General features: G+C 34.9%; 1 pseudogene; it reads right to left on the reverse strand.

Annotated features, from left to right (window-relative positions):
- Window positions 1–194628: 194628 nt before the first annotated feature.
- Window positions 194629–201010, reverse strand: LOC100981767 (60 kDa heat shock protein, mitochondrial-like; annotated as a pseudogene).
- Between the last annotated feature and the right edge of the window lie 375706 nt (window positions 201011–576716).

Here is a 576716-nt window from a genome sequence, read left to right on the forward strand (position 1 = left end):
TGTACATCTCTGACATCAGCACTGAGAGGAATAGATATTCAAATTTATCAAGAGCTCTTTCTGCATATCTTGGGCACACATAATGTTTCTATTTTATTATGACAATGTGTTGAACTACACTGAATTTTGAATGTTAAATCAGCTTTGCTTTTCTGGAATGCATGTAAATTGGCTGTGATGCACCTTTTTTATATATCATTGGGTTTGTTTTGCCAAGATTCAATTAAGGTATAAATGTATATGTTCATGAGTGATGTTGACCTGTAATTTTCCTTTCTTGTAATGCCCTTGCCAGATTTTGATTTCAAAGCTATGCCAAATTCCAAAAAATGAATTAGCAAGTGTTACAGCATTTTCTGTTCTCTGAAATAGTTGTGTCATATTGTTGTTCATTTTTCAAGACAATTTGGTAAAATTTACTCATATTTTATTTCTATTTCAGATAAATCTCTTTGGATGCCATTTGCCATATGCATCTTTTGCATTTATGCTCAATTTTCAGGCAGAGGAACTGACTTTATTTTATTTCTAGCTTTCTTTTCAAGGGTATTTCTTCTTTCTTTCTCTTTTTTTTTTTTTGAGACGGAGTCTGTCTCTGTCGCCCAGGCTGGAGTGCAGTGGCAATATCTCCGCTTACTGCAAGCTCCGCCTCCCAGGTTCACGCCATTCTCCTGCCTCAGACTCCCGAGTAGCTGGGACTATAGGCGTCCGCCACCACGCCAGGCAAATTTATTTTATTTTATTTTTTGTATTTTTAGTAGAGACGGGGTATCACCGTATTAGCCAGGATGGTCTCGATCTCCAGACCTCGTGATCCGCCCGCCTCGGCCTCTCAAAGTGCTGGGATTACAGGCGTGAGCCACTGTGCCTGGCCTTCAAGTGTATTTCTATAGCAGTCAGCCTAGGAAGATGGAGATAATGCATGTCTGGAGTAGAAGGTATTTTGCTGTCCAGAGTAATGGAGACAATAACACATTGAAGGCAAAGTTTGAGCAGGTTTGCTAACAGTTCCTTTATAACACTAAGGCTTTTCTAACTCAAGGTGCCTGGGTTGTGACACAAGTTCATTGTGTGTAGACAGCTCCCTCCAGGACCATTCTGTATTGCTCCCCGCAGGACTCGGGGAAAGATGAGCCAATGTGAATGAAGCTCGTGCTTCTTGCTATGCCATGAAGAATAAAGTCCTGTGCCTCCAACTCCAGAATCTTCTTCCAGAATATATAAAACGGTGGTGGGCTAAATGGTGACCTTTCAAATAAGGTAAAATATCACACACTTTACAGAAACTGGGTAAAATGCAGATTTCTCTAGAGGCAGAGAGAAAATATGTTGGCATTTCCTTGATTTTCAGATACGACAAGGAGTTAAACCTTGAATATTTAAAAACAGTAATTGTCAGACAAAAAGCCTTTTAACAACGGCAAAAAAAATGAATCTTCCAAGTAAAAAGAGAGGAATACTATTTTTTAAATATAACTGGATAGTAAATCACAATAGCTGTGTTCTACTTCTCATTTTCTGCCTGTTGCCTGTGTTGGCTTACTGGGATATAGTATTCTTAGTTATAATAACCAAGTTATAACATCATTTTATGATTTACTTAAATAATTCAGTTAAATAACCTATCATAATAATTGTATACTTTATATTAGATTGTAATAAGCACTCATAAATTACATGTATCCCAATGTATAATTAAATGAGGTATTAAAAATTGAACATATTTAAATACTTAGGAGCCAGATCGATAAACAGACCCATCAACACTCTAGAATGCCTTTTGATTTCCTGTCCAGTCGATACTGTTTCTCAAGGGTAACCGTTTTCCTGACTTATATCAGCATAGATTAGTTTTTCCTAATGTGTATTTTTGAATCAAAGAAGGCATGTACTTGTTTATACACATTGTTAATTTTTGATTACTATTATGTTTGAAAGATTCATATCGTCATTGTAGTTGCAGATAACTCATACTCAGTACTATATATTCTCCTTTGTGAATATGCCACATTTGTTTCCATTCTACTTTTGTTGGAATATGAGAAGTTTTCAATTTAAAGCTATTGCAATACTACTGATGTGAACATTATAGTACCTGTTTTTGGTAAACATCTGAACTTAATTTTATGAGGTATAAATCCAGAGTAGAATCAATTGGCCCTCAGGCATACACACACACACACACACACACACACACACACACACGTGCATGCATATATATATATATATACATATATATATATAATTTTAACTTTACCATAGTAAATATTGCCAAAGAACATTTCAAAGAGTCTAGTTGGCTTGGTTTACATTATCATAGGTGTAGAATTTTATTTTAAACAAATTTATACTCTGACACTATGGTAATTCTGGTAGCTCTACCACCTTCCCAACGTTTAGTGCTTTTCATCTTTTTACATTTTAATCATTCTGGAGAGGATGTAGATGTATCGCATTTTGGGAAAAATTTGCATTTCTCTGGCAGCTAATGAAGTCAAACATTTTTTCATGTTTGCTGGCCATCTCCACATTCTCTTATGTGCAGTTTCAAAAGTTTAAAATTTTGCCAGGTTTCCATTGGTTTACCTGGTTTATAAAAGTGATTTATGCATGTTCTCTATACTTAATATGGCTATTATAAAGATTGCCTTCCATTGTGTGGCTTGCATCTCACTACTTGAATATTATTGTCATGGTCTGAAGTGCTTATTTTCAGTATACTCTAATTTATCTGCTTTTTTTAATTAGAAAAAGTGCTTTTCTTCTCCTGTTTTCAAAATATTTGTCTACTTCAAGTTCACAATGATGTTGTCCTCTAAAAGCTTTTTAGTTTTAATTCTAATGTTTACATGTTAAATATATATGGAATGTATTACTATGAATGGTGCAAGGTATGGAACATGATTCATTTTTTATATGGATGCCCAATGATACTTCCAGAAAAATTTATTGAAAGTACTATCCTTTTCTCATTGCACTGTACTGTTGTCTTAGTTGTAAATTAATTAATCATGTATGTGCTTCTCTTTGGGATTCAATTCTATTCCAATGCTCAGTGTATTTAGGCTTACAGCAATTACAACAATGCCACAATGCCTTATATACTGTAATTTTATGATAAGTCTGGATATCAGGTAGTTCCTGATCTCCCACTTTATTCTTGTAATTTGCCTTGATTAGTCATGGCCTTTGACATTTCCATATACTTAGAGTTAGATGGTAAATTTTAGCAAATGCTTGTTGGGATTTGATGAAGAATCATGTTAAGTATATTTATTTGGGGGAAAATAAATAATCTTTTTACAATATCAAGTTTTGTAATTCATGAACTTGGTATATCTCTTCGTTTATTAAAATATTTTACTTCTACCAATAAAGTTGTGTAGTTTCTGAGGTAAATATTTGTATTTTATCAGATATTTTTCTTAATATTTAATTTTTTGAATTATTCATAGTAGCTTTATTTCTGACAGCTGTAAGCTGGACACAAATCATCAGTAGCTGAATAAATAATAAAAATTGTGGTACTTCCATACGATAGAACACTATTTGAATTTAAAAGGAACAAATTAATGATATACACAACAACAGAGATGAATCACAAACAGTTGCTGAGCAAAGGAACCTAGATAGATAAAAATGTGTATTCTATGACTCCATTTATAGAAAGTTCTAGAACAAGCAAAATCAGTTTATGATGATAGATATCAAATTAATGGCTGCCTGGAGTGGGGAGTGCAAGACAGTAGGGGAATTGACTGCAAAGTGGCAAAAGATAACTTTTTGGAGCAAAAAACGATTCTATATATTTATTGGGGTAGTGGTGACATGGTGCATACATTTGTCAAAACTCATCAAACTGGATAATCTAAATGTTTCAATTTGTTTTATGTAAAGTATATCTCAACTATGTTGGTCAAAAATCATAAAATTGGATTCAAGTTTTTAAATGTGGAATCAGTGAGCTTTGGCAACAATGAACCAAGTGGGTGAGATGCTGCATATATACGATGGAGTACTATGAAGTCACAATAAAGAATTAAGTTAGGTCCTTTGCAGCAATATGGATGCACTGGAAGGTCATTATCCTAAGTAAACTAACACAGAATCAGAAAGCTATATACCTCCTGTTCTCTCATGTAAATTGAAATTAAACCTTGGGTACATGGGGACATAAAGATGGAAACAATAGACACTAATCACTATAAAAGCAAAGGGGGGGGGACGAGAAACAGGGGACAAGGTTAGAAAAACTACCTATTTTCTACTGTGCTTATTACCTAGGTGATGGGTACAATCACACCCCAAGCCTCAGCATCATCCAATGTACCCTTGTAACGAACTTGCACACGACTCCCTGAATTTAAAATAAAAATTGAAATTAAAAATAAAATTAATTGCTATGGATGTTCTGGTAATTGGGGAGCACTCTGATTTGACACTTTGCCTCTCCGATTATAGTAAAATACTAAGGTTATGCCATCCAAATCAAATGGTTAATGCAACACGCTTATAATAATTTTTTGTGATTTTGCCAATTTTCTCATCTGTATAACAAATTAGATTTTGCAAGTCAGCAAAGCCCGCTGATGTTGTTCCCTATAGGCTGAGATTATTTCACATCAATGTTTAAAACTACTGAAAACTAATCTACTAAATTAGGAGGCAAAAGGGAAAAGGTGTATTTGGCTGTGCTATCCTAGATGGATTTGCATTTTTAATGTTACTGTAAATAGCATCATATTTTATTTTTTGTTATTGGACTATTTGTTGCTGGTATATAGAAGTAAATTGATTTTTTAAGAGAGCTTATATCCAGCAACATTACTAAACTGACTTATTAAAAGTAATAATCTATTCAGATTATTTTACATTTTTTAGAAACCCAATCACACTGATTAAAAGGGGCTTTAGTTGTGTTTCAGTTCGTAAGGCTTTAATAACCCTTTAAATTTACTTATTTCACTAGTTAGAATGTCCACGCAATGGGAAAAAAGAGACAGAAGATCATTATTTCACTGTGAAACTATATATCTTCCATCTACAATGAAAGATTATCTTGTTTCACTATGGTACCTTCAAATTATGTATGTGTGTTTGCATGTGTGTATATACATATACAACATATATATGTGTGTGTGCGTGTGTGCATGTGTCTTTGTAATACAATTTTTTCTATTTCTTGCAGGAGGAGCACTGGCATGCCGTGACCTACTTTATCTACCCAAATGTTGAAGTATCTCTGATAAGTTTTTAAATTGTAAGATATTGCAAATATCATCTCTGATATGCAGGTAAATATATGTAAAACACAAATCTATATCTAACATAAGTGGCATTCACTGATGGACTAGTTGATCATCTTTATGATCGGATACTATTAAACCTACTTTTCATCTTCAGTTGCAGAAATTTATAGTTCAACTGTTTCTATATGATTACTCTTTTATTAAGGAATATTTTACAGACTAAAAATTCCACAATGGGGATAAGATGAAAATGAGATCCAATAGTTTTGTTATTGTATAATCCATGCTGCTGTAAGAGATAACCTGCAAGATGTATAATAAATAAAATATAAAAATAGTTTCAACTTTCACAGTCAAAATAAAATTGTACTGTTTGACAGGGGTGACTACTTTCCTGGACACAGTTATTCAAGGACCAAGAATGACAGTGGCTCTGTCATCTTAAATTTATAATTATGATTTTTACCATAATTGTCCCGATTTCATTCAGCCAGAAGGAAAGAAGATTACAGAGAAATGCTAAAGAATTTCTTGCACAAAGAAATGCAAAAGAACACAAGCATGAACACATCACTTGTGTTTAAATTTAATTTGGTAGAAATAATTCATATTATTATGTGTAATTGTAAAAAGCCTGAAAAATTGTATCTACTTATGTTCCCAGGAAGAACAGAGAAGCATGTTTTGTTGAGATGTATTATAGAAAGGCATGTATAAAATTATGGAAAAATATAGCTGCGTTTTCCCTAGAAGTTCTGGAAAACATTAAAAGGATAACTGTCTTTTTTTTTTTCCAGGAGATTGAAAGGCAAATAAACTATTCAACTCTATTAACTGAACAAAGGCAGGATGACAAGATTTCAATCACATAAAGCAGAAACTTTCCAGTTCAAATGCATGAAATAAAATGGACTGGCATGCAAAGGAGTTTTCAGTATAGTATTCTCAGTAGTCAAGGATTTGATATTCAGAGTTTTGGCTCTGTGGGCAAAGGTCAGCAGTAATAAGGTTAAAGCATGAATTTGAGTAATTTTTTTCAGCAAGTTTTAGGTTTGGAAATCTAATGACTTTGCTTTGATATTGTGCATAGTCCCCCAAATTTCAAATTAATTGATTGGGCAGATTGTACATATTTTAATATAATGTTGCATCATTAGACCATACACAAACATTTATACCTCAAGTCATTTCTAGAATTTTACCGCCCTGTATTCAAGTAATCGTATCCTCTTTTGGATACAAAAATTTTCTCATTTAGATATCCATGCAAATAAATTTAACGAACATTTATCAATTTGCCATTTTATGGCATATTTCCTATACACTGCCATAAGAGGAAATTAAGTTTATTCAGATATGCTTAATAAACTAAAGATGTGGGGACCTGGAGTTTATTAAGTATTAAAAAATATACTTGCCTAATTATCAAACCATATTTTTTGTTTATACAAGAGCTAAGAGCCTTTTCTAGCAAATTTATAAATCAATATACTTTATAGCAATATTCCATTAAATATATAATTTATAGAGATGTATTTTACCTAAAAAGCAAATTTGGTGTCAATATGTAAATATATCTAAGAATACTCATACACACAGACACACAAATAATTTTAATTTTGTATTTATGTATATGTAACTGGGCAGCTTTACTTCACGACGCATTTTAAAACTTGTTTTTTCCTTTCTCTTGGGTTTCAACATACAATCTTGAAGTAAACTGCAGAAGCCTTTTCCTTTAGGCTTAAAATAGATTCTACATCCCTCCCTTTCTCACCATTTATACTTCCTTCACATTTATCTGACTGTATGCTAGTATCGAATTATTTGCCTTCCTAGAAGTTCCAGGGGCTAATCTTGAGACAGACAGAACAAGCCTAGAGACTCGGCTGCAAAATTCCTGAGATTACTTCAGTGTGGCTAGTCATCAACCTGGACATTGTTGAAATGATGCTAGCCCGAGATCTAAGTCCATATAGGACCCCAAGATAGCCACTAGAACAGGACACATGGTTAATTTGGATGAGAATCTGGCTACTTCCCCATTACTAGTTTTGGTTAATAAAGTCACTTTCTTTCTAATGTATGCCACTCTTGTTCATTAGACTCTGCAAGCGGTGAGGGACTGAACCTGCATTCATTACTATATACAAAAGAATGTTTATAGTAATTCCAAGCACTAGTTTCCCCAAAACAACAGTATAAGCCACGATGCCTGTAAATAGTTATCTTCCACTGTTTACAAGTATTGTTTTTTAATGAGTGACAATGTAGTATATTAATATTCAGGAAATGTTGTAAGGGTTTGTTACTGCCATTTTTTTTTCTGTTTTTAACTTTCTAGTGACCGGCAAGTAAAGTAAGAACCCCAGGCATCTGATTTCTAATCCAATTGCATTTTCGTTTTATAATTTTTTTTTCTGCTTGCATTTATTTTATTTGTTTTTTTTTTAATCATATAGAATGGTCTTCATCATTATTGCAAATAAATATATACAGGTCATAATAGTCAGTGGACATTTACACCCTTAAGTCACACATACACACACATATTCCACTCTATTGATATAATCACAGTGCTAGTGATCTCACTAGTGATTACTCATGAGAAATATTTGCAGATGAATAGATGGAGCTTGATATATAGATATGGAGATATAGATATATAGATGTTCAACATGGATCTTGATATATAGGTATAGTGCATATATAAGGGAGAAATATAGACACACAAACATACAGTTGATCCTTGAACAACATAGGTTTGAACTGCCTGGGTCCATATATACATGAATTTTCTGCTGCCTCTGCTGCTCCTGAGAAAGCAAGACCAACTCCTTCTCTTCCTCCTCCTCCTAAGTCCACTAGCCATGAAGACAATGAGTATAAAAATATCTATGATGATCACCTTCACTTAATGAATAGTATATATATATAAAAAACATATATAGTCTTCTATATAGTCTTTATATAGTCTTCTATAGAGTCTACATATATATATAGTCTTCCTCATGACTTTCTTAGTAACATTAGATTTTTGCTATCTTGCTTTATTGTACAATAATGTATATAATACATATAACACACACAATATATGTGAATTGACGGTTAAAAGTTATTGGCAAGTCTTCTAGTCAACAGTAGGCTATTAGTAGTTAAGTTTTGGGTAAGTCAGAAGTTATAGTGGATTTTCAGCTGCACAGGAGACAATGTACCACCCCCAGTGTTGTTCAAAGGTCAAGAGATACCTATATTTATACCTATCGAAGACAAAAATGCAAAAATGGTAAGTATGCCTTTATATGATTACTTCCCCCCCTCCACATACACATACATACATCAGAAAGTCTGTATATTCGTGAAAAATCATGGATTCATCTTCTTTCAACTGCTGGTTCTACTCCTAGAAGATCTGAGATATTCAGGTAACTAAATTCTGAGCTTTCAATTACTTAATCAATAGTCATAATAGTCACTGGACATTTACACCCTTAGTCACACATACACACACATATTCCACTCTATTAATATAATCACAGTGCTAGTGATATCACTAGTGATTACTGGTGAGAAATGTTTGCAGATGAATAGGTGAGCATTATATATATACATATAATGAATAGGTGAGCATTATATATATGAATATATATGTTGAATATATATATTCAACATGAATATATATATTCATATATGATATATGAATATATATTATATATATGATATATGAATATATATTCATATATGATATATGAATATATATTCATATATGATATATGAATATATATTCATATATGATATATGAATATATATATCATATATATGATATATGAATATATCATATATATGATATATAATATATATTCATATATTATATATCATATATATGATACATGAATATATTTCATATATATGATATATGAAATATATTCATATATGAATATATAAATTCATATATATATGAATTTATATATGAATATTCATATATATCAAGATGAATAGGTGAGCATTATATATATATGGAGATATTATAGATATATAGATATTCAATATGGAGGTTGATATATAGATATAGTGCATATCTATACCTTATCTTTTACATAGCTGTTTTTACTACAAGGAATATGCAGTGTGGTTCTGGTATCAAGTCCATATTCATGCTCCTAAGCAGAAGTCTTCCATTCCTAACATCACTTGAAGGATTTTATTTCAACTTCATTTTCAGTCATAACTATCCTGTAAGTTATGCTCTACTCCTCCATGTGATCTGCTAGAGCAATTGACAATAAAATGGCCATTTGCTTCAATCACTCTCTCTATATTCATTAGGAAAAATGATAGGTCCCTGTAATTCCTCGGTTGATATTTCAGAAGCTTTTTGTTGCTCATCACTTTAAAAAAATTTTCTACTCTAGATATGATCAAACATGTCACAGTGAATTCACTGTCTATCCATTGTGAATGGCCTCACTAGCTCTTTCTAGGTTGTTTCTCACTCAGGTCTCACTCACCATCAGAGTTACCAAGAAGCTGTAAGAGTTTACAAAGGCTGCAAAGTCTTTTGACAATGGAAAAGCAAATTTAACCAAAGTACAACCTGATAAAAAGCCATCTCTGTGTATTCCTCACAAATCACCCCTTGGTTCCAGCAACTAGGGATCTACTGGTTAACCATTTGTACCCATCACATGTAGGGAACAGCAGTTTCATAGTGAGAAGGAATCTCAAATTATGTATTCATTGACTGTAGCTACCTCAATTATAGTAAAGCCTATGGACAACTGGAGATAGATAATTACAAAGGGTTTGTATTTACAAATAGAGTTCCAATACTTAAAGATCACTGTTTAATAGGAACTACTTTGAAAGAAACTGCCACAAGTGGATATATGCTAAATTATCCACAAAACTACCAGATGGCTAAAGATGTTTCCATTTTATTTTACAGAATATCAAGTATAAAACTCCAAATGGCACAGCCAAATTTAGAAGGAAAGAGAATACATATTCAAGCCTTTAAATAAATGCTCAGTCAGTTTTATAGTACCTTGAAATTGATCTTACTCAAACGGATGAACTGAATGTGAAAAAAATTCTAATCAAAATTATAAATAGTTCATATTAATAATATTGAATTCCAAACCAGTTTCTCCACCAAAAACATGTTGAATCTAACTAAATTTTTCAACAGACATGTTTTGAATTCCATGCATTCAGACTACCAAGTACATTTTCTCCAGAATTACTTCTATTCTATTGATCTAGTAAGAAAATAAGCAAGTCAGACATGGATTATAGGAACCTAATTTAAAAGCAAGAGATACAGCATGGTCTTGTCATTCCAAAATAACAACTCAGTTGGGATTTTTAGTTAGAAGGTGACAGGAATATTTCCAAGTGAATCAAATGGTAAATTTCTGACATATCCATTACCTGAACTCTTTCACTTAATACATCAATTTTTTGTGTATTAGAAATGATTGTGACTGATCCATGGAGATTTACTTTTATTAGATGTTTTAGTTGTGGGCTGTTTTATTTCTCTTCATGTAACAGGGCTTTTCTACTAGCAGATCCACTGGCTAAATATCCAGTAGTAGTCAGTCATTTTTGTAATTTGACATGTCCCAGTGGATGTCCAGAAACTCAGGTGGAAACAGTAATAAAATAAAGTTCAAGTTTCAAGACTTTGCCATGTTACAGCTAAGTTTCTGATCAAATGTATCTACTCTTCATCTTACTCCTTATCTCTTCCTCACTGCCACAATGCCCTAATAAGCAGATCTTTGTAACAATAAGCTCATCTTTTGTTTTGGCTCTGTCCATTTATATGAGTCTTTTCTAATGCCATGATCACCAACTTGTCTCTCTTTTGAGTTTGGTGCCCTTGGTTTTACTGATGCTGTTAACTAATCAATACATTAGTTTAACTGCTCTTGGTTTAAACATAAAACCTTTTTTTTTTCTTTTTTTGAGATAGAGTCTCACTCTGCCACCCAGACTGGAGGGCTGGAGTGCAATGGTGTGATCTTGGCTCACTGCAACCTCTGCCTCCCAGGTTCAAGCAATCCCCCTGCCTCAACCTCCCGAGTAGCTGAGACTACAGGCATATGCCAGCATGCCTGGCTAATTTTTGTATGTTTAGTAGAGATGGGATTTAACCATGTTGGCCAGGCTGATCTTGAACTACTGACCTCAAATGGTCTGCCCCACTGGGCTTCCCAAAGTACTGGGATTACAGGCATGAGCCACTGCACCAGGCACAAAAAGTTGTTTTTAATTTCTCCTTCATTTCTAATAAGTAGTATTTTGTCTTAACAAATCTCAACAGTACAGGCAAAACTCACCATGTATGCTTTGATTCTGTTACTTTTCAGTGCTTCACAAAGCAGAAAAATATGTCAAACCATATATTAGAGAATAGGTTTTTTTCTCAGTTTAAAGCCACAGAGCCAGTTTAAAAGGCAGTGTTTTCTCTTAATATGCTTGTGGCAATGTTTTGCTTTTATTTGGAATTTAGGCACCATGAAAAGAAGTCAAGGTATTAGAATCATCTTATTAAAATGACTGCATAGCATTCTTTGCCAAGCATTTATTTAGGATTTTAAAATGTATAAAGAGATCACTCATGGATTTTACTATGTGTATGCAGCTGGAATTTAGTTAAGTTCTTGAGTGTCTAATTTGAGAGAAAATTCTCCCATCAACCTTTAAAATAGGTTTTGTCTGATACTACAAATATATTATCCACTATGACAGAACATATTTTAAGGCAACATCTCCTTAAGGATATTGCTTACTTTCTTTTCCTATTCCAGGCATTGAAATCTTAAAAAAAGATAAATTAGGGTCTGCTTGGCATAGAATTTAGCATCTGGCTTCCAAAAAATATTTAATAATTGCTCAATAAGTGCTTGTAGAATAGAAGAATGGAGGTGATTTTCAATGACAAGAAATAACAACTGCAACAATATCAGTAATTGTTGATGTGTATACACAGACAAAACAGTAATTATATCACACACAAAAAACAGATTAACTATATATCATTTATATATAAAGTTGGTTTAATTTTAATGTCCAAGCCCTCAGTAGAGGGACTTAGCAAAATTAATTGCCCAAGTGATATATATTGATTATGTACCTGTGTTTTTTTCTCCTAGTCATTTTGCACATGAATCAGGTTTTGTTGCAGCCTCTGTGGTTTATTTTTTTAAGCACATATAATTAAAAAAATTTTTTATTATACTTTAAGTTCTGGGATACATGTGCAGAATGTACAGGTTTGTTACATAGGTGTACACATGCCATGGTGGTTTGCTTCACCCATCAACCCGTCATCTACATTAGGTATTTCTCCTAATGCTATCCCTCCCTTAGCCTCTCACCCACCAACAGGCCCTGGTGTGTGATGTTCCCCTCTCTGCGTCCATGTGTTCTCATTGTTCAACTCCCACTTATGAGTGAGAACATGCGTTGTTTGGTTTTCTCTACTTGTGTTCGTTTGCTGAGAATGATGGTTTCCAGCTTTATCCATGTCCCTGCAAAGGACATGAACTAATCCTATTTTATGGCTGCATAGTATTCCATGGTGTATATGTGCCACATTTTCTTTATCTAGTCTATTATTAATGGGCATTTGGGTTGGTTCCAAGTCTTTGCTATTGTGAACAGTGCTGCAATAAACATACGTGTGCATGTGTCTTTATAGTAGAATTATTTATAATTCTTTGGGTATATACCCAGTAATGGGATTGCTGGGTCAAATGATATTTCTGGTTCTAGATCCTTGAGGAATCGCCGCACTGTCTTCTACAATGGCTGTTTTCATCCAGTAGCAATCTCCATCAGCATGGCCACTTCTGTTTGATATTAGGGTTTCGATCTCAGTCCCTGAACATTTTAATCCCTATTTGTTTAAGTAACACATTTTATTAAGGCTTTCTCTAGTACATACCATACTGACATTTAAGACAGTTATGTTGTGTAAAATTCATGGCTCCTTTTTTCTGTGGGACAAAAAGCTACTACTTTTGTTGTGGCTGACCTTCTCTTCCTTCACTCTCTGTTTTTGTTCAGTATTCTCTCTGAGCTTTCTAGTCTTGTAGAATACTTAATTCCTTCTTTTGCAAGAAAAGATACATTTCCTGGATGAGTGTGATCCGACTAAAAACAAGAAAAGACAAGACAAAACAAACAGAAAACAAAACAAAAACACAGAGATAAACTTACCTTCTGCTTAGGTATCAGGCTTCACTTCCCCCAAGTCCCAATGTATGACTCCCACCCCAAAGTTCACAACTTTATTATTTAGCCACGTCAAGCAATCATTTGATAAGCCACAGTACCACTTGAACTTTGCATGTGTGTATATGTATAATGAGTTATATAAATAGTGAAATATCAATACAGGTGGAGTTTTATATAGAACTACTAATAAATAGGAATAACAGCATGCCTATATGAAGGTTGTTTATTTATTCCTGAGTGTATATTTTACCGCAGTATACTGCGTTGCACTGTAACTAGTAAGATTTAAAGTTTGAATAACAAGTGTATTGACATTTGAAGCCTTTTGATACAGTGTTCCCCAGTCTCCTCTCCTCAGCATCTGTATCATCCATAAAAGACTTTTACTGAAAAAAAGGATGGTGGGAATAGGGACTGCATCCAAGCACCTCTGACATACTCCCTGATTGAAACCTCTCTGGTAAGAATGGCTTGACTTCAGTTTTGAACTTGTTGAGCCTTTCTTGAAGAAAGAACTAACCTCGTTTTTCAACACCACGCTTTTCCTCAAGCAATTCTTCAAGCCACAGGCAGAGTCCAACAGACCTCTCATATTTTGAAACAATTTGTTCCAAGCAGACTTTTCCATTTCATCTGATATTACATATCCCTGCTCTCCTTTAGTTACAGGATTTCCCCAAACTTCCAACTATTCAGTAAGCTACTGAGCTCACTGGGCAACGTGAGAGTTCCCATCAAATGTTGGCTTTGTTCTGCAAAAAGGATGGAAAGTGAATCATTGTTTGAAACTATATTATGTGACCTTGTGGAAGTCAAAATTTATCTTTATATTAAATGCTGCTTTTTCTAAGAAGAGTGCTGCTTTGAGTAGCTGATCTTCCACTCACCAGGGTGACTTAGTAGTCGTTGTTAAGTAGTTCTGAACTTCAATTTTCTCATCTGGAAAATGGAATGACTGGTCAACTGCAGTTGGTGTAAGTACATACATAATATATCTGAGACTATTCTTTTGATGAGCCATGAAGAGTAAAGAACACACCTAAAGTCGTATCTGAACACTCCTGCTGTGTTCTTGGCTTATGTAACCAATACTAGGCATAGGGGAAAAGGAGAAATACACAGGAGGCAATGATTCTGCCTGTCTGTTCCCTTCTCCTTGTTTTTTTATGGGTTTTATTTATTTTTTTTCTGTGTAAGATCTTGTTATTTTATTCATATTTCCTGAATATACTATCTTTACTCACTTATTTCTCAAATCTAACTAGAATAAGCTTTTTACACCTGTACAATATGTTACCCTCACAAGACTGTCCCATTAGTTAATTTTGCCTATTCAGCTAAAAATAATTGTTTCCCTAAAGATGTCATTTGTGGTATTATACCACAAATGAAAAGGACAAAGAAAGTTATTTTGGTTACGGAAGGATTAAAAAAAAAACACACACACCTTATTTTATGAGGAAGATAATAGGAAAAAACCCTACTCAGTATAACAATAAATCAGAAAAGATCATAACAGAGAGGAAAAATGCAAAAAAAAGTAAGCAAAAATCGGAGATATTTGCAGTTAAATCTAAAGAAACCATATAACATGCTGGAATCTAAGGGTAAAAAAATGTAAAAATAAGACAAAAACATAATTTTAGCTTAGAATATAATTATTCTAACTAAACACACAAAGCAGTGTCATTTGGAGACCTAGAAGTGAAAGTTTACTTTCATTTAATTTGGCATTTTGATTATAAAATGTCTACCATATATTAGAAATGGAGGCAAAATAGAATTTTTAGAAATTAGTTGATGGGTCAAGAATAAAATAATAAAAAAGAGAAAATGTCATTTACTATAATGACAGCATGTTAAATAGTAAACATACAATAAATATTAAGCATAAAATTAGTTGGGGCAATAAACGATAAACACAAATAAGCTTTGGTTTGATGATATAACAACAAAATTCTAAGAAAATGAAACTAAGATAGGTGCTGTATTAGTCTGTTCTTTCACTGCTGTAATGAAGTCCTGAGACTGGGTAATTTATTTAAAAAGTGGTTTAATTGGCTCAGAATTCTGCAGGCTGTACAGGAAGCATAGCAGCTTCTGTTTCTGGGGAGGTCTCAAGAAGCTTCCAATCATGATGGAAAGCGAAGAGAGAACAGATACTTTTTTTTTTTGAACTTCGATGTTAAGACTTTTATTAAAAGTGTGTTGATTTCATTATAGCAGGCATCACTCATATAGGTGTGTTCATTTGCCAGGCTTCTGTGGATTTCTGAGAGAGTGGAGGAGGAGCATGTATAATCACCACAAGCTCCATGGCTGACCAGCACAGGCATTAGGGTGAGAAGAAAAAGGGCAGTACTAACTTTTATGTTCATTAAGTATTCACTTGGGGAAGCCGAGGCTGGCGGATCACCTGAGGTCAGGAATTCCAAACTAGCCTGGCCAACATGGTGAAACCCTGTGTCTACTAAAAATACAAAAATTAGCTGAGCGTGGTGGCGCATGCCTGTAATCCCAGCTACTTGGATGGCTGAGGCAGGAGAATTGCTTGAACCTGGAAGGCAGAGGTTGCAGTGAGGGGAGATTGCGCCACTGCACTCCAGAACATCTGTGAACCAGTGGTATAGTAAAGATGGCAGTGTAGGCGGGGTGTGTGTTGTGAGAGTAAGACAGACAAAAAGACAGAGATAGAAAGACAGACCAACCCTGGGAAGCAGGAAATTAATTCCACCTGTGTCTCCTACTTTCTGACACCACACTGATTATGTCCTTAACATATTTTTTTCTTTCTTTCTTTTTTTTTTTTTTTTTTTTGAGACGGGAGCAGATACTTCTTACGTAACAGGAGCAGGAACAAGAGAGTGGGGGATTTGCTATACACTTTTAAATGACCGGATCTCATGAGAACTCACTCACTATCACAAGAATAGCACCAAGAAGATGGTGCTAAACTATTCATGATTAATCTGGCCCCATGATCCAGTTACATCTCACCAGGTCCAACTTCCAACATTGGGTATTAGAATTCGACACGAGGTATGGGCGGGAACAGCAAATCCAAACCATATTAGATGCTTTTTAAAGCCAATCAATCTTAAAGAAAAAGACAGTGAAACTGGGCAGCTGATGAAAAGAATGGAAGAGTTTCATTTAAATATTTTAAATGGAATAATCAAGACACATTCTGCTACTTGAAAAAGACAATTAGTGGTTTTGCACTATTAATATTACGAAACACTACGTATTATGTATATAGACATTTATACATATAATTTTTAAATACAAACACATCAAACTAATCACAAAAATTAAAAAGCTTAATATTAGTATATCTTAAACTGCTTTCAGTAATATGAGAGAAATAATAGGGACAAAATGTTTGCCCCAGACACATCTGTATTTCTCTTATTTTGCAATGATCATGCAGATATATGTTACATTCACATTGAAAAAAGTTAATTTAAACAAAAGATACATTTATACTTGTTGGCATATGATTTTTAGCTTATAGTATCTAATAATGCATATCTGTGTGATAGTAATGATATAATTTGAGTTTGGTTATAATTTAAATGGGATTCAGAACACGAGTGGTTTCTCATGCTTATATTTAAGCGTTCCTATTGCTATTTTATAATTTCAGGGCTTGCCTGTAACTTTTGAGTCAAACATGTAGATATATATAAAGATTTGTAAAGCAGGGGAATCCATCTCATTGGCCCCCAGTGATTTGTGGTACATTTGCCAAGGATATGGTTTTTTGTAGTTGTTTTTGCTTTTTTCTAAAAGCTCTCAAAAAGACAAAGAATGACATTACGTCATGGTAAAGGATTCAATTCAACAAGAACACCTAACTATCCTAAATTCATATGCACTCAAAACAGCAGCACGCAGATTCATAAAGCAAGTTCTTAGAGACCTACGAAGAGACTTAGATTCCTACACAATATAGTAAGAGACTTCAACACCCCACTGACAGAATTGGAGCAGAAGCAGAAAACAAACATATTCAGGACCTGAACTCAATTCTTGACCAAATAGACTTAATGTACATCTACACGATTTGCCACTCCGAAACAATATGTTCTACATCCTCATCTGCACATGACATTTACAATAAAATCAACCACACAATTAGCCATAAAACAAACCTCAGCAAATTCAAAACATAAATAAATAAATAAAATCATAGCAAGCACACTCTGGGAGCATATGGCAATAAAAACAGAAATCAATGCTAGGGAGATCCCTCAAAACTGTAGATTTACATGAAAATTAAACAGCCTGCTCCTGAATGACTTTTGGAGTCAAAAGTCAAAGTCCTGAATGACTTTTGGGTACACAATCAAATTAAGGCAGAAATTTTTTTTAAGCTAATGAGAACAAAGATACAACATACCAGAATCCCTGGGACACAGCTAAAGCAGTGTTAAGGGGGAAGTTAACAGTGCTAAATGTTCACATTGAAAAGTTAGAAAGATCTCAAGTTAACAATCTAACGTCATAGCTAGAGGAACTAAAGAAACAGAAAACCCACCCAAGGCTATCAGGAAACATGAAATAACCCAAACCACAGCCGACTGAAAAAAATTGAGATATAAAAATCCATAGAAAACATCAATGAATATATGAGTTAGTTTTTTTGAAAGAATAAATAAGATAGATTGCTGGCTGGCCTAATTAAAAACAGAGAGAAGATCCAAATAAACACAATTTGAAATGACGAAGGGGACGTTACCACCAACTCCACAGCAATACAAAACACCAGTAGAGACAAGCAGAAACACCTCTATGCACATAAGCTAGAAAACCTTGAATAAACAGATAAATTCCTGGAAACATAAACCCCCCAAGATGGAGCCAGAAAGAAACTGAATCCCTCAACAGACCAATAACGAGTTTTGAAATTGAATCAGGAATAAAAAGTCTGCCAAACAAAAAAAGCCCAGGACCAGAATTCACAGACAAATTGTACCAGATGTATAAAGAAGAGCTGGTACCATTCTTACTGAAACTATCCCAAAAAATTGAGGAGGAGGGACCACTCCTTAACCCATTCTATGAGGCCAGCATCATTCTGATAGCAAAACCTGGCAGAGACACATCAAATAAAGGAAACTTCAGGAAAATATTGTTGATGAACATAGGTATAAAAATTGTCAACATAATACTAGCAAACCAAATCCAGCAGCACATGAAATAGCTAATCCACCATAATAAAGTTGACTTTATCCCTGGGATGCAAGGTTGGTTCAAGATATGCAAAGCAATAAATGTGATTCATTACATTAAAAAAATCCACATGATCATTTCAATAGATGCAGAAAAGGCTTTCGATAAAATTCAATACTTCTTTATGTTAAAAACCCTCAACAAACCAGGTAGTAAAGGAACATACTTCAAAATAATAAAAGCCATCTATTACAAATTCACAGCCAACATCATACTGGATAGGCAAAAATTACTCCTTTTGAAAACTGGCACAAGACAAGGATGCCCTCTCTCACCACTCCTATTCAACATAGTACTGGAAGTCCTAGCTAGAGCAATCAAGCGAAATAAATAAGTAAAAGGCATCCAAATAGGAACAGAGGAACTCAAACGATCCCTGTTTGCAGATGACATTATTCTATACCTAGAAAACCCCATAGTCTCTGTCCAAAAGCTCCTGAAGCTAATGAACAACTTTGGCAAAATTTGAGGATACAAAATTAATACAGAACAAAGCTGGAGGCATGAGGTTACCTGACTTCAAATCATAATACGGAGCTATAGTAACTAAAAGAGCATGGTTCTGGAACAAAAACGGATGTATAGACCAATGGAACAAAAGAGAGAGCCCAGAAATAAAGAGGCACACCTACAACCATCTGATCTTCTACAAAACTGACAAAAAAAAAAAAAAAAAAGCAATGGGGAAAAGACTTCCGACTCAATAAATGGTGCTGGGACAACTGGATAGCTATATGCAATTGAAGCTAGGCTCCTTCCTTACACCATATACAAAAATCAACTCAAGATGTAACAAGAACAACAAAAAAAAAAACAAATACCGTATGTTCTCGCTTATAAGTGGGAGCTAAATGATGAGAATCCGTGTACCCATAGAGGGGAACAACACACACTTGGGCCTTTTGAACTTTTGGAGGGTGGAGGGTGGGATGAGGGAGAGGATCAGGAAGAATAATTAATGGGTAGTAGGCTTAATACCTGGGTGACAAAATAATCTGTACAACCCCCCATGACACGAGTTTACCTATGTAACAAATCTGCACTGTACACTTGAACTTAAAATAAAAGTTTATAAAAACATGGATTAAATATTTAAATGTAAAGCCTAAAACTATGAGAACTCTGGAATATTACCTAGGAAATACCATTCTGGACATAAGCCCTGGCTAAAGTTTCATGATGAAGACACTAAAAGCAATTTCAACAAAAATGAAAATTGACAAACGGGACCTAATTAAACTAAAGAGCCTCTGCACAGCCAAAGAAACTGTCAATAGAGTAAACAGACAACATACAGAATGCAAAATAAAATTCACAAACTGTCCATCTGACAAAAGCCTAATATCCGAAATCTATAAGGAACTTAAACAAATTAACAAGCAAAGAGCAAACAACCTCATTAAAAAGTGGGCAGAGGACATGAACAGACACTTTTTTTATTATTATACTTTAAGTTCTGGGATACATGTGCAGAACGTGCAGGTTTGTTACATAGGTATACATGTGCCATGGTGGTTTGCTGCACCAATCAACCCATCATCTACTTTAGGTATTTCTCCTAATGCTATCCCTCTCCTTGCCCCCGACCCGTGACAGGCCCTGGTGTGTGATGTTCCCCTCCCTGTGTCCATGTGTTCTCATTGTAAAACTCCCACTTATGAGTGAGAACATGAGTTTTTTGGTTTTCTGTCCCTGTGTTCGTTTGCTGAGAATGACGGTTTCTAGCTTCATCCATGTCCCTGCAAAAGAAATAAATTCATCCTTTTTATGGCTGCATAGTATTCCATGGTGTATATGTGCCATATTTTCTTTATACAGCCTGTCATTGATGGGCATTGGATTGGTTCCAAGTCTTTGCTATTGTGAATAGTGCTGCAATAAACATACATGTGCATGTTTACTGGGTATATACCCAAAGGATTAGAACAGACACTTTTCAAAAGAAAACATACACACAGCCAACAAGCATATGAAAAATACTCAATATTACTAATTCTTAGAGAAATGCAAATCAAAACTTCAATACCATCTCACATGAGTCAGAATAGCTATTAAAAAGTAAAAAAATAAAATAAAATAATAGATGCCAGCAAGGATGTAGAGAAAAGAGAACGGTTATACACTGCTGGTGGGAATGTAAATTAGTTCAACTGTTGTAAAAGCAGTTTGGAAACTTCTGAAATAACTTAAAACAGAATTACCATTAAACCAAGCAATTTCATTACTGGTTAAATATCCAAAGGAATATAAATCACTCTACTATAAAGGCAAATGCACAAGTGTGTTAATTACAACATTATTCACAATAGCAAAGATATAAAATCCATCTAAATGCCCATCAATGGTAGACTGGATATATACACCACGGAATACTATGCAGCCATGAAAAATGAGATTATATCCTTTGCAGTGACATGGATGGAGCTGGAGGACATTATCCCATGAAAACTAACACAGGACCAGAAAACCAAACACCACACATTCTCACTTATAAGTAGGAGCTAAACTTTGAGTATATATGGATACAAAGCAGGGAACAATAGACACTAGGGCCTACTTAAGGGTGGTGAGTAGAAGACTAAAAAACTACCTATTGGGTATATGGTTATTAAATTCATGACAAAATAATCTGTATACCAATACCCTGTAACATACAATTTACCTATATAACAAACGTGCACATGTACCTCTGAACCTAAAATGAAAATTTTAAAAATGCCATAAAGTCAAAACGTATTCTAAGATAATTTTTTTATGTGGTTAGAGTAACAGAGATGGAGGGTAACAACTTACATGGTTGAAGTAAACAGGTCTGATGGTTTGATTCAATCCTAATCTAGGCATTCCATAATAAACTTTGTTATGGGTTAAATCTGTTTCACCCAAATTCATTTGTTAAAGTCCTCCCTCTCAGTATCTCAGAATGTGACCCTATTTTGAAATACAGTCATTGCAGTTGTAGTTAGTCAAGTTAAAATGTCATTGAAGTGAGCACTAATCAATATAACTGGTATCTTTCCAAAAAAAAGGGAGAATTGGGACACAGAGACAGATACATATAGGGGGAAGATTATGTGAAGCACACAGGGAGAGTGTCATAGGAAGATGATAGGAGATTGAAGTGGTATTTCTATCAGCCAAGAAGCCAATCCAGCTAACACCTGGATCATGGACTCCTAGCCTCTACAATTGTAAGATAATACATTTTTGTTGTTTAAGCCACCTAGTTTTTCATATTTTGTTATGGCAATCACAGAAAACCTATATAAACACAATTTCTATTTACCATGCTTTTTATAAATATGCTACTGTGAGACTGTAGGTTTTCAGAAATACCTGGAAATGATTGTTTTTTGTTGCAAAATAATTGCAGATTCAATGTTTTGTTTTAACTTTCTGCAGTCTTTCTGATTTGCTTCACAAGAGCAAACATTTTTGTGTTTTTATTCACTGATACAATCCCACTGAACAGTGGGTTTGGCATATGGTTGGCAGTCAATAAATATTTTTTGCATGAATGATTGAATCCTCTTTTGAGAATTGAAGGGTCTAACCATTACTTCTCCCTGAGTAGACTGCTATTCAACCATATTGCGAAAGTGGGCCAAGGGAGTTCTTATCAGCAGATCCAAAAGATTTCTTCAGCAAATAATTATGGGTCAGCTCCATAAGGAAATACACTAAATTGAGCCTCTAAATTCGTATATTCAACAGAATACCAGAATCATTTTATGTTGGTGTTACATGAAACATTTGATGATCTTTGGACTCTGACATAAAAATGAATACAGAGAAATAAAAGCCACAAAGGAAGGCAAGCCTGGAAAATCTCTGAAAACACCTTTATATAATCATTTAGATGCCTGAAGACAGATTTTTACACATCTATCTCTCCAGAAGTTATAGAAATGGCTGGGTTTACATCTGGCAAATCATCAAGAAGTACGTGAAAAGCAACTGTTGTTATTTCATTCCAAAAGAAAAGCATGAATGCTCCCGACTTTGGCACAGATATTAAGCAGAAAACGGAAGAGCAATCCACACATTTGGTTTCTAGAGTCACAGTTTTGTAGTAGAAAGGAGGTGATTTGAGCAGCTAGTGAATGCTAATAACTCAACATTTTCACTGTGACTCTGTCTAACGTGGGAACATATCTAATGGAAATAAACCTATTCCATGTTTTACCTGTTATTATCTAATTTTCTGATTTGTTGAGGGACTGTTTCTGATAACCTTGATTGATGATTTGTTTTTCTTTAGAGAAACTTCTACTTAAGGAGTCAAGGCAGAATTGATATAAAGTAATGCCTGTCCAAGAGGACAAAGATTTTTTAAAAAACATAAATGAATGCTGAAAATAATATTATATTGTCATTAACAGGGTTTAGCAGGTCATAATAAAAAATTAGAGTGGTTTAGTGTAGATTATCATGCATAAATCTCATTTGCTCAATTAAAGTACTATAGTCATGATGTCGTTAGCAATAGTTTTTATCTGGTTCTGAGTAAGAGTTCTTAATACTTCCAAAACTGTTCAGAAAAAGTAGTTTACTGACAATTAAAATCATCAAACTATATAGTTTATTTATTAACTTGAAAGGCATTGTGAATTTGTGGAGGAGAGTAGAGCCTGTACACATGTATTTTTCATGTAAAACACTATAAAAAATCCAAACATATCTAAAAAATCATTTTTCAGTAATGCAGACTCTAAACATGCAGAAAGATAAAAAATATATTTAAATGTTTTCAATTTGCATGTAAAAATAAGAACAATAAATATATTATTATTATTATTTCTATTTTGCGACAGAGTTTCACTCTTGTCAGCCAGGCTGGAGTGCCATGGCGCAATCTCAGCTCACTTCAACCTCTGCCTCCCGGGTTCAAGCGATTCTTATGCCTCAGCCTGCCCAGTAGTTGGGATTACAGGCATGGGCCACCACGCCTGGCTAATTTTTGTATTTTTAGGAAAGACGGGGTTTCACCACGTTGGCCAGGCTGGTCTCCAACTCCTGACCTCAGGTGGTCCGCCCACCTCGGCCTCCCAAAGTGCTGGGATTATAGGAGTGAGCCATCGTGCCTGTTCTATATTGGCCTATATTGTCCAGGTGCAGTGGCTTCCGCCTGTAATCCCAGCACTTTGGGAGGCCGAGGCAGGCGGATCACAAGGTCAGGAGATTGAGACCATCCTGGCTAACATGGTGAAACCCCGTCTCTACTAAAAATACAAAAATTAGCAGGGCATGATGGCAGGCACCTGTAGTCCCAGCTACTCAGGAGGCTGAGGCAGGAGAATGGCGTGAACCCGGCAGGTGGAGCTTGTAGTGAGCCAAGATAGCGCCACTGCTCTCCAGTCTCAGCGAGACTCCGTCTCACAAAAAAAAAAAAAAAAAAAAAAAAAAAGATAGTGTTATAGACAAGCATATGATTTGGAATTAGGCAGAGGTGGGTTCAAATATTGGCTGTATTTACAAGTTATTCAGCTTGGTCATATTATTTTACTTCTCTGAGCCACTTTTTTCTCTTATGAGAAATGAGAACAAATACAGTGTTCTCCACTTGTCTGCAGGGCAAATGTTCCAAGGTCTCCAGTAGATGCTTGAAACCACAGATGGTACCCAAACCTCTATATACAGTACTAGGTTTTCTTTTTCTATACATACATGCCTATGATAAAGGTTAATTTATAAATTAGGCACAGTAAGAGATTAACAATAATAATAATAAAACAGAACAATATAACAACATACTATAATAAGAGTTATGTGAATGTGCTCTTTTTCTCAAAATATCTAATTGTACCGCACTCACTTATTTTCAGACTGCAGTTAACCACAAAAATTAGCTGGATGTCTTAGCAGGTGCCTTTAATCGCAGCTACTCGGAAGGCTGAGGCGGGAGAGTCTCTGAACCAGGGAGGCGAAGGTTGCAGTGAGCCGAGATTGCACCACTGCATCCAGCCTGGGCAACAGAGTGGACTCCATCTCAAAAAAAAAAAAAAAAAAATTAGTTGTAAAGTGGACAACTTTAATTTGAATATTTATATGTAGACAAAACCTTGGCTCCCTCTGTTCTGTTCCTGGAATTTCTACTATACTCTCATTAATAAGATAAAGACAGAGAGGAAAGTAACCATTCAATTTACAGCAGCACTTTGTGCGTCCAAAATCCTTACACAGTCACCTCATTCATGGAGGGATGGAATGGCATATTTTATGTACTTTTAAAAAGGTATGTTCCAAAATTAAGTACATTGCCTAAATTTGGGTTTTCTCAGTGTCCAATGACCAATGATCGGTGTAGAATGAGACATTAAAAGGTTCTAAGAATTTCCCTGTAAAATCTGGAGATGATATGGTGATCTAGTCTTAGGCAGAGCTGGCCCATGTTTGCGTTTAGAAGAGAAATTCAGTAGCAGAATCAGTGACCACAGTATGGGAACACAATCACTCCACATTCCTACTGGTGTCACAACAAGTTGCTGAAAAGAATCACCAGACATGAATTTCCTCTCAAGTCCAGATGGAATAATGATATCAAAGGAAATAATATATTAAAGGGTTCGTCATAGCTCTGTTATGCAACAAACATTTAATGAACGCTAATAATAAGTAATGAGTAAGCATTTAGCAATTAACAATTATTAAACTTACAATAAAATATTTTTATTTATATTAATCTACTCTAATCAGAAATTCTCAAGATGTGTAGGATTTTTTTCTGTCCAGAGTTCCAGAAATGTAGCATTATTTTACTTAAAAGCATATTTACTCATACCTGTGTAAATGGGGCATGATTTTTGAAATCTTTCTAAAGTGATGTCTACAGCCATAGCAAACATAAGTATGCTGCTGGTAGCAGGACATAGGTAAAAATTATAAAAGAGTTAATATGTGAATTTATCACGGAAAAATCTTCCAGAGTACAATCATCACATGATCTTCCAATAACAGGAAAATAAATAGGTTTTAAATTATTGCCAGAAAATGCATTAACATGATGAGATGAAGTTTCCCACTGTTAGAGTAGGTAGATAGGCCGACATGAACCAGGCAGGAGATGTCCTTCCACCCCCAGGAACATCAGGTGACTATCAGGTGATGGTCAGGTGGTTGTCAAACTGTCTCTCTAAAATAATAATTGGTTATAGCTGGTGGTAGGTAAAGACAGTCTCCCAATAGAAGAAAAACACCTGAAGCTGGTGATCGGCAACTTTCTGATAAGATTGCAGGAGTGAGGCGAGTGGACTCAAGCATGAGCACTAAGAGGTAAAATGGTGGAGTTTAACTGGTCTATGACATTCCTCTAGGGATACTCGACTGGTAAGGGAAAAACACCACAAATGAGCATGCACACAACTTCCATAACCACACTGTGCATGTGGCCCCTCCCAAGTGCTGGCAGGCCACTGCCCGTGCAGACAGCCCACCCCAGGGGAAGAATAAGGGGAGAAGAAACACAACCCCAGCATCATACCACTGTATAATACCCCCAAGTCAAAAACTACATGGCATATTTTGAACATTCAAGTTGCCTGCTTGGCCTTCTTCCAAGCGTACCTTACTTCCTTTTGTTCCTGTTCTAAAACTTTTTGATAAACGGTCACTCCTGTTTGGAAACTTGCCTCAGTCTCTCATTCTGCCTTATGCCCTTGGACAAATTCCTTCCTTCGAGGAGGCAAGAATTAAGTTGTTGCAGACCCATATAGATTTGCTGCTGCTAATGCCACTATAATATGAAGAAATGTGACATAGAAATGTAGGGGCTGCTTTTGGCCCAATAATTTTCTATCTCTTCAAAGATACATAATATGTTGTTTGCTAAACTATTATATACAAAAGTTGTAAAGAGTGTCTGTCACTAGGTGGACACTAAAAATGACCAGCTACTGTCATTGTTACAATGCATTCAACAAATATATGTTTAAGGAATAAATAAATACATGCATACATAAATAATGGTTGGCTAGGTATTGTTGAAAAAATTTGTTTATTATATTTATGTTTTGGTGTTGTCCACTTGAGTAGAATAAGAATTAATTTATATTTTGTTTGTTATATCAAAGGGCTTTGGTGGAGGCATAATTAAACTGCATCACATTTACAATGTTTAATTTAACTCTACTTCAAGCTTGGTGACTATGGAAGAGGCGGCGGTATGACTATAATATTTGCATTTGCAAATATTCTCAAATATGCTTGAAGTTTTATTGTATCTAAGGTGACTCTTCCATTCCAGGATTTTCCAACATCACTTGCAACTTGAGAGGGCTAGAAGACATTATTTTGATATGCTGGCCAGTGAATCCTAGGATGAAATGTTCTGTGGGGCATGTGAGAAAGCAGAATTTCAGGTAAAAGGGGATAGGCATGATTTCCAGTATCCTTTTCATTTTTCTCTCTTCCCCTTTCTTTTACCTTGAGTGATTACTAGTGTAAATCAAAATGTAACTGAAGTAGATTTCAACTGAGTCAAGATTATTTTTCCAATGTTGAAGATGTGCCTAGGAAAAAGAAACACAGGTTACAGCAGGATCTGTGCACTGTGTTTTTCCAAAGAGGGTTTTGGAAACTTTAGTACTTAATGGGAAAAGAACAAGCTAGAGGAGGAAAGCAAAAGCGAAAACATAAATAAATAAGTATAAATAAAGAGGGCGGAGGGTAGGCACTGAGGCAAGTTTTTATATTCTTCTGAGGCTTTGATTAGCACCCAGTGAATCTACATTTTACATATGAAAAGAAAGGGGTGAGGGGAGTGGATTATTATGCACTAGTCTCATTGGCAGTACATCTACATTTTAGTTAAGATAAACCAAGCATGTAAAATTATAGCTATCTGGGAACAAAAAGAAGGTAGTTTTCTGCATGACACAATTCCCAAGCTTAACTTTGTCTTTGGCACAGTGAGTTTAGGATTTTAAGATTTTATTCTTCATTCACATTAGTCATTAACAAGCATATAGAGAATATGAGGCAAAGATTTTACCAGAATCATAAGGTGAGCTGGTAAGCATTTTCCTCTTTTATGTATACTGAAATAATTTTATAAGATTAAGATTATTTTTATTTGATTATTTTATAAAATTGACTGAGTATTTGAAATTTTTGGTGCCTACTAATGAAACTGATGATTCAATATTGCCAAGAAGATAAGGAAATTTTTATTGAAAAGGTGTGGAAATGTATACATTCCTGGAAATTACTCACTTGTCAATTTTAAGTTTACTATTAGAGGTATTTCTATTTAATATCTATTCAATATTCTGTTCTCTTTTATATTCCCATTATTTAATTTAGCAATATCTTATTTTTAAATTTGTCTTGAGGTTTACAAATGTTACTAATCCTTTCAAAGAACCAAATTTGGTTTATTTTTGAAAGAGGAGAAAAGAAAATTCCCAGTCAGGCAGGCAGTTAGGGTGGGTCCTCAGTGGAATCTTTTCAAACAAAAGAACAGCCTGCAGGCACAGATAAGGGAACTTGCACAGTGCTTGCCTAAGACATGCCCATAGCTGCACAGATAAGAAAGTCTACATAGGTGACTTTTCCAGACATGCCTGCAATGGAAATTCCATCCCCTGACAATGCTCAGTAAGGGGAACAAAGCAACATGGAGTAACTCATGCTAAGGGCCTGCATGCACATTAGGTGGACAGGGTAGAGCTACCAGAAGTTTGTGCCTTATGCAAATGAGATGCTCAACCCTCTATGGTCTCCTGTAAAAGTCTTTACGTTCAACTGCAAAAACAGCAACCCATTTGGGCCCCCTCTCTGCTGTGGAGAGCTTTCTTCTTTTGCTTATAAAACTTTCACTTCGAGCTTACACTTTGTATTCATGCTCCTTACTTCTCTTGGTCGTGGGACAAAGAACTCCAAGTAATACCTCACAATGAGAGACTGCTACATTGTGGTACATTGACCAGACTAATATTTTTCCTTCTCATCTTCTTTCTCCTTTTTTTTTCTTCTCCTCCTTCACGTTTTTCTCCATAATTTTCTATTTAAATAATTTATGCACTAATGTATTAAGTCTTTATCTTTTTTCTATAAGTTAATTTGTTGCCTTTTCTCTAACTTCTGAATATGAACCCTTAATATTTTAACTTAAATTTTATATTTAAAGTTAAAAATTATTTTCATACATTATATTATTTGCATCACACTAGTTTCAAGATGCAGTATTGTATCTTCATTGTCACGTGATTCAAATGTATTAAATATTACATTTATCTACCTGTTTATTATTTAGAATAATTTCTTTTATTTATATTTAGTAATATCTTTCACTGACTAAATACCAGGTATTCATGGAAATGTCATGTTTGTGATAATAGTGCCACATAATTCTGAAATATTCTGTACATTGTCTAAGGTCTTGTAAATTTTTATGGTGGTGTATATTAGACATTTTATGTATATTACACAAAAGTATAGAATTATACAAAAACAAAAGCAAAAATCAAAACATCTGGGTGATAGTCGGGGTGTTGAGTGTGACAAGGTACCATTAATTAACTGTATTCTTCTGGCTATGTTATTACATTTTTGAATCTCATAGTTTTCTTAGCAGAAACTAAGATAATATTCCTCAGGATTTTACAGAAGTTTAAATTAGCTAATTTACATAAAATTACTTTTTCAGCTATAAAATATTATGCAACTTTTAATCTAAGAAAATGACAAGTTTCAGAATGATGAAAAGCTTGAGGTCTTAGTAATTATAGGAATTTCATGATGGACATTTAACTGTTGATATCAGAGTGAAAAGTGGAAAGTTATCACCCTAGTCCTGCCTGTCATATAGTGTGACTCAGAAAGTGCAGACTGAAACATGAGTGAAATGTTATGTAGCAAGGGTCTTCATAAGAGGGAGTTATCAATACTGCGAACAGTCTAAGGTTTTACATTATTTGCAAGACGACGATTAGCTTCCCACAGTTTCATAGAGGCTAGCAAAAAACATGGCACCAGGACCAGAAGAAAAGTTAGTTATTACTCACTGAAAGCAGCATAAACTTCATGTTCATATATCTTTCTCTTGTCCCTGCCTCTAATTCCTTTGGAGGCAATGAGGGGCACCCCAGTTGCTATACATATGGGGGGATTGGGTCACAGCTGGGGAATACTAAATTTAGGAAAACATGAATTATGTAGGGGTAAGAGCAATCTTGCCCAATGTTTCTCTGGAGAAAGGGAATATCTTTATTATCCTAATCAAGAAACAAAATCATGGTTTTTGTCCAAGAAGGACGTACTATGTTTATGTTCCAAGGATATTTACTATACAAACAATTTTTAGATAAACAGTCTGAAAAAAAAGCTGCCAATGGCTTTTCACAAGACATTTGGAGGTGCAAGACACACAACAAGAATTGTCCCTCAGCAAGAGTATTCAGGACACATATGCACATTAATAACAATAATAATTTTTATTATAAATCTTATGTGTGCTTTTCCTGGGAAGTATAAAAAATTAATAATGGCTATGTAAGAAATATTCTGAGAACTAAGTTTTGACATTTATTTCTGTTTACTAATAAGTATGAGAATCTCATATATGAATTAAATTACTGGAGAGTTAAGAAATAATCACAATTTATGAAAAAGTTTGACATTTATTTGTACTTTCTAAATGAAATGAGATTCACCATTACTCGTGTACTACTTTTTTATCTTGAAATAAGATTCCATCATCTATGACATTTCACCTCTCAGAGATGGAATAAAAACAATCTAAGTGAATGTCTTCTACTTGTAAAATCTAATAGTAAGTACCAATTAATATAAAGGACACATTTCTAAAAAAATGTTGATGGCTTAATAAGAGCATTTTGGACCTTCTTAGTACATAGACAATTAATCTATATTAAAATATAAATCACTGACAAAAGCATATCACCAGTCAGTATAATGTGTATTACTAATTGCTCATTTCAAGAAATGTTCCAAGTGTAGGAATTTCTTTGATATTTTCCTCAAGCAAGGCAAGTGAGAGAAATCTACTTAGTCTCTTTTAGATTTCCCTTTTGTAGAATTTCATTTACACCTGTTTTATATAGTAATCTCACTAATTCTCAAGCTAGCTTGCTTCTTTTATTTGCTGTTAGAACCTCATAATTTTTCTTTCAAGACTATTATCTGGTGACTATTTATTCTTACTCTCCCTGATCACTAGTTCAGTTACCACATGAAGGAAGAGATACATTCAAAGTTTCCTGAAGTAAGAAGCTCTGAGATGCTTCCAGGGTGCAGACCAGGGTATGACTCTAAGCTTGACTTTGCATGGTTTTAGGGTCTTAAACTGAAACTAAATTAGGTTTGACAGTAAAGTTCAAACTTGAATAACTGTAGACTTAAATAATTTTGAAAAGTGACTTTTTTGCAATTAACAGTTCTAAAACGCCCCATGGCATTTATGTCACCCAAGATTTTAATCTAGAATTTGAAACATTGATTGCTGAAAGCTTTGAGAAACATATCAATGTTAAAATCTGAATTCAGGTTTACATAATGTCACATCAATTTTGGCATGAATTTATAACAATGTTATTTAGTAGGTATATATATTAAATTAAAAACAAACCGTCCATGTTCAAGAACAACCTACGTTATTTCCGTAGTGATTCATGTAAAATAGACCTAGAATATTAAATGGACAGGAAAGATATCAGCAAACAATGTGTTGGGAAACACACTTCATCTAATTGAAACTTATGTATCATTATTAAATCCATAATGTGCTGATAATCTTTGATAAATCTCCAGTGGTCACCAACCCTGAAAAATAATATTGCCCTCAATTGTTCGCATTCCAGTTCTTCTTGGAATGAAGAAAATATATACAAACAAGTGTTATCTTAAGGTATTTGAAGGAAGGAGTAAGGAAAAAAGACTAGATTTAGTGTAAATTGCCCTCTGGAGAAAAGTTATGTGGAAGCAATTTCCAGCTAAAAATCATGAAAACTACTGTAACTAAACATGAGAGATGAAATGGATCACTTACTTAGAAGTTGCCATCCCCAGTTACTCAAAATATGCTGAATTATTACTTCCCAACATCAAAAATGACTGCTCCTTTCCAGAAACAAATAGTGGAAATTCCTTTTCAACATTGATATTGTGTAATTCTGTGGTTGGTGATATGTAGAGTTTTTATTTCCTTCTTGCTATATATTTTTTTAATTTTCACAGGAAGGATATAAAGGAATATTTTTTCAAAACAAACCTGAAAATAATGGTGATTGGTAAGAAGAGGATATAAACATAAAAATGTGGCTTGGAGAGCGATTATAAAATTAATTCACTTTTTGCACTTGGATTCGTATTCCTGAATGACACTAAGATGGCATTAAAATAGTCAAATTTCAATTGGTTTATTGTAAAAAAGTTATCAAGAGAAAATTACCCTTGTGGAATATAAATGTTTTAATGAGTTTTACATTGTGATGGGTTTAGTATTAATGATCTTTTAAAAAGTCTGAATTTGTAAAGATAAGCAAAAAGAATATCAAGGCATGTTCTTGGAAAGTGATACTTCCATATCTGCAATGGCAGCATAAAATCTTCACTTCCTTACAGAGGTTGACTTCTTGCTAGTCTCTGCAACCACTGCTTTTCTTCATGGATAGCTTCTGGTGCTATTATATAAAGATGTTAGACCATCGTCCATGCGCTCCATGGACACCACTTGCTGTTTACCATGAGGTAGGGAGTGAACACTGAGGAAAATAGCAAGAAGCAAAATTGGCATAGTGTTCCCTCTACAGCACCTGACTGACAGATCCAAGACATCTTGGTTTTAATTGGTGGTTGCATTAGTTATTTATTACCGCATAACAAATTATGCCACAATTTAGCAGCTGAAGGCAACGAATATTTATTATGTCAGTTTCTGAGGGTCAGGAATACAAATATTTAACTAGCTCCCTCTGTTTCAAGATATCTTATTTTAGTTAGGCTTTTTGAAGGATATTGTGTTAGGCCATTCCTGCAGTGCTATACATACCTGAGACTGGGTAATTTATAAATAAAATAGGTTTAATTGGTTCAGCGTTCTGCAGGCTGTATAGAAAGCATGGTGCTGGGTATCTGTGGGGCTTCTGGTGAGGCCTCAGGAAGCTTACAGTCATGGCAGAAGGCAAGGCGGTCCTGGCGTATCACACAATGAGAATGGGAGCAAGAGTGAGAGAGAAAGAGAGAGAGAGAAAGAGGTCTCAGACTTTTAAACAACCATATCGCACATGATCTGACTGAGCAAGAACTCACTTATCACCAAGTGGATGGTGCTAAGCCCTTCATGAGAAGTCTGCCTTTATGATTCAATCACCTCCCACCAGTCTCCACCTCCAACACTGGGGACTGCAAATGTTAAATCTATATCACATATGTAGACACAACTAAAACCTCAGTTGGGAAAGGATTACCTGCTTCTAACCTCACCCTCATGATTGCTGGCCAGGTTCAATGTCTTGTCCACATGTGCATCAGTATGGGACTATTTCATGACATGGCAGCTAGATTCCATGTTGTCCCACCCCACAACCTGACAACTGTCTTTGATCAGGGCAGACAATCCAATAGAGGAAAAGAGAGAAATCATGTTTAAAAAAACCACATATTTTTGTATTACTGAATCTCAGAACTGACATGGCGTCACTGTTCTTCTATTCTATTGGTTAGAAGCAAATAAGTAAGTCCAGCCCCCACTCAACGTTACAGGAAGTAGACAAGGCTGAGAATATCAGGAGGCAGGGATTATTGGCATCTGTCCTAGAGCCTGCTCACCACAGTAGCAGGATATCAAAATAGACATTTATACACAAAGATTTATTTTTAATACTAAGAAAATATACTCCATTAAGGTGACTATTTTTTAAATGTCTATCTCTACAAGTTTTCTATTCTCACACAACTGAAATTTGCTTATGTCCAACTTAAATTATCAGGTCCATTCGCTTTACAGAGAAATAAGGGATTTAAAATGTAATGGGGGAGAACAGCTCTCCACATTCTCAGTTTTGCAGCTGATCTCACTTAATTTGATCCCTCATTCTAAAAACCTAAGTGGTACTTTGCACTTCTTTGTGCGCTACTTCCCATATATGCTATCTTGGCTTGATACATGTTTTAGATTCCAAATTTTTTCTAGCAGATTTGTTACCTGCTGTTAATTGGTCAATGATGATGTTCTTTCACCTGGATACTTGAGTTCCTATATTTTGCTTTAATGACTGACATATTGTATTTATTCTACACACACCTTAACAAGTAGACTATTGCCAGATGTTGAACAATATTGCTAATTTGTAGTAAATCTTATCATAGTTTGCATAGCTTTAACACTTTTAATATTTAGTAACTAAAATAACATTGAGAATTTGAGATTACCATTCTAAAACTGAGTAAATTAAACTTGAGAATGTTACATGATTTGTCTGTATTGCATGGCTATTCAATGTCAGGACCAATACTTAAAACCAGATTTTGTTTATTGCATTTCTTGAGGTCAATATAAGATTATCATAAAGAATGTTATAGAACTCTCCTGTAAGTAAAGGATGGTTTATAAGTTTGTTTTTTCTTAATAAACTAGGAAGAACTGGGAGGTAACATATTTCAGAGATAATTTGGTTGAAATAAGGTGTCCACAATTATATACCCTGTTTTACTATTAGTAAGCCTACATGTTAACTTTCTGTACTGATAAATGTGATCAACATGGTCTTTGGGTATTTTGCTGATGTTTGGAACGGTGAAACCCTATAAGTGTTCGTAGCACTGTGTCTTGTCACTCTGTGCTAGGAATCTGAGCATGATATCCATTAATGATAGTGCTAGTGAGAATAAAAGCTGAGGCAGGAGTCTCAGGATGAACATTAAGGAGATGCACTAACATGGTGAGCAGCATGCAATTTAAATTGCACAAATCAACTTAATAAAGTGGGTATTGGAATATGGTATTTAAACAGTGAATGCATCTTTTCAAATGCACACACACTTTTTAAATGGAGAACTTCTTTGTAGGCAAGAGATGATTCTGATTGATTTTCCTTAGAAAAAAAAAAAAGCTCTGCACCACCATTGTCACGTAATGCTCTCATCCCTGAAGCTTCTCATACGTAAAGTAACATTGCCAACATTTCAAATCGCTAATTTTATTTCTTTGATTGTATTCCATTAAAGGAATTGTGGCTGTGACACATTGCAGAGGGAGATAAAAGACATTCATTTATTACCTAATATTTTTCTTCTTTTTCTTTTTTCTCTATGTTATTATTTTCAATAATAAAATATTAGACCTAGACAGTTTCTTAAATAACAACCAAAAAAACTCAGTTTAACTCAAGTTGTTTCTATAAAAGTATGATAAGAAAATTTGCTTTTGATGATCCACTCTGCCAGTAGCCCTACATATATTTTTCTATTTTATTTTATTTTCACAGTAACTTTGCCAAGTAGATATGATTTTACAAGCTAGAAAAGTAAAAATAAAAGTGCTTGAATAATTTGTTCATAGAAAAGGTAATTATTAGTAGGGCTGCAAGTTCAATATCTTTCCTTAATGCTTCCTTATGGTTTATGGGATAATACCAAAAAGATATACAAATGTTAGTGGTGAAAGGCTTAGGTGGGTATCCATGGTTTCAGTTTTGTGGGAGATACGTTGTTTGCTTTATTTCTAGTGGTATTCATTTTTCAATTATGCATTTATCTACGAGCAGTGCCAGGAGAAATAACAGGAATTCTAACAAATTAAGAAAACCCTGACATTGGAAACATTTTAGTTTAAAATGGAAACTAATGCCATTCACTACCTTAAAAACCACTTATATTGCCTCATAAGGCTGGCTATAGCTAATGAGATAACAAAAATTAGTAGAGAATAAAATAGGCACATTATATTTGAATGACACTTCGAATTCTCACTTTTTAAAAAAAAATTCTACAAGAGATGTTCTATTCTCTCTGGCTTGGCTTCAAATGATTCTTTCTTTTCTTCTATGTACCCACTTCCTCTACTCTTCCTTAGTACCTCTCATCAATATACCAAGCCCCAGTAATATCAAAGTTGAAAGCTTTCATCATCTCCTGGAGCCGGATTCTGCTCTTCTGTGTTCCTTTTCCATCCTATCTACACATGTATTTCCCACCTATCACTTCACCAGTAAAATAGCTGTCTTCTCATTTACCCCCACTTTCCCCACAATTTTTTTCTTATCAGCATGCAGCCTTGCCTACGTTTCTGTTTTATGGAAATGCTTCTATCTTGGTTTTAGGCTAATCGACTTTTGTTTTATATCCTATGTTCTCTATTTCCCTATAAATTACCCTCCTCATCTTAAATACCATCATGATCCTGGCTCTACTCTAGTATCAAAATTGCAACAGAAAAAAAATTTACTGATTACATTCCATCTCATTCAGTCACCCCCGTCTCTCTTCTCTCCGTTAACGCCAAGTTAGAAGGGTGGCATGTACTCACTACATATTCATTCCCCCAGATCACTCCAACCTGACCAACAGTTGCCTCCACCACTGCACTGAGGCAATCCTAACTTAGGCCACCAATAACTTCCTCACTGATAAATCTTAATGCTAACTTTTATTTCTTATGTTCATTAAAGTGTCCACCACATTTGACATGATTCTCTCTACTATTCTCTCCTCTTGTTTTTCTGTGATTTCTTACCACTTGTATTTTTCTTTTTCCTTGTGCTTCGGTATTCTTTCCCAGCATTCCTGTTTTTCTGAATTGTAATCGCCCTTTCTGTCCCTCTAATGCAATACGGTGTACATCCGGATTATGATTTTAGCGTACTTCTTTTCTTCTTGGATACAAGTATCCTCATTATAAAATCTAATCTGGTGATTTTAAATGCATAAATTAATTATGTACTCATAATTTAGGTATATATATATATTTGTATATATATCTGCAGTTTAGAGCTCTCTGTCTTACTTTGACTGCTTCATGAATATCTTATTTGTAAATTTTACCACTGTTGTGACCAGAATAGACATATTTCCCTATGGTGAAGCCAATTTTCCCTTTGTTTTTTAGTAAGCGATATTACCATCCAAGGCGATGTGCTTAAAGAGAACATTGAGTGTCCTTCCTCTGTGGGTCCTCGAAGCCCTACGCTTTCCTCCAGTAATTCCCAACACCTTAATTTCTCCCCTTTGTCCCAAGATCTGCATTTTTCCTCAGTTCATGACATCATTTCACTGTGTCATGTTCAACTAATTCCTAAATGAACTCTCTCATTCACCCCATCCCTTTCATTTGCAATACTTTTCAAATAATTGTACTAAGCTAAACATACTTAATTCATTATACATTATTTTTGACCTTCCAGAATGGCATTGAAAATATATATTAATATAAATGGGGTTTATAATTTAAACTTTTTAGGTCACCATTTCTCCTGTAAAGTTAATGAACTATACTATGCTTTCACTATTTTCCTCATTATTTGATAAGTCTTGATTTTTGTAATGAATCCTTAAACAATACCTAGCATTTGACTAATTTTATAACAACTGGTTGCACTTAAAAGGATACTTTTTATATCCTGTACAAATTGCAAATGTTTAGCCTAAAACTAAAGATGGCATTCTACTACTAAACATGGATGAATCTCATTCTCCTTGAAGGACTGCATGTCTTCTATTATTATTTACATACCTTGTATTATCTGATATTGAATAGGAGATACAGTTATGCCTCAGTATCTACTCAGGATTGGTTCCAGGACTCACATTTATACCAAAATCTGCAGATTCCCAAGTTCCTTATATAAAATGGTGTAGTATTTGCATATAACCTATGCTAATCCTTCTATATACTTTAAATCCTCTCTAGATTACTTATAATATCTAATGGGATCTAAATGTTAAATAGTTATTATACTGTATTTTAAAATTTGCAATACATTGTATTGCATTCAATTGTATTGTTTTATTTTTTCAAACATTTTTTATCTTTGGTTGATTGAATGCCCAGATGGAGAACCCATGGACACAGAGGGCCTACTGCAATTCTCTTCTGCTGCAGTTGATAGTGGTCTAGTATCTAATGGGAATGTAGTTTTGAGCTCAAACATTCTGAGAGAGTCATAGCACCTCTCCTGGAAATCAGTAGCACTGTTCATTGGGTGCTAAGAGAACAATGTTCTTTGTTTATTCTTTGAGTTCTGTGATAAGGTAATGTGCTAAGGGTTAATTGGAATATGGACAAGCATTCAATATAGAAAATTAGTAAGAAAATCTCTCCGATGAGAGTATGTTTGATGCAAAGTTCTTGAATTGTTTTTGAGGGAAATATTACTCTTATAATGTCCATTGTAAAGATGACAAAACTGTCCAAGGATACAAAAAGTTGTTTTGGGTATCACAGGTTCTTCATAGCTCATTTTAACTTTATAATTAATTTGCCAATGAATAAAAAAAGATACAAAAATATCTTCTGGAATTTTTGTATGGAATTGAGTTGAATCTACAGATTAATTAAGGGAGAACTGACACCATAGCCATACCGAGTCCCCTCAATATATCTCTACATTCTATTTAGGTCACTAATTTTTTTCACCAATGTTTTGTAATTTTTAGTACAAAGTAGTCATTTTCCATATTTTGTAGGAATTTACTCAAGTATTTCCAATTTTTCTTTTGCTTTTATACGTTGTTTTTTCATTTAGATTTGATTACATCTTGCTAAAATTTCTATATAAATTTTGTATTTTCATCTGACAACTTTGCCACACTAATTCCTTACATCTAGTCATCTTTAGAGATGCCATTGGATTTCCTACGACAATGGTTATGTTGTGTGGAAATAAAGACAGTTTTGCTACTTCATATACATTGTGAGGGGCTTTTATTATTTTTTTTTTTATTATTATACTGGCTACAATCTCCAGTATGATGTCGATTATAAGTGTAAAGAGAGATGAGAGACACTCATGTCTTATTCTTAAATATTTGAAAAGCCTTCACTTTTTCACTAGTAAGTATAATATTAGCTATGGATTTTTATTCTACACAGATGCCTTTTGTCAGGCTGAGGAGGTTTCTTTCTAGTTTTAGTTCACTAAGAGTTTTTTTTTTTTATCCTGAATGAATGTTAGATTGTGTTAAATGAATCTTCTACAGCTAAATAAGTAACCATGTGAGCTTTTGATAATTTTTTTAAATAGTGAACGACATTGATTAATTTTCAGGTGTTATATCAACCTCACATTCCTGTGATAAACTGTGCTTGATCATGATTCTTTATATATTAATGGATTTGATTAAATTTTCAAGATAATTTTTCACCTTTGGTTTCATGAGGAATAATGATGTAAGTATTGAATATATTTGCCTTTGGAAATAATGCTAAAACAAACAGGTATCCTTGAGTGACAGAATAGAATAGCCCCTGGATGCAATGACTCCTAAGAAATGATGCAACTAGTAAAATCAGGAGGGGGAATAGAAAATAAACATGTGTTGCTTGGGTCTGTTAATAGCTAGAAATCAAAGAACATTACTGCATGTTGAAAAATCAAATATTATAATATCAACATATTAAACACTGTAAGGGAAGTTCTATGATAAATAATTTAATTGGAAGAAACATTTGCTCCTTTCTCCTATCAGGAAATAAATATAAAGAGCTTAATCCTAATAGACAAAGGTACTATATAAGGCATAATTATACAGTTTACTACTGGACAACAAAGCACAAAATGAAAGTTAAAAAATAACATACAAGTATAAAAAGAACTAAGATCAAACATATTGTCATATAAATAAATATAAATGTATTTAATACACTGTCAGTACATTTCTGCTGCTATAACAAAGTACCACAGATTGGATAATTTATAAATAATAACAATTTATTTCTCACAATTTTGGAGGCTGATGAGTGTCAGGTGAAAGCTCATTACTCATAGGTGTCCTCACAGTAGGAGGTGGAAGGGCAAAAGAGCTAGCTAGCAGGGAGTAGTGGCTCACGCCTGTAATCTCAGCACTTTGGGAGGTCGAGGCAGGTGGATCACCTGAGGTCTGGAGTTTGAGACCAGCTGACCAACATGGTGAAAACCCATCTCTACTAAAAATACAAAAAATCGGCTGGGCTTGGTGGCGCATGGCTGTAATCCCAGCTACTTGGGAGGCTGAGGTAGGAGAATCCCTTGAACCCGGGAGGCAGAGGTTGCAGCAGTGAGCCGAGATCACGCCACTGCACTCCAGCCTGGGCAAAAAGAGCACAAAAAAAAAAAAAAAAAAAAAAAAGAGCCAGCTCTGCCCTCATGATCTAATCACCCCCAAAAGGCCTCCCTTCTTAGTGCTATCAAATTGTGGTTTCAGTTCCAACACATGAATTTTGGGGCACATATTCAGACCAGAGCACCTACAAAATTTAGGTTCAGATTTGAATAAGACAAATCTTAAATCTCGTCCTATATAAAAGTGGGCCTAAGACAAACTAACATCAAATTTGAAAATGAAAGTATGAGCAATGATATATTAAATATGAACAACATTATATTGTAAAACTGCAGATTAAAAAAAGGAGGAGTAGCAATTTTCCTATCAAGGTGGATGTAAAACATAAAGCTTAAGATAAAGAAGACTTATAACATTGATATTGTGCAGCATATTCAAACAATGAACCACTAAATTTGCTTCTAAGACAGAATAAGGAAGATCTCTATGCAACGTTTTTGAAATAGCTCCCAGATATAATTTTAAGGGAAAAACACGTTGGGGAACTGTATGCCTAGCAGGCTATCTTTTCTCAATTTCAGTAAATCTACTATCATATTCTTATTCGGAGATGAATATAAAACTATTTTATAAATCTTAAATTTAGATTTATAATTGATTATTTAAATGTATAATTATAATGTTATTTTATTGTATTATATTATTATCATTATTTTTTGAGACGGAGTCTCACTCTGTCACCCAGGCTGGACTGCAGTGGTGCAGTCTTGGCTCACTGCAACTTCTGCCTCCTCCTGGGTTCTAGCGATTTTCCTGCCTCAGCCTCCCATGTAGCTGGGACTACAGGCACGTGGCACTATGCCTGGCTAATTTTTTTTGTATGTTGAGAAGCGATGGGGTTTCGCCATGTTGGTCCGACTGGTCTTGAATTCCTGACATCAGGTGATCTGCCCACCTCAGCCTCCCAAAGTGTAATATTTTAGTTTTTAAGAATATACTTTTTAAAATAAATATTTAGTTCAGATTAAAGCATGACTTGAAATCATTAAGTACATAAAGCGTGACATGTGCACACAAGTACATAAATATGTCACAGTTTAAATTGAGCTTCAGTATATGAGACTGAGAACATTTTTCTTTCAGATAAATACAATGCTGTGATTTGATACTTTAAAAAAGAAGAACTAGAATTTTGCTTTGAATTTCCAGTTATGTTGTTATGAAAGAAATATTCTTTTGTATTTAGTGCTTTGTACTGTCATGATAATAGTTCCCACTCAGTGATTCCAGGCTGAAGGTTTAGTACATAAAGCATATTAAGTACATATTTAGTACATAAAGCCTTTCTTCTACATGATTAACTTCTATTTTTACTTTTCTTATTTTCTTATCTTTTAATTTAGATTCAGGGAGTTCATGTGCAGGTTTGTTACCTGGGTATATTGCATGATGCTGAGATTTGGGGTACAAATGATCTCATCACCTAGCTACTGAGCAGAGTACCCAATAGACATTATCAGCTTTTAGCTCATTACAAAATTATATGTGCTGAATAATTATGTCTTCTTGAATTAAAGAAAATGTTTACTTTCGGCCAGGCACAGTGGCTTATGCCTGTAATCCTAGCTCTTTGGGAGTCTGAGACAGGTGGATCACAAGGTCAGGAGTTCAAGGCCAGCCTGGCCAAGATGGTGAAACCTTGTCTCTACTTACAAAAATTAGCCAGGTATGGTGACAGGCACCTGTAATCCCGGCTACTCAGGAGGCTGAAGCATAGAATTGCTTGAACCCAGGAGACTGAGGTTGCAGTGAGCCAAGATTGCGCCACTGCACTCCAGCCTGGATGACAGAGCGAGACTCCATCTTAAAAAAAAAAAAAAGAAAGAAAGAAAGAAAGAAAATAATGTTTACTTTCAAATATGTTAAAAATAACTCTAAAGCAAAGAAAGATTTGGTATCTTTATATTGTTGGATGTTTGGCATTACATGTATTTCTTCAAGTAATTATTCAATGTACTACATTACTTATGTTACCATTTAATTGTTAAATGTTTATTATTTATGCTACTATAGCCAGAATTAGAAGACATTAATAGGTTTATGTGTATGTTTAGAAAACGGAGGTCATAATGACTACAAAATCCAGAAATAGTCCCATCTTTTAAACATTTAGCCTTCATCTTTTATTTGGTTTCTTTTGCATTCAATGCTTGAATTATGTTGGGGTAAAAATTGATAGGATGGCCTTCCTCTAATTTCACTTTATTCAGAACATCTTAATGTGAATGAATAAAAAAGATTAAGTTATTTATAAAATCCAATTTGCCACACTGTAGTAGATTCCAGGAAATATCAGAGACTTGAGTGTCATTTAAAAGGCTGTGTAATTTGAATCCAGCAACAGTTGAATAAACTTAGAGTAGTAAAATATTATGAATATATATATGTGGGTGGGTGTGTATATGTGTGAGTGTATCAGATGCACTTCTCTTGAGCACGTTATCCATATTTTTCTCACCCTGCTTTCTTCTGAATTCTAGCTTGTCGAATTCAAACTAGATTCAAAAGCCTCCTACTCTTTCTCAAATTTTCCCCTCCATTTCTCCCTCCTCCTTTTCTTCGTCTTGCTCTAAGCACTAGCCAATAGGTTGGAATCAAATAGTGAGCAAGATGTTGATCAACCTTGCTATTATGACTCCATTTTATCAGGATTAAGTATAGGAATTGATCCATATCAATGCACACATGAGTATGTGGATGTTGATCAACCTTGCTATTATGACTCCATTTTATCAGGATTAAGTATAGGAATTGATCCATATCAATGCACACATGAGTATGTGTGTCCCTGTGTGTATGTACATGTGCTCATGCTTGTATGTCTGTGTATGAAGAGACAGAGAGCGAGTGGGGAAAGAGAGAGGAAGAGAACGGGAAAGAAAGAGGGAAATAGAGATTTGAAGATCAGAAATTATTTATTTTGATTTTCTTTTTGTATGATATAACACATGAAGTAAAAAGTAATTTTGCAAAAGCTTTATCTCCCACTAAAAACAAGTTATTTAAATAATGCTAATATTTTATTTTTCTTATAGGAAGTGAATAGGTGCAAAGCACTTATAAAGATATAATATTACTGATTTCAATAAAGAAATGTTTCTCCTTTAATTTTGGAGTACATTAAAAATATGAAGATATGCTCACGTTCAATGCATATTTGGCAATATAAACTGTATATGCTTTAAAGTAGTTCCATGAAATACGATGTAATTGAAATAGAAAAATGTGCATATGAAATATGACATTTTCTATGACTGAGTGAAAAAATGAGTCATTACGTGATTACAAGTTAAAATACTTTCATTAAAGCAGAATTATAGCCTAAATCCAAAATTTAAAAAGTAGTTTGGATTATTTAAGTTGTTATTCTGCTGTAATAAACAAGCTCAAGATATCAGTATCTTAAAAAATATATGCATATACATTTTTTTCTCTGCTTACACATGTCCAATGAGATTAGCTTAGGTTGCTCTGTTCTACCCATTTCTTCCTACAGGACCAAGTCTCAGAGGGCATAACACTCCACGCACCCATGATTTCCTAGGCAGGAAAATGAAACCATGGAAACTCAAAGATGGCTCCTCAAGCTTCCATCTGGAGAACGTAAGTTGGCCCTACATATCCATGAGTTATGTATCACGGATTCAACCAACTGCAGATTGAAAATATTAGGCAAAAAAATCACAATAAAACATAACAATACAACAATTAAAAATAACAAAAATGAAATATACAGCATATTATTTACATCACATTTACATTGTATTAGATATTTTACATCAGAGACTTGAGCAAACATAGACTGGTCTCCATAGCGATCCTGTAACCCATACCCCGTGGAAACCAAGTGACTACTGCAGTGCTTCTGCTAACATCTCATTTGTTAGCGCAAATTTCATGGTCCCACTAAACTTCAAAAGTGAAGGGAAGTGAAATATGACCCTGAAAAATGGAAATCCTGAAATATCATCGAAGAACACAAATTACTATTAGAGTAATAATATCAATTCAAGCCTTGGAGTATCAAAAAGTCAATTCGTGGATGCGGCACATGCCAACAGTAGTTGGTATGAAAAATCAAGCTTAAGATAGCTCAGCAATGTGAGACATGAGCTGACGAACGGTCACGTGTCCTGAATGCACGAGTACCCTATCATAATGAGAAGTCATAGTCTCCTTTTCTCAGGACCACCAGTGCCCTCTCCCAGCTCTATCAGCTGTGGGCCAGGAGTCTTAAGGTTGAATGATCAGTCCATTAGGGTTCTGAGTCCAACTCACCATATCACACTTGGATAGAAATATAAGAGTGGGACATTCTTTATTTAGGCTTAGTCTTGACCTTTTTTTTTGAGACAGAGTCTCTCTTTGTGGCCCAGGCTACAGTGCAGTGGCGCAATCTCAGCTCACTGCAAGCTCTGCCTCCCAGGTTCACGCCATTCTCCTGCCTCAGCCTCCCGAGTAGCTGGGACTACAGGTGTCCGCCACCATGCCTGGCTAATTTTTTGTACTTTTAGTAGAGACAGGGTTTCACCATGTTAGCCAGGATGGTCTCGATCTCCTGACCTCGTGATCTGCCCACCTCAGCCTCCCAAAGTGCTGGGATTACATAGTCTTGACATTTTAAAACCTGTATTTGTGCTGTCGGTATGCTGTAAATTTGTCTATGCAGGAGCCTCTGATGTGATTTTGTATTTGAATGCCAGTTATTAGCCTGGAGGGCAGATTCATGCCAGAATCCCAGCCTGGACTTACAAGCTTCTGAAATCTCACAGCATTTGCTAAATCCCTTTCCTTACGGCATTGTCCCTGAACTCAAACCTTAGCAACAGGCATAGATATTACTTCAAATTGCATCCACCCCTAAAAATTGCTTTATAATTTTCAATATTCAATCATCAACTGTCGATAAAACATCTTATGCCATTAAATATGATCGGTCCAGCTTGTGGAGATAATGTTCATATTGTGTTTCAAGTTAGTATTATTTTAGTAAACTAACATTGTTTTGGCTATCTTCCATGGGAACTCATTCTTTCAGGCCTGTTTTTCCCTCCCAGATCCCGACCTGTCTATTACTCCAGCTTATTACCTGTATTAGTTTCCTGTGGGTGCTGTAAACAAATTCCTGGCTTGAAATAGCAGAAATTTATTCTCTCCCAGTTCTGGAGTATCACTGAGAAGAAATGAAGGTGTTGGAGAGTTTGGGCAGGCTCTCCAGAGCTATAGGATAGAATCCACTTGTTTGTTTTTTCCAACATCTGAAGCTACTTTCTTTGTGCCCCTTGGCCTCTTTCCGTAACTTCAAAGCCAGTATATATTAGTCTTCTTGGGCTGCCATAACAAAATAATAGAGGTTGGGTGGCTTAAATAATGGAAATTTATTGTCTCACAATTCCAAAGTCCAAATATAAAGATCAAGATGTTAGCAGGTGTGATTTCATATGAGGCCTCTGTCCTTGACCTCTACGTAATTAGTTGCCCTCTCATTTTATTCTCACTTGGCTGTTCCTCGGGGCATGCACCTGTCAAACCTCTCTCTCCTTATGCCCTAACCTCTCTTATAAAGATGCTACACATATTAAATTAGGGCTCACTTTAACAAACCCATTATAACCTAATTAATCTTTAAAGCTTCAATCTCCAAATACAGTCACTTGCTGAGGTTCTTGGAGTTAGGACTTCAACAAATAAATTTGACAGAGCAAGGCAGAATCTGGTTCATCATTCTGTGGCATAGCATCTCCTCTCCCTCACTCTGCTTCTTTCCATTTCTGTCACATGGCTTCTTTCTATGCTTCAGTCAAATATCAATTTACCTCCTTTCTAAGAGTGCTTGAGGTTTTAGTTAAGGCACTCCTGTATAATCCAGGAGAATCTCCCTCATCTTCAAATCCTCAATTTAATATAATAGCATTTGCAAAGTTATTTTTTGCCATATAAGGTAACATTAACAGTTTGGAGGGATTGGGCTGTGAATATCTTTTAAAGAGTTATTATTCAGCTTCTCACACACCTATCCTCCACTCTCCCAAACTTGAGGTTGTCTTGAGGACCATGCATAGTTTAAAGATTCATTGCACTTCCAAATCTGAGCATCATAGTTTTAATAAAACATAAAATACATAAAGGTGAAGATATATATGGTATTTCTGAGGATCAATATTGTACTCTTAAACATGTTGCATGAGACACAGATAAACACATTTAGTCCTTTTAAGGAATTCTTAGATAAAAAAGTGAAAACTTGAAATATACTGCAATACAGTAATATTCAACTAAGGGAACAAATGAACTTCACATGTATTTAAAGAGATGAGTTAGGACAAATGGAAAAATTTAAAAAGGAGGAAGATACCTTAACATTAGATATCTTTAAATGCTCTTTAACATTAGAAATGTATGCTTCTTGAAATCATACCTCCTGATAATTATATTATCTTAAAGGAAAACCTGGTGCTTAAACGTCAAAGATAATATAAAAGGTTTCACTGATGTGGGAGAATGGTCTGCCCTAATGATTGATAAGATTCATTCCAATTCTAATAGTCTATAAATATTGTCATCCCATATAATTCCTTTAGTCAGGAGATATATATATATATATATATATATACACACAAAAAAAACACAAACACAAACAACACATACATACACACATATACACACACGTATACACAAACAACATATATTTAGAAGCAGCTTTTATTACATTAAAATAATCCAATCAGTTTTCCCTTTGATCATCCAAAGTATGCATTAACCTAACACAATGAGAAACAGAAGATATTACCTACTTTGTTTTCATTCTTAATTATCTAATAAGTGTTTGTTTACTGTACTTTACTTGAATTATAGAAGGGATATAGAAAGTATCCTGGATAATATCCTAAGGCAATACCTCTGTGCTGCAAAAAGAGTTAAAATATTTGACCACAAAATTATGTTATTTCTCTAGTACAAATATTCAGAGAAGTTTGACTACGGTAACTCCTGGGTAACATTTGAATATAAACTCTCTAATAGGCCCTCCTCCAGCTTCATTTTTATTGAAATGACAATAAGCATGTAGGAAATAAAGTAACATCAGCATTGCAAATCAGACAAAGAATGGTATACTCTTACACATCAGAAATGTGTTAGTGAAGGTCAAAATTAGAAAGAACAGGTTTTACTATTAGTGAAGGTGAAGATCTTTCTGTGAATTAAAAGAAATACCCATGAAGCAGAAACTCACAAACGTCTCCAACTTCTAAGTCTCAACATTTGGATACAAAGGTTTGCCAGAAATGATGGGGAGCAGGATCACAATTTCGGGAAAACCACTGGACAGATACATATGTGCTGAGAGCAGCCTATTGCTGTGTTCAGTCTGAGTTTACCACTGACGTGGAAGATGAACTTGGTCATGTTGGAGGTTTCCAATGAAAGCAGCCATGAAATTTGAAAAAGGGGCCCTCCACAAACATTTGATTTCAACAAGTCTACAAAGAATTCCTCCTTCAGGGCGTTTACTCTCTGAGGATCCTCAGGCTCCAGCTCCAGCTCCCTCTCTCTCTACCTACGGTATGGATCCAACACTCTGATCTGGCCATGTAGCTCTCCAATATTAAAATATAATTTAAAACTTCTCTATAAAATTTTGTTTATATGTTCCTGGATTCTATTTGTATAGGTTTAATACCTTCAACAAGATATTAATTACCTTTCAAGCACTGGGGCAGAATTGATATATGGACTTCTACAATTGTGTTCATTGTATTGAAAAATGTTAAGACTCAAAGGAGTGCTACAATGAAATCCTTCCATCCTCTCTGAAGACATAAACACATTACAAATTTGTTTTCAATTTTTACCTAGCTTTGAAAGTATAATCTGAAACTGCATTGAAATAGCAGAAATGTACAAAAATTATGTGGTGTTTGATCATGTATAGTAAAACTTTTCAATTGTCAATGTCAATTTTTAGTCTTGTCAATGTACACATTCTATTTTTTTAATTTATTATTTTTTATTGGTAGAAATACAAGGTCTACAAATGCAGTTTTGTTACATAAATATACTAAGCAGTGGTGACATCTTGAGATTTTAGTATAACTACCATCCAAATAATGTACATTGTACTGGTTCAGTAATTTATCATCCCTCACCCCACTCCTACCCTCTTACCCTTTTGAGTTTCCAATGTCTATTATTCTACACCCCATGTCCATGCATACATATTATTTAGCTCACACTTATAGCTAGAAACATGAGGTATTTGTCTGTTTCCTAGTTTCACTTAAGAAAATGGCCTACAGTTACATCCATGTTTCTAAAAAATATATTATTTAATTCTTTTTTTATGGGTAAATAGTATCCCATTGTGTGTGTCTGTGTGTATGTGTGTATATACATATATGTGTATATATATCATATTTTCTTTTTAAAATTATTTTTAACTTGTATTTTAATTTCAGGGGTACATATACAGGTTTGTTACATAGGTAAACTTGTGTCTTAGGGGTTTGTTGTACAGATTATTTTGTCACCGAGGTACTAATCCTAGTACCTGTTAGTTATTTTCCCTGGTCCTCTCCCTCCTCCCACCCTTCACCCTGCAAAAGTCCAAAAGGCCTCAGTGTGTGTGTTCTCCTCTATGTGTCCACGTTTTCTCATCATTTAGCTCCTACTTATAAGTGAGAACATGTGGTATTAGGTTCTCTGTTTCTGTGTTAACTTGCTACAGATAATGGCCTCCAGCTATATCCATGTCCCTGCAAAGGACATGATATCATTCTTTTTAGTGGGTGCATAGTATTCCCTGGTGTATATGTACCACATTTTTTAATCCAGTCTATCATTGATGGGCATGTAGGTTGACTCTATGTCTTTGCTATTGCAAATAATGCTGCATTGAACATGCACATGCATGTGTTTTTACATGCAGCCAACAATCATATGAAAAAAGCTCAACATCACTGATCATTAGAGGAATGCAAATCAAAACCACAATGAGATACCCTCTCACACCAGTCAGAATGGCTATTAGTGAAAAGTAAAAAAACAGCCAGGCATGGTGGCTCACGCCTGTAATCCCAGCACTTTGGGAGGTAGAGGTGGGCAGATCATGAGGCCAGGAGTTTGAGACCAGCCTGACCAACGTGGTGAAACTTCGTCTCTACTAAAACTAAAACAAAAATTAAAAAAAAAATTAACCGGGCATGGTGGCGCATGCCTGTAATCCCAGCTACTTAGGAGGCTGGCCGGAGAATCACTTGAACTTGGGAGGCGGAGGTTGCAGTGAGCAGAGATTGCACCACTGCACTCCAGCCTGGGTGACAGAGTGAGACTCAGTGTCAAAAAAAAAAAAAAAAAAAAAAAAAAAGTTAAAAAAACAACAGATGCTGGCAAGGTTTTGGAGAAAAAGGAACGATTATACACTGTTGATGGGAGTGTAAGTTAGTTCAACCATTGTGGAAGACAGTGTAGAGATTCCTCAAAGACCTAAAGAAAGACATACCATTCAACCCAGCAATCCCATTATTGGGTATATACCCAAAGGAATATAAATCGTTCTATTACTAAGACACATTTTCTTTATCTAATCATCCATTAATGGTCACTTAGGTTAATTCCATATCTTTACCATTGCAAATAATGATGCAATAAACATACAAGTACAGGTATCTTTTTGATATAATGATTTCTTTTCTTCTGGGTAGATACCCAGTGGTGGGATTGCTACATTGAAGGGTAATTACATTTCTAGTTATTTGAGAAATCTTCATACTGTTTTTCATAGAGGTTGTACTAATTTACATAGGGAATAAGCGTTCTCTATTCTCTGCATTCTCACCAATACCTGTTTGTTTGTTTTCATTTTAATAATAGCCATTTAGACCAGTGTAAGATGATATCTCATTGTGATTTTAATTTGCATTTCTCTAATAATTAGTGATATTGAGCATCTCTTCATATGCTTTTTGGCCATTTGTATGTCTTTTGAAAAATGTCTATTCTTGTCCTTTGGCCACTTTATAATGGGTTTTTTGTTCTTATTTTTATTTCGTTATTCTGAAGTTGAATGAGTTTCTTATAAATTAATTGTATATTCATTCTTTTGATTATTTTTCTTTCTATGCAGAAGCTTTTTTGTTTAATAATGCTCTATTTGTCTTATTTTGTTGCTTGTGTTTAGATTATATATATATATAAAATATTAAATACTTGCATAGTATTTTTCTTTAAAATGCACCATTTTTTATTTAACCATTTTTTCTATTGATAGATATTACAGAAGTTCCCAGTTTTCTGGTGTTATGAAAGACTCAAAAATCATCGTTATATTATTTTATAAAATAATTATTTTATCTCTAGATACTTATATAAAGTAAGATTTTTAACTAAATAATATACTTTATAAAAATAAAAATAAAGTATTATTTGTTATTTATATATATTCTGTCTATATAAAATATATTTATTTTAATTCCTATTATCAAATTGCTTTAAAATTACTCTACCAGTGTGCATTTTTAACAACAATGTATTACAATGCCATAGTCCTTACATTCCTGAAAGCACTGGGTGTTACATATTTAATTTTTTCTTATGACAAGAAATATATTTCATTGTTATTTTTGTTCAATTTCTTGAACAACCTCTAACACTGATTATTTTCCCTTCAAGCTATGGCAGCTTGCAGATCTCGTTTAGATAGATTCTTCTGTGAATTCACATCATGCCAAAGTTTTTTGTTGTTGTTTTTTGTTTTGTTTTTGTTTTTGTTTTTTTTTAACCGAACTTGGTATTTTTCTTACTAAATAGTGGCAGATGCTTGGGCAATATAAATATCACAAATTTATCTTTGTTAAACATTTGCTAATCTTTTTGTTTTAAAGCTGTGTAATGGTATAATTTTAAATTAAAAATGTAAAATTTGGATAGTCAAATATTATATATTGTGTATTGCTTCTGCATTTCCTGTCTTTTTCTAAGTGTCATTATTCCTAATGTGTGCATTTATCTCACTAGCATTTACTGGCTTTTGATTCTTTTAAAATACTTTACCTTTATATAATTTACATTCTTTTTCCATAATATAAAGTTAAATTCTAAATGTATTTTTCCAAATGCATAGCATATTTTTTCAGCAACAATACTATTTCCATAGAAATGAAATACCTCTCTGTCATAGCTTAAATTCCTATACAAACTAGGATATAATTTTGCATTCTTCATTTAGCTTCCAGAAATTATTTTCTATTGCTATTAAAATCCTATACTGTTATGTTAAAATGGTTTAAAGTTATGGTTTACTATTTGACGACAAAAACTCTTTTTAACTATTCTGCCCTTTCAGTATTTTTCTATATTCTTTACTATTTATAACATTATTTACTACAAGGCAGTAAAATTATGTTACCTAATGAAAAAAAATCATAAATTTTCAGGAATGTATATTTAAAACACATGTGTTCATCCTAACTTCTCAATCATTGAACAAATATTTCTTCTTTTTTATCTATGAATTAAAACAAAGATATGTTTTAAATAGCCACTAAAAATATACTTTACAATCTCTGTCTGCATTTTTAAATACTGAATGAATTTTTCATGAATTCTAGAGTAGGACCAATAGATATTTTAACCATTAGCTAATACATTGTATGGACTCACAAACCATTTATAAGACCATCCTTTACAAAATTTTGCCACACCTATCAATCTGTCATTTGTTGAATCAAAGACGGTGATTTAATTCCATCATTCTCTACTTCGTACTGCTTTGTCCATTGTCAATGATTTTTCAGAAATCATCTGTCCCACCAGTTTATAGTTCCTATTATAATATCCCTAAGATCTTTGAAGGCCCCTCTCTGGAAGAGAATACAATTATTTACCCTTTATTACATTGGGATTGAAATCGGGACACCAAGAGATACAGACCAAGCAAGTGGATTTCACAAATCTACTCTTCTCTTTCAGCAGCTGTTCTTAATAATCTCCAGACATTTTCTGCACTCCTTCAGTGTTTTGTCTAAGGGAGAAAAGGGATTTTTGTTTGTCTTTTATTTTTTGTTTGTTTTTAATTTTTTGAAAGTTCTTGAGACTGAGAGCTATGATCAAGGTGATACTAGAAAAAAAGCTAATAGAAGATTAATTTTCAAATCAGCAACTAAGTCCCTTGAGAGAATATGGGGTGACCATTCCCACAGTTTGAGAAAATTTTTGGCCATGTTATTGTACAGTGGCATCAGTTTGAAATTCATGAAGATAATCATTTACAATTTACAATGTAATTTACAATTACATCACACCTTTGAAAATACATAGATACGTATTTTTGCAACCCACAAGTATGAAAAAGAGCAAAAAAAAAGATGCTCCTTGCAAAACAAAATAATACAAAACTTAAAAAACAAAGAACTTTAGGTAATATCCTTCAGTCTCTCAGAAGGGATATGGAGAGCAGCAGTGTGCTGGGCATACCTTGTTCAAAAACAATCACTGTTGAGGCAAAGTGAAACTGACAATAAAATAGTAGCAACTCATTTAACTACAGGGAGTATATTAAATTTACACCCACATGCCAAGTAAGATTGCTTAGTAAACTCATCCACTCATCACGTATCAGTTACAGTGATATGTTAATATCATAAATTGTCAATAATTACCACAATGGCCTCTTGACATTAGAACTAGAAAGGGACTTCAGTAGAGTCCTGAGAGTTGGTACTTAAGACTTAAATTCTTATTTTTGCAACTCATTGCTCTAACCATTTTAACTGTTAGTGATGCTAGGCAGAAAGGAGACCCCTGAAAGTAGAGGATCAGCAGATCATTGACAGTAGTCATGATTTACCAGTCTCATTTGTTCCTGTGAAAAGGAGAAATCAGTATGTAGTGTCGTTACAGATCTCAGGCCCTATGGATTTCCCATACCAATTACCTTAGGGTTAGAAAGATTATATTTTATCCATGAACAATTAGGACAACTGTGAACAAAGAATGCTAAGTTCAACAAATATATTAACTACAAGGTTTATTCACAGATGTTGTCCCATTCATTGCATATCTGTTCAACCACATCCAGTCACTCTTAAGAGTACACCACACACAGCCACTCACAAAAAATACACAGGAGGCTGCTGGACTCACAAGTTGCAATTCTGTCACTCATGTTGCATTTATTCCTTTATATGTAGAATATAATTTCTTTTATTAATTTAAAAATGGAGATACAAATTAGAATTGAATAGTCTCCCTTTCTGTCGACTCTACATTTACCACATTGTACATTTTATTATGTATTTTGTTATCTGCATAACCATAACCCTATGCTTGCTTTCACTTTTACTCCACAATGTAAAGATACCGCTATTATTTTGATTATCTCCAGGTGGAGTAAACAGACAGAAAATAATATTTCTTGAAGAGGAGTTTTCACATTTCTCCCTATCACTTTTCCTAATATATATGGTAAAATGTCTGGATCCTTATGTCAAATACACTGTTAATTGTTTGCTTTGTCATATGAGACATTTGCAAAGTTTTACCCTGGAAAAGTGCAGTGGGAGAAATCACCCCCAGTCTCTAATTTTAGTTCTGACCCCTTTTTTTTTATTATACTTTAAGTTTTAGTGTACATGTGCACAACGTGCAGGTTAGTTACATATGTATACATGTGCCATGTTGGTGTGCTGCACCCATTAACTCGTCATTTAACATTAGGTATATCTCCTAATGCTATCCCTGCCCGCTCCCCACACCCCACAACAGGCCCCAGTGTGTGATGTTCCCCTTCCTGTGTCCATGTGTTCTCACTGTTCATCCCTGCTCCCTTCCCTCCGCCATGGTTTCTCATTATGTTTCTTCTACACTCAGTGTTCCTGTGACTTTTTCCTCTCCTTCCCCCCATAACAATTGCTCTAGGGAAATTAAATGAAAAAGAAGATAATTCATTTTCAGGACAGACATTTGCAGAAGAGCTGCATGTCAAAGAACCTGGAGCCCAGGGGTGCAGGATAAAAGAACATATTTAAAGTTGAACATGATCTGAAGAGTTAAATTTTAAAAAGTGCTTGCCTCTTCCCAACTAAATGGAATAAAGAATGATTTCCCAAGCTGTGGGAAAATATTCTGAATAGAAATATTTAATTTTCATTTTTCTCTCCCTTAAGTCTTACTTTTTAAAAAGGTCACAATGTCTTTATAATATATAATAGGCCGATTTTCAGTCTTTAAAATTAGTAGCGTTTTTGTTTGTTTTGTTTTTTTTTTTTTGCCAAGTATACAATACTAGCTTAATCAGAATGACCCTACAATATGTTACATTAGGTTATTTGGGAGCCACTAAAGAAGGTGGAGAATAATAACATATATGTCTGATTTAAATTAACCCCAAGCAGGTATATCTTCCAAGTCCGATCTTCCTTGTTTACATTCGGTTCTCTGTGGGTATTTCAAATAAAATATTTCTAAAATAACTTCATCTGGACATCATCTATCCATCTTTTTTCTTCTCTTTACCTTAAAGCTCATTCACAAGTCAGCATTATGTAATTTTATTTTCTTACTCTGTCAAAAGCTATTATGGGTATTTCATAAGTAATCAATTTCTTATTAAGGCAGAACATTAGATTCACTCATTAAGATCAACAAAACCACTTTAAATAATGTGGAACACAGACTAAATAAAACCTGCAGATGTCTAGCAAAGAAGAGAGGTGACAGAGGAAGACAAATTCATGTGCTCTCACCCAGTGCTTTCTCATTTGGATGTTATTATTAGACACCAAATATTCTGAATGCTTTGAAATACAATAGTTGATAATATTCTTCCTACCTCAAATTGAGTACTGAATAGTTCTGTCCAATGCTAACCTTAGATTTCTGTATTTTTTGATGTTTAGTATTACTCCATAAAGTTTATAAGCAGTTCCACTAATAGGCATATCGACGTGGGATCCTTTTATAAGATCTGCCAAGTGAGGTGGCAGAGAAGAGACGATGCGAAGTTGTGTCCTTCACAGCATTTATGTACCTATAAATATTCCGAAATGTCTCCTTGAAAGTTCATTCAGAGGGGGTGATTGTAACTTGTTTACAACAATCTTGCACACACCTTGATAAATAGAACTAGCAGATGAACCAAATGGGGAATCAAATCCTTCTAGAAAGTATTAAATTACAGTAAAGGACTTATTATAGTGCATCTAATCTCTATTTGAAAATTGTCATTTCTCTAAAGCATAGCCATAAACCAAATTAACTTGAAACGATCCTCCAAATGAGAAGCTGTGTGTGTGTGTTTATGCCTAATAATGTCTTCAGCTTTGGATGAAAACGCCCACCTGAGCAAACTCATTTCCACCTCTGCCTCTTCATGTAAGTTAATTATGTAAGTATGGTAAAACCTTACAAACTGTTATGATAAGAATATTTACCTAAGTGAACATCACATCTTTTAAATTTCTACCATCTTCTAATTTCCTGTTGTTCATGTGCAAATGTAAACCCTGCTAATCATGTCTTTCAACTCATGCGATTTTTAAAATTTTATACAACTATTCCTTGATGCATTAGACAAAATTTGCAACTTTGTTTTCCATTTTAAAATCTTTTTTCATTGTTAGGCAATGTAAAATTGATGCATACATATTATAAAATTTACACAATTCAGAATCCTATTGAGAAGAAAATCTAAAACTCCTCTTTTCCTACCAATTGAAGGTATCTCCTCTTATTGTGTTTTTCTTTTGAGTCATGAAATTTTCCTGTGATTTTCTCTGCCAATATCCCCTACTCCTTCTTTCTCTTGCTCTCTCATTTTTCTCTTTTACATATTTTTCTCTTATAATGTGTCTTAGACATTTTTAAATTCATTATTGCAGATTCATTGTGAGTGTTCCCCTCCCCTCCAGACTCTACACTTACACATTGTACTAATCAGGGTTCTCTACAGGGAAATAAATAATAGAATTGATATATAAATGTAGGGGCGTTTATTAAGGAGTATTGACTCACATGATCACAAAGTGAAGTCCCACAGTAGTCCATCTGCAAGATGAGAAGCAAGAAAGCCAGTCGGAGTCCCAAAACCTCAAAAGTAGGGAAGCCAAGAGTGCCGCTGTTAGTTTGTGGCTGAAGGGCTGAGAGCCCCTGGAAAACCACTGGTGTAGGCTGAAGAGTCCAAAAGCTGAAAAACTCAGAGCTCGATGTTTGAGGACAGGAAGCATCCAACACAGGAGAAAGATGAAGCCTGGAAGACTCAGCCAGTCTGGTCCTTCCACTTTCCTCTGCCTGCTTTTATTCCAGCTGCATTGGCAGCTGATTAGATGGTGCCCACTCAGATTGAGGGTAGGTCTGCCTCTCCCAGTCCACTGACACAAACGTTAATCTCCTTTGGCAACACCTTCACAGACACACCCAGAAACAATACATTGCATCCTTCAGTACAATCAAGTTGATACTCAGTATTAACCATTATACACATACAACACACACACACACACACACACACACACACCACATTACTATCTCTTTTATTGGAGAGCTATAGTTACCTTATATTGGAGAACTATAGTTACCTTCATAAGAATTCTTGGAGGAGCCAAGATGGCCGAATAGGAACAGCTCCGGTCTACAGCTCCCAGCGTGAGCGACGCAGAAGACGGGTAATCTCTGCATTTCCATCTGAGGTACCGGGTTCATCTCACTAGGGAGTGCCAGACAGTGGGCGCAGGTCAGTGGGTGCGCGCACCGTGCACGAGCCGAAGCAGGGCGAGGCATTGCCTCACGTGGGAAGCGCAAGGGGTCAGGGAGTTCCCTTTCTGAGTCAAAGAAAGGGCTGACGGACGGCACCTGGAAAATTGGGTCACTCCCACCCGAATACTGCGCTTTCCCGACGGGCTTAAAAAACGGCGCACCACGAGACTATATCCCGCACCTGGCTCGGAGGGTCCTATGCCTACGGAGTCTCGCTGATTGCTAGCACAGCAGTCTGAGATCAAACTGCAAGGCGGCAGCGAGGCTGGGGGAGGGGCGCCCGCCATTGCTCAGGCTTGATTAGGTAAACAAAGCAGCCCGGAAGCTCGAACTGGGTGGAGCCCACCACAGCTGAAGGAGGCCTGCCTGCCTCTGTAGGCTCCACCTCTGGGGGCAGGGCACAGACAAACAAAAAGACAGCAGTAACCTCTGCAGACTTAAATGTCCCTGTCTGACAGCTTTGAAGAGAGCAGTGGTTCTCCCAGCATGCAGCTGGAGATCTGAGAACGGGCAGACTGCCTCCTCAAGTGGGTCCCTGACCCCTGACCCCCAAGCAGCCTAACTGGGAGGCACCCCCCAGCAGGGGCACACTGACACCTCACACGGCAGGGTATTCCAACAGACCTGCAGCTGAGGGTCCTCTCTGTTAGAAGGAAAACTAACAAACAGAAAGGACATCCACACCAAAAACCCATCTGTACCTCACCATCATCAAAGACCAAAAGTAGATAAAACCACAAAGATGGGGAAAAAACAGAACAGAAAAACTGGAAACTCTAAAAAGCAGAGCGCCTCTCCTCCTCCAAACGAACGCAGTTCCTCACCAGCAACGAAACAAAGCTGGATGGAGAATGACTTTGACGAGCTGAGAGAAGGCTTCAGACGATCAAATTACTCTGAGCTACGGGAGGACATTCAAACCAAAGGCAAAGAAGTTGAAAACTTTGAAAAAAATTTAGAAGAATGTATAACTAGAATAACCAATACAGAGAAGTGCTTAAAGGAGCTGATGGAGCTGAAAACCAAGGCTCGAGAACTACGTGAAGAATGTAGAAGCCTCAGGAGCCGATGCGATCAACTGGAAGAAAGGGTATCAGCAATGGAAGATGAAACGAATGAAATGAAGCGAGAAGGGAAGTTTAGAGAAAAAAGAATAAAAAGAAATGAGCAAAGCCTCCAAGAAATATGGGACTATGTGAAAAGACCAAATCTACGTCTGATTGGTGTACCTGAAAGTGATGGGGAGAATGGAACCAAGTTGGAAAACACTCTGCAGGATATTATCCAGGAGAACTTCCCCAATCTAGCAAGGCAGGCCAACGTTCAGATTCAGGAAATACAGAGAACGCCACAAAGATACTGCTCAAGAAGAGCAACTCCAAGACACATAATTGTCAGATTCACCAAAGTTGAAATGAAGGAAAAAATGTTAAGGGCAGCCAGAGAGAAAGGTCGGGTTACCCACAAAGGGAAGCCCATCAGACTAACAGCGGATCTCTCAGCAGAAACCCTACAAGCCAGAAGAGAGTGGGGGCCAATATTCAACATTCTTAAAGAAAAGAATTTTCAACCCCGAATTTCATATCCAGCCAAACTAAGCATCAGAAGTGAAGGAGAAATAAAATACTTTACAGACAAGCAAATGCAGAGAGATTTTGTCACCACCAGGCCTGCCCTAAAAGAGCTCCTGAAGGAAGCACTAAACATGGAAAGGAACAACCAGTACCAGCTGCTGTAAAATCATGCCAAAATGTAAAGACCATCGAGACTAGGAAGAAACTGCATCAACTAACGAGCAAAATAACCAGCTAACATCATAATGACAGGATCAAATTCACACATAACAATATTAACTTTAAATGTCAATGGACTAAATGCTCCAATTAAAAGACACAGACTGGCAAATTGGATAAACAGTCAAGACCCATCAGTGTGCTGTATTCAGGAAACCCATCTCACATGCAGAGACACACATAGGCTCAAAATAAAAGGATGGAGGAAGATCTACCAAGCCAATGGAAAACAAAAAAAGGCAGAGGTTGCAATCCTAGTCTCTGATAAAACAGACTTTAAACCAACAAAGATCAAAAGAGACAAAGAAGGCCATTACTTAATGGTAAAGGGATCAATTCAACAAGAAGAGCTAACTATCCTAAATATATATGCACCCAATACAGGAGCACCAAGATTCATAAAGCAAGTCCTGAGTGACCTACAAAGAGACTTAGACTCCCACACATTAATAATGGGAGACTTTAACACCCCACTGTCAACATTAGACAGATCAGCAAGACAGAAAGTCAACAAGGATACCCAGGAATTGAACTCAGCTCTGCACCAAGCGGACCTAATAGACATCTACAGAACTCTCCACCCCAAATCAACAGAATATACATTTTTTTCAGCACCACACCACACCTATTCCAAAATTGACCACATAGTTGGAAGTAAAGCTCTCCTCAGCAAATGTAAAAGAACAGAAATTATAACAAACTATCTCTCAGACCACAGTGCAATCAAACTAGAACTGAGGATTAAGAATCTCACTCAAAACCGCTCAACTACGTGGAAACTGAACAACCTGCTCCTGAATGACTACTGGGTACATAACGAAATGAAGGCAGAAATAAAGATGTTCTTTGAAACCAACGAGAACAAAGACACAACATACCAGAATCTCTGGGACACATTTAAAGCAGTGTGTAGAGGGAAATTTATAGCACTAAATGCCCACAAGAGAAAGCAGGAAAGATCCAAAATTGACACCCTAACATCACAATTAAAAGAACTAGAAAAGCAAGAGCAAACACATTCAAAAGCTAGCAGAAGGCAAGAAATAACTAAAATCAGAGCAGAACTGAAGGAAATAGAGACACAAAAAACCCTTCAAAAAATTAATGAATCCAGGAGCTGGTTTTTTGAAAGGATCAACAAAATTGATAGACTGCTAGCAAGACTAATAAAGAAGAAAAGAGAGAAGAATCAAATAGACACAATAAAAAATGATAAAGGTGATATCACCACCGATCCCACAGAAATACAAACCACCATCAGAGAATACTACAAACACCTCTACACAAATAAACTAGAAAATCTAGAAGAAATGGATAAATTCCTGGACACATACACTCTCCCAAGACTAAACCAGGAAGAAGTTGAATCTCTGAATAGACCAATAACAGGAGCTGAAATTGTGGCAATAATCATTAGCTTACCAACCAAAAAGAGTCCAGGACCAGATGGATTCACAGCCGAATTCTACCAGAGGTACAAGGAGGAACTGGTACCATTCCTTCTGAAACTATTCCAATCAATAGAAAAAGAGGGAATCCTCCCTAACTCATTTTATGAGGCCAGCATCATTCTGATACCAAAGCCAGGCAGAGACACAACAAAAAAAGAGAATTTTAGACCAATATCCTTGATGAACATTGATGCAAAAATCCTCAATAAAATACTGGCAAACTGAATCCAGCAGCACATCAAAAAGCTTATCCACCACCATCAAGTGGGCTCCATCCCTGGGATGCAAGGCTGGTTCAATATATGCAAATCAATAAATGTAATCCAGCATATAGACAGAACCAAAGACAAAAACCACATGATTATCTCAATAGATGCAGAAAAAGCCTTTGACAAAATTCAACAACCCTTCATGCTAAAAACTCTCAATAAATTAGGTATTGATGGGATGTATTTCAAAATAATAAGAGCTATCTATGACAAACCCACAGCCAATATCATACTGAATGGGCAAAAACTGGAAGCATTCCCTTTGAAACCTGGCACAAGACAGGGATGCCTCTCTCACCACTCCTATTCAACATAGTGTTGGAAGTTCTGGCCAGGGCAATTAGGCAGGAGAAGGAAATAAAGGGTATTCAATTAGGAAAAGAGGAAGTTAAATTGTCCCTGTTTGCAGACGACATGATTGTATATCTAGAAAACCCCATTGTCTCCGCCCAAAATCTCCTTAAGCTGATAAGCAACTTCAGCAAAGTCTCAGGATACAAAATCAATGTACAAAATTCACAAGCATTCTTATACACCAACAACAGACAAACAGAGAGCCAAATCATGAGTGAACTCCCATTCACAATTGCTTCAAAGAGAATAAAATACCTAGGAATCCAACTTACAAGGGATGTGAAGGACCTCTTCAAGGAGAACTACAAACCACTCCTCAAGGAAATAAAAGAGGATACAAACAAATGGAAGAACATTCCATGCTCATGGGTAGGAAGAATCAATATCGTGAAAATGGCCATACTGCCCAAGGTAATTTATAGATTCAATGCCATCCCCATCAAGCTACCAATGACTTTCTTCCCAGAATTGGAAAAAACTACTTTAAAGTTCATATGGAACCAAAAAAGAGCCTGCATCGCCAAGTCAATCCTAAGCCAAAAGAACAAAGCTGGAGGCATCACACTACCTGACTTCAAACTATACTACAAGGCTACAGTAACCAAAACAGCATGGTACTGGTACCAAAACAGAGATATAGATCAATGGAACAGAAGAGAGCCCTCAGAAATAACGCCGCATATCTACAACTATCTGATCTTTGACAGACCTGAGAAAAACAAGCAATGGGGAAAGGATTCCCTATTTAATAAATGGTGCTGGGAAAACTGTCTAGCCATATGTAGAAAGCTGAAACTGGATCCCTTCCTTACACCTTATACAAAAATCAATTCAAGATGGATTAAAGACTTAAACATTAGACCTAAAACCATAAAAACCCTAGAAGAAAACCTAGGCATTACCATTCAGGACATAGGCATGGGCAAGGACTTCATGTCTAAAATACCAAAAGCAATGGCAACAAAAACCAAAATTGACAAATGGGATCTAATTAAACTAAAGAGCTTCTGCACAGCAAAAGAAACTACCATCAGAGTGAACAGGCAACCTACAAAATGGGAGAAAATTTTTGCAACCTACTCATCTGACAAAGGGCTAATATCCAGAATCTACAATGAACTCAAACAAATTTACAAGGAAAAAACAAACAACCCCATCAAAAAGTGGGCGAAGGACATGAACAGACACTTCTCAAAAGAAGACATTTATGCAGCCAAAAAACACATGAAAAAATGCTCATCATCATTGGCCCTCAGAGAAATGCAAATCAAAACCACAATGAGATACCATCTCACACCAGTTAGAATGGCAATCATTAAAAAGTCAGGAAACAACAGGTGCTGGAGAGCATGTGGAGAAATAGGAACACTTTTACACTGTTGGTGGGACTGTAAACTAGTTCAACCATTGTGGAAGTCAGTGTGGCGATTCCTCAGGGATCTAGAACTGGAAATACCATTTGACCCAGGCATCCCATTACTGGGTATATACCCAAAGGACTATAAATCATGCTGCTATAAAGACACATGCACACGTATGTTTATTGTGGCATTATTCACAATAGCAAAGACTTGGAACCAACCCAAATGTCCAACAATGATAGACTGGATTAAGAAAATGTGGCACATATACACCATGGAATACTATGCAGCCATAAAAAATGATGAGTTCATGACCTTTGTAGGGACATGGATGAAATTAGAAATCATCATTGTCAGTAAACTATCGCAAGAACAAAACCAAACACCGCATATTCTCACTCTTAGGTGGGAATTGAACAATGAGATCACATGGACACAGGAAGGGGAATATCACACTCTGGGGACTGTGGTGGGGAGGGGGGAGGGGGGAGGGATAGCATTGGGAGATATACCTAATGCTAGATGACGAGTTAGTGGGTGCAGCACACCAGCATGTCACATGTATACATATGTAACTAACCTGCACAATGTGCACATGTACCCTAAAACTTAAAGTATAATAAAAAAAAATAAAGAAAATAAAGAATAAAAAAGAATTCTTAATATTTCTTCCTTGGGTTATACTTAGATATTTAACTTTTTTTCAGTTGGTGTTTGTAGGAGAATATTTTCCCCCAATATGTCCTCTAACTGTATTTGCTGATATATATAGAAACAAATTCGTCTTATGCAATACTACTTGTTTCCTTTTATGTAATGTTAGTTACATTGGGTAACCCTAACAAATGGAAACTAGACTGATAATAGTAAGTACATTCATTTGTTATCAAATTCAAAGTAATGCTGCCAGTATTTCACCATGATAAGGACTGTTAGTTTGGAGCAATTATGTTTTCACAGATTAAGGAAGAAGCCTATATTATTAGTCTGTTGATTTATTCACTTACTTGTTTATAGCTGTAGATTTGGGGATTAATTTCATATGCTTCAGCATTAATTAAGAATATTTTGAAATTATTTTAGCTTTATGATGAACATAGTCTAAATATCACTATATCCATCATAAGTCCTTTAAAAAGTTCTATAAAATCCAATTATTATTCATATTATTCTATATAGAATTTTCATATATATTCCGAAGTTTTATTTTTATTAATCCTTTTTATCTTTTCAAGTTTATAGTTATACTTTTTTTAAAAAAATTGGGATTAGACTAGTATATAAAAGATTTTGTACTGTTACCCTTTTTTAGTTTCTAAACTATGATTTTGAGGTGTAAGTGAATTGTTCAGTAGAATATAATTTTGAGTTGTTACTTTTATAAGTGTTTAAGCCAATCTGATTGTTGACATAAAGCAAATTAAATATACACATACACACACACACTCTCACAATGTATAGTAGACTTAAAATATATAACTTTTTATTTGTTGTGTTGCTTGATATACTTGTCATTATTTTTATAATTTCATTTTGCATTTACAAAATTTATTTTTTGTCTCTTTTCCTGACCTTTATTAGGCTGACATAATTTCTACTTTCCTACATTTCTTTATTCTTTGTAAAATTAAACATCCTATTTTTCTTCTCAGCAATTGCAATTACAATAACATATGTCTAGATGTGAATGTATCTTTTATCCAATGCAACATTAATCTCTTTATTAAAACCTAGAACAGTGTTCACCACCATTTATGTCTTTGAGTACTCCCTCTTGCATTCTCTATATAAATAAGAATGCCTAGGATGAAAGCCAGAAACTTTTTATAATCTAACTTCAGAAGTGACATCCCATCATTTCTGTGGTGTTATATTCTCCAAAAGTGACTCAAATACATACATTCCACACTGTAGAGGTGGCTGCTGCACAAAGGCATGGATTCCAGGAAACAGGGATCACTGGGGGTCATTTAAGATACTGCCCATCGTAATAATTATTTAATGATATGGTTTTACCTCTGAAACTCATAACCCATCCATATTGTTTCATATGTAATAAAATGTATGATTTTAACCTGTATCTGTTCAAAATGTTTAATGATGTTATTGTGACAAAAAATATAAAGTATTTTATTTCTAGTTTACAAGGTTTTACAGGCAGCAAATAAACATTATAGCATGAATCATTTCTATCTGTGTCTTTATTTGTGTTTAACAGATCCTATCTCTCAAAGGCTGACAGTCACCAAGGTACACTCATATTACTGAAATTATTTGATTTTTAAAATATAATAGCATGTTTTCCAGTGGTGGTATAATAATTCATTTAGATCTTAATTTCAGTTCTGTTGGCCAGCTCCTCAGTCACTCCCCTATTCTTAGCAGGGGAAAAACAACACACACTCACAACACACACACACACACACAACAAAAAACAAAGCACAATGTTAACTCTTAGTTTTCAACGAAAGAACACAGAGTAAACCTTCTGAGAAAAGGGATTTAGTTCAGTTTAACCAGTTCTCAATTTCTAGCACAAAGAATATACAAACAATATACATTTTAAAATTTTTAAATATTGAGTGCAATTTAATATTTGATGAAATAAAAAACTGAAAATGAAATGGCAGATTCTCCTGAGTGTGAGAGAAAATGGTATGACCACAAATGGGTCAATGCATTTTAGACCTTTACAGTGGTCCCTGAGGTTCTGAACAATGATCATATCAGCAGCAACATTGTTGTTCATTATACTGTAAATGTATGTTAGACCTCTAATATCCTTATATAAAATTGGAACGGAAAGTAAACTGCTATAATGACTGAGATTAAAATTCCCACATGATCGTTGAGATATTGGCATAGTACTGATTTCAGGTTGGATTTATTTTTACGATTTCTTTTTCTTAAACCATTACTTTTTAACACTTTGAGTATCCAGTCTAAGCAATACATCTGTTACATACATGGAGGCTTATATAAAATCGCTAATATTTAAAATAGTTGCAGGCAAATTACCCAATTTAAAGTATCATTAAAGTTGATATATTTAAGGACACGTGTCATAACCCTTATAGGCTTTTTTTTTGAGACAGAGTCTCACTTTGTCACGTAGGCTGGAGTGCAGTGGCACAAGCAGGGCTCCCTACATCCTTGGCCTTTCAGGCCCAAACAATCCTCCTGCCTCAGCCTCCTGAGTAGCTGGAACTACAGATGTGCACCACCACACTCGACTACTTTTTGTATTTTTTTGTAGAGACGACGTTTTGTCATACTGCCCTGGCTGGTCTCAAACTCCTGAGCTCAAGCCACCTGCCAGCCTCAGCCTCCCAAAATAGTAGGATTACAGGCATGAGTCACCTCACCCCGTTTCTTACAGGCTTTTAATAAGAGCATCATTGTGAATACATGTCTAAAATACATTGTACTTTTAAATATGTTTGAATCTACCTTTTGCTTATTCTTAATTGTAAATGTAATAAATGCAAAGTCAAGGAGGATATCATAGTAAGATTCTCTTCTTATGTCTGAGTATTTTTGATTAAGAGGATGTTGGAAGACTGTAGGCAATTGCATTAGCTCCCTATTACTGCTGGAACAAATTACCACAAATGTAGTGGCCTAAAACAACACAAATTTGTTATCTTGTAGTTCTGTAGGTTAGAAATATCACTAGGCTAAAATGCAGGTGCTATGGTCTAAACATTTGTGTCCTCTTGAAATTCTTAAGTTGAACACCTGACCCACAATGTAACGATATTAGGAGTTTGTGCCTTTAAGAGGCGAGTAGGTCATGAGGTCAGAGCCTCCATGAATGGGATTAGTGCCTTTATAAAAGAGGCCCTAAAGGGATAGATCCCTATAGCCCCTTTTATTATGCAAGGCACAGCCAGAAGATGGATCCTTCCCAGAAATCAAATCTGCCTTGATCTAGGACTTTCCAGCTCCCAGAACTGAGTGAAATACATTTCAGTTATTCATAAGCCATCTGGTCTATGGTATTCTGTTACAGGTGTTAGAATGGACTGAGACACCAAGTACTGGCAGAGCTTTGTTGCTTTTTAGAGGGTTTACAGGAGAAGCCCTTTCTTCTAGAGTTTAGAGACTGCCTGCATTCCTAGATGGCTCTCTTCCTTCATCTTCAAAGTCAACCAAGGTGGCTAGGTTGCTTCTCACACGGCATCATCGCTCTGACCTATGCTTCTGGCTTCATGTCTTTTCTGAATCTAACACTTCTGCCTCTCTTTGCCACTTATAAGAACTGTTGTGATTATATCAGACCCACCAGGATAATTCATGATAATCTCCTTATTTTAAGGTCAGCAGATTAGCAACCTTCATTTCCTTTTGCCCTGCAACCTAGCATACCCACAGGTTCTGGGGATGGAGACCTGGGCATTTCAGCAGGGCCATTAATCTGCCTACTAGGCTGGTTTTGAGATAACTTTAAGTTAGAAAGCACAAGTCAAATACTTTCGTTTTGTGAAAACATGAATATCTTAATGCCGTATGTATACTATTTGAAAACTACAGATTGTATAAAAATAGCGTGACTGCTTAAAAATGGGAAGTAGTCTTTTAAGGAACGCTCCTTAAGAAAAGATGGTACTGAGAAAATCTTACAAGGATGTAATTAAACTACTATAAAAAATTGAATTTTGAATGTGCATGCACATGTGTGCCCATGAAATGGGGAGGGGAGAGACTGAATAAGGACGAGAGTGAAGGTTGATAAAGAGAATGTATAACATGTATGATATTTGGCAAAAACATTTTTTTCACAAAATCATTTCTGTATAAGATAATATTTGTTCTCTTAAAAATCTCTCTGAGATTTCTTTGGAAAAGATTTGTTTAGACATGGAATCATTTACGCCATTCATTAATGGCCAATTTCCTTTTACTTAAAAGCCACCATTGCAATTTTCTAACGAAAGATAATGACTGCTGAAATTATATAGCTCCCTTCTTTATCCTTGCATTTTTATCTTTCCAGTCTGTGACACCATCACACTATTGAGCTATAACCAATAATTTTCCCTTCCAAGAGTGTTTTTTTTAAGAGTATCAACAGGACCTATTTTGATACTCTCACTTTCCTGTTCAAGTTGATTTGCTATAGTCCCTTTACGTTCAGTTGCCTTACATGTTTTTGTTCGTAGAAGGTACTGTGTTGCACTTCCAACACTTTTACAGAGCCCATGTTTAAAACAACAAACACAGTACCCCTTTGCATTAATAATAACACTCTTTCCTACTGATAACTAGTGGTTGAAACCTCTTTTAAAAATTCATGATGCTGACCTTACTCAGAAGACAGTCCATCCACATGTTTGTTCACAATACTCTGACTTTTGCCCCTTCACCATTTTTCCCTGAATTTCAGAAAAGATGGTGTATTATTCATAGTTTCTTTTGAACTATAACTGCTGGCAATACTTCCCTGAACTTAACCTGACGAGACAATTTTAATTATCTCTTGCCCTTCGGGGAAACCTTCTACTTTTCATGCTAAGGAAGCTGGATATGTTCTAAAATTCTTACATTATTGATAAACTTCCAGAGACACTATTAATCAAAGTTATTTTGGTTCTACCTCCTACCAGCCTATGAACTCATATTTACCATGTCACCTTAAATGCATTAAAATAGAGCATTTTCTACCACAAAACCTAGAGTTAATTCAAATAAGTTCTGATACATTGTGTTGCCTTTTACATTTTGCACAATACTTACCACATTTATGACTCTATCTTTATTAGTATCTTTCCTCTTCCTGAGACTGTGGGCCCACAAAAAACTGGATCTATTTTGCAGAACATCTTTCTCTGGACTTGAACTCAGTGCCTGGAATAAAGAAAAGCTCGAAACATTTTGAATGTTGAAAAAGTGCAAGCTGATCCCTATTTCCTATTGCATGTTTAACAAGGTTATGAATAGATATTATGAGACTAGAGACTGATAACCCTTGTCAGTATTTTTATACATTTTCTAGACTTTATGAACCAATATATATACTTATATATTTATATATATATGTGTGTGTGTGTGTATTTGCGTGTACATACACACATACACACACATATGGTGACTGCAATTATAAGCTCTAGTTCTGTAAATGCAAATTAATTTTATGCCATGGGAAGGTAACAGAGCTTTGGAAATCACATCAGTCTCTGCATCTGTGACACCTGAGTTAGACTCCTGCCCCTGCCCCTTTGGTTACATGTTGTTGAATATTGCACTTAATTTTTTATTGCTTCAATGTCAGTCTCTAATGTATAAGAGAATCGTATTTTAGGAAATGGTAACCAAGATAATATAGCCCATATATTGAGTGTCTGGTTTCAATAAAATATTTATTCCAGTGCTTCTGACCATTTTTTCATATCTACTTCTTGGTTAATATACAATTTTGTTTTTTGACCTACTGTTCCTGTTTATGGATGTTATTATTCTATTATCTCTTTATATATCCTGCAATAAACTGAAGTCTTTATGAATATGTCTTAGACTTCCTTTTTTTTTGAGACAGTCTCCCTCTGTCACCCAGGCTGAGTGCAGTGGCAGATCTCGGCTCAATGCAACCTCTGCTTCCCAGGTTCAAGTGATTCTTGTTCCTCAGTCCCCTGATTAGCTGGGATTACAGGTGCACTACACCAGGCTAATTTTTGTATTTTTAATAGAGATGCGGTTTCACCATGTTGACCAGGCTGGTCTCAAATTCCTGACTTCAAGTGATCTGCCCTCCTTAGCCTCCCAAAGTGCTGAGATTACAAGGCATGAGCCACCATGTCCAGCTTAGATTTCATTTTTAATTAAATAATTTCTCTTATTTGTGTTTTTGTCTATTTTTTTCTTTTATTTTGAAAAATGACATTTGCAAACTTTTTTCTGAGTGGGAGATGTATCTTCTCACTTACTTTTCCATCCGGTGGTTGCCCCCAACAAACCCCTTTTTCAGCCAGATGTTTTTTATTTGTTTGTTTTTGGTTTTGGTTTTGGGGTTTTTTTGTTTGTTTGTTTGTTTGTTTGTTTCTTTTTTTTGAGACAGGTTCTCACGATGTTGACCAGTCTAATCTTGAAATCCTAGGCTCAAGAGGTCCTCCTGCCTCAGCCTTCCAAGTAGCTAGGACTACAGTTGCATGCCACCGATCCCTGTTGAACCATATTTTATATTGGGAGTTCTTGCCTACCAGTCCAAAGTCATATAAAGACCCAGTTACTAGAACACTGTAATGCTTGCTCAGGTTCGCAGGGACAGCCCTCCAGCCACCTCAGGTAAGCATGCAGCTGTGGAGTTACCAGCTGCAGGCATGGTGGTAATCCTCCCTGTCTTGTTTAGCCTCCTCTCAACAGACAAAATTCCATCCAGAACCTGCCTGAATGTGGAATTTCCTGTTCTATCATTGCACTACATCCTCTTACAGGATTTCCTTTCCTGACTATAGTTTAGTTTCTGGACTCAGAGGCCAAAGGGCTATGCAAGCAGCTACTGCTCATCACCAGATTTTAAAATTCTATTTAAACTCTGTGAAGATGCTTAATATTTAAATATAATTTTACTACTTCTGCTGCTGTGTTTGTAGTGATGATGGTGATGCTTGTAGTGGTAGAAGGACACAGCACAACAAAGATGTCAATTAATATCATCTATTAGGATCCTCCTTTTCCAACCAGGCATCTCATAGAAATGTTAATTTTACATGTGCACAAATTTAAAAGCAATGCATTTTTCCCTAAATTATGCACCTCCTGTTGCAAGAGATGCATTGGCACCCAGAATTACCATGCACCCACTTACAGAACCTGGAACCTTGATCTTGCCCTGAACTGCTGTCTTTCCTCCTGCAACATAGCAAAACAGTGACCACGTATAGAAACCCTAATTCTGAAACTTGTTCTATATCAAAATCTTTCTCAATTCTCTATTTCTTATACCTAATTCAGGTATAGGTTGACTGAATTCAGGTATGACTGTTGTCTTGGTGAAAGTGATTTTTACAAGGGTAAATATACAAGCCACCTATAGATATTTAAAAGTAAGTAGACAATGAGGAATCACTGAAATGTCTTAAGCAAGAAATATTATCTAAAGCTTATACTGTTATGATACTATAAAAGACAGACTTGTACTTGTTATTCTTGCCTCTATGTATGACCCCCCCACCTGCCTACCAACTTTGTCGGATCTACATGTTGTTTACATACATTAGCAAAGTAAGTTTGCACTGCGTGTATGAGTCCTGATAGTGTCTCTTACCTGTTTCGAATGGAGTGGTCAATAAATCTTAACTGCTTTTTCCTACTATTTACCATTATACAGATGGTGAATATAATCATTCTTGTAGACGTTAGATAGAATATATTTTATAAATGTTATGAGCTATAAGGAGTTGGAGATGACTGAATTTTTTTAAGTTGTTTTGAGCTGAGTGCATCCTGGTAAGTGGTAGATACGTACCAATTTTTAAGCTATATGCTGAAGATCTGGAAATATCAGTTTGGTTACCATTTTTAATATTTGCCACAATAAGCCTTTATTCAGGTTTAGAATATATGACTTCCGTAGATTTGATACTGATCTATTTTTTCCTTCACAAACGCCACAATCCACAGGAATGCTCTTAAAAATATCTGTATGTGTATTTACAGCTGTATCTGTATATGTATGTCATATATATGTGTTTATGTGTGTCACTTTACTTGTAATTACTTTTGATATGAGCGGAAACAGATAGATGAAGACATTAGAAATGCAGAAACTGAAGTAGAGAAGAAACTTTCTACAGAAAAACGAGAAAACGTGCTGTTGTTTCCTAAAACAGCAACAGGGAATGTTTTCAAGTGTGATGTTTTACAAGACACACTTGCATGTACACACGCAAGAAAGACGGCTTATCTGACTTGGTTTGAAATTAACTAGGTCTAAATTTCCAACGGCTTAAGCAAATGTTCCTTTAGGAAATATGAGTACCAATGATTCCTTACATATTGCTTGTTATACGAACTACAAACATGCTTTGAAATTTGCACGCTGGCTTAAGCAGCTCTCTAAAATTATCAATTATACTCTCAACTATTTCCAAAATAATATAATATCCCTGAGACTATATGCAATAAAGCTGTGTGAAATGAGTAAATATTAGAACACCTACATATATTTTAAAATTTCTACCTGAGAGTATACAGTACAGCGTAAGTATAACAATAAATAATCAAATGCTGGTGATTACTAGTAATATTTCTACTATTAGGACTGTAGTATTCAAGAAGGTAGAGTTGTTTGGTCTCTATCGTTTATTAGTCCTTTACTCTATAATGCCCTGTAACTTATTCTTATTTTTTATACCATACTAAAGTAAAATCAGGGTAAACCAATTGATTCTATAATGTTTTCTCCCAAAATAGATAATAAAATTATTAAATCTGTTGTGAAAGCTATAAGATGAAATTATATAGTGTGTGTGGTATACACACTGACTTTTATATATGTATATTGATTCTGTGCATCTTATATATAGATACAGATATTTACTTAAGTTTTAACAGCTAATGTACATATCTCCCCTCACATACACATATGATTTTTAAATGCTTTTTGTGTGTATGGATTCAAGAGAAGGAGGTTTTAGGTATGTGATACCTTTGTTCTGGGAAACCAACTAAAATAGTCATCATGCTATGCAATTTCAATATAAATACCTTCTTTAAAAATTGAGATAGTTCAAGCATGATGGATTCAGGGTACTGAATTCATTTTGGGTGGTAATTCTTTAAAGTTTCTAAGGTAACATATGGCTACAACTTTTTAGGTTAGATTATTTTTAACCAAAATGCATTTTATTTCCAGCTAACGTGGAAAAATATATAAAGAGAGTAGCTATGATTCTGCATAATGTCTTGTATCTCTGAAGGGGCTCAAATCCCTATAATTAGGGTAAATTATTTTCATTAAGGTCTCTGTACAGAACTGCTTCAAGGGAGGATTACATAATTTGAAGAAACAGAATGGATGGTTATGCCATACCTATGCATGTAACTCCGATCTTCTGTACTGAAAGAATCAGTATCTATGTGAAATAGCATCTTCTTCGTAGCATTATCCAAGTAGTTAATATGCATATGCAAGAGATGTAGTGATGAATGTTTGTTTATTTTTATCTGTCCACCTTAATCCACTCTTATTAGTCCATGACATTGGAGACCAGGTTTGGAAGTTTCAGCTTCTATTCTGCAACTCTTCTGGATGTCCAGAGACCCACTTTGTCTTTGCAAGATGATGAAACGTCCTAAGTCATTGCAAAGGGGAGATTTTGACATAGGGTCAGATTTATAAAGTGACTTTTACTTGAAAGATTGATGGGATTCTTGCAAGCAACAATCAGATGCCTGTGTCAAGAAGAACTGGTTATCTGTGTGGGCAATGTGTAGTATTCATAGAAGTGAAAATCTCCTGCTATTAGGACATATCCCCAGACGGTGTTGTCAAGCTTGCAAATTCTAACTCTTCTCCTTTCAACGTTATCCTCCAGTGTCTACTATCTTACTTCTACCATCCTTTCTCTAGGGTCACCCACTATCTCCCTTTCCCATTCCTTAGGATGTCTCTCATTTAGCCTTAGTGAGGATGGAGAATACAAAGGATTAATCTTGCTCTTAATTTTTATTCTTTCCAGTTCTATGGCTAAGGTCTAATCTATGCCTGGAATTTCCTTTACCTAGAAACAATTTTGTTAATTACTGACTCCTTCCCTTTAAATCCCAACAACTGGAATTTTTAATTATTCTAGAGGCTGTACTCATGACTCTCAATGCTGAAGACAGAATTATCTCTAAGAGATGAGAAAATTAAAAAATCCCAAACATTGATACTTCTATCTTACTAATAGATTATGTGTAATTTCTACATGGCTTTCTAAGTAAGCAGTCATACTCTATTTCAAATAAATTCTGCTTTCAAGAGTTTATTTGAAGGAAAATGTCTTATATAGGTTAAAATTTTAATTGTGAAATAGTTTTAAATGCTCTCTGGTGTATCTATATATAATTAATATTTATTAAGAAACTGTTAATTAATTGATATTTATTAATTAATAAATGTTATTTATTAATTCAAGGGAGGTATGTGTATAATTAATATTTATTAAGAAACTGTTGTATGTTAAGTTTTGTGAGGATAGTAATAAAAAGACAATAAAGAGGTCTCCTCCCATGGGGCTTACATTTTAGTGGAGAAGATTCAAAATTAAGTAAATCAGGATTATAGGTAACTTTAGAGAGAAATAAGTATGATAAAGACAATAAAAGTCGAATAATAAAAGAAACCTAGCCTAACTGCACCTGTCGCCTCCACCAACAAAGTGCCGACCTTCAGAAGCAGCGTTGCTTGGTTAATCCTTCGCTGAACACAAATGCACCGGTGAGTCCACCTAAGCCACCAACTGATTCCAGCTCTAACTGCCAACTCACAAAATCATGGGTGAAATAAATATTATTTAAAGCAAAAGTTTTTGGATGGTTTGTCATTTAGCAAATCTAACTGTTCTATCTCCTGTTATGGGTTTGTGTCCACCCAAAAATTCATGTAACAAAGTCCTAATCCCTAGAATCTCAGAACATGACCTTATTCAAAAATTAAAAATAAAAAAATAGCCTTATAGCAGATGTAATTAGTTAAGTAAGGGGACATCATTCTGGGGTATATTGGTCATAATAGCCCTTAACCCAATATGACTAATGTCCTTAAAAAACATGAAAATTTGGACACACATAGGAGAATGCCATGTGAAGATAAAGGCAGAGATCAAGATGATGCTTCTACAAGCCAAGAAATACCAAGATTTCTATCAAGCCACCAGAAGCTGGGGAGAGTCAGGGAACTAATTCTTCCTCAGCTCTCTGCAGGAAGCAACCTTGCAAACACCTTGTTCATAGGTTTCCAGCCCCCAGAACTGCATGACAATACATTTCCTTTATTTTAGCCACCCAATTTGTGGTACTTTGTTATGGTAACCATAGCAAGCTGATACATACGCTAAACTCATTTTACCTTGAAGCCTTTTTCGTTACTATTTTATTTGTTGGGAGAATAATTTTCTCATTTTCTTTTTTGTTTTTTCTTTTTCTTTCTTTTTTTTTATTTTTTATTTTTTTGACAGAGTCTCACTCTCTCGCCCAGGCTGGAGTGCAGTGGTGCAATCTCGGCTCACTGCAAGCTCCGCCTCCCGGGTTCATGCATTCTCCTGTCTCAGCCTCCAGAGTAGCTGAGACTACAGGTGGGTGCCACCACGCCCGGCTAATTTTTTTGCATTTTTAGTAGAGACGGGGTTTCACCGTGTTAGCCAGGATGGTCTCGATCTCCTGACCTCGTGATCCACCAGCCTTGGCCTCCCAAAGAGCTGGGATTACAGGCGTGAGTCACCACGCCTGGCCTCTCATTTTCTCTTGAATTAAATTCTAGCTCTAGCGTTTTTGCATCATAGATTCCATGACCACATAATCCAAATTATTCTTCCTCCAGTCATACTGGAGGAAGAATAGGCTAGGTTTCTTTTATTATCCATCAGGAGAGCCAAGAGATGCTCACATATTGTTAACAGTTTCCAAGAGCAGTAAAAGAAAATGTTCGATGTACAGATGCTTTCCAAACCCCTGTTTGTTTCATGCTGGCTAATTTCTCATTAGTCCAAGGAAGTCACACCTAGTCGCAATGGTTAGAGAAATAGCTCCCTAGTCTTGAGAAGAGGATCTGTAGCTTTACATTGCAAGAGGCTGGGTGCAAGGACATGGATAATTTGTGGCCATTTTTACAGTTTACCACATTTATCTGAAGACTTTTGTATGAATATTTGAAATTTTAAATTGAATTATTTTTCATTGGCAATTTTAAAAGAAATTTTGTTTCATTATGTACATGAATAAAAGGAAAAGCGTGAAAATGGAACAAAAGCACAGAATTTATTTCCTCCATCTTTGCTTCTATAACCCTTTTTCCCGCCTCCATGTAGATGATTTTCATGATCTGGACATTTCCCTCAATAGAATGAGCCTTATTTATAATACATGGGGTAACAACCATTTTCTGGGCGAAGAGAAAGCCAAAGCTTTAGGATTCTAATTCTCAGTATCATGACAGAATTATAGATGCAATCCATTACAGTGGCTATCAGTCATGATAGCTCACATCTTGAGCAGTTGTTTAGATATTTATCATGATCCCCTTTTAACCTCAGTCCGTTACCACAAAAGAACCTACTTCTAAATTTGTCCCTTTTCTCCAAGGCTATTACTTAAAAGTTGGAGTTTTTAGATTTAATTGGCTCAGTTCTATATTTCAGGAAGATAATTCACGTTCTCTTTCCGTATAATAAAACTTCCATGTTTTTGGTGTAATCCAGTGTCCATTGTGTCTTATTTTGAAAAAACTAGTCTGATTTCCTTCAAGGCAGCATATCTTCCCCGTTGACTAGCACATTAATGCCTTCACATAGATAAGAGGTGAACAGGCCGGGAGCAGTGGCTCATGCCTGTAATCCCAGCACTTTGGGAAAGCGCGGCAGGCCGATCACAAGGTCAAGAGATTGAGACCATACTGGCCAACATGGCGAAAACCCATCCTACTAAAAGTACAAAAATTAGCCGGGCATAGTGGCACGCATCTGTAGTCCAAGTTACTCAGGAGGCCGAGGCAGGACAATCTGTTGAACCCGGAAGGTGGAGCTTGCAGTGGGCCGAGATCACGCCACTGCACTCCAACCTGGTGACAGAGCGAGACTCCAACTCAAAAAAAAAAAAAAAAAGGTGAACAACTTAAATTAGGAATTAGATCAATCTGACCATGGTTCTGAAACTTTTAATCTAGAAATACATAATCCATTGATGAAGCAAATAAAACAAGAATTCATTACTTGTGATGGAGGCTTGCTAATTGAGGTTGCTGAACATGTTTTTATGAATTGCCCTGGAGCTGCCTAATGCTTTGTACTAAGCTTGGCTCTCCAGTCTTTCTCTGACTCTGTAAAATACCTAACATTTTTCCATCTTATTATTTTTCAAGTAATTTTCCATTGCCTGCAACAAAATACTTTAATGCATAGACTCGTATGAAGAAAATCATTAGAATAATCTTAGAGAAAATAAATACACATGGAAATTCTATTTTGTGACATTTGAGTAATATAAATTTATATTTAAATCATTAGATATTTTGTCAAAACAGTCATTTCATACAATGTACACATCATCTGGTTCTGTTTGTGCTTTCGGTCAGATGAAAAACCTACTTATTTGTCTTTTAATTTCAACTAGAATGATTAGAAGCTTCCATAGGCTATACAATATATTTTGGAACTCATTATTTTTATTTCCTGAATTGTCACACAGTCCATATGATATAAGCTTTATACTGAATAATGAAATTGTGTGAAATGTTTGAGCAATTAATGGGAGTGGTTTGAAAATATATAGGCTAGAGGCAGAGTGAATGCCAACAAATCTTATTATAAAGATACAGCAGAGAAATAATCTTGATTAAAAAGAAAAAAAAGACTAGACTATGTCACATATCATAAAATTGTCTCCAAGGCTTCAAATCTACTTTTTGTCATTCAACTAGCAGAGATCAGTTAGCCAATTACATATGTTAATATATAACAAAATTTACCATAATGTCTTCAAATAAATAATAGTGGTTAAAAAATCTCAACCCACAGATAATTTAAGAAAGTAATATAAGAAAAACCTTCCAATACATTTAAGTTTTGTTATATTATTTTTGTCTGCAATTAATTTTTCCTTTTTCCAAAATAACATATGTGTAGCAAATACATGTTTTGTTAATAAAAGGCATATGTAGCCATTACAGGTGGCGCCCTGCTCCCATCACTTTGGTCCTTAGCATTCATTGCACTGACTTTCACATGCTAGCATCTGCATTTCTTTAACTTCAGGCTTCCTTTGGTGTCAGAAATCTGCTTTAGCAATGCACACAGCAGGTCAGAAATGCTAGAAGATAACATTTTGGGGCCATACCTCAACCTAACACTGATGGGAAAGGCCCCTACCATCCTCACTTATTGGTTGGGAAAACTCCAAGGTACATGTATTAAGTCATTCTCACACTGCTATAGAGAAATATGTGAGACTGGGTAATTTATAGAGAAAAGAAGTTTAATTGGCTCATGGTTCTGCAGGATGTACAGGAAGCATAGTGGTTTCCGCTTCTAGGGAGGCCTCAGGAAACTTACAATCATAATGGAAGGCGAAGAGAAAGCAAGCATGTCTAACATGGCCAGAGCAGGAGGGACAGACAGAGAGAGGTGAGGTGCTACATACAGTTAAACAACCAGATCTCAGTGAGAACTCTATCATGAGAACAGCACCAAAGGGGGAAATCCACCCTCATCATCCAATTGCCTCTTATGAAGCCCCATCTCCAAATTAGGGATTACATTTCAACCTGAGATTTGGGTGGGGACACAGATCCAAACCATATTGTATATTAAGTTGCCTATTACCGTTTTGTGTGCAGGATTAAGCACCAGTAACTTCCTTGATGACACATTGCTATGGGCTTCCTCTACCTCACTTTTCATGTCAGCAATCCTCTGCCTTTATTTGAGGTTTCCTGGGATGACCCCCAGAATACGTTCATTTGAATCTTTGTCTGATGATCTGCTTGGGAATACCCAACTAAGACCAAAGAGAAACGAATAATGTATAGGAAAATAAAGATAAAAGGCCTGGAGGCACTCCAAAATAAATGACCAGGTAGAAGAGCATTAGACTACAAAGGGGACAAGCATGATGCATAGACCGGTTATCAGCCTGGGGCAGGATCACTTATTCCCATGAAAAACAAGAAAGCGACAAATGTGATCATTCATTTTATCCAGACCTTTCTGTTCCTACTCCTTTTGGCATAGGAAAGATATAATTCCATGAGAATGGAATTATTCTAAGTAGTAGAATTTGAGTAAATAATGAACAAATAAATACATAATGAGTGAATTAACATAAAAAATACTCCAAAGTATATTTTATAGTTGACAAAGAAGTATATTGGAAATACTGAACCCACATAAAGGAAAACTTATTGTCAATGATATTTTTCCCCAATAAGAATTTTATTTCTTAAAAAATGTTAAGATAAGAAATATTAAAGAGTTTTAATATTGTAGCATACATCATAGATATATAAAGAGTAAAAATATTATTGCTTATAATACCTGACTCTGGAAATCATGTACAGTATATATTTGGGAAGAAGTGAGAGATGTCAGAAGCTACATTTTAAAAGTGTAGCTTGGGAACTTGGAGTAAAATTTCTGGATATTGGATATCTTTTCCATACAACTAAAAAAGAGTACTTTCCTTACAGCCAATATATAAAATATTCCTATTCTCAGACTTAGGATGGTAAATTTTTAGTTGATCTCAGAGCCACTTACCACATCATACGTAGGTTGAAATCATTTAGAATGCATATGAACTTGGTATGAGTGCACAATTCAAGCAGCTCTAAATGACTAAAGTAGCTTTAAATAAGTTCAGTGTAAGAGTACATATTAAAGTTATTATGTCTAAAAAGTATACATTTCAAAGGTTCAATAGTTCAAAGTTCCTCAATATTCATAAACCAATGTCAGGTGACAAATTACCAAATACATTAGTAATATATGTAATCCTAGCCAGTATTTTATACATTACTACAAACACAAGTCCTCACATTTCTCTTAAGGATAAAAAATACGTTATTTAAATATCAAATTATTTTTTGTGTCATTATAAGCTAAAGCATCACCTAACAACACTATTGAAGAAGAGAAAATCGTACAAAGTCACAAATAAAGTCATTTTCTCATTGCGTTTAGAAAACAATTCCTTCTCTTCACTCCAATATTTGTTTCCCATTTCCTTTATTTAGTAATAGAAAGAAAAAAAACATGTTATTTGGGGTATCCCAATATTTAAATGAATATTATAGTATTTTCATTCAACATATCCTGAGCTTTCCAAGAATGTGGATGACAGACTTATTCATGTCTGTACACAAAGTCCCTCAAAGGATTACTGGATACTACAGTAAATCAGTCACTATTTATAGGACTGTAGGTGTCAGATCCCCTGGTACTGAAAAGGAAAGGAAAGGAAATTGTTACATGGCAGCAGAGAGTCATGGTGTGGAAACAAATTGGAACTTAGGATGAGCCTTAATCAGTTGTAAGCAACCTCGGGCACAGGCTGGGAATAAAGCCCTTGGCCCCATTTCCTGCTCAGGCTACCATTTGGCCAATCAAATATATGATTTCCCACACAATGCTCTCTAAATGTCTGGTAAAATAAAGATGGAAGATATGAAGACATTTGCATCTCCCTTTAATTTATAGAATAATGATGATTTCTGGTCACTTTCCAGCCGTACATAGTAATATGTCTTCTCTTTTCCTTTTTGTCTCTTATTATAATTCACCTAGAGTTCGTTGAGAATTTGAAAGAATGCTATATCCAGGATGTTTTCTGAAGTGGCAATTTTATTTTGGATGGCAGAGACTCTTACCTGATAGTCTTAGCAGCTGCATGACTGTCTGCTAAGCATGGCAGAATCAATAAAATTTGTTTCCTTAAACAAGAAGTCACAATTTTCCTAAACTTAAAGTATCTTTGTCTATTTTGTTAGCAAGTATATGAGTGAGAAGGGCATCATTCAAGATCTTAAGGTAATCACTGTGAATTATTTAGTGAAATAATATGAGGTGGATAAAAATGTCTGAGTACTTGGCACTGAATTATTGACTTAACTCCAGCCCTCCATAGCCATAGAGTAGCCAGTTTAAAATTAGCATACAGAAAGATTTTTCTTTGAAAGCTACAGTATAAAATACGTAATGTTGGGAAGACTAGACCAGTTTGTATGTGATTCAATGCACCTTAGCGCCTAGCCAAGGTGGTAAATTTGGGGTAAATTCCAGCATAGGCATAGTTTAGTAAGAGTATGTATTAGGACATGCCAGGAAGAAGTATCCTTTGCAGTTTGTCCAAAGAGGCAATTCCTTTCCTCCCATAATAATACAGAGAGCACTTTTTTCCCAATCTGTAAGAAGGCATAAATAATAGGAACTAGAGGTCTTTCCAGGAATTTGTGAAAAATGTAAGGTAATCTGAAAATAAGGCTAGAGAGAATTCCTACTCTAATGTTAAGGAAACATGTGGATTTATAATGCCTGAAGACTGCAAGGCCAAGAAACTAAGTTCTTAATTGTGAATGGAGCACTTATGCTATCTAATATCTCTAGCAGACAAAGATAAGACATTTTTAAAAAATTACATCAGTTCTTGAAATTAAAGATAGGAGAAACTATAATACAATAAAACGAAAACATTTTCTATCCAAGTCTAAGCTCCTCATCTTAAGGCCAAGCAAAAGGAAATGAGTGCAATGAAGTGAGACTCTGAAGAAAAGTCAAGTTATTACTTCTTCCAAAGCTTCAGGTTATTTATAATCAAAAAGCCACATCTACTTGAAGATAAAAATAAAGTCAGTCAACCATGTATTCAATAAGAGACAACAGAGCTATTCTATTTAAGACAGACTTAATAATGTGGAAAACTATGAGGTCAAAACTTTTCTGATTTGTTTATTATTGTTTTATTATTATTTTGTTCTAATATATTCCTTCTTGGTAATTGGTAGATGAGTTTACTTTATGCTTAGCTCTCCTACAATCAAGAGTTCATGTTTATTGGTGAACTTATTTGATTCTTAACATAATCAAAACCAGATTAAAGGAATATAAGATATAAAATGTCTTAAGACATCATTAAACCCACATTTCTGCTTTCTAATTTTTCCTTTCAGGACAGTAATTTGAAAGAAAAAAATCTTTCCTAAGAATGAAAATGTATTTGGAAATTACTTCTCATTTAGATTATTTTTAGTCATAACTTAACATTGGATATATTTTAATTGAGTTATATTGAGTTACTATTAACTCAGTATATATTAATAATAAAATTGAATTAAGCCATTGTGCTAGTCAAAAAGCAAATTTGTCTACATTTGAGAGATACTTCACAAAACATCTTGGTTTCCTAACTACATGATAACTCTACAAATTGATCAAGGAAAGATAAATGAATTATGTGCACTTGCCTTCCTTCCTCCTTCCTTCCTTCCTGCTTTTTCTTTCTTTCTTTCTTTTTCTTTCTTTTCTTTCTTTCTTTTCTTTCTTTCTTTCTTTCTTTCTTTCTTTCTTTCTTTCTTTCTTTTTCTTTCTTTTCTTTCCTTTCTTTCTTTCTTTCTTTCTTTCTTTCTTTCTTTCTTTCTTTCTTTCTTTCTCTTTCTTTCTTTTTATGGAGTCTTGCTCTTGTTGCCTAGGCTGGAGTGTAGTGGCACGATCTCGGCTCATTGCAAACTCTGCCTCTGGGGTTCAAGAGATTCTTCTGCCTCAGCCTCCCGAGTAGCTGGGATTATAGGCATGTGTCACCGTGCCTGGCTAAAATTTTTTTGTATATTTAATAAGGACAGGGTTTCACCATGTTGGCCAGGCTGGTCTCAAACTCCTGACCTCGTGATCTGCCCACCTTGGTCTCCCAAACTGCTGGGATTACAGGTGTGAGCCACCGTGCCTGGCCTTGATAATGTACATTTTCAACTAGCCATTTTTGCTACTTATTCTTAATATTTGGATACATTTTATTGTTAATAGTGAGTCGTTCCCTGGCCGTCAGAGAAATGCAAATCAAAACCACAATGAAATACCATCTCACACCAGTTAGAATGGCAATCATTAAAAAGTCAGGAAACAACAGGTGCTGGAGAGGATGTGGAGAAATAGGAACACTTTTACACTGTTGGTGGGACTGTAAACTAGCTCAACCATCGTGGAAGTCAGTGTGGCAATTCCTTGGGGATCTAGAACTAGAAATACCATTTGACCTAGCAATCCCGTTACTGGGTATATACCCAAAGGATTATAAATCATGCTGCTATAAAGACACATGCACATGTATGTTTATTGAGGCACTATTCACAATAGCAAAGACTTGGAACCAACCCAAATGTCCAACAATGATAGACTGGATTAAGAAAATGTGGCACATATACACCATGGAATACTATGCAGCCATAAAAAATGATGAGTTCACATCCTTTGCAAGGACATGGATGAAGCTGGAAACCATCATTCTCAGCAAACTATCGCAAGGACAAAAAACCAAACACTGCATGTTCTCACTCATAGGTGGGAATTGAACAATGAGAACACATGGACACAGGAAGGGGAACATCATACACTGGGGACTGTTGTGGGGTAGGGGGCGAGCGGAGGGATAGCATTAGGAGATATACCTAATGTTAAATGACGAGTTAATGGGTGCAGCACACCAACATGGCACATGTATACATATGTAACTAACCTGCACATTGTGCACATGTACCCTAAAACTTAAAGTATAATAATAATTTTAAAAAGTGAGTCGTTCCTAAATTGAAAATTAGAATTGATTACATTCTTACCTTGATAATCAATCTTAATTAATAGCTAGAAGGAAATTAAATATTTCATAAAATGAAAGTGAAAGAACATGGAAGATACTTGGTAACTTTCCTCAAAATATAACTTTTCTAGTTAAATGAAAATGACATAAATCGTATAATGTGTTCCTGTTTTTTATAAGGAACAACACACAACGTCAGCAAAAAACGAGTTGGAATCTAATCACAATGGAGCCACCGATATTTTCTATTTACCTGTGGAGGTGATACAAAGCTTTATACAGGGAAAACTGGCGATGTTAAGTCACCACCACCGACACCAATAACAACATAACTGAAATGAGAATTTTTGTGAAATGATTTTAGGTGTTGGATAAACTTTTAATAAATCGGAAAATAAGGCATTGAGAGTAGAAACACTAATAATAATACAAGGCAGCATGGTATTACAAGCTGGGAGAGGCCATGTACTTTGGATGTGCTTGGCGGAGAGAGATTTATGCTAGCTGCTTTAATTAGGAATAACTTCATGAAGAAATTGAGATATGATTTACATTTTAAAAAATGGTTGGCAAAAAACAAAAACTGAAACAGAAAGAAAGAGTATCTGCCAGTTTTTAGTATTGGGACTGGAGTGATTGAAATATGATACAGAATGATGTGAAGTGCCCCACCATACAGAGTTGGTGCCTTACCTACTCTCCTTAAAAGTCAACAGAGAAAGCTACCTACAGCCAGCTCTAACCAGCACAGAGACCAGAGCTCTTAGCAAATGAAAAAAAGTCATGTTCAATTAATAGACTTCATTAAGACTAATATCAAAAGGAGTTGCTTAAAACTGAATACAGAGAAGATGTAACACCCAAGAAAATATAGTAAAAAAAGTGAAAAAAATTAAGTTAAATATAATTAATATCTGGGAAAAGGCCAAAATAAATCTATATGGAAACATGAAATTAGATATTTGAGCATTTAATATAATTTTTAAAATAAAAAATTGAGCTGGGCCTGGTGCCACAAACCTGTAGTCCCAGCTACTTGGAGGCTTAGGTGGGAAGATCATTTGAGCCTAGAAGATTTAGAATAGCCTAGACAACATAGCAAGACCCTTTGTCTCAAAAAAATAAAAATTCAAAAATAAAAGCTATTATAGATTACACTCATTAAAAAAGTAAAATATGACTAAATAAATGTATCAGCCGACAAAAGGATAGGCAGGAATTTCACAGAAGGGAAAAAGTAACAATTCTTGAAGACAATTTTGTCTTTAGCAAAATTGAAGACACACATAGCACACAGGAGCAAACTGTTAGAATATTCACAGCAATATTATTGATAAGAACTAGGCACTTTAACCAATAACACTGTCCTTTGTCATTTGAGTAGGTAAATAAATTGTAAATATTCATAAAATCCTGAGCATAATGACACCTTAATATGTTAAGTGGAAAACACTAGTTGAATATTCATAAAATCCTGAGCATAATAACACATCATATGTTAAGTGGAAAACACTAGTTAACCAAGGAAATACTCAAACTTACCCATGTAAATTTTTACAACTTTTAAAATTAAATGAAAAGTTTAAGAATACATACATATTTGGTGACTGTAAAGAAAATGAAGCTCTGATTAGTAGAGAATACAAGATAGTACTTATTACTGAGGGTGGGTAAATGCAACCAGATAACGGGAAACATGGAACTTCAAAATTATTAGAAATATTTCTTTACTTATTCTGAATTATGGATGTGACGAGTTTGATAAACAAATTTGGTGCATTAAAATTGAGATAAACTTTTGATTGCATATTTAATGTACATCTAGAATTTTCTAAAGTAAATGAAAAGAATATGATAAATTGAAAAATATATTAGGTATATGAAGATGGATTCTAATAAGATATTCGAGCTAAATGAAAAATGAGTGAATAATTGTGTAGGAAATTTAGAATAAAATAAACCAAATATCTAATGATACGGTAAATTACTCATGTTCCTAAATCTGAAAAATGCAAATTCATGAAAAAATAAAATATATTTTATCACTTATCAAAATGGTAAAAATGAAAAAAAATGCTAAGCTCTTGCAGAGATAAGGAAAAAGGAGGAAGAAATATGATAAATAACTTTGGAAAGCCATCTATCACTATTTAAGTTATAAATACACCAAATGTTAAACTGAGTAATCTCATGCCTGGGAATCAGATTCAAAGAAATAAATCTACCAGGTTATAGTGAAAATGGGATGCTACATACTGTGCTTATCTAGAATGCACGTGCTAGAATCCAACACTTGTTATATATTTGGTCTTGGAAAATTTACTTATCCTCACAGTATCTCTTCTCTTTATCTGTTATGTAATTATAGCACTTTGTGAATAAATTTTAGTATTTCATTTTAACACTGTTGGGAAGAGTATATATATATTTATAAATATATATATAATTATATCACACATATACACGATGTTGTTAATATTGATAATAGAAATGGGGATTTTGATGATCAAAAACATAGATGTTGATGATTAAAAATAGCAGGTATAATAGCATTTATAAATGTTACATATTCAAATATGACGTGTTTATTTACACATATGCATAAATGAGATGTATAAAAGGATAGTTAAAAAGAAAGATAAAAGTAAACATAATACAAACTTAAATAGATAAGCTTGAAAAATTGAAAGATGGGGGATATGATCAAAGCAAAACAATAAATAGAGGCATGGTTTGCTGAACGATTGTACCCCATAAATATGTTTAATTATAATGTACCAATAAAAGGTTTCAATTTATTTTAGATTGCTGTTTTCTTTAGTTTATGTGATAGCTGACGACTACATAGCAATTCTTTTCCTGTGTTTCCTCTTTTGACATCTCTGTCTAACCAACACAGCAAATCATTTAATTTCTACTCACCTCACATTCTTCGGAAAGACTTCTCTTACTTTCCCACCCAGTGCTTTTTAAAATTTCTTTCCATGACATCACTTTTTAAAAGAAAACCTTAAAACAATAACCATGAAATTGGCTAAAACAAAGACAAAATTACGATTAACAAATAGTAATGGTCTGAAACTGTGCTAGAGCTGACTCGTAACGGCTTGTGAGAGACAATATTTAAATTTTCAGAAATTTTGCAAGCCAGTTGACATCATAGTGGTAGCTTGAAATCAACAATAGTGAGTATATTTATTTCCTAAGGCTGGTGTCACAAGTAACACAAATCGAGTGATGTAAACAACAGAAATTGATGATCTCACAGTTCTGGAGGCTGAGATCACAGTGCTAGCAGAGCAACCCTCCATCTGAAGCTTCTAGGAAGGATTAGTTCTCTTCCTCATTCCTAGCTTCCTGTAATTCCTTGTCTTATGGCACCATAATTCCAAACATTACATGGTGTTTCTCTGTGTATGTATCTGTTTCTGTGTCAAAATTTTCTTTTTTTTTAAATAAGGACAGCATTCATATTGAATTATGGCCTACTCAAATGACCTCATTTTAACTTGATGATTGCCCCAAACACACTATCTACAAATAAGCTCACATTCTGAGGTACTGGGGGAATGGGCTCCAACATATCTTTGAAAGGAAATACAATTTGACCCATAATGGTGAGAATATTTACACTGTGGATATTGGCAAATACTACACATAATTGCTTTTTCTTCTCCCAAAGCTGGTTACACAGAGCTAAACATGCTTTTATTAAGCATTGGTTTTCCTCCTGGGGCAAAAAACAATATGAGAAACAGAGAACAGATTGAGTATTAAGAATATAAAGCCACTGGTCTGGCCTTCATGTTATTTAGAAGCGCATTCTGTGAGAGTAACTGAAGAGTCAAATATCTGTAGATTAAATAAGTGTCACACAATTCTTGTATACATAGTCACTTTGTATTCTGATTGTAAAATAATTATATTGGATTTTGATATATTATAAATTGGTCCTGAATTTCAACAATATACTTACCTGGTTTTTGTAAGTTTGTGTTGTTGTTGTTGTTTGTTCTAACCTTCTTGGCTTTTGAGGCACAGCACTAGATAAGTTTATTAAGCTACAGGATATATAATAATGGTGAAATAGAATAGAATATAATAGAAAGAATAGAATCGAATAGAATGAATATAATATAAACCGACAAAACAATGAAGAATGACATTGATAATTACTTATCTTTCTATTACAACTCATTTTTTTATGAATGAAATTTTTCTGTTATTAAATAGTTACAAAATACATTGTTGACATGTAAGAATCAACACAATCTCCTCTTCTGAAAGTATTTTTTACAGGTCAACACTTGAAAATATCTTATTTTCTTCAATTTCCTTCAATTTTTGCAGTAGTAAAAGATTGACACTATGCAGCCTTCTTGTTAACCTGTTAACATTAATCATGACTTTTAAAAAAGGTTGTGTTTTCCACATTTCTTTTAGGGTATACACATAAAATAGTTAACCTGGAGGTATTCTTGATTTATCAGAATATTGCTCATACACTACTTCAAAAATGCCTCCAACTAAGATATGATTGACACAAATTTCATTGTTTGCTGAACTATGTGGAGGAAGACAAGAAATATACCATCTCCTGTGGAGAATAAAATGTAAGTATAAGTACCAAAGTTTCATGTTGGTTGCCAACAAAAACAATTTCCCAGTAATGTATTTTCTTCCTCATTTCATCTCTTCACACTCATATCTTATAGATAATAATCTACTTATTTTTTCTTTCATATAAAAAGGTATTGAAATGAAACTCCTTGAAACAAGATAATATATAAAATGAATTTGTGTATTTATAAATATGATGACTAACTTATTGCTTCAATAAACATGGAATAAACACCTTCTATTTGAACACCCTGAGGTAGTTCTATATACACCAAAATAAATGAGATTATCTTATTCATGAGAAACATACTGTCAATTTAGAAAGGCAAACAACAAATAATTACAATGTAACATAAAACAAAATAAGTACCATCAAGTAAAACATTCTATAATGTATGCTTATTAAATAAAACCAATAATTCAACAGGAAGCAAAGAAATTAAAAACCAGATGATGTCTCTTTATTAACTCAAAAATAAAGATTTATGGCTCTTATTATACCATAGTGTTGATCGTGGTGGCATTTATTCTTCTGAAAAAATATTTTTGTCTTCTTAAAATTATTTCCCTTAGCTACCATGTTAATTCACATGGGCTTCTCGGTATGGGTTTTAAAGAAAGTCAAAACAAAACAAAAGATTGTAATAAAAGAGCTCTTTTTCTTCTATGATTTGTTTTCAAATGCATGAAATAGAGATAGACTCAGAAAAGATGCTTTATAATCAGAATAAGAGGAAATTAGGAAGCTGTATGGAGGGAAGGAGACTTCTGGGAAATAGCTGGCGCTCATTCTTGTTCTCACCTTTACTCTGCACCTCTCAGAGTTACAAGATTTGTGACATTTATCTACTGAAATCACAATTTCTTCCCATACTCCCACTTAATTATCTGCTTTTCACTCAGCCTCTGTCTGTTATTCATGGTTCACACTTCTTTCTAACTATAGCTGGCCACATATCTATAATGGCTACTCTGGCCTTTCTACTTATGAAGACTAGTTCTCTCCATCTCTCACTTCCAGAAAATACCCCCTTTATATTGGAAGGCAAATTCCAGAAAAAAGAAAATCAGATTTATTCTGCCTTCAACCAACCTTCACACTTTCCAGTATTGCAATGTGTTTCTGGCAGAAACAGATTTCATTAAAATGGAATGTGAGCCTAGGAAATAATAGATACTTCCCCAATACAATACTTCAGGGTAATCTTATTTATTTTAGAAATATAAGAAAGTATGTTATTAGCATGTACTTGAACAAATAAAAAAGAAGTTCCAAAGTATAACTGGAAAACTTCAAAAGAGACATATTAGAGAGCATACATTCTTGTAACTACAGAGCCATGAAATCAACACCAGTTGGACATACATTTGGAATTGACCAAAAGATTCTCCAAGGACATATGTTCCTTACACTAGCTTGGTTAGCTTAAAGAATATAAAGAAGGTGAAACAACCCAGAGGAAATAGTTGTGTTGGGAGGTCCCACCTTTGTCAAGCACAGCCTCTGAAGCCCTCCACCCTACTGGTCCTCTTATTTTCCCCAAAGAGAGGAATCTGAAGCAGGTACAGACCACTTCAGCTCAGGGAAGCCACCTCTCCATCTACTAACGTTCTTTATATGCCACGCTCATCAGGGAGCCCCTGTAGGCACAAGAGCCAAGACCATACTACCAGTGCAGCAGCAACTTCTTGATCAGGAGTACTCCAGGGAACAATTCTAAAAACCAGAGAAAAACTCATGGTGGTCATTCCATTTTTCATTCATCTCACTCTACTCTGCACATCAGTTCTAGAAGCATGAAAATTCAGGGACATCCCACGCATCCCTGGGTCTAGGGATAAAACTTTATACCAACTATTAGCACAGGTTTAAAAACCAGTTGTAGCTACTAACTCCAGGATTTCTGTAATGATACATGGATGAACTTTGTGGATTGCTGGCGAACCCACTGAGACTACCCGCTCAGAGGTGTGTGCATATTTTGACTTGTCTGGGGAAAGAAGAAAAACTTTCATTAGTTTTTCAAAGGGATTTATTATGAAAATGAAAAAAAACCCCAGCAGAATTCTGCATTTAATACTGAAGGAATTGACACAAAGATTTATATGAGGCAGTCTCAAAGGAGCCAAAGAGCAAGCTCAAAATCCAAAACACTTATCCACATTGCTTTCTGGGAGAAACACAGGCCCAGATAGAAATTAAGCAAACACTTCTCATTTCACACCTAACTAGTACAGTGGCTCCAAGTCTCTCTGGAATTAACACTGGCATGCAAGATAGTAATGTCATTTAATTGTAATTCAGAAGCAATTGCCTATAGTGTTGATTTTTGAAATTTCTATATATCTCCCTTTTTCCTACAAAGGGAATGTCTAACAGTAAGTTAATTTCTTAGCCACAAAAGGCCCATTAATATTTACTTCTTCTATGCTCGTATTGAAGCGTGATTTAATAGTGATGTTTGTGTCTTCAGAATTCTCTAGCCCCCTGTCAAAAAGACCACATCTATCATGTTGATTTGTCTCTAACAACCAGAGGTTAATGAATAGAGGTACCAAAGGTGATACAACTTCTAGTGTCTTGTGTTGCAACTATTTTCATTGAGGGGAATTTAGCCACACAGATTTTGTTGATTTAAATTGCCTGTAAATACGTAACTCATTATTCTTCAATTGACTGAACTCATTTGGGAAAATTTACAAAGATAAAGCCTGGCAAAATGATTGATTACCCTTTTTCATGGAGAAGACATGTTGATGTTTTTAATGAACAGAAGTTATGCATATTTTATAGAGCACGTTTGTGATTTAAAAAAATCTTTTTGATTTTTTTGAATGGCACTAATATATTTTTAATTAAAAACCTAAATTATTAATAGTTATTGAAATCTTGAAAACTAATATATGCATCTAAAGTTCATAACACCTCTATGTAAATAGACATATTGAAAGTCTAACTTGTAACATTTTACATCATTGCATAAATTTAATTCAAATAGGTTTGAATATGAGTGCTTTAGCAAAGTACAATTCATTGAACATTTTTTCTAAAAGTTTTCCTATTTGATCAAAGTTTAGAGATATACTTTTTCTAAATTTACAAATGACAAATTAGGAAACATTCACATGAATACATTCACATGCATACAGCATGTGAGGAAGTGTCCTTGGGGTGTAATTTTGTCATTTTGTTACTCATTGTATTATTTGCTTATTTCTATTATTCTTAGAAGCTACACCCATTTCCTAAATTATGATGCACAAAATGTATTACAATGGCATGCTTTATCATATTTAATCTAAACAAAAAAGAATATTAACTTTTAATATTTTATGTGCAAATCACTGTGCCATATAATATTCAGCTTAAGAAGGAACTGGAAACACGGGCTCTATCTAAATTTATCAGACTCAGTTTTATAGTGATGCATTTATTTGAGATTTGGGAATCTTTCTGATGATCAAAAGTTTTACATGCATTGTTATTAACTTTTTAAGGTATGATCTCAGTTCATCATGATTGGCTGAGTTATGGTATGACAATAAAACAATTTCTAAATTTAGTAACTTAAAACATTAAAGTTTACACAGTATACATGAGGCATACCGATACCATGTCAGCTGAGGACTCACCTTGCTGAAATTACCGAAGAAACAAGGCTGATGGGGCTGCAAGCAGCCACGGGCTTCCATGATCACAGAGGTGGGAGTAAGAGGACTGATGCACAAAGTGCCTCCGTAAGGCTTCTTCCCATAAGTGGGATATTTTACTATTGTACATATTGCATTGATAGAAACAAAACATGTGATCCACTAGGATGGGATGAGCAAACTTTCCTTATCAAGGAACATCTAGTAGTTTATTTTTTTCACGAAAGTACAGTCTATCCCAGGTAAATTACTAGAGAAAATCATCAAATTCTTTCTACTTAATTAAAATGGTTTCTTTCCCCACTATTAAGAAAAGATTACTGTAATGATTCCCATGCATATTTATCCATAGTGAATAATGCAAAGAGAGCTGCAAAGTGAACTTATGAAATGATCACTGGATTTCATATATAATTTCCTAGTTTGGGTCATAGCTATAATACATATAAACCCGTGATTTTGGAAAACCTGGGTTATATTTTGTAATCTTTGGGTTCTTATATCTAAAATGTGATTACTTGTATTTATCTTATAGAGTTGTTCCGAAGGCCACAAAAAGTGATGCGTACAAAGCCAGAAACTCTAAAGCCATATAAATTAGGCATGGTGGTTTATTTTATTATTCAGATATATATATATATATATACACACACACACGCACACACATTCACATATACATATATGTATATACATATATATGCACATATATACACACATTCACATATACATATATACATATGTATGTGTGTATACATATATATATACGTGTGTGTGCATATATATATACCTCCAGTTTATCTTGAGAAAATTTAGAATATTTAACTGAATCCTATCAGAAAAAGAAAAATGTGTATTTCCAATCCTAGCTGAGATATATAAAAGAAAAAAACATTTGATATGCTATATGGACATGATGTGGTTCATAAATGATTGCTTGGTGTCATATAAGAGCAAAACCAGTCATTATTCTACCAGCTTGTTTCTCTACAGTGACTAAAATCCTAGTGAAAGAAGTATTCCAAATTTCATAATGGAATGATTGGAAGCTGTAAAGAGTCAGAATGGCATTGAGTGATAAAGAACAAAGGAACAACTAAAGCAATGAAGAAAGTACTTCAGGGACTAGATGAAATACGTCTTCATGTCACTTGGTAATCACTTCAGTGAGATGCACCACTTTCATACCGTGGAAATTCTAGGAATGGCAACTAAAAAGAAAATGAGTCCTGTAGAAACAGTTGCAGGTATACAGTATCAGAGAGATTCCCCAGCTTTATTTTCAGAGTAAAAGCAATAAGTAATGTTTTAAAAACTGTTCCAAAGTTATGTGGGTGCAGGAATGCTAATAATGTTAGCACTGTGAGGAATAGCCACTACCATTAAAGATCTTAAACTCTAAATGTGGAAATAAAGTTTAAACACATTCAAATTTAAATGAAATGCAAGACTCACATTGAAGAGTTGTTCCAATACACTGCTAACTTCTACCTGGGTTGTGCATATACACATGTATTCATATATAGAGATATTACCATGAAAGGGAAGATTTTTTCAATTATGTATTACATTAACAAATATTTTTGTATATCTGCTATGTACCAGTAAATGTGTAGATTTTAGGATCACAGTGAGAACGAGAGCAGACTATGTCTTCATTGAGCATTGAAGCTAACGGGTGATAAAGTTAAAATAAGAAATACACAAATGAATAAAACAATTATAAATCTAAGTAAGAACTATGCCTAAAATAAACAGACAAACCAAAAGATACAATGTAATCTGAGAACCCCCCAAAAAATCACCAATAGGGTAATGTATAAGAAAGTGTTTTGTTTTTGTTTCTGTTTTTTTTTTTTTTTTGCAATTACAGATAGTCTGTGTGGATACAATCACAGACACTCATCTCCCACTCATGATTCTGCAAATTGGCAGTGGCTCTATTTGGCTCTGCTCATTATGTTTTACATCCTAGATTTCAGGCTGAAGAAGCAGCTCCCAGCTAGTACACGGTGTTCTGATTGCAGAAGGCAAGAAAAAAAGGCTGAACAAATGCACAGAGGTGCATTGAAAAGTTTAGATATGAAATACACATAACCCCCTAGAAAAAGACAGACACATAGTGAAGGTCAACAAGGGGTATGCCAAAGGTGGTATGTAAAATACTCTTACAGGAGAAGATGAAGACAATTGGAGAAAATTGTACAATATACCACTCCGCTCTATTAGTTCTAAATATCCATTTATCTCCCATATGAAAATACAATCTTCTTCTCTGCAGGAATTAACCCAAAAAATGTCTCATTCAATCATGATATGAGGCTCAAAGACCAGAGATTTTTAATATGCCTCAGTTCCACATGCAGCTCTTCCTGCTCTAGCTGGCTAACAAGTAATAATACAAGTTACATAACTCTCCTCAAACACAACATTCAATAATACAGAATAGCCAAAATTAGCACATTCAGAAAAGAGAAGAAGCACACCTTGTTTACTGGTCCATAACAATTCTGAAATCCCTCTGGGATAATATAGTAAGTTTCTCCTATTCGTGGATAGAGAATGTTTTCCTGTTAAGCCCATTGCACTCCCTGGGAGCACATAACTCTGTTCATTTTTCTCTATGGCTCTTGTTTCTGCCTCTGGGAGACCATCGTTCTTCCATTCATCTCCTTGGTAACATCTGAATTTGAGAGACTATGTTATTTCTGGAAGCTAAGCAAACTTTTTAGGTGAACTTTTTGCAGGTAGAAATGAATGAAAATAAAGTGATATGTTTTTCTGAAATGGTCACGGATATTCTTAATCTGATGGCAGTGTGAAATATACAATAATGCCAAAATGTTAACTTTTTTAAAAATTAATAAATTTTTGGAAATTTATTATTATTTATTATAATTTTTTATTCCATGCAGCCCCATGTGCCAATCGTCATACCTATTTGCACATTATTTTTGTAGTTCTCCTTAAAGAGGTCCTTCACTTCCATTGTTAGTCATATCTATGATTCTTTTTGAGAATCTTGTCGCACACTTTTTCTGTTTTTCTTTCAACTTGGTAAAAAGTATGTTGAGCCTATCAGGTTTCAGTGGAAGTATGGCAATGCTCTAACTTCTCTGTTTCATTTTGTATAACTGAAATATTTACTGGGAACCACCGTAAGGTAATTTTGTATCTTAGAAAAGGGGATACTAGCCAGCCTTTTGAATTTGTTTTTCCTGAGTCTAAGTTTCATTCTAGATCTTAATAGGCATTTGTAAATAGTAGCACTTAATTACTAATAATTTTAATTAGTCTTCATAGGTATGACTAACAGGGAAGTGAAGGACCTCTTCAAGGAGAACTACAAACCACTGCTCAAAGAAATGAGAGATGACACCAACAAATAGAAAAACATTCCATGGCCATAGATAGGAAAAATCAATATTGTGAAAATGGCCATACTGCCCAAAGCTATTTATAGATTCAAAACTATTTTCATTAAACTATCATTGACATTCTTCACAGAATTAGAAAAAAAACCATTTTAAAATTCATATGGAACCAAAGAAGAACCCAATTAGCCATGACAATTCTAAGCAAAAAGAACAAAGCTGGAGGCATTGCACTGCCTGATTTCAAACTATACTACAAGGCTACAGTGACCAAAACAGCATGGTACTGGTACAAAAACAGACACATAGACCAATGGAACAGAATAAGTAACCCAGAAATAAGACCACACATGTACAACAATCTGATCTTCGGCAAACCTGACAAAAACAAGCAAGGGGAAAGAGGGAAATAATTTTCTATTTAATAAACAGTGCTGGGAAAACTGGCTAGCAAATATGCAGACAATTGAAACTGGACCCCATCCTTACACCACATACAAAAATCAACTCAATATGAATTAAAGACTTAACTGTAAAACTCAAAACTATAAAAACCACAGAGGAAAATCTAGGCAATACCATTCAGGACATAGGCCCAGGCAAAGATTTCATGAAGAAAACACACAAGCAATTGCAACAAAAGCAAAAATTGACAAATGAGATTTAATTAAACTAAGAAACTTCTGCACAGCCAAAGAAACTATCATCAGCGTAAACAGACAGCCTACACAATGAGAAAAATTTTTTGCAATCTATCCATCTGACAAAGGTCTAATATCCAGCATCTACAAGGAATTTAAACAAATTTACAAGACCCAAATAAATAGCCTCATTAAAAAGTGGGCAAAGGACATGAAAAGACTCTTCTCAAAAAAAAGACAAACACGTGGCTAACATAAAAAAAGCTCAACATCACTCATTATTAGAGAAATGCAAATCAAAAACCACAATGAGATACCATCTCATACCAGTCAGAATGGCTTGTACTAAAAAGCCAAAAAAGCAACAGTTGCTGGCCAGGTTGTGGAGAAAAAGGAAGATGTTTACACTATTGGGCAGAGTGTAAATTAGTTCAATCATTAAGGAAGACAGTGTGGCAATTCCTCAAAGACCTGGAGACAGAAATACCATTTGACCAAGCAACCCCATTATTGGATATATACCTCAAGGAATACACATTATTCTATTATGAAGATACATGCACACGTATGGTTCATTGCAGCACTATTCACAATAGCAAAGACAAGGAATCAACTGAAATGCCCCATCAATAATAGACTGGATAAACAAAATATGGTCCATATACAGCATGGTGAAACCACCTTTGCAAAATTAAAACTGAGACAGTAAAAGAGATCTAACTTAACCAACTCCATCTTGCTTCTAACCTGCAAGCTGTCTTTGTTCATTCCTGGGTGTAGGCTGAACTACCTTTGGAAGAAACTCAGTTTACAGTTTACAGTTTAAAACAAAGATAATAACAGCTCTTTCCCAAAGCAGACCTCCTTCTTGCCTGGGGACTAGATTGCCTTTGTAGGACCAACATTATCCATGAGATTAGAAATTATGGTTTAGGAGTCATGCAGCTGGAGACTACAAGATTCTGATCCTACCTTAACTGATCCTGAGATCAACGTTTGAGATATTTTGCAAACTCTGCACTTGACAGATCAGTTGGCACCACCCACATGGATAAACTGGCTCATCTGATCTTGTGACCCCCACCCAGGAATTGACCTATTGCAAGAAGACAGCTTCAACTCCCAATGATTTCATCTCTGACCTGACCAATGAGCACACCTGGCTCATGGGCTTCCCCTACCCACTAAGTTGTCTTTAAAAATTCTGTTCCTTGAATGCTTAGGGAGACTCATTTGAGTAACAACAAAACTCTGGTCTCCGGTATAGCTAGCTCTGTGTGAATTACTCCTTCTCTATTGCAATTCACCTGACTTGAGAGATCGGCTCTGCCTAAGCAGAAGGCAAAATGAACCACGGGGCAGTTACAATGGAATACTATGCAGCCATAAAAAGGAAAAAAATCTTGTCTTTCGCAGGGACATGAATGGAGCTGGAAGCTATTATCATCAGCAAACTAACATAGAAACAGAAAACTAAACATCACATGTTCTCACTTATAAGTGGGAGCTGGACAGTGAAAACACATGGACACTTTGCGGGGGAACAGCACACATTAGGGTCTGTCCATGGCAGGGTGGAAGGGGAGAGGGACAGCATGTGGAAGAATAGCCAAAGGATGCTGGGCTGAATTCCTAGGTGATATGATGATCTGTGCAACAAGCCACCATGGTATGTGTTTACTTATGTGTTTGTAACAAACCTGCACATCCTGCACATGTATCCCTGAACTTAAAATAAAAGTTAGAAATCAAAAAATAAAAAAATAAATACAAATATTTACAAATAATGTATGAGAATCAATTATTTTTCTAATCACAAAATATCCAGAATTTCTAGTACTTATGTCTACTTTTCTTTTAATTCTTCCCTGCAATTAGGCCAATTACTATTTGAGCTCATATTTTTATAGCACTTCATCACATAAAGTAAAGAGAGGTTCGTTAGTAGGTTCAAAAATACAGTTAAATAAAAGGAATAAGTTCTAGTGTTTAATAGCTCAGCAGGGTCTCTAGTTAACAACCATTTATAATACTTTAAAATAGCTAAAAGAGAAGATTTGGAATGTCCCCAACACAAAGAAATGATAAATGCTTGAGGTGGTGGATAGTCCTATGACCCTAATTTGACCATCACACATTGTATGTATGCTATAAATTATCACATGTATCCCATAAATATGTAAAAATATTATGCATCAATTAAAAAATGAATCAGTCAACACTCACTACCAGCATTCTACCAGCATTCAACACTCACTACCAGCATTGATATTACAGGCAAATTGTATTCCTGGTAGAAATTTCTGTTTAGTCAGGTTTCAATACAGAAATAACACACACATGTGTTAGCTTACAGAAATGAAAATTTGTTTCTCATTCAGCTGTTGCCGGTGACTCTGCTAGGTTCTGGTTGTGTGTGGCTCCACTATGCTTTCCTAGACTCTAAGAAGTTGACCCAAATCCTCCAAGCTCATTTAAAGCGCCCTCTCAGAAGGGATGGCATGAAGTCTGTTCCAGTTTCATGGCATGCGACAATCAAATGGCAAACACATATGATGAATGTAGAGATATAATCTGCCTATACGAAGGTACAATGGAATAAATGTCATACCAAATCCATGACCTAAAAATTATTCATGTATACTTAAAATTTGTTCAGGATAAGTTATCAAAACTAATTCTATGTAAGTGTATTCATAATTAGTGCAAGGTGTTAAAAATAATAAAGTATTAGCATTTTAAAATAGAAAGTGCAATTAAATTAGAGTGCAAAGAAAGATAAACTTGCATTTTTTGAAATAATAAAAATTCTGTCACTTTGTTTTTCAAATGTTTTGACCTAACAAACAGTAAACTATATTATTAATATTGTGATGTAAACTATACACATGTATATGAATGTATGTATGAATACACATATACATGTAATTCAAACAAAAAAATTCCAAAATAATACTTATTTCTACTATATTTGATGTATTCAATTTTATTTTACTCTCTTTTATGCTATGCTTTATTTTATTATTTAATAATTTTGGATGAGCTCCATCAAATTGCAGTGCTCACCAATGGGTAAAAATCAGCAGTCTAAAACTCTTAGATTTTGATTATAAATTTATAACACACACTGCCACCCCTAATCAATACTCTCATTTATGAGACAAATGTCTTCCTATTCAATTTTATATTTTAGTAAATATGGGCTGAAAAATTACATGTTTTTCTGTGCATTTCAGATGACTCATACTTAAAATCATTATAGTAAAGACCACCTAATAAACAAAATATGTTTTTAGGTCTTTAAATTATATGAAAAATTAAATATATTTCATATATTAGTCCAAGTAAAATCAGAAAAATAAATACATTTTAAAGCAATTCATGTAAATTAGCTTCTTTATGTTTTATAAATTAATAGTGACTTTCAGAAAAAGATTAATTTCTTTTTAATGTCAGCCTGTCAGAATTACAGATGCTGACTTAGGTGCTGCATTGGCACTTACTAGTTAATTTTTAAAATCTGTACCCAAATTTTGAAAAGTCTTTTTAAAATCATATATTCTTATGCATTTATAGTCCTTATAGTTTATATAACCTTTAAAGATATAAATTAAAAATTATTAATTTAGTGAAAACAGATAGCTTAAATATACCATAAGAAGAAAATAATTATATTAATTATCTAAAACAAAAAGTAAATGATATGAAACATTTAAAGAATTAACTTTTCTTTTTAATATTTTGACTTGGCAAATTATAGCATATATTTATCAATCATTATTGTTACATATGAATCCTGGTTATATTAAGCAAGAGCATAGTATTCCAACTCTGCTCCTAAAGAAATAGTTTAAATGGTAATAAAGTCTTTCATTTGCTTAAATAAGAAGTCAATTAGTTCTCTTAGAAAATAAATGAAATTTTATTTTGAAAGCATACTGCAGTTAAAAAATCAAGAAGGGAAAAGAATATAGTTTATTATCTCAGAGGTAGTGTGTATGAAGGGGCATACTACAGATATATCAAATGGTTAGATACAAGGATACAAATTCTCAGATACCAAGGAAGAATTGTATCTGAGAATTTCTCTCTCACTACTGGACACTCCTGAATCCCTATGTTCTGACATCTGAACACAAGTATTATCAGCTTCCGTAATATGAGTGTTTATGCTTAAGTCTCATTGCTAAATTTATCAATTCATGCCTTCTGTATCTTTTCCAGAGTGAAGATGTCAAAAGGTTCAACAACAATTCCAGGTATCCAAATTGCCCTAACATCATAGTATTTTGAAAATTTATTCAATTTAGAAAAAATAAAACTAAATCAAATTTCATGGGAGAATCTATTTTTAGGAATAATAATATTCAAAAATACTCAGTTATATCTAATCAAGATAAACAACTCTCCATATGACAGTACTTTCAAGAAGTTAAATAATACAGAGGTAGCCAGTATATAATTCAGTGCATACAAGAGACGGCATTAATGCTTCTAGAGAACATATGATATGATGAGATGTAATTTTGGCAAATGTTATTGTATTAATTCCAAGTGCTAGAACAAAGTATCATAAACTAGGTGCTTTGAGCAACAAACATTTATTTCTCACAATTCTCATGGCCAAAAGTCTGTGATGAGGACGTCAGTTTGGTCAGGTTCTGTGGAGGGTCAACTTCCAGGCTGCAGGCAGCCAACTTTTTGTATCTTTACATGGTGGACAAAAAAAAGCAAGCTAGCTCTCTGGTTTCTTATATGGACACTAATCTCATTCATGAAGGCTTTAGCCTCATGATCTAATTACCTCCCAAAGACCCCACCTTCAAATATCATCACTTTTGTGAATAGATGTCAACATTAAATGTGGGGAGAAAGACACAAATATTCAATTTATAAAAATTATCTTGGTAAGTAATTTTGAATTTTCTCTTCAAATGCTAGCCCCTGAAAATATTTAGTATATGTGAACAAAGAAAATTTGTAGAGAATTAAGTTCAAATATACCTGACAAATTTTGAATTCAACACATTAAAATTATTATGTTCTTTTTTTAGTATATAGATTCCTTTGATATTAATGCCCATTATTATTCTCGGAGAGTGAAACATGTTGGATTAATGTTGTTCATGTTACACATTAAACACACACACATACATACACAATCATATTTTAGTTGTTAAGAATTTGATGCAAATGAATGCTTCCATCAAGATCCACTGGAAAGATGAGTAAGTACAAATAAAGCTGTTTGAAGGAATTGGCAAATATCAAGGCAAACAACTGGCAAATAATCAAGGCAAGACTTGATAAATATAAAACACAGAAAGCACGCTAATATCCTACAGATGCATTTTCTCTCATGGAATTTGCCAACTTTGGACAGAGTAGAGGATCAAGAACTCAAGCCAAGGTGCAGTGCTGAGAAGCAGAGACAGCAACAAAGAGTTGTGCGCTTTGGACTGAAGAGACGACACCTAGTATTTGACATGGGAGCCCATGGGATGGTCAAGTTCCCAATAAAAAGAGACACAGAAAAGTGAGTATGAGTGTTTGTCTTTTTTTCTTTGTTTTATTATTATTATTATTATTGTTATTATTTAACTGGGCAGAAATCTAGACCAGCAGCTAGGGAAAAAAGCCTCTAAAATCTGAATGTTGTCTTGTGAATTTCACAATCCTGAAGAGACAAAATTGGCATTTATGATTCATAAAGTGGTTAGGCACTAATAAACAATGCAAGATCTTAGTTGGGTTCCATGAACACTAGAAGCAGTGAAATAAAGAGTTAGGCAAATCTTTGTGAATACTATAAACCCAGCCATGAACTGACTCAATCTCTAATTGAAATAAGACATTTGCCACAATTCTCTTTGCTGAACAGACAAGAGAGTGAAGGCTTTCTGACAGAATTAACATCATCAGGCACCTACAACATATCATACACAATGGCAGGATTTAAGTAAAAGTTACCAGACATGACAAGAAATTGGTTATAAAACCCCTCCCTTATAGGAACACGTTATCAAGAGGAAGACAAGTGAGTAAACAAGAAATATCAGTGAATGATTATATATCTTGCACCACAAACAGAACATAAAGTTGACATGTAAAGAAAAACATCTTGGTGGAGATTAATTCTAAGTCTATAAATAGGGCCTCGCCATATCAGGAAACCTGTAAGAGAATCCTAGGTAAAATTCAGGATTCAAAGAAAACATGAAGCTCCGTATGGTCATGAAAGTGAAAGCTGGAGATGGAGGTGGCCTCAGAGGAGAGTTTGGAGAGGTAGGATAGGTGGAGACATCTATGTAAAACATGCTGAGGAGGTTTAATTTTATCTGGCTGTCATGTAGGTGGGCATAGGAAGAAGTTAACAACACTGGAGGAAGAAACGCTCGTACAGTCTTGCAGCAATTTTAAAAGGAGATGGTATGGTCTGAATACTTGTGTCCCCCTGTGCACCCCACCACTCCAAATTCATCTGGTGGAATCCTAACCTAAGGTGTTGGTATTGGGAGGTGAAACTTTTGAGAGGTTATTAGGTCATACAAGCAGAGTCCTCAAGAATGACATTTGGTGGCCTCATAAAAGAGACTCTAGAGAGATCCTCACCTTTCTGCCATGTAAGGTTACAATGAGAGGACAGCATCTGTGAGCCAGGAAGTGGGGCCCTCACCAGCCATCAAATCTGCTGGGACCTTCAGTTGAACTTCTCAGCCTCTAGAACTGTGAGAAATAAGTTTCTGTTGTTTAGATGCTACCCAGTTTATGTTATTTTATTATAGCAGCCTGAATAGACTAAAACAAGAGACTATAGTAGTTTTCATTAAGGTAGAGGTGATGTCACTTGAGATCAACAATGAGTTGAAAAAGGCCAGGCTTGATCAATGATTCAAAGTAGGAGTTGAAATGGGAGATTCCTATATGACCTCTAGGTTTCTTAAAAAGTGTTCCTTTATTACTTACATATATTTCACATATATTATTTCATATGTATAAAATATTGCCTACTGACATCTTTAACCCATTCCCATTTATAAAAAATGCAGCTCATTGCCAGTGCTCATTTAATTTTACATAAACATGCTCTTTGAGGCTGAAGCAAATCTGACTGATTATCAATGTGAAAATAAAATATAAAAACTGTTCTTGGAGTTATTTCTAAACAGAACTTTAATCCTAATGCAATAGAAATGTATAATATTTTACATTAGGATTAGAGACAAGAGTATTCTCTGGGCAAATAGTAAATGGGTTAAGAAAGAATAAATCATAATCAATTCATGCAGACATTTTTTCCCACAACTTAAAAGAAATATTTAGGTGGATACTACATAGCCCTGAGCAAAATATAGCTCCAGAAAAGTACACCACCCTTTCTCCTTGAGTGTGGTTCACTTCTTCCCCTTCACCTTTTGGTGGCTGTCTCATTCCTCTGCCCATAAACAGAATCCTGAACCCAGTTTGAACACGCAAAGATTATCAGTCTTTCGATCTTATAAGGGTGTTAATGGGAAGTAATAGAATGATGGAAGGAGTGGTTGGGAGGAGATAATTTAACTGAATAGCCTTCGACATCAGTACCACAGTTTAAAAAATTAAATACATGAAAGCTTGTTTGGGGTCTAAATAGATAAAAGTAGATCATGAGGGTTGTAAAGTAATCGAAGACAGAAAAATAGATAAATAGGGATAATTGTATGGGGGAGGATGTTAAATATTAAATGGTTATACTTATTGTATCAACTTAAGAAACTTAATAGTAAACTTTCCACATTGAGTGGATTTACATATTATAAAATCACGATTCAAAGCAAATGAAGAATTTTTGTAAAAGTAAGAAAAATCAGCTTTGTAGCTACTATGTCTTCCATGATTCCAACTTCCTGATATTCGCACCTTGGTATTTATACCATGATATAATCCATCATGATTGAGTATGGACAGGAACTGTGACTTGTGTTGAAAAATAATATATCTGCAAGTTGAAATGACATTTGTCATTATGCATTTATGATGATGTAACATAAGATTGTAACACTTGTATAATGATGAACAGATCATCATGGTTGGTGATTGTGAGGAAGCAAGCCACTGTCCTGGAAAACCTCAAATGGCAACAAACTCAGGTTGCCTCTAGTAGCTAAGACTAGCCTCCATCTGACAGCCAGCAAAGAACAAAATCTCCCAGCCCTATGATTAAAAGAAACTGAGTGCTACCAGCAATGATGTGAGTGAGGAAACAGATCCTTCCCCAGTTAAACTTCCAGTTGAGAACACAGCCCAGGCCAACATTTTTATAGACTTCTTTTCCTCCTCAGTTTTTTTTATTTATATAAATTTAAGGGGTACAAATGCCATGTTGTTACATGGATATATTGAGTAGTGATGAAATCTGGGCTGAACAGTGTACATTTTACCCATTAAGTAATTTCTCAACCCTCACCTGCCTCCCACCCTTTCAAGCCTCCAATGTCTATCATTCCACATTCTATGTCTATGCATACACATTATTTAGCTTCCACTTACAGGAGAGAACATGTGGTATTTGACTTTCTGAGTTATGTCACTTAACGTAACGGCCCTCTGGTTCCATCTACATTGCTGTAAAATACATGATTTTATTCTTTTTTATGGCTGAGTAGTATCATCCCATTAAATATATGAGTATATAGATGTATGTATATCTTTATTCAATCATCCATTGATGGATATATTTGCTATTGTGAATAGTGCTGTGATAAACATGTGAGTACAGATATCTTTTTGACATATGATTTTGTTTCCTTTGAGTAAATTCTCAAAAGTAGTATGGCTGGATCGAATGGTAGTTCTATTTTTAGTTCTTTGAGAACTATCCAGTAAAGTTTTAATATACAAAATCAATGTACAAAAATTAGTAGCTTTTTTATGCATTAATAGTGATCAATGTGAGAACCAAATCAAAAAGTAAATCTAATTTACAATAGCTACAAAAATACCTATGGCTATATTTAACCAAGGAGGTAAAAGGTTTCTACAAGTAAAAACTTTAAAACACAGATGAAAGAAATTATAGATGACATAATGAATGGAAAAAACATCTCATGTTCATAGATCAGAAGAATCAATATAATTAAAATTGTCATACTGGCCAAAGCAGTCTAAAAATTCTATGCAATTCCTATCAATGTCGTTTTGCACAGAATTAGAAAAAAAAATCCTCAAATTGATATAGGACCAAAAATAAAGTTCACATAGCTAAAACGATCCCAAGCAAACATTCAAAGCTGGAGGCATCACAGTACCTGACTTCCAAGTATACTACACGGCTACAGTAACCAAAAACAAAAACAAAAACAAAAACAAGCTATTGGTATAAAAACAGGCACAAAGACCAATGGAACAGAACAGAGAACACAGAAATAAGACCACATAACCACAACCATCAGAAATCTCCACACTGATTTGAGATTTCTCAAATAACATTTGTATTGTAGCCTTCCAAGACCCTAACTTGTGAGAGACCAAAGCTTGACCAGACTCAAGGACCAGGAAAAGTGTGAGATAATAAACATAATCTTTAAGATACTAAGTTTGTGGCAATATGGATACATAGTAATAGAAAACAAATGCAAGTTTTCAGAGATTTCACAGATATATTTTTCCAAAACAAGTAATTGAGTTAATATTTTCCTTAAATTATTTAAAGATTTGTGTTCATATTGTATCTTTAAAGTTGAAAATAGAAGTAATTAGCCAGATTGGACTATTAATTCCTGTTCAGTATTGTGTGAATGGTTCTATTGTATTCCTTTTCTCTTGAAGTTTAATTTAATTTTTTTGACATGAAATGAGAAAAAACGTGATTTTTTTCCAAGTTCATTTGGCATTTTATTGAAGATCTTCTTCCTTTTTTGGAAAGAAGTATAAGTTAACCAAAATAATTTTATTTTAGATTCCAAGTTTTCAAGTAAAAAATGAGATAAACATCTATTTTTTCCCAAGAATTCTCTTGATATTAAGCATAGAATTGCAGAATAAATACTCCTAAATTCCACCAAGGTAAAATAAAATATTGGTGTTTGATTCCAATGATAAATATCTTTTTCTTCTCCTCCCAACTTTGGAACTAATGAAGAAATAAGACAAGATGGTCCAAGGAAAACAAAATACCATTTTTCAATGTTGATAAAACTAGTGGAAGAAGATATCTCTAGATCTTCAGACAATGTTTTCTTAAAGCCCATCAAATTATAGGAGCAATGATGCTATTCTGCGTGGAATAGAAAAGAAGGATGGCTCCAAAAATGGACCAGAGGAACTGAAACTCCTAGGTCCCTGTTCTTCTGTTAAATTTCTGTCTTATGTGTAAATCACTTTGTGCTTCATATAGTACGAAAATTATACATAAACTAAATTACCTGCACTATTATCAACTTTAAAAACTTCAAGCAATTGGGATATTACTGAAAATTCAATGCATTCTGAAAAATTTTAGCAAAGCTAAATATTATGCGGCATTAGATTTCCCCTTTAAAATAAAATGTATTTGAAGATTATTATTTGAATAAATTAAAAACTAGAAATAGAAGAAACTGGTAAATGAAAACACTAATATAGACCATATATGAGGCAATGGATTGACATTCCAGGTTTAATTTTGTGTTGATGGTTTTATCTTCACATTAAGTCAATCTAATTTTCTTGGCTGAGGAGATAGCCAAAGACAACTGAGCCACAAAGTTGGTAATTTTATTGTCCTAATCATCGCTTTCAATTTAAATTAAATTGAATGGCTGGAATAGAAATTTGAAATGGAATCTAACCATGGGTACTGCTATTTCTAATCCTATAAAGGGAAAGAATGGGACTTGGTTTCTGTTAATAAAGCCACCAAAAAAAACCCCTTAAACTTCCTTTTAGATGTATTACTGCACAGAGAACATTCAAATGTTAACTTAAAGCTTGTCTATTGCATACCATTAATTAGAACTTAATGTGCAAGTTCATTAAGAAAAGGCAACCTCTATATTGACTTTGTTTTTTTAAATTGCAGTAGCTATAATATAAAATATATTATCCTGCATTTTTAATTACAATATATCTTTATGTAGTTTGAATTAAAAAACGATCAGGAATGCATGTAACTTTCTTAATTGTCAAGACTTGTTATGCAAATCTGTTATCTCACATATTCTTAAAGATAGGTTCATATTTTACATCTCATTAAATTAAAAATAGTCAAAACTATCAACCAAGAGTAATGATTCTTCTTCTCTAGTTTCATCTGGATAATAGACATTTATTGTTTACTTTCTGTTTTAAATTACAGTGTGCTGACTTGAATATTACAATAGGCCTCATTTAATTTGGTTATGTGCTACCAGAGGTAACTATAGGTACATGCTTTAATACCTATTCTGACAGTTCCTCTTACGATGAAACTGTTATTCCTAGATCAGTATATTGTAGGCCAGATTCTGATTTAGAGGTCTTAAAAAGACAAAAAAGACAAATTAAAAACAAAAAAATCACCCTTATTAGAATTCAGCCAAAAACCATCCTGCACTATTCTAACAGCATATAAACAAGCAAGATAAATGCAATATAATTGTATAAAAGTGGGGTGATTATATCAAGAAAGAATGCTCTTCTGTTTTACTGATTGCTATCAAATGTATTAATGGAATTTATACTTTAATTAAAGGGTGATCCTTGTCAGTCACTTTGTTTCCCAGTTTTGGGAACTACAATTCAAGATGAGATTTGGGTGAGGACACAGCCAAGCATACCAGCCTGTTTTAAATTAATATACTTCATTCCATGTTTCATATAGAGATTTTTTTAAATCCATATGTGATAGAATAAAAAATTCTTCCAGTTTATTACAATAAAAACTTAAAATGAGTTCTGAAGAATATATAATGTGTATATGTTTTAATGCCTTATGCATTAAACATTAAGATGTTGCTCTCAATAATCTGTATTTGTTTACTCTTTGCTTGATTGTTCAAGCCTATATGTGAAAATATCTTCATAATCATCAATAAAGAGTATGAACTTTGTAGTTTTATTATAGTCTTGTTTCATTAATCTATTTGAAAAAATAGACCAGAAAAAAATTATGCTCCATGCAACATTGATCATCTGCAGTAGCTGCCCTGCTGTTTTAAGTTTTCTATTTTCATTTGTAGTTTATCTTAACTATGCATACACAAGCTTTATTTTATCATCAATGACCTTCTCTATAAGGGCTTTGTTACCTCTTCTGCATACCTGTATTATGTTCATTTCCTCAAAGTTTCATCCTTTGCTAAATGATTTTTTTTTTTTTTTTGAGATGGAGTCTCACTCTGTCGCCTAGGCTGGAGTGCAGTGGCGAGATTTCGGCTCACTGCAACCTCCGCCTCCTGGGTTCAAGCAATTCTTCTGCCTCAGTCTCCTGAGTAGCTGGGACTACAGGTGCACACCACCATGCCTGGCTAATGTTTGTATTTTTAGTAGAGATGGGATTTCACCATGTTGGCCAGGTTGGTCTTGAACTCCTGACCTCGTGATCTGCCCACCTCGGCCTCCCAAGGTGCTGGGATTACAGGCATGAACCACTGCACCCGGCCTAATAATGATTTGTATTAGGTGTTTTCAAACCCTGAATTAAGATTTAATAAAGAATTATTCTTTATTTGATAATGTATTGCTTTATTCCAATGAAAATAGACAACTTTTATTTCATGCAGTATGGTAGATATTGCATCATATGGAATCTGACATAGTAGCCTATCCCTGAATAAACCTCTTCACTCTGTGCTGGAGGGTTATCTTACATGTATGCCAATTTTCCTAAAAAACATAATCCTATATACTATGGATTAAAAACATTATCCTGTTATGTAATCATAATGCCACGAATATTTTAATCTGGCCAGTGTGACCTGTCTCCTCAAAGTTTTAAAAACCTCTGTCTTACAAACACCATGTCCAACATTTATGCCTATAATAAATTTAACAGTGTTACTTTTACACTTACTGATGAAGATACTGATTGTTCACATGTTTTAGTCTTAGATTCTTAAAGAAATGAAGAAGGAGGAAATTAGCATCATAAAACTATAATCAATTCTGCAAAATATAAAATGCATGAATGTATAAGTACTGTATTAACGGAATAAGAGTTTTCCAGTGCTTCTTGCATATACTTAATGGATTTTATATTATTTGTAACATTCACAGTTACTTTCAGGAGCATGATTCACATTTTTACATTTTTCAGAGCATCATTTCACTGTGTTTTATAGAATATGCTTGTATCCGTGTGTGTTTTCTGTGCCTGTGTATGTATCTATGTGTGTCTGTATGCTTGTTTTTCTGGGTGATGTTTGTGTGTCTTGGTGTATATTTGTATATTAGAATTACATACACTAGATACCAGAAAACGATGTGTATGCTCAATTACTAAAATTAAAACACACACACAAATTTGATGCCCCAAAATAAAAATAATTCTCAAAAATAAGTTCTAAAATTCTGAAAAATAAAAATCTTTGTATTCTGATTCCTTTGTAAAAAATGTTTCCACATTAGCCATTTTTCTCTTTTCCGTTGCTTTTGTGTGTTTCTTGGCAGTTGTTTAATTTTCTCAAAATACGTCGAATGGTAATTTCCTCCGAGATATTTGGAAAGAGAACATCAAATATAGATACTTTGTGAATACCACCATCTTATGCAATTATGCTTTTCTTTCTCCTTCAACTTGAACATTGTGTGGCAAATGAGTCCCTGAACACTAATGGGATTTGCACTATGCTTGATACCCCAGAGCATTGCTTTTAGAATTGACACTACGTAGGAAATGAAGCAAATACTCATTGTGAAGCAAACTATACAATTAAAGGGAAAAGTAGCAGCTGGGAAATGCAAAGATTTTATATGAAAATCATAGCAAACATTGCTTAACTTTATGGAACAAGATTTGCAATGGATTTGTTATCTGCTGTGGAGGATTCAGTGGAAAAACACAATTGCTAAGACTCACAGGGAACTTGCATTTTTTCAGTACTTTTCTCTTATGGGTTGAAACAGCACCTCAATTATGACAAAGAAGTAGAAAAAAATGTATTCATTTGGAAAAATATATGTATTATAACTTGATAATGTACACTCTAAAAACTCAAAGCTGTTTATTAGAATTTAAGCAAAGCATTACATATTATTTTAAAATTTGATATATTCAAACTGTTTATTGTTAAAAAGGTGTTTAATAGGAATATTTACTTAACATCAATTGAATATATGTAATACATATATACACACATATATTCATATATATGGCTATGTATACATTATTGCAAATATAGCATACCTCTATCTCAGAGTTCTCACAAAATATTTCATATGAATGTTTCTGTAAGTACTTATATTTTCTAATACAAATTGCTTTTCTTCTATTTGGAAATATAACATAAAACAAGATTCCATATTGATTGAATAAAGCTCATTTTTTCTTCTTTTTTCTTTTTTTTGGACAAACCTCATGATAGTAATAATACCTTGATTCTAAAACAAACTTCTTCAGATTTGAATATTTCTGAAACTTGAATTTGCAATAAATTTTTTATAAAAAACAAAATTATTGGCACTTCTCTTTTATCCTTTCATTATAAAATAATAGCATAATAAAACCAGTACTGGTAGTTTATTTTCTTAAGAAAAACATGGTAAAATAATAAAAACATTTTTTTCTTTCCTTTTTTTTTTTTTTTTTCTGAGATGGACTCTTGCTCTTTCACCCAGGCTGGAGTGCAGTGGCGCAATCTCAGCTCACTGCAACCTCTGCCTCCGAAATTCAAGAGATTATCCAGCCTCAGCCTCCCAAATAACTGGGATTATAGGCATGCGCTGCCTATAATATTATATTATTATAAATTCACCATGCGCGCCAGGTGAATTTTTTTGTATTTTTAGTAGAGACGGGGTTTCACCATGTTGGTCAGGCTGGTCTCCAACTCCTGACCTCAAATGATCCACAGGCGCCTGCCTCCCAAAGTGCTGGGATTACAGGCAAGAGCCACCTCATCCAGCCAATAACATATTTGAAAACACTTTCATATCCATTATCTTTAATTATCTTAAATTATCTTTAATTATTTCATTTAGCAGATTGTCCCTGAATATTTAATATATAATCTGCACCAAGTATAACGATAAATTTGGCAGAGATCCAGCTTTTATGAAACTCTGAAACCAGTGGCAAAATATTTAAAATAACTGTTTAATATAATACAATGTTATAATCCAATATAATTTGTGGCTCAATCTATACCACACAAAAATGATCAGAAAATGATTTTTGGAGAAGAAAACAGTTTAGTCCTCAGAGATGACTACACATTAGTAGCTTAGGGCTTGACATATTGATATTACAAAGATAAATAATATTGGTCCAATAGTTTACTTGAAATTTGGCAAGAGAGCAGATTTTAAGTGTTCTCACCGCACACACACAAAAAACGGTCACTATGGGTAGTGATGGATGTGTTAACTTGACTGAGGTAATCAGTATACCACATACACTTTTTAAATCATCACATTGTCCACCTTGAATACATACAATTTATTTGATTTTTAATTGAAAAATAAAATTGCATATATTGATGGTGTACAACATGGTGCTTTGTTCTATTTGTACATTGTAGAATGAGTAAATCCAGCTAATTAGCATATATATTGCCGAACATATTTATTTATTTTTGGTAAGACAACTTAAAATCTACTCTCTTAGCAATTTTCAAGTACACAATATATTGTTATTAACTGTAGTCACTGTGATGCCTAAAATAATTATTTTTAAAAGCCTTGGAAATGAGAAAGATTACTCAAACAAAGCAGTTTGGGACAACTGAAGTTAAAGTAAGGGGAAAAGATAATACTAGAAAAGAAAGAAGGAAATAGAGCATCGAGAGTGTTGCATGTTCTGACAAAGTGCTTGGACCTGACTCTTCGGACAACTGGGAACTGCAAAGCTTGTCGCTTCATCCAAATAAAAAATTTTACTGGATCTTGCCCCTCAGATAATTTTTCAGTCCTATCTCATATCCTTTCATGGGAAAAGACAGGCAATGATTTCAGTCTCATAAGGCCTTCCATTTCTGAAATCTATTTTCTTCCTTTTTTTCTCAAAAACTAGCCAATTCTTGTATGTGCTCACCTTGTAATACCCAATAATACTAGACACTATTATTTCCATTTTTTAAAATCACCGCTATCTAGAGGCTTCAGTTTTACCAGTTTTTTTTTTGTATTTTAAAGTTTCTAACATGAATCTCCAGTTTTTCAAACTCCAATTTCATTTTTCTGTCTCTTATCTCCAATCTCCCATATGCTATACTATATGTTTTAGGGTTTGGTATATGAATGAACCCAATTATATGTTGATAAATATTCAACAAATAGCTATCTAAAAAATCAAAAAGCATTTGATTGTTTCTTTGGTATAAATATTCCCACCATGGGTGATTTGGTGCTGCCAGTTTTCTGTCTATGAATGAAGAGCTGGAGTTTCCAGAACCGGCAACACAAAGCCCAATCAAAGACACTACTTTCTGTATGAGTTAAGGTAATGATAACAAAAGTTTCGATTCCTCATCCTGATTATATTAGTAGATTGAAAATGGTCCTACTTTTTTCATGCCCTTTAAAATATAACTTGACTATAACTTTGTTCTTTCTCCCATGAAAAGGGAGTTTATTTCTCAGTTTCTTGAATTTGAACTGTCCCTGTGATTTGCTTAGCCCTCTGGAAGTTACTCTGTGTTGTAGAAGTTACTCTGTGTCAGTTCTGGTTCTGAGTCTAGGTCTCAAGAGTCTTTGCATGCTTCCATCCTCCATTTTACTCCTCTGCCTTCACCTTGAGAGCAAGCCCAGACAGGCCAGATGAGAGATGTTAGAGACAGGAGAAGAGCTGAGTCATCAGCTAAGAATAAGCAGGAGCAGCCAGTTTCCAGCAAGGTCACCACCCAGAAGCCATAGCAAGCCCTGCTGGGTCCAGCCACACTCGACTCACGTGAACAAAACCACACAACCATTCCACAAATGATTGAAAATTACTAATAGTGATTGTTCTAAACCAATAAATTCAAAAGTGGTATTTTATGCAGCAATTGTTCCAGTATAAATTGCCACCAATTCCAACTATGATATTCATAAATCACACTACATTGATCCCAATCTGAAGTTTAAACCTTTTCTCACTTGCTTTGTCTGCACACTCATGCACACACACACACACAAACACACACACATAACTGTTATGTAGCAAACAAAATAACTTGCACTACGTCTCTACTTAGTGGTTGAAAAAGAATACATTTTAGGGAATTTTTGAGGAAAGTCAGAAAACGATCAGACTAACATCTTATGAGGTACCTGCATTCTTATAACTTTCCATAATTTAATTAGCTTGATTTAATTATTTCTTCAGAGAGTTTTTTTTAATATTTCTGACGTGTCACTTTTTTGGTTATTAAAAGTTTATAGAAGCTTTGTTTTTAGGATTCATTTTGGAATAAAGTGTTTTATTATTAATACTTTCACTGACAAGTGCATGAAAAGTTTAATTTCTTTTGATAAATTGTAACTCTGAATTGGATTTTCAGAGTTGTCACAGTAGTAACATAAATTGAGATGTTTAATATTGTTTCTTGGCCAGGCCTGGTGGCTCACGCCTGTAATCCCAGCACTTAGGGAGGCCGAGGCGGGCGGATCACGAGGTCAGGAGATCGAAACCATCCTGGCTAACACGGTGAAACCCCATCTCTATCAAAAAATAGAAAAAATTAGCCGGGCGTGGTGGCAGGCGCCTGTAGTCCCAGCTACTCGGTAGGCTGAGGCAGGATAATGGCTTGAACCCGGGAGGGGGAGATTGCATTGAGCCGAGATCGCACCACTGCACTCCAGCCTGGGCGACAGAGTGAGACTCCGTCTAAAGAATAAATAAATAAATAAATAAAATAAAATAATAATATTGTTTCTTTTAATTTTCTGCTTGTATAGATTCTATAAAATTATATAGCCACAAGTGATACAGCGATATTCACTAATATCAGTTAGCTGTGATTAAGGTTATTGTTCATGTCAATCTAAAAGGAAGAAGCTGAAGCAAAATTAATATAAAGAGTTTATTTGGGCCAAGGTTGAGGACTGCAGCCTGGTTGCCTTGGAGAATGTTCCAAAGAAAAAGGAAGAAGATAGAGTTTTTAAGTAAAAAAAAAAAAAAAAAGAATCAGGAGAGGCGACTACAAAAGCAAAAGTTGTTTTTCAGGAATATCCGCTGGTTTACAAAAATAACATTGGCTAGTGATTGACTATACATTGCTGAACTCTATGGTGTACGGCATTTTATGGCTTCTTGATACTAGTTTGTCTAGAGAGCCTGGATAGCAAGTGCCTTCAAGAAGTAATTATTTAGCTCAAAGGGGAGTGAGACATGACTGCTGTTACATTTTAGATGCCTCTCTGGGCCTGACAATTTAAAGCAGCTCACATTCCTCAGATAAAAAATGGTCTTTTTTCTTTCTCATTAATTTAAACGATATTTATTGAGCACTTACCACATTTAAGACATTACATTCACCTGATGCTAGAGATGAAGTGGTAAGCAGATTTGTTTCCTGTTTTTGCAAAGATTAATGATGACTAAGAACTAAACACACACAATAATCAAATATTCATTCTAAAAAATAGTTTTAAAAATGGGAATATAAAAGCTATAGGGAAAATTTGTGCTCCAATTCGAAACTATGTATTGTTTAAAGCACATTCTTAGTTGTCTGATTCTGTTTCTGTGAAGGCTCTGGGCTTTCATTGCCTTTGAGCTACTTTACGATTCCGTAAATTGGAGATGACTGATAGCAAAGACTATAATTCTGGTCTATAGATATGCAAATAAATTCTGTGCAGTGGAGAAATTATTCTTTTCTCCCCATGCCTCTGCTCCAGCTCCCGACCCTGATGAAAAAGCCAGGTTTGCAGCCAGCCATCTGCAAATTGATTTTAGTAAAGTCGAGCTACAAAAGTCTCTGCTTTTTTGACACGTGCTCCTCTCATGTCTGCATAAGGTTTGTGAATTTAACTTTTTTGAAAGTGCCTTTTAACAAAGCAGATTTCAAAGTAGCTGGACTTACGCGGTTGTTGGTGGTGTTGAGGCAGTTAAGGCAGGATTCCCTGAGAATATGTTATTTTATCCAAAATATAAAGGTTTAGTAGGTGCTAATTAATGTCAGAGTGAAACAGCATTGGACACTTGTAAAAGACAGCAAGACAGGTTTTATTTTGAGTACTGCAGTGATGGAGAGATTCTAGTACAAACTGAGCTCAACTCCCACTGAGACAAAAGTAACTAGGTTTTTAAAGGGAGAACAGAGAGAAAACAGAAAAGATCTATGGGAAAGTAAAAGAGGGAACAAAAAGAACTAGGGAACTATGGGGGAAGCAAATGGGGCAGAGTGAGGAGGAAATAGAAAATTACAGAAGGGGAGTAAGTGGAAAGTTACAGAAAATGGATTGAGACAAAATACATTTTGTGGTTCAGCAGCATTGCTCTTTCCTGAGCAAAGACTCTGTGTGGGGGTTGGGGTTGTCTTTAGTGGCACAAGCTAGTTAGGTGGAAGCCAAGTTAAAGTCACCCTCTTACCACAATGTTGGGGAAGTCATTTGTGCCACATGAGACTTCACAGTTCAGATTAAGCACATTTATGGTGGATGGTTTCCTAGAAAGAAGGAATCAAATCTGTAAGGGCTCTGTGGTTGGGGGACCATATATATTTAAGAAAATAAAGTAAGGTGAGCTTGGCCACAGCAAGGAAAATTATGGCATGATTAGTGAGGATGCAGGAGTCATACCATGGAGGGCTCTGTAGCCCATGTTACAGGTTTTGTTCTAATAATGTAAAATTAAGTTCTAGTGCTTCATCTATGAAGAACTAAAAGTTATTAAACAGGTTAGGTTGAGTTCATATTTCTGTTTTTAAAAAATCAAGCAAATAAAATCTATAAAAGGGAGTGTTTGAAAGGGGTTAGAGTGGGCAAAACAAGATCAAGTAGAACTCTGTTGCAATTATCTAGGGTAATTCACCAGTTGCATGAACAACTGGTGTGACAGTTGTGTTTGTTTGTTCATTTGTTTTTGAAGCTCAGGAAAAATACAAAGAACACATTTTAGAAAGAGAAGATCATGAATTCATTCTTAAACATTTTGAGGTACCATGCATGGCATGTAGATATGGCAATAGGAAATTGCGTAACTTTGTGTATCAGAGTTGAGTCCTGGATTGGGAATATAAATTTGGAATGTATTCATGTAGTTGATAACAGAAGCTAGTGCAGGGTTGTGAATAACTGGGGACTCTTACAAGGACAGTATGGAGGTAAAAGAGATAAACTCTGCTAGTGGAAGAAACTTTAAAAATGTAAAGACTAGTAAAGAAGGGTAAGATTTTAAAACAAAGTTGAAAAGGAACAGACAGGGTAGAAAGAAAATGATGTATGTGTTATCAAAGGAGCCAAATAATGAAATATTTTAAGGAGAACATTTTCAACAGTGTCAAAGAAGAGCACTTACAAATATTCAATAGGCCAATAAGTGCTTCTCAATGTTTGATCCCCAGAGTAGCAGCATCTGAAATGGTGAGAATATGTAATTGTTAGAAATGCAGATCTTAGATCAAAGCCTAGACCTGCTGAACCAGAAATTCTGAAAGTATTTTTGAAGAATCAGTCTTTTATTAAACTCTCCAAACAATTCTGTTGCATAGCAAACTTTGGGAACAATTGTGTAGGTGATGGAGTGTAGGTGATGGGGGATGCAGGTGAGCTTAACATCTACTATTTTCTTGGGGAGATGGAAATTAGAGCCAGACTAATATTGTGCAGAGGATTAATAAGAAGTGGTAAAATAGATGTCAGGAATAAAGAAAATTTAAACAATTTTGGCTTGAAAGGAGATGAGATCATTATGATAGCAACAGGAAGATATATGGTCAAAGGCTGGTTGGTTGCTTAGTTGATTGGTGATGGTTGTTGATGTTTTAATATTAAAGATATTTGAGAATAGTTAAAAGGCAACAAAAAAGAATCTACCCTGAAGAACAAGTTTGAATATAAAATAAAATAAAATAAATGTATTATAAATTCAAAAATTTCTTGAGAAGATTGAAAATAATAAAGTCCAAAGCAAGTATTTTGAAATTTAGCATTAAATTGTTAGTTGCTGTAGTGTAGATTTGGTAAACATTTTCTGTAAAGGACTAGTGTAAATATTTTTGGCTTCTAGGAACACACAGTCTCTGTTAAAACTACTCAACTTTGCCATTTAAGTGGGAAAGCAGACATTAACAACAGGTAAGAGAATGGACATTATTGTGTTCCAGTATAATTCTATTTGCCAAAACAAGCAACCAGCCATATTTGGCCCATATAATACAGTTTGCCAACTCTTCCTTTAAAGAATCAACAACAAAGAAACAGAGGCTGTTGTAGCTACAACTGCAGATAGGCTTTTGTGTTTGTATATTTGTGGAATGAAGATGGAGGGGGTTGGCTTTTTCTGGTTGTTTCTACAATACCTATAACTTAGGAGAGATAATAATGTGTTGAGCTTGTGTATTTAGGAGGAATGATTAGATGACAACAGAGCATTTTTAAAAGGTAATTTCAAAGTATGAGTTGATTTGGGAAAATTAACAGAATTCCTCAGGTGTTGGGGGTCATTTGAATTTTATGACGAACTTTGCTTGCTCTGATGACACTTTCTCCAACAACTCTCACATGGAGAAAAGAGAAAGTTGAGTTTAGCCAGAGTGAGGATATTGCCAGTCCAATTAAAAAAAAAAGTTAAAGGTATAGGGAGTTGGCAGTATTTTAAGTATTGTTGTTGAGCTCATAATCTGTGAAATCTAATCAAGAAATGAAGGATAGAAAATACTGCTGAATTAGCTGAATTAGGCAGTTTATTCTATTATAAACCTACATGCACTTGCATGTTCATTGTAGCACTATTCACAGTAGCAAAGACATTGAATGATAGACTGAATAAAGGAAATGTGGTATATATATACCATGGAATCCTATGCAGCCATAAAAAAGAATGAGATCATGTCCTTTGCAGCAGGGACATGGATGGAACTGGAAGCCATCATCCTCAGCAAACAAGCACAGAAACAGAAAACCAAATACCACATGTTCTCACTTATGAGTGGGAGCTGAACAATGAGAACACATGGACACAGGGAGGGGAGAAACATACATTGAGGCCTGTCGAGGCTAGTAGGAAAAAGACTGAATTCATGAAGTATTTGCCATTAGTGAAGTACAAGTGGTACAAGATTGTGTTGAACTAAGAAAAATATCACAAAAGTTGCAATAGAGAAAAGAAGAGAGAAAATTGAAAAATCACACATTAGACTTAACACAAAAGAATCTGATCCGTATCAATGATTTATCTTTAATTGGGTAACATAAGCCATCATATTAACTTTATTATTCTAATTTAAAATTTGTTTTTGTAGTTTTGTTTGTATTAAGTTGATCACATATGTTAATATCACAGTGTTATGATGTGGCTAAAAAATTGTTACTATTGTCTTGCTTACACATATCTCACTGGTATAATTAAAATAATTTCATCAGAGAAGAAGGTTCAAATTTAAATAATGGTATTACGGTTGATATAAACATTTTAGATAATATAACTAAATAATAGTTCAGATGATAATTATGGGCCATATAGTGAAGATGAACATTTGTATGTGAATTAGAAAATAAACTCTAAAATAATTTAGGCAAGCTTTGGCTACTGTGTTCCACCATTCTTGGATATATTCAAATCCCTCTGGAGTCCAAAAGCCCTAATTAAAGCTATGATTAACTAGTTACATTTTCATAACTGACGTCTAATTATAAGTTCAGACATTTCCCTGCCTAACAAAGAAAAAGCCATTGCTGCTGACAGCTGCACAAGCTATAAACACTGAGAAATAAGTAAGGGAATTTGAAACAGCTCTGTGACATTGTCAGGGTAAAACCCTGCCGTTTCTTTTAATAGAGGTGAGAGAAGATGTATCACTAGGCACATGACAAGACACATCTTTATATGAGGATCAACCAGTCCTCATAGTTTGTAAACTTGTAACTGACAATTTACAAAAAAAAAAGACTACAAACTATTGAAGTTTTAAATAAAAATAGAAATATTGCAATCACACAACATTCACAAAACTTTTCTGGGAAAACAATGTATTCATAGTGTTCTTGATTCCTTTATGTAATATTCTTTTGGGTTGCAAAGACAGCTTCAAGAACAGAATTTAGAGGTATCCCTGTGGCAGTATGATAAATTAAAAATATTTTATAATGTTAAACATCAGCATTTAAATTTCCAAATTTTGATGGAAAGAGCACAACAGACTGAAAATTGATCTCTCCATCTCATACATAAGTTGAAATTCTGATCCCAATCTGATGGTGTTTGAAGGCCTGGTCTTTGGGTGGTAATGAGGTCACAGGGTGACCCTCGTGAATTGCATTAACGCCCTTATAAGAAATGGCTGAAGAGCTAGCTAGCTCTTTTTCCTCCATGTGAAGGTACAGGATAAGTAGACTGTCTGCAACATGGAAGAGGGTCCTCACCAGAACTTAACCACACTCATACCCATAACTTGGACTTCTAACCTTCAGAATGGTAAGAAGTAAGTTTTTGGTTTTTGTAAGCAACACAGTCTATGGTAATTTGTTTATAACAGCCATGCTCACTAAGACAGAAGTTGGTACCAATAAGTTGGGTGGTTCTGGAAAAAATATCTGAAATTGTGGAAGAGCTTTGGAACTGAGTCATGGGTAGAAGCTGGAAGAATTTTGAAGTGCATGCTAGAAAAACCTAAGATTGTCACTGAAGGGAATTAAGTAGATCTGGTAAAGACTTAAAAGGAAAAGATGGGAGCTTTAAGGAAAGCTTTATTCATCTTAAAGCATACATGAATACTTACGTACAGAATGTTGCTAGAAATATGGAAAATAAGTTCTTTTTTTTTTTTTCTTGGCAGAATCTCGCTCTGTTGCCCAGGCTGGAGTGCAATGGCACAATCTCGGCTCACTGCAACCTCCGCCTCCCAAGTTCAAGCAATTATCTGCCTCAGCCTCCCGAATAGCTGGGATTACAGTCGCCTGCCACTACGCCAGGTTAATTTTTTTATTTTTAGTAGAGATGAGGTTTCACCATCTTGGCCAGGCTGGTCTTGAACTCCTGACCTCATGATCCACCCGCCTCAGCCTCCCAAAGTGCTGGGATTACAGGCGTGAGCCACCATGCCCTGGCTCCTTCTTCTTTATTTCTCCATTTTGGAATGGCAATGTCTATCTTATTTCTGTCACAACATTTTTTTTTTAGAAGCGCATAACTTGTTTAATGTGATGGTTAGTTTTAGGTATCAACTTGACCGAATTAAGAAATAGCTAGAGAGCTAGTAAAGCATGATATCTGGGTGTGTCTGTGTGTGGCAGTGTTTGCAGAGGAGACTGGTGAATGAGTCAGTGGAATGGGTGGGGAAGATCTGTCCTTAATATGGGCAGGCATCATCCAATTGGCTGTGGGCTCAGACAGAACAAAAAGTCAAATGAAAGGCAATTTATTTTTCTCTGTCTTGGAATGGGACACCATTCTTCTCCTATCTTTGAACATTAGAATTGCAGGCTCTTTTGCTTTTCAACCCCAGGACTTATACCAGTAACCTCCTGGGGTTCTCAGGCCTTCAGCCTTGACCTGAGAGTTACACCATCACTGCCCTGGTTCTGAGGCTTTTGGCCTTGACTGAGTCATGCTACTGGCATTTTAGGGTCTGCAACTTGCAGACGGCAAGCTGTTATAAGACCTTTTCAGAATCACATGGGCCAATTCCTCTAATAAATTTCTTCTCATATTTTTTCTTCCTTCCTTCATTCCTTCCTTCCTCACTCTCCCTCTTTCTTTTTCTCTTCTTTCCTTCTTTCCTTCCCTTCCTCCCTTCCTCCCTCCCTCCCTTCCTTCCTCCTTCCCTTCCCCCCTCCGTCCCTGCCTTCCTTTCTTCCTTCCTTCCTTTCTCTTTCTTTCGTTCTTTCTTTCTTTTTCTTTCTTTCCTTCCTTCCTTCTTTCTCTTCTTTCTTTTCTCTCTCTCTTTTCTTCTTTCTTTTTCTATCAATTTACCTGTCCATCTATCTATCTTATTAGCTTTATCTCTCTGAAGAGCCCTAAAAAATACATGAGAGTTTACAGTTTCACAGCTAGATAAGAATTTTGTCTGAGGAACATTTGTACCTCAAATCTTAATCATATTGAATTCAGACAAGACTTTGGACTTTTAACTTTACAGTTGATGTTGGAGTGAGTTAATTTTGGGCCTATTGAGATGAAATGAATGCATTTGCATGTGGAAAGCACATGAATTCTGGGAAGCCAGAAGTGGAATGCAATGAACTGAATGTTTGTGTTCTCCCAAAATGCATATGTAGAAAATTTAATCTCAATGTGATGGTATTTGGGAGTAGGGATTTTGGAAGGTAATTAGGTCATGAAGGTAAAACCCTCAGGAATAAGATTTGTGTCCTTAGAAGAGGCCAGTTAGCTTCCTCGCTTTTTAACTTGTGAGGACACAGGAAGAAGATGGTCCTTCAGAACTAGAAAGAAGTTCCTCATCAAAAGCCCAACCATGCTGGAACCCTGATCTCAGACTTCCAGCATCCAAAATTGTAAAAATTAAAAATGTTTGTTGTTTAAGTTATCTGGTCTATAGCAATTTGTCATAGCAACCTGGACTAAGACAAACACATATGGTGAAGTTTAATAAAATAATGAAAGTACATATTGTACTTGACTATTTCATTTTCATATTAAAATCTTTTTACTAAAAAAATGAAATTTTCTTTACAAAAACCAGGGGTCCTAAGATTGATATAATTTTATTTTAATTAGTGCATTTGATAATTTCACCATTTATAAATAAACTCATACTTTGGAGAGTTTTCCATTATGAGGTTTTATTTATACCTTTATTCAACAAATATATGTGGAATTTGTTCAACAGTTAATATCAATCAGATGTTACCTTAGTCTGTTTGATCAAAGTGAATGCAATAGACACAGCCTTATTCAACTTTCAATCCAGAGGGATAGTTAGCCAGTAAAAAAATGTAATAAAAAAGATATCCTTTATTTCACTCATACTAAAATACACATAATTTTAATGTATGTTTTAACATCTCTGAACTTAGTATTCATTACCTGATTAATAGCATATTCCTGTTGCTGTGGTCCAGAATGCAGTCTTTTAGTAAAAGTTATTATCTACCTATATATATATATTGGTTTAGGCTGTTTATATATCATCGAAGCAGTGGAATTAGGTATTATTTTATTTGAAAAATGCACCAAATATTAGGAAAAGTAATTCACAGATATAACAGTGCCTTTCAATAAAATAAAAATATAATGCAATAAAGGAAAGGGAATTTCCCTTCAACTTACAAATGAAAGAAAGAGCTGCCTACTGGGCAAAGGATAAGGGAAATGATTGAACCAGCTGAAATTTATAAGAAGTGGATGTGATAAGGCAGCCCTGCTTGGTATAGACAGAGGTGTCAACAATTAAAGAACACACTCATGAAAAAGTGTGTCTGCTTGTTACTCCTAGTGTAGTATCTGGAAAGCTACATCCATTGGTATTTCAGCACACAGGATATTTCAGAACTATTTGAAGAAGAAGTAAGAGTGCAGAATCTTGATGACTCCTGCTAAGATTCAGAACATGCTGACTTCAAAATTTGCAAAATATGTGCCAAAAGCTGACTTAAAAATTGGGAAACATAGGCAAAGCAATATTTGAATAAATTATTTCTTTCTTTCCTGCATTTGCCAATCCCTTAACAGCGGGAAGGACATTGTTGCATGGAAAACATGAACAGCAATATCTGAATCAAAATACAACTTAGGAAAGTTGAACTTCGAATTCAAGGTTTAGGTTAAGGTTAAGGTTAAACTTCACCATTTATTTTACATATAGTTACATTTTTACATGGATAAGAGTAATAATTGTTGAATAAGATTCAAAGTATCCTTTTCCAAAGTCTAAAAAATTATGGGTGATACAAAAGCAATATATCATTATTTAGCAAAGTTGCTGTTTTCCCAGCACCATATGCAATAACTCTGGGCCACCAATGAGATACCAGCTTAATGAAATATATGGTAATTTAAATATCTGCTTGAAGAAAACTGGGTAAGGGATAATACTCTAAGATGGAGAATGCTTTGCAAAGAATTATCAGGCGAGTTTTTTGATAAAGTGACATTTATTTTAAGAACTGAAGAATAAGAAGAGTTTGCTTTGAAATTATAGATTTGTCATAGAATTTGCCCAAATGTAGTCAATTCTGAGGAAAAAGGGGACACTCTTTAAAATGTTGGGTCTTACCCAGAAAACCAATGAGCATGATCATGTTAAACAAAATAGAAGTGAAGACTGTGGAAGGCAGAGGAAAATCTGCAATAATGGAGAAAAAGTTTGGCATGTAAGTGTAACCCAAGACCATTTTCCTAGACTCTAATAGAAATGGAGAGAGTGCTATTGAGATGAAGTACAAATGACAAATGGGACAAGAGAAAGCATTGACCTTACTAGCCTAATGTAAAGAGCCAATGCTTTATTCTAAGTGCAGTATAAAAATATTTTAGTTGAAATATTCTAGCTACTTTGTGGAGAATGGATTGGAAGGATCAAGAAAGACATCTAGAGATGAGTTTGGAGGCTATTGCAATAAGCCATAGAAGAGATCAACTAAGGTGAAGACAGTGGAGATCAGAAAAAAGTGGATAGATTATAAATAAAATAATAAAATATAAGAAAGACGGATGCTTGAATATAATGGCTGAGGTAGAAAAAGTAACTGAAAAATTGCTCCAATTTTTCATGCATGAATATCTGGATGAATTCCAGCACTATTTGCTGATACATAGTATTTTCAAGGAGAAAAAGATTTGGGGAGAGAAATGACCATTTCTACTTAGTATATGCTTACAATACATGAAAGACATCTACATGAAGATGTCAAGTAGAAATTTAGATATACAAGACTGGTACTCAGAGGAAAAGTTAAGGCTAAAGAGGTAACAGAAGAACGCATCAGCACAATATGTTGGCTAAAGCAACAAACCAACAAACTGTTTATTTTACCTAAGGAGATGGTAGAAAAAGATAAGAAAACAAAGATCTGATGTATGCCAATGAAATAGGGAAATCTGTAAAAAGGTCTGGCAAAGTAAGGTGAACAAAACATATATGTAAAACCACTAAAGATCTTCATTTCAGGGAACCCAAGAAGATTATTGCAAGAGAAAGAAAGAATGGTTGAATTTATCAATTGCTGTTCAATCATTTAATAAGATGAGGTAAGAGGAATTTCCAATCAATTTGACAATAAAATTGATATGGTTTGGTTCTGTGTTCAACTCTCATCTTAAATTGTAAATCCCATGTGTTGAGGGAGGGACCTGATGGGAGGTGATTGGATCATTGGGGCCATTCCCCCATGATGTTTTTCTGATAGTGAGGGAGTTCTCATGAGGTATGGTGGTTTAAAAGTGGCAGTTTCCCCTGCGCTATCTCCCTCTCCTGCTGTCCTGTGAAGAAGGTGCTTGCTTCTCCTTCACCTTTCACCATGATTGTACATTTCCTGAGGCCTCCCAAGACATATGGAACTGTGAGTCAACTAAACATCTTTTCTTCATAACTTACTCAGTCTCAGATAGTATCTTTATAGTAGTGTGAGAATGGACAAGCACATAGAATTGGTACCTTCAGAGTTGGGTACTGCTATAAAGATAACCTGAAAATGTGGAAGCAACTTTGGAACTAGCTAACAGGCAGAGATTGGAACAGTTTGGAGGGCTCAGAAGAAGACAAGAAGAGGTGGGACAGTTTGAAACTTCCTAGAGAGTTGTTGAATCGTTTTGACAAAAATGCTGATAGTGATATGGACAAGGAAGTCCAGGCTGAGGTGGTCTCAGATGAAGATGAGAAACTTACTGAAAACTGGAGAAAGGTCACTCTTGCTATGCTTTAACAAAGAGGCTGGCAGCATTTTCCTCCTGCTCTAGAGACCTGTGGAACTTTGAACTTGAGAGAGATGATTTAGGGTATCTGGCCGAAGTAATATCTAAGCAGCAAAATGTTCAAGATGTGACCAGGCTTTTTCTGAAAACATTCAGTCATATGCATCTACAAAGAGACAGTTTAAAATTTGAATTTATGTATAAAAGGGAAGTAGAACACAAAGGTTTTGAAAATTTGAAGCCTTACTATGTGGTAGAAAAGAAAAATCCATTTACTGGGGAACAACTCAAGCCAGTTGCAAAAATTTGCCTAAATAATAAGAAGCTGAATGTTAATAGCCAAGACAATGTGGAAAATGTCTTTAAGGCATGTCAGAGATCTTCACAGCAGCCCCTCCCATCACAGGCCTGGAGGCCTAAGAAGGAAAAATGGTTTCATGGACCAGGCCCAGGACTCTGTGGCTCTGTGCCACCCCATGACATGGCACCCTGCATCCCAGCCACTCCAGCTCCAGCGGTGGCTACAAGGGGCTAAGATACAGCTCAGATTGTTGCTTCAGAGGGTGCAAGCTCCAAGCATTGGTGACTTCCACGTGGTGCTGAGCCTGCAGGTGTGCAGAAGACAAGAGTTGATGTTTGAGAACCTCCACCTAGATTTCAGAGGATGTACGAGAATGCATGGATGTCCAGCCAGAAGCTGCTCCTGGGGTAGAGCCCCCATGGAGAACCTCTGCTAGGACAGTGCAAAAAGCAAATGTGGGGTTGTAGCCCCCACACAGTCCCCACTGGGGCACTGTGTAGTGGAGATGCAAGAAGAGGGCCATCATCCTTCAGCACCCAGAATGGTAGATCCACCAGCAGCTTGTAACCCTGCACCTGAAAAAGCTGTAGGCACTCAATGCCAGCCATGAAAGAAGCCACAGGGTCTGTACCTTCCAGAGCCACAGGGGTGGAGCTTCCCAGGGCCACTGGAGCTCACCATTTACATCAGCATGCCCTGGACATGAGATATGGAGTCAAAGGAGATTTTGGAGCTTTAAGATTTAATGACTGTCCTGCCATTTGGACTTGCATGGGGCCTGTGGCCCCTTTGCTTTGGCTAATTTCTCCCATTTGGAATGGCAACATTTACTCAATGCCTGTACTTGGAAGTAATTAACTTGACTTTGATTTTACAGGATCATTGGCTGAAGGGACTTGCCTTGGCTCAGATGAGACTTTGGATTTGGACTGTGGAGTTAATGCTGGAATAAGTTAAGTCTTTCGGGGATTGGGAAGGCATGATTTTTTTTGAAATGTGAAAAGCACATGAGATTTGAGAGGGACCAGGAGTGAAAGTGAAATGATATGATTTGGCTCTGTATCCTCACCGAAAGCTCATCTCTAATTGTAATTCTCATGTAATGAGGGAGTAAACTTTGGAGAGGTGATTGAGTCATGGGGGTGGTTTCCACCATGCTGTTCTCATGATAGTAAGAGAGTTCTCATGAGATCTGATGGTTTAAAAGTGTCAGTTTCCCCAAGTTCTCCTTCTCTCCTGTGACCCTTTGAAAAAGTTGCTTGTTTCCCTTTCACCCACCAGCATGATTGTAAGTTTCCTGAGGCCTCCCCAGCCATGTGGAACTGTGAGTCAGTTAAACATATTTTCTTTATAAATTACCCAGTCTCAGATAATATATTTATAGCAGTGTGAGAACTAATACAAAGTTATTGAAAATATGCACATATAGTAGAATCTGAATCAAACTAGCTGGACAGATAAGTAAATGGCAGATTGAGAAGTTAAGATAAGATAGTGTGGGTAGCAATTATCTCAAACAATGTCAAGAAAGGCAACCAGAAGAATGAGGTCCAAGATGGAAATCAATTCTGTGTCAAGAGGGAGAATTATATTTATTATTGCTATTATTTTAATGGGAATGTCCTATCATAAAGATATATTCTTAGATGAGAAGAGAGGACAAGATATAGCAGATAGAGAGAGCTCAATTGAATATGAGACAGCAAGAAGCAAAGCTACTGAGAAAGTAAGAAAACTCTGAGTATAAGAGCAAAGGTTGCTTTTAGGCCATGGAGACACAGTTGTGTGGGGAGAATGGCACCTCACAGACCTCCAACTGCAAAACCCATAATTGAATAAGTTACCCTGCTGCTGAGTCCCAATACCCATCACTGCATTGGGACCAAGGCTATGCCTTTTTATGGGTGCTTCCTAGCCCCTGACTGAGTACAGGAGCAGTGTGAATGCAGGCCCATTCCTGGCAGGTATGGAATTGCTTAGGCTGTGGACTTTGGCATGAGGACTCCTCAGTGGTTATTTTCCAAACCTTCCTTAGACCCAAAGTCCTGGAGATGTCACCTTCCTTTCCTTCCTTTCCTTCAATTAGGGTTAGACCTGCCTTGGTGCTTAACACTTTCCCCATCGTCACACATCCCTCTTCTGATTTCCTCTCACATAACTGGTTTCAGGTTCCTTTGATAAAATCTGTGGGTGAAATTTAATAAAAGTCCTGTCTTGTGCTTCACAGGCTGTGGACTGATGCAAGTAGCACTGAAAGTATTCTGAAAAAAATGAGCAGTAAAATGTGGATTTGAAATGTAGTTACTGGACCTATGTATTCTATTATGGACACAGCATCAAATAGAGGCCCCGGACTTAATAAATACACTTGTCCTGAAGGAGGGCATCTTGTTCTTTCAGGATGTTGCCTTTCAAATGGTATTTCAGCTCTGCCTTTAGAAGGTTGTTCAAACATTCTGTGAGGGCACCTGTCTCTGGATGTATTAGTCAGGGTTCTCTGAAGATGAGAGGTGAAGCTGGCTGGGCTTCAGGGTCAGGTGGGGACTTGGATAACTTTTCTGTATAGCTAAAGGATTGTAAGCACACCAATCAGCGCTCTGTGTCTAGCTAAAGGTTTGTAAATGCACCAATCAGCACTCTGTAAAAATGCACCAATCAGCGCTCTGTGTCTAGCTAAAGATTTGTAAACATACCAATCAGCACTCTGTAAAAATGCAAGAATCAGCGGTCTGTGTCTAGCTAAAGGTTTGTGAACACATCAATCAACACTCTATAAAAACGGAATAATCAGCACTCTATAAAATGGACCAATCAGCAGGATGTGGGCAGGGCCAAATAAGGGAATAAAAGCTGGCCACCTGAGCCAGCAGCGGCAACCCACTGGGGTCTCCTTCCATGCCGTGGAAGCTTTGTTCTTTCACTCTTCATGATAAATCTTGCTGCTGCTCACTCTTTGGGTCTGCACTACCTTTATGAGCTGTAGCACTCACTGCAAAGGTCCTGAAGTCAGCAAGACCATGAACCCACCCATCTCTGGATGTGCCACCTTTAAGAGTTGTAACACTCACTGCGAAGGTATGTGGCTTCACTCCTGAAGTCAGTCAGACCACAAACCCACCAGGAGGGAAAAACAACTCTGGATGCACCACCTTTAAGAGCTGTAACACTCACTGCAAAGGTCTGGGGCTTCACTCCTGAAGTCAAGTGAGACCATGAACTCACCAGAAGGAAGAAACTCTGGACACATCTGAACATCTGGAGGAACAAACTCTGGAAACACCATCCTTAAGAACTGTAACACTCACTGTGAGGGTCCATGACTTCATTCTTGAAGTCAGCAAGACCAAGAACCCACTGTAAGGAACTGATTCAGGACACATTTTGGCAACCATGAAGGGATTATCACCAAGCGGTGAGTACCATAGGACCCCTTTTGCTTGCTATTCTGTCTTATTTCTCCTTAGAACTCAGGGGCTAAATACCGGGCAACTGTTGGCCAGTTAAAAGCCACTAGCATGGCTGCCAGGCTAAAGACACGGGTGTCAGGCTTTCTGGGCAGACTCTCTAACAACCCCCGACTCTTCAGAGTTGGGAGCATTGGTTTGCCTGGAACCAGCTTCCTCTTTTCCTGTACTTCTGGGCTGAGCTGAGGGTCGACAGAGAGGAAAGCCATTCAGATCCGGGGCCCCGACAAGTTGGTTGACCCTGCAGCCATGAGCAGAACCTCAAAGTCATGTCTCCCAAGTGAGACTCGCCCATCTATCCTATCTGTCCTGACCCTTGCCTCCTGGGTCCTAATGCTTGTCAGAAAAACTTCCTCTCACCTCTCTTCTCTGAGGCTAGTCCTGGTTCTAAAAACCACTCTGTCTCTGGTGCTTTTCTAGTTTCTCCTATAAGAATGATTTCCAGTATAAACTCCAGGACTCTATTCCCTTCTTTAGACACCTGAGCTCACCGATCAGAAAGACACAATTTTTGCCCAAAGCCCCATTGTAGGGGGCACTATCTGGAATTTTAGGATCCCTCCTCAGACAAGCAGGCCTAACAAAACCTATTCCTGAACCTAGGATGTAGGGAGCCTCAGAAACTGTATCCTTCCTATTCATATAAGTGAGGACAAAAGGCATCACTCTTCCAAATCTGGAGATCCCTCCACTCCCTCAGGGTATGGCCCTCCACTTCATTTTTGGGGCATAACATCTTTATAGGACACAGGTAAAGTCCCAGTACTAACAGAAGAATGCTTAGGACTCTAACAGGTTTTCAAGGATGCATCAGTAAGGGCCACTAAATCTGATTTTTCTCAGTCCTCTTTGTGGTCTAGGACAGGCAAGGATGCAGGTTTTCGAGAATGCATCAGTAAGGGCCACTAAATTTGACATTCCTTGGTCCTCCTTGTGGTCTAGGAGGAAAACTAGTGTTTCTGCTGTTGCGTCGGTGAGAGCAACTATTCCAATCAGCAGGGTCCAGGGACCATTGCAGGTTCTTGGGCAAGAGGTGTTTCTGCTGCTGTGTCAGTGAGTGCAACTATTCTAATCAGCAGGGTCCAGGGACCATTGTGGGTTCTTGGGTAAGAGGTGTTTTTACTGCTGCATCGGTGAGTGCAACTATTCCAATCAACAGGGTCCACAGACTGTTGCGGGTTCTTGGGCAGGGAGAGAAACAAACAAACCAAAACTGTGGGTGGTTTTGCCTTCAGATGGGAAACACTCAGGCATCAACAGGCTCACCTTTGAAATGCATCCTAAGCCACTGGGACCAATCTGACCCACAAACCCTGAAAAAGAGGTGGCTCATTTTTTTCTGCACTATGGCTGGGCCCCAATATTCGAAAAATGGCCACCTGAGGGAAGTACAAATTACAATACTATCCTGCAGCTTGATCTTTTCTGTTAGAGGGAAGGCAAATGGAGTGAAATACCTTATGTCCAAGCTTTCTTTTCATTGAAGGAGAATACACAACTATGAAAAGCTTGCAATTTACAACCCACAGGAGGACTTCTCAGCTTACCTCCATATCCTAGCCTCCCTATAGCTCCCCTTCCTATTACTAAGCCTCCTCCAATCTCCCCCACTCAGAAGGAAATAAGCAAAGAAATCTCCAAAGGACCACAAAAATCCCCATGCTATCAGTTATGTCCCTTTCAAGCTGTAGGAGGAGGGGAATTTGGCCCAACCCAGGTACGTGTCCCCTTCTCCCTCTCTGATTTAAGGCAGATCAAGGCAGACCTGGGGAAGTTTTCAGATGATCCTGATAGGTACATAGATGTCCTACAGGGCCTAGGGCAAACCTTCTCTCTCACTTGGAGAGATGTCATGCTATTGTTAGATCAAACCCTGGCCTTTAATGAAAAGAATGCAGCTTTAGCTGCAGCCCCAGAGTTTGGAGATACCTGGTATCTTAGTCAAATAAATGATAGAATGACAGCTGAAGAAAGGGCCAAATTCCCTATGGGTCAGCAAGCTGTCTCCAGTATGGATTCCCACTGGGACCTCAACTTGGATCATGGGGACTGGAGTCGTAAACATCTGTTGACCTGTGTTCTGGAAGGACTAAGGAGAATTAGGAAAAAGCCCATGAATTATTCAAAGATGTCCACCATAACTCAGGGAAAGGAAGAAAATCCTTCTGCCTTCCTTGAGTGGCTATGGGAGGCCTTAAGAAAATATACTCCCCTGTCACCCAACTCACTAGAGGGTCAATTGATCCTAAAAGATAAGCTTATTACCCAATCAGCTGCAGATATCAGGAGAAAGCTCCAAAAGTGAGCCCTGGGCCCTGAACAAAATCTGGAGGCATTATTAGACCTGGCAACCTCGGTGTTCTATAATAGGGACCAAGAGGAACAGGCCAAAAAGGAAAAGCGAGATCAGAGAAAGGCTGCAGCCTTAGTCATGGCCCTCAGACAAAGAAACCTTGGTGGTTCAGAAAGGACAGAAAATCACCCGGTAAGGCTTGTTATCAGTGTTGTTTACAGGGACACTTTAAAAAAGATTGTCCAATGAGAAACAAGCCATCCCCCCGCCCATGTCCACTATGCCAAGGCAATCACTGGAAGGTGCACTGCCCCAGAGTGCAATGGTTCTCTGAGCCAGAAGCCCCCAACCGGATGATCCAACAACAGGACTGAGGGTGCCTGGGGCAAGCACCAGCTCATGTCATCATCCTCATTGAGCCCCGGGTACGCTTAACCATTGAGGGCCAGGAAATTGACTTCCTCCTGTGCACTGGTGTGGCCTTCTCAGTGTTAATCTCCTGTCATGGACAACCACCCTCAAAGTCCGTTACCATCTGAGGAATCCTGGGACAGCCTGTAACCAGGTATTTCTCCCACCTCCTCAGTTGTAATTGGGAGACTTTGCTCTTTTCACTTGCCTTTCTTGTTATGCCTGAAAGTCCCACACCCTTATTAGGGAGAGATTTAGTAGCCAATGCTGGAGCTATTATCTACATGAATGTGGGGAATAAGTTACCCATTTGTTGTCCCCTACTTGAGGAGGGAATCAACCCTGAAGTCTGGGCATTGGAAGGACAATTTGGAAGGGCAAAAAATGCCCGACCAGTTAAAAGACGTCACCACTTTTCCTTATCAAAGGCAATATCCCTTAAGGCCTGAGGTTCATAAAGGATTACAGGATATTGTTAAACACTTAAAAGCTCAAGGCTTAATAAGGAAATGCAGCAATCCCTGCAACACCCCAATTCTAGGAGTACAAAAACCGAATGGTCAGTGGAGACTAGTGCAAGATATGAGACTCATCAATGAAGCAGTAATTCCTCTATATCCAGTTGTACCCAACCCCTATACCCTGCTCTCTCAAATACCAGAGGAAGCAGAATGGTTCATGGTTCTGGACCTCAAGGATGCCTTTTTCTGTATTCCCCTGCACTCTGACTCCCAGTTTCTCGTTGCCTTTGAGGATCCCACAGACCACATGTCCCAACTTACGTGGAACGTGTTGCCCCAAGGGTTTAGGGATAGCCCTCATATGTTTGGTCAGGCACTGGCCCAAGATCTAGGCCACTCTCAAGTCCAGGCACTCTGGTCCTTCAATATGTGGATGATTTGCTTTTGGATACCAGTTCGGAAGCCTCATGCCAGCAGGCTATTCTAGATCTCTTGAACTTTCTAGCTAATCAAGGGTACAAGGTGTCTAGGTCAAATGCCCAGCTTTGCCTACAGCACGTCAAATATCTAGGCCTAATCTTAGCCAGAGGAACCAGGGCCCTCAGCAAGGAATGAATACAGCCTATACTGGCTTATCCTTACCCTAAGACATTAAAACAGTTGTGGGGGTTCCTTGGAATCACCGGCTTTTGCTAACTATGGATTCCTGGATACAGCGAGATGGCCAGACCACTATACACTCTAATCATGGAGACCCAGAAGGCAAATACTCATCTAATAGAATGGGAACCAGGGGCTGAAACAGCCTTCAAAACCTTAAAGCAGGCCCTAGTACAAGCTCCAGCTTTAAGCCTTCCCAGACTCAATTAAACCTTTTTACTTTATAAATTACCCAGTCATAAGTATGCTTTTATTAGCAGTGTGAGAATGGACTCATACACAAGATGAATTTGGGGCATATACAAGCCAACTAATATCTGTAACAGTAAGTGTCCAATATTCCAGTATAGCTTGGAGAACTGTCAAATGTGTGGCAAAGGGAGAGGCTAAAGAGAGGGCAGGCATTTTAGAATGTGTCCCAAGCAATCCTGCTACAATCCCACCACTCATCCCTGGACAATTTAGAATGTTTTTAGTAGTTTACTTCGTAGAGGGTAACAATGTTTCTTACCAAGTGACCCTCACTGTTACTGCCAACATGAACAATATTCAAATGTTACACTCAAATGGGCTCATAGAACATTTAACCCAGTTGTATCTACTATCTTGCCTTATAGGGGAAATCATTAAATTATGTATTTCATATTTCTATTATATAAACAGATATACTAAGCTAGTGCTGCCTAGCTAAAATGTTTTTACAATGATCAAGATGACCCTCCCTTAATAGATGCAGAATTGTTCCTTTGGCTATGGTAATAGCCATTTGTCACAAATTGATTGAGACAATTCAGATAAGATCTGATTCAGTGGTTAAGACTGAAATAACCATAAAATTGCAAAGTCAATTCAATTAACTTAACAGTCCTAATGACTAAATCGGATTGCATTAATGTACCTAGGTTGGGGATGACCTAAGTCAAAGCAGTTGGCTATTACTTTTGTTTAGAGATGAAAATTAATCAGTTGTGGAAGATCCTCATATAAACAGTCCTATTCAGCTAGTTGGAATTGAATCTGTTACTCTACAAAATTAAATGTAGTCTTTTCTCTGATTTAGAAAGTTGAGTAGTGGTGTGAGAACAATGCAGATTTTCAGAAATCAAAATATTATATTATTTTTATGGGTATTAGAAATAATTCAGAAAAATTTGGTTATATAAAAAGGTTCTCAAAGTGTCTATTTTCTGGAAATCAGATAGTAATACAGATTTTTTCCTTCTGTTTTCAATCAGCTGCTCTCAGTATTATAATAAAAATCAATCAGTAATGATAATTATTTATACAAATAGAACTCTTCAGACTGTGACCATTAAAATGATTATTGACTTGTCAAACTACAGCCCATGCTACCATTGGTGACACTGAGGGATTGACTAACTAAAACTCAATTAAGTGAAACTTAATTGGAAATATGTATTTTTATTATATTTTACCAATATTTTGAATGGATAATGATAAAGCCTTCTGACCCAACCAGAATTAAACTATAACAGCTGTGATATCTCAATCCCAACCCATGTTGAATGAGCCCAGCACTTAGAACATCTGTTCTGCAATAAAATAAGGCTAATTACTGCAATTTCAGTGACAGTCGAGTAGAACTACCAGGTTCCAACAAAGAGAAAGAAAAAGCAAGTTGGAAGAATTTAGCATTCCCTAAAGTAAAAGCATTTTTTTCTAAGGCAAAAAATAATGTTACAGTAAACTATTTTATAATTTTCAGGTGTTTACACATACTTGAATCTATATGCTCTAAATATACATATATATGTGTATATGAATAGATAAATATATAAACCAACTTAGTTTGTGGATTCCTCAAAGTAGAATCAGAAGGCTAGGTCATAGCTGGGTCACAAGCACCTCTGGGAATCTTATGCACCATTTTCAAAGGAAATAAAATATACATTCAGAAAATAGTTTTAAGGCATTCCTTATTCTGACATTCCCATGCTCATCCATGTAAGATTAAAATACCTGTTTTAGAATGCAAGTTTTATTTGTGTGTGCTTGTGTGTGTGTGCTCATGTTAGGAAACAATAAAAATGATGAGTAAAAAGGAGCATAATATCTATAATTAAAATTAATTATAAACAATGCATGGCCCCTTGATTCTGAACTTCCTATCATTGTTCTGTATACATTATACTGTTTATTTCCTCCAGGCTTTCCTCTAAAGTTCTTCTGTGTGAATATCTGCCATTCTTAATTTTTATTATCACTCATCAGTTTCTACAAAAAGAATGCCCCTCAAACTTTTCTCTCTAAAAACTAACTGTAGTCATTTACATCTTTTATCCCATGCATACATGAGTAAAATTTAGCACTTGCCATTCTCTATTGTAATTAAATTTAATAATTACTTCCCTCCCACCCAGTTGACTGTAATCTTTTCTTAGCAGAAACTGGGTGCTACTGTATTTTGTAAACCTGTCACCTAGTAGAAAACTGTGCACTCAACATATGTTGACTACATAGATAAATTCAATTGAGAGGATCCCTGGTATGGTGAAAAGAGTATAGAAGCTTTGATGTTAGAGCATTCTGGGTTAAAATGTCAACTCTATTGGTTCACAGTTCTGTGGCATTATGTAAGGAAGGTAATATTTCCCTGTCACAAGTATTAACTCAGTTGGAAAACTGGGCTAATGTTGAACATAACTTTATGAGATTGGTTTTCATAATAACAATAAAGTATTTTAATGTAACAAACGTGGAGAAATTAAATAAATATTATTTTTCTCTCTTCCCATTACTAGGGTGACATTAGTTTACTGAAATTAAAAAGGGAAAACTTTAAAGGGAGATCTGACCTTTGAAAAATTAATTGATCGAAGTCAGTAACCAGTATCTATTTGTAGTTGCCTTAATTTGTGGTCATTTAATCACTGCTTTGGACTCTGGTAAGAGTGCAGTTATACTTCTTATTTATAACACAACTACATAAAAATTATAGTTTGTAGTGAAATTATACTTTTCAGTAAAAAAGTGAAATTATTTTAAAGCTTCTAGTTTTAAGAGATTTACTTTAAAATGCCCTTAAATTTATGAGTATTTTTAGAAGTGTAGGCTTGTTGATGTATATATTAATTCAAGAGACTCTTTAAGAAATCAGAATAATTTACAAAAACAGTAGTATAAATATAATGAGAGAAAGTAAAAGTAAACTTTGAAACTGAATTTGGTAAGAAGTGTTCAAGAATATATAATTTTAGTCACAACATTTTTGCAATACTTTTTAAAGCTTGAGGCAATACAGAACTTTGGTCTAGCACATAATATGGCTGTTTATAAATAATTTTCCTCACTGTTGGGTGCCAATAGACTCATGGCCACTCAGCCAAAAAATTTCAAAATTACTACCTTACGTGATCATTTTTGTCATTTAGGTTTTCAGAGAACCTGAAGTAAGTACAAATGCTATTTTGACAAAAATGTGTTTGTCAGAAGCCACCATCTTAAAATTTGAAAATCAGAGTTTCTGAGTTTTTTTATTTTATTTTAATTTCAAAAGTAGATCGTTATTATTCTGGATGATTAAAAATGTTTACCTTATAAAGTTTCTTAAAAATTATTCTGCATAAGTTTCGGAAGAGTAGTTTTCCTTTTCTGTAGTTTTACAGAAAGCAAATTCACTCATAAGGATATATTTTTGTTAAATATAGAGATAATAATATGAACCAGCAATTTCACTCCTAGATATCTACCCAAGAGAAATCAAAACATATATCTACACAGAACTTTTACACAATTGCTCATAGCAGCGTTATTTGTAATTGTCAAGAAATCGAAATAGCCCAGCTATCCACCAATTGATGAATAAAGACATAAAATGTAATGTTTTCACACAATAGGTTACTATTTAGCAATAAAAATGAGTGAAGGATGCATGCATGCTACAACTATGAGGTATGTGAAAAGAGTCACTGAAGACAACATACCATATGATCCTATTTGTATAAAATTACTAGAACTGACAAATCTACAGAAGCAGAATATAAAGGCATGATTTTCAGGAGTTGAAGGAGTGATGTGGGGGAAGGACATGATTATTAATCAGCATAAAATTCATTTTTGGGATGACAAAAATGTTCTGAATTAGAATGAATTAATGATTGAACAACTGAAAATATACAAAAAATCATTGAATCATATACTCAAAACAGGTGAATTTTATATTATAAAAATTATATCTCAATAAATCTTTTAAAATATTTTTAAATGTATATATAATTTTCAAAGATTAAAGCAACTTGTACTGTGTAGTATAATTATTTTATATTTTAATAAAAAATGCAAGGAAAAATAAATATCAGTTTCCAATGATAACAGTAAGTCACCTCCTCAAACACTTTATTCTAAAATATTCAAGGTTTAATATTTTAATGAACCTATCTTTATGAATATTAAAATATAATCATGGTAAATAAAAACTAGTTATTAGTTTGAAATATATAGAAGTTTAAATACTTTAAATATTACCTAAATCTTTCTGTTAACAGACTAAGATTTGCTTTTTTATTTTAATATACAACAAGGCAATTTCTAAGTAGCCTTTTTCATCATTGGAGTAATTTATTAAAATAAAGTAATACATTTTAAGGAATTATAATTGGCTATCACACAGACACTTGCATAGCAAAGGAAGCTGTATTCAACCACATTTTATTAAAGATTTGTATTTACTTTGTCATCATTTTCTAATTCTTTCTTCCATGGCAAGTTAGCCTTGTTCCTATCAAAACATTAAAGTTTATTGTTACATTATCATGGACTACTTATTCTTCCCAGTATTTTCAGTGTCCGTTGAGTTGAAGACGTTTTTGCATCATCTCTGTCAGAGTCTGTGACACACTTCCATGTCCCATGAGGTCACCTTCTCTGGATACAGCTTAGTTCTACTTGTTAATACTCTGAGGAAAGCTCAATTTCAAGGACATCAGCTCAGCTTGTCACTACATTCAGTTTGGATACAGAATGGACTGTGTCTTATCAGTGTTGTAGGTTTCTAATCCCACAAGAACTCTCCTCCCAACAACCAGTGATGTCAAGGACAGTCAAGTCAATGTCTTTCTTTTCTAATTTTAACCCATTCACCCAAGATTTTCTTATCTTTATCCTCAAACAAACAAATACTTTGTCCTTACAAACATTCTTTCCATGGCTGATATTCTATCTAACCACTTCATTCTGTTCATACTTCCTTATCCACTACTCATCTTTTTTATTTAATATGTATTTTATAGGTAATTGTTCTCACAGTAGGATTACAACAGGCTGAAACATTCTAAAATACAGCACATAAGCCTCCCAGGTTATTATGACTAAAGAACTTTGCGAGAAAGTTTGTTAAAAACAGAATCTGTGTGCAAAACTTAATCTAATGAAATTTCCCTGAGATTTCAAAAGAGGGGGCTGTGCAGCGAAAAGTTGGCTCTGATTTATAATTACATTTTAGCCGAACTCTCTATTGATTTTTACATAGGATGAAAAAATAAAAGGAAAAAACAAAAAAAAGTTTAAACTTTTTTCAACAATCTCTGTGAAACTAAAGGCAAAATGCCTTAAAACAGTGGAACACTAAGGCAAGTGAGATATAAATATCTCCCTGACTTTTCAGATTGAGTATGCCTTATCTTTTCAATGACACTGACATATCCCTAGGGATAAAAGTACTGGTAGCTTTAGAGGTTAGTCTATAGAGTAGTCAAAGTTTGGTGGGTAGATACAGGGATAGTAGTCAAGGATGTTGGAGTAGTCAGGGATATTGGGGGTTCAGGGATACCAGGGGGTTCAGGGTTCAGGGATATCAGGGTAGTCAGGGATATTGGGGGTTCAGCTTCAAACCATCACAATAAAGCAAATATTGCAGTGAAGTGAGTCACACAAAGTTTTTTCGTCCTAGTGCATATAAAAGTTACATTTACACTATAGCATAGTCTACTAAGTGTATAATACCATTATGTCTATAAAAGTAAGGTATACACCTTAAATTGAAAAAAATACTTTACTGCAATAAAACACTAGTGATTATATAAGCCTTCAGTGAGTCCTAATCTTTTTGCTGGTGGAAGATCTTGCCTTGGTGTTGATATCTGCTAATGGATCAGAATGATGGTTGCTGATGGTTGGGTTGGCTGTGGCAATTTCTTAAAATACAACAATAAACATTGCTGCATCAACTCACTTTTCTTTCTACAAATGACTTTTCTGTAGCATGTGATGTTGTTTGATAGCATTTTACCCACAACAAAACTTTCAAAATTAGAGTAAATCTTCTCTTACCTTGCCCCTGCTTTACAACTAAGTTTATGTAATATTCTAAATCAGTTATTTTCATTTCAATAATGTTCAAAATATCTTCACCAAGAGTAGATTTTATCTCAAGAAACCACTTCCTTTACTCATCTATAGAAGCAACTTCTCATCTCTTTGTTTCATCACAAGATTGTAGTAATTCAGTAACATGTTCAGGCACCACCTCTAATTCTAAGTTACCTTGCTATTTCCATTACATCTGCAGTTACTTTCTCCACTGAAGTCTTGAACCCTCAAAATTTTCCACGAGGGTTGGAATCATCTTTAAAACTCCTGTTAACATTGACATTTTGATTGCTTCCCATAAATCACTAATTTTCTAAATGGCATCCAGAATGACGAACTATTTCCAGATTTTAAATTTTTATCACCTGGGCCCATTAGAGGAATCACTGTTAATGGCAGCTATAGCCTAACAAAAAAACATTTCTTAAATGAGACTTGAAAGTCAAAATTATTCCTTGATCCATGGGCTTTAGAATATATGTTGTTTTGGCAGGCATAAATACAACATTAATCATCCTGTAAATCTTCATCAGAGCTCTTGGATGACCAGATATATTGTCAATGAGCAGTAATGTGTTAAAGGAAATCATTTTTGAGCAGTAGTTCTCAACAGTGAGTTTAAAAAATATGTAGTAAATCATGCTATAAACACATGTGCTATCATCCAGGCTTTGTTGTTCTATTTATAGTGCACAGGCAAAGTAGATTTAGGATAAGTCTTAAGCATCCTAGGATTTTCAGAATAGCTAATGAGACAGCTTCATCTTAAAGCTGCCAGTTCCATTAGCCCCTAACAAAAGAGTCAGCCTGACCTTTGCAGGTATGAAGCCAAATACTTCTCCCTCTATCTATGAATTTCCTAAATGGCCTCTTCTTCTAATAGAAGACAATTTTTTCTACATTGAAAATCTGTTGATTAATGTGGCCACCTTCATCAATGATCCTCACTAGATCTTCTGAATAACTTGCTGCGGCTTCTGTATAAGCAGTGGTTGCTTCACCTTGCACATTTAGATTATGGAGATGGCTTTCTTTCTTAAACTTCATGATCCAACCTCTGCTAGCTTGAAGCTTTGCTTCAACAACTTCTCAGCCTCGATAGAATTGAAGAGAGTTAGAGCCTTCCCTAGAGCCTTCCCCTAGATTAGGCTTTGGCTTATGGGAATGCTGTGGATGATTTCACCTTCCATCCAAACAACTAAAAATTTTTGCATATCAGCAAAGAGGTTGTTTAGCTTTCTTATCATTTGTGTGTTCACTGAAGTAGCTATTCTAATTTCCCTCAATAGCTTTTCCTTCACATCCCAACTTGGCTAACTGGCGCAATGGTTCTAACTTTGGACTTCTCTTGGCTTTTAACATGCCTTTATCAGTAAGATCAATTATTTATTTATATCTTTTGATTTAAAGTGAGAGATGTATGTCTCTTTTCTTGCTTGAACACTTACTGTCCATTTGTACAGTTATTATTTGGTCTAGTTTTAATATTATTTTGTCTCAGGGAATAAGGAGGCCCAAAGCAAGAGAGATGAGGAAACAGCTGGTACGTGGAATAGTAAAAACACACACAACAGATATCAATAATTTTGCTGTCTTACATCGCCAGAGTTTCGTGGTGTCATAAAAAATTATGATTTTAACATGAAAGATCACTGATAACAATAACAGCTGAACACAGAAGTGTGAAATACCATGATAATTACCAAAATATGACACAGAGATATAAAGTGAGTACATGATGTTGGAAAAATTGCACCAATAGGGTTGCTCAACTCAAGGTTGCCACGACCTTCGATGTAAAAAACTCTCAATTTATAAGGAAGGAGCCAGGCTGAGACTTCAAGATGGCTGGCTAGTGGCATCTGGATGGAACTGGAGGCTATGTTAAGTGAAATAAGCCATGCCAGAAAGACAAATATTGCATGTTCTCATTCATAGGTGGGAGCTAAAAAGTAGCTAAAAAGTAGCTCTCTACTCTTGGAAGTAGAGAGTCGAATGATAGGTTTCAGAGGAAGGGAAAGGTACGTGTGTTGGGGTGGAGATGAAGAGAGATTGGTTAATGGGTACAAACATATAGTTAGATAGAAGGCATAGATTCTAATGTTTGATAGCGGAGAAGAGTGGCTCTAGTTAATAACACTGTATTACGTATTTTAAAATAACTAGAAGAGAGGACTTGAAATGTCCAACACATAAAACTGATATGTACTTGAGGTGATGAATACCCTAAATTCCCTGACTTAATCATTGCACATTCTATGCACATTAAAAAATCATACGTACTTGATAAATATGTACAATTATTATGCATTAATTTAAAAAATAAGTTCTGTGAAGTGCAATAAAGTATAGCAAAATAAAATTAGGTATGCCTGGAAAATGTTTTGAAATAGGAGAATATTCATGCATTTGAGGAAAAATGATACTTTCAGCATTCATAGTATAGTTGCAAAGTAGATTCTTAAGAAGTTCTCAAAATCCCCCAGTGGCAGAGTCACAGACCTGTTCTCTGAGGTGTAACCATTGATCTATTTTAACCTTAAAGGATGACTCTGTTTCCCCACACAAATGCTGCAGTATCCATTACAACCTGCGGTTGAGATACTACCCATTTCTCTCACGCAAATCACAGTGAGTTTTAAAAGTATTCCTTTCGCCCCTTTAAAAACATGAAACTCTGGATTTTTTTCTTTTGTTTATGGCTTCTAGTCATACAACAAGATTCAAATACTCTTCTTTGGCAATATTTTATGACCTCTTGATGACTAGTACTAATTGTCTTAGACTTTGAAAAGTAAATTTCTCTCTACCTAAATAACACCACCATCTTGCCTTTGTTCTCTAGTGATTATCTGGTTAATTTAGCTGTTTAAATCACATTTTTACTGAGGTAGCAAAATCTCAGTTACTTACAACAACACAATTCTTTTTCTTTTGAGATTGACAATGAGTTACAGCTTTTCTGAGCTCTGCTTACCTCAAATAAGCTCTTTTTCTTGGACCCATGCTCAAAGAGTTGCTCATATTTGGGATGTGCTGTTCTCACGGTCAGGTGCAGAAACAAAACGATGCAGAACAAAATCACACAAATGTATTGAATGCCTCTGCACAAGTGTGGGAAAAAATGTCTACTCATACACTATTGAGGAATCAAGTTGTATAGTTAAGCTCAAAGTCAGAAAAATGTAATCATCATGCAGGGAAATGTGGCAAGAGTAGGAAGGGAACAAAGAACAGTGAACAACTAATACAGCTTACCACAGTGGAGAGCATTCATTTTCCTCTACTGCTATTTCACTCATCCTCCTCTCAAAGGTTCCAAAAGCTTCATCCAGTTATTCTGTCAAGTTATAATTCGCGGCATTATGACCTGCATCAGGTTGGGATACAGCTACGCGTCATCTAAGATACGTTATCTGAAAGGATAAGGTATCTGCTTCTTCCGATCTCTCTCTCCCCACCCCATCTCCCCCCACCACACACACACACACACACACACACACCCACACACACAGCACATAGAATGATGAAACAGGAGTAAGACAACTACATACACTCTCAAATTCTCACATTTGGAAAGAAGAAAATAGTAGACAGATACAGGTCACTTGTGAATAGCCGTGTTGAAAATCTGGCAGAAGTTATCTTCTTGATGAATGAAATAGTCTTTGCATAGGTTCTGGTTCATCCTAGAAGGAGCTCCCAAGAGCATTGGTCTCCGTGGCTCCTAACTCAGTCCTGTATAGGACCGAGACTGATTTATTTTTTATCAGTCTCCTTGGGTATATTTAAAGAGAAAGGAAGAATACATTTTTCTAAACATGCTTCCTGTACCTGGTTATTTGAGGGTCTTGAGGGCCATTTAAAAAATCTTGAATAGTTACAATATTTCTTTCTTTTTTTTTTTTGAGTGGGATTCTTACTCTGTCACCAAGGCTGGAGTGCACTGACGTGATCTTGCCTCACTGCAATCTCCACCTCCCGGGTTCAAGTGATCCTCCCACATCAGCCACCCCAGTAGCTGGGACTACAAGTGCATGCCACGACATGCAGCTAATTTTCAGCTACTTTAGGCAATAAAACCCAGTAACAATTTTTTTCTAGTTGAATACAATTAGCTCCAATTGCTTATAGCCACGTGCTTCTCTCTATATGATTAGAGATATCTTTAGCTTCTCAAAAGCCCATGAGATAATATCTTTGCTGTATTTTTCCTAGAGCCATTGTGTTTGATTGAGGAGAATTTCAAAGTGCAACATTAATCCAATCAGATATTTTAATAAAGGATGTAATGATCACATCCTTGATTTTTAAAAAATCTTTTACTGCCTAGAATTGACAAGAAGTGTGTATTCAAATCTGTCCTTCTAGTCCTAGTTGTCTACATCCTTTCAATTTCTTTTTAACCCAGATTACAAAAATTCCTTTATTTCTGAGTTAAACTAATTTTTATAATATTTATCAAAGGCAGCTAATAATAATCAACTAATGCTACCAATATTCTATTTTGAGTAAAATCTCATTATCCAAAGCCACATATTTATTTGACAGCTTCGCTTTTCAATTTTTTATAGGTTTTAGTCATACACAAAGTTTTTGTGATACATAATATGAGTTGACATCTTAAAAAACTGAATAGCCTTTTCTTGCTAATTTGTACCAAGAACCACAGCTTATGTGACATATTTTAGGTGTTTGCTGTGGCAGCTCCCCATTTTCGTATATGTCTCACTATTAGGCAACTCTGACTGTGGAAACAAACAACACCAATACTTTAAGACTGACTGAAACAAGTATGTATTTATCAATCGCGTTAAACGATGGTTGCAGATTAGATGTTGTTTTGCTGAGTTCTGCCAGCACTGCTATTCTTCACAAGCCGTTTCTTTCCAGAATGCATACTGAAGGAGCAACCCTGATAGACGATATGTGGTATGCATGGCAGAGGGCAGAATTTCAAGAGACAGAGGCAGAACACATGAGTGCATTAAAAGATTATGATTTGTCACGTAGCATATTTCATCTATGCACACTCCACTGCACAATAAAATCTCATGGCCAAGGTGAAAGTTCACTAGCAGTATACTCAACATAAAGAGAAGCATGTCATACTGTGGAGACAAGCAATAATTGTGAATTATTATATATGTAATATTTCTCACCACCTGTTCTGGGCTGAATTGTGTCCCCACCAAAGTTCTAACCCATAGTTGTTGGAAAGGGCATTCATCCACAGCCTGTCAATCCTTGTATGGTTGCTTAAGGATGTGACGTGAGCCTGAAACATTTTTAGCATGGAGATATGAGCCCTCAGAGTCTTTGCTGAGCATATCTCCTTATTTGGAAATATTTCTTCCTATATTGGGTTTGATGTGTATTTCTTTGTTCCACTTCTGTGTGCATCATAGGACACCTAGTGAACTCCACCACTATGTTCCTAATGGAGAGGAAAAGGGGTCAGAGTTTTTTTTCCAATATATCGAGACAGCACAAGAGGGGTAGTTCAGACTATCTCTCTACATTGGTTGCAGTACCAGACTGGCTAGCCATGGCGGACTTGTACTTACTATTGAAGCTGATTTTGCTGTCTCCTCTTCTCCGTGTAAGTTGAGTGTTGTTCCATTCAATGCCTGTGTTTAAGTGTCTTGGTAATCTTGACACCTACAAATTATGCAGTGGATTAACAACATAGAACTGCTGTGTTCTTTGGCATCCTTCTTGTAGCAGGACTCATCAAGCCCTCAAGAACAGGACTGCTTTTATAAATGGAACTGAGACAGCTCCCTTGTCCTTTCTGTCATATGAAGTTGCAGGGAGAAGATAATCATCCCTGAACCAGAAAGCAGGCCCACACCAGACACCAAATCTGCTGGTGCCTAGATATTGAACTTCCCAGGCTCTAAAACTGTAAGAAATAAATTTCTGTTGTTATAAGCCACCCAGTCCATGGGATTTTGTTATAGGAGCCAGTAGAATAAACAAGGGTACCTATCTGTGCTTTTTAAAAATACATATTTACTGGTTTTTAAATTAATTTGTCTATATTTTAACTACATAAACACACGTAAGTTTCCCTTCTGAAAAGATAAGGAAGTAAACCAAATTTTAAAAATGTGAATATGTGAGTAAGTGTCTTGAAACAAAGTCCAGGGAAAACGCAGGAGCCATATTCCAAGAAATACTGCATTATCAATGCTCTCATTCTGTAGTACAAAAAATAATGATTTTTCTTTTTATTTTTAATGCAGAAATTAAAGTACCTTTTTACAAGCAATAGAATCTTTGATTTGGTAAAATCATAGCACTCTAAACTTTTTTATATGAAAGAAACATTTATCTATAAATTAAAGGTGTCTTCAAAAGTAAAAGTAGAATTGAACGTATATTAAAGCAAAAATTATATATACATGTATGTATTTGTGTGTATACATGTGTGTGTAAGTTTAAAGTTTCTTGCTGTATTAGGATTCTAAATAAAAACAATTCCTCAACCCTCAAGCTTTTCCATGTAGACCTAAAGAGTGATTTCATTTTTGATTGATTAATTTAAACTGTATGAAATTACTGGTATTTGGGCAATTTTGACCTACAAAAGCAGCAGTTTCATAAGGTCCAGCTAATACTTCCAAATACTCAAATGTCTCATATGTGATAGAGCATTAAATACAAGTCTGTATATTCTGCCTTCATTATTCTGGGTCTTTACCGGGAAAGCCTCATGGGTCTGAACCTTGCTTAATCAATGTGACAGAAGTAATTCTCACTCAGAGAGGCTATTGGGGACAGGATGGCTTTGTGTGACGACAGGGACAAAAGAGTAAGGCATATCTCACTTACCTGCCTTTAGTTCCTAACTAGTTGTTTTGAATGGAGATGAATACATGTGTTTGAGAACCCATACAATTTCAAACATCCTTTGTATACAATTTCCTTTTTTTAAACCTATTTTTATGGATTAGAACCGTAATAATATAATGCAAATTGAGCAGCATTGAAACTCACCTCCCAGAATGTAAGATATCTATGTGAGCTTGATCTAGCCTATAAAAGAAAACAAAGCATCCATTCTGCTGATGGAATCTTGTAAATAAAATATTCATGGCAAAAGAGAGGTAACACAGGAGCTAGACAAACAGATCAGCTCAGTTTATGATCTTTTTTTTTTTTTTTTTTTTGAGACGGAGTCTCGCTCTTTCTCCCAGGCGGACTGCAGTGGCGCTATCTCGGCTCACTTCAAGCTCCGCCTCCCGGGTTCACGCCATTCTCCTGCCTCAGCCTCCTGAGTAGTTGGAACTGCAGGCGCCCGCCACCGTGCCTGGCTAATTTTTTGTATTTTTAGTAGAGACTGGGTTTCACCGTTTTAGCCAAGATGGTCTCAATCTCCTGACCTTGTGATCCGCCCGCCTCGGCCTCCGAAAGTGCTGGGATTACAGGCGTGAGCCACCGCGCCCGGCCAGTTTATGATCTTGACAGAAGACAGTAGTTTTCTGGATTGAACACAGATTACGTCAGAGGGAAGCAATGGTGGCTCCACACAAAAGAGAAGTAGCATGCAGTTACAGAGGGCCAGGCAAAATACCTTGACACTCCACACCGTGGTCTTATCCTGAAAACCTTTCCGCTATCCCTGTGATGTCTTCCTCCTCCAAATTTTATCAATATCTTGCTAAATTCTTGAGACATAGAGACTACACTCCCAGTGTGTCCGGAATTGGTGGGTTCTTGGTCTCACTGACTTCAAGAATGAAGCCGCGGACCCTGGCGGTAAGTGTTACAGCTCTCAAGGTAGCGCATCTGGAGTTTGTTCCTTCTGATGTTCGGATGTGTTTGGAGTTTCTTCCTTCTGGTGGGTTCGTGGTCTCGCTGGCTCAGGAGTGAAGCTGCAGACCTTCGCGGTGAGTGTTACAGCTCTTAACGCAGCGCGTCTGGAGTTGTTCTTTCCTCCCGGTGGGTTCGTGGTCTCGCTAGCTCAGGAGTGAAGCTGCAGACCTTCGCGGTGAGTGTTACAGCTCATAAAAGCAGTGTGGACCCAAAGAGTGAGCAGTAGCAAGATATACTGCAAAGAGCAAAAGAACAAAGACTCCACAGTGTGGAAAGGGACCCGAGCTGGTTGCCACTGCTGGCTCTGGCAGCCTGCTTTTATTCTCTTATCTGGCCCCACCCACGTCCTGCTGACTGGTAGAGCGGAGTGGTCTCATTGACAGGGCGCCCATTGGTGCGTTTATGATCCCTTAGCTAGACACAAAAGTTCTCCACCTCACCACCAGATTAGCTAGATACAGAGTATTGACACAAAGGTTCTCCAAGGCCCCACCAGAGTAGCTAGATACAGAGTGTCGATTGGTGCATTCACAAACCCTGAGCTAGACATACGGTGCTGATTGGTGTGTTTACAAACCTTGAGCTAGATACAGAGTGCCGATTGGTGCGTTTACAATCCCTGAGCTAGACATAAATGTTCTCCACGTCCCCACCAGACTCAGGAGCCCAGCTGGCTTCACCCAGTGGATCCCGCACCGGGGCTGCAGATAGAGCTGCCTGCCAGTCCGGCGCCCTGCGCCCGCACTCCTCAGCCCTTGGGTGGTCGACGGGACTGGGCGCCGTGGAGCAGGGGGCGGCGCTTATCGGGGAGGCTCGGACGGCACGGGAGCCCGTGGAGGGGGTGGGAGGCTCAGGCATGGCGGGCTGCAGGTCCCAAGCCCTGCCCTGCGGGAAGGCAGCCAAGGCCCGGTGAGAAATCGAGCGCAGCGCCGGTGGGCTGGCACTGCTGGGGGATCCAGTACACCCTCCGCAGCCGCTGGCCTGGGTGCTAAGCCCCTCATTGCCCGGGGCCGGCAGGACCGGCCGGCTGCTCCAAGTGCCGGGCCCGCCAAGCCCACGCCCACCCGGAACTCCAGCTGGCCCGCAAGCGCCGCGCGCAGCCCGGGTTCCCGCTCGCGCCTCTCCCTCCACACCTCCCTGCAAGCAGAGGGAGCCGACTCCGGCCTTGGCCAGCCCAGAAAGGGGCTCTCGCAGTGCTGCGGTGGGCTGAAGGCCTCCTCAAATGTCGCCAAAGTGGGAGCCCAGGCAGAGGAGGCGCCGAGAGCGACCGAGGGCTGTGAGGACTCCTAGCGCGCTGTCACCTCTCACCAATATCTAAGGTAAACTGAATCTTTTCCATAATTTGGCATGCAGAAAGAAGATGAGAATGTGGAGATTTCTGTCTGAGCACTGTTTGTCATTTTTCTCTCTCATTTCTGCTGACTGAAAGGAAGTAGCTAACAGAAAAATAGGTTAAATTTTAGTTTGAAGTTTTTATTGCCATAACATAATGTGGCATCAGAGCTTAATCCTGGCAAGTAAGGGGGACAGTGAGTAGTACGGTTGAATATTTTGAGAAAGGAAGAATTGTGAGTTCAAATGAAGAGCAGTTTAATTCTATGCCAGTTGTTAGATGAAGAAATAAATGGCCAACTTTTGAGACGAAGCAAAAAATTGGGCCCATGGTTAAATTTGGGGCAAGGAATGGAATGTGTAGAAGTGTAAAATGGATTAAAGCTATTATTTTAATAATGTTTTAAACCAACAAAATTTTTATGGTTAAGATAGAAACATAATAATAGGCTAGATATTTCTTAAAGGCTTTCTTAGTTTTTATTGAAATGCCAAAGAGAAAGAGGAAGTAAAAAATCACAGAATATGATGAGAATTTCACTCCCTATAGTGAGGAATATAATACTATGGTGAATATAATAGAGAGTAGTTTATTCCTCAGATGGAATGTTCCAGAACTCAACCCACTAAGAATAACTCCTCTAGGTAGTCTCTGAATTAGACAGCACATTAGCTAACATTTCTGACCCCAAAACTGGAGACCAGTCCAAATATTACAAGTGCATAACTCTCCCAAGTCATTCTAAAACTAATGATACTTTATACTTGATATGGTTAGGATGTTTGTCCCCTCCAAATCTCATGTTGAAATGTGATTGCCAGCATTGGAGGTGGGACCTGGTAGGAGGTGATTGGAACATCAAGGTAAATCTCTCATGAATTGCTTAGTGCCATTCATGATGAGTGAGATCGTATTGGCTTAACACACATTTTAATTGCTGTTGAAAAATCTTATGCTACCAACCGCATGCATATATTCTAAACACAGCAACTGAGCTTTATTTTCTTCCATGGTTGAATGCAATAGGACCTGGTTTTCTGCGAAGAAATTTATTTTTATGTCTATAATGCCTTCTCTAAATAACAAGTAGATTATTTCTATTTAATATATTAACATTAATTATACTTAGTCTTATTGATAAATCATTATATAAGGCTCTTAAAAATGAAGTAAGAGAACTCGAGTGCTCTTCAAGAAACTTGAACATTGGCAGAAACATTTAGCAAGAATTTTGGAAATGTAATGCTTTTCCAGATCATTTATCTTCATCCTAATCCATGCAAATTATGCATCAAGTTGATTATAGGTACTAAAGGAAATTACATGTGTCTAACCTATTAAAAGTGCTCTAAATTCCACATAAATTAAGCCTGTTTCCAAGTATTAATTAACTAAATGTATAAAAACTTGATTATAATTTGGCCTCTGGCATTTGAAAAATTATTAATCCCCTTAAATTATCTTCTCTTATTGCTTCCATTTTATTGAAACTCTCTAAATACAGTAAAATTACAAATTTTATTGCCAAAAAAGATACAGTATGTCTCTCCTGATTTGGAAATTATACAGTTTCTTTCCATTCATAGCACTTACCCCCAAGAAAATCGGCTAATGTCAAAAAGCCAAAATTTGAGAAAATAGTAAATAACACTTTAAAAACGGAACTTAATTTCACAAAAGGGAAAGTGCTATTTGTTTCCAATTTTACAATTATGCATTTTGATCATACTTCATGGTTTGAATCAATGCTCAAGACAAGAATATGAGGAGGATTATAAAATGGCAATTTGCAAGAATATCTTCTATATTTTATAAATTTAGAGTCTGAAAAAATAGACCCTAAATTCTCTCCATTACGGCTACTCAGTTTACGAGCAAGGCCATATAATTGTCTCTTGTTTAAATGAGAAAATGTGGGAGAATTTTAGTTTCTTTTCTTTTTTTGGAATGGAAGGAGTTTGTGGGATCTGCACCTGATGGGTATTGCAGATCCATTAAGTTCACGTTTGGCATAGTTTCTATTTTATTTATTTATTTATTTATTTATTTATTTACTTTTTGAGACAAAGTCCAACTCTGTTATCCAGGCTGGAGTGCAGTGGCCTGATCTCAGCTCACTGCAACCTCTGCCTCCTGGTTTCAAACTATCCTCTTGCCTCAGCCTCCCAACTAGCTGGGATTACAAGCATGTGCTACCACACCTGGCTAATTTTTGTATTTTTAGTAGAGATGGGGTTTCATCATGTTGACCAGGCTGGTCTTGAACTCCGGACCTCAAGTGATCCACCCTCCTAGGCCTCCCAGTGTGCTGGGATTATAGGCATGAGGCACAGTGCCTGGCCTATCTCATTTATTTATATTGAAATCATCTGTATAACTTTCACAAATCAGTAATAGATGAAGAATCTTATTCAAATCATACCACTTTAAATTTGTTTCTTTATAAATTGCCCAGTTTCAGCTATTTTTTTTTAATATCAGTGAGAATGGACTAACACAGAAAACTGGTACAAAGGAGTAGTGCATTCATATAACACTACTTGAATTGTGGAAGCAGCTTTGGAACTAGGTAATTGGCAGAGGTTAGAAGAGTGTGAAGGGCTCAGAAGAAGACAGGGAGATGAGAGAAAATTTGAAACACCCTAGAGACTGGTTAAATTGTTGTGACCCAAATACTGATAGTGATATGGACAATAAAGACTAGGCTGATGAAGTCTCAGATGGAGATGAAGAACTTACTGGGAATTGGAGCAAAGGTCACTTTTGTTATGCATTAGCAAAGAACTTAGTTGCATTGTGTCCCTGCTTTAGGGATCTGTGAAACTTTGAACTTGAGATTGATGATTTAGGGGGTGAAAGGTATTTCTAAGCAGCAAAGCATTCTTGAAGCAGCCTGGCTGCTTCTAAAAACATAGCTCATACGGATGAGCAAAAAAATGACCTGAAACAGAAACTTATGTTTAAAAGGGAAGCAGAATGTAAAAGTTTGAAAAATTTGCAGCCTGGCCATGTGGTAGAAAAGAAAAGCCCATTTTCAGGTGGAGGGTTTGAAGCAGGCTGCATTAATTTGCATAATTAAAAGAAAGGCAAATGCTGATACAAAAGACACTGGGAAATAGGCCTTGAAAGCATTTCAGAGACCTTCATGATAACCCCTCCCATCACAGACCCAGAGGTTTGGGAGGTAAGAATAGTTCCATGGGCCAGGCTGAGGATGTGCTGTCCTGAGCAGCTTCAAGACAATGCTCCCCACATCCCAGTCATTCCAGCTCCAGCCATGACTCAAATGAGCCCAGGTACAGCTTGGGCCACTGCTTCAGAGGATGCCAGCTTGTGAGCCTTGTTGGTTTCCACATGGTGTTAAGCATCTGGTTGCACAGAATGCAAAAGTTGAGGATTGGGAGCCTCCACCTATATTTCAGAGGATTTATCAAAAAGCCCTGATGTCCAGGCAGCAGCCTGCTGCAGAGGTGGAACCTTCATGGAGAACCTCTACTAGGGCAGTGCAGAGGGGGAAATGTGGGATTGCAGACCCCATACAGAGTCCCCATGGGGGCACTGCCTAGTGGAGCTGTGAGAAGAGGGCCACTGTTCTCCAAACCCCAAAGAATGGTAGATCCACTGGCAGCTTGCATCCTGTACCTGGAAAAGTCACAGGAGCTCAACAGCAGCCCTCGAGAGCAGCTATAGAGCCTGAACCCTGCAGAACCACAGAGGCAGAGCTGCCCAAGCCCTTGGGAGCCCACCCCTTGCCTCAGTGTTCCCCGGATGTGAGACATGAAGTCAAAGGAGATTATTTTGGAGCTTTAAGGTTTAATGACTTTCCTGCTGGGTTTCAGACTTGCTTGGAGCCTGTAGCCCCTTTCTTTTGATGGATTTCTTCCTTTTGGAATGGAAACATTTACCCAATGCCTATAACCCCTTTATATTTTGGAAGAAACTAACTTATTTTTGATTTTACAGGCTCATAGGCAGAAGGGACTAAACTTGTCTCAGATGAGACTTTGGACTTTGGACTTTTGAGTTAATGTTAGAAATAAGTTAAGGCTTTGAGGGATTATTGGGAAGGTATGATTGGATTTTGCAATGTGAGAAGAACATGAGACTTGGGAGGGGCCAGAGGCAGAATGATATGCTTTGGATCTGTGTCCCCACTCATATCTCATGTTCAATTGTAATTCCCAATATGGAAGGTGGGACCTGGTGGGAGGCGGTTCAGTCATGAGGGCAGAGTTTTCATGAATGGCCTAGCAACATCTCCTTGGTGCTGTTTGCATGATAGTGAGTGAGGGAGTCCTCATGAGATCTGGTTGTTTAAAAGTGTGTAGCACCTCCTCTCTCGCTCTTTCTCCTATTTCAGCCATATGAAATGCCTCATTCCCTCTTTGTCTTCTGACATGTTTGAAAGCTTCCTGAGGCCTCCCCAGAAGCAGAAGTCACTATACTCCCTGTACAGCCTGCAGAACCATAAGCCAATTAAACCTCTTTTCTTCATAAATTACTCAGTCTCAAGTATTTCTTTACAGCAGTGTGAGAACAGACTAATACAGACGTCCAGGTTAAACATTATTTCTGGGTATTTCTGCAAGGGTATTTCCAGGCAATATTAGCATTTAAATGAGTGGATTTGGTGTAGAAGAATGTCTTCCCCAATGTGGCTTAACATAATCCAAACTGCTGAGGGCCTGAATAGAGGAAAGGGTATAGAAAGGAGAAATTCATCCCCTTTTGCTTCCTGACTGACTGGTGAACTGTGACATCAGTCTTCTGCCTTTGAATTAAGATTTATACTATTGACTTTTTGGGTTCTCAGGCCTTTTGTCTTGGACTAGAACTACATAATTGGCATTCCTAGGCCTCTAGATTGCAGAGGGGTAGATGGGTGACTTCTCAGCCTTCATAATCTTTCTCATAATAAACATTTTTATGTATGTGTATGTGTGTGTGTGTGCACGTGTGTGTGTGTGTGTCTCCTATTGATGCTTTTTCTCTGGAGAAGCTTGACAAAATACATCTTAATTTTTAGTTTTTTTATTTTGCATGCCTTTTAATTAAGTACGTGTTTGATATTTAAGAACGAGTGTAAATATTTAGGAAATTATTTGTTTTGGAAAAATTATATGGTGAATTTAATTGAAAGATGCTGATTATTTGATCATGGACAAGCACATTTAGCTTTGGAATTAATTTTATACAGAGTTGCGTGTTCAGTTTCCCTATAGCTGATTAATTATCCAGTTTGTTTCTAAATTATTTTCTTTAGAAATTACTATTATTAATAAATCCTGAAGAAATTTATTAAAATATCTAACTGTAATTATAATTGATTAACATTTTACATCTTTGTTATTTCTGTTCATGCATTCAGCTTCTTCATAGTTTTGTGCATACATGATGAAATGTGTACCTTCTTTGTGAATTATTGTACCTTTTATCTTCTTATAATATGTGTCTTGGCAATATTCTTTATTTGTGTTCTTTCTTTAGCATTTCGTTTTATTGGATTTCTTGTAAACAATGTGTAACTGGGTGTTTTTGAAATTAATTTGGCATAATTTTTAATTTTTAAGGGTATTTATTAATGAGCACTGAATTAAACCATATGTAACATTGTTTTGTCTTTATTCTAGTTTAGATGTATTTACTTTATGCTATTGTTTTCTCCTGTTATTGTTTCCAATTATTGCCAATTTGATCAACATACTATTCTTCTTATTTGATCTTTATATTTACTGGTAATTTCTCTTGTACCTTTTTTTGAATATTATATAATTTTCTTCCCTATGATCATAATGAAATATGTGTTTATATGTTATTGTATATGTATAAAGATATATTATGTCCTCCTCTATCTTTTCTCTTCCTATCATATTCAAAGTCACTATATTAAATGAGCTATTTAAAATGCTTTTTTCAACATTCACTTTCCAAAGAAAATTTTAACTGTTCTTTCTCTTTCTTCTACTTCCATATTTCAAAACTCTAAGGTTTTACTAACTAATATATGCAACATTTAGCTCTAAGTCTTGATTAGCGTTCACATTAAGATATGTGTCTTCTTTTCCTAATGGTTTTATTAGCAATAATTACTTAATTCACTTTTTTTTCTAGCCCTGTGCATTTAAAGTATCTCTATTGTTTTGAATTGAATGTTTGTGACCTTCACCCAAATTCATAACTTGAAGCCCTACCCCCTAGTGTGGTCATATTTGGAGATGGAGCCTCTAGGAAACTAGTTAAGGTTAAGTGAGGTCATAAAAATGGGGCTCTGATTTCATAGATTAGTGTCCTTATAGTCAGAGACATCAGAACTGTCTCCCTGACTTCTCTCTCCCTGACACATGACACAGATAGAAGGCTCACATCTGCAAGCCAGAGAGAGAGAGAGAGCTCTTAGCAGAAACTGGCCCTCTCATATCTTGATTTGGAACTTCTGGCCTCTAGAATTTTGAGAAAACAAATTGATCTTATTTAAGCCACCCAGTTTATGGTATTTTGTTATGACAGCCCAAGGAAAATAACACATCTAATGTTCCTAGTTCTGTTACAAAAACAAAAACCAAAAAACAGAAGGAAAAATTCTCTGCTCTCATGGAGTGATGTTCAGTGTCACAATGTAAGTGCTGATAAAAAGGTGAGGTTTATTCCTTTTTGCAGATGCTTGACTAACTCCTCCTGGTAGAGTGATATTTGAAGAGATCTTAGGAAAGTGGAGAGATCACTGTGCGTGGTGGCTCACACCTGCAATCCCAGAACTTTGGGAGGCCGAGGCGGGCAGATCACCTGAGGTCAGGAGTTTGAGACCAGCCTGGTCAACATGGTGAAACCCCATCTCTATTAAAAACATAAAAAATTAGCCTGTAGTGGTGGTGCGCACCTGTTGTCCCAGCTACTTGGGAGGCTGAGGCAGGAGAATTGCTAGAACCCAGGAGGCAGAAGCTGCAGTGAGTCGAGATTGTGCCACTGCTCTCTAGCCAGGGTGACAGAGACTTCGTCTCAAAAAACAAACAAACAAACAACAACAACAAACAACAACAACAACAAAGGAAAGTGGAGAGATCAGCTATGCATTTCCTGGATAGATAGTGATCCGGGGAGAGAGAACAAGTGCAAAGACTGTGAGACAGGAGAAACATTGGCCTAGGCTGGACACCAGCAGAAAAGGGTAGGTGAAGATGGTGGTAGGTTGAGATCAGAGAGATGGTTCAGGAGCAGAGCAAGGAACCAATTTGAAGACCTTAAAATTTGTACTTTATTCTGAATGAAATGGTAAGAAAATGGATGGTTTTGAGTGGAGCATTGACATTGTTTCATTTCTAATTTCTAAGATCTCTAATTGTTGTATGGAGACTATCAAGACAGAACTCAAAGGAAAGAGATATAGAATTTTTTTCTGTATAGTTTTAATAAACATATTTCCCCAAATCATATACTGGTAAATTAATACTTTAAACTTTGCATTGCATTACTATATAGTGTTTTATCTAACAAAGAATTACTAGCTAGGCACAGAATTATTGGCGTTCTATCTTGTATTTCTCTTATCTCTTAATTTAAGGTGTTCAATTCTTTTCCAATTTCCATCTGTGATGGCTAATTTTATGTCACTTGGTTAAGGTAGCCCAGATACCTGGTAAAACATTATTTCTGAGTGAGTCCATGGGGTCTTTGTGGAAGAAATTAGCGTTTAAATCAGTGAACAATAAAGAAAAGCTGCTCTCACCAGTGTGCGTCAGAGGGAGGCAACATTCAATCTGTTGAGCAGATGGATAGAAGGGTGACATTCTCTCTCTCTTGTTGAGCTGAGACACCTATTTTCTACTACATTTGAAAGTCCCAACTCTACGACTTACAGCAGTGTGTGTAGGGGAGCCAGACATTACTTCAAGTCCCAATTTTTGGTGGGCTCTTCAGCTGGATCTAGAGACCAAATTGACACCAAGCAGATAAATAAGAGAAAATTACACAAATGTTATTGGTTTTACATGTACATGTGGATCTTCACAAGAGAGTAAAATCCAAGTTGCCATAGCAAGATGCTTTTATAACATTATAGACAAAGAGCAATACATTTGATAAGAAATGATGTAACAAAGAAAATCTGTTTAGGGTGGTAAAATTTTCTAGGGGAGCCATTAGGAGACATATTTGGGTGGGCAGAGGTTAAGTAGGTGGAAGATAAAGGTTACTTCATTAACTATGCTTATTCTAGTACATTGCAGCCTTCGATTCCAAGTCTCCGGTGATAAGGGCTATTTTCTTACTGCAGTATGGGAAAGGTACTCTTACCAGAGAAATCTTTATTACTTGCTGCATGCAGGAAGAGACAATTCAACTTACCTTTCTGAAACTACAATTTCTCCAATGTTTTCAGCTTGAAATAATACACTAATCTGACATAATTTGGGCTGGCCACATCTTCACTCTTTCAAGTGCCTCCCCCTACTCTCCTGGTTCTTTGATTCTCAGCTCTTCAGCCTTGGACTGGCTCCCCTGGTTCTCAAGACTTCAAATTAAAGCTGAATTACACCACCAGTTTTCCTGGTTCTCCAGATTCCAGATGGCAGATTATAGGACTTCCTGGCCTTCATGATCACATATGCCAACTCCCATAATAAACCTCCTTATATCTCCTCTTCACATATACTATATATAATCTCCATACACACACATACACACACACACACACACATGCACACACACACACACACACATGCATACACCTCTGGTTCTGTTTCTCTGGAGAAGCCTGACTAATACATCATTGTTACTAGTAAAGTCAATCTGCATACACAGAACTGCCTTTAAGGCAACATTTTCCTCCAATATTAGAGCTTGCCTTTACCCTAATTTCTGAAATACTTTTTATTAGCGTGTAAATTTTTCTGGTTCAGCTCTTCAAAATGCTTGTGTTTTGCTTTCCTTCAGGATTTTTATGGCTTTGATATGTACATTCCTCTTTAATCTAGATCAGGGTTGATAATCTACAGGTCAGAGGTTAAATATGGCCACCTATTTATTTAGGTAAATATAATTTCATTGGAATGCAGCCATGCCTATTTACTTCTGTATTTCTGTGATTATTTACCTAAGAGGTAAATGGTCACAACAGAAACCATATGGGCAGCAAAGACTAAAGTATTTGCGATCTGTCTCTTTACAGAAAAAAGTCTTGCTGATCACTGATCTAATTCACTAATTAAATGTTGTTCCCCTCTTCCTCGTCATTATAAATAATAATTCTTAGAAAATAGATTTCTAATTGCCTTGAAGATACTTATGGTTTTAATTTAATGTTGTTGCTATTTTTTTTTTATCTAGTTTTGTTTCATCAGAAGCAAGTATTTCTTTCTGGGAGACCCATTTATAGTTTCTGTCTCAATAGGCTAGCTGTATTAGTTTGTTCTTGCACTGCTATAAAAAATAACTGAGACTAGGTAATTTATAAAACAAAAAAGAGGTTTAGTTGGCTCGCAGTTCTGCAGGCTGTACAGGAAGCATAGCTTGGGAAACCTCAGGAAACTTACAATCATGGCAGAAGGTAAAGGGTAAGCATCCACATCTAAGATGACTGGAGCAGGAGAGAGAGAGAGAGAAAGGAGGTACTACATCCTTTTAAACAATTATATCTCATAAAAACTCACTGTTGCCACAACACCAAGGGGATGGTGTAAAATCATGAGAAACAACACCAATGATCCAATCACTTCCCACCAGACTCTACCTCCAACACTGGAGATTATAATCCAACATAAGATTTGGGAGGAGACACACCTAAAAACCATATCATTCTGCCCCTGGCCCCTACCAAATCTCATGTGCTTCTCACATTGCAAAATCCAGTCATGCCTTCCCAACAGTCCTCCAAGGTTGTACTCATTCTGTTATTAATCCAAAAGTCCAAAGTCCAAAATCTCAACTGAGACAAAGTTAGTCTCTTCCACCTCTGAGCCTATAAAATAAAATTAAAAAAACAAGTTAGTTACTTCCAAGATACAATGGGGCTATAGGCATTGGGTAAACATTCCCTTTCCAAGTGCAAGAAATTGGCCAAAAGGAAGGGGCTATAGGCCCCATGCAAGTCCAAAACCCAGCAGGGAAGTCACTAAACCTTAAAGCTTAAAAATAATCTCCATTGACTCCATGTCTCACATCCAGGGAACACTGATGCAATGGGTAGGCTCCCAAGGGCTTGGGCAGCTCCACCTCTGTGGTTTTGCAGGGTTCAGCCCCTTCAGCTGCTCTCAAGGGCTGCTGTTAGGTTTCTGTGACTTTTCCAGGTGCAGGATGCAAGCTGCCAGTGGATCTACTATTCTGGGATTTGGAGAACAGTGGCCCTCTACTCATAGCTCCAATAGGCAGTGTCCCTGTGGAGACTTTGTATGGGGTCTCCAACCCACATTTCCCCCTCTGCACTGCCCTAGTAGAGGTTTTCCATGATGGCAGTGTGAGAATTAACTAATATAGCTAGCCTGCTAAGAGATAAGCTATAAGTGGATCTCCAAGAAAGAAATAAAGTCTACACATCCAGACTTTTCTATACATTCTCTGAAATCTAGGTGAGGTCTCCCAAATTCAACTCTTGTACTCTGTGCACCTGCAGGCTTAACACCAATGAAAACCACCAATGCTTACTGTTTGCACCCTCTGAAGCCACATTCTGAGCTGTACTTGGTCCCCTTTTAGCCATGGCTGGAGATAAAGCAACCAGAATGCAGAGTGCCATGTCTTGAGGCTGCACAGAGTAGTGGGTCCCTGAACCTGGGCCAACAATTCTTTCCTGCTAGGCCTCCAGGCCTGTGATGGGAGGAACTGCTGCAGAGGTCTTGAAATGCCTCCCAGGTCTTTTTCACATTTTCTTGTCTGTTAGCAACTGGCCCCTATTTTTTTTTTTTTTTTGAGACAGAATCTCACTTTGTCACCCAGGCTGGAGTGCACTGGCGCGATCTCGGTTTATTGCAAGCTCTGCCTCCCAGGTTCATGCCATTCTCCTGCCTCAGCCTCCTGAGTAGCTGGGACTATAGGTGCCCACCACCACGCCCAGATAATTTCTTGTATTTTTAGTAGAGACGGGGTTTCACCATGTTAGCTAGGATGGTCTCGATCTCCTGACCTTGTAATCCACCTGCCTTGGCCTCCCAAAGTTCTGGGATTACAGGCATGAGCCACCGCACCCAGCCAACTGGCCCCTCTTTACTTAAGCAAATTTCTACAGCCTGCTTGATTTACTCCCCTGAAAATTAGTTTTTCTTTTCTATCACATGGCCAGGCAAATTTTCAAACTTTTAAATTCTGGTTTCCTTTTAAATATGAGTTCCAGTTTCAGGTAATTTCTTTTCTCATGACCATGAGATAGACTTTTACAAGCAGCCAGGCCACATCTTGATTCCTTTGCTGCTTAGAGATTTCTGCTGCCAAATACGCTAAATCATATCTTTCAAGTTCAAAGTTCCACAGATTGCCTATAGCAGGGTGACAATGCCACCGGTTTTTTATTTTTGCTAAAGCATAACAAGAATGACTTTTACTCCAAGTTTTAATAAGTTCTTCATTTCTATCTGTGACCTTTTCAACCTGGATTCACTGTCTGTTTCACTCTCAGTATTTTGGTCACAACCATTCAACAAGTCTTTAGGAAGTTCCAAATTTCCCACACCTTTCTGTCTTCTTCCGAGCCCTCCAAACTGTTTCAACCTGTGCCCATTAATGAGTTCCAAAGGCGCTTTCACATTATCAGGTATCTTTATAGCAATGCCCGACTCTCAGTATCAATTTTCTGTATTAATCTGTTCTCACACTGCTAGAGAGAAATAACTGAGACTGAGTCATTTGTATAGAAAAGAGGTTTAATTGGCTCATGCTTCTGCAGTCTGTACAGGAAGCATGGCCTGGGAGACCTCAGGAAACTTACAATCACTGGAGAAGTTGAAAGGGATGCAGGCATATATTACATATATGGAGTAGGGGGTAGAGAGAGAGCAGGATGGTGCTACACACTTTTAAACAACCAGATGTTGTGATAACTCACTCTTGCCATAACAACACCAAGGGGGGTGATGTTGAAACATGAGCACTGCCCCATGATGTAATCATCTCCCACCAGGATCCACCTTCGACACTGGAGATTACAATTCAACATGAGATTTGGGTTGGGACACAATACCACTAGCCCTCCTATATGTCTTATTTTTTCCTTTGCCTACCCTTGATCCTCATCAACCCTGAGGCTCTAGGTAAGCTGGTCAGGTAACTAAACTAGCAAAGAACTTTCAAGCATAGGAGAATGTTGGAGGCAGCTTCTGCTGATGAGCTAAATAGTGTGTTAGGCTGCTGGCCTTGCCATAAAGGAATACCTGAGACTGGGTAATTTATAAAGAAAAGAGGTTAAATTGGCTCACATTTCTGTAGGCTGTACAGCAAGCATGATGCTGGCATCTGCTTGGCTTCTGGAGAGGCCTCAGGGAGCTTTTACTCATGGCAGAAGGTGAAGTGGGAGTAAGGGTTGGGTATAGACCACATACTTTTAAACAACCAGGTATCATGAGAAGTACTCACTATCTTGAGGACAGCACCAAGCCATGAGCGATCCACCCCATCACCCAAAACACTTTCCCACCAGTCCCTACCTCCAACATGGGGTATTATTAGGTTGGTGCAAAAATAATTGCGGTTTTTGTCATTTTAATGGCAAAAACCTCAATACATTTTCAACATGAGATTTGAGCAGGAAAAATATCCAAATCATATCAGATAGTCAGACAAAAGTGAAGAATTTCTAACTTGCTTTGGGATAGGCAAAGAATTACTAACAGGGTGCAGGATCTTACGAACTCAAGATTTGTTGCAGGAGAGCATGACTTTCTGGATGTCATAAGGATTCGTCATCTAATTCATGAGTATAGTGTTGATTGCAGCCCCTTTCCCCTTTCCTTCTGTAACTTCTGAACGTCCTTTGAAAATCTGAAATGCAGAGGTGGTGGTCATAAAATAGAGCATACTTGCAGGGTTTTGAAGTTTACTCTGTAGTTATAAGTAGTCAAATCACTCCTAAATGTATTGCTGGAAAGTATAAGATTGGTAAAATACATGGCAAATAGTAGCACACATTTTGAATTAAGACAGTTTTGGGGAGGTTTTATAACTGTAAAAAAATGCATTGAAGCAGGAGTGGGATATCATTTTTAAATAATTAGAGTGAGCTGACAAATTGAAATGGGAGAGGTGATTCCAGCAAGATGGCTGCCCCATTGTCATGCCCATCTTCCTAACTTCCATCTCTAAGTCAACTATTGAATACCTGTCTCGGTAGAGCAGCTGCTAGGAGCAGGTGAAACCAAAGAGTTTACCCATATTCTTTGAGTATCTGGGTTTTTGGAAAGAGAGAGTGAGTTCAGGTCTTTATTTTCTTTGTCATGAATGAGAAACTGGGCCAGAAATCCTTGGTAGAATGCTCAGAATTCCACAAAAAGAGCACTCAACCTAAAGAGATCCATGAACCCCAGACAATAATCTGTAGGTGTGGTTGTGTGACAACATGCTCATGATTTCCAGGGACACAAAGCATCTCCAGGAGACTGTTAAACCTACGGTTCAAATTCTGCCCTAACCCTTAGTTTGGAATAGCCTTATGCTATTGCATTTAAAGAGGTTTAATTGCAATTAAACCTCTCTTGTAAAGCCTTATGTTTTATAGAAATATATACTAAGAACATAATATAAGAATAGATGTATGTTAAATATCAGAATCCAAAGACTAAAAGAATATACAACCATAAACTAGAGATCTAGAGGCCACATGGGACAGACAGACCTTTAGCATCACATCTCAATGTCCTGTGATAAGTCCTGTGGTAATGGTTTCCTTAGGTGTTATCAGAGTATTGACTTAGGGACTAGATCAGTCAGTAACTTTGCTGAAAAAAATCCAATGGGTTCTTTCATCTACTTTACTTAATTTCCTTTGCCTGGGATTTAAAACCTTGATAAATTCTCAACTACACAATGCCTATTTTTCTAATAAAATAGAACTTAAAATTGTGACTATCTGTTATTAGAGAATACAAATGTGTTTTTATCTATTTCTCTTTTCACTTCATCTTAATGGGAAATTCTTTGAGGAATCACACTCTAAATATTTATTGTAACCTTAGAAAACATAACAGATCAAAATATCAATTATAATTCACTAAACTACATATAAACCACTCTGAACAAAAGATGTAATTAGCTTATGTTTGGTTGTGTTAGAAAAACTAGGAGCAGAAATAAAAATGAAATTTCGATGCCTGTTCTGGGAAGCCAGAATTTAATTCAATATTTTGTTAGTGATGTCGGATAATTCTTATCATTTTAATGAAATTATTTCTCATGACTTGATTTGTACAAACTAAAAAAAAAATGGGATTATTTTGATATATATATTTTTTTCTGCCTAGAAGAAATGAGTCAGTGACTATATTAGATCAAAAGGAGAAGTTTCAAAAATAGAATTTATAAATAGTAGAAATAATAGGGACATTGTTTCCATAAACTAGAGAATAGCATTGTTGTAAAGTTCTTAGTGGATTTAAAAATAAAGTGAAAACTAAATCTTGTTGGCTTCATAGCCTGGAGTGAAAACACACTGAGACTTAAATATTAACATTTGGTGCCATTTCTTGTTCTATTAATGTTATGATGAGACTAACTTTCACTAATTTGTCTTCTCACACTTCAGTTTCACAATATAACTGCAGACAAATGGACTGAAATAAGCTAAATATTCTGTACATCATCTTCTTCTTTGCAATGATTTATTTCCCTAATAAAAAGCAACCAGTATTCTCTATTTTGAACAAGTATGATATAAGTGATATTAAGTATAAAAAAAAAGAAAAGAAAAGAGGCCAACATATTATATATGGGAAATGACTTTGGTACCATAGGTCTACGAATCTAAGGAGCTAAAGTTCATTTCAATCTACACTTGGGTGAATTGGCTTAAGAACCCTGAAGGTAAAACAAAAACTTAATATTGGTAGAAAATAGAATTGGCTTCACTATTTCATTTTAGTGAGAGTTTGCTAGACATGATAAACTCTACAACATAAAAAATTGTGCTATCTTCGTTATCAAGACTGCAGTTTTGTTTATTGTTTAAAACTGAACAAACAGAATTATGCATTCCTTCAATTTAATAACATTTCTGCTACAATGTCAGTATTAAATGTTGATTAATGTTAGAAAGTTTTGCATTGCATGCATTTTGTATTGTTGTACATAATATAAGCAAAATAGGAGTAAGATGTTTGCCAATTTGTGTCAGTTGACATTCATATTTTAATTAGTATTTTTCTTCTGAATACCATTTAGTATATCATAATCATAATATGTTCGCATAAACAAGCTAAATGCAAGTATATTTATTTCTATTGCTACCATAACAAATTATCTCTAATTTAGCAGCTTAAAATGAAACATACATTATCTCCTAGTTCTGTCATAGTATCATAAAAGTAGAGTACTGACAGAGCTGCATTCTTAAGTATCTAAGGGGAGAATCTTATTTACTTGCTCCTTCACACTGTTGGTAGAATATAGTTTCTCTAAGTTGTAGACTGAAGTTCTCCTTTCCCTGATGGCTGTTCCAGGTGACCATTATTCCCAGCTTCCAGAGGCCACTCCCATTCCTTGGCTTGTGCACCACCCCCTTCTTTTTCATCTTCAAACATGACAATGGTGAGTTGAATGCTTATGCTTCGAATCTCTCCTGCCTCTTTTTCCATACTTCCATTTCTTTTATGAAAACTTCTGCATTCCCGCTTTCCTTTTAGGGTCCCATCAGATTATTAACATTGGGCCCACCCAAGCAATCCAGGGTAATCTTCTAACTCGAACCTCATTTTACCTACAAAATTCATTTTGTCATTTAAAGACAGGTTCCACGGATTTGGATATGTACATCTGGGGAAGGGGCATTACTCCACCTACCACGAGTTACTTGAAAGTGTTAAGACTTCTTTGGAATCTAGTCATCGAAGGAAAAAAAAGTTGTCTTTTAACAAACAATTTGAGAGAGTTGTTTACTTTCTCAGAGGCTCAATTTGTAAGCTGATGTCCTTTGTTCTCTACCCTGTAAACCAAAAATAAAATACTAACGCCCTCCTAACCATCTGAATGGAGCCCTCCTCTCAGCCATTGGTATTCCAAAGTTAAAGTGAAAAAGTGGTTCAGGCTAATATGGGAAGGGGAGGATCAGACCACACTTGGCCCCCCTCCCTTTTGGAATTCAGGAAAAGCCAACTAGCATTGACATCAATACAGATCTCGCTTTGGATAAGAAACACTTACCATCTATTATCTCTGAAGCCTGCTACTTGGATGCTTCATCTGTATGGCAAGACCCCAGTCTCCACAACCCCTTATTATAACCCTCTGCCCCCGCTTTGAGTTGTCCCTCCCTTCCAGATCAAACCAATGTCAATCTTACATGTACTGATTGATGTCCTATGTCTCCCTAAAATGTATAAAAACGAGCTGTACCCTGACAACCTTGGGTGCATGTTGTCAGGACCTCCTGAGGCTATGTTATGGGCATGTCCTTAACCTTAGCAAAATAAACTTTCTAAATTGATTGAGACCGGTCTCAGGTACTTTTGGGTTCACAACCTCATTGAGGCTTTTGGCGTATCTGGTGGACCTAGCAGACCAGCTTTCCCAGAGCAGTTTTTCTCCTTTGGTCCAATTTGATTCAAAGATGAATCATAGACACTGGCTTATGTTCAGGTAGTTTATTCTGGCTTGACCTTACAAAACAATAAGCAGGTACAAGCCGGTGACACTAGCCAAATGCAGTCAGGGGTCAAATAGCTATCTCAGGGAGACAGTCTCAGTCTTGAGATTATTTTCAGATTCTTGAGAGCTTGTCCTTTTTTATTTCTGTACTCAGTCTGGGTCAGTCACCAGGTGTTTCTTTAATAAAGGGAGTTTAAGCTATTCTTGCAAGGGGAAGCTTTATTTTAAGGTTCATGAAAGTTCCATCTGTGCTGACGCAGCCTTGTCTCTAGGGCAACCAGGGCTTTTACATCCTGTTGTCATGGAGACCTGGTAATCCCTGGACTAGGTTACATCATATTGTTAAGTGACACGTGACGTAGACCCTGCCAGATGTCTGAGTGCACCTTTTCGTGATCATTAATCCTATTGCCAAGATATGCTCTTGTAGTGTACAACATCCATAATATGGGTTTTAATATATTAAATACTTGTCAATTCCTAGCTTAGCAAGGCAACACAGAGTAAAAGAAAGATTTTCATCATCTTCCTCCATCCTTTCCTTTACTGATTCCTTAATGTTTGTTGTCTCTAGAAAATAGCCTTTTCTTTCCTCTTTTATATGCTAGCAAATATCTCTGTCTAAATGCGTAAATTCCAAAAGATGGTTGATACTGTTTGGCTCTGTGTCCCCACCCAAATCTCATGGCAAATTGTAATTCCCAGTGTTGGAGGAGGGGCCTAGTGGGAGGTGACTGAGTCAGGGGGATGGACTTCCCCCTTGCTCTTCCCGTGATAGAGTTCTCGTGAGATCTGCTTGTTTAAAAGAATGTAGCACCTCTCCACAGCCCTCTCCAGCCGGCCATGTGAAGATGTACTTGCTTACCCTTTGCCTTCCACCATGACTGTAAGTTTCCTGAGGCCTTCCAAGAAACAGAAGCCTCTACAGCCTGCAGAACCACCCAGTCTCAGGTGTGTCTTTATAGCAGTGTGAGAATGGACTAATACATGGATTGATCCCTACTAGATATCCCATAAGTAGGTAAAATTTATGTATTTCTAACAGAACAAATATGTTTAACCTCCATCTCCCCACATCTACCTATCTTGTGTATTTGTTGCTTAATTAACGGCATTCACTCCAATGACCAAGGCTAACCCCATGGACTATCCTTGACATTTTCTCCTTTGTAACCATCCTCAGTCATTTGCTCAGGTGCCATTCACACTACCAAATAAGCTCTCTCAAATATGCTCATCTTTTATATCAGGCTTTTAATTCTAGTTCTCTAAGCCCTTACTATTGTTCAGTAGCGAAAGTCAGTTCAAAGGATGCTTTTTAATGCTTGAGCTACTTGACCTCTCAGAAGTATTCCACAAGATTGAACACTTTTTCCTTCAAGGGCTCATTCTTTGTCTATATGGATTAAGGGATCTTGTTTCCTTCTTCTATTATTGTTTGCCCTTGTGAGGGTTAAATTTTATTTATCAATTTCAGTAGATTAGTGCCCAGTTGTTTGATCAAACACCAGCCTAGATGTTGCTGTAAATATATATATATATATATATATATTTTTTTTTTTAGGTGCAGTTGACATTAACAATTAGTTGACTTTAAGTAAAGCAGATTATCCTCCGTAATATGTGTGAGCCTCATCCAATTAATTCAAGGCCTTAAGAGCAGAGAGTCATATTCCCCAAAGGAAAGGAAATTCTCTCTCCAGACTGCAATATAGAAATTCTGTCTGAGTTTCTAGCCTTTGAACTGAGGATTGCAACATCCACTCATACCTGAATCTTCAGCATCCTGGCTGCACTGCAGATTTCAAATTTCCCAGCCTCTAAAATCACTAGAACCAATTTCTTAAAGTCTATGTCTCTTTCTGTGTGTATGTATCTGTGTGTGGGTATATATAATATATATATGAACTAATAGATTATATTTCATTAATAAATATAGGAGATTTAATAAGATTTAATCTCATGATAGGATAATAGAAAAATTATCTTCTATTATTTCTATTTTCCTAGTGAATCTTTGGAGATATCTATTCCTTATGCCTGCATATTTAAGGATGGAAGTATTTTGGACTTCAGGGTTTTGTCTGAGGCCCCGTATCCTTGTAATTTTACATATTTTTCTAATAAAATAACCACTGTTTAAAAATTTTATATCTAGGTATCATTCTTCTGAACTCATATTTTATTTAACGTCTCTCAACTTGTCTATCTCACACTCAGCATGTTCCAACCTGAGCTCAACGTCCATCTTGTATCTACACCTCCATGATTAGTTCTGCTCCTCTTCCAATACTCAACCCAGAAAGAGGAAAGTCAAACTTTAATCCTTTTCAATTTTAATCAGTCACTAATTTACCTTCCTGTTGATTTCAATATAAAAATATGTGTACCACATCCCTTTATTTTTAACAAAATCATTGTCTAGCCCAGTCTAATCTTTTAATAGACTACACTACATTCATGTATTTTTTTTCTTTAATTTACCCTCCCTGTAATACTGCTTTATTGACTTTAGGAAAAATTATACATACTTCCCTTCTTATTTCTCCAGTTTCTTTTCTCATTATTTCCCCTCTGACAATACGCTTCTGTGGATGCCGCTTATTTATCTCCTTATGTTCTTTTCTTGTTCTGTAGACAAAAAAAGACACTGGGACATTCTTTTTCACTTCTACCTGATTTATTTCTACCTATACTTAAATCTCACTGTGTCCATCTTTTGTGTATTTAGATAGGTTGAGTTATTGTGTCATGTTCTCAGTGAACTCTTTGTTTCCATTTGTTTTTAGCATTCATCAGACTTAATCTCACTAGTTCACTATCTCTCTGCCTTTCTCAACTGTAGACGTTTAAAGACATAGACTAAATTTTATTGTTCATAATTGTATCCCTGTGGCTAGCATAGATTCTCAAACATGTCTGTTGTTCAATGCACCTTTGTTCAAGAGGGAGCTAATGGGCATATGAATGAACTTCTCTCTATTTGTTGTATGTTGATTGATTCTCCTCAATCCTTTCTTTACTCAGTTTTTTCATTCACTGCCCCAAAATATAAAATACACCATACTGGCCAAGCATGGTGTCTCACTCCTGTATTCCTAGCACTTTGGGAGGCTGAGGCAGGAGGATTACATGAGCCCAGGAGTTTGAGATCAGCCTGAGCAACATAATGAGACCCTATCTGTACAAAAACAAAATAAGAAAAATAAATAAATAAAAGTAAAAATGGACCATCAGTCTTCTGCTTAAAATTATTCCATGGCTTTTCATCAATTTATGAATAAATATACATACCTTGCTATTGTACATTCGAAACTTCTTTGCTTAAATTAGAAATTTAAAAAAAAGGTCTAAATAATGAAGTGCCCTACAGATCCATTTCTCCCTGTAATCTCAATAATGAAAAGGCAGACAATATAATAGAATTAAAATCAGAAGTGGCCTGTTTTCTTACTCAGTTATTCTGAGCTCAAACAACTTTGCAGAGCATTGAAGACCCTGAAAAGTTCCCAGTTCTGAGGAACCAGAAAACAGTGAAAGTTTTTTCTTTGTCTTATTTTCCTTGCCTTGAACTTTCCACCTCTCCTCTACAGAGCCACATCCATTTGCCAAATCAGAGAGAGACAACTACCAATGAAGCATAGCCCCAGACATTTGCACATCATCACATCCTGTCTTCTATTACTGTACTGCTGCCTGAGCACTGCAGAATCAGCTTTAACATCTGGTATCCCCTTTCAGCGGTATCAAATTAATTGCAGTTGCTAAAATTCATCATATTCTGTCACTCGTCTGACACATATTCATTGAATGCGTATTGCACATCCGATAATTGTCTATGCTTGAGACACTTCAGTAAATAAAATAGATTGCTATTATATTATGAAACTTACATTTCAGTGTCATGCATTTGTACCTTACATAGGCTAGTACATTTCAATAAAGCACAGTTTCCTAATTTCTGTACAAATAATTCAACATTGTTTTCAAACATTTTTAAGCATTATCTCTTGTAAGAAATCTTCCACATCTGTTTCCTAAATCCTATGCAGAGTATTATTACATCACATAATATGCAAAATTGTAGTATGGGTACTCTGCCATCATCACCTTTATATCTACAAGCTCTATCCATGGCTCAGATGAGGTTTTGAATGGAAATGATAGACAAAACTGTCACTTTTAAATGCTATGTTTATACCTAATAAAGGCCATGGGAAAAAGAGAGTGGGGCAGATCAGTTTGGGTTATGGACTGCTAAGGGAAATAAAAGTGGGCATCTGGCTTGAAGGATAATAGTAACAGAAGTATCTTTGATAAGACTAAGTACAAGCTGTATTACAGTCATGCTTGTTCTAATCTTATTCTGGTTGCTCATGTGTTTGTACTAATAGAGATGTTGAAGTGAGGTCAGTCTCATTGGATCTACAGGTGTTTGAATAGACTTAGTCGCTAAGTCTTGGTAATCTTGGTAGTCTCTTATGTCAGAATCACAATATTGTAAGTTTAGGTTATCATCTTGGTTTCTGTAGAAATGTCCAGTTATGGAGCCAATAGTAGCATGTACCTTGCAGGAGAGGCAGCTCATATCTTTTCCTTTATCATTCTCTAAGCCTAATATAATTGAACATTTTGGATGCTCAAATTACTGGATCTCACCTTATTTTTTGGCAAACAATAAAGCAGCATGCATTCTTCATGAAACTAATTTGAACAGACCTTATTTAGAAACCATAAAGAAGAATCTTCCTCTTTATCCCTCTGGTTGGATGTCTTTATAGTAAAAGGGTTTTTTTTCTTTTCTTTTTCATTGATGCCTATGTTGTTATTCTTATCATAGACTATTAGACCATCTGGACTGGACTTTGTTGAAATTTTTTCTCAAGCGTTTGAAGGCTGAATTAAAGACTATCTCTCTAGTCATTTCCCTAATGAGCAGGGAGATATATACATAAAATTATCCTTTAGCTGACTCAGTTTTGTACGTTCACATCTTCATTTTATGGTCTCTGAGAAGAGAGGTTAAGGAATAAATCAGTATAATAGAGAGGGCAGAAAGCTTGTGGGTGATTCCAAGAGAATTTCACTTTTATCTTTCCCAGTGGTAGAATTTATTTATTCATAACTGGATACATTTTCTACATTTACTATCAAAATGTAGTTCAGCTGATAAACTTAAGTCAGGAGATCTGTAATCTGAGGATACTATGCAGAGTAAAGAATCAAATCATTTAATTATTCCAGCTCCCTGTGGCTTATCAATATTCATGGATTCAGGTCATCCTTATCATTTCTTGATTTCTGCAAATCAAAAAACTTAATTGTCCAACTATTTCCCCTCCATCTAGTGAAAGTAAATAGATATTCTTAGTTTCTATTATCATATATATTTACATATTGTTTGCCCTGGGGATTATCCATCTCAAATTAAACACATAGCTGAATAAAAAGGTTGACCTATTGTTAGTAAGGTAATATATACATCAAAAAATAGTATAGCTGCTGTTGAAGGAAAAACCTCAGCTGAATTAAATTCTAAAAAATTTAATTGAGCAATGAATGATTTGTAAATCTGGCAACCCTCAGAATTCTGGCAGATTAAGAGACACTCTAAGGATGCCTCATGGTCAGAACAGATTTATAGACTAAAAAAGAGAAGTGACGTAAATAAATCAGAGGTGAGGTACAGAAACAGCTGGGTTGGTTACAGCTTGGCATTTGCCTTACTTGAACACAGTTTGAACACTCAGCAGTGTATGACTAGTTGAAATATGGCTGCTTGGATTAGCCAAGATTCCGGTATTGTTACAGGCACATACTCCTAAGTTAGGGTTTCAATCTTGTTTACCTATTAAGTTGGGTTGCTGTTTGTCCATAAGGACTGAAATATAAAAGTGCAGTGTCCTTCTCAGGTCATATTTAGTTTGCCTTAACACTGCTAAAAACACAAATTGTAGAGTAAGACTGACTGGGTTCAAAACCTGGCCCACCCCATATAGGTCACAGGACTTTGCACACATCACTTAGTCTCCTTTGACTTCATTTCTTCAGCTATAAAATGGTGAGAATAGTGAAACATGTATCACAGAGTGGAGTAAAGACTAAATAACATAATTGATAGGAAATTCGTAACACAGTGCTTGACACAGAACACGCACAATACATTTAGAACTTTATGGTTTATGCAATGAATATTAAAACAGAATTCAAGGGAACTTGGAAAGACAGAAATAAGAAACACTGAATCAGCCTGATACTCTAATATATACTGATATGGTATTGCCTTTAAAATGTCTATCACTTAAAAATTCCTTTAGTAAGAACATAGCCCTCATTGAGATAAAAAGTCTGTATGAGATCCTTTAGAAGAAAATAAAATCTTATTGATGGTGATATAATTTGGTTATAAGTAGTGTGACTATACATTCTTGTCTGTCTAATAGAATCTCAATTTATACCTGTCATGGTGTAATAATTAATAGCATCCTCTTAGATTCTCAAAATGATTTGGTTTGTGTAGCAAATTATATGATCACACTAATTTTAAAAGATGTACGATAAGATAAACATTAGATAAACACTATCTAGGCCTTTAATTTTTTTTTTGCTCCATTATATATTCCACAGGTAGATTGAAACAAAGTATAAGAAATTTATATGTTTATTCACGAATCAACAGTTTAATAGGTCTATGTGTCCAGTTGGGTTTAATTGAAAATAAATTATAATATATCACGTTATTATTGACAATCTAATTTCCATAAGGAGATTCCAAATCAAATATTCAGAGTCAAAATACTTCCAGCACATGAACCCACAAAATACAACAAAAATTCCATTGAATTTAAAAGCTATTGCACCAACAAGGGAAGCATTTTCTTTTCAGTAGTAGAGTCCTAGTATGAAAATTGATATTTCAAAATCACATTTCCCTGATAACCAGGCCAACATATACATTTAATATGAAAAGCTCAATATCAAGGGTAGTTTTTAAAAATTATGAGTTTTACCGCTGTTTACTCTCCATCAAATCCTCATGTTTCAATGTATCTTTATGCATAAACCCGTGTTTCATGTATTAAACCGAAGAGTAAGAGGACTATAATCTATGTTGGGAGACAATTCTCTATGAACCTTTTTCATTTCAGCACATAATGTTAGTAGATATTGATAGCCTTTTCTTGCACTATCTATCCACAAATATTTGTATAACAAATAGCATTGTAAGACAATGATGTTCCAGAACAGGGTGCTGGTGTATTCAAGTTTAATCAAGATAATATCTTCCTTCTGGGCAAAGTTTGGGCAGATTTTTGGGCATCTCATTATGAAAGTTTAGTGTTTCCTAAGCTCAGGGTTCCTCAGGGTGATGTAAATCCATATTTACAGCATCTGTGTAGGCCCACCTGCATTGCTTCCCTGGGATTTGTAGTGCATGGAGAACAAGCATGAATGTGAAGCTCGCATTGCCTGTTCTTACGTAGTAATAAAGTCCTTTGTTTTTGACATAGGACTCGAATCTTCTGCCAGCAATCATGAAACCATTGCAAGATAACAAGTTAGTTCACAAGTTAGTAAGTTTTCTCTATTAAATTGTAATAAGAAATATATTAGTATTATTGATGTAACATTTATTTTTATTTATTTATCTTTTTGAGATGGAGTTTCTCTCTTGTTGCCCAGGCTGGGGTGCAATGGCATGATCTTGGTTCACTGCAACCTCTGCTTCCTGGGTTCCAGTGATTCTCCTGTCACAGCCTCCTGAGTAGCTGGGATTACAGGCAAATGCCAGCAAGCCCGGCTAATTTTTGTATTTTTAGTAGAGATGGGGTTTCGTCATATTGCTCAGGCTGGTCTTGAACTCCTGACCTCAGGTGATCTGGCCGCCTCAGCTTCCAAAATTGCTGGGATTTCAGGCGTGAGCCACTGCGGCCAGCCCACATTTAATTTTTTTTTTTTCTGAGACAGAGTCTTGCTCTGTTGCCCAGGCTGGAGTGCAGTGGCGCATCTCGGTTCACTGCAAGATCCACTTCCCGGGTTCATGCTATTCTCCTGCCTCAGCCTCCCAAGTAGCTGGGACTACAGGTGCCCACCACCATGCCCAGCTAATTTTTTGTATTTTTAGTAGAGACAGGTTTCACTGTGTTGGCCAGAATGGTCCTGATCTCCTGACCTCGTGATCTGCACATTTAATTTTTATACATAGGTTTTACGTATGTCTGCCTAGGAATACACACTACACAAACATATCTCTCTCTCTCTCTGCTCATATGTTTGCAATGTATGCTTTAAAGTAAATTATGTTACTCAAAAATAAATTCTATTTCCCATAGAAAATTATGACTTTACACAAATGTAAATCTGGTCATTTTATCAGAACAAGTCATCCTGATTAAATAACAGCAATTTTTACTGTCTAGCACAAAGATAATTTTTCGGACAAAGACAAAAATAACTTACCATGTGTATTTGTTTGGTTTCATGCTGTAAATAAAGAGAGACCCATGGGTGATTAATAAAGAAAAAAGGTTTAATTGACTCATGGTTTAGCGTGACTGGGGAGGCCTCAGGTAACTTACAATCACGGCGGAAAGGAAAGCAAACATGTCCTTCTCCACATGGCGGCAGCAAAGAGAGGTGCAGAGTGAAGCAGGGAGAAGCCCCTTATAAAACCCTCAGATCTCATGAGAACTCACTCACTATCACCAGAATAGGATGGAGGTAACTACACACATGATTCAGTTACCTCCCACTGGGTCCCTCCAATGACACATGGGGATTATGGGAGCTACAATTCAAGATGAGTTTGGGTGGGGACACAAAGCCAAACCATATCATTCTACCCCTGACCTCTCCCAAATCTCATGTCCTCACATTTCAAAACACAATCATGCTTTCTCAACTGTACCCCAAAGTCTTAACTCATTCCTGCATTAACTCAAAAGTCCAAGTCTGAAGTCTCATCTGAGACAAGACAAGTCCCTTCCACCAAGAGCCTGTAAAATCAAAAGCAAGTTAGTTACTACCTAGGTACAATGGGAGTACAGACATTGGGTAAATACATCCATTCAAAATGGAAGATATTGTCCAAAACAAAAGGGCTAAAGGCCCCATGTAAGTTTGAAATCCAATAGGACAGTCATTACACCTTAAAGTTTCAAAATGATTTCCTTTGACTTCATGTCTCACATCCAGGTCACGTTGATCCAAGAGGTGGGCTCCCATGGCCTTGGGCATCTCTGCCCCTGTGACTTGACTTTGCAGGGTACAACTCTCCTCCTGGCTGCTTTCATGGGCTGGCACTGAGTGTCTGCAGCTTTTCCAGGCACATGACACAAGCTGTTGGTGGATCTACCACTCTGGAGTCTGGATAATAGTGGCCCTCTTCTTATTGTTCCAGTAGGCAGTGCCCCAGTGGAGACTCTTTGTGCGGCTCCAACCCCACATTTCCCTTTCACACTGCCCTAGCACAGGTTCTCCATGAGGGCCCTACCCCTGCAGCAAATTTCTGCCTGGACTTCCAGGCCTTTCCATACACACTCTGAAATCTAGGTGGAGGTTCCCAAACTCAATTCTTGACTTCTGTGCACCCTCAGGCTCAACACCATATAGAAGCTGCCAAGGCTTGGGGCTTGCATTCTCTGAAGCCATGGCCCGAGCTGTACTTTCAACCCTTTTAGCCAAGACTGGAGCAGCAGGGACACAGGGCACCAAGTCCCTAGGCTGCACACAGCAGAGGGGTCCCAGGAAACCATTTTTTCCTCTTAAGTCTTCAGGCCAGTGATGGGAGGGGCTGCCATGAAGGTCTCTGACATGCCCTGGAGACATTTTCTCCATCGTCTTTGTGATTACCATTCAGCTTCTTGTTACTTAGGCAAATTTCTGCAGCCGGCTTTAATTTCTCCCCAGAAAATGTAGTTTTCTTTTCTTTCACATAGTCAGGCTGCAAAGTTTCTAAACTTTTATTTGCTGTTTCCTCTTGAACATTTTGCCACGTAGAAACTTTTTCTGCTAGATACCCTAAATCATCTCTCTCAAAGTCAAAGTTCCACAGATCTCTAGGGCAGAGGCAAAATGCTGACAGTCTCTTTGCATAGCAAGAGTGACCTTTGCTCCAGTTCCTAACAAGTTTCTCATCTCCATCTGAGACCACCTCAGTTGGACCTTATTGTCCATTTCACTATCAGCATTTCGGTCAAAGCCATTCAACATGTTTCTAGGAAGTTGCAAACTTTCCCACATTTTCCTGTCTTCTTTTGAGCCCTCCAAACTGTTCTAGCCTCTGCCTGTTATCTGTTCCAAAAAAGTTGCTTTCACATTTTCATGTATCTTTACAGCAGCACCTCACTACCTGGCACCAATTTACTGTTTTTGTTTCTTCTCATGCTGCTAATAGAGGCATTTCTGAGACTGAGTAATTGATGAAAAAAAGAGATTTAATTGACTCACAGTTCAGCATGGTTGGGGAGGTCTCAGGAAATTTACAGTCATGGTGGAAGAGGAAGCAAACATCCTTCTTAACATGGCAGCAGCAGTAAAAACTACAGAGCAAGGGGACAGGGGAGCCCCTTATAAAACCGTCAGATCTCATGAGAACTTACTCACTATGATGAGTACAGCATGATGGATGTAACTGCCTCCATGATTCAATTACCTTCCACTGGGTCTCTCCCACAACATGTGGGGATTATGGGAACTACAATTCAAGATGAGATTTGGGTGGGGACACAAAGACAAACCATATCATCTTGTTCTTAATGATTTTCTGTAATAAGCATAAATATATATGTTTGTGTGTGAGTATATATATATTCAAATGTTCATTTCATTAATTTATCACCACTACTATAAAGGAATAGAAAAATTATATTTAAATGTTTAAAGAAAAGCAAAAATGTCAATAAAGATATATATTTGCTAAAGGCATTTAGCAAAGATGTTTGAATTTTAATACTTTAATTTTTACCAGGTTATTAGTACGTATTAATTTTCTCTCACATGCTATACTCTGTCACCTGTAGTACAAAACAATATTTTTTTCTTTTAACTTCTATTTTCACTCTGTATCTGTTCCTGAGCTAATATCATGTACTCTTTGAGACTTTAAACTCCCAAATAAGTTACTGTCAATCTTGACAGAAATACCTATTTACTATGTTAATATATACTTATAATTCCAAATATTGTAATTTATTTTTTCCATTAGATTTAATAATAAATAATGAATAAATAGAGAAGTGGTTGAAGTGAGCTATTTTGTAAATGTAAAGTACATGTACTGGGGGGCTAACTTTTACTCTTTGTTTAGAACCAAACCAAAAAAAAAAAAAAAGAGAGAAAAGAAGGCTTGAGACTCTAGAAATACAGAACACCATAAAGTTCACATTACCCAAATATATTTTAAATCTTTTCAACAAAGTTGAATTACATTCATTGTTAAATTGTGTGAAGTTCTTCTGTTTTACTTAGAATTACAATCATAGCTTAATTCTGAGGACTGTTGAATTAAAAAGGAAAAGCATTTGCCATTTCTCCCATAAAAGGTGTGTTGTATTTCCCCTCCCTTTGAGGCTGCCTGGTAATCTAATGGCCTTCAATCAGCAGAACATATCCAAAGTGATGCTCTTTAAATTCCAAGGCTAGGCCTTAAGGAATCTTCTGCTTTCACCTCTCTTGAAATGCTTCTTTTTATGCAACATGAAGAGGTTTGGAAAGCCCATAGAAACTGAGGAATCCAGATATACAAGCCCTTGGAAACTGCTCACTCCCATTAAATTCCCAGTCACCAGCCCTTCCAGCTGGCATCTTCAGCTGAGCTCCCAAGCCAACATCAACAACCAACTGCAAATCATGTGACTGAGGCCATTTTGGACCTTCCAGCCCCGCTTTACCTACTCCAGCCAAAACCATATGAGGCAGTGAGGAAGTATCCCTGGCAAGCCCTGCTTAATTTGCAAAATTATGAAACAAATGAGTGTAAATATTTTAGGTCAGGGGTCAGCACGCATTTCTATAAAGGGTTCTATGTGGACCACATGTGATCACTGTTGTATATTTCTTTATTGTTTTTGTTTTGTTTTGTTTTAATGAGCCTTTAAAAATCTAAAGGCCACTCTTCACACATGGTGGTACATAAACAAACTGCAAGCAAGGTTTGGCACACGAATTGGAGTTTGCCATCCCCTGATTTAAACACTAAATTTCGTGGTGGTTTGTTATGCAACAAATAGGTAGCCAAACCAGACTATATCATATAGTCTCCAGCATACTTAGATTTAAAAGGATGCATTTGTTTGTTAAAATATTTGTCGTAGAGAATTGTGTTCATAACTTGAGAAACTGAACTGAGTTTTCATAGATGGTTCAATATTCTCTTCCACTTGCATGTAATTATTCCCGCTGATTTTTCCTCATTTTGCTCAATAAGAATGTGAAAACAGTGCAAGTTATTTTACAAAATAATGTTTTCACCCTCACGAAGGTATTTTTTCCAAGTAATTGAATAAAATGAGAAAAATAGCTTACTTGTTATTCTAAGAAGCCCACTTTAAGCCATAACATTGTATCTAGTTTTTCCACCAATGTCCAACTGGTAGTTGTCTCTTTCGATTCCAGACTTTTAAATATATTCTTGTAAATATTAGCAAGTGTCTGCCACATTTGCTTGTCCTCTTTTGTACAAGCTGTCTCTGTTATTGACATCACAGCTCTCTCTCTTGGTGACATCACCATCCCTCATTTGCTCAAACCAAAAGAACAAAGGAAATCTTCAATGCTTCCCTTTTTCTCCTCACAGTCAAGCAATTATCTTTCAGCTAAATATTATTCACACCTATTCTTCCTCTTCATTCCAATTGACTTTGAATTTTTTTAATCCCTTCTTATCTGTGAACTGAGCTCATTACATATATTATTCCTGGCCACCAATGTAGATGCAACACAGAAATCCAAGAGAACTTGGCTTAAAATTCTTAATGGTAACTAATGGAAATTCCAGTACTCAATTTGTTAGACATGGCTATGCATAGGCATGGCAACAAATACACACTTATTAGGTTCAGTATCCTTTACATGCAGGAAACTTTTTCTCCCTTCCCTTTCAATCTTCCTGGTTATAACTTCACTGTCTGCTTTTAAGCTATTTACATTTATTCACCAAATCATCTAATATCGTCCAGGAATTCCTCTGATATCAGGCAATGGCAATTTTTTCTGTTTGTTTAATCAACTTTCTCCAGACAAAAACATATCTATTGCTTTTTATTTTCTCCTTAATTGCAAATTCATACCTCCTGAAATATTCTTCCTGTGCTAATTAATTGCCTTTTTAGCATATAGATAGTATCCAACCACAACTTAAAATAAACCCCCATTGCCTGAAGAATGCAATCCTACTCTATAGCTGGAAATGCATGCTTTTTCTTGAACTGCCCCTAATCTAGTTTAACAAATCTATCACACTTCTCCTCTGAATCTTAAACACAAACCTATCTTCAATATTACTCAAGTTAAATATTGTCTTTCAACCTACCCGCTTTTGCACACACCGATTCCTTTTTCTGTGGTACTCCCCGTCACCCTTTTCTCCATTTTGTCCAATTCTAACAATTCAGTCTAAATACTGCCTCCTCTTGCAAAACTCCAGGACACATGAGAATAATTACTTGTTCCGTTAGCTTTGTTTCCACATGACTCTTTGCATTTATTATGTAGAAAAAAATACAAATATAGAAACTCTATTTTCTCATTAGATTTTGATTCCTTCACGGAACATGGTAATGTAGTATTATAGACCCTTGAACTTAATATTTATTTGCAGGTTCTCTCTCTTGGTAAAAGAATCAATAATATTTTTCCTTCAAATATTAACTTACCCTGGTCAAGTTGGTCAGATTGAACATTACACACTTATGTATGTCCTATAAAAGTAAAATCAATAAGTACAAATAAGCTTTTTTATTACAATCAAAATAAGAAAATATGGGATGAGCTTTTCAGATTCTCTCTCCCCAAGAATTTTCTCCATTTTTACAAACAGATGTCAAATGTTCCTTAAATTTGATTTTTTTCCCCATTCAAACTTAATTAGATTTTACCTGATGTCACTAGGTAGCTGTATGATGCCTGTAACTGTTAGGCAATTTTTTAAAATTTATGAAATCATTGTGAATCAATAGTTTCTATAATGTAGCAGGGAGAGTTCTAAGACAACCCCTGACATTTCTTTCTCCTGGTAAAATCTCTCCTCTTGAGTGTAGGTGAAAATCTGACCTCCTTCCAACAATACAATATGGCAAAAGTGATGGGATATTATGCCACAATTAAGTCTTAATTATACAAGACTCTGTGGTGGCAGAATAGAGATAGAGAGAGTCTCCTGCTGGCTTTGAAGAAATATCCTGTAGGCTATGAATAGCTTATGGGGAGGGCCACGTGTCAAGGAACCTCAGTTGACATTTAGGAACTGAGAGCCACAGCCATACAGAGACAAGAAAATAAATTTTGCCAGCAAGCTGTGTGAGTCTGGAAACAGATTATTTTCCAGGTGAGCCTCCAGATGAGGGTGCAGCCCAGCTGAAAACATAATTGCAACCATGTGTGAACCTGAGCAAAGGACCCAGCTAAGCTGTGCCTGGATTCCCGACTCACATAAACTGTGGGAAAATACATGTGTGTTACTTTAGGACACCAAGTCTTGTGGTTATTTGTTCCACAGTTTTAGAAAATTAATTCAGAACAACAATTGAACTCTAATACACATACTCATGGCTGCTAAATTTAGGCTTATGGCTAATGTGGAATAATTTTACACACCATAGTAGAAATTTCTCAGAATACAAAAAAAATCTAGAGACTATTCATGGGTTACTTCAATTATCTTTAATTAAAACTCAAAATATTGTTTAAATATATTCATTTTTGACAACATTAATTTCAGTCTCCTGCTTATGAGCTTATGAGATTTCTCTCGTTTTTATATGTCTTATTTTTCTTGACCCCTCACCTCCTGCAAGCAGATTTATTATGAAGCTAAATGATCCTAGCATTGTGGTCACATTTTATTAAAACATGCAACTTTAAAGTATTTTAAACACAATTGTTTAAGACTGCTGCTTCTAGCTTGCATGCTTTCCCTCTTGTGGGTGATTTTGAAATGGCTACAGTTATTTCTGAGATCCAGCTATGGAAAGATGATTTGGGATACATTTAATTAGAATTTAGTGTAATATGTTCATGTTCAGAGTAACATCTATATATTTTTAAGTTGTTGCCTATATTCCTGATGTTGTGATGTCTTCCAGAAATTCTTCTATGGCCTGGACTTCTGACTCACATAAAGTCGTGACACCAAGGATTTGTATAATATGTGCTTATACAGCTCTGAATCTAATCAGGGAAAAGGCTACCTCCACACTACCTAAATTTGTCAGATTTTACTACCTTGCAGTTTCTTATATATTCTTATTTCAAGTTCAGCTAGCTGCCAATCTGGATTTTTTTTTAAGTGTAATGAGATAATCTGCCCACTTTTAAAGCTGTTCATACTTTGCAATATGGGTATAAAATCGTTTTAAGCATTCTAAAACATGTTTTCAAAATCTCAGAAGTGGCATCTAAACACAAATAAAATGCTAAATTTTATCCAAAAAGTTTATGTGGCTCAAAAATGTCATTCAATTGCAATTTGAAAGACATTTCAGAATGTTTTAATGAAACACATGGGAAATAATAGATGCCTGATTTGGAAACTTATGGAGGGTTTCCTTTTTGTTGGGTAAATATTTGCTTATTGAAGAACTGAGAAAAAAATTTAGATTAAAAAATAAGTGGAAAGTGGGGAAATAGTAATAAATATGTTATTAAATCAAGAGAAACATTTTAATATTAAGAAGCAAATTGTAGCCAACATTTTCAGGTAATATTAAATGTAGTAATGCATTAAGAGGAAGAGGTAAGTTTTAAGAAGAATTCATGTATAAGGTCTTAGCTCTTGCTAATCCATTTAAGGAAAAAATCATAAATACATATCTTGAAAATGGACATTTCTTGTTCATTTGAAATATAATACCAATGAAGTAAACATAAAATAAATAAAGTGCTATTTCCATAAATATATTAAAGACACCATAGTTAATACTTAAGATCAGTCACTGAAGAAAAAATTTTGAAATGACCTGAAATCTTATAGTTCATATATCAAAAATATTTGATAGAATTTTCCTCACATTTGAAAACATTTCTAAAAAGTTATATGAAATTAAAAATTCATTGATTTTCAAAAATACTTTTCTAAACCATTAGTAATAGTAATAAGAATATATCAACTATACTAGAGGAAAGACTGAAAATTTTTTCTCTTTTTAAAAAACACATAAAATATTTTATATTAGAACATGATCAGAATATATAGCCAAATGCCAAAAATTATTTTGGGGTTAATTAATAAAAACATGCTATTTTGTAGCTTGTAAATTTGTGAGTTTATAACACATTGTTATTTATTTTCTTATACTAACATACAGTCACTTTCATATTTTATTTTATAGTTTTTTTATTAAAATGGGCCACTCAATTTGCATAACCTTGAAGCCGACCCAACTTTGGTGTGGGGAGTGAAACAGAGTATTTTTCTTATAATTTCATGACTTTTCTAGTGAGAGGTTAGTAATGTTTTTATTTCCAGATTTTGAGTAGATACAGTTAGCATTTAGAATACCCAGTTTGGGATTTATATATTCATTGAGACAGGTCAATTCTATTCTCTAGCCTCACATTACACAAAAGCCTGGGACAATTTTTGAATAGAGCCTTCTCAACTTGGCAAGTTTTTAATGTTCCAGCTCTTGCAATAATGTAAAAGAAGACAGATGACTCAGGTGAGACATCAGAGACTTAATGATCTACTTGAGCATAATGCTTAGCAGTCACTCTTTGAGATTTTCTTTTCTTTTCTTTCTCTCTTTCCTTCCTTCCTTCCTTCCTTCCTTCCTTCCTTCCTTCCTTCCTTCCTTCCTTCCTTCCTTCCTTCCTCTCTCTCTCTTTCTTTCTTTCCTTCATCTTTCTTCCTTTTGTTTTTCTTTCTAAGAAAAAATAAATTTCCGGTGATGGTTAGGGAAGCTTAAGTAAATTTTGGAGTCAATTTTGAAGTCAATTTTGCAAAAAGTCTGTGGAATCAATAATACCCTTAACTAGTGTTAAGGGTATCACTAGTTAAGAAGATCCTCAACTAGTGTTAAGGGTATCATTGATAGGTTATCTAGAGCTTAGCTTACCTAAAGCTAAGATACAAATCCTTGACCTACTGAATGTGCCTAGATCTATACATAACATTTTGTAGTCTGATCTGTCCTAACCCTTATTTGTCTATCTTCTGCTTTTAGATTTCAGATAATCAATTTTCTTTTATATGTTTTAAGAGAGATATGCTAGGAGAGAATCCTGTGAAACATTCACCATTAGAAGAGTCAGAGGTAGTCTTTGCAAAAGCTGTGGCCTCATGGATTCCTGGGGAAATAGAGGAGGCAAAAGCTACTTGGTGTTTATTGATTTCATAGTGTTGACTTGTGTAAACCAGATTTCCATTCGAAAGGACACAGGGTGGGCCACAGTGATGTATCCATATGCTCAAGATTTTTTTAACTTTGAAAAATGAGATTTTTGTATATATTTTTATAAATAATTCTCCAAGCATTGCAAAAGCTTTAAAACCATGCAATTTGCATCATTGCCCAAACACTCTTTATGATTTTGTAATATAATACAACACCAACTAAGGTTAGCATTTGTCATTGTTCTTTAAAGATTTCAGTTACATATATTTTAACTGTCAATAAAGCTAAGGATTTTCAATCAGAGGAAACCCATTGTTTGGGGCTCAAACAAGAGAATTAGGAAAGTTTAATCTTTCACCTTTTAATTATCCCTAAGAACTAATGTCAGATCTTCAGGTGAAAAAGAGAGGACAGGACAGAATCAAATGCACTCTACTTGTTTGAGGTCATACCAATTTTGTTTGAATTTTATCACTTCTTATTATTAACAATAGTCCTCTACAGAATAAAGACACTTCAGATTTAATATTCATCAACTCATTTCTTATCAAGTCTTTTGAGCACAATTTTTCTTACATTATTCATGTCTGCTTGAAGATTCTTGTGAGAAATTCCTTCTGACTCCTAGTTTTAAAAAGTATAATGCTACAGGGCAGATAGTTTTATTTTCATCTTATAAATATGGTGAATTGCATGAATTATAAAATTTCTGATATGCTTGCCAGAAAGCCTAGAGCTAAGACACAAAACATTCACCTACTGACTGTGCCTAGATGTATACCTAAAATTTTGTAGGCTGATGTGTTCTAACCCTTATCTGCTCCTAGATTTAAGATAAGCCGTTTTCTTTTATATGTTTTAACAAGTCACCTTAAAATCTATTTTAGAATAAACCATGATATTAAAAAAACTATTATTAATAATCAAATCATGAATACAATGAAAGCTGAGTCATAGCATAAGTCTAGCTTTGTGGGTTTCTCTCACTAGTTTCCTGGCATAGCTTTGAAGTTGAGAAAATTTACCTGAATTCCACTGTGCTATTTTTAAAAACCCAAAGCTTCTCTAGTATATTTTAGTTAGAAATGTCATGTTATCCAAGGTTCTGGGATGTGCTTTGCTTAAATAGTCATGTCTACTTCACACATTAGTTTCTATGACCTAGATTTTTTAAAGCCTTGTTTGATTGAATCATTGATTCATTGATTGTTCCAAGTATTAAAGTCTTTTCATTACATACTCAATACTTACCTACCCAGAATTAATCTTGAATTAATTCTGAGGAATACTTTAAGGATTTTGTCTACAGTTGTGGAATGTTTGGATTTAAATTATGATTTCAAAGATCTATATATCCAATGTTGTTAGATTAATGTTTTATATCTTCCTTCTTATCAAAGTTTTGCTTAATTTTCTAACTCATTCACTTTCTGTGAAAATTAAAGCCATCCACTTCAGTTCAACCATTTTTGGTACCCTGTCTGATCTTTGCCAGGGCATTCTTTTGAAACTAGACCGTTTCCCAAGCTCCTACCCAGTAGTTAGATGGTTTAGCCTAAACAGAAGAACCACATCCTAACACATGAATAATTGCAACAGGTACCCTATTTAGAACACCATGTTTGCTTTGTCCAGCAATGATTGATTGTCTTATATCATCAATTGAGTCACAAGATAAGAACTTACCTACAAATAGGTTCATGCTAGTAGCCTATATTTCAATTTCGTTGACTGCCTTCCCATCTTCACGGAGCAGTGCTGGCTGCTAAGTTTACAGCAAGGTCACAGAGTTATGACATCTCTTTATTCTCCTTCCTATTGGGAGAATAAACAAATGTGCTTATTTATTTATTTATTTTGAGATGGAGTCTCCCTCTGTCCCCCAGGCTGGAGTGCAGTGGCGCGATCTCAACCTCACTGCAACCTCTGCCTCCCGGGTTCACGCCATTCTCCTGCCTCAGCCTCCCGAGTAGCTGGGACTAAAGGCGCCCGCCACCATGCCTGGCCAATTTTTTGTATTTTTAGTAGAGATGGGGTTTCACCATGTTAGTCAGGATGGGTTCGATCTCCTAACCTCGTGATCTGCCCATCTCGGCCTCCCAAAGTGCTAGGATTACAGGCGTGAGCCACCGCGCCCAGCCAAAAATGTGCTTTTTATTCTAAGGATGGAAATTTCTGTTTTGAAAGCAAGGATTGTTTTCATGCCAAATGGGCAAGGAACACTTACTAGCTGAGATGAGCCTTATGTTTTATCCTGAAAAATCTGGTTAAGGGCTCATCAGGTGGCCCCAGATCTGGTTACAAGGCTCATCTGATTATCTTTTGGTTTTATTTTCCCATAGCTGAGGACAAATGATGATGACAATTTTTTTTTCTAAAACTCTCTTTCTTTTTCTTTTTCTTGAGTCTTTTTTTAAAGGAGCATTCTCTCTTCAAAAAATCAAAACATAGCAATAATGTTCCAGTCCAACTTTTTCTTAATTTTCCTGTAAAAGAGGCACATTTCTTCAGTGACAGCTCTTCTTGTGCAGAATCTCAGCATATATTACTCAGGAAATTTGGAAATGGTCTCACCACCAAATATTTCCACAATTTAGTCTTTTAAATTATATATCAAACTTTTTGATTTTTCAGAGAGAAAATAGCCTCGCTGGAGGCATACTTGTTACTGTCAAGTCCGATTTGTGTGCTTTTCTACTAATGGCTAAAAATCAGGGTCCCTGTGCTTTACAGACTGAACAATGAGGGCGAGGAATGGAAGTGCTCCTGACTATGAAGCCAGATATGCTACAAGTAATGGCTGACAATATTTCAAGAGCTGAGCAAATAACACAGAGAAGAGACTGATGGATTCAAAACCTGTAACAGACAGATCCTTTACACAGTTTATCTATTGAACGTTCCATGGCATTTTTATACTGTGGATCACTAAAATCATCATATTAGTCTGCTGCTATCGTAGATGTTTTTCATGATGAATGATCAGAAACCATTGTAATAGATGTAAGAATGGAAAAGGATATGCTCTTCAAGGTTTGGGAAGACATTATAGCTCAGTAAGTACTGGGATGGCAACAGACCTGAAAACAACCTTGTGTCATCACTATAATTTGTTCTGGATGTTCCATCATAAGCATTGTCCTTTATAAAGAATGCCCTTTGTGATGGTTATGCTTTGCACAATATCATTTTAGTAACAAAATTAATACTTGTTGCAGTATATTAAATCTCAATGCAATGGGGGCCCAAGAGTGTGCAAGACAATTGTGAGACTGCAGTAAATCTTTTGGAATTGATCCATCTGATTAACCAAAGTAGACTAGGTTATATTGCAAAAAGATATATCAGTGTCTCAATTCAGCAAAGGGGTATTTCTGAGTTTGGCAACATTCTAGGCAGGCACCTTCCATGTATGCGTCCATGGTTCAGCTGCTTCTACCTTGTTCTTCCTCCATCTCAAATATGCATTCTTGGACACCACTAATGAGGAATAGACAGCATAGATAATTCACACTTTTCTGTTAAATACCTTGTGCTGCAAATGGCACAGATCACTTCTGCTTATGAGCCAATGGTGAATACTGGACATATGTTCCACTAACTCCAAGAGTCCAAGAGGGCTGAGAAATGTAGTCTATCCAGGTGCACAGAAAATTGAGTACTAGAAATATCTGCTACACTAATAGATGGGAAACTGAGATAATTTCCTAAATGAAGTCTTATTAGCATTAAGAAATTGATTCTGTTTTAACTATTGGGGTTTTTTTGGCTCTCATGATTTTGCATTTTATTTCATATAATCGTAAAATGTTGAGTCAATCCTGCCAGGGACTATACTACACTCTGATGGGAATTTAGGTAATTTTACATATGCATTGAATTCTTAGTCACTAACTTTAAAGATTATCTTATTTCTATTAAAAAATCATACAATCACATGTGATTGCATTATATACTATCTAGATGTCAAAGTATCTTATGTTTATTTTCTTCAGAACCCATATTTCTATACTGTATTTCCCACCATGTGTTCTATAGGAATGGAGCAGAATTAGGCATATAATGAGGCAGTGACAAACTAGATTTAGAACTTGTGTGAGGCAACTGTCTTTTCACTCTGCAGTACAGTATTCTCACAACACTCCCATCACAAAAGCGTTGTAAAAGCTGCTAACAATCAGCAGCCTTGCAAATTCTCAGTTTTAGGCATTAACTATGAATGCCATGACGATATCTATGCAAAATTGCTTGCCATGTTTCACATTTCCTGACCAGCATCACTGGTCCCTCACACTCTCTGAACATAAAATAGAAAGATAATTAATATGTTTTATCCCATTAAGGAACATGTAATAAGAAACTTCTATTCTTATGTCTAATACCTTTATAGTATCTCATATCAAGAATTTGAGGTGCTATTTAGATTCCATGAGATTTCTTATGGGAAAAAAATCTCGGTTCTAAAATTATTTTGTTTTTATTTCTCCCTTTTTTTCCTGACTATAATATAAATGTTAAATTTATTTAAGTAATCCAAAGCACATATTTGTCCTTTGTAAAACTTTAATTGAAACAATTGTATAAAGGTATAAAGTGCATTTCCATATGTGTATTCATTGTGTAATGATCAAATAAGCATAATGATTTAGGGGTAACGTATCTGGCTAGTGAGCATGCACCCATTCTGGACACAACTTCTCTGGGCAGGACTGCTTATTCTTGGGGGCAGGGTCAACACAGGCTCCAGCGTCAGGTTGCTGGACCGATGATCCCAGAGGCTAGGGTCTGCAGTTTCTAGGATATGGAAGGCATAGCGCCTCCTAGACAGCTTGTTCTTTAGGTATAGGAAGCTGTGGCAGCTCAGTGAGTGCACTATGATGCATGAATGTGGTGTCAATGTAGCATGGACTCAGGAATGGAAAGATGTAGTGGCTACTGGCTCCTGAAACAGGATGCACTTTAGCCGTGACTCCAGTGTCAAGATGACACCATACAGGTGCAGCTTGGGTCATGGAGTAAGGAGCGGGGCACAGTGTGGGCTTCTTCTCTGGCACAGTGCAGAGGTGTGGGTGCAAGGCAGCTCCCAAAACTAAGCTCAGTGCCTGTGGGGACTACAGGGTTCTCCATTAGCAAAGACTGCAGGTGTTTGCAATGTTGGCGGGGCTGCTGGGAGCCTCCTGCCTGCCTACCTTTTCTGTCTTGGGGAAAGTGCCTTCTTTCTCTGAGTTGAACCTGGCTGGGAATAAGATGTGGCAGAGGCAGGCTGTTTCCTTTTCTACTTCAGACCCTCCCTAAAGGTCTCCTTCCTTTATGCATTTTATCGTTCCAACACTGTACTCCATCACTCTCAAACACTCCAATTCAAATGTGTTGGTTTAATTGTTGTTTTGATCCTTTATATGGGGGTAGGAATGTCAGGCTCCTCCATTCAGCCATCTTTCTCCACCCATGTAAATTTTATTTTTCTTGATTTTGTTGGAAGATTTATTTATATTTTTGTTGAAGAGATTTTTTTTCCCAGAGAAAATTCAGGCAGTCATTTTGATTTCTTCCATTTTGTGTGTATTTGGCTGTAAAATTAATATTAAAATGCTCATAAATCACATGCTTTATTTATTTATTTATTTACTTACTTACTTACTTACTTACTTATTTTGAGACACAGTCTCGCTCTGTCACCCAGGCTGGAGTGCAGTGGCAGAATCTCGGCTCACTGCAACCTCTGCCTCTCAGATTCCAGCAATTCTCCTGCCTTAGCCCCCTAAGTAGCTGGGACTACAGGCACATACCAACACACTCAGCTAATTTTTGTATTTTGAGTAGAGATGGGGTCTCACCATGTTGGCCAGGCTGGTCTCAAACTCCTGACATCAAATGATCCCCCAGCTTTGGCCTCCCAAAGTGCTAGGACTACAGTCGTGAGCCACGATGCCCAGCCTGATAAAATTGTTGTATCAAATGTTTGGTTAGGAAAATGTTAATGTAGGAAGAGAAAAAATAAATAAAATAAATTTAGATTTTTAAAGAATTATACGTTTTAAAATGTGTGGGTGGCATCTCTGACATATCAGATATTTGTTTTACTTTTTTTAATCCAGTAGTAAGATATACAATAATTTGACCCATTTTGCAATTCATGGGTTATTTTTCTCAATTATAAAGACAAACTCAGCTTGACACTGAATTTTCACTGGATTCTTACTAGGCTCACCCTTTTCCAAAAGACTTGGAAATATTTGTATTGATTTCAAATTTGCATAAGGTCTTCTTGAGAAACTGATATTGATGCTTTAATTTTAGAAGATTATTTAATTGTTCTTTCTGATATCATAATAATGATTCATTTTTGTAATAATGTTTCTTAAAACTTCATTTGAATTATATTTTGCCTGATAATTTTTTTCTTTATTTCTTCTAAAAAAAGCCAAAAAACGGGATACATGTGCAGAACGTGCAGGGTTGTCACATAGGCATACGTGTGTCGTGGTGGTTTGCTGCACCTATTGACCCATCCTCTAAGTTTCCTCTCCTCACCCACAACCCCCCAATAGGCCCTGGTGTGTGTTGTTCCCCTCCAAGTGTCCATGTGTTCTTAATGTTCAACTCCAACTTATGACTGAGAACTTGCAGTGTTTGATTTTCTGTCCCTGTGTTAGTTTGCTGAGGATGGTGACTTCCAGCTTCATCCATATCCCTGCAAGGACATGATCTCATTCCTTTTCATGGCTGCATAGTATTCCATGATTTAAATGTACCACATGTTTTTATCCAGTCTATCATTGATGGGCATTATGTTGGTTCCATGTCTTTGCTATTGTCAATAGTGCTGCAATAAACATACATATGCATGTGTATTTATAGTAGAATGATTTATATTCCTTTGGGTATATAACCAGTAATGGGATTGTTGGGTCAAATGGTATTTCTGGTTCTAGATCCTTGAGAAATTGCCATACTGACTTCCACAATGGTTGAACTAATTTACATTACCACCAACAGTGTAAAAGCATTCTTATTTCTTCACAGCCTAGCTTTTTAATAATCGTCATTCTGACTGGCATGAGATGTTATCTCATTGTGGTTTTGATTTGCATTTCTCTGATTATCAGTGATGTTGAGCTCTTTTCATATGTTTGTTGGCCATGTAAATGTCTTCTTTTGAGAAGTGTTTGTTCTCATCCTTTGCCCGCTCTTTGATGGGGTTGTTTGTTTTTTCTTGTAAATATGTTTAAGTTCCTGGTAAATTCTGGATATTCGACCTTTGTCAGAAGGGTAGATTGCAAAAATTTCCTCCCATTCTGTAGGTTGCCTGTTCACTCTGATGATAGTTTCTTTTGCTGTGCAGAAGCTCTTTAGTTTAATTAGATTCCATTTGTTAATTCTGGCTTTGGGTGCAATTGATTTTTGCATTTGTCATGGAGTCTTTGCTCATGCCTGTGTCCTGAATGGTATTGCCTAGGTTTTCTTCTAGGGTTTTTATGGTTTTGGGTTTTACATTTGAGTCTTTAATCCGTCTTGAGTTAATTTTTGTATAAGGTGTAAGGAAAGGGACCATTTTCAGTTTTCTGCATATGGCTAGCCAGTTTTCCCAGAATAATTTAATTAATAGAAGGTCCTTACCCCATTGCTTCTTTTTGTCAGATTTGTTGAAGATCCGATGGTTGTAGATTTGTGGTGTTATTTCTGAGGTCTCTGTTCTGCTCCATTGGTCTATATGTCTGTTTTAGTACCAGTACCTTGCTTTTTTGGTTACTGTAGCCTTGTAGTGCAGTTTGAAGTCATGTAGTGTGAAGCCTCCAGCTTTGTTCTTTTTGGCTAGTATTGTCTTGGCTATATGGGGTCTTCTTTTATTCCATATGAAATTTAAAATAGTTTGTTCTAATTCTGTGAAGAATGTCAATGGTAGTTTGATGGGAATAGGATTGAATCTATAAATTACTTTGGGCAGTATAGCCATTTTCATGATACTGATTCTTCCTATCCATGAGGATGGATTTTTTTTCCATTTGTTTGGATCCTTTCTGATTTCCTTGATAAGTGGTTTATAGTTCTCCTTAAAGAGGCCTTTCACATCCCTTGTTAGCTGTATTCCTAGGTATTTTATTATCTTTGCAGTGATGGTGAATGGGCATTAATTCATGATTTGGCTCTCTGCTTGCCTATTGTTGGTGTAAAAGAACGCTTGTGATTTTTGCACATTGATTTTGTATCCTGAGACTTTGCTAAAGTTGCTTATCAGTTCAAGAAGTTTTTGGACTGAGATGATGGGGTTTTCTAAATATAAAATCATGTCATCTTCAAACAGAGACAACTTGACTTTCTTTCTTATTTGACTACCCCTTATTTCTTTTTCTTGCCTGATTGCCCTGGCCAGAACTTCCAATACTATGTTGAATAGGAGTGGTAAGAGAGGGCATGCTTGTCTTGTACCAGTTTTCAAAGAGAATGCTTCTAGTTTTTGCCCATTCAATATGATATTGGCTGTGTGTTTGTCATAAATAGCTCTTATTATTTTGAGATAAGTTCCATCAATACCTAGTTTTTGAGAGTTTTTAACATGAAGGGATGTTGAATTTTATTGAAGGCCTTTTCTGCATCTATTGAGATAATCATGTGGTTTTTGTGCATGTCTTTAGTCCCAGCTACCTGGTAGGCTGAGGTGGGAGAATCACCTGAGCCCAGGTGGTTGAGACTGCAGTGAGCCGAGATCATGTCACAGCACTCTGGCCTGGGCAACACAGTGAGAACCTGTCTAAAAAAAAAAAAAAAGAAAAGAAAAGAAAAGAAATCCATGTAAACTGTTAATCTGGTAGATATCATAGATAAAAACACTTTAAAATGCAATCAACTTAACGTAAGAATAATATACTTCTATTTTTTAATCAGAATTTTGTTTTATTTTTTTCCTAATATATAGATCCTAACAATCAAAATGTTGTAATAATTAGCTTGAGAATGTACAAGGAGATGAATGTCTTTATAAATTCCATGACTAACTTATGGAACATCATTTTTTATAAATTAAGTTGGAGATACTTCGATTCAAGAAAACAGATGTTTCCATCAACTTCAGTAGAAACAGAGTTCGACTTGAGAATAAGAACTCTTTTTAATCTTATGACCAGGAATGTACTGAAAGTCAATTGTGTCATAAAGATCATCAAAGTCTCAGTGGATTGTTTTGTTTTCATTTAAAATCCTGGACTTTATATCTAGTATTAATCAGCAGGAGTGAAGAAAGGTGAAAACAGCTTTCTATTTAGCTTCTATTAATCATTTCAAATCATTTTTTCTCAATTTCCTTAGGGAAACTGTAGGTTTGAAACAATGTGGGGTTACCCCTACTCTCTCTCCTATATACTTTTATTATTATTATCATTATTTTTTCTTTTTGAGATAGAGCCTCACTGCATCACCCAGGCTGGAGTGCAGTGGCACAATCTCAGCTCACTGCAACCTCCACTTCCTGGGTTCAAGTGATCCTCCTGCCTCATACTCCTGAGTAGCTGGGACTACAGGCATGTGACAGTATGCCCCATTTATTTTTGTATTTTTAGGTACAGATGGGGTTTTACCATGTTGGCCAGGCTGGTCTTGAACTCCTGACCTCAAGTGATCCACCTGGCTAGGCCTCCCAAAGTGCTGGGATTACAGGCTTGAGCCACCGCACCTGCAACACTTTTATTGGTAAACCGTTGAAATAATTGACAGCTCACATGCTTTTTAAAAGAAGATAGTAATTAAAAGCAACACACTTCCAGCAGACCATCTGCTGTCCACAAACATCATAGAAAGCCATCCTAAACTTGAAATGACGGTTTAAGTTAAGAGCAGTTTATCTCTCAAGTTTTAGTGAGGGAGAAACAATTTTTTTATATCTACTTAAGAAATAGCACAGATTTTAAAATAATATTGAAAGAAGGCTTAGAGATCTTAATAAACACAGTATGGGTAAGCTTAAATACTATCTTTTATCTTATAAATATATATTTTAAATATTTCAAAATAAATAACAAAGAAAGCTTCCTGTTGTCTGTTGTCCCCAGGTTATCGGCCTGTTTTTATTCTCTTTTCCTTTGGGATTTTCTAAGATGTCTGTTTACCTGAAGGGGCCATTTTAATAAGGAGCTATCAGCACTTTGTTTTTTTAACAAGCTATCTCATAAACAAAACTATTTTGTTTCCATGTGAACCTAAAATTATTAAGATTTAGGCCATGAACCTACTTTTTTCAATTAAAAGATATTTTGCCTTTTTATTAGGCCAATATACTACTGAACTGAATGCCTTTTCAAAATACAACTTAAATTGCTCTTTTATTGGCAGTGTTTAAATGATGCATAGTATTAGATGTTAGAGTTTGTTGTGAAAATTAATTGGATACTTCTAAATACGTGGTTGCTTTATCACTTTCACTCTTGTAAAAATGAGATGTTGATTTTTACTGAATCTTCCTTGATATTAAATCTTTAGCATAAATGATTCAAATTCCTTGTCATCTAATAGAGCTTACTGTTTAATACACAAGACAATTTTTGGTGTCAAAAATAATATGATCTAGTGAACTTGGTATAGTGGTCTCTTCTCTTTAGTAAACTATGACAAATTTACATTTTAGTATAAGTAGACTTTCAATTTCTGTCTCCTTTCAGTATTTTGCTGTAGTAGCAAAATAGTTTCTTAGCAAGGGAAGAAAAAGGATTAACTTGACTAAAACCCAGTTAAAATGCAAATGAAATGAATTTCTGGGCAATAAAGCATGCATTAAGCTGGAACCCTAATGAAGATAATAGTAAAAAGCCCCTAGAATATTTTATGCACCTCTATCTACTTCATCTTTATGCTCATTCAGATGTAAGACTTCCAATCATTTTAGAGGCTTTGCATTTCTGTTTGCCACAAACATGATTAACAGCTTTATTGCTCCATTTTATCCAGAGACATTCTCGGACCTACTTCATTTTGCTCACTGAAAACCAAACCATGAAAGCAGAAAAAAAAAATCATATCTTGTTTCGAAGATTTATGTTCATTTCATAGGAATTGCTAAAAGTCAGTATATAAAGGTGGTATATAAATTGGCTAAGTACCATGAAGTATCAAAAGAATGTTTACATGGAAAACAAAAGAAAATTTAATGTTTATGTAACATTAACATCTGAATTATTAGGATAGAAATAAGAGGGGATGGTTTTGTCAGAGGCATTTGAACCACAGCGACTCCATCTTGAGTAGGGGATGGGTAAAATAAAGCTGAGAACTGCTGGGCTGCATTCCCAGTGAGTTAGGCATTCTGACTCACAGGATGAGATAGGAGATTGGCACAAGACAAGGTCATAAAGAGCTTGCTGATAAAACAGGTTGCAGTAAAGAAGCTGGCCCAAATCTACCAAAACCAAGATGGCAACAAAAGTGACCTCTAGTCATCCTCACTGCGCATTATATGCTACTTACAAGGCATTCACATGTTAAAAGATACTCCCACCAGTGCCCTCACAGTTTACAGATACCATGTCAACTCCAGGAAGTTACCCTATGTGGTCTAAAAAGGGGAGGAACCCTCAGTTCCCAGAATTACTCTCCCCTTTGCCAGAAAACTCATGAGTAATCTACATCTTGTTTAGCATATGATCAAGAAATAACCATAAAAATGGGCAACCAGCAACCCTCGGTACCGCTTTGCCTATGGAGTGGCCACTCTTATTTCTTTACTTTCTTAATAAACTTGTTTTCACTTTATGGAATTGCCTGGAAATCTTTCTTGTGCAAAATTCAAGAACCGTCTCTTGGGATCTGGATCAGGACCCCTTTCCTGTAACAGTTTCTTCCTATAAAAAGAGACATTGATCCCTGTTATCACCCTGTAGGTAGAGCTTAGCCACTTGTGGGCTGAGGAGAAGAGTCTTTTCATATTGCTGATGGATTTTGCTGAGCCAGGTACCCTTTCTGAGGAGACAAACCACAGTTTAAGCAAACACAACTAGGTCATTTCTTTTACCTTGTTAGACCTATTCACATTTTGCTCAAAGGCTTTTTAAAAATTCAGAGGATTTTAATATATTATCCTATAAAATAATTGTATAATCTATTATTATAATAGATCATAAAAGAGTATGGTTATTATGGAGTAAGTACTATTCCAGAATCATAAAATGTTAATAAGCGGTCAAGGTCAAGAAAATATAGGATAGGTTGAGAGTTAAATCTACAGAAGCTGGCACATAGTGAGTTGAAATAGCTGCAAAAGATTCATGAAGTCTATTCCATGCCAAGAACAGTATCCCTGAAACTAATTTAAATAATTAGTTTTACTATTTTCATGTTCATCCTTTAGAAAGCATATGGTATATCCTCAATGATTATAGCAATAAAAAAGGACCATTTGCTAGTCATAGCAATGCTGTGACTACGAGATGTGAGGTCAAATAGAGCACAAGAAAGTAGTCTTGAAACTAAAAGCCATAGAAATATGTCATTTAATGTGCATTATCCACTTTTATGTGCAGTATGCTTTTGATATTGGAAAAAAAGTATTTTGGCCTTGACTATATGTTTTCATCTATCAGAGAGAAAAAAAAAAAGTCATTGAATTAGCTGGGGCAAATGAATTACTGAGAGGGTGGCCCCATCTACTTATTCTATTTGATAGACAATCTGTGAAATCTCTTTCTGAAGCCAGAAGATTAACTTTGGTAACTGCTTCATGAGTCAACGATCCTTTATCAAGTACATGCTCTGTCCTTTAGGAAATACAAAGTGCATTGCTGCCTGATGACTCAGATGGCACTTTAAATAGCTCAGGAAATGGAACTCTTTTATTGTCCTTGTTAAATTATTCTTTCTACAGTTAGAGTTGAAATGTTATTCTACCATAAAATATGTACCTATATACTCATTTATATTCATATAATCATAGAGTGCTTAATCTTAGCTTCTTCGGAACAATTAGTTCTATTCGAGTTGTGCTGGGGGTCATGCTCTTTCCTGCTGTTTCTACCTGCTCTATGTCTACCTTCTTTCTGCGTTCTTCCCCATTATTTCAGAGAAGAGTCCTCACATGAATAAGACTTTATTTTGCTTATCCGAAGCAGCAGAGCTTTGTCTCTGTGAAATGTTTCTACTTTGAATGTGTAATGTAACTTCTATTCTTTATGTTTCTCTACTATTTCATTCCTTAGTGGTGGTGGGAACAAGCTACATTATGAGTGAATTCTTGATATGTAGGTTATTGGCTTGGAGACCGGAGGTGAGAGCGCTTGACTAAACACCAACGCCATTCTTGATTGCCTGACTCTTTTCCCCACTCACATCCTTACATGTCTAATATCACTGCATTTGTTGGAGAACTTCTGCCCTTCATTCACTGTTATATATCCTTCTGGTAAACAATCCAATCAAGGTGCCAGTGTCATCATGCTCATCCTCTATGCTGTTAATCAGCTGGATGAGCATAGGATCAGGCATAATTATTATGACAAAAATTGATGCACAGAATTTGAATCAAATTATATCTCAGGGAGGTTGTAGAAATGTATGCTATTCAATACAGAGGCTTTAGGCGTAAAAGCATAAACAACATTACTTAAAATTAAGATACAGATAATTCTTTCAATTAATAAAAATTGAGTAATACTTACAATTTGGTAAGTTCTGAAAAGGAAAAGAGTGCTGTGCTACTAATAACTTTTTCCTTGCCACAATGTTTTCCACACATTTGAGACTTTTAACGAACACTAGATATAGTTAGGTCAATTGCTTTGAGATTTCACTATATTGGATAACATATGTGTTAATGGGAGTAGTTTAAAAATATTATGATAATAATAACAATCAACTTATAAAACCTTCCTGGTGATTTTTAAAAATTCTTAATCAATTTTATTACTCAATAGCCAGTAAAGTTAAATTTAACACAGAAATCCAATTTCAAATATCTGATATAAATTATAATGCTATGCTAATATATGGGATATAAATTAAAGCCTAAGTGATATATTTAATTCAAGATATTCTTTGCAGCAATAGCATATGATTGCCATGGAATCCCATTACAGTTAACAACAGGAAGCTTTCATGTGCCTATCAGAAGAACATGAGAATTGTTTCTATGAGCCCCTTTCTGCTTGTAGCATTCTCAAACCCTTTCCCCTGCCCACACCATTCACATGCCTACCTCCTACAGCCATCTGTGCCTAACACCTGATTCAGACCCTTCTGCATACACCCATCCAAACAATACTGATGCCTGTGACGGGGGGCCTTTCCATAATACTCACAAGGTCAGTGTCTTACAGTGCCCGGCATCATGGGAATTCCAGACATTTTCACTGATGTATTTTGTCTTCTCTTTTTCACAGCTACCTTCTTTTACCATGAGTTTCAGCCCTCCCCACAGAAAAAGTCTGTGTCAGATTTTCAGGTGCCCTAAGCCTTAAAGCTTCTACCTATTATCTACTTTGATCTGGATCAGAGTGGGAGAATGGAATCTTTTCTTCTCAAAACACACAGCATTGGAGTGGATAACAATCCCTGATGGATGTTCATCTTCCCAACATGCCTGGACTGTGGGCAGGATCATTCAAACAGTGGAGTGACAGGGAGGTGAGGATTGTCCGGGAAGCCACTCATGCTAACCTCACTAATATAAACAAGTTTTCAAGACCCCCACGTTCAGGGACCTGGAAGAGAAGCCACGTATGAAACTGTTCCAAATTAGGCAAAAAGGTGAGCTGTTTCTAAGCCTATACTGAGAGAGAAACTTAAATGGAAGAAAAAATAGTCCAGAGGCTTTAAATGTGTAAATGAGTGAGTTGTATAATAGTGGATGTTGAGACAACCTAACAGAGTTAATACTTTGAGGGAAAGAGGCGAGAAACAGAGCCTAAAATGATTGGAGTCAAATAATTGTCACCATTAGTTCAAATATTTATATTTTAATACGTGGTTAAGATACTCGGGAGGGAATCCAGGTGCTTCTGTACTACCTACTTTGGTTGTTCTTTTCCCTTGACTCTGTTACAACTACTTTTTCTTCTCACTTAACTGTTCTGCATTTTTTCCTACCTTCACTCTCTCTCATGGACTTAGCTAACAGCCTCAAGAATGCTTTCTCTCTATGAAATGTGTCTTCTAATTTTAATTTGTTTGTGTTCTTTGTGTTAATATGTCACTTACATCATTAATGGTGATAATTTACATCGAACATTCTAAATGAGATGTATGTGAGTTATTAACTGGAATCTTTTGACTGTATTGTGGTAAAGTATGGTGAAAACCTGTATTTAGAAAGATTTTATAGTAAGGGACCTTCATTTTTAATGATTAATGAAAGAGAAAAAACAATATACTGATCCTCCACAGGAATTTACATTTAATTGGTAAAAACTTACATCAAATAATATCTTCAAACCCCACTGATGTTTGTGTTTAAAGTACAGTGAAGGATTTAGAATGTCCCCACTCGACTCTCCTATAAATAAGTGTGAGGCAGGTTTTGGTCATGATTGTAATAGAGATAGAGATATAACTCTTTTGTTTGACATATGTAGTATTGCCATGTGCTAAAGTATGAAATGAGATCTGGAGAGATCTTCTGACTAACAAATGGTTTTTGAAATTTTAATGGTAAGATATAAATTATGTTGTAACAGAATTTTTAAGAGAGCAGTAACTTCTAACATTTAATCGTATAATATTTTGCTTCAAAAATAGGATAACAGATTAATTGATTTCATGAGCAAATGAATCCTAGTCAAATGTGCGTGGTTTACACAGAACGATCCAGGGTGGTCCAGGAGATGAGAATTTTCTCCTCTATAAGCATTCTTTTCTGCCATGCTTGCCTGTACATGGACATTTGTAGAAACATTTTTATTTTGACTTACCTATTTGCTTAAAATTTTCTATTGTATTTATTTTTGGAAGTAGAATGTTAATGTTATACAAATAATCTAATAATTTTGGCAAACATACAATCAAAGTAGGGGGATAGTATAGAGTTAAAGCATGGCCGTAAGAATACAATTCAAAAAGTGGTATTTTATCTCCTTATTAATATTCATCATTTAACACTGATTAAATGTAAACACAATTAGTCCCACAATTTGTAATATCTAATTTTGCTTTTTAGTACTATAAATGTGGAGGAGTTTCACTCTTTTGTTTAATGTTATTCATTTACAAAATAAAAATTTAAATTAATAGTCTGGCTGGATTATTGAATTTTTTAACATAACACTATTTGAGAATATAGCCTACTCTTATAAACTTTTTAACATTGTACAAGATTTTTAAATATATAATGTCCTTCTTTTGCTCTCATTTTGCCTGCTATCTTTCTTTGGTGTAACTTGTTCTAATGTGTGTGGAAGCTATACTTTTTAATAAAATCTTCCATGTAGCCATCTTTCTTCATTTTTATTCACAGGTATTTTGAATAAGAAAGTTTTTTAATAATGTATTTATAGAACTGTTTCACTCCATCCATACCACATGGAGAATGCCTTGGGATAAGATTTAAATTTATTTTAATAAAATATTGGTAATATTAATCATTGTCTAATCCAACTCAGTTTTTGTTTCTGCAATGTAAAACTCTGTAACTTAAAAGCCACTTTATGGGACACCTGTTTTATACCATTTCTGATCTCCTTTTTCCCCCTCCCTCTGGTAATCCAAATGTTGCTGTGGTAAGCCACTCTACATGGGCTGTAGTCTACCTAGTCACCACCTGACATGCCTTGCTATATGTCAGGATCCTATGCTGCTTGTTCTAGAATGTATTTGAGAGTTCCAAAATGCATTTTATGTAGGTTCTTTGGGATAGAGCAAGATATTAAAAAGCTCAACATTGTATCATTGGTCCTTACTCCTCCTTGGATTTATACATCTTAGTAAGTAAAAGAAAAGCACATATGTCCTCTACTTCACACTCTACTTTGTAGATAACCTATGTGAAGAGAGTTGGAACCAGAAATGGCCCTAAAAAGTAGATCCTAAGGATCAGAGTTCACACATGAATTACTAAGGAGCTGAGCTGAGCTCCTTAGTAATTCATGTGTGAAGGAGGTAAGTGTGTGGTGGTAAAGTCTGGCATTCAGTGTAATACAAGTATTGTGACTTTTACTTGTGCTTAATGAGGATGGTGTAAATAGGAAAGTAAGCCATTGTGATGCTCATTTGCTGGGCACTTGACCTGTATGGGAGAAAGAAGTAAAGATGACACGCTGACTTTGTTTAACTGATTGGAACATTTTTAAAAATTAAAATGTTAGACTCAGAGCAGCAACATTCAACTAAATGCATACTGAGGAGGATATAAGGTCTCTAAGGTAACTTTTAAGCAGATTATGATCTTCTGTAGCCACAGAAAAGTCTGTGCTGAAAATCAGGCCAAGGTTCAAAATATAAAAGTGACAGACCTATGAAGTCTTCACAGATCTCCTTTGTCAAAGTCAAGGTACTCTGGAAAAAAAAAAATGTGAGACTCAAAGCTGGAATAGGTTATATGAGTGACAAGCCGAAGAAGCTTACATTCCATGTGTCCCTTGGACATTTCAAGGAAGGTTCAAAATGTGCACATTTAAGGTCATGATAATGAAGAATTTTGTCTCTTGTGGGATTAAGGTCTTAATATCCATTAACAGGAAGCAGCTCAGACCAAACTAATTGCTCACCAAGTCTGAGGATATATTAGTCAGAGTTCTCTAGAGGGACAGAACTAATAGAATAGATATATGTATAAAGGAGTTTATTAAGGAGTATTGACTCACACGATCACAAAGAGAAATCCCACAATAGGACGTCAGCAAGCTGAGGAGCAAGGGAGCCCGTAGGAGTTCCAAAGCCTCAAAAGTAGGGAAGCAGACAGTGCAGCCTTTGGTCTGCAGTCAAAGGTCCAAAAGTCCAAAAGCTGAAAAACTTGGAGTCCGATGTTCGAGAGCAGGAAGCATCCAGCATGTGGGAAAGATGTAGGCTGGAAAACTAAGCCAGTCTAGTCTGTCCACATTCTTCTGCCTGCTTTATTCCAGCCTTGCTGCCAGCTGATTAGATTGTGCCCATCCAGATTGAGGGTGGGTCTGCCTTTCCCAGTCAACTGACTCAACTGTTAGTATCCTTTGGCAACACCCTCACAGACATACCCCAGGAACAATACTTTGCATCCTTCAATCCAATCAAGTTGACACTCAATATTAACCATTACAGAGGGTAATCTAGAACTTGTAGCAGAGGAGGAAAAAGATAATGGATATTACTACAATCTGTGATGAGTTACAATAATGGGGAATGTAGCTTGCCTGAAGGCTTTTAGTTATTGCATATGGCTACCACTTTAAAGCAAATGTTTTTTATTGAACTTTTTCTTCCACTTTTGTTAAAAAAAAATCTCGCCATTCTCCTGCCTCAGCCTCCTGAGTAGCTGGGAGTACAGGCATGCACCACCACACCCAGCTAATTTTTGTATTTTTAGTAGAGACGGGGTTTCACCATGTTGGCCAGGATGGTCTCGATCTCCTGATCTCGTGATCCACCCGCCTTGGCCTCCTAAAGTGCTGGTATTACAGGCGTGGGCCACTGCGTCTGGCCCAGTTTTTCCTTTTTGTATTACTAGTTGTGACATCTAACTGGCCGAGTGTCTTGAATACACTTTTCAATTTGAGCCTTGCCATAATTGCCTTTTAAGAGCATAGCATCATCTTCTGTCACAATGACCTCTCCAATTTCTTCTAAGTCATGAGGCTCAACAACTTCCTGATTTAGGGTCAACCCCTCTTGTTCAAACACTTCACCACTAATAGCAGTAGTCTTATCTTTAAGCTTGTTCTTTCAATTGTCACCAAAACCTAGAGCTTTGACAGTTACAGCCTAAAGACCAACTTTTATACTGTTCAAAACATATAACATTTTCAGCAGTTATGACCAAGGGTTTGAGCACTGGCAATTTAAAGACCAGGTATAATGGACTGGACACTGGAAATTTCCTTTTCACTCAATAGAACATACACATACTGAAATTCACATACTATTATTCACAGTAAAATACACCTTTGATGTATTAATAAAGTATGGAGAAATATAGCCTTGATCAAACTTCATGCCTTCCATAATTTCTAGTTCATCATTCAATGTTTTTCCATTATTTACTGTGATGATACCCTTTCTTCCAGCATTATTCACTGTATAAGAAATATGTTGCCAATTTCTTTCTCTCTGTTTGCAGAAATTGTAGCATCTTGAGCAGTTTCTTCAAGAGTTGTCATTGGTTTAGACTGATTCTTAAGTTCAGCAATTACAGAATCAATAGCTAACATAATACGTCTCCTGATTTCCGCTGAATTAGCACTTTTGCTAATTTTTCTCTTTCTTTGACAATAGGGCATGCCAGTACAGTAGCAGTGGTGGTGCAATCCTCAACCTCTTCATTTCTGTTATTGGAAACATCTTGAACAGGTTTAGCTCCAATATTTTCATATTTATCTTCTAAGTTAATTGAGTGTGCCACAATCACTCCATCTTTTGTTACTTTAGGTCTTCCCCAACTCTGTTCAATAATCACTATTCTTCTCTTTGGCTCCATTGTAACAGCTAGAGCATAGGCTTAAAGTCATATAACTTGAAGCATTAAGGCTCGGGCTTCTACACCAAATTTCACATCTTTAGCATAAGCCCAAGTGACAGGAGAAGCTAGTACCCTGTACACAGGTCTCATTTGGTGAGAGACTGTGAATAATCAAACCATTTCTGTAAGGCAGTGGCAGGGAGCGTGCACATTGAGGCAGGTGATTATCAGCAAGTGAGGGCCAAAACCTCTTAAAATTGTGATTATCAAGTTATTATGTACCATAGGAGAAAATCTTTGGAAACAGATGTATAGAGTCAAGATAAATTATTTAAATAAATTATGATAAATATTAAAAAAGAACATGCACTGATTAAAATTAACATTATGAAAGTTATGTACATATCCTTGATATGATCTTAGGGGAACAATCTGTTAAAGTCTGGGTATAGTGTGTGATATTTGTTTGAAAGATATACCAAAATATAAAATATAGATATGTATGATTTTTGTAGAACATTTTCTTATTTTGAATATGCTTTTCATTTTTGTTTGTTGTAATAAATTATTCCATCTAAATAAGATAAACAAATAGCATAAAGAATCTGATTCTATGTGTAATAATTTATCTTTGACAACTAAAATATTTTTTTCAAAGAAAATAATCATTTTTTCAAATACTTCACAGTAGATAAATACTTATGTTTTTCCCTTACCCAGTGGTGGCCAAATACTTTTTTCTCTTATCAAGTAATGTTTGTAACAGATTGCATCAGAGATCTTCAAAAACATTGGTATCTAGTCTTAGCAACATTTCCAGAATTTGCAATGGAAGCCAAGTGGTATATTTTAAGAAGACAACACCTGGTTGGCATATTTGTAGAGTTGTTATCAAATGCAACAATACTAAAATGTGAAAAATAATCTTAAGACGTTGTTACATTTACTTTTCGTATTTATTTGCAAAAAAATCTAAAATTGCATTCAAATGGTGTGAGCAAGCATTCTACTGATTCTTAATTTAATATCCCATCGTCCAGCCTCCTCCCTAATCTTTCTATTAATATATTTATCAGATGTCATTCTGTACTTTAAACATAGATATTTTCTCCAAAGTGCTCCTTCAACCATTAGTATTTTCTGTCTCTTTCGTGACAACATCAATTTTGCAACAAATAAAATGCAGTATTGCCTGAGAAAAAAGGCAAAAATGTGTGTGTGTTTTTAATTGTTGAAGTCACATGTATAAGATATTAAAACTAGGTCCAAGATCTCTTAATTGCTATATATTTCATATGACTATGACTCTGTTAGATGAGGCTTGCTTCAGCACAAACCCAAGTTTCTACTTCCTGGGAAAATATCTATATGCCTTCAACTACCAAGAATAAAGTCCTGTGGTAGAGATAAAATCAATTTCTAGAAATTATGATGAAGACCTAATGCATTAAATTTTGTTTCCTAGCATCTTTCTAGCTCTTTCTCAACCAATAGAAGAGCCACAATTTATAGCTATGTAGACATTTTTGACATATTTTTTCTATTATTTCTGGAAATGCCATGGTCAGTGGCAAGTAAACCCAGATAAACCATTTCCAGAAGTTCAGGCAATAGAAAAATTAACTACTGGCAACTGATTTGAAAAACAATATTATGTGCTTCCAACAGATAAAGACATGAAATATATATTGTATGCAAATACCTTACAAAGGAACAAATCAACTGAAGAATTACCAGATTGGGCATTAATCGATATTTCAATACTGCTTATTGATTAGCAAAACCATAACCACTGTTATCTTTTCTTACAGACTTTTGAGATCAATTGCCTAACCAAGGATGACTGCAAAGACTAGTATCACGAAAAAATGTGTTCTTGGCACAATATTGTCAAGACCAGAAGTGTTTTACCTTTAGTTTTCTAGGTATTGTTTGTATGTTACAATATAAATGTTATAATACCCTGATAAGTGTTTTTCTGGTCTACTTATAAAGAGTTCAGATTTTATTAACCTGAGAAGCAAAAACAAATGGCGACATACATTTCCAAAATTAGGATATGGATGGGTGCACCACTGATATGGTTTGGCTCTGTGTCTGCACCCAAATCCCATTTCGTATTGTAATCCCCACATGTCGAGGGAGGTGCTTGGTGGGAGGATATTGGATCATGGGGATGGTTTCTCCTATGTTGTTATCATGATAATGAGTGAGTTCTCACAAGAGCTGGTGGTTTTAAAAATGTTTGACAGTTTCCTTCTTGTGCTGTCTGTCCTGCCTCCATGTAAGACGTGCCTGCTTACCCCTTACCTTCTGCTATGATTGTAAGTTTCCTGAGGCCTCCCCAGCCATGTAGAGCTGTGTCAATTAAACCTCTTTTGTTTACAAATTAAATTACCAACTTTCAGGTAGTATCTTTACAGCAGTGTGAAAATGGACTAACACAAAAATTATTTTGGAATGTCTAATGATTACAATAATGAGCCACATTTTCCCAGCTATTGTAAATAATAGTAATACTACTGTTACTGATAGTACTAATGACAATATGTAATCATTTCGGTCATCAAAATATATATGCACCTTCTCTCAAAAAATCTCATTTAAATGGCAGGAATCTATCTAGCTGTCTATCTTGAAAGATACAGAAGAAATCTGTAAAATGTAATACACCAGAAATATTTTAGAATTCCCCAGATATAAAAGGAATTGTTGTTAAATTCCTAAGTTCTGCCATTTCATAGAAAACTCCAGAGCTGCAAGCTCAATGTTTGCCTTGACAATTACTGGACATGAAGGAATGTCCTGGAGAGCCAACCTGCATGTAGCATGCATGTTGAGGACTTTTATCTTGGAAGATTTCTTGGTAAGTCCTTGAAGTTCATTTATAAATCTGTTTGCCACACATGAGAAATTCTTCTAATGCAGTTAACCACTCCCTAGAATTCACCTCAATGGTTCTCAGTACTTAACATGATTAAGAAACTTATTAGAAATGTTGTTTACATAAATCCATGTCTGGGCCTAGGCATCTGCATTTTGTCCATAAAAATAGGTGATTTTTATGCAGGCAGCCTAGTGTCCACATAAAAACTTAGACCTAGATTATTTTTTCTATGTGATTTGTCACATCTCAAATTTTTAATGAATTAATTTGTTTTTACTTTTACACAGTGTCTAGTTCTGTTGCCCTGGAGTGCAGTGCAGCTTGAAGTGCAATGGTGCAATCATAGCTCACTGCAGCCTTGAATGCCTGGGTCCAAGCAATCCTCCTGCCTCAGCCTCCTGAGTAACTAGGACAACAGGTGTGCACCACCACACCTGGCTAAATTATTGTATTTTAAATTGTTTGCAGAAACAGTGTCTTGCCATGTTGCCCAGGCTGGTCTCAAACTCCTGGTTTCAAGTGATCCTCCTGCCTTGGTGTCTCAAAATGCTGGGATTACAAGAGTAAGCCACATACCCAGCCAGTTCTCAGCTTTTTATGCTTATATTTTTTTCCTGAAAATCTTTATGTCTATCTTGAATTTCTGGACGACTTTTAGCACCATGATTGGAAAGGTTCGTATTCAGATATTTCTAATTAGGGCTTATCATCTGTATATTGGACTAACTGCATTCACATAGAATGGAGCTTTTCTGAAGTGAAGTTGATAGCAACTCTGCCAGATTGGTTGAACAGAGATCAACCTCACTTTTCATTGAAAAAAAAAATAATTACCAGAAACATAAAATAACCACTTATAACTTAACTTACACTTTTTATTACAGAAATGTATTTAAATATATTACCTTATGCTATTGAAGTTTTATGTCTAAAATTATTGAATTAATACAAATCTTGGTTATCGGTGACAGAATAAAAGCTTCATGAAAGTAGATACTATTATATCTCTAGCGCCTGGAAGTGTGCCTGATTAAAAAGTAAGGAAGAATGAAAACAAAACAATAAAGTAAAAAAAAGGGAAAGGGAGGTAAGAGGAGGGCAGGGGAGGAGGAGAGGAGAGAAGAGAAGACAAAAGGAAAGGAAAAGGTAAAGATAAGGAAAGGGGAAAGGAAAGTAGAAAGGAAAGAGGGAAGAAAAGGAAAAAGGGGAAAAAAGATTACCAGTGCAGCTAAGTGTGTAACTGATTAAACTAAAATATCCCTAGGCATTTTTTTCCCAGCAGGAAAAACACATTTAGTGTAACTCCTGTGTTTCAGTATAGCTTTTTTTTTTTATCCCAATGTCTTTTCCTATACTTAAAGAACCCTAGACAGCTATTTATTTTCCCTAATACTCCATTGTGAAGCGCTTTCCTCATCCTGGAGTGCATTTGAATTAAAGTACCATATGCTATTCTGAAGAGCTTGTTTCTATAAAGTGTTCATTATGATCGTGAGCACCCTTTTTCAATTTTTGTTGCTGCTGTGTGGTACAGTTGGAGCCAAACTAAATAATGTGAGAATGAATGTGTATTCGTGTGTGTTTTTGTGTGTGTGCATGCATGTGTGTGTGTTTTCTTGACCTATAGCTGTATCTTTCCATACGATTCTATTTTACTGATTTCAAAGACGTATTGCTAATACATCAATTTGTTTAATTCAAATGATTGATCAAAGCGAAATGTAATATAAATGTACAAAGCTTTTAAGAATCAGATATGTAACTGTAGAACTTTAAATCCAACTGATGTGTAAAAGAACAACGTAAAAACATATATTTGAAGGGATATTAAATCTTCTGCAGTAATAAATTAGATTTTGGCTGGGTGCAGTGGCTCACGCCTATAATCCCAGCACTTTGGGAGGCCGAAGCAGGCAGATCACAAGGTCAGGAGATCGAGACCATCCTGGCTAACACGGTGAAACCCCATGTCTACTAAAAATACAAAAAATTAGCTGGGCATGGTGGCGGGCGCCTGTAGTCCCAGCTACTTGGGAGGCTGAGGCAGGAGAATGGCGTGAACCTGGGAGGCGGAGGTTGCAGTGAGCCGAGATCGCGCCACTGCACTCCAGCCTGGGCAACAGAGCGAGACTCTATCTCGAAAAAAAAAGAAAAAATTAGATTTTATATGATTTTAAAAATATTTTTTGGTGTGTGTGCATGTATGTAAATCAGCTGTCCCTTTTGATTTCAAAGAAGTAACATTTTATTCACTTTCAGTTGTTACTGCATGATCCCACATCACCTTGAGTTATTTCCTTTTCTCCTGCAAAAATTAGCAGGTTCTTCTTCATAGTAAAAGGAGGTATAGTAGCATTACTGTGTTTAGAAATTATCTATGAATCTTGGAAAACATTTATTTAGGGTAGGAAAATGGCTTTTGGGATTTTATTTTACTGAACATATAAAAATATATTTTTTAATCCACATAATCCAAATGTTCTAAAACTTTGTGATTCAAAGCTCTCTGAACAACTCCTATGAGTGTTTTTCTCTGATAGAGTATAAATACTCTGGTGTAGCAGATATTAAATGTGCAGTGCAGTTGAATAAATCTGTTTTATCTGTAGACTCTGTGAATCTGTAAATATATTTCTAGTCATGAACCAAACTGAAATTGTAGGCTGGAGTGGGTAAGGGAAAATAAAATTACTATGTACACTTCTAGAGAAAAGTAGTCTGTTGTATTTATCTCTATGCCCCCTTCAAAATTCAAGGTGCCCTCCCAACTCTTACTCAGCAGCTAAAGAAGTAGGTACTGCCTTATCTAAAAATTTGAATTATTCCCTCCACGCCAAATAATCCAAGGGACTTTTCCTCTTTAGGAGTAATCGAAGCTGTAAATCCCAAAGACCTATCACTTAAATAAGAAGAGAATTATTATTTTTAAATGAAAGACTATTTTTTTACAGGCAGTCCTGAAAGGTTCCGATTCAACTCCAATAGCATCTTTGTGCAATTTTTATTGTTTCTAACAAAATACATATTTTCTGGTGAAATAAAAGCCATGGTCATATATTCAATAGCTGGGCTGTTCTTCCAATGACGAGTAAAAAGCTAATGGTAAAATTAGCTTTGTAAAAACATTAAATGGAAAGCAAACCTTTTTATAGGCTGCTGTCTTTACAATATAAGACTGTTTAACCAGTTACATATTGGTTTAAAAGATAAAAAAGTAGAGGGGTTTTGCCTGCTCTGTCTCTCTGAAATCTATTAAAATGAAATAAAATTAGAACACAGTTAAAACAACCTAAACATTTTCAGTAATTAATGTAAAATATGGAGAGAGAATATTATTTAATGAATTCCTATCCCAATCTACATGGAATACACTATATCTATTTTCTTATCTTAAATATATATATACATAGATATTTTAATACACTATATATATGCTTGTCTTAAATATATATAGTTTTATATATACTTACATATGAATATATATTTAAGACAAGAAAATATATAGTGTATTAAAATATATATTTTTATATGTGTATATTTTTTAAGACAAGAAATTAGGAAGAATGAGTTTTAAGAATTTTTTTAAGAAATATAATTTTTTAAAGAATTTTTTTAAGAAATAGAAAACATTAAGTCAATACTTTCTGATCTTTTCCAATGTTTGAAAAATTTTTTAAATTTTGTATTTATTTGTAAATTTATTTCAGCACAAAGGATGGAGTGTGTGTGTGTGTTTGTTCCAGTGTGTGTGTTTTGAAATCTCCGTTGAGCTAGTTGTAACATATTACTGGTTCTCTTATTAATTAATAAGTTAACTAAAACTTTTGACATTTGTTCAATTTATATAAAAACTGGAATTTTACTTTAAACAAAACATATCCTTTAACAACTATCTGTTAAGACAGACCACATAAACATCGTAAAATAATCTTAATTTTGATAAAACCACAGCAGGATATGACAAATGAGCTGAGATTATAGAAAATAAATTAAGTTATAATAAAAAGCAGCAGTGATTTAAATCACATCAGAAACAATCATAATTAAATCATTAGCACCAAAAGCCTAGTCACTGAACTAGAAAACTGCTTAAGAAAATAATAAAGCAAAAAGAGAAAAATATTAAATAGAGCAAATAAATGAGATATTTGGAGTGGAAAAAAATATGTAAAATATAGAGATACCTCTGAATTTCAGAACCGAATTAAAGAAATTGGCCAAATGCATTTAAATTACATTAAGAATAGAAGAGTTTTCTTGCTCTCAGGTATAAAAATCACATTTCCTATAAGAGGGGGAAAAATCAGAGCAGCTTCAGCTTTTATACACACACAGACAACATCACTGTCAAAAGACAGTAAAGGAGAAGTTAGGAGAAAGGTATAAAATATGAAGTAATTATTGATTTTTTGAAGAAAGTGACACCAATTTCCAAATACTACCATTGATGAGGATACTGGGCAGGTAGAAGTGGTGTTAGCTTAGTGTTTCAATCTTTTAATCTCCCTGATTTCCCCTTATTCCACCCCAAAACAGAGTAACTAAGGTAATTAAACATACAAACAAAATAACTCATTGACAAATAACTGCATACGTTCACCGACATCATAAGCTGCAAGACCTGCATGGTATCAGAAGCTGTGCAGAAGAAAGAAGACTGAAGTAAATGGGCAAATTGTACACTTGCAGGTGGGAAAACCCCATAAGACCTAATAGGTACTCACTGGAAAGTGGTGGTTACTAATTTAAGATCTGCCACTGATATGATGAGGGATTTTGTACACTCTACTCCATTTGTGAGTGGAAAGAAAATTTGAGGATCTAGTAAAATAGCTCCTCAGCTCTAGGATCCAATGCAAAACAAATTTTCAGGAGATTCTCATTCTAAAGAAAATAGTGTTGAACATGAGCAGGACAGGGACCATGAGGGCAAAGAAAAATCAAAAACAACAAAAGAAATCCTTTAGATGAAAAGGAGGAAAAGAGAAGAGAAATTCACAATACATTAAGCCATATTTTTGAATCTTGATCCAAGAAACAAAAAAAGTTCTTGCATTGCAAAATTGACTATCTATCATTACCTGCACCCCCATGCAATCTACTTCCTTCTACACTTTGGGAAGACTACATTAACGTAAGATAAAAAAGAATAAAAGATTGCATTTACACGCCATAAAGGTTTTATTATTGTTTGTTAGGGGCATTAATTTAAAAAAAAAAAATCCCTTTCAATCCAGAGAAACCTTTCCAAAGGCGGAAGAAAAAGAGAACATGTAGAATTTGGTTTTCTGTTTCTGCATTAATTCTCTTAGGATAATGGCCTCCAGCTGCATGTATGTTGCTGTAAAAGACATGATTTCATTCTTTTTATGGTTGTGTAGTATTCCATGGGAAACATGTACCGTGTTTTCTTTATCCAATCTACTGTTGATGGGCAAATAGGATTTTTTCATGTCTTTGGTATTGTGAATAGTGCCACAATGAACAGATGAATGTATGGCCTTTCTGATAGAATGATTTATTTTTGTTTGTGTATATACACAGTAATGGGATATACACAATAATAGGATTGCTGGGTCAAACAGTACTTCTGTTTTGCATTCCTTGAGACATCTGCATATTGCTTTCCTCAGTGGCTGAGTTAATTTACATTCCCATCAACAGTGTGTAAGTGTTCCCTTTTCTCTGCGGCCTCATCAGCTTCTTTTATTTTTTTGACTTTTTAATAATACTCATTCTGACTGGTGTGAGATGGTATTGATTGTGGTTTTGATTTGCACTTCTGTGATAATTAGTGATGAGCATTTTTTTATGTTTTTGGGCCATTTGTATGTCTTTTTTTGAGAAGACAGTTTTTAATGGACTTACTTGTTTTATGCTTGTTCATTTGCTCAACTTTCTTTTAGATTCTGGATACTAGACCTTTGTTGGATGCACAGTTTGTGAATATTTTTTCCCATTCTATGGATTGTCTGTTTAACCTGTTGATAGTTTCTTTTGCTGTGCAGAAATGCTAGTTTAGTTAGTCCCACTTGTCACTTTTTGTTTTTGTTGCAATTGCCTTTGAGAATTTAGAATATTCTCACTTATAAGTGAGAGCTAAATACCTCTTTGCTTTTTTCTTGATTTTACTGACAGTTGCTCTGGTAGTTTACTATTAATTACATCAGTGTGGGTATTTTTTTCTTTGTAAATATCCTTTGTCAAGATTACTCTAGATCAAGAGTTTCTTTGTACATCTAATTTATTGTTTCAGATGAATAGGTGTTGGATACTTCTAATACCTATCGAGATAGCAATATTGTTTTTCTTATTAGTTTAGTCATCAAATATTTACTGAGTAGACATCATGGATAAAGCACTCTTAGCTAACAGGGTAAAGTGAATAAAGCTGTTAATTACCCTGTGTAATTGGGCAAATAGTGCATCACACTAACTTTTTATGAATTTTGCCATGATATTTATTCAGTCATAACATATATACATATAGATATATGTCCAGTACAACTGGACATAAAGATGGAAACAATAAACACCGATAACTACTGAAACAGGGAGAGAAATCACCTATTCCTTCTATTCAGCCCTTCAATTGATTGGATGAGGTTCACCCATTAGGAAGAACGATCTACTTTATTCAGAAAACCAATTCCTTTTTTTATCCTTTTTAAAGCTTTTCATTTTGACATAACTGTAGATTCGTATGCAGATGTAAAATATAATACACAGAGGCTTCATACACACTTGACCCAGTTTCTCCCCGATGCTAACATTGACTATCTATCATTACCTGCACCCCCATGCAACCTACTTCCTTCTGCAATTTGGGAAGACTTCACATCAAGATACAGGACAGTTTCATTACAAAGTATCCTCCTGCATCCTTTTACAACAGCACCTCACTTCCTCTTCTCATTTCCTATACCTAATACCTGGCAATCTTGAATCTGTTTTCTATTCTATAATTTTGTCATTTCAAAAACAATATTTAAATTGATTATATAGTATGTAATATTTCAAGACTGACCTTTTCACTAAAAATAATTTCCTGAGATCCATCAAAAGTTGTTGCGTTTGTCACTAATTTATTTCTTTTTATTACTGGGTAGTAATCTATGGTATAGATGTACCATAGTTGATTTTACCTATCACCTACTGAAGGTCAAATGTTAATGCTATCCAGAAGCACTCTCACAGACGCACCCAGATGAAATGTTTGGGCAGTCAAGCTGGCAGATAAAATTAGCCATTACAGCAGCCAAAGATCCATCCAGAAGAATTACCAAATGAATTCTGCCTAATCAAGGAATAAATAATTGCTAGCAACTGATCAAGAACATAGAACATTTTTGGAGATTAACAAGCTGATTTTACAAACTAGGTGTATATAAAAGGAAAAACAATCTTGAATAGTGACATCTTTAACAAATTTGAACATATATCTATATGTATATATGTTATGACTGAATAAATATCATGGCAAAATTCATAAAAAGTTAGTGTGATGCACTATTTGCCCAATTACACAGGGTAATTAACAGCTTTATTCACTTTACCCTGTTAGCTAAGAGTGCTTTATCCATGATGTCCACTCAGTAAATATTTGATGACTAAACTAATAAGAAAAACAATATTGCTATCTCAATAGGTATTAGAAGTATCCAACACCTATTCATCTGAAACAATAAATTAGATGTACAAAGAAACTCTTGATCTAGAGTAATCTTGACAAAGGATATTTACAAAAAAAAATACCCACACTGACGTAATTAATAGTAAACTACCAGAGCAACTGCCAGTAAAATCAAGAAAAAAGCAAAGAGGTTTCTCACTGTTATCTTTCCTCTACACTATTAGATAGCATCATTAGCAAAGCAATGGGGTGAGGATAAAAGATAATGGCATATATATATATATATATATATGTATGTATAAGCAAGAGAAAATATCTCATTATTTAGAAAATGAATGATTACATGTAAAATCAAAGAAAATGTGTGGTTCAATATTTAAAAAGTTTAAAGTACCATACGAAATATGTATAATATAAAAAGTTAATATTCAATAACTTTGGTAAATAGAAAGAAGTCCCTGGCATGGTAGCCAGCTTTCAGTATAACCCCTATAGATCCCTGCCTCTTGGAATTCAAGTCGTTTTGCAATCCATTTTAATGAGTGAAGACTTGATAAAGCAAATTCTTTTATTAATATAAAACAAGTGATGTCTGACTCCACGACTAGGCCATGAAAGGCGGAGTGGTATCTTGAGCATTCTGTCTCCTTCACTCTCTCATTCACTCTTACTGGTATAACTTGCTCTGGACCTGAGAGGCCACATGAAAAAGCTGACGAGTTGAGGGACGGAGGGCTCTGGAAGGCAGGCACATTAGCAAGTTTAGAAACTGATCCTGCAGCTCCAATCCAGCCTTCAATTCATTGCAGCCAACATTTTGACTTCAACCTCTACAAGATCTGAAGACTCAAAGACACAGTTAAATTGTTTCTACACAATTTTGCCCATTGTGTCACTCTACTTAAATTGAAATAATAAACTAACTGTAATGTTGATAATTTCATTAATCTGAGTTACTTCGAATCAACTCAAATTATATTCATATCATAAAATTATGTCTTGAAATTTCACTCAATCATAGATAGTACTTTTTTTCTGATTGATTCAAATGGCCCTTTATATATAAAGGACCATTATATATAAAAATGTATATATCTTTCTATATTTTATATATAAAGATATATACATCTTTCTATATTTTATATATAAAGATATATACATCTTTCTATATTTTGTATATAAAGATGTATACATCTTTATATTTTGTATATAAAGATGTATACATCTTTCTATATTTTGTATATAAAGATGTATACATCTTTCTATATTTTGTATATAAAGATGTATACCTCTTTCTATATTTTGTATATAAAGATGTATACCTCTTTCTATATTTTGTATATAAAGATGTATACCTCTTTCTATATTTTGTATATAAAGATGTATACCTCTTTCTATATTTTGTATATAAAGATGTATACCTCTTTCTATATTTTGTATATAAAGATGTACACATCTTTATATATATCTTATATATTTATATATAAGATATATCTCTTATATTTTATATATGATATATCTATATATCATATATAGATATATATCTACGTATCTTATATATAGATATATATAATATATATAATATATATCTATATATCATATATAGATATATATGATATATAGATATATATAATATATATAATATATATCTATATATGATATATATCTATATATGATATATAGATATATATCATATATAGATATATATCATATATAGATATATATCGTATATAGATATATATTATATATTTTATATATAGATATATATCATATGTATTTTATATATAAGATATATATCATATATCTTATATATAAGGTATATATCATATTTTATATATAAGATATACATATCTTTATATATTTTAAATATAAGATATATATCATATATTTTATATATAAAATGTATGTCTTTATATATAAGATATATCATATATTTTTATATATAAGATATATTTTATATATAAGATATATATGATATTTTATATATAAGATATATATAACATATATTTTATATATATAAAATATATATCATATTTTTATATATCATATATTTTATATATATAAAAATATGACATATTTTAAATATATGTCATATATTTTATATATGATATATGTTTATACATATTTTATATTTCATATATTAAAATATATATTCATATATATTTTATATTTCATATATTAAAATATATATTTATATATTTTATATATTAAAAAATATATATATTTTATATATTAAATATATATTTATATATATTTTATATATTAATATATATTTATATATATTTTATATATTAAAATATATATTCATATATATTTTATATATTAAAATATATATTCATATATATTTTATATATTAAAATATATATTCATATATATTTTATATAATAAAATATATATTCATATATATTAAAATATATATTCATATATATTTTATATATAAAATATATATTCATATATATTTTATATATAAAATATATATTCATATATATTGTATATATAAAATATATATTCATATATATTGTATATATTAAAATATATGTTTATATATTGTATATGTAAAATATATGTTTATATATATTTTATATATATTTTATATATATTTATATATTTTATATACGAAAATATATATTTATATATATTTTATATATATTTATATATATTTTATATACTAAAATGTATATTTATATATATTTTATATATTAAAAATATATATAATATAAAATATACATATAAAATATAAAATATAAAATAAAAATACATAAAAATATAAATATATATAAAATAAAATATATATGTAATATATATAAAATAAAAAATATATAATTATTTATGTAAAATATATATAATTATATATAATATATATAATATAAAATATGTATAAATATATATATAAAATATACATATATAGATATAAAATCTTTATATCTTCATATATAAAATATACATATATAGATATACAATCTTTATATCTGTATATGTATATATACATATACAGATATAAAATATACATATATAGATATAAAATCTTTATATCGTTATATATAAAATATACATATATAGATATAAAATCTTTAGATCTTTAGATCTAAAGATATATATATCTTTATATATTTCATATATACTCATCTTCGACTCCTTTAATTCCTATATACATATATATAAGTACTCCTACATATACATACATACATGTATGTTCCTATACATATATATACCTACGTACACTCCATATATATGCATGTGGGAGTTAAAGGAGTGAAAGATGAACACTGAAGAAAGAACATCACTGAAGTATACATTTGTGCTATGCAAATTTTAAGCATAACACTAAACATCATTAATGAGAGCATTTAATTGGAGATACCCTTCTCATTCAATCACAAGACAAGCATTTAGTAGAAGCAGAATAACGAGAAAGCAATAGAACAACCTGACTGTATAAAGAAAAGAGAATGTTTGATAAGGAAGTTTGTGCTCTTGACTTCTGAAAAAAACAAACAAACAAAAATCACAGGAGTCATTTAATCAAGAATAGATGTTAGATCCGGGGTAGGACTATGAGAAAATAGGGTAGGTATGTAGGTTTGCATATAGGGAGGAACTGAAAGAGAGAAACATTTTCTTTGCCTAGGGATTTGTCTGAATGTCCTCTGCTTTTGTGCAAATCATGGATTTTTAAAACTAATTCCAATGCTGTTGCGTCACACTGTCTGGGTGAAACCAAAGATTTCCCAGAGTATTGACAAACACACATTTCTAGCTGAGAATCAGAATGGCAGCCACAGCCATGATTCTTCTGCAGTCCAAAATCAAGAAGCCTGCTAAGAACATGTAGTGGAGAGACACTGGCACTGTTAAGTGTACAGTTGGGTGTTTCCAAGCACATCCAGGATCACACTAGAATGGGGGCAAATTTTAAGTGTGGGGTCTTTTTTTTTTTTTGAGACAGAGTCTCGCTCTGTCGCCAGGCTGGGTTGCAGTGCCGATCTCAGCTCACTACAACCTCTGCCTCCCAGGTTCAAGCGATTCTCCTGCCTCAGCCTGCAAAGTAGCTGGGACCATACCTGCACGCCACCAGGCCCGGCTAACTTTTTGTATTTTTAGTAGAGATGGGGGGTTTCAACATGTTGGCCAAGCTGGTGTCTGACTCCTGACCTCAAGTGATCCGCCCACCTCGGCCTCCCAAAGTGCTCGAATTACAAGCGTCAGCCACCACCCCAGCCAAGTGTGGGATTTCTTGATCTCCAGGTGATACTCTAGTGGGTGAGTGGTAGAGTTTTCCTGGAAACGAATCCCCCCAATTGATTAATTTTCCCCAAGTCCGTTTCTGCCGTATTCCCAACTTCTTTATGAAGTCGTCTGTGATCAGTAGTATATGTTTCTGTCTTCTCTTCAGTATGACAAAAAGAATAAGCGTTAAAATAGAATATCCCCTAATACATTTCAACGCCTTGGATTCTAAGAATTTTTGCACGTCGGACTGAGTTTCCGTAGATAGGCATGTGTGTGCAAATATAATTTGTACAATTAGATTTTTTTTTTAGCAATTTGTGTATTTCTATATAGGTAGATGACATCACTGGAAAGAAAATAATGAATATAGCATGCCAACATTTTTGTTCAGGAAATATAATATCATTGACATCCACACTAGAACTGGTATTCCCTGGTATAACACTTTTACTTTGAAAACTCACTGTGGAAATTAAAGTAGGGGAAATAATTCATAAATATTAAAGAGATATTAAAGATTATAATGATTGGCCAGGCGCAGTGACTCACACCTGTAATCCCAGCACTTTGGGAGGCCCAGGTGGGCGGATCATGAGGTCAGGAGATCAAGACCATCCTGGCTAAACGGTGAAACCCCATCTCTATCAAAAATACAAAAAATTAGCCAGGCGTGGTGGTGGGCGCCTGTAGTCCCAGCTACTCAGGAGGCTGAGGCAGGAGAATGGCATGAGCCCAGGAGGTGGAGCTTGCAGCGAGCTGAGATCACATCACTGCGCTCCAGCCTGGGTGACAGAGCAAGACTCTGTCTCAAAAAAAAAAAAAAAAAGATTATAATGATTATAATATTTAATAGTGAAGCATTCAATGCCTTAACTTTATTGTGAAGAACATATCCAAAAGGTTAAAAAGTGACTTTCTCAATACATGTTGTGAGCATGTGCATGCGTGTGTGTGTATTTCACAAAATATAATACACTGATTATCCTAGTAATGCTACTTTAAAATTCCATTTAATTTTATTTATTCAGCCAGCATTTAATAAAATGTTTTCATTTATGTAATTTGGTAATTACACTCCAAAAAAGCTATATAAAAAAGTAAAAGTCATGTTTAACCCTGTCTTTCCATTGTTAATATTTTGTTTTCCCTTTTGATTGATTCATATGCAGTGCTAGTTACATTTTACAAAAAAAGAGACTACATTGTACTAGTGTGTTATAAAATATCAATCACATATCTAAGCATAAAATTTTAAATAATGTGAATTTCCCACAAATTAAAATTTTGTCCAACATTAAATTTTGGCAGGGCACAGTGGCTCACACCTGTAATCCCAGTGCTATGGGAGGCCAAGGTGGGAGGATCATTTGAGGACAGGAGTTTGAGACCAGCTTGGCAAGATCTCATCTCTACAAAAAAAAAAAAAAAAAAAAAAGCCAGGTGTGGTGAGGGTGCATGCCTGTAGTCCCAGCTACAGAAGAGGCTGGAGGCTGAGACATTAGGATCACTTGAGCCCAGGCGTTTGAGGCTGCAGTGAACTGTGACTGTATTGCTGCACTCCAGCCTGGGCAACAGAGTCAGACCCTGTCTCTGAAATAAAATTTAATTTTTTTCAGACTCAAGAAAATGCACATAGTTTTTATATTGTTGGCACATGATACCACTACTTTAGCAGAAAAAGAGAAATATCTGACAGGTTTATTAGGATAAGCTGAATTGTGAAAGTTTTGAATTAAGGCAACTATTTGGGCTTGCATTTCTCACAAAAATGCCATGGCCTTCAGTGTATTTCTGTCTCTTTGTTTTCACATAGAGTCAGCCCTCTGTTTCTGTGGGTTCCACGTTCATGTGTTCAATCAGCCATGGATAAAAAATATGTGAGAAAAAAAGGATGGTTTTATTTTTTACTGTTGTCACTTTTAAAACAATACAGTAAAACAATTTACATAGCATGTACATTGTATCAGGTATTATAAGTAATCTACAGATGGTTTAAAGTATATGGGAGGATGTGCACAGGCTACTTGCAAATACTATGCCATTTTATATCACAGTCTTGAGCATCTATGGTTTTTTGCATCTGAGAGCGGTTCTGGAACCAATACCCCAGGACATCTAGTATGATGGAATAGACTATTGTATCAGTGGAACCTCAGTCAACTCTCCCTAAAGACCCCTTGGGATTTATCAAATAGTTAATTATTGTTAGCATAGAAGATGTAATTTAAAACTATAAGTATTATCCAAGATACACAAAGAACAATTATACATATTTTAAGGAGGGCAGATATCGTGAAGTATTTGTAAAATTCCTGTGAAAAGTCACTTGAGAATATAAGGTGCCCTGTCCAGTGAACCTGCGTCGAGTAGTGTAACGCAGCTATGACATTGGATAGCCCTGTGGTGCCCTGTTATGCCCCACTGGAAGTAATAAGCGATTCCAAAACATCATTTACAGAAACCACCTGGTTGTGAACAAAGGGCCGGTCTATGGATCGCTAGTAAACCTTTTAAAAGCAGAGTGAGCCATACTTTCTTGTGCTAAATTGCTTAGATATGTGAACAAATACTATCATCAACCTCTGACAAAAAATTGTAATGTCTACATGTCACTTGACATTTTCTTAATAAAGGAAAACTTAAAAAGAGGATAATGTACACACAAACACACACACACACACACACACACACACACAGGAACCTGCACCCCACAAATGTTTCAACTGGACTTCATTTCTGCATTCTGAAATGATGTTCCTTTCATTATGTTCTAAAGAATAAATGGAAACAAAGGTAGTTGATAGACAGATATTCTTAAATAAGTCATTTTTTTTGTTTTGTTTCTGAGATGGGATTTTTGCTCTGTTGCCCAGGCTGGAGTACAGTGGCGTCATCTTGGCTCACTGCAACCTCCGTCTCCTGGGTTCAAAGAATTCTCCTGCTTCAGCCTCCCCAGTAGCTGGGATGCAGGCACTTGCCACCGCACCTGGTTAACATTTGTATTTTTAGTAGAGATGAGATTTCACCATGTTGGCCAGGCTGGTCTCGAACTCTTGACCTCATGTGATCCACCTGCCTTGGCCTGCCAAAGTGCTAGGATTACAGGCATGAGCCATGGTGGCTGGCAATAAGTAACTCTTATGAAATTTTGGCAAAATAATGATCTGTTGCATCATTCTGCTTTGTTAATTCAATCATTTAATACTATGTCATGAGCATTGTATTTGTCCTTAAGTAGTCTGTGACAATCAGATATAATCAGAGTATGTATATCTGGTATAATCAGAGTAATATATGACCTCATATATATTATGGAGTCATTTGTGAGACACTGTTACGGTGATTATGCTTGCAAGTTTCTAGAGTGAGACAACATAGACCGAAATCTGGAATTTGCTACATATTTGATATATTATATATTAAATATATAATCTGAATAGGTCTATTACATAATGAGACAGATTTAATGGACAGATCACCGTATATTTTCTAGCATAAATAATAAATAAAAAGGAACCATAATTTCTAGACAAAAGTGAGTTTTCAGTGTAGATTTCATGACTAACACTACTAGTACCTCTATCACCATGTGCAACAGCGTGTAACTTTTCTCTCCCATTTTGGGTCAAAAAGACTGAAGTATAGAGGGGATATACAATTCGTCAAGGTCACATATCTAGTAAGTAGAACATTTCAGATTTCAATTCAAATTGTGTCATCCCCAAAACACTCACTCATAATCACTGTAACAGTGTCCCACAAATGACTCCATAAAGTTCCACAATGAAGATATATCAAAATTCACTTGAATGAATATTTAAACATATTTCCAAATTAAGCTGTGTAAATGATAGTATGGTAAATATATTGTATATAATCATTTCTCTTTTCTTCTTTTGGTTTTTAGAAAATAAAACTAAGTTAATACATTTTTATATTCCAGCATGTTAAGCTTTATCAGCATTATAATTTTTACATATTTTATTTCATATATGCTTTCTTTTAAAGCAGTTAAGTGCTCACTTCATGTTGAAATTTTTAATTTTTAGTTTTTGGGGGTACATAGTAGGTGTATATATTTATGGCGGTACACAAGCTATTTTGATAAAGGCATACAATGCGTAATAGTCACATCAGAGCCAATGAGGTATCTATTACCTTCTTTCTATGTGTTACAAACAATCCATCTTTTTAAGTTACTTTAAAATCTACAATAAATTATTGTTGACCATAGTCACCCCTTTGTGCTATCAAATACTGGATCTTATTCATTCTATCTGACTATATTTTGGTATCCATCAGCCAATTACACTTACTCCTGCCCCCAGCCCCCAGTACCCTTCCCAGCCTCTGGTAACCATTGTGCTACTCCATGAGTAGCACATTGAACTCCAGTAGTTCAATTGTTTTAATTTTTAGCTTCTGCAAATAAGTGAAAACATGCAAAATTTGTCTTTCTGTGCCTGAATTATTTCACTTAACATGGTGACCTCCAGTTAGATACATGTTGTTGCAAGTGACAGGATGTGATTTTTTTTCATAATTGATTATTACAACATTGTGTATAGGTACCTTTTCTTTTATTCATTTACTTGTTAATGGAAACTTAGGTTACTTCTAATTCTTGGCTATTATGAATAGTGCTGCAATAAACATGGGAGTGTAAATATTACTTCACTATACTGAGTTCCATTCTTTTGTATATACCTAGCTGTGGGATTGCTGGATCATAAGGTAACTCTATTTATTGTCTTTTGAGGAACGGCCAAACTATTCTCCATAGTGGGTGTACCAATTCACATTCCTGACAAGAGTGTATAAGGGTTCTATTTTCTCCACACCTCCGCCAGCATTTGTTATTGCATGTCTTTTGGATAAAAGCCACACTGGGGTGAGATGATATCTCATGGTAGTTTTGATTTGCATTTCTCTGATGATCAATGGTGTTGAGCACTTTTCATGTACCTGTTTGCCACTTGATGTATTCTTTTGAGAAATGTCTGTTTAAACCGTTTACCCATTTTTAGCCAGATTATTAGTTGTTGTTGTTTTCCTTTAAAAGTTGCTTGAGCTCCTTTTATATTCTGGTCATTAATCCCTCGTCAGGCAGATAGCTTGCAAATATTTTCTCCCATTCTGTCTGTCGTCTCTGCATTATGTTGATTGTTTCCTTTGCTGTGCAGAACTTTTTTAACTTGATGTAATCCAATTTACTCATTTTTGCTTTAGTTGTCTGCAAAAATGGGCATTGCTCAATAAATCTTTGTCCAGTTCAATGTCCTGAAGAGTTTCTCAAATGTTTTATTATAGTAGTTTCATAGTTTAAGGTCTTAATTTTAAGTCTTTCATTCATTTTGATTTGATTATTGTATATGGCAAGAGATAGGGGGCTACTTTCACTCATAGACATATGGATATCCAGGTTTTCCAGCACCGTTTATTGAAGAGACTATGCTTCCCCCAATGTATGTTTTTTGTATTCTTGTCAAAACTGAGTTCACTGTAGTTGTATAGATTTTCTTCTGGGTTCTCTATTCTGTTCCATTGGTCTATGCATCGGTTTCTATCCCAATACCATGCTGGTTTGGTTATGATAGCTCTGTAGCATAATTTGAAGTCAAGTAATGTGATTCCTCCAGTTTTGTTCTTTTTGCTCTGCATGGCATTGGCTATCCTAGGTCTTTTGTGATTCCACATAAATTTTAGGATTGTTTCTGCTATTTCTGTGAAGAATATCATTGGTATTTTGATAGAGATTGCATTGAATCTATAGATTGCTTTGGGGAGTATGGTCATTTTAACAATATTGATTCTTTCAATTTCTGAACATGAAATATCTTCATTTTTGTGTTCTCTTTGATATCTTTCACCATTGTTTTACAGTTTTCATTGTAGAGATCTTTTACTTCTTTCAGTAAATTCCTAGGTATTTTATTTTATTTGTAGTTACTATTAATGAGATTACTTTCTTGACTGTTTTTTTCAGATTGTTTGCTGTTTGGCTATAGAAATGTTACTAATTTTTCTATGTTGGTTTTGTATCCTGCAAATTTACTGAATTCATTTATGACTTCAATAGTTTGTTGCTTTAGTCTTTAGGTTCTTTCAAATGTAAGATTATGTCATCTGTAAACAATGATACTTTGACTTATCATCTTTCAATCTGGATGCCCTTTATTTCTTTCTGTTGTCTGATTCCCCTCGATGGGACTTCCAGTATGATGTATAACAACAGTCGTGAAAGTAAGCGTTTGTCAAGTTCCACGTATTAGAGGAAAGGCTTTCAGTTTTCCCTCATTTAGCATAATACTAGCTGTGGGTCTGTTGTGTATTGCTTTTATTGTGTTGAGGTATGCTTTTTCTATACTCACGTTGTTGAGGGTTTTTATCATAAAGGAATGTTGAATTTAGTCAAATGCCTTTCCAGTGTCAATTGAAAAGATCATATGGTTTTCATCCTTCATTCTGTTGATATGATGTATAACACTGATTGATTTGCATATGTTCAATCATCTTTGCATCCCTGGAATAAATACCATTTCATCCTAAAGAATGATCTTTTTAATTTGGTTTGCTAATATTTTGCTGAGGATTTTTGCATCAGTGTTCATCATGGATATTGGCCTGTACTTTTTCTTTTTTCTTTTTCTTTATCTTTGATGTGTCTGTCTATTTTCTGTATCAAGGTAATACTGCACTTGTAGAATGAATTTGGAAGTATTCTCTCCTCTCCTGTTTTTCAGAATAGTTTGAGTATGATTGGTATTAGCTCTTTTTTAAGTGATTGGTAAATTTTAGAAGTAAAGCCATTAGATCTCAGGCTTTTCTTTGCTAGGAGACTTTTTATTATGGCTTTGATCTCACTATTTGTTATTGATCTGCTCAGATTATGTATTTCTTCATGGTTCAATCTTAGTAGGTTTCTTATATATAGGAATTTATCAGTTTCTTCTAGGTTTATTAATTTATTGGCATATAGTTGTTCATAGTAGCCTCTAACTATCCTTTGAACTTCTGCAGTAATGTTTGTAATGCATCCTTTTAAATCTCTGATTTATGTATTTGGGTCTTCTCTTTTTTTCTGTAGTGAGTCTGGCTAAAATTTGTCAATCTTATGTTTTCAAAAAACCAACTTTTTGTTTCTTTGATCTGCATTTTTTAAAATTTAAATTTTATTTATTTCTGCTCTTATATTTATTATTTCTTTTACTCTTCTAATTTGGCGTGTGGTTTACTCTTGTTTTCCTAGCTCTTTATGATGCATAATAAGGTTGTTTGCTTGAGGGTTTTTTTTTTTTGACGTAGGAGCTTATCGCTTTAAATTTTCCTCTTAGTACCGCTTCTGCTGTATCTCCATGGGTTGTCATACATTATGTTTCCATTATCATTTGTTTTAAGAAATTTTTAAATTTCTTTCTTGATTTTTTCATTAACCCACTGGTCATTCAGAAGCATATTGTTAAATTTCCATGTGTTTTCAGAGTTTCAGAAATTCTTCTTCTTATTGATTTCCTCTTATTTGATCTTATTGTGGTCAGAGAAATAGTATATTTAATTTCATTGAAAAAATTTAAGACTTGTTTTGTGGCCTAACATATGGTCTGTCCTTCAGACTAATACATGTGCTGTGCAGGAGAATATATTCTGCAGCCATTGGACGAAATGTTCTATAAATATCTATTAGTTTGGTCTACAACGCAGACTAAGTCTAATGTTCCTTTGTTCATTTTCTGTCTGGATGATCTGTCCAATGCAGACAATGGGGTATTGAAGTCCCCAGCTATTATTGTATTGAGGTCTATCTCTCTCTTTAGCTCCAACAGTATTTGCTTTCTATATCTGAGTGCTCCACTGTTGAGTGCATATGTATCTATAATTCTTATATTCTTGCTGAATTAACCTCTTTATCCTTATATAATGACATTCTTGTCTCTTCTTATAGTTTATGTCTTGTGATCTATTTTGTCTGATATGATTATAGCTATTTCTGCTCTTTTTTGATTCCATTTGCACAGACTAACTTTTTTTCATCGATTTATCTTCAGTGTATGTGTATCTTTATAGGAGCAGTATGTTTCTTGTTAGCAACATATCATTACATTTATTTTTTATCTATTCAGCAGCCACTATAGGTCTTTCTGTGTCTTTTGATTGAAGATTTAGAGCATTCAATGTTATTATTGTCAAGTAAGGACTTAATCCTGCCATTTTGTTATTTGTTTTCTCATTGTTTTGTGGTCTTCTCCTCCTTTGTTTCTTCCTTCTTGTCTTCCTTTTAGTGAAGGTAATTTTCTCTGGTAGCATGTTTTAATTTCTTGCTTTTTATTTTTTGTGTATCTCTTATAGTTTTTTTTATTTGAGGTTATCATGAGGCTTGCACAGAATATCTTATAACTCACTGTTTTAAATTCATGGCAACTGAGCACTGATTGCATAAGCAAACAAACTAACAAGCAAAGAGAAAATTAATAAAAATTACACTTTAACTTCTATGCTCTACTTTTTAACTTTTTGTTGTTTCTATTTATATCTTGTACTTTCTGTATCTTGAAAAGTTGTAGTAGTTATTTTTGATTAGTTCATCTTTTAGTCTTTCTAATCAAGATATGAGTAGTTGACACTAGTAATTACGGTATTATTCTATTCTGTGTTTTTCTATGTATATACTATTACAAGTTAGTTTTACACCTTCACGTGAATTCTTATGCTCATTAACATCTTTTTTCTTTCACATTGAAGAACTCTCTATATCATTTATTGTAGGACAGGTCTGGTATTGATGAAATTCCGCAGCTTTTGTTTGGGAAATTATTTATTTCTCCTTTGTGTTTGATGGGTATTTTGACTGGATACGCTATTGTCACAGGATCCTTAGGGTGTAGTTTTTTCAGCTGGAAAACTCTGTGGCCAGTGGCACTTTTGCCCAAGTTTTGCTCAGGCCCTCTGGGCTTGTTCAGCCTACTCGACCTGGAAGGCTGAGCTTGAATCATGCTACCAGCCCAGATCCCATGCCTGCCAAAGGCAAGGCAGGTATGGAGCGGCAATTGGTGTGTGAGCGAGTGTGGCATCCGGCCACTGCACACAGCCAGGTGTGCCAGCTGTGGCAGGGCAGGCAGCTCCAGCTGGCAGTATAGGCACTGGATCCATGTAAGGCTGCAGCTGGATCAGGCATAATGCAAGCAGCTTCCACTTTGGCTCCAGGGAAGACGGTGGCACTTGAAAGCTTGGAGATACCAGGAATCACAGAGCCCTGGAGAGAGCATCACAGCCCTGGCTCAGAGAGCCCTTAGGCCTGGGAACCATGAAGGGCTGCAGCTCATCTCTCCTTCTTGTCACCTGCAATGTGGTGGGCAGCAGGCAAGTTTCAGCCCTGTTTGTGTTACAGCTCTTTCAGTCCTACTATTTGGTGAGTGCCTAGTTCTTGTCCTGCATTCAGGAAGAATGAGATACTTGGACAACTGGAGATTGAGCAAGGTGGAGAAGAGCTTCACTGAGTGACAGAAGAGCTCTCAGGGGATCTGAAGTGGGTAGCTCCTTCTGCAGGCAGGTTGTCCTGATGAGTTTCCAGCCTTCAGTGGAGAGGAGACCCGTGGTGGATATTTCCTTTCTACAGCTGGTAGTCCTGATGTCTGTGTAACTCTGGCTGAATCTGGGGTTTTTATGGGCTCAGAAGGAAGGAAGAGCATGCTGATTTGTCCATGGACAGCCATGCGAGGGCCCAGGAAAAGCACCGTAAGTTCTCCCTCCAGGCCACAGAGTCTACCTGGAATTGGCAGCCAGGCCCCCAGGCTTCAGGCTGTCCCTGACTTAAAGATAAGGTTTCACCAGGGACCTGCCCCTTTCTGCCCAGAAGCCTGTCTGCCTCCCGCCATCAACAGTGTCCAGGCTGTTTGGGGGTAAGGGGCACCTGCAGACCCACACCCAAGTTGCCCTCAGTGCCCTCGGCCTCCTTCTCACAATCATCAGTTCCCAAAGTTTCAGAGGGGACAAAGGTGGTGGGTGTCTGGCATGTTAGAGCTGCCCTGAGTGTGCACACACCCTGCTGGGTTAGGACAGATCCAGGGCTCAGCTTCAATTTTGCTCTGAAATCAGAGCAGATGCCATGAGTAGGGAGAGGTCTGGGAGTGAGAGCAGACACTTCTGAGCATGCAGTGGCAGGGAAGGCTTCCCGGGCCCCCAAGAGGGCAGGGATGCCCAGATCCAGAGCTGCAGTTGAGCAAATGCATGCGGTTGCACCTGCGAACATGGGCTCCTGCCCTGCCAACTCAGTAGGGAGTGGGGCTCCTGCCTGTTCCTAGGTCTTACAGGTTCCATGGACCATGCAACCCTGGCTACGCATCCCCTGCTGCAGCTGCCATCTTGGCAGGGGCTGCTCCAGGCAGGCTGCCACTGCCATCACTTTTGTAGGATAAAAGTGTTTTTCTTCAGCACTTTAAATATGTCATGCCACTCTCTCCTGGCCTGTAAGGTTTCCACTGAAAAACGTGTTACCAGATGTATTGGGGCTTCATTGTATGTTATTGTATGTATTGTATGTGTATTATTGCTTTTCTCTTGCTGCTTTTAGGATCCTTTCTTTAACCTTTCTCTTTGGAGGTTTGTTTATTACATGTCTTGAGGTAGTTTAACTCGGTTTAAATCTGCTTAGTCTTCTATAACCTTCTTATACTTGAATATTGATATCTTTCTCCAGGTTTCGGAAGTTCTGTTATTACTCTTTTGAATAAAATTTCTACCCCTATCTCTCTCTTCTCTGACTCTATATTTCTAAATAGCCTGTCTTCAAAATCACCAATTCTTTCTTGTTCTAAATCAATTCTGCTGGTAAGGGGCTCTGATGCATTCTTCAGCATGTCAGTTGCATTTCTCACCTCCAGAATTTCTGCTTGATTCTTCTCATCTCTTTGTTAAATATATCCGATAGTATTCTGAATATCTTCTCTGTGTTATTTTGAATTTTGTTGCATTTCCTCCAAACAGCTATTTTAAATTCTCTGTCTGAAAGGGCACATATCTCTGTCTCCTTAGGATTGGTCCCTAGTGTGTTTTTTAATTTGGTGAATGCATGCTTTCATGGATGGACTTGATGCTTGTGAATGTTCATAGGTGTCCAGACATAAAAAAGTTTAGCGTTTATTTTATTCTTTGCAGTCTGGGCTTGTATGTGTATAACCTTCTTGAAATAGCTTTCAAGGCATTCAGAAGGACTTGGGGGTTATAAATCTGATATTTTTGTCTCTGCAGCCATATCTGCATTAAGGTCACCATTAGCCCAGTAATGCTGTGGCTCTTGCAGATTTTTTGAGGTACCACCTTGTGGTCTTGGATAAGATCTGGACAAATTCCCTTCACTACCAGGCAGAGATTCTTGTTCTAATCTCTTATTTCTCTCAAATGAATGAAGTCACTCTCTTCCTTTCCTGAGCTACCTGGAGTTGAGGAGAAGTGACACAGCACTTCTGCAGCCACTGCTCCTGGGACTGTGCTGGATCAAACCTGAAACTAGTACAGTACTGGGTCTCACCTAAGACCTACAGCAATCACTGCCTGGCTATCACCTATGTTGACTCAGGCCCTAGGGCTCTATACTCAGCAAGTTGCAAAGCCAGTCAGGATTGTGTCTTTCCCTTCCGGGTGATCAGTTCCACTGGCTCTGGGTGAGTCCAGAGATACTGTCTAGGAGCCAGGGCCTGGAGTTGGAAAACTTGGATTCTACCTGCTTTTCTATTCTTCTGTAGCTGAGCTGGCACCCACACCACAAGACAAAGTTCTTCCCACTCGTATCTTCCCTTTCCACAAGCAGAGGAGTCGCTCTCCATGTCCACCACCACACCAAGCCCACAACGAGTACTGCCTGGTTACTGATGATGATCACTCAAGGTCCAGGGGCTCTTCAGTCAGCTTGTAGTGAATGCTGCCAGGCCTGGGACTCTCCCTTCATGGCAGTGATTTTCCCTGTGGCCCAGAGAAGGTCCAGAAATGCTGTCTGAGAGCCAAGGCTTGGAATTGGGGAAGCCAAGAGCCAACTTGGTGCTCTACCCCACTGTGGCTCTGCAGGTGCTTATACTGCAAGATAAAATCCCCTTTACTCTTCATTCTACTTTCCTCAAAGAGAAGCAGTCTCTCCCCATAACCACCACAGCTAGGAATGTGCTGGGTCACACCTGAAGCCAGTGTATCTCAGAGTCTCATCCAAAGCCTACGGTGGGTCCTACCTGGATACCACTGATTTTGCAGGGACAAAGGACACTTTAGTCCCTAAATGATGAATCCTGCCAGAAGTGGGTCATTACCTTCAAGGGAGCAGATCCCCTTCTGGCCCAAGGTGTGTCTAGATATGTTGTCCAGAAACTAGGGCCTGAAATGGGATCCTCATAACTCTGCCCAGTTCCCTACCCTACTGTGGCTGAGCTGGTATCCAAGATGCAAGACACAGTCCTCTTTACTCTTCCTTCTTCTCTCCTCAAGTGGAGGGAAGGATACACTCCTGGATGCCTGGGTTTGAGGCAGGAAAGGCACAAGCACTTTCTGGGCCACTATAGCAGGTGTCTCACTAATTCATGTTCCCCCCATGTCTGCTGGCTCTGAGTCCAGCACAACACTAGGACTTGACCCAAAATTGCAGTCCTTGTGACCTAAACTGCCTTTCAAGTTTATTTAGGACTCTAGAGCACGATGGCCTGCAGTTCTGGGGCTTGCCAGAACTCAGGTTGTGAACATTGACATGGATGATTCCCCAGTTGCTGGGGCTGGTCTAAATGCTCCCTCCGTGGGCACCAGCTGAGTTCTGCCTGCTGTTGCTTTCTGCTGTGACAGGGCAGCCCTGAGCTCCAATGTAAAGTCCTGCAATCGCTGTGTTCTTCCTCCCCCAAGAACAGATTCCCTCTCTGTACTATGCATCCACTGTTTGGGAATGTGGATGGGGGAATGTAAGTGATTCAACACGCGTTCCTACACTCTTCAGTGTTTCTTTCCATAATATGATGTTAAAACCAGGTACTGTGATCGTTCACCTGATTTGATGCTCCTTTATGTGGATAGTCGTCCAATTGGGTATTCTTGAGGGGAGGTCAATCAGTGACCTATTTGGCCATCTTGTTATGCCTCTATATGTTTTTAATTTCATTTTAAAATTTAATATGTTTTAGGATTGAATGTTTTAGGATTGAATGAATATAAAATTTAATATATATTCATAATTTAATATGTTTTAGGATTGAATAAATATAAAATTTAATATGTTTAGGATTGAATGTTTTAGGATTTAATGAGAATATGCAAATTGTTTACTTTATATAATTGTTAAAATTACATTGATTTAAGGCTAAGTACTTCAAATGAGACAAATATCCTCCTGTGAAAACAGTAAATGTGGAAGCAAAATATATTACAAGGAAAACCTAAGACAGTTGCTGGAAGTGGAATAGGTGGAAAATTAATATCCTTTTTACACATTAGATTTCTGAGCTTATGTTGATTTTCAGTATTTTTGTGTCTTAATATTAACAAAATTCATTTTGACACTGTTTCTTAATGCGTTAAAGGAATATTTATGATCAGAAACAAATTTTCAACGGTGACTTTACTATGTCTGAATTCTTATTATTCAAGAGATAAAAGGGCATAAAAAACAAATGTCCAAAGGCATAGACCGATATTAAGAACAAAAATATATAATCGCAACCTCACTTGATTTAATAATAATTTAACATTTTTTTTCTTTACACACACATACAAACCTGAGAATAATTGGTAAGATCTATCTTTCCCTTTGTTCATATGCTCTTGAATATTTATCAGTGTTCACATTTTTATTCATTTTGTACATGTGTCTCTTTTGTGACTCCTAGGCAATCAAATACCAGACTACCTGATTACTGAGCAATTTTTCCTTCCTAATTCACTTCTCTACAATTTCTGCCCTTAATTTTTGTTGAATTTTATCATGTTAAGTTGTACAAACATTTTAAGTTTGAATGCTTTCAGAACAGTCATATTATAAACCAGTATTTGACCCTCATGGAGGTGTCATCAACCACTGCCTCAGTTCAGAAAGTTTTAATTATACTGCATCATCTATAGGTGCAGGAAGAGGTGTGAGATTCCCATCATCTTCCCACTAGACTTTCAGGATTCAACTCCCTCTTCCTTGATAATAAAGGGACTTTGGAGCATTGTGTATGGAATCATGTATTTTAATGACAAAAAAGATAGGACGCGTATCATTCATGCTCTGTACTCAGATAAGTGACATGCTGATGCTTACAAGGAAAGCCACAATGGTCGGGCATGGTGGCTCACGCCTGTGATCCCAGCACTTTGGGAGGCCGAAGCAGGTGGATCACCTGAGGTCAGGAGTTCGAGACCAGTCTGACCAACATGGAGAAACTCTGTCTCTACTAAAAATACAAAATTAGCCTGGCGTGGTGGTACATGCCTGTAATCCCAGCTACTCGGGAGGCTGAGGCAAGAGAATCAGTTGAACCTGGAAGGTGGAGGTTGCGGTGAGCTGATATCACACCACTGCACTCCAGCCTGGGCAACAAGAGCAAAAATCTGTCTCAATAATACTAATACTAATACTACTACTACTAATAATAATAAAGGAAATCCATAATGGAAGGGATAGCTAGTGTATTCCTTGCATTTAGGCAATGGGTTATTCTGATTGGAGTAAGATTTGGGAAATTTATGTATGCTGGCTCAACCACCAGTTTGCTCCTAGGCTATGAAATACCAGACTCTTTCTAATTATTGGAGATTCTTTCTTCTTGTAATTACTTTCAAGGTTTCTTCTCAGGCTTATATGCTCCCTACCAGCTCAGTGATAGACCCTCCGCATAATCCACATCATCTCTCCTTTTATTTCTTTTACCCCATTTAGTATATCTTTCTCTCTCAGGTCTTTTTTCCCCAAAGGCGTTTTTCTCCTGCTACATTCTCCATGATAGCACTTTGAGGTTTTTGTTTTGCCTAAGCTAATTCCTCCATTCTTCTCCGCTGGAGAACCCCCAATTTTTGTAGTATGAATTCCTCAAGTGAGGAAATATAATAACCAGTTCAGGGAGAGTATAATTGGTCAAAGCTACTTATTTGCCTCAGATTTACATGAAATTTTTAAACAAATACAATTCCCCAAGCCGGGCATGGAGTCTCATGCCTGTAATCCCAGCAATTTGGGAAGCCAAGGCTGGTGGATCACTTGAGGTCAGGAGTTCAAGACCTGCCTGACCAACATGATGAAACCCTGTCTCTCATAATACAAAAATCAGCCGGGTGTGGTGGCACTTACCTGTAGTCCCAGCTACTCAGGAGGCTGAAACATTAAAATCACTTGAACCTGGGAGGCAGAGGTTGCAATGATCCAATATTCTGCCATTGCATTCCAACCTGGGTGACAGAGAGATACTCTGTCTCAAAAACAAGCAAGCAAGCAAACAAACACAAACAAATATAATTCCCCAAACCCACTCCATAATGAACTCAGAATTTATGAAAGCCTTTTTACTTTTTATAACAGTCCCTCAAGTGATTATGATATACAGTGTAGATTAAGAAACACTACTTTATGCCAATTATTTCAGTTCCATTCCTCTTGCTACTGAATGTCCCATTTCTCTTGCTACTGATTGATTTGGGCTGAAAAAAATATGAGCATCCTTCATAACTCTGACAAATAGGACATGAGAAGAAGTTTTCTATGGGACTTCTGAAAAATGTTTACTGACTCTTTAAACTTAAAGAAGGCAGAGGCCTACTTAATTTTATATGAGCATTCTCATGTCAAGAATTGAGCCCTGCGATTTCTGTAGTCATCTTGTGATGATAAAGACTGGGTAAGGATAAATCCAAAAAGCTAAAATGTGTTATAAGATGCAGAAACTTTGGCTGTTCAATATGTTTGACCTAATTACTTGGTTAATCCAGTAGCCAGGACTTTTTCATATAATAAACAATTAATTAAGATATTTTACTTTAGATTTTTGATTTCTTGCACCTCATTTTGTGGAGGAGGGGTCTAAAAAACCCAATACCTGTATCAACGACAAAAATCTCTTGTTTCTCTCATTTAAACCCTTGAAGTTATCAAGAAGAAACATGTATATTAATTATGTATTCAGTCACAAATAATTGGGAAAAATAACATTTATATTTTTGCATTAATGCAGTCCAAATTTTCCGTATTTCACTTAGAATTCATTTATCACTTAAAACAATTATCTTCTAATTTCAGCTTAAATTAATTTTTCACTGCAACTGGAATATTGGGAATTTCATAGGATATATGGATGTGTGTGTTTGGGGACAAGAAAAAGGAGACGATATTTTCTGAATAAATATAGTGCATATATATAAATAGGATAGATATGTAATATATATTATTTCTTTTTTATGAACTGTATGGCTCTGAAAACCTTAGAAAGTCATTATTCCCTTGTGCCTAGCTCAAGAATGACTCTCATTTACTTTGTGATAATTTAGAACAACTCGAACCTTCCATAAATTATTTAATCATATTCCCTCTGGATGAGAAAATAAAGGGTGTTGGTTGGATATGTGTGTTATAAGAGATGTAAGAGATGTAAACACTATAGAAATAGCATTTCATCTTCTTGGTGGAAATGACTTGAGTGATGACAGCAAACCAGAGAGCTGAAATTTATAAAAATAACTTTATAAATGGTATTAAGCTGATTTGTTCTCATGATTGCTTCGTTTATCACATATTATCATTCTCTCATCCATCAGTGACAAGGCCGAGTCACTAACTACAAAGTCCACCAACACAAAACAACTTCTTTTTGGTTATGAAATATTTCTGGGATCTGTCATGTGCGAAGAACAGATGTTAGCAGAAATCCCAAAGAACTGCCTTATGGTAATCATAAGTCTGTAACATGTAACAGATAACAGGTAATATGTACATATAACAGAACATGTAACTGCAATAACTCAATGACTAAGGTTGAATGTCATTTTTCTACTGCCCACGTATCCCCATATAGATGCTTGTGGGGGAAAAAATTTCAGTTTTTTTAATGTTAATGGAGAAGTCAGAGATGACACAGGTATTGGATTGGATTTTCCCTAGCTTTATCAATAACGGATTAGAAGAGGCAATATGTGTCATTAAATAGGGAAGTTATAAAACAATAGTAAAAGTAATAAAAAATAATCAGCATATAGCTTTGTATAGGGCAATATAAAATATATTAAACAACTATGGCTCATGTCTTTAACAGCAATAAATTTAAAAAATAAAGAACACAGTTGAGTTTACTTTTCTCTGTGAAGAATATTAAAATCTCTTTGCCCTAGTCAGGGTATAGAATATTAGAGCTGACAGATTTTCACCAGAAAATTACATAATGACAATATTCTAGATCGCTATAATAAGAATTTCAGAGAACTCGGTTTTAGCATTATTGTCTTTGCTTAAATTTGAGAAATAATTCTGAGTTGATTGTCTTTATCCACGTTTTGACATGATGCTTGCAAATACACTATCAGTTTTGTTGTTTCATGTCCCTATATGAAAATTTCACTCAGACTTTATTACACTATGAAAAGCTCTGTCTTTTCCTAATGGCATGGTAAGCATCCTTTTATAGGATAATTAGACTCATGAAACTCATCGTGTTTATGTACTTGCTGTAGCTGTCAACAAGCCTAGCACAAAGATCTGTGCTCATTTCTCCTTGCTCCCCTCAGGCTAGGCTCTCTAAAAAACATTTTCTCCTTACTCTATTTATTTTTTTGCCTTTTTTGTTCTAACTTTATTGAGGTATGATTGACAATAAACATTTTATATATATATAAGTCATAGCGCTTAATGATTTGATATACCTATCCCTGTGCAGTCTTCACCACAAGCAAGTGAATTAACATATCCATCACTTTACATGCTTACTTTTTTGTGTGTGTGGTGAGAATACGTAAGATCTTGGCAAATTTCAGATTCCAAGTATACAATACAGTACTGTTAACTATAACTATAACCACATTGCTATACATTAGCTCTCTATAACTTATCTTGCATAACTTCATATCCCTTGACCGACATCTCCTAATCTCTCCCTCCCCTGAGCCTGGGTGAGATGTGGTGATTCCAGCTCTGGGGATGGCACCGTAACATAATTTCCATGGACTAAAGAATGTCAAGTCCCTTGGTGGCCAAAGCTGTGTGTGTCCATTTGGGTGGTGAGGTCTGCTAGGTCCCTTAGTGGTGAACACTGCTAGAGTACTCCTGTTCTCTTTTTCCTTGTGGGTGGAAGTCATGGGCAAGGAGATCCCCCTTGATGCCCGGTCCCGGATGCGGGTGCACGGGGAGGGGCTGTGGCACCAGTATCTGATGTGTGATTATAATGTAGAGGATGTGTGAAGCTAGTGTCTGGAGCATGGGGATGTGTGGAGCATCACGATGGCAGTGGTGCTGGTGTACAGAGCACCTATGTGCCCAGCCTGTGGTGCTGGTTTCTGAGGTGTCAGTGCTTGTCGAGTGGCTTTGGAGCCCGGGTTTGAACCATGCGTGTAGGTAGAATGACTGAAGCTCCAGGGGAAGGGATGTGCATGTTGCAGAGGGGAAGAGGGTTGGCTCAAGCTCAGGGTGGCATAGCAGCGGCCCCTTTTTTGAAGGGTTTACAGCAGCTGCAATGACGGTTGAAGTCCTCAGTGGTGAAGGCTGCTGGTGTGCTTGGCTGGGGACTGCAGCACTCGTCATATTGCTGATGCTGATAGCCCCCACCCTTCTGTGCTCCTAGCCGTCTCCAGACATTTTCATCTCTGCTGGTCTCCTCGGTGAACTGGGTGAGGTGAAACCAAAGCTCATGTTTTGGGTAGCGCCTGAAAGTCTGGGGAAGCTGGTTGCTCACTCTGCTCATCTTTTTCTCCCAAGATAAACGAGCAGCCTTGTCATTGATGAAGTTTTCTCTCATTGCTGAGCTGTGACAACCAGGGGAATGGGGTGATTCAGGACACAATAAAACTATTCTTCCTCATCTTTTTGTGTAGTTTTTGTTTGTTTTTTCCTCCACAGTGCTGCTGTGCCTTTTTAACTGAACTCTGCTCTCCCAGAGATATCTTCATTTGTAAATAGCTGCCTAATTGTTAGTTTTGTGTAGATACGAAGACTAGAATCTCCTACTTCACTATCTTGCTGTCATCACTCCCCTCTCCATTCCTTTTTTAAATAGTTGTTTCTTTTTCTTTACCCTTTCCATGATTTTATTATAATTATAGCTTTTATTTCAAGCTCCCTTAAATGATTTGACTATATGCTCACTCTGTATTGGCTTTACCTCATTTAATCTGAAAACATTGCTTTGCTACAGCTATTATTTTATTTATACATTCATTTTATGTGCATTAAAGATATGAAAATTGAGAGTATCAAAGTTAAATAATTGTCTATGCTTGCACATCAAATACAGTTTCTAGGTCTGGTTTGAATTTGAAATTTGTGACACTAGATGCTGCAATCCAAACTCTATTGAAAGTCAGAAAAATAGAATTTGATCTGGTCTCAAAGAGTAATTTAATCTGTCCATTTTATTTCTTTCGCTTTCCTCAATCATTTTTCTTTTATTTCCTTTATCTTCTTCCCTTCCTCCCTCCCTTCCTTCCTTCCCTTAATTTTGTTTTTATTTCTCTTCTTTCTTATTTTATTATTTTAATCTTTCTGCTATGGTTTGGACATTTGGAGGAGAAGAAGTAAATGAGTTTTTGTGCTCTGTTAGTTCTCAGGAGCTTCAGAGAGCTGGCTGTCAAAAAGAGCCTGGCACTTCCCCTCTCTCTTGCTCCCTCTGTTTTCATGTGATATCTGGTACACACAGGTTCCTTTTCACCTTCTGCTATAAGTGGAAGGAGCCTGAAGCTCTGACCTTGCTTTGTGTGCAGTCTGCAAAACCATGAGCCAACTAAACTTCTTTTCTTCATAAGTTACCCAGCTTCAGGTATTCCTTGATAGCAACACAAAACTGACTAAGACACTAAGAAAGTGTCTTAGTCAACAATCCATTCTTGCAATGGAAACATTTCTTATGTGAACATATCTGACTAACAACATAACAGCCAGAGAGTTATATGGTTGTTAGAATTTTTAGTTGTTCCAGCCTGGGCAACATGGCTAAACTCCATCTGTACAAAAATTTTAAAAAAAAATAGCTGGGCATAGTGGCACATGGCTGTAGCCCCAGCTACTTGGGAGGCAAAGGCGAAAGGATAGCTTGAGCAGAGGAGGGGAGGTTGAGGCTGTAGTACACCAAGATCACACCACTGCATTCCAGTGTGAGTGACACAGTGAGACCCTGTCTCAAAAAAATTTTTATTTTGGTTGTCACATTAACCCTCCCATTCTTATTTTCTCTTCTCATTGAAGCCTAAACAGGAAAATATTCAAGCATATAAACACTTGTTATTTAAGAGAACAACTGTATGTTTAATACTGTATTTGTAGTTTTTCACTTCTGAAAAATTCTGAAAACTCTGAATAAAGCACTTTGTCCCACATTAATATCTCTGGTTGAAGAATCATTATCATTTCATGGTTACTTACAAGCTTTTGGTTACTTCTTTCTCTCCCTCTCATTTTCTTTGTTACTTTCTGTCAGAAAGCATTGTTTTCAAAACTGTTCCTTTAGAATATCATTTAGCTTTCACAGCTCATCATTAATTTATAGATTCTCTATGAATGGTGATGGTGTGTTTTCCAATACATTACTAGGAATATTTGATTTAGTGTCATTTGATGATTTAAAAATAAATGGCCTGCTGCACATTCTTAATCTCTTCATTCAGGGCATAGATTAAAGCTATGTGTTTTGGAGTTCTCTTCAGCCTTTTGGCACATCATTTTTTATTCTTAATCTGGAACATTTAGTCCATTGTATTTGTGAAAAGGATAAAAATATTTATATATGTATTTTATTCTATATATACAATTATATATTATATTATATAATTCTATATATATTCTATATAGAGGATTTATTTATATAGGATATTTTTTAAACTATATTTAAAACATATATAGGATTTCATTGATTTGTTTTTATCGAGCACTTTAACTAAGGCTCACATCTCTAGTAATAGGAAGTGTTTATAAGATATTATTATTATTATTTTAAGACAGAGTTTTGCTCTTGTTGCCCAGGCTGGAGTACAATGGCACGATCTCAGCTCATTGCAACCACAGCCTCCTGGGTTCAAGCGATTCTCCTGCCTCAGCCTCCTGAGTAACTGCAATGACAGGCATCTGCCACCACGCCTGGCTAATTTTGTATTTTTAGCAGAGATGAGGTTTCTCCATGTTGGTCAGACTGGTCTCGAACTCCTGACCTCAGGTGAGCCGCCCGCCTTGGCCTCCCAAAGTGCTGGGATTACAGGCATGAGCCAACATGACCAGTCTATAAGATATTATTTATCTAATGTTTTAAGTACTTTATGTTTGTAACTCTGACAGAGTGATATTAAATATAGGGCAGGCAATTGGTAAGCAGAAGGCAAGAGAGTTTGGTTCTAACAGGATTCACTTTAATTGCCAAGCTATGATAGATATCAAAGCAATGAGAGTTTTCCAAAGTGCAGTGTTACATGCTTTGAATATGTCATTTCATTTCATAATCACACACACACAATTATGAGACAGTTATTGTGATTACTCCCGTTTTACAGATGTAGACACTAAGGCTTCCTGGGGTGAATATTTTGTATGAGTAGTAAATGGAGCTGGGATTCATATAGAAATTATCTGACTCCATTATACACTTTTTGCACTATGTTGCCACACAAAGTACAATCAACCAACAGATTAAACTAGCTTGTTGAAAATCCCATGTTGCAAATGATTTAGAGAAAATTGAGAACACCCCTCTACTCATGGAACACACAGATATGTTGAGTATTCAGTCTGCTTCCACTTAGTAGATACATAGGATAATATGGAAACATGACTATAGATAGAATACTTTTTAAATTAAATGTTCCCTTGTAAACTCTGTAGGTTTTTTCCTCCACTGAATGCTGTTTTAAATGTTGATCATTTTTACCTTGGAAAAGGCTTGACAAGATTAAAATAGATATATGGCTCTATAGAGGAGGTTTCCATAGTAACAGAAAATACATAAAACAGAGAAGCACAAAAATGCAATTTTCTATTTATGCTGAAAGATGTATTTTATTCTATTTATAAATCTAATACCATGTTGGATTCAATGTTAATTTCCATTTTAACATTTTCTAGTTAATTTGTCTTAAAAGCCCATATATTGTTGGTTTTTAAAGGATAATTGAAGTAAAGATATTTGCATTTCCTACCATGGAAGGGAAGTAGGGACATTTGAAAGAAATAATGTTTAGACACGTATTTAAATCTTCATGTGCTTCTTTCAGAGCCCCTGCCTATATCTATCCCGCCTCCTCCCACTCACACACCAACTTCCTAAGGATTCTACATCCTGCAACGTGCCCCTGAACAGAGCCTACGAGGTCATTTATACCATTTACCATACCGCTGACTAGACTCCAAGACTCTTCCTGGTAGAACTTTCATGTATCTTAGTTTAACTTAATCTAACACTCCCACCTTATCCCAAATGATTTTCCATTGGCTCCTGGAACTTACAGTCTTTCTTAAGTAAAACTCTGAAAACTGTCTCTATTTCTTTTCCAAATCCTCTTTTAAATTTTGCTTTTATCGAAACCTAGTTATTTTCTAATAACAACTCTTACCTTTTTTAAGGTCTTCACTGTGTGTTGGGTGGGTCGTACCTGAGTGTATGTGTTTTCATTTTCCTTTGTCTGAAGATAGCACAGGTAATTTTCTTACAATCCATTGCTATTTAAAAAAAATATTTTTATCTTTGAGAATCCCATTCTCTTTTAGACTAAACATCAGAGTAATTATTTATATGTATATATACAAACAGACACACACAATCTCTTATTGCCGCAAAAATATACTACCTTTCCAAGACATTCTTCCCTTTCATGAAATATTTGATCCCTTGATTCACTCTCTTTATCGTCGCAACTACTTTTGTCCAGTTAGATTACAATTAGGCATTTGTATGCATTCTATATAATAGTTCCAACATTTAATCTTATGTACTTGATTCTCTACTCTGAGTTGTTTCTCTTGATCTTCCATATCTCTACAAATGGCATGATTTAACTAGGCAGGTCAAAATCCAAGAGTTTTCCCTGATTATGCCTTTTCTTATGCCTCATTACCTGCCCATCATCAAGTCCTATAACAGGTGGACGTGTAGAGGCATTTACACCACAGTAAGAGATCTGAAATTTTTTTCTGAATATGATCATAATTCACTGGTAGCTTTTGAAATGGATTTGACTGTTGAACACACCTCTATGGCTAATACATATAAAACCAACTGAAGTGGAACACCAGTGGAAATGGGAAGACCCATGGGTGGTACAAACTTGAGTGATTGCAGTAGAGTAAATATAAAGTAGTTATCCTCCAGGATGTTTGTTCCAACATGGCTACACAGTTTTCTTGCTGACACTAAAAACCCAGGAGCTCACTATTGTCATAGGCTTTTTTCCCTTTGTTTTTTTCCATACCTTTGATTACATTCTCCAGTTCTTTTACAGGGCATCACCTCACTTCATTTTAGTCTGCTCAAATGACACCTAAGAAAAGGAGTATTAGTGCACTTTTACAACCCATCACTTGGAATCTGTTTCACAACCTAATTTTATCTCATATAAATTACATATACAATATTACATATCATGTTTCCCATATGTGTGCATACACACATGTGTGTATATATGTATCTATAATGAATATACTATGTCATGTATTTATTTATTTCTTAACTTGCACAGTCAAATGAGTTGAACTCAAGGGTTTGGTTGTCTTTTCAACCACTCAACTTTAGCACTTACAACAATGTTAAGGCACATGACAATTTTTCACACAATGATTGACAGAAAGAACATAAATTTTGCCAAATTTAGAACTCAGAGGAAAAGTGCAGAATATATTTAAATGAGGGAAACTTACAGAATCTTCTTTAGTTTATAGGTAAACAGACTGAGAACTGGAGAAAGTAGGCAAAATATTTCAGGCTATAGTCAAATAATTTCAAAGCTATGAATAAAACAAAATTTTAGTTCCAAGTCCATTCTACTTGCAGAATGTAGTCAATATATAGAAAATATAAATATATACACATAAAAGACAACAAGCTATGAAATTAAATTCATCTGATTCAAATTCCACAATCATTTTTTCTAAAACTCTGTGATCTTGGGGAGAATAACTATTTGAGTGTCAGTTCCTTAATTTGTTAAAGGAACACAGTGTTTCCTTTGCAAAACTGTGGCAGGAATTATGAACTCTTTTTGGGAAATACCCAAAAGTGGACATTTCTCACCATAAACTTAAATAATTCACAGTTTTTGGTGGTGTTGGTGAGGCTGATGGCATTGTTATTGGTAATCATTGGAACTTTGAGTCCAAGAGGCTATAATTTGAAATGCTCAACTATGTTTGTGTAATTAGCTCTTTAAAAACGAACCACTGTATTTCTCATCATGGCTATCTTGATAAATGTTGCCAATGATAAATTACATTATTCATAGGAAAAGCAGTTTTTATTATCACTAGAATGTGTGTTTGTGTATATTAAAATAAATTATACATTTCCTTCTAAATCAAATAATCCTTTTGTCAAGAAATTAAGTCAAATCTACCACTTTTTATTGAAATTTTATGCCATGGATATATTCAATTATATTAATTCCTACTAAATTCCTGTTCTCTAGTCCTAACTTAATTTTTTTTCTTTCACCAGAATTTTACATAAGAGTATACTATTATTATATTTCCTAACAATTTTGGATGCAGAGCTTATTTATATTAATACCATATTTTTCTCTAACTGGAAGTTCCTTCTGCGCAGTGTATATTTTGGGCATTTATTTTAGCCTGTATAGTGCAGAGATCTTCCCACACAACTCCAACTGTCAAGAAGCAGGCATTTCATTGTGTGTGGGAGTGTTGTCTGACAGCCTAATGGATAAATGACATATTTAAACAATTTTACTATATTAAAGATTTCTGTCTAAAGTGTTTTGGGGTTACTTTGTTCACTATAGTAAGTGACATATTTTAGAAACTTAAAGCTGACGTTCCTTATTTAACCTGTCAATTTTAGTTTCAGAAACTGCAGAGTTCAGAAGTTAGTGCTAGAAGCATAGCTTTTTCCGTATTTCACACATTAGTTCTGATTTCTCAAATTAATAACATAAATTTGTATCACATATTTGTGCCTAAGTTAAAAAGTAATTTTGATATTGTATTTCTCCTTAAGGAGACCATTAAGAACAAGTTAAGTCCAATACAGCCTATGATTGATGTTTCTCATTAGAAACTCTTACTTCTTTTGGTTTTTCTGGTACTACAGTTTTGCTTCTCTTTTGAGTGCTGCAATTGGCTCTTTTCCTGATTGAGTTTTCCTTCCATCTCTTTAAATATTGATATGATTCAATATTTAATGTTCTCTTCTTTATTCCTTGTTATATGCATTCCTCCCACCTCCCAAAATTATGTTGGTGCTCACATGTTTAGCAATCACCTCTGTGTGAATGGAAGAACTTTTTCCAGTAATACAATGACTAGGTTTTCCAGTCTCAGAATGTTGTTTGATGTTCCATATTGAATTACTCTTGTTCAAAAAGGGGGAGGTTCAATTTTCTAAATAGAATATTTCCTGGAGCAAGCACTAGAGCACTAAAAACCTGACTGGTCATTCTAAACCCTTTGTATAGTAATAATGACGGTAAATTCAAGAAGCAGGTGCTTCTGTTACTTGTTATCAATGTTTGCAAATTATTTTAGTAGAATTGTGCTCACAGTCTCTCTCTGTCTCACACTCACAGTATATAAACATATATTCACTACTGTTAAACACATGTGTATATACTTTATTTCATCAAATGTAGGATGTGATTGGTTTTAAACTGCCATGGATTTCTGTATTATTAAGAAAAATAATAAAAGTACAGTCTGTAAATTATGGCATATTAATTGTAATACAAATTTTAATTTTTAAGTTGTTAAATGTGAAAAACTCATGGAGTAAAAAAATAATATTGCACACACACATGCACATATACATACATGCAGTAAGCTTAAATATTAACAAAGGAAATAAAAGATTGCCTTCATTAGCTCTAAAATTGAAAAAGAGCTCTTCTGGAAGCAGACTCTTCTAAGCATACATGAAGCAAGAATAAGGCAAAATGATTTAGGCAATTTTTCCCACCAGGATGACATAAAAGGTAACTGAAGAATATAAAACTTGGTGGGGGGAGTGATGTCAACAAGATGGCAGAATAAAAAGCCCAGGACCTCCCTTTTCCAGAAACTAAATCAACGACAAAATATATAGACCTTTTTTTGTGCATGAGTCATCCAGAAACTAGTTGAGAAGATCCTGCATCTGGTAACAGGGACACCAGTCACATTCACCTTTCAAGAAAATTTTAGGTACCCTTTTGCCATCACCACTCCAAGCAGAGTGCAATATAATCAGAAAGAAACTTTCAGCACCCTGATTTTCCATGAAAAATTTTCCCTGCTAAATTGGACCTCACATTCAATGTTTCAATTTTTTCCAGAGACTGTCCAAAGTAGCAGCTTCTACCTCACCAGTCAAGGAGCACTAACAGGTCCTGTTATTAGAGCATACTCTAAATGACTAGGGCCAATGAGAACAATAGCAGTTTGCGCCAGCATGAAGGCTTGAGGAAATCTGCAGAATCTTTGGACAGGCTGATTACCAGGGTCTTCTCCCATATGAGGCCAGTCCATGAAGACTGGGAGAGGTGGCTGTTGTTTCTAATATACAGATAGCGCATAATGAGTCAAAAAAACTGAAGAAGCAGGGAAATGTGTTTCAAACAAAGAAATAAGATAAATCTTCATTAACCAAAATTAGTAAAACAAAGATATATAATTTCAATGAGGGAGAATTCAAAATAACCATCATAAAGTTGCTCAACAAAGTAAGAAAAACAACAAATTCACAAAGAGAGAATTTCAACAACGATATAGAGACTATTAAAAAGTACCAAACAGATATCTTGAAGGTAAAAAAATATATAATAAACTGAAAGATTCACTAGAAGGGTTCAACAGCACTAAATCAAGCAGAAGAAAAAATCAGCAAACTTGGAGGAAGGTCATTGGAAATTATCCACTCAAAGAAGCAAAAATAATTAAGAATGAAAGCTTTAGGGACTTACAGGACACCATCTAGTAAACCTATACACTCGTTATGTAAGCCTCAGACAGGAAAGGAGAGAAAGGAAAAGAAAGTTGATTCGAATAAATAATGGCTTAAAGCTTTCCAAATCTGGGGGAAAATGGGAATTCAGATTCAGGATGCCAAATTGTTCCCACATAAAAGGATTGCAAAGAAATCTCTGTACTGAAACAAATTGTCAAAATCAAAGATGAAGAATTTTGAAAGAAGCAAGAGAAAAGTGACTCATTATGTATAAAAGATCTGACTTAAGACTATCGGATTTTTTTCAATAGAATCTTTGTAGACAAGAAGGGAGTAGAATAATATATTCAAACTGATGAAAGAAAAAAATAACCTGCCAACCACAATGCCGTACCAGCAAAACTGTCTTTCAGATATGAAGGAGAAATAAAATATAAAAATATTAACCACTATAATAATTTAATTTATATAATTTATAATAATAATTAACAAAATATTAAACCCTATAAAATATGTTTATCAATACACAAAATAGATGTAAACTTTGACAGCAGTAACATAAAGTTTGTGCATGTGAGGGGGTTTAATTATATGCAATTTAAGTCATTAAGAACTTAAACTGTTATAAATATAGGATGTTTTATTTAAGCTTCATGGTGACCATAAAGAAAATATCTATAGAAGATACACAAACAAAAAAGAGAAAGGAATAAAAACATATCCATACAAAAACAATCAATTAAATACAATGGTAGACAGCTAGGAAAGAAAGGAGGGACAAAGGGACTACAAGACACACAGAAAACAATGAATAAAATGACAACAGTAAGTCCTTTCCTATCAATAATTACTTTAAATGGATTAAATTTCCCCAGTCAAATGATGCAGTGGTTATAAGACTGAGGTCCTTGTGTCCTTGCTGACTGCGCACTGGAAGTCATTTTCAGAATGTAGAAGCCACCTACACATATTCCCTGGCTTACGGACTCCATGATTCTGTCATCAAAGGCAAGTCACTTTCTTTCAGCCTCATTACTCTAGTCTCCAGCTGCAGAAAGTTTCCTGCTTTGAAGGACTCTTGTGATTAGATTGGGCCTATTTGGGTAATCCAGGGTAATGTCTTTATGTTTTAAGGTTCATAAAGTTAATTACATCTGCAAAATACCTTTGCCACATAATGTAATGTATTCATATTTCGAGGATTATAGTGCAGGCATCTTTGGGAGGCTCACTCTGCCTACTACATATATACATATTGTGAAAAATGTTTTAAAACCAGATGTTACTGAGAAATACTGGCCTAGTCTGAGTTAACACAATGCATTTGAGCTCATGTTTATTTCTCTTAATTCAATAGTTGGGGTTCTCTTCTCATTGTTTAGCTGCTAATACAACTAAAATTATAATTTTCCATTTGTTTGTGTCAACTATTTCTTTCAACAATGTATTGTTGTTTTCCTTGTAGAGATATTTCACCATCTTTACTCCTTCGTATTTTATTTATTTGTGGCTATTGTACACGGAATTGCATTCTGGATTTGGTTCTCAGCTTGAACGTAATTGGTGTATAGAAATAGTACTGATTTTTATACATTGATTTTGTATCCTGAAACTTCACTGAAGTTGTTTACTAGGTCTAGGAGTCTTTTGAAGAAATATTTAGGGTATTCTAGGTATAGAATCATGTCATCATTGAACAGAGATAACTTGATTTTCTTTTTCTATATGAATGCCTTTTATTTGTTTCTTTCGTCTGATCACTCTGGCAAGGATGTCCACTACTATGTTGAGTAGGAGTAGTGAGAATGGACATCCTTGTCTTGTTCCAGTTCTTAGGGAGAATGCTTTTAACTTTTGCCTGTTCAGTATGATGTTCACTGTGGGTTTGTCACAAATAGCTCTTATTATTTTGAGGTATATCCCTTCAATTCCTATTTGTTGGTGTTTTTTTTTTTCATGAAAGGATGTTGCATTTTATAGAATTATTTTTCTATTTCTGTTGTGATGATTATATGATATTAGTATTTAATTTTATGTGGTGAATCACATTTATTGATTTGCATATGTTGCATACCACAAATAAAGCCCACTCAATTGCTCATTTGTGATGAATGTTTTTTTGATGTGCTGCCGGATTGGATTTGCTAGTAGTTTTTTGAGAATCTTTACATCTATATTCATCAAAGATTCTGCCTTTTAGTTTTCTTTTTTCATTGTGTTCTTGCCAGGTTTTCATATGAAGATAAAATGTGTTATGTACAATAAATGAGGGAAGAATCCCTACTCTATTTTTGGGAATAGTTTCAGTAAAAGGTACTAGCTCGTCTGTGTATATCTGGTAGAATTTGGCTGTGAAACTCTCTGGTCCAAGGCTTTTTTTGGGGGGGTGGGGGCGGGAGTTGGTATGCTTTTTATTACTCATTCTATTCTGTAACTGATTTTTGGTCTGTTCAGAGTTTCAATTTCTCCCTGGTTCATACTTGAGAGGTTCTGTGTTTTCATTAATTTAACCATTTCCCCTAGAATTTCTAGTTTGTGTGCATAGAGATGTTTATAGAAGTCTCTGAGGTTCTTTTATATTCCCATGGGATCTGTTATAATGTTACCTTTATCATTTCTGATAGTGCTTATTTGGATCTTCTCTCCTTTTCCTTTGTTGATTTAGCTAACAATCTATCAATCTTGTTTAAATTTTTTTTCAAGAACCGACCTTTTTGTTTCGTGACATTTGGATGGGTTCCTAGGTCTCAGTTTCACCTAGCTCTGCTCTGATCTCCAGATTTCTTTTTTTCTGATAGTTTTGGGTTTAATTTGTTCGTGTTTTTCTAGTATCTTTAGATACAATATTAGGTTGTTAATTTAGATTTTTTATATGCATTATTTAGGCATTTAGTATAATAAACTTTCCTATTCACACTGCTTTTGCTTTATCCCAGAGGTTTTGATAAGTTTTGTATCTCAATTTTCATTTGTTTTGAATATTTTTTTTCATTCTGCCTTAATTATATTGTTTACCCAAAAGTCATTCAGGAGCAAGTTGTTTAGTTTCCATGTATTGTGTGATTGTGAGAGTTCCTCTTTGTATTGATTTGTAATTTCATTCCCCTGTGGTCTAAGAAGATGATTGGTATGATTTTATTTTTTTTACATTTATTAAAACTTGCTTTGTTACCTAGCATATAACCATTCCTAGACAATCGTCTCTGTAAAGATGAGAATGTGTATTCTGTGTTTGTTCAGTGTTGTATTCTATAAATATCAATATGGTCCGTTTTGTCAATTCTCCAAATTATGTCCAGAAATTCTTTGTTAGTTTTCTTCCTCAGTATTCTGTCTAATGCTGTTAATAGAGTGTTGAAGACCCCCACTACTACTGTATGGCTTTCTGTATCTCAGAGATAGCAGTAATTGTTTTATTATTATTATTATTATATTTAAAGTTCTGGGGTACATGTGTAGAACGTGCAGTTTTGTTACATGGGTATACACATGCCATGGTGGTTGGCTGCACCCATCAACCCATCACCTACATTAGGTATTTCTCTTAATGCTGTCCCTCCCTTAGCCCCCCACACCCTGACAGACTCTGGTGTGTGATGTTCCCCTCTCTGTGTCCACGTGTTCTAATTGTTCAACTCCCACTTATGAGTGAGAACATGCAGTGTTTGGTTTTCTCTTCTTGGGATAGTTTGCTGAGAATGATGGTTTCCAGCGTCATCCATATCCCTGCAAAGGATATGAACTCATCCTTTTTTATGGCTGCATAGTATTCCATGGTGTATATGTGCCACATTTTCTTTCTACATTCTATCACTGATGGACATTTGGGCTGGTTCCAAGTCTTTGTCATTGTGAATAGTGCCACAATAAACATACATGTGCATGTGTCTTTATAGAAGAATAATGTGTAATCCTTTGGGTATATACCCAGTAATGGGATTGCTGGGTCAAATGGTATTTACAGTTCTAGATCCTTAAGGAATTACCACACTGTCTTCCACAATGGTTGAACTAATTTACACTCCCACCAACAGTGTAAAAGCGTTCTTATTTCTGCACATCCTCTGCAGCATCTGTTGTTTCCTGACATTTTAATGATCGCCATTCTAACTGGTGTGAGATGGTATCTTGTTGTGGTTTTGATTTGCATTTCTCTAATGACCAGTGATGATGAGGATTTTTTCGTATGTTTGTTGGCTGCATAAATATCTGCTTTTGAGAAGTATCTGTTCATATCCTTTGCCCACTTATTGTTGGGATTGTTTTTTTTTTCTTGTAAATTTCTTTAAGTTCTTTGTAGATTCTGGATATTAGCACTTTGTCAGATCAATAGATTGCAAAAATTCATAAAAATCCTGGGCAATACCATTCAGGACATAGGCATGGGCAAAGATCATGTCCAAACCACCAAAAGTAAAGGCAATAAAAGCCAAAATTGACAAATGGGATCATTTAAATTTAAGAGCTTCTGCAAAGCAAAAGAAACTATCATCAGAGTGAACAGGCAACCTACAGAATGGGAGAAAATTTTAGCAGTAATTGCCCTATAAATCTGAGTGCAGCAATATCAGCTGCATATATATTTAGGATAGATAAATCTTCTTGTTGAATTTAACACTTTTTGTTATGCTTTTCTTTATTTTCTTTTACTGTTGTTGGTTTAAAGTACATTTTATCTGATACAAGAATGACCACCTTTGATCTTTTTCATTTTCCATTCGCATGATATATCTCTCCATCTTTTTACTTTGAGTGTATGGGTGTCCTTATATGTGAGAAGTGTCTCTTGAAGGCAACAAAAGGTTGGGTCTTTTTTTTTTTTTATTTAATTCACTACTCTATGTCTTTTAAGTGGAGAATTTAAGCTAATGTCCTAGGTTAATATTAATATGTGAGATTTTGTTTCTGTCATAGTGTTGTTAGCTAGTTGCTTTGTAGTCTCAATTGTATATTTGCTTTATAGGGTCTGTGGGCTTTGCACTTACATTTTCTTTTATGGTAGCAGGTATTGTTCTTTTGTTTCTATGTCTACAACTCCTTTTAGCATTTCTTGTAGGGTTTGCATGGTGGTAACAGATTCCCTTCGTATTTGTTTCTCTGGAAAGTACATTATTCCTCTATTGTTTATGAAGCTTACTTTGGCAAAATATAAAATTTTTGGCTGTTTCTTTTTTTTCTTTGAGGAGGGTAAAAATAGGCCTCTAATCTCTTCTGCCTTGTAAAGTGTCTGCTAAGATGTGCACTATTAGTCTTATGGGATTTCTATTACAGGTAATTTGGTCCTTTTCTCTAAGTGCCTTTAAGATTTTTTTTCTTTTGCATTCATGTTGTATAGTCTAATGACTATGTGCCTTGAGGATGGTTATGTTTTGTAGTATCTCCTAGTAGTTTTCTGAATTTATTGTTTTAGATGTCAACATCTCTAGCAAGATTGAGGAAATCTTCCTTAATTATTCCCTCAAATATGTTTTCTATGTGGGTTACTTTTTCTTCTTCTGTTTCAGGAATGCCAAGACATACGTTTGATCACTTTCCCTAATCCCACATTTCTTGATGGCTTTGTTCATTTTATTAAAATCTTGAATTGATTAATTCATGAAAACTAGCCTTCAAGCTCTGAAATTCTTTCTTCTGGTTTGTCTAGTGTATTGCTAAGTCTTACAACTGTGATTTGAAATTCTTGTGGTGAATTTTTAAATTCCAGATGTTTTGTTTGGTTCTTCCTTAATATAGCTATAATGTCTTTCATGTTCTGAATCATTTTTTCAGCTTCTTTGTATTAAATTTCAACATTCTATTGGATCTCATTGAGTTTCCTTGCAGTCCATCTTTTGAATTCTTCATCTATCATTTCAGACATTTCAATCCGGTTGCTAGGGAGCTACTGCGATATTTTGGAAGTGTCAGAACACTCTGGTTTTGTACCGCCAGAGTCATTATGTAGATGCTGATTAATTCTCATCTGAGGGAAGTGTCACGTCTTATTTTTGAATTTGCTATCATTTGAATGGGGCTTTTCTTATTTTTTAAATTCTTTTTTTTTCCTTGAGCATACAACTATCATGTATGTTGTGTATGAGCATTTGGCTTAATTTTCAGGTGTTTGCAGGAGGCCAAGACTCTATATGGGTTCCTTGCCTGGGATAGGTTTCATCAGGTGGCTTTCTTAGATGCTGTTTGTTGCAGGCATACATAATTTTTTGATGGTGCAGTTCGGGCTTCCCTCTAGTAGATGATGCTTAACAGTAGGAGCCAGCGAGTAGGCTGGTGTGGAGTTGTCACATCCACCCCGATGGAGGTGGCAGGAAGAAACTGTGATTGGGTGCTCTGAAGCCTTGGGGATAGCATTGGGGAATGCACCAGCTTCTCATTTTGAGCTGGCAGAAATGTGATCCACTTCCCTAACATTCACCTGTCCTGGGGCTAATGACTTACTGTTTAAAAGGCGTTGTCCTTTGGTTTCCAGGTGCAATGCAGCTGCGGACTGCAGATCCGCCTTTATGATGGCTACCTCCGGAATGAGAGTCCAAGCAGAGCATCTTCTTTTAGTGCAAGGAAGGCAGCTCTGTGGCCTGTCCTCTCATTGCCAGGGCACTGCTGGTCTGTGTAGGGAATGGGAGTTGGGCTCTGCAATTTTGAAAGCCTGAGCAGGTGTAGGCTATCTTTTGTGGGGTGAACAGGGGTGTGAGACATGTTTTCTTTCCGTGCACAGTTGCCAGGCCCCAGTGGGAAGAATTGCTGCTGCACTTGAAACAATGTATAATGGACATGGAGGGGTGGGAGATGATCCCCCGGATACATTCACTCCCAGGTATTGGTGCTGACCACTTCAATGATTGGCTACACACCTGTGTTTCCTTTGTCCAAGGGAGACTTTGGTGGCTGAACTTTCCCTCCCTTACAGGTGGCTTGTGCCAAGGGCTAGATCTCCAAGAGACCCACAGCTCTCTGGGGAACTGCAGGTCCCCTGTGCCTGCCAAAGTCAGTGCCCTTTGTGAGGTACGTTTGCGGATCTGGAGGTTCACTGGTGCTCAAGGGTGGCGGATTCCCAGGCAGGACAATGACACCATGAATGCACAGTTGGTATGCTGCTTGCTGTCAATTTGGGTCTGAGGGAAGAATGGGCATGGCTGAGCAAATTAGCTATTTGGTTCTCTGCTCCTCAGAAATCCTCTAATTACCATCAATAGTGTTGCCCTGTTTCATGAGGGCAGAGGGACTCACCAAAAATTTAGCAGGAGGCATATTGTCAGAGGGTTGAGGGGAGCAGAGAAGCACTTCCACCTACCATTTCCACTGGGCTCTAAGTTCCTCTGGCATCAATCTCAGCAAGGCTCTGGCTGTTTCATTTTTCTGTGGTATCCCAGCTTCTTCTTATGGGTGCTCCTACAGGTCCTGGCTCTCTTCTCTCCATTTTCTGTTCAATGTTTTCCAGTGAAAGGTAATTTTTATCTTCTTTCTGAAGAGAACTGGCATGCAATAGCCCCAGTCGGCCATCTTGAAACTACAAAGACAAAACCAAACAAATGAAAAACCTGGGTATGCTTATCATTAAGTAACACCAGTACATATGTAGAATAAATCAGAAGCTTTTGCTTGCATTTTTGTTTGACAAGTTCCTACACACTGAAAAAGTTAATTAATAATATATATACAATTATATATGTATTCATTAGAAACAAATATGTATAGAACATCTATTATAGGTTCCACTCTGCTGTACATATAGTTGATATAGCAATGAACTAGGTATTGTCTCTCCTTCTGTGAAATTTTCATTTTAGATACCACATTCTGGCAGGTTAAGTGAGGAACTGAAGGACAAAATTAAAGTTTTCTGCAGCTTCCCAAGTTGGTGACCATATTAAGGTGCTAAGAGGGTGGTATGCCTTGAGAGGTCATGTAAGCTCTGTGATTCTTTCACCTTACCTTACCTCATGCAACTCTTCCATTTGGGTATTCCTGAGTCATATTCTGAATAGTAAACCAATTACAGTAATTAAAAATATTTTGTTCACTTTTCAAAAATTAAATTCCAGATATATCAGTTGATAAGAAAAATTAATTTTGCTAACACTGCCTTTTAAAGAAAAAATATAGTAGCTTTTTTTGGTTTCAGCTAGTGCTTCAGAGGTTGATGACTTATTGGTGGAAGCCACAGGTAGAAATTTATTGATACGGAAGGTCTTTTGTTCTGGTAATTAAATTATATCAATTCAATCAGTATCTATTGAATACCTTCACCCAGACGTTCACATACTGGTGGAGGAGTATTGGTCATGAGTTACAGTATAATATCGTAGGGTGGTCTTTAAGTAAGAACAATACTGGATGATATACACTGCTATATATCAATATTTGTTATAAATCAACAGTAATCAGGAGGCTGTAATTGACATAAGAATAAATAAAAAGATCAATATATCAGTGTAAACAGTTCAATAAGAGACCTATACTAACATAGTCTCTTGATTTATTAAAAATTGGCATTGTACAATAATGGGAAAGGATAGTCTCATCAATAAATGTTTCCGGGTTAATTGTATATCCATAGGTAGAATGTGATTCTTGAACCCACACCACACATTCAAGCAAATAGCAGTAAGTCAAATAGACCATGGTCAAAATATAAAACCGAAAATTTTAGATATTTAAAGATAATGTGCATTTTATGATCATAAGACTGGCAGATTTTTCCTTAATAAGACATCAAAATGATTGATAATTTGAATTATATTAAAATTTAAAACATCATAAAATGGCACTATTAAGAGGAAAAAAACAAACAAAAAGAAACAAGAAATAAGCCACGGAAGGGGAGAAGAAGACATTATGGGAAAAGATTAAAAACATAAAAATGTAAGATTGAAAATATAAAGGTAAATGCCTAAGAGACTTAAAATGGCACTTCACAAAACAAAAATAGTGAAAATGTTAGCAAACATATCAGATTTTAAAATAAAACTCAATGCGATATGTCACTCCTCAATCGCCAGAGCATGCTCATGTGGTAGGTGAGGGTGGGGAGGTGGGGAGAGGGTGTGGGGAGAGGACTGACAATTCCAAGTGTTGATGAGGAGAAAGGGCAATTGTAACCAACAGGCATTATTGGAGGAGAAAGTAAATATTGCAACAACTCCATTGCAATGAGCATATGCACAACCTATGTGTCAGAAATTCCACTCCAGATATACATATGGTAGCAATGCATACAAACACACACCAACAGATATGTATAGGGATATTCATAAAAGCACTATTTGCAATATCCTCAAAATGGAAAAAAAAAGTTATTCTCACAAGTAGGATGGATAGATACATTTTGGAATAGATACACAATGCCCATACAATGTAACACCAAATAGCAATTTAGATGACCACACTAATCCTACATTTCACATGGAAAGCTCTTATTAAAGACCCTGATGTACCACAGTAAATATTATTTAATTTCATTCATACAAAATTAAGAAACAGGCAAATTTAAACGTGGTGGTCACCAGAATGGAGAATTTTTTGACAGGGCCCATATGAGGGCTATTTTGGGATGCTACAAATATTTCATTTTTTATATGGGCAGAGATTACGTGAGTGTATTCACTCTGCATTTAGGAATTGTTAATATACACTTATTTATGTAAATAACTCTATTTATGCCTTGTTACTTTATGTTTTGATGTCTGTGTGTTTGCATTCATGCTTTATTTCAAATTATAAAAAAACAGTGCATATTTTGAGTTTGTGCTATGCAAGTAAAGTTTCAATTTCTAATCACTTATATATTATTACAAAATTAGACAAGTTATTTTAACCTTTCTGAGGTTGTTTATTTATATGTAAAACTGAAAATACATTACTGAACTAAAATATCTGTGAACAATAATATTAACGTTTGTATTAGTTTTTATGTACCTGACTGCCTGCATTATGCACAGAATTCCATCTAGTACAATAACATGATGAGGAAAGTTGTTACATATTCTCTATTTTAGACATGAAGACATATAGGCTTAAAAGTAATGAATTACCTTGCCTAAAATTCTTACAACTAGTAAGTAATAATGCCATGATCCTTTTTTTAAAAAATTCTCTACATCATACTTCCAAATATAGTATTAAATGTCACGATGCATTTATAGTACAGCACTGAAAAAAATTGTGTTGCAAATAGAATCACAGCTCCAATTGGCGTAAGCCAATAGTGGAAATTTTATATCTGGTAAAGACACTTGCAAAACAGGCAAGAACATACCTAGGAATTAGCAATGTCTGGAATAAAGTGATGGGCTGCTAATATGCACCTCTGTTTGCTTTTAATCCACAGAGAAGAATTTTGAGTATACTGGCTTGCATCTGATCCTCCCCTTGTGGCCAGAGCGTTGTAGTATCAAGACGATTAGTCCCTAATGAAACAACAAGGTAGGAGAGAAAGGAGAAAGCTCCGTAAATATGTGTATGTGTATTATCTGTACTATATTTGTATATTAATGATGGGTTCTGGGAAGGCAAGCAATAAATGTCCATCACAAGTACCAGCACAAAAACATTCAAGAAATGTGAGCTATTATAATTATTTGCATATGTTTAGAGGAAGATATTCTACTCTGTTTTCTAAGCTTTTATCATATTTTTAAAATAAAAATTTGTCTTCTCTCCCATCATATTTTTAAAGTCATTTATTAGCATAGGCTGTGGATACTATTTCTACTTTTGTAATCCTCAGAAGTTGAAGTCATTCAAACACTTCATTTGTAGCCAACTGTGTTTGAATAAGATAGAGAAAACAAAGGCAGCAACTACATCTCTGCGTCAAGGTAGAGTTATGATTTTTGTCCCACGGTCTTTAATTTTCCAGAATGAGAAGGAAAGTGGAAGTCAACAGGTGGAAAGGATGCTTAGGAGGTTTTACCCTGATAATATTTTTATAAATGACTTATGGCTTCCCCCTCTTTGTCATCAACATGTGTTTCATAAACTGTTGACAAAAGGGCTAACTGTGGAGTGCAAGTCAGATAGATCATATAATTGCTTTTACACTGTTGCCCCTTAGCAGATCTGTGTTTGAATATGGCTCTCATATTCAAAATCCAAAGACAAATACCTTTTTACTTATTCATCATCAGAGATTAGGCGTGTAGGTTTAGATAATCTATAGCTGACTCTAATACCCTAGTGGTCTAAAGAAATTAATGACTTCCAAAGTTGAGTGAGAGCAGTGGGGAACATATTAGAACAGTGGTTTTCATCCTTAGTACACGTGAGAAAGGTACTGGCAGCTTTTAGAAATGCAATGCTATTTCTAAGTCTTCTTAAGAGATCAATTAAAACATCATCTCTGGGGGCATGTCTTCGGAATAGTATTTTCTAAAATGCTCCCTAGGTGATTAAAAATTTCCCCAAACATTACTTAAATCCTAACAGAAGTAGAATATCTCCTTATAAACCACTGCATTAATGATAGGAAGAATTTACCTTAATAAAAAGTACTTTTTTTTCCTGTTTACTTCAACATACTTTGGGAATATTTCTGTTTGATATCATTTGAATTTTTAAATAGGGAGTAGGGGAAAAGGGTTTAGATTTTCCCTTCTTCAGTTCACTAATGAATCTGAGTACAAATGCTGAGTCAAACCTCTTTTTTTTTTCTTTTTTTTTTTTTCATTTGCCTCAGCTGAGTGGAGATAAAATGTACATCAGTTAGGGAAAGAAAAAAATACTCAAAATGCTGAACTTGCTTTTGCTATAAGTAGAACCAATTACTTTCCTGGCTATTTTACACACATAAAAGGTATCTGATGCTAAGCAATTTCAAATTACAGGCACGAACTGGTCTTACTTGTAGGTCTTAATCACTGGTGACAGTGTCATTTCTAGGTCATAAACATGCTTTGTCAGCTGATATATGTGCTTGCTTTTTTTTTTTCTAAGAGACTTGAGACTGTCGTTTATAAAATGCTTCTATATTTGTTCATCAAAATCATAAAGCTTTTATAGTAGTGTAAAAATAAATAAATGCACCCTATGCATTCCCAAATACATCTGATTTTTATTTTTTCTTAAAATAACCTTCTCCCAAAAAAAACTCCTTAATTCCAAACAGTCAACCGGAAATTGACTTTTATTTTCTTAATACCTTTTCATTAAGAAAGCTGCTTTGTTCTTCGTTTTCTCCTTTTATATATTTGTATATTTAAATCACACACACACACACACACACACACACACACACACACATACACACTATATTCTTCATGGAATAGAGGTGAAATAATTTACCATCAAATTTGACTTTTACACATTTAAATGAGCTTATACATAGAGTTACTTTTTAAAAAAACATTAAATAATTAGTATAATCAGAATATACTTTAACAGCAAGAAAATTAAAACAAATTTCAGTATTACAGTCTGGTCTTGCCATTATTATTTATTACATAAATGTTTATGATAATATTAAATAATAGTACCTTTTTTTTTTTGAGACGGAGTCTCACTCTGTCATCCAGGCTGGAGTGCAACAGTGCAATCTCGGCTCACTGCAACCTCTGCCTCCCAGGTTCAAGCGATTCTTCAGCCTCAGCCTCCCCAGTACAGGCACATGCCACCACGCCTGGCTAATTTTTGTAAATACATAGTATTTTCATAGTAAATTACTACTTAATAAATGAATTATCAAATAAATATACAGATAAATTGATGAGTTAGTAATAAATCAATATTTCTAGATTTTCTGGTATGCATAGAAGTAGGTGTCAGAGAAAATGGATAAACCTGTTTATGCTTACGATTAAAAAAAACCTAGTGAAAATAAAATAGTGCATTTAAGTTGCCTACTTAAGGATATCCATCTGTCATATGAACATTTAGTTTCAAAAATTCAGCATAACCAAAGTTTAATCACAACATAATAAAATTACAACTTAAAAGCTACATTTTTCTTGTTATCCCATTTCACTTGTTAAGCTGTAAAACAGATTTGAGACTTCTTCCAGAAAAAAATAAAGCTTTATTGCAATTTATTATAACAGATGCAACTAAAGATAGACATATCCGATGTCGTGAATAGTAAGAATAAATAATAAGAAGCTGAGAATTGGCCCCAAATTTAAATATAATCAATGCAGTAGGTATAGATTTCACAGCAAAGCAATTTATGGATCTTTATTTATTTATTTTTTTTTGGTTGCATTATTTTTTTAAAAATTTTATTTTATTATTATTTTTTTTAAATTATACTTTAAGTTTTAGGGTACATGTGCACATTGTGCAGGTTAGTTACATATGTATACATGTGCCATGCTGGTGCGCTGCACTCACTAACTCGTCATCTAGCATTAGGTATATCTCCCAATGCTATCCCTCCCCTCTCCCCCCACCCCACCACAGTCCCCAGAGTGTGATATTCCCCTTCCTATGTCCATGTGATCTCATTGTTCAATTCCCACCGATGAGTGAGAATATGCGGTGTTTGGTTTTTTGTTCTTGCGATAGTTTACTGAGAATGATGTTTTCCAATTTCATCCATGTCCCTACAAAGGACACGAACTCATCATTTTTTATGGCTGCATAGTATTCCATGGTGTATATGTGCCACATTTTCTTAATCCAGTCTACCATTGTTGGACATTTGGGTTGGTTCCAAGTCTTTGCTATTGTGAGTAATGCCGCAATAAACATATGTGTGCATGTGTCTTTATAGCAGCATGATTTATAGTCCTTTGGGTATATACCCAGTAATGGGATGGCTGGGTCAAATGGTATTTCTAGTTCTAGATCCCTGAGGAATCGCCACACTGACTTCCACAATGGTTGAACTCGTTTACAGTCCCACCAACAGTGTAAAAGTGTTCCTATTTCTCCACATCCTCTCCAGCACCTGTTGTTTCCTGACTTTTTAATGATTGCCATTCTAACTGGTGTGAGATGGTATCTCATTGTGGTTTTGATTTGCATTTCTCTGATGGCCAGTGATGATGAGCATTTTTTCATGTGTTTTTTGGCTGCATAAATGTCTTCTTTTGAGAAGTGTCTGTTCATGTCCTTCGCCCACTTTTTGATGGGGTTGTTTGTTTTTTTCTTGTAAATTTGTTTGAGTTCATTGTAGATTCTGGATATTAGCCCTTTGTCAGATGAGTAGGTTGCGAAAATTTTCTCCCATTTTGTAGGTTGCCTGTTCACTCTGATGGTAGTTTCTTTTGCTGTGCAGAAGCTCTTTAGTTTAATGAGATCCCATTTGTCAATTTTGGCTTTTGTTGCCATTGCTTTTGGTGTTTTAGACATGAAGTCCTTGCCCATGCCTATGTCCTGAATGGTAATGCCTAGGTTTTCTTCTAGGGTTTTTATGGTTTTAGGTCTAACGTTTAAATCTTTAATCCATCTTGAATTGATTTTTGTATAAGGGGCAAGGAAGGAATCCAGTTTCAGCTTTCTACATATGGCTAGCCAGTTTTCCCAGCACCATTTATTAAATAGGGAATCCTTTCCCCATTGCTTGTTTTTGTCAGGTTTGTCAAAGATCAGATAGTTGTAGATATGCGGCGTTATTTCTGAAGGCTCTGTTCTGTTCCATTGATCTATATCTCTGTTTTGGTACCAGTACCATGCTGTTTTGGTTACTGTAGCCTTGTAGTATAGTTTGAAGTCAGGTAGTGTGATGCCTCCAGCTTTGTTCTTTTTGCTTAGGATTGCCTTGGCAATGCGGGCTCTTTTTTGGTTCCATATGAACTTTAAAGTAGTTTTTTCCAATTCTGTGAAGAAAGTCATTGGTAGCTTGATGGGGATGGCATTGAATCTGTAAATTACCTTGGGCAGTATGGCCATTTTCACGATATCAATTCTTCCTACCCATGAGCATGGAATGTTCTTCCATTTGTTTGTATCCTCTTTTATTTCCTTGAGCAGTGGTTTGTAGTTCTCCTTGAAGAGGTCCTTCACATCCCTTGTAAGTTGGATTCCTAGGTATTTTATTCTCTTTGAAGCAATTGTGAATGGGAGTTCACTCATGGTTTGGCTCTCTGTTTGTCTGTTGTTGGTGTATAAGAATGCTTGTGATTTTTGTACATTGATTTTGTATCCTGAGACTTTGCTGAAGTTGCTTATCAGCTTAAGGAGATTTTGGGCCGAGACAATGGGGTTTTCTAGATATACAATCATGTCGTCTGCAAACAGGGACAATTTGACTTCCTCTTTTCCTAATTGAATACCCTTTATTTCCTTCTCCTGCCTAATTGCCCTGGCCAGAACTTCCAACACTATGTTGAATAGGAGTGGTGAGAGAGGACATCCCTGTCTTGTGCCAGTTTTCAAAGGGAATGCTTCCAGGTTTTGCCCATTCAGTATGATATTGGCTGTGGGTTTGTCATAGATAGCTCTTATTATTTTGAAATACGTCCCATCAATACCTAATTTATTGAGAGTTTTTAGCATGAAGGGTTGTTGAATTTTGTCAAAGGCTTTTTCTGCATCTATTGAGATAATCATGTGGTTTTTGTCTTTGGCTGTGTTTATATGCTGGATTACATTTATTGATTTGCATATATTGAACCAGCCTTGCATCCCAGGGATGAAGCCCACTTGATCATGGTGGATAAGCTTTTTGATGTGCTGCTGGATTCGTTTTGCCAGTATTTTATTGAGGATTTTTGCATCAATGTTCATCAAGGATATTGGTCTAAAATTCTCTTTTTTGGTTGTGTCTCTGCCCGGCTTTGGTATCAGAATGATGCTGGCCTCATAAAATGAGTTAGGGAGGATTCCCTCTTTTTCTATTGATTGGAATAGTTTCAGAAGGAATGGTACCAGTTCCTCCTTGTACCTCTGGTAGAATTCAGCTGTGAATCCATCTGGTCCTGGACTCTTTTTGGTTGGTAAACTATTGATTATTGCCACAATTTCAGCTCCTGTTATTGGTCTATTCAGAGATTCAACTTCTTCCTGATTTAGTCTTGGGAGAGTGTATGTGTCGAGGAATTTATCCATTTCTTCTAGATTTTCTAGTTTATTTGTGTAGAGTTGTTTGTAGTATTCTCTGATGGTAGTTTGTATTTCTGTGGGATCGGTGGTGATATCCCCTTTATCATTTTTTATTGTGTCTATTTGATTCTTCTCTCTTTTTTTCTTTATTAATCTTGCTAGCGGTCTATCAATTTTGTTGATCCTTTCAAAAAACCAGCTCCTGGATTCATTGATTCTTTGAAGGGTTTTTTGTGTCTCTATTTCCTTCAGTTCTGCTCTGATTTTAGGTATTTCTTGCCTTCTGCTAGCTTTTGAATGTTTTTGCTCTTGCTTTTCTAGTTCTTTTAATTGTGATGTTAGGGTGTCAATTTTGGATCTTTCCTGCTTTCTCTTGTGGGCATTTAGTGCTATAAATTTCCCTCTACACACTGCTTTGAATGCGTCCCAGAGATTCTGGTATGTTGTGTCTTTGTTCTCATTGGTTTCAAAGAACATCTTTATTTCTGCCTTCATTTCGTTATGTACCCAGTAGTCATTCAGGAGCAGGTTGTTCAGTTTCCATGTAGTTGAGCGGTTTTGAGTGAGATTCTTAATCCTCAGTTCTAGTTTGATTGCACTGTGGTCTGAGAGATAGTTTGTTATAATTTCTGTTCTTTTACATTTGCTGAGGAGAGCTTTACTTCCAAGTATGTGGTCCATTTTGGAATAGGTGTGGTGTGGTGCTGAAAAAAATGTATATTCTGTTGATTTGGGGTGGAGAGTTCTGTAGATGTCTATTACGTCCACTTGGTGCAGAGCTGAGTTCAATTCCTGGGTATCCTTGTTGACTTTCTGTCTCGTTGATCTGTCTAATGTTGACAGTGGGGTGTTAAAGTCTCCCATTATTAATGTATGGGAGTCTAAGTTTCTTTGTAAGTCACTCAGGACTTGCTTTATGAATCTTGGTGCTCCTGTATTGGGTGCATATATATTTAGGATAGTTAGCTCTTCTTGTTGAATTGATCCCTTTACCATTATGTAATGGCCTTCTTTGTCTCTTTTGATCTTTGTTGGTTTAAAGTCTGTTTTATCAGAGACTAGGATTGCAACCCCTGCCTTTTTTTGTTTTCCATTGGCTTGGTAGATCTTCCTGCATCCTTTTATTTTGAGCCTATGTGTGTCTCTGCACGTGAGATGGGTTTCCTGAATACAGCACACTGATGGGTCTTGACTCTTTATCCAATTTGCCAGTCTGTGTCTTTTAATTGGAGCATTTAGTCCATTGACATTTAAAGTTAATATTGTTATGTGTGAATTTGATCCTGTCATTATGATGTTAGCTGGTGATTTTGCTCGTTAGTTGATGCAGTTTCTTCCTAGTCTCGATGGTCTTTACATTTTGGCATGATTTTGCAGCGGCTGGTACCGGTTGTTCCTTTCCATGTTTAGTGCTTCCTTCAGGAGCTCTTTTAGGGCAGGCCTGGTGGTGACAAAATCTCTCAGCATTTGCTTGTCTGTGAAGTATTTTATTTCTCCTTCACTTATGAAGCTTAGTTTGGCTGGATATGAAATTCTGGGTTGAAAATTCTTTTCTTTAAGAATGTTGAATATTGGCCCCCACTCTCTTCTGGCTTGTAGGGTTTCTGCCGAGAGATCCGCTGTTAGTCTGATGGGCTTCCCTTTGAGGGTAACCCGACCTTTCTCTCTGGCTGCCCTTAACATTTTTTCCTTCATTTCAACTTTGGTGAATCTGACAATTATGTGTCTTGGGGTTGCTCTTCTCGAGGAGTATCTCTGTGGCGTTCTCTGTATTTCCTGAATCTGAACGTTGGCCTGCCTTGCTAGACTGGGGAAGTTCTCCTGGATAATATCCTGCAGAGTGTTTTCCAACTTGGTTCCATTCTCCCCATCACTTTCAGGTACACCAATCAGATGTAGATTTGGTCTTTTCACATAGTCCCATATTTCTTGGAGGCTTTGCTCATTTCTTTTTATTCTTTTTTCTCTAAACTTCCCTTCTCGCTTCATTTCATTCATTTCATCTTCCATCGGATCTTAATTTTAAAAATTCTCAAATATTTAAAATATTGACTATAGTCAGGTCATTTCTCAAAAGGATTAAGAGGGGCAACTTGCCGTTCATGATACTGGGACTTACTGTGAAGCAATGTTAATGTTGATACTGTGATATTGACTCAGGATTAATCAATGGAGTAGAATAGAGAATCCATAAACAGGTAATTTTGGTAGATGACAGATGTTGCTTCTCAGGTCAGTTATGAAAGAAGGGGCAGTTGAAAGAAATGGAGCTGGAAAAAAATGACATTAAAAAGATGGACTCTACTCAAAAATGGACAATGTATGTATGTATGTAAGTATGTATGTATGTATGTATGTATGTATGTATGTAAAAAGACCAACTACACAGGGGCTAATATCTTAGAGTTAAAAAACTCCAACAATGATAATAACAACAAATAAACCACCTTGAAGACGTTGATTAGAAAATATAATTGAAATTTTGTATACCTTGAAGTCTTGAAAGATTTCTTAAAGAAGACATAACAAAATTGGTTTTGAAGAAACTACTGATACATGTGCCTATGCTTAATTGAGAAAACAATCGAAGAGATCAGAAAATAGATACCTATAATCCAAGATTTAATTTTGGATTACAATAATTTTAAAGTGCTAATTTTTCCTATTTAACCACAGAACATTTATTTATTGCTTTTTTTTTTTTTTTTTTAAGACAGTCTCCTTCTGTCACCCAGGCTGGAGTACAGTGGCATGATCTCGGCTCACTGCAACCTCTGCCTCCCGAGTTCAAGCAATTCTCATGCCTCAGCCTCCCGTGTAGCTGGGATTACAGGCCTCCACCACGACACCTGGCTAATTTTTGTATTTTTAGTAAAAACGTGGTTTCACCTTGTTGGCCAGACTGGTCTCGAACTCCTGACCTCAGGTGATCTGCCCACCTTGGCCTCCCAAAAAGTGTTGGGATTACAGGCGTGAGATACTGCCCCCAGCCTCATTGCTTTCTTAAGTTATCCCTTTAAAATGCAAGTTCCATAAGAAGGAGAAACTCATCTCTTGTTCACTTCTGTATCCTCAATGGCTAGAACTCCATTCTGTGCAGACATGGAGCTTAATATTTGTTACTGAAGGACACTTTCAGATGGTGCACTTTTATTGTTTGAAATCTAAGACTGACCAAGGAACTAACAGCAATTATAAAATAATCATTAATTTGATTTGTTATGAGAATAATTCACCCTCAACTGAATAATACATATTCTATAAAATTTTAAAAAGATAACTAGGCTAAACAATGGAAGAAAAGCATACTTGCAGAAGATAAAAGAAAAAGTTACAAATGCTGAGAATGAGTTAACCTGAAGGAAAAGTATTTTTTAATTAAACATCAGTAAAAGGTATAATAACAAAGATGTACAATGGAAGAATGTGCCTAATATTTTATTAGGAAATATCCATGATGTTTCAAAATACTGTGTAATTTTAAATTTAGCCACTCAAAATACCAGCCACACAAACAGACACAAACACATGTACATTTATATTTATATTGTATTTTGAAGTTTATACATTTATTGTGTCTGAAGAATTGTACTGAGAGAGAATGAATAGGAGACGTATATTTTATTATGTGGCTGGCAGACAAACTCAATTTTACTTATGTATGCATTTGTTAAATATTTTATACTAATATATTTTTAAATTAAAAAAGATAATATAAATGAAACGTATACTTTTGTAAATATCTAGTTTTATCAAAAATATCAAACAGAGCATTATTTTTAATTATAATAAATGTGCATATTATTATTATGTTTTTCATTTAACTTTAATGTCTCTTCATAGTACTTTAATTATGAAAAAGTGGGCACCGTCTGTAATTAACAAGGCAAATCTAAATTGCTTTATAAATAAAAATGGGTGATAATAATACTCACACAATCTGTGCCTTATACCTTGAGTTTAGGTACAGAATAACATATAAGGCATCTTTCTGGGTGACACTTAGGGCCCTCTGAGTTTTGAACTGGCCTTGAATTATCTTTCACAGATGGTCAGGTTGTTAAGCAGATGGCTGTTTTCCTGACCTTTAAAGTCTTTGTATTTCTTTTTATAATTACCTGTGGCTTAAAATGGATCAAGTTCTTCATTTTGTATAATTAGCTTTTATATTTCTATCATGTGTCTACTGTAAAATATTAAACAAGTAAAAAGAGTGCACATATTTATAAATGAAGGATTTGAACACAATATATTATTTTCTACAGGATGAGAAACTTCTGAGTGGAGTAACCTTTCTGAATAAAAAGCCATGTGCATTTTCTAGCAGAGTGTGTTGAGAAGACAGACACGTTTTCTTTTTCTATGTCCTGAAACTGAATGTTATCTTTCACAGAGATTTTACATAAGAAGGGGGGTCAAGAGAGGTTTTAGTAGAAGTAAACATCCCATTTGCCATAATTAAGAGAGAGCTTTTTATAAAAGGCCTGTGACTTCATCTGGTTACTGAGGCTTATGCCAGGCATTCATCTAGACAATGTATTCCACAGAGTTACTACTTCATGGAACATCTTGTTACTAGAGAACATTGTGTATATCCAGAGCTTGTGTGCTTGTGAAAATAAATCCAAATACATATATGTGTCTACGTTTATAAATGTACATGTACACGTCTATACATGCATGCATAGGCATATGTACATATACATGTATGTGTGTAGATGTGTATATATATGCATATATATCATAATATTAGCACAACCCTCACATTAGCATAACATAATTATTTTAATTTTTAATTTTTGCAGGTACATAGTAGGTGTATATATTAATGGGATACATGAAATATTTTGATACAGACATGTGACACATAATAATCATATAATGGTTAATTGTGGTATCCACCACATGTATACATACATATATGTATACAGAGAGGGAGTTGACTGAGTTTGTGGTTGATTAAGCATTTGGATATATAATCCAAGGAAGAGGATGAGGTGAAGAAGAAAAAAATACATATTATGTATATAAATTTTTTTCTCTTTTAATTTAAGAGCAATTACCATATGCACCATTCATTATTGTAGTAGATATTTGGAAAATACATAGAGAGTCCATATATAAATACATTGACATTTGCCCATCATGGAATGCATTGACTCTAAATTTCTTCATGACTGGCTGCTTCTCATCGTATATTCCCTTGTCATCCTCTTCCCCACACTCAGTTTTATGTCCTTGTATTTCTCACAATATGAAATTAACTCATTTGTGTCTGCTTACTTGGTAGTTTTATTTCTTCTTCTAGAGGATGTAAGCTCTCTAAAGTCAGGGACTGTCTTTGAATGTTATAACATTATCTCCAGCATCCAAATTAGTTTTACACAGAAAATAAGCACTCAAAAATGTTTTCTTTACTAAATGAATAAAAAGTAGTCAGAGATTTCTGCATAATTATAAGCCATTTTTAAAAAACCAGATGAATGTTTTAGCTTAAAGTTTTTTGAGTTTCTGGTTGATTTTGGCCATTTTCTAAATTATTATGTTCATGTTGAATCAAAATTCTTTTCTGCTATTGGTTTGTTTTTAACACAAAGGATAAATGCTTGAGGTGATGTATACCACATTTATCCTGATGTGATTATTATGCATTTCATGCTTGTGTCAAAAAATTTCATGTGAACTATAAATACATACACCTACTATGTGCCCATAAAAATTAAAAATTAAAAAAAATGTTAGGCTAATGTGATGGTTGCACTAATATTGTGATTTACATATTTACAAAAAACAAGTTTGATTTGCATTTTTATCAAACATTTTTAACAATTACATTATAAAAATATTTAGGTGCTAATTCTCCCTTTTACTGACCTTCTGTATATGGAAAAAACACTCCAAACACCTAATATGCACCTCAATTTTTCATGTTGTGCACAATTGTACTTCTGTTTCAGGTGAAGTCTATTATATTAAGCAAAATCAGAGAAAGTAAAGGCCAAGTTGATAAGCTTTTTTTCAGTTAAATTTACAAATCTTATCATGACAGTTCCAATATTTAAAATATTCATCTGTATTTATACTTTTTCATTAACTTATCTTTGCTGTTAGACATAAAAATAATAACATAGAAAAGAATAAGTATTATAATATTTCTTTAAAAGTAAACGTTCGTATTCAATATATTTAAAGGCAGTATACCATTGTATTTAGTTTTATTTTCACATTCATTTGAGTCTCCCTAAAAATAAGGAATATGAATACAGCACTAGTGATAACCTTAATTTTCTTATTTCTCATGAGACTTCACACTAACCATGGGGAATTAAATTGTTTAGACAATGTTGTCATCAAATACCCACATACATAGCTATAGGAGGACAATGCCTTATTTCTGAAAGACTAGGATTGGTTCTTATCTACCAGTTTCTAACTATGTAAGCTTGTGCGAGTTTATGTACTTAGATTGGCTAAATTGCAATGACACACCTTGCGTAGTCCTAGAGATAATCACTGGCACAATGCATGTGACATTCTGCTCTTACCAGGCATGAAGTAAGGACTCTAATTATCTATTATTATTACTTTATTTTTACTTTGTCTTTTATTATATGTATACTGTTGGTTGCACAAAGACCTCCTTAGATTCTATAGGCAGGGATATAGGTTTCCTTCTATTTGGTTATTAAGGCCACCTATTAAATAAAAAAATTATTAATCAAATTTAATAAAAATATAACTTTTACTTAAAGCTTTTGAAATGTATGTACAACATGCCTTTAAAGAGAGCAAAGTTGAGTAACTGTCACATTAAAATTAAAAGAAATTAATAAAGAACACTAAAATATTGACACTAGTTGATGTAAAGATTTGAGCTATCTCTAATTTTCTTTTTTTCTTCTATTTTTTACCTCATTTATTTTTACCATTTTGTTTAATACATTCATTGAACATTTTTCCTGTTTTGGCTACCCTTTTGATTTGGGAGAAATCTCAAGATAGGCAGAAGCCAACCAAGCCATCTGCTATGGAAGCTGAAGAAGGCTGGATAATCCCTTCCTTTTGGCAACATGTTACCTGAGCTCAACAGCCATGCCTTCCCTCTCTCCCACCACTAACGACTTTGAATCTTGAGTAAATGAAGCAAAAGCACAATGACATTTAGAGATTTTTGATAGCAGAATCGACAGAGTGGAGTGTCTAATAACACAGTACCAAGTGTGCCAGTGAAATGGAATCCAGCAGGACAGTGGCAGCAGTCCAGACATAGTGGCCACAGTGGACAAGGCCGTGAGTGTCCTGTCAGATAGCAGCAGTGCTCTGAGGTGGATAATTATGGAAGTTCTGTGGCTCTCTTGATTTTTATTTAATTCTTACTGACCTTGATTTTCAGCAACCTTTTCCATGTTTGGAGCAATTGAGTTCTCTGCCAATAAATTTCATTTCTGTTTAAATTAACTGAGTTATAATCATATTCAAGTAAGAATTGTGACCTATTCAGAATTATATGAGATAAATCAGTACTGGGGCAAGAGGAGAACATGGAAATCCAGCAGCCCTTGTTATGTATTTTTCCAGCAATTAATAAATGTCGCCTGAAATAAAGTTTTCATTAAAGGTCAGTCTTATGGAATCAATGTCAACCAGTTCTACACAGCACATATGTCTCAAGGGCATGGAAAACATTGGAAAGTGTGAAAGCAATGGATAGCTGAAGGGAAGAAAATGACAATCTAAGGGCCATCATTTCTCAACTGAAGTGATCTGAAGCCTTGCAATAGTATTGCTTTAGAGGATTTCTGCTTTAGAGTATCTCTTTACTGAGGCAAATTAATGCAATTTCTCGTACTTGATGTGCAACTTAATCTGACAAATAGGCTTCCTATGTATCAATAAACAGAGAACACAGGAAGCAAATGCTACAATCACAAATTTATGTATGCATGTACATATACATGAAGACAGGTCACAGTACTCCTTTGCTCTGTGACTTAAGTTTATATTACTATTTTTTAAGCAAGGTGAGATATTGATTGTCTTTCCAGGATATCACAGATCTGTTTTTTATCACAGATTAGTGACATCTTGCTTAAGTGTCCTAATAAACAAAATATATGATCCACTTTAGGTGTATTGGTTAGGCACGTACATGACACATAATGGAGATATACCCCAAGAAAATTAATAAGTCTGCTAACAAATTGGTGACATTTTTGCAGTGTCAAGCCAAAGTAAAAAACCCGATGCTATACTTTCTACTTTGACTCTCCTACCACAAAGAAAAAGCAACCATTATTTGTAGGCCCCACTGATTCTGAAGGGAATGTTTGCAATATTTCGGTTCTAAACATATTAAAAATGAGGAACTTTTGAGAATCAAAATGTGAAGTTTTGAGCCTCCTAAATGAGAGCTCAGCAGCTAACTCTGGACTGGATACACAGATCTGAGATTGTTAATTTCGAATTCATAGTTCATGACCTGACTTTGGATCAGCTGGAGGACTGAGTCTCACTAACATTCTGAGGGGAGGAATTATAGAAGAGTCAGGATGATACTAAGGGGAACCTAATTCATGTTTCAAAAGCACGTCCAATTTCTAATTTTCTGGGAAGTATGTCTGGTCCGACAAACCAAAAAAAAGTCTGATTTTTAGCAATCTCATCAAGCATATAAGTATCTCTGAGGAAGAAAAAGTGTAAAATAATAGCTAAAACAAAGGCTCCAAAACCAGATGGCCTCATTCAAATTCTGGCTTTGCCATTAGCTCTGTGACCTTGATCAAGTTACTTTCCCTCTGTGCCAGTTTCCTCATCTGTGATATGGGGATGCAGTATGTACTTAGTAGATTAGCTATAATCATTATGTAATATGCGAAAATGCTAAAGAGATTTCTGATAGAAAGTAGATTCTCAGCATGTGTTAGTCATTAGTTTTGCACTTTTTACCTAAAGGCATTGGCTGTAAATATTTATCTTCATATTTATTTTCTGTGGTATAGTGAATGATTTATGGTATTCGTTCACTAGATCCTTCTGGAATGAGGTGATTTATTACTTTAAAGTTTATTTCATCGTGTTTAAGATTTATGAAACTAACACTTGGAAGAATTCATCATGTAAAACTACCGATAACTAAATTATCTTGACAGTGGATACTCAGTGTATCATTATGAATCCAAAACAGAGAAGAGCACCATATCCTAAGGCATCACCTCTAACTCTAGATTTGATTTCCATATCAAACAGTCACGACTTCTGTTAATTCCCGAGTTGCTGACTGACCACAGGCAGAACTTCCTAAGAATGTTTTACCTTTACTTCTGCTGAGCATCATACTGTGCTTTGAACCAGTAGGTTTTTCAATCTAGCCAACAGAATTTATATCTGTTACATTTCACCTTTCAAATTCAGCCTGCTTCTTACGTCTGTGAAGAACTTTGGAAATCCTGATTCTGTCAGAATATTTTGATGTAAAATAATTTTTTATGAGAATTAACTCTAACAGATTTACTTTCTTGATGGACACATTAAGACAAATTTCTGAGATTGTTAGCTAATTTTCAATCCTCCAAAATATATGATAATATGAAAGTTATTGAGAGAAAGTCTAAACTTACTTAGTATCTTTCAAAAGAAACCAGTCTTCTCTATGTGAATTTTGAAAATCAATATTGTGTTAAATAATCTCTATTTACCTAGTTCTTTACTCTACCCTTGACCATTTTGATCAGTACCCAATTGATCAATACCTAGTTGATTGACTTCTATAGATGGAATTACGCAGATACCTGTGTATAGTTTCTAATTGGATTGGTCAATGGGAGACACTGAGAGGAGAATGAAGAATGAGAATCAGGGAGCACAGGGTATTAATTTCCTATGCATCCATTCCCCCACCATGCCACTGTATTCATAGTAATGATGTTCCTCCAACTATAGCCAGAAGACCCAGAGCAACAGGTCCTTCCAAATTCTGGTTACCTTATACATTTATTGCTTTGTCAGGCCTAAGGTAAACTGATGGCTATCTGTTATAACTATCAATGAATATTTCAAAACCCTTTGTTAGCCCACTTAGTCCTGCCTATATTTCTATATCACTTATATAAATCTGATTTTTAGTAATCTGATCAAGCATATAAATACCTCTAATGAAGAAAAAATGTCTTATATTATCATTTACGCTCTGTTGCTCTTTTTTTTGCCAGGAATCTGATTGCTACAATCACCAATTTATGTAGTTATGCAAATATTCATGAATATATATTCATTTTTCTTTTTGGTGTCTTGAAATTCAGCATAAGTTATTTGTCCAGTGAAAACGTTTTATTGGCATTTTATTGATAATATGAAAAAAGTACTATTACTATTTTATAAATTATATGTTATATATAATCTTATTTTACATAGTTTAATAGAAGCAAGTTTGTTATTTGTATTATTCGTAAAGCCTCATATGGTGTTGTTACATACTTTGATTAACAAATGATTTTATTTCAACCTTTAATCTGTAGATTTTACAATGTAAGCTAAAAAGATTCCTTCAATGATACAGTCTAGATGCAGTAAGTTAGGAAAATATTATTAACATTTTCTGAAAACACAAGGGAAACAGGAAAAATAGAAATGGATAAAGATAACAAAAGAGAAAAAATATTTAACCTACACCAAAACAAAAGATAGTTGAACTGCTTTTGAAACACATTGAAAGCATTTCTCAGCTGCAACTTCAGCAAGGGAATATGAGATCTGTCAGCAACTACTCATTATTCATTCAAATTCATTGACTTTTAAAACTGGGCTTTTGCTTCTAATTGGTATGGGATCAAGTTCTCTGCAACCATTGCTAATATATTTTTATTCTAAGATTCACTCTTGGGTTTTTATGCTTTTAAATTTTTAGTACAAATACAAAAACTGAAATTCATAGAACTTGCTTTATTAACCAAAAATAGCTTATTTCACTAATTGGAAACTGAAGTTATCTTCTTCACAATAATTTTATTCAAAAACATTTTATTTTCAATTCCACCATAAATTGATTGTATACTTTCCAAGAATAGGAAGAAATCATTAGAAATAACACATTGTAAAAACCTTAAAATTTATTTATTAATATAAACATATTTATTCCATTCTTTGAATATGTCACTTTCCTTTTTAAAATATAAGAAAGTGAGAGAGGTTGTGGGTGAAATTAAATATTCATTAGGTTAATTTAAATCATACTTACAGTCAATAGTATGACATTGTATCACATGTAACTGTGGATCACTTCTAGTGCCCACTAGAGTGAGTTTCAAGTGGTATTTTTTCAAAATCTTGGAAAAGTGAATGATATAAAAGCTCCATCTTTCATTTTCTTGAAATATTGGGTGTAGATACATAGCCCTCTTCTTGGTGTCTCTTAAAATGTATGGAAACAACCCAATTAGTACAACACAGGTGAGGAGGATAGTTTGGAAAAGTTAACACGCAATATCTGAAAATGTTTACTTTGCAGTTGTATCTTGAGACAACTGAATGTGAAAAAAAAAGGCACGATTTTCCTATGTGAAGAATACACTGATGACTCTCCAGAAATAATATAGCAGACGTCTGAAATTCTAAATGCAGTTTAAATAAAATTGAGATTAAGTTTAAAGAGACTGACTGTGGAACAGAATATTTTACTTTCTAGATATATTCAAGCTTAAAAAAAAGGTCCATTTTACTTACCACTATATATCATGCAGAGATTGGCTGGGATTTTTGAGAATTATTTTTACTAAGATGGTAAAAATTACTCTAAATATTTTAGGATAGCTAATGTTATTATGCATGAAAAATATGATTTTCTACTGGGTATGCCTGCTGAAATATGTATTTATTAAACTCTTTTAGATAATAGAATAAAAGAAAACAAAAAGATGCTTAAATTAAAAAACAAATCAAGAAAAATTCTCACAGCAAAAATTCCCGTAACATTTTATTTGCATCAGATTCAATTTACTTAATAGTTATGAAAATAATATATTAAAGTATATTTTGACAATGTGTTTTAACATTTCTGAGCAACATGGCATACATTACATTTATTTAAGCCATTGTATATGTTGTAACTTACAGGTGTCAAGATTTTAACATAAGAAAACTAATTTCTAGAAAATTATCTTGCTCTTTAAAGGAACCATCGATTGCATTTATTTTAAGTTTTCCATAATTTGCAAATTGGTTTAAAATAGAAAGATTCCTAGCAATTAACTTTTCTCTACTCCAGAAATAAGCAATCTGAAAGTTACTTTATTCTAAATGGCATGTTGGTCTTGTTCAGTGGACATCATTACTGATATAATTTGCCATGTGTAATTATTTTATTAATATGGAAACAGCTGGCCTTTCAAAATATTTTAAAACCCCACCAGAAGAAAAAGGAAATATTTCAATTTTGACCATGACAAACTAGCTTCAAACAATATACCAGGCCAAGACCAACATGATAATCAGAATAAAATACTTTTAAAATATATTGTGTCTTTTGACTACTTAGTCATTATGGAACATCTCCAACCTCAGCTTTCCCAGGCCTGTTGAGTTTTGAGCCTTTCCAGGCTTCCAGAGGCCTGAATTTCTTGTATAATCCCCATCTACATGTATTTTATGTTGTGACTTCCTTCATCTTGCTGATTTACTTTCATGATCTTTCAGTCTGATAAATATTTGTATTTACATTTAAATCTTTTCATTTGCTTTTACCCTCTTCTTCTTTTTGTCTTTTTAAGTATGTAAGTGTTTTTCTGTACTGTTACGTTAGCTGTTGATCTAGGACTTGGAGTGATTCAGCACTTGAGTTCAGTTTCCCTTTTTAGGGCCAAAATATACTATATGTCAATTAAATTCTAGTTCAATAAATCTTAATTCAAATGATTGAAAGGTACATTAATGATAATTTACTATTTGCTACTCAAAAGATTATTTTAAAAAGTTTTTTCCCAAGATGTGAAACTGAGTTTGTATGTATTTAGTGAGCTGGACAATAATACAATCGTATAATTTATCTTTAAAATCTTTCCCAGTTGCTACAATTGGCTTAATCAGAAAGCTAAGACACTGGTATTAAGAAGACTCTAAAGTGGAATAATTTTCTATTTTTTAAAATGTAAATACATAGTTTATAAAAGTAACCCAACAAAAAGCAAGAATCTTAATATTTGCTATTTGGTCATTTAGGTAACACTAGATTTAAACATTTCAGCTACCTTTCATCATAGGCATAAATCTAATAAAAGAGATTGGCACCCTAAATTAAACTATTACTGCATATACTTTTCAAAAGGCTTGTGAGAAATACAAAACATAACATATTGCTTATAATTTTAAAGAGAATGTTAAAAAAGAAAGCTTAGCTCTTTCAATATTTTTTTCTAGAAATCAGTTTCTACTAGTCTTAAAACTATTTCAAAGTAATTTTTTGCATATTAGATATAGCTATTAAACTACAACACTAATGATTTATATGTATGTATTTGCTAAAATATTGGACTATTGTTAGGCAAGGATTACTATAAAAATAAGAATTATCACTTACATATCATATAGATTAAAGCTAAAGGTTCAATTTTTATATATCCAGTATTTCAGAAATAAAGCACTTTTCATGTTGAAATTATAAATATAGATGAAAAATATTCATTAATTTTCAGTAAATAAATGGTAAATTGGTTAAAGCATACAGACTTTAAACTTCCATTAACCTGAGCAGTTTCATCCTTTGAATGAGACGTTTGACCCAATCCACTCAAGTTGGTTTCCTTTCTTTGGTCTTCTAATTAAGTCATCCAATTACCAGATGTAAATGTGCTTTTATGTTCCTGATTTTTAGTCTTAATTGTGTTAACAAGAGTTTTCTCATTTATCTTTATAGATTCCATTGGTAAGTATATGCCACTACTTTGATAACAATAATAATTTGATAATACAGTTTTCCAAATATCTATAATGTTAATCTATGAAGCATGTTGGATAAGTTTGCATTATTATATTAGTAAACTTCTATCTCATAATAGTCCATCAAAAATAAGCTGATTATTTGACTAATTAGTGAGGTATGGTTAAATGACTCATTCAAAGAATGTTCACATGTGGAAAAAACACATAGTTCATTCTTTATAATTAATCCAGTCTCACAACTCCCATCAACAGGCTAGCAGAGGGGAAAAGTATAAATTTAATACAAATCACCAATAGTCATTTTGAAAAGTGTTTGCTTGGCCAACCCGTTTCTTCTCCATTCATATTGCCTTACATAAGATAGTGTGTACATATATAAGAGACGAATATGGCTTATATGATCTTGGTGTGACAAGGAGAACAAAGGGTCCTCAGAGGCAAAGTGTATGTTCTTGATTATCTTGGTCTCTGGTGATGAATAAACAACAGCTAACCATTTAGAAATGTGGCAAGTGATTATGATTTTTCTCTTTTCACTTTTTCTCAGAGTATAGATCTCTTGGAACGTCGAACTTCTGCTCACTGTTACTCTGTGACCGTGGCACATCCCCTCAGATCTTGGAGTCCTTACCCATACAGTCTTCTTTCTTCTCACTCGCAATTTTTCCCCAGAAACAGGGACTCAGTATTTACACATCTCATTGCAGTTTTCTAGCCAAAACTTTGCTTCTCTTCTACACTGAAATTGAGCCAGGAGAGCAACAAACTCACTATTTCGACACAGGCCTCTCATGCTGCTATACTTTAGCCCAAGGCTGATGGACACTGGGTATAGGTATTCAACCAAAAAAACAATTTATTATTGGGCACATGAGTTTTTGCTAAGTTCTCACAGCCTCTTCATGGGGATTCTATGGGACTATATTCACATATTCGTGATATTCTCAGTCCCTTTCCCTTCATATCTGATGGCTCCAAAATGTCTCTTATTCTAGAACATTCTTCCACCTAAATAGAGAAAATAACAACAAAAACAGAAGCTTGGCGCCTGTTGTATTTTATTTCTCTTCTTTTTCTGCTTAAAATCTACTGGGAATAGAGGGGGAGTCTTTCTCCTTTTTTCTTTATGCGCAGGAAGGATCTCTCATACATAGCAAATATACAAAAGACCATGTCTGTAGGCTTTCTTAGGCTAAAAAAGGTGGCAAAAATGATAATAAAAAAGGAAAGATAAGTATTCTATTTTTTCTCAACAATATATGGATATTAAATCTATTTTATGAATACAGAAATCAAGAATGTGGGCTTCCATCTGAGCAATAGAGAAGAGAGTAAGGGCACAGGAGAAAAGCTACAAGAAAACATAATTTAAATTGAAAATAAAAATGTAAACATTTTTTGTTTGCACAACTGTAATTTAATTGTCTTTTCTCTCTTAGAATGGTTGGCAGTTTATTTACTCACTCAACAGTTACCTTGTCGAGTGTCTGCCATTGTCAAAGCATTCTTCAGGGCTTTGTGAAAGAAACACAATTGAATAAGACCCAGTTCATCTTCTCAAAAAGTTTGTCATTCTAGGACAAACATACAATCTAAAAAATGCATACATGTGCTGTCAATAGGAAAACTAAATACAAAAGTGTTTGCTTTTTTTTTTTACTATGTATTCTAGGATCATATTTCTTTAAAAATTTTAAATCGTATTTCTTTTAAAATTCTTGTGATGGATTAGATTTTAAAATTTTTGTAATTAGTTATCACTTCCATAATTCCTTCAGTGATGAAAGTAGAATGTCAATAAACTTGACTTTGCACATATTTTTTTAAAAAAAGAAATTAATTTCAGAACGGTTATATATATATATACACATGCTATATATATATACACACTATATATATACACACACTCAGAACAGTTAATCAGAACAGTTATTTGTCATATATATGTATATATATACATGTATATATATACAGTATGCAGCGATAATCACACAGTGTTTATCAGTGTGATATACACACACACACACACACACACACACACAACTTTTTCTCCCCCAGCCTTTTTTTGGATAAAACAAATATTTCAAATGTAGCATGAACTGCAAACACTCCCTTAGGAGTCAGTTAGTACTTAGCAATATTTGTCTTTTGTTTTTCTCTAATGTTGCTTGACTAAGTTTTACTTAGTTACTTTCATATGTGGGCCTATTGGCAAGAAGTCTTCAAAGTATTTGAAGAGACAGTGTCTCTTTACACACCACAGTGAAAGTTTGGATAAATTACTGTAGGGAAGAGCAAATGGATTAACCTTGGTTGGATCCTGTCTGAAAATCAGTCTACATTCAGTTTTTTCAGATACTTAAAGAAATAGTCAGTATAACATTTAACATCTTCTAGTATTCTAATTAAAATAAAAAAGTATATATAAATGCTACGTATTTAATTATTGTTAAAAAATTACATGGATTATCTGCCCACTTGCCAACTTTTTCAGAGTGGTTCAGAAGATTCAAGAAATTATCTCTTTTGATTACAAACTCAGTTATCTTATTCAATATACACTCTAGTATTCTAAGAAAGCTATCTTGCACATTTTATTTGCTTCAAAAGCCTAATAAAATGGTTAATTAAACCATATAATATAAGAGAGCTATTTTGGTTAGATACTTTCCTTAGAAATAAATCTGATTGAACCTTCAAATTATAAATTATGGCAAGAAAGTTAATTCAAATATTAGCAAAAAAAAAAAAAAACCTGTGACTATTTTTCCTACAATTAAAGAAATAATGTACGAAACAAAGCCTAACAATAAAAGAATAAGATTGTTTAAATATGAAAATAAAACATGATTAAAATGCTTTTAAATTTAAATGCAAAATTAATGGTTAGAGATAACGTTCTTGTCATTAAAAAAAAACAGATCCTTGGTGTATATGTGCCAGTATATATATGTAACAAACCTGCACGTTGTGCACATGTACCCTAAAACTTGAAGTATAATAAAAAAAGAACCTCAAAAAAAAAAAAAAAACAAAACTGATCCTATATCCAGAGTGAATTTACAATTTAATCCATCTTTTGATAAGTATCAAATATATGTAATATAGAAATGAATTCTACTTAGTTACATTTTAATTTTATATAATATATTCATTTTAGTTACAAAACCTGTTTAATTTCTTTGTAAATTCTATTTCACCTAACACTGATATATATATATATATATATTTACACACACTGCGTGTATATATATATACGTATATAGTATATGGTGTATATATATAGTGTGTGTATATATATATATCTGCTTAAGATTGTCTTTCATTGATTTTTTTCTAGGTGTTAAACTTAGTCTAGAGTCTATGTTATTAAGCTTACTCTCACTGATTATCTTCTACTGTTTCTTTAATATACAAACACATTCTTTACCTAAGAACAAACAATGATATATGTAGAAGGCAGTACTGTCTAGAAAATGGAATGTGTGTAACTTCTTCAGCTGTTGAATATTACAATCACACATGCTGAAGGATCGGCCAGATTGCTTTGCCATGGAATACCTTGAGAATGAAATACAGGTTTGTTTGAAGCACGAAGGGAGGTGTTTCAGAGCCTGGGCACCTTTCCTTACTATGGCTGAGAATAGTAGGTTTCTGTCTCTCCCACACAGTTAGAAAAAATTATCTATTTCAAACTGAATTGAAAAATCGGTTTATCTATTTCAAGCTGAATTAGCAGCCTCCTGAATAGGGGTGACTTGGCATGTATACACTTTACTAAAGGTAGCATTCTTACTAATATACTCAGATACATGGTTTGCAGAAAAAGGGGGACAAAAACTGTTTGGTTTAGCATTAGTCAAGGGACAGTACGAAAATCCTCTAAAGTAAAGGTAAATACACATCTTCTGGGTTTATAATCACTTAACAATTTCTATTTGCAAAAATAATCTGCATCTGTGTAAATTATGGTAAATGGTGGAAGGAGAAAAAGTGAACCCCAGAGAAGTAGTGCTAACAACTTCCATCTTATGGTATCACACACATCACATTCAATAAATATTGATTGAATTATAATCAATACACAAATGGAAATGAGGTATATATATATATAGTTATATAAGTCAAAAGGTAAAATATTTAAATGTTCTAAATTAGTTAAGGTATGAGGATAAAAACTAAATCATTTATGGTAAAATGATCGTTAAGATCAATATATTTCATGGCTTAAACGTGTTGTAAATATGTATGAAGTAACCTAAAGCACTTTTATGTGTTTATTCTGCCCAGGTTATTATAAAAATGAAACAAAGAAAATTAAGGAAAAGTTTTGAGAAAACCTAGATTCAAAACATACACGATGATTTCTAAAATTAGTTGATATTTGTCAAAAACCATAATATTCAGAATATATTCCAAAAAAATTCAATGTTTACCCATATAGTAAATTATACAATTAGCAAATATTAACAGATCTATATGTCTGTTAGCCCTTTATAAATTATTGTATTATTTCTGCCTATGAAATAGTTGGTGTCTTGCAACTAAGGAAAGTAAGCTATAAAAACATTAATGAACTGGATGAAATTATATAGTTCAAGGCTAAGTGGAGAAAGTTGGATTCAAAACATAACAGCTTCAGTTTCAGAGCTGATGTAAGTAACCGCTGAATGTACTGTCTTTTCTAAAGCTGATGTCTAAAATCATCCATTATTATTTTAGTAGCAAAAGGTTAGAAAACGTACAAGTATTACCCTCAGGCCACTGATCAAATAAATTGTAACATAACTGTTCAATGGAGAATTACATAGCTGTTAAGTAGAATGAGGTAGCTCAATATGTGCTGATGAAGGCTAACCTCCAAGATATATAGGTATATATAAAAGCAAGGTTCACAACATTCTGGATGGTATTTTGGGAGACAAATATGCATATAAATATATTTTTATGTGCGATGTCTCCAGAATAGTTTAGAAGGGTCTGATTCCTGTGATTACCTGTGAAGAGTAGAACTAAGTTTCTACATATATAATGGGAATATATTCCTCATTGTAATTTTTTTTCTGATATTTTAAAATTTTGTACGTGGTCAAGTATTACCATTTTTAAACAGACAGAATTTATTTTTCAAAGCAGTTTTATGTACAAAAAATAAGATTCCACACTAGAATAGAAATAGAAAACTTCCTACAAAGACAAGCCCAAGTACATATGATTTCCTGATGAACTCTACCAAACATTTTAAAAAATTAGCCCTGGCTTTTTATAGATGCTTTAAGATATATACAGAGGGAGGGACTACTTCACAACTCTTTCTATGAGGCCAGTATTACTGTGATACAAAAATGACATGAAGACTTCACAAGAAAAAAATGTAAATCAAAATTCATCATAAATATACATGTGAAAAATCCTCCACGACTTAGAAAACTGAATCTACCAACATAAAAAAGAGGATTATAGACCATAACCAAATATAATTTATTTCTTAGGTGCAAGGCAAGTTTAACATTTGAAAACCAATGTAATCCATGATATCAATAAACTAAAAAAGAAACCACTTATGAACATAAAAATTATCAAAGATATCTCAGAAAACCAGATCCAGTAACATAAAAATGACTGTCCTCCATGAAATGGTATTGATACCAGGATTGCAGAGTTGGTTTAACATATAAAAATCAATTAATATAATACATCATATTAATGAAAAAGGACAAAAAACCCAATGATCATCTTAATACATACAGAAAAAGCTGTTGATAAAAACCAAACCCTTTTTATGGTAAAAATAGTGAACTAGAAACAGGAGGGAAGTAAATTGCTCAACTTCATGAAGAGCATTTATTATAAATCCTCAGCTAAGATCATATTTATATTGAGAGAAAAAGCTTTCTCTAAACATTAGCATATGGATGTTTGCTCTTGCTACTTTAATTCAACATTGTACTGAATGTTTTAGACAAGAGAAATTAGGCAAGAAAACAAAAATAGACGTATGTTAAAATGATTTTGTAGATGACATAATCATATACCTAGAATCTGTTAAGAAATAAACATATATACACACTATTAGAGCTAACAAATGAGTTCAGTGAAGTCACAAGACATGAAATCCACATATAAATATTAATGGTAATTCTGTGCAGTAACAATGGAAAATCCAAAATTGAAATTATAAAAATAATTCAATTCATATTAGCATAAAATATAATAAAATACTTAGGAATAATTTTAACAAAAGAAATGCAAGACATGTACACATCAAACTACAAAACACTATTAAAATAAATTAAAAATAATTTAAATCAATGGAAATATTTCCTGGGATCATGAACTGATTAAATATTATTAAAATAGTAATCCTCTCCAAAATGATCAATAGATTCAATACAATGTAAATCCAAATTCAGTGTTTTTTTTGTAGTAATTGACATGTTGCTTCTAAAATTCATACATAATGCAAAGATACAAGAATATCGAAAGTAACCTTAAAATACTGGAGGGATCACATTCCTGCAAATTTCACAGTGTTTTTCCAAAACAAGAGTAAATAGGACTAGGTAATACCATATTAAACCTAGACATACACATCAATTAAAAGCCCAGAAATAAAGTCATACATGTTTTGATAAGAATGTCGAGGAAATTAAATAAAAAATGAATAGTCTTTTCAAACAATAATGATGGGAAAACAATATTCACCAGTAAAAAAAAATGACATCAGATTCATACTTCAGGCTGCATGTAAAAATTAACTAAAAATTGATCAAACAACTAAATGTAAGAGCTAAAAGTGTATAGGTCTACTAAGCAACTAAGCAAACATAGGTATAAATCTTTGTGACTACAGATTAGAAAATGAATTTTTAGATAAGACACTCAAAAAACAAGTAACCAAAGATAGATGATTTGTTTTGTTATTGATGTTGTTGTTGTTGTGTGTGTATGTGTTTCTTTAAAAAGATATCAAGAAAGCAAAACACAATGACACAACAGAAGGAAATATTGCAAATCACGTATCTGGAAAGAGTTTAGTATATTCCCTTTTTATAGATAGGAAGACTCGATATTGTCAAGATGTCAGTTCTCTTCAATTTATTGTATAAATTCAATGCAATCTCCTTCAAATCTCAGCAAGTTGGTTTGTGGCTATCAACAAACTGAGTCTAAAGTTCATATTGAGAGGCAAAAGACCCAGGATAGCTGAAACCATATTGAAGGAGAAGAACAAAGTTAAAAGACAAACACTATCTGACTTTAAATTTTACTATAAACCTATTGTAATCAAGGAAGTGTGATATTGGCAAAGTAATAGATGAATAAATTAATACAACAGAATAGAGAGCACAGAAATAGACCCACATACATATAGTAAACTGATCTTTGACAAAGGAGCAAAGGCAATACAATAGAAAAAAAGATAGTCTTTGGAACAAATAGTACTGACAAATACTGATAATCCACATGGAAGCAAATGAATCTAGACACAAACTTTTTAATACCTTTCCTAAAAATTAACTCAATGTGAATTACAGATTTAAATGTAAAATGAAACCCTATAAAACTCATAGAAGATATTATAGGAGAAAATTAGATGTTGAGTTTCGTTATGACTTTTTAGGTACAACATCAAAGACATGATCTATGAAAGAAAGGATTGATAAGCTGGACTTCAATAAAATTAAAAAGTTTTGTTCTGTGAAAAAACACCATTAAGTAATAAAAAGAAAAGCCATAGATTGGGAGGGAATATTTGCAAAACTATATTTGATAGAGGACTGTTCTTCAACATGTGCAAATAATTCTGAAATATCAACAATAAAAAACAAATAACCTCATGAATAAAAGGGCCAAAGACCTTATTAGATATCTCAGCAAAGATATACAGATAACAAACATATGAAGAGATGCTCCACATAATATATTATCAGGGAAATGAGAAAGAAAGCATTAATTAGATACCACAACAAACCTACTAGAGCAGCTGAAATCCAAAACTGTCAACACCAAATTCTGGAAAGGATGTGCAGCAAAAGAACTCTGATTTATTATTTATTGATATGGAAATGAAAATGGTACAGCCACTTTGGAAGACAGCTCAGCACTTTTTTACAAAACTAAATATTATCTTACCATGATATCTAAAAATCATCTCTTTGATATTTACCCAAAGGAGATGAAAACTTCTATCTCCACAAAAACCTGCACATTAATGGTTTTAGTGGCTTTATATATAATCAGTAAAACATGAAAGCAACCAAGATGTCCTCAGTTAGTAAATGGATAAAAAGCATGCCACATATCCAGACATTGAAATGTTATTTAGGGTTAAAAAGAAATAAGCTGTCAAATCAGAAATAGGTAGGAGGGAAACAAACATATTTTGGTACTTGAAATAAGCCAAAATAAAAAGGCTACATACTGTATTATTTAACTATATGACATTTTGTAAAATATAAAACTATAAAGAAAGTAAAAAGATCACTGATTGTTCAGGGTTTAGGAGGGAGGAAGGGAAACATATGCAGAAAACAGAATAATTTTAGGGCAGTGAAACTACTCTATAAAATACTATACTGGCAGATACATATCCTTTTACATTTGTCCAATACTATATAAAGGAAACCAAAAGTGAAGCCTAATGTAAATTATAAACTTTAGGTGATAATGATGTGTCAATGTAGAGTCATAAATTTTAACAACTACATCACACTTGGGAATATTGATGATGGGGGAAGACATGCATATGTGTGGGCAGGGAGTATATGAGAAATCTTAGTACCTTCTGCTCAATTTTTCTGTGAACCTAAAACTGATCCACAACAATACATTTTATTTAAAAATAAATAGATAAGCTAACCTGTCTAGAAAAGAAAAGCACCTCATATCCTATATAGAGAGGATACATATGTATAGACGATATATCTATCTCCTTGTGTGTGTGTGTGTGTGTGTGTGTGTGTGTGTGTGTGTGTATATTCAATAACACAGAGCAAGCAGCTCATTTAAAAACGAGTGCATGATTTGATTAGAAATTTATCCAAACAAAACACACAAAAATACAATACATGTAAACCTGCTCAATATCAATAATCATTGGAGAAATACAAATGAAAGCCAAAAGGAGGTATCACATTACATCCAGTAGAATATATATAATAATATTTATTTAATAGACAATAAGAACTGTTGGTGAGTATCTTGGTACATTTTCTGCTCTTAAACCAGAATGTCCAAGACTGGTAATTTATAGTAAATAGAAATTCATTGGTTCACAATTCTGGAGGCTGGAAAGTACAATATCCAGTTGCCGACATATTGAGACTTTCTTGCCGCATCTTCACATAACACAATGTAGTAGTGCAAAGAGTCTGCACAGCAAAAGAAACTATCATCAGAGTGAACAGACAACCTACAGAATGGGAGGAAATTTTTGCAATCTACCCATCTGACAAAGGTCTAATATCCAGAATCTACAAAGAACTTAAACAAATTTACAAGAAAAAAATCAAACAACCCCATCAAAAAGTGGGCAAAGGATATGAACAGACACTTTTCAAAAGAAGACAGTTATGCAGCCAACAGACACATGAAAAAATGCTCATCATCACTGGTCGTCAGAGAAATGCAAACCAAAACCACAGTGAGATACCATCTCACACCAGTTAGAATGGTGATCATTAAAAAGTCAGGAAACAACAGGTGCTGGAGAGGATGTGGAGAAATAGGAATGCTTTTACACTGTTAGTGGAAGTGTAAACTAGTTCAAACATTGTGGAAGACAGTGTGGTGATTCCTCAAGGATCTATAATTAGAAATACTATTTTACCCAGCAATCCCATTACTATGTATATACCCAAAGGATTATAAATCATGCTACTATAAACACACATGCACATGTATGTTTATTGCAGCACTATTCACAATGGCAAAGACTTGGAACCAACACAAATGTCCATCAATGATAGACTGGATTAAGAAAATGTGGCACATATACACCATGGAATACTATGCAGCCATAAAAAAGGTTGGGTTCATGTCCTTTGTAGGGACATAGATGAAGCTGGAAACCATCATTCTCAGCAAACTATCGCAAGGACAGAAAACCAAGCACCACATGTTCTCAATCATAGGTTGGAATTGAACAATGAGAACACTTGGACACAGGGTGGGGAACATCACATATGGGGGCCTGTCATGGGGTGGAGGGATGGGGGAGGGATAGCATTAGGAGAAATACCTAACGTAAATGACAAGTTAATGGGTGCAGTGTACCAACATGACACATGTATACATACTTAAAAAACCTGAACATTGTGCACATGTACCCTAGAACTTAAAGTATAAAAAAAACAGTGGCAAAAGTGAGTCAATTCATGCCATTTACAATGGCATTAATCCCCTTATAATGGTGAAGCTCTCCTGGCCTAATTACTTCTCAAAGATCTCACCTCTTAATACTGTTATCATGGCAATTAAATTTCAACATGAGTTTTGTTTCTTATTTTCTTATTTTAAGTTTTATTTTCTGTTCAGGGGGTACTTGTGCAGATTTGTTACAAGAGTATATTGGGTAATGCTGAGACTTGGGATTCTATTGATATCATCACTGAGATAGTGAACATGGTATGCAATAGGAAGTTTTTCAGCCCTTTTCTCCCTTCCTTCCTTCCGTCCTTCCTTCCTTCCTTCCTTCCTTCCTTCCTTCCTTCCTTCCTTCCTTCCTTCCTTCCTTCCTTCCTCCTTTTGGATTCCCCGGTGACTATTGTTCCCCTTTTTATGTCCATGTGTACATAAGTTTAGTTTTTACTTATATGTGAGAACATATGATATTTAGTTTTCTGCTTCTGTATTAATTTGCTTAGGATAATGGCCTCTAGATGCATCTGTGTTGCTGCAAAATACATGATTTCATTTTTTATGGCTGTGTAGTATTCCATGGTGTATATGAACCACATTCATTTTCTTTATCCAGTCCACCATTGATGGGCACCATGGTTGATGCTTTTTATTTTCCTCTGTGCATGGTATAGTTTGACTGTGTGTTCCTGCCAGAATCTCATGTTGATATGTAATACCCAGTGTTGGATGTGGAGCTTGATGGTAGGTGACTGGATCATGGGGATGGGTTTTTCAAGAATGATTTAGTACCATCTTCTTGGTGCTGTCCTCAAAATAGTAAGTTCTCATGAGATCTAGCTGTTTAAAAGTGTGAGGCACCTCCCCTGTCACTCTCTTGCTCCTGCTCTGGTCATGTAACATGCCTGCTCCCCCTTCACCTTCTGCCATAATTGTAAGGTACCTGGGGCCTCTCCAGAAGCCAGACAGATGCCGTCATGCTTCCTGTACAGCCTGCAGAGTCATGAGTCAATTAAATATGTTTTCTTTATAAAGTATTCAGTCTCAGGTATTTCTTTATGGGAGTGCAAGAATGGACTAATACAGAAAATTGTTAGCAATGAGGGAAATAATGCTGTAAAGATACCTGAAAATGTGGAAGTAGCTTTGGAATTGGGTAACAGGAAGAGGTTGGAAGAAAGTGGAGGGCTCAAAAGAACACAAGAAAATGAAGAAAAGTTTGGAACTTCTTAGAGACTAGTGAAATCATTGTGTCCAAAATGCTGATAGTGATGAGGGCAATAATGCCAAGGATGCTGGAATCTCAGTTAGAAATGCGGAACTTATTGGGAGCTGGAGTAAAAGTTATTTGTTATGCTTTAGCAAATAACTTGGCTGTATTGTGTCCATTCCTAGGGATCTGAGAAAGCTTGAACTTAAAAGTAATATATACATATGTAACAAACCTGCACGTTGTGCACATGTACCCTAAAACTTAAAGTATAATAATAATAAAATAAAGAAAAAAATGCCAGTATCTTGATTATTCAGGTTCTACAGTAATCCTTAAGTCAGATAGTGTCAGCCTTCAAAATATGTTCCTCTCAAATTTGTTCTTTTTCAAAATTCTTCTTGCTATTCTAGGCCTTTGAATCACATATAAACTTTAAAATTATATTTTGATTTTTTAAACATATTCATACATGCACATGCATACACTTGATTGGACATGTACACACACACACAAACACACACACACACCTTCTGGGATTTTGAATAAGGTTACATTGAAAATACACATCAATTTGGAGACATTTGACTTCTTAATAATATCATCTTCTAATCAATTCACATGGACTATTTCTCCATTTAGCTAGATTTTAAATTTCTTTTTACCAATGCTTACAGTTTTCATTATACAATGCATAGACTTCTTTTGTTAAATGTATTTATGTTTTATTCTTTTGATGCTATTTTGGATACTTTTATAATTTTATTGTTAGATTATTCAATGCTAATATACGGAGCTAAAACTGACCTTCACTGTATGTTGATCTTGTATCCTGTGACATGATATACCTCACATATGTTTTATATTTTCCTTGGAATTTTCTATATGGATGTTCATGAATTATATAAATAGAGACCATTTTAATTTTTCTTTGTGATATGAGTAATTTCTTTTTTAATTGCTTTATTTCACTGCCTAGTGATTTCAGTACAATACTGCAGTAGTAATGAATATCCTCAAAAATTTTCCCCAATCTTAGGGTGAAAGCATTCAATAATTACCATTAACTATGGCGTTAGGAGCTAAATTTTTTAGATTATTTTCATGAGGCATAAAAAGGTTTCCTTCTATTCATACTTTGCTATGGACTATCCTAATGAATGAATGTTGAATATTGTCAAATGCTTGTTCTTCATTTATTAAGATGATCATGTTCTTTTGTGTTTTGTAATAAAAAGAGATAAAACATATATGTTTTCCTAATATGACTAATTACATTGCCTGATTTTCAATTAATAAATCTTGTGTTATTTGAATAAACTCCAGTGGTCATGATTCATTATCCTTTTTTATGTAGAGCCATCCTTCATATTCTAAAAATGAATTAAAAATTTTTGTATCTGTATTGATAGAAATATTGGTCAGTAGTTTTCTTTTCTTGAGAAGTCTGTTTTTCGGGTCGGTGTAATCCTGGTATCAGAGAATATCTCATGTTATCTTTCTGATCAAATTGTGAACAGCTGTACCCTTTCTTCTTTAAATATTTGGTAATATATCAGTAAAACCATTTGAGCCTGAAGTTTTGTTGTTACAGTCGTCGTTACTAAAGACTTTTAATTGTGAATATGATTTCATGGATATATGGTTATTCATGTTATATATTTCTTCTTGAATGAAATGTGGAGGTTAGTTTCTTTCACAGTATTTTTCCATTTCACTATTTTTTTCAATTTATTGGCATAAAATTGTTCACAATATATACTTGTGATTTTGCAATTTGTAGGATGTGAAAAAGTATTCCTTATATTATTCTTAATACAGTTAACTTTTTGCTTTTCCCCTTTTTTTTCTTGGATGGTCTGGTTAGAAGTTTATTCATTTTATTTATCATTTCAAAGACCAGCTGTTGATTTTCTTAATTTACTCTATTTTTTTCTGTTGTAAAATTATTGACATTTGCTCTATATTATTTTCTTCCTTCTCTTTAAAATATTCTTTTCTTTGTTTCTTAATAGAAACTTAGAATATTTATTAGATACTTATCTTTTTTCTAATATACACATTTATGCTCTCATTTTCTCTCTCATACACTGCTTTAGCTGCATTCCAGATATTTTGATACCTTGTTTCCTTTTTTATTTAGTTTAAAATGTACCTAATTTCTCTTGAAACTTCTTATATTTTTGTTCTGAATCTCTAATTTATACCTGCCATCACCTAGAAATATACCTTTTAATATTATAATTTTAGTATTTTTACATTTATGGAAATTTGTTTATGGCTCATAGTATGCTCTATGTTGTTAAACATTTTATGTGTATTTATTGCAAAATTTGTATTCTGCTATTCTTAGGCAAAATGTTTAATGAAAGTCTACTAGGTTAAGATGGTTGATAGTGTTCAAATTTTCTATTTTTTGCCTATTTTATGTTTACTTTTAATATCAATAACTCAGAATGATGCATTGAAATTTTCAACTGTAATTGTGGATTATTACTCCTTTAAGTTCTATCACATTGCTTCATACTGTGATCTGTGAAAAGCAATTTTGTTAAAGATCCTAATTCTACAGACAAGTAACTATACAGTTGTGTATTTTGTGTGTGTGTACTGAAGTGAGGTAAAGTCTTTCTCACAAATAAAATGTATTTTATTGTAAACATGTTTTTCTCAAATACAATTAATATTATGCTTTCCTTTACCACACTACAAATAGGCATATGGCTACCTCTCTCAAAGGAAACAAACCTTTTATGTACTCTAAAGCTGTCAAATTTTGGAAAGTGTTGGAGTGTTCCAGAATGTATTGATAAAATGCTATATAATGTATATGACCAATGATATAATAATTTGTTTTAGTGGTTTAAAATATTCAGAATAAATCTGACACAACTGAAAGTGAATTGGAAAAAAGGCATGTCAGTAGCACCCAGCTCTTCAATTAGCATATAAAACTAGCTGACCAGACCAAGGTGAAAGTTCAGTATTTCTATCTCTCCAAAGCACACTAAGCTTATTGGTAATCACAGCGTACTACATATAAGATGTTTCCTACCTCTGCTGAAGACTGGAGCAAAACATCTATGAGCAGAGATCATTAGATGTGCAGGCTGGAAGTAAAACTTTTCAATCCCTGGCTAGGTAACATTTAATAGGTAGCATGTATCTTTCACAGATTTTTTTTTATCTTGCTTCATCCGAGTTGACCTTAGATAGTTAAAGGAAATAAGTAAAAGAAAGTTGTTGTCATAGGGCACATAGACTTTTGTTTTAAAATGCTCATCACTTTTCTTAAAAAAGAAAAGTAATCTTATGTATGTCAGAATTTAAGTAGAAATCCTCATTGGCAAAGATTTCTGGCAATGATGGAATAAAAGGGGTTAGATTTACCATCCAAACTTAAACAACTAGAACTCCACCCCCCGACCCTGCCCAACACACACACCCAAGGATAGTAATTCCTGGGCGGAGGAAAATGAAAATGAATGGGATAAACTCTAGCAGCACCCAATTCACTGCCTGGAGAGATTACAGGATGCAACGCAGAGATGGAATATCAGTATTGGTGAGTTGAGGTAAGAGAATTTGGAGATCTCAGGGATCGAAGCAGTTAGAATTTAAGGGGTAGATTATTGGAGAAGCAGAGGCTGTACCAAGAGAGACAGTCCTGGAGAGATCCCTTTGTGTCTTTGGCAATGGAGTCAGATTCAGGGGCTGACGGAAAGGAAGGAGCCTAAGTTAAAGCATACTTTCTTCTTAGTAAAACAAACGCTAGAAGAAAATGAGTCCAGGAGAGGAGGATGAATTAAGAGGTATCTGGCCGGGCATGGTGGCTCACACCTGTAATCCCAGTGCTTTGGGAGGCTGAGGTGGGTGGATCACTTGAGGTTAGGAGTTCGAGACCAGCTTGGCCAACATGGTGAAACCTTATCTCTACTAAAAATACAATAATTAGCTGGGTGTGGTGGCGGGCGTCTGTAATCCCACCTACTTGGGAGGCTGAGGCACAAGAATCCCTTGAACCCGGGAGGCAGAGGTTCAGTGAGCCAAGATCGCGCCACTGCACTGCAGCCTGGAAGACAGCATGAGACTCGGTTTCAGAAAAAATAAAAATAAATAAATAAATAATCGAACTCACCTACGTACCTAAAAATCTTGGGAAACATGTAGGTTAAAAACAGTGTAGAACCTGGAAAGATACATGAATTAGAACATGTGATCATGACATTTTGAAAGTGGATAGGATCTCCAAGGGACATTAAGTAGAGTGATAAGGAGAAAAAAATAAAAAACAAGGGAAATATAAAATGAGTCACTCTGAGTGCAGATGAACATTGCTGTAAAACAAATACCAACCTTAAAATGTTTTAAATGATTTGAATTGCTTTCGAATTTGCAAAATGTCAGGTTGTTAAGAAGGAAAATATAGCTTTTCTAAATGAAATTTTGCTTCAAAGCAGTTATGAGTTCCTCTTAAATAAATGCATAAAGTTTGGCAATATAAATTCTCCAGAACTTTTTTCTGACTTAGATTGGCCATACAGTACTTTTCTTAAGAATACTGATATGCTTTAGTACATTTCTATTGTTGTATTTTAAAATTCGATTTTGCAAAATCATTTTTGGATATGCTTGAGAATTATGACTTTGTATAAGCTACCCTCCTACTCATAGAGACAGCTAGAGCATAATTGTAACCTATTACTCTCCATTTTCAACATGTGTCAAATATTGGTAAATAGGAGCCTGGAGTGAACCAGCAGGGGAGCTGAATTTTCTTCAGAGACTCCGTTTCAGAAAGAAAATAGATAAGACAATTATTTAGGAAGCACTGATCGGTTAATACATGTTCATTATGGGACAATGTTACTTTCCTTTTGACATTTTAAAACAACATAATAAATACTCAAAAAGTATCTGCGAATAAAGATCACATTATGAAGAACAAATGACAAAGAAATTACAAATATGCATTTAATTTACTGTGCCCTAGTTTTTTACAGCTAAGCTTTTGACATATTCAGAAATTTTTCCTGTATATAGAAAACTAAGTACTGATTGTACCTAAAGAAAAGAAGAAAAGAACTATGTTTATTAAGTTTTCCATTTTTATTTAAAAAACTTCATTTTTAATGTAATGAAAACCCTTTGATTAGTACTCTGGTTAAGCTTAATTTCTTGATTTTAAGTACTAAGACACCATATTCCTCAAAATATTTTAATACATAAGACTGCTTCAAAAGTTTCAACATATTTGTAGTGAATCAAATGGTGACATCCTCAAAAAATAAGTTCATATTAAACCCAAAGAAAGTATGAATGTGACTGATACGGTTTGGCTGTGTCCCCCCAAATCTTGACTTATAGCTCCCATAATCCCCATGTATCCAGAAGGACCTGGTGTGAAGTAATTAAATCATGGGGGTGGGTGTTTCCCATGCTGTTCATGTGGCACTGAATAAGTCTCACAAGATCTGATGGTTTTATAAAGAGCAGTTCCCCTACACACACTCTCTTGCTTGGCACTGAGAGGTGACAGCGTGCTGGCAGTCCTCACAGCCCTCGCTCGCTCTCGGCGACTCCTCTGCCTGGGCTCCCACTTTGGTGGCACTTGAGGAGCCCTTCAGCCCACCGCTGCACTGTGGGATCCCCTTTCTGGACTGGCCAAGGCCGGAGCCAGCTCCCTCAGCTTGCAGGGAGGTGTGGAGGGAGAGGCGCGAGCGGGAACCGGGGCTGCGAGCGGCGCTTGCCGGCCAGCTGGAGTTCCGGGTGGGCGTGGGCTTGGCGGGCCCTGCACTCGGAGCAGCCGGCCGACCCTGCCGGCCCCGGGCAATGAGGGGCTTAGCACCCAGGCCAGCGGCTGCAGAGGGTGTACTGGGTCCCCCAGCAGTGCCAGCCCACCGGCGCCAGCCCGGCGATTTCTCACCGGGCCTTAGCTGCCTTCCCGCAGGGCAGGGCTTGGGACCTGCAGCCCGCCATGCCTGAGCCTCCCACCCCCTCCATGGGCTCCTGTGTGGCCCGAGCCTCCCCGACGAGTGTCACCCCCTGCTCCACGGCGCCCAGTCCCATAGACCACCTAAGGGCTGAGGAGTGCGGGTGCACGGCGCGGGACTGGCAGGCAGCTCCACCTGCAGCCCCGGTGCGGGATCCACCGAGTGAAGCCAGCTGGGTTCATGAGTCTGGTGGGGAGGTGGAGAACCTTTATGTCTAGCTCAGGGATTGTAACTACACCAATCGGCACTCTGTATCTAACTAATCTGATGGGGACGTGGAGAACCTTTGTATCTAGCTCAGGGACTGTAAAGGCACCAATCAGCGCCCTGTCAAAACAGACCACTGGGCTCTACCAATCAGCAGGATATGGGTGGGGCCAGATAAGAGAATAAACGCAGGCTACGGGAGCCAGCAGTGGCAACACGCTCGGGTCCCCTTCCACACTGTGGAAGCTTTGTTATTTCACTCTTTGGGTCCACACTGCTTTTATGAGCTGTAACACTCACCTCAAAAGTCTGCAGCTTCACTCCTGAAGCCAGGGAGACCACGAGCCCACCGGGAGGAACGAACAACTCCAGACGCGCCACCTTAAGAGCTGCAACACTCGCCGCGAGGGTCCGCGGCTTCATTCTTGAAGTCAGTGAGACCAAGAACCCACCAATTCCGGACACAGCACCAGGTAAGAAGTGCCTTTGCTCCTCCTTCTCCTTCTGCCATGATTGTGAGGCCTCCGCAGCCATGTGAAACTGTGAGTTCGTTAAACTTCTTTTTCTTTATAAATTACCCAGTCTTGAGTATGGCTTTATTAGCAGTGTGAGAACAGAATAATACAGTGACCTTGTTTAGATAAAGGTGTATGGGCAAAGGTGGATTTGGTGTTTGCTGGTATTTTGGATTTTAGTCATTCTAATAGATGGGTAGTGGCATCTCATTGTTGTTTTAATTTGTAATTATCTGATGACATATAATGTTGAACATATTTTCATATACTTATTTGCCATTTATATATATTCTTTGGCGAGATGTCTGCTCAACATTTTATGTTTTGAAATGGGGTTGCCGTTTTTCTTATTGTTGAGTTTTAAGTGTTTTTTGTTTGTTTATTTTAGATAACAGTCTTTTATCACATATGTCTTCTACAAGTATTGTTTCCCAATCTCTGGTATATCTTCTCATTATCTTGAATTCTCTGTTGTTTTAAGCCAACAAGTTTGTGATAATTTTTTACTGAAGCCCTGGGTAACCAATGAAATATTGAAAAAAGATTTGTCATTCTGTTTATATTTCATACCTTTTGCTTGATTGAAAATCCACCTCAAATGGCTTAATTCTAGGTATGGAGAACTAGGAAATGCAGAAAAAGAAACCACCTGAAATTAACTTCAAAAACAGCAGTAAATAATAGGGCCAAAATCTCTTGTGAGAAGGAATTACAAAGAAATTAGCCCAGTCATATGGGTAGTTTATTTCAGGGAACATCTATCCATTAGAGGAAGAGGTAGCTGATAAACTGAGTCCAGGAGTAGAGCTTTGGAGTATATCACAAATATTTGAAAACTGGGTCCCTAGTAAACACTACATATTTTCAGATTGGGACTCTAAATGATACCCTGTAGGATAAACATAACTGGAAATAGCAAAGGCTTCACAGGGACTGAAGCCAGGTCCTCAATGTCTTAATTGGATTAAAGTTATCAGGGATTGCTAACGTCTCTTATCTCCGGTCAAAATTAATGAGAAATGTTCTCTGCAGAAGACAGCATGATCCTGGGATAAATTTTTCTCCTTTTTTAAAATACAGTATTCTGTAATCAATAAAAATAATCAGGTCTATAGGAATACAAGGCAATAGAACAGGAACAAATAGTAAAAACTGGACTAGAAGGGATCTCAAATTGAATTTGGGTAATGTAGTTATGCCGTGTATCATGAATTTAGCCAATTCAAAATGTAGTTATGCCGTGTATCATGAATTTAGCCAATTCAATAGTGATATGGTTTGGTTCTGTGTCCCCAGCAAAATCTCGTGTACAATTGTTTTCACCCTGTCAGGGGTGTGGCCTGGTGGGATGTGATTGGATCATGGGGGCAGATTTCCCCCTTGCTGTTCTCCTGATAGTGAGTGAGTTCTCACCAGATATGATGGCTTATAAGTGTGTGGCACTTCGCAGTTTGCTCTCTTTCTCTCCTGATCCAACATCTGAAGATGTTCCTGCTTCCTCTCCATCTTCCACCATGATTGTAAGATTCCTGAGGCTTCCAGTCATGCTTCCTGTTAAGCCTGTGGAACTGTGACTCAATTAAACATCTTTTCTTCATAGATTACCCAGTCTCAGATAGTTCATTATAGCAGTGTGAGAATGGACTCATACAAATAGGTATCATTACCAATAAATAAACAAATGAACAAACAAAAGCCCTTTTTATCATGTGCCAGTACTGTTCTAAGCATGTTATATGTATCAGCTCACTTAATGATAAAGATGCTATAAATGTACAGATAAGAAATCCAAGGCACAGATAATATGTCCAAGGTCACTCAACTTACAAGTTGCAGAGCTGATATTTAACCCCAAAGAGTCTAGTTCTACAACTGTGTTATGTACTGTGACACACTCCCTCTGATTAGGTAAGCATTTGTTCACTGCTGAGCCAAGTATTACTCTATTATTAACTTTCCTTCCTCTTACACTTTATTTTGCTGAAGTCAATACTTACCTTGCATTTTCCATATTTCTTAGTTTTTTGTATGTTGATTCCTATATTAATTTTTATACTATGCTCCCATAGATTACTTGAAAATTTACTTCACATGATTTGTTTTTCTTTTAGAAAACCAAACTTTCTCCTCACAGCCCTACCACTCTCTGCTTTTATCTGAACTCTTGAATCCCAGAGTTGAGTGAAAATCTATCTTCCCAGCACTCCCCGTGACTACTCTGCTAGACCTTTTTTAGCCTGTTAACATATCCATCCCTTCTTTTGTATTTTTCTTATTTTCTGGGAGCACATCCTCTATGTTTTCCCTAATTAAAAATGTTTCCAAGACTATGAACTATTGGTTTGTTTTAGAAGTATAGCTTTGTAGAGTATACTTCAATAATCCCTTATATACACTTTCATATCTGCCAAACCGCTGTTTCCAAATCGATATTTTGTATTTATTGTTTTCGTTTTCAAAATATAGACACAAATAATAAGATATATATTTTTATTTTTCCCCACCAAATACCTAATAACTAAACAAAACTTGCTCAGAAAAATAGTTTGGATTTGAAATATCTAGATGTATTTCTGTTGAAGGGTAATAAGGTGCCAGAAGAAAATAGAAAGTATTTTATTGTGTGTTTTTATTTGAATTTGTACCCATCAATGAGTTTATCATTTGTCTTTTGACAAACACAACATGGAATCAGAAAAATTAGAAATTATTTAATGCACTTCTGGTGCTTGGTAAAAGGCATTAAACCACCAGAGAAATGGAGCTATGTGAAGGTCAGAACAAACATCTTTCAATTTGGTAATCTATTAATACTTAAAGTGCTGGAAAAAACCATTAAATAAAGATATAAAAGTTTTTGAAAATGCCATTTGCTTTAGATGAAACTGTATACTGACATATACTTTCAAATGATACATGAACTCTTCTTCAAGAGGTATTTATGAATGAGTTGTGAAATGTCATCATTTGCACACAAAGTTTTGTGTGGTGGTTCAAGTACTCAACTTTTTTATTGAAATTAACGTGAGTATGAAAACTATTTCCTGAGGTGGTAATATATGATGCATTGTAGTTTACTTACTCATTTTTGGTAGATAAAATAGATTTATCTATATACTAAAAATGTTCTCTGACTTTTAGCTTCAGACTACTAAGCTAGTTTCAGTCTATAGGCATAGGATTTGAAAAACAGGCTTTTTTGTACTTCAAAAAATGTTATGTGGGTAGTAAGGACATTACATTTGAATTCCCTTGCAACCAATTACTGTCTTAAAATTACAATATAAAATATATTGAATGTCATTGTCTATTTTAATTGAAAATTTATCTTTCCTTCAAAAGGATATAAAATAATGTTTTTTAATGCCTTTCTTTGACAAAAAGCTTTATAAATACTAAGTCAATAATATTGTAATCCTTACAATAATCCTTGGAAATAATTATTATTACCACCATTAAAAAAGTAAAATAAAATAAAAGGACACTGGAATTTAGACAGTATAAGTAGTTTACAGAAGTTCAAACCCCTAGTAAGTCAAGGAGGGAGAATTTAAAATTCAGTCTCTATAAGTTTAACCTTAGCTGTTTTTACAACTCCGCATGGTAGTAAGAGTATGTGCTTTGGATGTCTTTAAAGATTTCCTTTTTCAATGTTTAGCACAATTCTGTGATATGGTATTTATTAAATACACATTGATTAAATATCTGTCTTAAAAGCGATCATTAGATCTTAAGTAATTTAAAAATGTTCAGTACTTATTATGAGCCAGATACTATTGCAATTTAATCCTCTTACTGTACTTAATTCTTATACTGAAAGTTAAAAGTTACTTTATTTTTTCCCACTTTACATTTTTATAAAATTAAGTCTAAAAATATTTAGTATTTTAATTTATTCAACAAACAGTATAAGTTCTTAGTATTGTACTGAGACTTAGTGGTATATTATTTGAAAAAATTGTTATATAATACATATATAACATTTAATACATATATATAACATAAAATACATATGTTCTCCATCCATATGTATTATAAAGTTCAATTAAAAAGAAAGGCATTATTTCAAAATTAATATAAATAAGTTCAATATGACTGCTCTTATAAGTGCTTTGAAACAAATGCCTGTTCTCTGAATTTTGGCAAAAGGGGTATTTAACCTATTTCAGATATGTTTCACATACACCAGTAATTCTTGTAGGCTGGTTTGGGAATATTCTTTGAACTTCTACCTTCCTTGTGTGGACCTTACATCCCCAGTTCTTCCCAAAATATGAATTGTCTAATTCCTACAATAAATCATTTATTTTATCAAACTACTTCCCTGATTAGACCCTGATACACATATTGTGCCAAAATAGTCCCATAGCTTACTTACTAACATCTAAGGGAAAAACTTATCTTTGCAATAAAGAGATCTCAGAATCATCTCTACAACGAAATGATTAATTTTAGTATAACTAAGAATGGAGCAACCAAACACTATAGTAAATAATAATATGTACAATTATGTGCTTCTGTCTCTGAGCTATTCTTGTACCTGGAGAGGCTGTTTGTGTTTATTGCTGCTTAACAAAACACTTCTTTAACTTATGAAAAAGATATAAAAAAGATTGTAGATCACATTTAACATTTCCACATTATTTGACACAAAATAACTCTCTCGTAAATATACTAAATTTTCAACCATTTTATTGTACATACATAAATATAGTGTATATATCTAAATTATATATTATATATATTATACAAATTATAAATATATATTATATATAAATATGTAATATATAATATATATAAATTATAAATACATATTATATATAAATTATATATAGATATACATATATATTTTTTTTGAGACGGAGTCTCATTCTGTCCCTCAGGTCTCACCTCAGGTCATCCACCTTCCCCGGCCTCGAAAGTGCTGGGTTTACAGCTATGAGCCATTGCACATTGTCAAGTATTTTATTATACTTAATTATTAAAGCAATTGATCCAAGCCAGTTCAACATACAACTCAATTTCATTTGAAATTGACACAACTTCTTGGAGATTTTTAAATTGATTACTGTCTCTTATTAATAAAGATTCTGGTCACCTGAAGAATCAAAGTTAGAAACATTAAATGTGAGAAAAAGTGTGGTTAAATTGCACTTTTCCCCTTGTTGATCTATTTAATCAGTAATTGGAAGGAAGAATATGGAAACAAAAATTATTATCTCTACTTTCTGAAAAAAATAAGTAACAGAAAAATAAATAGTAAAACACAGTGCAACATGTTACTTTTAATTATATGATAAACACATGTAAATCAGTAGTTATCCAAAATTCATCATTTACTTCATCCAAAAACACATTTAATTTGCATTCTTAAATAAGTTAAATAATCTTCTACTATGATTGGAGTCCTCATATGGTTAGCCAAGCACTTGCCTTAGAGAAAGTAATGAGCTTATTTATAAATGATATCAACAAATCTCTAGAATGGCTTTAGAATAAGGTTCCTGAACAATGGGGCCAATACTTTTCCAGGTTTCTGTTGTGTGGCTGCCATTTTATTTTGATTAACAACAGTGATAATAGTGCTACTACTACTGACAATAAATAATTCTGATAAAAATAAATAAAATTTCAAAGGAAGTCTGTCATTTTCATTTTACAGAAAAGCAAAATACAAACATGTCACGAATATGAAAGCATACTTCTTTCCATTCCATAAATTATTCTTAAATTCTAATGACTCTTCCCTACTATGCTTCTCTTCATCTAAAATCTGCCAAATTTCCATTTACTTTGATAGGCATGATTGAGAGTATTTTACTAAAATTAATAAGTTATATTTTACACTGTCATGTCTAATCCTAAAGTTGGTAACTTGTTAAAATGTCAGGGTCCTGAGACCCAACAAATTCCAACTTGATCAATACTCTAAGGGGAAGACACAGGAATGTTAATATATCAGGACATTAATGTTTCAACAAGAACATTAGTTGATTTTGCTATAAATGATGATGGAGAAACAAATATCAGGAGACTACTGTCTTAGTCTGCATTCTAAAATTGTCTTCCAGAATCCCATCCCCCTGGAGTACATGCTTTGTATTATCCTCTTCTGCTGAATATAGGCAAATTATGTGAATATGATAAGGTTGTGATCATTGATTGGGTTATGGCACATGGAAAATAATGGTACATGGTAACTCCCATTATTATGTTATACAAGAGTCTGAAGAAGAAATCCAATAGTTTCTCTCTAACTGTCTTTGAAGAAGTAAACTTGCATGCTATAATCTGTCTATGGAGAACAAGTGGCAAAATATCGCAGGTGGCCTCTTGAAGCTGGGAGTTGTTCCTGGCTGCCTGATAGATAGCAGAAAACAAAGAACTCAGTCCTACAGACACAATAACTGCATTCTGTCATAACTAGAATGATCTTGGAAGAAGGCTGCAAGCCTCAGAGGAGACTTACAACTAAGCTATTACTTTGATCACGGTCTTGTGAGGTTTTGATTAAAGTCTTGTGTAAGCAGAGAACCCACTCAACTTATAGCCAGATTTGTGGCCTACAGAAATTGTGAGATCAATAAGTATTATTTGTCAGGCATCATGGCTTATTCCTGTAATCCTAGGTACTTGGTAGGCTGAGGCCAGGAATTCGGCACCATCCTGGGCAATATAGAGAGTACCTGCCTGAAAAAAAAAATCCTATTGATCCAATACACAAATAGGATCCAAACACAAAATATTCGTGATTTTTTACACCATTTTGGTGACATAATTTATTTTTTATAAAATTCAGTGCGAAGCTAAATTCTTGTTTTCACATTGAAACCTTGTATCTTTGCATCAAAGATAACTGATTTTTTTTTATCTTTATGTTCATTGTATTTCTTGGCAATATATAGTAAATGTGACAGATGGACAATCATCTCTTTATTGTTACTGTTGTTGTTATTAGAATTATCCAGACAGCAAGTTAAGGATTTTTGTTGTTATTCTATCAGATAACTTGCTTTCTGGAAGATATTATGCTGTTAAAGTCACTGCAAATTTCCATTCATCAGACATATATACTTCAAATAATAAATGTGAGGTCTATACTACATAATTCATCTCTAGTGACATATTTAATACAAACCTGATTCTCATATTCAATGAACTCTAAGGCACTGAGATAAGCATGTATTCTCTTTCCAAAGCAGAAGTTTTGAACCTAGACTGTGTCAAATTCACCAAGTTTAATACTGTCTTGCCAAGCTTCTTCCTGGCTACTTACATCAGGTGATAACTCCAACTTAATATATGTCTCTCAAATAGCTGACAACTTTAAAATTCCCAAAAAAAGTATCTATGTTTTATTGAGTTTTGTGTCAATGTTGCATTTAGCAAAGTATAGCATGGTTGCAATAAACAAAATCTGGTTGAATGAAGGAGTGATCTAATCAATTAGTTGAGATTTTTTTAATAACTGGATTTTAATTTGACATTACTCACAAAATTGGTATCAGTAAATAGATCTATAAATTAAATGTATATTAAGTAAATAAATATATATTAAATATACATATATTGTTTGGTTACCAAGTATATATTTTATTTTCCATATTTTCATAGTAGTTTGATGAAATCTTGGTTTCCACTAGCCTAAAAATCTGAACAATAAATAAGTTTTGTATGTGCTTGAACATTTTATTTTATTTAGGTACAATGTTATTACTGATAGTCATGTTTTTTTGAAAGAGATTTTCCAGTAATATATTTTCATGTGTTGTAATCCTATTCCTAAAAATGTGAAAACTAGGTGAAATGATTATGATACATGATAATTATAAAATTTATAGCTTTGCTGCTTGCTGATGTTCGCATCAGCTACTGAAAGTAATGCTGAATTATCCTGTTAAACCAATAGTAACATTAAAATAAACAAAAAATGATTGAGAACCTTCCTTGTGTACCAGGCAGTGTTCTAAGAAAATAACTAAGGATAAGTAGATAAATAATTACAGACTAGAGAGTAAACTAAATGGAGACAAAAAAGAGAGATAAAGGAACTGTATATTATCCTGTATGATGGTAAGTGCTATAGAGAAATTGAAAGGAAGAAATGTAGAAATAGAAAGCCTGGAGGGTGTAATTTTCAATAGAGAGGTCAAGCACCTCATTAAGAACATGACACTTGAGAGAGGCCTTAAAATAATGAGGAGAGGTCCATTTGGGTATTTAATGAAGAACGTTCCAAGCAAAGGACACAACAAAGGCAGATATCAATAGATGCAGAAAAGGCCTTCGATAAAGTTCAACACCTCTTCATGTTGAAAATTCTCAATAAACTAGGTATTGATGGAACATATCTCAAAATAATAAGAGCTATTTATGACAAACCCACAGTCAATATCATACTGAATGTGAAAAAGCTGGAAGCATTCCCTTTGAAAACCAGCACAAGACAAGGATGCCCTTTTTCACCATTGCTATTCAACATAGTATTTGAATTTCTTGCCAGGGCGATCAGGCAAGAGAAAAAAATAAAGGGTATTCAAATAGGAAGAGAGGAAGTCAAATTGTCTGTTTGCAGATGACATGATTATATATTTATAAAACCCTGCAGTCTCAGCCCAAAATCTTCTTAAGCTGACAAGCAACTTCAGCAAAGTCTCAAGATACAAAATTAATGTGCAAAAATCACAAGCATTCCTACATACCAATAATAGATGAACCGAGAGCCAAATTATGAGTCAACTCCCATTGACAATTGCTACAAAGAGAATCAAATACCTAGGAATAGAACTTACAAGAGATGTGAAGGACATCTTCAAGGAGAACTACAAACCACTATTCAAGGAAATAAGAGAGGACACAAACAAATGGAAAAACATTCCATGCTCATGGATAGGAAGAATCAATATCATGAAAAAGGCCATACTGCCAAAAGTAATTTATAGATTCAATCCTATTCCCATCAAGCTACCATTGACTTTCTTCACAGAATTAGAAAAAAACTACTTTAAATTTCATATGGAAACAAAAGAGATCCCATATAGCCAAGACAATCCTAAGCAAAAAGAACAAAGCTGGAGGCATCATGCTTCCTGACTTCAAACTATACTACAAGGCTACAGTAACCAAAACAGCATAGTACTGATGCCAAAACAGATACATAGAACAATGGAACAGATGCCTCAGAAAAAATGCCACACATGTACACCATCTGATCTTTGACAAACCTGATAAAAAGAAGTAATGGGGAAAGGATTCCCTATTTAACAAATGGTGTTGGGAAAACTGGCTAGCCATATGCAGAAAACTGAAACTGGACCCCTTCCTTACACCTTATACAAAATTAATTCAAGATGAATTAAAGACTTAAAAGTAAGACGTAAATCCATAAAAACCCTAGAAGAAAACCTAGGCAATACCATTCATGGTTTGAAATACTGGTTATATATCCTTGGGAGAACACTAAGATGTTCAGTGCAAGGTTCTCAGATAGAAACATACAAAAGGGAGCATTCAGCCTGGAAAAAACACTTAAAGCCAAAGAAAGAATGAAATCAGTAAAAGAAGTTGTAAGCTATATGTAGGATGGTGAGCCCTAGATGGGCATGTGCTATGTATCCCTACTAAGAGGAGGAAAGACACAGTTTATGGACAGTGATGCAGCTCATTTAATGGATGTGATGGTGGGAAGCTGTGAAAGTTCTCTTCTGACGCTGCAGTTAACTCAGTGAAATAAAAGGAAAGGGAATTAGTTGGACCTGAATATGAAGAGACAGTTATCATGTTTCAAGGTGAGGTAATAGTTTAAAAATATAATTAAGGACTCACTTGAGATAAATTATCATTAAAGTTACACTAGTTAGACCAGTTCACCAGTTAGACCTTGTAGTGAGAGACGACCCTAAGGATCTAACTAGAATTGGAATTTTGCCAGAGGATTACAATAAGCAGAGCAAGAAACAAATACACTTGATATTTATTTATTTTAATTTTTTAAAAAGTGACATTGAAATTAGGCTGAACAAGGATCCCATAAGATAGGTCTCTTTGCAATTGCCACCAATAGGCAATGGGGGTTTGATGTGGTTTGGTGGTGTACTCACCCAAATTTCAACTTGAATTGTATCTCCCAGAATTCCTACGTGTTGTAGGAGGGACCCAATGGGAGGTCGATGAATCATGGGTACTGGTCTGTCTCACACTATTCTTGCGACAGTGAGTAAGTCTTATGAGATCTCATGGGTTTATCAGGGGTTTCCACTTTTGCTTCCTCCTCATTCTTCATGAGGAACTGTAAGTTCAATTAAACCTCTTTCTTTTGTAAATCGCTCAGTCTCTGGTATGTCTTTATCAGCGGTGTGAAAACGGACTAATACCATAAATTGATTCCAGTAGAGTGGGACATTACTGAAAAGATACCCAAAAATGTGGAAGCAGCTTTGGAACTGGGTAACAGACAGAGGTTGGAACAGTTTGGAGAGCTTCAAAAAAGACAGGAAAATGTAGGAAAGTTTGGAACTTCCTAGAGACTTGTTGAATGACTTTGCCCAAAATGCTGATAGCAGTATGGACAATAAAGTCCAGGCTGAGATGGTCTCAGATGGAAATGAGGAACTGGTTGGTAACTGGAACAGAGGTGATTCTTGTTATATTTTAGCAAAGAGACTGGTGGCATTTTCCCCTACCCTAGAGATTTGTGGAACTTTGACCTTGAGAGAGATTATTTAGGGTATCTGGTGGAAGAAATTTCTAAGCAGCAAAGCATTCAACATGTGACTTGGATGCTGTTGAAAGCATTCAATTTTACAAGGGAAGCAGAGGATAAAAGTTTGGAAAATTTGCAGCTTGACAATGTGAAATTTAGGTGGGCTGCAGAAATTTTCATAAGTAACGAGGAGCCAAATGTTAATTCCCAATACAATGTAGAAAATGTCTCCAGGGTATATCAGAGGTCTTCCAAGCAGCCCTTCTCATACAGGCCCAGAGGCCCAGGTGAAAAAAGTGGTTTTGTGGGCTGGGCCCAGGATTCCAGAGCTGTGTGCAGCCTAGGGATTTGGTGTCCTGCATCCCACCCACTCCAGCCATGATTAAAAGGGACCAAGTTACAGCTCAGGCCATGGCTTCAGAGGGTGCAAGCCCCAGCCTTGGAAGCTTCCACATTGTGTTGAGCCTATGGGTGCACAGAAGTCAAGAATTGAGGTTTAGGAATCTCCACCTAGATTTCAGAAGATATATGGAAACACCCAGATGCCCAGGCAGAAGTTTGCTGTAGGGCTGGGGTCCTTATGGAGAACCTCTGCTAGGGCAGTGTGGAAGGGAAATGCGGGGTTGGAGCCCCCACACAGAGTCCCTACTGGGGCACTGCCTAGTAGAGCTGTGAGAAGAGGGCCACCGTCCTCCAGACCCAAGAATGGTAGATCCACTGACAGCTTTCAACATGTGCCTGGAAAAGCCACAGACACTCAATGACAGCCCGTGAAATCAACTGGGAGGGAGGCTGTACCCTGCAAAGCCATAGGGGTGGAGTTGCCCAAGACCATGGGAACCCACCTCTTGCTTCAGTGTGACTAGGATGAGAGACATGGACTCAAAAAAGATCATTTTGGAACTTTAAGATTTGACTGCCCTGCTGGGTTTTGGACTTGCATGGGGCCTATAGCCCCTTCATTTTGGCTATTTGGAATGGCTGAATTTTCCCAATGCCTGTACCCCCATTGTATCTAGGAAGTAACTAACTTCCTGTTGATTTTACGGGCTCATAGGTGAAAGGGACTTGGTTTGTCTCAGATGAGACATTAAACTGTGGACTTTTGAGTTAATGCTGAAATGACTTAAGACTTTGGGGCATTGTTGGGAAGGCATAATTGGTTTTGAAATGTGAGGACATGAGATTTGGGAGGGGCTGGGGGCGGAATGATATGGTTTGGCAGTGATCCCACCCAAATATCAACTTGAATTGTATCTCCCAGAATTCCCACATGTTGTGCGAGGGACCCAGTGGGAGGCAATTGAATAAAGGGGGGTGGTCTTTCTCATGCTATTCTCTTGATAGTGAATAAGTCTCACGAGAACTGATGGGTTTATCGGGGGTTTCCACTTTTGTGTCATGCTCATTCTTTCTTGCTGCTGCCATATAAGAAGTGCCTTTCACCCCCTGCCATGATTGTGAGACCTTCCCCAGCCACGTGGAACTGTAAGTCCAATTAAACCTCTTTCTTTTGTAAATAGCCCAGCCTCAGGTATATCTTTATCAGCAGTGTGAAAATGAACTAATACAGGGTTCTTTACCAATTTCACATTATACATTAAGAAAAAAAGTCTTTATTGAAGAACATTACAAGTCAGGAATCAGCAAAAAAGTGAGACTTGGGTCTTAGGCTCTCATAATCAGAAAGCCATAAGCTAGGGCCAAAGTACTCTACTGGACAAACAGCATGGGTTTACCTTCCAGAAAAGGGAACACAGTCTCCTGTTCCTTTTCATTTTCATAGTTCAAAAGAAGACAAACTTTGTCAGTATGGACAAATTTACTAATGGGTAATTTAGGTCTTGATTTAGATGACAGCTGCCCTACTTCTGTGGACCCTGGAGGCTGGGAGACGTTATTATGGTGCCATACCTCACAACGAGGAGAAGAAGCCACAACCATGTGAGCAATTGAATTTGGGGGCAGTCTTTTTTTTTTTTTCCTGGGAGGACTGAAGTGCTCCCAGTGCCAGCTGGTTTATTGTCCAGGCAAGACAGATATATTCCCATGGTCATTTTTGGGCAGCTCTGTTTGTCACGTTACACCAGTGAGGTCACGACCTATTAAAAAGGTATAAACTAAAAGGTTAATATAGTAATGTTACAATGTATTAAGAATGAAACCCATCATGATCTTATTGAATCCCTTCAGTCCAAGATTGTTCCGAAAATGATTCGGTACAAAAACAACATAAATAATTATAAGTAAAGTGGTTCTTTAATACCTCCATAGGTGATTTGAACAAACGTTAAAGAACTCATTATTTAAATAAATATGAACCAAAGCTTATCAGCACATATGAAAGAAAAAACTGAAAGATATTGGCAAACAAAAATTACACATCTATAATTTCATTTAAAGAAAATCTTATTTAAGAGTAAAAATATTAAAATGTGCAGGGTAGAAGCAGTGGAAAATGGGATTAATGGTATTTAAAAAATCAAGGGTAAATGAGAGACTAAGCATAAATGGCATCAAATTCTCAAAGGCTACTGTAATTTTACAGAAAAATGAAATGATGAACTATAAAGCAAGGGATTTGCAAGAAGAAACACTTCTCATTGATCTATTTCATTTTAATTTCAGAAAGAACCTTCTTGATCTTTCTTATATTCCTCTTTGTGAAATATTTAACTGCACCCTGGGATGTAAAGCTTATGTTCAAGAGAAGTTAGAATGAAGCACAGTTCTGTTAAGGAAATATCAAAGAACAATTGTCTTTGCTCTCTCACTCTCTTTCTTTCTCTTCTTCCTTTTTATCCTTCCTTCCTTCTTTGTCTTTGAAATATTTCAAGAAGACTTATCATTGTTTTTTTAGTTATTAAGACATGTTATGTGTTGCCTTCTCTGTTACAACATTGGTTAGTGACTAAATGATAATGTAAGCTTTGTGTATGTAATAAAATTATAGAAGAAAATCACTTTGATGATATTCATAACACCTTGTTGAAAGATAGTTGATTTAACAAAGTAAGTATAGTCATTTGAATTGTAAAAAAAATGCAAGGAAGAAAAACTTCATTAAAAAATATCAAACTTTTGATTGCTTTTGTAAAGATAATAATTTACTTGGAATTCTGTAGGCTTTCACTATTGTGTCCTCTTTTTTCAAACATCTAAGAAAGTCAATTGGACAGTGACTTTATAAAACAGATAATATCATATGTTTAATGAAAAATACCTACCATTTTTAAACTCAATTTTAGCCTTCTAATCTAGTTTGTAACTATACCTAAATAAACAAATGAGATTGTCTAATGTCTTGTTATTAGAAATTGATCCACCATCAATAATTCTGTAAAGATAAGAAACATTCTGTATTGATATATTTTAAATTTTTCCCAAAGAATAAGAAAGTAATGTGCAAACATACCTCACATCAGTATAAGCCAAATGTAAGCTCATTTAACTTGTGTCATATTCTCTTCTGTATATTTTTCCTGTTCAGTAAATGACACCTTTATGTAATCATAAAATCTCGTATCATTCTTAATTATTTCTCTAACACCCCACATTCAATCGAAATCCTCTGATCAATTTTCTGAAAGTCATTCCACACTCAGTCCAATTCTGTCAGCCTCCATTGCATCCAGCATACTCCAGGCCATGTGCCTAATTTATTTGAACATATCAAAATTTTCATTTTGGCCAGTGTATTTTCTATACTAACATATGCAAATCATTCTCCATTTTTAAACATGTGAGAATCTTTGAATTGATCACCTATTTATGACATATTATTTCTTAGTATATTTTAATTGTTCACGTAATATAGCCAAAATATCTACTATGATTTAGTATACCTTACAATGTACTGTTTGTTCTGAACCCTGCTTAATTCTCCAGGCTGATTCTTGTTCTTTCCACAGTTGCTAACATTTGGTTGGAGGTTGAGTATACCACAAGACAGTGAGAGACCTAATAATTGATGTAGATTGTTGGCTTAGAGTTACAGTCACTGTCTCCCTGAGTGTCCAAATCAATCTATTCATTCTTGAATTCTTGTCTTTATTCAGGAGCAAATAAATATCTAATAACAATGTCTTACATACTATAGCAGGATCAAGCTAAAAGTAAACAGGAGGCAATTTATCAAAGAAGATAGACAAGTGGTAGTCAATACATATTTGGAATTAATCTTAACCATCTTAAACATTAAAAATATACATTATTGTGTACAGAAAAATTTTTAAGGTAAAATATCAGCAAAATTCTAACCCGTAATTAGAATTCATTTCTGAGAAGACATTACAGGCAGGATTAGAAATATATTTCATTGCTAAGGTGAGTATAAATAGATCAAAACTTTAAAAATGTAACTTACTAGTACCATTCAAAATATTTAATGTATATTTCCTAATGTTCAGTAACTCCCCTTATGAATATTTATTTTACTTAGAATACAGCTCAAGATATATGTACAAGTATAGTTGCATCATTTTTTAATAATAGCAAATCTGTGCAAAAAGCTTATGTATTATTTGGAAGAGGAATGATTACATAAACCATGTAATAGCCACACAGTTAAATGCTAGGCAACCATTAAAAAAGTACAAGGTAGATTATGTTTATTAACCTAAAAATATCTAACAAATTTTAGGGAGATAAGGCAAAGTACAAACAAATCTGAATAGTGTGATCTATTTACGTAAGATAATGTGTAACAGTTTTGTGAAATATGATTCATATTTTGCATATTTCTTTGCAAAGAAATGTGTGAGTAGATAAATAAGCACAGGTATGAGTCAGAGAGTGGTTTATTATAAACAGTATATATCACTTTACTCTGCAGAGTACAATGGACAGGTGGCTGTGTTTTCTTTCTTTGGGCATTTTTGGTCTATCTTTTTATAAATAAAGGATGTTGGAAAGGTGACTTATTCAGATAACAGTGTCCCCTTTATTGTCTCACTTTCAGTGAAGACGAATGAATACAGGCCCTTTCCAGAACAAAGTACTCATCTAAACAGCCCATTTCCAAATGGTCAGGAAAGGAGGGAAATGTCATTTTAATTGCAATATCTTAGTAGTGGTTGCACTGGCCTGAAATGCCCAGGATGTGGGATGGTGGTTAGAAAGTCTGGAATGCAGTGTTCACCAGGGGCTGTGAACCGAAGCACCTACACTTCATAACAACAAGAAGACATGCTAAGGATACTTTATAGAACAGTTCCTAATCCCTTCAGTGACAGATGGAGATTACTTGCATCCTCCTGAATTTTGGCTAAATTTAGTGACTTGGTTGAATATGACACAGCTCTTGTGTAATGTCTCAAAAAAAACATTTGTTTCCATATGTTTTAATAACTAAATAGATGATTATCTGGGCAGTTTTTAGAAATCTTGAAATTAACCAACTAGGTTTTTATTCTAGTTTTCTCCACCTGTTACTTTTTCTGATATTATTGCTTATAAGTAGATATTCCAATCTATCTATTATTTCAAAAATTCCCCCATGAGAACTCAGTAAATTCATTTTCCTTCCCCACTGGTGGAATTCTAGCACTGAGACACTTTAGCAAAATAACAATACTAATTACCTTGTCCCTTGGTGTAATTTCCCTTCAGATCCTATCATTGATGAACTAATACTCTCCTTTATTTTCCCATTTTCCCAAATCACAGATTGATTTCTTCTAAATGAATTAAGTCTCTATACACTTAGGAGTGTGAGTAATACACTAATAGAGGTATCACATACGTTTGAAAGCTAAAAGTTAACAGATTAAACCCTGATACTATTTCTCAACATGCTTTTAGTTGATGCAAATGCTATTCTGAAATGATGAAGGGAAATGGAGGAGAAAATGGCCAAGCATACTATGACATAAGAGTATGCATGTAATTCCTTTTAATGAAGGTTTGTACGAGGTTGTAATGAAAGTTGAGTGAGAGTAGATGTGAAATAAAGCGCAAATCAGTAGTTTCCTCAGCCAGTCTTAGCTCTGGGGATATTTATTTCTGGATAAAACATGCTGTATATGGTAGTGTGAATTTATTGTTTAATTTTTTCTCCCATTTAATATGACCAGCCAACACAAAATCATCTTTTTCTCAAACACACACACAATCATTTACATACATACAGCACTTTAGTTGAAAACTGAAGAAAAGCTGGATGGATAGGAACTTTTTATTAATATGGCATTTTTCTTATCACATACTCAATGGCAACTTATATTATATGTGATTTTTGCCTCGAGTTCAATTTTGAAATAAAACCTCATGTAAAATGTAATCCTTTTTTAATTGATTTTCTCCTTAACACATTCTGCTTACATTTAATGCCCATTCAAATTATAAATGGTAGTCTTCTCTTGAAAAGCAAACTCCTTGTCAATTTGGTGTCCTGTAGAAAAGGAAAGTAATATCTTAAAGCCACATAGGCCAAGTTTTAGACAGAATATAATTCAAATTCCACGAATCAGCTACAAAATATTGCACATAAAGTGGTTTACAAAATGCCTGGTAAGTTCTCAGTAAATGTGCCTTTATAATAACAATAATAATAATAATATCATTGAACTTTAATTGGTAGATAATCATTTAATTGATCTTTCCCATTCTGACCCCTTAGTGTTGAACCATAAATTCGATATGATACATTTAATTCGGTTAAGTAAATGAAGGCGTTTCTAGCAATAAATGTTTTCATCTACTGGGTAGATAATATTCACACTCCCTATGACTATTCCGTGAAGGTAACAGAGCTTATAAAGTAGAAATACACTTCACTGTACACCTTGGAGGAAGGAATAATGCATTACAAGCTTTAGAAAGATGTAAGCAATATGGACTTAATCAGGCTGTGGGCTAATTTTGAGTAAAATATAATTATACTAACTATTTATAAGGGTGCCATTGCAAATGACTGTAATATATGGTGATAATTTCATTTTAAGAAGAGATGAGACGTAACTGTTGTTTATATTGCAGATAATGTATATAATGTAATATAAGTCCATTTGTATTTACTAACACTATTTAATGTGTAATTTTATATTCATAATGGCAATTAGTGTTGAAGAATTATGCCTCGAGCTTTATTTCTAGGGACTTTGCTCATACCCTCTCTTATTAAATATATATATTATTTGCATGCTTTAAGTTTTTAAATTTACTACAGCTTGGGAGTAATATAGGAATATGAGGTAATTAAAGAAAGCATTTTCTTATATTTATCTAAAGTATAAGAACCTTAAATTCAGTTTATTAAATCAATTTGTACAAATAAAAATGAAGTGTGAATATATTATGATATTTCTTGTATGGTGCGCATAAAGCTACCAGGTTATAATGGCTAAGTTTAATACTCTATTCATATTTCCATAAATCAGAAACAGTTCTTAGAATGCATTTTAAAGTTGACCTTTTGTTATTAGCAACATGTTTTTTCATATTTGGTTAATAATAATAATCAATCTAACTTAATATATGAATATGAATTTATAATACTTAATTTTAAAATTGCCATCTCGATTACAAAAATAGCAGGTTTTTTCAACCATACCAAATAAGATGTAGTGAATAGGAATAATTAATAAAATTGTACTTAAAATGTATTATTCCCTTTACAAATTTACTTTACAATTTCAGTATAATAAAATCACTATTTCATCCCAAGTGCTCATACAATGCTTATTTCAAAAAGTAAGTATTCACCAAGCCACAAAAACTTAATATTTATCAAACACAGAAATAGTAGAGATTACATTATTTAACCATAATACACTACTTCTAAAAATTAATAGCTGAAATATTTAAAAATATTTGGACAAAAAACAGGTTTAGCATCTGATAGGTGATGTGGTTCAAGGTAAAAGCACATCAAAAATAACAGAATATCTAGGGGGAAATCAATGTATAGCTAAAACCTTCTCCCCATAGAATAAATAATGACAGTTTTCAAAACTAAATATAAAAACAGGACAAAAGTATCTCTAAGGGTAAATAAGTTAATATAAATATTAAGTTTATATTACAGGTTCTTTTCTTGTTCATTTAAATAATATTTGTTTTATTCAATCAATTTACTACTGAGGATGTTTCCCTTGGTATTTTGATATGTGTGTTCATGTTTATTGATTTATTAGTAGAGAATAGTTTTATACTATTTATATTTGGGGATATAAATTATGACGTAATATATGCTATTTTGCTCAATTTTCAGTGGTTGCTTAGACATTTATTAATCACTTAATATGTGCTTGAGATTTAGTTGTGAAAAACAGAAAACTTATGTCTATACTTTTGTGCAGTTTAAATTCTATTGTAGAGAGGTAGGAAATGTTTAATGTGTAATAAGTATAGACATCTGAATAAGTAAATTGTATATATGTTAGAAGGCGATTTCTACAAATTTCTAAAATGGAAATTGGGTACAAAATGGTCGATTTGCAAATTGAAATTGGGTTGTCAAGTTAGCTCTTTCAGAAAAGATGATTCCTGATTGAGGACTTGAATGAGGTGAAGAAGTGAACCAAATAAATATCAGGAAATGAGTGCAACTATGGGAACAGCTAGTCTGAAGGCCTTAGAATAGAAGTATTGCAGACACAAGTGAGGTATGCAGGGTAACTTGGGACAAGTAAGTTATGGAGGATAATGGGAAGATGTATGGGGTGATAGGTAAGACCATTTTGACCACTCTAAGCCATTATAAGAAATTTAGCTTTTACTCTGAATCAAATGAGGAATTAAAGCTCAATCTTCAAACAGAGAGATTGCATAATTTGACTGAGGTCTCATAATGATCACTTTTGTAAGAGAACAAGGATGAAAGCTGGAAGGTCAGTTAGGAAGCTATTGTATTTATCTAGATGAGAAAGAATGGTGTTTTACAAAAGATAGCACCAGTGTAGTTAGTGAGAAGCAATCATATGTTTAATAGAAATAATTTCCACATACAGCAGTACTTGCCTGGAAAGTAACAAAATTGAATGTTCTTTTAATCTGTTGAAGTTGTTAACAAACCATGGACTTTGAGCAATTTACCATATGATACTGAATAACGACTAAGAATTTTTAGTAAGTGCATATACAAGATCATCAATGGAACTAAATGAATAGTCTTCCCTGGCCAATGAACAATAGGACTTGTTTGAGTCAACTATGCACAGGCTCTGGCACTTATTCTAAACCGTCTGGATTACAACTTCTCAACCCTTAATTAATCTACCATGAATTTCATCTTTCTGCACATAAAATCCTTGGCTGTTTCTCTTTAGTGATCCATTTAGTGAATTTCTTAGTGTGTTTCCTTGAATGACAATTAAGCAAAGTCAGTTTTTAACTTGAATTTTTAAATAAATTTATCAATTTATTTAATTTTAGTTTGGGTGGTTGTTTATTTACAACCATTGGAACACAGTTTAAAGCTAGTGCTAATAGGATTTCCTGATGCAATTGGATATGGGAAGAGGGACAGAGGGAGATAAAATATTTACACGAGTCTAACTGCTTGAAACAAAGGCATAATACAGTAATTTCATAAATATTTATGTTTCAAGAGGGCAGCTAATGCATAAAGACTTAAGAATACCTATTAATAAAAATAAGATATAATTGTAACTATGCAAGGAGATTTCAGAAAAGTGAATATAAACCTTTATTAATTAAGTCCACTATTGTTAATGAAAACAATGTCATGATCCTTTTGTTTATGCATTCCCTCACTTCTGACAATCAAACAAAGGTTTTTCCACACAATATAACAGAGGCTGAACACATATTATTTGCTCTTCCTGAGCCTCTCGGGAAGAGACTTATTGCTTATTATAGCAAATATGTTTTGGAATTAGAAAATCAAAAGAAGGTAAGTATAACATTTCTATTCTGGAAAATGAGTATAATATTACATATTACTCAAGTGTTATTCAAGATACAAATTTAGAAATTCAGAACAGTCTTAGACAACTTTTAGGCAGCTTATTTCTGCATACTATCAAGACACAACTCACGACTCACCCAGCACTTATGATATTAAGACTGATTCACTATCTTCTAGGACTTTTTGAGTGCTACAGGTAATATATTTCGTTTTATAAATTTCTTTTTTATTTTTTCATATTTTATATTATATATTTATATTATAAAATGTTATACATACATAACATTTTACACATTTCTAATCTTTGTTATTGACTATTTGCATGATTTAGCTATTAAGAAGAATGGTACATCCTGTATAGTTCCTATGAAACTATATATTAAATTCTTTAAATTCCTTTGTAATATTTTTTAACTTTTATTTTAAGTTAAGGGTTACAGTTAAAGTTTGTTACATAGGTAAACTTGTGTCATGGGTGTTTTCGTATGGATTATTTCATCACTAGGTTACTAAGCCTATTACCCATTAATTGTTTTTCCTGATCCTCTACCTTCTCCCCCATCCACCCTCCAGAAGGTTCTACTATATGTTGTTCCCCTCTATGTGTCCATATGTTCTCATCATTTATCTTCCGCTTGTAAGTGAGAGCATGTGTTTGGTTTGCTGTTCCTGTGTTCATTTGCTAAGGATAATGGCCTCCAGCTCCATCCATGTCCCTGCAAAGGACATAATCTCATTTTTTTTTAATAGCTGCATAGAATACCATCATGTATACATACCACATTTTCTTTCTCCAGTTTATCTTGATGGACATTTAGGTCAATTCCGTGTCTTTTCTATTGTGAATATTGCTGCAATGAACATACAAATGCATGTTTCTTTATAACAAAATGATTCATATTCCTTTGGGTATATACCCAGTAATGGAATTGCTGGTCCAAATGGTATTTTTTCCTTTAGGTCTTTGAGGAATCACCACACTTTCTTCCATAATGGCTGAACTAATTTACACTTCCACCAAAAAATGTATAAGCATTCCATTTTCTGCACAATCGCATCAGCCTCTGCTGTTTTTTTACGTTTTAATAATAGCAATTCTGACTGTTGTTAAATGGTGCTTCATTTGGTTGTAATTTACATTTCTCTAATGATCAGTGAGTTGAGCTTTTTTTGCGTATGCTTATTGGCCACATGTATATCTTCTTTTCAAAAGTGTTTGTTCATGGTGTTCGCCCACATTTTTATGGGGTTGTTTTTTTCTTGTATATTTAAGTTCCTTATAGATGCTGTATATTAGACTTTTGTCAGATGTATAGTTTGCAAAAATGTTCTCCCATTCTGTAGGTTGTGTTTACTCTGTTGATAGTTTCTTTTGGTGTATGGAAGGAAGCTCTTTAGTTTAATTAGATTCCATTTGTCAATGTTTGCTTTCGTTGCAATTGCTTTTGGTATCTTCATCATGAAATATTTGACTGTGCTTATGTCCTAAATAGTATTACCTAGGTTGTTTTCCAGGATTTTTATAGTTTTGGGTTTTACCTTTAAGTTTTTAATTCATCTTGATTTAATTTTGATGTATGGTATAAGGAAGGGTTCTAGATTCAGTCTTTTGCATATGTTTAGCTGGTTATCCCAGCACCACTTATTAGATTGGATGTTCTTGCCTCATTGCTCTTTTGGTTAAGTTTTTGAAGATCAAATAGTTCTAGGTGTGCAGTCTGATTTCTGGGTTCTCTATTCTGTTCCATTTGTCTATATACCTGTATTTTATTTATTTATTTATTTATTTACTTACTTAAATATTACCATGCTGTTTTGGTTACTGTAGCCCTATAGTATAGTTTGAAGTCAGATAGTGTGATGCCTCCAGCTTTGTTCTTTTTGCTTAGGATTGACTTAGCTCTTCAGGTTCTTCTTTGGTTCAATATGAATTTTAAAATACTTTTTTCTAGTTCTGTGAAAAAAGTCAATGGTAGCTAATGGGAATAACATTGAATCTATACATTGCTTTTTGCAGTATAGCCATTTAATTTTTCCTATTCATGAGCATGGAATGTTTTTCCATTTGTTTGTATCATCTCTGTTTCTTTGAGCAGTGGTCTGCATTTATCCTTGTAGTGATCTTTCACCTCCCTAGTTAACTGTGTTCCTAGGTGTTTTATTCATTTTGTGGCAATTGTGAATGGGAATTTATTTATGATTTGCCTTTTGGCTTGGATGCTTTTGGTGTATAGAAATGTTAGCAAGTTTTGCACATTGATTTTGCATCCTGATAATTTTCTGAAATTGCTTATCAGCTTGTATTAGTCTGTTCTCACACTGCTATAAAGGACTGCCAGAGACTGGGGAATTTATAAAGGAAAGAAGTTTAATTGACTCACAATTCCACATGGCTGTGGAGGCCTCAGGAAACTTACAATCATGGCAGAAGGGGAAACAAATATGTCCTTCTTCATATGATATCAGGAAGGAGAAGTGCCAAGCAAAAGGGGGAAGGCCACTTATAAAACCATCAGATTTTGTGAGAACTCACTATCACAAGAACAGCAGCATGGGCGTAACTGCCCCCCATGATTCAAATACCTCCTACTGGGTCCCTCCCATGACATGTGGGGATTATGGGAACTACAGTTCAAAATGAGGTTTGGATGGGGACACAGCCAAACCATATCACAGCTTAAGTATGTTTGGGCTGAGACAATGGAGTTTTCTGGTTACAGGATCATGTCATGTAGTTTGATTTTGTCTCTTCCTATTTGGATTCCCATTATTTCTCCCTCTTGCCTGATTGTCCTGGCCAGAACATCCAATACTGTCTTGAGTAGGAGTGGTGAAAGAGGACATCCTTGTCTTGTACTGGTTTTCAAGAGGAATGTTTCGAGCTTTTGCCTATTCACTATGATGTTGCCTGTGGGATTGTCATATATGACTCTATTATTTTGAGGTATGTTCCTTCAATACCTAGTTTATTGATAGTTTTTCATATGAAGGGATGTTGAATATTATCAAAAGGCTTTTCTGCATCTATTGAGATAATCATGTGGTTTTTGTCTTTAGTTCTGTTTATGTGTTGTTGAATGAATCAACCTTGCATCTCAGGGATGAAACCTACTTGGTCATGGTAGATAAGCTTTTGAAAGTGCTGCTAGACTTGGTTTGCCAGTAGTTTGTTAAGTATTTTTGCATCAATGTTCATCAAAGGTATTGGCCTGAACTTTTCTTTTTTTGTTGTATCTCTGCCAGGTTTTGTTATCAAGATGATGCTGGCCTCATAGAATGATTTAAGGAGGAGTCCCTCCTTTTCAATTTTTTGGAATAGTTACAGTAGGAATGGTACCAGCTCTTATTTGTACATCTGGTAGAATTCAGTTGTGAATCTCTCTGGTCCTGGGGCTTTTTGTGGTTGGTACGCTGTTTATTACTGCCTCAATTTCAGAACTCATTATTGATCTTTTCAGGGATTCAATTTCTTCCGGTTTAAGTCTTGGAAGGGTGCATATGTCCAGGAATGTATACATTTCTTCTAGATTTTCTAGTTTATATGCATAGAGGCATTTATAATATTCTCTGATGGTTGTTTTTATTTCTGTAGGGTCAGTGGTAACATCCTCTTTATCATTTCTGATTGTGTTTATTTTAATCTTTTCTCTTTTCTTCATTAGTCTAGCTAGTAGTTTATCTATTTTATTAATGTTTTCAAAAAAAACAGCTCCTGGATTTGTTGATCTTTTGAATGTTTTTTGTGTCTCTATCTCCTTCAGTTCAGCTCTGATTTCAGTTATTTCTTGTTTTCTGCCAGCTTTGGGATTTGTTTGTTTGCTCTTGGTTCTCTAGTTTTTTTAGTTGTGATGCTAGGTTTTTAATTTGAGATCTTTTTAAATTTTTAATGTGGGCATTTAGTTCTATAAATTTCCTTCCTAACACTTCCTTTGCTGGGTCCCAGAAATTCTGGTTCATTTTCTCTTTGTTCTCACTAGTTTCAGAAAACTTCTTTATTTCTGCCTTAATTTCACTATTTACCCAAAAATTCAGAAGCAGGATGTTCAATTTCCATGTAATTGCATGGTTCTGAGTTGATTTCTTAGTCTTGAGTTTTAATTTGATTGTGCTATGGTCTGAGGGACTGTTTGTTTTGATTTCAGTTCTTTCACATTTGCTGAAAAGTGTTTTACTTCCGATTATGTTATCAATTTTAGTGTAAGTGCCATGTGGCAATGAGAACAATGTATATTTTATTGGTTTTAGGTGCAGAGTACTGTAGATCTCTATCAGGTCCATTTGATCGAGTGCTGAGTTCAGGTTTCGAATATCTTTGTTAATTTTTCCTCTCGATGATCTGTCTAATATTGTCAGTGGGATGTTAATGTTTCCCACTATTATTTTGTAGCAGTTTATGTCTCTTTAAAAGTCTCTAAGAACTTGCTTTAAGAATCTGGGTGCTCCTGTGTTGGGTGCATACATATTTAAGACAATTAGCTCTGCTTGTTGAATTGAACCCTTTACCATTATTTAATGCCCTTTTTATGTCTTTTTAAAATCTTCATTGGTTTAAAATCTGTTTTGTCAGAAACTGGGTTGCAGCTCCTGCTTTTTTTTGTTTTTTTTTTGTTTGCTTGGTAAATTTTCCTCCATCACGTTATTTTGAGCCTACGTGTGTCATTGCATGTGAGATGGGTCTCTCGAAACAGCATACCAATTGGTCTTTGTTCTTTATCCAGTTTACCACTCTGTGTCTTTAACTGGGCCATTTAGTCAATTTACATTTCAGATTAATATTGCTATCCATGCATTTGGTACTGTCATCATGATGTTAGCGGATTATTTTGCAGACTTGTTTATGTGGTTGCTGTATAGTGTCACTGGTCTGTGTACTTCTGTGTGTTTTTGGAGTGGTAATAATCTTTCCCTTTCACATTTGGTGCTTCCTTCAGGAGCTTCTGTAAGGTAGGTCTAGTTGTAATGAATTTCCTCATCATTTGCTTATCTGAAAAGGGTTTTATTTCTCCTTTGCTTATAAAGCTTAGTTTGTCAGGATATAAAATTCTGGGTGGGAAATTCTTTTCTTTAAGTATGTTGAATATTGGTCCCCAATCTCTTCTGGCTTGTAGGGTTTCTGTCAAGAGGTCTGTCTTTCTCTCTAGCTGTCCTTAATATTTTTTGTTCATATCAACCTTGGAGAATCTGATGATCATGTGTCTTGGGGATGGTCTTCTCAGGGAGTATCTTACTGGGGTTTTCTGCATTTCCCAAATTTGAATGTTGGCCTGTCTTGCTAGTTTGGGGAAGTTCTCATGGATGATATACTAAAGTATGTATTCCAAATTGTTTCCAGTCTCCCCATCTTTCAGATACATCAGTCAGTCATAGATTTGATCTCTTTACATAATCTCATATTTCTTGGAGGTTTTGTTCATTCCTTTTTAGTCTTGTTTCTCTATTCTTGTCTGCCTGTCTTATTTCAGAAGGACAGTCTTCAAGCTCTGAGATGCTTTTCACTGCTTGGTCTACCCTGCTATTAATATTGTGATTGCATTGCGGAATTCTTGTAGTGTGCTTTTCAACTCTATCACATCAGTTATGGTCTTCTTTGTACTGGTTATTTTGTTTCTCAGCTTCTTCAGTGTTATATCATGATTTTTAGCTTCCTTGTATTGGGTTACAACATACTCCTTTAGCTCAGTGAAGTTTGGTTTTATCCATATTATAAATTCAACTTCTGTCATTTTAGCCATCTTGTCTCAGCCTAGATCCAAACCCTTGCTGGAGATGTGATGAAGTCATTTGGAGGAAAGAGGGCACACTGGCTTTTTGAGTTTTCAGCATTCTTGTGCTGATTCTTTCTCATCTTTGTAGGTTTATCTATCTTCAATCTTTGTTGTTGCTGACCTTTGGATTTTTTTTCTCTTAACAGTCTGGCCATTTTTCCATAGGGGTGCTGCAGTTTTCTGGGGATCTGCTCTAGTCCCTAGTCATCTTGGATTTTTCAGTACTTCAAGGTCTCACCAGTGCAGGCTACAAAACAGAAAAGATGGCATCCTGCCCCTTCATCTGGGAGCTCTGTCCCAGGGAGGTACAGAACTGTTGCTTTCCCAAATGCACCTGTAGGAGCTGGCTGGAGACCCTAGTTGAAGGTCTCACGCAGTCAGGAGGACTTGGATTGACGGCTTGCCTGAAGAAGCAGTCTGGCCATGCTTTCACAGAGCATCTGTGCTGTTCTTAGGTACTGCTTCTGCCCCTGGTCAGCTTAGGCTCTCCCTCTTGTTATAAATTTACTTAAGCACATACATATTTGCTGCTACTTGCAAATCATCCTGATTTCCCAAACATCAGGTGAGCATATTAGCACTAGATGTCTTGACCAGAAACTGGATTCACTTGAAATTTTATAGATATAAACCATTACCAGTGGACTGGCTACATGGTCTATTACAATGGCAACAACATTGATTACTTATCCAAGCTTTCTCCCTCTGGAAATCTCTTGCCTTACAGACACTCAAAATATAAATCCAAGTCACATAAGTTTTTACACATACTAAAGCCACTACACAAGTCCTAATGAAGATATTGCACACCTGAACACAAAGGATAAATGCTTGAGGTGATGGATACTCCATCTACCATGATGTGATTATTACACATTGTATGCCTGTAACAAAATATCTCATATACACCATAAATATATATACCTGCTATGTACCCACAAAAATTAAAAATAGCAAATTTCTTAGAAAAAGACATTACATACCCCCTTTGAATTTCTAAGTGTTGACAGCTATTAAGTCAGTCATTTAACTTCTCAAAATACGCAATGCTGGGCTCTTAAATAAGGCATGCAATGGAACTTTCACCTGTCTTAGCAGCCTCAGGCTACATGTCTCACAGAGCCCCATAATAAAACAATTAAACACATTCAATTGCAATTAAATGAAACATGGCACATTTTAGTCCTCAGCCAAACATAAAGGATTAATTTTAATAAAGTGTCTTACTCCAATATTGATGTTTGACTGCTTACAGTTTTCAAGTCCCACCACTCCCCTTCTCCTTTGGTCCTATATCTGGGCAAGCTGATAAAAATCTCAGGTGATTCTTCCTTTGGTGCTGATAGCAAGTTCAAACCAAAGAAGTCACAGTCCATGCAAGGGAACCCTTACTTTACTTCTTCAAAACCACAAAACCTAAAGCCAGTCATTTCTCCCTGTTTTCTCAAGCTATCTTTGGATTTCTTGGGGGCTTGCCCTGAAAGCCTCATTGTGTGAGCAATAAATCTTTTCATACCTTCTTAAATGATGTAAGTATCATCAGTCTTAGCATCTGAATCAAATTTTGGAGTAGGTGTGAGGAGGTTTACTAATTACTGATTCTAAGAGAAAACTCCCACTTTGTGGAGGCTAGAAAATGTCATCACTATACCAACCACCAGAAACAGGAGTCCATGTGCTATACTGACTGCATTCTGAGCTACTACTTATGTCCGTCATCCACTGATTACCAATTTTTCTGAGTCAAGTGAGACATTACCCATTCATACACAACTTATGTCAAACAAATTATTACATATACTTAGGCATCCATGGACCAAAATAATATTGGATACATTGTAAGCCTGTACCCCACACCTCAAGAAAGCTGCCCAGGGCAGATGGAGTCTTGGCTGCGTATTTCCTATTTCTCACTACTCTGAGGAATCCCAAAAGGCAGTCTACCCTAGGTTGTATACATCGGGCAGTGTGACATACTGAGCTTTGAGGAATATCCTGCTTCTAGGAGACAGAAGAATAAAGCTTGGACTATCCTGGGAAGTTTCTTCCTAACTCAAGATGTTACATCCATAGGAGAGATAGCACAAAGGCCTCGGTTGTTGCCAACAATTTGTTTGTATCTCAGGATATTTCATCTCCAGCACATTCTACAGTTATTGTTGAGGACCACAAGGAAGTAAAAGGGAAGAACTGCATTGGTTCAAAGCCACCAGGAGAACTGCCCTGCAATAGGATTCCAGTTCTGCAGGGTAACCAATACATTTAGCTAATATAATATATGTGAGAAATCTTTAAGAATATAGTCTATTTTCTGTTTCCAGGTATAAGATTATATGGACCTTGTGAAGATGATAACATTTGCCTGACATCGTGTTCTGACAAATCCTCCCATTGAACAAAATACTTTCGCTTAGCAAAGGCAAAGTGTATGACTGCATCAAATGGAAAAGTACTCGAGATATTTTCAAACCACAAAAATTGGCCTATTTGGGGTTGTAGTCCCGATATTTTTAAGTGCTATATAATTAGTAATAATTATAGTAATAAACCTGTTCCTAATATCTTCATTTCTTGAATAGAAAATGTGTCTTACAACACGATGATGATTCAGGGCATACTATTCATGTTCCTTGCTGATTAGATCACCATGAATGAGATACAATTATAAAAAATGATGATTCTTTTTAATTTAAATTTATTTAAATTTAGTTTAGAGATTGGATTCTGCTCCATCACCCAACCTAGAAAGCAGTGGAGTGATCACAGCTCACTGTGGCCTCAAACTGCTGGGCTCAAGTGATCCTCCCACCACAGCCTCCTGAGGAGCTGGGATTACAGGCATATGCCTGTAGATTTTACAGAGATGATGTCTCGCTATGTTACCCAGGCTGGTCTCAAACTCTTGTCCTCAAGCAATCCTCTTGCCTCGGTTTCCCAAAACACTGTAATTAAAACTGTGAGTCACCTTAACAGCCTAATTATTCCTGAAACCTGAACATTATTTTTATTTTATTCATCCAGTAGTCATCCAGTTCCATGTGGAAATATAATGCTATGAGCAACACCTAAGAACTGAAAACAATTTGCATTGTTTTTTACATATCAAATTGTTTGCTTTAAGTGGAATAAATGAAAATTAACATTTATGTATACTAGAAAATAAATTTTAAAATATATTAAATTCCCATGATATTAAAAAATTGTTTATAATAATGATTATATATACATCTATAACATTTCAAATGTATTAACTTTCTTTGAGATGAAGGATGCATTTTAAGCTTCTTGGTTTTAGTAGAAGATTGGCTTATGATTTATGGAATGTTAATTGAGAAACTACTCAAATGACTTTTTGTCACAATAACAGAAATTAGAATAATTATTACTAAAATTATTCACTACTAGAAGGTTTGGTTCAGGACAAAAACAAGGTAGTGACTATTTTGATAGCATAAATGACATCCCATGACATTATTCTAACCTATATTTGTTACCTCAGTGAAAAATTATATTTAATATGACTCATTCTTCTCATGGTAAAATTGTGATTAAACTTTATTGAAGTCAATAATTGAGTTTATTGAAGTCAATAATATGTTTTTTGAAAAGAAACATATAAAATGCATGATAAATAATTGAAAATAATGATCTTAAGAAAACTAAATAAGGTTCAAGGAAACACAGAGAGAAAATACAAAGAAATTACTTCATGATCTGAATGAGAACTCAACCAATTTGGTTTTGTTCAGATATCATAAAAAACAACCAAATTGAAATTATGGAATAAAATAATTTAAGGAATTAAATATAATTACAACTAAGAGCTTCAATAATAGACTGGATCAAGCAGAATAATTTATAAATTTAAGTACAGATTTTTTGAAATAACCCAGTCAGACAAATAAATATAAGATGAATGCCCATGTGACATGGAATAACATTTAGTGAGCAAACTGTTGCATTTTAGGAGCTCCAGAAGGATAAAGGTGGGAAAAGCCATAGGAAACCTATTTATTACTAATAAAATAATAGCTGAAAAATTCCTAAGTCTTGGGATAGAAATAAAAATTTTGATATAGGGAGCTCAATGTTCCCAAAGTAAATGCAACCCAAAAAGATTATATTTGAGGCACATTATACTCAAACTGTCAAAAGTCAAAGAGAAAGAGATAATTCTAAATAGAGAGAAAATCATCAAGTCACCATAAAGGAAACTCTATAAGGCTACCAGAAAATTTCTCAGCAGAACCCATATAAACCAGGAGAAAACAGTGTGATATATTAAATGTGCTGAAAGAAAACAAAAACCATCATCTGAGAATATTATACCAGCAAATTTATTTTTCAAAAATAAAAGAGAAATAAAGTCTTTCCCAGACAAGCAAAATCCAAGAAAAGTCATCACCACTAGGCTAACCCTTCAAGAAATGTTTAGGAGTGTCCCATATCTGGAAGCAAAATGTTTATATGTGCCATGATAAAAACATACAGAAGTATAAAACTCACTGGTAGATCATACACACAAATAATAAAGAGAAAGGAATCAAACATTACCACTACTAAAAACCATCAAACCATAAAGATAAATAATAAAAGGCAAAGAAATAATGAATATATATAACAATCAGAACACAATTAACAAAATAACAGGAGTAACTCTCTACCTATCAATAACGACCTGGAGTACAAATGGTGTAAATTCCCCAATTAAAAGATATGTCCTGGCTGAATGAATTCTTTTTTTAAAAAAGCAAAATGCAATTTTACATCACCTATGAAAAACTGACTTCACCTGTGAAGACACAGAATAAAATTGAAGAAATTAGAAAAATGAGATTTTACACAAATGCAATTCGAAAGCATACAGGAGTAACAATACTTATATCAGACAAAATAGACTATTGGGAAAACATAAACAGACAAGGTTATTACATAATAAGAGGATCAAATCTGTAAAAGGATATAACAATTATAAACATATATGCACATAATAATGGGGGCACCAATATATGAAGCAAATATTAGAGGTAAAAAGAGAGATGCAATAATACAGTAGTAGCTGGGGACTACAGCACTTTATTTTCAACACTGGAAAGATCAATGTAGAAAAAAAAATTAACATAGAACCATCAGACTTAAATTACTTTAAAGACCAATGTCACCAATGAAAGAGTAACCCAAAAGCATGACATTGGTATAAAAAGAGATATGTAGACAAATGAAACATTTCATTCAATAGGTACAGCATACACATTTTTTCTCATCAGCATGTAGAACATTCTCCAGGAAAGACCATATGCCAGGCCACAAAACCAATCTGAATGAAAATTTTAAAATATGAAAATTATATCAAGTATCTTCTCAGATCACAGTAAAATAAAACTAGAAATCAATAACAAGCAGAGCTTTGAAAACCATACAAATACATAAAAATTAAACAGTATGCTCCTAAACAACCAATGGATCAATAAAAAAAAAGAAAATTTAAAAATGAGGCATAGAAGAAAAAATATCTTGACACAAAAAAGATTTATAGCTAACATCATACTGAATAAGAGAAAGATTGAAACCTTTTCTCTAATAACTGGAACAAGACAAGGATGCCTACTTTCACCAATTTTATTCGCCATTTTACTGTAAATTCTAGCCATGGCAATTAACAACAGAAACAATGGGCATTCATAATGGTAAAGAGGAAGTCAAATTGTCCTTCTTTGATGATCTTGTAGATAGAAAAACCTAAAGACTCTGCCAAAAAAACTCTTAGAACTGATAAACAAATTCAGTAATTTTGTAGAATACAAAATCAACATAGAAAACCAACGATGTTTCTATCCACCAATAACAAACTGAGAAATAAATCAAGAAACTGTGAGGGGAAAATATCTTGGGCTCCCAAAATTACCAAGCTAAAGGGAAAATTCAGCCTGGGAACTGCTTAAGGTAAATCTGCCTCCCATTCTATTCAAAGTTATCCCTCTGCTCACTGAGATAAATGTACATCTGATTGCCTCCTTTGGAAAGGCTAATCAGAAACTCCAAAGAATGCCACCATTTGTCTCTCACCTGTCTGTGACCTGGAAGCTCCCCCCAGCTTTGAGTCTTCCTGTCTACGCTTTGAGTTGTCCTGTCTTTCCAGACCAAACCAATGGAATTCTTACACATATTGATTGACGTCTCATTTCTTCCTAAAATGTATAAAACCAAGCTGTGCCCCGACCATCTTGGGCATATGTCATCAGGACTTCCTGAGGCTGTGTCACAGATGCGCGTCCTCAACCTTGGCAAAAGAAACATTTTAAATTAACTGAGACCAGTCTCAGATTTTCTGGGTCCACAAAAGCAAGACCATTTTCTATAGTTACAAAGAAGTAAAATATATAGGAATAAATTTAATTAAGAAGGTGAAATATCTCTACCATGAAAACTACAGAACACTGATGAAAGAAATTGTAAATGGAATAAACAAATGGAAAGACATCCCATGTTCCTGAATTGGAAGACTTAATATTGCTAAAATAGCCATGCTACTGAGAGTAATCTATAAATCCAATGCAATTCCTACCAAAATACCAATAACATTCCTTATAGAAATAGAGAAAACAATCTTAAAATTCGTTCAGAACCACAAAAGACCTTGAATAGCCAAAGCAATACTGAGGGGAAAAAAAAAAGTCTGGATGAATCACCCACCTGACCTAACTTCAGAATATACTACAAAGCAAGAGTAACCCAAAAGCATGATATTGGTATAAAAACAGATATGTAGACAAATGAAACAAAATTGAAAACCCAGAAGAATGTCATGTACAGTCAACTGCTTTTTTATAAAAGTGCTAAGGACACAAAATGGGGAAAAGACACCCTCTTAATTAACTGGTGCTGAGAAAACTGGATATCCATATGCAGGAGAATGAAACTAGAGGCCTATCTCTCACCAAATAAAAAAAATCAACTCAAAATGGATAAGAATGGAAACTATGAAACTACAAGATGAAAACAGAAGGGAAATGCTTTAGGACAATGCTTGAGGAAAATATTTTTATGAGTAAGACTACAGAAGCACAGGCAACAAAAACAAAAATAGACAAACGGACTGTATCAAACTAAGCTTCTGCATGACAAAGGAAACAATCGACAGGATGAAGAGACAACCTATAGAATGGGAGAAAATTTTGCAAATTATTAGGTTATCAAGGCACTAATATCCAGAGAAACTAGTGGAACTCAAATAACTCGACAGGAAACAAACTAATATCTGATTAAATAAATAAGCAAATAATCTGGATAGATATTTATTAAAAGAAGACATACAAATGGCCAACAAGTAAATGAAAAAATGTTCACCATCACTAATCAGGAGGGAAATGTAAATCAAAATTACAATAAGATTATCATCTCACCCCAGGTAGAATGGCTATTATCAAAAATACAAACAAAAAAACAAAAACAAAACAAAACAAAACAAAAAAACAAAAAACAGATGCTATGAAGGTTGCAGAGAAAACACTTAACACATTTGGTGGGAATGTAAGTATAGCCATTATGGAAAACATTTTGGAGGTTTCTCAAAAATCTAAAAATATTAATAGGACTTTTATATAATCTAGCAATCCCATTATTGGACATTTATAGAAGGAGAAGTAAATCAGTTTATTGAAGAGATATTAGCACTCTCATGTTTACTGCAGCACTATTCACAATAGCCAAGATAAGGAATCAAGCTGAAGGGTAATCGACAGATGAATGGATATAGAAAATGTGGTATATATACACAATGGAATATTATTTAACCATAAGACAATTGACTCATGTCATGAATGGCAGCATGTATAAACCTGATGGACATTATATTAAATGAAATGTCAGACACTAAAAGAGAAATGCCTCAACTTCTCACTCAAATGTGAAATGTTAAAAAAAAAAAAGAGCTCATAGAAGTAGAGAATAGAATTATGATTATTACTGCCTAGGAAGGTAGAAGGGAGGAGAGGGTAGAGGTTGGTTAGTGGATTCAGCTAGATGGGAAGAATTAGTCCTAGTGTTCTATAGCACTGCAGGGTGAATACAGTTAACAATAATTTATTGTATGTGTTCAAAAAGTTAGAAGAGAGAATTTTAATGTTCCCAATGCAAAGAAATGATCAATGTTTGGGGATGGATATCCTGATTAACCTTATTTGATCATTACACAGCATATACATGTATTGAAATATGCTGTAGCCCCCAAATATATACAGTCATTACATGTCTACTAAAAATAAATTTAGAAATGTATAAAAAATAAAAAAGTTTTTGATCATTCATTGCCTACTTATAGATTTAGTAAACCAATAATAAACTTGCCAGAGTCATGTGTAGCTTCATCTTGGTCATTACCTAAAGAGTGCAATACTAAAATACACTAAAATCATTTTAAAAGATGTTAAATGACGAGTTAATGGGTGCAGCACACCAGCATGGCACGTGTATACATATGTAACTAACCTGCACATTGTGCACATGTACCCTAAAACTTAAAGTATAATAATAATTAAAAAAAAAAGAAAAAAAAAACTTGGCAGGGCATTTTAAGCTGAAAGCAGTTGATTTTTTTATTTTTATTTTTTTTACCATATTACAGTTTTTAGCATATCAAAGAAAAAAGATGTTAAGAAAACAAACATCCAAAACTAGACCTTATGGGATGTGTGATGTTAATCATTATTTTTATCTCTGTGTAGTTTTGTATTTTGCAAAGTCCCTTTATAAATCTTGATCCAGAGAATACTTACAGTCCTCTAATTTGAGTAAGGGAGGAGGTACCTGAATCAGTATTCTAACTTAATGAAGGATGACTTGCCTAAACTTCACACACAGCTAGTATATGATGGGTCTAGATCTAATACCAGGTCCATCTGAGTTCAAGTGAATTGCACTTTATAATGAACCACAATGTATAGATTTATCTATTTGGGGAATTGAAAGGCAATACCTATGAGACTCTATCTCATTGATCTGTCTTATAAGATCTGTAAAGATCCCTCAGCCTCTTCCACAACACCAAAATGCCCCCAAAAGCATGAAGCACAAATAATAGAATGATCAAATTAAACCAATATGAGCACATTAGAATATACAGGGATAATTTTGTTTCTATAGGAAATTCTGTGTTTTCAATGATGCAGAATAAAATTTCCATAGACTTTGCTGGCATTAGTAAAATTTTCCACTTAGAAGTTGGAATGCATAACACGTTGATCAAAATTATGCATTTATTTATTTATTCATTCATTCTTGCATTTATTCATTTAATAAATATTGAATGAAAACTACTCATATATGGGACATTATGAAGCTATATAAAGATAAAAATGGTATAGATTTGCTCTCTAAGGAACTGAATTACACAGAAAATAAGCAAGCAATAAAAAATATTTACAATTTAAATGTTTTTGGCAGTTTCTTAAAAAGTTGAATATAAATTTGCCATATTACCCGACAATTCGACTTCTAGGTAGCTGTCTAAGGGAAATGAAAACATAAGTTCACACTTGCATAAGTATCTTAATAGCAGCATTGTTCACAGTAGCAAATAAGGTAGAAGTAATAAAAATGTTCATTAACTGGTAAGTGAATAAACAAGATGTGAAATATTCAAAAAACGTTTACAACCAATACATTCTTTTAGAAACATAATTGTTCTAATTGTTATAATGGTACCATCGATGTAGGAAAATTATTAATTTTCTAGTTCTATATACAGTAAAAACTGAGACTCTTACAAAATGGGTTCCACGTAAGACCAAATAGACAGTGGCAGAGTTGAGAATACCAACACTTTTTTTTTTTTTTTTTGATAGGGTCTTGCTCTGTCACCCAGGCTGGAGTGCAGTGGTGAGATCATGGCTCACTACAGCCTTCAACTCCTGGGCTCATATGATCCACCTTCCTCAGCCTTCCAAGTGGCTGGGACTACAGTAGGTGCATACCACCATACCGGGCTCATTTTTTGTTGTTGTTTTTATTTTTTGTATAGACATGTTCTCACTATGTCTCCCAGGCTGGTCTTGAACTCCTGAGCTCAAGCAGTTCTCCCCCTTCGTCCTCCCAAAGTGCCGGTATTACAGGTGTGACTCACTATGTCTGGCCCCAACACAATTTTTCAATACCAAAAATTTTGACATTATACCATACAGTTTTACCTAAACAATATACATAAGGACCTCAATCACTTGCAAAGTGATAAATTCTCCCTCTCCCTAATTAAGCTACACTGTTCAGGTTATCTATTAATTCAGACAAAACAGATTTGGTAGAAATGAAATATATTTAATGACTTTACTGTACATGTTTTTTTATAGTTACAGATTCAACATATTAATTCCTTATTTTATTGCCATCTATAAATAAGGCCTTAAATATTTAAGTGAACAATAGCTAGAAATGTAGTTAATAGTTACCATATGGATGCCAACTCATTTCTCTTCTTGTCAGCACTGGATTAAACACCAAAGTAATGTATTATTCATAGCTTAAGGGAAAATCCTGTACTGCTGTAACTTTTAGCAGTGTTTCTATTAACCAGCTAGCTGCTCTGTGGGATAACATTATGTACAAACTCAACACCGTCACACCTCCCCTGACACATTTTTTATTTTTAAGATAATGAGATCATATTTTAAAAAAGCAAATATGCTCTAAGAAGGAATTTACTGTTTTTTCAAGAACATAATGGTTGATTTCATAAAGTAGGCACAGAAAACATTCAATGAAAATTTTATTTCATGAAATTTTTAGTTATATGGACTTAATTTCCAGTAAAATATGTTTAATATGTTATTATCAAGTTTAATATACAACATCATTGTGTATATTAATCTATCTAGTTAGTATAAGAACTATGCCATGATTTAGGTACTAGCAAAATAACTTTCAGTAATAATAAATGGCTTCCCATATTTACAGAAATAATTATAATCACACTAGTAAAATGGTGTCACAATTTCTGAGGACCTATGCCACACGTCATTAAGTGCTGGAGGCGTCTCCAAGAGACATTGTAAAGAGCTGTCAAACTGTTTTTAGTGATTCCTGACAATAGAGCCATAGATAAATTAGCAAAGCTCTTTCTAGGTATCTTTTCTCCTCTCCTTTTTGTCCCTTACTCTCTAGGATCTAAGCTTCCTTCCTACTATCCTCAATTTTTCTTTCCTTCATTACCAGGTTACTTTTTCGCCAGGCTACTCTATGGAAACTGAAAATTTCTGCTTTAGTACTATTCCAAATGTATTTCTATTCATACCACTCTTCCTCTTTCAATCAAAACCTGTATCTGTACACAGTTATTTGCCTTATTACTGATTTAATTTTTTAAAGCTGAGTTGGGTATCTAATCCCAGGTGCTAAAATACTCTGCTTGGTACCAAGGGAAAAACAAACAAATAAAAACCAGAAAAGTCATATGGATTAGAGACTAAGAAATACAGTATATAATTAATTGAACAAATATACTCAATTATTATTTGATAAGTTTATAATGAGTGTCAGGATCCTCTACAGGGGAATAAATGATTCATGTTATTTGATTAAGTGAATGTATCCAAACCAGGTTTTGTAAAACTAAATAAAATCTTTATTTAATGGATAAAGCATTACCACTTCCTGCCCCTACTCAGCATCTTTAGTATTTAACGATTATTTTTCAGTTATTCGTTTACACGCTTATCAAGATTCCTATGGGCCAGACACAGCAGTGCCTGGGTACTGACATTTATTAGTGAATAAATTGATTTTACTCTATGATAAAAATGCTAAGTTGTATTTTTAGGTGGTTCTATAGGCATGTTGATTTAAAAGTGTGTTGATCCCAAGAGATAATCTCTGAATAATTTGTACTTTGTAGTAAAACGTCCCAAATTGTTTGGCTACAGTTATTCAACACAATCCAGACAACATGAGAAAACAAAACAAAGCATGTATTTCTGAGAATTTAAAGACATACTAATATAATATTTCTTTTAAGCAGATACATTCAATACTTGGTCCACTATCACTTAAATACATCTTATAATTGTTTTCTAGTAAGGATCAGAAGATGATTATATTGAATAAAATTTCCTTCAGATGTTTTCTTTGATCACACACTATTTTTTATTTTGTTTTGAGTTCACTGTAGGTCTGTTCTCTGCTTATGAAACCACAACAATAATAGCAATTGAAAGTATAACGAAACCAGGCACACTATAATAAAACGCAAAAATCTTGCGAATTTGAATTATGAAATTACAGATAGTTTTTGTTTTCATAGTGTAACACCTTTGAATATAAAGCATTTTTTATGATGGATGAAACAAGAGTCTCGCAGTTAACCCTCAAGTAAATATATAATTTCATGAATTATTTCCTACAATGAATATTTACCTGAGTACACACCAGCACTAAAATCTAGTCTAGGTTTGGGGGCTATCTACATGAATAAAACAGGGAAAATTCTTCTTGCCTTCAATGTTCATCTCTAGAAAGGAAGAAAGAAATAGGAGATTTAATTAAAGCATTATATAGTGTTCATTCAGTAACAGGTGCTATGAGAACAAAATGCAAGAAAGGAAAGTGGGGACTAGGGAAAGACTAGTCCCAACTATTCTTCTGCAATTTTTAAATAAAATTCTCAGGGTGAGTGCCATCAGTAAAGAATCAAGAAAGCAAGGGAGACACTCAGTGGATATGCGGTAAGAATGCCCCATAAGGAGAGATCAACAAATGCAAAGCCACCAAAAGGGGTCTTGCTTTCATGTCCGAGGCCCAACAAGGAGGCCAGCCTGACCGGATTGGAGCAAGCAAGTAGGTGATGAGCTTAGAGAGGTGATGGGGGGAGACATTTATTCTAAGGTGCCTGTAGGCATTTCACAGATATTTCTTGTTTCTTAATGACATGAAAAGGTATTAGAAAGTCGGAGCAGAGAAATTGCACGAGTGGTTTTAATTTTCAATTAGAATCAGTCTGGATGCTATAAGGGAAGCCATAGCAGAATGAGACAGACCAGATAGAAGATCATTGACGTATTCTAGGTCAGAAAAGGTTGTAGCCAAGGAAAAGGTGAGCAGTGAGGGGGTAAGGGAGGTGTGTCTATATAGAAAAGACTACAGGATATACTGGTAGTCTTTTCTAGATGGGGTGGAGTTTCAAAGAATGAGAAGACTCAGGAAGGACTCCAGTGTGTTTTGGCCTAAGCAATCGCAAGGCTGGAATTACCTTTTTTGTGAAATGAGGAAAAGTGCAAAGGAATAAATTTAGAATGTGTATGTAGATCAGGAGCTTCCCAATAACCATACTCCTTTTGAGATGTCTAATAGAACTCTTAGTTGGAGAGGTCAAGTGGGCATTTGCACATACAGGTCAGGAGTTTAAAGAAATTACTGGCTTCGTGAAAGAATGTGGAGAGGGCAGTGGGGGGTTATTGAGGTCCCACCCATCTCACCTTATATTTACTATTTCTTTGCATATTCTCGCAATTTTAGATTATCATCCTTTACCAAAGAGCTCTCACTTAATGACAGATCAGGGTGGGTAAATATTCCTGTTTCTCTCACCTTTCTGATGGGACAATCTAAGCATATGTTTTTCTCCAATTATCCTGGATCCCTAGAAGGATTTGAAGCCCTGTTTTTCACTGGTAACTAGTTTCTTAACAAATTTATTTTTAGTCTTTAGTTTCCTCACTAACTTTCCTATTAGTGTAATGGTATTTTCTAGGTTTATTCCCCCCCCCCCACTCCCTGCCAAATAAACTACTTACACTTGAATCTTGATCTCAATATCTCTTTCTTAAAGAGCCTATTTTAATAAAGGTAGTGTGTAATGTATAGATGGTATTTAATGCCAGGAGTCTGGATGAAAATACTAATCAATAAATGTAGGCAAAATGTTGGACATGGTGGCTTGTGCCTGGTCATCCCAGCTACTTGGAAGTCAGGCAAGAGAATCCCTTGAGCTCAGGAGTTTGAGACCAGCCTTGGCAACATAGTGAATCCCTGTCTCTAAAAAAAAAAAAAAATTAAATAAATAAATATAGACAAAAAAAAAATAACCCAATGTGTGAACTTTAAGAAACTCTGAAATTAAATAATTGGATAGATAAGGAAGAATTAACAAAGGAGAGGAAAAACCTGTGTCTGGTGATAAAGAAATTGCATCAGGAAACCATAAGATACTGCAATCCAAGCAAAGAAAATACCTCAATGTGAATGGACTAGTCAGCACCGAGGAAGGTGGCTGGTAAGTCAAGGCCTGTTAGTTATTGGATTTAACAGTGTGAGTATTGACGACAATCAGACTTCTTAGCATCTTTTGGGCAAAATACAGAAATTTAGAGAGTTCTGGAGAAAATAGGGGGAGGAAATTAAAAACAGGAAATAAAAACAATTTTCTTTTAATTTTTACTATTCTTTAAGTTCTAGGGTACATGTGCACAATGTGCAGGTTTGTTTCATAGCTATACATGTGCCATGCTGGTTTGCTGCACCCATTAACTCATCGTTTATATTAGGTATTTCTCCTAATGCTCTCCCTCCCCCTGCCCCCACCCCGTGACAGGCCCCAGTGTGTGATGTTCCCCACCTTGTGTCCAAGTGTTCTCATTGTTCAATTTCCAGCTATGAGTGAGAACACGCGGTGTTTGGTTTTCTATCCTTGTGATGGTTTGCTCAGAATGATGGTTCCCAGCTTTATCCATGTCCCTGCAAAGGGCATGAACTCATCCTTTTTATTGCTTCATAGTATTCCGTGGTGTATATGTGCCACATTTTCTTAATCCAGTCTATCATTGATGAACATTTGGGTTGGTTCCAAGTCTTTGCTATTGTGAATAGTGCCGCAGTAAACATATGTGTGCATGTGTCTTTATAGTAGTATGATTTATAATCCTTTGGGTATATACCCAGTAATGGGATCGCTTGGTCAAATGGTATTTCTAGCTCTAGATCCTTGAGGAATAGCCACACTGTCTTCCACAGTGGTTGAACTAGTTTACACTCCCACCAACAGTGTAAAAGCGTTCCTACTTCTCCACATCCTCTCCAGCATCTGTTGTTTCCTGACTTTTTAATGATTGCCATTCTAACTGGCATGAGATGGTATCTCATTGTGGTTTTGATTTGCATTTCTCTGATGACCAGTGATGATGAGCATTTTTTCATGTGTCTGTTGGCTGCATAAATGTTTTCTTTTGAGAAGTGTCTGTTCATATCCTTTGCCCACTTTTTGATGGAGTTTTTTTGTTTTTTATTTTTGTAAATTTGTTTAAGTTCTTTGTAGATTCTGGATATTAGTCCTTTGTCAGATGGGTAGATTACAAAAGTTTTCTCCCATTCTGTAGGTTGCCTGTTCACTCTGATGGTAGTTTCTTTTGCTGTGCAGAAGCTCTTTAGTTTAATTCCATCCCATATGTGTATTTTGGCTTTTGTTGCCATTGCTTTTGGTGATAAAAACAATCTTTTAAGAAGTTTCTTTGCTAAAGGGAGCAAAGAAACAAAGTGATAGCTATAAGGGTAGTGGACACAAGAGAGGCTATTTTTAATATAAGACAGTCATATTATGATTTTATGCTTATATAAACAAATAGGTCCAAAGGAAAATATTCATAATGAAAGATGGATCACCCTGGCAATATTCTTCAGCAGTTCAGGTAGCATGAGGCCCACTGTCCAGGTAAATAAGTTAACCTTAGACAGGAATAGCATATCTATTATTGTAACAGAGGCAAAGACAAATAAATGGGTATAGATGTTCATTGATAGGTAGACTAATGGCAACTTCAAAATATTCTCTTCTGAACTCACATTATTTGGAGGCCTCTTGTTAAAGATGGAAAAAAATTATGACATTTCCAAATAAAAAGAGTTTAATTTCTTCCTTTTTAAACTGAATGCCTTTTATCTCTTTTTTTGGCCAAATGATGAAGCTTGAACTTCTGGTACTATGTTGAATAAGAAAGGTGAAGTGAACATACAGAAATACCTCATAGATAATACAAATTCAGTTCCATACCACTGCAGTAACACAAATTTTCTGGTTTCCCGGTGCATATAACAGTTATATTTACACTCTATGGTAGCATTTTAAGTATGCAGTAGCAGTATGTGTCAAAAAACAATGTATATACCTTAAGTTAAAAATATTTTAATGCTGAAAAGTACTAATGATCCTTTGAACCTTCACCAAGTCATCATTTTTTTGCTGGTGGAGGCTGTTGACTTGATGTTGAGTGCTGCTGACTGATAAGGGTGGTAGTTGACAAAGGTTGGGTGTCTGTCGCAATTTCTTAAAAGAAGACAATGATGAAGTTTGCACATTGATTGACTCTTCCTTTCACAAAAGATTTCTCTGTAGCATTTGATGATATTTGATAGCATTTTACACACAGTAAAACTTCTGTCAAAATTGAAGTCAGTCTTCTCCATCTCTGCTGTTGCTTTATCAACTAATTTTATATGATATTCTAAATTTTTTGTTCTTATTTCAACAACGTTTACAGCATCTTCACCAGGGGTAGTTTCTATCTCAAGAAACTACTTTCTTTCCATCCCTAAGTAGCACCTCCTCATCTGTTCAAATTTTACCATAAGATTACAGTACTTCAATCATATCTTCAGAATCCATTTCTAAGCCTTGGTCTCTTGCTATTTCCACTATATCTGTAGTTACTTCCTTCACTGAAGTCTTATATTCTTCAAAAGTCATTCATGAGGGTTAGAATCAACTTATTCCAAATTTCTGTTAATGTTGATAGTTTGCCCTCCTTCCAAGAATCATGAATGTTCCTAATGGCATCTAGAATGGTGAATCCTATCCAGAAGGTTTTCAATTCACTTTGCTCAGATTCATCAGAAGAATCACTCTCTATGGGAGCTATAGCCTTACAAAATGTATTTCTTAAATAATGAGACTTGAAAGTCAAAATTACTCTTTGATCCACAGGCTGCAGACTGGGTGTTGTGTTAGCAGGCATGTAAACAACATTAATCTCCATGTACATCTTCAGCAGAGCTCTTGGATGACTGGGCACATTGTCAATGAGCAGTAATATTTTGAAAGGATTTTTTTTCTGAGCAGTAGGTCTCATCAGTGGAGTTAAAATACTCCATAAGTCAAACTCTAAGCAAATATCCTGTCATCTAGGCTTTATTGTTCCATTTATAAAGCACAGGTGAAGTAGATTTTGCATAATTCTTAAGAAACCCTAGGATTTTCAGGATAATAACTGAACATTGAGTTCAACTTAAAGTCAGCAACTGCAATATCCCCTAACAAGAGAGTCAGCCTGGTCTTTTTAAAGCTTTGAAGCCAGGTCTTGACTTCTCCTCTGTAGCTTGGAAAGTCCTAGATGGCATATTTTTCCAATAGAAGGCAGTTTTATCTATATTGAAAACCTGTTTAGTGTCATCAACTTCATTATTATCTCAGCTTGATTTTTCTGAGTAACTTGTTCCAGCTTCCACATTACCACTTGCTTCTCCAACTTGCACTTTTATGTTAAGGAATGGCTTCTTTCCTTAAACCCCATGAACCAGCATCTGCCAGCTTCAGTCTTTTGTAGATCCTTCATTTCTCTCAGCCTTCATAACATTGAAGAGAGTTAGGGCCTTACTCTGGATTAGGCTTTAGCTTAAGGAAATGCTATAGCTAGTTCGATCTTTCCTCCAGATCACTACAACTTTCTCAGTATCAGCAATAAGGCTATTTCCCTTTCTTATCATTCATGTTTCACTAGAATAGCACTTTTAATTTCTTTTGATAACTTTACCTTCACTTTGCCAACTCGTCTTTTTGCTACAAGAGGCTTGCCCCTCAGCCTGTCTCAGCTTCAGACATGCACAAGCCTTCCTCATGAAGCTTAGTCATTTCCAGTTTTTGATTTAAAGTGAGAGGTGTGTGACTCCTTCACCTGAATGCCTAGAGGACATTATAAGGTTACTAATTGGCCTGATTTCAATATTTTTGTGTCTCAGGGACTAGGGTGGCATGAGGACAGGAGGAGAGAAGGGGGAATGCCCAGTTGATGGAGTAGTCAGTCCATACACAGAATTTACTACTTAAGTTCATTGTCCCTTATGGGCAAGATTTGTGGTGCTCCAAAACAGTTACAATAGTAACAGCAAAGTTCACTCATCATATATTACCATAACAGAAAAAATGATAATGAAAATTTTTGAAATATTGCTAGAATTACCAAATGAGACTCAGAGACACAAAGTGAGCCCGTGCAGTTGAAAAATATGGCACCGATGGACTTGTTCAACTCGGTTGCTACAAACCTTCTATTTGTATTTTTTTTTTTTTTTTTTGAGATGGAGTCCCACTGTGTCACCCAGGCTGGAGTGCAGTGGCGTGATCTCGGCTCACTGAAACCTCTGCCTTCTGGGTTTGAGCGATTCTCCTGCCTCATGCCTCAGCCTCCTGAGTAGCTGGGATTACAGGCACCTGCCACCATGCCAGGCTCTTTTTTTTTTTTTTTTTTTTTGTATTTTTATTAGAGACGGGGTTTCACTGTGTTAGCCAGGGTGGTCTCGATCTCCTGACCTCGTGATCTGCCCACCTTGGCTTCCCAAAGTGCTGGGATTACAGGTGTGAGCCACCACGCCCGGCCTTCGATTTGCATTTTTAAAAATCTGTGAAGTGCGAAGAAAAGAAGTTCAACAAAAGAAAGTATGCCTGTATTGTAGGTATATTCTAATGTTGTTTAGAGATATTTTTTATTAAGAGATGTGGTCTCACTATGTTGTACAAGCTGCAGTGTGGTAACTATTCGTAGACACACTCACAGTGCACTACATACTTGAACTCCTGGGCAAGAGATCCTCCTGCTTTAGCTTTCTCAGTAGCTGGCACTACATGTGCATACCTCTCCATCTGGCTTAGATATTTTATTTTTTATTCCTTTTTATATTTAGGTTTATTTTGTAGTTTTATTTCTGCATCTCTAATTTGAATTATTTGTTCCATTTTGGTTACAACTTGTAGTTTCTTGTTTTAAATCTTCAAAATTGATAATATAAATTTTATTCTGAGTATCATTTCAAATAAATCTTGTCGGTTTAGTTAATGCATATTATTTGTATCCATATTATATTCTTGAAATCATTTGAATTAGTTATTGGTTTATTTCCATTCATTATGCTAGTTTCAATGATGTGGTTTAGCTTTACAAGTAAGGAGATTTGTTGCTTGTTTTTAATTTCAAGTTTAATTCATTTGTGATCAGAGTGTAAAATCATATACATATATATCACTTTATAGACTTTTATTGATATTTTATTGCAGTACATTTCTACTTAATTGTTGTCACTATTCCCAGACACATTAAAATGAAGCAAATTAAATATTTTGAGTTGATTTTGAAATGTATATGCATTTATTCATCAAATTCTATGGAAATATATCACATATATTTGTGGAATATGAGTACGTGATGTACCTCATCAATTAGGTCATTTATACCTTGTCTATCATCCCATGTGATTGTCATATCATGAGAAAAGTAAACTAAAGTACTCTACTACTGTGCTTCTTTGAAGTTATCTCTTAATAATTCCAGTGTTTGATTTACTACTTTGGTGGCTATGTTTTTGGGTGAAGGCTATTTTTGAAAATCAATATCATGAAAATGGCCATACTGCCCAAAGTAATTTATAGATTCAGTGCTATCCCCATCAAGCTCTCATTGACTTTCTTCACAGAATTAGAAAAAACTACTTTAAATTTCATAAGGAACCATAAAAGAGCCCACATAGCCAAGACAATCCTAAACAAAAAGAACAAAGCTGGAGGCATCATGCTACCTGACTTCAAACTATACTGCAAGGCTACAGTAACAAAAACAGAATGGTACTGGTACCAAAACAGATATATAGACCAATTGGACAGAACAGAGGCCTCAGAAATAATGCCACACATCTACATCCACCTGATCTTTGACAAACCTGACAAAAACAAGCAATGGGGAAAGGGTTCCCTATTTAATAAATGGTGTTGGGAAAACTGGCTAACCATATATAGAAAACTGAAACCGGACCCCTTCCTTAAACCTTATACAAAAATTAACTCAAGCTGGATTAAAGACTTAAACGTAAGACCTAAAACCATAAAAACCCTAGAAGAAAACCTAGACAATACCATTCAGGACATAGGCATGAGCAAGGATTTCATGACTAAAACACCAAAAGTAATGGCAACAAAAGCCAAAATTGACAAATGGGATCTAATTAAACTAAAAAGCTTCGGCACAGCAAAAGAAATTATCAGCAGAGTGAACAGGCAACCTACAGAATGGGAGAAAATCTTTGCAATCTATCCATCTGACAAAGGGCTAATATCCAGAATCTATAATGAACTTAAACAAATTTACAAGGAAAAAACAAACAGCCCCATAAAAAGTAGGTGAAGGATATAAACAGATACTTCTCAAAAGAAGACATTTATGTGGCCAACAAGCATACGAAAAAAAGCTTATCATCACTGATCATTAGAGAAATGCAAATCAAAACCGCAATGGGATACCATCTCACGCCAGTTAGAATGGTGATCATTAAAAAGTCAGGAAACAACCGATGCTGGAGAAGATGTGGAGTAATAGGAACGCTCTTACAGTGTTGATAGGAGTGTAAATTAGTTCAACCATTGTGGAAGACAGCGTAGCAATTCCTCAAGGATCTAGAACCAGAAATACCATTTGACCCAGCAATCCCATTACTGGGTATATACCTAAGGAAATGTAAATCATTTTACTGTAAAGATACATGCACACATATGTTTATTGCGTCACTGTTCACAATAGCAAAGACTTGGAACCAACCCAAATACCCATCAATGACAGACTGGATAAAGAAAATGTGGCACATATACACCATGGAATACTATGCAGCCACAAAAATTATGAGTTCGTGTCCTTTGCAGGGACATGGATGAAGCTGGAAACAATCATTTTCAGCAAACTAACACGAGAACAGAAAAATAAAATCTCACAAATACTTTTTTTAAACAACCTAATACAAAAATAATTTAATATTATTTCTATCTTTAAAGAGATGGAATTAAAAAATATTTTTTAGGCTACCATATATTTTTCAAAATATATATGCATTGCTTATATTACTGTATTTATTTTTAAAAACAGAAAACCAAGCACTGCATGTTCTCACTCATATGTGGGAGTTGAGCAATGAGAACATATGGACACAGAGAGGGGAACATCACACACTGGGGCCTATCGGGGGGTGGGAGGCTAGGAGAGGGATAGCATTAGGAGAAATACCTAACGTAGAGACAGGTTGATGGGTGCCACAAACCACCATGGCACATGTATACCTATGTAACAAATCTGCACGTTCTGCATGTATACCATAACCTAAAGTATAATAATAATAATAAAATCATTTTCTGTTTTTTTTTTTACCCTTAGGTATGTCTACATATTTTAATATTTTTATCTTTAACACTATTTCCTTCAAGTTATTGAAACATCTACATTTCTGGTAATATTTTACTATCTTCAGGCTAGTCTCAATTTACTCACATTCAGCAGCTCAGATCTCAAGTGCTTTCCCTAGTTTGCTGTGTGGGCATAATTGTCAAGTGTCTCATGTGGTGGTGGGCTGGTAGACCACAAGAGAGGACTAACGCAGAAACGTTGGTCCGAGCCATTAAGCGTCCATATTGGCTGCCTTCTCTGTCCTCCAAAGAAGTGCATGGTGAATTGGCCTCTGAAAGAACTTCTTGCCTGAATCATCTATATGATAACCGAAAATTATTAGTACATGCAAGGGCTGCAACTATATGTTAAATGCTATCCTCATAAACTGACTATTAATGGAATTGATGAATCACTGTAGCAGACATATAGAAGACAGAGAGAGTTGGTGAATTTAAGCTATCATCTTCCACAGTATTTCTAGTAGTGGCTTTAAGTTAGTTTCTTGTCCATTGGAAGAATGTTAACTTAGAATTGCAATAGGATAAATGATTACATTTTAAAATCAGCAGAAACACATATATTAGAAGCATGTTAACTAATATTAACCTTCCTATTGTTCTATCACATTCTGGAATTTATTTTATTTCAACATTAAAACTCCCGGTTCTAGAATTTACATCTTTTGTTTTGTAATGCTGCTTCCACTGGAAAAATAGAAAGCTTTAATAAATAGAAGAACACAGTATTTATATGTATTAAGCTATTTATTAAAAATATACTTAAGTAAATCCAAACAAAATATCAACTGTGCTTTTAATTTTGACTTAATAATTTTAATAATATAAATCTAAAATTAATGTAAAGTAATAAGCAGATTAAAAAATTATTTTGAAAACGGTGATCTGCGTTCGTAAGTCTTTGGATTATAACAATGAATTTTAAAAACTCATTTCTCTCTTATTCTGCCTCTCAGAAAGAAATGTCATCTATCTGTCTAGCCAGTTTATAAAACCATGAGCAACTTTGGTCAAATGTGATACTTTATTAAGAGTAGAAAAAGAAAAATCTATATTCTTGTCTCTTTTCTTACAACTAAATCCACATGGGTCAAATACTTAAATCCAAAAATTTTTAAACACAGAAATTCTAAAAGGGAAGTAATTGAGCATTTTTAGAATATCGAAGATGTGAACTTTCTAAGCATGAACTCCAAAGACACAATCAAAGACTAAATACATGGATACATACCTGCATTGTTCAACGAAACTACCTTATTAAAAACAAAAACTTTCAATATGAAAATAATACATAAACAGAATGTTAAAAGGCAAATTATAAAATAATCCAAAGACATATAGATTAAAATCAATAATGAAGAGCTATTATTATCTCTATGAAAAAAGTAAACATTTTAATTAGAAGATATTTCAGATGGTGCCCCTTAAGTTTTAGCTCAGCATATAGATACCAGATGGAGTATGTACTTTTGGCATCCCTTACTGCTGAGTGTGGCAATATAATGATTATCTGGACAATTGAAAGCAAGCAAAAATTGTTCCAGATTATGACATTATAAACTCAGTTTGTCCTGTCCACTTCCTCTTCCCGACTTCCTACTTCCTGGGAAATGGGAGAGAGTGGAACAGTGCCTTGAACTTTGAGGGGGATCACATTTGGCAATAGAGGCATCACGTCAAACCCTTGACTATCTCTTCATCTTTTTTATATGAGAAAAATAAACTCTTCTTTAAGCTATGGCATTTTGAGTCCTCATTATCACACCATCTTAGAAATCCTCTCTTCTGAGGATTCATTCTTCTCCTCTTGACTTGTATACCTCCTGTTTCTAGAGTCTTTGCAAAATGTAAACAGCTTACAAATTCCTCAGTAGCAAAGTTGAAGAATTACTGCTTAATTAGATTATAGATCACATATATTCTACTTCAAACTTTAAAATGTATCTAATTTTTGGTTCGGCTTTTTCAAAGACAACTATAAAAAATGTCATTCTTACTGAATTTCATGATTGGTTTAGACTTTCCTCCTTTAATAATTAAATAATTTAGTACAAGCTATAGCAAATGGAGTTGCTTCTGACACACAATATTTTCAATGCTATCTGAATTACCAGAGAGATAATTTTAACCATTTTTTGTACAGAATCTTTTTCTAAATTTTACCTTTCAACAAGTGATACTGATCAAGGATTACAAGTATATACAAAGGAGAGATATATTTTCCATTTGGGATACTTTTGTGTCAATTAGGTTTCTAATTAAAGAAACATTAATAATAGTGATGACCTCAGATCAGTTTGTCATAGACTAAGAAAGATATTTTATTTCTCTTTTAAAAGTAGGCTCTAAATTTTCTGCTAATACTACTAAGGATTTTCCCCATGTTCTTATTTGAAAGAAAAAGGTCTTTTTCCATAGATACCCAAGAGAGTCTGTGGACTACAAATAAAGAACTCCTGATACAATGAAGAGGAGACTATCAAGGAAAATACAATGTAGTATTTTCCTACTATTTACTTTTCAAAAGTAAAATTTAATTTTCACAGGACTTTTTTAAAAGTACAATTAAATGTTTTTAAAGACAAATTATAGGACTAGATAGAATATGTGTACTAAATTCACTGGAATATATTTTCAAGAGAATTTCAGAAGAAAAAAAGTCTTACAATCATTGCATTTTATCAGTACACCATATTTGATCAATGTATAAATAAAGATTTTTTTTCTATTTGAATGCCTCTAAAATAGGGATGTGTTTTGGAAGTTATTTAGTCTTATCCTTCCTGTTAGCTGTCATAATAAAGATGCCATCTCCTGAGTATATACAGATATGGTCATAACTATTCAAGTTGTTGTTTTTACAGTTTAGTTATTTGTATATTGTCACCACATATGTGAAATTAATTACCTCTCATTCTCTTCAAAATGATTAGAATATAATTTGAAATGAAATGAAAAGTGACTTTTATATACCTCCAGTGGGTGACTAGAGGATAGGGTCACAGCACTGGAAACAAAAATAATGGTATAAATTTGATATTATTGAAACAAATATAATTGGATGAAAGACTGCAATCCTTATTTCCTTTCAAAGCACAAACTGAGTTTTATGAAGCATAAGAATGCAAAATACACATATGTAAATGAAGCTGGGTTACAAAAAGATTGATTGTAACACAGTGTGAAAAGCAACTGGGGACACAGAAAATCAAAGGATCTTTTATATCAATGCATTTCACAACCATAATGGGCCAGGAAGATAATTGAAAAAAATCATTGCATTAGAATTTAATTAGAAGCATTTTAAAATAAGTGGTATAAGAAAAAATGGGACAACTTACGAGAATACTGTCTTATATTTTGTAAAATATATCATTTAAACTACAAAACATAAAAATGAACAACATATGAAGAAAAATTCCAAACAGTTTCAATATTTTCCCTAATTCCTTTCCAGTTTCAAGTCTTTATGCACTCAGCACTTCAAAATAGATTTTTAAAATTAATACACATATATATTCATTTTGTTTATATAAATAGATACAAGTATATACATACACTCTATATACACATTTAGTATGTGTATATGCTTATATACATATAAAGTGTGTATATATGCACATATACACACAAGTTAATTAGCTTTATTTTTCCAGATGACTATTTGTTGGTTTATTTAAGAATACATTTTCAATAACTCTAGCTAATAGGAAATTTTTGAAGTAGAAAATGAAAATAATAATATTTCAAAAGCTGAAGACCATGGTAAAACATTTTGTTTAATGGACTCCATTTACTGTTCATTGTACAATAAATGTAAGCTTTGTATTTCCACATTAAGATGAGAGAAAATGAGTTAATTTTGTACCAGTTTTAATAGTTCAACATTTTAACTAATTTAATTGTTTACTATGTTTACATTAGTGAAAGAGAATTCTTAGTTTATTTTATACACAACACATATTGTGACATACATGTATACCTGAATGCTCACAAGGAGAAAACAAACTGAATTCAATATTCTCAACCTATTAGAAGTGATAGATCCTTGGCAGAGCTCATACTTGAATGAATGGATAAATAATATGCTGCTGTGAAATAAACAAGAGTTCAACATTGAATCCATTTCAGGAACATGTGCTCACTTACAAAAATTAATATTTTATGTTCATTCCCAATGTAATTTTTTTTAGATTTTAAATATTAAACCTACTTTATTATCTTAATTTGCCAATCTGTCAAAGGCTCTGAATAAATTATTTTATTAAGATTTATAGTCTATCTGTAGTCTATTTAACACATTATTTTAAAATGATTTTTATATAATAAACATGTTATATTTATATATCATTTTAAGGAGAAATAAATCAAATTCAGTTCTCCTGATTTATTCTTTCAGAAACAGTCTCAGAGTGATGATTATAGGTTCTACCTTGTATTTTCCTTGATAGTCCCCTCTTCATTGCATCAGGAGTTCTTTATTTGTAGTCCACAGACTCTCTTGGGTATCTATGGAATCTATGGGTAAAATTCAAATTTCCTTTAAACTTGGATGAGAAAAATGCATTTCCTTGGTTTTATTGACCTCTTACTGCAAAGTACCTTTTTCTTTCAAACAAGAACATGGGGAAAATCCTTAATAGTATTACCAGTATTTATGACTCTGTTATGAATAAGAATATTTTATTATATATATGACTTGTAAATATCATTGCATGAAATAATAGTAGTTATTAAACCTGACATTAAATTTTATTATTCCATGTTAATAAAAAAGCAAAATAGTTTATAGATGAAACAAAATCATGAATGCTTCCTATCTTTTTGTAACTGTATAAGTTTCATCTTATTCTACATATTTTATAAATTATAAAACATTCTGATATATACATGTATATATAGAGAGATATATATAATGTAAAAAAAAGTCTAGAATTGATTGCATTTTCTTCAAAATAGTGTCTTCCAAATAGTGTTAAAGCAAAAAACAAGAGTAAAAGAAATAGATAATATATTAACTGGTGTCTTGGTCAGCATAGGCTAGCCCTTATGAGGCAACAAGTGACCTTCTATATCTCAGTGACTCACAAACACTTATTTCTCTCATGCTATATTTTCATCATTGTCTCATTTTGTTTTATAGTTTCAAACACATGAAGCAGCTTCCATCTGTAACACATCTAGTAGAGAACAAAAAATGATCATGGCTACACATCACTTTACCACGCTCACCTCCTCAAGAGTGTGACCTAGAACTCATATCCAAATTCACTGACAAGTTACGTGGCCAAGCTGGATTCTGCAGGAAAGATTAATGGATAATGGGCCCTCATTTAACCTACTACACTCAGACAAAAGAAGGTGTGTCTGGAGAGATGTAGCGCTAGTGAAACTATATTCATTTATTAATTTAACAAATACTAATCATCTATGGGAGACAATGTGATAAGCTCTGGTGATAGATTGGTAAAGATAATACTTGTGGCCCCCACCTTAAAATAACTCACATAGTCACAGAAAAATATGTACGTGAAATAAACATTACAATAATACACAATGAATATAATAATAGATTACATCACACAGATGGGAATGGAGTCAAGTGGATGAAGTCAAGAGAAACTCAATAGAATGTTAAAACCCAAATTATAGATTGGATTTTTAACATTAATGAGAAAAAGTGTTCAAGGTGATTTCTAGGTTTCCAGCTTGGTAATTGGATATATCATGAAAACATTTGGTGTAATAGAACACAGAGGAGGAGGAGGGCAATTACTATGGACAAAGGATTAATTCAACTTTGTCTATATTGAATTTTAAATAAGTTTAAAACACGAAAGTGGCAACAGAGATTGAAACTCAGATTGGCATTCTATTATTGAGATGAAATTGATATTTTGATATTCTAATTGAATATTTTTGAATGAGGAATTTGAGATTGCTAGACTGAGTTATTTAAACAGTTGTGATATGCCTGACAGAATCAGGAATTTCTAGGAAACAGTAGTGTGATAGATATTGAATATAGATTTTAAGGCGCTCTTTTTAACTGTGCAAATATGGAAGATTCAAATGGAGTTATGCAGTTGAAAATATTATATAGTTGAAAATAGAAGATATTTAAAATTTGAAACCATGATTTAGAGAAGTGGTGTCTCTAAAGGTAGTTGCTCTCATTTCTAGGGACTGAATCTTTATATCCCTCTAAAACTTATATTAGGAAATCTAACTTCCAATGTGATGGTCTTAGGATGGGGAGAGGGTTGTGTTGGGTGATAAGTTAATGAGGTTAGAATCCTCCTGAGTTTATTAGTGCCCTTATCAAGACACACCATAGCGCTTCTTCCCCTCTCTCTCTGCTGTCTTTCATGTGAGGATAAAATGAGAAGGCAGCTGTCTGAAAACCAGGAATAGGACCTTCACCAGACAGATCTACTAGAACATTGATCTTGAACTTGCCAGACTCCAGACTGTAAGAAATAAATGTTTATTATTTAAGTCACTCAGTCTATAGTATTTTATTATGGCAACTGGACTAAGACATTCTTGTAAGAGTAGAAAGATCTGAGAACCAAGGCCTGAGTTTTGATTCATATTTTTATATAGGATTAAGATGAATCAGTGCTAGGAAACAATCAGAAATTAACAAAGATCAAACAAAAGAAGAACCAGGTTAATAGACATAGACAATTAATGTAATCAATGATATTAACTATGAAAATTCCTATGTATTCCTCAAAATCCCATCAGGCATTAAAGCATTAAAACTGACATATTTAAGGTTGCACAAAAAATCACCTTTAATAAATAAGCCTTAGATTACTTTTAAAATTGAATCAGATGCAATTAAAACACAAAGCCAAAGCATAACAAGACCTAAGAAGCACCTTAAGTAAAACAAATTGAGATTAATGTGGAAAGCTCTGTGGTAGTAACAGAGTCTGTTGGTCACAGATTGTTTGATAGTCATGGGTATATATATTCCTGAGTATGTATAAACGTATGTACAAACAAACTATAAAGAAAAAACACCTAATTCCTAATACAAATAAAGAGAAAAATGTACAACCAGAAAAGTAAACCACCTGACACATATATAGTTGCCAAAATAGGAGGCTATCATAGCAAAATGCAGTCTCTCAAAGCTGCAGAACTGGGATTTAACAGCTAAAAAGGAAGATGTGGTCTTCTGCTATTACCAAGGAGGGAGTTGAAATTGAAAGTCTAGTGGGACAGAATAACAGAAACACAAAACTAGTCATTAGTTAGCAAAACATGTGTTGCAGAAGTAAATTACAAAAATTGGTTATAAGGAATACATTCAAATCTTAAAACAGCAAAAGAATGCCGCCAAAGATTAAAGTTCATTTTAGCCAATGATTAGATTACAATTAAAGCTTACAGATTCTTAAGAGAAATAATCTATCAGGGAAAGACAGCAAACTCCAAAAGAAAAAAAATCACCAATCTGAAAATGTGAATATTAGAACAAGGTGATATAGATTATAAATTGATTTGTTTAAAATGTGTGAAATGACAAAAGAAAGATGAAAATTAAGAGGAAAAAGAATAGCATTGTGAAAGGTGAAGATGAAGATGAGAAAACTTACCAAATGGAAACTTGATGAATAGAAAGTATGGTGATGGACACAAAAAGTCAACAGACAGGTTAAGTGGCAAGTTTGATACAGTTGGAGAGAGAACTAGTGAATAAGATAAAGAACATAAATAGTTCCAAAGAATGAAGTAAAGAATGATAAAATAATTACTAAATATAAAAGAGAGCATGAGGGACAAAAAGGAAAAGTTTGAATTAACAAAAAATATCTAGTGAGCCTTCCAGGAGGAGAACGTGTAGAATATGTAGAAGGGTAATATCCAAAGGAAAGTCTAGAATGGAGTTTTTTCCCAAAACTGTGTATCTGAAGCAGTGTTAGAGCAGACAAACATACACAAAACACACATACACACACACATGCACACCCACTCCCTGACACAGCGAGAAAGAGAGTCAATATACACATGGAAAATGGCCACTCCAGATATTAAAACAACTCTGACCCCCAGCCTGAAGCAACCAGCCAAGAAGCCAAACCAAAACCTCTGTAGCAGTTGGCCCCAAACAAGACTTAATCAATAGCTGCCTGTTTCCATAATTCCATCTACTCCCTTCTGCTTCCAACTTATGACCAAGCAGAAAAAGGCAAGTATGTTCCCCTAACCAACCATAGAGGATGCCCCACTTCTAGTTAACAGGTCTCTAGTTTACAGATGCCAACAGCATCTAATCAAGGACATACCTGAATCCTTCCCACTTTGTCCACTCTAAAGCTCTCCCACTCTGTTTTGTGTCTCTGTCAAATGCAAATGATAGTAGCTTGCTACAGCAAGCTATAAATAAATAGCCTGTGCTCGTTCTCCTTTGGGTAGTCTTTACTTATTTCTATAACACACACCCCAGATATATTGAAGTAATTCTTAACACTAAAGACAAGTAGACTTCGACCATCAAGTTTGCCATTCAGAGAGGCAATTCTACTGACTATATCATGATGAATTCAAATTTAGATAGCAGATCATATAAAAACATTAACACGTCCAGAGAAAATAATAATGTACCAAAATATTTTTAGATATGAATTTGCATGCTTTTAAAATATTAACTATCTCTAGCTAACCTTCTAAATATTTTATATTGATGAAATGGAAGAGGCTGTTAAATGTACTATGCGTTCAGAAGTCTGATTTCTCTATGTTCAGTTCTCCAACTGTTTACCACATTCTGAAACCCATTCTAGAAGCACCTAAATAATAATAATAAATTATAATAATAAGGCTTTGAGATAGGCAGATCTGGCTACAAATTTTATCTTCACATTTTACAAGCTATGAGATGCAGAGAAAACTTAGTTTATTCTTCTATAAAATGTTATTAATGATAGATACTGTGTAGGGTGGTTGTAAGAATTAGCAAATGGGCAAAGAATTTTACCTTTGCATAATGAGTATTAGGTCACTTAAAAAATCTGTTGAAGCAAATTCATAGATGTTGCTCTTTGAATATAGTGTTAGTAACAGTGTATTTTAATATTTTTATAATATAAAATAATGCTTTATCTGGAATTTCAATTGTACTACATGTGGTCTATTCAAAACTTTTATATACTCATGATTCTTTGTGTAATGGTTCCTGTAATGACAATGTATACATCATTAACATGTTTATTAATACGTTCTAGAAGATAGAGTGGGAAAAGTGGTCAAGTTTATTTTGTCCACTAATACAGCAGTCTCCACCCTTTTTGGCCCCAGGGACCAGTTTTGTGAAAGAAAATTTTTCCATGGATCAGAGATAGAGAGAGTTTCAGGATGATTCAAGTGCATTACATTGATTGCACACTTTATTTCTATTATCATTACATTGTAATATATGATGAAATAATTATACAACTCATCATAATGTAGAATCAATGGCAGCCCTCAGCTGATTTTCCTGCAACTAGGCAGTCCCAACTGGGAGTGATGGGAGACAGTAACAGATCATCAAGCATTCGATTCTCATAAGGAGCCCGCAACCTAGATCTCTTTCATGCACAGTTCACAATAGGATTTGTGCTCCTGTAAGAATCTAATGCCACTGCTGATCTGACAGGAGGTGGAGCTTAGGCAGTAATGTTCACTCTCTGGCCACTCACTCACCCTCTGTATGCCGCCTGGTTCCTAACAGGCCAGAGACCAGTATTCAGCCATGGCCGATGGGTGAATTAAGGACCCACGAACTAACAGAACTGTATGGTCTTTTTTATGTAAAATATTTATGTCTTAGTAGAGTGGAGAAAATCTGAAGTAGAATTCCTTAGACTCTTGTATAAGAGTAAGGCTGATTGGTCTTCAGCATATCCATCACTTACTCTCTGCATCTTGCTTTTCTTATCAGTGAAATTAGAAGGTCTTGGAGAGCTTTCCAATTACATTTTGAGAAAAAGATTATTGTGTTAATTTTTATTGTTGAATAGTTTAGGGACTTCCATGCATACTCTCACAGAAAGTTGGCAAGAAATCCGTTAGGAAATAGACTATTCATATTGTGTATAATAGGGCAAGAGAAAGAAACTAAATAATGGACTCATAGATGTTTGTCTAATAAAATGTTCATGAGAATAAAGGCTATTTATTCAAATTAAGTACAAAGCAAAATGTGTGAGGAATGGGTAACAGCCTCTCAAGCTCATGCATTATACATAACTAACTTTTCTCCCTAAGCATATGTAGCTCAAAGGTGAGAGAAACTTAGCCCTATTTAGATAATGATAGTTGTATCTGCATATTTCACATGAAACAATGTAAGTGCATTTTCAAAGAGGTTATGTAAAGAAGTACATACGCACAAAAAATAAATTATAACACTAATTACCTTCAGTGACCCAGAAATAATTTAAATATTTTTTAAAAGACTCAATATCTGATATACTACTTATTTTAGGAATTCATGACATATATAAAACTGATGTATTCAACATAATTTATTTTTACATTAAAAAATTAGCATTAGTTTGTTATATTAAAACCACCTTTTACTTTGTAAATTGTCAGCTTTTACCTGATTTCCATTTTAAAAAATCTAGTGAGCTTTCTAGCTAATGAGTTTATATACAAAATTAAGCTACTTTCATAAAAAAATCACCCCATTGAAACAATAGCTATCAATTAATTTAAAAATCCCTCTTCACTATCTTGTATAATAAGGTAGATAAATTCAAGTAGTAAATATCTATTCAAAATATATGATCTTTCAGTCTTCTTTGGCCCCACAGAACATTTGTAAAAGTCTTCAATTTTTTAATTACTGCCACGATGTGGAATACGAACATACAAATTCTCTGTTAAAATGTTTTTATGAAAAAGAACAAAAAATAAAAAAAAATCTAAAATTGCTCTTTTACTTAAACACTTCCCTAGAGTAAAAACTCTTCTATAACAGGGTGTGTTGGGGACTGTCATGGGTGGGGCTAGGGGAAGGATAGCGTTGGGAGAAATACCAAATGTGGATGACAGGCTGATGGGTGCAGCAAACCACCATGGCACATGTATACTTATGTAACAAACCTGCACGTTCTGCACATGTATCCCAGAACTTAAAGTATAATAAAAAAAAATAAGAAAAAAGGCTTGAGCTAATGGTTTCCACACATGTTAATGAACCCCCTTCTATCAAATCTCTGAAGACAACACTCTACTAGTTATCCCAGTTTTAATTTTTCTGTGATAACAGAGGTGAGAAACCAACTCAAGTAACATCAGAGAGACCAGTTGGCTTCCTTATTGCATGTAAGTCAACCACATACTTTCTCTGGAAAAAAATGGAGTAAGGAAAATTAAATTTATTTATTTTTGCTAGAGTAGAAACTCTTCGATTCCTCAGTCATTTATTACTTAAGTATCCCTGCACCATACATCTGAATCAGCTGCAGGTTTCTTAGACATGCCAAAAGCTGTGATTCAGTATGTCTAGGGCAGGGCTTAAAATGCATGTTGATGAGGTTCCAGGTAATGCGGATGCTGAAGTTGAGAGGAACACACCCTGTTATAGAAAGTCATTGGTATCTTGATGGGGATAGCACTGAATCTATAAATTAGTTTGGCAGTATGGCCCTTTTGATGATATTGATTCTTCCTATCCAGGAGCATGGAATGTTTTCCTATTTGTTTGTGTCCTCTCTTATTTCCTTGGGCAGTGGTTTGTAGTTCTCCTTGAAGAGGTCCTTCACTTCCCTTGTAAGTTGGATTCCTAGGTATTTTATTCTCTTTGTAGCAATTGCAAATGGGAGTTTACTCATGATTTGGCTCTCTGTTTGTCTACTATTGGTGTATAGGAATGCTTGTTATTTTTGCACTTTGATTTTGTATCCCGAGACTTCGCTGAAGTTGCTTATCAGCTAAAGGAGATTTTGGGCTGAGACAGTGGGGTTTTCTAAATATACAATCATGTCGTCTGCAAACAAAGACAATTTGACTTCCTCTTTTCCTAATTGAATACCCTTTATTTTTTTCTCTTGCCTGATCGCCCTGACCAGAACTTCCAATACTATGTTGAATAGGAGTGGTGAGAGAGGGCACCCTTTTCTTGTGCCGGTTTTCAAAGGAAGTGCTTTGAGGTTTTGCCCATTCAGTATGATATTGGCTGTGGGTTTGTAATAAATAGCTCTTAGTATTTTGAGATACATTCCATCAATGCCTAGTTTATTGAGAGTTTTTAGCATGAAGCGCTGTTGAATTTTGTTGAAAGCCTTTTCTCCATTTATTGAGATAATCATGTGGTTTTTGTCATTGGTTCTGTTTATGTGATGGATTATGTTTATTGATTTGCATATGTTGAGCCAGTCTTGCATCTCAGGGATGAAGGCAACTTGGTCGTGGTGGATAAGCTTTTTGATATGCTGCTGGATTCGGTTTGCTAGTATTTTATTGAGGATTTTCACATCCATGTTCATCAGATATATTGGCCTGAAATTTTCTTTTTTTGTTGTGTCTCTGCCAGGTTTTGGTATCAGGATGATGCTTGCCTCATAAAATGAGTTAGGGAGGATTCCTTCTTTTTCTATTGATTGTAATAGTTTCAGAAGGAATGGCACCAGCTCTTCTTTGTACCTCTGGTAGAATTCACGTCTGATCCTGGACTTTTGGTTGGTAGTCTATTAATTGCTGCCTCAATTTCAGAACCTGTTATTGGTCTATTCAGGGGTTCAGCTTCTTCCTGGTTTAGTCTTGGGAGGGTGTATGTGTCCAGGAATGTATCCATTTCTTCTAGATTTTCTAGTTTATTTGTGTAGAGGTGTTTATAGTATTCTCTGATAGTAGTTTGTATTTCTGTAAGATCAGTGGCGATATCCCCTTTATTATTTTTTATTGCACCTATTTGATTCTTCTCTCTTCTTTATCAGTCTGGCTAGTGGTCTATCTATTTTGTTGATCTTTTCAAAATACCCCCTCCTGGATTCATTGATTTTTTTCAAGGGTTTTTTTGTGTCTCTATCTCCTTCAGTTCTGCTCTGATTTTGGTTATTTCTTGTGTTCTGCTAGCTTTTGAATTTGTTTGCTCTTGCTTCTCCGGTTCTTTTCATTGTGATGTTAGCGTGTCGATTGTAGATCTTTCCTGCTTTCACTTGTGGGCATTTAGTGCTATCAATTTCCCTCTACCCAGTGGGTGTAGCCCAAGGACAGTGAGCCAAAGCAGGGTGGGGCATCTCCTCACCCAGGAAGCACAAGGGGTCGGGGGACTCCCTCTCCCAGCCAAGGGAAGCCACTAGGGACTGTACCACGTACTCCGGCCCAGATACTGCACTTTTCCCATGGTCTTCGCAACCTGCAGACCAGGAGACTTTCTGGTGCCTATACCACCAGGGCCAGGGCCCTGAGTCTCCAGCACAAAACTGGGAGGCCACTGGGCAGACACAGAGCTAGCCATAGGAGTTTTTTTTCATACCCCAGTGGCACCTGGAATGCCAGCGAGACAGAACCGTTCACTCCTCTGGAAAAGGGGCTAGAGCCAGGGAGCCAAGTGGTCTGGCTCAGCGGATCCCACCCATACAGAGCCCAGCAAGCTAAGATCCACTGGCTTGAAATTCTCGCTGCCAGCACAGCCGTCTGAGTTCGACCTGGGATACTCGAGCTTGGTGGCGGGAGGGGCGTCCACCATTGTTGAGGCTTGAGTAGGTGGTTTCACCTTCACGGTGTGGTGTAAACAAAGCTGCTGGGAAGTTCGAACTGGGGGAAGCCCACACCAGCTCAGCAAGGCTGCTGCGGCCAGACTGCCTCCTCTCTGGGCAGGGCATCTCTGAAAAAAAGGCAGCAGCCCTAGTCAGGGACTTATAGATAAAATCCCTGCCTCCCTGGGACAGAGCACCTCGGGGAAGGGGTGGTTGTGGGTGCAGCTTTGGCAGACTTAAACATTCCTACCTGGCAGCTCTGAAGAGAGCAGCGGATCCATAAGCACAGCGTTCGAGCTCTGATAAGGGACAGACTGCCTCCTCAAGTAGGTTCCTGACCCCTGGATATCCTGACTAGGAGACATCTCCCAGTAGGGGCTGACAGACACTTCATACAGGAAAGCTCTGGCTGGCATCTGGCAGGTGCCCCTCTGGGATGAAGCTTCCAGAGGAAGGAACAGACAGCAATCTTTGCTGGTCTGCAGCCTCTGCTGGTGATATCCAGACAAACAGGGTCTGGAGTGGACCTCCAGCAAACTCCAGCAGTCCTGAAGCAGAGGGAACTGACTATTAGAAGGAAAACTAACAAACAAAAAGAAATAGTATCAACATCAACTAAAAGGTCGTCCACTCAGAGATCTATCCAAAAGTCACCGCCTTCAAAGACCAAAGGTAGATAATTCCACCAAGATGGGGAGAAACCAGTGCAAAAAGGCTGAAAATTTCAAAAACCAGAATGCCTCTTCTCCTCCAAAGGATCATAACTCCTTGCCAGCAAGGGAACAAAACTGGACGGAGAATGAGTTTGATGAATTGATAGAAGTAGGCTTCAGAAGGTGGGTAATAACAAACTCCTCTGAGCTAAAGGAGCGTGTTCTAACCCAATGCAAGGAAGCTAAGAACCTTGAAAAAAGGTTAGATGAATTGCTAACTAGAATACCCAGTTTAGAGAAGAACATAAATGACCTGACGGAGCTGAAAAATACAGCACGAGAACTTCGTGAAGCATACTCAAGTATCAATAGCCGAATCAATCAAGCAGAAGAAAAGATATCAGAGATTGAAGATGAACTCAATGAAATAAAGTAAGAAGACGAGTTGAGAGAAAAAAGAGTGAAACGAAATGAACAAAGTCTCCAAGAAATATAGGACTATGTGAAAAGACCAAATCTACGTTTGATTGGTGTACTTGAAAGTAATGGAGAGAATGGAACCAAGTGGGAAAATATTCTTCAGGATATTATCCAGGAGAACATCCCCAACCTAGCAAGGCAGGCCAACATTCAAACTCAGGAAATACAGAGAACACCAAGATACTCCTCAAGAAGAGCAACCCCAAGACACATAATCTTCAGATTTACCAAGGTTGAAATGAAGGAAAAAATGTTAAGGGCAGCCAGAGAGAAAGGTGGAGTTACCCACAAAGGGAAGCCCATCAGACTAACAGTGGATCTCTCGGCAGAAACCCTACAAGCCAGAAGAGAGTGTGTGCCAATATTCAACATTCTTAAAGAAAAGAATTTTTAACCCAGAATTTCATATCCAGCCAAATAAAGCTTCATAAGCGAAGGAGAAATAAAATCCTTTACAGACAGGAAAATGCCGAGAGATTTTGTCACCACCAGGCCTGCCCTACAAGAGCTCCTGAAGGAAGCACTAAACATGGAAAGGAACAACTGATACCAGCCACTGCAAAAACATACCAAATTGTAAAGCCCATCGATGCTATGAAGAAACTGCATAATCTAAAGGGCAAAATAACCAGCTAGCATAATAATGGCAGGATCAAATTCACACATAACAACATTAACCTTAAATGTAAATGGGCCAAATGACCCAATTAAAAGGCGCAGACTGTCAAATTGAATAAAGAGTCAAGACCCATCAGTGTGCTGTATTCAGGAGGCCCATCTCATATGCAAAGACACACATAGTCTCAAAATAAAGATATAGAGGAATATTTACCAAGCAAATGGACAGCAAAAAAAAAAAAGCAGGGGTTGCAATTGTAGTATCTGATAAACCGATAAAACAGACTTTAAACCAACAAAGATCAAAAGAGACAAAGAAGGGCATTACATAATGGTAATGGGATCAATGCAACAAGAAGAGCTAACTATCCTAAATATATATATGCACCCAATACAGGAGCACCGAGATTTATAAAGCAAGTTCTTAGAGACCTACAAAGAGACTTAGGCTCCCACGCAATAATAGTGGGAGACTTTAACACCCCTCTGTCAATATTAGACAGATGAATGAGACAGAAAGTTAACAAGGATATCCAGGACTTGAACTCAGCTCAGACCAAGTGGACCTAATAGACATCTACAGAACTCTCCACCCCAAATCAACAGAACATACATTCTTCTCAGCACCACATCACACTTATTCTAAAATTGACCACATAATTGGAAGTAAAACACTCCTCAGCAAATGCAAAATAACAGAAATCATAACAAACCATCTCTCAGACACAGTGCAATCAAATTAGAACTCAGGATTAAGAAACTCACTCAAAACCACACAACTACATGGAAACTGAGCAATCTGCTCCTGAATGACTACAGGGTAAATAATGAAATGAAGACAGAAATACAGATGTTCTTTGAAACCAATGAAAACAAAGACACAATGCACCAGCTTAAGCCTTTATTAAAAATACTGCAGCATAAGAATAACTTAAGATGACAGTTCTTGGGTGCAGAAAGCCCAAGAGATTTGTATGTCAAACTGAAGAAGGTCAGTTAAAGTTTACTGTTAATTGTTTTAATTTCATAAGGTATAGATAACTTGGGTTATCCTCAGAGAAAAGGGTCTGTGAGACCTGGGCTATGGTCTTAACACAACCTGGTTGGTCTAATTAGGTTTAACAAGAAGGAGGAACAGTTTGAGGGTCAAGAATTTTCAAGGGTCATTGGAAACAGAGCGATTACTGTGAAAGATAGGTCCCACAGAAGGTCCTTCAGCATCTACTGTGAAAGACAGTTGCAAAATAAGTTCCCTCAATACAGTAACATGAGTTAATTTTCAGATATCTCATATAATTAGTATCCATTCATAAATATAGTGTGTCACTAGCATATTCTGTATGTAGATCATCTTAGTTAACTTTTGAAGTACTTGTGATAAGTATCTTATTTCATATTTTACAAATACAAGCTGCTTGGCCACAAAGGCAAAGTTTTCAAAGTGAAGTCTCAGGCCGGAGCACTTTCTCTTAGCAGTTTAGCTAAACTGCTTCTAAATGTTATAACAAAGTTAATTTTAAACATATTTAGAATTACTTTATTACAAAAGACAAATTTAATAAAATAATTTTATATTATTACTTTAAATTTTCTTTTTAAAATTTATTTTAAGTTTTAATTTAATTATTTCAATAGATTTTTAGGGAACAGGTGGTGTTTAGTTACGTGAATAGGTTTTTTGGTGGCAGTTTCTGAGATTCTGGTGCACTCATCACCTGAGCAGCATACACTATACCCGATGTGTCATCTTTTATCCCTCGCCACCCCCAATTCTTTCCCCCAGAGTCTCCAAGGCCCAATGGATCATTCTTATGCCTTTATGTCCTCATATCTTAGCCCCTACATGTGAGAACATAAAATGTTTGGTTTTCCACTCCTGAGCTACTTCACTTAGAATAATAGTCTCCAATTCCATCCAGGTTGCTGTGAATGCCATTATTTCAATCCTTTTTTTGTGGCTGAGTGGTATTGCATGGTATATATATACCATATTTTCTTTATCCACTTGTTGATTGATGGGCATTTGGACTGGTTACATATTTTTGCAATTACAAATTGTGCTGCTATAAACATGAGTGTACAAGTATCTTTTGTGTATAATGACTTTTTTTCCTCTGGATGGATACCCAGTAGTGGGATTGTTGGATCAAACAGTATCTCTACTATTAGTTCTTTAAGGAATATCCACACTGTTTTCCATAGTGGTTGTACAAGTTTGCATTCTCACCAACAGTGTAAAAATGTTCCCTTTTCACCTCATCCACGTGAACATCTATTATTTTTTTGATTATGGCCGTTCTTGCAGGAGTGAGGTGGTATTGCATTGTAGTTTTGATTTGCATTTCCCCAATAATTAGTGATGTTGAGCATTTTTCCATATGTTTGTTGGCCATTTGTATATCTTCTTTTGAGAATTATCTATTCATGTCCTTAGCTTACTTTTTAATGGGATTGTTTGGAGTTTTTTGCTGATTTGTCTAAGTTCTTTGTAGATTCTGAATATCATTCCTTTGTCAGATGTATAGATTGTGAAGATGTTCTCGCACTCTGTAGGTCATCTGTTAACTCTGCTGATTATTTATTTTGCTGTGCAGAAACTTTTAAGTTTAATTAAGTCTTGTCTATTTGTATTTGTTTTTGTTGCATTTGCTTTTGGGCTCTTGGTCATGAAGCCTTTGACTAAGCGAATGTCTAGAAAAATTTTTCCAATGTTATCTTCTAGAATCTTTATGGTTTCAGGTCTTAGATTTAAGTCTTTGATCCATCTTGAGTTGATTTTTGTATAAAGTGAGAGATGAGGATCCAGTTTCATTCTTCTACATGTGGCTTTCCAATTATCCCAGCACCATTTTTTGAATAGGGTGTGCTTTCCCCACTTTATGTCTTTGTGTGCTTTGCCGAAAATCAGTTGACTGTTAAGTATTTGGCTTTATTTCTGGATTTCTGTTCCATTGGTCTATGTACCTATTTTTATACCAGTACCATGCTGTTTTGGTGACTATGACCTTATAGTATAGTTTGAAGTCAGGTAATATAATGCCTCCAGAATTGTTCTTTTTGCTTCATATTGCTTTAGCTATGCAGGCTCTTTTTTTGGTTCCATATAAATTTTAGGCTTTTTTTTTTTTTAGTTTTGTGAAGAATGATGGTGGTATTTATGGGAATTGAATGAAATTTGTAGATTGCTTTTGGCAGTATGGTCATTTTCACAATATTGATTCTACCCATCCATAAGTATAGGATGTGTTTTCATTTGTTTGTTTCATCTATGATTTATTTTAGCAGTGTTTTGTAGTTTTCCTTGTAAAGGTCTTTCATGTCCTTGGTTAAGTATATTTCTGTATTTTATTTTATTTGCAACTATTGTGAAAGAAGTTGAGTTCTTGATTTGATTCTCAGCTATGTCTCTATTTGTGTATAGCAGAGCTACTGATTTGTGTATATATTGTATCCTGAAACTTTGCTGAATTTATTTACCAGTTCTAGAAGCTTTTTGGATGAATCTTTAGAGTTTTCTTGGTATATGGTTATATCATCATCAAACAGTGACGGTTTAATTTTCTCTTTACCAATTTAGATACACTTTATTTTTTTCTCTTGTCTGATTGCTCTGGCTAGGACTTCCAGTACTGTGTTGAGTAGAAGTGGTGAAAGTGGGTGTCTTTGTCTTATTCCAGTTCTTAATGGGAATGCTTTTAACATTTCCTCATTCAGTATAATGTGGGCTGTGAGTCTGTCATAGATGACTTTTATTTCCTTAAGGTATGTCCCTTTATGCCCATTTGCTATGGGTTTTAATCCTTAAGAGATGCTGGATTTTGTCAGATGCTTTTTCTGCACCTATTGGGATGATCATGTGGTTTTTGTTTTTACTTTTGTTTATGTGGCACACCACATTTATTGACTTTCTTATGTTAAACCATCCCTGCATCCCTGATATGAAACCCACTTGATCATTGTGAATTATCTTTTTGGTATGCTGTTGGCTTCAGTTACTATTCTCTTGAGGATTTTTACTTCTATGTTCATTAAAGATATTGGTCTGTAGTTTCTATTTTTTAAGCCCTGATTTTGGTATTAGGGTGATACTGGTTTCATAGAATGATTTAGGGAGAATTCCCTCTTTCTCTGTCTTGAGGAATAATGTCAGTAGGATTGGTATCAATTATTCTTTAAATGTCTCATGGACTTCAGCTGTGAATCCATCTGGTCCTGGACGTTTTTTTGTTGACAATTTTTAAAATTATCATTTTAATCTTGCTGCTTGTTAATGGTCTGTTCCGAGATTCTATATCTTCCTGGTTTTATCTGTCTTCCAGGAATTTATCCATCTCCTCTAGGTTTTCTAGTTTATGCACACAAAGGTGTTCACAGTAGCCTTGAATAATCTTTTGCATTTCTGTGGCAACAGTTGTAATATCTCCTATTTCATTTCTAATTGAGCTTATTTGGATCTTCTGTCTTCTTGGTTACTCTCTCTAGTGGTCTATCAATTTTATTTATTTTTTCAGAGAACCCGATTTTTGTTTCATTTATGTTTTGTATTGCTTTTTGTTTGTTTATTTCAATTTCATTTAGTTATTCTCTTATCTTGGCTATTTCTTTTCTTTTGCTGGGTTTGGGTTTGGGTTTGGATTGTTCTTGTTTCTCCAGTTCCCTGGAGTGTGGATTAGATCTTAGATTTTCTGTTTGCGCTCTTTCAGACTTTTAGATGTATTCATTTAATGCTATGAACTTTCTTCTTAGCATCACTTTTGCTGTATCCCAGTGTTCAAGTTTCTCAGGCAGTGGGCAGGGCCATGCAACTTCCAAGAGATTATGACCTTTGTCTTTGGCTACCAGGGCTGCTAGAGAAAGACCACCAGGTGGGAGCAGGGATAGGTGTGTCTGAACTCAGCCTTTCCTTGGGTGAGGCTTACTGTGGCTGCTGTGGGGGATGAGGGTGTGTTTCCCAGTCCAATGGAGCTATATTTTCAGGGGGATTATGGCTGCCTCTGCAGAGTCATACAGGTTGCCAGGACTAGCTTGCATCTATGTGTCTGAGGAAGGGATGCAAGCTAGTCCTGGCTCTGTTCACCATCTTAATCCTAATGTAATTATTCTTTATGTGTGTCTACTTCCACATATTATCCATAGAAATTTTAAATATAAATCAATAATACATGGCTAAAAGATTATAATCTATTAAAAATATATGGTTATTATGTGAGGAGAAAAAACACTTTGGTTTTCTATATTTGCAAATTTGCCAATAGTCAATATGTATCCCAGCCTTTTCTAACCATATAGGATGCATAAAATTGATCATAAGCTATTCCTTAATTTTATTTTTACAAATACACATACATATATGTGCATGTGACTAAATTTTTTTAGGGAATTTTTAAAAATGTGATGTTGTATTGGATTACAGATGAGCAGTAATTAGAATCCAATGCTATTAAATTGCTACATTTAGAAGCAATTAAAGTAGCAAGTGTTTTTCATAAGATTGACTCAATGTAATTTATTAAGTACAAACAGCGAGATTCATAATAATGATAATAATACCTTAGATAGGATATACTTGATATTCTATTGCTTCTCTAGCCTATTGGTAATTTGACAGATTGTTGATTGAGCAACTCTGAGTATGACGTTTTTCATCATATTTTCCCTGGGGCAGCTAGAAAGCAGTAAAGCTCTCTTGATTCTCCTGGCCCTTCATTGGACCAATACTAAGGTAGCAAGATGCAAACCAACCTCTCTTGGAGAGCTGAAATGAAACTGTTTATTTTAGTCCCTCTCTTAAGCTCATGGCGGACAGTCTGATTAATATCTTGGCTATAGGGGACACCTAAGTTTAAACCAAAGTGTTGTGACCAAACATGGCAGCAAAAGCTTTATACTTTCAGAAAATCATTAAATTTGTCTTAGGGAGCATTTTCAGGTTTCTTGACTGTGTAAGTTTTTTTTTTAAATAACCATTGTCATCTTATTTTTCAAATTATTTATTTTTATATACGGTAGAGAATTGAATTTTCTTTTTCATTTCTCCTCCTGTTTCCTTAGCCAAGGTATGAAATTCATACCCATCACAAAGAATCTGCTCTGTTATGCTACTCTAAATTAATCTTGGAATCACATCAGTCTCTTTATTGGGGACCTCAAAATACTCTACATTTTAGTTCATTTGCAGAAACAGTGCTTTGAAAAATATTTATTCCTCGGCTGTTTAACTGCATTGCAGTTGCCTTCCTCAACCATACTTGGGGACATCGAGCTAGCCTTCTGAAGCTCTTTGCTTTCGGAGTTGGTGTGTCCTAATGTATGCTCCATAAAATTATTTCTGATTACTGTTCTTATCTTCTTCCTCCTCTGGTTAATAATATTATAATTAATAACATATTTGAGCTCTTCCTAAGTTATCGGTCATGGGCTATTTTTTATGCACAACATAATAAAAGATACAAAGTATATATCTATATATTTTTGCTTGTGGAACTGTCTACTTTCTATTGACTCATATAGCTGAAGCTCTTCTGATATTAAGAAATTCAGTAATTTAAACAATGGAATGAAACTTTAGTTTTTTACCATCTTAGCAAGTATTTAGACCAAACAAAAAGCTACAAGGAACTACAAAGAAAAATGTGTTAAAAAAGTCAGTATAAACAAATAAATAGATAATTCAAAATTTCTAGTGAATTTTTAAGCATATTTTTGTCTTGATATGCACAGCCAGTTTGTGGTATAGGTGGAATATTATTAAATTACAAAGTTTGGCCGGGCGCAGTGGCTCATGCCTGTAATCCCAGCACTTTGGGAGGCCGAGGCGGGCCGATCACGAGGTCAGGAGATCGAGACCATCCTGGCCAACATGATGAAACTCCGTTTCTACTAAAAATACAAAATAAATTAGCTGGGCGTGGTGGCACGTGCCCGTAATCACATCTACTTGAGAGGCTGAGGCAGGAGAATTGCTTGAACCAGGGAGTCGGAGGTTGCAGTGAGCCGAGATTGCGCCCCTGCACTTCAGCCTGGCGACAGAGCAAGACTCCGTCTCAAAAAAAAAAAAAAAATTACAAAGTTCATTTAACTAATATGAAAATAGTTGAGAACAAAATCCAAGCTTACTGTATTCTGATTGAGGTACCATTTTTTTAGGCGTCTTCCTTGGAAATAATGCTAAAATATATGTTTTCTAAAGCTCACCATGAATCTAATTACTGAGCACAAATATGAACTCATACTAATATTAAGACTTCAATAGAATCTCCAAAGGGCTTTTTCAAATCTCAAACTATTTGTATTTTACTGATATCATTAGGATGACAACAGAAAGGGACTGCATAGTCCCAGTCCTTACTTTAAATCTGTAAATCGATATGCTTTATAGCACTGAGTAAGCAACTCAGCCTCCTCAGACCTTAGTTTTCCCATTTTTGTAACAGTCCATGATTCTCAAGAAATGAAGCCTTTAATACTCCACTTAGCTGGAGGGACATGGTATGATGAGTGGGCTGTTGGCAAAAAAAAAAGTGTGAATTAGAAGATTCTGACTTTACATGATATGCTTAAGGTCAAAAAAGCACAGAAAACTTGGTAAAACTGAAGCTACTCTTTCCTTGTTTGTACAAAATATGAGAGGCAGCCTGAGAGACCCACAAATGTATGCTTGTCCTTTGTAAATTTGCTCTCTTTTTTTTCACTATGGGAGTTAAAAGTTATACTGCTGAATAATTTAAATTAGCATACAATTACATGACATTTCGAAACAATGCACAAAATGAATTGAGAAATTGAGAAATGAATAAGCCATGAGTACTAAAGATTATATTTTCTAACCATTTTGTTGGATTTTTTTTGGGCTACATATTTTTCTTTTTACAAAAGGATATTACATTAAGAATGTAAATCCCTGTACATATGAAAACATGGAGAAAACTACTTTTAAATAAATTATTCAATTTCTTCAAATATTTATTCTTTTTGTTGTTGTTGTTGTTGAGATGGAGTCTCACTCTGTCTCCTGGGCTGGAGTGCAGTGGCACGATCTTGGCTCACTGCAAGCTCTGCCTCCCGAGTTCACATCATTCTCCTGCCTCAGTGTCCCGAGTAGCTGGGACTACAGGCGCCCGCCACCATGCCCGGCTAATTTTTTGTATTTTTAGTAGAGGCTGGGTTTCACCATGTTAGCCAGGATGGTCTCAATCTCCTGACCTCATGATCCACCTGCCTTGGCTTCCCAAAGTGCTGGGATTACAGGCGTGAGCCACCGCACCCAGCTTATTTATTCTTAATTTTTACATAATATAGATGGTAAGGAGACTCACCTTTAAAAATTTCTAATTCTAAAAAAAATTTACTTTTTAAATAAATATAAAGAAATGTATATCTCTTTTCTTTAACTGGTCTTGAATCATTATAAAAATCTATCTTTGTCATATATAATAATGGTGATTAAATTATAATTTCTGTAACAAATTATATTCAACATTTTTAAATCTTCTACATGTAATATAAATTACATACTTCTTATCTAATAAGCAAACATATTACCTAGAGCACCTGTAATGATAATTTTAGCGATACATATCTGGGAAAGAACTTCACACTAAAGATTTTATCATTTTCTAAAATAATTTCCAAGCTAAAAGACCATATGGCATTTCCTGGAATGCCTGTTAAAACTCGCTACATATAAGAGACATGTGACGGCAAATTCCATTATATTTAGTCTTACCTTACAAGGAACAGAATAAGAAAAGAAGATGAGCATAGACTCAAAAACCACTTTGATATTGACGGGTGACAGAATATGCCACCCCAAAATACACCCCTTTGTCATAAGGATTGTTTTGAACCAAATGCAGTTTAAAAAGATAGCAACCAGCAGGTGCAAGAAGAATGTTCTGACACCTTCATCCTACCACACACAGAGTTATTTTTTTTTCTGAAAGCAGAAGAGAAAACCCCCATATGGAAGATGTTCCTTGTATACCAGAAGGAATGCAACATTCTAATCATCAAGGATGGGTAGCTGAAATTGAGAAAATTTTATACAAACAGATCTTGTTAAAATAATTTTTATCTTCTCTTAGCCTAACCCTCATAATTTAGTTACTTTTCCACAATTGCCCCTCTTTCATCAACATAATATAAAAGCATTTAGATTTTGCCGCTTTTTTGGGCCTTCACTTTTTTATGAGGGTTCCCATGTCATGCAAAACTTCTTTTTTTTTTTTTTTTTTTGAGACGGAGTCTCACTCTGTCACCCAGGCTGGAGTGCAGTGGCATGATCTCGGCTCACTGCAAGCTCCGCCTCCCGGGTTCACACCATTCTCCTGCCTCGCTACCACGCCTGGCTAATTTGTTGTATTTTTAGTAGAGACGGGGTTTCACCGTGGTCTCGATCTCCTGACCTCGTGATCCGCCCGCCTCAGCCTCCCAAAGTGCTGGGATTACAAGCGTGAGCCACCGCGCCCGGCTGCAAAACTTCTGTTTAATAAACTTGTACGCTTTTCTCTTGTTAATCTGTCTTATGTCAGCTTAATTCTCAAGTCTACCCCAGAAAATTCCAAAAGGTAGAGGTAAAATTTGGCCTGCAATATCTACATGAGTGTCAGTTAATACTGAAAACAATGAAAATGTCCTACTATATAGTTTCAAATAGAAGTATCGAAATATAATAGAAGGTGTCAGTAGGTCTTACTTCAACTGGTGACTTTATTTTCATACTATTAGAATTACTGATAGAATTGAATACTGTAATAGTACTTTAACTCAAAATTTATATATGTTTATATATGATATATATATTTTACATATATCATATATATTTATATATGATATATATATTTTACATATATACATATATATGATATATATATTTTACATATATACATATATCTATTTATATATGATATATATATTTTACATATATACATATATATATATCCTGACAATTTAGTGTCAAGATTTTATAAGAAAGAAAAATTATAGCAAAATTCAGGAACGATTTAGAGCAGAAAGAACATTTGGAAAGGTGACAATTTATCTGAAGATTTGAAACTTGATTCATATGAAATACCTTCAGAACAAAGACTGTATTCTGAAAAAAGATGACTAATTACTTTCTTTTCTCTGTCACTTGAATCCATTAATTATGATTATAACTCAAAACAAAAAAATGAAAATAAAAATAGTTTAAAATAATAACTTCAGTAAATGTAGAGCTAGCAGAAGTATGCTACACATTTTATGGATTAGAAAATAAAGCCCTAAATCTAAATTGATACATTTATACAAGACTGAACAGAAATTGTCAGAGTCAAATCTAAAATCCTGTTCTTGAGATCAGTGTTTTTCTAACTATATATGGTTACTTTCTACACAAGCTATTTAATAGAAATATAATTTCTATAATATAATAGTATATAATAATTTGTATAATATAATAAGGATTTTTTTATCCCAATGACAATAGGTCTTACAGCAGTGTCTATAAATCCTGAGAACAGATTACCTACATAAACATTATTTGAAGGTGGGTATATCATGTCTTTGAGCTTCTGGATCTCACCAATAGTGATTCAATTCAGAAAATCAAACATCTAGCACTAGCATCTTAATCCTTAACACATTTCTCAGGTGCATCCCCTTAGAAATGACGGGAGCCGTTATTCTGGAAGACCATTCAGTAGAGTTCAAAACTAACCACAATAAGGGATTTTTTAAAAGATATAAAATTTGGCTCAGGCTTTCACAGAAACAAATCCTGAGATGAAAATTTGAGTGCAAATAAAGTATTGAGAATCCAGAGAATGTTACTCCGGTATGGGAGAGTTAGGGAAATCAGTAAGCAAAGGGAAAGAAGACAAAATAGAGGATGCAGTGGCCCTTGTGGTCAATTGGAGCAAAGACATTGGATGATTGATCCACTAACTCCCTGTCCACCCTTCAGTAAGAGCTATTCCCAGGCCTTTAACTAACACCCTGTCTCTCCTCCCTCTCTGTAACACGAACACACATCTCTGGCTTACTCTATACTGAAAGGGTTTTCACAGTCACATAGAAAAGAGTCATAGGTGTTTGAAGTAAAAAAATTTTGTCATATGCAAGTGTGTGCTGAAGTTACAAGAGTGGGGCATTGACAGTGTTTGTGACTGTCAGTGACTGTCAGTGAGTTTGTTAACTGTCAATCCTTGATTTCCATGATCATACAAACCTGGATTTTACTTTATTTTATTTCTGAACCCTTGTTTTGAGACCCATATGTCATCATTTCATGCTTCTACACATCATTAGATGTTGCAGTTACACAGAAGATATTATAGAGTCTCTTTCTAATTCTATACTTCCTTGCTAGATGATTGTATTTTATACTGCAATTCAAACCAATATTAACTTACTTAGAGTAGACAAAGCTATATCTCCATCAAAGATTGTCTTCTGAGCTCCAAGCTTCCATATCTACAGGTACACTTTACAAAATTCTTTGGATATCTTGCAGGCAGTTCTATCTCAACATATTCATGCATACATCCATCCACTCATTAAAAAGTATTTATTGAGTGCCTAGTATGTGTATAGGGGATGTAACAGCCAGTGAGCAAAACAGAAAGAAAACAATATAAAATAAAATTTTGTCTCGTATGTAGTTAAGGTACTATTTCAAAGGATAAAACAGACTAAATAGCTGCTATGTACTTATTAATAATTTATCATTGGCTCAATATTAACTGAGGAAAGGATTAAGAGGTTTAAGAACGCTTGTAATTTTTGATGGAGTAGCCAAGGAAGGCACTTCTGTGTAAAAAGTTTGAAGAAGGTGAAACAAATAGCTTTGGGGTCACCTTGGGAAAGACCTATTCAGTCAGAATATACAAGTACAAAAGATATAAGTACAAAGGCCCAGAGGCAGACAAGTGATTATTGAAGGACATTACTAGAAGGCTAAGGAGATAGAAGAAAATGATAACATCAAGGGAGTAATGGGAGCCCTGATTAGGAGGACCTTATGCATCATTATAAGTGGTTTGATTTTTATTGTGAATAAGATTGGAAGTTATTGAGCAGAGGAATTACAATGACTGCCTTACATTCTAACAAGATATATTTCGAGTTGCCCTTTGTGATTCAAGGCATCACAGAAGGAGGTAGAATAGTTAGAATGCCACTCCAATAAATTAAGCAAGAGATGAAGTGCTTTAAACAATCTGTGAGCAGTAGAGTTGCTGATATGTTTTAGGATGCTAATATTGATGAAGGTTGAAATGGTGGTTCTGCCTTAATATATGAGAAAAACTAGAGTCAAGGATGATTCCAAGATTATTTATGTAGTTATGTATAACTGAACAATTGGAAAACTTTATTTGATTCTTACTGACTTGAGTAAAACTGAAAACTGACATGAAATATTCACTAAAACCTCATCCTTGTCTACTATTTCTCTTCTCAGTATGTGACACTGATCTGATGCTTAATACAGAAAATTAAAAATCATGGGTGTATCTCTCTTTTTGAGAGAAATATATATATATACATACACACATGCACACACCCATATATCTAATAAGCAAACATATATATGTGTATGAGTATAACGCATTTTTAAAATTCAAAATATAAAGAGCACATATTGACACCCTTAAACCACTCCCTTATTATCCTCTCTAGTCCAGTCTATTGCAAAAGTAACTTAATCAGACCCCCCACACTCATTTCTGTCCCCTTCAAATTCATTTTTTAAACTAGAGAAAAAAATAATTAAAAAGTTTAGAAAACTTAAGATATTTAGCTTCAAATCGTTTGATTGGCCTTTTAGTTTCCCTTAAATTCCAAAGCCTTAATCTTAGTATCAAAATCCTGAATAGTCTAATTGTCATCTGCCTCTCCAGCTTTGCATGGAACCAAACTATCTTTTAATCCATATAGTATAACTGCCATAGTCTTCTCAATGGACTCTCAGTGTTCCTCAATGTACTCCACTCTCTTTTTCATGATATGATCTCTAGATATGCAATTTTGTCATATAGTTAATAGGCTAGTTAATTTCTATACATACAAGGTAGGGCTCATTTATTAAGTTAGTAAAGGCATTGATTTTATATTGATATTAATTTGTCTCTTCCATCAATCAAGTATAAATGCTTTCATTTGGTTATAATGTGTTGAAATATGTATACATATATATAAATATAATGTAAATATGTATTGATAATTCATTTATATATTAATTTAATGTTTAGTTTGCTGAATTTATATGGATTTTGATTACAATGTGGAGGCATTTCTCAAGTTGAACATAGAAAAGCATTAGAAGACTAAGTTTTTAGTATGTTTTCCATTGCAAATAAATTAAGAAAACACTGGATTAAATAAGTTTTAAAGATATATACCTTCAGGACAAAAGGTATCATTGTTATAATGTCATAAAATTCATTGTGAATCTCCAAGAAGTAAATAAAATATAAAAAAATTAAACATATGACTATGAATTTTCTGATACTAAGATCTTGCTAGACATTAACTCACAGTGAAATCTAGAATGGCTAATATGTGAACATCCAAAACTTGTTAGTTAATTCATACCGATTGATTAAGCAAATTAATGACCAGAATATATCCAGTAACAAAGGTTCATTCAATGACCTATAAACTCATGTTGATATAGTCTGAAAGTAAAACAGAAAGAATTGGAACAAAGACATATAGTGGCTAAGAAATAAAGCTACAGCTATAATGAAGTCTCATTTTCATTTTCAATACGAATGGCTCTAACGTAGCTCCCACCTCATCCACAGGAGATAAATTATAAAATCCCCAGTGAATGCCTGAAATACCCAGATAGTACTGAACCCTATATATACTAAGACTTTTCCTATGTATACATACCTATGATAATGTTTAACTTATAAACTAGGCACAGTAAGAGATTAACAGTAATAACTAATAATAGAATAATTATAACAACATTTCAACATCTCTACTCATGTGCTTTGGGGCCCTTATTAAGTAAAATGAAGGTTGCTTGAACACAAACACTGTGTTACCACAGCAGTCAATCTGATAAGTGGGACAGCTACCAAGTGACTAACTGGTGGGTAGTTAGATGATGTGGACACATTGGACCAAAGGATGCTTCATGTCCTGGGTCTGATGGAGCAGGACCGCACAAGATTCCATCCCACTACTCAGAATGGCATGCAATTTAAAACTTATGAATTGCTTATTTCTGGAAATTTCAATGGAATATTTTCAGACAGCCTTGACTATGGGTAACTGTGAAACCATGGAAAGTAAAAGTGCAGATATGGGGGGGATAACTGTAGATGAAATTTCATAATAATCCATGATTTTAATGCATGATAATTTTATCTGTTTGATAAGAAGCTACATTCCTTTGCAAAAATTTAAACCAGAAAAGACTAGAGGACTATTTCAGGTTTTGTGGATATCAATAAAGGGAAGGTAATTTCAGAAGACATATATTCTTTGATTACGAGCTGAATTCAAAATACGAAAATGGCCTGGGAATATCAATCCATTAAAATGTATATGTCAGCTTATTTTCTCACAATGTATTTTAAAATACTTTTGCCATTCTACAGGATATTTTATATTTTTTTATACCAGGAGGTAGAGGAAACTTAAGTATGCATCTGGTAGTGGCATAATGTGTTCTCTATGTATATTTTGTAAATCAATAAAAATAAATACCCTAAGACTATAAAAAAGAAAAGCATCGTAAATTTACCACACCATACTCAGCATCTTATAAGACATGTGAAAAATTCAACTGACATCTTGATAGGTGTTTTAAAATACTTTTTGCACCACCTTTGAATTTTACTTTGAAGTGAATTGATCCTAAGGGAGTTAAGAGTTGGACTTGAATGTGAGCCAACAGACACTCTATAAATATCCAAAAGCAAGGTCGCCTTTGAATTTTTTTAAGAAATAAAAATCACAGGAATCCAGACCTTCTGAAATGTTTTCCTTGCTCTTAGTTTATCTTATTTCCACCTTGTATTGTATGTAGGATTAACTTTGCTTTATAAATTCTTAAATGCATTTAACTTACACCTATAGCCTAATGATTTAGCCTTCTCTTATTATTGAGAGCAGGTCATCAGAATAAGTGCATAGTATTTTGGGTTTCTAGGCCTTTCATAAGATTATTCTAGAAGTCAGCTTTTTTTGTGTGTGTGGCCTGAAATGTCAATTAGGACCAGTCCTGAGTCTCCTGCTGACTGTTCTCTATTTCTATACGCAGGAATTTTCCTTAGAGAATGTCCATTTTCAGAAGTTTGTGTCTCACTGCTTCATCTGAGCCTGGTTTGCTTACCTTTGCAAAATGTATAAAACTCATATTTTTTTTTAAACTGAGTTTTTCTTAAAAGGTGGTTGTTTTGTAACATCTATTTTAAAGTGTTTTTAAATGCTAAAACATGATTCCAGAACCTTGATTATTGTGTATTTCACTATTCCTTGACTCAACAATTTTATGATTGTCCTTGGTCCTCAAAGCTGTTGTGGTGACAAGTCCAAAACCATGTATCATAAATTTTGCGATGTGTTGCTTCTTTTTCCTAAGTGCTCCAAATATTGGTCATGTAGGTTTATGTTATTTGTTTTGCAAGAATAGGATTATGAGAATGAAAGTTGACTTCAAATGCAAATGAATTCCATATATGGAAAACAAAGATAATAGAAGACTCAAAGATATAACTTAAAGAGAAGAAGATTAAGCCTTAATATATGGAAAATTTTGAAACATTCATATTCCACCATGATACAGGATGTGTCTCATGGTATTTAAGCAGATGACAGATAATTATCTGGCAGAGGTATTACAGAATGAACTCTGGCACTGAGAGAAAAGTTACTCCAATTAATTTTTGAGAACATTTTGACTCTAATATTTACTAATTTCAACATTCTACTGTAGAAAATTAATAGGGAAAATTCTATTCCTGGATATCCAGTATCCTGAAACACAAAACCAAAAATTTGTCACTAAAAAAACAAGTAAAAACGCACATTAAATATAAAACTTTTTAAGCTTTTTTCTGACAAAAAAAAGTAAAAGTAACAACTAAGATTGAAAAAGAGGGATGGAAATCAGACTTTCAAGCTGAAATATACATTTGAGCTGCTCTAGAGGATTTTGTTTATTTCGGTACACTAGAGGGTAACATATTTAAAGCTTACCCTAGAAACTGAGAGAAGGCATGGACCTTTAAAAAGTTAGTATTTTGAATGGGAAACACCGTCACAGGCAGTCACAGAACCAAAAAAAAAAAAGGACAGTCTTAAAAAGAACAGGTCGCAGAAACAAACGAGACGATAAGGAAGAAATCTTTGTGCACCTGAGCAATGTATAACAAAAAGGTACCCTGAGAAATTTATAATCATAGAAGTACCCTTTAATACATCTAATTTCTGCATTTTCAATAACTGCTATCCCCAAACTCAGAAAAATATGATTAACTGAAATTAGCCCTGGGTATCTAGCAACCTCAGAACCTGTAATAAAAAAATGCAATATTCTCTGAAGAATATACTGTCAAGTTTCACAGGTTCTACTAAGCTCAACTGAAAATGAGCTCACAAAATGAAATTATAAAACAAAGGAGAGATTTTTGAATTTCAACAAAATGGTATCATATTGCTGACATTCTCTAGGACATTATGATTAATTTAGGTATCAATAACACAAGAAAAATTAGAGTGTTCGAAAATTATTCAACACAATGATAATTTATGAGTGGAAGAATATTAAAATTAGAAATATATTAGAATTAGAAAATACTAAGATTAATAAAAATATAATGCCTGAGTAATGTTTGGATGTGATTGCTTGAAAAAGCTTTACATGTTTAAATTAGAAAATAATACTAAAAATTAGTGTAATTGTTGATACTGAAGAAGTTAACCAAATAAACTAAGTGGACTTTAAACAAGGCAATGAAAGAGAAGAAATTAGGGAAATATGAAACAAGTATATATTTTAAAAAGCCAGTTGTCAAAGCCTAGTTCTTATAAAAGACTAATAATATATACAAAATTTTTTATGGTAAGTAAATTGAGTTATTTTTTTCAAAATATTTGTGGGTTTTTTCATACTAAGCCCATTCCAACCTAATTATATAAAAATAAATAAATTTTTACTATTATAAGATTCATTTTTTACCACATTATTAACTACCTGGTATAGAAATCAGCAATTGTATACGTGGACTTGCTACAACAAATATGTATGTATGACATTTGTCTCAGGGATAGACAGTAGAAGTTGGAAAGATGCTTACTTATTTTATGGAGCAATAAAATAATTGACAAAATATTGCTTGCCATTATATGGAAACAATATGGTATGTCTAGTGAATCCTGTCTTTATGCCACTTATTCAGAACTCCGAATATTAGTAGTGTGTCTTGGTTACTATTTCCTGTTATTGGTTCAAAAGATGGGCCCAGAAAAAATGAGACAATATATAAAAAGAATGAAAAGAAACCAAGAGACACCTGAAATGTCCACAATTGTAACCATTTTGAGATGGCCAGGTGGGAAGGGATTCCTGGCAAAACTCCAACAGACCTATGCGCTGGGAGGAGTGAGCACTGGGGTGGAGCCACAGAAGGTCTTGCGAGAGGAGTCTGGCCTCTTCTCTTCCTGGGTGGAACCTAGGATTCAACCTGTGAGGCAGGAAGCATGCTAGCAGGACCCTGGCCTTGCAGAAGGTCCCTGTTTCCTTTTTCCTTTTCACACAGTAAAACCTGTCCTCTTCACCCTTCAAATTACCTGTGAGCCTAATTTTTCAAGGCCTTGTGACAAGGACTCCATTTTTAGCTGAACTAAGGAGAGAATCCTACAACAATTTCTCATTTCCAACTGGAGAAAGATTAAATCTGAAAGACTGATGTGTACATGTATGTGTGTTTTTGTGTATGTGTTTGTGTTTGTCAGGGCAAATGACATGCAGTAAAATAATTTTTAACAAGCAAACAATAAATTAAGCCCATTCATTTCTTGGATTGGTAAGTGCAAGAATTTTAAGTACGGTATGGTGTAGACTGGCCTTTAACTCTAATGTAATATTTTATTTTTTTAGATGTGTGTAGGTAGTTATGTTGATTTTAATATTAATTACATATTTCTGTACACATAAAATATTTTAAATGCTTTACAGAGGAAACAATTTTAAAAAGCTTCCTAGAACAGCGAATAATAAAAGTGAGCAGGATGATTTATTGTTATTAAAATGGTAACAAACATAATTTTTAAGGGACTACAATGGGATTTCTAAAATTCCCTTGAAAATTCAGAAAGATATCAAACAAACGTTTATAAATTTGATTATAAAGTAAATTACATGTGGAATATTAGAAAATAAAAATAACTAAAGAAATAGATGTAAAAAGACTAAAATGATTATTTTTAAAGAAAATCTAAGAGGAAAACAGATTAAAAATAGAATAAATTAATTGTGGTCTTTTGGAAATTTAGTGATTTAAAGTGAGGCAATTTGTTAAAATGAAAATATCATTAGTTAAGGAAGTGGGACGTACAGTAGCCTGCTAATTATGTTTTTTATTCACTTCTTACTCTGGTATTATTAATTTGGTATATTTATACTTATAGAATTATCACTATTATTAATATTTACACAACTAACACTTATTGAAAACCTACTGCATAACAAATACTATACTAAATACTGTGATCACAGTGGTTATTAAAGAGTCATTAAAATTTAAAGAGAATATAACCTTCTTCCCCACCCACATGCGTGAAGACAAGTTAACAAATAAGTAATTACTATGTGAATACATGTTATGAAATGACTTATTAAGGCACAGCGTTCAGGAGTAACCAGTAGAACTTGACTAATGAAAAATATTGTTTACAAAAGATATTTCTGAGAAAGTTACTTTGGAGAATAAATCTTGAAAGACCATGTAGTCAGTCATTAGGTTTGTGTGGTGGTATGAAGACGGCTTCTAAAGCAAATCAAGCTGCGGAATGACAGAAACATTCGGTCATTAGTTAAGAGTTTGGATCATATTATAGTTCTACTTTCAGTTTTTTTGAGGAACCTCCATACTGTTTTCCATGGCCACACCATTCTAAGTTCCCACTAATCGTGTGTAAGGGTTCCAATCTACATAAGCAAAATATGGCATATACATACAATGGAATATTATTCTGCCTTAGAAAAGGAGATCCTACCATTTGCAGCAATGTGAATGAATCTACAGTCCGTTAGGCTAAGTGAAATAAGCCAGTTGCAGAAAGGCAAATGCTGCATGAATCCTCTTTGATGAGGTATCTGAAATAGACAAACTAATAGAACCAGACAATAAAATGGTGGGTAGCTGAGGGCTGGAGAAAGCGGGCCATGGGGAATAGTTTTTTAATTGTTGTAAAGCTTCTATTATGCAAGATGAATAAGTTCTAGAGATCTGCTGTACAATTTAGTATCTACAGTTAACAATATGGTGTTTAGCACTTTAAAATATGTTAGGAGGATAGATCTCATATTACGTGTTCTTAACAACAACAACAGCAGCAACAATAACAACAACAAAATATCACCAAAGAAAAAAACACAAGGAAATGTTTAGGGGTGATGAGTATGATTAGTACTTTGGTTGTGATGATAGTATTATGAGTGTATGTATATGTACAAACTCATGAAAATGTACACATTAAATGGGTGCAATTTTTATATACCTCAATAAAGCTAAAAGGAAAAAAATCTAGAGTTGCCATTTTCAAATTGGAAGGAGGACCATAGACCCAGAGTGCAGTGGTGAATTGAGTGCCCGAAGGGAGATTGCAGAAGTAGGAGAGCCCAGGCAATCAGAGCCTCATGGTCTATTTCAGAAATGTTGACTTTATTCTTAGTAAAAGGAAAGCATTGGCTACACTAAGGATGAAAGTGACATGTTTGATTTTCTGGTTTATAAGCCTCTGCTGTGCATGAAGATGAGAAATAGAAGCTTAGAATAAGGTAGGGACAGTATGAATTTGAAAAGTGGATAATTTGAGCTATATTTTGGAGTTATAAATGACATACTCACGATAAATTATCTGTGACAATGAAGAAAGTAAAGAATCAAAACACTAGAAAATGTTATGTCTTTAATAACAGTGTATAGTAGTGTTGTTTATGGAGAAAGATGACTGGGAATATCAAGTTTGTAGGGAGATATTCTGTGTTTTTGTTTATGTTTTGCTTTTGAAAAGCATTTAAATGTGAAATATTTTTATGACAGTAACATAGAGATTTTAAGTGATAAACTGAAAATTAGTCCCATTGGCAACTGAGTTATGAGATGGAAAACTGAAATTAAAACAGGTATCACAACTTGCAAAATGTCTTCTGACTCACAAGACAGATAAACTATTCCAGACAGGACATGTTGTGCATCACAAACTAAGCTCGAACATGTTGGTATCATTTTTCTTTTGTTAGACCCATTGCTTGCAAAATAAGACCTGGGACAAAATGATCTAAGTGTGACACTTAATGGACTTAAAAGTCAAAACTGCTAACTATTTCAGCAACTCTCCAGTTTACAAATTTTGACCATTCTCTGCTTGAACCATCCTGTGACAAACTCCAGCAAATCCCATCCTTATCAGTTGCCTTTTTTTGAGAAGTCCCATGGTTTCCTATGATGTTTGTTTTCTCTTGATGGAACAAGGTAATGAACATAACACTCTCTCATTACAGATGTGTGTAAGTCTTTGGCCAGTGAGCTTTATCAAAGCATGTAGTTTTGTTCATAAGCCTGGAGCATAGAGGAGGCATTTTGCCTGGTGATAACTATAGCTTTATCAGGCTTGTGGTCTTTAATGAGGACAGCACCATGAAGAAGAGCATAAAGAATAAAGAATGTTGAGTCATGATAGATGAATGGGAGAGTATTTCAATCAGAAAGAGATCAAGTGTTGCATGCTGGCGGGAGTGTGGCAGATATGAAGGAAGGGAAAAAGACACTCAAGAGTATTTTGGCTGAGTGTATGCCTGAGGACCAAACTGAAGGTACAGCTAGTGAATGCAGTTGAGCTGGTATAGACATAGTACATAGATGATATTTTCCAAGACACTTTGTTGAGAAATGGAAGAGTAGCTTTATGTGGATGAAAAGTTATTTGGAATTTTAATGATTTTAGTGTATTTGTATGCTAAAGGGGATGGTTCAAGATGCAGAAGACTAAAAGGATTATAAAAGTAGCTAAGTTTCTATAAAAGGTAAAAGTATGTAATCCAGGACACAAAACTGGAGTTCTCTTTCTGTGGGAATAAGGACACTTCTTTAATTGTAAGAAAAGGAAAGGACAGGCCAGGCACAGTGGCTCACACCTGTAATCCCAGCACTTTGGGATGCCTAGGCGGGCAGATCACCTGAGGTCAGGAATTCAAGACCAGCCTGGCCAACATGGCGAATCTCCATCTCTACTAAAAATACAAAAAATTTAGCTGAGTGTGGTGGCAGGTGCCTGTAATCCTAGCTACTTGGGAGGCTGAGGCAGGAGAATTGCTTGAATCTGGGAGGCAGAGGTTGCAGTGAGCCAAGATCGCACCATTGAACTCCAGGATGGGCAACAAGAGAAACTCCATCTCAAAAAAAAAAAAAAAAAAAAAAAAAAAGAAAGGAGAACACAAATGCAACTTCAGAGAGGCTTACAGGTAGAGGGATCAGACAGGTTTGATCGACTTTTCCCTCCCTCTCTTCCTCCCTCCCTTCCTTCCTTTTTCTTCCTTCCTTCCTTTCTTCCCATATCAGTTTTATGTGTGGGGAGAAAAGCCAAAAGATATAGTAAGTGTGAAGAAAGATAGCTATGTAATTGCTATCTACAAGAATATTTAAGCTTACTAGTGAAAGTCAATACTATTTCTAGGTAGTGTAGCAAAAAAACTTGAAATTTGAGACTGTGATATTAAAATGGAATAAATATATTTAACTTTTTTTCAAAATCATTCAACCATTTGTAAACATTTACAGAGATAAAAGATAGGAAATAAAAGAATCCTACAACAATTTCTCATTTCCAACTGGAGAAAGATTAAATCTGGAAGACTGATGTGTACATGTATGTGTGTTTTTGTGTATGTGTTTGTGTTTGTAAGGGCAAATGACATGCAGTAAAATAATTTTTAAGAAGCAAACAATAAATTAAGCCCATTCATTACTTGGATTGGTAAGTGCCATCATGCCCTGCTAATTTTTGTATTTTTAGTAGAGACGGGGTTTCACCACGTTAGCCAGGATGGTCTCGATCTCCTGACCTCGTGATCTGCCCTCCTCGGCCTCTCAAAGTGCTGGGATTACAGGCGTGAGCCACCGCACCTGGCCCTAGCGCAGAGTAAATTTAAGCCACATGTGTCTCTCGTGCCTTGAAAAGAACATTTCTAAGGTCAGGGATCATATCTCTTTATTTTTAAGATGATAAATATATCAGAAGTTAGTGAAGAAAAACATGACTTTTTAACCATAATAGAGATATAATAATAAAGGTACAAACTGCTAAAGTAGCTGGACAGAAAAATGAAGAAAACAACATACTCCATGTGTAACACAGCTCAAATTAAAGGAGAATTTTGATAAAATGTTCCCTCAGATAAAAGTTTATTAGGGAAAGCCCATCTATTAATTAAGATAAAGGCCAAAGTTTAAAAGGTTGATTTTCTTAAATAATAGTTGATTCATAATAATAACATTCCCCAAAATATAATTTAACTTAGAAGATACAGTATTAGATAAAGAGATTTTTGATTTTGATGGTTTAAATACTTTCGTAAAATTTAAAAACATGTACATTCTTTATAAAATTAATACTACACATAAAAATATATTTTAATGTGAAAATAATCATGACTGAAGGAAAGAAGACCATTCTTTAGCCGCTCATTCTATACTAGAATTCTTTTGAAATGAAATTTATGTTGTCCTAACTTTGAAGACCTGAACTTATTTTACCATTCTTACTGAGGAATAACAAATACATGTACCAAAGAATAATAAAAGCTTCATACATGCTCATAGTCCTATATTTCTAAAGGGATAGGTTTAGATCTTGTTCCTTTAAGCATGCTGACTTTATGCGCTATGATAAAAAATGCAAAATAATGTATGGTTAGAGTCAGCATGCACCACTCCATCCTTAGTCTTCAAAGCATTGCTGTGAGTTAGGCTGCTCATTAGAGTACCAAAGGAGACCAGCTTTCAAAAGTGACCACGTGACTGTGTACACAACTCCTGAAATGGTGCTCATAATGGTCCTTAGGAGCATAATATGGATAATGAAGCCACAAATGCCTGTATACATATGTGAATGTGGGACTCAAAAACCACCATTAGCTACTATTTCTAGAATTTAGTTCTACAGTGCTACCAGCTGATTACACTTAGAATTGACTAAATATATAAAATATTTCAGACTAAATAAATAAAAAACCATACTGGTTTTAATTATTCAATCCTATCACTATAGGATATAAAATGACACATTATTATTTACATTGCAAAACAAATTTAAAGCCATAAGGTAATGCTTATTCATTTCTGCATATATCCTATGCATTATTTTACTGACTGTGTTGCATTGAGCCCAGTAGGATGTTAACGTTGATTAAATAGACTATATTAGATTGACATTTTGTGGAAGAGGAGAACGAGAATGTGACAAGTTTTTCCTTTGAGATTTTTGTTTTATTTTGTTTTGCATTGTTTTAAAAGACATCTGTCATAATATAACATATTTAAAACTATTGAACAACTTCAAAACTGACATGTTTCCAGTATTATTTGTAAAAGGTTATTTCTAGCAAATCTAAAAACACAATGTATTTTATAATTCATGAATCAGATAAAACAACATTTAATATTGGTATAAAAGCTACAGAATTGTAGGCACATAGTAGAAATTTTGAGACATGGAATTTTTCTTGCATCCTCAAGTAGTATTGTCTTTGATGAATCTAAAAATGCATTTATTCTCATGAAACATTGGAATTACTGTTCGTGTCTCATGATGTGCTTTTTTTTTTTTTTTTTGAGACGGAGTCTCTGTTGCCCAGCCTGGAGTGCAGTGGCACGATCTCGGCTCACTGCAACCTCAGCCTCACGGGTTCACGCCGTTCTCCTGCCTCAGCCTCCCAAGTAGCTGGGACTAAAGGCGCCCACCACCTCGCCCAGCTAATTTTTTGTATATTTAGTAGAGACAGGGTTTCACCGTGTTAGCCAGGATGGTCTTGATCTCCTGACCTCGTGATCCACCTGCCTAGGCCTCCCAAAGTGCTGGGATTACAGGCATGAGCCACCGCGCCCAGCCATGATATGCTTTCATGTAGATAACAACAAAATATGTTGTATAAAGAACAAGAAAAACAGTTCTGTGATGTTGAGTTGTTATATTTAGTGGTTTCCTCAAAAATGCCAATATTGACTTGAATATATATATGTATATATACATTTATACAAATACATATACAAATAAAACCTCTATGACTACATTTAATCACATTCACAAAATGACTACTTAACCATAGAACAAAAATTTAAATATGTTATTGATACAAATAACTATATGGAGGTTTACACTATGAATCGTTAAGGTTTATTTTCAATTAAAAATGGACTAATCCAAGCTCTTTTGTATTTGAAAAAGTATTTCCAACTTACTTCAAAGTGTTGCTTTTAAGTTATAATGAGTTAATAGACACAAATCATTTAGAGACTTCCAAAGGAAACGTAATTATTTTGTCTTCCAGTTCAACTGTTTATTCACACCTGCAATGCATGAATATATCTGCGTAGTGCTTTCCTATATAACATCTTATTTACGATTTTAAAACTACTGTATATTTTTATTCCAATGTTAGAGGTATAAAACTGGAGCTCAGACTCAGACAAATGCACACTTTATTCAATATTAAAAGGCAAACAATAGGCACACTGAGGATTTCTACCGTTCCAAGCTTAGTGCACCTTTTTCTCCACCATGGTACCCCTTGGTACACTCAGACCTGCACACTCATACCTGAAGCTCTGAGCATGTTATTTCCAGCAGCTTCATCCCACATCCTTCTTCAGAAGGCTGCTCCTGGGATTCTGTAGCTGTTTCACCAAGAACTCATAGAGAGCAGAGAGCGCCCAGGCAACAGTGCAGAGTGTTACCTTGTAAGAAAGCCTAGACGGCCTAACAGTAAAGCATATTTCGAACTCCAGAAGTCTTCCTAGGATAAGGCTGAGGCTAAGATTTTACCTGAAACTGTGCTCTTGCCTTGAGTGTTCCACTTCCCTATTCTGTCTTTCCATCACCTTCTTGATTTTTCCTAGCAAAACGTCCACAAAAAGTCACTTGCACCTTGACCCATATCCCAGGGTCTGCCTTAAGAGAATAAGGATCAGCTGGGGAAATTTTTAGAGATCCCTAAGCCGCACTCCCAGAGATTCAGATTCAGTAGGTCTGAAGGGTGGTCTGAGAAAATGTAATTTTAACAAGCTCGGGTTGATGCTGATCCTGACAGTTCATGGCCCACACTTTGATAGCTCCTTTGTAGAGATCCTAAATCAAGAAAATGTCATATTCTTTCCATGTTGTGCAAATGACGCAATTTTTTTTTCTTTTTTTTATTATACTTGAAGTTTTAGGGTACAGGGGCACAATGTGCAGGTTAGTTACATATGTATACATGTGACATGCTGGTGCGCTGCACCCACTAACTCATCATCTAGCATTAGGTATATCTCCCAATGCTATCCCTCCCCCCTCCCCCCACCCCACAACAGTCCCCAGAGTGTGATGTTCCCCTTCCTGTGTCCATGTGTTCTCATTGTTCAATTCCCACATATGAGTGAGCATATGCGGTGTTTGGTTTTTTGTTCTTGCAATAGTTTACTGAGAATGATGATTTCCAATTTCATCCATGTCCCTACAAAGGACATGAATTCATCATTTTTTATGGCTGCATAGTATTCCATGGCGTATATGTGCCACATTTTCTTAATCCAGTCTATCATTGTTGGACTTTTGGGTTGGTTCCAAGTCTTTGGTATTGTGAATAGTGCCGCAATAAACATATGTGTGCATGTGTCTTTATAGCAGCATGATTTATAGTCCTTTGGGTATATACCCAGTAATGGGATGGCTGGGTCAAATGATATTTCTAGTTCTAGATCCCTGAGGAATCTCCACACTGACTTCCACAATGGTTGAACTAGTTTACAGTCCCACCAACAGTGTAAAAGTGTTCCTGTTTCTCCACATCCTCTCCAGCACCTGCTGTTTCCTGACTTTTTAATGATTGCCGTTCTAATTGGTGTGAGATGATATCTCATTGTGGTTTTGATTTGCATTTCTCTGATGGCCAGTGATGGTGAGCATTTTTTCATGTGTTTTTTGGCTGCATAAATGTCTTCTTTTGAGAAGTGTCTGTTCATGTCCTTCACCCACTTTTTGATGGGGTTGTTTGTTTTTTTCTTGTAAATTTGTTTGAGTTCATTGTAGATTCTGGATATTAGCCCTTTGTCAGATGAGTAGGTTGCAAAAATTTTCTCCCATTTTGTGGGTTGCCTGTTCACTCTGATGGTAGTTTCTTTTGCTGTGCAGAAGCTCTTTAGTTTAATTAGATCCCATTTATCAATTTTGGCTTTTATTGCCATTGCTTTTGGTGTTTTAGACATGAAGTCCTTGCCCATGCCTATGTCCTGAATGGTAATGCCTAGGTTTTCTTCTAGGGTTTTTATGGTTTTAGGTCTAACGTTTAAGTCTTTAATCCATCTTGAGTTGATTTTTGTATAAGGTGTAAGGAAGGGATCCAGTTTCAGCTTTCTACATATGGCTAGCCAGTTTTCCCAGCACCATTTATTAAATAGGGAATCCTTTCCCCATTGCTTGTTTTTCTCAGGTTTGTCAAAGATCAGATGGTTGTAGATATGCGGTGTTATTTCTGAGGGCTCTCTTCTGTTCCATTGATCTATATCTCTGTTTTGGTACCAGTACCATGCTGTTTTGGTTACTGTAGCCTTGTAGTATAGTTTGAAGTCAGGTAGCATGATGCCTCCAGCTTTGTTCTTTTGGCTTAGGATTGACTTGGCAATGTGGGCTATTTTTTGTTTCCATATGAACTTTAAAGTAGTTTTTTCCAATTCTGTGAAGAAAGTCATTGGTAGCTTGATGGGGATGGCATTGAATGTATAAATTACCTTGGGCAGTATGGCCATTTTCACGATATTGATTCTTCCTACCCATGAGCATGGAATGTTCTTCCATTTGTTTGTATCCTCTTTTATTTCATTGAGCAATGGTTTGTAGTTCTCCTTGAAGAGGTCCTTCACGTCCCTTGTAAGGGGGATTCCTAGGTATTTGATTCTCTTTAAAGCAATTGTGAATGGGAGTTCACTCATGATTTGGCTCTCTGTCTGTTATTGGTGTATAAGAATGCTTGTGATTTTTGTACATTGATTTTGTATCCTGAGACTTTGCTGAAGTTGCTTGTCAGCTTAAGGAGATTTTGGGCTGAGACAATGGGGTTTTCTAGATATACAATCATGTCGAAATGATGCAATTTTTAAAGGTTGAATAGTACTCCACCATTGTGTACAAATGCCACATTTTCTGTATCTATTCATCTGTTGTTGGACACAAGTTGATTCCATTACTTGGCTATTGTGAATAGTGCTCCAATGACCACGGAATTGCAGGTATCTCTTCACAATGCTGATTAAAAATTTTTTTTAGTAAATTTTGTGGATCATACGGTAATCCTATTTTTAGTTTTTTGAGGAATCTGTACACTGTTTTCAATAGTAGCTATGCTAATTTACATTCCCATCCACTGTGTACAAGCGTTCCCTTTTCTCTACATCCTGGCCAACATTTGCTATCTTTCATCTTTTTGACAATAGCATTCCGATAGGTATGAGATGATAGCTCATTGTGGTTTTAATTTGCATTTTCCTAATGATTAGAGACATTGATAATTTTTTCATATATCCGTCGGCCATTTATATGTCTTCTTCATAAGCCAGGTACAAAAATAAACAAATGCCACATGTTCTGACTTACATAGCAGCAGAGTAGAATGGTGGTTCCTAGAGGCTAGAAAGTTGGGAGGAATGGGGAGATAATGGTCAAGGGTGCGCAGCCTCAGTCAGAGAAAAATAGTATTTTTTTAAATTCTTTTGCATAGTGTGGTGAATATAGTTAATAATAGTCTGTTGTATATTTCTAAGAGTAAGTTTCACATATTCTCAACGCAAAAGAAGATAACTAATTGTGGTAATTGATATGTTAATTAGCTTGATTTGATTATTCCACATTGTATTCAGAAATCATAAACTCACTTTATTCCCCATAAATATATACAACTATGTTTTGTCAATTTCCAATAGAAAAGATAATATTATAAAGAAGTGGTTTTCTACCTTTGCTGTGAATCTGAATCCCCAGAGGGCTTGTTAAAACAGTGTCAGGCACCATTCTCATAGTTTTAGATGTGACAGACAAACTGCTTTTGATTTCAAAGAAATTCAGTTTTAACTATCAAAATGAAAAGAATTACATTGATAATTATCTTGATAGTAGAAAAAATAATTTTATAAAAGTTAAAATTTACTTAAAATTTACAATATTTTCTATTATATTATTCTAAGGGTATTTTTTACTGCATTTTTAATTGCTGTAAAGATGGATATCTTATTTCTCACTAACATTGCTATATTATCACATGATATCAGATGGCATTAGTTTGGCAATATGGATTGTGTGAAGAAGAATGAGGGAAAGGACTTGCTGAAATGAACCCATTTATGGCTCAGATGAGTGTCAACAGCAAAATAAATGTTACAGCCATCTAAAGCATGATATCATTCTTGATCATTATATATACAGATATAGTTATGTTCATTCATAAGACTATAAAAGTTGATAGTTAATATTTTTATGTATTACTGATTATATGGTATTAGTTTTCTTATTCTTGAACCACTAGATCTTTAGAAATGCATAGGAAAAGACAATACACACACTCATACAAGTATATGTGCACATTCACACACACGCGCACACACACACACATCAAAAATGATAATTGGTGACCTTGCTATACAAAAGCAGGCCAAATTTTGCACATTCATAGTTATTAATAAAATGCACAATTGAATTTATTGAGAAAATAGTCACTTTAATGCCTAAGACAAATAATTCTTCATTACGTTATTGGATTAATACTGTACTATAAATATATTTGCATAAAAACCTGTCAAATTATCCGTGTTGTTTGTCCTTAAGCGCAATTTTCATACATAAAGCATTTCATTGTAGGTTGCTTTTGACGTCTCTGTCAGTGTAGAAGCAATACTATGAAAAAATGTTATGACAGCATAATAGCTTTTTTAAAAGAAATAATCAGTGAATATAAAACTTCTGTGGAGAAACCTATTAGCTAGAAGATAGTCTATTGTAGCCAGCAATAGGGGTTTTGTTTGAATAAAAACAGATATTTCTGACATTAGGATTATAAATTTAAGATCAGATATATTAATATACTTGAAAATGTCAAGGTTAAGGATCATGTAAATGTTAACTGTTTAGGATAGACTTAGTTATTTATCAGTATTGTTTTTATCCATCTGCTATATTATCTCAACATGTGACATATTGGTATAATTTGTTGCAGGTTACTATATACACACAAATGACACATAAAATGAAACAGATAAAAAAGAAATACTTCAAAATTTACCCTAGAATTTCAATTTGTGTAGAGGTTGTTCCATATGACTCCTTTTCTGGTCCGTTTAGGCATTCAAAAGTGACATTGACGTTTTACATCATAAAAAGCAATATTTCATTTTTAGGACAGGTCAACGGATGGTAATGATAGATTTATGACTATGTCAAGATCGTTAAACAGATAAAAATGCAGCAGAATGTCAAGAAATCCTTAGTCAGCTCTTCACATACTCTGAACCTTACATCTTTGTAGGTGACTTTGATCTTAATTCCTATCCAGAGCATCTTACCTCACAGCTACATTTGTCAGATTTCTTACAGAACACTTCAACGCTGGGAAATTTTGAAGATTCTTTTTTTCAAAAATTGCCTTTAAGTATTACACTAGGGACAGGCAAATGAGCCATTTGTTCCCATGTCCCATTTAAAGGCAAAGAACATACTGAGTACATTAAGGGAGACATGAGCAGCCAGAATACCCAAGCTGGGAAAGACGATGCTATGAGGCAGTGATTGAAACCCATTTTACCCTGAATTGACTTAGTATTAATCATGCAATTAGGAGCCAGTTTTACTGAATGTGTATATTTTTATTTGTATTATATTTATGTGCAACTTAAAAATTATTCATAATTATTAATAATAAATTCTCATTTTCCTAAATGCATGTTATACAAGTGGGTACATTTTATGGAAACAAGTATATATATTGATCTGCTAGCATGAAGTACAATGATAAATAAACTTGTTATAAATTCACAGCAGAAAGCATTTCTGTTTACTTATATGTTGTTGTTGTTTACCTTACATTACTATAAACAATTTCAATTTATGACATAAATACATTATTAGGAAATTATTTATTTAGTATATATATGTTCAATACAGACATGGTTCAATGAGCTTATCAGTTTGCAAATATGAGAGGACATGTCAATAGAACATATAATTAATTTAATTTAAATATAAAAAATATTTAATTTTAATAAAGAGTGATAATTCTAAGATTAAAAAAACTAGCATAAGTCTTTTTCTGTTTTATTTCAAGGGGTAATTTTTCTTATTTTTCTCCAATATTCTGACATATGATGAAGATTTTATGCTAGCAATTGTAAAAATTATTTGTATAATTAATACGTACTAGTTAGGATGGATGTGTTGTTTCAGAGTAACAGACATAATATGGAAGTGACTTTAAGCAGATCCTAAAGGTTGACCATGGGAAAAGGGAAAAGGAGCAACTGGGCATTATAGACATGCTGGGTGATAGTCTGAGCAAAGGAAAGGAGCTAGGGACTGGCTTGAGGCTTATTAGAATGATGCCACCATGTTTTTCAAGAATTGAGTCATATTTGTCCTATTGTTTTAGGAGTTATTAAGAAATTATTTTAGGCAGAGAGGAAAAGGGGTCCTTGGAAAGATTTTTGTCTCTTTTAAAGCAGCTCTAGAAATGTTTCTTGTCTAGCAGGAAACCCCCAGCTCTTAGAGCCAGGCAGGCAACCTTTGATATGCAAATGTAGGCCATTAAAAACTGGGTCCACCCAAACATGGCGATTCCCGCCCTCTTCTTGCCCTTGCCCTCACAGATTCCTGGCAACATGGCCGCCCCCACATATCTCCACTTGTGTAGAACATCATGGCGTCCTGCATTTGCATATTAAAAGGCTAGTGTGGGAGGGCCAGTTTTTCACGGGCTACCCGGGAATAACATGCCTGGTCAAACCAATCCCCTGAGCCCTGTGCAAACCAGACACCACCTCCTCCAGCCTCCTAATATAACTGGCTGGTTTCCGCGGCACTCGGGGTTTTCCTCTCTTTGCTTCAGAGTCCCTCTCCCTATGTCTCTGTTTGGGGGAGCTTCTTCCTTCTTCCTTGCCTATTAAACTCTCTGCTCCTTAAGACCACTCCACATGTGTCCATGTTGTTTTATGCAATTTGACTCGAGACAAAGAACCCTGGTGTTCCTCCACTCATCGAAGCTATATCACTATCATTATTGCCTTCTGGGCCTGTTTCAAGTATTTCTAAAAAGTGTGTGTATATGTTTGGGTGTACATCCATGTATGAGTGTACAGATTTGACTAATAGAATAAATTGATTGAATGCAAAGTTATCTCTATTAGATAGGTTCCTTGATCAAATTTAGCTCTAGGTAGAAACTTTCAGATTGGAAGGATTTACTCATGGGTTCTCCTTTGTAATGATAAAATATTAATCCAACATACAGAATGCTGATGCCATTAAAAAGTGACTTTTTCCATGTATGTATTTTATAAATGTCATTGAAATATAACCCAAATAACTCAGTACAAATAAAGTACTTGTCTCTCCCCCGTTTTTTTGGAGAATTTTATTCTTGGTTATAATCTTATTAACAGAAACTACTATATGCCCACAAATAAGTTCTGTAGATGCCTTTACTCAGACCATAAACAACATAAATTCAGTGATATTTCAAAGTTTTATTTCCAGTTATTAATATTGTATACTATTTGGATTTATTATCTGATATCCTTATTTCTCCATGCTATCTTGAAACTTTAAAAAAAGCATGAATTTTTCCAGAGGTTAAGAACAATATTTGTAAATTCTAAAGCAAATTTTTATTAATATTAATAAAAATGATGAACATAAAAAATAAAAATATGTATATATCTATGACAGAATATTATTTAGCCATTAAAAATAAGGTACTTCTGTCATTTGCAACAACATGGATGGAACTGGAGGGTTCGGCACAAAAAGACAAATATCACATCTTCTCACTCATGTGGATGCTAAAAAAATTGATCTCATGGAGGTAGAGAGTAGAATGATAGATACTAGAGTCTGGAAAACGTGGTAAGAAAGGGGTTGGTTAGTGGGTACAAATACACAGTTGGAAGTTATAAGGTCTATTGCTTGGTAGTATAATAGGTCAACTTTAGTCAACATTAATTTAATTATATATTTCAAAATAACTAGAGAAGTGGATTTGGAGTGTTCTCCACACATCACAGTTTTAGAGCATCTTATTTTATGTTATTACCTTATACACCAACGTAAATTTTCAGAAACAATTTGTAAAAAAAATTCCACACATCTCTTTCCTTCATAAATTACCCAGTCTTACATAGTTCTTTACAGCAGTGTGAAAATGGTGTAATAGATCATTCTGAGGAGAATTGGTCACTTGTTAGCCAACTGGAGCTCTCTGATGTTTCAGGCTATAGACAGGTCTGCAGGGTGTGCAGTGGCTTGGGCTCTGTTCTTAGCTCCAGATGGGTATTGGGTGAAGCTGGACCAAGCTGACTTGCCCTCTCATCTCCCAGCAGCGGGTACCAGCGCATGTTCTGATGGAAGTGTTAGGGGGAGTGACATAGACTCTGTACGATTTTAAGGTTATAAAGAGCCTTGGTTTGCTGGCTTTCTCAAATGCCAGCTGTAATTGTAAGGTACTGGGCTTGTGGACAGGCTCAAGACCTCTTGGCTAACTGGGGCGATGTAGCCAATGATAATAGCTGAGGTTGCACAAGTTTTCTTCTTCCTGAGCACTGTTACTGTGCCTGCAGGTGCTGTGTGGGCTGTGCCATTTGGCCCCCGGCCACGAGGTGGCACTTGCAAAAGAGCAGTAGCCACAGTAGTAGCCGTAGGATTCGTGCTTGCCTTATGTGACACAGGGGAAGCACTTCGGTGTCTCAGGCAATGAGTGGGGCCATGGAGCTCTCTAAAGTCCCTGTTTGTTGTGAGAAGCCACCAGAGTGGGTGGTGGGGCAAAGCCAGGTTGGGGGTCAGTCAGTCAGTCAAGTTCATGCTGTGGCTCCCCGTACTGCACAAGCAGCAGCCCCAATGGGGATCAGAGGGCAGTTATCCATGGCCGCTGGGGTAACATTCCAGGGAGGAACACAACTCTCTGCTACACAAAAGACTCCATTCAGGGAGAGGAGGAGCAGGTGGCAATAAGCCCCACCCAACTCCCATGCACTTGACAAGGCAAGTCTCACACCTATAATGTTCTGTAGCAACAGCTAGCTGAGTTCCAGGCTGCCTGCACTCAGAAGGCAAAACCACCCCGGGCCACACAAGCCTTCATAGGGAGACAAAAACTGCAGCATTCAGGCCCCTCCTCTCCCAGTTTACCCATGAATTAAGGGTGCCCAACCCCTGCACCTATGGCTAGAGCACACTTCCCACTTGACTGTCAGTTCTGGACAAGAAGGTTCATTCTCATGCAAGATTATATCACAAATCTTAGTTGGGAACTTCTCTCAACCTATGACTGCTGCCTGAGTTAGCTGGCAGACTTCCCACAAGGTCCCCTATAGGAGGGAGGATCAGGAATGGCTTCCCTCCGTTTCTGATAAGGTCTGGGAGTATATGCAAAGCACTTCCTAACAACACTCTTTCTCATATACTTCCCACAGTTCACTAAATCAGCTCAAGGTAGGGTTAAGGCACTTTTCCATGGCCTGGATTGCCCGGCTTCCCAGTGGGAGGGTATATCATGGAGAGAGTCTCCCCCTTTCACACTCTGGAGACTTACAGTTTTCTGCCTGGCTTTTGGTGTAAGCTGCTGCCTGCTGCTACCTTCAAAGTGCCAGTGGTTTCTTTCAGTTTTTCTGTTGAGTTCCTGTGTTGCTTCCCGTATAAAAGTTCACAGCGTGAATCTGCACACAATTTTGTCTTTCCAAGTGGGAAAGGCATGTTAACAAGCCAGCCTTTTTGATGGAATTTGTGTTTCCAGGGATACAGGAGGAATTGTAAGACAGTTTCAAAGCTGGATCATATCTCCACAGGAGATTTACAGAAATTCCAAATTATTGGGGAAAAAAACACAGAAATGAATTAGAGTCTTATGTTCATAAGAAAGATGTCTCAGTGGAATTTCTGATCCATCTACTGCTATGTCATGTGAAACTAACAAAATATAGGTATTATGTCAGGAGAATGTTACCTTATTAGTGAAATAAACAGGTCTCTGATATGTCAAGAAATTACCAGCAAAATATCAAAGGAAACGTTCGAACTCCACAGCACAGTTGGAGCATGAGTAAAATTAAATTTAAAAATGGGTAGTAGTGATTACACTAAAACATAAGTGTAAGAAATGTAATAAGCAAACTGCAGACAAAAACCCAATCTAGAAGAATATATAACCTGAAAACAGGAGGAAATTCCCCAAAGCCACACCAAAATACATGGGTCAAGTTAATAAGAACAATAGCTACATGAAACACGAGAAGAAAGAAACTAACAGATAAATTGATATAACGGTAGATTTCATACCTCAGAAGGCATGTTCAGCAACCAAAACCATAATTTTAGGACTCTTTCATCTTAGAAACTTTAAGGAATAAATAGCTATAGTGGAAAAACAACTTTCAGACAGAGATATAGCTTGATATAAATGTAATTCATCCTGATAAACAATAAAATATGAATGTTTATAAATATGTACATAATTATGGAAAAATATGATTGATCAAAAGACTAAATATTACCCTAAATTGGAAAAGAAAAAATATAAACCGAATTATAGGAAAAGAAGGATACTCTCCTTTCAGAAAAGTTTGGTTAGACCTGCTTTTCCTCCCCAGCATCTACTTGTAATAGATGGAAATTAAAAGTTAATGAAAACAATAGATACCTACTCAGTCAAAAAAAAAAAAGTCACATACAAGTTAGAAAAAAAATCAACCACGTATGAGAATTTCTTCTACAATAAAAATAGAGAAAAAAACTGCAACACCTGAAAAAGTTAAAAAGAAGCTGTTTAACACTAGGAATTAATATACTCAGACAAGACTATATACATATATTTATTTATAAATATTTATTGAAATAGTTAAATATATATTTTCTATAAACATATTGAATATATATTTTCTATAAACATATTGAATATATATTTCTATAAATATATATTTCTGTAAATATATATTCAATATATATTTCTATAAACATATATCAAAAAAATATATAAAATATGTAATATATAAATATATTTTAATAAATATATTGAAATATTTAATATATATTTATAAAAATATATTTATATTTGTAAAAATTTTATATTTATAAAAATAAATATTAATATTTCAATATATATTTATGTATATGCTTATATATAAATGTTTAAATATTTATACATATATTATGTATATTTCATATATATGTATATATATATGTATATATATATATAAAATCTTTGGAAGATGGAAAAGGAGTATGAGGAATCCAGATGAAAAACCTATAGTGAATGGTGAATACATAATGTTCTGCTCCTATCCAGTGCTCTTCCTTTTGAGCTCTAGTTGCAATATTAAGTACCATGTCAAAAAATAATGTATCAAATCACTTATGACAGCTGTGTGTTACCACATTGATTATAAAATTACATATATAAATATGAATTCTTAGGACTTTGCTTTATTGCTGGGAAGACTGCCTGTCAGACTTTCAATTCAGAAATGCAATGACAACTTTTGATGGTGTGTGGGCACAGAAAGAATATTTTTCTGCAGTGGTTGAGTCAAAAAAAAAAGGTGTTAAAAAGAACCATGTCCTCTGCCTTTAACCTTTTCTTCTTTTGGCTGACACTGTGCTAAACTTTTTTTCTTCGCATTTCTGAGAGCTATTTTTTCTCTCCAGTTGCTAAAACCATAGACTTCTAATGAAATCTGGACCTATTTTCTTCCTGCTTGCGGCCCCTTTGGGGACAAAAAAAATAGATCCTAAGCATGGTTCTCTAAGATTTTGAAATATTTTATAACATGGTAGATTATTACACAGATGTTGTGCAATCTTAACAAAACCTCTATGTATTACAACAAGAAAATTATTTTTGATAGGAGATAGGCTATGAGAGTGGACATAAAATACTATATAATGCTTCCAAAATTTTTTACAAGGGTACAATATTAATAATTTTTGCCACATTCACACATAAGTGAAGTACATTAAGTGCATTTGCCAAGAAAGCTTCACTATTCTAAATAACTGGAAAATGGGTATCAGGTCATATACAAAAAGTAACTATACAATTAATCAAAATTATACTTGGTTCTATGTCTATGAACCATCTAAACAATCTACAAACAGTTAAAGGTCCTACAGGATGGAAATTTGGCTTAGGAAATTGGGATGGGGGATATATCTTGTAGGTTACCTGTAGAGAATATTTGACATCATTTAAATGAACTGAAGAGGGATTTATCTGTATATATTCTCATTCTATATTTACATCAGAAACAAACATCAAATGGATAATAAAAGCAAATACTAAGAGACATTAGCTTAGCTATTAAGGAGGAATTAGTCATTTTTTTCACCTAACTTCCATAAGAACAACAAAGTGTAGTGAGTATCCATTTTACAAGTGAAGAAATTGAAGCTAGAGGTAGCTACTTGTGAAGACTTGCAAGACTATTAAATTTGTAAAGCTTACACACAAATCTTAAGTTTTTCCCTTCATTCATCCCCCAGACCTGATCGTAATGTCTAAACATTTGAGGAAAGATGGACACTATTACCTAGGAGACTGGAGCAAACGACCTGTTCAGATCCTTTACAAACCAAAGATCTTATTGAATAGTTACAAGTCTATAAGGAGTTTTCAAAGAGAGCCAAAAGACTGAGACTAAAAGGAAGAAAAAATCATAGACAGCAGACTGTTTCCTTTAACAGACATAAAGTCTGCCAATCAAACCAAATATTGATTTTCTCTTGGTTGTTGTCTGGCTTCCGTGTTAGAGCTTCTGATGGTTAGTGGTGTAATTCTTCCCCTCATGCCATTGTGGTTACCAGAAGAAATGTCAGCAATGGTAGCATATTAGTTGCCCATGGCCAGCATTTTCAGTTCCTTCATATTGTATACCATGTAATTCCAAAAGCCACTGGGCAACATTTGCTTTGTTTTCTTGTTGTTTCCATAGTTAATGTTGGTCATTAATATCTGGCCTTTTAACTATCTCTGTATCTGTTATTAGTGCTTAGTACTTAGTTTTGACATAGTGACTGACTGGTGATGGACTAACTTCTTGGGCCTCCTTTTGATTATCCTAAAATTCATGAGTGATCCCATGGTGCCACCTCGTTAGTCAATTATGTCCGAGTTGTAAACTTGAAATTGACTTTTAAGAAGTCTACTCATGTTTCAAGCAATCACTCTTTAGGTCTGAAATTTAAAATGTATGCTAACTTTGTTTACATATTTTTAAATACTTTTTGTTGGCTTGTTTTAAATGCCTGTTTGTACAGACATCTGGATATGAACATCCAGAGGGAGAGTAAGTTGTCGGCAATGTCAGAAGTAATTTATAATTGTATATATATTCTTGTATGTATATAGAAAGAAATACATATAAGTGACTTGTCATAGATGTGAAACTAAACAACAAACAAATATAAATGTTATATTTGGTTTGCCCAGAAAATGAAATCAAATAATGAATTCCAACATGACTTCAATGTTTTGAGTGTCCAATCTAATATCATTATTGATCAATGAACAAATATGCATTCAGTATGTGATGAATAATTGCCAAAGTCTCACCACTGTGATAGGCAGGCTTTACCACTAATATGACACCAAAGAAGAAAAGACTATGTGAAAATAATTGAATAACTAAAAATAATAACCAGACTAGGTTTAACCGTGTTAAATTTGTGATGTTTAAGTACTGCATTCTTAGCTTAAAAAATATATATATGAATGTTTAGAAATACTTTGTGATAGTGTATGTTTTAGACAAAAAAATAAAGATAATTGAGTCTGTTGAGTATTTTTATATTACATCAGTAATATTTTATTGTTTTTCAACTAAAAACTCAAGAAGTGGCTTGTTTTTTTATCAATATTTTTGATAAAGACCCAATAATATTTACGTTTATATTTGTATCTATAAGTTTATTACATTTATTAAAAACAAAATAGAGTCTTCACAGTTGATCAAGGCTGACTAGGCTCTTAGATCAAAAGTTTGTCTAACATCTTCATTAATATGGATTCTAGCTATTCATCACTTTTAATCTTTTGCTCTTTATTTCCACTTGGAAGAAGCTCATCATTATATTTTCCTGACAGTTAAAATTAGACTATAAGACCCGAGATTTTGTGAAGAAGTTGAATATTCTTTCTCCTCCTTTGTCCTCAGAAGCAAATTGTATGTCATTAGAGCATTATTAAACATGATTTTAGTTTTCTATCCAAGAACAGGACATTCCCTGTTCTTGGATAGAAAGAATGTCATCTTTCACTTTTTTCATTCAAGTTTTATAATTTTATGACATAAAATCTGAACAGCTCTTGTTAGCTGTATTCCTAAATACTGTGTGTCTTCTATCTGTTGGTGGTGCAATTGACTTTTGTAGATTTGCCTTATTTTTATTTGACAAATATAATTTTTATTAATTTTAAATATTTTGTTGTTAATTTTAAAATCATGTTTGCCATGAAGACAGTCATAATTTGATACTCTTAAAATAATGAACATTTTATTACTTTCTTTGCAGAAGTTATTTTTAATTCATTTTTAAATTTTGCACTGTCATGTATTTTCATTAGAATATTGTAGAAGTGAAAAAGGCAGCCTGCTTTGACATGTTCCCAATTTTAAAGAACACAAATTCAACAACTCACCTTCATACATTATTTTTCCATACACATTAACTTCTATAATTATTGTAAATATAATTACTCAAGCTATAGAGTTTTTATCTTATTCTAAGATTTTAAGGATTATTATCATGAACCATTATTGAATTTTATTCATTTTTTTGAATGTATGAAAATTATAATATTTTCTCCTTTATACTAAAGTAGATGGAAAGATTTCTTACTGGAGATAAAATTTGCATTCCTGAAATATCCAACAATTAGTATTTTTTGTTTTTTAAATCTGCTTAAGATTATTACATCGAAGTTTATAAGCTAGTACTTGAATACTATGTACTAGAAGTACATAGTACTTGAAGCTAGTACTATAAATACTATGCCATTTCATGGAAGGGGCTCGAGCATCTGTGGATTTTGGTGTCTGTGGGGATCCTCCACAAACACAAGGGATGACGGTTATTTTTCATACATATATAAATGCGCATTTAGAGAAACAGTTAGAACCCTGTTGTTTGCCCCTGGAGACAGAGTAATGAAGTGAAACAGGAAAAGCCGACATGGGGGCTATAATTTTGTATGTGTTTCTATTTTATACGCATATATGTCTATAAATATATAAAGAAGATGAATGTCAACAATTGTCAATATGTAGACAGTAGGTATACATGCACATTTACTAAAGTTTAAAAATGTTTGCCTTATAATACAAATAAAAGATAAACAGAATTTATGAAACCTGAACTGTTGAGACAGTTAATGTAGTTTTGTCTGTTAGCCATTCCTTAATAACCTCTTAGTTGGGATTTCATATCAATGTCAGGAGGCGAGAGGTTATTCATTTAGAGTTCTTAAAAATTAGTGACACTATTTAATTGTTTTAAGTGAACTGTGTATAAATTAACAAAACTGTTCAATTTCAATTTAACTTGCTTTATATTTATTGGGTTCTTGTATAATACTTTTAAAACAGAAAATAATGTCTCAAAATTAATTTAATCATAGTTCATTTCCTGGCTCCACATATCCTTGTTTCTCATGGATATGATATAGGTTTATCTAAGATTTAATTGATACACTTGATATTAGGGGATTTGTTTTGTTTTGATTTTAGAATTGATGGAAAGAACACAGCAGAGGAGCTTTTATGTATACATGAAGCTATTCTCATTCTGTATATTAGAATCCAACTCCTTGGCAAAAACTAAACAGCCTCCAAAAAGCCTGCTGGACTGGCTCTGTCCATTCCTCATACTATGACAAAGAACTGTGGAGCATCTGTAGGGAAAAGGGCATGGGGGCACTGCAGGTGAGAATTAGGTTTAACAGCTAAGTCCCTGAAGCTGAAATAAGTAATGAATTTTTTGTCTCACGTCATTTCCACTTTAATCTGTCCGAATACAAATAAAACATTGAAATAGAATATGTTCTACAGAATGTACATTTGGATATTTTGCTTCTGGTCAGTTGAATTTAATACTGTTTATAATTTTTAAATTTCCACTGAAACATAAATGGAGGTGATAATAGCAAAGTGGTCGCTAACTTGCTGATGAGGTACATTCTCACATTCTTCTGCTTCGTTTGCAAACCCTGTAAAATGAATTCTATTCTTTGACAGATCACTTGTCATTCTTTCCCATTTTATTAGAATGCAGATCATTTCAACTCAGCACCAGGAATAAAAGCAACCATCTTCTTCTGTTACTTCTTTGGATTGGGTATTTTATGTGATAAGGATCTAATGTATAAATTTTAATATGTCACTATTCTAATGAAAAAAGCCTATCTCAAGAGCGTTAATGTAGCTGCAGCTAGTAATCATGGGGCACTGGGGTTAAATGGAGAGTCAAGAGATTTGAAGTGAAGCCATTATATCACTACAGATTGGTAATCACATATGGTGTATGCTGTTCATCCTCAGATTGAATTTAAATCAGCAAGTGTGGAGCTTCAAAAAGTCACACCTTAGAGATAAGCTAGCTCTTATAATAAAATCATGTAAGCCCTTCACTTAATAAATGGGAATATTAACATTTCTATAAAAGGTTATTCACTTTCTCAAGATCATTCTCATAACCATCCATGCTAATTTACTATAATGAATAATAGATTTTGAAATTTTATAATATCGATATTTATATACCAATATACTTAACAATAAAGTCAATTTATTTGTGTAATGCATTTGTTTCCTTAGGTCTTTGAGAGACTCTCTTTTTGGTGAGTTGTCTATGTTATCCTCAGTACATGTTTGAACAGTAAATTTTAAAAAGGAAGAGTTGGTATACTATAAACTTAAATCCTTCCCTAGTATACTCTATTGGTTCCTTAGGAAAAAATAAGCCTACATATTTTTTATTACTTTTCAAGTTGGATTTTATGAAATAGATGTAAACATTTAAGGAAATTTTCACTATACTTTCTCTTAAAAACTAAGAGCCACTCCTTTTTTAATAACTTGTCTTAGAACCAGCTATTCACATGTCTTAATTGCATATCAATCTAATCATAGGTAGAAGAAAAACAAAAACAGCCAAAATTATTTAAATATTTACAAATCCATAGAAGCAGAAAAGAATACCGTTATAGTTTATTCTAATTTAAAAATTTAAGTAGATTGACCTTAGTTATTATCAAAGTTATTTATCTTTGTTATTGGATTTAGAGTTTACTGCTGTTATCTCTTTTCCAGTCTTCCTGCTTCTTGTTCTACTAAGTTTAGTCTCAATGGAGCAGCCACAGGTAAGCTTTTAAAACCTAAATCAAATTTTTGTCCCCTCTCTGCAGGAGACTCTGCAAGGGCTCTGCATTTCATCTGGAGAACAATGGACTGGAAGACTACATAATCTATCCCCTTCACATCAACACACAAGCACTGATATTTCTCTGATATTTGCTGCTACAACCTCCCCAGATGCAGCCACAACTTACTTTGTTGTTTCTTTACACTGAACACATAGCTTAGCTGACCTTGCTTCCTGAAGTGCAACTTGCGCAAATGTAATCTTTGCAAAATTCCTCATATTCCTCAAACATTTGCTCAGACTTCATCATTTTTGAAGACTCTGATCACCCTACAAATGCTACAGACATCTAACCAACTCAGCATTCTATTCATTTAATTACTCCAATATTGTCATTGTTTCAAACATCCATAACCTTTTAATGTATTATATAAATTATTTATTATTGTAGAAAATGAAAATTAGCTGGACAGCAAATATCTACCCAGTCAAAAAAGATTTAGATAAATTCAGCTGGAAAGTTGACAGGAAACACATTTCTTCCAAGGTTTGTGGCCACTGAAAAGTGGTAAGATAACTGCCTTCTTTGATTGACTACCTCTTTCTTTCTTTCCTCCTTTTTCCTTTCCTTTCCTTTCTCCTCCTTTTTCTTTCTTTCCTTTTTTCTTTCTTTCTTTCTTTCTTTCCTTCTTTCTTTCTTTCTTTCTCTTTCTCTTTCTTTCTCTATCATAAATTGTGCTTTTTGAAATTATGCCGGTAAGAACAACATATCCCACTCTTGCTTGGATAATCTGTCATTTTGAAAGAGAGAAGCAACCTTTATACACAATCTAAACTCAAAACTTCAGTTGGGAGTTTCTGAATAAAATATTAACTTTATTGGTTCCAAAGAATTAAAACTCAGAGTCCACTTTGCAGTTCAGACGAAAACCCCAAATTTTATTTGGAAAAAAAAATGGCCCAATTCAGTGAATATTGGAAGAGAATCAATATAGAGAATAGAATATCCAAGAGCAAATAACCTAGAAACTTTTTTCAAGATATATACTGTAAGGTTGGGCATGGTGGTTCATGCCTGTAATCCCAGCACTTTGGGAGGCTGAGGTGGGCGGATCACCTGAGGTCAGGAGTTTGAGACCAGCCTGACCAACATGGTGAAACCCCATCTCTACTAAAAAAACATGCAAAAATTCGTCGGGTGTGGTGGCATGTGCCTGTACTCCCAGCTACTCAGGAGGCTGACGCGAGAGAACTGCTTGAACCCAGGAGGCGGAGGTTGCAGTGAGCCGAGATTGCACCACTGCATTCCAGCCTGGGCAACAGAGCGAGACTTCATCTCAAAAAAAAAAAAAAAAAAAGAGAGAGATACTGTAAAGAAACTATGCCATATATGAGGGCCATAAATAATGTCCATAAACATGAGGTGTGCAATAACCAGAATCTGAACGTTATATACATTTTTATCAATTAGAATGGAACATATTTTCAAAGGATTTATAACTATTCAATAGTTAAAATGGACACACTAGATCTACATATCAACATAGGAAGCTCTTGAAAATTAATTCTTAGTAAAATTGGCAATTTCCATTACATATAAAATTTGAAAATACAAAATAATATGAATAATTTGGGAGCATATTGATATATAGCAAATAGCAAATGTATTGAATATCGATGGGATCGAATCAGAATAATCGTTACTCTAGGAAGGATTCTGATTGCCTCTGGGATGGTGTGCAAAAATGTTTTAATATCTTTAGATTTCTTAATAATATTTCTAAAGCAAATATAACAAAATCTTCACATCTTTTGTAGTCCCAACATTAGGTATATGTACCTTTGTTGAATTATTATCTGGTCTTTCTTAAATTTATATTAACAAATAAAAAATATAAACTAAAAAATAATTTAGCACTAAACTAAAAAAAATTTAGACAATGGTAAATAAACTGATTTATGAATGTCTTTAATTATTCCATCACTAGGAAAAGCAGGCTTGCTATTTATGTTCTGCTTAATCTGATAGGTCCTGAGAATGGCAGTCATTCTGCATTTTTCCACATTTTTTCCTTTTACCTAGTGGAAATTATCTTTGCAGTTATCTTACTTGTTCTCCATCAATGCATACAAGGATTCTGAGAACTGGTTGGAACCATTTAAAATATTTTATTTTCACATGCTGGAAAGGCTGAATATAAAGTTAGGACTTACATCAAATGTCATAAATTCCCCAGAGATCCTGCTCTTTGACTGCAATAACAGGGTAAAAATTCAGTAGTAGTCTACAGTGTCTTCTGAACAAATAAATACCTGATGACTATGCATTTTACTGATAACCCAGGGTCTACCTGCTTTCCTCTCTAATAACTTTTCTATTGGCCATTTCACAGTTTGTTACTTTCCTTGCCTAAGGTAGGAAAAGAAAATAAATTCAGAGTTCAAAATTTAAATGAGCCTACTAGGATAATTTATTTTATTTTATCCACCCAAAGACTCCAAAAATCTGAAAGCAAAATCTATATAGATATGATTTATATTAAAATATTATAATATATAAATATGTATATTTTATTTCTATTAGACAAAGAAATTAGAAAATATACCTGCCAAATAACAATGAAATCTAAAAATTAAAAAATACCTTGGGGAAAATACTGAGAGTTGCCTGATTCCTCCAAAGAAAGAACTGAAGTAGGCTACATTTTTCCCTATAATTAAGCATCACACTCTTGAAAGACCTTTCCAATCATCCTTTCATTAGAAAGCTGGTATTTAGAAAGCTAGGTGTATCTTAGGAGAATCAGGAATGTTTCCTGTAGAACATTCAAGGAAGTAGTGAGAGTGTTGCCACATAAAACCTTGCTTAAACTTTATTTTAAATTTCTGTCGCCTGTCTTCAACCAAGGAATCCTGCTGGCAGTGAAATACAATAAAGAAAAGAGAAGAAAGCATTGTTCTGTCTTTCATGAAAAACAAAGACACTTCTAAATTACTGGGATTTTTTATTTGTCCTCTTGCTATCTTCCCCTCTCTTGCCACCTCCCCTCCCCAGTCTCTGGTAATTTAATGAACCAGATGAGCCGTAAGAAAATTTTAAATTAAGGGAAGACTTTACCCAGGGGGGAAAAAAAAAGAATAATAAATATATAAGCAGGTAACGAACACCGTCACAAGGGGAAGTTCCCAAGAAGTAAAGGAAATATTCAAGGTTCCTCTGATCTCAACCCAAAATAGCCTCCAAGAATTACAGATCTCTCTTGTTGTATTCCAAGTTATGAAAACAAATTCTGTATCAGTAAGGAATATTTCTGTTTCAAGTGATATACTTTTATATCAAATCAATTTAATTTAAAAAAAATTAATCATTTATTCCCAAAATTGGAGATAATGCTGCCATCAAGTGCATCTTTATTATCAAAGAGATTGGATATGCAGTGGAGGGAAAGATACAATTTAAAAATATGAAGATCTAGCATTTAGAATAGTCAATAAGTTAATCTAAAAAAGATCTCAAATAATAATAAGCAGACACAAAAATAAAATATCAAGTCGGAAACTTTTATGTTTGTAACTTATTTAGAACTAAGACACTGTAGTAAAAATCATTTGTTGCTATTTACTTGTAAATGTTTAGAAGAATTAGTGAGTTTGGGTCTGATTTAATTTTTTTTGCTTATATCATCTTTTTTTGAGACGTTTTCATAAGTTTCTTTTCTTTTTTCTTTTTTTTTTTTTTTGAGACATACTCTTATTTCATTGCTCATGCTGGAGTGCAGTGGTGCCATCATAACTCACTGCAGTCTCGACCTCCTGGGCTCAAGTGATCCTCCCATCTCAGCCTCCCAAGTAGCTGGGACTACAGGAACATGCCACCACACCTGGATATACATATATATTTTTAATTTATTACATTAGTAGAGATTTGTTGCCCAGGCTGATGTCGAACTCATGGCTTCAAGTGATCTTCCCACTTTGGCCTCCCTAAGTCCTGGAATTACAGGCATGAGCCATTGCATCTGGCCCTTTAATTCTTTAAGTGTTGTTTTCTTTAATTCTCTGAACATATCTATAGTGGATGCATTGAAGTTAATGTTTGTTAAATATTACATCTGTAACACTTTAATGACATTTCCCGTTGGTTGCTTTTTTTCCTGTGTGTGGGTCATATTTTCTGGTATCTGCATATCTCACAATTTTTTTTTGGTGAAAACTGACATTTTAGATAATATATTTCAACAATTGTAGATTCTTGTCCCTCTCTCTGTGGCTTTTAATTATTGTTTGCCTTTTTTTTTTCCCCAGGATGTGACTTGACCTTTTTAGTGAAATCTATCACACCTGCAGTGTAAAGCCTCATGTACACAGGCTCATGCGTGTGCACAGTGACTTTGGAATGACAGTGCTGTTAACTATTGTCTCTGTTTCTCTTTCTCTGATCACACCCAGTTGTTAAGCTCTACTAATTGCCGTCTGAGTCCTCTATTGCTTTTGATAATGCCCCGGAGCATAAATTGCTCCACATTAAATTCAGAGCCCTTTACTGGAGTTGTGTTTGAGCTCAGTGTTTGAGATTTGCTCTGACCCCTAAAGGGCTCCTCTTAGCTGTCTCTTCCCTGGTTCCCTCTATAAACCGACTGGTCTATAGTTTAGCTTGTATCCCTCATAAAACTACCAGCCTCCTCTTAACTGCCTATGACGAAAACTTTCATTGTTCGTGCCAGAGCCCTCAGCCTTGAACTTTCTCATACTCTGTTTCAAATAAAGTCACTTCCTTAAGGAACAGCATTGGAGTTCCCTGTTTTACAATCTGTGTCTTCCCCACGGCAAAAATCTCTGAGCCACAGCTCCAAATCTGGGGGTAGAGATGATGCTGCACTTCTCTGTGAGTGACATCCCTGCTTTAGCAATAGGTCTCTGGGTGGCCTTGTCTGCTCAGCTTGCCTCTCCTGGCTTGAAACTCCATGCTACAAATAAGCTGGAATGAGGGCAGTTATGGCCATGGTGTTCTCAGGGTGCCACTCTTTTGGTAAGTCCTCTACCTTGTAAGTGGGGATTGGGTAGAGGAAGGGAGCCCTTGACCTTTTGGTCACACTCACCTGAAATTTTTTTCTGCAACAGGTAGGGAAGAGAGAGGAATGAGAATTGCTGATGGCCTGACACTCCCAGAAAAATACTATAGCACTCAGGAAAGATAAGGAGAAGGAAAGCTCTGTTCTTCTGCACCCAACTGGAGTGAAGTTTCTATCACTCTGAGTTGTGAGGAGGAAGAAGGGAGAAGGCCACAATCCATATGCCACAGATTCTTGCCATTCTTACCAACTCGTAGATTTTCTTCAATGAATCTTTCTTAATTTGCTTTTCTCTCGCAAGACAATTTCCAGAGACTTTAAATGTTCATTTTTGTTTGTTTGTTTTATAGTTTTCACCAGTTTTTATAATGTTCACCAGTTACATTTGTTTTGCTGGAGAGCGGGTCCATGGAGCTCCTCATACCGCCATTCCAGAAGTTACATTGTGCATCTACTCCAGAGTTGAAAGGCACTTGCGGATACTTCCAAGTTTTAGCTATTGATAGGGGAGTGGGGATGGGAAGTGCTGGGTAGAGAAAGGCAGGGTCCCTAGCGAGGGCTCCACCTTCGGGACTGTGCCCAGGGACCTAGGTGAAGACAAGCATTTCTGTTTTCACAGTCACATGTTGCATTTTTCCAAGACCACCCTGGCCCAACATGGACCCTATCCTTTGTCTATAAAAACCCCTGAGACCCTAGCGGGCACAGACACAGGGAGCTAGACCTCGAGAGGAGCAGAGGAGCGGAAGAGCACACTGACAGGCACTAGCAAACGCCCACAGGCCATTGACCCAGGGAGGACGTGGAATTCGGCCAGGGGCAGTCAGAGGAGAGGGCAACCAGTGGGCGGCCCAACTGCAGGGTAAGACCACCTTCCCATTCCATCAGCCTTCTGGCCTTCCCAGAAGGCCACTGAGAGCTACCTCCACTCAATAAAACCTTGCACTCATTCTCCAAGCCCATGTATGATCTGATTTTTCCAGTACACTAAGGCAAGAACCCAGCATACAGAAAGCTCTCTGTCCTTGCAATAAGGCAGAGTCTAATTGAGCTGATTAACACAAGCTGCCTGCAGAGGGCAAAACTAAAAGAGTGCACTACACACGCCCACTGGGGCTTCAGCTGTAAACATTCAATCCTATGTGCTGCCTGAGGTCAGCAGGTCCCATGACCTGCCCCTCTGCGTGCTCCCCCTAGGGTTATGAACAGCAGGGTAAAGAAAAAGTGAGCCACACCCGCATGGGACACCCTGCAAGGAGGATAAGGGAACTCTTCCCGTTTCACTATGATGAACAGAGCTGCTAAGGACAATTTTTGTATATGCCTCTGACACAGATGGACATGTGGAAATTTCTCATGGGTGTAAATATACCAAGAAGTATAATTGCTAGACTCTAGATTATGTAAATGTGTATGCAAATGTTTAACTTTATTTAAAAATATCAAATTGTGCTTTTTTACACATAGTTATTATATTTTGCACTCTGACTAGGAATAAATCAGATTCTGTGGATTAACATCCTCCTTCCACTTCCACCTACAAAACACATAGTCTTTACTCATGAGAGATTCATATCATACCAGAGGATAGTTGTCTATGTTTTTGCCTAGAAATATATATATTTTTTCTTTCATATTTGAGTCTGCAATCCTCCTGAAATGGATACCTGTGGATGGTGCTGTAGTAAACTGAATGGTGGCTCCCAAAGACATCAGGTCCTAATCTATAGAATCTGTGTATGTCATCCTTTTAGGAAAAAGGGTCATTTCAGATGCGATTAAGATAAAAAAAACTTTAGGCAGATTATCCTGGATTATCTAGTTGGGTTCTAAAGGTCATCACATGCTTATTTATTTATTTATTGAGAAGGAGTCTTGCTCTGTCACCCAGGCTGGAGTGCAGTGGTGCGATCTCAGCTCACTGCAAGCTCCGCCTCCCGGGTTCACGCCATTCTCCCGCCTCAGCCTCTCGAGTAGCTGGAACTACAGGTCTAACTTTTTAAGATATAGACATATATAATTGATTTATAGTCTTTCTCTTTTTTAATGTATGAGCTTATGGCTATAGATTTTATTCTAAGTGCAGGGTTAACTACATTCCACAACTTTTAATGTTTCTTTGCATTGCCATGTTGGTTGAAGTATTTTTTAATTCTATTTTGATCCATGTGTAATTTGGAAGTATCTTGTTTAATTTCAATATTTGAAACTATTCTAGAAATCTCTTTTGTTATTGACATCTAACTTCATTTTACTATGATCAGAAAAATATTATGAATGAGTTCACTTCACTAATTTTCTTAAAGCTTGCTTTATAGTCCTGCATGTAATCAATTTTGGTACTTTTTATGTGCAATTGAGAGATGGGTATATTATAAGTTGGTATTGTAATCTCTATATAATCAGTTAGGTCAGTTTTATTTGTTTCAATCATCCCTTTCTCCATTGATTATTTGTCTCATTCTATCATTTATTGATGAGGTCCTCCCCGGTTGATTTTGGAATTATTTATGTATTTTTTAATTTCTGTAAATCTTGGTTTATATATTTTGAATCCACATTTTTATGTCCACACAGATTTCAAATATACTTCTGGTGAGTTGTTTTTACTCTTAAGAAATATCTTTCTTAGTATAATAATTCTTGTTGCCTTAAGATCTGTTTTTTTCTGAAATTATGATAGCTAAAATATTTTATTTTTGTTGCTGTTGGCATATTTTCCTACCTTTTATATTCAACCTTGTATATAAGTTTTGTTGTGCTAAGCAGCATGAAGGTTCTCATCAGTTAGTTATTACTGTTTAACAAACTACTCCCAAACTTAGCAGCTTAAACCAATAAATATTTACTACTGATCACAAGTGTACCAGTCAAGTGGGCAGGTTTTTCTGGTTCAAGATGTGTCCATTCATACCTCTGAGGTCAACTTGCAGGTTGATTACAAAGCTCTTCTATTCTTAGCTGCCTTTCTCTCATGTTGATGTCTTAAGAATTACCTTTGCTGAGACAACTTGTTTTCTTCTCTGTGATGTTTCTATGGGCTAACCTAAGCTTATTTACTTGGACATAACAGGGTTAAGTGACAGAGTGAAAATATATGAGAATTCTTGAAATGTATGCTGAGAACTGGCACAAACCATCACTTCCACCTCAAACTACCAGACAAAGCAATGAACAAGGACAACCCAGATTCAAGGGGTGGAGAAATATACTCCACTATTGTTAAGAGTTGTGCATATTTATACTGTATAGACGATGGGTATAATTAGGGTAAAATATTGTTGTCATTGTAATAAGTCTTTCATAACTTTTCAGGGTAGTCTTTAAGAATTTGCCTTATAGAAAACTCAGTCTTCTCACATTTAACTTGTTAGTCATTATTATAATTTTCTACAATCAATATTCATTTATATTTAGTCACAAAATTACCCTTTGCATTAACTTTTTTCTTCCTGTATTCCTAGTTCCCTCATAGGATCATATTTTCTCTACCTTAAGGAGTGTTTTTTACATTAAAATTTGTGTTGGCCTGATAGTAAATAATTATTTAGGTTTGTATCAGTAAATACCTTTATTCACCTTCACTTTTGAAAGATATTTTCAGTGGTTATTACATTCCAGTTTGGAGGCATAAGTTGTTGCATTTGATAAATTTCCATAGTTTCCTCATTCTTCTCTTTGGAAACATGATGTGAGATTTATATCATCTCCCTTCCCCATCTTAAATAGGATTTCTAGTTAAAACATAACATATTCAGTTAAATTTAAATTTCAGGTTTTCAATGAATTTTTAATATAAGCATATCGCACACAATATTTGTCATATAATTATGTAAAAATGTCTTAACCACTTATCTGAGATTCAAATTTAACTGAGTGTCTGTATTGTTATTTACTAAATCTTAGAACCCTACCTAACCCATAGCTGAGAACCTCAGATCAATCAGAATGGAAAATACCATAACTTACAAGACAGTTTGTATGTTGTTATCAGCTTTAATTTCTGCGTGCATTTGACATGCTATGGAGGTATTGATTTCTGCATAGACTGTGAGGAAGAAATCTAATTTATTATTTTCTATGGAATAATTATTTCTTACCAGCTCATCTCTTCATTGATGTGATATGCTACTTCTCTCGTAGATTATGGTTCCATACATGTACAAATGTTATTCTGAGCTCTGTGTTTCATACAAGTTGAGTTCTCACATATAATGTCAAGGATCTTTATCATGCTAAAGGTGTTTCTGGATATAAGCAAACACCTAGAAAGAAATACCTGCTCTTCTCTTTCCTCCCACATGTGAAAAAAATCAAATTATAGAATCTGAGAGCTGCACTTGTGGGTTTATATGTAGAATTTGGATTTTAGAAAATATAATGTATACTTTTATTTCATTTTATAAAAACAGCTTCACTTGTCAAATTTGTCAAAAACGTTTGTATAAAGAAAAGTTAATTAACTTGTTCATAGCTAAGACATTGTGTTTTTTTAACTTTTATTTTAGGTTTTGGGGCTACATGTGAAGTTTTGCTACCTAGGTAAACTCATGTCACAGGAGTTTGTGGTACAGATTATTTCATAACCCAGGAATTAAGCCCAGTACTCGATAGTTATATTTTCTGCACCTCTCTCTCCTCCCACGCTGCCCCCTCAAGTAGACCCTAGTGTCTGTTGTTACCTTGTTTGTAATCATAAGTTCTCATCATTTAGCTCCTATTTGTAAGTGAGAACATACGATGTTTGGTTTTATGTTCATGCATTAGTTTGCTGAAGATAATGGTCTCCAGCTCCATCCATGTTCCCACAAAAGACAGGATCCCATTTTTTTTTGGAGATGAATCTCACTCTGTCACCCAGGCTGGAGTGCAGTGGCGCAATCTTGGCTCACTGCAACCTCTGCCTCCAGGGTTCAAGCGATTTTCCTGCCTCAGCCTCCCAGGTAGCTGGGATTACAGGCACGCGCCACCACGTCTGTCTAATTTTTGTATTTTTAGTAGAGACAGGTTTTCACCATGTTGTTCAGGCTGGTCTCAAACTCCTGATGTCGTGATCCACCCACCTCGGCCTTCCAAAGTGCTGAGATTACAGGTGTGATGATCCCATTTCTTTTATTTTTATTTATTTTTATTTTTTGACGGAGTTTTGCTCTGTCACCCAGGCTGGAGTGCAGTGGTGCAATCTCGGCTGACTGCAACCTCCACCTCCCGGGTTGAAGCGATTCTCCTGCCTCAGCCCTCCTGAGTAGCTGGGATTACAGGCACGTGCCACCATGCCTGACTAATTTTTTTTGTATTTTTAGCAGAGACGGGGTTTCACCACATTGGTCAGGCTGGTCTCAAACTCCTGACCTCATGATCCACCCACCTCAGCTTCCCAAAGTGCTGGGATTACAGGCATGAGCCACCATGCCTGGCCAGAGCCCATTTCTTATGATTGTATAGCATTCCATTGTGTGTATGTACCACATTTTCTTTATTCAATCTGTCGTTGATGAGCATTTAGGATGATTCCATGTCTTTGCTCTGTTGAATAGTGCTGCAATTAACATTTGTGTGTGCATGTGTCTTTATGATAGAACTATTTATATTTTTCTGGGTATATATCTGGTAATGGAATTGCTGGGTAGAATGGTAGTTCTGTTTTCAGCTCTTTGGTAGTTCCGCCTTCCACAATGGTTGAACTGATATATACTCCCACCAGCAGTGTATAAATGTTCCCTTTTTCTGCATCCTTGCCAGTATCTATTATTTTTTGACTTTTTACTATCAGCCATTCCAACTGGTGTGGGATAGTATCTCATTGTGGTTTTGATTTGCATTTCTCTAATGATCAGTGATATTGAGCTTTTTTGCAATGCTTGCTGGTCGCATGTATATCTTCTTTTAAAAAGTGTCTTTTCATGTCCTTTGCCCACTTTTTAATGGGGTTGTTTTTCTCTTATACATTTTCTTTTCTTATAGATGCTGGAGATTAGACCTTTTTCAGATGCATAGTTTGCAAATATTTTCTCCCATTCTGCAGGTTGTCTCTTTACTCCATTGATAGTTTCTTTTCCTGTGCAGAACCTGTTGAGTTTAATTGGATCCTATTTGTAAATTTCTGCTTTGCTGCAATCGCTTTTGGTGTCTTTGTCATGAAATCTTTGCCTATACTTATGTCCAGGATGGTATTGCCTAGGTTGTCGTCCAGGGTTTTTATACTGTTGGGTTTTTATGTGTAAGTCTTTAATCCATCTTGAGTTGTTTTTTTATATTGCGTAAGGAAGGGGTCCAGCTTCAGTCTTCTGCATATGGCTAGCCATTAGAAAGCTTCATTTCTTCTTCATGACAGCAATGGCCATAAAAAGGTAGAATGGAGAATATAAGGAGATATTATCATATTGAAATATTAATAAAAACTCTTAATTATTTTATATCGTATAGAGGATGGGTATAATTAGGGTAAAATATTGGGTTAGCATTTATCGACCCCTTCATGGCAAGCAGAGTGTACGTGCTTATCCATAATATGTAATTTAATTATCTACTAGCCCAATCAACCAAGGACTATTATTGTCCTTATTTTGCAGAGGAAATTGCTAAGTAACATCACTGACAAGTGACATACTAAGGATTCATATCAATATCATCACATTCCAGAGGTGCAACGTGTAGCCACCACCTTTCCAGGCAAAGAATGGAAGTGCTCATCCATCTGTGTGCATCTTTTATTCAAAAGAGTACTAAAACCAACAGGACTTTATGAAATTTGCCACAACACATGCTATTGGCAGTGACCAAACTCACATAAGGTCTTGTGGGCTAAGCAGCAATGGTTTCATTCCATCCCTGCACAAGAAGAATGCAGGCTCCTTGATAGCATCTTGCCCCAAGAATAAGGTCAGAGATTGAGAAGAAGGAGGGAGGGATAAGTGGTTGCTGCTCCTATTTCCTTCATTGTGCTAACACTCATTGAAATGGCCTCTTTCTTTTCCTGAAGTGCTGGTTTTATGAACTTTTAATTTGGATATTTCTGCAAGTTTGTTTAGAGAGAATTGGGATAAGTCGTGTTCCTTTACTCCGGTTTCTTTAGCATGTCCTCCCTTGTGGACTCCTGAAATAGATGGCTTTTGTTTCTCTGGGGAATGACTTATTATCATGAACAATGAATTGCTGTACTTTGTCTAAACGGCATGTAAATTTGAGTACTAACCTACGTTTTAAATTGAAGTATGTGCCAATAACTGATCATAGGCTGTCCAGAACAGGAGCAAATATAAGAAGACATATCTCAAATGTGAAGTCCTAATTAGGGAAAAGAAGTCAGGCTGGTAGGACCAGGGAAAAACAAAAAGCAGATAAGCTACAAGTATGCCTTTCTTCATAGTCCGGGACACATAGCCCTCCTGTGCAAATAACTCACAGTCTTCCTGTGCCCAACTATCACCAAACACCGGAAAGTTAGCTCACTACAACCTTGGCATTATCAGTACTGCACAAAGCCCACTTTAGCATACCGCATAAACACTATGCTATAACATCTCCAGCAAACCTTTGTGTTTTTTTTTTTTTTTTGCTGTCGCTTCTGCTTGTCTGCGTGTTGCTGTTTTGCAATGTATTTTCCAACTTACTTTAATAAATCTGCCTTTATCTACAACTCTTTTGGTAAATTCTTTTACCCCTGTGCCACCGGCCCAGATAGTCATCACTCCCTGGTGACATTACACATAAAATCATATACTTCAGTTTAGTATGTCATGTAAAATATACTTCATTTAGATCAGGACAGGGGTGAATAAGTATCTTAGCTCCAGCTCATTTATTTCATGAAATTTATTCTGTTGGTATAGGGTTGAGGGAAAATCTATCAGTTACTCATTGGTAGTGAATACATTTGGGGTGAAAGAATCTTTCACTTGTTTTCTCAACAAATAATAAACAGGTGGACATTCTGATACACTGTTATTAGTATATATGTATGCAAAAGATTTCCCATGTTTTCAAATAGGTACAACAGCATTTAGTAAAGACTCAGGAACCAGATCAATTGTGTTGACAACTTCCCAATGCGGAAGGTGTTCAGCTCTTGCTTCTGTCCTAATGAGTGTCTCTATACAAAATCCCAGGCTTATACCATAAGGAAAGCTTGTCATCTAATCAACCACAACCTGGTTCAACAATACAGGTAAGGAATAATCGCCATCACTGGCGGGGCACAGTGGCTCACGCCTGTAATCCCAGCACTTTGGGAGGCCGAGGTGGGTGGATTACGAGGTCAGGAGATCAAGACCATCCTGGCTAACACGATGAAACCCCGTCTCTACTAAAAATACAAAAAATTAGCTGGGTGTGATGGCGGGCGCCTGTAGTCCCAGCTACTAGGGAGGCTGAGGCAGGAGAATGGCGTGAACCCGGGAGGCGGAGCTTGCAGTGAGCTGAGATCTTGCCACTGCACTCCAGCCTGGGTGACACAGCGAGACTCCGTCTCAAAAAAAAAAAAAAAAGTCCCCATCACTAAATTTTTCTTTTCTTATATGTTCTTCTCCCCTCCAAAAGTAAAAATAAAAAAATCAATTATTATTAAAACAATAAACATATATTACAAACCAGATTATTTTATGTTTCTAAATGCCCTAAGCAAGGTTAGGAATATAATACTTTTGTGTTCCATAAAAAATAAGAACTTAAGATATACTAAATAGTGAAATTTATAAATGTAGGAAGAAATTAGAGATAGAATAAAATGATCTAGTAGGTGCACGTGGGAGAGGATCAACTGTCATAATGGGTATGATGCTTGGAGATGATGCTAAAAAAATACTTACTCCTAGTATGATAAGCCCGGAAATAATTCACACATCTCTTGAATTTTTCCCTTGTTTTAACCAATTTTAAATTTGTCTTTAGATTTCAGGTAAAATCTAGTCTTCTGAAGATGTGCAGGTTTAAACTCTGGCATCCCTAAGATCATACTTCTTAAGTGGAAAAGCACCTTAAACAGCCACCTACCATGAACTTCGCCCCAATTTAATGTTACTGTTGAGGCACACAAAACAGAAATGAAACTTATCAATCTTCAAGGGTCAACACAAACATCAAGAACACAGAACAAAAAGAGAAAACAATAAATAAATTGAGTTTAGCCAAAATTAAAACTTTCATGCTTCAAGAAAAATAACATCGAGAAAGTAGACAACCCACAGAATGAGAGAAAATATAGGCAAATTGTATGCCTTATAAAAGATTTGCATCTAAAATATATATATAAACCCTTAAAATTTAATAATAAAAGGACAAATAATCCAATTAAAAATAGACAAAGTAGATATAGACATTTCTCTAAATAATACATACAAATGACCAATATGTATATGAAAATATGCTCAATATTATTAGTCATTAGACAAACACAAATCAAAATCATGACATATCACTTTGTACTCACTAGGGTAGCTATACTGAAAAAGGCAGATAATGACAAGCATTAGTCAGGATGTAGATAAACTGGAACCTTCATACACTTTTAGAGGAATGTAAAGTAATGGAGCAAACTCAGAACATTCTGACTGTTTCTGAAAACTTTAAACATGCATTTATCACACATCCCAAGAGTAATGGAAGCATGTATCCACACAAAAAGTTGTGCAAAAATGTTTATAAGAGCCAAAAGTAGAAGCAATCCAAATGCCCATCAACTCATAAGTGGATAAAATGAGGCATATTAATACAATGGAATGTTATTCAGCAATAAAATGGAAATATGTTGCATGCTACAATGTAAATGAATCTTGAAATAATTATACTAAACAAAAAAGTCATTACAAAAGACTACATATTATATAATTCCATTGATGTAGAATGTCTGGAATAGATGAATCTATGGAGACAGGAAATAGATTAGCTATTGCCTGGAAAGTGGGGTTAGGGAGAATTTGGAAGTGACTGCTAATGGCCATAAGGTTTGTTGAGGATAGTAATGAAAATGTCGTAAAATTGGTTGTGGTGATGATTGCACAACCCTGTGAATATAGGAAAAGCAATTAAATATAGTCTAAATAGTTGAATTTAATGTATGTGAATTTTATAAATAAATGGGTTACAAAACATACTAACAAAGAGTAGGGTCACTATAAACCTCTCTAGAGTGACCAGAGGTTCAGCAGGACCACGAATCAGCACCTCCTGGCTGATCTCCATCAGCAGGAAGATCAACTTTGTCAGATACACCTGATTCAGTCACAGCTGATAAGCGTGGGCTGAATGCACCAAAGGAACGTGCCCCATTATTTCAGGCAATGTCTTGTGGCACAGGGAAAATATAGTCACATTTCCTGAAAAAACAAGTGGAAATCTCAGGAGCCTGTCTTCACTGAGTGTTAGCAGTCAGGACTGGTTTTGAGGTTGTCTTGTATGGAGAGAAGAAGTGTCATCATCCGAAGTTAAAAACAAACTAATTTGAAAATAAAACAGCCTAAATAAAGCATCTCTCAAAAGAGTACAACCACATAACAGTCCCCAGATGTGAACAAAGGGGAATTATCCATCTAAGGAGTCCAGCAAGAAGTGAATGCTAAGGAAAAAGAGCCACCTAAGTTTGGAGATTTTAACCACAGCAGTAGCATATGGGATGCAGGTGGCTTTAGATTTGGACTAGGAAAAAAAAATGGTTAAGTAAAATACTAAAAAGTCAAAAGTTTGTAAAATGCAACAAATGATCAGGAAATCCACAGGAATTGCAGGATCACTGTGTTGGTTCCTTCTAGAAGGAGACAAAAAGTTAAAAAGTAAAACATCTTCAGAAAGGGACAGAGCAAGGCCAAAGGAAGCCTAAAACCAATGCAGTCCACCAGCAGCAAAGAAAGAGCTTTGCAACTCTGTTAGCTTGTTGTCCCAGGCAAGTAGCAAACCCGAGATGAAACCTTGCACCCTGACGTGGATGCCTGCGGCTGTTGATAACTGAAAAGAGCAGGCTGGGTTATTAGTGAGGGGTTGAGAAACAACAACAATCCTGTTATCAGGCAGATGCATTTCCCTGACCACAGTCAATAAAAATTTCCATAGTTAACTCTGCTTTCAGATGTTTTTCTTCTGTTCGATATTTTGTGGTAACAAAAAATGTTTTACCATGACAAAACAAACAGGCAGTTAGAATGCTAACTATGATTCTCAAGTGAAAATATTTCATTTGCTGAAGGCTTGCTACTTCAAATGAGTTTATCCTGGCAGTGTAATATTACTTTTTGCTAAATAGGAACTGAAACTGGCTTTGTCTGAGATTATTGATTCATTTATTTTTTTAAAATCAGGTTTGGGGTAAAGAGTTTTATTTCTGACACATTCCCCAGAATGTAAAAAATTTACCTTCTTGGTTTAAAATGTATTGATGGATTAAATTATTCTTAGAATGGTTGTGTAAGCTGATATATTATAGCATTAATTATATTTTAACATAATTTGCAGAATAAGAAATAGGAAACATAAACTAGAATGTTAAGTTGAATAAAAATGCATATTTGTACCTTTGTTGTCTCAAAGTTTATGAATATTTGTGAATCAGAACTTGAGTAGCAAAATGTCAGCCTCTGCCTTTTTCTTTCATAGCATCAGTGCTCTTCATTCTCCTCGAGTTTGCTAAATGCTGCTTTAGATACAAGAATAATAAGAGATAAGAACAGAAAAGAGGAGAAAAGAAAGGAGGAAATGATAAATAAGTGAAAGCAACGTTTCATACAGCATTAAAGACACTCATAAAAAACATTCTGTGGCAATCCTTTTTCTAAGATCCTGTTGCTATTCTATCTTAAATATAAGGAACTAAAATTCTACTGGAATAGAAGCTTTCTCACTTACCATCACTCTTTTATGTGAGCTTACAAATTTTGTAAATATGCAGAAAATCTTCTACATAACAACAGAAAAAGTTCTGATACTTTTAAAGCATAATTACAAGCATTTTTGAGCATGTCTAATCAGGACACTGATGAATAGCTGGGCTACTTCATTTGTACTCATAGAATAGACAAGCAGCACATTCATAATCCTCCAATGACAAGGATCATATAACACTTTAAGGAGGCTACTGAAATAAAACAACTTCGATAACCTTTACTAACAGCAAAAGTGAAATATTTCTGTATGGTTAAAACAACTTGCCATTTTGCTTAACTCAGAACCTGTAGTCACTGTCTGCAATATACTTTTTATTTCTTTTTTTTTAAATTATACTTTAAGTTTTAGGGTACATGTGCACAACATGCAGGTTTGTTACATATGTATACATGTGCCATGTTGGTGTGCTGCACCCATTAACTCGTCATTAACATTAGGTATATCTCCTAATGCTATCCCTCCCCCAGCCTCCACCCCACAACAGGCCCTGGTGTGTGATGTTCCCCTTCCGGTGTCCATGTGTTCTCATTGTTCAATTCCCACCTATGAGTGAGAACATGCAATGTTTGGTTTTCTGTCCTTGCAATAAGTTGCTGAGAATGATGGTTACCAGCTTCATCCATGTCCCTTCAAAGGACATGAACTCATCCTTTTTTATGGCTGCATAGTGTTCCATGGTGTATATGTGCCACATTTTCTTAATCCAGTCTATCATTGATAGACATTTGGGTTGGTTCCAAGTCTTTGCTATTGTGAATAGTGCCGCAGTAAACATACGTGTGCATGTGTCTTTATAGCAGCATGTTTTATAATCCTTATACCCAGTAATGGGATGGCTGGGTCAAATGGTATTTCCAGTTCTAGATCCTGAGGAATCGCCACACTGACTTCCACAATGGTTGAACTAGTTTACAGTCCCACCAACAGTGTAAAAGTGTTCCTATTTCTCCACATCCTCTCCAGCACCTGTTGTTTCCTGACTTTTTAATGATCGCCATTCTAACTGGTGTGAGATGTTATCTCATTGTGGTTTTGATGTGCATTTCTCTGATGGCCAGTGATGGTGAGCATTTTTTCATGTGTTTGTTGGCTGCACAAATGTCTTCTTTTGAGAAGTGTCTCTGCATATCTTTTGCCCTCTTGTTGATGGGGTTGTTTGTTTTTTATCTTGTAAATTTGTTTGAGTTCATTGTAGATTCGGGATATTAGCCCTTTGTCAGATGGATAGATTGCAAAAATTTTCCCCCATTCTGTAGGTTGCCTGTTCACTCTGATGGTAGTTTCTTTTGCTGTGCAGAAGCTCTTTAGTTTAATTAGATCCCATTTGTCAATTTTGGCTTTTGTTGCCATTGCTTTTGGTGTTTTAGACATGAAGTCCTTGCCCATGCCTATGTCCTGAATGGTATTGCCTAGGTTTTCTTCTAGGGTTTTTATGGTTTTAGGTCTAACATTTAAGTCTTTAATCCATCTTGAATTAATTTTTGTATAAGGTGTAAGGAAGGGATCCAGTTTCAGCTTTCTACATATGGCTAGCCAGTTTTCCCAGCACCATTTATTAAATAGGGAATCCTTTCCCCATTTCTTGTTTTTGTCAGGTTTGTCAAAGATCAGATAGTTCAATTAGGAAAAGAGGAATTCAAATTGTCCCTGTTTGCAGATGACATGATTGTATATCTAGAAAACCCCATCGTCTCAGCCCAAAATTTCCTTAAGCTGATAAGCAACTTCAGCAAAGTCTCAGGGTACAAAATCAATGTGCAAAAATCACATGCAAGATACTTTTAAAAGGGTTTTTTTCCAGCTTTCTTGTAAATGAACAATTAATCATTATAAATCTCCATGTCAATAGTATTGCATTTATACCCTGGAATGCGAATTTCAAGGTGTTGTGAGAAATTAAAATAATTCTCCTCAGTGAAAGAATTGTTTCTATATTCAGAAAAAACACTCTAGTAAGGTTCTACTGAGAAAGGTATAATATGAGAAATATCAGCCAACAGCACTTTCATCTGTTTTTCCAAAGTAAAGTGACATAAAATATGGAGTTGCCTATTGATACAAATTTTAAGTAGGTAGGAAGAAGCATCTAAAAAGAAGATCAAGAGAGGCTGGCCAAAGATCTCGTGTTAAGTGTTCTTACACACACACACACACACACACACACACAATAGTGATAATAAGAGAGCAGGACAAAACTTGTGTAGGTGTTGAATAGATTTATGGCATAAACTGTGATAATAGTTTCATGGGTGTATACTTATCTCCAAGCTCACCAAATTGTATAAATTAATTATGCACTATCTTTTGTGTGTCAAAGTTTTTTAAGTGGCAAGAAAATATGAATGAAAACGTGGAGACAAACCCAACAGTATAGCAGTTTGAAATATTGCAAATGCCATACACAGTAGCCAGTAACCGATTGTGAAAAAGTGTCCTACAAATTTCCAGAGCAGTGTGCTATAATCACACTATGATTATGCATAATCTCCAGCAAATGAATGCTAACACATCAAAATCATGTGATACAAGAGGCTTTAGGCAGAGCACAGAATGTCAATGCAGTGCCTATGGCTGTTAACATACCTGTACTCCAATAAGAGATTTTTAAAAATAAATCTTGAGTCTCACTCTTTCCTGATGTCTTCATTTCCCAGGTGAGTTAAGGCGTGGATCCAGCAGGCTACAGGAGAAATTATGCCAAAACATGCCTGATCACCTATTTAATTACGGAAACTTTCTTCCAACTTTGTCCCTTTACATTGGGCAAGGAATATGAGTAATAGATTGAATTTGTGACACAGTTACTGTAATTTGTTTCCAAAGGAGTTTGAGTACATTTAATATTCTAGTATTGGTGGCACAATAAATAACATAAAACCAGGATATTGGTCTAAGTCCATAAACCTGAGTAAAGATGAATATTAGTCAATTTCAGGCAAATTTCTGTAAGGATGGAAACAATACCCAAAGTTCTTCAGCCCATGACATCCATTTTTAGTAGCATAAGTTGTCTAGGTATTTTGTCACTATAAAGATTGGCTGTGTTTTGGATGGACCTTTTCATTGCCAAGTGACAAATCACCTAAGTAGGAACAAAAGCAAGCTCATGGTTTAATTAGACGGGAGGTAAAGCTAGAGTGTAAGTTGTCACAACTTTTTGTGAAGTTAGTTAAGGCAGGGCATTGCACTTGATTAGACAAGTTATTTCTATCTCACAGTGTAAATTTCTGGGTCTTGGCACAACTTGGAAAACATTGATTCAGATAAGACTCATTGCGGCTTATGTATTTCAACTTGAAGAGGCAAATGTATCCTTTGGTGACATGGTCTGTCTGTACCACTGATCACTAATGATGTAAAAATGGTTTCTACATGAGTATGTGTTCCATTTAGTATCTACAGAACTTCTTAATCCAAAAGCCAGAGACCAGAAATTATGAACAAAGTATTACTGGCAAATTTTCACACTTGTTATAGACACCTGTTACTTTATAGCATCTGAAGGAGAAAGCAGCCCAAATTTAAGAAGTGTTTTCTGGCTGCTTAAACTGTGTTCAGACCTTCTGGTTACAGACCATCTCATGTAAGTTTGCCAAATGTTGAATAATTTTATACAGACACTTTAATAGAGTTCTCAGTTGTGGAGTATGCTTCCTCTAATATTAAAAGAGCCTAATTATATACTGGCCTTTCTTATTTGTAGTCAGTGGTGATAAAGCCAACTGTTTGAGCTGCTAATATAACTACCAAGAACATCACTGAAGTACCAGAAACCTAAATTTTGTACTCAATCAATGCCTTTTAACCTTTGATAAACTGAGTTTCAACAGGGAAAAATCATTCTGAATGGGAGATCTCTGAAGTCATCATAAAAAAGATGAAACTTTAAGAAAGGGTTGCCCCTTTGCACATTTCCTTGCTATGAAGTCCACTCAAGCAGTGGACACAACAGGCTTTTATCTGCTCTTTCATATTCTTTCCTTGAAATGTTGAGCAACTTATTTTATTTGAAAATTCTAGAAAAATAAACTGAGTATTCCTGATTCAACAATAAGAAGGCGATTGGAACACCTTAGGCAGGAGAAAATCTTTTTTATCTTTGTGTGTTTGTGTGTGTGTGTGTGTGACAGAGAGAGAGAGAGACTAGGTCTCACTCTGTCTCCCAGGCTGGAGTGCAGTGGTACAATCATAGCTCACTCTAACCTCGAACCCCTGTCAGGACAACTGAACCCCTGGCCTCGGCCTCCCAAAGTGCTGGAATTACAGGCATGTGACACTGCTCCCAGCCAATTTTTATAATTACCTTAAAATTGAATAATAATTATAGTCATAATTATTGTCTCTTAAAAGTGGAGTTATAATGATGAAAATTTTAAATGAACATTTAAAAATCATGTAAATGTAATAAACTAAAAATACATTCAAAATTATATCTGTAATAGTAAATACTGTTATTTCATTCATTCATTCACAAATATTTATTGATCACCTATTGTATGCCAAGTGTTGTTCACTACATTAGGATTACAGCGCTATTGCTGTAATGGATCTCAGCTTCTGGTAGTAACAGACAATAAAAGCAACCTGTACATTATAAAATGCTAGGTAGTAATAAGTACTATCTGTAACTTCATAATAAAGAGATACTTTACAGCGTTAAAACTTCAGAGCACAGGCCAAATATGTAGTGAAAGATGTAGTTATATTAAGATTCTCCTTGACTTATGACAGGGTTACATCCTGATAAACCAATCATTAGGTTAAAATATCATTGAGTTAACAAAGCATTTAATACACCAAACCTTCCTAACATCATAGTTTTGCCTAGCCTACCTTAAATGTGCTCAGAACCCTTACATTAGCCTACAGTTGGGCAAAATCATCGAAAACAAAGGCTATTGTATAATAAAATGTTGAATAGCTCAGGTACTTTATTGAATTCTGTTCTGAAAGTGAAAAACACAATGCTTGTATGGGTACTTGAAGTATGGTGTCTAATGAATGTTTATTGCTTTTGCACTTTCATAAAGTTGAAAAAGCTTTCATCAATTTTGTAAGTCATAGCGGAAAGTAAAACAATTCAGGTAGAAGGGTTATGAAAGAAAAGGCCCTGAGATGCAAACCACCTTTCCTGGGAGAAATAGCTTGGAGACCAGTGTAGCCAAGACAGAGTGATCAGAGGACAATGATAGGAGCTGTATCTCCACGGTAGATGGGACAATGCTAGCAGGGAGTTGTGTAGACCCAAATCAAAAGTTATTGAATCACTTATGTTTTTCACACTTTGTAATGTATACTGAGAATTGAAGCAAAATAGCTTTTTCTAAATCAAAGTTTATTTTACTTCTCTGAAGTGCAATTTCTTATGCAATATTCTTCCGACTATTCAATTTATTTTAAAATTCTAGAAGAATCATGCATGGGAATACTGCATAGAAAAGATTATTAGAATAACCTGTGAAATGGTCACTAAATAGTGTATTGGGGGGTGGGGTGGGGGTGACGGCGTCTCGCTCCGGGTCGCCCAGGCTGGAGTGCAGTGGCGTGATCTCGGCTCACTGCAAGCTCCGCCTCCGGGGTTCACGCCATTCTCCTGCCTCAGCCTCCTGAGTAGCTGGGACTATAGGCGCCCGCCACCTCGCCCGGCTAATTTCTTGTATTTTTAGTAGAGACGGGGTTTCACCGTGTTAGCCAGGATGGTCTCGATCTCCTGATCTCGTGATCCGCCCGCCTCGGCCTCCCAAAGTGCTGGGATTACAGGCGTGAGCCACCGCGCCCGTCCTAAATAGTGTATTTTGAAGAACTGGGTAAAAACTCTTTTGGACTGTCTCTTAACTGAAATTAACTAATGTGTTCCATTATCTGAATAACATTCATAAACGCCATGGCACAATGGACACTCGCGGCTGATAGCCTAATGTCTCTGGCTATCTGTACATATTGGCTTTCATCAATCAAGCAGGGCACTTCCCGAAAGTCGGTTTTGTTCTCACACTTGTTTAAGTAAGTTGTCCTTTAGATAATTATTAATTGAATTTTTACAATATTATTTAGAGAAAGGGCTTTGGTCAAGTTCAAATGATTTATAAATACATAGATATACAAACATTTAAAGCTTAAATAAAATATTTAAAGTATTATATATTATTTTTATTTTTCACTTTACTTAACTTTTAAGTTGAATAATTGATTATTGGTCCCAAATCAGAACACTTCCAGGAAGTAGAGTCACTGCCTAGTATTTTCTCTGGTTATTCCTCACCACTAGTGATTCCTTCTTTGGGGTCTTGAGAACTTTGACTATCACCAGAGTTCCTGTTCAAAGGGTACGATTTTCTGAGAGTATGAACATCTTAAGTATTATGAACTAATATCTGAGGAGTGACAAAAAACTGACTTCCAACTGGACAGCTGGACATTGCTAAGAAAGGCCATACTGCAGATACCTCAAATGCAAATGGAAAATAAAAATATAGTTAACTTGGGAGGCTGAGGCAGGCGGATTGCCTGAGGTCAGGAGTTCAAGACCAGTCTGGCCAACATGGTGAAACCTGGTCTCTACTAAAAATACAAAAAAAAATTAGCTAGCCATGGTGGTGTGCACCTGTAATCCCAGCTACTTGGGAGGCTGAGGCAGGGGAATTGCTTGAACCAGGGAGGTGGGGGTTGTAGTAAGCTGAGATCATGCCACTGTACTCCAGTCTGAGTGACAGAGCGAGACTCCATCTCAAAAAAAATACATATATATATACATATGTATATAAAATTACCATCACAATTTTTCCTGAAGCCTGGTGTTTAAAGGGCAATATATTTAAGAAAAACAAGTAAGGCCTCTTCCTGGAATGCTAAGAGGAATGTCTTATTTTTTTACTATAATTAAGTGTATGTAAGGTTTAAAATAAGGATAAAACAAATATAAAAGAAGCAATTGAGCCAAAAAGAGTCGAGGCCAATTAAGTTATATAATGTAACCCCTGACTGTGTGTCAGCTCATCACTTCAGGGGACCAAGTTTTCTTAAATATTCCATTCTGCTCAGACTAAAAGCATTGATGAAAAGCAATTCCAGTTGCTTGAAAATATTTGAATAGCTGAAGATTATTTGTTGGCCAAAAAAATTATTTCCTATACTTTCCTGAAAAAGAAATTTTTAAATTAAAAGTTGCATCTTAGGTGTGTAGAGTCTGTAAAAATATAAAATAATACTTTCCTGAATTGTAATTCACATATTCAACATTATCACATCTTCTGTTCACAGGAATAAATTTAGGTTCCTCTGTATTTCATCTTATTCAAATATTACCATATAGAATATTAATTTTTAAGAGTCTTATTCACGGTGCCAACAAACCAAACTTATAATAATAAACATGCTTTTTGGAAAGATAACATTTAAAAATTCTTATGTTATTTCTAAAAGTAAACCAAATTATGCAAGTAATATCCTAATATATCAAGAAAATATAAAAGATTCATATAAATTATTAATGTAGTGAATTTATATTGTCAAAATAAATATTTAGAACAATTGTGTTATTTACTGGGGAAATTAATATCATTTAAAATAGTATGAATTTGTTAAGAAAAAAATTTGACTTACAATTGGTGAACACCCAATCAGAACAAATCTTAAGGAGGTAGGGCAGGTTTTATTACTTGCAAGAATTCTGATGTGATATTAGGAAAACATGAAATATTTAAGTAGAATTCTAAGACTTTGGGTTTACACAATGGTCAGTCTTTTGAAATATTCTATAATTCTAGCATAAAGCATCCATTGTTAGTATATGAAACAAGGCAGAAGAAAAACAACAATAACAATAAAACTTCTGATTTAAAAATGTACTTCTTAAGCCAACAAACTTGGGAAGTAATGGAATATTCAAGATTTATGTTCATATATGTGTGACTATTACATTTGTTGCTTGCCTGTGGAATCTGTAAAAGATGTATATTTTTGACACAGAAGATAAAAATCCTTAGAGAAATTACAGAGAAGAAGGAGAGTATGAATACTATAAACAATAAAGCAAGTGAAGACAGCAACAGAGACCAGTCTCACAGAAGTAGCAATAGCCATAGCTCCAGGCTGTGATTTTGGAAATGATGAGAAAACAAAGCTCAGAGTTTTAGAAATCAGCTTTTCCTTTACCTAAAGTTAAAATCATGACTCAATTCAAAATCTAGGTAATACACTTCTCCTTTATCTCTGATTCTAGGTCCATAAAGTAAATAGTCTTGGATGCAATTTACAATTGGAATTCTCACAACAAATACTAAAATATGGAAAAAAAGTTGCTGAGTGTCTACAGTCTGGGTTTCTGGATTTCCTCCTGGAAATATCTGATATATTAGATAGAGTTGAATGGTTGTCTCAAGTTGTCTTAGGTGTATGATTCATTTGCAAATTCTCTTCACAGTTAAAATAAGGTGTTTTGTACAATGTTTAACTTAATAGTAGCAAAATTTAATTTCCAATCTGGGACCAGCTTTCACTTAATAAAGATAGAATTGTAAATAAATAAACACTTGTATACATATAGCATATCTATAAATATGTGCATATTTTAAAAAATATATGCACATATTTATGTATACACACATAAAATATATATGTATATAAATGTGCATAAAATAGTGACATTTACAAGCTTATGCTCTCTGTGAAATATGCAGGTGTGCATTTATTGCTTTTTAACTGGACAAAAGTAAGTCATTGCATTTGCAGTATTACCTACAAGTATTCATAAATTACATGTGGTGAAGGGATATTATTGTGTGTAATTATTAAACATACAACCATTTGTCTGATAAAGTATTGGATATATAATTTTTCTCATACTTTCTATGTAGTTCTTTACTTCTTTTCTAACCCAACATACAACTGCTCCTTCTCTTCTCTTGAAGTTTGTTTTCTAGAACTCCCAAACTCCCATTCACTTTATTCAACAAGGATACTCTTGCATCATTCTTTTTATTTTATTTTATATTTATTTATTTATTGTGAGATGGAGTCTCACTCTGTCACCCAGGCTGGAGTGCAGTGGCGCAGTCTCCACTCACTGTAACCTCTGTCTCCTGGGCTTAAGCAATTGTCCTGCCTCAGCCTTCTGACTAGCTGATATTACAGGCACCCGCCACCATGCTCAGCTAATTTTTGTATTTTTAGTAGAGACAGAGTTTCACCATGTTGGCCAGGCTGGTCTCAAACCCTTACATCATTCTTTATTTTCCACAGAATATTTAGAAAAGGATGAAGAAGGAGAAGAAGAGGAGTTATAGATCAAGTATCTTCACACTGGGATTATTTAATGGTTCTCCCCGGCTCCCTCACATGTCTACATACCATTCAAGTAGACAAACTGACTGGCTTTGGTTTCGCACTATCTTTTCAAAAATATTTTTATAGTGAACAATCTTGGCATGTAGAGATAATGTCTCCTTTTGGAACAAAGGGAAGACATGCTTATTTCTGGTAAAATAATGAAATGTCTTGCTACAGAGGAAAAGCAAATAAGCTTAGTATCCAAGATAAAACATGTTGGTCCACTGAACTCAGCATTTCTCCTCTGTCGTTTAACACACTACAGGGGCAGGTGTCATCTGTTACTTTTCACATGGTCCTGTGGGTATTTGGTCTTAGCAGACCAACAAGATAACTGTTTATTGTCATGGCTATGAATATTAAACTATCCTTTATGTCTGTCACGAAAATCTTGTGTTTTTCCACAGAACTGGAATTCATGAAACTTGACAGTTTGCAGGTAAAGAAAAATCTTAGACACCTCATAGTTCTTGATATTTTCCATTGCTCCGTGTTTATTGCCTTAATGATGCTCATGAAGTCTTGCATCACCTAAGTCGCTGCTTGCTTAACCAGCCTTATTGCTTGTCCTTGGTACCCTCCCTAATTTTCCCTTGCCATAGCTATAGCCTTATACATCTGTGTTCCTGCTATTCTGACCTACTTTCATTTTGTCTCTTCTCATATAACTATTTCTTTTGCCTTATAAATACTGCCTCATATGCCACTTAAGGAACATACAGGTTCTTCCAAAAGTTGGCTAGATTTTTCATGCAATTTAGCGTGCTCTCTGCCCAATGAGCATTTTTGAACACCTTCCAAATATTTGGGAAATTTCTAAATCTTGAATGCATAATTTTGCAAGACTAGGACTAAAACTTTATATTTTTTAGCCTCCCTTATGACCGTGACAATCAGATCTACCTAATCTAGATGCTAGTAGAACTGAAAAATTAGGCCACCTAGAGATTTCACCCTGATAGGTCAGCAGAAGAGATATTCAGCTTTCAGATTCAGCATTAACAGCAATATAAGAATCTAAGAGTCTAGTATTTGTAATGGAGTTTTAATATTCATGCTCCCTAACAGCAGAAATGTTTCACCAGCAGAACAGTCCATGGTATAATTTTGGATTTATATATCCGTGTGTGTGTGTGTGTGTGTGTGTGTGTGTGTGTGTGTGTGTAACTCTCTAGTTTCCAGTTTAGATTTTCAAGGCTTTCCAGAAATTTAGTGAATATAAACACTTTTAAAATAATTTTTGCACAATTTTTATAGGATTATTTCCAGTGTTTGCACTAAGGAACAGTGATTACTAGTTTAGTACCAAGAGCATTTTAGGTAGAAGATGCTCAAAGAAAAAAAGAGAATGGAGAACTAGAGAAATGGTTGTTAGATCTCTTTCGGTGTGAAAATAATGAAAAGCATGCTTTTATTACAGAAAGGAATAAGATGGAGCCATCTCCTACAGTAGTAAGCAGTTAAATTATCACATATGTTATTTAGAAAGATGTGCAAAATAAACGCAAGGCTTTGAGAACTAGATAGCAACTCATAAGTAATATTATCAGGGGCACAAAGAATACAGAAACTGAAGAGTTGGGCTGGCTATTTCTAACTGTGCCAGAGAAGTGAAGAAAAGAGAGTGGAAAATAAGTTGAGAATTTTCAGCTCAAAACACACTCAAAGGCAAAGGAACTATCTCTCTGCTAAAAGAATCTTAACTTTTTGGGATACGGTGCTCATACAGCCAAAATTCACATGAAGAGTTTGCTCTTTTTGGGTGCCAATTTAGATCAATTTAATTCACAGTCAGGAAGGACATGAACAATGCCTGGGCAGTTCTTCTCTATCTCAATGTGTTACATTCCTAAGAGGGACAAGACCAAAGCCTGGACTATTTTGGGCCATTCTTTTCTATCTCAGGATGTTGCCTTCTGCAGTTATTCTGGGAACTATGGGCAAGAAGAAGGAGAATAATCTGGGTCAGCAAAGGCCATCCAAGGACCATCCTGCAGGATGTTGAAGGCCTCTTTATTCATAATCACTAGAAACCAGGAGGAACCAAGATATCCTTCATCATAGAAATGAAGAGACTGCAATATATCCAGTTTCCTACGTAAGACTTACTTCACTTATCAGTAAAAATGAGACTTGAACATTCTAAAGGGGTCACAAAAGATTTAAAGGACTCAAACCCTCAGAGTCCTCTGAATATATTTGCCAGCCAAAGCAGTTTTGTGTGTTGATCCTTTTAACTTTTGATAGAGCCATTTCTGCATTGCTTTAACCTGCTGAACCCATCTAACCTGAGGCAGCTAATTTGCAAAGACAATCCTAATCTTTTTGTTTTGCCACCCCCCAATGTGTCATTTTCTCTAGCTCTATAACAGTAAGGCCCAAACTTACCCTCAGCAAACAAATTACAAAGTAAAACCCAAGGAAAGACAGCTTATTAGTTAATTGAATAATTACAAAATTTTCTTGTCTATGTCTATTTCTCTATCATCTTCTCCATTGATCACCGATCACTTATCACTTATCAATGATCTATCTGTATATATATATACATATACTGATATATATATACATATATACATATATTTTAATAGCATATGTACACATAAAATATATACATTTATTTGAGATATAAAAGTAATTCCTGTGTAAAGTTTATGGATTTTAAATAAGCTTAACTAGGAAGGAAAATATAATTTTATATCAGGCTATGTATTGATTTTAGTGCTGCAGCAGACAGCCTACATAACAGCTAAAATCTGCACATATCTCTGAAGGGTTGCCCTTGGGTAATACAAGTCATGTTGTCCAAAGCTTACTCTGACTTGCAATTTCTGATCGTTAATTAACAAATTAATTAAATATGGACTGGGTATAAAAATTATTCCCCCATGTTGAAATAAAATGTGGTGCTGGCCGGGTGTGGTGGCTCACGCCTGTAATCCCAGCACTTTGGGAGGCCAAGGCGGGTGGATCACGAGGTCAGGAGATTGAGACCGTCCTGGCTAACATGGTGAAACCCCGTCTCTACTAAAAATAAATAAATAAATGAATAAAAATACAAAAAATTAGCCGGGTGTGGTGGCGGGCACCCGTAGTCCCAGCTACTCAGGAGGCTGAGGCAGGAGAATGGCATGAACCTGGGAGGCGGAGCTTGCAGTGAGCCCAGATCGCACCACTGCACTCCAGCCTGGACAAAAGAGCGAGACTCTGTCACAAAAAAAAAAAAAAAAGTGGTGCTGTTTTCACTCTAGATCCCACTGCAGGATCAGGCTGTAGCTAGATCTCACTGAAAACCCATCCTTGCTTATTTTCACCTTTTCTTCCTTCCTGTTTCACTTTCCTCACCCCTTTACTTGCTCCTTGATTAAGTATTCTCTCATTAAATCACGTGTATATGAATCTCAACTCAAGTTATTCTTCTAAGAAACCCAACCTAAAAGAGTCATTATTAGGAGAGGTCCTAGGAAAGAGACACTCACGATGAGATTCCAGAACTGGAGCATCTTCCAGTTGGCTGACAACTGGGATATCATTACTCATGGAAGGAGGAGTATTGATAATTTCAAGCATGCAGTTGCAATACAATTGCTAAGGTTTTCAGCTGTGGTGACCAGAGAGGCGATACAGGCACAAAGGCTACAATGGCTTATGCAAAATTCTGGTATTGAACAGATAGAGTGGAGATGATAACTATAGACTGTGGAATCACATGACTGTTGCAAATCACCATTAATACATTAGAGACAAAAGAAGGACAGGCTCCATTCAATTAATCATCAATTTAAAGCAAAGTGTTAAAGTCAGAGGTCCTCATTGGCAGTGTTTAAAGTGACCCTCAATGTGGCACTCAAAGGCAGAATATCAAGCTCAGGAGCACAAGAGCAGGGAAGGCTAAACGCTCAGTAAAGATGAACCTTCTATGCCAACATCAGGGTCCTTATAGGAAAGATGTGGTACCTTGACTCTAGATTGGGAGATCTGGGTAGGTGCAGGTGCACTTGAAAACTTTGAACTCTGAAGCCTCTGGACTTGCAAGAATGACTCTGTCCTCTTATTAAAAGACAGTATCCTTCTCCCATGCTTGAAGACTACATGGTGGCTTTAAATGATGCAAATGACTCATATGACAGCACCCTCTCTCCTCCTGCCAATTATAGTAACAGCGAAGTTTAATTCCCAGAGATCTAACCAGGGAGAAGCTGAGCCTGTCACGAGTAGAATGAAATTATGTATACAGAAGGAGCTGCTGAGCCTGACTAACATATATTGGCAAAAACAAAAAGAATGTGCCTAGTTGTGGATCTTGAGGAATCCGAACTAAAAGGAGAGGAATATAAAGCTGGAAAAGATGAACTTTCTCAAAGTGGAGCACTCAAGGTGAACTTTCTCAAAATGGAGCACTCCCTTCTAGAGACTGTTCCATTTCGAGCAAGTTCACCTCATCCAGCTTTATACTCCTTCCTCCATAGTCAGACTTCCTCAGGAGCCACTCCTAGGCACGTTCTCTTCATTTCTGCCAGTATCAGTTTGTCAGGTTAAGTAGCTCTTAATGGGTACAATGTACACTATTTGGATGATGGTTACGCTAAAAGTCCAGATGTCAGTTCTATACACTATATTCATGTAATGAAACAGCACTTGTACCCTCTAAATCAAAAGAAAGAAAGAAAGAAGAAACAAAAAAGAAAGAAAGAAGAAAGAAAGAAGAAAAAGAAAGAGAAAGAAAGAAAAAGAAAGAGAGGGAGGGAGGGAGGAAGGAAGGAAGAAAGGAAGGAAGGAAGGAAGGGAAAGAGAGATATGACATTGGATACATTTGATGTCCAGCAAAGTCCTTAGGAAGCAGTGCAGATAGAGTGCGGGGGTAGGAGTTGGAAGTTTCACAAATAACGTAATCCACCTTAAATAAAGTACAGCTGTAAGGTGTGTGACAGTGTAAGACGGAAGAAGGAATATAAGTCTCAGAGAATTGAGAATGCTAGAAATTACCTACTATGTGAGACTTGCAAACTTACCAAATGAAAATGTTCCTTAGGAAACCCAGAGCACATTCTGTTGTTCAAGGTGACAAGATATGGTCAACAGGTGCTATCTCCTGTGGAACTGAGTTGACAGAGTAAATAAGAAATGATGGCAAATCTCAGGTGAAATGGTAGGAAAAATTGACACTGTCAAGGACTTCAGGGTTGGTGGTCCTCCTTGTACACCTATCTGGCTCCTGAAAAATGTAGATGCAACATTGAAGGTGACAGTGGATGACCGCAAACTTAAGAACACAGCAGCTCCAATTTCAGCTGTTGTACCAGATGTGACATTTCTTACTGAAAGATACTACTACAGCATTTGGTAGATGGTACACAGCTTTTGGTCTGACATTCTTCCCTTCTCCTTCAAGAGAGGGCAGAAAAGAGTTTGCAATCACTTGATTGGAATGGCAGTATGTATTTGCATGTTGCCCCAAGGCTATGCTATTTCTCTATCTCTCTGTCACAGTATAGCCACCAAAAACATGAAATCTGAACATTGAGCAGACTTTTACCATTGCTCTACTATATTGATTCCAGTGAGTTAATCAGACTTCCAGCCTCTGGATACTTTTGTGAGACACAGGCACTCTGGAAGATTATAGATAACCCTCACAAAGTTTCAAAGGTTTGCCATATTGGTGAATATTTTAGCAGTCCAGTATTCCTGGGCATATCAGGACAGCTTCTCTCAAAATGTACTAGCTATTCAATGTTACCACTAAAAAATGACCACAATATGTAGCCAGTGCCCACAGTTTAGAGGCAGAATAATTTACACTTGTGAGTACTCTTAGATCCTTTTATCGAGTAATATGAATGTCTGCTCATTTTGAGTCAGGTTCAAGGCAAGTACAAGAAGAATGACACTTTGTCCATAGGATCTATTGTATACCATAGTAATACTAGAAATATCTATGAGAGAAAGAACATTTCATGTGGAGTCTCCAGCAAGGCTCAAAAGAAGAGTTTTAATGCAAAGCTATAGGATTCTGTTCCCATTTGTAACAGAAAACTGTACACCATTCAAAAGCAGCCCTTATCATGTTAGTGGGACTTGGTAATAAATGAGTACCTGTCCATCAGTTGCAAATGACCTGGCCACCCAAGCTGCCCATCATGAGCTGTTTGCTTTCAAATTCACTACATAATTGGGTTATTGAGTAGACATAGCAGCATCCATCGTAAGATGAAGATCATACATCTGGCATTGGTCATATGTAAACTAAACTGCATACACACGTAGTTCATATGTTCATGTCAGTCCCCTCTGTTGTACCAGCATCACTGCTGTATATATATTCATAGACATATTTATAAAATATTATAAGTAATACAATGAAAATATTACTTATGTGAGCTGAGAGTTGAATAATGTACTAGACTTGATTCAGGGATGAATTGGCTTGGTATGTTAGTGCAGATTGAAATGGTCTAAAGACATGTTTAGACACAAACTTAAAAGCCACTAGGCATAGATTGCTCTCCAATGAACAGAGCTTTTGGCACTGCAACTGGCTATCTAGTTGATTTGGAGATAAAGTGGCCTAGTTTAAAGACATACATGGATGTATGTGCATTTACAAATAGCTTGACATTTGTGCATTTACAAATGGTTGGTCTGGTGTCTTGAAGAAGCAAAATTTAACAATCATGGAAACAGATGTTTGAGGAATAAATACATAGACAGGTCTGTGGAACAATATACAAATTGTAGGTGTCTTTGTACTGCACAGTAACATGTATCAGGAAGCATTCACTGCAGAATAGTTTCTAATAAAACAAATGGACAGAATTATTTTGTCAAGACACATTAACCTCAAGGTTTATGAATCTTGTTCCTCAGTGACCTCACAGCCTGTGCAATGGTGAACTCATGACTAAAGTTGGCAGGTGGCAGAGGTCAAGTCTACGCCAATACCCACCCACATGGGCTTCTTGTCACCAACTGCTGTTTCTAAATGTCCAAACTGTCGGCAGAATATAAAGAAACTGACTCCTACCATAACCTACACACTTGCAGAGACCTATAAGGCACTTGTTGCAAGTTGATTACATCATTCCAAATTTTACTCAAAGCTACATTTTTATAGCTTCTTCCTCTTTCTCCAGTTCCTTACCTCATTCCCTAATCGATTTCTCCTAAGAACACTCCTTTAATAAATCAAATAGACATAAGTCTCCATCTCAGGCTCTGCTTCTAGGGCATCTGACCTAAGACAAGTGTACTTTCCAGAGATTATGATTAAAACCTGGTAATTCAATACGTAGACAGATGTTCAAATTGTTTGCTTGGTTGACTAACTAAAATCTCTACTTAACTATGGCCTCCTGCAAATGCACTTGAAGGACAGAAATTGCTTGCTGAGAAGAGAAGAAAGAATCTAAAGGTTTAAAGAATAGTAATGCAACCTCCTTAAATATATCCCTTAACTAGATCCAGGAGGTGCTATTTTAACCTTAAGATTGACAAGTTTATTGGTGAGCAGAGTGACAGCATCATTGAAATGTGCCACCGTGTTTGTTCTCTTCAGGGAAAATATGTGGCAGTTGAAACAGGCTTTCTGATTTAAGTAGGGATATGGGATTTTTGAGTTGCTGAGGCCAACTGACAGCAGTTAACCTTCAGAGGCAAGGTAAGCATGGGATATTTTGGTTGACCACTGCTGGGATCTTTGTTAGTGAATAGTATACTATTAGGTTCCTAGTTTGGAAATAGGTGAGCAACATACAAAATAGCACTTGGTCTATTTAACAGGGAAACAACTCTAGAACAGCTTTGAGTTTCCCTGATAATTACAACAACTCTCACTCATTTTCTGGAACCAATTCAATTATCAGACTCAGAGTCACTTGAACGAAGAATACACTGGGAATCTTTGAGGAAATATCTTCCCAAAACATGAAAGTTAAGCACAAACTTCTTAATAGATGACATGCATTCAGGATATTCCTGAAAATAACAATTCATTGAGGAAAGGAGATATCCAGAGACAATGGAGATTACTGCAGAAAGACCATTAGTTAAATCTAAACTTCTGGAGCACAAAACACCATAGTAGTTGAATGCTTAGGGTGTAGATTTATGGAGTTCAAGTTAAAAGTAGAGTTTTCAACTTAAATAGGTGACAAGTTGGGACAATTGGAAACCAAAGATTATGTCAAGATTAATTTCTCATTTCCTAACTGTGTGGTTAAAGTAGCTACAGCATTCACCCTGTTGATGTTCCACATTTACTCACTGAACATAGAAGGGAGGGAAAGTGGACAGCACTCCAAATATAATTCTTCTTACCAATCTTATTCACTTTATAACATATTTCCCAGAGGTAATGCATAGCTAGGATTTATAGAACTAATTTGTGTATACTCTCTAGAAATTACCAGTGGTTTCGCTTCTTTGTTTGACATATAGGCACTTGATACCAATTGTTCTCATCAACTCTTTTGATAATGGAAAATTCTAAATAAGCAAATTAAAAATTCATAGAGGAGGACCCTGAACGTGGCTGTACTATTTTTGAGAAATGGATCTTAGTTTATTACTAAGTCACAGAATGAACTGCATGACCAACATAGAACACAAGGTAACCATTTGAATGGAGTTGCCTTTCATGAACCTGGCATTATCTTATTCATTAGGCTATAAAATAATGCATTACTAGCAGTATTTAATTGCTAAATTGAAGTAATGAATATGAAGCAAAGTCAGTCCCCTAAGGTAATCTTAAGTTAAATAAACATGTAGCTCACAATTTTTATATACTTACTCCTCCCAGCATGTCCCCACTCCCAAAGCTCACCTGTTTAGTTCCCTTGACATACCTCTACGGTTGTTTAACTGAAAAGAAACTTTGAAAAAGAAATCTGGTTATAAGTACAAGATGATTTTGCACAGTTTGTTAACATAGGCAGAAGAGATCTGTTAGACATAATAATTATGCTGGTGTCTGGGGAGTGAAGACAGTAGGGGAGAGAAATTGTATTTTTTATTGATAAATGTAGTTATCTGTCCTCATTATCTGGAAGAAAAGATAAGCTGAGGTTAAGATTCACCAGTTAATACACAAATCTGTCTGGTAAGCAGTTTCAGATTTTTAACAAAAGCTATTAGAGAATGAGTTAGAAGGACATTTTTCAGAAAAAAAGGCAAAGGTAAATCAAATTTGATAATAACTGACCAAATGTGAATGTTGAACCAAGGCTTCTTATTGTACATAAGTCTTTCAAAACTTAGGTTGACAGTAAAATTTGCTGTTACTGTCAGGCACTCTTTTTCCCTATCTCTAATGCTTTTGAAATAAATGTATAGATATTTTCCTTGTTGGCATGGACTCAGCAACAGTATTTTTATTTCGGTAATACCAATCTTGTTAGACTTGCTGAGTTTCCAATATTGCTGACTCCCAAGGAAAACTACCATGGTATCACATATCCAGTGTACCAATAGCTAATAGAGGTCAGTTGATTCAATTGTATCTTGTCATTTATAGTAGGTAAAGCAAACACCAATTATACTGTATTACAATTCGATTTTGTGTTTTCTGTTCACCACACATCTGTCTATAATCTCATTTATTAATTTAGCAAAATATAATACTTACTACACATTTCATGCATACCATTGATTTTGTCTAAAATATTTATTTTGTGGTAGAGAAGTATGGAAAAAAGTAATTTCCTTGTGATTTGCTGATATTAGCAAATACCATATCATCTACCAGAAGCTCAGTTTACATAACAGGAAGAACTAGATACCTTATAAATTTAAGGTTAGATCCCACATGATATGGCACATGTTCTAAATCAAGAAGTAATATGTTACTGTTTCTCTGATAATCAGAGTATATGGATGGTGTCCTGAAATATTATATCTAATGAAATATAATTTTTACCTTATATTTTTATCATTCTAGTCTCTACTAGATTGGAAGTTTTAGTTTCCTCAGAAGGAATAATTCCACCAAGAGAACACCAAGTCATTTCATCGAATAGGTTCAGATTCACATTTGAACATCTTAGGTCACTGAACAAATAAATCCCTCTCTGTCTATCCTCAGTCACTAAGGGCTTTCCACTCTAACACGTTACTTAGGCAACATTCGTGGCTGTGCAGCAGCCAACTTGGTTCTTTTGGATTTCCTGGAAAATCTGCAAGTGACTTAATATCATATAACAAATGCTTTTCCTAATGAAGCTAACTAGATAGATGTATGATAATGATTGTCATGATTGTGTGTTCTGTAGGCTTTACGTGAAACCTAGAATTTCCAGGATACTTCATTCACTCTTGTATCCACTGAAAGTAGAAATTAAACGAGATCTAAAGTGACATCATGGAGGTCAGTAAGACAATACAAAAGTGAAAAATAGTGTATTACACTATGAGACAAGGATGCTGAGATGTTTATTGAAGGTATTAGTTCCTTGACTTTATTTTACATATACGTTTCTGTTTTTTCAGAATTATACAATGCTTAGTCCATTAAGAGAACTTTATCTTTGTTGTTTTTATGGCTTCATTGTCATTGTTACTGCTTTGTGTCGGTTTAGGTGAGTTCTGTTGGCAATCTAAGAGGGGGACAGTACTGGACTGCTTTCAGAATAGTTGGCTGGCCAACATTTATATGCAATTTTTCTCTCTTAGAGGAAAGTTTTCAACTTATGAGATCATATGATTCTCAAAAGTAGAAAGCAGAACCTCTTTTTTTAAGTAGCACATAGCTATGGCTCAGGCATATGATATAAAATTCTTCAATTAGATACATGTTCATAGAACTTCAACTCAGAAAGTGGCATCATATAGAAACGTTTATTACTGATTATATTCTGATGAAGATAGATAGTAGCAGTAGTGTCATATTCAGTGCCCACTGTAAGTGATGTGATCTATGACATCAGTACTCAGAAAGGTCACTGAAGACACTCCACTGTAAAAGCCCTGAGATGCAATTTAGGCAACATTCATGGCTGTGCAGCTGCCAAACTTGGTTCATTTAAATTTCCTGGAAAATCTGCAAGTGACTTAATATCATTTAACAAATGTGTTCCCTAAGGAAACTAACCAGTATGAATTTTAAAAAATTATTTTAAATTCAGAAATCATAACATCACACTCTTATGCCCCATAGCATATATTGTGTCATTCTTAAAATCTCATTATTATACTGTTTTGCTACTTCTTGTCTCTATCTATTGTCTCCCCAGCTAGAATATAAATTTCACAAAGGCAGGAAGTAAATCTACTCATTATTTTTGAAAATTTAATCTTAGCACTTAATAGAGTCTGACATGAATCAGAATCTGAAAAATGTTTATTAAGTCAAATATATTAATTGCCAAATTATAATTTTGCATGTAAATGTTAATTGTTCAAGTTTTCATTCTTATTTGCTTATCATAAAGTTATAATGCATTCTCTAATGGATAATAATCTTATCCAATATATAATAGAAAAGTAAATAGAATTTTTTCTGCTAGAATGCAATGTATATGCTTCTGTAAATATTTCATTCTGCACAATGTACTCTAAAAAGAAAGTTTAGGGGGAGATTCGGTTTAGAGGCAGACCACAGAAGAGTAAATACAAATTTGTAACCAGAGCACTGACCAAAACAACTCTAATAAAATTAATTAAAATATTTTCTAAATATCTGTTCATTTCCTAATAAATAAATAAATATTATATTATATAAATGATGTTTCCTTTAAAGAACAGGTGAAACTCCTTGACATCGCTGAATTATGAGGAACCAAAACACAAAGTGCACAAAGATTATGTAGCCTCATACAATAAACACTTCCAAGATAAAGCTCAAGGCTAACATGGGCATAATAGAAGGAATGCAAGACAAATAGATGTGCACATTACTGTTTTCTACTGATGTTTGCTGCATTTTCCTGTTTAATATGCCCTGTATCCACTTGATTTTATTTAATGGTGTATAATATTAGTGAACTGGGAAAATAACATGTGAATGAATGCAAATTTTACTTTATTCTGATGTCTTCTTTATATTTACCAGTCCCATTCAAACTTACTGAAAAAAATACAAATTTCAACTACCCCTTAATTATTAGAAAATAATGTATAAAGTATATGGCAACTGAATTTAATAAATTAAAAGTCTCAAAATACCCTAAGAAAGATTAAATTTTCAGTTACTAAAATGGCTTTCACAAATGAAATGTCTTCTATGTTTCAGACATATTTGCTAGACATTTCTCATATATTATTAGTAATCCATTAAATAAGCATGCATATTAATTTACTCTAATTATCAACAGAAGCCATTTGCAGAATTGAAGCTTTCTCATCCTTCAAATTTCTCAGCATTAGATTCTCAAGCATCAGAAACTAAAAGGTAGGACATACTGGGAAGTGACTTCAGAAATTTATCTAAGATTCAGGTAACACAAAGCTGCAAGGTCCTTACATACCCTTTATTCTGAGACAGCAACATTTAAGGATCTGATCATTTGAAGAAAATAAACATATATATTCAAGTCTGAGTATCAATCAGCTAAATTAAAGGCAGAGAATAATCTTTATATATGCAAAAATACTAGATACATATCTATTGTTTTATTTAGTTTGTATAGGATTTGAATTTTAAAATTCTGCAATAACATCCCCTGGAATTTATAGATCAACCTGTCAATGATTTTATTGCTACTTTCATTTCCCTGTTATATGTTCTGAAATATAAAATGCTGTGTTTTCTGAAACATAAAAAGTAATATTTTCTGAAAATATAAAATTCTGTATTTTCTGAAGTATTAAAAATTTATGTCTTCTGCTTTCCTTTCATGAACTCAGACTGTTTTACATCCACACTCTAAACATATAATTTCATTAATACTATAAAGTCGAAAGCAGAAAAATAAAATTAGTTCTTTTTCCCCCATAAAATTTCTTCTATGGATAGAAATAAGGCCGTAGAGGTCAAACCATATATAAGTGTTGTGGAACTCCAGAAAATAATTTCCCATGTAATGTGGGGTTAAGGAAGGGCTTGTTTTGAGCATCATGACCCACAGGCTTTGCAATGGGAAAGCACTTAGTTTGAAACCCCTCCAGCTTTTATTATTGGTGAGATCAGAACAATATGTTATATCTCTCAAAATGTTACCGTCCTTGTCTGTTAAAGCTAGCAATTAGTCATTTAATTCTACTGATTTTTACCTTAGTTTGGATGTGCCCAGTGTTACACACACCCATATTTCCCCTTTCTTTCTTATTGTTTCTTGCTCTCATTTTTTTATTCCATTGGCTTGTACTACCAAATATTCCTTGGCTATTTTTCTAACAAATATATGTTTCATTCTAAAACATACTGAGCATTGTGATAATTTTCTATCAAATTATTTGTTTTAGATAAGGGCACTTTTAAATTTCACATAGGCAGAAATTCAATAGAAGCAAAACTAAGACTCATGAGACACAGAACTTCATGTGCTTTTTCTATTGAAGGAAGGAGTGTTTGACCCTCCTTTCATATCAGAATAACCTGACAAACATTAAGAATATTGTGATCTGGCCACACTAACAGCAATTCCAATTTGATTGGCTGGAATAGAGCCTAAGAATTGCTATATTTTGAAGCTTAACATTTGATTCAAATAGGCAACAAATTTGAGAATTGCTAAAGCAATTAATAGAGTATTAAAACAGTTCTGAATTACTGAAATCTTGTTGATACTCAGGGATGCTTGTTGAATTGTGGTAGGCAAACTTCTAAGATGACTCCTGTGATGGTTAACAGTGAGTGTCAACTTGGTTGAATTTAGGGATGCAAAGTATTGTTCCTGGGTGTGTCTGTGAGGGTGTTGCCAAAGGAGATTAATATTTGAGTCGGTGGACTGGGAGAGGCAGACCCACCCTGAATCTGGGTGGGCACCATGTAATCAGCTGCCTGCATGGCTAGAATAAAGGAGGCAGAAGAAGGTGGAAGGAGCTGACTTGCTGAGTCTTCCAGCCTTCATCCTTATCCCATACTGACTGCTTCCTGCCCTTGAACATCAGACTCCAAGTTCTTCAGCTTTTGGACACTTGGACTTTACACCAGTGGTTTGCCAGGGCCTCTTGGGCCTTTGGCCACAGAATGAAGGCTGTACTGTTGGCTTCCCTACTTTTGAAGTTTTGGGACTTGGACTGGCTTCCTTGCTCCTCAGCCTGCAGACAGCCCATTGTGGGACTTCACCTTGTGATCGTGTGAGTCAGTACTCCTTAATAAACTCCCCTTCATACATACATCTGTCCTATTAGTTCTGTCCCTCTAGGGAATCCTGGCTAATAGAACTTTCAAGACTCCTGCACCTGATGCACACTCCTGTATAATCCCTTCCACTTGAGTGTAGATAGAACACTTGTATATGATGGATTTTCTCTCTTTTAATTAGGTTACATTATATGAGCTTCCAATTTAGCAGATTTGATGGAAATATCTGAAGCAAATGAGATTCTTTTGCTAGCTTTGAAGAAGCAAGCTGCTGCTATGTTTGAGGAGGGGCTTGTGGCTAGTATCCAAAGCTAATTTCTAGGAGCTGAGAACAGACCTTCACCAAAATCCTACAAGAAAATAGAATGTTCTTCCTGTAACTGCAAGGAACTAAATTCAGTAAACACATCAAACAAACTTGAAAAAAGACTCAGTGTCTCTGATGGGACCAAACACTCCACCAACAAATTAATTTCTACCCAGTAAGACCCTGAGCAGACAGTCCATTTAATTCCCACCCGGATTCCTAACTCATCACAATTCCTAGGTAAGAAGTGTATGCTGTTTAAGTTGCTACGTTTGTGGCAAGTTGTTAAGCAGTATAAAACTAATACATAAGTTTCCTGACTTTTTAGTGATCGCCATTCTAACTGGCATGAGATGGTATCTCATTGTGGTTTGGATTTGCATTTCTCTAATGACCAGTGATGATGATCTTTTTGCATATATTTTTTGGCCTCATAAATGTCTTCTTTTGAGAAGTGTCTGTTCATATCCTGAGCCCACCTTTTGATGGGTTGTTTGTTTCCTTCTTGTAAATTTGTTTAAGTTCCTTGGAGATTCTGGATATTAGCCCTTTGTCAGCTGGATAGATTGCAAAAATTTTCTCCCATTCTGTATGCTGCCTGTTCATGCTAATGATAGCTTCTTTTGCTGTGCAGAAGCTCTTTAGTTTAAATAGGTCCCATTTGTCAATTTTGGCTTTTGTTGCCACTGCTTTTGGAGAAATAGGAATGCTTTTACACTATTGGTGGGAGTGTAAATTAGTTCAACCATCATGGAAGACAGTGTGGTGAATCCTCAAGGATGTAGAACCAGAAATACCAGTTGACTCAGCAATCCCATTACTGGGTATATACCCAAAGGATTATAAATAATTCTAATATCAAGACACATGCACTCGTATGTTTATTGAAGCACTGTTCACAATAGCAAAGACTTGGAACCAACCCAAATGCCCATCAGCGATAGACTGTATAAAGCAAATGTGGCACATATACACCACGGAATACTATGGAGCCATAAAATAGTATGAGTTTATGGCCTTTGCAGGGACATGGATGAAGCTGGAAACCATCATTCTCAGCAAACTAACACAAGAACAGGAAACCAAACACCGCATGTTCTCACTCATATGTGGGAGTTGAACAATGAGAACACATGGAGATAGGGAGGGAAACATCACACAATGGGGCCTGTCAGGGGGTGGGCAACTAGGGGAGGGATAGCATTAGGAGAAATACATAATGTAGATGATGGGTTGATTGGTGCAGCAAACCACCAATGTACATGTATACCTATGTAACAAACCTGCATGTTCCGCACATGTATCCCAGAACTTAAAGTATAATAATAATAAAACTAATACATAAGTCAACAAATAACTATGTTTGAATTGTAATGACATGCAACTGATTTTGCTGTCATTATTTTATTCTGACTGAGATCATTATCTGATAATCCTTTATTTTTACTTTTCATTCAACTCCTCATTTTTCAGTGCTTGTTAGTCAAAACATGATGATAAAGAAAAGGTGATGAGAGAAGTTATGATGAATAAAATTAGTAGGTAGTTTCAATTCAATTATACTGAAGACATCCAAGAGATGGAGCCTTTTTTTTTAATCTGGCATAGGTACAAAAGATTTTAAAAGGGAGAAGAAAAGTGCTTGTTAAGAACCTTAGTCATACAGAGACAATTTCTTCTAAGCAATCTCTATTTGCACTAGAATATTGTAATAAGTAAGATGATTACATGGAAACAAATCCAAGCGAGCATTGCTTAGCAACAGTTATCACTAGACTGTGGATTTGACATATGCTTAACATGTTGTATTGAAACAAGCAGAAATATTTGAGGACAGAGCTCTGAATTCCTACCTGTTTCTCAATATGCTTTGTGAATTTCAATATGTGTGAATGTGAATATTTTACTAAACATCAAATCACTTCATTCCATTATGAGAATATTCTTGACTTTGCATTATTAGAGACTAATATTTGTAAGAACTGGGGTGATCCACTTCAGGACTCTTCTGTAAGTAATGTATTCCAGAAGCATGCATAATATGTCTCATTTTTTTAAAATGGCATTGATGCCAGAAATGTTTTATTTTGTTGTTTTTTGCCCCTAAGAGTTTACAAATAATAGCATTTGATGTCCTAAAGGTCAGTCACAGCTTATTAAAACTACAAATAATCATTCCTCTACCACCCTCATAATCTATCTGCATTATTCTAATGTCTCCAAATGCTAAGAAGTAATGAAAGCCCCAAATAGAGTCAGGTGAACACTCTATATTTTAGTTATTATTCTCATTACTTACATTTCCTCCTCCTATTTCATGAGATCAAAATGTTATTGTGATAAAAATAGTTTTGCTTATGTGCTTATATTAGAATTGTCCTCTGCTTAGCATATAACACAGTAAATGCCTAACTTTAAACACAACCTTTATTCTCTAAACTTGATTCCACTTGAAATATTTTATAAGCATACATTTTTAATATACTTTTGTCAAAAATGTCCTTCATATAATTCACACTTTTAAATCTATGACTCGCAAGGTTTGTTTACTAAGTTTCCCTCTACCTTGCTTTTTCTTTTTGTCAAGCACCCTTTCTTTTCCAGATGGTAATATCCTCTTCTAATTTGTGCTGGTTAATCTGCTCATTAAAGCCAGGGTTATCCATGACACTGTGTGGCTTGCTTCTCTCACTGGTTTTCTCAGGCTGACTCCACTGATTCCAAAATCTTTCTCTTCCTGAAGCTACTCTCTCATTTTGCTAGAGCAAACTCAGTTCTCATGAGAAGACACTGGGAACAATGTTGCTTGAAGCTGTGCGTGGAAGCAAATATCTTTATTCCACTCATATTGAATTAATATTCTAGATTATTAATTCTAGTGGAAAATATTTATTCTTCAAAAATTTGAAGACATTATTACATTGTTTTTCAATATCCAGTGTTTCAATTGAAACATCTGCTCCCATGTTTATTCTTAATTTTTGGTTCACATCCTTTCATTGCTGGTGATGGAAGAGGTGGTCTCTGCAGTCTTGATAATGACCTTAATATTATATGATGATGCTTACAATGGGTTTTTTAAAAATTACACCAAACAAATTAATTTTCAAGGTCTCATTTTTCTCAGATTACTTTTTTTATTTTTATTTTTTATTATATTTATTTATTTATTTATTTATTTATTTATTTATTTTTGAGACAGAGTTTTGCTGCGTTCCCTAGGCTGGAGTGCATGGCACAGTCTCAGCTCACTACAACTTCCAGCTCCTGGGTTCAAACGAATTCTCATGTCTTAGCCTCCCCAGTAGCTGGGATTACAGGCATGCTCCACCGTGCGTGGCTAATTTTTGTATTTTTAGTAGAGACAGGGTTTCACCATGTTGGGCAGGCTGGCCTCAAACTCCTGGCCTCAAGTGATCCACCTGCCTCAGCTTCCCAAAGTGCTGGGATTACAGGCATGAGCCACTGTGCTCAGCCTCAGATTACTCTTATATCAAGGCATCTAATTCTGATGTGTGTATGACTTTCTTCATATATACTAAATATAGTAATTGAAGTTTCATGTGTTTTAGTTCTTCCAATTATTAACTGGTTTTACTTAGTTTATTCAATTTCAAGTTAATGCATCTTGTTTATTCAATCAGAAAAAGGCACTAAACTCAGATATGTTAGTTTTGAATACAAGTTTGGTGCTTCTTGACTGTAAGTTTTTTTTTTTTTTTTTTTTGCATTATGTGAAAACAGGCAGGACAAAGCGCCTCAATGCTAGGGACAAATGAAAAATGTGGCTGTTATTTTTTTCCTGTATTTATGTTTTTTGCATTTCAGTGGTACTACATTAGATTTCTTGTTTGCATTAATTATGTCATCGATACATAAGCCTGCACTTTCACTGAATCTGAAGCTTCACATGCCTTCTCTGTTTTCTACTTCCTTCTCTGTTTTCTGCCTTCTTCTCTGTTTTCTGCCTTCCTCAACTTAAGGAAAATTTTGGTGTTTTGTAGGTATTTCTTCCCCCAAGTCTTTCATTTGCTGATAGGCATCTCCACTTTGTTTGTCATTGTGGAGTTCTAATATGCCGATTTTAACTAGAAATGTAGAAAACAAAGAAAATTTCAAAGTAGATGAATAAATCAAATACCATAATTAACACTGTGTTTTATTACTTTTAAACTTAAAATTTTATTTTTAAATTGCTTTTAAAGTTCTATTTGTAAATTACAACCCTTTCTGTGAAATACTGCCCTTTATTTTTAATTCGTTACTCCTATTGTTTTTATTAACCTATATTTATTTTCTGTGAAGTCATAATAATTGTATACTAATTTTATATGATTCACTTTGAAAATAATTGGCAATGCTACATTATTGTGTCTTACTTAAAAAAACATAATCTATAATGTAATACATTAGATAGTAATGGTGAGAAGATCAATTTGATACAGCAATTTTTGATATGGTATTTGGTTTTATGTCTTCATATCGAATATTTTAAAATGTCCAAAATATAAGTTTCTTAAAAGCACGGGTTATATGGACCATGTCTTTTTCAGTAATTGCAAATATTGAATAAGGTATCAATAAATATCTACCAAATGAGTGACACTGGAGATGCTCAGGTATAAAAATAACACACACACACTCACATACATACACACACGCACATGCACACACAGAGAGAAAGAGAGACAGAGCAAGGGTGAGAATAACTTTTACATATTACAATAAATATAGACAAGCCTTGAACTCTAAATGTATAAAATATTCTATTGGTAAATAAAACAATTAGGAAAATGAAATTCTGGCCCAAGAGGAAAGACAAGCAGAAGAGTGATAAAAATAATATTAATCCCATAAACTTGTATGGCTGCCATGAGGGGAAAGTTTTGCCCTGTTTCTTATGAAACCACAAGAAAGAAAATTGGCGGTTTTATTTTATTTTATAAATGATTCCATATGTCTATTATGATTAAGTCACTGATCTACATATGTTACAAATATTAATTCATTTAAACTGTATACTATACTTTGAGATTGTTTTTAGCTACATTTTATATATGAGAAAATGGAGGCAGAGAGGTTTAAGATTCTTGTTTGTCAGCATACATCTAAAAAGTATTAGAACCAATACTGGAATTAGAAAATTAGATTCCAGCTTTTGCAAGCTTAACCACTAGCCTTCAATGCCTTATATAACTATCTAAACACAGAAATATTGAACTAAAAGGGCACAATAACGTAGGCACCACTTTACTGCTTAAGTGATACACCATGGACATCAGTGTAACTTAACAACGTTAAGTATCTGTTTTGTTGACTGGTGAATTGGCACGCTGTCTCTGAGTAAACACACTGTGAGGACGTAATAAAGGGAAATGCAGACATGTTTTATTGTACATTGTTTTAGATTTGTTTCTTTGGTCTTTAGTAGTCTAACCAAATCAAAGATACTAAAGTACCAACAACTACTGTGAAATTATGTATGAATATATATATACTCATATATATGCATATATTATTCATATCCATATAAACATATATAGGTGTGTATCACTTATCTATTAAAGAGATATAGAAATAAAACATATAGTGAACTAATTTAGAGAAAACAAATAACATATGAACAGAGATTTAACATAAATCTTAATCAAAAAGCACTAACCTTATACATATATTGACATTTGCCCCTTTGTATTTAATTTATGTTCAGAATTGCTTGGTAAAATTATTGAGAATAAGAATCTTTTATTGTATCACATGAACACACTTGCCTATCAGAATGTATAATTTTTTCTAGATCTATGGAAGCAATCAGAGAAGGCATAATCCTTCCTAAATTATATCTCATTTATTAGAAATAGGCCTTTTTTATTCTTTCAAAGTATTTATAATTGGTTCATCATCTATATGTTCTTTAGTTTAAGAATAATGACTAGACTAGTCTCAATATAAGAACTACACATATCACTTTAATGTCTGTTATCAGGAGATATAGTTTGAGGACTTAGCAAAATACTTTGTGGTAGAGTTCATGAACTCACAGCACATTGTCTGGTACTGTTTGAAAACTTTTTGTGTAAGTGCTTTTCATGTATGCACTAGTGTGCATATGAGATAAAAAAGAGATTCATTACATTTAATCATTTTTAAGTTATCACTGTAGAGGAATATTTTGTACCAAATTCTGTGGCATTATTGCTTTAACTGGATTTTATGATTCAGGCTTCATCTTTTACCTGTTACAAAATATTTCCATGATTTACTTAATTTCAAATCTTCCTTTAAATTTTAAATTAATTTGAAAACATTCGTCATCACAGAGAATTGTTTTTCAATTTATAATTAAAAATTTATATTTACCTTATTAAATAATGGCATTTATAATACTGTAACTATTGATCGTGTTACAATAACCATTTGCTGAACTAATTACTGGCGTCCAGGAAACAATAAAATTAACTTTACTCTGACTTAATGTACTTGATACTATCTAAATAAAGATAATAAAAGTAGTATTATATAATTATTATTTAACTTTTTTCTTAACACTAAAATGTCTCAAAATTGTGGATTTGATACTGCCTACTTATTTTCCTGATTAACTAAAGGGAATTAATATTTACTTTGCACTACAAATGTGTCAGGACCTTCTAAGTGAGGCAAAAGTGAATTTGGGCCTGTTCCGGCAAGAGCACAAAATGTAATGTAATGAGGGCATAAGGGTTTGTAGGGAAGTTATAGAAAGATAAAACAAAGAACATTTTTTTAGGATCCTCTTGCAGAAGGTTTTAAGCAGCAGGGTAAGAAATCTGGGTTTAGTGAGGTCAGCGGTGAGAAGCCATCAAGAACTTTTTAGCAGGGCAATAATAGGATTAGAACTGTGTTTTAAAAAGATAAAACTAAGAGCTGGACAGGGAATGAATTTGGAGCATGAGAAGATTAGAGGAATTAACCTGTCAGGAACTTTCGGTAGACCAAGGGTGAGTTAGAACAGTGGCAGATAAAAATGACACCTGATCATTGCATAATGCTTCCTAATTTGATTTCTTTCCCATTGTATCATTTGACTTGCATTGCACAGCAACCTCACTAAGAAGGAAAGGGCAGATTCCAAAAAATACATTGTATTATATTTCTAGAGTCTCAGAGAGTAAGTGAATTGTGTGTAAAGAATCAATAAACAGAAGCCTTTGTTTTGAACTTTAGATATTTTCAAAAGAAACAATATGTAAACAAATATTTAATAAATGCCAAATGATTGACAATGAGGGAGAGGAATGTCAGTGTTGGAATGTCACAAAGACCCTTCTGCGAACTGGGAGAATGCTTACGCTGAAAGAGAGAGTCACAGGGAGGAGTTCCTTTGCGGGTAGGGGAGGGAGAGATGATCACAGTTGTCCTTTCTTTGGTTTTCTATTTTGTTTTGTTTGTCAAGAACAAAACAAAAAAAAATGCATTAGATTTGTCACACTTAGGACTCTACCTTAAATACTTTAGTCCCAGATTGCTAAATCACAAAATTTTGGGGGATATGTCAAGGGAAGCAAAGGCAAAATGATCGACTACTCATGCAAAAAGATAATATCACAGCAGAAAAGCTACTTGTAACCTATTTTCATCACCTGATATGTTTCTCTCTCCCTGTCTCTCTCTTTCTATATATATATGTACACACACGCACACACACAATTTCAAAAAGAGCATTGAAATGAAAATGTAATGGATATATTACACTATCTGGGCCCACTGATATGACGTACTAAAAGGCAAAACTTTAAGATCATGTCAGTGGTTGCCAGGGATGGTTATACAACCTCATATATGTCTCAAAGCTGTACACACCTAAAATAAGTTGATTTTACTGTATGTGAATTGTACCCAATGTGAACCTAATTTGAATGAAAAACAGAATTTACTCCACTTATATTCCTTTTGGGGGAAAAACAAATTAAATTCAGGCATGTATATATGGAATGAATATATATATATATAATTTACTTTGGTTAAATTTCTAAATGTATATTTTTACAAATAAACGTGTGTGTATATATGTGTGTGTGTGTGTGTGTGTATATGTATATATATATATGAAATTTAACCAAAATTGAATTATCTGTATATCGGCTTTCTATCTTCATGAAATGTAATTGGCATTGGTGGCCATCCTTCATTTTAGAAAAATAAACAGTTAGAATTCCCAAGAATCAGCCTAACAAGTTGTCGGAAATTAACAAACCAAGCAAATTGTTCTGGGCAGAACATCTAAGAGAAAGTTGTTACTATAAAAGATCAATAAGTGACAAGATTCTTTTACTTACTGATTCATTAACCCAAAAATATTGATCAGCATATATAGGTCAGGAGTTGGTACCATATTCTAGGAGCTGGTATCAAAGATAAACACAGCCGGACATTAGTTAAATCAGTAAAAACGGATTTTATTCACTAACTACTAACAGTGGAGGAAAGAGCTGTGCTCATTCGGATGTTTGCAGGTAACTGGGCATTTTAAAGAAAGAATGAGGGAACGGGTGGGTAGGGACTCCAGCAGAGCCAGGAAGTAAAAATTTACAAAGGATTGGTCAGTGTAAATGCAATTAGGCCAGCTTTTCTGCTAGCTGGCTATTATAGAAGAAAGAGTTCTATTGTCCCACAGAGACTGGGATGCAGAGGCCCGTCCTCCTTGATGATTAATTACATTTCAAAGGAATGGCTTTCACGTCCTTAAAAAAGACACTTCTGAGTTATAGGTGATACATACATATCTCAAAGGGACAGAGAAAGTATTCATAAATGTAAGCTATTTTTAGTAATTGCTCTAAGGGAGGTCAGGGGCCTATCTCCTATGTTGGCCATAACAAGTAGTCCATGGCTATAACAAGCAGTCTATCTATTCTCCTGGCAGTGCTGATCATTTCTCAGGCAGGCATTTTAATGGGGAGGTTGGGGTCATCCTAGGGACAGGAATTTATGCTGCTAGAAGCCATGCTAGAATTTGGTCATCTCTTAGTGCAGAGGTCTGGACTGAATTATTATGTGCGGAGAGTTCTACATTTCTCAATGGGTACACAGAAGAAAACAAGACAAAAACCTTGCCTTCATGAGGTTTGCATTCAAACAGGGCAGACTTATGATAAACTAATGGATTTATACATAACACAAAACCTGATAGTAAAAAAAAAACAAATTAGAGCATCAATTCAACTGGCATTCGCCCTCATAATAAATTTTCAGGGTTTCTGAAACTCTGGGAAGTTTTGAACTTTTATTGGTGATTCATATCAAATTATTACCTTGCCCCAAGGCACAATAGTAATCTTTCTTTATAATGATGTTGAAGAAAATGATAGAAGCCTTCTGTTTACCTTGGGTCTGGATCAGCAACATCTTACTTTACATATTTACTTGTCATTCTCCAATCCCCTAGGGGTGGATTTTGCAATATTATATGTGAAGCATTGTTCTCAGTGTTCTCGCATGAATTAGAACATTTTATTCCTAGCAACCAACCTTGATAGATGCCATTATCATCATCAACTGCAGTTGCCAGTGGAGAAAACCGAAGCAGAGCTTTCTAAAGTGACTCCTCATGGAGGTCTTTTACCTCAAAGCTAGCTTGTAGCACCTGTGTCACATATGATCCTAGGTAGACTGGACCCAGAGTCTACATACACTTACTCTCTATCTTTTCTTTATGTCGTTAACAGGAAGGCTATATACCTTTAAGGCACACTTCACGGTGAACCTGCCTTGGATATGATTATAGAAAAATCAAAGAGCACTGCAGTTTGAGACGTAATCTTCATTCTTCTACTTAAAAGAAAAAATTCTCATGGAAGTGGTTTGCAATACCTCTTCCATACCACAAAAAGGCAAACTGTTTCTTTTTCTTCTTTTGATAGTAAATAACACTGGACTTGTAGCATGGAAAAGAGATTACCTTTATTTTGCTAAGTTCCTGAGATTTGGGAGACTTTACTGCAGGCTGTGAAGATACAATAACGAATATGCTATCTCAGTGTTAATAAAATAATAGCTAGTACCTTTAAAAAGAAAGCATTCTCATGCCAGGCCCTGTGCTGGGCTATTTATATACCTCTGCTCCCTAATGTTAAATAAGCAATATTAACACATTTATGTGGAATGGGAGCATCTTTATAACAACCATGTGCATTGCCTAGATAATTACACCAATTTTACAGTGTTGGAAACTAAAACTCATGAGAATTCTGTGCAGTGCCCAAGGGTCCCCAGCTAATGGTCTGTCTGACTTCAAAGTCTGTTCTCTTTTAAGCTACCATCTTGCCCCCTGGCTCACCTCACACTTTTAAAGCATCCTCTGCCTTTGCCTTCAACTTGTGACAAGTTTTGATTTCTTTTAGAGTGAACATTTCAAAGGAAAATAAATTGCTTGCACTGTGCCTCTGCGAAGTGACAAACTGTTACATTGAGAATAGCATCAGATATGGAAAAGATACAGGAAGTTCATTTAGGCAGTAACAATACATTGGAAAGGAGAAGAGAATTACTGCTGGAGGTGACAGAAAAGTTGGTAATGAGTGTTTTCAGTTCCTAAAAGAGTGCAGAAGAAAATGACTCAATTTCATAATAAAGTCCAAAATTAAACATTTGTACCTGAAATTGATAATAAAACATTAATGTTGGCACATCAATTAAAACCTGTTGAAAAAGTATACTTCATGACCATAAATTTATTTGTAATATGGGAAAAAGTACATAAAAAGTATCATAGATTCATTTCAAAATGCAAATTCTATTCGTTAGTCTTCATTTACGATTGTATGAGCATATTCACATGGTGGCAGGCTGGGTAGTGGCCTCAAAGGTACATTGACATCCTAAATATCAGAATTTATAAATATTACCATATATGGGAAGAGTTGATATTATCTTCCCAATGGGAAAAGATGAGATAAGTTAAGAATCTTGAGTTGTTTATTCTGGGTTATTGGTATGGGTCCTAAGTGAAATCATGTGTAGTCTAACAAGAGAGAAACAGAGGAAATTTTGGTACAGGTACACACATAAAGGAAAGTGATGTGAAGATAGAGGCAAAGATTGCAGTGATAAGCCAATAAACCCAGGAAGGCCGGTAGCTACCAGAAGCTAGAAGAGGCAAAAGATGGATTCTCCCTTAGATACTCCAGAAAGAATACAGTCCTACAATACCTTGATTTTTCAATCTGGCCTCCGGAAATGTGAAAGGATAGATTTCTGTGTTTTTAAGCCACCAATCTGTGATAATTTTTTACAGCAGCCATCGGACTTTCATATAACTTTTGGCAACAGGAAATGAAGTGCTGCTATAACAAACACTTAAAAGTATGGAGATGGCTTTCACGTTGGCAATGGGGAGAGACTGGAAAAATTCTGAGATGCATGATAGCTGTAGGGAATTAATACATGTTGTTAACCAAAAGAAGTATACATGTCTCAGTACCATGCTGTTTTGGTTACTGTAACCTTGTAGTATAGTTTGAAGTCAGGTAATGTGATGTTTCCAGATTTTTTCTTTTTGCTTACGATTGTCTTGGCTATTTTGTCTCATTGTTGGTTTCATAAGAATTTTAAAATAGTTTTTTCTAGTCCTGTGCAACAGGCTCACAGACAAATGGAAAAAATAGGGAGCCCAGAAATAAGGCCACACATCTACAATCATCTGACCTTCAACAAAGATGACGTAAAGAAGCAATGGAGAAAAGACTCCCTATTCAAACAATGCTGCAGGGATAACTGTCTAACTATATGCAGAAGATTAAAGGTGGACCACTTCCTTACACCAGATGCAAAAATCAATTCACAATAGATTAAAGAATTACATGTAAAACCCCAAACTATAAAAACCCTGGATGACAACCTAGGCAAAACCTTCCTGGACATAGGAAATGGCAAAAATTTCATAACAAAGACACTATAAGCAATTACAACAAAAGCAAAAATTGACAAGTGGGATCTAATTAAACTTAAGAGCTTCTGCACAGTAAAATAAACTATCAACAGAGTAAACTATCTACAGAATAGGAGCAAATATTTGCAAACTATGCATCTGATAAAGTTCTAACATTCAACACATATAAGAAACTTAAATTTACAAGAGAAAGCCAACCCCATTAAAAAGTGAACAAAGGACATAAACAAACACTTCTCAGAAGAAGACATATGTGGGGCCAACAAGCCTATGAAAAAAAGCTCAGTATCACTGATCATTAGAGAATTACAAATAAAAACTATTTAGAGATACCATCTCACACCAGTAAGAATGGCTATTATTTAAAAGTCACAAAAATAACAGATGCTGGTGAGGTTGAAGAGAAAGGGGAACACTTATACACTGTTGGTGGGAGTGTAAATTAGTTCAACCATTGTGCAAAGAAGTATGGTGATTCCTAAAAGAGCTAAAAGCAGAACTGCATTCAACCCATCAATCTCATTACCTGGTATATACTCCGAAAATATAAAGCATTCTACCATAAAACACATGCACACAAGTGTTGATTGCAGCACTATTCACAATAGCAAAGACATGGCATCAACCTAAATGCCCATCAATGACCGATTGGACAAATAAAATGTGGTGCATATACCCCATGAAATATTATGCAGCCATAAAAACCAATGAGATAATGTCATTTGTGGGAACATGGATGGAGCTGGAGGCTGTCATCCTTAGCAAACTAATGCAATAACATAAAACCTAATACCACATGTTTTCACTTATAAGTGGGAGCTAAATGGTAAGAACACAAAGAAGGAAGCAACAGATACTGGGATCTACTTGAGGATGGAGGGTATTGGGAAGGAAAGGAGCAGAAAAGATACCTATTGAGTACTGGACTTAATACGTGGGTGATGAAATAATATGTTCAACAATCCACCATGACACATATTTACATATGTAAATATACATATACCCCCAAACCTAAAAGTTAAAAAAGAAAGAAGTGTACCGTCATCAACATTCACTCCAATTACTGCTGCTTTATAAAAGAATATTATAGCTTACAATGAGTTAGCAAAAATTTGGGGACAAAAGCAATCTACATGGAGCAAGTGAATGAACCAAATCGTTCATTCATATCAACCATTCTCCTAATGACTGCATAGTATTCAGCCACTTTCTCATTACTGCATACAACCTGGCCTAACCAATATAATTTGCATACACACTTGTTTTTTGCCTAGAATTTTCCAATCATTTCCTTAATCTAAGTTCCTAGGTTAAATGCATTCATTATTTTATGTTTTCAAAGGTTTTTGGTATCTACTTGTACATTTTCTTTCTTTATTTTTATTTTTTTATTTTAGATTTAGGGGGTATATGTCCAAGTTTGTTACATGGACATATCGCATAATGGTGATGTTTGTGCTTCTAGTGAACTTATCACTCAAATAGTGAACATTGTACCCTATAGGCAATTATTTTCACCCTAACCCTACTCCCATCCTCCCATTTAAGAAAGTCTGTAATGCTACTATAAAAAAGTCAAAAGATAACAAGTATCAATGAAGATGAGAATAAAGAACCCTTATACCTTGTTGGTGGAAATGCAAATTGGTATAGACAGTAAGAAAAACAGTATGGAGGTTCATATTAAAATTAAAAATAGAATTACCACATGATCCAGCAATCCCATTCTGGCTATATATCTGAAGTATATAGAATTGCTGTCTTACAGAGATATCTGCATTCCCATGTTCATGGCCATGTTATTCACAATAGCCAAGGTATGGAAACAAACAATCTAAGTGTCTGTTGACAGAAAAATGGATAAAGAAAATGTGATATATATGTACCATCAATCTAAATGAGAGACTGATACAGGAATCTCAACCTAATGAGGTTTATTAAGATGGAGCTTGAGGATGTGCACCCAGGAAGCCAAGATTACAGTAGCCTGTGTCGATTACATGAAACACAGTACTTATATAGTTTTTGTTTTTTAGCAAAGGGATAAGTACAATACACAATACAGAGGATGGGCAGCAAAGCACGTTACATTTTTGCAAATTTGATTAGTGTCCAGTGATATTTATACATAGAACAAATGTGTGGTTGAGTGGGTAGGAGGAAAAGATTAATAATTGTGTAGGCATCTTAAGAGTCTGGTGGGAGGATAATTGATTTCATTCTACCTTGTTCTACATTCAATAAACAAGGTTAATACCAGTACTTGTCAATGAAATATTTAACATACTTCAATTACATAGGCAAGGGGTCAGCTTTTGTTTATAGATCCTGAGGTTACAGCTTTCTATTTATGGGAGATTACAGCATGCAATCCTAGCTACCATAGCTGCCTTTGCACCTTCACACATCCCTGGGCCAGAACTGATATTTAGAACAGGCCTGGGTTGATTAGTTCTACTTTCTATTTTATGTCTTTTCACAATACAATGGAATATTATTCAGCCTTCAGAAAGAAGGAAATCTTGCCATTCGTGATACCATGGATGAACCTGGAGATCATTAAGCTAAGAGAAATAAGCCAGACACAGAAAAACAAATACTGAATTATCTCCCTTATATGAGGAGTGTAAAAAATTCCGACACATACCAACAGAGAGTAGAAGGATGTTTATCACAGGTGGGGGAGGACTTGGGAAAAGGGGAGATGCTGGTCAAAGGGTACCAAATTTCAGTTATAAGATGAATAAATTCTGGATACTGAATGTACAGCCTGGTGACTACACATTAGTCTCTTCTTATCCATGGTTTTCCTTTCTGTAGTTTCAGTCACCTGCAGTCAACTGTAGTCAGAAAATAGGTGAGTACAGTGCAAAAAAGGATTTTGAAAGAGAGAGACTACATTCACATAACTTTTATTATAGCATATGTTTATAATTGTTCTATTTTATGATTATATTGTTTTTAATGTCATAGTCTCCCTAATTTATAAATTAAACTTTGTCACAGGTATACATATATAAGAAAAAAACCTAGCATGGTTAGGATTCAGTACTATCCATGGTTTCAGGCATGCACCAAGTGTCTTGGACCATATTGCCAGTGGATAAAGAGGGACTACTATAGTTAACAGCATTGTGTTATACTCTTGATATTTCCTAAGATATCAAATCTCCACATTCTCACAAAGAAAGGTAATGATGTGAGATAATGGATGTGCTAATTAGCTCGACTGTGGTAATCATTTCACAATGTACATGTCTATCAAAATATCATGCTGCACACCGTAAATAAATACAGTGTTTATTTGCCAATTATACCTCAATAAAGCTGAAGAAAAAGGAAAAAAAATGTTTCTACCAATTATTTCCTACAGCAACAAAAGAGAATGACCTTTCCTCATATATTCCACCCTAAACAGTGAAGGAGCAGCATTACTCTTTAGATTTCTGCCAATCTGCAGACAATATTATTTTGTAATGAATTAAGCTTATTAGAAACAGGACTGAAATCACTTTAAATGCTTGACATTTTCATTTCTTCTCAAGTAGATTGTCTATCATATCTTTAGACACACTGGAAAAAGAAGTGTTTAATGATTTGGCAGCTTTGTTCATAATATAGTTTTTTCACCCTTCTCTGTTTTACAGAACAATTGCAAATATTGTTCTAGATTGAGAACTGTTTCTCATTTTTAACTTCAATATTTAGTTCACAAGAATATGTCATTTTTTGCTCTCAACTGTCAGCCTTGGACTTCACAATTCTTACCCTTAAGAGTAGTGTTTATGAAGTGGTTTAACACAAATTAGCTAGCAATTTTGAATAGAAATTTTAACTTGCACATGGTTTTATTTTCTAGATTTTAAAAACTTAACTTATAGTTATGTTAATTGAGATATAAATCAAGCAGGTAATTTTGAAGTTAATAGTCATTTTTTCTCAAACTTTTATGAATAATGCATACATTCCTTCTTGACAAGTACTATAATTATAATAATTGCTATGGTTTAAATATTCACTCCAAAACTCATGTTGAAATTTAGTTGATTGTAAGTATTAAGAGGACTTTTAAGAGGTAAGCAGGCCATGCGGACTCTCATGAGGCCTTTGCCAGATGACAGCATTTTGATCTTGGACTTCCCAGATTCCAGAACTATGAGAAAATAAATGTCTGTCCTTATATATTACCCAGTCTCAGGTATTCTGTTACATCAGCAAAAAACAAACCAAGACAATCAAATCTTATACGCTTGATTTCTTTTCTGTATGTTCTATTCTAATGTATTAATTTATGCATCTTTTTGTTTTTGCTTACACTTGATTTTTGTATGGACTCTAAAAATTTGCTATTGTCTGTTATAGCTCCAGTTATTACCTGTCTTCCAAATTTAAAAAAATTATTTATATATTTTCATATCTTCTCTAGATCATTCTATTATTGAAATTTTCATATCAAACACACATTTTTGCTTACAGAAATTCAAGAGAGTATGAGTTTTTTTAAAAACAAAACTTCATATTGTGTTCAGATTTCACTAGTTTTTTAACTTTTTTTGGTTTTGTTTTTGGTTTTGTTTTTTACTCTTCCTGAAACCCATTAAGGATACCATATTGCAACTAGTTGTCATGTCTCCTTATTTTCTTGGTCTGTAACAATCTCTGTCTTTGTTTCTCATGACAATGTCACTTTTAAAAATTACAAGTCAGGTATTTTGTAGGATATCCCTCAATTTGTATTTAAATGATTTTTCATTCCTCAATAATAGACATAGGTTATAGGTTTCAGAAGAGTATCACAGAGGTGAAGTCTTCTCTCATTACATTTTTTCAGGAGTTACCTGATAGCTACATGGCATCAACAGTCATTTTAACTTTGGTCATTAGATTAAGAGAGTGTTTGGCAAGTTCCTTCACTTTAAATTTACTGTTTTCCTTCTTATATCCAGGCTGTTCTTTGGCCTAGAGTTACTTAGTCCAGTTTACCCCAAGGAAAGTATGGGGAAATCGTGTTTCTCTCTTAGTAGAAGAGAATGTCTGTATATGGCTATTTTATTTGGGATATTCTGTAAAAAATATTTTTCTCTTCTTTACCTATTCAATATTTTATTTTATCGATATGGGTTATTGTATATTTATTTTATATTTTGGATTATATTGATTACTCTGTTATTTATTTTTTTGCTTAAATCATTTTAGCTAAAACTTTTGCATGTCTTTCAGATATTTAGAAACCAAGATCTGGGTACGTGGTGTGTTTGTTGCTACTGGAATGTCATTTCTTATAGACAATAATTTATTAATATATATTAACTCATGTATACACACAAAGTAGAAAGAAAAATGATATCTCAAAATTTTCCACATTCTAACTGCCAGAGTCTTGAACTTGTTATGTTGCAAGTCAAGGAGGGATTAAGGTTGTACACAGAATTAGGGCTGCTGATTACCTGATTGTGAGATGAGGAGATTAACCTGAATTATCCGGGTGAGCCCTGTATAATCACACGGATCCCCATAAGTGAGAGAGGGAAGCAAGAGAGTCAGTGTCAGAGTGATGTAGTGTGAGAAAAACTCCAGCTATCATTGCTGGCTTTGAAGACGAAAAAGAGACCGTGTGCCAAGGAATGTAAGGAGACTCTAGAAGCTAGAAAATGAAAGACAAGCCTACTCCATTGCCTCCAGAAGGAACACAGTCTTAATGACACCTTAGTTTTAGCACTACAAAACCAATTTACAACCTCTGATCTTTCAGGACTTTAGGACAAAAAGTTTGTGTTGTTTTAAGCTACTAAGTTTGTGGTATTTGCCACATTAGCAATAGGAAACTGTTATAACATATATATATATATACGTATATATATGTATATATACACACACACATACATATATATATATATATATATATAGTGTTTTTACCTGTCTAATTATACTACTATTAAGCTAAATGTGAACTCATACTGATGCCTCCAACTTAAATTCAGTATGATGGGGTTTATTCCAACCTTCTCTTATTGATTATAACCTTCTTCTCTGATAATAAGAATTCTGGCTCCCACAATCTACCATCCATTTATTTATTTGTTTAAATCTTATATTAACTTAACAAAGTTTTAAAATTTGTAACCTGTATCTCTATGAGAAAAAAATATATATCAACTAGAGTACAGCACTTACATTCAGTTTGTTTGTCATTAGCCTTATGGTTTCTAGCGAAAACAGCATTTTCCATAGTTACATAAGTTATTTCCTCACACATGAGTTTTTACCTTCCACTCTTTAGTCTTCTTATCTGATACATTTATAAAAGAATTTGTATTATCCCTCAACCTTCTGGTCGAGTTTCTGTGTACATGATTGTGGTTTGTTTGGGTATTCTGTTTTCATTTTTGGTTTGCACACATGAAAATTTCCTCTTTGTTATGTACAAATCAATGGGTTTTCACAAATGCACAGTCATGTATCCACCATCCCAACACCGCGTAACAGTTCCTCCAACTTAAAAAGTTTTTTTCATCCTTTGTGGTCAACCATTCCCCATACCCAACTACTGAAAACCACAAATTTGTTTTTCATTCGTAGAGTTTTGCCTTTTCCAGAATATACTATGAATGGAATCATACAATACATAACGTTTTGGTCCTGACTTCTTTCCCTCAGTGAAATACATTAAAGATTCATCTATGTTGTTGTGTGTATCACTAATTAATTTCTATTTATACATACATAGTATTCCATTGCATGGATATATTGCAGTTTGTTCATTTCTATGATGAAGGATATCCTGGTTGCTTCTAGTTTTTAGTGATTATGAATAAAGAAGCTCTCAACATCCCACAAGATGGTCCTTGGATGGCCTTTGCTGATCCAGATTTTTCCCCTTTTTTTGCCCGTAGTACTCAGAAAAATTGCAGAAGGCAACATCCTGAGATAGGAAATAAAAAACAAAACAAAGCAAAACAAAAAATCCTGTCCAAAATAGCCTAGGCTTTGGTTCTTTCATTCTTAGGAAATGCAACTTCTTGAGACAGCAAACTGCTCAGGCCAGCCCAGGCATTGCTATTGTCCCTCCTAGAGCAAAATCTTCTACAATGCTTTATTCCAGAGATTCTCATCTCCCTTGGGGCATCAAACCCAGAGTGGACTGGTTTTGGGGTTTCTCAGCTGCAGTGCAAGTGGGGCATGATCAAACAAAATTCCATCCACCCTGGCCAGCTTTCCTGAGCCTTAGGAGACAGGCTGGTTATGAATCCTAGGCTTCCATTGTCCCTTGCTGCTTATCTGTAAGTAATAATCCTGCTTTATGCAACTTGTGATGTGTGTGAGTATTCTGTATCACCAGACTCAGGCAAATAGTAAAAGTACAGCTAAAGATGCAGTGGGCTGAAGTGTATGTATGGACTCCTTTTTCTGGTAGTTAGCAGGTGATGCACTTTGCTATCCTCGATGCAGTGGAAGTTCCTTATTGTAATTGGTAATAAGTGAACCTGTTTCACAAATCCATGTACATATTTTGGCATAAGCATATGTATTTAATTCACTTGGTAAATAACTACGAATAAGATTATGGTGTTCTATGGTATATTTATATTTCTCTTTATAAGAAAATGCCAAACTGTCTTCTAAACTGACTATAGTATTTTGAATTTGCATCCATAATGAATGAATGTTCCTGTTCCATAAACTTACTGGGATTGCTTATAGTCAATTATCTGTATTTTAGCCACTCTGGCTTGTGAGCAGGAGTAGATTGCTATGCTTTTAATGTGGATTTCCCAGCTAGCAAATAATGTTGAGCATCTTTTTTATCGGTTTATTCATTATCCATATATCTTCTTTGAGAATTTTTTCTGTTCAAGTCTTTTGCTCATTTGTTTAATTGGGTTGCTTGTTTTCTTATTGCCGGGTTTTAAGAGTACTTGGTGTATTTTGGATATAAGTCCTTTTTCAGATATGTAATGGAAAAATAATTTCTCCTAAATCTTGTCTTTTTATTCTTTTAATAGTGTCTTCTTCAGAGTAAAAGTTTTACTTTTGTTGAAGTCCTCCAATTTATCACTTGATTTATGGATTATATTTTTAATGTATTTCAAAAACTGTTAAACCAAAGATCACACAGATGTTCTCTCTCTCCCTCTCTCTCTCTCTCTCACACACACACACACACACATTTTAGAGACAGGCAGGGTCTCCCTCTTTTGCCCAGGTGGGGATGTGGTGGTGCAGTCATAGTTCACTGCAACCTTGAACAACTGGGCTCAAGAAATCCTCTCACCTCAGCCTCCCAAGAAGCTGAGACTACAGGTGTGCACCACTGCACTCAGCTTTTCTTTTTAATTTTTAGTAATGATGAGGTCTCACTATTTTGCCCAGGCTGGTCCAAAATTCCTGTCCTCAAACGATCCTCCAGCCTTAGCCTCTCAAAGTGCTGGAATTACAGGTGTCAGCCACTGCACCTAGCCCTGTATATTTTTGTTATAGCTTTACATTTTATATTTAATTATGTTATCCATTTCTAGTTAATGTTAATAAGATGTGACTCATGTGTTGCAGTGCATATTTTTACATATGGACATCTAATTGTTCCAGTGTGCTGGGACCCAATTGTTAGGTGTAGATTGTGAATAGATACCACTTATTTGATTAATGAATCTTTCTTCTATCTCTATTTCTATGTTGCTGGCAGATTTTAGCATAAATAGATGTTAAATTTTATAGAGTTTTCTGCATGTATTTTTTATTTTTATTTTTATAGATTTGGGGGTACAAGCACAGGTTTTTTTACATGGCTATATTACATAGTGACATCTGTGCTTTTAGTGTAACCATCACTCAAATGGTGTACATTGTATCCAATAGGTGATTGGTCATCCCTGACCTCTCTCCCACCCTCCTACCTTTCTGAGTCTCCAATGTCTATTATTCCACTTCCTATGTTCATGTGTACATATGATTTAGCTCCTACTTATAAGTGAGAACATGTAGTATTTGACTTTCTGTTTTTCAGTTATTCCACTTAAAATAATGAACTCCAGTTTGTCCATGTTGCTGCAAAAAAATATGATTTCATTCTTTTTATTACTGAATAGCTTTCCATGGTGTACGTATATACCACATTTTTGAAATTCCAGTTCTTCATTGATGAACACTTAGATTGATTCCATATCTCTCCTATTGTGAGTAGTGCTGAGATAATAATGCAGGTATCAAGGATGATTGCAGGAGAGTCAGTTGATTTTGATAAAAAAAAAAAAAGACACAAGAGGAATGGTTTACCTTGCTTCATTGTATATAAATGTGGTTTGGGAAGTAGCTGTCTTGCAACAGACTGCACCTCCTAGCCCCATTTCAATGTGAATAGGATTATATGACCACTCCTTCAATTAAAAAGATGAACGTTCACTTTGAGGCTGAAGTGGTTAAAAAATGTTCCTTTGCGTTTTGTCTGGTCCTTCTGGAAGCTGAATATTTACACCAAGTCAACTTTGAAAATCATGTACTAAGCTGATAGGGCATCCTTCAGCTTAGCTCCCTACATAAATTTGAAAAGCAGAAATTATTTACCCTCATATTAATCTAAAACATTTACTTTGAATTTTTAAAATAATAATAAATTCATTTATAAATGTTAATCCACTGAAAATTTGGACTTGGTAATAGCTATCTGTGTTATTTTTCCTAACATAGAAATTGTTATAGAAGTGCTTACCACTACACACAGCAGGTGACAAAGACATATTTATCAAAGGCTTGGGAAATGGATACTCTTGTTGTGCAATTGGTAGAACTGTTTCCTGCGATAATTCAGAAGACAGATGTAGTTTTCACAGTGCCTGTAGCTAGGGGAAGCATTGGAAACACAATGTTAGTAGAATGCTGATTGTTACTTGCTGCATTCGGAAAGCTTTTGCATTCTGTTCTGCTAAAACGTGTTTATTTTATGCAAATTCTCTCCTATACACATGGTGAATGGGGGTGATGTTAATATAATGCAGGAAATATGCTGGATTTTTTTTTTATTTTATAGCATGTTGATATTTTGAACCACTTAGTGATAGCAACCAGCTGTGCAGTATATTAATAATGATGAATACAACAGAGAAATGCAAAGTGGTACATGATAATCCTTCAGCCTTCTTTCTTCCTCTTCACTCAGTTTGGCATCTGGTCTGTACTGAAAGTACTTCTCACAGGGAACTGGAGATCTTGGTGTTTTGTGTCACACTCTGCTACCTCATTACTGCCTTGGACCCATTCCATCAAACTATCTTTACTGACAATTTTAAGATGAACTTCTACATTTACCAAAGTAAATAGCTGTCTTCATTCCAACTTTAAAATACATATTTGCTTTGCTTTTGTTAAGGAATTTTAAAATTATTATTGTAACTGCTTTGATTATAGAGCCACATCCATTTCTATTGACCTGATGCTGCATTTTATTTCTCATCTGACTCAATTTTGGGAATCAGAAAGTTTTTCAGAAATATATTATATTGCATTTCAACTGAAATATCTATAGAAGAAAGAGGAAAACTCAAGAAATAATTGTTTGATTCAAGAGTGGACTTGAAATGAGCTAGAAAGATTTCAAAGTTTGAAAACTGAAAGGTTTGAAAAGGCAAACCTTGTAGATCCCAAACAGTCTGAGCTAAGATTCTAAAAACACCTTTGAGCAATAAAGTTCTATTGAGCATTCCCAGTCATCTATAAGAATTTATCCCTGTCCAAAGTTCAAACTAAGTTTACTCCTTTTCCATCCAACCTTTTTTTGTTTTTTTTTTTTGAGTTTTTGTTTTGCTTTGTTTTTAGGCTTCAAATTAGCTTTCACTAACTTAAGAATGTAAGGTATTGGAGCAAGGTGGCAAATACATCAGTTCTAATTATTATATTAAAGAAATATATTTGGATATGGTTAAAGACACATGAAACATGAGAAACAAATGAATACGATCCCCATGCATATAAATTACATATTGCCAGTGAAATATCTTACTTAAAATCATCATTTACTGTGGAAGTATTTAAATAATGTACAGGTCCTCAAATTGAGTAAGTAGAAATTAGTCTCTGAAAGCTTACCTTGGTAATTCTCACTTGAGATATGGTTATGGGAAATAATCTACAAGAAAGTTGTCTGTGCTGGGATACAGGAGCCATGAACAACAATGAATAGTGGGGTTTCTCCCAGTTAGCAGAATCAAGAGATCGTGGTGATTATAGTTAATACCAATATATTTACCTTTCTGGGGTGTATGTTAAAAAAAGAACTAACAATAGATTGCATATTTAACAAGTGCTAACTAGTAGAATTTAAGTGTACTTACCATAAGGAAAATAAATGTGTGAGCTAATGGATAGGTTAGTTAGTTTGATTTAGCCTTTCATAATGTATACATATTTGGAAAGGCTGTTGTACATTATAAATATATACAATTAGTATGGGTCAATTAAATAAATAAGACTTTTTTCCTCTTCAGGAGAGAGGGTTTTACTGTGTGATCCATAGATGGATTCGTAGATGAAAAAGTTTATATGTCTGCCATGTTTCTCTTTTTGATTCAAAATTTTCACTTTCTCCTTTTGCCTTCTGGTGGGACATGTGTTTTAGTTCAGAGTTTACTGGATCACAGAAAAACTCCTCAGAAACTAACAGATGTGTCTGGAGAGCCTAGAACGTGTGCACGATGAAGGCACTGGACAGGATTTTGAGCGAGCTTGAGTCTGTTCTAGGCACAAAAAGAAAGGGATGTTAGGATCATTTTCAAAAGGAGAGAAGATGATGGCATAATCTGGCTATCAAAAATTGCAGACTCCTTTCCATAGATTCTATATGTTGCTTTGCTTAGAAATGGCTAATCATCTAGGAACTACTTTTTCCCAGCCCCTACTTTCGCCTCCTCACAGCCCTGCACGGAGGTGGAGCTAAATGACTGATTTGCTGTAATGAAATTTAGCCAGAAGTGATGTGTTTCATGCCTAAGCAGAAGCTGATGAGAGGTAGACTTGCCCCCTCTGCCCTCACCTCACTGCTTGATCGGCTGAGTGTTCATGCATAAAACCATCTTGTAGGTCAAGTGCTAAAGATGGCAGTTTCCAGAGCAGAATTCACCATCTTCCCTCCTTGCTGAAACCCAGAGAACCACGTAGCATCGAAAGCAGGCAATGATTAAATTGTTGTATTAAGGCACTTAAATATAGGGATTTTTTTTACAGCAGCTAGCATTATACTAACTAACATGATGATGACACCTGACAGGTTGGTTTCCTTTTTCCTTTATATAATGGCAGTAATCTATGCAATACATTTAGACTACTCCTATCAAATAATAATTTTAGGCTAACCCCAAATAAAACAGGTATTCAAATCAGAGTAATAGGACATTCTGAAGCAAATGCTATGGAATAGTATATATGTATTCATATGTGTATGTGTGAGATAGAGCTATCTTATTATTCTGTATTGTATTTCAAATTGGCACTCAGGCAAAAGTTTCATTATGTGTACTTAATCAGAAGTATTTGGTTGACAACTGAGATGGGTTTAAAAATGACTGTAACTTTGGAACAAGGGAAGCATACATATCTGAGGCCACTTTGTAACTGATAACAGCTATTAGAATTATATTTGGTCCTCAAGACTTAGAACTTTATAAAATTACTGGATATTTAACAATTATTTTAAAAGAAGCACAATCGGTCAGAAAAACCCAATGATTGGACATTGATCTTTTGAATATTTCTAATCTAGGAATTACCTATGCAAAAGATGCAAGCAAAATTATTACATTGGTCACAATATGGACTTATTTCATTTTTAATAAGAAGTTTACAAAACAAACCATCAATGCCCTTATCTGTGTGTATATATGTCTGTGTATACACACAAGTATGTTCAGTCATTTGTCCCATAAAGACGTTTTGGTCAGTGATGGACTATGTATACAAAGATGGTCTCATAACAATGTAATGGAGAAAAATTCCTTTTGCCTGGTAAGGTGATGGCCAACACAACATGGTAGTCATCACAATGTTGTAGCACAACTCATTACTCACATGTTTGTGGTGATGCTTTTATAAACAGACGTGCCGTGCTGCCAGCTTCATAAAAGTATAGTACAGGCAGGGCACAGTAACTCACGCCTGTAATCCCAGCAATTTAGGAGGCCGAAGTGGGCAGATCACAAGGTAAGGAGTTGAAGACCAGCCTGACCAACATGGTGAAACCCCGTCTCTACTAAAAATACAAAACTTAACTGGGTGTGGTGGCACACGCCTATAGACCCAGCTACTTGGGAGGCTGAGGCAGGAGAATTGCTTGAACCCGGGAGGTGGAGGTTGCAGCGAGCTGAGGTTGCGCCACTGCACTCCAGCCTGGGCAACAGAGCAAGACTCCGTCTCAAAAAAAAAAAAAAAGTACAGACTGGGCACAGTGGCTCACGCCTGTAATACCAGCACTTTGTGAGGCCGAGGTGGGTGAATCACGAGGTCAGGAGTTCAAGATCAGCCTGGCCAAAATGGTGAAACCTCATCTCTACTAAAAATACAAAAAATTAGCTGGGCGTGGTGGTGCACACCTGTAATCCCAGCTACTTGGGAGGCTGAGGCAGAGAATTGCTTGAACCCTGGAGACGCAGGTTGCAGTGAGCCGAGATCATGCCACTGCACGCCAGCCTGGGTGACAAAGTGAGACTCTATCACACACACACAAAAAAATTATAGTACATACAATTATGTACAATATATAATACTCAATATTAAAAATAAACAACTATGTTACTGGCTTATGTATTTACTATATTACATCTTTAATATTTTAGAGTACTCCTTCAACTTTTTTTTTTTAAAAAAGCTAACTGTATAACAGCCTCAGGCAGGTCCTCTAGTAGGTATTCCAAAAGAAGACATTGTTATCATGGGAGATGACAGCTCCATGCATGTTATTGGCCCTGAAAACCTTCTACTGGGACAAGATGTGGAGGTGAAAGACAGTTATATTGATGATCCTGACCTTGTGTAGATGTAGCTTCATCTGTATGTTTGCATCTTAATTTTTAATCGAAGTTTCAAAAGTAAAAAATTAAATAGAAAATACCTTATTAAATAAGTTTATAAATAAATAAAATATTTTTGTACAAGAGTACAATGTTTATGTTTTAAGCTATGCTATAGACTCAAAAAGTTAAAAAAGTAGAAAACTTATAAAGCAAAAAATACATTAAGCTACAGTTAATTTATTGTTAAAAAAGAAAAAATATAAATTTACTATAGCATAGTATACAGGATTAATAAAATCTACAGTAGTGTACAGTAATGTCCTAGGCCTTCAGATTCACTCACCGCCCACTCACTGACTCACCCAGAGCAATTTCCTTCTGGTCTTTCAAGTTCAATTCATGGTAAGTGACCTGTACAGGTGCACCATTTCTTATTTCTTAGACCATATTTTTACCGTAACTATTTTATATTTAGCTATGTTCAGATCCACAAATACCATTAATTCATATCTGCCTCTAGTATTTAGTACAGTAACCTACTGTACAGGTTTGTAACCTAGGAGCTGTAGGTTATCTCACATAGCCCAGGTGTATAGTAGGCTATACCATATAGGTTTTTGTATGTAGCCTCTGTGATGTTTATATGATGACAAAATCACCTAATAATGCACTTCTCAGAACGCATCCTCACTGTTAAGTGATGCATGACTGTATATATACAGCTGTTTTTCTGTAAATTGAAAAAAATATCACTTCACCTTCTATATTTTAAAAATATTTTTAGTTTCACAGATTTATGTAGAAATACTGGGCACAAACATTTACATATTTTGCTTTTGTATGAATTGTAAGAGTTCCAAAACTATATAGAATGATATAGAATTAGCTAGATAGCTACTAAATTGGATACAAAATAAAATGTTCAGGGTTTTTTTGTCTAAAGAAGATTCATTTACAAACAAAAATAATATTAATTGGTTCTTATTATGCAGGCTCTGGTTAAAATGTTTCTATGAAACCAAACATTTGCAACTAATCTCACAGTTAAAATCTGAAAATTTTTAAAAATTTATTTCTGAGACTGTAATAAATAAAGTTTGATGTGCTAATTTATGGGCATTTAATGAACTGAAATTTGAAATGTCACTTTTCAATCGCTCACACTAATCTTACATAACTGAAACAAACACTTAAATTTGATTTTACTTTCTTGCATCTCACTCCTTGCTTGCCATTTGATTGACAGGCAATCAACAGCTGTTCTTGTAACTTTTTTATTGAATACATGTTTGTGGTTTTAAAAATTTATTTATTTTGCATGGTGTCTAATTTGGATCACTGTGGAAAATGGAGTCAGCGATAGATGTTTTATATCTTTTTAGTTTATAACAGTCATGGGCATACTCTCTGTTGACTGTTACGGCAGGAAAAAAAACCTAAAATTTCAATATAATTAAATGTATTTCTTTTTTTCCAAGTGTAATGTGACTGTATTAGGAATATACTGTGTAAGTCCAAGAAGAGTTAAAATATCGAATCAATGGACCCTGCCATCACCTTCTTACTGTCTACTGTGGGAAATGTTAATCTATTTATTTATATTTATTTATATAACAGTGGCAGCGGGTAGTGTGCCACACTATACAACCGTACCAGTGAACATCTTCACACATTTCCATGTGGTGGTCAATGAATAATGCTTTTCCTTCTCTCCCTATCATCCTGTAGAGTGTCCATCTCTTTCTTTCTCAGCACAATCACAGTATAAAGCTTAGGCAGTAAACATACTTTTTCAAAATGGAAGCTCCACAATTTTACATAAATTCCACACTAAGTTGCTCAAAACATGTCTTTACTTTCAAAATGACTACAAATAATGTGTATTATTTTGCTAAGGCTGCGATAACAAAACCCCATAGATTGGGTAGTTTAAACAACAGAAATGTATTTTCTCATAGTGATGGAGGCTGACATGATGTAACAGTCAGAAAAGAAGACTTGACAATCAAATGAAACATATAAAGATGCTAGGTTGCTGGCTTTGAAGATGGAAGAAAGTACCACAAGGCAAGGCTGCAGGCAACCCCTAGAAACTGAAAAATGAAAGGCAGCTGTTTGTCCACTTTCACCTCCAGAAGGAATGCAGCCCTCCCTGACACAGAGTAGAGGATTTCTGACCTCTAGAACTGTAAAATAATAAATTTGTTGTTTTAGACCACTAAATTTGTACTATTTTTCTAAGCAGTAGAGACTGATAAAAATTGTAGTACTTGAAAATGTGTTGCTGCTGTAACAAATAAGAATTTGAAATTGGCTTTAGGATTGGGTAAAGGGTAGAAGCACAGGATATTTCAAGGAGCATGATAGAAAGAGCCTTGAGCAAATTGCTTGTAAAAATACAGATATTGGGCGCAGTGGTTCACACCTGTAATCCCAGCACTTTGGGAGGCCAAGGCACGTGATTGCCTGAAGTAAGGAGTTTGAGACCAACGTGGCCAACATGGCAAAACCCCGTCTCTACTACAAATACAAAAATTAGCTAGGCATGGTGGTGCATGCCTCTAGTCCCAGCTACTCGGGAAGCTGAAGCAGGAGAATCACTTGAACCTGCTTGAGGCAGAGGTTGCAGTGAGCCAAGATCTGCTGTCACACACACAGACACACACACACCATATATATATGTAAATATATAAATATATAAATATATATATATATATGTAAATAACTATGCTAGTGAGAACTCAGAAGGAAGTGGAAAGCCTGGTAGAAAAAAACCTGCAATGTCTTAGAGAATACTTACATCATCATACACAGTCTATTGGTAGAATATGGAAAATTAAGTAATTGCTGGTGTGAGTTTGGAAAGAAATTAAGAACATATTATTGGAAACTGTATAATAGGCGGTCCTTATTGTATAGTGGAAGATATCTTACCTGTCTGGGTATATCAAACAGCTATGTAATAGGGAGAAATTGCAAGTGATGATTTAGCTGAGCAGGCTTCCAAGCAAAACCAGTGTGGCCTGGTTTCTTTTTGCTGCTTATAGTAAAATATTGTTTATGGAGAAAATGGATAAATTGAGGGAAGAACTGTGAAGCAAAACGTAGCCATTACTTGATGATTTGAGAAATTCTCAGTCTATCTAAATTGCAAAAGATGCTAATGTTAGGCATATCAATATTCACCATCAGGAAAGTGTGCTCTGCAAAGAAAGTCAAGTATGTGGCTGGACAATCTTTGGATATTGCCTTGGAAGAATCACAAGTTTAGAGTATCCAGTCACAAAAAGTCTCTTTGAACAGATGATACGAGTGATTCATGGATCTTCTTAGACATCTCAACACAGTAGCCAAGAACAGACATGATATTATCCAGGAAAGATGAGTGGAGAAGTCACATTGTGAAATGATGTGAATTCATCTGCCATAGACAGAAAATCTGGAAGGTTCTTGTGAATGTTACACCAGCAGAAATGCTACCAGCTTGGACTAAAAGAAACAGAAACAAAAAAATAAGAGAAAGCTTTAAGATTAGCCAAATTCCACATGAAAATAAAATTACTCAGATAAAAACATAAAATACTCTTCATGAAAATGAAAGACTAAGTCCAAGGGTAGAACCGTAAGCCAGGGGATAGAACTAACAACCCCATAAAAGTATTATTAAATCTTAAAACTTAAATTTTGGCCTAGCTTGATTTCCAAATTGTTTGACAAGTAACCATTTTCCCCTCTCATTGTGTTTCTTTTGAAAGAAGATTGTCTATAATTAGTATGCTATGTGTGTTCCACCATTGTATTTTGGGAGCAGTTAACTTATTTTCTAGTTTCACAAGGTAAAGATGGAGCAGAATTTTTCTCCAGTATCAATTACACCATATTCTTATGCTTACCTGATTCAAATATAAGATTTGACAGAGGCTTTCGAGTTGATAAAAATTAAAAGAAATATTGGACTTTGAGTTGATGTTGTAATGGGTTCAGACATTTGGAGATGTTAAGATGGAATTATTATTATTATTTTTTACATTCCGATGGACATTGATCTTGAATATCTAGAATTCAGTATCTCAAATATCTGGACATCTGTGAATATCTTACCATATAGAGCAAAATGGAATTTGCAGATATGATAAAATTAAGGATATTGAAATGGGGAGATCATCCTGGATTAACCAGTGTGTCCGACGTAATCATAAGTGACCTTATAACAAGAAGTAAAAAGACAAAAAGAGAGATTTAAATACTCTCTTCTGTTGGCTTTGAAGATGGAAGAAGTAGAAGGAATGCAAATGCTGTCTAAAAATTGGAAAATGCAAGGAAGCAGATTCTTTCCTAAAGCATCCAAAAAAATATGCAACCCTGCTCACATATTGATTTTAGAACATTTTACCTCCAGAATTGTGGGATTATAAATCTGGGTTATTTTATGCCTTTACATGTATGAAAATTTTTAATAATATCAATAGAAAACAAATGCAATAAGACTTGAAAAATTATTTAATTCCAGTTCATAAATATATTTTCCTCTCATTTTGTCTAGAAGGTTTATTATTTTATCTTTAAAATTTAGGTATGTATTCTATCGCAAAATACATAGATCACCAAATAACCCAGAACTGTTTATTGAAAAGACCGTCTTTTCTCTCACTAAATTGGAATGGTGCCTGTGTTAGAAACAGGTTACTATTGTTGTGGATCTGTTGCCTGGCTCTCCATTTAGTTGTATGGATCTATTTTTCTTTTCTTGCACCATATTAATTATTATCTTGACTCTAATAGGAATTGTTTTATGGTGTTTGCTTTATTATTTATATGTGCCTTAGTTCTCCTAAGTCCTTTGGATTTCCACATAAATTCTATGTACATGCAATGAAAATATAGACAAATTTTTCCAAAAAAACAGAACTTAAAGACATTTTAAGTGTTTTTTTTTTTAGGGTATAAAATTCTGAGATACAGGACTAATAATGGGCAAATAAGATAGTAAATACATGGTAAATTCTAAACAAACATTGCATTAGACAACAACATATAAAAGCAAAATAAAAATAAAATGCATAACAAAAATCAAATATATATTAAGACAAAATTAATTTTAAGTATTCTAAGTTGGGTGATATGTTCCGTGTGTAATAGGGATAATGATCCCTATTCATTTGGAATGTTAAGTATGTCTATTAAAATCCATAGGCTAAATCAAGTACTTGTAAGAAAATGTATAATTTTTTTTTACCAGATGGAGGCAAAAACTTAATAACGCAAATATAGGGAATGAAAGAAGATAAATAGAAAGCCAAAAGGATACAACTAGAAAGCCAATAACATAAGACATTAAAAATAAACAAAGATGAATGACCCAGATCCATGGGTGACTAGCTGACACCTAATGGGTACTGATCTTGGCTCCACTAGGTGACTTATTCTTTAGTCCTAATGTATAACTCTAATGATGTGGTTCTCACTACCATGCTGTTTATTCTCTAAAGCCCAATGTTCATTACTTAGGCTTCTGAAGCGAGAAATACATTTCCAACACACATTCAATATTTGGTTTAGTAGTTTGGACAACACATTTTTTGGCTTCATAGTTTAATATTTAAATTTTACTGCTCCATATTTGATGACTCATATTCATCTATATATACTAAGAAGGAAAAGCAATTTTACCAACAGAAAATGATTTTGTTTGTATAAAACATCAGAAAAACCCAGATTAATACATCAAATAACATCTTCTCTGAAGAAAAGCACTAAAACTAAAATCAAATTGGAATTGTCTGTATTATATAATAGAGACATACTATGTTATCAGAATTTTCATATGTAAAAGACAATAATGTTTTCTAGTCAATATTAGACTATTGTTTACAAAAGCCACTTATGCTGGGGTTCTTTGTTGTTGTTGTTCCATCATATTTTTGAAATGTAATAGAATACATTAAATTGTAGGAAAGGTTATAATAATTTTGACTACTAGATGCAAAGTATATACACATTATAAGTTGCAGATTTTATGCCTTTATTGCAATTGACCTTATTTATATGTTATTGACAAGAATTATGTCAACTGTTGAAATATTATGTACATTTTAGTTTATAAGACCTTTGAGGACTTGGATAGTGTCTTTGACTCTCCAGCACAGTTGCTCACATAAAATGTTTTATAAATGTATATTTGTTCAATAAATGGGTGCTTCTGGTCATAGATCCAAATGATAATTTTCAAGTCAGATTTTCAATTGTTATGCTCAAAAAATGGTATCTACACTTTTTTTTCAACTGTTGTTTTTAATTTACTAAAAAACAAAACATTTAAAATGGTTCCACTGTGTGATTCAGTTTATCAGGTGGTTTTGTGATGTTTTTCCAGACAAAACATTTAATTTCTTAAATTTATAGTTATTTTTACAGGGGTTTTTATTTTAATTTGGAAGCAGCACAAACATGTGGAGTAGAAAACAAATTTTTGAATGACAGTAACATACTTCTCAAGGTTAAATAATGCTCAAGCATTTAACCTCATACTTGTGCATTTATTTAACCTCATTAGTTTAAAAATATCTATCATTGTTTTAACTTTCATGTTTTGGTAAGAAAAAGAATGTATAAACTATGTGAGACCAATCAAACCATGGGTGATATAAACTCGATTGTAAGGAGTGGTGAATTTCAATCTGTGTCTGTCTTGATACATTTTGGTTCATCATCAAGAGGAATGTTCTGTACTTGCATGTGTGAAACACCCACAAATGTTAGTGCTTATAAAATCAATTTCAGTTTCAGTCATTGGAAAGTCCCATTTGGATTTTTCTACAGTGAAAACAACATATGCCATAGCACTGTTTTCCTTGATTAGACTGGCTTCGACCATACATTCAGTTCTTTTTTTTATTTTACACACTTGTGGCTTCTGAAATATTCAGTTAAGATATTAAAAGTCCCGATAGAAAAAAAGTGTGTATATTTCAAATTTATTTTCACAGAAATGCTTACAATGGAGACAGTCTGTTTTCCCCTAAGATGTGCTCATAAACATTTTTCTTCCAATGGAATTTACAAGGACTCGTTTTTAACAGTGACTTAATAATGTTTTTATATTACTCTGGGAATTAATTATAATTGGTTGTAGTCTTCACTGTCATTAACCCTTAAATCATCACTATGAAACTTTTACATAACATTATTAACATTTATCTTTCAACTATGAGATAGGCCCGGACTGATGACAAAATGACATAGGATACTTTCAAATATTTGCCTATGCATTATTTTTTATAGATGACACAGAAAGCAAAAACAAAAACAACAAAATACACATCAGTCTTCATTAGTAAATAGACTAGAGGGGCAATAGTTGAATATCTGGGATATACCAATTGATTATGACTTATTTTTCAAGGCTACTTGCTATGAGAGTTTCACTTGGCTGTTCTAAAACAATATGGTGATTACTGAGCACACAAAATCATGGAACACTATGAAAGAAAAAGGTTTTTTAAACTACATAAAGACAGTATATGCAAAATTATTTTATTTATTTTAGGAACTTTAATTCTGTGTCTGTTTTAGATACGTATCTCTAATGAGATATACAATGAATAAGGAAATAGATAACAAAAGGTGAAATATACAAAATAAAGTATTTCTATTGCCATAAAGTCTTCATCGGCTTAGAATTCCTTATTTGAAATTGATATATCTAAATTCAATCCATCTACCAAGAGTAAATTTAAGGATCATCTCTAAGAATAAACTTCCTAGTCCTTTCAGTTGGGTCTACTACGTCCTAAACTCCCACAGAAGAACTACTGTACACTTAGGCTCTCTCTCTCTCTCATTTTCTCTTTCTCATTAGTTTAAAAGTTTCTTGCTATTGCCGAGTAAAATCATGCCTGAATCACTGATGACCAGCAATAACATTTAATCTATTTACTTCTAAAGCAACTAACACAGAAATATTGTATTATACCTTTATCCTTTATAATATCTACTGTGTGATAAAACAAGTAAATTTACAGATAAAAGTATGTGCTAGAGAATAATAAAGACATTTTTAAAAATTAAAGGGGAATTTGAAGATCAACAGAATAATATTCTATAGAATTTACATAATTTCCCAAATGTGGATGGTAAACTAAAAGGTAAAGCATGAGAGCATCCATTCATCTGGATGCCTACATTGCTGACATTGTCCATTAGGAGTAAATGGTGGACATGATTCATGTACTCAAGTGTGTTCTGTTATGTGAAATGAATATGAGAAATGTTGTTCACATATTGTGGAAATAATGCAGCTTTAGTCTAAGCATACATCAGTTGTTGCCACCACTATACATGGGCAAATGTGTTATTTAAATGGAAAACACCCAAGTTAGAATTAACTTCAATTTTCAACCATAGAAAAGAGGTGGCTCCTGTTATCAGTTCAATGGACTGTGCCAGAATCTGCAGCTGTCAGCGTAAACTGTCTCACAAGACTGAATCTAAAATAATTCCATGCAATCTGCAAAACACTCCAGGGCCTCAAGCCATGTAAGTGACATCACTAACTTTCTGTTAAATTTTTTTTACCATGGCAATGGTAAAGAAAAAAAAAGTACAAAGAATTCAAGAGTATCAAAACCTAAAGGAATAAAATGGTAGACAAAAATTCAGAAAGGACAGTGGTAGTTGACAATGGTTGATGTTTGATATGTGTGTGGATAGAAGGTAAGCCATCTGGAGGGAGTTGGTGGCAAGAGTCAGCCCTTTCTGAATTGTTCTTAGAGATTAATTAGGAAGCATATTGCCATGTCATAAGCTTTGCTTTCAGAATAAAAATAGTACAGTGGGCTGCATACATACACACACACACACACACACACACACACACAAAAACACAGAGTTGTCCTTTGGTATAGATGACAAAATTGATTCCAGGACACCTCCGAAGATACCAAAATCTGTAAATGGTTGATCCCTTTATAGGAAATAGCATAGTATTTGCATATAACCTATTCATATCCACCAGCATACTTTAAATCAACTCTAGATTACTTATAATAATTAAGACAATGTTGGTGGTATGTAAATAGTTATTGTACTGCATTTTTAGGAAATAATGACAAGAAAAAATGTCTGTACATGCTCAGTACAGTCGCAATGTTTTTTTCCAAATATTTTTGATCCCTGGTTGGTTGAATCCAGGGATATGGTACCCATGGTTAGGAAAGATCGACTGTGTATGCATTGGGTTAACTCTGTTTTTGTGTCTCTGGCTTAACCCTAATATTCAGGACCTCTACCATCCAGGGAAATACATCAATAAAAGCAGCTATTCCAAATTTGTGGGACTATATTCTAAGTCAAAATTTTGGCATTTTCTATCATCTATTCACATAACCACCAAGAACTATCTTAATAATTATAAAAATTAGAATAGCATTGAATTTTGGGACAATTTTTAAAAAAAAAAAAAAACAAAAATTACAGACCCAGAAAGTCTGTTTGAAAGTAGTCCATGCTGGGGGTCAGAGAAACAGGAATGCAATCTTTTATATCTGACTTAATAACACGGAACTCACCATATCTACATTTCTAAGTAAGCCAGAATACCAGGTAATCTGATGAGAGGTAGTCTATTATCACACAATCAGCACTGCTTGCTAGAGATAAGGATCCCCAAAGAGTAGCCTTCCAAGAGGGGAAGCTGGAGCGCCTCTAGGGCAAGTGATGAACAAGGAAGGGACAGTTCATCCACACGGACCACTGACACATGCAAGTTCACCATTAAGAATGATAAGTTTAAAGAAAAAAGCTGGGCACAGTGGGGCACGCCTACAGTCCCAGCTACTTGGGAGGCTGAGGCAGGAAAATCCTTAATCCCAAGAGTTCTGAGCTGTAGTGCTCAATGCCGATTTGGTATTTTCACTATGTTTTGCATCAATATGGTGACCTCCTGGGAGTGGCGTAAGGAGGAGTGAAGTGGAGCAGGTCAAAATTCCTGTGCTGATCAAGAGTGGGATCATGTTTCTGAATAGACACTGCACTCCAGCCTTGGCAACACAGCCAGACCCCATCTCCTGAAAGAAGGAAAGAAAGAAATTTTTTACAAATTATTAAATTGTATAGAAAAACAGTCAATGAATGTGAATGTAAAGTGAAGAGTTACACTCATAGAAGTTGGTTTTTTCCCCTAAAAACCAACTAGGAAAATTTTGTTTTCTGTTCTTTTCCAAATTTTTTAAATCAAGTGTATTTTATACATGAGCTGTACAACCAAAGGATGTTGAGAAAGAATATTTGTAAACAAACTTTTTTAAATACATAAAAATTGTTAATGATTCATGGGAAAGACCACAAAACCACTTGGGCACAATGGCAGTTAACACGGCAATGCAGTGATGGGAACAGCGTTGGAACTTGGTGGCTTGGATTCAAATCCTGGCCTTCCCGTTACTCGGCTATATGGAGACCTTTGTTAAGCAGTTTACTAAGGGTTTGGAGGGAATTAAATTAATTAATACCTCAGTAAAAAAAGTACCATCATGCAAATTGGTCTACTTGACATAGAAATAAATCAAAGCAGTTAACTTAAAATGTAAATTCTGGAATAAATACTGGAATAAAATTTAAAATGAAAGCTGGTGCTATAAATTTAAATATATTAGTGGACAATTTTAAGTATAAAAGAATGGTGCCAATATGGAAAAAATGTAGTTTTCATATCCGAGGGAAACTGCTTGTTAAAAAGTGATACATAGAATGGCTCAGTGTACTCAAATAAATTGATAAAGACTAAAAAGTTAAAGAATAGGAAGCTGGAGAATAAATAGACCAAAGAGTATGCCACATTTCTCATAATATAGGAAGTCAAACTATTTAGCTTTTCTATATGAAAATGAGAAACACAAAAATGAAGAAAACCATTATCATTTTTAAAGTAGAGATCAATTCAAACAAAATGTAAGCTTTTTTATTAATATAAAACTAAAATATGAAAATAACTAACAAACCTTGAAATAAACAAAATGAAATGTAAATGTAGTAAATTAAGACAGAAACAGTAACAATAAATGATGACAAATAATATAGCCCTATAAAAAGGCAAGGCAAGCAATAGAGCTTCATTTAATTTATATGGTACTTAGGTGAGGCATACAAACATACACTGGTGTAGAATTGTTAAAAGTAAAAATATAAAATAAAAATGAAATATTAATTGAAATGTATTAAATACAAAAAGTGATAAATCTGGGTGGCAAAGTCAATAGAAAAATCACATTGAATTAAGTGTGAGAATAAATGAATAATTCATATTGTTACATGAGCAATATTTGAAACAATCCACAATGAATTAAAGGAGCATTATATATCCAGTAACATAACATCATAATATATGATGGACTATCTGCTATTAATATAAATAAATTTTTATAATATTTTAATATAAAAGGACAGCGGTAGCATTGACAGATAAAGTTTTAAAAAAGAATTTTAATGATAAAATCAACACTCCAAGCATGTTGGCTCACATCTGTAATTCCAGCACTTTGGGAGATTGAGGCAGGAGGATTACTTGAAGCCAAGAGTTTGAGACTAGCCTGGGTAAGAAAATGAGAACCTGTCTCTACAAAAGGTTAAAAAAAAAAAAATAGCTGGGCGTGGTGGCATGCATCTGCAGTCCCCACTACTCAGGAGGCTGAGGCGGAAGGATCACTTGAGCCCAGGAGTTGAAAGCTGAAGTGAGCTGTATTTGCACCACTGCACTCCAGCCTTGGTGACACAGTGAGATCTGGACTTTGAAAAAGTAAATAAATGCAACAATGAAAAAATAAAAATAAATCAACATATTTAATATATTGGACTTTCAACTGTAAAACTGAGAATATCTCCTTTCCACACATTACTGTAACATTTATCAAATTTAATCATTATCATAGCTTGCAGAAAACCTCAGTGAGTTCTCAAACTTATAAACGTTAAAAAGAAAACATTTTTTATTATAATTTAAGAAGACCAACTATGTAGTAATAATAAGTGATGAAACAACCGAATAAAAATGAAGATTAAAAACATTCTTATAAATAACTCTATCGTCAAACAAAAGTAAAAATATAGGGTTAGAGCCTATTTAGAGGAGATTGTTGTTTCACAAAAACTTGATTCCCTTTACTCTTGGACATTCAGTTTAGTACATTTCTCTTCCTCCCTGGCAATAGGATGCGGCCTTGTACCTGAGTTCCGGTCATTGAAATATACATCTAAATAATTTGGCTATTTCTAGGTTTGGCCAACCAAAACCTCCTAAGCACAATCTTCTCCTTCCCATCTATCAGCTGAGATGTTATTGGAGGTAGAGACACAGAGGAAAGGACCCTGGGTGTCCAAAAATAACGCTATAAAGACTTTTAACAATATCTAATATATGCCTTGTTACATTCATTCTTTTTTATTTTAAAATATTTGATTGACAGAGAAAAATTGCATATATTTAAGATGTACAATGTACCTATACATTTCATGTACCTATACATTTGTGTACTGTTTTTACAGTCAATTAGTACATCTATCACTGCTTATAATTACTATTTGTGTGTGTGCATGTGGTATGTGTGTGTGTACATATAAAATCTTCTCTCTTAACAAATTTCAAATAAACAATAGAGTTTTACATTAAATCCTCAGAACTTAAATTAATCTTATAACTGAAACCACCATTCTACTCCCTACTTGTATGAGTTTAACTTTTTTAGATTCCACATTTAAATGATATCATACAGTATTTGTCCTTCTGTTTCTTGTTTATCGCACTTAGCAGAATGTTCTCCAGAGTTTGGAGGATTTCCTTCAATTTATGATTGAAGAATATTCCATTATTTATATACATTATATTTTCTTTATCCTTTCATCTATTTTACTCATCTCTTCTCAAACTACATCAATTTCATCCACACTGAATAGTTTTTAAGGCAGGTAATCTTTCTCCCTTAAAATATCCTTTTTTGATAATCCCTAAAATGTTGTTGGGACATCTCGTGATATTTTCATTTATCGTCAAGGCACAAAGAAATTGTGCAGATTACACAAAGTTTGTAATTCAGAGCCGTCTGGAGCAAATTTTTCACGTTAATTCTTTTTTTCTTTTTTGCAATTTTTAATAGGCAATCAATGATATTGTTGTGTTTTTTGTTTTGTGAAAATCTAGGCCTCATGTCTAGTCATATGATGTTTTTTATTATTTTATGTCTTTCTTTCATCACATACTTCTCTTAATCATCACTGTCAATTTCATACTCACAGCACTTTCAACATGCTGTATTATTTATACTGTGTCCTTCGGAATTCTTCCTACTGAATAATTTGTTTCATTCACATGGGTACATTTAATCATTTTTCCATCAGTGGAATTTATTTTACTTTCAATACAATCATAGTCATGGACTTTTTAATAGTGCTTTCATCCCTGTCACTGCATCTGCATTTTAGAAATGACGAAGTAAATAACTTTTGTAAAATCTCTCAAAACTGAGCAAAACATAGCAAGCACTCCAAAGAATAACAACTAGATGGCTGAGACAAAAATGACAATGACATATCACTAATATTTGTCAGTAGTGGATTGCACTGACACTATTTTGTTCTGGAATTTAGCTTGGTTTGAATGGAGAAGAGTCAGTGAAGTAAATGTTTAGAAATAAGGGAACATCTGCTCTGTTATTTATGTTTCTGTCTACATTCTGTAATCTCTTTCTACCTTTCACTTTCCATTCATTCATCCAGTTACTTATCTACCTGCGTATCTAACCTGAATGCTTTATTTCACCACATTCTGATACAAAGTGTGGCCATATTTTAGTTAATGATAAGCTATACTAATTCTGGACTTCTATCATTTGTAACAATATGAAGTTTATATCCTCATCTCTGTCCAACCAGAGTAAAACACAGACATATTGAAACATCACAGAAGCCCACAGTTTATGCATATCATGGTTAAAGTATAAAATAGCCTAAGAAAGTTATTGTGGCTTCACAGTGGCAAAGTGATTTATAAGATTTGAAGAATATTTTTTTCATGGTGGGAAATAACACAATGACTCTTGGATAGAAGAGAAGCAGATTTTTTTTTTTTTTTTACAGCTCCAAAAAATAGAAGACTACCAAGTGGGGCTACACAGAGTGCTACACCTGGGGACAGGGGAACAGCAAGCTGGAGCCTCAGGGGTCAGGTTGTCTATGGCAAGTGGCGTGGGATTAGATAAGTATCAAGGGCTCCCTGTGATTGGCTAATTTGGATAATTTTGGCCATCTCTGGGACATAAAGGCTATCCCTAGCTATCTAGTACTTGGCCCTGGGGCGGTTAGAGTGGGCGTATAGTGGCTCTGAGTGTGATAGCTCAATAAGGAAAGTGGTTAGGACTGTGCTCAAGAGGGAGAACTGACCAAGTTCTAGCTGGGTCAAGACAGCACAGTAAAAAAAAAAATTTTTTTTAATTTAAAAAGGATGAAAGGCTTCTTGCCTATTCTTTTTTTCTTTTCTTCCCCCCCTGCCCCCCGAGATAGAGTCTTGCTCTGTTGCCCAGGCTGGAGTGCAATGGCAGGATCTTGGCTCACTGCAACCTCTGTCTCCCGGGTTCAAGCAGTTCTCCTGCCTCAGCCTCCTGAGTAGCTGGGATTACAGGCATGCGCCACTGTGCCCGGCTGATTTTTGTATTTTTAGTAGAGATGGGGTTTCACCATGTTAGCCAGGCTGGTCTTGACCTCCTGACCTCATGATCTGCCCTCCTCAGCCTCACAAAGTACTGGAATTACAGGCGTGAGCCCCCATGCCTGTTGCCTATTCTTTTGATAACATATTACTCTTCTGTGCATTGCTAAAGGTGACTCCATCATCATTATCCGCTTTCCAGTAAGCAGTAAATGGAAAGAGGAAAAGGGAGGACAAGTCTTCTTTGATAGACATGGTCTAGAAGCTCATCACTTTTTCCCACAACTTATTTCATAGCTCTTGATCACATGTTTAGGTCAAACTATGAGGATGCTAGAATCTAATTTCATTATGAATATTTATATACCCACTTCAAAATGCTATCGCTATAAAAAAGTAAAAAGACATGATGGACAACTAGTAGCAGTTTTTGCCAGAACTGGTGACAATGAATGAAGAGAAGTAATGCTTGTGGTAAAAATCATTGAGCCATAGAGTTTGGTTGGTCCAAGAGAATGCCTCAAGATTGTGGGCTAAGCAATCAAATGAACGGTAGAGCTGTTTTGAGATGGAAAACCTAGGGTAGAAACAGGTCTGTTAGTGAGATTTGAGCAATGTTATTTAGATAAGGAGTAGCACATTAGGACCTTACAAAGTAGATTGAATAAAATCTGCCAAAAAGTAACAGGGTAAATAAATAAATTCTTTTTTTATTGATGCATAATAATTGAACACATTTATGTGATATTTGAATACATGAATACATTTTATAATGATCAAATCAGGCTATTTAGGACGTCCATCACTTTTGAATGCTGGGGTTTATTTTTTCTATCTAACTGCATGTTTGTACCCCCCATCAAGCTCCCCTTCACCCCTTGCCTTCACCCACTTTCCCCAGTCTCTGTTATCTATGATTTCTATTCTCTGTCTCCATGAGATCAACGTTTTGAGCTTTCACACTTGAGTGAGAACATGCGGTGTTTTATTTTCTGTTCCTGGCTTAGTATACTCAACACAATGACCTCCAGTTCCATCTTATTCTACAAATTACATGACTTCAATTTTTTGTGTGTGACCATTATATATACACCAAATGTTCTTTATCCATTGTCGATTGGCACTTAGGTTGATCCTATATCTTTGTTATTGTGAATAGTGCTGCAGTAAACATGTAAGTGCAGGTATCCCTTATATATACAGATTAATTTTCTTTTGGATAAATCTCCAGTAGTCGGATTGCTGAATCATATGGTAATTCTGATTTTAGTTTTTGAGGAATCTCCATACTGTTTTCCATAGTAGTTGTGCTACTTTACATGCCCACCAAGAGTGTATAAAATTTCTCTTCCACACATTCTCACCAGCATCTGTTATTTTTTTTTGTCTTTTTAATTAGTAATAGTCATTCTAACTGGGGTAAGATAATATCTCATTGTGGTTCTGATTTCCATACCTGATGATTATGTTGATATGTTGAGTACTTTTTTCATATATCTACTGGGCACGTGTATGTCTTCTTTTGAAAAAAAAGGTCTATTCATGTCAGCACACTTTTTAATGGAATTATTTGTTTTTGTATTGAGTTGTTTGAGTTCATTGTATGTTCTGGATATCAGTCCATTGTGAGATGAGTAGTTTCCAAATATTTTCCCCCATTCAATTGGTTGTCTCTGCACTCTGGTAATTGTTTTCTTAGCTTTTTTGGTTTAGCATAGTGTGCCATGTCTATTTCATTATAGTCCCCTGTACTTTTGAGGTCTTAACCATGAAATCTTTGCCTAAACTGATGTCTGGAAGTGTTTTCCTAGGTGGTTTTTTTTTTGTACTAGTTTTATAGTTTTGGCTCTTATATTTAAATCTTTTATATCTTTAATCCATCTTGAATTGATTATTGTATTTTGGGAGAGATAGGATTCAAGTTTCATTCTTCTGCATATTTAATTTTCCCACCACTATTTATTGAAGAAGGTGTCTTTTCCCCAGTGTATGTTTTTGAAGTCTTTGTTAAAAATCAATTGGCTGTAAATATGTGGATTTATTTCTGAACTCTTTATTCTGTTCCCTTCGTCTATGTGTCTGTTTTATACCAATACCATGCTGTTTTGGTTACTACAGCCTTGCAGTGTATTTTGATGTCAGGTAGTCTGATGCCTCTAGCTTTGTTTTCTTTGCTGTGGGTTGCTTCGTTTATTTGGGATCTTTTGGGGTTTTATACAAATTTGAGGATTTTTTTTTCTAATTTTATGAAAATTAACAGAATGGATTAAAGGACAAAACACAACTATATATTTTCAACAGCATTTTGACTGAGGGTATTTTGAGAGGAATTGCATTGAATCTGTAGACTACTTTAGACTATATGGTCATTTTAACAATATTAATTCCTCTGATGCATAAACATTGGATGGCTTTTTATTTTTATGTTTATCCTTTTCATTTCTTTCATTAGTGTTTTGCTGTTTTCCTTCCAAAGAACTTTCACCTCCTTAGTTAAATTTATTCCTAGGCATTTTACTTTTTTGTAGCTATTGTAAATTGGATAGCCTTTAATTTCTTTTTTCAGCTAGTTCATTATTGGTGTATAGAAACACTATTGATTTATATATGTTGATTTTGTATCCTGTAACTATACTGATTTATTTTGGTGGAGTCTTCAGGTTTTCCTAGACATAAGATTATATTATCAATAAAAGGAACAATTTGGCTTCCTCTTTTATAATTTGTATGCTTTTAAATTTCTTTCTCTTGTCTGATAGTTCTAGCTAGGATTTGCATTACTATGTTCAATAAGATTGGTGAGACTACACATCCATGTCTGTTTCAGTTCTTATAGAAAAGGCTTTTAGCTTTTCTTATTTTAGAATGGTGTTGGCTGTGGGTTTGTCACATATAATTTTTATTATCTTGAGATATGTCCCTTCTTTACCAAATTTATGGAAAGGTTTTTCATCATGAAGCAATGTTGAATTTTAGCACATGCTTTTTCTCTGTCTATTGCGATAATCATGTGGTCTGGCTGTCCTTGTAGATTGAGTTAAAGTCCTTCCACTTCAAATTTTTTGGAGTATTTTGCAAAGAATTTGTGTTAGATTTTTCTTATATGCTTGGTAGAATTTAGCAGTAAAGCCATCTAGGTCTTACTGTTTCATTGTTGGGAGACTTTTTATTATTGATTTAACCTCATCACTTTTAATTGATCTGATGAATTTTATTTTTCCTATTCCTGGTTTAATCTTGATAAGATACGTATTTCCAGTAATTTGATTATTTTCTCTGGATTTTGCAATTTGTTAGCATATAATAGTCTCTCTACAGATATAATAGTTTCTTTACAGATTCTATGTATTTCTGTGGTACCATTTGTAATGTCTTCCTTTTCATGTTTGATTTTATTTTATGGGCTTTCTGTCTTTATTGCTTGGTTAGTCTGGCTAGTGGTTTATTGATTTGTTCATATTTTCACAAAAACCCACAACTTTTTGTTTTGTTCATTTTTTGGTATTTCTTTTAGTCTCCATTTCATTTAGTTCTGCTCTAATAGTTATTATTTCTTTTCTTCTACTAATTTAGGTTTTGGTTTGTTCTTGCTTTCTAATTGTTACAAATCTCAAGGTAACTTGTTAGGTTGTTTATTTGAAATCTTTCTACTTTTTTGATGTAGGCATATATTGCTATAAATGTGCCTGCTTTTGCTATATCACATAGGTTTCAGTATGTTATATTTCTATTTAATTTTTTTTCCAAGTTTTAAAAATTTCCTTCTTAAATTTTTTATTGACTCTTTGGTCTTTCAGGACCATATCCATTTTCATGTATTCGTACCATTTGCAAAGTTTCTCTTGTCATTGATTTCTAGTTTTCTTCCATTGTGGTCTGTGGAGATATTTGACACAATTATAATTTTTAAAATAATTTATTTGTTCTATGTGCGGATGAGCAGAATGTGTTCTGAAACTGTTGGATAAAATGTTTTTAAACGTCTGTTAGGTTCATTTGGTCTATGGTGCAGAGTAAGTTTCATGTTTATTTGTTGACTTTCTGTCTAGATGGTCTGCGTAATGTTGAAGTAGGGTGCTGAAGTCTCCAACTATTAACGTATTAGGGTCTATCTCTCTCTTTAGCACTAACAATATTTGCTCTCTCTATACATATCTGAGTGCTTCTGTGTCAGGTGCATATGTATTTACAGTGGTTGTATCTTTTGGTGAAATGTATCCCTTTATCATTATATAATATCCTTCTTTGTCTTAAAAAAAACTTTTTTTTTTAACTTAAAGTCTATTTTGTCTATGTAGGGGTATTCCTGCACACTTTCAGTTTCCATTTCCATACTTCCCTTTTAGTCTGTGTGGGTCTTTACAGGTGAAATGAGTTTTCTTAGAAGCAGCATATTTTTGGTTCTTGTCTTTCTTTACCCATTTTTCAACTCTGTATTTTTTAATTGAGGAATTTAAATTGTTGACATTTAAGGTTGATTAATAGATGAAGACTCACTCTTATTATTTTGTTAATTAATTTTTAATTGTTTTGCATATCCTTTGTTTGTTTCTTCCTCTTTTGTTTACCTTTACAATTTGATGGAGTTTTTTGGTAATGATAACATTTTACTTCTTTTTTTTTTCAGTTGTGCATCTGCTCTACCAGGAAGTTTTACACTTTCATGTATTTCCCTAATGATGCATACCTTCCTTTGGCTTCTATATGTAAGACTTCCTGAAGCATTTATTGTAGGACTGGTCTAGTGGAGATGAATTCCCTCAGTTTTTCTTATCTGAGAAAGACTTTACTTTTCTTCATTTTGAAAAGATAGTTGTGGATAGTATTCTTTGTCAGCAGATTTTTTTTCTTTCAGTACTTTAAATAAATTATTCTATTTTGTTCTAGGCTCTCAGGTTTCTTTTGAGAAACATGCTGCATGCTGCTACTCTGATGGGAATTCTTTTGTATTTGACTATAATATCCATTAGAGAAAACCTTTTTGGGTTGAATCAATGAGGGGATTTTTGAGCTTCCTGTATGTGGATGTTTACATATCTTGCAAAACTTGGAAGTTTTTCAGGTATTATTTTGTTAAATAGGCTATCTATGCCTTTACCCATCTCTTCCTCTTCAGGAACTCCCATATTCAAAAATTTGGTCACTTTCTTGTGTTCCATATATCACAGAAGCTTTCTTTATTATTTTCCTTTCTTTCTTTCCTTCTCCGTCTCCTTCCTTCTCCTTCTTCTCTTTTCTCTTCTCTTCTCTTCTCCCTCCTTCTTCTTCTTCTCCTCCTCCTCCTTCTTCTTCTTCCTCTTTCTTCTTCTCCTCCTCCTCCTTCTCCTTCTCTTTCTTTCTTCTTTCTTCTTCTTCTAACTGACTGCTTATTTCAAAACGCCTGCCTTCAAGTTACTCTACTTGATCTAGTCTATGGAAGCTTATATTTTTCATTCTATTTATTTATTGAATTTTTATTTTATTTATTGACTTTTGTTTACTTTGAAGTTGTTTTGTGACATTTACCTTTTTGTTGAACTTCTCACTCATATCATGAACTGTTTTTCTCATTTCTTTGGATTATTTATTTTTGTTGTTTTGTATCTCATGAAGTTTATAAAATAGCATTATTTTGAATTTTGCATTTCATATATTTCCCTTTTTGGGATTTGTTACTGAATAATTATTTTGTTTCACTGGACATGTCACATTTCCTTGTTTTTTACAGTTTTTTGTGTCCTTACATTGATATCATATATCTGTCATAAAAGTTACTTCTTCTAATCTTATGAATTGGTATTCATAGGGAAAGACTTTTTCCTGTAGAGATATCTATAGTGTTGGTTGGGTACGCTGCTTTGACTTTGAGTCTGGATGGGCACAGTAGTGTAATCTATGTATAATCTCTTTGGCCATAATCAGTGTCAGTGGTATTTGTTAGATTTTTAGAGACTTAGGCTATAGTTGTAGTAGAGTCTATGGCAAGGCTTTGCTGGGGACAGGGATCCCAGGCAGGCTGTCCGTTGGGCACCAGTACTGGAAGCAGTAAGCTGGGCATGCTTGCTCTGTGCCTTCAGGGGATGTATTCAGGCACCAGCAGTGGCAAATCTGGTAGGCCAATCACTGGGTCTCCAACAGTGTGCTGGGTGCTGGCAGTGGCAGAAGTAGGCCAGTTGAGCAGGCTTCAAGAACCCAGATTGTATGTGTGGCATTGACAGTGGCAATAGCAATGGCAAACTAACCCTTGGGTCCCTGAGTGGCTTGTGCAGGCAGCAGGGGTGGTGACAGTAGACTGAGTGGGCCAATACCTAGGCTCCCAGATGGTGCAAGTGAGTAGGTGCCTGCAGCGGCAGTAGCAGATTGGGCTGGCTGGCTTGTGGGGCCCTGGGAAGTATTTGTGGGCACCAGCAGCACACAAAGTGGGCCCATACTTATGCTCCTGAATGGCATGCGTGTGCATCAGTGGTGGCGGGCAGGACAGGTCAATTTCCAGGCCTCCGGATAGTGTGCATGGCAGTAGCACTGGGTAGGGCAAGCCCATCCTCATGCCTCAGATAATGTGAGCAAGCACCAGTGGTGGAATTTAAGGCAGACCTATCTCCAGACTCCTGGACAGTGAGCATAAGCAGTGGTGTCAAGTGGGGTAGGGCCAATCGCTGACTGAATTGTAGTATTTCCTTCACTTATGAATATAGGGGAAAAATTACAGTAGTAGCAGAACCTTTGGCCTTATGAGTAATAGAAGTCACTGTTATTTTCATATGAGATATTATATATGTCAATATAGCAAATATGCTCATCCTGACTTTGAAATTATGTTATTATTAAACTTGCCACTAAATCCTGTTTATAATGCATTTAGAAAGAAGCACCTCTATTACCAAATTGTGTTTAAACATTTTGACATTTATCTTTTAGTATACTTGGTTTTCTTGGGAAACCTCTACATTTTCTTTTATGGATTTAAAATAATTACAGGCACTCAAAGAAGGAGTTTACCCTGCTTTAGAAGACTGCCAAAAGAATGTGTTACCCACCAACTGATTAAGAACTCCTCATTTAAACAAATCTGCTAAAAAGAGACTAATGAGCCAAGAATGAAGCATTTTTTTTATGTTGTGTGTTTTCTAAAATAAACCTTTCAATCATAGTATATCTATTTTTTGATGCAGCATTTGACAAAATTCATGGTAAATATTTTGTGAAAAATATCACTTGCAAATGTTCATATACCTACTCACTCTGAATTTCTTACTTCTTTCAAAGTACTAGTTTATAAGGATTATAATCTCTTCTCCTCCAAAGTACATTGGATAGTCTCATTTATTTAGGTGATATTAAATTCCAGAAGGTGAGCCCCATTTCCTACATAATTGTTTTCCTAAAGCTAAAACACTAGTTAACTCTTATCGGTAGGGGATACATTTTGAGATCCCCAGTAGATGTCTAAACCTGTGAATAGTACTAACCCCTATCTACATTACTATATTTGTTCCTATATATAAATATCTATGATGAAGTTTAATTTACAAATTAGAAGAGTAAGAGATTAACAATAATAATAAAATAGAACAATTATAACAATATACTGTAATAAAAGTTATGTGAATGTGGTCTCTTTTTTTCTCTCTCAAAGTATCTTATTGTACTGTACTCACCTATTTTCAGACAATCATTGATCATGAGTAACTGAAACTGTGGAAAGACACACTGCAAATAAGGAAAACTACTGTATGTAACTTTAACACTAACCCCCAAATTAGGTTTCTCAGAGGATAACCATAGTTTCCACACTGCAAAATATTATAAAAAGAGTTGCAAGCTGTAATAAAGTACTATGTAAATTTTCAAAAATATTTTCCTTCAATAGAATGAGAGTATTATAAAGTACTATGTAAATTTTCAAAAATATTTTCCTTCATTAGAATGCAAGTATTAAAACGTTACCAAATAATATATATGAGAGTATGTCTTCCTTTCCCATTTATACACTGATTAAAATAAAAGTAATACATATTCAGAACTTCATTTTAAAGATAAAAATTATTGTTAGAATTCCTGTTTTTAAATATAATCTTTCACTTAAATCAGTGGTTCCTAAATAGGGATGACTTTGCTCCCACTCAGGGTATATTTCTAATACCTGCAGATATTTTTGGTTGTCATAATGAGGAGTTGATGCTATTGGTATCTAGGGGTAGAAGTCAGGAATTATGTTAGATATTCTATAATGCACAGAAGAGCATCCTACAATAAATAATGTGGCCCAAAATGTCAATAGGGCAGAGGTTGAGATGCTCTGGTTCAGATGTTTAAATCAATATAATGTTAAGTAAATTAACCAGAAAAGAAGTCCCAATAAATTGACATGCAGCCTCTTATCTGGAAATTCTTTGCCCCCTGTTAATTTATTTCCAATATTTTCCTCTCTAATACCAAACCAGCATATAAGCTGACGTTACGCACCTCCCATAAAGAAATCTTTTCATCTATTATGTGGCTTCCTCAAATTACCACATGCTGTCATACCGATCATTGTCTTAAAACAGTTGTGCATTCCACTGTCTTTACTCAATTCCGTTTTATTCACATCTAAATTGTCTTCAATTCTATACTAAACCCCAATACCAAAAAATTCTCATGTTCATTATAGTGAGATTATTTTACTAAATTTGAGGGACATTTTAAAATATATTCATGTTACCTGACCACCTAACATATTGGCATTGCTTATCATGACCACACTATTTTTACTGTGAAGTATTTTGTCATTTGCCTTTAATATAAGGTGTTACACTTTCCTAATTTTCCTTCCGCTCACTTACGTGATCTTTTTCAGCCTCCTCATCCATGTCCTCTTTCTTGTTGAACAAATAAAATGTTAATTTCTACAGAAACTGAATGTGTGCCTCTACTTTTTCTATTCTGCATATAGTCATAGGCAATATTTGTTACTCTAGGGCTGTCACATATCATCACCAGAAGAATGATTCCCAAATTCTATCTTCACCTTATTTTCTTTTTTAAAAAAGAGACCTGATTATTCAATAACCTACTTACTGGTATAATATGCACGTGTCACACACAACATGTCCACAATGGGGCACTTGGTTTGCCATTCAAAACTCACACCTCTGCCTTTTTTTTTTTTTAATTTCAGTAAATGACGTTATCAGCTGATTAGTGATTGAAAGCAAACACCTGGGGGTTTATATTGAGACGTACTCAATCTATTTCTCTCCCTCATTCTCATATCTAATCAATCATTAAGTACTACCAATTAGACTGTAATATTCTCTCAACTCTGTAAATTTCCTACATTTCCCTTTGCCATTATTCTCTTATTGCCCATCTTCATTGTTTAACCTAGATTTCTGCGAAATCTTCTGAGGGCTCTCTTTGACTCCTCTCCAGATAAAAACTTTAATTGTCCTTTATAAGTCTCATGGTAAATGCCTTACCCTGGTTTACAAAACCCTACATAATATAGCATCTGATAGCCTTTGTGGTTTGGCACTTATCACCCGCCCCCGCCCCCCCGCAACCCCCACACCTCACTCTACCACCTACTGATCTACTTTGATTTCCTGATGGAAGCTTAAACTCATATCCAGATTACAGACACTTGATTCAATTATCTTGGAAGGCTTTTTCCTCCTTTTTCTAGCTAACTTCAACTCATTCTTTAAGACCCAGCATAAGTTTATATTGTTTCAGAAAATATATTGTCATCCTACCAACTGAAATATGACTTCAGCACTCATATTCCTATGTATCCAAAACACCTTTGCTTTTCCCATCTTAATTATTATCCACTGTAATATAAATATTTGTTTGTTTATATCAAACAGCAGCTTAGAGTACTTGGGATTATGTATATTGTTCATTCTCTTGTTCTCAACATGTAATACAGTCTGTTTCCCCAGCAAAAAACTCTTCAAAACAAATTTTAATTTTAACCATATTTATTAAATTTTTGTCAGATCATTTCAATCCAAAATGATGTATCTTGATATGAATTCATAGCACAAATAATCTCTTTCCACATTTGCTCAATCCAACTGATGATGTTCATAAAAAATAAAAAATAAGAAAAAGTTATAATATCCTATTTGGGTTTATAAAAATTTATATATTTTTTTCAGGTATATTATCTAAAACTTATTTTGTTTTTGTTGAGAAAATAATAAAAATAAAATGAATTTATCAGCTGTTTAATGAATTTGATCAAAAGTATGCTAGTGGGGAAAATTGAGAGAGGTGATTAATGATAAAGAATTCTTTTTCCATCATTCATAAGATTTATAAAACACACTGATTTTTATTTTTTTTTGTATTTCATTTATATATCATACAATTTATGATTAGAAGTCACATATAAGGAAAGGTGAGGAAAAAGTTGAGAATTTAGAAAGACTGAGGCAAAAGATGCGGAAAAAAACAACAAGAAGTTATCTGTGAGCTTATTAATACCTGCACAAAGAAATAAGGACAAGAATACCACAGCTCCTACAGACATAGAGATCTACAAGATTTTGAATTATTACTTTTCTGACTATGAACATTTAATCGTGTGGTACAAAAAGTCCAATTAACAAGTGAAGTCACAGAATTGCTGTATTAAATAAAAATAAATAGGGACTTGAATTTCACGCACAAAGATAACACAATTGTTTCTATATCATACTTTAAAGAAAGTATTGTTGTATATTACATAAAGTGAAAAATTCATAAGCGTAGAGCTTAAATATTTACTTTCTTTCTTTTTTTTTTTTTTTTTGAGACGTTGTCTCACTCTGTTGTCCAGGCTGGAGTGCAGTGGTGCCATCTCGGCTCACTGCAACCTCCACCTCCCAGGTTCAAGAAATTCTCCTGCCTCAGCCTCTTGAGTAGCTGGGATTACAGGTGCCTGCCACCATGCTGGGCTAATTTTTTTTTATTTTTTATTTTTTAGTGGAGATGGGGTTTCACCATCTTGGCCAGGCTGATCTTGAATTCCTGACATCGTGATCCACCCACCTCGGCCTCCCAAAGTGCTGGGATTACAGGCATGAGCCGCTGGGCCCGGCCAATACTTTCTGAATGAAAATTTTTGTTCTAGGACATTCTCAGATTTTCAGAAAAATTGCGACGACAGTTCAGAATGTTTTTGTGTATCACACACCTAGTTAATCTTATTATTAAAATCTAACTTTATTGAGTATAATTATGACAATTGATCAACCAATGCTGTTTAATTATTATGTATAAAGTTCTTACATTTTTCAGATTTGCCTAATTATTTTCTAGGATCTCATCCGGGATTAAACATTACATTTAGCTCTCATGCTTTCCTAGACTGGCTTTCAAACATTCCTTTTGGCTGGAACAATTTCTCAGTGTTTTTTTGTTTGTGATGACTTTGACTGTTTTAAGAAGTGCTAAGCAGGTATTTTGTATTATTACTTCTCAGGTATTTCTCAGTAAAGATTTTTCTGTTGTTTTCCTCATAATTAGACTGGGACTATGTGGTTTGGGGAGGAAGACCATAGAGGTAAGGTGGAAATTTCATCATAGTAATAATGATGCATATTATTAACATAATTTATCACTGTTGATGTAGACTTGATCACCAGAGTGAGATAGTACTTATCAGATTTCTTCATTGTAATGTTACTGTATGATTCTTCTGTTCATACGTAGCTCATTGGAGAAAGTAACTACATAACGTTCAAACTAAAGATGTGGCAAGTTGAGCACCATCTTGAGTGTCTGGTGTCAATATAAACTATTCTGAATATTTCTACACAGAAATGTTGTCTTTAGTCCTCATTTATTTATTTGCTCAACCATTTATTGATACCAGTATGGACTTAGAAATATTTATTTTATAACTGAGTATAGTTGTTTTGCTCTACTTGCTTATTAAGGAAATTTTGTTTGGTCTTTGGGATTTATTACATTATAATCATGTAATCAACAAGTAAAGAGAGTTTCATTTCTTTCTATACAATCTGTATATATTTATTTCCTTTTCTTATTTTATTACCCTGTCTAGGACTTCTAGTATAATATTGAATAGGGGTAGTGAAAGAGGACAGCCTTTCTTTGTTCCACATTTATGCTGAAAGCTTCCAGTTCCTCACCATTAAGAATAATTTCAGTTGTATATTATTTATAGATGCTCATTCATCAAGCTGAGAAATTTCTCTTCTATTCGGAGTTTTAATCATGAATGAGTCCTGGATTATTCAAATATTTTTTTTCTCCATCACTTGATATGCTCACATGATTTCTCCTCTCTAGACAGTTTATGTGGTGATTATAACCATTGATTTTCAAAGACTGGTCATGGTATATATCTTGTTTTACTTGTTGTTGGGTTTTCTAAGTTTTCTTTTTTAGCATTTTTGCATCTATTAAGTGAAAAATATTCATCTGTAAATTTCCTGTCTTGTAAGGTCATGATTGTGTGTGGTATTAGAATAACAATGGCCTCTTAGAATGAGCTAGTCCTTTCTATGCTTCTACTTTCTGGAAGAGACTGAGATTTCTTCAATTGTTTCTTCCTTAAATGATTGGTACAATTCTCCAGTAAATTCACCAATGAACTTATCTGTGCCAAGAGCTTTCTTTTTTGAAAGGCTATTCATTATTGATTCATTGTCTTTAGTGGATAGAGGCATATTCAGATCATCAGTTTCTCCTAGTGTGAGTTTTGGTAGTATATTTCTGTCAAAGATAGTTCCTTTTCTTCTAAATTATCAAATTTGAGGACATAAATGTGTTTATGGTATTAACGTATTATACTTTTAATGTCTATAGTATATTGAAATGATAACCCCTGTTTCATTTCTGATATCAAGTACTCTGTGTCTTCTCTCTCTTATTTCTTAATTAGCTAAGATAAGGACTTAACAATTTTACTGATATTTTCAAAGAACCAGCCTTTGGTTTTGATATTACTTTTTCTTTTGGAGATGCAATGGGTGAGATTTCTATGATGACTAGATTTTCTTAGAGCCAATAGAGGGAGGTTTTCATTTTTATTTGCCTTTTTAGATTTTTTTAAATAATGGACTTTCTAAGGCAGTTTTAGCTTCACAGCAAAATAGAGCAGAAGATACACCAATTTCCCACATATTCCCTGCCTCTACACATGTATAGACTCCTTCATTATCAATATTTTTCACCAAAGTGGTACGTTTGTAAATACTGACATCTCATTGTCACCCAAAGTCCAGAGTTTATATTAGGGTTCCCTCTTGGTGGTGTACATTCTGTGAGTTTGGGCATATTTACAATGGCATGTATCCATCATTATGGTAACATACAGTCTTACAATTTTGTCTTTTAATGTCATATAATTGGATTTGTGCAATATGTAAGTTTTTCAGACTGGCTTCTTTCACTTAGTAATATGCATTTGTTTTCTCCATGTCTTTTAATTACTTGATAGTACATTTTGCTTTTAAAACTGAAGGTTAATCCCATTGTCTAGATGTAATACAGTTTATCGATTCATCTACCAAAGGAAATCTTGGTTGCTTCTAAGTTTTCGCAACCATGAATAAAGATGCTATAAACATCTATGTGCAGGTTCTTGTGTGGACATGTGTTTTTAACTCTTTTGAGTAAATGCTAAGAAAAAATGACAATTTTAGGGATTGTTTTTCCTTTTAATTTTCAGGATCTTAAATTATTTCTTCTTGCTTTGTTATTGTTCACTGTTTCAATTCCAAAGAGCTTTTTCCTTTTCACTTCTTCTTTTTTCTACCATCTTCTCCTCCTAACAGTTGCTTTTCCAAATTGCTTTCTTGTGGCCCATCCACAATTTTGTTCTCTTTTCTGTAGTCAGTGCTCTGATTTAAATTTTTATTTTTTCAGTATTTTTATAATGCAGTAAACTTGCTATTTTTTGAGTGACTAGTTCACACTTAGACTTTGCATTTTAATTTCTGTACAATTTCTGCACCCAGTTACTCTTCTAAAGACTTGAAAAGAGACCACCAAAAATATATCTACAGAAAATAGTTGTTTATTATTCTAATTACAGGAGACTCTGTGCTTCCAATCTTCTGTTTTTTCTGGTTTTGCTGAAGATATGCTACTAATGAGATTGTATTTTACTTGCCACCAATCCATACACTTTCGGAGGACATGGTGGATGATTTGGATTTGAGCAGCTGCCAAAATTTTGGCAAAATGAAAATTTTAGTCAGTTCTTTTTTTTATTTTAAGAAAATACATTAAAAAGTCATATTTTCCACATATTTAAATCTCTATGATTCTTTGCTGCACAGATGAATTTCCATCTGGAATTATTTCCGCTCAGCTTTAAGAACTGTCTTTAGCTGCAGGGACAAATAAACTGGTTTAAAAAAAAAAAGATCTTATTTCATTAAAAAATTTTTTTGCTTTTCATTGAAATTTGAAAGGTATTTACTTTGTCTTTAAAATTGTAGAGTGGCAGCTCTGGTTTATTCTTTCACCTGTTTAGCATATCATTCCATTGTTTTTTGGCATCCTTTGGGCCTTCTGCAAATGAGCTGCAATTCTGTCATTTTTGTTGTTCTTGTCTACATAAAATGTATATTTTTTCTATGACTTTTAAAATAAGATTTTGTCATTATCTGTTTTTCAGCAGTTATGTTTTTCAGTTATGATGTGCTCGACTGCTATTACCTTTTTATTTATGTTAGGCTTAATTTTTTTTTTTTTTTAGGTGGAGTTTTACTCTTGTCACCCAGGCTGGAGTGCAATAATGCGATCTCAGCTCACTGCAACCTCCTCCTCCTGGGTTCAAGCAATTCTCCTTGCCTCAGCCTCCCGAGTAGCTGGGATTACAGACGCACACCACCACTTCTGGCTAATTTTTGTATTTTTAGTAGAGACGGGGTTTCATGATGTTGGTCAGGCTGGTCTTGAACTCCTGACCTCAGGTGATCTGCCCACCTCCGCCTCCCAAAGTGCTGGGATTACAGGCATCAGCCACCATGCCTGGCCACTTATGCTCAATTTTTATGCTTTATGTTTTATTTGTGATTTGGTTATATTTTTATGTAGGTGTCTACCAAAGGATTTTTATACTTGAATAAATTACTTCATTCAGCTCTGAGTCTAATAGGTATGTGATATCTATTTGCCTTCTTAGCTCTAATAATTGAACCTTAAAAATCTGAAGAATATAGAATAAAATAAAATGTTAAGTACCTGAAAAAATATGTAACAGATAATGGCGAGTAAAGTAAGACAGAATAGAGTATTCAAACAATTTATATAAACGTGATTGTGGTAGTATTAATGAAAAAAAAAAGATAGGGTTTTTTCCTGCAGCTTGTCATTAGCTATGTAGTACTTATTTGTTTTTTTATTCTCTATTATTTTAATGTTCAGTTTCTGTGAGGATAGCATTTTAGATTGATGTAATTATCAGTTTTTATAACTCTATTAGTTCTTATGCCTGATGTACTAAATCAACACAAACTGGATGCATGGAATAAAATAAATGTATTCTTTCACTGTTCTAAAACCAAACTTGAAGTCAAGTTGTTGGCAGAGTGGACTTCTTCTGGAGGCTCTGAGAAAGAATTTGTTCCATGAATCTCTACAGGCTTCTGTTGAGTATGGCAATCTTTGGTGTTCCTTGGCTTACAGCTGCATAACTCTAATCTTTGCAACTTTCTTCACATGGCCTAGCCATCCTTGTAGGTTTCTCTTCTTTTCTGCCTACAAGACACTTATCTTTGGATTTGGGACCCACCTGATTAATCCAAGATAGTCTACTCTTGAAATCTTTCATTTAGTTACATCTGTACATAACCTTTATTCAAATAACATCACATTAACAGATACAAGGGGTTAAGATTTAGACATAACTCTTTGTCATTCATAATACAACCCATACAATGACCCAAACAGTTACCCCTATAGGATTTTAGACATATATAGTCTTGTAGAGAGTGTCAGTCCTATTTCAGGATAGATTGCTTATAATAGTTTAAGAAGTCCTCATCAAGACACTGACTTAAACACTAATATTTTCTGTCATATTGTGCAAAAGCAATTCTTTTTTTCTCAGAATTAAAATTCAGTAAATAACATAAATTCTGTTATATTAGGTTTTCCAAGTAGCAGGAATATGCTAAATGACTATCTTACATGATTAGCTTTCCGTTTATGTGTACATCTGTTTTGCTTTTCGAAAATATTCTACTTTGTGGGACTAAATAAAAGAAAAGAGACTTCTGCAGATAGAAAACAAGGTATTCATGGAAGCTGATTAAGTGTAATGATGAAAGATGACAAACAAATTTTTATTTTCTAATCTCTTTTTTATGACTATGGATAAAATAAAAGTTCTACATTTTGATCTTTGGTATAGAACATGTACTATATTTTGCAGGAAAGAACACTAAACAAAGTTATTGGCTTTCAATTTATATCATACCTAAGTGTTTAGTAGAGCGTTCTAATCTCCTAAATAACCAATTGCTTCAATATAGTGAATACATACTAATATAGAGAATTTTACAAGTATTTATCATTATTTTTTAAATGTTGCTATAAATTTGTGGATCAGAAAAACTATACTGATGGTTGCCATGAGAAGGTAAAACACATTCTTCTGACAGACAGTGATGTTTTTCCATGGCAGCAGAAAAGGAAAATCTAAATTGAAAATGAGCACCTCTTCCAATTAAAAAAAATACGAATCTTTTCATGGTAGAAAGAGTCTGATATATTCAGTGTTCTATCAATAATTATCTGATCCCTCAGTTTATGTTGCTATATGTTTTGTCTTTCTTTCGGATAAATTATGGACTTGTTATTCATTGTCTCCATGTTAGCCTTGGTGAAGGAAGAAGATAATTGTTATTGAGCACACACATATCCTCTGTTCTTAACATATGACCAAGTCTTCAAAAGCAAATGCAAGTCTAGAAACTTTTGCATTCATTCAGTAAATTTACGGGCGCAGCATATCCAATTTTGTAGACATTGTTTCTAAATTCTCAAGTTGTCCCAAGCAATGCATTTCTAACTTAATGATCGAAGGATCAAAGCTTAGAAAGTCATATTAATTTGAGGAACCCAATTTAACCAATGTAATTTATCTCTGGAAGACTCACTGAGGTATTATACACTCATACTATGTTAAGATTTTCTCCCACCCTAGGATTTTTACTGAGGCAACTATAATGCTTTTTTATTTATTTATTTATCTAGGCAACTATAATGCTTTATTTATTTATTTATCTATCTATCTATCTATTTATTTATTTATTTATTTTTGCTGTCCATGAAATCCTGAACCATTAATTTTCCTGTGACATAAATTACATCATAGAACTCATAACTGGGGTAGTCAGGTCAAATCTCTGTTCCCAGCAAAGAATACTCATGCCTAATTCCTGGAATTTGTGAAATGTTACATTGTATGGCAAAGAGGACTTTATAGATATAATTAAGATTATGAATGTTCAGAAAAAAATATTAGCGTGAATGTCTTATGGACTCACTATATGGAACCACTATTATTACAAGAGCCTTTATCAAAGAACATTGATGGTCTAGCTGGAAGCAGAAAAAAAAGCAACTGAAGTCAGAGAGATTCAAAGCATGAGAATAATTGAACACACTGTTGCTGGTTAGAACATGGAGAAGACTGTGTAAGGAGGGGTATAGACCAGCCGTAGGAAGTGAGAGAAGCTCAGAGATGGCAGCCAGCAAGGAAATGGGGACTTCAGCGATACAATCACAAAAGACTAAATTTTTCTAACAACCTGAATTATCTTAGAAACAGATTTTCCCTTAGAGACTACAGATACATACCCAGGTCAGCTAGCATCTTGATTTCAGCCTTCTGAATCACAAAACAGAGAAAACAATAGAGTAAACCCAGACTTCTAACCTACAGAACTATAAGATAATAAATATTTGTTATATTAAGATATTAAGTTTGTGATAATTTGTTATATAGTAGCAATAGTTAACTAATATAGTCATATAACCTTGTGGTGACATAGTGAATCCTACTTCTTTGCAAGTTTGTTAAAGTAAAGCATTTTTGGTGGTATTTTTTGTTTTGTTTTGTTTTGCATGTTTTAATATAAAAAATAGACACTCATTTGCTGCAAAACTCCACTTTATTTACCAAGTGTTGCACTGATTTGAACCACAAAAAGACTACCTCTGAACAATAGCTGCATTTTGCAGTGGCCATAGGATTAAACTTACAAAAATTATAATTTGTATTTTTGATTAAGAAATACTTAGTTAAATGTGGATACTTATTTTTAATTAAGACCTACGAATCCATTTTGGAGACTGGAGCTCAATTCTTTGGATTGTCTATCATGTAGTATTAATTTGGGTTTATTATTTTAGAACAGAAGAGGACTTTTTAAATTTAATATGGATTTACATGGTGTTTCCTGTCAAAAGTATTCCTTCATTTTATGACCCAGAGAAAGAATAAATGAGTTTATCCAGTTACTATATGTATTTCATTATATGCCTCAATAACTAAGAAACAATGATTTCAAATAGAATATGAAATTATATTTTGTCATAAGTCAAGGTATCACCTGATCTTTACAAAACTCCACAATGACAGCTAGAACACTTTGGTATATTCTATCCCCTAGAATAAGCATAAAATCAATGTTACTGCCTAAAGATTGCAAGAGCTGTTTTACTTGTAAAAATGGCCATATTCTGGCAGGCACCTGTGGTCCAGCTACTCGGGAGGCTGAGGCAGGAGAATGGCGTGAACCCGGGAGGTGGCGCTTGCAGTGAGCCGAGATAGCGCCACTGCACTCCAGCCTGGGCGACAGAGCCACATTCTGTTTGAGTAATCTAATAGAGATATTATCAGTATATACAGAAATATATGGCCTTCTGGATGGTTACTTCAGTCCCATTAATTCATAAATTGATGGATATGTTAAGACTCCGATCAAATAAGATTATTATGTTGGCTTAATGTGTCGTTAGAATATTCATAGTTATATACATCAGGATGAACTTTAGATCATTTCTGACTATTTGTTACTGAAGTCACAGTGATGTATTAGCTAACATCAAAAAACTACCCAGATCAGACTATTCTGAATTCATACTGTACTCCTGTTCTTCCTTATGGGACTCTACCACTTCAGAGAAAAGGAAGTCCAACTCAAATATAATGTCCCCAGTTATAATTTCTAACTATTGAATTACAACCCACAGTTGTAACCATCACCGTATTTCTCAAGGCTTTTATGAAAGGAATGTCCAGTTGTTCCTGTAAAGGGTCTTCATGAACAACATGCTTCAACATTCCTACTAAATAATTCAATAAAAAGGTCGGGCACGGTGGCTCATGCCTGTAATCCCAGCACTTTGGGAGGCCGATGAGGGCCGATCACGAGGTCAGGAGTTCAAGACCAGCCTGACCAACATGGTGAAACCCCGTCTCTACCAAAAATACAAAAATTAGCCAGGTTTGGTGGCACGTGCCTATAATCCCAGCTACTCAGGAGGCTGAAGCAGGAGAATCGCTTGAACCTGGGAGGCGGAGGTAGCAGTGAGCCGAGATCACACCATTGCACTCCAGCCTAGGCGACAGAGTGAGACCATCTAGAAAAAAAAATTAATTAATTAATTAAAAAAGAATTCAATAAAATTTAGTATGATTATTTTATTAATCATGTGCCACTCTTGAGGCTATACTTTGGAAAAGTTAGAGCAAATAATTAGAAACAAACCCAACTAACAGAGAATCACAACATATTATTTGTAACTAAACACATATATACAAATTTCACCCCAATAAAAAGTGAAATCCTCCTTTATTTTATTTTAGAAACCATAGTTGCACATATATTAAAATATTAGTAAACTTTTTCAATTGCATTTTGTCTAACACTTATACTTCAATGTTTAACATTATCAATAGCTCTGTGGTTAAATAGGTGTCTGATTCTAGTTTTATTATTGGAGAAATTGAAGACTGAGGGTCTGTGGAAAAGAAAAATCTCCTTTAAATTATGTTATGGCATTTTTATTAATATTGTCCAGAATAGTTCAGTGGGAATTGGGGATTCAGAACAATCTCTGTACTCCTTCCTATTTAGGTAATTACTACAGGAGATCTCCTTTTTATTGATGTAATTATTATAAGGATTTTTTACTCTTATTTTCACATAACTACTTTGATGAGAATGTGACTTCAACTTTTCTTCTTATTCTTAACCCTTGGAATAAAACTGATACTGTATTTCCAGCTATTTCAACCCAGTGGCTGCAACGGGTAATTCATTCCTTTAGAAATACCCTAGGAAACCACTGGGATTTAGTCAGGATTCATCCCAGAATATAAGAATTTCAGACTGCCATTCTCATTCATGAGCTATCCAATGCCTTTCAAAATTCTCATTTCATGTGTAAGTTTCTGATTTCTACGTGATGTCTTCTACCACAACTGACACAGAATTTCATTCAAACCTTGACTTCAATGCACACATTAATTCTAGGTGGGCACCCTTATATCTTCAGTCTAGATTTCTGACTAGTTCTAATAAATATTTCTACATTTCCACCATTTTTAGGACTTTGTTTTTACACTACTAAGTGCTCTTTGTTAACAATAACAACAGCAACAAAAAAAAAAAACCCAGATACTGCATTTTGACTCTAATAGAAAAAAATTATTTTAAAGGTATTATACAGAGCAAAATATTATAGTAGTTTGAAATAAACGAGAGTTCAAAAATAAGTAAATGTATGGGCACCATAATGAACAAAAAAGTCAACATTAGACCAGATTGTCAGAAATATTGGTCACAGAAACAACCCGAGAAATATCAAACAAATTTTTACTTTTTTAAAAAAAGGTTAAGAAATGAATGACAGTGGAAATAGTGGAATAAAAATCTTGGAACATTCAACCTTCAACAAAAGCAACAAAAATGCTAGAAAATTACCACTCTGAAAGCTTTTTTGTTTTCAGATTTTTAGAAATTAAGCAGGGTTTGCAACCATCTGAGGATTGTTTGTTTAAAAAATGGCTTTCAGTAAAGAACGTGTATTTTGTTTCAGGTTAATTTGCCCTGTTACCATCATCCTCTCTCTTAGCCATTTTGTAGCCTTGAAAATCAAAAGTCTGACAACCATAATGTCTGGTAAAATCCAGAAACCTAGCAGACACTGGGAAACACAATATGGGGCTGGAGCTATACGAAAGTCCTGAATGAAGAGAACAGTCAGCAGACCTGCCTGGCAATTCTCTGAAAAGCTGCACTCACAAAGCTTCTCTTAATTGACTTGATTCAGAGCTCAGTGATTGTGAACACATTTTTCGCAAGGCATTTGTCAAAAATAATCAGTGAAAATTGCTGAACACCACAGCTGCCTAAATCCATAGTAAAAGTTAGGACAAACAAAAGGAGACCAAATATTCAAAAGGGAAATCTGTAGAATAAAATATTCACAGGGACTTTTTTTTTTTAACTCTAGCATATTTCTAAAAATCTAAAATGTTAGCCATAGGTGCAGGGCTGTGTGTATGCTCTGGAGAGTCTTTTGAAGTCCCTACCTTCTTTATGGCTGATTTTGAGGCCTTGCTTAAGCAGTAAGCGAAGGCTAAGGCAGAGTCGTAAACTGCCTGCAGAGCATGGAAGGTGCACTCCAAAATAAAAACAGAGCCGCTTAGTACAGGCTGAGGGGCTTATTTCATCAAAGGCTTTTAGGCAATCTCTGACCAATCATTAGGTGATCACAGTTCTATCCAAGGAAATATTGCAATTGACAGACAACAAACAAGCAGAATTCATTGAATTGGTTAAGGAAAGCCATTAAACAAACAAAACAGCAATAACACCAAAAAATACTGGAGGAGAGTATCACTCCAAAGTTGTCAGATTATATCATGTGAAATTTCCAGTTGTCTACCTACTAAAATTACAATATATTAAAAAAACAAGAAATGTATTTCGTACATTGGAAAAGACGTCAATAGGAACTGTCCCAGAGGAAGTGCAAACAATTAACTTACTATGCAAAGACTTTAAATTAGCTATCTTATGCAAATTAAAATAATAAAGAAACCTATGTATGAAGAACTAGCAGAGATTATGATAATGTTTATTCACCAAATCAAAGAGATAGAAATTATTTAAACATAGAAATTCTTTATTTGAAAATTATGAAAAGTGAGATACAAAATTTATTAGAGGGTTTTAAGATTTGACCTGGCAAAAAAATACAGTATCAGTAAAAGTCAAGAAAAGTAAATTGTGATTATCTAGTCTGTGGAGCAAAAAGAAGAGGATGAAGAAAAATGAACAGAGCCTCAGAGACAAGTGCAATAACATATGCATATTGTACATATTGGAAGTATTAGAAGAAAAGGAGAGTCAATAAAGAGAGGAGCAGAAATAATGGATGAATACTACCTAAATTTGATTTTAAAAAATTGATGTACACATCTAAGAAGTGGAATGAACTAAAAACTAATTAATCCAGAAATTGAAAGTATTATTAGAGAATAGTATGGACATTTTTATGCCAAGTTTGATAATCTGGATGAAATGGACCTAGTTCTCGTGGGGGAACCACAAAATAAACCCAAGAAGATATAGAAAGAATTAATAAACTCATAAATTATTACATACGATGGTCTTTATTTTTGTTTAATAATCAAATAGTAATTGCATTACCAAATTAGTAATTTTTAAATCCCACAAACAAGTTCTGGAACAGATGTTTTCACAGATAACTTTTTAAATTTTATTTTAAGCTCCAGGGTACATGTACAGGATGTGCAGATTTGTTACATAGGTAAACATGTGCCGTGGTGATTTGCTGCACCTATCAACCCATCACGTAGGTATTAAGTCGAGCATGCATTAGCTGTTTTTTTCCAATGCTCTCTCTTCCCCCCGACAGATGCAGTTCTAATAAGTGTTTAAAGAAGAATCAGCATCAATCCTTCCCAAAATTTTCCAAAGAATAAAAAATAGTAAACACTCTGATGCCCAAATAATAAAATAACTCAAGAAAATTACTGACCAGTATCCTTTCTAGATATAGATATAAATTCCTTGACCAAATGATAGCAAACAGGAGCCGTCACCATGTAAAAGCTATTTAGATATCTTTACCAAGAAATATTTATCTCAGAAATGCAAAGGTGGTTTAATATATAAAAATAAATCAGCATAATACCCCATATTATTGAAGTACAAACTATTTTATAGTACATCATATTAATAATAACAAAAATGCACAGACAGAAAAGAAAAAGCACTTGAAAAATCCAACACCTTTTTATGATTCAAAAAAATACTAAAAAAATTGGAAATAGGTATGAATGTCTTCAATCTAAAATGAGCCATCTATAAAAAATTCACTGTTAGCATACTTAATGGTGAAAGACTGAAAGCTTTCTCCTTAATATTAGAAACAAGACAAGAATGTCCATTCTATCCACTTCTACTTTAGCATCTTACTGAAGATAATAGCCAGGAAAATAAGCAAGATTAAAAAATACATATATATATAATGTTATATATAAAACATATATTTACTTCTATACATACATAATATAAAATATGTAATATATAAATATACTTATGTATTATAGATTTTTTATGGATATATATTTTTATATAGCTTAAAGAATAGAAGAAAAAATTATCTCCATTTGTAGGTAACATGATCTTAGACACAGAAAATCCAATGAATCTGCAAAATTACAATTGGAGGCAATAAATCAATTCAGAAAGCTTACAGGATACAGTATCAACATACAAAAACTATATTTCTATATACTAGCAATGAACAATATGAAAATGAAATTAAAAAATAGAGCATCCAACAGAATAAAATTCATAGAAACAACTTTTCTAAATGAGTGCAAAACTTATACCCTCAAAATTAAAACAATTACTAATTTTCTAAAATAACACTTGAATAAGTGGAAAGATCCTGTATTTATGGGTTGTTAGGCTTAATATTAAAATGGCAATCCTCCCCAAATTGACATACAAACTTGATTCAATCTCTATCCATATCCCATCTGGCTTTATTCCAAGTGTTAACAAGCTGATCCTAAAATTTATATGAAAAGCAAAGGACCTATGATAATCAAAACAATCTTAAAAATGTGTAAAGTTGAAGAATTTACACTTCCTCATTCAAAACTTACTACAGGACTACAGTCATTAAAGACAATATAGCTAGCATAAGACTAGACACATAGATCAATGGAATAGGATTGAGATACTAGAAATAAACCTTGATGTTTATTTTCTACTGATTTTGCACAAGGTTGCCACAACAATTCAATGAGGAAAGAATATTAATTTTAGTAAATGATACTGAAACAATGGGAAATCTTCATGCCAAAAAAAAAAATGATGTTGGGCTGTCCCTTACAGGATATACAAAAGTTAACTTAAAATAGACCAAAGACTGAAATGTAGGATCTAAAAGTATAAAAGCCTTGGATGAAAACACAGGCATAAATCCTCCTGACTTTGAGCAAGACAATGATTTTAGATATAACTCCAAAAGCATACCTACTGAAAAATAGATAAATTGGACTTCATTACAATTAATGCTATCATCAAGAAAGTGAAAAGGCAACTCACAAAATGTGAGAAAACGTTTGATATATATTTGATAAGAAACTCTATCTAGAATATATAAAAACTCCAATAATTCAATAATAAAAACACAAAGTACATAATTTAAAAATATCATAGAATTTGAGCATTTTTCTAAAGAAGAAATACAAACGGCCTGTAAGTATATGAAAAGATGTTCTACATTCTTAGTGATTATCAAAATGCAAGTTAAAACCACAATGAGATTCCACTTTGCTTCTACTAGATTGGCTATAATAAAAATAATATAAAAGAATGTGTTGGGGATCATGTGTAGGGATTCAAAGAGTCATATATTGTTGGTAGACTATTAAATGGTACAATCATTTTAGAAAGTGTTTTGTCAATCCCACAAAAAAATTAAACATAGACCCAGTGTTCAACTCTTAGGTAAACATCCAAAAGAACCAAAAACATAATACACCCATTAGAAACTTTGCACATATCATAATAGACAAAACGTTAAAACAACACAAATATCTATCAACAGAGAAATGGATTAAAAAAAATGTGTATACATACAGTGAAATAATGCTTGGAAATACAATGAAATAAAATAGTGGTACATGCCACAACATGGAGAAACTGTGAAAATATTATCCAAAGTGAAATAAGCTATATACAAACGACTACATATTATATGCTTCAGTTGATTTTAAATGCCCAGAATAGTCAAATCTATAGAGATATAAGGCAGATTAATGGTTTTCAGGGAATGTGGAGAGGCTGGAAGGGACATAAGTACTAATGCATATAGAATTTCTTTGAGGGTAATTAAAGTGATAGTGGTAAGGTTCTATAACCTTGTAATATACTAAAAGCAGGTGAATAGTTTACTTTAAAAGTGTGAGTTTTGTAGTATAGAAATGTCTCAAAAAAATAAAGGAAGTGCCATCAACACAGTTTACTCAGAAATCAGAACGTTCATCCACAAATAAAGGGCAATTCTGAAAATCTGTATTCACACAAAAGAGATTGACTCAGTTGACTCAGAAATCAGAATGTTCATCCATAAATAAAGTGCAATTCTGAAAATCTGTATTCACACAAAAGAGATTGAATATGACAGTTTCTGAGCAAGTGAAGGTTATGTTATGTAACAAATTAGGATTAATACAAGAAAACAGAAACTTCTATAGCTATTTCATGTAGAAGAATATTTTTTAATCTGTATGGTTTGTATTTATTTTAGAGGAAATTATTTAGATGTAAAATGCTTTAAAGAATAATAAACAAAACCTCTATTAATCAAACAAATACATGCCCTATTTTACTACATTACTTCATATTATTTTATTTCAATAATATTATAATTGTTTATCTGAATAAGGGATTTTTATTGATAAAACTTTCCAAAATTAAATTATAATGTTAGTTGCATAACTCTGTAAATGTTCTAAATAGCATGGAATTGTACACTTTAAGCAGGTGAATTTTATATTATGCAAACTATATACATCGATAAGTCCTGTTATAAAAAATTATAAGAAATAGATATCTTCAGGTATCTTTTGAACTTTTATCTGATTTTATTACCTTTCCCATTTACCAGTTTGCCATGATCAAGTTAGTATCCTTTCTCATAATATTTTACACATTTCTTCAATCTATAAGGAGCTTTACAAATATCATGTATTGATTGTTTACATTTAAAAAACTGAAAATGATGTCTTCTGTACATATATTTTTCAATGACTACATTATTTAATTTTAATGTTCAGTTTTATAATTATTAATAGAAAGCAAGTTAATTTTCATCCTCTATCAAATTAATTTGGATATTCAAATATATTCATATGTGTAGTAGTGACAAGTCATATTTCACTTTTTTATGGTTGCAAATAATGCAACTATAAACATTCTTGTACATGTCATCTTTGTACATGTATGTATATAGGAGAAAAAATTCAACTAGACATTCACAGTTGAAGGACATGCACATTGTCACTTACTAGATATTGACAATTTGTTCTTCATAATATTTGATTGTACCAAGAGTAGGTGATATGGTGTGGATCCATGTCCTTCCCAAAATCTCATGTTGAAATGTAAACCCCGATGTTGGAGGTGGAGCCTGGTGGAAGGTGATTTGTCATGGGGGTGGTTTCTCATAAACGGTTTAGCAAAATCCTCGTAGTGCTGTTCTTGTGATAGAATTCTAATGAGATCTGTTTGTTTAGAAGTCTGCAGCACTTTCTCTCTCTCTCTCTTCCTCCTGCTCAAGCCATGTGAAGATGCCTGCTCCTACATTTCCTTCTGCGATGATTGTAAGTTCCCTCAGGCCTCTCCAGAAGCAGACACTAACATGCTTCCTATATAGCCTGCAGAACTGTGAGCAAATATAACCTCTTTTCTTACAATTTACCCAGTCTCAGGCATTTATTTATAGAAATGTGAGAATGAACTAATACAGTAGGTTTATAAGAGAAAATGTTACTTTCTCTCTTTAGTAAGTCTTTTATTCAGGAGAGTTTAAACATGAATTATGTTTTTAAAAAAATTTCCCTGGAAATAAAATTTTCAGATGATTCTTATATTCAAACATTACTTAGTAGACAGAAATATTCAAATAGAGACCTACACATAAAAACACATAATTTTTTAATCAAATGACTATTTTATTAATTTTTAAAAAATCTTACAACTGAATATTTAATCATTATAATTCTGGAAAAACAAATTGTTATCAATTTGTAATAGAAAAATTTCAAATACTATACAAAACTAGAATTAGTAAAATAATGAATATCCATTTGCTTTTATGACAAAAATGCTTGACAAACTGAATATTGAGGGAACATTCTTCAAAATAATAAAGTCATATGTTGCAAATCTACAGGATACATCATACTGAACAGGGAAAAATTGAAAGCCTTCCTTCTAAGGTCTGGAACTAAACAAGTATGCCCAATTCTATTATTTTTATTCAACATAATACTAGAAGTCCTATCCAGTGCAATTAGAAAGAAGATATAAATAAAGGACACATAAATTGAAAAGGAAGAGGTAAAATTAGCCTTGCTACAGATGGCATGATCTTATATTTAGAAAACCCAAAAGCCGTCACCAAAAACTGTTAGAACTAATAAATAAATTCAGTAAAGTTTCAGGTTACAGAATCAAAACACAAAAATTACTAACATAAACAGTGAACAATCAGTTCACATAAACAGTGAACAATCAGTGAACAATCAGAAAAAGAAATAAAGTGAACAAATTTATAATAGCTACAAAAAATGTAAAATACCTATGAATAAATTAACCAAGAAGTGAAAGACCTTGGCAAGAAAAGCTATAAACCACTGAGGAAAACAAGTGAAGAGGACACAGATGAGAAGATATCCCATGCTCATGAATTGGAAGAATTAATACTGTAAAATGTCTGCTCTACCAAAAGTGATCTACAGATACAGTCAATCCCTATCAAAATATCAATAGCATTCTTCACAGAAATAGAAAAAAAATCTTGAAATATATATAGAATTACAAAAGATGTTGAATTGTCAAAGCAATCCTAGGTAAAAATAACAAGGCTGGAAGAATCATACTCTCTTACCTCAGAATGTATTACAGAGCCATAGTGGCCAAAACAGAAAGGTACTGGCATAGAAACAGACACATAAACCAATGAGACAGAATAGATAATCCAAAAATGAATTCACACTCCATTTACAGCTAACTCAATTTCAACAAGGCACCATATATTGGAAAAACAACGGTCTCATCAATTAATAGTGCTGGGAAAACTGGATATCCATATGCAGAAGAACGAAACTACCTATCTCTCATAAAATCAAATCAAAATAAATTAAAGAAAAATCTAAGACCTTGAACTGAAACTGCTACAAGAAAACTTCAGGAAAATCCTCCAGGACATTGGTCTTGGCAAAGATTTTTTTAGTAAGACCTCAAAAGCATGGGCAACCAAAGCAAAAACAGGCAAATTAAATTACATCAAGCTAGAATGTTTCTGCATAGCAAAGGAAACAGTCAACGAAGTGAATAGACAAGCCACAGAATTGGAGAAAACATTTGCAAACTATCCATCTGACAAGACGTTAATAACCAGAATATATAAGGGACTGGGTTCAATAGCCCAAAACCAATTAATCTAATTAAAAATAGAGAGAAGATCTGAGTAGACATTTCTTAAAGAAAACATACAAATGGCCAACAGGTATATTTAAAAATACTTGACATCTCTAAACATCAGAGAAACATGAATAAAAACCACAATGAGACATCAACTTGCTCCAGTTAACATGGCTAGGGAATAATGGATGCTGATGCCAAGATGGAGAAAAGGGAACCCTCATACACTGTTGCAGGAATGTAATTTGTACAACCACTGTTAAAAATAGCATTAAGCTTCCTCAAAAAAACTAAAAATACAACTACCAGATGATCCAGCAGTCTCACTACCAGGTATATACCCAAACGAAAAAAGGAAATAGGTATATCAAAGACATATCTGCACAAACATGTTTATGGCAGCACTATTCATAATAGCCAAATATAGAATCAACCTAAGTGTCCATCAACAGATGAATGGATGAAAAATATGGTATATATGCACAATGCAATATTATTCAGCCATAAAATAAAATAAAATCTTGCCATTTGCAGCAATATGGATGGAATTGGACGTCATTCCCTCCCTACTGTCTTTCTTTTCTTCCTTCCTTCCTTCCTCCCTCCCTTCCTTCCTTCCTTCCTCCCTTCCTCCCTTCCTCCCTTCCTCCTTTCCCTTTCTTCTCATTTTCTCTTTCTTTCCCTTCTTCTTTCTCTCTCTCATTATCATTTCCTCTTTGATATTGGAAGATATTAATGTACAAAGCAGAAATGCAAACTCTCTGCAATTATCAGGAGTTTTTAAATAGCAATATTCTAATTATAACTTTTATTGCCATTATTATCTGAAATAATTACATGAAGAAAATGAATGTGCTCATTAACTACTCTGTTATTGTTAGTATAAGGAAGTACATATATATGTTTAATTCTGTACATTTAAGCAATTTATATTTTTCTCATTTGAATAACAGATTTAAACATATTTTATGTGTTTTAATCCATTGTGCTTATTATTTATAATGACATGTTATGTTCCAACTTTTGCCAGTGAGAACATTTCTTAGTTGATAGTTGAGTCCCTTTGACATTACCCAGTGTCTTTGAAAGCTTCCTTCCTTCCTTAAATGACACAACATTGCTTGGTTCTTCCATAATTCCAGTCCAAGTCTTGGAAATAACCATTTCTCCAAGAGGTTCTGGGAAGTTTAGATACCACAATATGGATTCTAGCATGTATTTCCCATGAAAAGAAGTGGAAAATATGAATGTTTTATAAAATACAAAATACATAATGAGTTCACACTGGTAATTCGAACTCAAGATCATTGTACAAGTTTTTATTTAATATTTTCAATCTTACACCTGTATCACCTTTCTCCCAAGGATAAAAATGTTCAGATTTCAGTATAACTACTCATTTGATTTCTTTTGTAGTATTCACACAACAGTTTCAGAATAACAATAGACACAACTCACAATGACATAATTACTAAAACATTTATTTTTATCATAATTTATTTGATTAAGCGATATTATATTAGAAATATTTTGTCAAATTACTGTGTTTTGACATCACGTGTGATCTCCGTCTCTGCATTGTATTGCCATCTGGTCTTACAGTATTTTGTTACTTGAATAATTTATTTATTAGATTCATATAGCTTCTAATATAGATTTTTTGAAGATTAATTTTATTTTATATTTGTTTGAAATGTGTACATGGATCCAAAGCCAAATACAGAAAACAAAGTATTTTTAAAATATAAATTTCAAATTCTGGGCTTCCGTCTTGTACTATCTTATCCTGTTTATTATTATTAATATTTTAATTTATATTTTAGACCCATGTTTTTAATATAAAGGGTAACATCCTATTCACATTTAATTTTATATTGTTTTTCTTAGCAATTTATCCTGGATGTTGTCAGAAGTACCAGTAGAGGAATATTCTTTATACAATTTTACAGCTGTGTATCATCCCATTGTATGGGTATACCAATGACATTCAACCAATCTTCTCTTAATGAATATCCAATCCATTTTAAATATTTTGCTATTATTAATATTACAATAAATAACCTGAATCATGCATCTTTTTCTAGTATCACCATTTGTATTTGGATTAAATTTCTGAAAGTGGCATTTCTGGATGAAAGAATCAATACATATTGAATCTTCTTTAATATTTTAATATTCCATATTGATTCCAATTTCATGCCTAGGTACTTGATTTTTATTTTTGCTATTATAAATGGGTACCTACTTTCTATATAATATGAAGCTAAGGATTCCACTTTATTTATGAAAGCTATTGACTGTGTATTAACTTTATAAGCCTCTATTTACTAAATTTTCTCTTCTGGTATACTGGTATTTTAGTTGACTCTCTCCTGTTGTGAAGAAAAGAGAAAGCTTACTTTTCCTTTGTGTAGGGCCAATTGATAAATATAGATTTTTCTAATATTTCATAAAACTCACCTGCCCTTTATTTCCTTGGAGCTGATTTCAGACTGCTGATCTCTCTTATTGCAATGGTTTTGAATAAAGTCTTTCTTACATATTTAATTTTGTTAGGTGCAATTTTTGCTTTGAGTTTAGTTTTCTTGTCTTGTGGGCATATACTTGTTACCAGCCCTCATTGTCTATAGGGACCTTATTATGTTCTTTGGTCTTTTTTCCTAACAATAAATTTTTGTAGGATTCAATTGCAATTCCTTTTCTGCCTCTTATGTTTAGGCAATATGAGTTGCTTTGCACTTTTAACAGGAACTGGAAAATAGAATTGCTTTTCTAGCTTCAGGGACTTACAGTTGCCTTTTCAGTTGTTTTTAAAAAGTGATAAAAAATGTGTCTTACACTCTGATATTTGCCTCCTCTGATTTACTCCCCCACTTTTTACCTGTTTCATTACTCCTCTTTCCCTTGTTGCAGGTGTCCTGTTCAATTTAGATTATATTCCTAACATTAACTCTTCAGGGCAGCAGTTTGCCCTCAAAGGGAGCTTTTGTTTACTAGTTTCAAAAATTTACATTCCAAAGTCAATGTTTGCCTTTTCCAAACCTCTCATGCTACTTTGAAATACCCATAAATTAGAATTTGAAAAATACTGTCAGTTTTGGTGGTTGTGCTTAGATTATGCCACATCCTAGTTAATAAGAACCTGCTGGGTAATTTGATATTTTCCAATTTAGAGTTCTGTTGCTATTCTTCTGATTCTTCTAGCAAAGTATCTGATATATATTATTAGATTATTTTAGTAGCAGGAAGTTTGTACATACTACATTTATTTGATGATTTCTGGGTGTTATAGATTGAATTCACTCCAGGAAGATAAATCCCAGCCCCCAGTACTGGTGAATGTAACCTTGTTTGGAAATAGTCTTTGCCGATGAACAAGTTAAGATAAGGTCATTAGGGTGGCCCTTAACACAATATGACTGATATCCTCATCAAAAGGGAAAATTTTGTAAACAGAAATAGATAAGCATACAAGGAAAACATGATGTGAAGAGAAACAGGGAGAAGATGGTCAATAGCAAGCAAGGAATGACTGAAGCTATCAGAAGATAGGAGAGAAGCCTGGAACCAACCCTTTCCCAGAAACTTCAGGGGAGCATGTCCCTGCCAACACATAGATTTCAGACATCTGTTCTGCAGGACGGAGAGATAAGAAATTCTTTTGTTCTAAGACACCTAGATTTTGGTGCGTCGTTGTGGCATCCCTAGCAAACACGGGGGTTATCTAACTAAATTTAATTGCAGATATTTTCCATGGGTATTTGGTGTTGCTGTTCCAGTAACTCTGTATGTATTTTCTGGGAAATTTAATGACATTCAAAAACTGCTGCCATTATCCCCAGATAATTTCCCCTACTTAAATTTTAAACTCCTTCCTCTATTTTGTATATTTTGAAATATGCAAGTCTAGCTATACTTGTCCTCCCTTATACAAGTCTATCATATTTCTAATCTATATTGCCTCTAAGAATAGGCTTATCTTTTAGCTGTTGCCACAGATCCCTACAGGTCAAAAATACCAGTTGCCACAGCAATGTTTCCACCAGTTTTGTAGCAAACAACATTGCTGCTGGTGTTTAAGTACTACCAACTGGTTTCAGCTTTTTAAAAACAAATCAAGTTAACATAGACCAATGGCAGCGGCTCTTATCAATTATGACCTGATAGGGCATTCTTATTGGACTACTTTTGGTTGTCAATGCCACTCACACATTGTGATATACCTTATGTTTTTAGTAAAAGGAATGTTTTCTGAACTCTTTTCAGGAGCATTGGAAGCTTTGCCCTCTGGTTTCATGTCATTTATCAATGATCATATTCCCAATTCTTAACCTTCCTCAAAGTTCCAGCAACACAGTTTTGGCATATTAACTTCAATTTACTATACCAATATATGAATTCTAGTCAATTTATTATGACTGTATCATAATATCTAACATCCCAGGAGCATCCAAGAAGCATATTAGACATGTCCCATTTTATCTGGCCAGGATATTAAATGCTGAATCAAAGGAGAGATTCCCCATGCCAATATTTTCTCCCCTATTCAGCCATATTTTTGGTTGACTCTCTCTTTTACCTGTACCTTTAAGATCCATTGCTGCGATTCCCCCATCATCCGTGCCTGTTAGTCATGTTAGCCTGGTTCTGAAATTTCTTCAATGAAAATGTTATTTTACCTCAAAACAGAAAATGGCATTACCATTATTGGTCTGTAGGCAGTAAAAGAGTGGGAAGCACAGCTTGATGGTAAAAAATATTATTTTAAGGCATTTTATTGACATGATAATTGGCATGTTCACTGAGCAAGAAGAGGCTGCTCTCCTCAAAAAGAATGATGGAAAGGCAACTTCTCTTCATCCAGAATATTCATGCAAATCTGGAATTTAACAAAGACAGTTTGCAACACAATTGCTATATTTTACAGTTCTCTCATACCATTAAAGTCTTGGAATTACTGAGAGGCCACTGCTTCTTTTTTACGTCTCATCCCAATCCAGCCACACTGAGAGTCTTATTAATTATGATACTATTGTGTGTCCACGTGCATACCACCTGACTTCTACTACATGCCTTTACTTGATTTTTACTATAAATGGAAACTGAGACAAAGACTTGGTTTCAGGTAAGGGATTTTGGAGGTGATGTCTGAAAGCAGGACTGACAAAATGAGATGAGTGAGACAGAAAAGTGAAAAAAGATGGTAGAGTGTATATTAATGATCTGGTTAATACTATGGAAAACTGTGGCTCTGTCTTTTTCAAGACCATCTGTAGAAACATGTAGCTTGAATCTCAGAATTTTTTTTTCTAGATGTAGAACTGGGATATTTATTCACAAACTCTAACTCACATCTTCACCCCCATTTATTAAGGGATATCACTGGGGATGAGTTATACTTCTGTCCTCTTGGAATGCTTTGCTGGCGGGCTACGGAGACTCTCAAAGCTTTAGAGAAAATCACAAATCAGAAAATTTGAGACATATGGCAAAAATGTGAGGTTAAATGTTGCAGAAAACATGAGACCTGTTCATTAGATATGTAGCTGATGTCAAAAGTAGTAGAAGAAAATGCAACACCAAAGTAAAAAATGCCTTGCTAAATAAATAGGTAAATAAATCTAAATATCTCAAATTTCTCAAATATTTAATTCATTACCTATATAGGTTTTATTCTCAAATAAATTATAGGAAATTTTACAATGCTATGAAATACACAATCAAGTACTATAGATTTATAAAGCCAACTTTTTTAGAAAAATATTTTTAGGGGTGGGATCAAGATGGAAGGAGGTAGTATGTGCCCCCTCCATGGAGAGAAAAATGAACAGTAAATAGATAATCATATTCAGAAGAGAACGCTAGGATTCACCAGAGAAGAGACAGGAAGCACCAGAAATAAGTAAGGAGAGGATTCAAAGCAGCTTGCCCACCTGGGAACTGACTCAGAGCCAGGAGACGCTCCTGGATGTGCAGAAAAATTATAAAAGAAACATCACTGCTTCAAACTGGGATTTTACAATCTTTGCAGTGGAAGAATTGCTCAACCCAGTAAAGCCTCAGGCCTGATATATGGAGCTGCCTAAAGATTGCATAGAGACATTGAAATAGAACCCACACAGAATGCCACAGGCATCCAAGCCTGGAGCAGTATCAGCTTGCAACCATTGTGAGAACCCTGAAACTGGGAATCTATAGGCATGGCTGCTGCTGCTGTCTGCTCCAAGTAAGGAGAAGGGTGACCAGGTGTTTTTATGCATCTATAGTAGGGTCCCTGCCCCCCTTGCTCTGAGCTGCTGTTGAGACTGAGATGTAAACAAACCACACACCCCACAGCTTCTTGCCCGTGCTGCTTTCCTGTGAGGGACTCTTCCCTCTAGTTCCAGGCCCAGGGTACAATTTTGAGTTAAACACTGAGCTGCATCCTACTCTTGGCCTGAGTTCAGGCAGACATGCAGGTACAGTCACCACCCAGGCCAAGGAAGGACAGGGAAACTAGACTATCCTATGCATATCGAGGTGAATTAATATGTTTTTATAGTACTATAAGATACTACTTGAGACTGGATAATTCATAAGCAAAAGAGGTTTAATCGACTCACAGTTCTGCATGGCTGGCAAGGCCTCAGGAAACTTCAATCATGGGGGAAGGCAAAGGAGAAGGAGGCACCTTCTTCACAAGACAACAGGAGAGAGAGAGGGAAGTGGGAATTGCCAAACACTTTTAAAACAATCATCTCTCATGAGAACTCCCTCACTACCACAAGAACAGCATGGAAGAAACCACCTTCATGATCCAATCACCTCTGACCAGTTTCCTCCCTTGACACATGGTGATTACAATACAAGATGAGATTTGGGCAGGGACACAGAGCCAAACCATATCACTAGGATAAGACCCATTGACCTGCAACAGGCTGCTGTTGAGACTGACGCATGAATGCACCATACTCTCCAGAGCTTATTGTTCAGGTTGCTTGCCTGGTAGGGATTCAGCCTTCTCTGTTCTCACAGTACCATTCTGAGAGTTTAATGTTGGGCTGTGCCCCACTTTCAGTACGAGTTTGAGGTGAAGCAGTTGCATCCACTACCCAACTGGAAGAGGGACAGGGGAAACCAAGTTCTCCTAAGCACACTTAAGACAATACCCATTGCCTTGCTATGGGCAGTGGGGTTGTGAACCAGCCTTTCCAACAGATCTAGCTTCTACCAATAAAAATATGAACCACTTGGGTCCCAGTGGGCTGCTCCACCACTGCTGCTGCCATTACTGACGCCACATCAGCTCCTCAGTGGCCTAAGAAACCACTCACACACTGGACCCACCATTCCCACTGCTAACTTCTGAGGAGGCCACTTGAAGGCCCAAGAATCAGCCCTCCAGGACCCACTAAGTCTATAGCCAGCGTAAACTGCTCTGAGACTTACAAACAGAGAGACTTACCACACTGCTTTCAGCACTGGGGCCAAAAGACTGGCTCAATTGCCACCCAAGTCCCCAGCTAAACTTTACCACAACTCAACTATTAACTGTACCCTAAGTCACTGAGGACATCCAGAGATCACTGACCCTGTGTACTGCCAAATAAGTCACACAAAATTCATGCTACTGCAGGCACCCAAAACAAAAGGCAAAGTATCTTACCCAATGACATACGTACATCTTCAGGAAAATAAAATTTGAATGAGGAACTGCTACAACTACGTATGCAGATATCAATGGAAAGACTCAAGAAACTTGAAAAAGCAGGGAAATATGACACCACCAAGGGCTATAACTATCCAGCAATAGATTCCAATTACCATTTCATATTTTCATGGTATAATGGAATATGTGAAGACTTAATATATCACTAAAATTAGCCTGTATGATTTCAAAATATTATCTTTGGACTGCTTGTGGCATTCAATGCTTTATGACATTGTATGAAGGTATTTTGCCATTTTTGGAGGCCAGTATGATGAAATAATTCATCTATATTTCACCATTTGAAATCAAAGCCAAATAATAATTTTCATAGGAATTGCGTAACTATTAGATAACCTCATCAAAGACTGAACATACCCTAAAATAACTACACTGTTTACTTGGTCTTTGCTATAGACTGAATGTATGTGCCTACACAAAATTCAGATGTTGAAGCTGAAACCCAAATATGATGGTATTTGGAGGTAGGGCGTTTGGGTCATACTGGTAGAGCTCTCAAAATGGGGTTAGAGCCCTTATAAAAAGAGACATGAAAGAGGAAGCTGTCTTCTCTTTTCCCCTTCCCACCATGTGAGAACACAAGAATAAGGCCATCTGAAAATCGGGAGGAGAACTCTCACCAGAAACTGATCCACCCAGCACCTGGATCTTGAACTTCCCATCCTCCCCAACTGTGAGAAATAAGTGTTTTTTGGTTTGTTTGTTTAAATTGTCTATAGTATTTTGTTATAGCAGCCCCAAATGACTAAGAGAGCCTTAGGCCAGTCTAATTTGCATTAATGTTTATATCTGTTGGAGTTTAATTTTTTTTTTTTGCTCTTATCTTGCTGTATTATAATTTCAACTCACCAAGGCTGACCAGGATTCAGCCATACTTCACTATAGCATGAAATGAGATGTGGAAAAAATAACATAACTTCAAAAGAAAACAAAAATAACATCACAAGTTTAAAACAGTCAATAGAACTACAGGGTCTGCAGAGATAATGAAGAACATGGCTACAAAAAGTTGCCAAATCACCTCCCCAAAAAATTTAAAAAGAGCCCTGACTATGAAAATATGGAGAAAACGAGCTTAATTTACCTGAAGATCCATTTGTTCCAGATCCCAGTGCCTTTTTTATTTGTTTTGACACCATATAAGTAGTAACATGAAGCCACAGAAGTTTCATATTTTCAAAGCAACACTATTTCCTGTGCTCTAAGAAAGCAATTTGTAGTTTTATATAGAATAAGAACAAAATAACACATCCAAGCTTAAAACTGATGGATTATATTACTGAGACATCATGGAAAGTTGCATTCTTAGATTAGGGGGAAAAAAGTTATGTTACACTTGCTCTAAAGCTTCTGAAAAATAGCTGCAAATGTTATGACAAATATCAGGCACTGAGAAAAAGCAATATGAGCTGTTGGCAAAACTCTTTTATCAGACAACATGTTGGGCATCACCCAATTACTATCACATTTGTCTGGCTAGAAAGTTTTTGCTTTACACTTGGATGAAACCAATTATGTATAGTGTATAAATCAGCCTTTGGCACTTTGTTTTTATATATATATAGATAGATATAAACTTTATATAAAAAAGGCCATATCTCAAAAAAAAAGAGATATAGTCCCCAGATTTTGACCTATTCATCACTGAAGTGCCCCGCTATGCGACAAGAGGTTTATTTAGGGAATTATGCTATGAATTGTAATGTAGCCTAGGAAAAGATGCTTATTAGGATCAATGCCAATGAAATTATAGTTTTGTGTAAAGAAAATCGAATATTATGCAAATAACTATATGCCATTTTGGTCACAATGTAAAGATGTTGGTCAACAATATATTGCCTTTAAATTTGTTTTAATAAATTAAACATTTTATAAATCTTTGCTTTAAATGTCCATAATATTTGTAGTTTGTATGGCAAAATTTAATTTAGTGGATTATGGGCACAAGATACATGCAAAGTTTTACTGCTTCCTAGTATTGCAAGTTCAATTACTAATATTCTCTGAATCTAAGCTTACGAATCTCTATATTGAGATAAAGCTAAAAAATTCATACAGTTGCTCTGAGGAACAAAAGGTTATATACAATGTCTCAAATATTACAAAATTACATTTTCTGCCAAGAAACACATTTACATATATAATTATATACATGAGTTTGTGAATATATAGGCATATATATATGCATATATTATATCTACACATTTACTTATTTATTCATTTACTTACCTATTTTTATATTTTTAAAGAGTGTGCCCAGTCAGAGATCAGAGAATGATTATTCCTTAAAAGAAATAAACCTAAGCACACTTCGCTCTCTCCATAAGAATAAGCTTTCTGGGCACACTTATGCACTCTTGGTGGGAATGTAAATTAGCTCAGCCACTGTGAAAAGCAGTTCAGAGATTTCTCAAAGAACTTAAAAGAGAACTACTATTTGGCCCAGCAATTACATTACTGGGTATATATCCAAAAGAACATAAATCATCCTACCAAAAAGACACACCCACTCATATGCTCATCATAGCAAAATTCACAAGAGCAAAGACAAAAAACAAAGAATCAACCTAGATGCCCATCAATGATGGATTGGATTGAGAAAATGTGGTACACATTATACACCATGGAATAATATGTAGCTACGAAATCATGTCTTTTGCAGCAACATGGATGCAGCTGGAGGTCGTTATCCTAAGCGCATTAATGCAAGAACAGAAAACCAGATATCACCTGTTATCACTTATAAGTGAGAATTAAACATTGAGTACACATGGACATGAAAATGGGAACAGATACTGAGGACTCCTAGAGGGGAAAGGGTAGGAGGACAAAGGTTGAAAAACTACCTCTCTCTTAGGTGCTATGCTCACTACCTGGGTGACAGGATTATTTGTACCCCAAACCTCAGTGACACTCAATTTACCCATGTAACAAACCTTCACCTGTAATTTCTAAACCTAAAATAAAAGTTGAAAAAAAAAGACTTTTCTCTTTTGTGTCTTCTCGTTTTAACTTTACAACTTTTTCTATATAGCACTAGAGACAACAATTGAAAAGGTAATTTATAGGACTTTGAAATAATTAGGAAAATACTATTAGAGATTAAAGGATATAAAGATGACCTAGGTGGGATGAAAGATTAGTAAAATAAAATCTTTGAGCATAGAAATATTTTTAGTGTATATGAGCCATTCATTTTAAAATAAAGTTTATCACATTGATGCATATTAATGTGGCCACTAAAATAGAAAATGCTGCATGAATTATATACCAAAATATCACACATTGTTTATTATTTTTAGATATATTTTGTTGTATACTGATAATATAAAAAAGAAATAAATATTGGATAAAAGTGAAAATACAATAATATTAGATATAGTTTCAATATTTGGGTTAAATAAATTATTTTCGATTGTACCTGGCTTTTCAGTTTCCACCTTCTCATTTTTTCCAGTACATTCATTAATCTCAATATTCAATATGAAGAATTGATAAGAAAAGTTTAATTAGTTTATTTGTAATTAGTCTGGATATGGGAGATCAAAATGTAATAAAAATATAATTTTTCTATAAAGTAAAAATATCTATTCTTTAAATTTTATTAATATTTTAAAATATCTTCTCAGCATATGAAGCATTTAAATTATACCATGAGCAAACTAAAAAAAAAATCCCAACAACTCAAGTTTATTTAGACACGCCTTTATTTGCACTTGAAGATAATTTAATGACTATCAAAGAAATGAATAATTTCAAGATCTCGTTCCATGTATTGTAACTTTTCTTTAGTTAGCATTTTATAAATCACTGCCAGCACAATTTCATGTGCTTAGTCAATTCCCTTTTAAAGTATCCATAACATTAGTGTAATTTTCAAATGGACCATAACAAAAATCACTTATTGACCATAAGTTATAATACATAATTACATAATGTAAATATTAAAATATATAAATGTATAATACACAATATAAATATTAAAATATATACATGCTCAGAAAATGAGAACTGGCCAAGTAAAATTCAAATAACGACTTTGATTCAAATTCCCATGTTGGTAGTTTTCCCAGGAAAATCCTTTTCAATGTTCTAAGCCACCTTTCATCCTTCTTATCATACTTAAGTATTTGTTTCTCAGTCAACAACCTACTAAGGTAAAAGAATCTCATAAGGCTTTAATTATAAACAGATTGACTTCGTTATAATGCTGCTGTTGCAATGCAAGTACACATGCTTGAAGTGTTAAATTTGTAATTTTCTTTTAACAGTAGAGTTTCTAACACATAGGTATTTATTTGCACATAGATAATCTATGGCCACCTCTGGTCAATCCATGATTATACTAAATTGACCTCATAATAAGACTATTGGAAAAAGCTCGTCTTTGCTGTCACAACTGCACGTGCCACATCTTCAGCAGGATCCCTAGCCTTAAGCTGTTGACATAATTAGGCTGATTCATTCAGGTAATTTTGCAGAAACAGTTTTTTAGTAATTAGTCTGGATATGGGAGATCAAAATGTAACAAAAATATAATTTTTCTATAAAGTAAAAAGAATATTCTTTACATTTTATTAATATTTTAAAATATCTTCTCGGCATATGAAGTATGTAAATTATACCATGAGCAAACTAAAAAAATACTCCCAACAATTCAAATTTTCTTCTGATGGGAGATACAGAAAAAATGATATTTACTATTTTACAGCTATTTGGTTCAGGCAGGATACTTCACTTAGCCACATGCAAAAATATAAAATTGGACCCATATCTTACATTATACATAAAAATTAATTTCAATTAGATTAGACCCTTAAATGTAATATCAGAAATTGTACAACTTCTAGAAGCACAGGCAACAACAACAACAAAAAATAGGTAAGTGGGACTACATCAGGCTAAATAGCTTCTGCACAAAAAAGGAAACAATCAACAAAATGAAACCTACAGAATGGTGGAAAATATTTGCAAATTACATATCTAATATGGAATTAATATCCCAAATATATAAGGAATTCACATAATTCAATAGCAAACATAATTAATGGCTCAATTAAAAATGGTCAAAAGACTTGAACATATATTTCTCAAGAAGACATACAAATGGCCAACAGGTATATGAAAAGATGCTCAACATTATTGATCAGGAAAATGCAATCCAAATCACAATGAAATGTCACCTCAAACTTGTTAGGATGGCCATTATAAAAAAGGTAAAATTTAAAAAAAACTGTTAGCAAAAACGTGGAAAGATTGATACCCTTTTATATTGCTGGTGGGAATGTAAAAATGGTGCAGCCACTACGGAAAACAATTTGGAGATACCTCAAGAAAATAAAAATAGAGCTATCATAAGATGCAGCAATCTTAATTTTGAGTATTTATTCAAAATAATTAAAACAGTGTCTCAAATAGAGATTTGCACTCCTATGCTCATCACAGCATTATTCACAATAGCCAAGATGTGGAAGCAATCTTAATGTCCATTGATGGATTAACAAATAAATCAAATGTGGTATATTCTTACAATGGAATATTATTATTCATTCTTAGAAAAAATCCTATCATATGTGACAACATAGATGAACACTGCATACATTATGCTGAATGAAATAAGCGAGTAAGAGAAGGAAAAAAAAAAACACGTGATCCCACTTACATAAAGTATCTAAAGTAGCCAAACCCATCAATCAGACTGGAAAGTAGAGTCATAGTTGCCAGGGGCTGAGATATGAGGAAATGGAGATTTGCTGATCACACTGTATAAAGTTTGATTATTCAAGATGAGAACGTTTTAGAGATCTGCTGTGCAACATTGTACTTATAGTTCACGATACTGTATTGTAAACTTACATATTTTTTAAGATGGTGGATCTCAGGGGTGTGTGTGTGTGTGTGTGTGTGTGTGTGTGTGTTTCACCACAATAAAAGAAAATAATGCAGAATCTACCTTTATAAAATGAAAATTAGCTTTTCTTGGGTAAACACTCTCTAATCTAATTTTTAACCTTGAATTCAGTTTGCCTCTTTTGACTTCTATTTTTATTTACCTTATGCATCTTTGCCAACACATTTTCTTTTTCTTTACATTTTAAACTTCCTATAATGGAAGATTCAATAATACCCATAAGTGGTGAGAATGATAATATAATAATAATATTGATAATGAATTGATAATTATGATTGTCCATACACCATCAACCACCTACTACAATTACACACTAATAACCAAGCTTGTTTGATATGTTCCTAAACATTGTACCAAAGACCTCTGCATTACAACTTGAATAGTATTAAAGTTAGGCAAAATAACATTGCATCTGCAAACATCTATAAGAGATCATGATTCTTTTTAAAAATCACAATCATAATAGCATTCTCACAACTTACAAAAATAGCATCAATCAATCTCATCAAATACTCGTTCAAAAGTAAATTTGTCTTTGTTTTGAGACAATGTGTTCCGTGAATAAAATCTCTGTTTAAAAAAATAAGCAATTTTATTTCTTCATTCCTGAGATATGTGTCTTTTATGTATTTTTCTTCTTTTATATTCTGGCTAGATATTGTAGCACAATTTTGAGCAGAAGTAGTTCAGAAAAAAACCTTTTCTTTGTTTCTAGTTTTAGGGGCAACACGATCAGTCTTTGCCATTAAGTAATTAAATTTTATTAATATTTTAAAATATCTTCTCAACGTATAAAGTACATAAATGTTAGTTGTAGGTTTTAAAATATTTATTGTTAAGTTGAGAAAGTACCCTTATATTATTAGTTTGCTTAAGAGTTTTCATCATGTATGTGTCATTATATCAAATGATTTCCTTTGTCTGCAATGATTGAAATTATCTTTGTTTTTCTCCTTTTTTCTGTTTATATTTAACACGGATAATCATACTGATTGATTTCCTATTGTAAACAAATTTTCATTCCTGAGATAAGAATTATTTGGTTATTTTTCTTAATACAGGTTTCCTATAAGTTCCTCTGCAAGTAGCTTTAGCAGACATTGATAATCATATTATAGATCCCTTATTTCATTATAAATTGAAAAATTGGGATAGTATCATTCCATCATCAGTCTATCACATCATTGTCAATTATCAGGTAGACTACTACTATAAACAAAATCTACTTCATCTTCAGTTCATTATGATAACTCCAGATCAAATTTGGTAATAAGATTATTTGATTTTATTTTTATTTATCTCTCTTACCTCTTATATGGAAATATTAGTTTCTAATGACACTGTTACTTATTTGATTTATTTTTTAATACATATATATTTTAGAATAAAATAACATTAATATTATTTCTGACCATTTTTGAAGCCTAATTATTTTCCATCTTTTGTTATAAATGTGCTTTGAGTATATTTCTTAGTTCATAAAAATTACATACTTTGGGCTTTAAATAAACTATTTTCTTCTGACAGAAAAGCATAGCTATTGTCTGTGATTATCCAAATACAATCCTTTAGCACTATACTGATACATTCCAAATTGAACAGGGCACCTTTCTGCATGACATCATTCCCACCACATATGTTTTGGACTCTTCAGTTAAATACCAGGAATCTTCAATAAGCTGAATTATAGAGCAGTGCTGTATTTTTACCCTCCTGGAAACTGTGATTTGTGATGATAAAACCCTTAAAGGTGGCTTTATGGAGTAATAATTGAAAGAGATCATCCGCACGATTCCACAAGTAGGAGAAGCACAAAGAATGGTTGTTATGACCAAAATAACTTCTCTGATATGTATCCTGTTGTGCTACGTATGCCTGTCATGCCAGCAAGTGTATGTCCACGTAATATTGGAGGTCATTCATGAAAAACACCTTATCTGTTTTATTATATTTTTTTCCATCTTCTGAGTCAGAGCAAACTTCACCTTAAGTCTGTCCATAATTATAGGGATGCTTGATTTCAGCAACATCAGGTAAAATAAAGATACTATTTCTCCATTCTGCAATGTGTTCTCAAATTCATTGCAGAACTGCTGTTTCTGTACATAAGTCACTCACAGAAAGATCAAAGAATGCTTATATCTGGAAAACAAGTAAGTTCATAGTGATTAGGTGATCCACTTCAGTAACTGAAAACTTATGGGCAACTAGTTTTACATAAAGATTTATGGTTTTTTTTCCTCCTTTCCTTTCTTTGATGTTTGCCAGCAATTCTGTCCTCTTTTCTCTCTTTCTGTTGTTCTTTCTCCCTCTCCTGTTTAAATTTTAGAATTATACTGACATTTCTATACCACCAGTGTAAAGATTGTTTTCTTTAAAAGCCAGAATTAAATGTATATTATATTAATATATTAAATTCCCACTCTCTTGAAATTTTAGAAATCTGTACCTTAGCTGTCACCCATCTTCACCTCAGCCTAACTCCCATGTTCTGTTATTTGGATTTTTTTGAGATTTTAGAATATTATCTGTTAGTCGTTTACTTACTATTCTTATCTTTACTTTTCTGATTCAATAACTTTATTACAAATTTTACACTGTAACTCATAATTATTCACTAGATTTGACTATAAAATATAATATCAATTGGTCACCATTAGTTCATGTACTAATGCCTAATTCAATGTCTTGTTTTGATTCATTTTTAAAATCTCTTTATAGATATTGTTTGTATACCCTATGAGCCTCTCTATATCCCAAAATTGTTTTTCCTTTCTGACAGATGACTAATTTCACTTCTGGATATATTGGGTACAACAGTTCTTTTTTCTTAGTAATCTACAGTCATTGTTCTATTGTCTTCTTGCTGCAAGTTATTCATATGAGAATTCCAACCTAATTGATTCTGTTTTCTTTGATAGCACCAGATAGATGAGATTTTCACTTTTAAAAAAGTATCTATTTTTCTTATTATGAAAACACAGATACCCAAATTTTTACATTTGTAAATATGAAATACGGTAGATTGTATTGCTACTCAACATATATTCAATTTTGCTTTTTCTGAGGCGTCTCTGACTGAGAAAGGCTTATGCATTCCCATTCCATTCCTGTCATGATAACCCATGCGGCCTGCTTTGGCTAATGAAATATATGTGAATGTGATCAATTCCAGTTGGAAGTTTTAAGCCAGTGCTTTGCTAATCAAATCTCTTTCTCCTTTCATGTGAGCTGAGTGATCTTCCAGCCAGTGGCTACTCTTTCAGCCTGGGTTTCCCGAGTGAAGGTCTCTTGGAGGTGAACAACAAGCAAATTAGTGATGGACACATTAAATACAAAAGATTATTGCTTTAAGGTGGAAACATTATGGATTATGTATTATCTCCCTATTAATTAGCTTTTCCAGACTCATTCAGAAATTGGTAGAAAAGTTTGGTGCAGCAATAATAAAAAGCTTAACCTAGATGCATGCCTTTGTAGTAGGCAGTTAGCAATAAGGGAAATTTTATTGAAAGTTCAAAACATATTAATCAATAAAATCTATATTCAGCAATAACAAACATTTAATAATAATGCCTGAGAAAACAGAGAAAGATAATAATGTACCACATGAGCTGGTGGCTTACAAGAAGCTATTTGAAAACAGAATGTTGTAGAATGCCTCACATATTTTAGCTAAATTTGAAAAAAAAATGAAACTATAAGAAAGAAATTATCTCATAAAATCTAACCTGCATGTGAGAAGGAAAGGGAAAGAAGAAAATTCAGGAATTTAGAAATTTGAAGGGATACAAGTTTTAACTTACTCTTGTCTCCAACTGGCAATGATAAAACCTTGAGTGGTAGAGACCAATTAATACTCAGTTTATCAAGGGTTGTGGTCATTACACAATTTGTTAAAATTCAGAATGAATTGAATTAGAAACATGAAAATTCTTTTAGTTGGAAAAAATGGCTAAGAAAAAAGAAAATAAAGTTATGACTTCCCTTTGATGTCTAACAGATGCCTGCAAGTAGCATTTTAAAAAGACAAGCGTGATAAAAATAATAGTGGTTTTGGTTCTCATTACACAGAACTAACTGGAATCTAACAGCTAAGAAACCAACAAATGTATTAAAAAAGGTGAACACCGCGTGAGGCCAAGCGCGGTGGCTCATGCCTGTAATCCCAGCACTTTCCGGAGGCCGAGGCAGGCGGATCACGAGGTCAGGAGATTGAGACCATCCTAGCTAACATGGTGAAACCCCGTCTATTCTGAAAATACAAAAAATTAGCCAGGCATGGTGGCGGGTGCCTGTAGTCCTAGGTTCTTGGGAGGCTGAGGCAGAAGAATGGCGTGAACCCGGGAGGCGGAGGCAGAGCTTGCAGTGAGCCGAGATGGCGCCACTGCACTGCAGCCTGGGCGACAGAGCGAGACTCCATCTCAAAAAAAAAAAAAACAAAAAACACGAAAGAGGTGTTCTGTCAAATAGCCATCGGTCTGGTTTAAAATACTGTGTAATTGCTTGATATTTAAAACAAGCAAATAAACAAACAAAAACACCTTTGGGACCCCAACATACTACAGAAGCTAACTAAATAAGATAAGAAATTCCACACTTCCCAGATAGGGATATCCTTAAGTGCTCTTTTTAGGTGCCATCAAAATGAAAAATGAAACAAACAAACAACAACAACAAAACTCTTCCCAGAAGATGGAGTTAAAAACCGCAGTAACAGGGGATTAGATGCACGCAGGTCCTGATAAATATTCCCCACCACCCAAAATGGGGGAAGGATTTGCATGTTATATGGCTGGAATTTAAAAATTTACATGTATCAGTGATGGATGTGTTTTTCTTTTTTTATTTTTCTTTCCAAATGTGATTCTTTAATATGATTATCTTCTTGTTTCACTATTAGTTGGGCTTGTGGAGGACAGGAACCTGTTATAGTTTACAGGTCTCTAAAAAGGAGGGAACAAATATAATACTCATGTAGACAACATCATGAAATCAGTTAGTATAATTACATAAGTGTATATTCTAGCACATGCTGTTGAGGCCTTGCCTCTAGAACCTGGGTGCTCCTTGCTACCATGTCTTGCTGCTGAGAACACCTGTGCCTCTGCCTAAGGCTTTTCTCTGGGCTGCTTGGTGGATAAAAATCTCAGTTTTGTAGCCCTTGTATGAGGCGACTCAGGCATACTCTGAACTGTCACCCAGAGGGCCCCAGTTCTCCCTAGTGGTCATCCACTCACTAACATACCTTGCATTGACTAATTTCCCTCATCTCTCAGTCTTTACTGTACTCCACAAATGCTTTCTGGGATCGCCTTCCAATAAATCCTTCATCTTCAAATTCTTGTCTCAGGGTTGGCTTCTGGGTAAGTCCAAACAGACATATGTACACGTATGTAAACACACAAATACACCACACTCACAAACCCCCCCCCCCACACACATATAAATATATAAAAATACACCCTTTCAATGACTTTAGGGCTACAACCTAACTGATATGGGAAGTGGAAAGATATGAGTATTTTCCTAATATATTAATTCTAAAACTTCAAACTATATTTAAACATTTCAGTAGATTCGATTATATGTGAGATGTTTAAAATGTCAAGTTAGTAATTTTAATATTGGTTTTCTGTTAAAAATCAAATGCTTCAGCTGAGTAAATATTTATTTCAGTTGATTTGAGAGCCCAATGAGTTTGAGTATTGCAAGATCAGGTAAAAGAATGGCTATTCCATGGAAGTTCTCTGCTGCTGAACAGTTATTGTGCAATGAAGAAGGAGTTTCAGAAACAAATGCTTTCTCAAAAAATGTGGACAGTTCTTGATTATTTTCTAAGCTTTCCATTTGAAAAAGTTATATTTCACTTTGATATGATGACAATAAATCATTGTGGACAGTTGAAAGCATCGTAATACTTAAAAATAAGCACTATGGCTGGTCTACAAAGTCGGATATCATGTCTTGTGAATGTATATAATAACATGTCTAAGAAGAAATTTTGTAGATATATTGCTTATTAAGAAATTATTCTGCAATTCATATAAAGTGGTCTATGATTATTAGAGCTTTAATGTTATTTTATTTGTAGTCCTTACCTTCTTTTCTTATGCGATATGTGTAAAATTTAAACAAGAAAAAAATTATGTAATTGCATATCAAATAGTTTGTAAATGTTATTTCTCTTTCTGTATTTTGTTATTTTTTTCAGTAAACTTTTGTTAGAGAAAAGCATTTATCACATCCTTAACATACTTACATTACCAAATATATTTAATTTTCTGGTATTGGACACAAACAAATTACCATCACAGAGTATATATCAAACACCAACTCACACAGAAAGCTGGATATCTACCTGAACTAATTGGATATTGCTGGTTAAAAACATTGTTCATATTTTTCTAACATTGTTTTCAAAATTATTTTGATTTTAGTTCATATAGTTGTTATAATTGCATGTACTTTTAGCCATGTTGTTTTAAATTATAACGGAAAGTATTTTGCCAGTTATTGGTTGGATTTGAATTTACTTCCAAATTCTATTCATTTCCTTTAAATAGGCCTCTAGTTTGCAATGGAAAGTGAGTAATAACATTACCTAATGTGAATTTTTCTGCCTTTCCACTAGGCATCTAAAAAATTGCAGTTAAAATTGCAATTAAAAAGTACTTTACCTCTATGTAACACTGATGTATGAGAAAGGCAACTTATCCAACTCTCAGAAAAAGATACACCATATAAAAAGTAAATGGAAGTAGAGTAAATGGAAAGAATGGTGATGTATTTTGGCCCACAAAAAAAAAAAAAAGAGTAATCGTATGTTCCTTTGAAGGAACATAAGAAAACCTCTTCCTTCTGTACTGCTTGCTTTCTTTATTATAACAAACGCACCAATCAACAATCTCTGAAGGTCAGAAGAGTTGCATTTAAGATAGCCAGTGAAATATTTAAAAATGGCTTCTATATTGTAAGAGGCCATAAAGCAAAAAGGCAGAAAGCAGAAATATAGGCAATATCAGAAGTATATTGAAATTTGAAAGTTATAATCTCTACAAGTACATAACAGGGGTTGGAAAGAGAGCAGAGGTTGTTTTAATGACAGAGGCAGAAGAAAACTTCAAGTTCTGTATGCCAGCTATGTGATTTTATATATGATTCATCAATTCCCAGTGACTGAGAAAGTCATAAAGTAGGAAATGAAGATGCTTATAATCATACCACTTAAAAATAAATGGAAAGTAAACTATTCCCAATTCATGAGTGACTCTTTGTTAGGCTAGAACTCATTTTAGCTCATTTAAAATAAGCGTCAAGTCAGAAATCTCCAGACTGCAAAATATCGTGAGAACATTTAGTATTATTTCTGCTGATTGTTCCTGTACAGAACACTGTCATGACATTAACATACCGCTTTAGTGGTTTCAGACCTTCGCTTATGAAATTCTAATCTTCTTTGTGAGGTTGAGTCATTTTTCTCTGTCTAATCAGAGTCAGACCTCTCTCAGCAGTTTATGGGGCAGACACAAAAAATTTGCCAGTAGCCGCTCATCACCTCCCAGATTTGTATGTGTTCCAAGCCTTCTAACAACCATTCTAAAGGAAAAGTGATCGGCAGTGATAGGAATCAATCATAACTCCATTATCCATTTGTGGTAGATGAAATGAGCAGAGACTTCCGTGTTATTTAGAATCAGCTTTCAGCAACAAGCGGGTACAATTTTTATATAGTGATTTCTTGCAGAACAATGAAAGCATTTCATGTTCAATTTATTACAGTAATTTGAAATTCATATATCAGAGAAAGGTTGGCATGGATCTTGCTGGGACTTCCTCAAAGACAATAATGATTAACAGTCATGATTTCTTATTCTCATCTTTTTCAAAGAGAGAAGGAAGAAGTCATTAAATGTGTTGTGAATGACAGGATTTCTAATCTATGAAAGAAGGTTTGAAAGGGATTTTCTGCAACAACTTCCACCATCTTTTTCTTTCTGTATAAATCCACATTTATTAATATTTTAATCGGCATTTAAAGCTACATACAATTTTATATTCTTATGATCGATATCTTTAGCATTATAATGTCAGTATTTTCCATGTTATTAAATGATCCTTAGCACATAATTTTAAATGTAACCTGATAGTCCATCATATGGATTTGGAATGATTCAATTAAATATTCTCCTATTGTTAAAAAGAGTTCTTGTTTTTATAATTAATGTTGTAAACATTTGTGGATAAAATATGTTCTTAGCATGAATAACTAAAAGTTGAATTATTGAGAAAATAATGTCATTATCTGAGAGTTTTATTGATATTGAATATATTTTTGTGAAGACTAAGCATATAGGAGAGTTTCTATTTCATCTATTTTTTCTATGATAAATCATTTTGTAACTTTACCTCCTCCAGTCATCTTTCTTCCTCTTCTTTCTTAACTCAACTCTACCTGGATTGACCCAACCAGTGAGATAATTATCATAATTATTTATTTATTTTAAGTGCTTGCTAGTTGTCACTTTATCAAGTAGTTTATATTTATCAATGAATTTAATTCCTATTTTAGAGATAAGGATACTGAGACACCAAGACACACATAATAAGCTTCCCAACGTTCCCTAACCAATAAATAGCAAAGTTTGAATGCAAAAGCAAGGCAACTATCTTTAAACACTATATTTGTTGACAATAGAGTGTGATCTCTGATTAAAGCCCCAATACCTGGAGGTGGATTTTTGTTTTATAGGAAATCAGGACCAATGCTGGGACCAGTAGGGAATTTACATACACACAAGGTTTCATGGTTCTGAAAATTGCTTACCAGCATGAGGCCCCAAAGGCTTCTAGGCAACACTTATTATAGTGAATAAGGCTGAGAAGGAAGCCAGTTGCCTGGAGGAGACTCAGCTAGACCTGGGCATATTCCACATCATCTCTGACCCTGTTGACATTGATGACACCTGTGAACTGGATGATGTGCTAATTTCTTTTTTTTATTTTATTTTATTTTATTATTATTATACTTTCAGTTTTAGGGTACATGTGCACAATGTGCAGGTTAGTTACATATGCACACGTGTGCCATGCCGGTGTGCTGCACCCATTAACTCATCATTTAGCATTAGGTATATCTCCTAAAGTTATCTCTCCCCCCTCCTCCCACCCCACAACAGTCCCCAGAGTGTGATGTTCCCCTTCCTGTGTCCATGTGTTCTCATTGTTCAATTCCCACCTATGAGTGAGAATATGCAGTGTTTGGTTTTTTGTTCTTGCGATAGTTTACTGAGAATGATGATTTCCAATTTCATCCATGTCCCTACAAAGGACGTGAACTCATCATTTTTTATGGCTGCATAGTATTCCATGGTGTATATGTGCCACATTTTCTTAATCCAGTCTATCATTGTTGGACATTTGGGTTGGTTCCAAGTCTTAGCTATTGTGAATAGTGCCGCAATAAACATACGTGTGCATGTGTCTTTATAGCAGCATGATTTATAGTCCTTTGGGTATACACCCAGTAATGAGATGGCTGGGTCAAATGGTATTTCTAGTTCTAGATCCCTGAGGAATCGCCACACTGACTTCCACAATGGTTGAACTAGTTTACAGTCCCACCAACAGTGTAAAAGTGTTCCTATTTCTCCACATCCTCTCCAGCACCTGTTGTTTCCTGACTTTTTAATGATTGCCATTCTAACTGGTGTGAGATGGTATCTCATTGTGGTTTTGATTTGCATTTCTCTGATGGCCAGTGATGGTGAGCATTTTTTCATGTGTTTTATTTCTTACCATGAGCTGTCTGTTAGTCTTCGTGTATCTGAGATTCCAAATAGGCAATTTAATGGTCTAATTTAATAGGCAAATAAATTAAGAATTAAATTAATATAAATTAAATTAATACATTAAGATTAAGAATATTAATATATTAAATTAAAAATAATTTTACTTCTTTAAAAGTATGAAATCTTTAAAATTATTAAGAAGTATAAAGGTATTTACTTATTAAAATATTTAAAAATATATATTAAAGCTGGGTGTGGTGGCTCACACCTGTAATCCCAGCCCTTTGGGAGGCTGAAACGGGTGGATCACTCAAGGTCAGGAGTTCGAGACCAGCCTCCTCAAAATGGTGAAACCCTGTCTCTACTAAAAATACAAAAATTATCCAGGCACGCTGACGTGCACCTGTAATCCCAGTTACTGAGGAAACTGAGGCAGGAGAATCTCTTGAACTCGGGAGGAGGAGGTTGCAGTGAGCCTAGATGGTGCCACTTGCACTCCAGCCTGGGCAACAGAGTGAGAAACAAACAAACAAACAAATAACAACAAAACAAAATGTTAAACATAATCCATATTATTATTTTATAATTCGGAAAATGAAGGACAATGTATAAAATAATTGTCAATTTCTAAAATAATATCATTTATTTAGAAAATTAACATGAAAAAGATGACTACTTTTATTTTAAGAAACAAAGAAATATGTGAATAAATTAGGAAGTTTTGGATAGATAAACAAACTGAAAAGAGATTAAATCCTTTTCATCATAAAATATATGAGTGTTATGATTACAATTTAAGTCCTAATGGGAGTCAAAGAAGTTAAAGTGATTCTTAATTTCATGTGAAAATTAGAGTAAAAAAAATAGTTAGAATGAATAAGACCTAGTATTTGATAGCACAAAATAGTGACAATAATTGATAATAATTTAATTTACATTTTAAAATAATGAAAAGAGTATAATTGATTATTTGTAACACAAAGGATAAATGCTTCAGGGGATGGATACCCCATTCTCCATGATGTGATTATTACACATTGTATGCCTGTATCAAAATATCTTATGTACCCAATAAATATGTACACCTACTATGTGTACACCTACTATATACCCCTAAAAATTAACAATTAAAAAATAATATTTAAAAAGTAAATTAGTTCTGATAAATAACAGTGACTACAAATAGGCAACTTTAAAAATTTTTTTTATTTTTATTTTTTGAGACGGAGTCTCAGTCTGTCTCCCAGGCTGAAGTGCAGTGGCGCAATCTTGGTTCACTGCAACCTCCACCTCCCACGTGGGTTCAAGAGATTCTCCAGCCTCAGCCTCCCAAGTAGCTGGGATTACAGGCATGTGCCACCACGCCCAGGTAATTTTTGCATTTTTTAGTAGAGACAAGGTTTCACCATGTTGGCCAGGCTGGTCTCAAACTCCTGACCTCAGGTGATCTGCCCACCTCGACCTCCCAGAGTGCTGGGATTACAGGTTTTAGCCACCACGCCCTGCTGGCAACTTTTGAATGAAGTGAATTGTGAATGTGGTAAATACATACATATTTACACATACAGAGACAGGATGAGAAAAACAAGAATCCTGGCATAAGAAAAGGAAGACATATTCATGGAACATTTTATTTAGAAACTAAAATAATTTTATATGTTGAATATGTGATGAAAGCAGATTTTAGAGCAGTAATAGATGACGTACTTTTGAGTAAAAAAAAATGATTACCAAAATTGATTAATGTTGATGAAGGTAATCATGTACTCTGCAGCATTCACTAAATATTTACCCAAATGATAATATTTCAAGTCAATTATAGACTTGAGTATATATAAAAATATATATATTTATATATAATATATAAATAGATATAGAAATGAAATATAAATTTTATTTTATTTATTTATAGCTATATGTGTTTATTTATATTTATTTATATAGAAATAAATGAAATATATAATTGGGCAACAATATGAAGAACACAGGTAAATATTCATTTTGCCTAATAATTGTATCTACAAATATCAAATTGTAACTTTTAGTTACTTTTGTAAATTGTGTATAATATTTCTAAAGTATTTTAAATTCTTAATTTCTGGAAAAGCTAAATGCTTTGGGGTTTACTTAAGTTTAGTATTTTCTTCTGAGAATAGAATATTCATTCTCTTTTAATTCTAATGTATACTAGGAAAACCGCCATTCCCATTATGGAGGAGGTAAGGCAGAAAATTTGAAAAAAGTACAGCTCGTACTTTCTGTCAACATCACTCTTGTCAATAGATCTAGTAATAAATAAATAGCAGACAGAATAGTTGACCTATTAAGATTTTATAAACTACTAAAGTATCCAAAGTAATACAAGTATTAAGAAAATGAAAAGAGAAATAATGTGAGAAATATAAATGTATTTTTTTATTTTTTGACCAAAATCTTTGAGATTTAAACAAAATAGAAAAACAAAACTTTTTTTCTTACATGTTCCAGATTTTCTGACCCAAAATTATCTGGAACTTGGGACAATTACTGGAGAATAAAATCTAGCGTTTTACAGTGAATCATTACTTCTTATATTTTAGTTTTTATGTGGGCACTCCCTTAAATATGTATTTGGATAATTGAAACAAAACTTATGTCCCAGAGTAAGGTTCTGATTCCTAGGAATTTTTGCGCAGTCAAATATTTGACTACCATAAACTCTGGGAAATTTAAAAACAGATATGATAAATATAAATATTAACTTTGTTTGCAAATGAATGCACAAATTTAAATCCTTAATTATGAAATTTTATATTAAGTTAACAAAGTATTAAATCAATGATAAATTGATGTGCATCCACGTATGTGAAGATATATAATTGTATTATTCTTTGTGAATAAAACAAAACAAATACGTAGGCCTCTGTTATTCTTCCCTTGCCTGTACTCCATACCTAAAAATGTGAGTAACTGCAAACATGGAAAGACTTACATTAGTCTCCAAAGCTCTCTTCTTTTCTCTCAACTCTCAGAAAACAGGTAAATTCCAAAAACAATGTTTGTCTTTTTGTCTGATTGTTAGTATAAACAAAGTTAACATCGTTCCTTTTCTACTTGTACCCTTTTATTTGGCAGGGTCAGGGAGGGGTGGTCACTGTTGCTTATAAAACCATGCAAAGAATGTGTATTCTGAAAAGTTTCTGTTGTAGTGACTTTAATCTTCAATTTCTAGTTTCTAATTTATTTTAAACTACAAATGATTCATGGTATTTTGACATCTATAGTTAGGAAAGAGTAGTAGCTTTGTATTATAATTTAGTACAAACATATTTTCTTTTCAAACGTACTTAAATTAAAAATGAGGTTTTCTTTCATTTAAAAAAATATTAATTAAGTTGGACATGAAAAGCAAGCTGAAGGGAAAAATATATATCTTAAAGAACATGAAGACATCTCTAAGATTTTGATACACATATTGGGCATTTCATTTTCTAAATACTGATCTACAGCTGTGACACTCTTCTAAAACTCTACCTCTTCATTTATATACATTCATTTGGACATGACAGCTTTTTATTTTTACTACTTTTTATTTTCAGGAAGTCTAAAAATGAACATGATTTTTGCATTTTAAATTTTATTTATCTTTTACATTGCCTATGTCCGTGGCTTTCAAATCATATAGAAATTCTTGAGTAGGTACCCTAAATAAATATTTTTGGTATGACACTCAGAAAACTGCATGTTAAGATACACTCTGAAGCAGTGTTAATCTTATTATTTCAAATCTAAATCTTAGAAACTCCAAAATAATTTTTTAAGTTGCTGGAGCTATATACTAATGAAATAAAGTTTAAAAGAGGACATAGTCAAACTATGGAAGATCTGGTAACTCTGATAACAATTCTTTATTTTACTTATTTTATTTCCTGGAATGAAATAAAATAGTCTTATTAAGATGGTGCCATGAGCAAAACTGTACCTATGAAAAAAGGCACCATCGGTATTATGGTGATGGAGAAGAATCCTTTAAATATGAACAAAAGTGGATAATGACTGGATGAAATTAAAGGGTTGATCGTTAGGAGAAAAAATCAGACTGGAATCTGAGGTTGATTTTTATCACTGGTGTTGGCTCTCCTCAAAATTTCATGTTTGGATCAGAAAAGAATAACCTCAGTAAACACTCCCTTTTAATTGTTTTTTTTTTAGTTTTTAGTTTTCATGTACACATAGTAGTTGTACATACTTATGGTGTACATGTAACACTTTGATACAAGCATATAATATGATATAATCAAATATGGGTAATTGACATATTCATCACCTCAATCACTTATCATTAGTTTGTGTTGGGAATATTTCAATTCTACTCTTCTAGTTACTTTGGAATATATGATAAGTTATTGTTAACTATAGTCAGCCTGTTGTGCAACTAAACACTAGATCCTATTCCTTCTAATTAACTATATTTTTATACCCATTAACAAATGGAACAGACATGGTAGACACTGTTTCATAGAAATCCTGAAGTCCAGCTCAGCAAGTAGTGCTAGTTTCTCTTGATTAGGGCCTATTCCTGCTTTGTAGGAATTATCTACATGGCTTTAGATTTTGCCCTTTGAGCTCTTATTCTGCATTCTTCCTTTTCAGTAAGGAGAGTCTATATTTGTAGCTGAGTAGCTTTCCCAATCTTCTTACTCCTAGAAGGTTGTGATCCCCAAACTTGCTTTTGATTTTGACCATCCTTTGTATTTTTCAGTTCAAGCTTATGGTGCTTCTGTTAGTACAATTCTCTTAAAAATGATGGATTTCCTATTCATCTTTTTTGCCTCTTTTAAACAAAAAGTCAAACTCCTGAAGCTTTGTAAGATGGGTTCTTCTCTATATTGGTCTGTGAACCATGGTGCTGCAGAACAACCTTCCAAGATTCTTTGAAACCATTTTTAAGATTTTATAGAGTATATTCACATGTCCTTACGATTATGTAGAAATCATATTATCTGAGAGGTGATAACAACTTTAACAATTCTTAAAATAAAATTGCTATAGTAAAAAAATGAAAAAAGAAATCACCTTATGTCATTTTGACATCTTATCAAAAATTCCCACAGCTACACACTTTAATCTTAAAATTACTTTAAGGCCATGTTTTACCAGTAGACCCTGGATTTGAGTTTTCCTCTATGGTTATTCTTACCTTGGGAGTATTTGAGCGGGTGGGAAGAGTCTTCTAGTCCCTCATATGTCCTCTAAATTTTGCTAAACTATCAAATAGTTTCATCCTTAGTTTATTTCTTTCTATATTCACTTTTTCGGACACTATTACAAGAAGCCAGTTGACCTGAAAAATCTCTTTAGATCAATTCATATACTCATAAAGTTCATTTTTTTCTTTTTCATGTTACTGCAGGCAATTGTTCTGCTAAACATTCTGCCACTAGAGAACACACATTATCATCCCTCTGGGCTCTTGTTTTGCATCCTTTTAGCTTCCACCGGAGTCTCCTTGACATCATTTTTGCTTCTACTAATTGCCTGGTTTCAAAGTCAATGTCAAATTGTTTAGATTTCTGTTATAGCACCTCAACAGAAAATTCCAAGGTGGCTCATTCACATGGCAGGTTCTTGATTGAAAGAAAGTTCAATAGATGCTGCTTACTGTGGAATCCACATATAACCTTTCATGTGAAATGGGCTCTCACTGCAGGGCTACTGAATTTCAAGAGGTAAGCAGCAGAAACTGCAGGTTAGTTAAGGGCTATTTTTGGAGCTGACACTTCTACTATATTATTTTGGTTAAAGCATTCTCAAAGCTTGCACACATTCAAGAGAGTGGAAAGACAGATCCCAACACCTAGTGAGAAAATAGTAAGATTATAATGCCAAAGAGCATGAGGATGGAAGGTAGAGGTGTAGTCATAATTAAAAGATACAATCTGCCATACATTCTGCTTAGAATGATTCTTACACCTGGACTGCATGCTCATTTAGAAAATTCATTTCATACACTCTGTATTTTTGACTAAACATTTACTAATGGCATATTTTGTTTTAGAAATAGTGTGAATCATTTTTAACCTGGCGATCATAAACAATTAAAAAGTTACGAATCTAAAACAGCTAATAATAAATGGTGGCAGACATTTATTCAATTTTGACTCATATTAGGAAGTATAGGGCAATTTAATTCTCATTATTTTCCAAATGGCCTTTTTGTTTGTTTGCTTACTTTTGTTGTGGCTTAACACTGAAAGTTTTCAGAGTCTTTTTTTGTCCCTGTTATTATTACAGATTTTCACAATGGTTTTGGGAAAGAGCCTTTAAAACTCACTGTGCTAAGCAATAAATGAGACTTTTCCATCTGAAGATATTGTAATCTGGGTAATACAGTAGAATTGTGGTGATGATTTTCTTTTCTTCAATTTTTAGGTTTCTCTCTTTCTATAATACATGTAATACAGTTGTTGAAACGTCAACTTTGATTGATTATCTACGGCTCTTATCTTTTCAACACTTTAATCTTGGTCACTTGATTTTGTGTTTTGGGAAATCTACAGATTTCTCCAAAACTTCTATTTTTTTTCATACTGTTGTGTTTTTTACAGTTGTAGTTTTAATCTTTAAGTCTTTCCTATGTCTTTACTTGTATTGCTTCCATGTCTCCTTGCATTATTTTTAATTTATTAATTTATTTTTTTCTCTTTTTCTTAACCTACTTTTTAAAAATACATGTTTTAGGTTTTGCAATCCAGACTATCAAAGTTTTACTTAGTTGTGTGTTAATCCTTGATAGTCTGTTCATTATTAAGATTTAAAAATATTGAGTCACCACCATCATGTCCACAGTCATAAATCTTAGGACCAATATCTTCCAGGCATGGCCCCTGGACAAGGGCAGCTTCCCACTGAAACTTTTCAATAAATATAAAAGCTTAAAGAGAAATTTATGAGGTGCCTTCATGATAATAAATGTAAACATAATTTGCAGAAGAATAAATCAAAAGCATATTCAGAATGCAGAATGGAGAGACAACAAAAGGTGTAAAAACCAAGAGGAACACTAGGATTTGGAGATTTGATAGAAAATCATAGACAAAAATAAATTTTGATGGGAAGAACACTGGACTTTATTCAAGGAGTGGTCTGAGAAACAGCATGTTGCACTATGTGCATCGTATGAACCCTGGAGGTTTCGTTATCATATCGAATTACATAGGAATGAATTTTCAGAATGCCCTTTAAACACTTAAAGAGAAATCAAAACTGAGATACCTACCTTTACAGATAGGAAAACAGGGAAATGGCTTATCATTTGAAAACCTTACAGAATTATTTACAAAACAAAATAGTGTTTCTTTCAGATTCTTATTTTCCCCTATGAGAGCATTTTGTTTTATCTTTAAATCCATAAATGTGACAAAGCTAACATGAAGGCTTATGACAGGAAGTACGAATGCCAACATAACATTACAATTAGTAAGTGGATGCCTCGGGTCTCCTATAAAATGGTATTTTTACTTATAATAGTCTATCTTTCAGTATTAACATGTGTAAAATATTCACAACTTCAGTCACAAACTTCAGTCAAATTATATAGACAGATATTGTCAGGAAATAGCCTTTCACTGGCAAAATGTTTTCCTTCTTGTACTCATAAATATACATAAGAGTTTCTTTCTTTTTAAAAAAATAGAGTACAAAATAGCAAGTGAGAAATTCTGTTTTTTTACATAATTGACTTTTTGATTTTTTTCTGGTTATGCCTAAACACTAAGTACCTTTCCAATCAAAGGATCATTTTCTGATTCTGTCAAACTATTTTTATAAAACCAGATGTTTAAGTTCAATATCATTTATTGTAACTACGAAAAGTAAAATTCCAATACATTTGTAGTTTGACTTACAAAATAAAGATTGAGAACGTTTGAAAGCTGACTATAATATTTTTTTGTACCTGAGTGAAATGTATTGTTTGAGCAGCTCACATGTATGGAAAATTGTTTGCAAGAGTTCTGCCCTAGACCAAAATGAAACAGTAGGGATTGATTAAAATAAAGCTACCATTTGAAAAATGTAAATCAGTCCATGTATATGAAACAATGATTTTCAAGGCATTGAACATCAAGCCATGTAGGACAGTATTGACAGCAGGTAAACCAAGGGGTCCTGATTGCCCCAGCTCACTGCTCACAGGGAATTCCCAAGCCACAGCTCACCATGGGGATTCCAGAAGGAGCTCCACAAACTCCCTGATTGGAAGGGATGATACCATCTTAAAATTAAACTGAGAAATATTAAGGACTGTTTAAATAAATGGAGAAAGGTGCCATGTGAGTGGATTAAAAACCTAATTTTGTTAATATTAATTTTTCTAAACTGTATCTTTAGATACCCCCCAAAATACAGACACTGATTAGCTGACTCTAAAATCTCTATAGAAATGCAAATAAACCATAATAGCTAAAATCATTTCTAAAATAATGATCAGAGTTGGAGGATGATATGATTTGGCTGTGTGTCCCCACCCAAATCTCATCTTGAATTGTAATCCCTGCATGTTGAGGGAAGGAGGTGAATGGATCATAGAGGCAGTTTCTCCCATGCTGTTCCTGTGATAGTGAGTAAGTTCTCATGAGATCTGATGGTTTTTATTTATTTTTACTTTTGTTTTATTTTTCTTTATTTCTTCTAAAAAATAATTGGGATACATGAGCAGAACGTGCTGATTTGTCACATAGATATACATGTGCCATGGTGGCTTGCTATACCTATCGATCTATGATCTAAGTTTCCAGTTTCCTCTTGGTCCCCCACCCCCTAACAGGCCCTGATGTGTTGTTCCTCTCTCTGGGTCCATGTGTTCTCATTGTTCAACTCCCATTTATGAGTTAGAACGTGTGGTGTTGGTTTTCTGTTCCTGTGTTAGTTTGCTGGGGATGATGGCTCCCTGCTTCAGCCATGTCCTTACAAAGGACATGATCTCTTTCCTTTTTATGGCTGCATAGTATTCCATGGTGTATATGTACCACATTTTCTTTATCCAATCTATCATTGATGAACATCTGGGTTTGTTCCATGTCTTTGCTGTTGTAAATAGTGCTGCAATAAATATATGTGTGCATGTGTCTTTATATTAGAAGTATTTATATTCCTTTGGGTAAATACCCAGTAATGGCCTTGCTCAGTCAATGGTATTTGTGATTCTGGATCCTTGAGTAATTGCCATACTAGCTTTCACAATGGTTGAACTAATTTACATTCCCATCAACAGTGTAAAGGCATTCCTATTTCTCCATAGCCTTGCCAGCATTTATTGTTTCTTGACTTTTTAATAATTAATGGTATCTCATTGTGGTTTTGATTTACATTTCTCTGATTATCAATGATGTTGAGTTTTTGTTCACAGGTTTCTTGGCCATGTAAATGTCTTCTTTTGAGAAGTGTCCGTTCATATACTTTGCCTACCTTTTGACGGATTTGTTTGTTGTTTTCTTGTAAATCTGTTTAAGTTCCTTGTGAATTTTGGATATTAGACCTTTGTCAGATGCTTAGATTACAAAGATTTTCTCCTATTCTGTAGGTTGCCTGTTCACTCTGATGATAGTTTATTTTGCTGTGGTGAAGTGCTTTAGTTTAATTAGATCCTACTTGTCAATGTTGGTGTTTGTTTCAATTGCTATTGGCTTGTCATATATTCTTTGCCCACACCTATTTCCTGAATGGTATTGCCTAGGTTTTCTTCTAGGGTTTTTATGGTTTTGGGTTTTACATTTAAGCCTTTAATGTAGCTTAATTTTTGTATAAGGTGTAAGGAAGGGGTCCAGTTTCAGTTTTCTGTATATGGCTAGCCAGTTTTTCCAGCACCATTTATTGAATAGGAGATCCTTTCCCCATTGCTTGTTTTTGTCAGATTTGTCGAAGACCAGATGGTTGGAGGTGTGTGGTGTTACTTCTGAGGTCTCTGTTCTGTTTTGTTGGTTTATATGTCTGTTTTGGTACCAGTACCATGCTGTTTTGGCTACTGTAGCCTTGTGGTATAGTTTGAAGTCAGGCAGTGTGATGTCTCCAGGTTTGCTCTGTTTACTTAGGATTGTCTTGACTATACAGGGTCTTCTTTGATTTCATAAGAAATTTAAAGTAGCTTTTTTCTAATTCTGTGAAGAATGTCCATAGTAGTTTGAAAGGAATAGCACTGAATCTATAAATTACTTTGGGCAGTATGGCCATTTTCACAATATTGATTCTTCCTATACAGGAGGATGGAATGTTTTTTATTCATTTGTGTCTTCTCTTATTTCCTTGAGCCATGGTTTGTAGTTCTCCTTGAAAAGGTCCTTCACATACCTTGCTATCTGCATTCCTAGGTATTTTATTCTCTTTGTAGCAATTGTGAATTGGAGTTCATTCATAATTTAGCTCTCTCTGCTTGTCTGTTTTTGGTTTATAGGAATGCTTGTGATTTTTGCACATTGATTTTGTGTCCTGAGACTTTGCTGAAGTTGCTTATTAGTTTAAGGAGTTTTGGGGCTGAGATGATGGGGTTTTCTAAATATAAAATCATGTTGTCTGCAAACAGAGACAATATCAGAAGTACAAAGAGGAGCTGGCACTATTCATTCTGACACTATTTCAGCAATTGAAAAGGAGGCATTTCTCCTTAACTCATTTTATGAAGCCAACATCATCTTGATACCAAAACCAGGAAGACACACAACCAAAAAAGAAAACTTCAGGCCAATATACCTGATGAACATCGATGCAAAAATCCTCAATTAAATACTGGCAAACCGAATCCAGCAGCACATCAAAAATCTCATCCATCATGATCAAGTTGACTTCATACTGGGAAGCAAGGCTGGTTCCACATACTCAAGTCAATAAACGTAATCGGTCACATAAACAGAACCAAAGAAAAAAACCACATGATTATCTCAGTAGATGCAGAAAAGGCCTTTGATAAAATTCAACATCCCTTCATGTTAAAAATTCTCAATAAACTAGGTATTGATGGAACATATCTCAAAATAATAAGAACTATTTATGACAAACCCACAGACAACATCATTTTGAATGGGTGAAAGCTGGAAGTAATTCCTTTGAAAACTGGTACAAGACAAGGATGCTCTCCTTCACCACTCCTATTCAACATAGTATTGGAAATTCTGGGCAATCAGGCAACGGAAAGAAATAAAGCATATTTAAATACGAAGAGAGGAAGTCAAACAATCTGATGGTTTTATAAGGGACTTTTCCCCTATTCGCTTTTTTCACATGCTCTCTCACCAGCTGCCATGTAAGATGTGCCTGCTTCCCCTTCTGCAATGGTTGTAAGTTTCCTGAGGTCTCTCCAGCCATGTTGAATTGTTAGTCAATTATACCTCTCTTCTTTATAAATTACCCACTCAGGTAGCTCTTTATAGCAGTGTGAGAATGAACTAATACATTAAATTGGTACTACAGAGAGTGGGGTACTGCTATAAAGATACTTGAAAATGTGGAAGGACTTTGGAACTTGGTTACAAGCAGAGAGGTTGGAACAGTTTGAAGAGGTCAGAAGAAGACAGGAAGAGGTGGGAAAGTTTGGAATTTCCAAAGGACTTGTTGAATGGTTTTGACCAAAATGCTGATAGAGATATGGACAATGAAGTTCAGGCTGAGGTGGTCTCCACTGGAAATGAGGAACTTCTTGGGAAATGGAGCAGAGGTCACTCTTGCTATGCTTTAGCAAAGAGACTGGTGGCATTTTGGCCCTGTGCTAGATATCTGTGGAACTTTGAACTTGAGAGAGATTATCTGAAATTGGAACTTATGTTTAAAAGGGAAGCAGAGAATAAAAGTTTGGAAAATTTGCAGCCTGACAATGAAATCAAAAAGAAAAACTCATTTTCTGGAAAGAAATTCAATCCAGCTGCAGAAATTTTGCATTAAGTAATGAGGAGCCAAATGTTAGTCACCAAGATAATGGGGAAAATGTCTCCAGGGCATGTCAGAGGTCTTGGTGGCAGCTCCTCCCTTCACAGGCCCAGGAGCCTAGGAGGGAAAAATAGTTTCTTGAGCCAGGCACAAGGACTCCCTGCTCTGTGCAGCCTTAGGACTTGGTGCCCTGTGTCCTAGCTACTCCAGCTAGTGTTTTGGCTAAAATGGGCCAAGGTATAGCTCAGGCCATACATTGCTTCAGAGGGTGCAAGTTCCTATGGCTTACAAGTGGTTTTGGGGCCAGTGAGTGCACAGAGGTCAAGAGTTGACATTTGAGAACTTCTGCCTAGATTTCAGAGGATGTATGCATTTCAGAGGATGTATGTCTAGATGTGCAGGCAGAAGTCTGCTGCAGGGGCTGAGCCCTCATGAAGACCATCTGGTAGGGCAGTGAAGAAAGGAAATGTGAGGTTGGAGCCCCCACAAAATGTCTGCACTAGGGCACTGCCTAGAGGAGGTATGAGAAGAGGGCTACCATCCTCCAGACCCCAGAATGATAGATCCACCAACATTTTGTACCAGGTACCTGGAGAAGCCATAAACACTCAATGGCAACCCATAAAAGCAGCTGTGGTGAATGAACTTTGCAAATCCACAGGGGCAGAACTGTCCACGGCCCTGGAATCCCACCTTGTGCATCAGTGTGCTCTGGATGTGAGACATGGCGTCAAAGGAGATCATTTTGGAGCTTCAAGATTTAATGACTGCTCTGCTGGATTTTGGACTTGCACGGAGCCTGTAGCCCCTTTGTTTTGGCCAATTTCCCCCAATTTAGAATGGGAAAATTTACCTAGTACCTATACCCTCATTGTGTCTTGAAAGTAACTAACTTGTTTCTGATTTTACTGACTGATAGGCAGAAGGGCCTTGTCTCAGATCAGACTTTGGACTTGGACTTTTGGGTTAATACTGGAATAAGTTAAGACTTTGGTACCGTGGAGAAAGCATGATTGGTTTTAAAATGTGAAAAGGACATGAGATTTGGGAGGAGCCAGGGATGGAATGATATGGTTTGGCTTTGTGTCCCCAACCAAACTTCATCTCAAAGTGTAATCCCCACATGTCAATGGAGGTAGGCGATTGAATTAGAGTGGTGGTCTCCCCCATGCTGTCCTCATGATAGTGAATGAGTTCTAAGAGATCTGATGGTTTTATAAGGGGCTTTCCCCCACTTGCTTCCTACACACACTCTCTCTCCCACCTTTCGCCATGTAAGATGTGCCTACTTCCCCTTCCACAGTGATTGTATATTTCGTGAGGCCTCCCCAGCCATATGAAACTGTAAGTCAATTAAACCTCTTTTCTTTATAAATTTTCTTTATAAACAGTCTTGTGCGGTTCTTTATAGCAGTGTGAGGACAGAGTAATACAGAGAACTTATACTATCTAGGCTGACATTGTATAGTTACAGTAATCAATATTGTATGGTCTCGGCAGAGGAATAGACACTAGATGTATAGATAGAACACTTATGTCAAAATAGATGTACCCAAAAGTGCAAAGGGAATTCAGTGAGAAGAGATCTTCGAATGAAGTTGCAACAACTGCATATTCATATTAAAGACAATTTTTATGCAAACCTTGCAGCATCAAAATAAAGAACCTCAAAATATATCACAGACCTAAATATAAAATGTAAAATCATAACTCTTCTAGAAGAAAATGTAAGATAAGTTTTTCTGGCATTGTATTGAAGCAAAGATTTAATAAATACAAAATCAAAATTAAAATACCAAAGAAAATTTTGTCTCCATTATAAAATCATAAATTAGAATTCATCAAATAACTGTAGCTGTTTGAAGAACAATATTTTTTTCTCATGCTACCATGCCTAAGATGAACAATATTAGTAGAATGAAAATACAAGCCACAAACTGAGAGAAAATGTTTTCAAATCAAAAGTATGATAAAGGAAGTGGCACAAGATGGCAGCCACCATGGGCTCAGACAATTTATGAAAACTAAATGTATGGCTTTAATCTAGAATGTGGACCTAAATACCGAGAAATGTCACCCCTTTTAAGATTTATAACAAAAATTAATATAAACGGAGTTAATAGTTCTAATGTAGTGGTGGATCCAAAAGCTCTATCAGTGCTAGCAAAAAAGTAGAATTTATATAGCTTCTAAGTTGTTCTGCAACAGCTTTGGCACCTAATGATGTCTAAATAAAATATAAAGCTTCTTCAGCTGCCTGAGGAACAATCAAAAAGAAAAACACTTCTTCTTTATAACAAGAGAAGTGTTGAAAGGCACTTCTCTTTCTACCCCATTTTATTAAAACAATCTTCATTTTCCACAGCAGTAAATTTTCCAGATACATCTTGCAGACCACAAAATACTAGAAAGAAACCTCTCATTCAAAGGCAATTTATTTTAAGATACTGTAAATGATATATTTTTTGTCCATTCAAAGGATATAAGTTGTGCTATAACATATCATCCTATGAAGTGTAACCACTGTCCACATAGTTAAACTTCTGGGAGTGAGAAAGTATATTTAAATTAATTCCCATAGTGACTGGTGGGGAACATCTAACTCAGCTGTGAAAAGACACATCACACAATCACCTTGCTGCTGATTCCATGGCTTAGGTCTCTTCTTTTCCCCTCTTCTCTCACCCCTTCTCCCATCCTCCTTGTAATAGCTGTCAGCTTGAGGGTCTTGTTAGACCAGATGTGAAGGTTTCAAGTTGGTTGCAACCTGTGGCACTACTCCTGGCTCTGTGGGGTATTTTGCCTGCACCTCTGATTTCTTTCTTTAAGTCTGAAGTGATCCCCTGCTTCTAAGACATCATCCTGTTCCTCTACTCCTCCACCCCTGTCCTTAGAGAAAGCACAGACTGTAACACCTCTGCAACCCTCAGAGATTGGACTTTGGTGAGGAATTCAGGGATTTTCCCATATATTCTCTCCTCCACCTTTATTGAGGGATGCTTCATTTTTCCTCTCTACTCCTCAAGTCCCTTTTTTCACTGTCACCACCCAACATCTTCCATGACACTTCCTTACTATTGCCAGAAGCCATCAGATAAGGTTGGAAAGAGTCTCCGATCTCCTTCATTTAGTTTTAAAGTCACATTTATTCACTTTCCACAAGACTGGAAAATAAGTATTGTGTCCTCAGCCCTGCCACCCTCTGCTGTCATCATCAGTTGATGTGGTTTTCTTAGCTCAAGTTTTGATAAGTTGAGAAGAACAGTGACCAGGATTAGTCAGTCCTGACAGGTCTCAGAGTCTTTGGTGGTTAAACTTGGAGAAAGGTCTCATAAAATACTTGTAAGCACACATGATCCCTCTGATTTGTTTTCTTTTTCTGTAATTGCTTTTGCCCTTAAAAATTGAAGAAGTTTTAAACAGGATTCTCATTTGGTCATCCTTGCAATCCATTGCATCTAATTTTGAACCTGACAACTGGAGCAATAAACCCTTGTATTTGGACACACTTTGGTTTTGGTTCTTCTCACCATCCTCTGCAGGGATTGAGAAATAACTTTGTGTTAACAGCCTCTGAAATTGGTGGGCTTGACTTCCTGGGAAATTGCTGCATTTTTCCACTTTCTGGTCAGGACAACTAAATGCTAAAATGTGGATGCATACCAAATACAAGAAATTCGTAGTGAAAAGAAATCTGGTAAAAGATTTATATCTAGAATAGATATAAATAACACTCTAAAAACTCAGAAAACAAATATACCTCTCATGGTTAAAGATTTGAAAAAATAGTACACTTCACCAACACAAGTAGCAAACGCAAGTGCAGAAAAGTATTCAACATTGTAAGTCATTAGGTAAATGCAAATAAAAACCAAAATGAGATGCCAGTATACACACGTATGAATGGCTAAACTGAAATGACTGACTATACCTAGTGCTGGCAAATTTGTGGAACAACTGCAACTCTTACACACTGCTAAGAAATGTATAAAATGACATAATCAATTTAGAGAAAAAATATTTGCATTCTTAAGAATGTGAATATGCATGTAACATATGATATAGCCATTTCACCTCTTACTACTACAGAGAAATAAAACACAACACAAATGTTATGAGTATTATGTGTATTAACCAATAGCTATAGGCAACATGAATATTCATCTACAGGTAAATAGTTAACTAAGTAGTGACATTTTCATACAATGGAATACTATTCAGGAATGAGCTAAATCTCAAAATAACTATGCTATGTGAAAGATAATCAGACAAAAAATATTGCATATTGCTTTATTCCATTAATACAAAGTTCTAGAAAATGTGCATTGATCAAGTGTGACAGAATATTTCCCTTGGAAGTCTCTATGGTAGATTGCAAACTTTATTATAACACTGATTCCCCAAAGCATCCATTTGTTTAACATAGACTTTATTTTTCAGAACAATTTTAAGTTCACAGCAATATTGAGCAGAAAGCACATAATTCCCCCTGACACACACATACAGTCTCCCCCAACATCAACCTCCCACATCAAAGTGTTACATTTGTTATAATCAATGAGCCAACATTAGCACAATGTTATCACCAAAGTTCATAATTTACATAAGGCTCACTCTTAATGTTGTACTTTTTACTGATTTTGCAAATGTATAATGACATGTATCCATCATTATAGTAGCGTAGAGAGTAGTCTGACTGCCCTAAAGATCCTTTGTTCCATTCTATTTTCCATGTGACATTTCACCTATTCCCATCAAGCAAAGGAATCTATCATCACCTTTCCTGAGAAATGAGTTGTTTTAATTTGCATTTCCCTGATCATTAGTGATGTTGAGCATTTTTTCATATGTTTGTTGGCTGATGAGATTGGAGACCATTATTCTAAGTGAAGTAACTCAGGAATGGAAAAACCAAACATCGTATGTTCTCACTGATATGTCAGAGCTAAGCTATGAGGACACAAAGGCATAAGAATGATACAATGGACTTTGGGGACTTGCGGGGAAGAGCAGGAGGGGGGTGAGGGATAAAAGACAACAAATACGGTTCAGTATATACTGCTCAGGTGATGGGTGCACCAGGATCTCACAAATCACCACTAAAGAACCTACTCGTGTAACCAAATACCACCTGTACCCCAAGAACTTATGAAAAAAACTTTAAAAACTATTATGCTAACAAAAAAATAAAAATAAAAAATAAATTAGCTTATTTTTCCTAATAAATAAATAAAAGACACCATTCAGTTTGGTCTGGTTTCTTGTGGAGGGGCGCAAATCTGAGAATGAGGGGTAGTGATCCAGACCTAAAAAAAAAAAAAAAAACAGAAAGAAATGGGTTGGCTGAATGCAGCAGAGGTAACAAAGGGCTGATTCTAAATTTATTTCTCAAAACACCTTGAATGTTTCTGTTGTCTGTCTTTGAAGGCCTGTCCAATTACCATAAGAACTTACTCAGGCTTTTGTACTAGTCGATGAGAGATCAAGTAGAGCAGAGTTGAGTCCTGCTGAGGCATCCTTGACTGGCTGGTCATCTGCCAGCCCTGGAAAGTGACCACAGATGCATGAGTGAGACTAGTCAAAATCAGAAGAACCGTTCAGCTGAGTCTACCCCAAACTACCAAACTGTAGAATTCTGAACTATATAAATGGCTACTGGTTTAAGCTACAAAGTCTTGGGGTGTTAGGTTTTGCAGAAAGATCTTACAGAACCGTCTCTTATGCACCATCCCCACCTTTGCAAATAGACCGTGTAATTACATTCTCCTCAGATAATATTTTAGTATAACATCAATTCTTTCCTGTTCCTCATTGATAAATTGGTGATTGGCAAAATATTTAGGATATATCCCAGAAAATGCAAAGTGTCCCACTGCATCCCTCAATAATATTCATCTTTCTTTGCCTAGACTAACTGCTTTCTATAAAACTTCTTCATTGCTACTATAAACTTCCAAGATCTGGTTTCTCTTAACTTCATTTTGTGGATTATAAATATAAATATTTTGCTCTATTTCAGGTTCACTTTTTGATACTCTAATTTAGTGCATCAGGGTATTTTGAGTTACTTCTCTGAGTTTGTTAAAATTGGGGTATATTGAGAGCATTGACTTGCTAGATAAGGCCTAACATTTTCTATCATGGAGGTTACAAAAAAATACTCCAATTACCCTCTTCATGAGACCACACCTTGTCTCATCTTTCTACACTTACAATAGAACATGAAGGTATGTAGCAAACATTTTATAGCACATTTTAAGTCAATAGTATTTTACATTATCTTTTTTAAAAGACCACAAATAAGCGATCTAATTTACTCCTATTCATTCAGAGTAGATACAAGAATGAGGACTTATCACATTACACATGTAAGAAGTTTAAAATGCAAAATATTTGCAGCATACACATATACATCCTTCTTAACTAAATTTTTCCACTGTTATTAATCAGTTAATCTTGAAGAAAATGATTTGAAATGATATGTTAATCTTTTATTTAATTTCAAGGGCTCTACTTAATAGATAACTCTTGTCTTCGAACAGTCAATTGAAATCTTTTATAAAATACCATTTGGTTATTCAATAGTAGGAATCACACTGAGAGAAACTGCGAGATACTTATTCAAGATCTGACTCATCAGGATTTATATATGCAAAGATTTTATTGACCTTAGAGTCAATGAAACTTCAGGCAGAAATTTTGCCTGAGCAAACACAGCTGAATAAGAACCAAAGTGAATTATTATAGTGCCTATCTGCAACCCAGATTGGCAATCATCCAAAATGAATATGTAAGTTGAAAAGAGTCTGATTGCTAAATGTAAAACTGCATTGCTAGCTATTTTTCCTCAGCAATGTAAGGAAAAATATCAATCCATTGTTAAGGATGCAGAGATTTTCTAGCATAGAATTTTATCCAATGACTAAATCAAACCTGATGCTTCAATTTTAGCTTAAGGTTTTGGTTTGATGATGTCATTACAGGGTTTGGTTGTTACCAAAAAGATACGAAATTAGGGATGAACCTATAGATCTAAGAAGAAATGGAAACATGGCAAGAAAAGTAGGGCATATTATAATAGTAACCAAGACACAGGCTGAGAACAAGCAGAGGGCTTGAAAGTAGAAAGGGTCCGAGAAAAGGGTGAAACTATTTAAATTGGAATACAAAGAGATTAAGTTCATTGGTGGATACTGGTTAATGAGTGCTAACATTTATGGATAAGTTAAAATTAGTCATACATCTTCTAAGGGCTTTATTTGCATTGACTCATTTAGTACTCATTGACCTTATGAATTAGGTAATATTAATATTCCCAGATGACAAATGAAGGAACTAAAATTAGGGGAATTAAGAAGCTCATCCAAGGTCCTCCAAGTAGTTAGAAGTAGTTAGTGTCAAAGTCAGGATTTAAATCCTGACTTTGTGTATGACCGCAGAGCTTATGATCTTTATGAGTACATAATATTTCCTCTCAAGCATAAGTTCATGTCTGGCAATTGACTAATTAGAGATCAAGAACTAGATTACCTTTAGATCAATGGTTAGAATATTGAAACATATTTTCTAAATTCCATGTCACTAAGAAATAAATGGTCTGTGGAGGAAAGGATGAAACAACAGGTTTGAAACTATCCCCTCCCTGCCAGGGAGGTCAGGGTGTGAAAAATGACCTAGAGAGGATCTTCAAGTGACTATTCTAATTATTTGCCTCAGACCTGCAAGTCCATGCTGAAAAATATGCCAGTAGCTTTTTAAGAGTGGAAAAGGTAGTGTCGATCTATAAAATGACTATACCAGGACATAGCTGATCCCCGGATTTTATAGGCTTGGCATTTGTGAATTTATGGGATTGGTTGGCTACAAAATGGGTGACAATCTGATAAACTATGTGATTTAAGGACTTTGAAACATAGATGTCCCATGGCTGAAAAGATTTCCTTTGTGATCGATGCTTCCACATACATTATTGTTATTGTGGAACCAAAATGTTTCCCGGTGCAGATAAGAAAAGGAAAACTTTTGAGTGTTACAGTTTTCAAACTTCTCAAGGAAAACAATATTTTATCTATGCTTTGCATTTTCCACTATATTAAATATCAGCAAAATTTGAGGTCGACTAATATCCATGATTTGTGTCATCTATTTTAACAATTCAACTCTTCACACTAAAATTTGTCAGGGATGAAATTGCTATTTAGAACTATGAATCATAGTGTCTAAGAAAATATTTAATAGAAATGGCTATGAAAAAGTGAAGATAGGCCGGCGCAGTGGCTCACACCTGTAATCCCAGCACTTTGGGAGGCCTAGGCAGGCGGGTCATCTGAGAGTGGGAGTTCGAGACCAGCCTGACCAAAATGGAGAAACCCCGTCCCTACTGAAAATAAAAAAATTAGCTGGCCATGGAGGCACATGCCTGTAATCCCAGCTACTCAGGAGGCTAAGGCAGGAGATTCGCTTGAACCCGGAGGTGGAGGTTGCGGTGAGATTGCACCATTGCACCCTAGCCTGGACAACAGAGCGAGACTCCGTCTCACACACACACAAAAAAAAAAAGAAAAGAAAAAGAAAAAGTGAAGATATCTTTTTTTTAATCTTGTAACTTTAGTAAAATTAATATTAATTTTAAAATAAAAAGTTGGAGGTAATTTGGGGAAAATGGGAAGAATTTGATGCTGGTGTAACTCTGTAACTTTGGTATGAAGAAGTAAAACTTTTGAGACAAGCTATCAGAGAAAGTATTACCATTGTGATTAGAGGAAGCAGGATTATTTTGGAGAATGTCCTAAATGAGTAAGGATAAAATATCAAATGTAAGAAATATTTTTTCATGGCTATTGTGAGAAGCTCAGTGTAAATCTAGGAGAGCAGAAGGAAAATAATTAAAATTGGCCTATCGTATTACTGGAAATTCTTCCAGTATCATCACTATATGATGCAACAAAGGTTGTGTAGGTGTATAAACATAATTAAATGTAATCTAGATGAGAAAAGATTTAATAAGGATTTTAAACTGTTTCCCCAAATGATGTGATAATAGAAGAAATTAAATTGTCCATAGAAGGAGTTGAATTTTGCCTTTAAAATGAGTTATTTAACAAAATGCCTTTATTAATGTATACAAAGCTTGTCAACTATTGACAATGAGAGAAAACCAGAACTTGAGCTAAGAGGATTCCAAAAAACTCATGTAGAAATAGGCTTGTGATTCCCAAGTTTTTCAACAGACTTAATATGGTTGTTGTCCAGGTTTTTATAACTTATTTGTTTGCAGACATTTTTGAAAGACAAACTGTAAAAACGTATATAAACAGCATTAGGTAAGGAACCATACTTTGGCTATTGGAATTGTGCTGCAATAAATATAGGGGTGCAGATGTCTCTTTAATATAATGAGCTCCTTTCATTTGGATAAATGTCAGTAGTGAGATTGCTGTATCATATGGTAGTTCTATTTTTTTTTTTTTAGGAACCTCTATATTTTTCTCCACTGTGGCTGTACTAGCTTACATGGTTTCCCCTACAGGCAACTAACTGATAAAATTTTTATTTAACTTTTGAATTTTTACACTTTTCCTGATTATTCTGTGTAAAGTGAAACTAGAACTGTTTAAAAGACATACACAAATCTAGTACAGAAAAGTTCTCTTTTCTTTGCAACCTTGCCAGCATCTGCAATTTTTTGGCTTTTTGATAATAACCATCCTAACTACAATGAGATGATACCTCATTGTGACTTTAATTTGCATTTCCCTGATGAATAGCGATGTTGAGCATTTTTTAGACACTTGTTGGGCCATTTGTAAGTCCTCTTTTGAGAAACGTCTGTTGAGATCATTTGGTGATTTTTAATTCGATTTTTTTTTTTTTACTGTTAAGACGTTAGAGTTCCCTGTACACTATGGATATAGCCTCTGCCAGATGAATAGTTAGCAAACATTTTCCCCGTTTTGCAAAATTTCTTTTTCACTCTGTTGCTGTTGTTTGTTTTCTTTGTTGTGCAGAAGCTCTGTAGTTTGATGTAATCACATCTGTGTATTTTTGCTTTTGTTACCTGTGCTTTCAAGATCTTAATCATAAGACCTTTTAAATTAAATAGTTGCAAACTGTCTTTACAATCTTGCATCCTTGTATCCTTGTATGAAATCTGACTAACACAAATTAGATGAATGTGACATGTATGTACGTGTGTGGATATGTGTCTGTGTGTGTGTTTTTGTGTGCACAACACAAACATATCCACACACATACATACATATATCCAGACACACACATATCCACACACATACATACATATATCCACACACACATATATATGTATATATATCAGCAAATTTATTAGTGTCAGACACTGGAATATATGTAAAAAATAAATAATGAGTATCAAACTATAGTTTTTTTTATAGAAAGACAAAAATTATCTCAAGGAAATAAAAATTAAAGACAACATAAAACAAAATACATACTCTCAATTGCAAGAAATAACTAAAAATCCTATATTTAAAAAGACCGAAACAGGATGCAATTTTCTTATAATTGCTTACAAGTATTCACATATTAATTTTATTCATATTTTAATAATGAAAGAAAATGAAAAGAATATAAAAAAGAAAAAAGAGCGTGTTGAAAATTTTGCTGACCAGGCTGTCTAAGTTGTCCTAGTCTGGGCAAAATTGATGCTCATCAGGTAACAAAGACAGCTGCTATAAATCAAATCTTGTCAGGGTTAGGTCCTGGATGTCAGATCATGTTTATCAGGTATGGTTAACAACTAAGCCTGTGTTGTAGGTTAATACAAGAATTCAGTGTAACATCTTACACACAGCAGGAACTTAAAAATGAATACCCAGTTACAGCTAAGAAGACTTAGATTGCGTTTGACAGCAATATGTAAGCATTTGGTCCACTCTCAGGTCCTCTTCTTGTTTGAAGTATTTTCTTACTTCCTCGAGGCAACTCTTTTTTGTTGTTGTTTTCTATTAACTTGTTATTCTGCTGTGATGTCAGTTTTTATGCTGCTCATTGTAAGTGTACTTGGCAGAAAATTTTGCACATAATATAAAATTATGGACATATATATAACATTCAAACAAATATATCAAACCATTGAAACATGACATATATGCTAATTATATGTAATTTATTATATATTATATTGAATATATTATATACTGAATTATGTATATAACATTTATGTGCAACACATATATATATACCAAAATATCATTAAAAATCTAATGAAAAACAACTAATACCTAATAATAAATCAATTGGAAAACGTGCACTTTCTGTATGTGGAAAATTACCAGAATTAGTGGAAACCACAAAATAATACTGAGATAAATAGTACCAAAACTAATAGAAAAATAAGCATTCATAGATTTAAAAATTGACAATAATATTTTGGTTATCTTCAAATTGTCCTACAGATTCAATGCATTCCAAATCAAATGCATTCTTTGTCAAGAAACTTACTTGCTTTTGCTAAACCTGTTAGAAAAGCAAAGGATCTGAAATAGCCAAAAGAATCCTGAAAAAAATTTTAAAAACACCTTCAGAAGACTTACAAAGATAAAAGAATAATATATTAATCAAGATAGTGTGATATGACAGAAGACTAAATAGATAAATGGAAGATAATTGGGAGTCCAGAAATAAATCTGGTCATATATCATTAATTGATTTTGGATTATGGCATCAGGACAATTAAATGAGAGAATGAAATATCTTTTTTTAACAAATGGTGTTTGAATAGCTCTATGGTCATAAGAAAAAATAAGTTTAATCTCTACTTAACCTAAAAAAATATATTAATTCAAGATGGATCATAAACTTAAAAGGCTATCTTAGAACCAAAAATTGTCTATGGAAAAAGTATCTTCACAATTTTAGTAAAACAAGAGTTTTTACACAGGACAATCTAATAATAAAAAACATTAATTAGATTTTATAAAAATAAAATGCAACTGCTAATAAAAATACATCATGAGGAAAGGAAAATGCAAATTATAGATGATCAAAAAATAATCTGTAATTCATGTATCCCATAAATGACTGGTATATATAATACATTTTTAAAATCTCCAAATCTATAATAAATACATGAACTAGCTAACTCATCATAGATAGTACACATGAAAACTTTTCTGAGGTTTTAGTTTTTAGTGAAATGAAAACTGAAAACACTATAATGACTACAAACAAATACAAAAAGATGGTACCATATGTTGTCACAAACAGGGCACAGTTGGAACTCTCAGATATCACTGAGTGTAAAATTTTATATCAACTTTGAGAAACTTTTGTTTATCTAAAATAATCGATGAGCATATTCATAGCCGCCTTAATCATAATAGCCAAACATTGGAAACCACCCAAATATCTATCCACAGAAGAATGGATATTCAAATGTTGATATTTTTACAGGTAACAGGATAAATGAATCTCAAAAGCATTATGTTCATCAGAAGAAGGCAGACACAGAAAAATACATAATTGATTATTTCATTTCTATAAGTCAAAAAACAGTCCAAATTTAATCTATGGTGTTACCTACCTCTGGTTGAATGGGGAATGGAGTGGAAAGCAGGAAATTTCTTGGGTGATGAAAATATTCTGTATTCTGTTTCAGGTTTTTTGAAAAGCTGTCATAACATCAAAATGAACATTTACATGTAAATTTTACTTCAGTAACAATACATTTTTTCTATTAAAAATAGGAGAAAGAATAATTATTTCCCTCACTGTTAAACATACTGTGTTGCTTTGATTTTTATTACTGTTTATAAAGTAATACATGCTCATCATGCAGTTTTGAAAATACTTAAATGAATATTTTAAAAAAGTATTTCTCACCATAGAGACAATACTGCTTAATAACATTTTCTGGTAAAATCACAGATTATTTTGTCTCTTATAGTTGGAAATATATATCTAATATCAATCTGCTTTTTCCTTATTAATATATTTTAACTTAATTACATGTTGCTAAATAACCTTATGCAGTATAAGTTTTAAATCTGTATAATACACCATTTTATTAGTAGATGGTAAATTTATTATTAAAAATTCCCTTTATTTTATTTTATTTATTTTATTTTTTTTTTGAGACGGAATCTCACTCCGTTGCACAGGCTGGAGTGCAATGGCATGATCTCTGCTCACTGCAACCTCTGCCTCCCGGGTTCAAGCTATTCTTCTGCCTCGGCCTCCTTAGTAGCTGGGACTACAGGCGTGCACCACCATGCCAAGCTAGCTTTTGTATTTTTAGTAGAGACGGGGTTTCACCATGTTGAACAGGATAGTCTCGATCTCTTGACCTTATGATCCGCCCGACTCAGCCTCCCAAAGTGCTGGGATTACAGGCATGAGTCACCGTGCCTGGCCAAAAATTCCCTTTTCAGGCATCCACTTTATTTGCTGTTTTGTCAAGCCTCTTTATAGAATTAAGTTCTATTTGCTGTTTCTGCTTACCTGTGACAGGTACTTCTCAATTGATTATAATCTGGCCTTCACTCTCATTACTCCACTGAAGAGGAGCCCACAAATATCATCAGTGATATCCTTTTTGCCAAATTCTTATCTTAATTCTTTCTGTAGCATTTGGCAATGTTCAACCTTCTCTTTTTCTCAAGGTTGACTTCCTGTTGACTCCAGTGATTCCACTTGGACTCAGCTTTCTTCTGTGGATGCTCTTTCCCAGGTTATTTAATGCCTTCTTTTCTTCATCATTTATCTTTTTCTGAATAACCATCTTTTATAGGTTGATCTTCAGGTTATCTCTCAGACCTCTGTTGTCCAAAAATGTACCCACACATATTCTGGGTGATTTTATCTGAATGACATTATCTACTTCAATGTCTCCAACTACAAACTGTTACAGTGGTGATTTTAAAATCTCTCTTCAGATTTTTAAAACATCTCTTATTTAAGCCCTGGTCCATTGGTCAACACATATAAGCAATTTACAAATTAAACTTTTCTTTTAAATTTCCACAATCTGTTTTTATTCTTATATTTCTTACTTGATAAAGATGTGTTGACACAAATCATTATTGATATATTTAATTCACTTTCTTTTTCTTTTCTTTTTTTTTTTTTTTTTTTGAGATGGAGTCTTGGTCTGTTGCCCAAGCTAGAGTGCAGTGGCACAATCTCTGCTCACTGCTACCTCTGCCTCCTGGGTTCTGGGTTCAAATGATTCTCCTGCCTCAGCCTCCTGAGTAGCTGGCACTACAGGCACACACCACCATGCCTGGCTAGTTTTTGTATTTTTAGTAGAGATGGGGGTTTTGCCATGTTGGCCAGGCTGGCAGGCTGGTCTTGAACTCCTGACCTCAGGTGATCCACCCACCTCGGCCTCCCAAAGTTCTGGGATTACAGGCATGAGCCACCACGCCCAGCCTTATTTCACTTTCATTTGATAACATCTTAGTAGTATCTCTTAAATGTATGTTCCCACACCCTCATCTTTATTATCAACTCTGGCTCTCATCTCTCTCATGCAACAAACTCTAAACTTATATTTAATCTTGCCTTCATTAATTAAGAACATTCATTCCCCAGTTTTGATATTTCTTTCAATGTTATAGAGCATTCTTTAACATGACACTATCTGCTTATAGCCCTTCAATGGCCTTTAAGGGTAACAAGGATAAAATTCCTTACCTATAATAATGACATTAAATAACCTTTGATGGTTCCCAGCCCATCTTTTGGCTATTGTATAATTACAGTCTACTCCTGATACATAACAAATGTTTGAAGTTTCTTACATGTGGTAATATTCTATTTTATAAAATCAGTTCTACTTTATTTTCCTTATTTTGCTAATTTCTAGTTGGTAAATGGTTCATTAACTTTTCCCATATTATTTTTTAGAGAAGTAATTGTTGAATCAGAGTTTTGTTTGGAGGTCTTTGAATACCAATAGAAAATGTTCTATGAAGCCTGAGAAATCTTACTGTATTTGGTAAGGCCTCTTAAAAGGAATAATACTTTTTAAGTCAAATGTGTCCTAGGAGGGCCATTGAAGGCACAAATCATCTTTGGTGAAATGACGCCATTTAGAGAAATAAGGACAGGAATTTTTATTTTAATGAGGATTCATATAACAAACAGGAGTTTTTTTTCTGGGAGAAGAATTAGAATTAGATAACCCCAAGAAAGATGTCAACAGTTGGTTAAAATGATGCCTTTGCAGCTTGTGCCTCAGGCTCCCTACTGAATATTTTTCTTTTGTGAACACAGAAGTCTGTGGATTGCAGTCTTCTGGATTGTGACCACAGAAGACTGTGATTGCAGTCTCTGAATCAAAGCCAAGCTCTTGGGAGACAAAAATCAAGATGGAAGGAGAATCTTATCTATTTTTATTGGTGACACACCACAGTTTCCAGATGAAGGCTGATCTGGTAGGAACTGTAAACATACTGGTTTGTGAGGCCTGTTCAAAAGCCAGATTTATAGGAGCTATGGCCGTGTTCTACCTTGTGACTATTCTTCTTATGAAAATCAGTACATTTAAGCAACACAATACAAAACAGAGGTATAATTAGAAAAAGCAGAAAAGAATGAAAGGTACAGCACATCTCCACCAACGATGTTAAATAAAGGGGAACCAATATTGAAATCTGGGTACCAAACTGCAAATAAATAGCTAAGGAACTCAACACCAGGAGAACAGATCTTGGACCTGATGCTGAGTTACTACGCCAGCACAGATTCAATAAACGATTAGCAGCAATACACAAGAAACCACCATGTGCATGCTGTATGGTGATGGTGGCTGATTCAATAGCCTTCGTTTATTCTCATTTAGATAGACTCTTTGTTTTCCTGAAGGCTGCATTGAGACAACGTTTTCACTGCCTTTTTTTTACAGACCCACGTCTGTGACCATGCAGCATGCTCATGGTGGTTTCTTGAGCATTGTGTGAGATGATATCTCAGGCTGTTTTGATTTGCATTTCTCCAGTGATTAGTAGTGTTGGGCGTTTTTATATGCTTGCTGACCATGTGTATATCTTCTTTTGAGAAGTGTCTGTTCATTTCCTTTGCTCAGTTTTTAATGGAGTTGTTTGTTACATGTTGATTTGTTTTAGTTCCTTATAGATTTTGAATATTAGACTTTTGTCAAGTGCATAATTTGCAAATATTTTCTCTCATTCTGTAGGTTGTCTGTTTACTCTGTTGATTGTTTATTTACTGTGCAGAAGCTCTTTAGTTTAATGAGGTCCCACCTTTCTATTTTTATTTTTGTCATGATTGCTTATGGAGGCTTCATGATCAAATCTTTGCCAAGGTCTATCTCCAGAATGGTATTTCCTAGGTTTTCTTCTAGGGTTTTTATAGTTTTAGATTTATACGTTTAAGTCTTAAATCTATCTTGAGTTGATTTTTGTATATGGTGTAAGGAAGGGGGCCAGTTTCAATCTTCTACATATGGCTAGCCCGTTATTCCAGCACCAATTATATAATAGGGAGTCCTTTCCCCATTATTTTTTATTCTTAACTGTCAAAGAGTAGATGGTTGTAGATAATCCTTTCTGAGTTCTAGGACCCGCCTTTTCACCTTCATGTATCAAAGGTCTTGACATCAGCTCGTCCATGATTTATCTATGTCTGCAACAAATCACTTCCCTTTTTTGTTCCCTACACCATTGACCGATGGCAGAAGCAAAAATAAATAAATAAATAAAAGAAGTGATTTTTTACTACTCTAGCTCACTCATACCAAACTCAGATAATTTTTAATTTTTTTTACTCATTAATATCGTTTAATTTTTTTAAATTTATTTTTCTACAGTGTTCATACTTGCTTAATTTACCATTTTCTTTCTTAGAGGTTATCTTAATAGCTTCTTGAGGATTGTTGTTTTTGGTCCTGGTCCTTGCTCAAGCTATGATCTAATCTATTGTTTGCTGTATAATCAGAAGGATCTTCCTGTATAATAAATCCTATTAATTTACCTCTCTCACTGTAAGATAACTATATTTTCCTATTAAATTTATGATCTCAAATTATAATCCTAGCAGGGAAACTTTTGACAGTGAAATGAACTATAAACATTACTCACAAGATTAATTAACTTACAGAAGATACAAACCAGAATTTTCCTGGAATATCAAGAAAATTTGATCTTTACAGTAACTTTATAATTTTTCCTGGATCTTTCCTAGTATATGAGAGTAAAGCAGAGAGAAATTAGACAAGTCTTAGGTTACTAGCAAGTCTCTAAATAAAATGAATGTTTATTATCTGGGTTATATTCAATAACTGAATATTGACTGACAGTAACAAAACCACCCACTGTACAAAATTATGATTAAAAATGCATAATTAAGAATAAATGTATTCATTTATTTGTACAATTTATGCATATATTGAATACACCGATATCTTAATATCTAAAAATCACATAGTAAGCAACAGCTATGTATCAATAATTTGGCAAAATATTTGCCACCCAGTCAACAAAATACCCAGACAGGATCTGAAGTTTTGTTTTAAAGAAACCCTTACCACATTTGCTTTAGTAATACAAATATAAGTCCTTGAATTGCACCCAGGAGCCAAGAGAAAACTAGCTTCTCTTGTAAGATTTTTAAAAACTTAGTGCATGAACTCCTTCCAGTCAATAAGAAAAGACGTACTATAATAAAATGTGTGGTCAAAGACACAAACATATAAATAAGAGTAAAATAAAAAACAAATATAAAAAATTACTACTAATGAAAGAAACTGCAAAGTAAATTTTCAATGAAAAATTAGTTCATTCATCACTTTGGCATGATTAGGAATGCTAATGTTCAATACATTATCAATGAAATGGAAATTGGAAGAAACATTTTTAGAAGTTGGCCATATGATTCAAGAGTCATAAAAATTGAGTTGTTGAAGGTAAGAGTCATTAGTAGTCACACTAAAGACTACTATTCTCAGGTATTTCATTTGTTTAGCATAACCATACTATATATTTTTGAAAAGTCCATTTCAGCATAGGATGGATAAGAACAAATATTGTCTCTGAACATAGAAGAGGAATGAAATGTTTAGCATTTAGAGCGAAAATTGGCGATTGTTTTCTTGAAAAGCACTGCAATGTGTAGTTTTATCCGTAAACTAACTACATGAACAGGATGGACAAACAAATAAATAAAACAAAAACATTTCAGTCAAGTCAGATAAGAGGGCTCGAATATTAATAGTTTTGTCTTTGAACTTTTAATTACTTACAAAAGTATTTTACATGAGTGTCTCATTTATTTATTTATTTTTAGAGATGAAGTCTCACCATATTGTCCAAGCTGGTCTGATTCCCTTGAGCTAAAGGGATCCTCATGCCTCAGCCTCCAAAGTAGCTGGGACAACAGACAACTGCCACCACACCCAGCTCTCATTTTGTAAAGAGATCTAAGATGGAGAGTCATATGATATGCTCCAAAATATTTTGGAGATTTATGAAGAACATTAGTAAAATCAAGCATTTACTAAATCTTGCAATAAATATGGATACCTTTTTAGGTTTATATAACTGCATTCTTGTAATGTATTCCATGACTTCAAACTTTTTATTTTTCTGTGTTTAACCTACCTTGATCATCCATAAAAATTGGATGTTATATTCTGAACCATTAGCTCCTAATAGGTTAGCTTTCTTTTTTTCTGTAGGGTTTGAAAGGCTATACATGGTATGTTATCAAAATAATGTAAAGTGAATTACTTTCAATCAAATTAGCATCAGAGTGACTTTTAGAACTACCCCAAATCTAATATTTCCAAGGGTGTAGTAACCTAAATTTCAGCACAAGTATTTTATGAATATTCTAGTTGCTGAATATCATTTTGGAAAAGTGTACAATCCATTGTACAATGATTTGTAAGTTTCTGGCCAACAGAATGGATTATAAAAATATATGTGAAATTTTTAAATGCCTCATATCCAATGTAGCGAAAACTCAGTTTTAAGGCAAGTAAATGTTTAACTCAGCTGAGTAGCATGGATTCAAATCTCAAAACTGTTATTACTTTTGAGCTTTTGGGATATATAAGTAGCCAGTATATTATTATATTGGATTTTCCCATGTACATACTGTCAAAAACATAAGAATACAATTTAGCATCTAGCCAGGAATATTTTAATTAAAAATATGAAGTACAAAAACACATATGTTCCATGTTGACAATAATAAAAGGGACACAGTTTCAAAATACAACACATCTCGTGCCTCAACTATAATGTCCCTGTTCTTTAAAGTCACACATTTATGCATACAACTTTATAGCCACAATAATGTACTAAAAGTCAATTATGTAACATCACTTATGCTTTCTTTTGGCAAGTAGAGATCTCTTTTCACACCCAATAAAAGGAAATGAGGCTTTCAAAGTTGCATATAAATAAAACTATTACAGAAATACAAATATAAGGCATATAGCTTCATGCAAAAATATATAACTACAGGCTTACTCAAAATACGTAGGATGTGATAAAAATATGTGATTGATTCTGCATATATATGTTATTTTTAGGTCAAATACATTATTTAATTCATATCTTTTAGTTCAAATATTGTTAGTTTAAATCACAGCTTTCACCTAGTTGCGATTCATGCTAATCTGAGGATGGTTAATTTTCTGTTCTTTTGTGATAGTTTAATATTGGCTATTATTTCATGCTGAAATCAATTGAGTAGAAAGAAGATAACCTTTTCATTCCATTAATTTTCTGTATGATTGATTTGTGCTTATGAATCAACTTTAAAAAAAAGACACTATAAAGCCATGTTGCTGGCTGTAATAGATATTTATAATAACATGTAGCCTACTTTATCTTTAATTATATTTTTCCCTAATGTTTCCTTGATGTCCTTGGCAATTCCCTTTCTTTGCTAATGTGCTGGCTTTCAATGGAATATTGTAAAGCATAATAATGAGGTGGTTTGTTCAACTTAGAACCGTTTTCTCTTTTAAGAGACTTTCACAAAATATCTCTTGCATGTAATTCTGTCTTGCTTTTCTGACTTTCACTCTATTTGCTCTTCTCGGTTACAGAAGAAAAACAAACAAAAATCCTAGAAGAGTTTCACCATTTATTTTTAACATGAACAAATTGAAGAAGGAAGATTATCTCTTCAATGAAAGAGTACTGTCTTCAATATATTTTGTGACAGAAAATGATTTGCAACTAATGACAAATTGGTTGTAATTATAAGTTAGACAATTATATCTATAAATTTAAATTTATGTGCAGCTACCTATGCCAGTTCCTTTGATTAAAAGTATTTTTAAAATATTGCCTGTGCTTTAGAATATTTTTGAAAAATTATATACTAGGAGATGGTAGAATTATAATCAGAATGACAATAAGGATTCACTTAGGTTTATTTTATTTAAATAATGTATCAACCTTAGATATGGCCTCGAATGTAGCCCATTTCCTCCTAAGTATATACGATAATTTAGATGCTCTATTTGAGGTCTTGCATTCCATGACAGGGATTTCAATTAAATGAAAACCTGCAAATCACCTGGAAAACCCCACATGTAACCAGTATTCTACCACTGTGTTCAGATCCACCTGACTCCCTTACTAAAACACCTATCTCACTGTCCTGTAGGTGAAATTATTTGTTCAGGTTTTATTTTTTCTGGTTTATAGGCTATGTTTCTCCTTAGAAAAGGACTGAGCATTCCGGTGCAATGCTGAATGCACAGTAAATGTTTAGTAAATGTTACTAATGGTCAAATGAATAGCTGAATAGATACATTCCTGCTTGAGAAAGCATTAACCAACTTCTTAGAGGAAGTCTACAAAACATTATTAACTCAAAGTGAAAAGAGATGTAGATTGCCTCTACTGGATAACACATTACAATTTTCAAAAGTTGAATGGAAATATATTAATTCCTAACTTTGATAGTAGAAATAATTTGGTATTTCTATATTTTCACAAAATAATCGTTTCATTAAAAGATGGAGTTTGCTCTAGCAGGCCTTGAATCGTATATCCTACAAGTAATGTAGCTAAAACGTATGAAGAAAAACTGTAAAACAAATAAAATTTTACATTTTTGCCTCAGAAAAGAGTCTAGTTTTCCAAATAAAAAATGCATACTGAGACCTGGGTCTTAATTTTTCCCTTCCCTTATAATTTTTGAAACATGTTATTTTGTTTTGAAAGAAAAATTTGCTTTTATAAACACAATAGTAAAATAGTAAAGCAAATATCTACAAAATTAGCACTAAACAGAGTATCTTGCAGAGGTAGCATTACTTTTAAATAATAAGCATAGGTAACAGAGAACCTGCATGATCTCATTTTCTCATTTAGAAAGACCCTATATGTCATTGGTAAACATCAACTTAGATTATTAGCAAATTTGAAGCCTCGATCTACATCATTCTCTCTGCCTTAAACACGTGAACATAAAAAAGTATGGGACCAAGGTGAGGATTTGGAGCTTGATTTCTTATCTTCTTGTAATTTCTTCCTGCCAGTAAGTGTATCAAGAGCTACACTCCAAATTAGAATCTTAACAAATATTGGAGTTAAAAAACAGCCAAAATATTGGGATTCAGTACACATTTTATTTGCTTTTTCACTTTTCCTTTGATATATTTTATGATGCCATGTATCCTTGTCTGAAAGCAGTCAAAGCATATTTTTTTTCTGGCCCTGAAACTTCTCTCTTTAATATGCTCCATGCCTATTTTAAAATGTGTAAAGAAACACATGTGAAACACATTTGACTGCATATTACTTGTGCCAAATAACAAGTGGTAATAGAGTGCTTCCTCTGTGGGATACTAGATCGTCATCACTGACGTCTTAAAGCTCATAAAAATCATCATAAATTTAAGCATCATAGTTCAGGGTAGTTTAAGTCAGGAACTGCTCTTCATGCGAAAGTACCTTAGGAATTAATAAAAGTATTTTTTTCAGAAGCGGGAAGGTATGGAAAATAGTTCTTCTAGATGGTATTTTAAATATAAAGTTTATTTCTCTTTTTTCCTCTTCCCTTTTCTCCTCCTCTTTCATTCCTGAACTCCTCTAAAAAAGCCAGTGGGTGGTGCATCAGAAGACAGTCATTCACTCAAGGGGCAGGAAATGGGGAAGCGCTTCCTTTGCTTATAACATGTGTCAGACCTGATTGATAAGCACAGGCATTGGCTTGGGGCAGGGACACCCCATGCGGAGAGTCAGAATTCAGTAATATATAATATAATTGGAGAACAAAGTATCAATTCACATTATCTATTGATTACTGATCTGCTTTTCTAAATTAACATAAGCAAATCAAAGGAAATCTGCAATTATTGAAGGATGAACACATTTTCTATGTATTCTAAATGATGAGGAAGTTGCATATGACATTCAATAGATCCTATAAATAATATTTTATGTAGGAGCTACATTACTGGAAAAAATTACTCTCTAAAAAGCACTAAAATAAAATGATTAGTCATTTTTTTGCTGGCAAATTAAACAAGTCTTGATTAAGACTGCTCACTTACCCATGAAATTTGCATGGATTTGAGATCCTGCAAAGAAGTGTAAAGTGTCAAATTATATATATTGAACTTTCTCAGTAAGTCAAGTTTTATTTAACGTAAGCAATTACAGTTTAAGTCATATCATAAAAATCCTCAGTGTGCAGAAGTACAACTCCAAAATAATATCTTCTCTTCACTTTGTACAAAAATGTGTCAGTATTTTCACAGCACCAGTTGTGTCACATAATGTTTTAACATAAAGCAGCTATTTTTGTAGGTCAATGCATTTTTTAAACCAGAGAGACAAATTTCATGCTACTTTATATCTTATATTCTCTTTCATTTTTCAAAACCAAAAATTAGTACATTCCAGGATATTAATATACTTTCCATGTAGTTTAAATTTTAGACCGTTAAAATGCCAGGCACTCCAAGTTTGTGATTATCACTGCCTTCTTGACTTTCATTATCATAGTTCATGACAAGTAAAATGATTAGCAGCCTACCAATCTCATATGATGGTCATCATTGTAACAATTAGAACTGTACCAAGACTAGAATGACTAAAGTAGTACTTATTTAAATTTAAATAAATGACTTCCAAGTAACCTGTGAACTGTTAGTATGAGACTAAATAAACCTAGGCAACATAGGGAGAACTTGTCTTTACAAAAATTAAAACTTAGCTGGGCATGGTGGTGCATGCCTGTAGTCCTAGCTACTGGTGAGGCTGAGGTGATAAGATTGCTTGAATCCAGGAGTTTGAAGATGCAGTGAGCTATGACCATACCACCATACTTCAGGCAGGGTAACAGAACAAGACTTCGTCTAAAAAAAAAAAAAAGAAAAGAAAAAAAGAATATATAAGCACACTAGCATGTTGATGCTTCTTTTTCTTGCATTAGAAGCACGGTAGTATTAACTTATGAAGCTGGAGTAAGAGAAAGCCAAATCTTAAGGAAAAATTTAATTATCATCTCATATGTAATTAATGGTGATTGTCAGAGCAAAGAGCTAGGGAAGGAGTGGTGAGTATCTAGTGGTCACTGAGACCATGTGTATATATAAGTGGAAGAACTACATGGAAGGAAACAACTGTTTCCCATCCTCTTTCCTTTTCATATTTCACAAATTACTGGCCATGAGCATTTCTTGAGACAGATTGTATTTAAAATTTTTCATTGCTTTTTGGAGTTAATTCATAGAAATTCACCTTCAATATGTATATATTGAACAAGTGTGAACAGATACAAAACAAACACATAATTTAAGAGTCTTAGAAATTCTGTGTCTAAAAAGTATGGCAGCCCCAAATCAGGCATTGATTCAACTACTAAACCAAGTAAAACTAGACAAAAATAAAAATAATAAAACCTCTCATGAAGGCTATTATTAGCCACTGAAAACTGTACTATAAGACTACAAACTAATACATGTACAATACGTATTACTGATTTGTAAAGAATAGATAATAAAATAATAGTTAAATTTATAGTGTGCTTACTATTTGACAGAAATTAAGGGCTTCACACACATTAGCTTACTAATAAAAAAACAACTCTTTTATAAAATATGTAAAATATATAACATTAATTTATCTAAGATCACACAACTAGGAAATACTTGATAAAGAAAAGTATAGGTATTCCTATATTAGAACCTAGTGGAATGATGTTTCAGTTATATAACTGAATGACTTTACTGCTGAAGCTATTCTTTTTTCTCGAATTATTAGTGAAAAAAAACCTACAGGAAAACTGCCACAATGCAAACAAAATAATAATGTACCTTTACAGATTTGGGAACCCACAAGTGTGTTGATATTTATGTGTTCTGAATACAATGGTAGAGTGCTTAGAATGATATTAATTTATAATAAAGAGGCTGTAAAGACCACATAGTTCTCGAATTCTTACACTGAGACCTGTGATTCTTTTCAAATTGCGTATGAAAATGTATGTTTATGTTCTATTTTCCAGATAAGAATGCAGACCTTTAATGAACTTTCAGTGCAATTAATAAGATAACATTATGAATTACTTATCTTAATATTCTTTTACATATGAAAAAACTGAAAGCAGAGAGAATTTTTTGGAAGCAAGAGTAAGATCTTGTAATGAACAAATCAGAATTATTCATATTAATTTTAAGTACTCAACATATAAACGTTAAAAATATATATCTACTCATGCAAATTGTTAATAACATTTTCAGTGATTACATTTATTTGTGTCACCTTTTTCTTGAAAAGGCACCATAGCGAGTCCTGGATTCGTTAATAATTTTAATCTTGGTGTGTTAGCCATGCTGCAAAATACCTCCAATGACAGAGACGTTACACTTGGGTGACTTGCTATGCATAAACATCTAACTCATAAAGCTCTTGAATGGTGGGTATGAATTCTACCTTAGCTAATGTAGCCCAAATGGTTAATTAAAAACATCTTGAGAAAAGGCCTCAAAATCATCCTCTAATGGAGAAAAAATCAACATCAGAAAATATATGGATTGTTTTTAAAAGCATACACATTTTTCCAATGGGTAGAAAGTAATCAGCTTTTCGGTCCTTCTAAAAATGAATATTTAGATATCAAGTCAATTTAATATTCTGGAAAGACTTTGCTACTTAAAATACATACATTTAAGAAATACATATACTTATCATTTTATTTTCATCTATGGGTTTTTAGGCTCACTGGAGTCTGATGTTAAAATTGTCTGGTCTTGAGTCACTGTCTATTTCTGAAATGTTATTGCGGCCTCCATGCCCAGGATTTTAGTGTTCACAGTAACACTGAACAAAGGTATAGCTTCATTCTATTTTTCATGGAAATGAAATTGTCCAAAAAAGATTTAAAATACAGTTTTCATTGTGCATGTCCACTGAATTGTCAAAGATGTCTTAAGAATTGGCCATTTATTCAATATGTAGAATAGCCTCTCGTTTTTGTGCCTCAAGGCCACTAGAATATATAGTTGTCAAAGGAGATTTTCTCAAACTAAAATGTGAGAACTTCTAATGCAGTGTGCCTTTAAAAGATAGATGTATTTTTGTCCCATTTTGAAGAAAGCAACTATTTTCTAAATATTATGTTTAGAGTCCATTTCCATGTTGTAAAGCTCCCAAGTATTGCTGAAAGAGGATCCCTTGCCATTTATGATATTGGAGCCTAATTCAAAACCTTTTTACAGTGAGAAATAGCATACCATAAGGTAATAGAAAAAAATTCTTGAAGCTCAATGCATTTTTCCATTTTTAGTCCACTTTTCTAAAAGAAATACATTTTCTGTCCATTTATTTCCAAACATGTTACTTGCTTTTCATTCCTTTTTGCCTCTTTCTGAGCAATCTTCAAGGAACCCACGGAAGTACCTAATTGAGTAAGATATTATGCAAGAGTAAATTAAATAAATGCCTCCAGAAAGCCAAAGTAGACTAGAGTAAATTCAGAAATTCTTGAATATCAGTTGAACTGATTAATGCTTTGGTAATTCTTTGATTGATCTACTCACTGAAAATAACATTCTTGGATACTAAAAAAAAATCATTAATGTGTAAAATTTTCACAAGTAATTTTCCTTCCCTCTTTCTTTAAGTTTTCTATTTTTATGACCTCTTGTACATATTCACATTTATTGGTTCATCATTCATTCATGTCTTCTACATATTCATTGGTTCTTTTTTAAATAACAGATTTATTGAGAGAAAATTCATACACGTTATTTTTCTGTCTTACTACTTCCAAGAATCACATTTTCGAGAGTCTCATTTTTGTTGTGTCTAGGCCTATGTCTCTTCAAGTTTATCCTCTTCGGTTCATTAAGCTTTTTAGATGTAAATGAAAGTTTTTTATCGAAATTGAAAAAATTTCAGCTATACTTTTTCAACTATTTTCCTGCCCTTTTTCTCTTTTCAGTAGATGTTAGTAAGCTTCATGGTGTCACACAAGTCACTGAGAGTTTTCTTTTCATTTCATTCTTGCTTCTTTCTGTTTCTCCAACTGGATAATCTCAATTGATCTCTCTTCTTATTTGGGGATTCTTTCTGCTGTAAGTTTAAATCTTCTGTTGAGCCACTACAGTGAATTTTTCATGTCAGTTACTTCATCTTTAAACTTCAGAATTTAAACATTAGACTTTCTATTTAGTACTTTATACAAAATAATTTCTATCCATTTATTTATATTCTTTATAGGTGAAACATAGTTCTTATTACTTCCTTTAAGTTTTTAGATATAATTTCTTCTGGTTTTTACACACATCTTTAATAACTGTTTAGGTCTTTGTCTCATAAGTCCAATGTCAGCACATAATTAGGAGTAGTTCTATTGACTGTTTTTCCTGTGTATGAGCCATACTTCCCGGATTCTTTGTGTATCTTACAGTGTTTTGTTGAAAACTAGACATTTTAAGTATTTTGTTGGTGCTAAAGTAATTGCAATTTTTGTCACTACTTTTAATGGCAGAAAACCGCAATTACTTTTCCATCTACTAAAGTAATATAATATGAAAACCCATGGAAGCAACTCCTTCTCCCCACGGTTTGTGATTGCTGCTGTTTGTTGTTGTGGTCATGGTGGTGGTTTCTGATTATTTAATGACTTTTCTGGACTACTATAAAATCAGTACGTTTTGTTGTGTGCAGTCACTGAAGTCTTTGCTTAATTAGCTTGATATTAATTTAATGATTACACAGAGTCCCTTAAATGCTTGAAACCAGCAGGTCAAATAGCAGTTAGTATTTGGTGAGGAATTCTCTGCGTGTGTCAGAGCATACTTTCACCATTTCAACAGGTGTTTTAAAACCTTTAGACAAAAAAATTATTGAGATAAAAAGGCTTAAATTCAGCCAGAGGTGAAAAGGCCTTCTTAGGTCATTCTTGGGGATTTTTTAGCACTGTACATGTGCATGACTTCTAGACTCTCAGAATATATTAGAGATTTTTGAAGCTCTCTCTTGTCCTCTCATGTCCCAGTTTTCCCTTTTACATTTTCAGATAAGTCCCTTATCAGCTTCATGTGGAAATGGCACCTTAGGAAGCTGCATTGTTAAATAATTATGCTATTTTTTGTTTCGTCTTTTTTTTTTTTTTTTTTGACAGACACCTTCTGGATAACACTGTCCACATAGATTGATTTCTGACTCAGGTCAAATAAAGAGAAACAAAGACTTTCAGTGAGCTTCCAGGTCAAATAATGACAATTCTGGGGCTGAGGTTTATGAGTGGTTGAAATTCTGTCCTTTTCAACAGCTGTTAAGCTACTGCTTTACAGCTATCAAATTTGTTACACTGTTTTTTTGTTGTTGTTGTTTTTGTTTTTGTTTGAGACAGAGTCTTTCTCTGTCGCCCAGGCTGGAGTGCAGTGGCACGATCTCGGCTCACTGCAAGCTCTGCCTCCCGGGTTCACGCCATCCTCCTGCCTCAGCCTCCTGGATAGCTGGGACTACAGGCACACGCCGCCACGCCCGGCTGATTTTTTTGTTTTGTTTTGTTTTGTTTTTTGTTTTTTTAGTAGAGACGGGGTTTCACCGTGTTAGCCAGGATGGTCTTGGTCTCCTGACCTTGTGATCCGCCTGCCACTTTTGGCCTCCCAAAGTGCTGGGATTATAGGTGTGAGCCACCGCACCTGGCCTACACTTGCTTTTTAAAGGCTACTACTTTACTGGGAGAAAGGGAGCTAAAAGTACAAGTTAGAACACCATAGAGCTCACCGTTGTTTCCAAGATTCACACATTTTTTTTTCTTTTGAATAAACACTCCTAAAATTCTTAAACTTAATTTTTGAGTTCTAAAAATTTGTTTACTACGGTTTTTACCTTTCTTTCAAGTTTTGCGGAAGAGAATATTTTTGGAATTTCTTGCTCTGCCATTCCAGAGGTCTTCCTCTCCATTGATTCTTCTTTCGATAAACATTTAGGAGTAGTAATATGTTTTTTCTGTGTGAAAAAACTGTATTGTACTATACAGCTTTATTTTAGCCCCTATGGTGATTAAAATTTACGAAGATTTGTATTTCTATAAAAAGTCATATTTTAGTCGCTTCTTCACATCATACTTCTTACTAGTCCGTTCTTGTTTTCTTTTAATAAAACATAATCATAATTTTATTTAATCTAACAAACACTTGAAAGGAGAGCTTAGAACTGAGTGACCAAATGTATAAACTGTAGCATTAAAGTAATATATGTGTTGGAAATTTATAAATATTTTTTAGGGTCTTCATTAAGTTAAATAGGGCCTATCCCAAAGGATGTACTTTTGACAAAATGAGAAGAGAGAGAAAAATGGAAAATCAAGATTATAACGGACTGAGAAGTTAATAGAATAAACACAGATAAGAAAACTTCTTTTTAAAAACAACGAAGAATTATTTAAAACTTCTGCTAATTAAAGGAAACCACAGAATAGTCTTCTTTCTTAATTTCTTAGACTAGGGCCACAATAAGACATAAAAGCCAATAAGGAAAATATTGCCCAATTCTTCAGTTTGAATGTTATTTGCATAAATTTGCATTTTCCAAAACGCTTGTCTTCATTAAAAATGTATGAATGTGAATGCATAACTAATCTTAGCTAACTGCTTTAACTTGACCTGTGAAATATATGACTGTGTAAATAATGCTAGAACATACCAAATGAATGGACTTCTAAAAAAATCACTTTCATGTCACATTATTGCATTTCAGATTTAAAGGCTTCTGTGAGCTCTTAGAATATATGAACTCTTATATAGATATAGATAGAGAAACAATATGTAAACTCAGAATATACAAATTGGGCCTGAGGCACAGTCATTTTTCAATTCTTTTTTAAAAATTAGTTAAATTTTTGTGAGAGGCCTTATTTGTCATTGCTTCACCTGCAATAGGTATTTCTCATGTTTACTCATAAACAAAGACATAGAACTATCTTGAGACCTATTTTACAATAACAAAGTATAGTCCCTTAACCACTTTATTAGTTTCCGTTTATTTTATTTTGCATAAATTTAGAAAACATCTTAGAGTGTGGAATATACTTAACACATATTATTTAATTTTTCAAAGATTGTAATATTTTGTGTAAAAGAAATAGATGTTTTTAATAGCTTAGCCTCTTACAACCATGAGTCTGACAAAAGCCTGAATATTTGGCCTATACCTAATGACAATTATTTGTCCTGATGATTTGGGTGCATCCTAGTTATGGGTAGGAATTCTTCAGCATCAATCAATCTTTTCTTGTGATCCCATTTAGCACTAAAAGGCATGATGTCCTCAAAGACACTGAATAAATGGCCAATTGCTAGCAATGATACATGTAGACCTTACTGTATTGTATTTTTTATATATTTTACTTGCATTTTTAATGAGACTTCTTTCACATCAACTTTAAATTACAGAAAACTTGTATTCTAGTTCACACTACTACTTTGTGACTGTAGCATCTTGATAAAGTCACATAAATTTTGGAAGATTATTTTACTTTTAAAAATTATGTTTATTTAAACTACATTTGGTAGATCTCATGTGAAGAAGTTAGCTTAAAAGGTAGGACATGGTAATTTTTTTAGCTGTAAAGTGTCATTGTTATTTTTTAATAATAAATATATATTATACACAAATAGAAACATGAAAACAATTTTAAAAATTATTTTATTCTTTTGAGAGGGTATTACTCTTTTCAGTTACATGTGATCTTTAGGAACATGTTTTACAGAGTAACATCAAGATTGTCAAAGATATGTCTGCTGAGGGGTCAGTTAGCATGCCAGCCTTTTTATATTCAAATGTGGAATCATCCTATCACTTAAAGCAGTCTGTGCTTTCTGTGTCCATAAGAATAAACTGAAACACCTCTTTAGTTAGGCAAAGGTAACATCACACAAACAAACAAATAACATCAAATAAGAAACTGGCAGAATCTTTAGTGCTTAGTGACTTACTGATAATGGCTCTTTCAAAGACACAGGCAATACAGATCTTACAGTTTGGGATATAGGTTATCAAAATGCATATGGATCTCGGAAATCTGACGCTTTTGGAAATTAAAGTCTTGTTAAAGAGAATTGTGTCACTTAAATCAAGGCAAATTGATAGGGGAAAGGGGTTGAATTTGATGATCAATGTCTAACAAAAGGCCAGGGCACTTCGAAGGGAGGGCTTGTTCAGCACAGCATGATATTCAGCAAAAGTGATCTTGTCATTGTGAAACCTAGGAACCAAGCATGAATGAGACACCACACTAATAGTTGGCTCAGATTTCACATCTCCCCTTATTTGGAACAGGGTCAAGTATAATTCAGATTTCATTTTAATACTCCTCTTCATTTATTTATTTTTCTTTATGTATGTATTTCTTTATGGTTTTGGTTTTTTGTTTTGTTTTGAGATGGAGTCTCACTCTGTTGCCCAGGCTGGAGTGCAGTGGCACAATCTCAGCTCACTGCAACCTCCGCTTCCCGAATTCAAGCAATTCTCCAGCCTCAGCCTCCCCAATAGCTGGGACTACAGGTGCACCACCACCTCCAGCTAATTTTTGTATTTTCAGTAGATACCAGGTTTTACCACATTGGCCAGGCTGGTCTCAAACTCTTGACCTCACGTGATCCACCTGCCTTGGCCTCCCAAAGTGCTGGGATTACAGGCGTGAGCCACCACGCCAAGCCTCCTCTGCATTTAGAAACAATCCACTATACAGGACTAAGAAATTGTGTCTTTTGGTAATAGAACAACTAAGGGCTCAAGTGATGAAAAAGTAAATAAATAAAATACCATATGAGTTTAAATCCTCAAACAGAAGGAGTTTATGCCAAGTATACATGTTATGCAATTCAATAAACCATGTCAGTATGATTTTCCTAATCTCAGAATATATAATATGTAAAGCATTTTCCATGTGGACCAGTATCAATCCCAGGAGAGGACTCAAAACTCCTTCCTAATACTGTGCACGTATATCAACTCACCTGCATAAGTCCAGCGACAGAGAACACCCACACAGTAAGTTATTACTTACAGATAGGCAGTGATGGATAACAGAAGTCTAGGATTCATGGTGAGCCAGTCCACCAGGGCTCAGGAAAGTTGCCTAGGACAGTGGAGTCTAATCTGCACACACCCCATGTCACACAGTAACTGAGAGAGTCTGAAAGTATATTCTGCTCTGTGTTTTATTTCCAGGGTGACTTGACACTCTGGGCTAAAGCATTGCAAGTTCTGCTGTTCTAAGAAAGATGGAAACAGAGCAGCCTGGGCTGTTCCAGCCAGTTTCTCTTTATCTCAGAGTGTTCCATTCCCAGCATATTCTACAATCGTTCTTGAGAATTATAAGCAGGAAAGAGAAGAAGAGTTTGGGTCATCTGGCGACTTCTCCTGCATGACACCATGGAACTTATTTTCACAACACTCTTATAAAAAGGCAAGACAAAAAAGCCCTTCAGGCAATAACTTGGAATTTGTGAAGTGTCAACATTGCTCTTGGTTTTCACTTCCCTCGTCTTTCCTCATTATTAGAATACATCAACAAAATAAAAGTTAAGCTTGTTATCCTCTTGTAAGGAAAATATTTCTCAATGATCTCCTTCCACTCTATGTTTCACATCCAGGTCATGCTGATGCAAGGGGTGGCTCCCATGGTCATCAGGAGCTCTGCCTGGGTGGCTTTGCAGGGTACAGCATCACCCCCAGCTGCTTTCATGGGTTGGTGTTGAGTGTCTTTGGCTTTTTCAATTGCATGGTGTAAGCTGTTGGTGGATTTACCACTCTGGGGTCTGCAGGATGGTGGCCTTCTTCTCACAGCTCCAACTAGGCCATGCCCCAGTGTGGATTCAACACCATGTGGAAACTGCCAAGGCTTGGGGCTTGCACACTCTGAGGCCACAGCCCGAGCTGCACCTTGGTCCCTTTTAGCAATGACTAGAATGGCTATGACTCAGGGTACCAAATTCCTAGGCTGCACACAACAGGGTTGGCCCATGAAACTATTTTTTCTTCCTAGGCCTCTGGGCCTGTGATGGGAGGGGCTGCCACAAAATTCTCTGACATGCCCTGGAGACATTTTCCCCATTGTCTTATCAATTAACATTTGGCTTCTTGTTACTCATGCAAATGTCTGCACCCTGATTGAATTTCTCTTCAGAAAATGGATTTTTCTTTTCTATCACCTAACCAGGCTACAAATTTTCAGAATTTTTATGCTCATTTTCCCATTTAAAACTGAATGCTTTCTCTCACCTGTAATCCCAGCACTTTGGGAAGCCGAGGTGGGCGGATCATGAGGTCAGGAGATCGAGACCATCCTGGCTAACACAGTGAAACCCCGTCTCTACTAAAAAAAAAAAAAAAAAATTAGCCAGGTGTAGTATCGGGCTCCTGCAGTCCCAGCTACTCAGGAGGCTGAGGCAGGAGAATGGCATGAACCCAGGAGGCAGAGCTTGCAGTGAGCCGAGATCGCCCCACTGCACTCCAGCCTGGGCAACAGAGCAAGACTCTGTCTCAAAAAAAAAAAAAAAAAAAAAAAAAAAACACCAAATGCTTTTAACAGCACCCAAGTCACCTCTTCAATGTTTTGCTGTTTAGAAATTTCTTATGCCAGATACCTTAAATCATCGCCCTCAAGTTTAAAGTTCCGCAGATCTCTAGGGCAGGAGTAAAATGCTGCCGGTCTCTTTGCTAAAACATAGCAAGAGTCACATTTACTCCAGTTCTCAACAAATTTCTCATCTTCATCTGAGACCACCTCAGCCTAGATTTCATTATTCATATAATTATCAGCATTTTGGTCAAAGCCATTAAACAAGTCTCTAGGAAGTTCCAAACTTTCGCACATCCTCCTATCTTCTAAGCCCTCCAAGGCTCTAGGAAGCTCCAAACTTGTCCACATTATCCTATCTCCTTCTGCGGTTTCCAATCTGTTCCAACTTCTGCCGTTTACCCAGTTCCAAACTTGCTTCCATATTTTTGAGTATCTTTACAGCATCACCCCACTTCCAGTACCAATTTACTGTATTAGTCAGTTTTCACACTGTTGATAAAGAAATACCCCAAACTGGGCAATTTATAAAGAAAAAAACTTAATGAACTCACAGTTCCACATGGCTGGGGAGGCTTCACAATCATGGCAGAAGGTGAAAGACATGTCTTACATGGCAGCAGACAAGAGAGAATGAGAAACAAGCAAAAATGGAAACCCCTTATAAAACCATCAGATCTCGTGAGACTTATTCACTACCACGAGAACTCTATGGGGAAAACTGCCCCCATGATTCAATTTTCTCTCAGCGGGCCCCTTCCACAACACATGGGAATTATGGGAGCCCCAATTCAAGATGAAATTCGAGTGGGAACATAGTCAAACCATATCACTAGGATATATTATGCTTTTAATAAATACTGAATAAATGAATGAACGATATCAGAAAGAATATCTGTTTTTCAAACTTGTCAAATACAGTGAAAATTACATATTCCACAAGAAAAACTGTTTTACTTACTATCTTGATAACTAATAATTTGTATCTAGTTAATTTAAATATATATATATATATATATATATTTGACTTACCTCCACTGATAGAGTGTAATTCTTATTACCTGTGTTGCTGAGAGGCATGGAAAACAATCTCAGTAGTATCACATGCAAGACTTAGAAATAATAGAAGGTTGTTCAGAACAGAATGACAGCACTAGTGTCCCAATGACCAGTCCAGTTTGTCGTTCCAGACTGTCAGCCCTCTATTTTTGTATATATCACCTTGAGAACTAACTTTTCTCTACCAGCAAACAAACAAGCAAGAAAGAAAAGAAGAGAGAGAGAGGAAGGAGAGAGGGAGAAAAGAACATATTTCTTATTTTAAAACTCACAGTAAAGTTCTTGTTCAATTAAATTATGTCTAATATATGTTGATTACCCATGGCTCAAAACTTGGAGATGTTTGTAATCAAAATGAATTCTTGCTACAGGAACTCAAATAAATAAAATTGAATTTTATTCTCAACATAATATTTTATCTAATATTATTATAAAAAGGCATTTGTCTGTTTTTTGTATTTTTTTTTTCTGAGTAAGGCAAGCTCTCAGAACATTATGACTTGGAAAATAATTGCATGCAAATTATTTTTACTATTCTGTAAATATATTGATCTTAAAGCAACTATCCGTTGAGGATTGTATGATAAAGTGTGAATACATGTCTGAAAGCACAGGGAGAGGGAACTGAGCATATGTTTCATTCAATCCTTTAGTTGGGAAAGAATAACAAAGTGATATATTAGCCTTATTACTCAGTGGCTGCTTATCTCAATTCACTGTAATAAAATTACCCAAATGTAAGTTAAGAATATTTTGGAGAAAGACTTTTCTTCACGACTTTCTTTGCTTCACTATCACATGAAACAAAAACCTTTTTTTTTTTTTTTTTTTTCTGA

This window comes from Pan paniscus, chromosome 4 (assembly GCF_029289425.2).
Source record: "Pan paniscus chromosome 4, NHGRI_mPanPan1-v2.0_pri, whole genome shotgun sequence".
Lineage (NCBI taxonomy): Eukaryota > Metazoa > Chordata > Mammalia > Primates > Hominidae > Pan > Pan paniscus.